Below are 555,972 nucleotides of genomic sequence, written 5' to 3'. Positions count from 1 at the left end.
CCTGAGTCTGTTCCCTCTGCACAGAGCCTGCCTGCTGCCTCCTTTGATGTTGTGCAGGTTAGCTGAGGCCGTGGGGCTGCTGAGCTGTGAGGATTATCAGAAGATGGGAGTTATCCCTCTGGAAGCCCAGCAAAGGCTTTCAGCTCTCTGTTGGAAGTCCTCATCTTTTCATCTCCTGTTCCCTGCCTCTTGTCTGGCCCTGTGCACTGCTTCTCTGCTTTGCCTTTTGCCCTGGGGTGTGCAGCTTGGCAGAGCTGATGAAGATGTTCAGCCCAGGGACAAGTAGAGGTTCATGCTGGGATCATTTCTCTGGTTAAAATTCTTTGCTTGAGTCACTGGGAAGAAGGAAGGTCTGCAGTGCTCTGTGCTCTAGATTGGACAGCAGCCTGTCAGTCCTGGAACAGCTGGAAATGAAAGGTTTGGAAGTGCTGGGGAGGTTTTCTTCACTGCAACTGGCTCATAGATCTGAGGAGCTCAAGACAGTCCCTGAAATGCCTCCAGAGAGCTCAGAGCCTTTCCCCTTACCTGAGAGGAAGCTAAACCTCTAAGACTGATGTGTATGGATGGGAGCTTCTGCTGGGGGCCTCTTTGGGCTGTGCTGGAAGACTTCAGTGCTGCTCAGAGCTGTGAGAGCTGAGCCTGGCAAAGGTGTCTGAGCATGGACTGCTTCGCTGTGTCCTGGTCAGAGAGCCAGAGAGTGGTTTGGGTGGGAAGGGACCTTTAAAGGCCATCTAGTCCAACCCCCTGCAGTCAGCAGGTGTCACTGCTGGGGTCTTGGTTCCCCTTCTCTTACACTTCCTTTCTCTCCATGCCACATGAGCTGCTCTCCTGGCCCCTTTGGAGAGATGTGTGCTGAGTTCTGCTCCCATGAGACTAAGGGGGATTTGGGCACTGGGGAGGGTTAGACCTCACCCTTGCAGGCTGAGAAGCTGTTCAGGTCTTCTTGATATCTTCATTTTTGGTTTGCTCCTCTCTGCATCATCTCCTGAGGCAGTTTGGAGGTATCAGTGCAGGCTGCAGCAGCAGAATGCTCATCTCAGACTGATCCTCTTGACTTACAGAAATGGGAACCCTCTTCTCTTTGGCCTGCCTCACCACGGTACAGACATCTGAAGGGTCACTGCTGCAGGGAACATCCTCAGTGGTATAGATTCCTGATCCTGAGGGACTTCTTATCCTCATGAATCATGAGGGACTTGACAGGAGCCATCAATGGTCCCTGGCAGCCCAGCAGGCAGCTGTGTGCTGAGCTGCATCCAGAGCAGGGAGAGCAGCAGCACAGGGAGGGGATTCTGCCCCTCTGCTCTGCTCTGCTCAGACCCCACCTGCAGCACTGCCTCCAGTTCAAACCATTGCCCCTCGTCCTGTCACCACCTTGCAAAAAGTCCTTCCCCAGCTTTCCAGCTCATCCTTGGAAATGTCCAAGGCCAGGCTGGATGAGGGCTTGAGCAACCTGGGCTGGGGAGGTGTCCCTGCCCATGGCAGGAGGTTGGAACTGGAAGAGCTTTAAGGTCCCTTCCAAGCCAACCCACTCTGGTTCTGGTAACTCTCTGGCTGCTGCCTTGCTCGTTAACATTTCACAAACACTCTGACCCTTTCCACCTGCTGCCCTCTGACCTTCTCAGCTGTGTTTTTGCAGCCCCCCCTCACAGCCTGCCCAAACAGCCCCTGCCCCAAACCGTGCTCCCTGCCGCTGCTGCCTCCCCTCCCAGGGGCCACACTGCCTCTCAGCAAGGGACAGCAACCATGGCATTGCTTCCTCTTCCACCACCTCCTCCTCCCTCCTCTGGCTCAGTCTGTTCCCTCTGCTGCACAGATCCTGCACTGACCCCATGAGGAGCCTCTGGCTGTGAAGTGGTAGAAGTTCAAGCTGTGCCAGGCTGCACTGCTGCAGTTGGTGGTCAGGAGCTGTTGGTTCAGCTTCCCCTCAGCATGCTGCAAGGTGCATTGGGGCTTTTTCATAGCATCATTGAATCATCTTGGTTGGAAGAGACCTTTAAGATCACTGAGGGAAGCCCTTACCCCAGCACTGCCAGGGCACCACTGAACCCTCAGCACCACAGCTCCACAGCTTTGAAACCCCTCCAGGGATGGGGACTCCACCACTGCCCTGGGCAGCCTGGGCCAGGCCTTGACAACTCTCAAGGGGAAGAAAATTTTCCTAATGCCAGATCTTCAGGTGGAACCTGCTGGGTTCCAGTCTGTTCCCATGGCCCCTTGTGCTGTCCCTGGGCACCACTAAGAGTCTGGCCCCAGCCTCTTGCCCCCCACAGCTCCTTTAGCTCTTGCTGAGCATTGCTCAGCTCCCCTCTGGGGCTGCTCTTCTGCAGGCTCTCAGCCCCAGGGCTCTCAGCCTTTGCTCCTCACAGAGCTGCTCCAGGCCCCTCAGCTGCTTTCCTCATATTCCCAGCAGGTTCCCCCTCCCCTGTCCTGCTGCAGGAGGTTGTTCCTCCCCAGGGCCAGGACCCTGCACTTGCCCTTGGTGAACTCCATGAGGTTCCCTCTGCCCAACTCTGCAGCCTGTGCAGGTCAGGCTGAGTGGCAGCACAGCCTGAGGGCTGTCAGCCTCTGCTCCCAGTTTGGGACCATCAGAAACTGTCTGAGGCTCCACTCCAATCCTTCATCCTGGTGTTGAACAGGACTGGACCCAGTGCTGTGTGCTGTCCCCACCACAGGCTTGGTTAAAATGTGGCCAGAGCTGCACCCAGTCAGGTGATGCTGTGCCAGGCTCCTGTCCCACCAGCCTTGTCTGGAGGGAGCTCTCTTGGTGTCTCTCTCCCTTGGGTGGATTTGGCACTCCTCAATGGTTTCTTCTTAGACGAATTTCCTTAAGCAGAAACTTTTTCTTCAGAGTGATGTTGATTATTGCTTATGTGTGCAATTAGTGTAATTGCATCTGATTATGCAAATGGCTTTAATCATGTCATTAGCACACAGAGGATGGAATAGAATGGAGCTGGGGAATCTTCTGTGGGAATTCCTGAGCTCTGTGCACAGAGTCACAGCCTGCGCTGGCTGCAAGGGACCTTCAAAGGTCACCTGGTCCATCCCTCCTGCAGAGAGCTGTGGGCTGGTAACCTGGAGATGAGTTCAGCATCCTGGCTGGATGCAAATCAGATGTCTTAGGTGCTGCTAATTGCTCTTAAAATTGCCTGCAAGGCCTTCACAGGGGAAGAGCTGCAACCTGTGTTTTCCAGGGTGGTATCCGGTACTGCCATGGCCCTGGACTCAGCACTGCTGAGCTGCAACTTGAATCTTGGGGTCAGTTTTGGGCCCTTCACTCCCAGAAGGACACTGAGGAACTGGAGCAGGTCCAGAGAAGGGCAACAAAGCTGGGGAAGGGTCTGGAGAACAGGGCTGGGGAGGAGCAGCTGAGGGAGCTGGGGGTGTTTAGAGTGGAGAAGAGGAGGCTGAGAGAGACCTCATTGATCCTACAGCTCCCTGAGAGCAGGCTGAGGCCAGGTGGGGGTTGGGCTCTTCTCTCTAGTCTCAAGTGACAGAAGAGGAAATGACCTGAAATTGTGCCAGGGGAGGCTTAGGTTGGAGATGAGGCAAAAATTCCCTGCTGCAAGAGTGGTCAGGGATTGGCACAGGCTGCCCAGGGAGGTGGTGGAGTCCCCATCCCTGGAGGTGTTCAAATGTGTGTCCATGGCTTAGTGGCCATGGTGGTGCTGGGTTGCTGGTGGGACTGGATGCTCTCAGAGAGCTTTTCCACCCTCACTGATTCTGTGCAGTCAGATAGAATCAGGAGCTGGCTGCTGAGCTCAGCCCCTGTCTCACCCACAGCTCACAGCCAGCAGCAGCACTCCTGCTGTGGAGCCAGGCCCCAGGTGCTGGCTGGGAGGGGCTGGCATGGGGACACAAGCATGGAGTGACTGTTCCCAGCCTGCTCCTCACAGCCTGGGGGCTGAGCTGGCCCTGCACTGCCTTGCTAGGGACTAAGGAGGAGAAGGTGGAAGTGCTTCCTTTTCCAGTCCATGGTCTGGAGATGTTTGCCATCATTCCAGAAACCTGGCAGGAGCCTGACCCTGCTGGTCCCATCTCTGAGGCAGTGCTTGAGCTGTTCCTTGGCAGCCAGGGGCTGCTGCTGAGGTTGTGCTGGGAGCTCCGCAGCAGTCAGCAGAGCTCCTCACCACATCTCATTTTCAGCTGTGGCACAAGAGCCAGGATCAGTGCCAGGAGCTCTGCAGAGGAGAGGGTAAAGGCCTGGGAGGGTTCCAGCAGGCTTCAGTGACTTCTCATCAGGACAGGGCTGTGCTCTGAAACAAGACTGCAGGAGAAGGCAGGCATGGAGTGCATGGCAGACACAGAGTATTCTCACTTCTCCTTTGGGCTCTTCAAGTCTCCTGGTTCTAGCTGGGAATCTGAACCAGCAGTGGGAGCCACAAAGATGATCAGAGGCTGGAGAACCTCTGCTATGGGGACAGCCTGAGAGAGCTGGGGCTGTTCAGCCTGGAGAAGAAAAGGCTCCAGGGAGACCTCAGAGCAACCTTCCAGTACCTGAAGGGGCTCCAGGAGAGCTGGGGAGGGACTTTGGACAAGGGCTGGGAGTGCCAGGATGAGGGACAATGGCTTTGAGCTGGGAGAGGGGAGATTGAGAGTGGAGATGAAGAACAAATTCTTGAGTGAGGGTGGGGAGACACTGGAACAGGTTGCCCAGGGAGGCTGTGGAGGCTCCATCCCTGCAGACATTCAAGATCAGCCTTGTTGTGGCCCTGGGCAGCCTGCTCCAGTTGGAGGTGTCCCTGCTGCCTGCAGGGGGTTGGACAGGATGCCCTTTGAGGGTTCCCTTCCCACTCAGTGCAGTGTCAAGCTGTGCTTACCCTCCTGCAAGAGCTCAGCCCACAGGGCTGCTCTGCTGCTCCTCTGTTCCTGCAGGGGTTGTGGAGGTTTCTTGCTTTGTGGCTGCAGAGCTGCAGCTCCTCCATGTCCTTTGCTGCTGGGGCAGTGAAGGTGGTTTGCAGGGATGTCCAGAAGCTCTGTGCTTCTCCAGGGTCTGATTGCTCACAGTGGGAGTGCAGCCAAGCAGGAGACAACCTCACCGCTGGGTGCCCTGCCCAGGCTGCAGGAGGTGAGCAGAGCTGGAATGAAGGCCACTGTGCTCTGAGCAGAAATGGAACCCTCTGGCTGCTCTCCCACCCCAGCAATGAGACTCTCAAGTGGCTGTTCCTTGGCTGCTCCTTAGCTCTGACAAGCCAAGTGTGGCAAACCAGCCTGTCCTGGTGGCAGCCCAGATGTTGCTCCAGAGCATGGCTGAGAAACACAAGTTCCTCTGCAGCTTCTCCAGACTGAATGTGCCAGAGGGAGCTGGATGGGGTTTGGGCCTTCCCCTCCATGTCTGAAAAGCTGCTGGCATCAGGGTGGGGATGCAGAAATGTGTCCCACGTGTCAGGGGACTGGACTAATGCTGAGTGCTTGAGGAGGCCTTGGGGTGCATGAAGAAATGTGGCCATCAGGTCAAGAGAGGTTCTCCTCCCCCTCTACTCTGCCCTAGGCGGGCCACATCTGGAGTCCTGGGTCCGGGTCTGGGGTCCCCAGTTGAAGAGAGACAGAGAAGTGCTGGAGAGAGTGCAGGGGAGGCTGCAAAGCTGCTGAGGGGCCTGGAGCAGCTCTGTGAGGAGCAAAGGCTGAGAGCCCTGGGGCTGAGAGCCTGCAGAAGAGCAGCCCCAGAGGGGAGCTGAACAATGCTCAGCAAGAGCTAAAGGAGCTGTGGGGGGCAAGAGGCTGGGGCCAGACTCTGCTCAGTGGTGCCCAGGGACAGCACAAGGGGCACAGACTTGAACCCAGGAGGCTCCATCTGACCAGGAGGAGAAAGTTGTTTGTTGTGAGGGTGCTGGAGGCCTGGAGCAGGCTGCCCAGAGAGGCTGTGGAGTGTCCTTGTGTGGAGAGCTTCCAAAGCCACCTGGACACTGACCCTGGGCAAGCTGCTGTGGGTGCTGTGCTTGAGCAGGGGTTGGACTGGATGAGCTCCAGAGCTCCCTTCCAACCCACACTGTGCTTGACTCTGGGATTCCACAGTCTGCAGCTGTGGAGCAGGGAGTGTAGGAGAGACTCCAGGTCGGAAGCAGTCCTGGGCTGTACTGCTTGGTGTGGGGCAGAGCCTGGGCTCTGGAGGGAACTTGCTGACCTCACATTCCAAAGGTGGTTCTGAAGAGCTCCCTGCTCTTGGCAGCCCTGCCCTTGCTGCTTCTCTCCTGAAGGGAATTTCTGGCCCTAGCTGACAGCACTCAGAGCTGATTCTTCACTCTGACTGTGCTGCTGTGGGGCATCCTCTGCAGGAAGCACAAGAGAAGCACAGAGTGAGACAAGACAGGGCTGGATGTGCAGCCCAGCTCTGCCCCAAGGCAGGGCTGAGCTCCTGGGGGGATTCTGACCCAAGCTGAAGGCTGCTGGTGATGAAGATGACAACCCCTGGCACACAGCTGCTGTACCATGTGACCCTGGCTAAAGCCTTCTGTGGCTGCTGGGAGCTCCCCCTGAGGGAGTGCCTGTGGGGCTGGTGTGCTCAGGAGACACTCAAGGGAGGTGACCTCCAAACAGGGTGTGGGTGATGGTCCTGCCATTCCCCATTCCCATGGGGAGGACACCACCCACAGGCACTTGAACCACAGCATCAGTTTGGTTGGAAGAGATCTTTAAGCTCATCCGGTCCAGCCCTTGCCCCAGCCCTGCCAGGGCACCACTGAACCCTCAGCACCACAGCTCCAGGGCTTTGAAACCCCTCCAGGGATGGGGACTCCACCACTGCCCTGGGCAGCCTGGGCCAGGCCTTGACAACCCTTTTGGGGAAGAAATTGTTCCTCATCTCCAATCTGAACCTCCCCTGGGGCAACTCGAGGCAGTTTCCTCCAGTTCTGTCACTTGTTCCTTGAGAGAAGAGCCCAAACCCCACCTGGCTCCAGCCTCCTCTCAGGGAGCTGTAGAGAACAATGAGGTCTCCTCTCAGCCTCCTCTTCTCCAGGCTGAGCACCCCCAGCTCCCTCAGCTGCTTCTCATAGGACCTTGCAGTGCTTTCTGGAGCAGCACAGTGGATTGCATTGGCTCAGCTCCTGCTGCCTCCTACCACACAGGGAGATCTCCCAGATCTTTTCCTTCCAGATGAGGTTTTGTGCCACACTGCTCAGCTCCTGCCTGAGGAATGTCTGCAGCCATTTGATACAGGTCTGGTGAAAGGCAGTGTTGAAGTGGCAGCAGCAGAACAGCTCTAGGGGGAAATAGTGAAGGAGTTATCTGTAAGTGAATTAATTTTGCTCATCTAAGCTTGTCTGCAGCATTAGCCCAGGGCTGCAGCAGCATCCTGGCACCCAGGGCGGGTGCTTTGTGCTGGGGGGATCGTGCTGGGCAGCACTGTGCCCCAAGCTGTCCAGGAGCTGCTCAGGAGGCAGTGCTGGTGTCCCTGTCCTGCTGGGTTGTCCCTGTCCTGCTGGGGTGTCCCAGCACAGCAAGACTCTGTCCCAGCTCAACAAACAGCAAATCCACCATGGGCTCTGCCTGCAGGAGGGAAGAGCTGCCTGCTCTGGGGACTTTGTGTGCAGGGAGCCTGCTCTGTGTGACTGGTGTGAGGGTGGAGACAGCTGGGACTGGGCTCTTCTCCCAGCTAACAAGGGATAGGAGGAGAGGAAATGGTCTCCAGTTGTCCCAGGGCAGGTTTAGCTTGGACATGATCCCCAAAAGGGTTGTCAAGGCCTGGCCCAGGCTGCCCAGGGCAGTGGTGGAGTCCCCAAAGCTGTGGAGATGTGGTGCAGAGGGCCATGGGTTTGTGGTGCTCTGGCAGTGCTGGGGTAAGGCTTGGACTGGATGATCTTTAGGGTCTCTTAAGCATACCCCACACTGTCTGCTCATGAGGTGTAGGGGGCAAGCCATGGCCTTTCAATCTTTTGCTGAGCTGAAGCCAGAGTAGGAGGGCTTTGAATTCTAAATAGCTGCTTAAAGAATCATAAAATTATAGGATTGGATCAGCTGGAAAAGGCCTCTGAGATCATCCAGTCCAATCTCAACCCAACCACACCATGACCTCCAAACCCTGTCCCCAGGTGCCAGGGCCACAGGTTTCTTGACCCCTCCAGGCATGGGGACTCCACCACCTCCCTGGGCAGCCTGTTCCATCCCTGACCACTTTTGCAGCAGAGAATTTTTTCCTTCTCTCCAACCTAACCCTGCCCTGGCACAATTTCAGGCCATTTCCTCACTTTCTATCACTTGATACAAGGGAGCAGAGCCCAACCCCCACCTGGCTCCAGCCTCCTCTCAGGGAGCTGTAGAGAGCAATGAGGTCTCCTCTCAGCCTTCTCTTCTCCACACTAAACACCCCCAGCTCCTTCAGGTGCTCCTCATAGGATTTGTGCAGAGCAGCCCTGAGCTGTCCCAGAGGCAGGGCTGGAGGCTGCTCTCTGCTTCCCAGGAACTGAGCCTCTCCCAGAGCAGCCCTGAGGAGCCCTCCCCAGTGTGTATCAGGCAGTGTGCTGCTGCTCAGGCTCTGCAGTGCAGGCAAAGACTCTTCAGGAGGAGCAGGGTGGCCTGGCCTGGCCTGGCCTGACCTGACCTGAGCTGATACTCCTGGGTCAGCTCAGCAGTTTCCCAAGTGCAGACCTCACAGGAGCACTGCACAGCCCCTGAGTCTTCCATGGGCTCCCCATGAGTGCACTCTGAAGGACAAGGCCACCCCTGAGCCAACACAGGGCTGCAGCTGCTCCACCAGCCTGGAGCTGCCTCTGGGTGCTGGGGGGAGCAAGGAGGTCTGGCAGAGGGGAGGCTCCAGCTGCTTTGGCTGGGGGCTTGTGGGAACACTTGGAGCAACCTCTGCAACCCTTCCCTCCCTGCTGGGAGCTACCCCCAGGGCCTGCACCCTGTCTGAAAGGGATTTGTGTTGTGGCATTGGAGATTTGCTGTGGGATTGGAGAGTGTGGTTTGGGATTGGAAGGTCTAAATATGGTCCAAGCAGAAGCTTTTCAGGCTGACTTCACCAGGGCATCCCTGCCTCGAGCCAGTGACTGCTGATGAGGTCTCAAACAAGCCTGCAGGAAAAGCAGGAGAAGGGGAGAAGGTCATACCTGGGTGGAGAAGGAGGTGAGCAGCAGGCTGCAGGAGAGCTGGTGTGTTAGTTTGGGTTAAACTAACGAGGTGGGAATTATAAAATATAGTTATTTTTATTTTCCCAAACCCCCACCCCAAAACTCTGTACAAAACTGACAATTATTTACAGGTTCTATTGGGTCATGAATTCTTCCAGGATGCTTGTGGCAATTCGGATACAATTTAGAGAGTTCAGAGACTGGAAAAGCTCTGACACAAATAGCTTCACCCACTGAGAAACCAAAGGCCAACCAATAACCCTTAGGAAGATCTGAGCAGGCCAGGGCTTACTCACGAGGATTAGAGTGGGAATTTGGAGATGGTCCCTGGCTCACTCTCTGCTGACAGGCTCCAGAAACTGTCAGTTTGTAATCCAGTTCCAGGCTCAGGCTTTATCCCAGGGCTCTGGACCAGGCACTGGAAGCAAGGCAGGACAGTGGAGACAACAAGGCTTGAAGTGAGGAGAGGCTTCAGCAGGTGTGAGCAGGGCTTGAGCAAGGCAGATGTGAGCCAGGCAGATCTGAGCAAGCCCCCAGGCTGCCCAGCCACTTGTATATGTACAAATGCCAGAGGTCACTTGGTCCAATGGGCACTGAAGCTAACATGGAGCTGCCCAAAGGGAAGCCTTCTGCCAGGCTATGACCATAAAGGCAGAGGCCAGGACCTCGTCTCTGGGGCAGCTTTCCTGCTCTGACCCCAGCTCAACATCTTGTTTACAGACAGGCAAGGGCCTGGCCCCTTTGGTCCTTTTCCCATTGCCCTGTTGTTGTGGCAGGAAGGAGGGGAGGGAAAGGACCTGTCCTGACATCTTGAGGCCTCTCTGGATTTGCACTGGCCACATGTCATGGCCTTACCACCACAGCTGGGTTGGATGTCTCCTGTCTGTGACACTGAGTGCCCAGCACATGTCCCCTGTGACCAGCATGGGGTGAAGATCCTAACTGTGGAGTGAAGTTCCTATGAGGGAGACACTGGAAGTTCCGAGGGAGGCTGTTGCTGTCCCCTCCCTGGAAGTGTTCAAGGCCAGGCTGGGTGAGGCTCTGAGCAGCCTGAGCTGGGGGGAGGTGTCCCTGCCCATGGCAGGGGCTTGGAGCTGGGTGATCTCAATGTCCTTTCCCCCTCAAGCCACTCTAGGGTTCTGTGATCTCTCTGTAGTTTCCTTGTTGATAGAAAAGGTCTCCTGAGCTCAGCTGCTGCACTTGTGCAGGGCACTCAGAGCTGAGTTCAGCTGGGCTGTCTTTAACTGGGCATAGAATCACAGAATGCTTTGGACTGGAAGAGACCCTCCAAGGGCATCCTGTCCAACCCCCTGCAGGCAGCAGGGACACCTCCAACTGGAGCAGGCTGCCCAGGGAGACATCAGGTCTGACCTTGAATACCTTCAGGGACAGGGCCTCAACCAGCTCCCTGGGCAACCTGTTCCAGTCTCTCCCCGCCCTCACTCTCAACAATTTCTTCCTCATCTCCACTCTCAATCTCCCCTCTCCCAGCTCAAAGCCATTGTCCCTCATCCTGGCACTCCCAGCCCTTGTCCAAAGTCCCTCCCCAGCTCTTCTGGAGCCCCTTCAGATACTGGAAGGCTGTTCCAAGGTCTCCCTGGAGCCTTCTCTTCTCCAGACTGAACAGCCCCAGCTCTCTCATCCTGTCCCCATAGCAGAGGTTCTCCAGCCTCTGATCATCTTCATTGCCTCCTCTGGACCCACTCTAGCTGCTCCAGGTCCTTCTTGTGGTGGGGGACCCAAGAAGGTGATGGCCTGGATAGCTTGGAGCTGGGCTCAGCCTTTGCTCCAAGCTCCTCAATGAGGGTGCTGTGTTCTCAGGCTGCTGCTGCACAGCACCTTTTGAGCTCACTCACCCTCACCCTGCCTCATACAGACTGACTGCAGCCAGTGTGAGAACAAGGGACACAGGTGTCACCTGCCTGCACAACCTGCTCTCCATGCAGACACCCAGAGGCTGCAATGCTTCAGAGTTCAGCCTGCACTGAAGTTCCCTGGATGCAGTCCAGGATGCTGTGTCTGAAAATTCCATTCCCTCCTGCTGTCCCCAGAAGCTAGGCAGAGGGCTGAGCCTCAGGTGGCAGAGGGGACACAGCCAGGGGCTGCAGATGGCAGAGGGGACACAGCCAGGGGCTGCAGATGGCAGAGGGGACACAGCCAGGGGCTGCAGGTGGCTGAGGGGGCAGAGCCAGGGGCTGCAGGTGGCTGAGGGGACACAGCCAGGGGCTGTGGATGTCTTCCTGCTCTGGACTGTGCAAAATGAGCATCCAGGGGAGCAGGATTGTATTGCTCAGTTCTAGCTCTGTGTGGTGTTTTCCTGTGCTCAGGTCTTCTCCAGAGGAAAAGCTGCTTCCCAGCTGCTGGACACTCATAGAAGTTGCTGCTGTGCAGCTCAGGATGGTGTGAGGGCTGCTCTGCAGCCATGCTGCTGTGTGTCTGCTCACAGGCTGCAGCTGCAGGGTGCTGAGGGTGACCCTGGAGCCAGGCTTCCTTTTGCCTTCTGCCTGTGCTGTCTCCTGCACTGTCAATCACTCAGAGCATGGAAGTCAGCAGCCTTGGCTTGGTGTCCAGGCCATGCTGTGACACTCTCTGAGGCCCTACAGGGCAACAGAGAGGCTGCTGAGGAGCCCTGAATCAGAGAAACACAGAATCATTTTGGTTGGAAGAGACCTTTCAGATCATTGAGTCCAGCCCTTACCCCAGCACTGCCAGGGCACCACTGAACCATGGCCCTCAGCACCACATCTCTGCAGCTTTGAAATCCCTCCAGGGATGGCCCTGGGCAGCCTGGGGCAAGCCTTGACAACCCTTTTGGGGAAGAAATTGTTCCTCATGTCCAATCTAAACCTCCCCTGAGGCAACTCGAGACCTTTTCCTCTTGTCCTGTCCCTTGTTCCCTGGCAGAAGAGTCCAACCCCCACCTGGCTCCAGCCTCCTCTCAGGGAGCTGTAGAGAGCAATGAGGTCTCCTCTCAGCCTCCTCTTCTCCAGACTAAACACCCCCAGCTCCCTCAGCTGCTCCTCCCCAGCCCTGTTCTCCAGACCCTTCCCCAGCTTTGTTGCCCTTCTCTGGCTCTGCTCCAGCCCTCAATGTCCTTCCTGGAGTGAGGGCCAAAAACCAAACCCAGCAGTGCTGAGTGCAGGGCAGGTGTGCAGGGTCCATGGCTATGGCTCTGTTGTGATGTTGAGTTTGGATGCATACCAGAAGCTCTGTACCCTATGACCAGGAATTCCAGAGGTGGAAGTTTGACTCCAGCCTTGGCTGTGCCTCCTCCTGCTCTGCCAGCTCTGGCTTGCCTGCTGGGTTGTTGGAAGGGGATGTTCTCTCCGGCTGTGTCACTTGTTGCTGATCAGTAAAGCCTCACCTCTGTCCCTGTCACACACAGCTCTTTGTCTGTTGGAGTGTTTGTGACCTGCTGCCTGCCTGCCAGTGCTGCTCCTTCCCTCTCCTGTGCAGGAGGAAGCCAGGGCTGGGTCTCTAGGTTGTGTTTGTGTTGCCTGAACGCTGACCTTCAGTTCAGCTCCGTTTGTGTCTCCTGTAGGTACCTCATGGAGCAGCTCCCTCCTGCCACGTGCTGTCCATGAGCACCTGCACCACAGCTCTCTGCTGTCCCACCTGAGACCAGAGAGCTGGATGTGGCCATGGGGGACTCTGCAGCAGATGGCACGGCTGCAGCCACAGAGCCCTGCTGCAAGGACACACAGAGCCAGCTGGCAGAGCGGGTGGCAGCCCTCCACGTGGCTGCTGGGCCAGGCAGAGGAGAGCAGCAGGCTGAGGCCAGCGCTGAGAACGATGCAGTCTTCTGTGAGAGCCCCCAGAAGGCGCAGAGCAACGGAGTCGGCAGTGCCCTCCTGTCGCCCCAGCCCGCAGGGGATGCTCCCTGCAGCCTCGGCCCCGGGAGACCTCTCTCTAGACCTGTGCTGTCGAGCAGGAAGTTGTCTCTTCAGGAGAGATCATCAGGAGGTCTTGTGGCTTCCAGCAGCAGCCCAGGCTGCGGCCCCTACGCCACGGGGCCGTCCCCACGCATCGCCAGGAGGCCGACGATCGAGTCCCACCGTGTGGCCATCTCCGATGCCGAGGTAGGCATCTGCCCCACTGGGCTCTGCTCACGCTGATGGCAGGCTCCTGCAGCAGCAGCTCTGAAAGCCCTGGCTTTGCTGAGAGAAAATATCCCTGAAATCCAGGACTGTGCTAGCTTGAGATGGTTGAACATCTCTGCAGCCACCCCTAGACCTCTGCTGGCTGTAGCCCTGCTCCTGACCTTGGCTCCCTCAGCCCTCATGTGCCTCGCACAGACCTGTCTAGGACCCAGGAGCCTTGTTGAGGAGCAGCAGCAGGCAGAGGAAGGGCTGTGACCAAGGGGCTTTGCACTTGTGTCCCTTGGGCGTTTACCAGTCACAGCAGCTTTGCTGATGGTATTTGGTGGATTGAAACTGTTGGAGATGATCTGGCTGCTGTTGTCCTGCCACTGCTGAAGGCATGCTTTTATTTTTTAGAGCTTGAATACCACTGGTGGTTCCTGCTCCTTTGTCCTCAGAGTGTAACAGCAGTGACGACCTTCCTCTGCTCCAGCTCAAGAGGTTCTCCTCCCCCTCTACTCTGCCCTAGGGAGGCCACAGCTGGAGTCCTGGGTCCAGGTCTGGGCTCCCCAGTTCAGGAGAGACAGAGAACTGCTGGAGAGAGTGCAGGGGAGGCTGCAAAGCTGCTGAGGGGCCTGGAGCAGCTCTGTGAGGAGCAAAGGCTGAGAGCCCTGGGGCTGAGAGCCTGCAGAAGAGCAGCCCCAGAGGGGAGCTGAGCAATGCTCAGCAAGAGCTAAAGGAGCTGTGGGGGGCAAGAGGCTGGAGCCAGACTCTGCTCAGTGGTGCCCAAGGACAGGACAAGAGGCAATGGGCACAGACTGGAGGCCATCAGGTTCCACATAAACAAAAGGAGAAAATTCTTTGGTGTGATAATGCTGGAGGCCTGGAGCAGGCTGGCCAGAGAGGTTGTGGAGTTTCCTTCTGTGGAGAGCTTCCAAACCCCCCTGGACATTGTGCTCCTGGGCAAACTGCTGTGGGTGCCCTGCTCTAGCAGGGGGTTGGACTGGATGAGCTCCAGAGGTCCCTTCCAACCCCCACTGTGCTGGGATTCTGGGATTCAGAGTCTCTGGGTGCCGGCAGCTGTCCCTGCTGTCTGTTTTGTGGCTGCTCTCCTGGGCTCAGCCCATCCCAGGCTGTCATACACTGGTAGTGCCCAAGTGTCTTGGTTGAAGTGGCTTCTGGTTGCAACTCCTCGTGCTGTGACTGCTCCTTGCCCTCCCCATGGCAGCACAAGAGAGAGGCTGTTCCCTGTCCCCTGCCATGGTCTCAGCAGTGCTCATGAAAAAGGGACCTGCAGCAGGGTTCTCTCTGGGTGCCAGCCACAGTGCAGGTGGTCTGAAGTTGGTGTTTCTTGAAGCCAAAGGGATTTGCAGAGTTCCTCTGGCTGGGGAAGGGTTTCAGTGTGCAGTGTCAGGAGTGCTGCAGAAGTGGCCACAGTCTGAGCAGTGCTGGCAACTGCTTTGGGTCTTACTCCTGAGTTATCCCCAGGCCTGTTCCTGTTCTTTTTACCTGCAATTTCTGCAGCAAACCCAAGAGTCCAGGCCTTGCCTTTATCCCCAGGCTGAGCTTGTTTCCCATTCCCATCTGTGCCAGCAGTGGGCAGGGCAGAGGGAGGACTGGGGGATGTCTGAGGGGGCCACAGCTCCATGGTCTCAGCACTGCCATAGCAGAGAGGAGGCAGCGTGCTGGGCAGGGGAGCAGTGGTGGCATGGACCTGCTGGCCTTGCCCTGCAGGGAGGGCTGCACCTGTGCCCTGGTGCCACAGGAGGCCAGCCCAGGAGAGGCCTCTGGTTCATCCTGTGTCTGTGAGCCTTGTTCTGGTGAGGGGTGGGTCCTCTGCAGGGGGTGTCAATCTCCTGTTCCTCTAGAGCTGGCAGGACAGCAGTGCTCAGCTGAGAGCTCCCCTCTGCTGCTGTGCCTGGGCACTGGACTGGGGCAGGCACACCAGCCAGAGGCTAAGGGGCAGTCCCAGGCTGACTCTTCCTCACCTGGGTGGTGCAGAACATGTTGCTGAACGTGGCTCTGCCAGGTGCTGCCCTTGGCACCATGGTGCTCCCAGATACGCTGCCTAAAGCCCACCTTGGTCCTGCCCTGTGCCACAAAGGCCCTGAATCACTGCAGCTGACTTTGCCTAGTTTGGATCCAAGGGACCTGGAGCTCAGCATCTGCATGGCTTGGTGTTTGCCTGCTGAGCATGGGAGGGTTCCCCTTGCACATCTGGGGGATGGGTGCTGTGCAGGGGCAGAGCTGCCATCGTCCTTGGGGCAGTTTGCAGGTCACAGCAGCTGTGATGGGCTGTGGCCCCCAGCCTGCAAAGGCACATCTGCAGAGCCTGCAGCTCCTCCTACAGCAGCCATATGCTCTAATGAGGAAGAGGGGAGGGAGAGGAGCCAGCTCCTGGAGGCAGACATGACTTGGGTGCCAGCTCTCCCATCCTGCAGTGCCTTGCCTGTGCCAGGAGTGTGAGGCTTGGATGAAATCCATTCCACAGGGATGCAGTGTGACTGGCACATCCCAGCTGCAGGCACTCAGAGCACCCCAGCCTCTTCCACAGTATCTGCACCCTGGAGAGCAGCAGACACTGCTCAGGGTGGGAAATGCTTCTTTGAGATGCAGAGCCACAGAGTGCATGGGACTGGAACCCCAACCCCTGCAGTCAGCAGGGACACCTCCAGGTGGATCAGGCTGCCCAGGGCCACATCAAGACCTCCAGGGATGGGTCCTCAACCACATCCCTGGGCAGCCTGTTCCAGTGTCTCCCCAGCCTCACTGTGCAGAGCTCCCTCCTGATCTCCAACCTACCTCTGCCCTGCTCCAGTTTCAAACCACTGCCTCTTGTCCTGTCCCCACAGGCCCTTGGGGACAGTCCCTGCCCAGCCCTCCAGATCCTGCAGTGGAGGTGCAGCATCCTTCATGTCCCTGCTCCTGCAGCCATTCTTTAGGCAGTCTTTGGTGGTCACTCTGGGATCACCTTGGAGCCCTACAGTTGGGCAGCACAGATGCTGAACACAGCTGTGCTGGTTGGAAACCATTGGCCATGGCCACAGGGAGTCACTGGGATGGGAGGAGGAAAAGAGCCCAGGTGGGACCTGTGTGAGCTCAGAGGTGTTGCTTCATCATCCCAGCTTAGAGGGGCAGCAAATGGATCCTGTAAGGAATACCAAAAGGGACACAGACTGGAACCCAGGAGGTTCCACTTCAGCATGAGGAGAAGCTTCTTTGGTGTGAGGGTGCTGGAGCCCTGGAGCAGGCTGCCCAGGCAGGTTGTGGAGTCTCCTCTGGAGACTTTCAATACCCACCTGGATGTGTTCCTGTGTGCCCTGCCCTGAGTGACCCTGATCTGGCAGGGGGTTTGGGCTCAATAATCTCTGGAGGTCCCTTCCAACCCCTAGCAGTCTGTGATTCTGTGATTCTGCACTGGCTGAGAGACTGCAGGGAACTCACATGAGAAGTGGAGAGCAGAACTGTGTGCTGGGCTGCATCCAGAGCAGGGAGAGCAGCAGCACAGGGAGGGGATTCTGCCCCTCTGCTCTGCTCTGCTCAGACCCCACCTGCAGCACTGCCTCCAGTGCTGGTGTCCCCAGCACAGCAAGGCTGTCTGTAGACATGTTTGTACAGACTGGTGTGGTCTTGTCACCATGGTTAGCAGGGTCTGTCCCAACTCAAGTGACCAGGCTTTCACCTCTCAAACAGGCAGCCCAGGGCAGTCCCCATCACTGGAGGGGTTTTAAAGCTGTGTAGATGTGGTGCTGGGGGCCATGGTTTGGTGGTGCCCTGGCAGTGCTGGGGTAAGGGTTGGACTTGATGATCTGAAAAGTCTCTTCCAACCCAAATGATTCTGTGATTCTCTGGTTTTATGACACAGCAACCCCCACTCATCTCCTCAATAACCTTCAGACAGTTGGGGCGGCAGCAGCAGCTCCTGTCCCCTTCCTTTGTCCCCAGGAGCAAACCAGTTCTGTGATCCTGTGGTGACAGGGCAGAGGTGCTGGGGACTGGCACTGAGAAAGGCATTGCTGGGTTCATTCGTTCTGCCACCCCAGGCCAGCCTTCTGAGGCAAGCAAGGGAAGCCTTCCATGGAGAATGGCTGGAAGAAGAAGAGAAGTCGTCTCTTTGCAGGCCTCTTCCCCAGGGCTGCCAGCACAGCTCATTGCTTTGTGCTTTCACTTCCCCAGTCCCTTCTGGATGAATCCTTTCTCTCTCACACCTTCCCTTGCTCTCCCTGCATCCACCCACTCCCTGGCATCCTGGCTGTTGTAGCCCTGCTGGCCACCCCTTGGGATCAGCAGGAGCTGCTGCAGCTCCCCACTGCCTGGTGGGCTGGAGCTGGATGTGCTTTGGCAGCAGTGAAGAGGATGAGTCAGGCCAGGGTGTTCCCCCTCCTCAGTACTGCTGCTGGCCCCAGCCTGCAGGGAGGGGGATGAGCTGACAAAGGGAATTTTCCTGCACTTGATGTCCATGGCTTATCCCAGAGGCATGGAAAATAAAGCACTTTGTCCTTTCCTTCCAGACCTTTGCATAGGGTCCTGCTCCTTTGGCCAACTGGCGTGAAGGACCTGGTGCCAAGAGCAGTGAAAGTCAGTGCTTTGGTGTGGGGCTGATCCAGGTCTCCTCCAGCCCCTAGGACCTGCCCAGATTTCTGCCTAAGGTCAGGATTTCCTTGCCATGCACACAGGTAAACCAGGAGCAGAGCAAGGTGGGGACCAAGCTGCTGCACAGCATGGGCTGGAGAGCTTCCCCTTGAGCCCTGTGAGACCCCCAGACTCATCCTGCTAGAGGTCTTCCTGGGGTGCTTCCCCTTGAGCCCTGTGAGACCCCCAGACTCATCCTGCTAGAGGTCTTCCTGAGGTGCTCAGACTCCAGCATTCTTGGAAAGATATTTGGAAAACATTCTTGAGACAGGAGCCCCCCCAGGTATTGCTAATTTCTTAATTAACCTTTGTTCCCCTCTCACTCTGCAGCCAATATCTCCCAGGAGGTGCCCAGGCTCCTGCTCTGGGGGTCTGCAGAGGGTGAGGACAGCAAAGCTGAGCCTGTGCTGCCCAGCTGTGGCCACTGGCTTGGTGAAACATCAAAGCCACTGAAACTCAGAAGGTTTCTCTCAGCAGCTGCATCTCCTGCAGCATGTTCAGGGAGGCACTCAGTGACCAGCCCTGATCCATCCAGTGGGGCTGCAGCCAGCACTGTGCCTGCTGACTACAAGGAAAGTCTCTTGCAGCCAGGTCTGGTGCTGGGCTCCCACGTCTGCCCTGGGCTGTGGATGTTGATTCAAAATCTCTTTCTGCCTTACCTGCAGGAGCTCTGGGCTGCCTGGGTGTCCTGTGCCATGCATCACAGCTTTCTCACTTGTATCCATTGCTGCCCCTGAGGCCTCTTTTCTGGCTTTTACTTTAATTGTGTCTGGTTTTTGAAGTGCTTCTATGTCCCTCCAGACAGGATGAGATGAAGCCAGTGCTGTCTTCACTTCTGACTTTCAGTTCCCAGTTTTCTCTCCCATGCTTCTCTTTAAAGGCTGTCTCTCAGCTGCTGAGAGCTGCAGTTGCTCTCAGGCAGGGGAACCTGGCTGCTTCCAGAGGGCAAAATCTCTATCTTCAGCCTGGGTAAGGCAGCAGCCTGCTTGTCTCCAGGAATGTCTTACTGTGGAAACAGCTCTGGCTCCTCATGTAATTGGTTTGGTTGGCAAAGCCCTTCAAGCTCATCCAGTCCAATCATTTTCTGACTCTGCCAAGGCTGGTGCTAATCCATGGCCCTCAGCACCACCTCTCTGCCTCTTTGAAACACCTCCAGGCATAGGGATTCAGCCACCTCCCTGGGCAGCCTGTGCCAGGCTTTGAGAACCCTTTCAGTGAAGATTTTTCTCATGTCCAACCTGAACCTCTTCTGGTGCAACCTGAGGCCAATTCCTCTTGTCATAGAACCATAGAAATGTTTGGATTGGAAAAGACCTCTAAGGTCACCCAGTCCCACATCAACCCAGCACCACAATGGCCACCAAACCATGGCCCCAAGTGCCATGGCCTCACCTTTCTTGAACACCTCCAGGAGTGGGGATTCCACCACCTCCCAGGGCAGCCTGTGCCACTGCCAGAGCACAAGAGAGGGGAACATCTCTGGTCCTTCTACACAGCCAGGTTTTTGGAGTTTGTTCTCTTCTACTGTAGTTCAACCAGAAACCCCTGGAAATAGAAGCTTCTGTTATTGTGCAAGTGAATATGTGAGCCAGGGTGTGCCCAGGTGCAGAGACTGAGCCCTGCACCCAGCACTGGGGAGGCCTCACCTTGGGCACTGGGGTCAGTTTTGAGCCCTCACTCCCAGAAGGACATTGAGGGCTGGATCAGGTCCAGAGAAGGGCAACAAAGCTGGGGAAGGGTCTGGAGAACAGGGCTGGGGAGGAGCAGCTGAGGGAGCTGGGGGTGTTCAGCCTGGAGAAGAGGAGGCTGAGAAGAGACCTCATTGCTCTCTGCAGCTCCTGAGAGGAGGCTGGAGCCAGGTGGGGGTTGGGCTCTGCTCCCTTGTATCAAGTGATAGAAGGTGAGGAAATGGCCTGAAATTGTGCCAGGGGAGGTTTAGGTTGGAGAGGAGGAAAAATTTCTTTGCTGCAAGAGTGGTCAGGGATTGGCACAGGCTGCCCAGGGCAGTGGTGGAGGTCCCATCCCTGGAAGTGTTTCAAAGCAATAGAAATGTGGTGCTGAGGGCCATGGTTCAGCACCAGCCTTGGCAGAGCTGGAAATTGGTTGGACTGGAAGAGCTTAAAGGGCTGTTGCCAACCCAAACCATTCTGTGGTTCTGTCAGGTGGGGACGTGGCCATGGTGAGAGCAAACCCTCCCTGGCTGTTCCCATCCACCCAGGGGGTCCTGGCATTGTCACTAACTCCATTTGGCAGCAGGGAAAGGCCAGGGAGCTGCTCCTGGTGACTGTGGGGGAGGGGTGGGGGAGGTCACCTGCAGGCAGAGCTAAGAGGGATGGTGGAGGGTGGTGGTCAGAGGGCCAGGGCTTGGTCCCTGCTCACTTGCACTAATGCCAGGGATTACCTGGCTGGGTGGGCTGTGTCCCTCAGAAAGGACTCCGCTTGCTGCCAGGGCTCCCTCAGCAGTGCTGGCAAGAAGCAGCAGCACAGTGCTGGTTTAGATTCTGCCTGGCTCAAAATCAGGTACTGAGTGCAGAGCAAGGAGTCTGTGGTGTGTGTAGGAGCTGCATTCACTCTTCAGGCAGGAGGCCTACCAGCAGGAGCTGCTCCCTGCAGCCATGCTGTGTGAGGAGCAGGCAGTGCTCAGGTGGTTGGAGGCTCTCTCAGAGGGGTGGTTGCTTCTCTGCTTCTCTGAGCTGCTCTGCAGAGCACTTCCCCAGCTCTGTAGTTTTGGCCAGGACAAAGCAAAGGCTGTGGAGCTGAGCAGGGACAAAGCCAGGGCAGGAGGCACCACCAACAACCTGTTCTTGCTTCCTTTGGGAAGTCTCCATGGTGCCAAGCACAGCCTTACCCTGGGAAAGGAATCTGATCACACAATCCCAGCCTGGTGGGGGTTGGAAGGGACCTATGGAGATCATCCACTCCAACCCCCTGCTCAAGCAGGGCACCCACAGCAATTGCTCAGGATCACAATGGCCAGGGGGATTTGGAAGCTCTCCAGACAAGGAAACTCCACAGCCTCTCTGGGCAGCCTGCTGCAGGGCTCCAGCAGTCCAGCAGCCTGCCCAGTAAACATTCCAGCAGTTGGAATGCTCCTGGGCTGAACCTGGAGCTCTGCTGGGAGCTGGGCTGGAGGGGTGTCTGGTGTTCCACCAGTACAGCCCCTGCCAGAATTCATGGCTGCTTTGTCCTGGGCTGTCATAAAACAACCCTGCAGTGTCTGAGGTGTAACACAGGGCACTGGAGCTGAGGTTTGGGCTTTCAGCACTGCCTCTGCTGGGTACTGATCCTTGGGCAGGGCTCTCATTGTGTTCTCTTTTGATCTGCAGGACTGTGTGCAACTCAATCAGTACAAGCTGCAGAGTGAAATAGGCAAGGTAGGTACTGGAGCTGGGCACCAGCAGCCCTCCTGCACAGCCCTGAGGCCAGCTGGAGAGACTCTGCCAGCCCAGGGCACCTTGCTGGCCAGGACTCCTTGCAGCTTGCTTTGGGGGTTTGGGGTTTTTGGGGTTTGGGTTTTGCTCAAGGTCACAGTGGAGTTACTTCCCCTGCAGTCTAAATTTATTCTCCTTCCTGCTGAAGTGGCGGAGCTGGCTCCTTGCCAGGGTCCTTGCTTGCCAAGTGGAACACCAAGAGCCTTGGATGCATTAACGCAACCCAGCAAGGAAAGAAACCCAACAAAGCCCAAGGATGAGGGCAGAGGTTTGCTGCCCCTCAGGCCTAGCTGAAGCTTTTCTGCCTGTAGAGGCAATGTCAGCTGCATTCCAGTGGATGTTTAAAAGCTGCAGAAGGATTCAGAGGAGATTCCTCCACAGCTGTTTGGAGGTGTGGGCTGCTGAGCACTGCAGACACCTGCACAGCTGGACAGCTGCCACCACTGCAGAAGGGTCCCTGGTACTGTCTGGAAGCTGAACCTCCCTTTGCTGTCAGAAGGGAACGTCCCTGAGCTGCAGAGACCTTCACCAAACATTTTGTCAGCCCAACCTCCTCTCCAACGTGAAAGGCCCCAGGCCCTGTGTGCTTGGCTGCTGGCAGGGTGTGAGGCTGGGGCTGCCACAGCAGCTGTCACCTGCAGCAGGGCTCTGGGTAGCCTGGTCTGCTTGAGGATGTCCTTGCTTACTGCAGAGGGGTTGGACTGGATGACCCTTAGAGATCCCATCCATCCCACTCCGTGCTTCTTCAGACCCACTTAAGGTGCTGCTTGGGGCTGTGGTTTAGACAAGGACCTGCCAGTGTTGGGCTGGTGATGACTCTGTGGTCTCAGGGGTCTTTTCCAAGCCTGTGGAGGGTTGGACTCAATGACCTTCAAGGTCTTTTCCAACCACAACAGTTCTGTGACTCTAAGGGCTTCTCTCATTGGCTTCAGCATGGCTGAAGGAGGGTGTGAGGTCCTCTCTCTGCTGGGTGTTCCCCTGCTGCTTTCTTCCCTGCAGGTCACAGTGAGCAGACAGGCACCCTGAGGGTGGTGGAGGGTCTGCTGGTCCTGCTGTGTTTCTGGATCAAGCAGGTGGCTGCTTGGGCTCCTCTGAGACTAGGACCTTCATTCTTGCTCCCAGTGAAGTCAAGAGAAACCTTCTGAAGGTTGTAGTGCTCCTCCCACTGCTGTCTACCATAGTGTCACCTCTCACTGGGATGTGATGTGTAGTCTTGACACAGAGCTGCAGAACCCCAGGGGTGGGGATGGAGCCTGGCTGCAGGCTGGCACAGGAGCTGTGGGTACAGCAGCAGGGCTGGTCTGCAGCTGGGCAACAGGCAGCTGGTGGAGAGCAAGCAGCTGGTCCTCACCAAAGTCCATTTGCTCTTAAGAGGGGGAGAGGTTCCAGCAGCAGAGGGAGAGGTGTTCTTGCAGAATTTCCACCCACAAACACCTGTGTGAAAATTGTCCCACACACAGCTTTGGGGTAGGACAGACAGGGCAGGCCAGGAGGTGCTCCAGGGAGCAGCCTTCCAGTACCTGAAGGGGCTTCAGGAGAGCTGGGGAGGGACTTTTGCCAAGGGCTGGGAGTGCCAGGATGAGGGATAATGGCTTTGAGCTGTATGAAGCTTGACTTAGATGAGACCTTCCTCGTGGGGGTGGTGAGGCACTGGAACAGGTTGCCCAGAGAAGTTGTGGAGGCTCCAAAGCAGGAAGTGTTCGAGGCCAGGCTGGATGAGGCCCTGAGCAGCCTGGGCTGGTGGGAGGTGTCCCTGCCCATGGCAGGAGGTTGGAACTGGGGGAGCTTTAAGGCCCCTTCCAACCCAACCCATTCTGTGATTCCATGATTTGTGGGGGTGTGGATGGAGCTCCTGAGCCAGAGGCAGCATGAATGAGGAGCTGGGTTTGTGCTGCTGCCTGTGGTAGGGGCTGGCTCCACAGCCCAGCCAGCTCTGTGCAGCTTGCTCCTTGGAATTCTTGTGTGTAGAATGCAAAGGAGATGCTGGCTGCTGAGCTCCAGTACAGCACTCACTTTGGAGGCTGCCAAACACTGGGACACTGTGCAGCCTTCAGCCTCATTTCTCCTCTATCTCCCCTCCATTTATGACAACAGCAGTGTCCTGCTCCTTGGGACCTTCATGCCAACACTCAGCTCCTGCAGACACTGCTGCTCCTCAGCTGGCCCATGGCCTCAGCACAGGGCCCCATGCAGGGTCACATCACTCAGCAGTAGGCATGACCTGGGCCCTTGAAGGATGTTTTTTGCATTCTGTAAGACCAAAACCTCCCAAGCCTTGAGCAGTGAGGAGATGTGAAGCTGCTGCCCTGACGATGCCCTTTGTGTTCCTTTCCAGGGCTCCTATGGGGTGGTGAAGTTGGCCTACAACGAGAACGACGACAAATACTACGTGAGTGCAGCTCTGCCCCTCAGCCCTGCTCCCTCTGGGGGCTGGCATGGAGCCATGCAGTGCTTGGCTGGGAAGGGACCTCTGGGGATCATCCACTCCCACCCCCTGCCAAAGCAGGGCACCCACAGCAGCTTGCCCAGGAGCACAATGCCCAGGGGGGGTTGGAAGCTCTCCACACAAGGACACTCCACAACCTCTCTGGCCAGCATGCTCCAGGCCTCCAGCACCCTCACAACAAACAACTTTCTCCTCCTGGTCAGATGGAGCCTCCTGGGTTCAAGTCTGTGCCCACTGCCCCTTGTTCTGTCCCTGGGCACCACTGAGCAGAGTCTGGCCCCAGCCTCTTGCCCCCCACAGCTCCTTTAGCTCTTGCTGAGCATTGCTCAGCTCCCCTCTGGGGCTGCTCTTCTGCAGGCTCTCAGCCCCAGGGCTCTCAGCCTTTGCTCCTCACAGAGCTGCTCCAGGCCCCTCAGCAGCTTTGCAGCCTCCCCTGCACTGTCTCCAGCACTTCTCTGTCTCTCCTGAACTGGGGAGCCCAGACCTGGACTCAGCACTGCAGCTGTGGCCTGACTAGGGCAGAGCAGAGAGGAGGAGACCCTCCCTCTGCCTCACTGCTTGTAGCAGATGGCTTTCTGGTCCCAGGGGCTGGATGTCCCTGCTGGGCACAGAGCTGCTGCCTGCATGAGGAGCAGGTGGGTGCCTTATGTAAGAGGCAAGGAGCTGGAGGCAGCTGCAGCTGCCTGGTGCTGATTTGCTCTGACATTTTGCAGCTCTGAAGAGGATCACCTGAAATGGGAGGTGTGTGGGTGGTGGTGCTCAGTGCCTGCTGTGCATTGCAGGCTGGGCCTGGCAGGAGCAAGCCTCTTGTAAGGACACAGGGGTGTGTGGCAGATGCTGGGCAGTGTGCTCCAGCTGGGCACTGCCTGGCCCTCTGTGCCCTCCCCCCTTGCAGGATGCCTCCTCATACCCCACACTGTCTGCTCATGGGGTGTGGGGTGCAAGCTTTGGTCTTTAAATCCTTTGCTGAGCTGAAGCCAGGGTAGGAGGGGTGTGAATTCAAAACAGCTTCTTAGAGAATCATAAAGTCATAGAATTGTTTGGAAAAGGCCTCTGAGATCATCCACTCCAACCATCAGCCCAGCCCCACCATGGCCACTAAACCATGGCCCCAAGTGCCATGGCCACACCTTTCTGGAACACCTCCAGGCATGGGGACTCCACCACCTCCCTGGGCAGCCTGTTCCAATCCCTGACCACTGCTGCAGCAAAGAAATTTCTCCTGATCTCCAACCTAACCCTCCCCTGGCACAATTTCAGGTCATTTCTCTTCTTCTGTCTCTTGTTCCTAGGGAGCAGAGCCCAGCCCCTCCCTCACTGCAGTCTCCTCTCAGGGAGTTGTAGGAGCAATGAGGTCTCCTCTCAGCCTCCTTTTCTTCAAACTGAACACCCCCAGGTCCCTCAGCTGCTCCTCCCCAGCCCTGTTCTCCAGACCCTTCCCCAGCTTTGCTGCCCTTCTCTAGTTGCTCTTCTGGATGAAGGCTCCTCCTCTGTCCCTCCCCTTTCAGGTGAATTCTGACTACCCTAGCTGGGATTCCTGCCTCAGCTGTGCTGATGTCCCTGCTCTTGCCCTGTGGCATGTTTGGCTCAGGCTGAGAGCAGGAGCTGGGCAGCTGGCAGGAGGAAGGCTGCCTGGCTGTGTGTGGCTGTGCCTGAAGGCTGGTGGGAAGAGCTGGCAGCAGCTGCTGAGGATGCCAGGGCAGGAACCTGCTGGGCAGAGCTGGGTGGTTGCTGACCTGCAGCTGCTGCTCCACACTCCATGTGCTGAGAGGGGTCCTGCTTCACTGCCACCATGCAGTGCTCCTGTGGCTGACACCGTGCCCATCAGAGGCCCTGGGCAGGCTCCTGTGCTGCTCCCTGGCCCCTTGCACAGAGCTATTGGCCTTGGCACAAGGAGCAGATGCAAAATGTGCTCATTCCCCAGATGGATTTTCCTCCCTGACTGATTTGCAAGTGACAGAGCAGGCTGCAGGGCTTAGGAGGGAAGTGGCTGCCTGTTAGTATTTGTGAGCCTTTCCATGCTCCCAGCAGGCCTGCAGCTGGGGGAGAAAAGGTCTTGAAATGAGGGATGGAAGAGATGAGGCAAAAATCTGGACAAGGAGCTGGCCAAGAAGAGGATCCACAATACTTTCCACCTCCTTTCCAAGCTGACTCTCCACCACACCAGGCTGGCTGCTGATTCCAATGCTCCTCCCTGCCTGTCTCAGCTCAGCAGGGAGAGCTGGGCTTAGGTGAGCAGTGCCTGCTGCCTCCTATCTAGTGCCAGAGAATCACAGAATTCCTCCAGCTGACAAAGCCCTTTGAGCTCATCCAGTCCAACCATTCTCTGACTCTGCCAAGGCTGGTGCTACACCATGACCCTCAGCACCACCTCTCTGCCTCTTTGAAACACCTCCAGGCATGGGGACTCAACCACCTCCCTGGGCAGCCTGTGCCAGGCTTTGAGAACCCTTTCAGTGAAAAAATTTCTTCTAATGTCCACCTAAACCTCCCCTGGGGCAACTTGAGGCCAACTTCCTTTTGTCCTCTCTGCTGTTCCTTGGGAGAAGAGCCCAACCCCCACCTGGCTCCAGCCTCCTCTCAGGGAGCTGCAGAGAGCAATGAGGTCTCCTCTCAGCCTCCTCTTCTCCAGGCTGAACACCCCCAGCTCCCTCAGCTGCTCCTCCCCAGCCCTGTTCTCCAGACCCTTGGCTGGCCCTGCTCCAGCTGATCAGTGTCCCTCGTGGTGAGGGCAGTGCTGGATGGGCTCCAGCTGTCCCTGGCAGCTGCAGGCACTGCTGTGGCCATGGTTTGCTATGGTCAGCCAAAGGCACAAGTTCCCTGCTGCGTCTCAGCTGATCCCTTCAGCTCCGCTGCCTTCTCTCCTCGGAGCTCTCTCAAGCTCCTGCAGCCCCGGGCTGGCTCCCAGGGCTCAGCCTCGCTGCCCGCAGCGGCACAGACTGCACAGCCCCCGGGCTGTCGGCCTTGCAGGGTTCCCTCCCACCCTCCTCTTGTGGGGGTTGAGGCAGGGGCGGTGGAGCTGCTCCTGGGAGGAGTTTGGAGAGATGGGGCCGGAGGGCAGTGCCTGGTGGCAGTGCCGTGAATGCCAGCACCTGGGGCAGGGCAGGTGGCAGCACTGCTGCCGGGGTGCTGGGCTCCGTGCTGCAGGTGCTCAGCACCCTTCCTGCTGGGGCACTGGGAGCTCTCCCCGCCCCGGCAGTGCCCCGCAGTGGTCTCAGTGCCCATGCAGCAGGAGGACCAGAGCTCATGGAGTGACCTCCACCCCTCCAAGAGGCTACAGCAGCCCAGGAGCTGGCAGACCTGGGAACGCCTCAGGGAAACAAAAGCTAATGGCACATCTGCCTGAGGCTACTTAGCTCCTCACCCTGCCAGCCTGTCTGGCCCTCTCATGCTCCCCAGCACTGAGCCCCATTCTGCTTCTCCCCCTTCCCATCTCATCCCCTGCAGCACTGCATCCCAGCAGACGCTGAAGGCAGCTGCCTGTTTCCAGCCCAGAGGACACAGCTGTGGTTCTGAGAGCTCAGGGGGGGCCTTTTGCTGTGCACTGATTTCCCCCCAGATTTAGCTCTGTAGGGTTAATTTTGTCTCAGTAGTAAAAAAGAGAGGTGGAGTCCCTGTGGTAGGGACTCTGTGCCCAGCTCTGGAGACCCCAGCACAGGAAGGACATGGAAATGCTGGAGAGGGTCAGAGGTGGCCACAAAGATGATCAGAGTCTGAAGGACCTCCCCTGTGGGGACAGGATGAGAGGGTTGGGGCTGCTCAGCCTGGAGAAGAGAAGGCTCCAGGGAGACCTTAGAGCAGCCTTCCAGTATCTGAAGGGGCTCCAGGAGAGCTGGAGAGGGACTTTGGACAAGGGCTGGGAGTGACAGGATGAGGGACAATGGCTTTGAGCTGGGAGAGGGGAGATTGAGAGCGGAGGTGAGGAAGCAATTGTTGAGAGTGAGGGTGGGGAGAGACTGGCACAGGTTGCCCAGAGAGGTTGTGACTGCCTCCTGCCTGGAGGTGTTCAAGGCCAGGCTGGATGAGGCCCTGAGCAACCTGGGCTGGTGAGAGGTGTCCCTGCCCATGGCAGGGGGTTGGAACTGGATGGTCTCAGAGGTCCCTTCCAGCCCAAACCATTCTGTGTTTCTCTGAAGCAAACTAAGCTCTGTGAAAATGCAGCAGCTAAAAAAGCAAAGGCAAATGGGTACAGGCAGGAAGCCTTGCTGGGAGTCATGGTTGGTGCTGATGGAATTTGCTGCTGTGCAGCCCCAGGTGATAAAGCTGGAAGTGGGGAGATTCAGACTGGATGTGAGGAAGAAGTTCTTCCCCATGAGAGTGGTGAGAGCCTGGAATGGGTTGTGCAGGGAGGTGGTTGAGGCCTCATCCCTGGAGGTGTTTAAGGCCAGGCTGGATGAGGCTCTGGCCAGCCTGATGTAGTGTGAGGTGTCCCTGCCCATGGCAGGGGGATTGGAACTGCATGATCCTTGTGGTCCCTTCCAGCCCTGACTGATTCTGTGATTCTATGTCCCCCTCCCATTTTCAATCCCCAGACCTGAGAAGTGGTTGTGGTGGGTAAGCCCCAGCACTTGAGGGCTGCCAGGGCAGTCCTCTGGGGGGTTATCTTCTTTCCTTTTTTATCTGGTTTCCTAAGAATCAAGCTGGGGGTGATGGTGCTGCTGCCTCCGTGCCCAGTCCCTGCCCACAGACACCCAACCTCCCTAGGCCTGGCATCTCCTTTCCCTCTGGCATCCACCCGAAGCAGTGCCCTGTGGCTCCTAGCTGTGAGGTGGCTCAGAGGAGGGCAGTGAACCTCCCCAGTGGGTGCACATCAGGGCAGGGCACCCAGCTCCCACTGCCTCTCACAGGAGACCTCTCTGCCACTTCCTGACAGGAGGCTGCAGCCAGGTGGGGTCCAGCCTCTTCCCCCAGTGTCCTGGGGGGCTGCAGCCAGAGGGCTGCATTAGGGCACTGCTGGCTCCTGGGGAGCTGCCCAGCAAGGTGGCAAGAACGAGTGACCAGCCTGGCTCCCAGGGGCACTGACTGTGTTCTGAAGCAAATTGTCCATCAGCTGCTCCCTCATGAGATATTTCTCTGCTGGGCAGATCAGGGCTGGCTGAGTGGCCCTCAGGAAGGTTGTGAAGGCAGAGGGCAGGTGGAGGAGCAGGGACTGCTGATGGGATTCAGATTGGCTTTTGCTGTTCTGCCAATGCCAGCTGCATGGCAGAACAAATACCTGAGCCCCCCTCAGCTCAGCTGCCTGGGGTCTGCAGCACTGCAGGAGAGGAGGGGGGCAGAGAACCACAGAATCCTTGTGGTTGGAAGAGAGCTGTAAGATCACCAAGTTCAACCCTTGACCCAGCACTGCCAGGGCACCACTAAACCATGGCCCTCAGCACCACATCTCCATGGGTTTGAAACCCCTCCAGGGATGGGGACTCCACCCCTGCCCTGGGCAGCCTTGGCCAGGTCCTGACAAGCCTTGCTGTAAAGAAATAGTTCTTATGTCCCTGGGGGAACCTGAGTCTGTTTCCTCTTGTCCTACTGCTGCTTCTTCTCCTACTTCCCTCCTTGTCCCTTTGCTGTGCTCCTGCACAGAGCTGGCTCCACAGTTCCTGATGGTGAGGAGATGGATGGATGCCCACAAAGTATGTCCCTGGTGGTCTTGGGCATGGATGGTGCTGGATCAGCCTGCAGGTCCTCTTGCTCTGGCAGCATGGGAGAGGTTTGTTTGTGGGTAAAAACAGCATCAGAAATATGAAAGCCTTCCCCAGCTGGTGGAAGGGCTGTGAGCTCCTCCTGTGCCAGGTCTGTGATGTAGGCTGAAAGGGTGGAAGTGGTCTGGATGCCATACTCCAGCTCTTTTCCTTCCTCAGTCTGCTGGGAAAATAAAGGAGGAGCAGCCTGGAAGTGGCTCTGACCCAGAGCACAGCCACAGCATCATCCAAACCCCAAGTACAGAAGGGGCAGCTACAAGAACCTCCTGGGGTCAGTGCTGGGCCTTCACTCCAGGAAGGACATTGAGGGCTGGAGCAGGGCCAGAGAAGGGCAAGGAAGCTGGGGAAGGGTCTGGAGAACAGGGCTGGGGAGGAGCAGCTGAGGGAGCTGGGGGTGTTCAGCCTGGAGAAGAGGAGGCTGAGAGGAGACCTCATTGCTCTCTGCAGCTCCCTGAGAGGAGGCTGGAGCCAGGTGGGGGTTGGGCTCAGCTCCAAAGGAACAAGTGACAAGATGAGAGGAAATGGTATCAGGTTGCCCTAGAGGAGGTTTAGGTTGAACACGAAGAGCAATCTCTTCCTCAAAAAGGTTGTAAGGCCTGGTCCAGGCTGCCCAGGGCAGTGGTGGAGTCCCCATGCCTGGAGGGGTTTCAAAGCTGTGGTGCTGAGGGCCATGGCTCAGTTGAACTCAATGTTGTTAAACCCAAAGGATTCTGTGACTCTCCCCTCACAAGCTCCTGCTCCCAAACCAGACATCTGTCTCCTTTTTCTTTGTCCAAACCATTTCCTTGTTTCATGAGAAGCTGAATTAAACAAGTGGTTGGCAGTGCCTTCAGGAGAGCCTGGGGCAGTGTCTGTGTGTCTCTGCTGTGGCCACCACTAACCAGAGCCATTCCCTGCTGTCCAGCATGCTCCTGAGCTCCTGTTTAACTCTGCTTTTCCTCCTTCCTGCAGGCTATGAAGGTCCTGTCCAAGAAGAAGCTGTTGAAGCAGTATGGATTTCCACGTGGGTATCTGCTCCTGGCCTCAGACAGGGCCATCTCCTGGCAGAGACTCATCTGCAGGCACTGCACAACTTGGCTTCCTTTGAAAGCTGCCAGCTGCTGGGGCTGGAGAAACTGTGGTGGGGAGTGAAGGGACAGGAACAGCCCCAGGGCAATTCAACACACTTGGGGGTTAGGTTCCTGAGTCTCTTTGAGGTGCTGACTCTCCATGGTCCCCAGCTGTGAAGCCTAATTAGGTGCTGGGGGTTAAGCTGGGCAGACCTCTCCTCCCAGCACCTCTTCTGGTGGCACCTGGCTGCTGTGGGACTGAGCAGCAGCCCCTGCTGGGGGAGCTGGGCTGAATGGGGCTTGGAAATGTCACTCTGGGTGGAGATGGTGGTGCTTTGGGATGATGCCAGGGTGGGGATGTTCCAGAAGAGCTGGAGGTGCTCAGCAGAGGGCCTCAGGCTGGGCGCTGCTCAGGAGCGAGTCTCTCCTCACCATGTGTCACACCTGCAGGTCGGCCTCCTCCCAAGGGCTCAAAAGCATCCTCTGGAGAGCAGCCCAAGCCCATGGCCCCACTGGACAGAGTCTATCAGGAAATAGCCATCCTGAAGAAGCTGGACCACGTCAACATTGTCAAGCTGATAGAGGTGAGCTGCTGCAGCACCCTCAGCTGCGCTGGGCACACAGAGCTGTGTCTGCTCTATACTGTGCTGCTCCTACCTGAGCCAGAGCTGCTTTAAAGAGTGCTTCAGAAACTGAGGCTGCTGAGCCCCAGCAAGATCATCCCAACAGGTCAGGCTGTTTGGGGCTCTGAGCAGCCTGCTCTAGCTGCATGGGGTTGGACTGGGTGGCTTCCAAAGGTCTCTTCCCACCCAAGCTGTGCCATGGTTGTATGGATCACACTGACAAACTGAGATACTTCCCCTGGGCTTTGAGGTGTCAGTCATGGAATCACAGGATGGGTTGTGCTGGAAGGGACCTGAAAGATCATCCAGTCATAGACTCATGGAATGGTTGGAGTTGGAAGGACCTCAGGGATCATCTACCCCAACCTCCCCAGCCTGGGCAGGTACACCTCTCAGCTAGACTCAGCTGCTCAGGGCTTCATCCAGCCTGGCCTTGAACACCCCCAGGGAGGGGGCAGCCACAACCTCCCTGGGCAGCCTGTGCCAGTGTCTCCCCACCCTCACTGTACAGAATTTCCTCCTGGTCCCCAGTCTAAGAAGGCAGGTGGCACAGATGGCAGGGACAGCATCGAGCTTTGGCCAGTGGCAGTGGTGTGCAGACCAGCCTGGGAAGGTGCCAGGTGCAAGCCCTTGGTAGCATTGCAGCACTGGCTGAGGTCAGGAAGGGTAAGCAGGGCTTTCAAGCAGGGCTTTTCCTGGTGGGTTGGGTCTCCAGCAGCCCAGGTTGGTACAATCAGCAGCCCAGGTTGGTACAATCATCAGCAGCCCAGGTTGGTACAATCAGCAGCCCAGGTTGGTACAGTCAGCAGCCCAGGTTGGTACAGTCAGCATCCCGGGCTGGTACAATCATCAGCAGCCCAGGTTGGTACAATCAGCAGCCCAGGTTGGTACAATCAGCAGCAGCCCAGGTTGGTACAATCAGCAGCCCAGGTTGGTACAATCATCAGCAGCCCAGGTTGGTGCAATCAGCAGCCCAGGTTTTTCTGTCTTTCAAAGCTCCTCTCTGCAGGAGCCTCCAAAGGTGACCCTAAGTGGTTCTCATTGCTCTGGAGCTCAGCACAGCCTACAGGCAGCAGTAAATCGTTGCTTATTTAAAAAGTTCTTCTTTTTCCTTACTGCTTTCTCCCTGTCTGTCTGTTGCCAACTATAGGTGCTGGACGACCCTGCAGAGGACAACCTCTACATGGGTATGTGAGTCAGGTGTGCTGGCACAACCAGCTGGGCTTAGCCCTAGGGCTGCAGGTGGCATGGCCCAGGGCGCAAGGTTGGTGCTGGGGGACACTTGTACCACCTTCAGCAGACATCTCTGAAGAGCTGAAGCCCTCCAAGGGCAGTGTAAGGCCCCTTGCAGCAGGGCAGGGCAGGGCAGGGTAGCCTCATGCCCTGGTGCAGCTGTGCACAGCTCCTTGCCATGGGGACACCAACACTGTGCCAGTGGCTCTGCCTGCCCCTGGGTGTGTCAGTGCCAGTCCCAGAGCCAGGAGAGAAGGGAAGGGTGCAGGGCAATTTCTTGTCCTCCTGCTGTGAGGTTGTTGTCTCCAGACTCCCGCTGCAGGCTGTGGGCAGTGGTAGTGGCTCTGGAGAGCAGTCTTGTCTCAGGGCATTCCTTGTGAGCCCTGCAGAGACACTGCCCACCCTGCTGAGCCTTGGCACCACCTGGCAGCAGCACTCTCACAGCTGTCCTGGGAGGCTCAGATGGGAGGTCACAGCTGAGGAATTCCCATCCACTTTGTCTGCCTCTGCCCCAAACCTTGGAGGTGCCACCCACAGCTAACCCCCATCTGTGCCAAACCTGCAGGGACAGGCCTGGGAGGCACTGAAGTGGCCTCAGAGCTGTGCCAGAGGAGGGCAATGTCTGACCCTGTGACATCTCTGCTTCCCCAGGGGGCTCCCTGATGAGGCAGGCTCCAAGGCTGCTTCTCAGTAAGTGATTATGGGATGCTTCTGAAGCTGCCTGTGAAAGTGAAGCAAGGGAAGCTCTCTGCCTTTGAAAGGCCACTGCTGCCTTTGGGCTGCAGCCCCAGCAGCACTCTGGAAGCAGCAGATGCACTGTGGTGGGAGGGCAGCTGAGGTCATTGCTTAAAGCTCTGAACTCCTGGGATGGGGAGGAAGGGAGAGAGGAGATAAGAAGGTCTTGGTGAGTGAAAATAAATGTCTGAGGGGAAAACAGGAGAAGGAGAGGAGATGAGAAAGAGAGCAGAAGGAACAGACAGAGGAGAATGAGAATGAAGAAAATAAAGAGAAGAGCACCAAGCCAAGCTCTCCCCGAGCAGCAAGACAGCAGTCCCAGAAATGGTAGCAGTGGCAGCAGGACAGGTGGCAAATCCTATCACTGGGCACTACTGGCAGGAGTCTGGCCTCAGCCTCTTGGCCCCCACAGCTCCTTTAGCTCTTGCTCAGATGCCCTCTGGGGCTGCTCCTCTCCAGGGTCTCAGCCCCAGGGCTCTCAGCCTTTTGCTCCTCACAGAGCTACTCCAGGCCCCTCAGCAGCTTTGCAGCCTCCCCTAGAGGCTCCCCAAGGCAGTTCCCTTGAGCTGGGGAGCCCAGAACTGGACACAATACTCCACATCTGTTCTCACCAGAGCAAAGCAGGGGGGCAGGAGAACCTCCCTTGTGTGTGCCCTTACAGCATCTCATTCTCCAGCAGCAGTCTGGCAGAGCCAACCCCCCCAGCAGCCTCCCTGGGGGTCCTGGGGCAGATGGTCTCACAGGAGCCAGGGTGACACAGGCAGCAGCACCAACCTGGCTGAGAAATGGCCAACCACTGTCAGCCTGCCTGGAGCTGGCAGGAGGGGGAGATGTCTGTGCTGAAGAGATGAAGCTCTTCAGTTTGCATCCTCTGGTGCCTGTGAGATGGGGGAGGGAAGAGCAATAAAGGATTCAGCAGGTGGGGGAAGGGATGTGGCTGTGTGGGTGCTAATGAACCCAGTGCCCTCCTGACGTTCATTCATGGTCTGATTTCCTTGCCTTGCAGTGTTTGACCTCCTGAGGAAAGGGTAAGTAGCCCTCCTGGGATACATTTGTGGTGTTGAGCTCCCTAGCTGAGGTGGAGCTTTGATCTCCCCCAGGGGCAAGCTGCTGCCTGCAGGCATGCACAGAGGGGCAAAATCCAGCTGCAGTTGGCTTGGCACTGTGGAGCCTGGGACCACCTGGTGACTGTAATGGGCTGGAAGGACATGGCCACATCAGAGACCGGGTTGGTTTGGGAGGGACCTCAGAGATCATCCAGCTCCAACCCCTGCCATGGGCAGGGACACCTCCCACCAACCCAGGCTGCTCAGGGCCTCATCCAGCCTGGCCTTGAACACCTCCAGGCAGGAGGCAGCCACAACCTCTCTGGGCAACCTGTGCCAGTCTCTCCCCACCCTCACTCTCAACAATTGCTTCCTCATCTCCAGTCTCAGTCTCCCCTCTCCCAGCTCAAAGCCATTGTCCCTCAGCCTCGCACTCCCAGCCCTTATCAGAAGTCCCTCCCCACCTGATGGGGGCTTCAGGTACTGGGAGGCCACAGGTGCTGGGGGTCCTGGTGTCAGGCTGTGGCCTGGAATCAGACTGGATGCAGCGCCCCTGGCAGTTGAGGCTTTACCAGGAATACTCTGCTGGGGGAACAGCCACAGCCTGGCTTCTGTCAGGAGGCGGATGGGGTTGAATCAACCTTTACTTGCCACCTGCTGCCTTATTTGCCCTTGGCACCAGCCCTTGGTGGGAGCTGTTTGGTTGGCATGCTTTACATAGCAGGAGAAGTGATGAGGGCATGGGAACCTCCTCGGTGTTTTTTGCAGCCCTGCAGGGTCCCCATGAGGTCAGGAGAGCTGAGTGGGGGTGGGGGAGATTCCCAAAGGGCTTCTTTTTCTCCCTGGCTCCATGAAGAAGCCTCTTGCAGGCTGTCAGCTCCAGCAGGTTGCTGGGGAGAGGCTCCCCAGTCTCCCTGGTGACCAAGCTGCTGAGTGGCCTGTGAGAGGGGGAGGAAAATGAAAGCTCCTGCAGTCAGCTGTGGCCAGGGAGCCTGCAGCCTGGCTGCTTCACCAGAAGGCAATTAGAGCCCATTAGGGGCTCTGCCAGTCCTGCTGCTCAGGTTATTTCTCCCTGGTTTCAGCAGCAGGGAAATGTGTGTGGAGAGGCAAGGAAGGCAGTGGCAGGAAAACGCCAGTGGGAGCTGAAGGGGATCCAGCAAGTGGGCAGCAGAGGAGAGCAGGGAATGCTGCAGGAAGGGTTTGCTGCTGCTGCTGCCTGCTGAGGGCAGGTACAGAGCCTGGCTCTGGGGATGGCCTTGTGTGAAGCACTCAAATCCAGCTGGAGGCACTGGGAGTATGTCCAAGTGCTGAGCACCTGCAGGATTAACCGCCAGTAAGTCCTTAGCCTCTCATCTGCTGGGAGCAGGAGATGCTGAGCAGCTCCTGCAGCAGGCACAGGGATTGCGGAGGCCTTTGTGAGGCCCTCAGCAGTGCTGGCAAAGGAAAGCAGAGGAGAAGCTGACCAGGGAACCTTAGCCATTTGGGGCTGAGTGGTGGAGTTCTAGTGGTGGCTAAAGAGATTTTCAGAGCAGACTGCAGAGGGCACTAGGATGTTCCCAGTAAGCCTGGAGCCAGTGGTTCTGGTCTAGATTCTGCCCTGGGTTAGGCCAGCTGCAGGCTAATGCTGCTTCAGGGCTGGGAGCCCCAGCAGGCACAACATCCAGTGCCCAGCAAGGGCCACTCTGGCCCCACTGCTGCCTGGTGCCTGCTGCTGCTCACAGCATGAGCCAGGCCCAGTTTTGTTCCTCTGCTGCACTCCCATCAGCAGCCCCAGGCTGTGCAGACAGCAGCAGCTACCCCTGCTCTGACCTCTGTGTCTAGGAGGTTCTCCTCCCCCTCTGCTCTGGTGAGACCACACCTGGAATGCCTGGAATCCAGTTTTGGCCTCTCCAGTTCAAGAGAGACAGGGACACACTGGAGAGAGCCCAGTGGGGGCTGTGAGGATGCTGAAGGGACTGGAACAGCTCTGCTGTGAAGAAAGACTGAGAGCTGCTTAGTCTGGAGAGGAGAAGGCTGAGAGGGGACCTTATGAACATCTGTAAGCACTGAGGGGTGGGGGTCAGGAGGAAGGGGCCAGGCTCTTGTCAGTGGTGCCCAGTGACAGTTCAAGGAACAACAGGGACAGGCTGGAACCCAGGAGGTTCCACCTCAGCATGAGGAGAAACTTCTTTGGTGTGAGGGTGCTGGAGGCCTGGAGCAGGCTGCCCAGGGAGGTTGTGGAGTCTCCTTATGTGGAGAGCTTCCAACCCCCTCTGGATGTGTTCCTATGTGCCCTGGCCTGGGTGACCCTGCTCTGGCAGGGGGTTGGACTGGGTGATATCTGGGGGTCCCTTCCAGCCCCTACCACTGGGTGGTTCTGTGCTCAGTAACCAGAAATGCTGGTGGCAGCCCCATCCTGTGGCACAGCAGACAGAATCTCTTGAGAGCTTGGCTTCCAGAGCTGGGCATCTGCTTCTGGGGAAGCTCCTCCAGCAGGGAGCATTCCTGTCCTTGTGCAATGTCCTCAGTCCCTGTCCCTCTCCCCCCAGGCCTGTGATGGAGGTGCCCAGCGAGCAGCCCTTCGGTGAGGAGCAGGCTCGGCTCTACTTCCGAGACATGGTGCTGGGCATCGAGTACTGTGAGTACTGCTGTGGGGAACAGCTGTGCTGGCACCTGCCCAGCCAGGCACCTGCTCAGCCGGGCACCTGCTCAGCCAGGCTCCTCCCAGCAGGGCTGGGGCTGAGTGCCCATCCTGAGGAGCACAAGCAGGCAGTGTCAGGTCTGCGAGGTCCTGCACGAGGGCTGGTGCCAGCCCTGATACCAACACAGGCTGGGGGTGAAGCCTGCAGAGCCCTTCCCAGCCCAACTGTTCTGTGATCACTGAGTCCAACCATTCTCTGACTCTGCCAAGTCTGGTGCTGAAGCATGGCCCTCAGCACCACATCTCTCTGGATTTTACGCCCCTCCAGGGATGGGCATTCAACCACCTCCCTGGGCAGCCTGTGCTAGCCTTTGAGAACCCTTTCAGTGAAGAAATTTCTTCTGCTGTCCAAGCTAAACCTCCCCTGGGGCATCCTGAGGCTGTCTCCTCTTGTCCTTTCACTTGCTAGGAGAGCCCAACCCCCACCTGGTTCCAGCCTCCTTACGGGGGTCTGTAGAGAGCCACGAGGACTCCCCTCAGCCTGTAGCAGCTGCTGTCAGTGTGGCTGAAAGGCCTTGGCCTTCCTGCAGCAAAGTCCTCCTGTCCCCCTCAGCCGTGACTGGGGACACCAAGGGTGGCAGCTGGAGCAGTACCAGAGTGCCTGACGTGCAGACCAGAGCTGGCCTCATGGAGATGAGACTTCATCTGCCTGATCATCAGCATGTGAGGGCCATCTCCATCATCTTAAGAGGAAATTTAAGCAAATGGATCAACAGCTGAGTCAGCACAGGCTTGTCCCTGCTGCAGCTCATCAGCTGCAGCTCAGCCTGGGGCTGCTGCACCCATGGGGCCCTGGGTTTGCCCTGGTTTGGCTCTTGGCTTCTGAGAGCTCATCTTGGTGGGCCAGCAGAGCTGGGACATGGCTCTGTGGTGGTGCTGCTGCATGCTCTGCTGTGATTCCTAGCAAGGTCCTTGATGCTTCTGTGCCTCCATTCATTCTTGTGTGGGAGATGGGGACCTGCTCCTTCTCTGCTCCTCTCCTGCCTGAGCAAGCTGAGAGCTGAGGAGAGGGCTCTCAGCTGCAGCTCCAGCTGCAAGGTGCTGGGAGCTGTGACACCAGCAGGAGAAGAGGAGCTGCCTTCTGTTTTATCATCTGCAGAGCAGCTCTGCTTAGGTAATTAAAAAGAAACCAAACACAAAACCTCTCAGGTAGCTGCAGGTGTTGCTGATTCTGATCCCTGAGGACTTTCTGTGTGACTGAGAGGAATTAGCTGGTGGGGCAGATCAGAGAGAGAGACTCAAGAGTCATTTTGCTTGGAAGAGACCTTTTAAGATTTTAGAGTCCAGCCCTTACCCCAGCACTGCCAGGGCACCACTGAACCATGGCCTTCAGCACCACTTCTCCACAGCTTTGAAACACCTCCAGGGATGGGGACTCCACCACTGCCCTGGGCAGCCTGGGCCAGGCCTTGACAACCCTTCTGGGGAAGAAAATTTTCCTCAGGTCCAACCTAACCCAGGCCTAAAGAGGCTGCTTCCTCTTGGCCTTCACTTGGTCCTGGGTAAAAGAGCCCAACCCCCACCTGGCTCCAGCCTCCTCTCAGGAGCTGTAGAGAGCAATGAGGTCTCTCCTCAGCCTCCTCTTCTCCAGGCTGAACAACCTCAGGCCCCTCAGCTGCTCCTCCCTAGCCCTGTTCTCCAGACCCTTCAGATGTGCTTCAGCCTCTTCAGAGAGCTGAGGCACTGGGGCTGTTGATTGCTGCAGTTACCTGGGCATGGACACTGCAGGATGCTTTGCAGTCCCTGCCCCATGTACTCTGCTCCCTGTGTCCTTGCATGCTGACACAGGTGTAGCTGTGTCTTCTGTCACTGCTGGTTTCTGCTGTGCTCCTGTGGGCTGGAGGACAGCTGTAGAAGGGCATCCTTTGGCAAGGCTGCTTCTCCTTCCTTCCCCACTGCTTCCCACTGGCAGTGCCCTACACCTGTCCCTTCTGCCAGCTGGCTGCTGACAATGCAGCACAAGTGGAAGCTGATCTCCTCCAAAGGGTTGGGCAGTGCTAAGTGTTGGGATCCCCATTTGTGTGACCTGGGTTTAAACATCTTCAGGTGTCAGAGGTTTTAGGGATGCAGCAAGAGGGTAAACAGAGCTGAGAAAGTCAGAGCTGGGAACCTCAGCCCAGCTGCCACAGCAAACCCCAGCAGTGAGCTGGCACAGAAGGGATGTGTTCCCCTGGCACAGTCCTCTGTGTCCACAGCATAGAATTGTTGAGGTTGGAAAAACCTCTAAGATCATTGAACTCTTGGAGAGGGTTCAGAGGAAGCCATGAAGATGATCAGAGGCTGGAGAACCTCCCCTGTGGGGACAGGCTGAGAGAGTTGGGGAGAGTTCAACCTGGAGAAGAGAAGGCTCCAGGGAGACCTTAGAGCAGCCTTCCAGTACCTGAAGGGGCTCCAGGAGAGCTTAGAGGGACTTTGGACAAGGGCTGGGAGTGCCAGGATGAGGGACAATGGCTTTGAGCTGGGAGAGGGGAGAGTGAGACTGGAGGTGAGGAAGCAATTGTTGAGAGTGAGGGTGGGGAGAGACTGGCACAGGTTGCCCAGAGAGGTTGTGGCTGCCTCCTGCCTGGAGGTGTTCAAGGCCAGGCTGGATGAGGCCCTGAGCAACCTGGGCTGGTGGGAGGTGTCCCTGCCCATGGCAGGGGGTTGGAACTGGATGGTCTCTGAGGTCCCTCCCAAGCCAACCCATTCTGTGAATCTAAGACCATCAAGTCCAACCCTCAGCCCAACACCACCATGGCCACCAAAGCCTGTCCCCAGGTGCCAGGTCAGTATGGGTTTTTAACACCTCTAGGGGTGGTGACTCCACCACCTCCCTGTCTGGGTGGAGCATTGCAGACAAGTGCAGAGCTGGCTTCAAAGGCTGCCTCCTGCTTTGAGCTCAGTAGTTCCCCCGGGAGGTGTTCAGTCAGTGCTCTGCTGGAGGGCTGATGTGAGAGTCATGCTAAGCAGACTGCAGCAGCACCATGTGGGCTGCTCTTGTCCTTGGATGGGGATGGGATTCTGGGTTTGGTCAAGTGCACTTCAGCCTTGGCCTCAGCAAGGAGCAGGATGTGCCAGTGCAAGGCAAGGTTTTATTGGGATCATTTTTAAATGAGTTTTTAGCAAGTCAGTGCTAACCTGCTGCAGCTCCCAGGTTTGCAGCAGGGAATGCAGCAAAAGGCACCAAGGGGCCAGGAAACAGCCTCTCAGCAGCACTTCTGCTGGCTCTTAGCCTTCCCTGGCTGTTCCTCTGGAGGAAGATCCCAGGCACTTGTTTCTAAATGAGAAGGAAACTCTGGTCTCCAAACAGCCTGTGGTGTCTAGCAACATGCAGCATTAGCACCTTGCACCTTGTTGGTCCCTCCCAAGGCAGCCAGAGGGCTGAAATGAGATGCTAGCAGGGCCTGGCTAAGGAGCAGTGATGGAGCAGGCAGGGAGAGCAGCAGCAGAGCTGTGGAGAGCCCAACAGGGCTGTGTGCTGCCAGCAGCTCAGACCCTCCCCAGCATCTTGCCCCTTCCTCTACCCCATCCACTGCACCACAGCCACTGAGGATCAGCCCTGCCTGACCCTCACTGCAAGGTGGGAGTGCTTCAGGGTTCCCAGCTCAGGGCACAGTTTACAGCCGTGGTTCCCCAGGACCTTCACCCTGCCCCAATTCACAGCCGCTGCACCCCTGGACTTTCAGACCTGATTGCCCTTGAGGGCTTGAGCACCCTGAGGCTCTAGGGTTTGACCAAACCCAGCTTCAGCTGTGCCTGGTGAGGATTTGTGAGCCCAGTTGTGGTGAACATGTAGCACAGGCACCTCCACCTGGCACCTGCTTCAGCCCCAGGGTGGCTGTGTGACACTTGGCATCAGCTGTGGCCACTGTGCTCTGGGATCTTCCTCTGCAGGATGCTCTACAAACCCAAGGCATTGCTCTTCAGCTGCAACAGACCTGAAAAGCACCAAAGGATGGCTGCAATACCACCCAGTGCAGTGCAGTGCTGCAGCCACGGTTTGCCCTGAGGGCTCTGCAGTAGCTCACAGCATTCCATGTTCATTATGGAGGGGAACTGATCCAGGTTTGAGTCAGGGCTGGCAGCACAGCCAGTGCAGAGCAGCTGGCAGCAGGATTTGCTCTGCTCTGCTGAGACCCCACCTGGAGTCCTGTGTCCAGCTCTGGAGCCTCCAACACAAGGACATGGAACTGTTGGAGAGGCTCCAGAGGAGGCCACAAAAATGCTCAGAGGAGAGAACCTCCCCTCTGGGGACAGGCTGAGAGAGTTGGGGCTGTTCAGCCGGGAGAAGAGAAGGCTCCAGGGAGACCTTAGAGCAGCCTCCCAGTACCAGAAGGGGCTCCAGGAGAGCTGGGGAGGAACTTTGGACAAGGGCTGGGAGTGACAGGATGAGGGTCAATGGCTTAGAGCTGGGAGAATCTGGATTTAGATGAGACATTAGGAAGGATTTCTTCCCCATGAGGCTAGGGAGAGACTGGAACAGGTTGCCCAGGGAGGCTGTGGCTGCCTCCTGCCTGGAGGTGTTCAAGGCCAGGCTGGATGAGGCCCTGAGCAACCTGGGCTGGTGGGAGGTGTCCTGCCCATGGCAGGGGGTTGGAACTGGATGAGCTTTAAGGTCCCTTCCAACCCATTCTGTGGTTCTATGGTCCTGGAGCCCAGGGGAGGTTGCCTCTGGGCTGCTCTCCTCTGCTTTCAGAGCAAAGTCCTCCCCAGGCACAAGCAACACATGGAACCCTTTTGTTATTTCTCCAGAGTGGCTGCAGTGAGGAGCTCTGCTCTGGGCAGCTGAGTGCCAGCTGGACCTCGGGAGGGATACAGACAGCTACACCTGCATGGGAAGCAGTGGCTCAGGACTGCTTATGTCCCCTCGTGGGGCACATGGGGCCTGAGAGGGCAGCACTGATGGATGGTCCTTGCCAAGGCCACGTCCCCATGGCTGTCTGGTGTGGGTCTGAGGGAGGCCTCAGCAGGGCTGGTGTCTGCCTGCCTGGTGACTGTTCCTATCAGCACCAGACTCAGCACCCTGAGTGGGACACAGCAGCTGGGAGCTGCCTCAAAGACTCAGGCAGGAGCCCCAGTTCCCCATGAAGGGAACTCAAGGGAGGTCCTGGGTTGGCTTAAAGGAAGAACCACCCCAAGCCCTGCTGGAGCAAGTTCAGGGGCAGCAGCAGTGAGCCTGGTTTGTGTTTCTTTAAAGAACCTTTCACTCAGGTGCCTGACCCAGCCCTGCTCCTGCTCTCCAGCAGCTGTCACAGCCTGTCCTTAAGCCCAGTGGTTTGTTTCTGGGACCTCTGGTCCTGGCTTCCAGTGGCACTGAATCACAGAATCATAGAATGCTGAGGGGTGGAAGGGACCTCCAGAGGTCATCAAGTCCAACCAGGACCACCCAGGGCAGATCACACAGGCACACTTCCAGGGGGGTTTGGAAGCTCTCCACAGCAGGAGACTCCACAAGCTCTCTGGGCAGCCTGCTCCAGGCTCCAGCACCCTCCCAGTAAAGTTCAGCAGCCCTCAGGAAGGTGCCTTTCCTGCCTGCTGCTCTCACACAGCAGAGGGAAGGAACTTGCTGCCAGCTGCTTCAGGCTGGTGGATTCAGAGGGTTCATTGTGCTGCTGATTGTGTTCAGCTGCCTGCAGCTGTGCCCTGCTGCCCGTGGGTGGCTCAGGGTGGCTCTGGGCACTGCTGCCCCTTGTGCACGGGCATCAGCACCCGGGGTGGTTATCAGGGGTAGGCTTTTACATCTGAGCTGCTCAGCCCCCTCTGGGGTTCTGCAGGGCTGGCACCACCCTGCCCTCTGTGCTGGCACTGCAGGTGGTGCTGGCACTGCAGGTGGTGCTGCTGTAACAGATCCCTTCCCCAGGACAGCTCTGTCCCCAGGCTGCTTGCCCAGTGCCTGGTACTGATGCTCCTGTCATTGCAGGCACATCCCAGCACTTAGCCAGTCAGCCTGTGCCCAGCCTTTGGCCAGCCCTGCTGAATGCACCACTCCCTGCCCTGCTCCCTGCAGTGTGCCTGCAAGAGACCTGGGTTTGGGTTGGAAGGATCTCCTGAGCTTAGTGTTGATGTCCTGCAGAGGAGCTCTCCTGCTTCAGCCTGCAACTGTCTCACAAGCCAGGTTCTGATCTGTTGCCTGTACAGGGCTTGGGGATGATTTTTGGAAAGCTTTTCCTCTTCTCTCTGCAGCTTGTGCTGCACTGACTTGCAGCAGTGGCAGAGCAGAGGAGAGGATAAGGCTGTTTGGGACAGCAGTGCAGGGCAGAAGGCAGCCTGGGGCTGAGGCTCTGCAGAGCAGCAAAGGGGCTTCAGGTTGCCTCCATCAGCTTAGCAGCTCCACACCAAATGCATTCCTGGCAGATGTGAGCTCTTGCCCTTACAAATGTTACAGCTGTGGTGGAGAAGCAGCCCCAGAGGGGAGCTGAGCAATGCTCAGCAAGAGCTAAAGGAGCTGTGGGAGGCAAGAGGCTGGGGCCAGACTCTGCTCAGTGGTGCCCAGGGACAGGACAAGGGGCAGCAAGGGGCACAAAGTAGAAGCCGGAAGATTCCATCTAGAGAGGAGGAGAAAGTTGTTGTGAGAGTGCTGGAGGCCTGGAGCAGGCTGCCCAGAGAGGTTGTGGAGTGTCCTTGTGTGGAGAGCTTCCAAACTCCTCCTGGACAAGCTGCTGTGGGTGCCCTGCTCTAGCAGGGGTTGGACTGGATGAGCTCCAGAGGTCCCTTCCAACCCCAATATGTTGGGATTCTGTCATCTGGAAGAGTCTGCTCTTGTGTTAGGTCTCCTGATCAGCTCTTCCCCATGTCAAGGACAACATTCCCCCAGCACTGCTGCAAGCTAAGGAGAGGTCCTTGCAGAAGGAGCATCTGCAGGTGTGATATGCCCTGCCCAGTTGTAGGCTGCTGCAAAGCTGCCTTGAGAGGAGCAGAAAGGTTCCTGAAGTTTATTCTTGCTTGGTGCTGGAGCAGAAGCTGGGCTGCTCCTGAGGGCAGGCTGCCCTAGGGCAGGGTGTTCAGGTTTGTAAAGCAGGAAAGGGTCTGACCAGCATTTTCCACCAGCCAACTGCCTACTTACATAGAGATATGAGCAGTGCTCCTGGGGAGGCACCAACACAAACAATGCTCCCTGGGCAAGAGGGAAATGTGGAAATGATGCTTGGGGCCAGGGCTGGAGGGAGCTGGAGGGGTCCTCTTGCCCTGGGAAGGGCACTACAGCCTTGGAGGATTTCCTCTCCTGTGCAGTGAAGTCTCCTGGGTTCACTGGAGTTCTGCTTTTGGGTCATTCCATGGCCTGAGAGCTGTTTTTCTGAACTTTAAAGGTTTTCTCGAAGTTCCTGAGAAGTCAGCCACTGTCCTGCAGCTCCCTGCCTCACTCAGTGCCCCAGAAATGGCCTTCCTGCAGCTGCAGTGCTGCTCCCCAGACAGCTTCTCAGCAGAGGCACTTTGCTGTGATGCTTTCAGGCCATCCTCAGCCTCCAAGCTCTCACAGAAAGTTTGGGTTGGAAGGGACCTGAAAGCTCATCCAGCTCCAACCCCTTGCCATGGGCAGGGACACCTCCCACCAGCCCAGGTTGCTCAGGGCCTCATCCAGCCTGGCCTTGGACACGTGCAGGGAGGGAGCAGCTCTCTGTAAGGGGCTTTGTCATTCTGTCTGAGCACTTCAGCAGCTGTGCACAGCTGGGCTCACAGGGCCAGCACAGAGCTGCAGTCTTTGCTACAGCCTCATGCAGTGAAGGACCAGAAGGCAGGAGCAGCCTGACTCTGGAGGGCAGTGTGGCAGAGGTGTGAGCATGGCTCTGAGTGCAGGAGTGGCTGCAGCTGTGTGCAGTGCTGGGCACTGGAGTGATGCAGAACCAGCTGAGGCTTTTTGTGGGCTCCAGCCGGAAGCAGAGCTCGAGAGAGCTCAGCAGTGCCTGTGCTCAGCTGGTTGGGTGGTTTGGGGCTCATGGCTGTCCTTGGCACCATTCCTGGGGACAGAGGTGTAGCAGAGTGTGGGACTATGCCCAGTGGGACACTGGGGAGGAAGGTCTCCAGGAGCTGGAGCTTTGCCACATCCCAGTGCCACCCAGCAGCAGTACGGAGCGAGCCCCCGAGCTGGCACCTTGCCCTCCCTTCCTGCGGAGGTTCCTCCCCCCTGGCTGTGCTGGCTCCGTGGCAGACAGCTACTGTGTGTGCTCTTCCCTAGTGCACTACCAGAAGATCATCCATAGGGACATCAAACCTTCCAACCTGCTGCTGGGGGACGATGGCCACGTCAAGATCGCCGACTTCGGCGTCAGCAACCAGTTCGAGGGCAGCGACGCGCAGCTGCGCGGCACGGCGGGGACGCCAGCCTTCATGGCCCCAGAGGCCCTCTCACACACTGGCCAGAGCTTCAGTGGCAAGGTGGGGGCCTTGCTCCAGCCCCCGGGCCCCCAGGCACGGCATGCAGGGCAGCAGCACCCCTGCACCCTCCGTGTGCTGCCCCCTGGCGGGGATGGGGTGGGGGAAGTGAGGCTGAATCTCTGGGGCTGTGCGGGCAGGACTCAGCCTGGCTGCTGTGTGCTGCTGGGGATCTCTACCCAGGCAGGAGCCAGGGCTGAGCCTTCTCCCTGCCCAGAAGGAAGGGGAAAAACTCTTGATTCCCTTCCAGAACAGTCAAGAGCCACAGGGGGTGCTGGGCACCGAGGTTCATGTCTTGATCCCCTGAAAACAAGGGGCAGTGGGAAGTGCTGAGATGGATCACAGAATCCTTTGGGTTGGAGGAGACCTCCTAAGCTCATCCAGTCCATCCCTTACCCCAGCACTGCCAGGGCACCACTGAGCCATGGCCCTCAGCACCACAGCTCCACAGCTTGGAAACCCCTCCAGGGATGGGGACTCCACCACTGCCCTGGGCAGCCTGGGCCAGGCCTTGACAACCCTTCTGGGGAAGAAAATTTTCCTCAGGTCCAACCTAACCCAGGCCTAAAGAGGCTGCTTCCTCTTGTCCTAGCACTTGTTCCTTGGGAGCAGAGCCCAGCCCCCACCTGGCTCCAGCCTCCTCTCAGGAGCTGTAGAGAGCAATGAGGTCTCCCTCAGCCTCCTCTTCTGAAGGGTAAACACCCCAGCTCCCTCAGCTGCTCCTCCCCAGCCCTGTTCTCCAGACCCTTCCCCAGCTTTGTTGCCCTTCTCTGGCCCTGCTCCAGTCCCTCAGTGTCCTTCTTCCACTGGGCCCAAAACTGAACCCAGCACTTTTGGTGTGACCTCAGCAGTGCCCAGCCCAGGGGCACAATCCCTGCCCTGCTCCTGCTGCCCACACCATTGCTGATCCAGGCCAGGATACTGGAGGCCACCTTGGCCTCCTGGGCACCCCCTGGCTCCTCTTCAGCCCCCAGCAACCAAAAAACCAAAACCCCCCAGGTCCTTTTCCCTTGGGCATCTTTCCAGCTACTCTGCTCCAAGCCAGAAGTGTTCCTTGGGGTTGTTGGGATGCAGGTGTGGGAACAGAGTCCAGTGTGGTTTGTTGGGTTTTTTTCCTGGAAGATGACTTTTGAGGCTCAGCTCCTCTTTGGGGTTCAGCCCTGAACGATGTCAGCTGTAAGAAGGAGCTGGTTGCTGATCACTGCTCCACAGCAAGGACAAGGAGGGCAGGACCTGGAGCAGCACAGTTCTTATTCCCTGTCATGCTGCAGTGCCTTTAGGAGCCAAGCTTCAGACAGGCTGCACAGTAAGGGAGAAAGTGTGAAATGAGCACCAGGGATGTGCTGGGGGGGTGGGAAGATGCAGCTCCTGCAGACCATCCAGGGGCTGGAGTGTGTCCAGAGAAGGGCAACAAAGCTGGGAAGGGTCTGGAGAACAGGGCTGGGGAGGAGCAGCTGAGGGAGCTGGGGGTGTTTAGTCTGGAGAAGAGGAGGCTGAGGGGAGACCTCATTGCTCCTACAGCTCTCTGAGAGGAGGCTGCAGTGAGGTCAGGGTCAGTCCTTTCTCCCTAGTCTCAGGTGATAGGAGAGGAAATGGCCTGGAATTGTGCCAGGGGAGGGGTAGGTTGGAAAGGAGGAAAAATTTCTTTGCTGCAGCAGTGGTCAGAGATTGGCACAGGCTGCCCAGGGAGGTGGTGGAGTCCCCATGCCTGGAGGGGTTCCAGAAAGGTGTGGCCATGGCACCTGGGGCCATGGTTTGGTGGCCATGGTGGTGCTGGGTTGCTGGTTGGACTGGATGGTCTCAGAGGCCTTTCCCAACCAAACCATTCTGTGATTCTGTGGTTCTCTCACCCCTGTGCAGCATCCTCTTCACTCCTGCAATGCTCTCTTTCAGGCTCTGGACGTGTGGGCCATGGGCATCACCCTGTACTGCTTTGTTTATGGCAAGGTAAGGTGGGTTTCAATTTGGCCCTGCCCCATGGCTCCCCCATGGCCTCTGCCCCATTCCTTTCCAAATAAAGGCAAATCTTAGCTGCATCACCTGCCTGCTGCCAGCTGCTCTGTGCCCATGGCACTGGCAGCTGTGGCTTCCAGAGCTGGCCCCTGTCCTCAGAGCGGTTGTTTGTGCTGCACCCCCAGAGCAGCACTGGCAGCACCAGCAACAGCTCACCCAGCCTGGAAATCCAACCCCTCACAGCAGCCCTGGCCCCAAGAGAGCAGAGCTGCCAGGAACTGGACTCTGGAACTGAGACACTGGCACAGGTTGCCCAGGGAGGCTGTGGATGTCCCCTGCCTGGGGGTATGCAGGGCCAGGCTGGATGAGGCCCTGATCAAGCTGGGCTGGTGGGAGGCAGGGGGTTGGAGCTGGGTGAGCTTTAAGGTCCCTCCCAACCCAACCCACCCTTTGAGGCTGTGACCCAGCTGGCCAGCCCATGGTCCCTGCAGGGCTCACTCAGCACACCCTGGCTGTAGGTTCACACCAAGGGCTGCCTCATGCTTGCTAAAGCAGTGTGGGGAAGCTCACAGCTCAGGGCAGCTCCTGCAGAAGTTCTCGGGTGACTCTGGGGTTGGGGTCCATGCCCAAAGCCCCAGTGCTGGCAGCCACACATCCGCATCAGTCCTGTGGGAAGGGGCTGCCTTTGCTCCCAGCAGGATTCCCTGGGCATGGGCACAGATCCCTCCTGTCCACTTGTTTAGAAGCAAGGCAGGGCATGGAGAGAGGCACAGGGCATGGGGAGAGGCACAGGGCTGAGACAGGCTGCTGCAGCTTGCAGAGTTCTGTCTGCCAGAGCTGAGCTGGGCCAGATGGAGACCACTCTGGCAGAGCCAGCTCTGCAGAACTGCCTCCTGGAATCACAGAGAAGTGTTGGTTGGAAATACCTCCAAGAGCACCAATCCAACTGCTGGCTCAACACCACTGTGCCCACTAAACTACACTTGATTGCCCAAGGCCTCATCCAGCCTGGCCTTGGACACCTCCAGGGGGAAGGCAGCCACCACCTCCAATCCCTGACCACCCTTTCACCTTACTGCCTCCTGCAAACTCCATCCCTTGCCGTGGCTCCTCCCTCCCCTGTGGCCACAAGCTCCTGGTTCCAGCCCATGCTCACCAGGGCACAGCACCTGCAGTCTGTGTGACCTGAGCCTGCTCTCCAGGGATGGACCTCAGCACAGCACCACTCAGGCAGGAGGCATCCAGCTGTGGCTGGGGGAGATGGCAGAGGCAGAACTAAGTCCATTGCTGGAGTCAGGCTGGAAACCACTCCCTGCCCTATGTCTGTAGGGATGTCTCCTGCGGGCCAAATCCCCAAGTGAAGGCTGGAACCTTGATTTTTATATTCTGCTGCAGCCTCCTGGTGCTATTTCTCCCCTCTGAGGCAAGCACTGGAGGAAAGGGGGAACCATAAATCCCAGCAGAAGGATGTGTTTGCCTGCTCCATTGATCCTGCAGTCAGTGTTGTACCTGCTCTGGATCTGGTGATTTCCTCTGGCCAGGCAGGCTGAAACAGGCTCCACCAGCAGCCCCCAGCCCATGCCTGCTCTGCAGTGTTGATGCCAAGCTGCTGCTGCTGCTGCTGATCCTCCACTGCATTCACCACAGCTCAGCTGCACACCCCCAGTGCTGCCTGCCCAGCTGGGGAGAGCCAGGATGCAGCTGGACATGAGCCCAGTGTGCAAACAGACTTTGTGTGCAGGAATCTGAATGGAGCAGAACTCTGCAGTGCTGAGTCCAGCTGTGGGGCCCTCAGCACAAGAAGCACATGGACCTGGTGGAGAGGGTCCAGAGGAGGCCAAAAAGATGATCAGAGGCTGGAGAACCTCCCGTATGGGGACAGGATGAGAGAGTTGGGGCTGTTCAGCCTGGAGAAGAGGAGGCTCCAGGGAGACCTTAGAGCAACCTTCCAGTACCTGAAGGGTTCCAGGAGAGCTGGGGAGGGACTTTGCACAAGGGCTGGGAGTGACAGGATGAGGGACAATGGCTTTGAGCTGGGAGAGGGGAGATTGAGAGTGGAGATGAGGAAGCAATTGTTGAGAGTGAGGGTGGGGAGAGACTGGCACAGGTTGCCCAGGGAGGCTGTGGCTGCCTCCTGCCTGGAGGTGTTCAAGATCAGCCTTGCTGTGTTCCTGGGCAGCCTGCTCTAGCTGGAGGTGTCCCTGCTGCCTGCAGGGGGTTGGAACTGGACAGGATGGCCTTGGAGGGTCCCTCCCAGCCCAATGCAGTCTGTGAAGTGCTGCTGCTCACCAGAGCCCCCCAGGCAGTGGTACAAGCTGGTGTCAGGGGCTGCATTGGGCAGGTGGGGGTGCAGCAGAAGAAAGGTCCATGAGCAGCTGGTGGTTACTTGGGAGGCTGGGAGGAGGGAGATATCCCAACCCAGAGCCCTCCACTGTCCTCCTGCATTTATCTTGTACTAAGGAATAAATCAATTTGTTGTGTTTGGGGATTTCTTTGTTTCCAGCTCTGTGGCAGTCCAGAGAGCGCAAGCAGTCAGTGTCTGCTCTGTGAGTGATGGAGCCCCAGCACTGCCAGCACCTCTGACAACTGGAAACTCTTCTGTTTGCTTTGCAGTGCCCTTTTATAGATGAATATATTCTGGGTCTGCATAACAGGATCAAGAACAAGCCTGTGGAGTTCCCAGAAGAGTAAGTAAACTTTGCTCAGATACTGGAGAATAAAGTTCAGCTGTCAGTCTTGTTGCTAAGTGCTGGGAGGGTCACCAGGGAGGGACAGGCAGGGGCAGGTGAGGTGTTCTGGGTTCTCCTGGGTTCTTCACATGGGGTTTGTCCAGGTCACAGAATGCCAGGTTGGAAGGAACCCCAAGGACCATCTGGTCCAACCTCTCTAGGTCCCAGTGCAGCTGGGATGAGCTGGCCCAGCACCCTGGCAAGCTCAGTCTTAAAGCTTCCAATGGAGGGCAGAAATGCTGATGTCAGAGAGCTGCCCTGGTGGAGAGGGTCCAGAGGAGGCCACAAAGATGATCAGACAGCTGGAACAGCTCTGCCAAGGGAACAGGCTGGGAGAGCTGGGGCTGTTCAGTCTGGAGAAGAGAAGGCTCCAGGGACACCTTAAGAGCAGCCTTCCATACCTGAAGGGGCTCCAGGAGAGCTGGGCAGGGACTGTTCCCAAGGGCCTGTGGGGATAGGATGAGAGGCAATGGTTTGGAACTGGAGCAGGGCAGAGGTAGGCTGGAGATGAGGAGGGAGCTCTGCACAGTGAGGCTGGGGAGACACTGGAACAGGCTGCCCAGAGGGGTGGTGGAAGCTCCATCCCTGCAGACATTCAAGATCAGCCTTGATGTGGCCCTGAGCAGCCTGCTCCAGCTGGAGCTGTCCCTGCAGGGGTGACCTCTGAGGGTCCCTTCCAGTCCAATGCAGTCTGTGAAGCTGTGACTGTGACTAACTTGAGAAAGGAGACAAAAGCCAAAGGGAGACTTTGCAGCTCTGCCAAGATGTTAGCTGGAGCTGGACACTGAGCTTGGGGCTAATCAGGAGCTCCTCAGGGACAGGAAATCAAAGGAACTTTCCTTCTGAGCACCTGCTAAAGCCTCTGGCTCCAGGTAGGGACCTGCACTGGGGTCAGCTTGGGGAGCTGGCCTGGGCTTTGAAGCACCTCAAAAGAAGGTGAAGGAAAGAGGAAAGAGACAGAGGAAATGGCCTGAAATTGTGCCAGGGAAGGGTTAGATTGGAGAGGAGGAAAAAATTCTCTGCTGCAAGAGTGGTCAGGGATTGGAACAGGCTGCCCAGGGAGGTGGTGGAGTCCCCATGGCACTTGGGGTTTGGTGGCCATGGTGGTGCTGGGTTGGTGTTGGACTGGATGATCTTGGAGGCCTTTTCCAGCCCAAACAATTCCATGGTTCTATGCTATTGAGAGGCTCCCTGCCCACCCTGCTTTGGTCAGTGAAGCAGGGGACAAGGCAGAGGGATAAGCCAGAGACACTTGGCTTGGGTTGAGCAGTGGGAACTCAGTGTGGAGGCACTGAGTGGTGTTTGTGGTGTGTCAGGGCAGCCTGGCAGGAGCTGAGTGTTTGTGGTGTGTCAGCTGAATGTGACAGGAGGTGATACCACTTGGTCTGTGCCAGCAGGCCACCATTCCTTTCCCTTCATGCATTGGCCACTCCTTGGCATTCTCGCCCTCTGGTGACTCCCTGCTGGTGTTGGATGTGTTTCTCCTGGTTGCTGTCAGATGAAGTGGCTAAAGCTGGGCTCTTTATTTTCCTTCCCAAATAAGCACAGTAGGCAGGCAAAGCAGTTTTGGCCTTCCTGCCCCAGCTGCAGTACGGGGATGCATTGCCTTGGCTGCAGGCAAGCAGGAGCAAATCCAGGCTCTCCTGGAAGGCACAGCTGGTGCTGGGGAGGGAGGGAGGGCTGTGCCCAGGGAGCCCTGCTGCAAGCATCCACCACCACCACCACCCTCCACAGCAATGTTTCCTGAGATGCTCACCCACAGCAAAGGTCTGAGCCTCCCCTTGGCAGTCCCAGGCTGACTCCTGAGTCTGGGGGAAGCCAAGGGTGCTCCACCTGTGCTGCTTCACACATCTGCTGTAGCTGGGTGCCTGCTGGCCCAGCAGCCAGGGCTGCAGGAATTCCCTCTCCATTGGCTGGGAAGCACAGACAGCTCAGGTGGAGCCAGCTCTGCTCAGGCTGGGGCAGCCTACCCCAAGGATGTGTGGAGCACACCTCCAAGGATCTGTCCCCAAAGGTCAGGGCATCGTTAGGTGCCAAACACAGGTCCCACTGATGGGTGTGGAGAGGTTCCAGCAAGCCAGGCCTGGGCCATAGGTGAGGGTTTACACCTACACAGGCTTCACAGAACCCAGCATGAGGGGTTGGAAGGGACCTCTGGAGCTCATCCAGTCCAACCCCTGCCAAAGCAGGGCACCCACAGCAGCTTGCCAGGAGCACAATGCCCAGGGGGGTTTGGAAGCTCTCCACACAAGGACACTCCACAACCTCTCTGGGCAGCCTGCTCCAGGCCTCCAGCACCCTCACAACAAACAACTTTCTCCTCCTCTTCACATGCAACCTCCTGGCTTCCACTTTGTGCCCCTTGTTGCCCCTTGGCCTGTCCCTGGGCACCACTGAGCAGAGTCTGGCCCCAGCCTCTTGCCCCCCACAGCTCCTTTAGCTCTTGCTGAGCATTGCTCAGCTCCCCTCTGGGGCTGCTCTTCTGCAGGCTCTCAGCCCCAGGGCTCTCAGCCTTTGCTCCTCACAGAGCTGCTCCAGGCCCCTCAGCAGCTTTGCAGCCTCCCCTGCACTCTCTCCAGCACTTCTCTGTCTCTCCTGAACTGGGGAGCCCAGACCTGGACCCAGCACTGCAGATGTGGCCTCCCTAGGGCAGAGCAGAGGATGAAGAACTTTCATCATCTTGCTGCCTACACGCTTCTCCATGCACCCCAGGACCCCATTGGCCTTCTTGGCCACCAGGGCACATTGCTGCCTCATGGGGAACTTGTCCCCCCCCAGCACTCCCAGCTCCTTCTCCTTGGAGCTGCTTCCCAGTAGATCCCCCCTCCCCTGTCCTGCTGCAGGAGGTTGTTCCTCCCCAGGGCCAGGACCCTGACCATGCTCTTGGTGAACTCCATGAGGTTCCCTTCAGGCATTAGGAGCACAAAGTCTGCCCATGCCACACTGCTGTGCTCCCAGCAGCTTCCCTATGGTCAGGTCAGGCCTTTCCCTTGCAGCACTCTGGCCAAGCCCCCTGGTTTGTTTCCCTGGCAGCCTTCTTACCACTTGCTGTGGTCCTGGCATGCTGCCCATCCTCTCTCAGCCATCACCTCTGGGTCAGCAGGCAGCCACCAGTGACTGCCCCCAGCTGGGGCTGCAGTCAGCTGTTAACCTTTCCTGGGCTGGGCAGCCTGGGCTGAGAGCCTTTGCCTCAGTCATTCAGACATTGCCCAGGGGCAGTTCTGCTGCCTGATTCCTTTGCTTGCTCAGAGCCCTGCTCTCCTGGCATAAACAAAGTCAGAACCATAGAATCAGAGAATGCTTTGGGCTGGAAAACGCCTCTGAGATCATCCAGACCAACCTTCAACCCAACCCCAGGTGCCATGGCCACTAAACAATGTCCCCAGGTGCCATGGCCACACCTTCTGGAACCCCTCCAGGGATGGGGACTCCACCACCTCCCTGGGCAGCCTGTGCCAATCCTTGTTGTAGCAAAGAATTTCTTCTTCCTCTCCATCCTACCCCTCCCCTGGCTCAACTCCAGGCCATTGCTTCTCCTATCACCTGAACCTAGGGAGAAAGGACTGGCCCTGACCTCACTCCAACCTCCTTTCAGGGAGCTGTAGAGAGCTGAGGTCTCCCCTCAGCCTCCTCCACACTAAACACCCCCAGGTCCCTCACGTGCTCCTCCCCTGTTCTTCAGACCCTTCCCCAGCTGCTGTTAGGTTGCTGGAAGAGCAGAGGGGGGTGGGTGTGGAGGGCTGTCTGAAGGACCTCTCCTTGTCAGATCCAGGCAGTTCCAGAGGGGCACATAAAGCTGCAGGGCACTGGCCTGGGTCCCCCCTGGCCTGCCACAGTTTGCAGCTGGCTGCAGCTGGCAGTGTTTTGGTCTCAGCTGATCTTCCCATGGCTACCACAGCCAGGTCCTGTCTGCAGCCAGCCCTGGCAACTCCCTGCCTGTTTCCTGACAACCTTTGGGACAGAGGTGGGACCCTCTGCTGGGGTCCTGTCCCTTCCCTTAGAGACACTGGGATAAATATTTATCCCTCTGGAGCTCTCATCATGTCAGGGAGTCCTTGGCATGGCAGAAGGTAAATGGGGTTGGCTCACAGCCTGACTCTCCTGGCACCACTCAAAAGCAAGCTGCAGGAGTCACTCTCCAGACGTTTCTGAGGACAGCCAGAAGCTCTTCCAGTCCCTCCTGGTGAAGAGCTGCAGTCCAGGATAATGTTGTGTGACCTGCAGGCACCCTGTGAAAGGATCTCTGGTGCTGGCAGCCCTGCAGCTCCTGAGAGCTGCTGCAGGACTGTGACTGGGACAAGCTCCAGACAGGAGCTTCAAATGACAAACAGAGCACAGCAGGAACCCTGCTGGGGGTGGAAGGAGCAAGAGTCAGGGTGGGGTGAGGGTCACCCTCTTCACAGGGTGCTGGGACACTGGCACAAGGGTGTCCAGAGAGGTGGGAGCTGCCCACCCCTGGCACCACTGCAGGTCAGGTTGGTTGGGCTGTGAGCAGCCTGCTCTGGTTGGGGATGTCCTTGCTGGCTGCAGGGGGTTGGACTGGATGAGTTTGAGAGGTCCCTCCCCACCCAGAGCTGTCTGAGGCTCTGGGCTGCAGCTCCACCAAATCAAGTCGTCCCTTTCTTTACCGCAGAGCCCAGCTCCAGTCCTGCTCTCCAGAACACTTTGGTGTCCCTCTCTAATCCCCCTCTAATGTCCTGTCTGTAAGAAGGTCCTTGGAGGCCTTCACCTGATGCCTTCTCCTGCATCTGTGAGTTCACAGCTGGGGGCAGGAGTGGATAACCAAACCCCAGCAGTGGCCATGGCTTCTGGGAGGGATCCAAGCCAGAGAGGTCTTCTGAGGGGAGCAGATGACACTGAACTGGGTGGCAGTGTTGATCTGCTGGAGGGTAGGAAGACTCTGCAGAGGGATCTGGCCAGGCTGGATCCATTGGCCAAGGTCATTGTGTGAGATTAAACCAGGCCAAGGGCTGGATCCTGCACCTGCATCCCAGCAACCCCAAGAGTGCTCCAGGCTTGGGACAGAGTGCCTGGAGACTGTCTGGTGGAGAAGGACCTGGGGGGTTTTGGTTGCTGGAGGCTGAAGAGGAGCCGGGGGGTGCCCAGGAGGCCAAGAAGGCCTCCAGCATCCTGTCCTGGATCAGCAATGGTGTGGGCAGCAGGAGCAGGGCAGGGATTGTGCCCCATGGACTCAGCACTGGGGAGCCACAACTTGAGTCCTGGGTTCAGTTATGTTCCCTCACTGCAAGAAGGACATTGAGGGCTTGAGCAGGTCCAGAGAGGGGCAACAAAGCTGGGAAGGGTCTGGAGAACAGGGCTGGGGAGGAGCAGCTGAGGGAGCTGGGGGTGTGCAGCCTGGAGGAGGCTGAGGGAGACCTCATTGCTCTCTACAGCTCCTGAGAGGAGGCTGGAGCCAGGTGGGGGTTGGGCTCTGCTGCCAAGGAACAAGTGCTAGGACAAGAGGAAATGTTACCAGGGGAGGTTTAGGTTGGGCATGAGGAGCAACCTCTTCCCCAGAAGGGTTGCCAAGGCCTGGCCCAGGCTGCCCAGGGCAGTGCTGGAGTCCCCATCCCTGGAGGTCATGGTTTAGCGGCCATGGTGGTGCTGGGTTGAGGGCTGGACTGGATGATCTCAGAGGGCATTTCCAACCCAACCAATTCTCTGATTCTCTACCAGGGAAGCACACTGCAGCTCTTCCAGCTCCCTCATGAATCCTCTGGTATTTTCTCTTCCCAGAGCACAGCTCAGTGAGGAGCTCAAGGACCTGATCCTGCGCATGCTGGATAAGAACCCAGAGTCCAGAATCACAGTCCCTGAAATCAAGGTGAGTTGGTGCCTCCTGGGGAGGCAGAGCCCTGCCCAGGGGGTGCTCTGGAAGCTTTCTCTGGCACAGCCCTCAGAATGGAGCTGACTGATGCTTGCTTGGGGTAGGGCTTGAAAGGGACCTCCAGAGATCAGCCAGTCCAGCCCCCTGCCAGAGCAGGGTGCCCCAGGGCAGGGCACACAGGAGCAGTGTCAGGTGGCTTTGGAACCTTTCCACACAAGGAGACTCCACAACCTCTCTGAGCAGCCTGCTCCAGGCCTCCAACACCCTCACACCAAACAACTTTCTCCTCATGTTGAGGTGGAACCTCCTGGGTTCCAGGCTGTGCCCATTGCCCCTTGGCCTGTCCCTGGGCACCACTGACAAGAGCCTGGCCCCAGCCTCTTGCCCCCCACCCTTCAGATGTTTGTAAACATTGAGCAGATTCCTTCTCAGGCTACTCCTCTCCAGCCTAAGCAGCCCCAGGGCTCTCAGCCTCCCCTCATCACACAGATCATGGAATCATAAAGCCACAGAACTGCTGAGGTTGGCAGAGACCTTATAGATCATCAAGTCCAACCCTTGCCCAGAGCTCACAGTGCCACCACTGCTGCTGAGCCACAGCCACCAGCCCATGTCCCTCAGCACCATAGCCATGCAGCTTGCAGAGCAGCTCCCCAGCAGTGCCCTGATGCAGCCCTCAGGCAGCTGTGTGCAGCCAGAGCAGTGTGGGCAGCAGGGCAGGAGAGGGGATTCTGCCCCTTGGCTCTTGCTCTGCTGAGACCTCACCTCCAATCCTGCCTCCAGTTCTAGGGTCCCCAGCAGGAGAAGGACACAGAGCTGTGGAGTGAGGCCAGAGGAGGCCACAAAGATGATCCAAGGGCTGGAGCAGCTCTGCTGTGAGGCCAGGCTGAGGGAGCTGGGGGTGATCAGGCTGGAGAGGAGAAGGCTCCAGGGGGACCTTAGAGCTGCCTGCCAGTGCCTGAAGGGATCCTGCAGGAAGGCTGCAGAGAGACTGTCTGGAGACAGGACAGGGGGAAGGGTTTGAAGCGGGGAAGGGTTTGAAGCTGAGGGAGAGCAGGGTTAGACGGAGCTGGGGGAGAAGTTCCTCAGTAGGGGGATGAGAGTCTGCCCAGGGAGGCTCTGGCTGCCTCCTGCCTGGAGCTGTTCAAGGCCAGGCTGGATGAGGCCCTGGGCAACCTGAGCTAGTTGAGAGGTGTTCTTGTTTATGGAAGGGAGGTTGGAGGAGATGATCTCTGAGGTCCCTTCCAGCCTGAGCCATTCTAGGATTCTATGACCTTTTAAACCCCTCCAGGGATGGGGACTCCACCACCTCCCTGGGCAGCCTGGGCCAGTGCCTGAAAACCCTTTCTGGGAAGGACTTTCTCCTAACCCCCTGACCTCCCAGTCCGTCACTCACCCTCACAGCCTCCATTGGACACTCTCTGGTATTCCCCTGACAGAAGCTTTCTTGCTTCCTGCTTGAAATGAGAGGCACTCAAAAGCTGGCTGATGCTCAGTGAAGCCCCAGGAGGGAGTGCTGGCTGCAGGTGGTCAGCTTGTGCTGTGGTCAGCAGGTTTGTCTCTGTCAGCTCTCCTTGGGAGATGCTTCTCAGGACAGGGAGCAGCTGGAACTGGCATTGCCCAGTGCTGGGCAGGGTTTGGTGTCATCCAGGTCTCTTGGCTTTCTCTGCTCCTCACCTTGGGCCTGCTGGACCCACTCAGGATGTCCACAGAGCTCCATCAGCATCCTCTGTAGGGCACACAACTCTGCTTCACTCTGTCTCTGGCCAACACCAGCACATTCACCACCAGAACTGGCAGCAGGAAGCTGGTCTTCACAAAAACACCTTCTGGCCCTTGCCTCCATGGCCAGGAGCCACAGCAGTGGTGGGAAGCCCTTTGGAGCTGTACTGCAGGGATTCCACTTGGCAGCTCATGCAGGCCCTTCACATCAACCCCTGCAGAGACCCCCTGGGGAGCAGAGCAAAGGTGGGTGCTGCATCTTCTCCCTGGCCAGGCACTGGAGGTGTGCCTGGGGACTTGTGTTGTGTCCTGGCTTCAGCAGCTGGATGGTTCCAGGCCCCGAGCACAGCCTTCCTCATCCTCACAGCCAGGGAAACCTGAGCAGTCTGGGCTGGTGGGAGGTGTCCCTGCCCATGGCAGGGGGACTGCAGCTGGCTGATCTTTGAGGTCCCTTCCAAGTCAACCCAGTCTGTGATTCTGTGAAACCATCCCCTGAGAGTCACAGTCAGATGTTTCTAAGTGTCTGCTCCAAACACCTCCTCCTCCTCTTCCTCCTCCTCCATGGGCTCCTTCCCTTCTGGTTCTCTCCTGCTGTCACATCCCCTCCTCCTCTTTCTCCTCCACATGCCTTACTTGTCAGACAAAATGATGATGTGGCTTCAGAGGATCTTCTGCTGGCCAACCTGAGCTCCCTGTTGCTTCTCTTGTGTGAGCATCTCTAGGTGACAGCTCTCTGATGTCTGCATTGAGGCTAATTCAGAGCTGGGAGGCACTGGAGCTATGTCAGTGAGAAATAGCTGAACTGCTCTGCCCAGTTTGGTGTGGAATTGCTGTGCAGCATCCAAGAAAGTCAAGAATTCATTTGAGTAAGAGCAAGGAGCAGTTCTCAGGAGGTCCTGTCCCCACTGCAAGGTCCTCAAGCCCCAGGTGGCTGCAGGGTTCAGTGCACTGCTGGCACTGGAGGCTGGATGTGCTGTGCCTGCTGAACACAGTTCCTGATCTCTGGAAAGCACAACTGAGCCCAGGGCTGCAGGCAGCTCATCACTGAGCCCCTGCAGAGCACTCAGGACACCTGAACTCCCCTCCCTGGAGCCCCCATCCTACCCAAACCCCTCAGCCTGAGGGGCAGGCAGGCACCCAGCACAGCACTGGAGGATGCTCCCCCTGACAGGAAACATGTCCAGGCCTGGAGGGGAGCCACAGAGCCACTCACCCTCTCCTGACTTCAGCTGCCTCCCACAGCACTGACAGGAGGGATGGTGGCAAACTGGGCAGCAGCCTGAGACCTCTGTACTCAGCCAGGAGCACTGCAGGTCAGTGATGGAATCCCAGACTGGTTTGGGTGGAAAGGGACCTTTCAAGCTCCTCCAGTCCACCCCCCTGCAGTCAGCAGGGACATCCCCAACCAGAGCAGGTTGCTCACAGCCCCAAACAACTTGACCTGCACTGGTGCCAGCCATGGGGCAGCTCCCACCTCTCTGGGCAGCCTGGGCCAGGCTCTCCCTTCCCTCAGTGTCAAACATTTCTCCTTCTCTCCACTCTCAATCTCCCTCTTTGAGCCCAAACCATTCCCCCTTGTCCTGTCACAACAGGCCCTGAGAAAAACTGTCCCCAGCTTTCTGATCTCCCCTTCCAGCACTGCAAGGCCACCAGAAGGTCTCCCTGGAGCCTTCTCCTCTCCAGGCTGCCCAAGCCCAACTCTCTCAGCCTGGCTCCCAGCAGAGAGCTTCCAGCCCTGCCAGCATTGCTGTGGCCTCCTCTGGCCCTGCTCCACCAGGTCCCTGTCTGTGCTGTGCTGAGGGCTCCAGAGCTGCTCCAGCACTGCAGGGGAGGTCTCAGCAGAGCAGAGCAGAGGGGCAGAATCCCCTCCCTGCCCCTGCTGCCCACACTGCTGGGGATCAGCCCAGGACAGGCTGGGGCTGGGCTGGCAGCACTTGGTGCTGGCTACTGTGCAGCTTTGCACCCCCAGCCCCCCCAATTCCTTCTCCTGAGGGCTCCTCTTCCGCCCTTCATCCCCTGCCCAGAGTGCTACTGGGAGTTGCCCTGAGCCATGTGCAGGACCTGGTACTTGGCCTGGTTGAACCTGAAGGGTTGAAGCACCTCAGGCTGTTTGTGCAGCCATGGATGCTGTTGGCTGTCCCAGGTGCTGAGCACACACAGCCCCAACTGAGTGTCTGCAGAGCAGAGAGAGGGCTGAGAGCAGCCTGGGCACCTCATGTTTGCAAAGCTCTTCATATGGGGCTCAGAGGGTGGGGGTGACAGCACTGTTAGCAGATGCCCTCTGCACAGGCTCCAGGCTGCCGCCATTCCCAGGGGAGCTGCCTGAAGTGTGTGATTGGCAGTGGAAGATGCACTGACAGCTTGCCCCCCTCTGGCCTGTTTGTGCTCATAGAACCACAGAACTCTCAGGTTTGGAAGGGACCTCAAGGACCATCCAGTTCCAGCCCCGCTGCCATGGGCAGGGACACCTCACACCAGAGCAGGTTGCTCACAGCCACCTCCAGCCTGGCCTTAAACACCTCCAGGGATGAGGCTTCCACTACCTCCCTGGGCAGCCTGTGCCAGTCTCTCACCACCCTCATGGGGAACAACTTCTTCCTAGCATCCAGTCTGAGTGTCCCTGCTGGCAGTGTTGCTCCATGCCTGTCCCAGCTGGCAGCATGGTGCTGTGCTGGAGAGGGGCTGCAGCTGGCAGCATGGTGCTGTGCTGGAGGGGGCTGCAGCTGGCTCTGTGCCCCACAGGTGCACCCCTGGCTGACCAGGGCTGGCACCGAGCCGTTGCCGCTGGAGGAGGAGCACTGCAGCGTGGTGGAGGTGACGGAGGAGGAGGTGCAGAACTCGGTGAAGACCATCCCCAGCTTGCCAGCTGTGGTAGGTTACAGCACCCCACGTCCTCTGCCTGGCTCCAGAGCCTGGGACTCTGCTGAAGCTGCTGGTGCAGGAGGCAGGGGGCACAGTGCTGCTCCTGCTGCCCTTCAGCCTGATGTCAGCTTCCTGTGCCTCAGGGCACTGCTGCAGCTTGGCCATGCAGCACCTGAGCAGTTGAGAGCTCCTCTGGCTGCTCTCTTATCCTCCACATCCTCCAGGGCTGCCATCACACACCCCAGCACACCAGGAGCATCCCAGGTGTGTTTTGTTGCATTAGTCTGGCGGGTGCCAGACACCTCACCTGGATCCTCAAAATGGAGGTTCCAGCCCTGGCTGCAGTAAAGCAGGGAGGGGACATCTGCCAGAGTATGTAGCTGGAACTTGCCTGCCAGCCTTGGAGGAGCACAAGTGGGTGCTGAGGGCTCCCCTGGCAGTTTCTATGTAGCCAGCTGTAGGTCTGTTGTGGGCAGGGGTTACTGATGGTGAGAGGTGCTGAGCACAGGGATCTGCTGTCACAGCTCCTGGAGGGTGAAGGGCACTTGCCCCAACATCTGACAGGAGGGGTTGAAATGTATCTTCCCCCTCTGACAGCAGGACCTTTGCCTTTGAACCTGCAGCAGCTGGCAGCACTGCCTGCCTGGGAGGATGATCCAGGAGGGCTCTGGTGCCTCCTCTCTTGAGCTTGGACCACCATGAGTGGCAAACAGCAGTCAGCAGCATCTGCTGCACCTCTGACCAGCAGAGATCTGCATCCAGGGCTGCCTCAGTCCCCAGGGAGGGACCTTGGCACTGCCTGGAGGTGGCAGAGCTGCTCTGTGTTGCAGCTGAGTGCTGGTCAGTGTCTGCTGGGTCAGTGTCTGCTGGGTCAGTGTCTGCTGGGTCACTGAAGCAGCTGCCAGGAGGTGCCAGCCCTGCTGTGCTCACTGCTCTGCTCTCCCTCCCCACAGATCCTGGTGAAGGCCATGCTCCGGAAGCGCTCCTTTGGGAACCCCTTTGAGGTGCAGAGCAGGCGAGAGGAGAGGTCCATGTCTGCCCCAGGGAACCTGCTGATGTATGTATGGCTTCAGCTGACTCTGCAGGCAGGGGGAAAGCTGTTTGCAGGCCTTTGCTGTAGCAGTTAAGGACAAAACTCCCTTCTGAATCAAACCCTGAGGCTAAAGTCTACCTCCAGAGCTCAGACACACAGCAGTAAAGCAGCCTAAGCACTCTTCTTGCAGCTACAGCTCTGAGAGGGATTCAGCCTCAGCACATGCAAGGTGCTGAACCTGGGCCTGGCTTTTAACCTGTGAGTTAATCTGTGAGCCAAGATCCATTAGAGATTGGCAGCTAAGCTAAGTTTGAGTGTAGCCTAGACAGAAATTGAAGGGTTGAGTCCTGTGTGACCTGTGCTGCATTCTATGGTCCTGCTATGGCAGGGGGGTTGGACTTGATGATCTTCAAAAGTCCCCTCCAACCCCTAACACCTTGTGAGCTGTGACCTGCTCCCTCCTGTTAGTGGACAACAGCACAGGCAGCAGAGGAGCCACTTGCATGGCTTCTAAGCTGGCCCTGAGATGATGTGGTTGGTTTGGGGGCTGGGCAGAGACAGCCAGGCAGATGGTGGAGAACACTTTGCTCTTGGTCCTTCATGTGAGCAGGCATGAAATATTGCACACACCTCCAGCTGCCAAGGGCTGGAACACCCTGCAAGGGGCAGAAATGGCTGTGCTGGGATTAAAAAGGGAGCAGAAAAAATAATTATTCTGAAATTCATCAGCAAAGTCTAAATGTAGTGCTCTGGATTTCCAGAGGTGGGAGGGAAATTTCTCTCTCCTTTACTTGGCTCTTGCTTTTCCTCCCTCACCTCGGTCACCCATGTCCTTCAGAGCCAGCATTCTGGGCCACCACCCCAGTAAGAGCTGGGCCCTCAGCCTGAGCTGGGGCTGTGATTTTCATGTTCTCACCCTGCAGAGTCTGTAGGGCTGCAGGTCACAACAGGGCTGTGCTGTCCAAGAATGATCCTTTTCCACCCAAAATCCCAGAGCCAGGCCTTGCAGACCCAACAAGGATGTGCTGAGAGTGCCCCTGCAGACAGGGGAGCCTCCCTCAGGGGTTTAAGGGCTCTGCTCAGATCAGGAATGATGCTCTAGGGCCCAAATCTGACCTGGAGAGCAGGGAAGGCTTTGCCTCTGAGTCCAGGAGCAGTTAATATTCAGCCCCAGTTTAACATCCCCACAAGGCTTATCTTGAATATCTGCAGGGATGGAGCCTCAACCACCTCCCTGGGCAGCCTGTTCCAGTGCCTCACCACCTCTGCTCTGTGCAGAGCTCCCTCCTGATCTCCAACCTACCTCTGCCCTGCTCCAGTTCCAAACTATTGCCTCTCACCCTATCCCCACAGGCCCTTGGGAACAGTCCCTGCCCAGCCCTCCTGTAGGTCTCCTTCAGGTACTGGAGGCTGCTCTTAAGGTCTCCCTGGAGCCTTCTCTTCCCCAGGCTGAACAGCCCCAATTCTCACAGCCTGTTCCCACAGCAGAGGTTCTCCATCGCTCTGATCATTTTTGTGGCCTCTTCTGGACCTGCTCCATCAGGTCCATGTCCCTCTCAGGCTGGGGGCCTCAAAGCTGGACACAGCCCTGCAGGTGAGGTCTCCTCAGAGCTTCTCAGCTTATACAAACCCAAACTTTCTTCTGTCTCCACTCCTTTCAGCCCCATGTTTGGATTAGGTCTCCTTGTCTGTGAGCTCTGCCAGTGTCTTTGGTTCACAAGAACACATCAGCTCAGGGACAGAGGTGTGGCAGTGCTGGCTGGCCTCTGCCCAGCACTTCAGAGCTTGGAGATGTCCAAAATAAATGTGAGTGGTCTCTGAAGGTGCCAGATCTCTGCACTACCCCCTGCCCTTGATGGCTCAGCCTCATGCCATCAGTGCCAGTTCCTGGCAGTAGCAGTTGTCCTGATCCTCAGTCCATGCACAGCTGGGGCTTTGAGAAGGAGCCTCCAACCCTTCTGGTGGAAAGAAAAACCTTGGCTCAACCTCTCCAACAAGCAGGGTCCTGTCCTGCACACTGCAGCAGGGCTGCTCTTACTCTGAAGGGTTATGGCTCAATACTTCAGGCTCTGAGTAAAGCTGAACTGTTGGAATCTTCTGGAGATCACTTCCAGTGGAATGGATTTGTTGGATCTGATGATGTGGGGGTTAGGTGACCCTCAGTCTCAGTGGCAAGGTTCCTTCTTCAACCAGCTCTCTCTGGGCTGCAGTGCTGCTGCCACAGGGCAAGCAGAGCTAGGCAGAGGCCCATCCAGAGCTGAACTCACAGTGAGTTGTTCTCTGGTGAAGCCCTGAACAGCACAGGGAGCAGCAGTGGCACTGCTTGGGGAGCCTGCTGGGGTAGGTGAAGTGAGCTTGGCCTGAGTCTGGCTGGCACCCAGCAGGAACAGGCAACACTGCTGGAGCATAAAGCTCTGCACAGCTCTGCACTCAGGCACTGTTCTCACCCCTCCAGCTGGGCAGGGGACTCCAAGAGCAGGACTTGCCAGAGGCCACTCTCTGGCCACACTGTCCTCTGGTTGCCACAAAGAGCTGAGAGGAAACAAGCCACAAGTTCCCAGCTGTCCACCACAGAGCTTCTCCTCCCCAGTAGCACTGACAGGCACAGAACCCCAGACCCCCAAGATGGTGGAGGATGGAAGGGACCTCTGGAGCTCATCCAGTCCAACCCCTGCTCCAGCAGAGCACCCACAGCAGCTTGCCCAGGAGCACAATGCCCAGGGGGGGTTGGAAGCTCTCCACATTTGGAGACTCCACAACCTCTCTGGCAGCCTGCTCCAGGTCTCCAGCACCCTCACACCAAACAACTTTCTCCTCCTCTTCAGCTCCAGGGCTCTCAGCCTTTGCTCCTCACAGAGCTGCTCCAGGCCCCTCAGCAGCTTTGCAGCCTCCCCTGGACTTTCTCCAGCAGTTCCCATCCCAAAACTGCTGACTCAGCTGTTATTCTTTTGCATCCCTTCCAGGCAGGCAGAAATCCCTGGTGTTGTTTATTTGAGCAGAGCAATTAGCACACTCCAGTTTCCCATTCCAGTGACTCAATTGTTCTGCCTGTGGAGCTGCCAGAGCTCCACTCACTGCTGCTTCCAGCAGCTGTGCCCAGGCTGAGGAGACACTGCAGGACATCCTCTGGCAGCTTTCTGCTGCTGGATGCCTACTGGAAGGTTCTAAAAGCAGAGCTGTGCTCTTAGGCTCTCTGCTTGGCTTGAGGAGAGCAGAACCTGAACTGTGCTTGAATCTGGCTTGCATTCTCCCTCTGTCACCTACTCAGAAGCTGCTTTTTCAGGAGTCTTTGGAGAGGTCTTTCAAGGCCCTTTAGAGGACACCATTCAGACAGCAGCAGTGTGCACAGTGGCTGTTAGCACTGGGGGCACAGCAGGTTTGCAGCCCTCCCTGCACCTGCAAGCAGCAAATCCTCTCCTGGGTGTTCTTCATTGATGTGCTTAGCAGCACTGAGCAGAGGGCTGCCTCTACCCTGAGAGCTCCTCCAGGCACCATGGAGCCAGCTCTGAGTGCTGCCAGCTGTCACCTTGCCCTGGCAGCTGTGTGGTAGCAGGGACCAAGTGGCACCAAATTCTGCCTTAGAATCTGCCTTAGAACAGAACCATAGAATTGCTTTGGTAGGAAGAGTCCAACCAGCAGCCCAGCCCCACCATGGCCACTAATCCATGTGCCATGGCCACACCTTCCTGGAACACCTCCAGGGATGGGGACTCCACCACCTCCCTGGGCAGCCTGGGCCAATCCCTGACCACTTGCAGCAGGGAATTTTTTTCCTCCTCTCCAACCTAAGCCTCCCCTGGCACAATTTCAGGAAATTTCATTTCCTCTCCTTCTATCACCTGTGACTAGGGAGCAGAGCCCAACCCCCACCTGGCTCCAGCCTCCTCTCAGGGAGCTGTAGAGAGCAATGAGGTCTCCTCTCAGCCTCCTCTTCTCCAGGCTGAACACCCCCAGCTCCCTCAGCTGCTGCTCCCCAGCCCTGTTCTCCAGACCCTTCCCTAGCTTTGTTGCCCTTCTCTGGCCCTGCTCCAGCCCTCAACGTCCTTCTTGGAGGGAGGACCCCACACTAACCCCAGGATCTGAGGTGCAGCCTCACCAGTCCCAGTGCAGGGCACAATCCCTTCCCTCCAAGCAGGATCTGCCAGAGGATGCCATGGAATCATCAGACTCATCCAGCCTTGTTCCTGCAGGACATGGCCAGGCTCCAGCTGCAGAAGGACCTGGCTGCTACTCATTTCTCCAGCTGCAGAGCATTTTCAAGCCCAGCTCTTCAGTCTCACAGCTCCACCCTGGGTTTCTGTTCACAGTGCTTGCTCCAGACTCCTCCTGAGTCAGCTCTGCCGTCACCACCCTTTATTGCTCTCATTTATTGCCACTGCTCCCTACCAAATTAATTGCTGTGTTTTGACAGACCCAATTTGCTTCCCCATTGTGGCTGCTGTTGCTATGGATGAAATGTGGTTGGCCTCACTCTGGAGCTGGAAAGCCTGCCCTGCTCCCAGCCTTCCCAGAAAGAGTGCAGCAGAGCATCACAGCCAGCAGGGACACACTGTCCATGGAGGCTAGGCACAAGGAAGCCAGGGAGCCCAAGCATGGCTGACTCAGGTCTCCAAGCACAAAGAGCTTCTCCCAGAGCAGCCCAGAGATAGCTGCCTCGTGGGGGCTTTCTGCTGAGCAAGTCCCAGGGCTTGGTGCCCTAGAGTTGAACAGAAGCAGGCTGCAGAGAACCCCCAAGAGCAGCCAGCCCTGCAGGTTGTGGTTACATTTGCCAGGTCTCTGCTGGTGCTCAGTGGCTGCCTCTCCAGTGCCAGGAAGCCACCTAGGAGCTGTCAGAGCAGAGGCAGCCCCAAAGCCAAGGCAGTTTTCACTGCACCCAGAAGTTGTTTCCCCTCCCCAGGGCCCAGCCCTGCCCTGTGCTGCAGGCAGGTACCCCACAGTCCACCCAAGCCCCAGGGCAGCAGCTTGGACACAGGAATGGCCTCTGGCAAAAGCCCTCAGCAGCAGCAGGCCCCTGCAGCCAGTGGCCCCATGCTGCTGGGGCTCTGCCCAGCCACTGCACACTCACTGCACCTGCTGGTGATGCCATGGCCATGGCAGGGCACAGACCTCCCAGGAAGGCACAGCAGGACAGCAGCAGCCTGCTGGAAGCCATCTGGAGCTTGTGGGGTTGGAGCAGAGCCACCAATGCCTGTCCTCATATGCCCGCTGTGCTGCTGGTGCAGGTGCTCATGCTCCATGCTCCATGCTCCATCCCGCTGGCTCCCAGGGGCAGGAGAAGCTCCCTTGCTGCTGCCATCACCTTCATGAACGTTTCTTCCTGTCTCATTGTTCTGCTCACAGGGACAGATCTCTCTGGCACAACTCTGTGCATTTCCATCCATCCCTAAGGTAACTCAGTGTCTGTGTGTCCCCTGGGGGCTGTCGTCACAGCTCTGCCCTGCTCAGCCTCTGCCACCTGTGTACTGTGACAGCAGCCAGCTGCAGCCCCCCTCCTGCAGCAGCCCCAGTGCAGTGCTCCCTGTGCGTCACACTGCAGCTGCAGCTCCAGTGCAGTGCTCCCTGTGTGTCACACTCCTGCAGCAGCCCCAGTGCAGTGCTCCCTGTGCGTCACACTGCAGCTGCAGCTCCAGTGCACTGCTCCCTGTGTGTCAGACTGCAGCAGCAGCTCCAGTGCAGTGCTCCCTGTGTGTCACACTGCTGCAGCAGCCCCAGTGCAGTGCTCCCTGTGTGTCACACTGCAGCTGCAGCTCCAGTGCACTGCTCCCTGTGTGTCAGACTGCAGCAGCAGCTCCAGTGCAGTGCTCCCTGTGTGTCACACTGCAGGAGCAGCTCCAGTGCAGTGCTCCCTGTGTGTCACACTGCAGCAGCAGCTCCAGTGCACTGCTCCCTGTGTGTCACACTGCAGGAGCAGCTCCAGTGCAGTGCTCCCTGTGTGTCAGACTGCAGCAGCAGCTCCAGTGCACTGCTCCCTGTGTGTCACACTGCAGGAGCAGCTCCAGTGCACTGCTCCCTGTGTGTCAGACTGCAGCAGCAGCTCCAGTGCACTGCTCCCTGTGTGTCACACTGCTGCAGCAGCTCCAGTGCACTGCTCCCTGTGTGTCACACTCCTGCAGCAGCTCCAGTGCACTGCTCCCTCTGTGTCACACTGCTGCAGCAGCTCCAGTGCAGTGCTCCCTGTGCGTCACACTGCAGCTGCAGCTCCAGTGCACTGCTCCCTGTGTGTCAGACTGCAGCAGCAGCTCCAGTGCACTGCTCCCTGTGTGTCACACTGCTGCAGCAGCCCCAGTGCAGTGCTCCCTGTGCGTCACACTGCTGCAGCAGCTCCAGTGCAGTGCTCCCTGTGTGTCACACTGCAGCTGCAGCTCCAGTGCACTGCTCCCTGTGTGTCAGACTGCAGCAGCAGCTCCAGTGCACTGCTCCCTCTGTGTCAGACTGCAGCTGCAGCTCCAGTGCAGTGCTCCCTGTGTGTCACACTCCTGCAGCAGCCCCAGTGCAGTGCTCCCTGTGTGTCACACTCCTGCAGCAGCCCCAGTGCAGTGCTCCCTGTGCGTCACACTGCAGCTGCAGCTCCAGTGCACTGCTCCCTGTGTGTCAGACTGCAGCAGCAGCTCCAGTGCACTGTTCCCTGTGTGTCACACTGCTGCAGCAGCCCCAGTGCAGTGCTCCCTGTGCGTCACACTGCTGCAGCAGCCCCAGTGCAGTGCTCCCTGTGTGTCACACTGCAGCTGCAGCTCCAGTGCAGTGCTCCCTGTGTGTCACACTGCAGCAGCAGCTCCAGTGCACTGCTCCCTGTGTCACACTCCTGCAGCAGCTCCAGTGCAGTGCTCCCTGTGCGTCACACTGCTGCAGCAGCCCCAGTGCAGTGCTCCCTGTGTGTCACACTGCAGCTGCAGCTCCAGTGCACTGCTCCCTGTGTGTCACACTGCAGCTGCAGCTCCAGTGCACTGCTCCCTGTGTGTCCGACTGCAGCAGCAGCTCCAGTGCAGTGCTCCCTGTGTGTCACACTGCAGCTGCAGCTCCAGTGCACTGCTCCCTGTGTGTCAGACTGCAGCAGCAGCTCCAGTGCAGTGCTCCCTGTGCGTCACACTCCTGCAGCAGCTTCAGTGCAGTGCTCCCTGTGTGTCACACTACAGCTGCAGCTCCAGTGCACTGCTCCCTGTGTGTCACACTGCTGCAGCAGCTCCAGTGCACTGCTCCCTGTGTGTCACAGTCCTGCAGCAGCAGCTCCAGTGCACTGCTCCCTGTGTGTCACTGCAGCAGCAGCCCCAGTGCACTGCTCCCTGTGTGTCACAGTCCTGCAGCAGCAGCTCCAGTGCACTTCTCCCTGTGTGTCACACTACAGGAGCAGCTCCAGTGCACTGCTCCCTGTGTCACACTCCTGCAGCAGCTCCAGTGCAGTGCTCCCTGTGTGTCACACTCTTGCAGCAGCAGCTCCAGTGCAGTGCTCCCTGTGTGTCACACTGCTGCTGCAGCTCCAGTGCAGTGCTCCCTGTGCGTCACACTGCTGCAGCAGCTCCAGTGCAGTGCTCCCTCTGTGTCACACTGCTGCAACAGCTCCAGTGCACTGCTCCCTGTGTGTCACACTGCAGCAGTGGCTCCAGTGCACTGCTCCCTGTGTGTCACAGTCCTGCAGCAGCAGCTCCAGTGCACTTCTCCCTGTGTGTCACACTGCAGCAGCAGCTCCAGTGCACTGCTCCCTGTGTGTCACACTGCAGGAGCAGCTCCATTGCAGTGCTCCCTGTGTGTCACACTGCTGCAACAGCTCCAGTGCAGTGCTCCCTGTGCGTCACACTGCAGCAGCAGCTCCAGTGCACTGCTCCCTGTGCGTCACACTGCTGCAGCAGCTCCAGTGCAGTGCTCCCTGTGTGTCACACTACAGCTGCAGCAGCTCCAGTGCAGTGCTCCCTGTGCGTCACACTGCTGCAGCAGCTCCAGTGCAGTGCTCCCTGTGCGTCACACTGCTGCAGCAGCTCCAGTGCAGTGCTCCCTGTGTGTCACACTGCTGCAGCAGCTCCAGTGCAGTGCTCCCTGTGTGTCACACTGCAGCAGCAGCTCTAGTGCAGGGTCACCTCTCACCTGCTGCTCGAGGCCTCTGCCAGCCTGGCCTGGACCACCTGCAGGGAGGGGACACCACAGCCTCCCTGTGCAGCCTGTGCCAGCGTCTCCCCGGGCTTTCTCTCCTCCTCACTCCCACCCAGTGATGTGCTGCTGGGTTTGCTGTTCCCCCCCACCGCTGTCCCTGCCCTGCCTGCTGGCTGCTCTCTGAGCTCTCCTTCTCCTTGCTCTTGCTGTAGGAAGGAGGGGAGCAGAGATGGAGTGCGGGACCCGGAGCTGCCTGACCTGTGTGAGGATGAAGCCACGTCCTGAGGCTGGCCCTCGCCTGCTGCTGCCCTGCCCCCGTGGTGTTGCCCTGCACACTTCTGCCCTTCTCACCACCCACAGGGCCTGCAGAGCAAAGGAAAAGAGGAAAAACCACCCAGAGGGACCAGGCCAGGACAGCGGAGCGGAGGAGCCGAGCCGCAGGAAGGAGAGGAGTGAGGCCTCTCCTGCCCCCCACTGCTGCCTCCCTGCCAGCCCTCACTGTGCTCCTCCCTCTGTGCCTTGCTCCCCACTTCTGCTTCACCCCTGGGGCTGCCTGGGTGGGGACCATGCCTACCAGAGTGGGTTGATTTGGAAGGCAGCAAAGCAGATCTGGGCTCCAGGGTCACTGCCCCAGAGAGGGTTTTGTGTTCCTTGCTTTTTGCATTCTGGTTTGGGTGTCAGGAAAGCTCAGGTGACATCAGAGCAGGACTGGGTGACATCAGAGCCAGGACTGGGTGACATCAGAGCAGGACTGGGTGACATTTGGGTCATGGGTAAAGCTCTCCTGCACGTCAGGACAGTGCTGCTCCTGTGGAGCTGGTGGCAGTGTCTGTCAGTGGGCTGAGGAGTGGACACTGGCATTCCTCTTTCCTCCTCTTGGGTTTTGCCTCTGGTCTTTTTTTTTTTTTCCTTCTCCCCTCCTCTTGGTTGCTGCCTTGCAGCTGAGTCTAGCTGGGAGGTGTCCCTGCCATGGCAGGGGGTTGGAGTAGATGATCTCTGAGGTCCCTTCCAACCTGAGCCATTCTAGATTCTCTGATTATCCCTCACCATGGGCCTGACAAGCAGATTTTGCTGCTGGAGTGGAGGCTGGCACCCCTCTTTCCTCCTCTTTTTTTCCCTCCTCCTCTTGTCCTCCAGCTGTGCCCAGGGTCAGTGCTGCCCCTGCTGCTTGCAGCCAGGGCAGTGTGGTGACCACTCCCACAGTGTCTCCTGCCACCTGCACCCAGCCTCTGAACCTCAGGGAGCTCTGGAGCACTGGGGTGTGCTGCTGCATGGCACAACTCAGAGCACCCAGGACAGCTGCAGCCCAGCTGGGGCTGTCCCCAGAGAGCTGGGCCTGGGCTCCATCAGCGGCAGCCAGCCCTGCATACGGGGGAGGGGCTCAAAGCTGGGAAGGGGCAGGTTTGGGGTTATTTTTTTTAGGGCTCCTTTCCTTCCCCTCACTCATCTCCTAGCTCCTTCACAGTTACATCCCTGATGCTTTTAGAGCTTTAATTTCCTGATCATCTAAATAGGAGGAGGAAATAGGCCTGGAGCAGGCTGCCCAGAGAGGTTGTGGAGCGTCCTTGTGTGGAGAGCTTCCAACCCCCCCTGGGCATTGTGCTCCTGGGAAGCTGCTGTGGGTGCCCTGCCCTAGCAGGGAGCTGGGCTGGGTGAGCTCCAGAGATCCCTTCCAACCCCTCCATGCTGGGGTTCTGGCATAAATGACCCAAACTGGGAGGCTCCCTAGGATGGAAACTGTTGGTGAGGATTTTTAGCCTAAGGAAGGCTCCAGGACACAGTGAGACCAACTCTTGATCTTTTGCTGGCTGAAAGGCTTTCATCTTTCCCTTTACTTTCAGACTGTAACATCCATGCACATGCTGCTGCTGCTGCTTCATCCATGGGCTGCTTCTAAACTCAGGGTTGGGAGCTTCATCTCTTGACAACAGGCAAGAGGTTGCACACACAAGGGCCAAGGTGCCTGCAGGGCTGTGGGACTTCACTGCTGCACTTGGAAGCTCTGCACAGTGAGAGTGGGGAGACACTGGCACAGGCTGCCCAGGGACCTGGCTGAGGCCCCATCCCTGCAGCCATTCAGGATCAGACTGGATGCGTCCCTGGGCAGCCTGCTCCAGCAGGAGGTGTCCCTGCTGCCTGCAGGGGGTTGGGCAGGATGGCCTTGGAAGGTCCCTTCCTTCCAGCCCAGTGCAGTCTGTGAAGCTGTCAGTCTGTGAGAGTCAGCCCAGTGACAGCAGCCCAGCAAGCACAGCAAAGCTCCCCCTTGAGCTTGGTGTGCTCTGAGCCTGCCCCTGGGAAGCCTGGGGCTGGATTCTTAGTCTGCAGAACTGAGATCAAGGACACCATCACCTCTGGTTCCTACATCATCATCTTACTGTTGTTTCTGAGGCTGATCCTGAGGGCCTGGGACTCTGTTCCCTCATTTTCTGTGCAAGGGGATAGCTGCCTGGGAGCTGTGCTGGTGTTCCCCCCCTGCTGGCTGCAGGCTGGCTTGGGGGTTCCCAACATTTTTATAGCTGGGCTTTGCTGCTGGTGCCTGAACATCTCTGCCCTGAGACCTCCCCTTGCTGTCTTCAGCACCTTGGTTGGATGCCCAGGACTGGTGCCCAGCCCCACATCTCACCTGTACATGTTGGCAAGTTGGGCAGTGACCTTCAGTTGTCAAAGGCAGAGGCATTAGACCAGGGTGACTGCTCTGGGCTTGTGCTCTGCACTGCTCATATCCAGGAGGTAAATCCTGCCTGTGTCTGTGTCTCACCTGCTGTGTGCTCAGCACCCCCTGAGGGCATGGGGTCCACAGCCTGTCCCTGAGCCTGTGCCTGGACTCTGCTGCCCTGTAGTGAGGACTGAAGCACTCAGTGAAGAGAGTGAAAATGGAGATGGGGACTCCAGGGAGGCTTTGGGCACTGTGTCACATGACACCCATGAGGGTTAGAGGTGTGGGCAGAGGTGGCTGGAACTGGCTGGAGGATAGAGCTCAGGGGTGCTGATCAGCAGTGCAGAGTGCAGCTGGAGGCCTGCAGCTTGTGGTGTGCCCAGGGGTCAGGACTGGGTCCAGTCCTGTTCAACATCTCCATCAATGACCTGGATGAAGTTTCTGAAGGTCCCAAACTGGGAGCAGAGGCTGACACCCCTCAGGCTGTGCTGCCACTCAGCCTGACCTGCACAGGCTGCAGAGTTGGGGAGAGGGAACCTCATGGAGTTCACCAAGGGCAAGTGCAGGGACCTGGCCCTGGGGAGGAACAACCTCCTGCAGCAGGACAGGGAAGGGGGGACCTGCTGGGAAGCAGCTCTGTGGAGGAGGGCAGGAGCAGCTGCAGGTTGGGTGTGGAAAAGCTGGTTTTGTGCAGGGCCACAGCTGAAGAGAGCCTGGAGAGGACAGGAGGTAGCTGCAGGTCAGTGAAGGGACTCCCAGGATGGGATTTGATTCCTTAGTTACTGCCAGGGGGGAGCTGGTGGCAGGAATTTTATGTTCCTTCAGCACAGCTCCACAGCCTGAAGCCATCAGCAGCTCTGTGGCAGGGGCTGAAGGAGGCTTTTCTCCACCTCTGAGGTGTGAGGCCAGAGAAGCTCATTTTCCTCTCTCCAGCTTGGTGCTTACTCTGTCACATCTCCTCTCCCTGGAGCTGTTGAAGGCCAGGCTGGGTGAGGCCTTGAGCAACCTGTACTGGTGGGAGGTGGCAGGGGGGCCTATGGCAGGAGGGTTGGAGCTGGATGGTCTTTAACCAACCCATTCTGTGATTCTCTGACTCAATGATCTTGGCCATGGAGCTTTGTCCTGCCAGCCCAGGGGCTTCATCCCAACCTGCAGAGCTTCAGGCTCTCTCTAAAGGTCCCAGCTGCCCTCACTTGTGCTCAGAGCCTCACATCCCTCACCAGCTGCAGTAGCCAACATCCCATGGCTGATGCCTGGTGCCTTCTCCCACCAGGCAGCACAGGCAGGTATGTGAGAAGCTGTTGCATGATGGAGGTCATCCTTTGGTGGTGCAGCTCATGCAAGAGCTTCTGAAACCAAGACAGCAAGGCTTGTGGTCTTCCCAGTGCTGCTGTGTGAGTTTAAAAGGATCACTGATGGTCTTGGACACCTTCAGCAGTGATGTGAATGGTTGGACTCAATGGTCTTAACAGTCTTTTCCAACCTGAATGCTTCTATGATCTCCAGGCCTAGAGCCCACATTCCCTCTTCCCCTGGCTGCTCAGTGTTGCTGCTCTGCTACAACCATAGATGGTCCTCCCTGGGGCCAGGCAGCCTCCCCTCTGTGCTGGGTGGTGACAGCAGGAGGGGCAGGGTCCTGCCTGCTCCCAGGGGATGGGAAGCTCCACAAAGTCAAACCAATTCCAAAGGCAGGGCTGTGCTGCAGTGCTGCTGAGAGCCTGAGCACACTGTGGGTCCAGCAAGGTGAGGGCTTCACTGTGTGTCTGACTGAGTCTGGACCCCAAACTTCTCCCCTTTGCCAGGGAGGTGCTGGAGTCTCTTTCCCTGGAGGTGTCCAAGAAAGGTGTGGCCATGGTGCCTGGGGACAGGGCCATGTGGGGTTGGGTTGGGTTGGTGGCTGGACTGGGTGATCTCAGAGGGCTTCTCCAAGCCAAACAGTGCTGTGATTCTGTGCCCACATTGGCAGTGTTGTTTGCTGAGGTTTCCTTCCCTGGCCCACAGCCTCCTACAGAAGCCAGGCTCTAATCAGGTCCCACCCAGCCTGAAGGAACCCAGACTGTCCCCTGGTCCTGTTGCTCCCATGGGGCAGGGCAGGAGGGGAGCTCAGGAGCTGCCTTTCCCCTGCCTTGCCCTGCATCCAGGTGTGCTCAGAGTGGCTGCTGGCAGCCCAGGCCCTCAGCCAGTGACCACAAGCCACAGGAGCATTCCAGCCCCCACGTGAACTCCAGAGGACATCGGCTGTGGGCCGTCAGGAGGGAGCTGCTGCTCTGTGCTGTCCTTCCGCTGCTTGCTGCACCTCCCCTGCCTGTCCTGGGGGTCTTTGGGTCTCTTGTTCCCCTCGGGGTGCCCCAGCATGGTGAGCTGCACTCAGCAGTGTGATGGCAGGGCTGTTGCACTGTACATACTGTACCATGGACAGACAGAGGCTATTTTTTGCATGCTTTTGTACTCCAGACCTGAGGATGACAATAAAGCCACAGAGACCACGCCGGCTGCGAACGGTTCCTGACGCGGTGCTGTGCTGCCCCTGGCGTGCACACAGCAACCCAGCATGGCCCAGGCTGGGCACAGGGCCTGCAGAGTGCCCAGCAGGAAAGCACCTGGGGGTGCTGATTGACAGTGGCTGAAGATGAGCCAGGGAGTGCTCAGCAGTGTGCCATGCAGGATGTGTCCTGGCCTGGATCAGCAGTGGTGTGGGCAGCAGGAGCAGGGCAGGATTGTGCCCCTGGCCTGGGCACTGCTGAGGCTGCACCTTGGGTACTGGGTTCAGTTCTGGGCCCTTGCTCCAAGAAGGACACTGAGGAGCTGGAGCAGGTCCAGAGAAGGGCAACAAAGTGGGCTGGGAACGAGCAGCTGAGGGAGCTGGGGGTGTTCAGCCTGGAGAAGAGGAGGCTGAGGGAGACCTCATTGCTCCTACAGCTCCCTGAGAGGAGGCTGGAGCTGGGTGGGGGTTGGGCTCTGCTCCCTAGTCTCAGGTGATAGAAGGAGAGGAAATGGCCTGAAATTGTGCCAGGGGAGGGTTAGGTTGGAGATGAGGAAAAAATTTCTTTGCTGCAAGAGTGGTCAGGGATTGGCACAGGCTGCCCAGGTGGTGGAGTCCGCATCCCTGGAGGGGTTCCAGAAAGGTGTGGCCATGGCACCTGGGGACAGGGTTTGATGGCCATGATGGGGTTGGGTTGAGGATTGGACTGGATGATCTTAGGAGGCCTTTTCCAGCCCTCTTTGTGCTTTTAGCCACAGCAAAGGGGCTTCCACACCTTTCATCCCTCCCTTTCCCTGCTGGGCTTTTCCCTGAGTGAAGAGGCTGAAGGATGTGTCCTGCTTTGGTACCACCCCAGGAGCTGTCCCAGCACCATGCTGCAGTGGGACCTGTGAGGCTGCCTTGCCTTCATTGCATCTGCTTCCATAGAAACCTTTTAGCCACCACCTTTTCCCTGCTGGGTCTTCTGTCTTGTTTCTGGCACACCAAGAGCAAGTTAGTGCCTGAAGACACAAGACCCACCCCAGGGCCAGGCCATTCAGTGCTGCAGGATCCTGAGTGGCCAAGCTGTAGCAGGTAAGGAAGGTGCTGTGCTGCTTGGTGCTGTGGGAGGAGAGATTTGTGTGCTAAGGTCAGAAAAACATGGCCAGATGTGACCCAGTGCCATGGCAACAGGGCTGGAGCTGTGTGAAAGAAAACCACCAGGTAAGAGGGACAGGTTCAGGGTGCAGATGGGGACATGGAGAACTTGTTGAGAGATAAAAACTTCTGCTGGATTAATCCCAGAATCCCAGCATGGTGGAGGACGGAAGGGACCTCTGGAGCTCATCCCGTCCAACCCTCTCCTAGAGCAGGGCACCCACAGCAGCTTGCCCAGGAGCACAATGTCCAGGGCAGGTTGGAAGCTCTCCACACAAGGACACTCCACAACCTCTCTGGACAGCCTGCTCCAGGCCTCCAGCACCCTCACAACAAACAACTTTCTCCTCCTCTTCCTGCAACCTCCTGGCTTCCAGTCTGTGCCCATTGCTGCTCCTTGTGCTGTCCCTGGGCACCACTGAGCAGAGTCTGGCCCCAGCCTCTTGCCCCCCACAGCTCCTTTAGCTCTTGCTGAGCATTGCTCTGCTCCCCTTTGGTGGCTGCTCTTCTGCAGGCTCTCAGCCTTTGCTCCTCACAGAGCTGCTCCAGGCCCTCAGCAGCTTTGCAGCCTCCCCTGGACTCTCTCCAGCAGTTCTCTGTCCCTCCTGAACTGGGGAGCCCAGAACTGGACCCAGCACTGCAGATGTGGCCTCCCTAGGGCAGTAGAGGTGGAGGAATAATTCCCTTGACCTGCTGATCACTCTTCCTAATGTACCCCAGGACACCATTGGTCTTCCTGGCCACAAGGACACATTTCTGGTTCCTGGGCAACTTGTCACCCCCCAGCATTCCCAGGCCCCCTGCCCATGACCACCCCTCTCATGCCACCTGGGTCAATGCCCAAGCTCTGTGCCAGGGAGCAAATAAAATACTGAATATCACACAGCTGCTGTCCCATGGGGATGTGGTGCCTGGTCCCATCTCAGGGGGTCACAGCACTGCCACCATCCTGCATCCAGCCCCAGGACATGGTTGATGCTGTGTCTCAGGACAGAAGATGCCCCCACTCCGTTTGGAAAGGATTTTCTCTGTGCATTTCTGGTTGGTTGAGGATCTTGCTGTGAACTCAACCTGGGGGCTGAGCCAGGTGATGCTGGATCCAGTTCTGGGCTCCCTGGTGCAAGGACAGGGACTTGCTGGAGAGGATCCAGCAAAGGGCTACAGAGGTGCTGAGGGGGCTGAAACAGCTCTGATGGGGAGAGACTGAGAGGGTTGAGGCTTGAGGGGCATCTCATCAATGCTGATCAGTACTTCTAGGGTGGGTGCCAGGAGGATGGGGCCAGGCTTTGTTCAGTGGTGCCCAGGGACAGGACACAAAGAGGTTCCATGTGAAGAGGAAGAGAAAGTTGTTTGTTGTGAGGGTGCTGGAGGCCTGGAGCAGGCTGCTCAGAGAGGTTGTGGAGTGTCCTTGTGTGGAGAGCTTCCAGCCCTGCCCGGACATGTTCCTGTGTGCCCTGCCCTAGGTGACTCTGCCTTGGCAGAGGGGCTGGACTCAGTAATCTGCAGAGGTCCCTTCCAACCCCTCCCATTCTGTGATGCTGTGAATGGCTCAGAAGCTGCTGCCCCTCCTTTTCTCCTCAATGGGCTGTGTTTCAGAATGGATTCCTTGAGCAGTAAATGAGCACTTTGGTGCTTATTACAATATCCATTCAGGGCTGGCTTCTGCTGCTGCCTTCTACCAAACAGTAATTATTAGCAGTTAAGGTGCCAGGAAGAACTAATGCTCTGAGCTGTGTAAGCAGCAGTAATAACAGCCCAGGAGGCACAACTGAGGCAAAGCAGCAGGAGGATTTCCTTTCTCCAGGGAAATGAGAGGAGAGAAAATCCTCAGGAGCTGGTGCACAGGAGCTGTGGCTGCCTGGGCAGGAAGGACGTTGGGCAGGGAAGCTGCTGAGGGGAAGGCAACAAAAATAATCAGGGCTGCTGGTGGGTGCAGAGGCACCAAGCAAAGGGTTTGGGTGAGGGATGGTTGGGTCCAAAGTGGAGCAGCAGCACATGGCAGCATCCAAGCAGGGAAGTGAGCTCCAAGGGCTCAGTCTTGCCTTGGCATTGTTGCTCTTGGTTTGTTTGCTGAATGAGTTCTTTTTTTCAGACTGAAATGAAGTTTTCTGTGATGATTTCAGTCAAAAGAGGGGAAGGTGTTCCTGCTGGGTCTGATGTGTGTCCTTGCAAGCAGCAGGTTTGGGTCCTGGTAAGCTGTTGCTGCCCAGGCTTTGGACACAGAGCAGCTATGAATGGGTGGTGGGTTTAAGGCAGAAGCCTGAGGCCTTACCTGCAGCCAAGGGCACTTAAACCAACCTGAGTCACCTCTTGGCATGTTGAGGTTGGCCTTGAGAGCCACAACTGCCACTTGTGGTTGGTAGGATGGATGTGGGGCCAGGGTGAACAGCCAGGGAAGCACCCAGAGCTGAGCTGTGTGAGGGATGAGGTTCTTCCTGTCCCTGGAGAAGGGGAAGGCATCAAGCCCCACATCTCCTTCTGGGGAGGAACAACCTCCTGCAGCAGGACAGGAGACGGGGGACCTGCTGGGAAACAGCTCCACAGAGAAGGAGCTGGGAGTGCTGGGGGACAACAAGTTCCCCATGAGGCAGCAATGTGCCCTGTGGCCAAGAAGGCCAATGGGGTCCTGGGGTGCATGGGGAAGAGTGTGGCCAGCAGGCTAGAGAGGCAGACTCTTGTCAGTAGTGCAACAGGCACAAAGTGGAACCCAGAAGGCTTCATCTGAACAGGAGAAGAAAGTTGCTTGGTGTGAGGGTGCTGGAGGCCTGGAGCAGGCTGCCCAGAGAGGTTGTGGAGTGTCCTTGTGTGGAGAGCTTCCAACCCCCCCTGGGCATTGTGCTCCTGGGCAAGCTGCTGTGGGTGCCCTGCTGGAGCAGGGCTTAGACTGGATGAGCTCCAGAGGTCCCTTCCAGCCCACACTGTGCTGGGGTTCTGGGATGCTGAGCAGCCCCAGCCCCAGCCCCAGCCAGGTGTAACCCCTTTATAAACTCCATCTCTGATTGATGTCCACATTTCTCCTCACCAAGCTGCACCACAAGCCCCAGGGCCTCCCTCCACAAAGGCTCTCTGGGCACACTCCCTCTCCCCCATGCTCTCATTCTGGAGAAGATCTGCTCTGTGAAAGTGATCCCTCTGGTGCCAAACATCTCCACTTCCTCCTCCTTCAGCAGGAAGAAGCCATCTCCTCTGCTCTGTGGTAAATCAGTTTCCGGGGAGGTTGAGCAAGCACAGCCAGGTGCCATCAGCACCCAGGCCCTGGCTGAGTTTCTTCACTTGGGTAAATCAATGCTGTGCCACTGGTGCCAGTGGAATGCCCCTTTAGTGCCCCTTTTGTTTCCATGTGGGGGCAGGGGTGCAGGGGGAGGCAGCAGCAGGGCAGCTCCATAACCCCCCCCAGAGGCACTCAGCATGTGATGTGCACACAGTAGTGAGGAGCTGCTGGGCACAGCCACCAGGGCAGCTGGCACCACTGTGAGCCTCACTGTGCCCAGCTGCTCCCTGTCCAGAAACCACATACTGGGTTGGGTTGGAAGGGACCTCAAAGCTCATCCAGTTCCAACCCCCTGCCATGGGCAGGGACACCTCCCACCAGCCCAGCTTGCTCAAGGCCTCATCCAGCCTGGTCTTGAACAGCTCCAGGCAGGAGGCATCCACAACCTCCCTGGGCAACCTGTGCCAGTGTCTCCTCACCCTCACTGCACAGAATTTCTTCATAATCTGCAAGCTAAATCTGCCCTGATCTAGTTTCAAACCATTGCCCCTCACCCTGTCACCACAGGTCCTGATACAAAGTCCCTTCCCAGCTCTCCTGGAGGCCCTTCAGATACTGGGAGGCTGCTCTAAGGACTCCCTGGAGCCTTCTCTTCTCCAGGCTGAACAACCCCAACTCTCCCAGCCTGTCCTGGTAGGAGAGGTTCTCCAGCTCTGATCATCCTCTTGGCATCTCTATTTCTTTTGTCAGGGCAGGGTTCCAGGGCTCTGTTGGGAAATGTGATGTTCCTGCTTAGTCTGGAGCAGCCAAAATCCCAGTGGAAGAAATGTTTTGGTCTAACAGAGGCTTTTCATTATCATGGTGTTGCCCGAGCATCTCCTCCCTGCCCTAGTGGTAACTTCAGCTCTGCTGTGGGTGAGGATGGAGATGTCTCTGGAGATGTTCCAGAAACCTGTAGCCATGGCACCTGGGGCCATGGTTTAGAGGCCATGGTGGTGCTGGGTTGGACTGGATGATCTCAGAGGCCTTTTCCAACCCAAACAATTCTGTGACTCCATGGGATAGGTGAGGACTGTGAACAAGTTAAAGGCCTAGATTTTGCTGTTTTTTGCCCCAAAGCCTGTGCTGAGGTGCCCAGGCTTGGGTCAGGTCTCAGTGGGCACAGCCCCTGCCCCCCTCATGCACACCTCTAAAGGCTATCTCATGACTTGGAGCACCAGGGAGGAGAACTTGTCTGGAGTAAGAGCTGCTCAAGGGTCTCAGCCAATAAAATGTCAGTTGGAGCCTTTCTGGTTAATCCTTTGTGTGAGCCTCTGGGCTGCAGGCAGCTGGGGCAAGGCAGAGGTGGGAAAAGCAATCCCTGAGGAGACAGCACTGATGCCAGCTGCTCCCAGCAGTGTGTCTGGAGCTGGTAAGGAACAGGAGTGTGAGCTCAGGATGTGCTCAGGGGCCCAGATGGGAAACTTGTGAAGGGTCTGGAGACCAGGGCTGGGGAGGAGCAGCTGAGGGACCTGGGGGTGTTCAGCCTGGGGAAGAGAGGCTGAGAGGAGACCTCATTGCTCTCTACAGCTCCCTGAGAGAAGGCTGGATCCAGGTGGAGGTTGGGCTCTTCTCCCAAGGAAGAAATAGAAGCCTCAAGTTGCCCCAGGGGAGGTTTAGGTTGGAGATGAGAAGAAACTTCACTGAAAGGGTTCTCAAAGACTGGAGCAGGCTGCCCAGGGTAGTGGTGGAGTCCCCATGCCTGGAGGTGTTTCAAAGAGGCAGAGGTGTTGTGCTGAGGGCCATGGTTTAGCACCAGATTCGTAGATAATGGTTGGACTGGAAGGGCTTCACCAACCCAAACCATTCTGTGGGTCTGCAGAAGCCCCTGGTGCTGTGTAAGCCTCCTGGCTGGGATCTGAGGCGAAATGAGGCAGCCTCCTGCTGCCCTCTGCTGCCCGCAGTGTCTTCTCCTGTGACGGTGTTTCAGGAGCTCAAGGTGAGCTCAGTGCTGGGGCTCAAGATTTCACTTCCCTGGTGCCAATGTTGTGCTGGGGCAGTCCTTACAATCCTGCAGTAAATACAAACAGGCTCTGCACATTTTCTGCAGCCAAGCCAAAGGTATCAAATGCAGACAAACCCCAGGAGGATTGCCCACAGAGGATTTTGTATTAACCATGGCTTTCTTCAGGCCTCAAGGTGGAGAATGCTGGGTAAGTTTCCAGTCACTAACTTGCTTTCTAAACAAGCCAGTTAATTTTTACCCAATTCCCTGCTTTCCCACCCCCTCCTCTGAACTCTGTGCTCCACACAGACCAACATTCCCTATGGAGAGCTAGAGCTCCACAGCTGAAATTTGTTCCACCTGTGAGGAGTTCCAGAGCAGACACTGAGCCTTGCAGGTCTCTAGCCACACATCAAGAAAAATATGTTTGAAGAGGCTGATTTTACCAAGCCAGTTCTGCATGGAGTCTTCAGAAGGCACAAAATTATGGAATGGGTTGGGTTGGAAAGGACCTCAAAGCTCATCCAGTTCCAACCCCCTGCCATGGGCAAGGACACCTCCCACTAGCCCAGGTTGCTCAAGGCCTCATCGAGCCTGGCCCTGAAGACCTCCAGGGCTGGGGCCTGGAAGCTGTGGAAGAAAGAACTGCAAACTCAATTGGATGTTTTTCATATTTTATTAATATTGCAGTAACTTCTAAATTAGTCCCAAACTGAACTTCCTTCAAACTTCTATGCTAGGAAAGCAGACATTAGGATTGCTGTGCATCTGTAGAGGAGATTCCAAATCTGCTGAGGCCAAGGGGAAGATGCACAGAGGCTGTAATGAATCTTGAGTCAAGCACAGAGAGAGTGAGATGAAGCGATTTCAAATAAATCATAGCTATCAGCCAGTCTTCACAACATCTCCACAGGAAAACTGATTGAACATGAGTAAGATGAATTTTCTATTTGGTAGAAGGGCAGTGGACAACAGAAATAAAACCAGGCAAACAACAAAATATATATAACAACATATCTTGAAGCTGGACATGGACTGAGTTGTTCCTTTCCTCCAGAGGCTTCTGTGCCACCAGTTGATGGAGCAACACTCAGGGCAGTGTCTGGGCTTTTAAACCACAGTGAGCACAGCCCAGCACTACTGAGAGCTGGCACCAAAGAGGTACAAAGCCCCCATGCTCCACCCACCCTGGACTGGGACCAGGCTGGAGATGCACTCACACCTCCAGGTCTCACTTATTCCTTAAACAAATCCTGTGTAGTGCTCAGAGTTAACATCCACCAGGGCAGGAAGATACCTCCCCAGCCAGGTTATCCAAGCCCAAATTCCCTCCCAGTCACCAGTTTCACCACTGCCTTTCACAGCCTTTCTTTCTCTCCCTGCTCTCCTGAGGGAGGTGCTACACAGGATGCAGACTGACAGTTCAACAGCTTTTAGTCTTTCTAATCTAGAGTAAGGGTAAGGGATTGGGAGAGATGCTGCTGGAAAGATAAGCCCCTATCACTTTAAGCAAGTTGGCTAAATGATTTTTGTTGCCTTCTCAGGATTTCCATCACAGTAACTGATGGTGCTTCTTTACCCTTTTGCTTTTCTTTTCAACATCTTTCAGCACATCCTGCAGTTTCTTAGAGTTCTGTGTCAAGAAAGTGAAGCTTTCTTTGACGTTGCTGGTCCCATGCTCCCTACAGATGCTCTCCAGCCCAGCAAACCACTGCAAGATCTTCTCCAGCTCAGCCTGGACAATCTTCTGCTCCTCCAGCTCTGCTCGAAGCGCCTGCCCCGCCGACGCCTCAGCCCTGTACTGCCGCTGCAGCTCCTGCACCTCGTCCTGAAGCGCCTGGAACTGTTCCTTGCTGTAGGGGTACTGCTGGTGGACCTTGTCCTCGGGAAGGAGCACGTTCGGAGGGATGTTTAACACCAGCTGCAGCAGCACTTTTTCCAGGTTACTGAAGAGTTTGTTAAAGTGCTCTTTCATGAAGGCAAAGAATTTCTCCGTGCATTTCCGGATCTGTAAGGGGCTGAGTTTAGAGTCGGGAAACGCATCCAGCTTCTTCAGGATCACGCTCTCCACCACCAGCATCATGTCAAAGAGGTAATCCTGGAAGGCGATGTAAACACGCAGCACGCACGTCTGGGGGCTGAAGCCAAAGAACTGCGCTTCGTAGGCCATAGGATTGACCGACATGGTGATCGACGAGCGCCGGTAAGGAAAGGAGAAACGCGGGCACCAGGGCACAGGCCTAGCTGCAGACAGGACAGCCGAGCCCGCAGCTGAGGGGAAGCCAGGTCAGCCAGGTCCTAGCGCAGGGCCAGCGCGGCCGCGGCCTCCCGCGTCGGTACCCGAGATACCGGGGCCGCTGCTCCCGCTCTGGCGCTGCGGAGCGAGGCCGGCAACAGCAAGCAGCTAACCGAGGGCCCCGACGAACCCAAACACTACCACCACTACCGCCGCCGCTTCCCGCCTCGTTTGAACTCCCTCAGCAGGGCATCCTTGCCGGCAGCCAATCAGTGGCCGCGAGGGTAACGTTCCCGCCCAATCACCAAGCCCCTCAGCACTCGTGAGCGGGGACAATGAGGTAAATGAGCCAATGAAAGAGCGCCGTGGTGGGGAGCTGTCGGTGCCGATTGGCTGCGGCGGGGTCGGAGGGCGGTGCACGCAGGCGCAGAGGCTCGGCGGAAGCGGAAGTGGCGGCGAGGCGCTAAGATGGCGTACCAGACCTTCCGGCAGGAGTACCTGCAGGTGCCGCCCGTTACGCGGGCCTACACCACGGCCTGCGTCCTCACTACCGCCGCCGTGGTGAGTGGAACTGGTCTCGGTCCAGCCGTTCGTGCTGGCCGCGCTCCCTCCGGCCCGCCCCGTCTCACACCCACCTGAGGACCCGGCCCGGGGCTGGTGGGCGGTGGGGCTGGTTCCACGGAGCCTGACAGAGCCGGCGGGACGTGGGGAGAAGGAGGAGAAGGAGGGTGGCTGGGACGGGGACTGAGGCTTGTTGGTGGGGCGGGGAGAGGAGAGGAGTGTGCTTGGGAAGGGATTACCTCAGACACTTCCCCCGCCCCAGGGTCGGGACTCTTTTTCTCAGAGCTTTCTGAGCAGAGGGGAGCCCCTGAAAGCAGCGCTTCCAGGGCCACCACTGCCTCCCGCCCTGTAACCGGGATATGAGCAAAGCACAAATAGTACTAAGAACTTAAGGGGGGCAGATGAGGTTACCAGGAGTGGCTTTTGCTAGAAAGCTCAGTGTGCTGACTGCTAACTTGGGCTCTTCCAGGCCCAGAGAAAGGAGCTTGCCTGGGAGTATGTAGCTTTTTCCTGGGTTGTTGATTCTAGCATGTGTTCTTTTCTTTTTCAGCAATTAGAGCTTATCACTCCCTTTCAGCTGTATTTCAACCCCGAATTAATATTTAAGCACTTTCAAGTAAGTGTTGTCTAAAGTGTGGGAGGGTTTTAAGTAACCTGTTGGGTTTGCAAGTGCTTGTTATTGGAAAATTGAGGGTTACAGTTAGTTATTTTCACATTGAAGTTACAGCTCAAAAGCTGAAGTGCTGATCGCTGTGTCCTAGCAGAGGTGTTACTTTCACTGACTGTAAGAGAGATTTCAGTTGCATTGTGGTTTGCTTTTGCATTTGGGCACTAAAGAGGAGTTGTCATGTTTAAATCCCCTGTGGTTGTCTCGTTTGCAGGTATGGCGCCTGATCACCAACTACTTATTCTTTGGACCAGTTGGCTTTAATTTTTTATTTAACATGATCTTTTTGTATCCTTCACCAAGTTTGTGCCCTTCCCTGGGAGAGCAGAGCTCCAGGCTGTGGGTGTGTTACTGGATGTGGAAGCGGGTGAGAGTTCTGCTCTGCTCCACCATGAAGCCCTGGAGAGTTTAGCAGTGCTGAGTGGACATCGAAAGAACTTCTTCCCAAATTCTGCAAGAACTTTGCTGTTTGTTCTTGTGGTGTCAAGACTGTGGGACCAGCCTGACCCTTCAAGTTGGTTCTGACATAGAGGAGAAAATTCCCTGTGAAAATTCTCCTGGGCCCACCCTCTCTGCTGAGCTGGAGAGGAGCCAGCGGGTGAAGGCCATGGATGCAAAGCTCCTATCTGAGCTCATGTGTAATTGGATCCTTTTCTACTTCCATCTTTTATTTAAACTTCCTTGCACTCAGTTTTTCCTGAGCTGTGCCTGCAGATACCGCTACTGCCGGATGCTGGAGGAGGGCTCCTTCCGAGGCCGGACGGCAGATTTTGTGTTCATGTTCCTTTTTGGAGGACTTTTAATGACCGTATCCTTTGTGGGCCTTGAAACCCCAAGCTGCTGTAGCGAAGCTAAAGAGAAGTCACTGAGAACTGCAGTTGTGATGTTGCATTTCACTTCTTGTTCTGTTTGTAGTAGGAGGGCTGTACCTGGAATATCGCATCCGGCTCTGGGCTCCCCAGTTCAAGAGGGACAGGGATCTACTGGAGAGAGTCCAAGGGAGGGCTCCAAGGATGCTGAAGGGACTGGAGACTGCCTGGGGAGGAGAGGCTGAGAGCCCTGGGGCTGTGCGGTCTAGAGAGGAGAAGGCTGAGAGGGATCTGATCAATGTCTATCAATAGCTGAGGGCTGGGGGTCAAGAAGGAAGGGACAGAGAGAGGCTCTGTGCCCTGTGGTAGGCCAAGGGGCAATGGATGGAAACTGCAGCACAGGAGGTTCCACCTCAACATGAGGAAGAACTTCTTTACTATAAGGCTCACAGAGCGCTGGAACAGGCTGCCCAGAGAGGTTGTGGAGTCTCCTTCTCTGGAGACTTTCAAGGCCCATCTAGATGTGTTCCTGTGTGACCTGTACTGGATTCTATAGTCCTACTCTGGCAGGGGGGTTGGACTCAAAAGATCTTCGGAGGCCCTTTCCAGCCTCTAACATCCTGTGAGCCTGTGGCTGGCAGTGTTTGTTCAGTTTTGGATGCTGTGTGACTGTTGCTGTTAAATGCTAGGTGGCCTTTCAGGATTTTCACTGCTTGAGAGGATTATGGAAATGAGATTATAAAGAGAAAAGGGACTGCTCAGGTGTCTAATCCTGCTCAGGCTAAGAGCAATGCTGTCAATTCAGTGGTTTCATGCTAAATTATACTGTAAAGGGATTAGTCTTGCTGCAGGCACCCACGATCCTGCTGTAGCTGTTGAATTCGATTGCCAGCATCATAGAATCACAGAATGGGTTAGGTTGAAAGGTACCTTAAAGCTCATCCAGTTCCAACCCCCTGCCATGGGCAGGGACACCTCCCAGCAGCCCAGGTTGCTCAAGGCATCATCCAGCCTGGCCTTGAACACCTCCAGGGAGGGGACGTCCTCCTTGGGCAATCTGTTCCAGTGTCTCACCACCCTCACTGTGCAGAACTTCCTCCTGATGTCTAACCTAAGTCTCCCTTGCTCCAGTTTCAAACCATTGTCCCTCATCCTGTCACTCCCAGCCCTTGTCCAAAGTCCCTCCCCAGTTCTCCTGGAGCCCCTTCAGGTACTGGAGGCTGCTCTGAGGTCTCCCTGGAGCCTTCTCCTCTCCAGGCTGAACAGCCCCAACTCTCTCAGCCTACGGGGGAGGTTCTCCAGCCCTCATCTTTGTGGCCTACTCTGGACCCTCCCCAGCAGTTCATTGCCCTCCTTATGTTGGGGGCGGGGGGGCCCAAAATGGAGCACTAACAGGTTTGATTTGCTTGACCCTGGGAAAGCAGAGATAGGGAAGGTGCAAAATGGAGCACTAACAGGTTTGGTTTGCTTGACCCTGGGAAAGCAGAGATAGGGAAGGTGCAAAATGGAGCACTAACAGGTTTGGTTTGCTTGACCCTAGGTAAGCAGAGAGAGGATTACAGGTCAGGCTGGAGAATTCTCCTTGTGTTTGAGCTCCCAGCAGTTGTTTGGTGCCCTGTTTCCTTTAAGCAGCCCTGGCAGCTCTTTGGCCTGTTTGTGAACCTGGTGTTCCTGGGTCAGGCATTCACCATCATGCTGGTGTACGTCTGGAGCCGCAGGAATCCCTACGTCCGCATGAACTTCTTTGGCCTTCTCATCTTTCAAGCCCCATTTCTACCCTGGGTACTGATGGGCTTTTCACTGCTGTTGGGGAACTCCATCATTGTGGATCTTCTGGGTAAGCAACTGCAAGAACCATCAGCATTTATTCCTGTAGTGTTTTACATGAAGTCAAAAACAGTGAGCAAAGAAATCCTCTCAGTGACTCTGGTGTAATGATGCTGGATTTGCCCCAGGCTTCTCTTGATCTCTGAACACTGCAGCGTATTTTGTGCTGTAACAAGGATGGAAAGAGATAATGCTTTGTCTTTTTCTTGCTTGGAGTCAGCCCAGGTTTATAATTGGCTTCTGGGCATCAGACAATTGAGGTAAAACAGCCTCTGTTACTATGTTGATCAGCACCAACAAAGCCATGACTTGAGTGTGGTCAGTAACAACCAGCAGTTTTGTTTGTATTCTGCAGCCTGAGTGATGCGCATTTCTTGCCAATGTGCAGCACTGTTAGTTATATTTCTGTATCTCTCCTCATATTTTTTCTGAATGAATCAATATGTGGGGTTGGGGGGGTTTTTTGGGTGGTTTGTTTTTTTTTTTTTGTCCTGAGAACTAGGGAAGTTGTAAACCAGCAGCACTGAGAGTCACCCTTTGGCTTTTCTCTGTCTCCTAGGTATTGCTGTTGGGCACATATATTTTTTCTTAGAGGATGTCTTTCCCAATCAGCCTGGTGGTGGAAGGCTTCTGAGAACACCATCTGTCCTGTAAGTATTGGGGTCTGGTTTGGAGTGGGTGTAGGAAAAGTGCTTGTGTGGAAAGCTGTTCAGAACTCAGTTGTGTCAGCTGCTGCTAAATGAGAATTGAGGCAGAACTGTGGTGTCTGTACCTGCTCTTTGCTTCAACTCCTGTTGCCAGATGAGGTGGGGGAGTCTTACAGGTGTGTAAGGGGGGGCTTGACTTGTGGAGAAGGGCTAAAGGGGGGTTGTAACCCTTGAGTTCTTTGGCAACAGTTTTTCATTCTTTGCTGACTGAGTTTTGCCTGTTGGTGGGACCAGAAATGTCCCTTCCTGAGGTGTGAGGAGTAGGCATCCTGACTGAGCTATTATGTACACCAAATATCACGGAATCACAGACTTTTCTTTGTTCGAAAACTCTCCAAGATCATCCTGTTCAGTGCCTGGCCTAATATCCAACCCAAACCTCCTGTGGTGCAATTTGAGGCCATCCTCTGCTGTCCTATCACTTGATGCTAGGGAAGATGTATTGTCAGGGTGGCACATGAGAGAGCTACCCATATGAAGAGACTAAAATCCACCTTTCTTGGCCCTGAGGGTTTGTCTTGACTGCACATTTTCCTGGGCAGTGAAGACAACATAAGAAGTTCCCATGTTCCCAAAACTACTCCTCCCAAGTTATCTCTGTTACAGGTGTAGCTGCTTGACGAGTTTTAAAAGGTCTGGGGAAATTCTTTCTTGTTTTGAGTGGGTTTTTTTAACCTCTAAAAAAATCGGGTCTGGCTGAGATCCTGGAGACTCAGCCTGCTGTCCCATGACTTAGGATGGCAGCAGTCGAATGGAGAGGTGGAATGAGCAGCCATTGCCAGGGAAGGAGAGAGCTCAGCTGAATGGTTAACATCAGGAGTTTGTGATCCCTTTTATGGCATCCAGTAATTGGCCCTGAAGTTGCCACTGGAGTCTGCAGGCTCCCCCACACAGAGTAGCTGTCTGTCTGCCCTCAAAGTCGGTGGCCAGCATGGCACAACCACCCTGGGAGCAGGACACTGCTAGGGCTGTTCAAGGGAAAAGCCTTGCTTCTGTTTTCATCTGTAAGATACTCTGTTTCACAGCTTTGGCAAAAGACTTCAGTGTTTGTGTGGCAGAGTTGTGCTACTCCCACTCAATTCCTTTGTGTGTGGAGGCTGTGATCACCTGCAGCGCTGCACAGCAGCCTGCCTGAGAGCAGCCTGCTGAAACCACAGGGCAGTTAAGACTGCAGAAGTTAAGCTCTCTGTGACTTCTAGAATCAGAGATTGGTAGAGTTTGGTAGAGGTTAGAAGGGACCTCCAGAAATCATCCAGTCCAACCCCAGTGCCAGAGCAGGATCACCCAGGGCAGGTCACACAGGAACACATCCAGGTGGGTCTTAAAAGTCTCCAGAGAAGGAGACTCCACAACCTCTCTGGGCAGCCTGCTCCAGGCCTCCAGCACCCTCACACCAAAGAATTTCTTCATGTTGAGGTGGAACTTCCTGGGTTCCAGTTTGTATCTGTTGCTCCTCATCCTATCACGGGGCACCACTGAGCAGTGCCTGGCCCCCTTCTCAACACCCACCCTGCAGATACTTGTAAGCATCAATAAGATTCCCTCTCAGGTTTCTCCAGGCTAACCAGCCCCAGGGCTCTCAACCTTTCCTCACCAGTCATAGTCCAGTCCCTTCATCATCCTCATAGGCTCCACTGGACACTCTCCAGCAGTTCCCTGTCCAGTGCTCCAGATATCCCACCAGAATAGAGAGGGAGAAAAACCTCCTTCAACCCCCTGGCCATGCTCTTCTTCATGCACCCCAGGACACCTTTGGCCACCCTGGCCACAAGGGCATGAGGATTATCTAGAGCTGAACTGACTCTGAGTGATTAAAACATCAAATTCAGACCTCAGGTTAGTTTAACTGCTTATAGAATCAGACTGCTTTGGGTTGAAGGGACCTGTTAAAGCTCGTTCAGTCCAAACTCCCTGCAGTCAGCAGGGACATTCCCAACCAGACCAGGTTGCTCCCAGCCCCAGACAACCTGACCTGCAGTGGTTCCAGGGGTGAGCTGCTGGGTCATACTGTTGATCAGACAAGAACACACCCATGGATAGCTCATTTCTTTTCACTGTAGGCTGTAGCAAGTCATCCTGCCAGGTGGTGGCTGCAGGAATGGCTGTCCCAGGACAGCTCTGCTGGTCACTTCTGTAGGCCTTACACTCATTTAACTTGGCTCCGGCAGCTGAAGGCTGCTTCTGATGGGGGCTACCTTCATGGAAGTGCAGCTCTGGACAGTCTGAGTCTCCACTTACCCTGTGTGCTGAGGCCATAGCTGAGATTTGCCATTTTCACAGCAGGTGTGTGCACACAGGAGGAATCCTGGAGCAGTGTGTGCTGAGTAACTCTTCCTGTAGAACTGTCAGCCTGTGCTCAGGCAGCCACTTAAATCCTTTTATCTCTCTGTGTTCAGAAAGCTGCTTATGATTCTTGTCTTCACTGAGGATTTTTTTGATTCCCCAGAAGCTTTAATTCTCTTTGCTGTTTTAGCAATTTTGGAATTTTGTTCTCTGTGCTGAAGACTCTGAGCTGCCTGTCACTCTGGCTGAGGAGAGAGAATGCCTTTGGCTGTTCTGAGCTGTCTGAGCTGTTAAACACACACAGACATTTTAGATCCCACAATTGCTTGTTTGCAGCCTGGGGTTTGTTTGGTTCAAAGAATCTACCGCATTTTGGCTCTGGATGAAAAAATCTACAGAGAGAGAACCTCTGAAATGGGAAAATAACCTATGAGATGAATCATGATTTTTGTCAGAAATAGAAAACTGAAGCCCCTAATGTCTCAAGTTCTGCCTCTTCTGTGGATTTTAAGCCTTCCTGTCAGTGTCTGCATTTTCTGACAATGGCTTCTAGTGCCAGGATGAGGGACAATGGCTTTGAGCTGGGAGAGAGGAGATTGAGGCTGGAGATGAGGAAGAAATTCTTGGGAGTGAGGCTGGGGAGAGACTGGAACAAGTTGCCCAGGGAGGCTGTGGCTGATCCCCCCCCAGAGGTGTTCAAGGCCAGGTTGGATGAGGCCTTGAGCAAGCTGGGCTGGTGGGAGGTGACCCTGCCCATGGCAAGGGGTTGGAGCTGGATGAGCTTTGAGGTCCATCCTGTGAATCTATTAATCTAAGAATCTTGCTGATGAGACTGAGATCATGACTCTTAATTTGTCCCATTCTCAAGATATGGAGAGATCTTTCATGTCCAACTCACAATTTGCTCCTTTGCCTGTTCTGTGTATTAGTTTGGGTTAAATTAACGAGGTGGGAATTATAAAATATAGTTATTTTTATTTTCCCAAACCCCCACCCCAAAACTCTGTACAAAACTGACAATTATTTACAGGTTCTATTGGGTCATGAATTCTTCCAGGATGCTTGTGGCAATTCGGATACAATTTAGAGAGTTCAGAGACTGGAAAAGCTCTGACACAAATAGCTTCACCCACTGAGAAACCAAAGGCCAACCAATAACCCTTAGGAAGATCTGAGCAGGCCAGGGCTTACTCACGAGGATTAGAGTGGGAATTTGGAGATGGTCCCTGGCTCACTCTCTGCTGACAGGCTCCAGAAACTGTCAGTTTGTAATCCAGTTCCAGGCTCAGGCTTTATCCCAGGGCTCTGGACCAGGCACTGGAAGCAAGGCAGGACAGTGGAGACAACAAGGCTTGAAGTGAGGAGAGGCTTCAGCAGGTGTGAGCAGGGCTTGAGCAAGGCAGATGTGAGCCAGGCAGATCTGAGCAAGCCCCCAGGCTGCCCAGCCACTTGTATATGTACAAATGCCAGAGGTCACTTGGTCCAATGGGCACTGAAGCTAACATGGAGCTGCCCAAAGGGAAGCCTTCTGCCAGGCTATGACCATAAAGGCAGAGGCCAGGACCTCGTCTCTGGGGCAGCTTTCCTGCTCTGACCCCAGCTCAACATCTTGTTTACAGACAGGCAAGGGCCTGGCCCCTTTGGTCCTTTTCCCATTGCCCTGTTGTTGTGGCAGGAAGGAGGGGAGGGAAAGGACCTGTCCTGACATCTTGAGGCCTCTCTGGATTTGCACTGGGCTGTGTAACATGCCAATCAGGGGCAATTCTGCCTTACATGGAGGTGGAATTTTAAACACTTGAACTTTAGCATTTTGATGCTGAATCTTGTCAATCTCTGTTGATTTAGGCACATAATTCTGGACCTGCTTCCAGATGGGTCCTCAATGGGAGAGCAGATGTGACTTGAGTGTAAATCATAGAATCACAGAATGGTTTGAGGTGGAAGGGACGTAGAAAATCATCCAGCTCCAACCCCCTGCCATGGGCAGGGACACCTCCTACCAGCCCAGGTTGCTCAAGAGCCTTATCCAGCCTCCTGGGCAACCTGTTCCAGAATCTCCCCACCCTCACTGTCAGGACTTTCTTCATGGAGCAAGCTGCTTGTGAGAGAGGGTGCTGCTCATTGTGCAGCCTTGGTCTTGCTGTGAAATGCATCATCTAAAGGCAAAAAAAACCCTACCCAAACCTTTTGTGTTTTCCAGCAAAGCAATATTTGACACTCCAGATGATGACCCCAACTATAATCCCTTGCCAGAAGAGCGGCCAGGAGGATTTCCATGGGGAGAAGGTCAGCGCCTGGGGGGTTAGTAACTGCCTGTGCCAAACCCCAGCCTCAGCTGGGAGGGACTGACCTGAAGGAAGTTCCACCCTGGGAGCCCTCTGGTTCCCCATCACAGCAAGGACACTTTTGACAGCTCTCTGGTTTTGAATCCAAGCACTTTATGGAACAGCAGTCAATCCAAGATGCTTCCAAGCTGACTACCAGTGGCTTTCCCAGTCAGGGAATTTTTGAGCTGGTAATAAAAATACAAATCCAGTGGAGCCAAAACCCTGAAACTGGAAACCATCTCCTGTCAACTGCAGTTAGCAAGACCACGAGCACTTGTTTAAAGTGATTTCTAAAGCAATGTTTTTCAAGTTAATTGCTACAGGAAAACACCTAGGAAACTTCACAGGGAGAAACCCAACTTTGGGGGTTTCAACTTACTTTTTTTTATTCTTGGATAAAACAACTACAAGATGGTAGGAAGTGTAAGTCCCAATTTCAATGGCAAATGGTTTTTTAATCTTGAGATGCTCTTGTCTCCAGTCTTGTGTGAATGATGAGAAATGCAACCTGCAGCATAATGCAGTTTTTCACTTTGCTACTTTGGTGTCTGGAATGTGCCTCTGTGTGAGTGTGCTGCAGGCTGAGAATAGATTTTGCTGCCTTTTTCCCCCAAAGCCTGTGCTGAGGTGCCCAGGCTTGGGTCAGGTCTCAGTGGGCACAGCCCCTGCCCCCCTCATGCACACCTCTAAAGGCTATCTCATGACTTAGAGCACCAGGGAGGAGAACTTGTCTGGAGTGAGAGCTGCTCAAGGGTCTCAGCCAATAAAATGTCAGTTGGAGCCTTTCTGGTTAATCCTTTGTGTGAGCCTCTGGGCTGCAGGCAGCTGGGGCAAGGCAGAGGTGGGAAAAGCAATCCCTGAGGAGACAGCACTGATGCCAGCTCTCCCAGCAGTGTGTCTGAAGCTGGTAAGGAACAGGAGTGTGAGCTCAGGATGTGCTCAGGGGCCCAGATGGGAAACTTGTGAAGGGTCTGGAGACCAGGGCTGGGGAGGAGCAGCTGAGGGACTTGGGGGTGTTCAGCCTGGGGAAGAAATGAACTTGCTGAACTCTCCTGAGGAAGTGTTTTATCCACAAGCAGCAAATCAGAGCCTGGTAACAAAACTGATGAGTCCAGACCTGAAATCTTGCTGTCTAGAATTTTTTTTTAAGTGTTTGGGGCAAAGTTGCCTCAGGGTAGCCAGAGATGGAAATTGGCTGAAAACCTTTCTCAGAGGCTCTTCGTTTGCTGGTGGGATGGCTAGGGAGTGGGGATGCAGCTAAAAGCACTGTGGCTGGGATCAAAGCTGGAAGGGCAGAGCTCTCTGTGAGGTGGTGATGTGCCCCTTCCTGAGGAGCCTTTCTTCTTTTTACTAAGTCTTGGATGTGTTTGGGTGGGAAGGGTCCTTTAAAGGCCATCAGCTCCTACTCCCCTGCAGTCAGCAGGGACATCCTCCATGGGAGCAGGTTGCTCAGAGCCCAAAGCAACCTGACCTGGAATGGTTCCAGGCATGGGGCATCCATCACTTCTCTGGGCACCTCCACACACTAAGGGTAAAAAAAAAAAAAAATCTCCTGCTTCATCTGCATCTTCCTCCAGCTCCAGCTAGGAGAGAGGACTCTGCTGAGTCTGCTTCATGGTGGCTGGGCGCACAGGGGAGAACATCTCCCACAATGCTCTGCACCAGGTGTCACAGGGTACAGCATCTCCCACGGTGCCCTGTTGGGGGCGCCCCAGGGCACAGCATGTCCCACGGTGCCCTGTAGCCGCGCGGGTCACGTGCTGGTGACGCCGGCGGTGCGCGCGGGGCGGTGCGGCCGGGCTGGGGGCTGCCCGCGGCCAAGCGGCGGAAGACGGGGGTACCCTCGCGCGCCGCCATGCTGCCCGGCTCCCCGCCGCCGCGGCGCCGACACCCGCCCGCCGCCGACTGCCAGCGCCGCGGCCTCCCCATCTTCCAGGCGCGGGGGCGGCTGCTGGGCCAGCTCCGCAGCCTCGACTGCGCCGTCCTCATCGGTGAGTGCGGGAAGCGGGCAGCGGTCTTCCAGCCCTCGGGGCCTGGCGAGCAGCGCTTCCCCTCAGCGGGCGGCACCGCGGCGTCCCGGAGCAGGTTGCTGCTACCGCCTGGTGAAGAAGGTCTCTGGGAGGGCTTGGTCAGCTTGGAGAGGAGAAGGCTCCAGGGAGACCTTCTGATGGCCTTTTAGTGCTTCAAGGGGAGATCAGAAGGCTGGGAACAGAGTTTTTCTCAGGGCCTGCTGGGACAGGACAAGGGGGGATGGTTTGGGCTCAAAGAGGGAGATTGAGAGTGGAGAGAAGGAGGAATGTTTGACACTGAGGGAAGGGAGAGCCTGGCCCGGGGTGCCCAGAGAGACGGGAGCTACCCCAGGGCTGGAATCATTGCAGATTGTGCCTCTTGTTAACCTGCTCTAGTTGCAGACGTGCCTGCTGCCTGCAGGGTGCTCACTAGATGAGCTTTAGGAGGTCCCTTTTCCATCCAGACGATTCTGGTATTCGGTGGCCATCAGCGTCCCCAGCAGCAGCTTCGGGCTGGTCCTGCTGCATGCCAAGGAAATGGTTTGGGTGTAAATCTGAAGGGTGGTAAATTAGTCGTGTTTTTACTCTTGAGTTTTGGCTGCTTAAGGCAGATGGTGATTTAATTTTTATGGAGAGGGTAAAACTATTTCTCCTCTGTTTCAGCATCCACCTAGAGTTCAGACAGCTTAAAGGCAAATAGCAAACTAGGCCAAATTAAAAAGTTTTTGTCTTACTTGCAGGAGCTGAAGGCATGCAGCTTCCTGTGTGGAAGCGTAAAGACTCAGCATTTATTAGAAGTAAATGAAAAATACTTTGTGTTTCAGGCCTATAAGGGAACCCTCAGAAAAACACCTCCCATCCAGTCATGCTATGGAGGCTACTGTATTGATCTCCTTTCCTCTCTGTAATGCTGAGCTTGTCATTACTTGCTAGATATACACTAACACAGCACTTAATGGGTTACTGCTGTGGAGTCAGCTAAAAACCTCACTGCTGCTTTACAGTCTGCAGCTGCTGTGCTGGCATGTGGCTTTCTGAATCCTCTCTTCCTCAGAGAATCACGGATTTGCTTGAGTTGGAAGGGACCTTAAAGCTCATCCAGTTCCAGCCCCCTGCCATGGGCAGGGACACCTCCCATCGGCCCAGGTTGCTCAAGGCCTCATCCAGCCTGGCCTTGAACACCTCCCAGGAGGAGGCATCCACAGCTTCCTTGGGCAACCTGTGCCAGTGTCTCCTTAGCCTCAAACTTTAACTTGTTCCTTGCTGCTGATTTATGGTGTGACTCTGGGCAAGGTGTTGAAACTCTCCCTGTCTTTAGTCTCCTCATGGTGAAAAACATAAAAAATGAGTTTTCATTTGAAGCTGCTACAAAGAGGGAAAACTTCTCTTTTGCTGTTCCTTAGGAGAAACAGGCTCAGGAAAGACCACTCAGGTCCCTCAGTACCTCTACGAAGCAGGAATTGGCCGACAAGGCGTCATTGCTGTGACCCAGCCCCGCAGAGTGGCAGCTATAGCCTTAGCCACCAGAGTCTCCAGTGAGAGGACAACAGAGCTGGGGAGACTGGTAGGTGGCTTTGCACAGTCCCTTTGCAAGGGACTGCAAGAGTTGAGTTAGTGTCATGGTAAGATAACAAACAGCCAGAGGTGGGAGGTAATCTTTAATAATACACCTGGAGGGGGAAAATTGGCTGTTGGCTTGGTGCTGTGGCTGGGAGGGGGACATGTCTGGCTTGGTCTCTGTGATACTCCACTTTTTGATTATCTGTGATCCTCACCTGAAAAAATACAGATTAGTGAACAAAACAAAAAATACTGCACCCTCTTCCATTGCTCCCTGTGCCAGAGGTCACTGTCAGGGTGAATGGGGATCTGTGCAGGAAAAGTGGAGAAAGACTTCCCCTGCATAAAATCTTTGGAGAGCTTGAAACAGTTTCTAGCAGGGGAGGAAGGAAACATGGAGCATTTGTGATGGACTTCTAGGTGGGGAAAAAGCCAACTGGGATGCGGTGTCATGGAATCATAGAAGCATAGAATTGTTTCAGTTGGAAGAGACCTCCGAGATCATCCAGTCCAACCTTTAACCCAGCACCACCATGGACCCAGGTGCCATGGCCACACTTTACTTGAGCATCTCCAGAGATAGGGACTCCACTACCTCCCTGGGCAGCCTCTTCCAATCCCTGACCACTCTTGCAGCAAAGAAATTTTTCTTCATGTCCAACCTAACCCTCCCCTGGCACAATTTCAGACCATTTCCTCTCCTTGTATCACCTGAGACTATGGAGCAGAGCCCAATCCCCACCTGGCTTCAGCCTCCTCTCAGGGAGCTGTAGAGAGCAATGAGGTCTCCCCTCAGCCTTTTTTCCAGACTAAACACCCCCAGCTCCCAAAACTGCTCCTTACCAGCCCTGTTCTCCAGACACTTCCCCAGCTTTGTTGCCCTCCTCTGAACCTGCTCCAGCCCCTCAGTGTCCTTGGAGTGAGGGGCCCAAAACTGAACCCATTATGTTAAGTGTAGCTTCATCAGTGCCAAATACAGGGGACAGTCACTTCCCTCCTGCTGTTGGCCATACCACTGCTGATCCAGGCAAGGATGCTGGTGGCCTTGGCCACCTGGGCACACACTGGCTCATGTCACTGGTTGTCAACCAGCACCCCCAGGTCCTTTCCTGCTGGGCAGCTTCCCAGCCAGGCCAGCACAGGCATGCTCTAGGTGGGCTCTGGAATGTGCAGGATGAACTGCTGTCAGTGACGGGGTTGGCTCTGCCTGCTGTGTGCCTGGGATGCTGGCAAGGGCAGTGCCAGTGGCAGGCTGCAGTGCTGGTGGTGCCTGGTGGCGGGGGGGCAGTGCCGGTTGCAGGGGTAGTGCTGGTGGCAGGGGGCAGTGTCGGTGGCAGGGGTTGTGCTGGTAGCGGGGGGCAGTGCCGGTGGCCGGGGTTGTGCTGGTAGCGGGGGGCAGTGCTGTTGGCAGGGGTAGTGCTGGTAGCGGGGGGCAGTGCCGGTGGCAGGGGTAGTGCTGGTAGCGGGGGGCAGTGCCGGTGGCAGGGGTTGTGCTGGTAGCGGGGGGCAGTGCCGTTGGCAGGGGTAGTGCTGGTAGCGGGGGGCAGTGCCGGTGGCAGGGGTTGTGCTGGTAGCGGGGGGCAGTGCCGGTGGCAGGGGTAGTGCTGGTAGCGGGGGGCAGTGCCGGTGGCAGGGGTTGTGCTGGTAGCGGGGGGCAGTGCTGTTGGCAGGGGTTGTGCTGGTAGCGGGGGGCAGTGCCGGTGGCAGGGGTTGTGCTGGTAGCGGGGGGCAGTGCTGTTGGCAGGGGTAGTGCTGGTAGCGGGGGGCAGTGCCGGTGGCAGGGGTAGTGCTGGTAGCGGGGGGCAGTGCTGTTGGCAGGGGTAGTGCTGGTAGCGGGGGGCAGTGCCGGTGGCAGGGGTAGTGCTGGTAGCGGGGGCCAGTGCCGGTGGCAGGGGTTGTGCTGGTAGCGGGGGGCAGTGCTGTTGGCAGGGGTAGTGCTGGTAGCGGGGGGCAGTGCCGTTGGCAGGGGTAGTGCTGGTAGCGGGGGGCAGTGCCGGTGGCAGGGGTAGTGCTGGTAGCGGGGGGCAGTGCGGTGGCAGGGTTGTGCTGGTAGCGGGGGGCAGTGCTGTTGGCAGGGGTAGTGCTGGTAGCGGGGGGCAGTGCCGGTGGCAGGGGTTGTGCTGGTAGCGGGGGGCAGTGCTGTTGGCAGGGGTAGTGCTGGTAGCGGGGGGCAGTGCGGTTGGCAGGGGTTGTGCTGGTAGCGGGGGGCAGTGCCGTTGGCAGGGGTAGTGCTGGTAGCGGGGGGCAGTGCTGGTGGCAGGGGTTGTGCTGGTAGCGGGGGGCAGTGCTGTTGGCAGGGGTAGTGCTGGTAGCGGGGGGCAGTGCCGGTGGCAGGGGTTGTGCTGGTAGCGGGGGGCAGTGCGGTGGCAGGGGTAGTGCTGGTAGCGGGGGGCAGTGCTGTGGCAGGGGTAGTGCTGGTAGCGGGGGGCAGTGCTGTTGGCAGGGGTTGTGCTGGTAGCGGGGGGCAGTGCTGTTGGCAGGGGTAGTGCTGGTAGCGGGGGGCAGTGCTGTTGGCAGGGGTTGTGCTGGTAGCGGGGGGCAGTGCTGGTGGCAGGGGTAGTGCTGGTAGCGGGGGGCAGTGCCGGTGGCAGGGGTTGTGCTGGTAGCGGGGGGCAGTGCCAGTGGCAGGGGTAGTGCTGGTAGTGGGGGGCAGTGCTGTTGGCAGGGGTTGTGCTGGTAGTGGGGGGCAGTGCTGTTGGCAGGGGTAGTGCTGGTAGCGGGGGGCAGTGCTGTTGGCAGGGGTAGTGCTGGTAGCGGGGGGCAGTGCCGTTGGCAGGGGTAGTGCTGGTAGCGGGGGGCAGTGCCGGTGGCAGGGGTTGTGCTGGTAGCGGCGGGCAGTGCCGGTGGCAGGGGTTGTGCTGGTAGCGGGGGGCAGTGCCGTTGGCAGGGGTAGTGCTGGTAGCGGGGGGCAGTGCCGGTGGCAGGGGTTGTGCTGGTAGCGGCGGGCAGTGCTGTTGGCAGGGGTAGTGCTGGTAGCGGGGGGCAGTGCCGGTGGCAGGGGTAGTGCTGGTAGCGGGGGGCAGTGCCGGTGGCAGTGCCGTGGTCCCCGCAGGTCGGCTACTCCGTGCGCTTCGAGGAGCTGAGCTGCGAGCAGACGCGCATCAAGTTCCTGACGGATGGGATGCTGCTGCGGGAGGCCATCGCCGACCCCACGCTGCGCAGGTACAGCGTCATCATCCTGGATGAAGCCCACGAGAGGACCATCCACACCGATGTGCTCTTTGGAGTGGTGAAAGCTGCGCAGAGGAAGCGAAAGGAGCTGGGCAAAGTGCCACTGAAGGTGTGTGTGGGGAAGGGCAGGGAGGGGCTTGGGCTCTGAGGGCTTTTTGAAGGGTTGGGAACCTCAGCCTGGACTGATTGGCTGTGCCTGAAAAGTTCCTTCAAGTCTGAAGGGTTAAGGGTGGCCAACGTACAGGGCGTGGGCCTGTTCTGGCACGTCTGAGCAAGGTGTGTGGTCAGCTCCATGCTACCTTCTACCACAAGAGCCCCTGTGGCGTGAGCAGTAGGCCAGACATGGCTGGAGGAGGTTGGGTACTGCTGCTGAGAGCACCCTGGCTGCAGGAGCTCTGATGTGACAGCTGTGATGTGCTGTCCCTGGGGAAGAAGTTTGCCTCATGTGCTGGGTGGCTGTGGAAGGAATTGATGTGAGCAGGTGATGAAGGGTGTGAGAGCATGTTGGGTGTGATGGGGAAGGAATAGAGGGGCTGCCAGCTCCTGGCACAGCCTCATTCAACAGACCATTCTGCATCCCAGCTTCATGGGTGCTCTGCTCTATTTAATGTCAGAGAAGGACTTTAACAGATCATTTTATGAGGCCTACAAGAAGGCTGCCGAGGGACCATTCACAAAGGACTGCAGCGATAGGACAAGGGACAGTGGCTTCAAACTAGAGCAGAGCAGATTTAGATTGGATGTGAGGAACAAGTTCTGCACCAGGAGGTGGCTGGAACACTGCAACAGGTTGCCCAGGGAGGTGGTTGAGACCCCATCCCTAGAGATACTCAAGGTGAGGCTGGACAAGGCTCTGAGCAACCTGATGTAGTGGAGGATGTCCCTGCTGACTGCAGGGGGTTGGAGTGGGTGACCTTTGGAGGTCCCTTCCAACCCCAGACCGTTTTATGATTCTCTGCTTGTGCTTATGTTCTGCTGAAGCTGTTGGCTGTGACAAGGAGAGGTGACTCTTCTGTTCCTGGCTGACTACTCTCTGCAGTCTTGGATAGCTGACTTTTGGCTCCTTCTGACTTGGGTGTGTCCTGCTGGATCAAAACTGAAGTGCAAACCCAGCTTCTGCTCCTGTTGCCAGGTGATCATCATGTCTGCCACAATGGATGTTGACCAGTTCTCCCAGTACTTCAGTGGAGCTCCTGTGCTCTACTTGGAAGGCAGGCAGCATCCCATTCAGATCTTCAACACCAAACAGCCTCAGAGCGATTACCTCCAGGCAGCACTGGTGTCAGTCTTCCAGATCCACCAGGTATGGCTGCCTCATCAGGCTGGGGCCTCTCTGAGACCAGCAGTGGTTGATTGAGGTGGGGGGACTCACAGGTGGTTGTGGCAGAAGAGATGGCTGGAGCTTGCTGCTGCCAAACCATGGATGTCCCTGAGGTGCTCTCTGCATCCTCTGGAAAAGTGGGAGCTCAAGGGAGGGGTTGACGAATGCCAGTGTCATTCCAAATGGGAAAAAGAAGTTGGAAGTGGTCAGCCATAAAGAAGAGCCTTGGCTTATGGGAAGGGGGGAAATGCAGGCCTAAGCTAGCAGTAGGGTGAAGGTGATTCTGATTTACTTCCAAAGTGGACTGCAGAGTGACTAGAGATGTGTTAGAATGAGAGCTTAGAGGCATTTTGTGGCTGACTGAATGCAGCTGCCAGATGCTCTGTCATTTAATCAAACTGCACTTGGTGCTTTGAAGATGCTGCCATTGTTAGGACTTTTACATCAAAGCTGGAGTTGAAAGGAGACAGCTAAGCAAAATCTCTGCTGTCAACTCATAGGTAGCACCCAAATGTTCCTCTCACCCCAGTTCTCTGTTGCCTGTGCCTGGGTGCTTGCTGGCTCCCCTCTGCATGCCCTGGAGTTAGTGCATGAGACAGACTTGAAGTGCTTCCTCCATCCTGTTAAGACTATCCTGCAAAATGTGGTTTACTCTTCACCTCTGCTGGCCTCTGGTGAATCCAGGGTGGTGCTAAGCACCCTCAGCACCACATCTCTGTGTCTTTTAGACAACTCCACCTTCTTGGGCAGCCTGTTCCAGTCTCTGAGAACCCTTTCAGTGAAGAAGTTACTTCTAATGTCCAACCTAAACCTCCCCTGGGGTAGCTTGAGGCCAATTCCTCTTGTCCTGTCAGTTGTTACTGGGGGAAGGGGCCAAGCCTCACCTGGCTCCAGCCTCCTTTCAGGGAGCTGTAGAGAGCCAGGAGGTCTCTCCTCAGCCTCCTTTTCTCCAGAATACACAACCCCAGGTCTCTCAGCCACTCCTCAGAAGATCTGTTCTCCAGGTCTTGTGTGTGTCCCATGTGTGTCTTCTTTCCTCCTGACCTGCTTTGCTGACTTACTGTCAGGACATCTCATTCCAGTCTCAGTTCTCCCTGTCCAAACTGCCTTAACTTCTCACCTGTTTTTCCTCTGTCTCCAGGAAGCTCCCCCTTCTCAGGACATCCTGGTGTTCCTGACTGGTCAGGAAGAAATTGAAGCAATGACCAAAACCTGTCGAGACATTGCCAAGCACCTCCCTGAGGGCTGCCCCCGCATGTTGGTGATGCCTCTCTATGCTTCTCTGCCCTACTCGCAGCAGCTCCGTGTCTTCCAGGCTGCCCCCAAGGTGAGGCAGTGTGGGGAGTAAGCAGGATGAGTTTGCTTCTGTGTGACCACATTTGGAGTATTGTCTCCACTTCTGGGCTCCACAGTTCAAGAGGGACAGGGATACACTGGAGAGTGTCCAGTGGAGGCTCTGAGGATGATGAAGGGACTGGCACATGTGTGTGGTGGAGAAAGGCTGAGAGCCCTGGGGCTGGTTAGTCTGCAGAAGAGAAGGCTTAGAGGGGACCTTATCAGTGTCTATAAATATCTGCAGGGTGGGTGTCAAGAAAAAGGTTCTTTTCAGTGGTGTCCAGTGACAGGACAAAGGGCAGTGGATAGAAACTGGAACCTAGGAAGTTCCACCGCAACACTAGGAGAAACTTCCTTACTTTGGTAAATATGCTGGAGCCCTGGAGCAGGCTGCCCAGAGAGGCTGTGGATTCTCCTTCAGTAGATTGCAGGATTGGACTCAATCTCCAGAGGTCCCTTCCAAGCCCTACCATTCTGTGATTCTATAATTCCATGTGTGTTTGGAACAAAATGTGGAATTTAAGGGGTTAAAGGGGTCTGTACTGACAGTAATATTCTCCCCTGTCCACTGACCTGGGGCTGGATGATTCCAGTGTGACAGAAGACAATGCAGCAGTGATGGAATGACCATAGGTCATCTGGGATCATAAGAAGGAAGGACTGGGGGACTGAGAAGGGCAGAGGAACTGCAATTTGCCCCGTTCCACAGGAATTCTGTGCCCATGGCACAAAAAAGCTGCAGCAGTTAATGGGCCAAACACTAAGAAAGCTGAAACCTGGGTATGTTTGGCAGGGCTGGAGGAAAAGGGAATTGTGTTGCCTCAGGCCCTTTTGTTCAGCAGGTAAAGAGAGTTCAGACCTTCTGCCAGAAGTTAAACAGGCTGGGTTAGAGATCACAGCAGGGCTGGGGGCTGTGCATTGCTACAAGTAAGAGCACAGGGCTTAGAAACTGACTAGGAACCAGAGGTGACTTTAATTTACAGAGCTGGCACAGCCAGTGTACTCTGGCACTGGTCTGTAGGCCTGGCCCATGCTGGCCAGAAGCAGCAGTGCTGCTCTGGTGCAGCTAATCCAAGGTGGCTTTCTGTAGAATCACAGGATAGTTTTGGTTGGCCAAGCCCTTTAAGCTCATCCAGTCCAACTGTTCTCTAACTCTGCCAGGGCTGCTGTTAACCCATGGCCCTCAGCACCACATCTCTGTCTTTTTGACAACTCCAGGGATGGGGTTTCAACCTGGACAGCCTGTGCCAGTCTTGGAGAATCCTTTTAGTGGAGAAGTTTCTTCTAATGTCCAACCTAAACCTCCCCTGGTGCAACCTGAGGTCATTTCTTCTCATCTTGTCAGTTGTTACTAGGGAGAGGAGACCAACCCCTGCCTGGCTCCAGCTTCCTCTCAGAGAGCTGTAGAGAGCAATGAGGTCTCCCCTCAGCCACCTCTTCTCCAGGCTCAACGTCCCCAGGCCCCTCAGCTGGTCTTCCCCCAGCCCTGTTCTCCAGACCCTTCCCCACCTTTCCCCTCAATGTCCTTCTTAGAGTGAGGGCCCCAAAACTAAACCCAGTACTCAAGGTGTGGCCTCACCAGTGGGGCACAATCACTTCCCTGGTCCTGCTGGCCACACTATTCCTGATCCAGGCTAGGCTGCTTGTGGCCTTCTTGGCCACCTGGGCACACCCTGACTCATCTTCAGCTGCTGTCAACCAGCACTCCCAGGTCTTTCTCTACTGGGCAGTTCCCAACCACTCTGCCACAAGCCTGAGGCATTCCTAGGGTAGTTGTGACCCAAATGCAGGACCCAGCACTTAGGTTTGAACCTCAGCCTGCTGGCCTCAGGCCATGGATCCAGCCTGTCCAGGTCCCTCTGCAGGGCCTCCCTACTCTCCAGCACATAACACTGCCAGCCAGCTTGGTGTCATCTGCACACCTGCTGATGGTCCCTCGATGCCCTCATCCAGGTCATTGAAGGTGCTAAAGAGAACTGGCCCTGGTGCTGAGCCCTGGGGAGCACCACTGGTGCCTGACTACCAGCTGGAGCCAGCTCCATTGCTTCCTTTAGTCTGCTCTTGACTGGCTTTAGTCTGCTCTTCCTTGCAGGGCTGTCGCAAGGTGATCCTCTCCACCAACATCGCAGAGACCTCCATCACCATTCCAGGAATCAAATACGTGGTGGACACAGGCATGGTCAAAGCCAAGAAGTACAGCCCTGGTGAGGGACCTCCCAGCAACCCTGCAGAGATTGGTTCCACTTTTGTGGGAGTTACTTGAGGCCATCAGCCCCACTGAGAGCTGCTTTAAAACGCTGCACTGTCTGAATGAATATCCCAGATTTCAGATGTAGGTTTGGATGTTTGTGGAGTGTTCTGTTGAGTACCAGCCATGCTGGGGTCAAAATCTGCCAAACCCGAATCTTCTCTTTGTAGACTGATAGAATCACTAAGGTTGGAAAAGACCTGTGGGATCTTCTAGTCCCAACTACACAGCCTCCATGGCCACCAAACCATGGCCCCAAGTGCCATGGCCATGCTTTTCTTGAACACCTCCAGGGGTGGGGACTCCCCCACCTCCCTGAGCAGCCTGTTCCAATCCCTGACCTCTCTTGCAGCAGAGAAATTTTCCCCAATCTCCAACCTAAATCTCCCCTTGCACACATTGAGTCTCATCCTTTCACTCCTGGCACAGCACATGGTAGCTTTGCCTTGGAGTGTTAAGTCAAGTCTGAGCAGCACTTGGGTGGCAGACCATGGGGGGTGGTTGTTGCCTGCATGTATCTCACAGCTCTGCATGGCACAGGCAGTGACCAAGGTGCCACTTTCTGTGCACAGACACAGGCCTGGAGGTGCTGGCGGTGCAGCGCGTGTCCAAGGCCCAGGCATGGCAGCGCACAGGGAGGGCAGGGCGAGAGGCCAGTGGCGTCTGCTACCGGCTCTACACCCAGGAGGAGTTTGACAAGTTTGACAAAATGACAGTGCCTGAGATCCAGAGGTGAGGCCAGCACCCTGCTACCCTCCAACTGCTCACCACACTGCTTTGGGTTACTGTTAGATGGAGCTGTGTGAAGAACTGAAGGGCAGAACTGGGTCTGGGGGATGACTGTTTGCCCTTTAGGGAATCAACCTTTAGAGGAGACTGAAGAGTCACAAAATGGCAGGGGCTGGAAGGGACCTCTGGAGAGCAAGTCCAACCCCTCTGCCAAAGGAGGGTCACCCAAGGCAGGTCACACAGGAACACATCCAGATAGGTCTATAAAGAATCTACTGAAGAAGACTCCACAACCTCTCTGGGCAGCCTGCTCCAGGCCTCTAGCACCCTCACACCAAATACGTTTCTCCCTGTGGAGGTGGAATTTCCTGTGTTCCAGTTTCTGCCCATTGCCCCTTGTGCTATGACAGGGAACCACTGCAAAGAGCCTGGCCGCTTCTTGCCCCCACCCTGCAGATGTTTGTAAACACTGCTCAGATCCCCTCTCAGGCTGCTCTTGTCCAGACTAACCAACTCCAGGTCTCTCAGTGTTTCTTCATCAGAGGCTTTCCTCCTCCAGGCCCTTAATTCTGGTAGCCTCTGCTGGACTCTCTCCAGTATTTCCCTGTCCTCCTTGAACTGGGGAGCCTGGAACTGGACACAGTGTTCCAGATGTGGTCTCACTAGGGCAGAGTAGAGATAAACTAGGAAGCATTTGCTCAGGGTGGGCTCCTGGGCTTTGAGTCTCATAGGCAATAGTTCTCTTGACTTGCCTCCAAATCTTGGTCTCACCTCTTGCCCTTCCTGGTTTAGACAGTAAGGCTTCCCCAGCCAGCACTGCTCTGGTCTCTGTCAAGTTGCAGCACAGATCTGAGGACTTGTATTTCAGCTTATAGACAAAGAAAAGATTCTAAGACTTTAAAGAACAAAAGAAGAGAACCATCTCAGTTGCTTTTTCTGCCCATGCAGGTGTAACCTGGCCAGTGTGGTGCTGCATCTCCTGGCCCTGAGAGTTCCCAACGTGCTCACTTTTGACTTCATGTCCAAACCATCTCCTGGTAAGTGGTTACAAAGGCAGTCTTGGAACGACCATGGCAAATGAATCCCTGAGGAACTGCTTACAAATAATGTCTCCAGGCCAGCCAGAGAAGATGGAGTGTGGAAGGTCAGGGCTGTGAAGGAGGAGCAGTCCCTCTCTGCTGCACCTCTGGTGGTCAAGAAGTCTCAGATTTGTTCACTGCTCATTCCTTCTGCTCAGTTTTATCAGAGCAGCCATAGGTTATAGCAGAGAGATGGAGAGTCCAGCCTCCAAACAGAGCAGGGAGCAGTGGGGAGCATGAAGGTGTGCTGCTGGAGAAAGCCGTGGGGAGTGTCACACAGCCTCTGCTCCAAGCTGGAGGTGACATCTTTAGTTTTGCCCCTGGTTTTGCTGCCTCAGTGGGAAAGGTGATTGTTCTCCTGGAGGGAGGGGTATGAACCATCCTTTGGGGCCCTAATTTCTCTAAACAGAAAGTATTTGTCCCTCCAGCCGGGGCCAAGAGGTAGTGGGGGTATCAGCTGGCCCTTCACAGCCCTGCCAGTTGCCCTCACAGCCTGGCCTTGTTTTGACAGAGGCGATTCAAGCAGCGATCGAGCAGCTGGACCTGCTGGGGGCTGTGGAATGGAAGGAAGATCAGCTTGTCCTGACCCCCCTGGGGAGGAGGATGGCAGCCTTTCCACTGGAACCAAAGTTCTCAAAAGTAAAAAGGACACAACAATCAGCTTCTGTCTCCTGGGCTTTTCCCATCAGCGTTGCTCTTTCACACTCTTAAGCAGGGCCTGTGGCTTGGGGTGGCTGCAGCTGTCCTGGTGTTTGCCAGCTGCTGCTGAAGCCCAGCTCTCCTAACAGCAGCACTGCTGGTTTCCTTCTCATTTGCTGTTTAATTCAGGGAAATTTATTTAAAAGAGATTTTGTTTCCTCTGGCACCTCTGAAGCTGAAACAGGACTAATTTCATTGCAGTTGCCTCATTGCTGCTAGCACTGTTTAGCAGCTTCATCAAGTGTCTGATTTACAGAATCTCAGCATGGTGGTGTTGGAAGAGACCTCTGGAGATAATCCAGTCCAACCCCCTGCTAAAGCAGGACACCCACAGCAGCTTGCCCAGGAGCACAGTGATCAGGAGGGTTTGGAAGTTCTCCACACAAGGACACTCCACAACCGCTCTGGGCAGCCTGCTCCAGGCCTCCAGCACCCTCACACCAAACAACTTTCTCCTCCTCTTCACATGGAACCTCCTGGCTTCCACTTTGTGTCGCTTGTTGTACCTCCTGGGTTCCAGTCTGTGCCCATTGCCCCTTGGCCTGTCCCTGGGCACCACTGACAAGAGTCTGGCCCCAGCCTCTTGCCCTCCACAGCTCCTTTGGCTCTTGCTGAGCATTGCTCAGATGCCCTCTGGGGCTGCTCTTCTGCAGGCTCTCAGCCCCAGGGCTCTCAGCCTTTGTTCCTCACAGAGCTGCTCCAGGCCCCTCAGCAGCTTTGCAGCCTCCCCTGGACTCTCTCCAGCACTTCTCTGTCCCTCCTGAACTGGGGAGCCCAGAACTCCAGATGTGGCCTGACAAGGGCAGAGTAGAGGGGGAGCAGAACCTTCCTCCACCTGGTGGTCACACTTTCCTTAATGTACCCCAGGAGACCAGTCCTGAACTCTGGGGAACACCACAAGCTACAGGCCTCCAGCTAGGCTCTGTGCCACTAATCACAACCCTCTGAGCTCTGTCCTTCAGCCAGGTCTCAGTACACCTTGCTGTGCGCTCATCCAGCACACACTTCTTAAGCTTCCCTGTGAAGTTATGGGAGAGTGTCCAAAGCCTTGCTGCAGTCAAGGCAGACAGCATGCCCTGCTCTCCCCTCCTCCACCCAGCCAGTCACACCAGCACAGGTGATGTCAGGTTGGTCAGGCATGGTTTCCCCTTTGTGAATCCATCCTGACTGCTCCTGATAACTTCCTTCCCCTCCACAGATGCTGTGATTAATTTTAGCTGCCACATTTGTACTGTGTGTGAACGTGCCAGTGCTTGGTGGACCCACAGGAGGGAGGTTTGCAGTTGTGTCTAGGCGCAAATGTTTATGAAATTGTCCTAAATTATGCTTGGTAAAGTTTCTGGGCTCCCAGTGAGCAGAAAACTGTCCATCTGAGGTGGATTTGGTCATTTTTGTTCTGTGATTTGCAGACAATCCTCCTGTCCCCCAAGTTCCACTGCACAGAGGAGATCCTGACCATCGTGTCGCTGCTCTCTGTGGACAGTGTCCTCTACAGCCCCCCTGCCCGGCGGGAGGAGGTGCAGTCCGTCAGGAAGAAGTTCATCTCCAGTGAGGGGGACCACCTGACCCTGCTCAGCATCTACAGGGCCTTCAAAAATGTCAGTGGCAACAAGGTAGGATGCTCTGAGGCTGCCAGTGCTGTCTGGGCTCAGGATGGTGAGTTTGGCATACAGCAGAGGGGCATCTGCATCCTTCATGTTGGATGCAGTATGCATCAAGGAGCCAAGGTGGAAGGGAGCTCAAGGATCATCCAACCTGGCCTTGAACACCTCCAGACAGGGGACATCCCCAGCCTCCCTGGGCACTGTTCCAGTGTCTCCTCACCCTCACTATCAAGAATTTCTTCCTCGTCTCCAGTCTCAATCTCCCCTCCAAGCTTCATTCCATTCCCTCTTGTCCTGTCACTCCCAGCCGTTGTCAAAAGTCCCTCCCCAGCTCTCCTGTATCCCATTCAGGTAGTGGAATAATCTCCAATGTAACCCTCCCCTGGCACAATTTCAGGCCATTTCCTCTTGGTCTAAAATGCAAGAAGATGAAGTCCCTTCTAACTCCTGGTGTCTCTGCTGCAGGACTGGTGCAAAGAGAACTTTGTCAACAGCAAGAATATGATGCTTGCGTCAGACATCAGAGCTCAGCTCAGGGACATCTCTGTGAAGGTAATTTGTTGCCATGCTGTGTTTCCCTCTGGCACCTCTTGATATTTTTACTTGTCCCCAAACTGGCTTTGTTGTGCACCAAGTCCCAGGGAGTGAGAAAATGTGAGTTTGTTTCCAGTAGTCAAGTGAAATTCCTACTCTGTAGCTGCGTGCCACAAGCTCAGAGCTGTCATGGTAGCAGGCACTGTTCTTCCCAGGCTGCATGCAAGCTGTTTCCAGGTGAAAACAAGACAAGAAGACTCTTACTGCGAAAGGCAAAAGCATTTAGTGCCTAAGCAACTAAGCACAAGCAAAAGCATGAGCAAAGCCAAAAGCCAAAGCCCAAGCCCTACTCTGTTACATAGTCACCTTATTTACTTTTGTAGTACAGAGTTGTCACATCCCCATTGGCTATCCTTTCACTGACATGGGTCCAAGCAAAGCATACAATAGGTTAATACTGACAAACAAGCTTCTCAACATATCCATTCCTGCCTAGTCTTTCTCTTCAGTTACAAGGTGTTTACATTCTTTCCAACTCAAAGACAAAACATAGCCTTTTGAAAAAGTGTTCAAAGGTTTCTGTCTTTCTACACAGAGCTGCAGGGCTCTGTGGGCTGAGGAGAGATGAAGAGAGAAGGGAGATCTGAGAAAGCTTCTTGGATGGAGGACAGTTTTTCCTAAGGGATTTCATTGCTCTAGTGTAAATGGAACTGTGCTGAGTTATCACTGAGTGATAGCAGCCCCAGCCAGCCCTGGCTGGCTTCATGGAGTCAGGCATTCCATCTCCCAGCAGCTTTCACAGCAGCCCTGTTCCTACTGTTCACAGTGCTGGCAGTCTGTGTGACATGGAGCCACCCCTGAGCACCCTGTCCTGCTGCCAGTGCTGGGGGCCTCCAACTCACTTATCCATAGAATCACAGAATGGTTTGTGTTGGAAGGGACCTCAGAGACCATCCAGTTCCAACCCCCTGCCATGGGCAGGAGCACCTCCCGCCAGCCCAGGTTGCTCAAAGCCTCATCCAGCCTGGCCTTGAACATCTCCAGCAAGGAGGCAGCCACAGCCTCCCTGGGCAACTTCACTTCCAGAAGAATCTTGATCCATGTTGCAGCTCATCTTTTGTTTGCTGTTAGCCTGGATTAGCCTAACAGCTCCCTGAGCTGAGTTCCTAGAGGTCCTTTTCCCACTGTCCAGGTTTAGCCTGTATCTGGGGCTCAGCTCCAGCAGTTGCTCTGTCACCTGTTGATTCGTCCCCAGCAGAGAAGGAGGGTCAGGAAAAGGAGAAGAGACCTGTGGGCTGAATTGAAACATTTAATGAAACAACCAAAGCAATTCCAATATCAGTATGAAGTATGTACAGTTACACTCAGCAGTGGTGTGGTGGTCACAATAAATGGGAAGGAGAAGGGAGAGGAGAAGGCAGGGGAGGATATGAAGCAGAGCCCCTCCTGTCCTAGCACCCCTTCTCCTTGGTACTGGAGATGTTTCTGGGCTGGGGTGCAGCCGTGGCCAGCTCAGCTCAGCTGTCCTGGCTGCCTCCATACTGCTCACAGCCTGCAGCCCACGGCTTGCCCAGGATTCTGCCCCAGCCAAAGCAGGACATCCAGACTGGCAGGATTTAAGCCCAGCACTGCCTGACCTGAGAAGGGGTCCATGTTTCCGTGGGAGGGCACAGCCAAGCTCCTGCTCATCCCTGTCTCTCCCCCACCACACAGCTGTCGCTGCCCATCGAGTCGTCGCGCTCAGACAGCACCAACATCCGCCACTGCCTGGCACACAGCCTCTTCATGAATGCCGCTGAGCTGCAGCCCGACGGCACCTACAGGACCCTGGACTCTCACCAGCTGGTGGCCATCCACCCCTCCTCTGTGCTCTTCCAGTGCAAACCAGCTTGTGTGGTCTACAACACGCTGCTGCACACCAACAAGTGCTACATGCGGGACCTGTGCGTGGTGGATGCCGACTGGCTCTACGAGGCCGCACCTGACTACTTCCGCAGGAAGCTGCGGACGGCCAGGGACTGAGCTGTGGCTCTGCCACCAGCAGGCCCCAGGGCTTTTTGGGCTCACCCTGAAGGACTAAGCTGTGTTTTGTAGTGAATGTACAGGAGCAGCAGAGCTTTGCCTTGCAGATCAGAAGCACAGAGGGAAATGGCTTCTTCGTGAGAGCTACACCTCGGGAGTCTGCCTGGCTGAGGACAGGGATGGTTCTTAACAGTTACTGTGTTTGACAGGGGTGTGGTACCTACTGTGCACACCTGCGTGTGTGTGTGCCAGATTTGTACTGGGGGAAAGGGACAGCTTTTGGTACCAGAGTCCAGTTTGTCACTCTGCAAACACGTTTAACAGGCTTGATATATATAGGGACATGAAACCCCAAGAGCTTCTCTGAGCCGAGTGGGGATTGTGTTTGCATCCCAAGCAGGTTTCATTGGGAGGAAAACATGTCTGGGGGGAAAAAAGCCTTTTTCTACCATTTCTAGGAGGGAGGTGCTACTGTCTCTTACCTCATCACACATCTCTCTGCCTGTTATGAATTATTAATATTTAATCAGGAAGAAATATAAAAACATATTTATGAATCCCCAAATTTTCAGCTAAACTCTTTACAACTGTTTTACAGATTCAGATATTTGATTGTGGTTAAATGTTTTCACCAAATGTATATGTAAACAAAATAACAGTTTAAGCAAAAATCAGAAATTCAAACTGGGAAAGAGATAGGCAGTAAACGCCAGCTTGCCCCCATGGGGGACTCTGGCCACGAAAAGGGAGCAGCTGGCCCAGAACCTTTGGAGAGACTTTACAGACAGTTGGCTAAATTGCTCACAAGCAGAGCTTTCCAGAGCCTTTCCTGGGCAGCAGTATTATAATCCAAAATACGGCATGGTTGCACAAGTTAAAGCAGAAAAGGTGTCCACCACAGGCAGGCTTTGCTGGAGGAAACTTTCCAGAGAACTTTGCAGCTTACCTTTCTGCAGTGCATTGCAGCCAGAGAGAGCTTTCTGCTCGGGGGGAAGCTTTGCCGCTGAGGGCTTAGCAGAGTGCAATGAAGCAGCTTGTCCTGGCTCGTGGGGTGAATGGCGTGTCCCGGCTCGTGGGGTGAGCAGCATGTCCCAGCTCATGGGCAAAAGCAGTGTGTCCCTGCTCGTGGGGCAAGCAGCATGCCCTGGCTCTTGCGGCGAGTGGTGTGTCCCAGCTCGTGGGGCAAGTGGCGTGTCCCAGTTCATAGGGTGAGTGGCGTGTCCTGGCTCATGGGGCAAGTGGCATGTCCCAGCTCCTGGGGCAAGCAGCATGTCCCAGCTTGTGGGGCGAGTGGCGTGTCCCGGCTCAGGTGGTGAGTGGCATGTCTGATATAGTTTATGATCAAATTTATAAGCCAGAAATCTAATAAAATATGATTATGATTTATTAGATATCAAAATTATTTTTCTGAGTTAATTTGATCCAGGTTCGTTTGCCTGGTCGATGATAGGTTGATTACACGGCATAGGATGATAATGAACAATGGAATAACAGCCTTGAAAAATCAGAAACTTGGAATACAGAGGAACAAACTGGAAACTCTTATAACGTGAAAACAAACAGCTCTACTGCCTCGGGAGACAGGACAGACCCTGCCAGCCTCGCTGCGGAGTTACGCCACAGAGAAACAGTCTGTGAACTTTAGAAATAACCAAGTAAATTAGCTTGAGTTACTCACAAACTGCTGAGCTTCTAGTCATCAAAACCTTTGCCAAATTGAGAGACACATGGAGCTGCAATTTGTAATCCAAAGGGCAGGGATAATCCAAAGTAAATCTCAAAACTGGAAGAAGTGAGGGAGAGAAAGAGAGCATGCTGCTGTGGTGTGGCCTGGCACCCAACACACTGCTACTAGGACAAAGCAGGTAATCGCCCTGACGACAGGCATGAAGTGGGCACTTGTCACTGCCTTGAATCCCACTAACAAACAGGGTGTGGGCTCTCCACTCATCCCCTATAAATTCCCCTTTTGAAAACTGAACGGCCCAATGGCAGATTACCTTTTCAAATATTGCCAATCAGTTCAAAGTGCTGTGTGGCAGGCAAACTGCACACACCTTCTCGGCTAGCCTCTGACATGTGCAGTTGTCTGTGTGAAACGTGAGGCACGGGGTCCAGCTTTCACCCCCCCCAGGCAGCCTCAAAGGCGCCTGCCTTATTGGCTCCTCAACCTCAAACATGGACCCTGCAGCGGGGAGGGAGGAGAAAGGGCAGTGGCCAAACAGGTTTAGCTGGTTCATTAATGCCTCTTCCAGGACATTCCACCCTGATGGTGTTGGGCAGTTCTGTGTTTAATGAGCTGGGAATGATCATCAATTAATTGTCTTTTTATGTGCTCCTTGTGAGTTCTCATTTCGCTATAGCAAATAGCAACTTGCTTAAATACACAGGCATTTCACAAACAACACTACACAACCATACAACTAACAACTCTATGGCAGGGTCTTAATTAGAGCAATGTGGCTCTGAGTCCAATCAGTCTTCGTCCAATGCTGAATGGATCTCTGACAGAAGTCATTTTTCTGGTTGTCCATCATTGCTTAGTCTCTGGGGAAGGCTTGTCCTTTCTGTTGTCCACCCCGATGATGGTCTTTTGTCCCAGGATGGCTGTTCTTCCTTGTTCCTGGTGGTCTCCCTGCTCCCAGTGGTGGCTCCACCCTGTATGGAGGCAAAACTGGCCTTGGTGTGTAGCAGCCGGGCAGGTTAAATCAATGGTCGGGAGCAATCCATTGCACACTGATGCGATGAGTTCTTCTGTTGCCATCCAGTGCTTCCCATGCATGTAACCCTTGCGATTTGGCCAATGTCATGGGCACTGTGCCAATTGATGGCAGCTTTACTATTACAGGTTGGCCCACCTGTAATTGTAGCAATGAGTGCGGTGGCTTGTCCTCTGGCCCACCTTGCGTGCGAATAGCATCTACCATTAGTTCAGCTGGACAGAATGCCTTGATCTTGGGGCTACCATAACTTCCCCATTGGTTATTTACAATATAGACTGCATGGGCTAAGCGCTTGTCCCAGTTTCTTTTAGAGACATTGGCATGTTTCTTAATAGGGCCATTCGTCCTTTCAACTATGCCATTTGCCTGGGGGTAGTATGGGGTACGGAATACCCACTTGACCCCTTCACCTTGTGCTCAGTCTTGCACTATGACCGCGGTGAAACGTGACCCGTTGTCACTCTGTATGTATTCAGGCATAGGCAAAATACTAAACCAATGTTTTAGAACCTCAATGGTCTGGACTCCTGTGGCACTACTGCTGGCTGTGGCCATGGTAAAGCCAGATACCACTTCTACTCCAACCCGTATGTATTCCGTTACATGTGATGGTTTGAGGGGACCAACATAATCAGTGTGCCAGGTACTCCATAGAGTTTTATCCTGCCTGATATATTGGGCTAGTGCTAAGTTTGGGTGATTGGCCTTCAGCCAGATCCTTGTGTCGGTGTGAGCTGAAATTCCCCCCCCCACCAACAATAACCAGGCTAGCTCAGTCTGGAAGCAAATGAAGGCTGTATTTACAAGCAGAGTCTAAAATCTACAATGAAATGCAATGAATATGTACAAATATACAAAATTCACAACATTTACAAATATATACAATCAACAGAAAAGCACAACTGATCTCCCTTTGCTTCCCCCCAAGGGGACCCTCCCAAAGGGGCCTCTCTCTCCCAGGAGCTTCCCCCCCAGACCCCCTTGGATAGAGAAGCACAGTTAGTTAAGCAGAAAGTTGTTAACTTAGCTGCCAAGGTCAGTACGTGTTATCTTCAGCCAGAAGAGAAGAAGAAACAGCAGCCAGACAGCCCAGCAACTGCCCCCACTGCCGAACGCAGAATGTGCCGAATGCCTACTTTGTTTTGGGTAATAGTTCTTAAACATTTCTATCTATCCAATGGAAGTGTTTAGAACAATCGTTATTTTGCTTTCTTACACCCAATAGTGACTTATTTACATTCTTTCACTTTCTCTGTTTTGAACTTTGCAAGGAAAAATTAAAAAGACAGTTTCAAACCACCACAGTCCACCCCTTCTAAACAATTCCATTGGCTGCTACTATCATCTATCTAATCCAAAATAATATCTACAACAATAGGTAAATAAAGACCATAGTCCATTCTGGCTATCTCAGATGTAGGTGATTCAAAAGAGTCAAATCAAAAAAATCAAAAACAGCAAACAGCTTGTTTCCTCGCAGATGGAGCGAAGGAAGGAACAGGGACTCTCAGGTGACTCAGGGCTCTCAGGGTTCGTGCACCGTAGATCTCATGGACTCTCCTCTTGGGCGCGATGCTGTATCTGTGCAACACTCTGAATCTAACCTCTCTCAGCCAAAGTTAGATTTCTTTGTGGAATACACTGAATTTCACCATTTTCTTGCATCACCCAATAGGTGTGACCAGGACCTTCAGCAGAAACCACCCCTCGGACAGGTTTGGCCTCTCCTGAAGGAGAAAATACCCAAACAGTTTTGCCTAACAGATTCTTTTCTCTGATAACAGGAACTCTATCACCTTCTTCCTTTCGCAACAAATCTGATTGGGCAGGTCCAGCTCGATTCACTGAACCTCTACTATTCGCCAACCAGGTTGCTTGTGCTAAATGTTTCTCCCAGTTTTTCAAAGATCCACCCCCCATGGCTTTGAGAGTGGTTTTCAGCAAACCGTTGTAGCGTTCGATCTTCCCTGCAGCTGGTGCATAGTAGGGAATGTGGAATATCCACTCGATGCCGTGCTCTTTGGCCCAGTTTTTTACAAGATTGTTCTTGAAATGAGTTCCATTGTCCGACTCAATCCTCTCTGGAGTTCCGTGTCTCCACAGGATTTGTCTTTCCAGACCAAGAATGGTGTTACGTGCAGTTGCATGAGGAACTGGATAAGTTTCCAGCCATCCAGTGCTCGCCTCTACCATAGTCAGCACATACTGCTTACCAGATGGAGAACGAGGTAGAGTGATGTAGTCAATCTGCCAGGCTTCACCATACTTGTACTTGGACCATCGGTCACCGTACCACAAGGGCTTGATCCGCTTTGCCTGCTTAATAGCAGCACAAATGTCACAGTCACGGATGATTTGTGTGATAGCATCCATGGAAATGTCAATGGATTTGTCACGAGCCCATCGGTAGGTTGCATCTCTGCCTTGATGTCCTGACGAGTCATGGGCCCACCGAGCTAAGAACAGCTCACCTCGGTGTTTCCAGTCAAGATCAGGATCAGGACCAGAGTTTGTGTCCACCTGGGAAACTCTTGCAGCTAGATCTGCCTGATGGTTGTGTTGTTGTTCCTCAGTAGCTTTGCTCTTAGGAATGTGAGCATCGATGTGTCTCACTTTCACTGGGATTCTCTCAATGCGAGCAGCAATGTCTTGCCACAGATCTGCAGCCCAGATAGGCTTTCCTTTCCTCTGCCAGCCATTCTTCTTCCAGTCTTTCAGCCAACCCCACAAGGCATTGGCTACCATCCACGAGTCAGTGTAGAGATAAAGCTTTGGCCATCTCTCACATTCAGCTATGTTAAGAGCTAGCTGGACAGCTTTTACCTCTGCAAATTGACTGGATTCTCCTTCTCCATCTCTTGCCTCTGCAACTCTGCGCGTTGGGCTCCACACTGCAGATTTCCATCTCCGCTTGTTCCCAACCAGACGACAGGAACCGTCTGTGAACAAAGCATATCTCTTTTCATCATCAGACAGATCACTGTAAGGAGGAGCTTCCTCAGCACGAGTTACTCTCTCCTCTGGAGGTTTAGCACAGCTTGTGCCTTCTGGCCAGTTTGTGATCACCTCCACCAAACCAGGCCTTTCGAGATTTCCCATTCGAGCTCTCTGTGTTATCAGAGCCATCCACTTAGACCAGGTAGCATCTGTTGCATGATGTGGTGAAGAACCTTTGCCTTTGAACATCCAATTCAGAACTGGCAATCTAGGAGCTAGAAGAAGTTGTGACTCAGTTCCAATCATTTCAGAAGCAGCTTTCACTCCTTCATAAGCAGCTAAAATCTCTTTCTCTGTTGGAGTGTAGTTTGCCTCTGAGCCTCTGTAGCCACGACCCCAGAAACCAAGAGGACGTCCTCGTGTCTCCCCTGGAGCTCTTTGCCATAAGCACCAGGTTGGACCATTGTCACTCGCGGCCGTGTACAGAATGTTCTTAATGTCTGGACCGGTTCGGACAGGTCCCAGACCCATCGCTTGGACTACCTCTCGCTTGATCTGGTCAAAGGCTGCTTGTTGCTCAGGACCCCATTGGAAACTGTTTCTCTTTCGAGTCACATCATATAGAGGTTTCACAATCTGACTGTATCCAGGAATGTGCAGTCTCCAAAATCCCACTATGCCTAAGAAACGCAGAGTTTCTTTCTTGTTGGTGGGATTTGCCATGGTGGAGACTCTGTTTATCACATCCATTGGGATCTGACGGCGACCATCTTGCCACCGCACTCCCAGAAATTGGATTTCTCTGGCAGGTCCTTTCACCTTGTCTCGCTTGATAGCCAAACCAGCTTGCAAGAGAATGTCAAGGATTTTGTTACCTTTCTCGAAGACTTCTTCAGCAGTCTCACCCCAGACGATGATGTCATCGATGAGCTGAATGTGTTCTGGAGCTCCACCTTTCTCCAAAGCATCATGGATCACTGCATGGCAGATGGTTGAACTGTGAATCCACCCCTGGGGCAAACGATTGAATGTGTACTGAATGCCTCTCCAGGTGAAAGCAAACTGAGGCCTGTATTCCTCTGCTATGGGAATAGAGAAGAAAGCATTAGCAATGTCTATGGTAGCATACCATTTGGCCTGCTTGGATTCCAGCTCATATTGGAGTTCCATCATGTCTGGTACAGCTGCACTCATGGGTGGAGTTACTTCATTCAAGGCACGGAAATCAACTGTCAGACGCCACTCTCCATTCTGCTTTCTCACAGGCCAGATTGGACTGTTGAAAGGTGAATGAGTTTTGCTGATGACCTTCTGACTCTCCAACTGACGAATCAAGTTTTGAATGGGCACCAAAGAGTCACGGTTGGTTCTGTATTGTCTGTGATGCACAGTTTGAGAAGCAACCGGCAGCTTTACATCCTCTATCTCATGTTGTCCCACAACTGCAGATTCATCTGAAAGCTCAGGTCTAATGGACAACTTCAATTTCCCTCCATCAATTTCTACAGTTGCTATACCAAAAGCCCATTTGTAACCCTTAGGGTCTTTAAAACGCCCTTCTCTCAGAAAGTCAATTCCCAAAATACAAGGTGCATTAGGACCTGTTACAATAGTATGTTTCTTCCACTGCTTCCCAGTTAAACTTATATCAACCTCTATCTTAAACAACTCTTGAGATCCACCAGTGACTCCCTGAATAGTTATAGATTCTCCCCCTTGATAATTTGATGGTATTATGGTGCACTGAGCTCCTGTGTCAACCAAGGCCCTGTACTTCTGAAATTTTGAAGTGCCAGGCCACTGGATGTACACATCCCAATAGATTCTGTTATCTCCATTATCCCTTACCTCCCCCTGGTGGAAGGCAGGGCACCCCTAATGGTGGGGATTACATCCACATGTACAGCTGGCACAACGTCCAGCACCAGAATTAGGATCACTGTTGGAGCTATCAGAGTTGTTCTGGGAAACTGAGGAAGCGACAGCTACCCTCCTGGTATCGCTACCTCGGGATCTGCCCCTCTGCATCTCCCGTAACCTCTTGAAAAGATCAGAAGTTGGTTGACCATCCCATCTGTTCATGTTCTCACCAAACTGATCACGCAGAGTTATCCAGATACTGCCACGTGATTGCTTCTGCTGTCTGTTTTGGTTTGACCTATTCTGGAATGGCCTTCTTGGAGCACGTCTGTTCCTAACAGCTGCAACTTGTATCCATCTGGAGGAAGAGGAATTAGAATCATCCCCCTTCATCAAGTTGGATATGGAAGTTTTAAGTTCCTCCTTCAGCTCTTTCATGCAATTCTTCATTTCTCCAGATAAAGTTTCAATGGCTGAAACCAAAGAAGTACGTGCAAGACTATCCTCCAACTGCCTCATTTGGTCAGTGAAATGGCCAACAGTGGGAGGCACTCCACCATAATTTCTTGCCACAATCCTGCTTGCCAGAATAGTAGCATAATTAGGAGGAGCAAGCTTAATGAGCTTTTTGGCAAGGCCTGTTCCAACAGGAATTTCATCAGGATTCAGGGTCTTATGATCTCCATACATTACTTCCCTCACAGCAAACTCTCTCAGACGCTTGATTCCCTCAGCTATTGTGGTCCAAGGCATAGGGTTCCATGGTAAATCATCTCTGCTGGGGTACCTCAGCGAGACTGCCAGTAGGAGGCGTGCCCACAGAGAAACTTTACCAATGCACTTGCCTAGGTGCCTGTCTATGCCTGTATCCTTTGAGAGCATCCCCAACTGAGAGGCTGACTTGTCACCTACCACCAATGCTGGGGCTCCCATATCAAAACACCTGGCTAGCCAAGACAGGACTGGCTCATTATCTCCTCTGATGTAATCCTTCCTCACATGTCTAATTTCCTGTCTGGGTGCATTAGCTGACTGTATGTCATCCTCATCATCATCATCATCATCATCATCCTGAGGTCGCTGTCCCCATAATCCTATTTTAATCCTCCGTTGAATTTCTTTGAGTTCACTACCAGCAGTTGCTAATCTACTAGGGTCTACATCCTGACCTACATCTCCATCATCCATGTGGGGTCTCAAGAGGTCTACCAGAGTTTTAAGGCTAACCCTCTCTTCCTCATCAGAAGGATCTTTCTTAACAGAGGGACCCTGAGTAGAAGGACCCTCATCTCCATCTGCACCATCTCCTGCAGCATCTGCATCTCCTCCTGCAGCTCCTTTACGCTTTCTGCTTACAGTGGCCACCAAATTTACTGGCTTGGTTTTCACATTCACAGCAGAGTTGGAAGAGCAAGTAGCCTTATGTCTTTCTTGACACAGTGCTATCAGTAGCCATATGATTATTCCAAGAAGCAACAAAATTAAGGCAAGCACAAGATATCTAGGGTACCACTGGTTCCAAAGACCCTCTGTAGTTGTAAGAGGAGTAACAAACTCATATGTGTCTGCTAGCAGATCCATAGTTGAGTTACCATAGCTTCTTAGCCCAATAAGACCACAACAGAATTCACCAACATTCAGTAACTTGTTCTTAACCCAAAGAAATGACTTATATGCCACATATCTCACAATCTTGTCTATCATGCAAGAAATGGCCCATCTGTAGACAATTGCACCGATAATAGATGAAATAAAATTACTCAAAATCCAAAACAGCTTCATTTTGCTTCCTAATCTGAGCAGAAATAAATCACAAGCAATCGAGCCCCGAGTTGGAGCGCCAAAAATAAAAAGTGTGTCGGTGTGAGCTGAAATTCCCCCCCCCCCCAACAATAATCAGGCTAGCTCAGTCTGGAAGCAAATGAAGGCTGTATTTACAAGCAGAGTCTAAAATCTACAATTAAATGCAATGAATATGTACAAATATACAAAATGCACAACATTCACAAATATATACAATCAACAGAAAAAGCACAACCGATCTCCCTTTGCTTCCCCCCAAGGGGACCCTCCCAAAGGGGCCTCTCTCTCCCAGGAGCTTCCCCCCCAGACCCCCCTAGACAGAGAAGCAGAGTTAGTTAAGCAGAAAGTTGTTAACTTAGCTGCCAAGGTCAGTGTGTTATCTTCAGCCAGAAGAGAAGAAGAAACAGCAGCCAGACAGCCCAGCAACTGCCCCCACTGCCGAACGCAGAATGTGCCGAATGCCTACTTTGTTTTGGGTAATAGTTCTTAAACATTTCTATCTATCCAATGGAAGTGTTTAGAACAATCGTTATTTTGCTTTCTTACACCCAATAGTGACTTATTTACATTCTTTCACTTTCTCTGTTTTGAACTTTGCAAGGAAAAATTAAAAAGACAGTTTCAAACCATCACAATCCTACACTGAGGACAGGCTGAAATTATAGTTTCACGTGTTGCCGTGGAAACTGGCCATCCACGAGACCTGCACTCGTAGAAGAGATCGGCCTTGCCTGAGTGACCCTTTTTGATGTGAAGCCACTCAGCCAACCTCTCCCAATCTTTCCCCTTGCTACTCACCACATGGATGCGTGCCAGGTTATCCACCTGCTGGTTCCACTTCACAGCAAGGGTGTCTTTCTTGGAGTGTCCTTTGACCCGTTCCGAGTATCTTTTCTTGGTGTCCTTGCCACATGAAGGTGGACTGGGCCTTGTCCTCCTCTCACAGTGGAACCATGAAATACACGTCCTTGATAGCTCTCCTATGAGAACAGACTTGAGAGACTTGGGGCTGTTCAGTCTGGAGAAAAGAAGGCTCCGAGGTGACCTTATTATGGCCTTCCAGTGTCTGAAGGGACCTACAAGAAAGCTGGGGATACCAGGTAGTGATAGGACTAGGGGGAATGGAATAAAGGTGGAAGTGGAAAGATTCAGACTGGACATGAGGAAGAAGTTCTTCCCCATGAGAGTGGTGAGAGCCTGGAATGGGTTGTCCAGGGAGGTGGTTGAGGCCCCATCCCTGGAGGTGTTTAAGGACAGGCTGGATGAGGCTCTGGCCAGCCTGCTGTAGTGTGAGGTGTCCCTGCCCATGGCAGGGGGGTTGGAACAAGATGTTCTTTGTGGTCCCTTCCAACCCTGACTGATTCTATAATTCTTTGATATCCATTGCGGCCATCCAGGTGTGGGATGCAGCTTGAATGGCTGTTACCATGGAGGTTAGGCTCGGGACTGCTGTGGTGAGAGGGGCTGTATTGTTATTCAATCACCGGTAGTCAACCCTGAGTCGCCACCGTCCATCAGGCTTTCGCACTGGCCAAATGGGAGAATTGTAAGGTGAATGTGTCATGCTGATGATCTGCCTCTGCTCCAGGTGTGCAATCGCTTCTGAGATGCCTTGTCTGGCTGCCTCTGGTAAAGGATACTGGTTAATGCAGGTGATGCTAGACTGGGGTAAAGCAGGAGCAATTTGCAAAGTGTTAATATAAACAGTCTTTGCCCCCTTTTCCCCACTGCCACAGAAACCAAAAGACCACAAGGAACCATCAGGTAGACACCATCTTTTGCCAGCCAGAACATCAAATCCTAAGATGTTCCCTGGGTAAGGGCTCAAGGCAATCTCTACCAAGGTTATACACTTGTCACCTGGGAGCCATAACCTAGCCTTGACCAAATGGCAAATAGTGGGTGTGCCCATGACACCACTAATTTTAATTCTCCTGCATGATGGTTGTATTCCCAGTCTCTTTGCCTGCTGCATATTCAAGATGCTGATTTGTGCACCAGTATCAATGAGAAATTTAATGGCAGTTTGGGTTGGTTCTGTTGGAATTAAAACAAAAGGTTCCAAATTATCAGACCATTGCAAGGCATATACCATGACAGAGGCCTGTGGCAATCACCACAGTGCTTAATTTTTTGATACCTCCTTGGAACTCTGGTGATAGGGCATGAATGGGTTATCTACACCAGCAGGGGAATCTGCAGTGGAGGAACTGCTGCTATTACCCTGGTGCCCACTGCTGCCACTACGGCTTTGCTTCCATTTACCACCTCTATTCAGTGTCTTAAGCACCGTTGACTTAATCTGCCACGTGTCCAGGGACTTTATTACATGCTCAGGCACCCCTAAGGAAAGAGCTTGCTGGAACCAGTCTCTAGTTGGTGAAGCTTGCTTCTGCCTGGAGTCCCGTCCTTGTTTTATTCCAGTGTGCTGGCTGTGCTGGTTTGGGCTGCTGTTTGGACTTTTGTGGGAAATTGTCTGTGTTTGGTGCACTTCTCGCTTTTTATTACGAGGTGACACTCTGTGGCTGGCCTTATGGGTGCCAGCACGATATCCATTCCCAGAGGGTACTTGAACTGGATAACCAACAAGATCCCCATAATTTGACAAGTCCTTTAACAGTTCCTTCCATGTGGGGATGTGCTCACAGGAATCATCAGATTGCTTATTTCTTTTAACTGCCTGTTTAATTTGCTCCATTTGGTCAATCAATCAAACGTCCCTTAAAGGCATCGGGCACACCTCGAATAAGAGTTTTAAGCCTTTTGGGGTTAATGGGTGCATTTAAAGGGGACACATGGAGCCCTCTACCCATGAAAGAGCAAATTGTTTTCTCAAGCCCTTAGCACTTTGATGAAAAAAATCATGGGATAATTTAGCTTGAGATAAAATTTGGGGAACTGGAGAAAGCTGAAGGGGCAGCTTGATAGTGTGGTGAAGGCATCCTGTGCCCAGAATTATGCCCCCAAATACCAGCAAACTTGTCCCAACAGGTTTTGGCAAGTCTCCTTCCACCCTCCTTCCTGGAGTGGGGGACAAAGGCCTAGGTGCCAGCGTGTCTCCTTAAGGGGTAACTAACTACATGCACCCATTGCACGGCATGCTCATTTCCATCTAAGGGCATAATTCTAGCTTCTCCCGTTCCATAGGTTAAAGCAGGTTGTTGACAAGTGTGCCCATTGGCCAGATGCAGTCTCGAGAAATCTATAAGTATTACCCCTCTTGTTTACCAGTTTGCTCTCTCCTTTTGCTTTCTCTCACTTTGCTTGAGCTACATAAGCTCGCAGCACCTCTAAGTCTTCTCACTCCCACATGCAGGCATACTAAAGGCCTCTGCAACACGGAAAGAAGCCAGCTCCCCAAGCTGCTCGAGGAACCAGCAAAGGAGATCCCTTCGCTGAAGCTGCGAAAGCCAGCATCATAAGCCCAGTCGCATCTCAAGGAGGACTGGAACCCCGAGGGTAAGCTTTAGCCCAGAGGGGGAGGGACTAGCCCAAGCCTGGCAGCCCAACACCTGCTGCAGCTATAAGGAGCTGACCAAGCAGCAACGCGCCTTGTGTGACCCCCGCTGTTTGTGGGAGATAAGTGGTGCTACGATTACCGCTCCACAGCCCTGTGCCATCAGGGTAATGTAACCCGGGATTTCCTGAGAGAGAGGGAGACACCCTCTCCATTGAGTTCAAACCAAGGACTGCATTGTCACCTTAATGGGAAGCAGTGGCCGTGAGATTCAGCATAGACAGCTCACTTCGAGCCATACAAGGGGAAGCGCTGCTTCATGCAGTTGCACCCCTTCCCTGAAGCCCATCTCCAGGGATCGGAGATGGCCAACCCCGCCCACCAGGAACCATCACCCAGACCGTAAGGGCCAACCCTGAAGGACCCAGCCCGGCTGTGCAGGACCACTCCCAGTGCCAATCCTGCCAGCCCCTGGTCACCGTAGTTGCGCCGTGGGACCACCCTGCTAAGGGAGGCTGCCAATTGGTGGAAAGCCTTGCCCCTCTCACGGAGGCAGGAGGCGAAAGAAAGTTACCGTCTGAAGGGAAGCGCCTCAGTGGCCTGCCAGAGACTTAGCCGCAGCTTCAGCCCCAGGAGCCTTCCCCCGCCCAGCCCCGGGCCAGCCCCAGGCAGACAGACAGCAAGCAGCCAGAGTAACCCAGCAACTTGCTTCGCTACAAAGACAGACACAGTGTATCTTTTCACGTATGCAACACTCGGTAACATCTAGTTCAAAGCGCCCACGCTTAGCCATGTGGTATTCCATCTTGAATTGCCTCTTGATAACATTGTAAATGTCTCTGTACATAGTTACAGCCAACAAGCATCTTGTCGAGTCGCCATCTAGTGGACAAGTGGCAGAACCGCACCCTTCATTCCCTTAATTAGAAATTGATTCTGTAAATATTCTAATTGGGTCAAATTATATATACTAAACTTTTATGGAATATATTTGCACAACCATGCATTAGAATCAATATATATACAAAAGTGATTAATCGGTTATTTATAATTTCAACAATAAAACTATTTTCATAATTCATATTTCATAATTCATAGATTAATAACCCATCCTGCTCACGACAGATAGAACATCTCGTCCCCATAACTTAATAGGTGCTGGGGAGATATATGGACAGGTGGTAGCGACTTGTCCTTCTGGATCCACAATTTCTAGGTGAGCAGTGCTTTGCTATGCCACAGTAGCACCCCCAATCCCAGCAAGTGCATTAGGGGTGTTCGCCGTTGGCCATGAAGCAGGCCAATCCCTTGCTGACAGAACGGTCACATCTGCTCCCGTATCAACCATACTGCAGACCTGTATTGTAGAGGGGTTTGCATTTTTCAACATAAGGCAACAAGTAACAACGGCCTCCCATCAGTTAATTTCTGTGACCAAGGTATCTCAGACAGCCCAGTAGACCCAAAACTACCACCTCCCCTCTTCTTGTCTCCCACATTGCATATCTGATTTCTAAAAGGCACTAATTGAGCTATGGGACTTCCCTGGGGGATAAAAACAGGGGGAGATGGAGTCCATACCATGGCCTGTAATTGGCCTTCAAAATCAGCATCTATCATGCTGGGCAAAATAAAAAGTCCTTGTAAGGTACTGCTGAACCGGCCTAAGAGTAAAGCACTGAGTCCCCTCCCTATAGGGCCAGAGGCAGCTAGTGGCATTTTATGGATCTCTTGGTTTTGTATTGTTGGTGGTGATGCAGTAAAGACATCCAGGCCGGCGCTGCCTTCTGTTGCAGAGGAGAAGGTGTCAGTGATGGTCAGTGAGGAACATTTGGTGTCATCGCGCAGTCTGCGTCAAATTTTGAACAGCACTGGTTTGCAAAGCGGAGGTCTTTTTTACACCTAAAACACAGTCTGGCTGGTTGAGGGTTCACGGGTCTCTGTGTTTTCAAAGGACAAGCATTCTTAAAATGTCCGGATTGTCCGCAATTGAAACATTTTTGTGTATTTTTGAGTGCAGCGGCAACTTCCCCAGCAACCGCGGAGGCCCCAGTAACAACCATGGTTTGCATATTGGCTGTCACAGAGTTCATTCTCTGGCAGGCCTCTATCATGTCCACAATGGTCAGGTCCTTCAGGGAAATCAGCACCTTTTTACAATCCTCATTAGCGTTTTCAAATGCTAGTTCCAAGAGCAGAGTTTCTCTTGCCTCAGGATTCTGAACCTCCTTAAGCCTATCTGTGTATTGTAAGAATGACTCTGAAAGACCCTGCTTAACTGACGTGAAAGACAAAGTCCCTTCGTCAAATCAGGAGCTTGGCTTAAAGCCTGGCTCGCAAGATCTTTATCTAGGGTTAGAACATCTCGATGCCAGCAAGGCTATAAGTGTGGGTGTGAATGGGGTGCCAGTCCTAGTAATTGCACATCAGTTATGGTTTGCAATGGATCGCCTTGCGGGTGCCCCAACTTCCCAACAGCTGTGGCGTGGCAAAGCGTCCGCTGTTCTGCGTCAAAACCCACCAGCTGCATAGGTGTTAAAATGGTTCTGATAATTGAGGTAATGTCGTAAGGTGTCAGGAGCATCATCCTGAAAGCCGTTTTCAAAAGGCTTTTGAGTATAGGGTGATCTGAGGCCATGCTCTGCAACTGTTTTTCTTAAGTCTCTCAATAACGGCCAAGCTATTGGTTCATATATTGGATCACCCTGTCCATTTCTGAAGACAGGAAAAGCCAGCAGGTCCCTTTCTCCCTCCTATGCTGCCTATTGTCTGATTTTCCTCAAAGTTTCCACCGGATCACGATATAGCCCTCCCAATACGTTTGAGGAATTTCCTGGCCAACAAGATGTGGTCATAGGTGTGGACAAATGGCCAGGGGTGTTAGAGGATGACAGAGAAGGATGCGAGGAAGGAATGTTAGAGGCCGAGTTTTTGGGCATGGGTGGAGGGATTATTGGCGGCCAGCCAGAGGGAAGTGCAGATGGTTTCTCATTAGCAGGTCTGTCAGGGCTCAGGGCAGCAGCAGCCGCTACAGTGTTGGCCACTTTACTATCTCCCTTCATTTGCCCTAACAAGTTGTGAGGCACGACAGTGCAGTCTCATCACCCTTTGTTGCTGCTTCTATCAATATTTGCCCCGCTCTTTCCCAGGTTGTTAGTGTGAAAGCATCCTGTATGGCACAGCCCTCTGAATGCTCCCTAAGCCAGGTGAGCAACAAATTAAGTCTCTTTTTGTCATACGTAATACCTCTTTTCTTTAACATCTGGGCAACAATTCCCACAATAGATTTCTCTAGTCATTTGCTGACCCATAGTTGCTGAGGTAAAGGTTAGATCACCTCTAATCTCACAGCTCTCTCACCCACTGTTTCTTCTATAAGCTAGGCTGGGCTTTGGCACTGGCCGTTCTCTCCCTGCAGGTCTCTAACCCCTTAGTAAATCTCTATAAGGATCATGTCAGGGTCACCACTTGTGACAACAGAGGACATGGACTTCACAGCTATCCCAAAGGAAGACGTTTATTAAACCCTACTGCTTGCCTTTTATATGTTTCCAGGTTGTCCACATGAAGCAGTCAAGACGTGGTCAACAATGCAATTGGCTGCTTCCTCACTATATGCACTCAGGCTAACCATACGATTGGCTAACAAATTACACAAGAACTTTCTGGAACATTAAACAACATTCCCCTTTACTCCTTCTAGCTCCTACCCCTCAATTCAAGGACAAAACATATCTCCTTCAAGGTCATCCATAGACAAATCATCCTCCATAGAGTGGAGACTTGGGTTCCCTCTGTGGGGGTCTCGTGGCTCTAGATGCAGTGGGGCTGTGGTAGGAGTGGGGCCAGGAGCATGGTGAGAGCATGGTGAGAGCATGGTGTGGCATGGTGATGTTGGCACTTCCTGATTCCGGTGTATTTACGGGTATGATGTAGTAACAACATCTGGGCATCTGTGGTGACGTCATCTTGGGCCCCTGTGTTGCAGTGGCAGGCAGGTGTGGCCAGTGGAGGCGGGACTGTGGGCATGGTCTGTGGGCTGAGCCAACCAGCTCCAGGCAGGGGTGGTCCGGGCATTTCCATGGTGGCGAGAGGTGTGGGCAGCTCCAGGGGCAGGGAGGTGGTCTCAGGAACTGAATGCAGCTGACTCATGCTCACAAGCCGCTCAGCCAAAATGCCGGCGTGGCCAGGGTCGGGATAGCAGCTCCATGAAGCCCAAGAGTGAGCCAGTCCAACATGGCAGCCCCGTGGCGCGGGCACTGGGCTTTTTGGCACTGTACAACATGTCTGTGGGGCAAGAACAGGGCTTCTTCGTGGCGCAGGGACAGGGCATCTCGGCACCGTACAATACTCCCGTGAGGCAGGCACAGGGTATTCCAGCTCTGCACAGCACCCAGGCACAGGTGCACGTTCGCCTCTTGCCGTGGCTCTGCTCAGCACCGGGGTGCCACTATCTTCCCCCAGTCCCGCCACACGCTGCAGCCCAGCCATGTGGGCCAATTGCCTAATCTGGCTCATTGTCACCCGCCGCGGTTTGCGCGCCTGCAGGAGCCCAGCCACCGCGGGGGTGGGGGGGGGTGGGGGTGAAAAATGGCTCTCTGTGGAAAGATGCTGGCAGGAGGGTGCATTTAGGGCGGCATGGCCTTGCAGAGTGGCCGTTTTGTCTGGCCATCCCCTCTGCGGGCTTGGAAGGGTTCCCAATCCCCCTGCTATCTCCTCCAGCATCCAGTTTTCATCACGCTCCCCAGTTTTTAAAAATCTCATCAAGTCTAAAATAAGTTGCCAGGGCTTAATAATTTTAATTTCTTTTTGGTTGCCTCTAGAGGCTGCTTGAATGATGAATTGCCCAGTTCTCGCCCAAGTATTCGTATGGAGGGCAGCCTCCTTAGTTGTATCAAATCCATGGTCCTTAGCCTACATTAAGTAGAGCTTGCAATGCCTCTGGATTATAATCCACCTCCCATTCTTCTAAAAGAGCGGACCATACCTTTAGAGGTTGATGTTCTGGTATGGAGATCCATCCTCCCATGGCTCTGACGGATGTTTTCCTCTGTGTTCAGGGGTAGGTGAAGAAGAATTTCGAATTTGAGTAGTTTTTCACCGCAAAACAGCTCTGCCATTGTATTTTGTAGCTTTTTGCTTTTTCCAGCTTCCACGCTGAGGTGGCTGCCTCACATGGGGTCACCACATGTAGCGTGATGGTCATGGGTTGGAGACAGATGCATAACACAGTAAACCTCAGAGTCCTCAGCAAACAGCCTGGTTTATTGTTCCAAGCTTCCTTTTATAATGAGTTTGAATTTCCTGTCCTTGGAAAGCCTATTGGTTGGGAATCGCTGCACTGCCCAGGTCTCTGGCCACTGATGTGTCCATGTCCAAGGTTTAGATGGCTTTGGCTGAGGTCTTTGTTCCCCTAGGGACTTCTAGAACAAGCCAGGTTGGCTGAATTGGATCTGTTATGATCAGACTCATTCGGTCCAGTTGTAGACCAGCTGTACATTGCTACAGTTGTCCTTGGAACTGTAATCCATATGGTCCCGGTCAGGCAGATCTCTCTCTGTTTGGCAGCCCTTCGGAGCACTGCTGGCAGGCAAATTCAGTTTGTGGGGTTGTGATGGTTTGAAACTTTTTAATTTTTCTTTACAAAGTTCAAGCAGAGAAAGTGAAAGAATGTAAATAAGTCACTATTGGGTGTAAGAAAGCAAAATAATGATTGTTCTAAACACATTGGATAGAGAGAAATGTTTAAGAACCACTACTCAAAACAAAGTAGGCACAGTCAGGGCAACTTGCTGGGCTGTCTGGCTGCTGCATCTTCTCTTCTGGCTGGAGATAACACACTGACCTTGGTAAGCTAAGTTAACAGTCTCTTTGCTTTTAACTAACTCTGCTTTCTGCCAGGGGGGTCTGGAGGGAGGAGGACCCTGGGAGAGAGGCCCCTTGGGAAAGGTCCCCTTTGGGAGGAAGCAAAGGGAACTTGGTTGTGCTTTTCTGCTGATTGTATCTATTTGTAAATGTTGTGAATTGTGTCTATTTGTACGTATTCATTGCATTGCATCATAGATTGTAGATCTGCTTGTAAATACAGCTCTCATTTGCTTTCCAGACTGAGCTAGCCTGGTTATTGTCAGTGTGGGGGGAATTTCAGCTTACACTGATACAGGGGTGCTGCTGATGTGCTGGGCTGAGCAGGTAAATCCAAATTCACCATTCCCACCATCTGGGAGCTCGGAGACTGCAGGGAGACTGCTGGTCCAAAGTCTTGCACCACAGTAAAGTCCACAACTTTTTAAGTCCTTTTTGCTCAATTGCAGTGAGGGTAGCTTATAAGAAGACGGCACAGGGGATCCGGCTCCAGATGCCACGTCGTCTCTGCGAATCCCATCAGGACTACACGGCCAAGAGGTCTCTGGCCGGTCTGAGACAGAGTCTGTATCTGATTCCACTAGTGCTTTGCTAGCAGCACTATTCTTTTTAATTTGCAATGCCAATAAATCATGCAGTTTTTGCTTTTGTGCTTCTGACTTTTCTAACTCTCTTTCAAAAAAATTGCTTTTTTCATCAAGCTTTTCAATCTTTTTCTCCAATGCTGTAAATTCATCTTGTGCTCGCATTATGCAGGACCCCATTGCAGCAACCCCCTCCTCGGTTATTGCTGTTGGGTCAGTGCATAGCTCGATCATGTACTCAGGACAATCTTTCAATAATTTGGTCCAGATTTGTTAAGTTTTCTCCAGCCCATTTTGTATCAGAACCTTTTATTACATATCCCATTCTGCAAAAATGTTCTCGGATCGCATAACCCTGCTCGCTACGCCACAGTGATAGGAATGTTATGAATGAGCAGCAGAGATACTACTAAAATATTAATAATTTATTAATGTACAAACTATGCCAAAATTATTTACAGTTAACATTTACAGGTACAGGTATTCAGTTGAAAGAACCATCTCTACAGAATGTATATATGTAAGCAATTTGAACAATTTAGGCAAGTTAGAACACTTCAAAACAGTACTTTGAAAGAGAGGGCACCGGCCGGTGACTGGCAAGTCTGCAAGACAGAGCGGTTTGGCACAAATCTTAACAGAAACTTTATCAGAAAGTATTTGGTTTACTCACAAATTAGGATTTTTGCAGAATCTTTCTCAGGTACTGCGTTTCTAAACCAGAAATTGTGCCATGTATATGCTGCAATAAACAAAGCTGAAATGGTACTCACCACGTGGTGCACTGTGCCACGTGGATGCTGTTTTTCCCAGAGCAGAAGTTCCAGGGGAAACTTTTGGAGGTTTTTGCAACTTAATCCATGGGGTGCATTGTCTGAGAAAGGGTGCGACACACTGGGGCTGGGTTGGTGCAGCGAGCTAAGGCTGGGTTGGTGCAGAGAGCTTGGGCTGGGTTGGTGCAGAGAGCTTGGGCTGGGTTGGTGCAGTGTGCTGGGGCTGGGTTGGTGCAGTGTGCTGGGGCTGGGTTGGTGTAGTGAGCTGGGGCTGGGTTGGTGCAGTGAGCTGGGATTGGGTTGGTGCAGTGAGCTGGGGCTGGGTTGGTGCAGTGAGCTGGGGCTGGGTTGGTGCAGAGAGCTGGGGCTGGGTTGGTGCAGTGTGCTGGGACTTGGTTGGTGCAGTGAGCTGGGGCTGGATTGGGGCAGTGTCCTGGAGCTGGGTTGGTGCAGTGTGCTGGGGCTGGGTTGGTGCAGTGTGCTGGGGTTGGTTTGGTGCAGAGAGCTGGGGCTGGGTTGGTGCAGTGTGCTGGGGCTGGGTTGGTGCAGTGTGCTGGGGCTGGGTTGGTGCAGTGAGCTGGGGCTGGGTTGGTGCAGTGTGCTGGGGCTGGGTTGGTGTAGTGAGCTGGGACTGGGTTGATACAGTGTGCTGGGGAGGGGTTGGTGCAGAGAGCTGGGGCTGGATTGGTTCAGTGTGCTGGTTTTGGGTTGGTGCAGTGAGCTGGGGCTGGATTGTTGCAGTGTGCTGGGGCTGGGTTGGTGCAGCGAGCTGGGGCTGGGTTGGTGCAGCAAGCTGGGGCTGGCTTGGTGCAGTGTGCTAGGCCTGGGTTGGTGCAGTGTGCTGGAGCTGGCTTGGTGCAGTGTGCTGGAGCTGGCTTGGGGCAGTGAGCTGGGATTGGGTTGGTGCAGCGAGCTGGGACTGGTTTGGTGCAGTGTGCTGGGACTGGGTTGGTGCAGCGAGCTGGGGCTAGATTGGTGCAGTGTGCTAGGGCTGAGTTGGTGCAGAGAGCTGGGGCTGGGTTGGTGCAGTGTGCTGGGGCTGGGTTGGTGCAGTGTGCTGGGGCTGGGTTGGTGCAGTGAGCTGGGGCTGGGTTGGTGCAGTGTGCTGGGGCTGGGTTGGTGTAGTGAGCTGGGACTGGGTTGATGCAGTGTGCTGGGGCTAGGTTGGTGCAGTGTGCTGGGTTTGGTTTGGTGCAGTGTGCTGGGGCCGGGTAGGTGCAGTGTGCTGGGCTGGGTAGGTGCAGTGTGCTTTGGCTGGGTTGGTGCAGTGTGCTGGGGCTGGGTTGGTGCAGCGAGCTGGGGATAGATTGGTGCAGTGTGCTGGGGCTGGGTTGGTGTGGCATGGTGGGGCTGGGTTGGTGCAGTGTGCTGGGGCTGGGTTGGTGCAGTGTGCTGGGGCTAGGTTGGTGCAGTGTGCTGGGTTTGGTTTGGTGCAGTGTGCTGGGCTGGGTAGGTGCAGTGTGCTTTGGCTGGGTTGGTGCAGTGTGCTGGGGCTGGGTTGGTGCAGCGAGCTGGGGCTGGGTTGGTGCAGTGTGCTGGGGCTGGGTTGGTGCAGCGAGCTGGGGCTGGGTTGGTGCAGCGAGCTGGGGCTGGGTTGGTGCAGTGTGCTGGGGCTGGGTTGGTGCAGTGTGCTGGGGCTGGGTTGGTGCAGCGAGCTGGGGCTGGGTTGGTGTGGCATGGTGGGGTTGGGTTGGTGCAGTGTGCTAGGGCTGGGTTGGTGCAGAGAGCTGGGGCTGGGTTGGTGCAGTGTGCTGGCATTGGGTTGGTGCAGTGTGCTGGGGCTGGGTTGGTGCAGCAAGCTGGGACTGGGTTGGTGCAGTGTGCTGGGGCTGGGTTGGTGCAGCGAGGTGGGGCTGGGTTGGTGCAGCCAGCTAGGGCTGGGTTGGTGCAGTGTGCTGGGACTGGGTTGGTGCAGCGAGCTGGGACTGGGTTGGTGCAGTGTGCTGGGGCTGGGTTGGTGCAGTGTGCTGGGGCTGGGTTGGTGCAGCGAGCTGGGGCTGGGTTGGTGCAGCGAGCTGGGGCTGGGTTGGTGCAGTGAGCTGGGGCTGGGTTGGTGCAGTGTGCTGGGGCTGGGTTGGTGCAGCGAGCTGGGGATAGATTGGTGCAGTGTGCTGGGGCTGGGTTGGTGTGGCATGGTGGGGCTGGGTTGGTGCAGTGTGCTGGGGCTGGGTTGGTGCAGTGTGCTGGGGCTAGGTTGGTGCAGTGTGCTGGGTTTGGTTTGGTGCAGTGTGCTGGGGCCGGGTAGGTGCAGTGTGCTGGGCTGGGTAGGTGCAGTGTGCTTTGGCTGGGTTGGTGCAGTGTGCTGGGGCTGGGTTGGTGCAGCGAGCTGGGGCTGGGTTGGTGCAGCGAGCTGGGGCTGGGTTGGTGCAGTGTGCTGGGGCTGGGTTGGTGCAGTGTGCTGGGGCTGGGTTGGTGCAGCGAGCTGGGGCTGGGTTGGTGTGGCATGGTGGGGTTGGGTTGGTGCAGTGTGCTAGGGCTGGGTTGGTGCAGAGAGCTGGGGCTGGGTTGGTGCAGTGTGCTGGCATTGGGTTGGTGCAGTGTGCTGGGGCTGGGTTGGTGCAGCAAGCTGGGACTGGGTTGGTGCAGTGTGCTGGGGCTGGGTTGGTGCAGCGAGGTGGGGCTGGGTTGGTGCAGCCAGCTAGGGCTGGGTTGGTGCAGTGTGCTGGGGCTGGGTTGGTGCAGCGAGCTGGGACTGGGTTGGTGCAGTGTGCTGGGGCTGGGTTGGTGCAGTGTGCTGGGGCTGGGTTGGTGCAGTGAGCTGGGACTGGGTTGGTGCAGTGTGCTGGGGCTGGGTTGGTGCAGCGAGGTGGGGCTGGATTGGTGCAGCGAGGTGGGGCTGGGTTGGTGCAGTGTGCTGGGGCTGGGTTGGTGCAGCGAGCTGGGACTGGGTTGGTGCAGTGTGCTGGGGCTGGGTTGGTGCGGTGTGCTGGGGCTGGGTTGGTGCAGCAAGCTGGGGCTGGGTTGGTTCGGTGCCATGCGGCTGGGGCGGTGCAACTCCATGTGGCAGGATTGACACAGTACGATGGGACTTGATCGGCACAGCATGAGGGGGCTCAATTCATGTTGGGTAATCAGGTTGCTGAAGGAGCTGCAGTTGGACTCACTTCGCAGGCTGCTGCTGTGCTCGGCAGAGCAGCTGTATCAAACTTGGCTTTCTGCAGTGTGGTAGAGCTCAGCAGGTCCATGCCCAGAGCAGTCCATAGAACTGGCTCAGAGTCTTTCAAGGCATAATCCACTGTTTTCAATTCTGTCCCTCGTGGCTGCTCCATTGGGACAGGTGGTTTGTAAACAGCCGGTGAAGGGGATCAAGCCGCAAATGCCAGGTCGTGGTTGTCACCAGGACTGCATGGTCTGGGACCCTGCTCAGTTATCAATTCCATTTGCACTCTTAAGGCTGCAGCAGTTTCTTTAATTTGTATGGCTACTAAACCCCAAAATCTCTGGTTCTCTGCCTCCAAATGTTTGCATTGTCTTTCTGAGCAATAAATCCTTTCCTCCAAAAGCTGAATCCTTTACTCATAGTTTTTAAATTCTTACAACTGAATGATTCAGGACCACAGCGTATTTCTCGGCTGTGGGTTCACTGACCAGTTCAGTACTGCTCTCCACCAATTTTTCAATAATTCCCAATGGATTTTTGCAATTTTCTTGCACCCGTTCTGAATCAGAGTTCTGATTACATCTCCCATGCTGTGCATAACCTGCTCGCTGTGCCATTTGTTATTCTTTATAACATTTCAGCCTGAGTAAATATTAATGATTCATAACACTGCCTGCACATCAAGTTCAATGATTTGGGACCACACATAGGCCAGGAGTGGAAATGTCTGCTTGGATGAAGCCTTCATTGCTGGTGGCCAAGCCTGAAGGGCTGGCAGTGGTTTCTTAGAGAGGCTGCCCAGCTGCCTGCGTGTTGGTGCCATCTTTGTTTAGCCTTCTGCTCACTGCAGCACATTGTTCCTCAGCAGATACTTGTGGCTTTTCCAATCTTGTCTGTACACTTCTGGCTTTGGAGCTGGCACACCAGCCACAGTCAGCCCAGCTTCGGGAAGACTGATGAGACAAGGCTTGAGAAAAATGAAAATGAAGATATGCTTTAAAGACTGGAATTCCTTTAAAGGTCCTTGAGTCACCAAATGTTTGTGTCTTCTGCTCTGACACCACTGCTTCTTCTCCCTGCCTCCCCCAAGCCTATCCCAATTATAGTTTGGGTTTCCATCAGAATTTTAGAGTTTGACATTGTCATCCAGAGAGATCCATTAGGATCTATTACTTCGGTTTGGTTTTTTTATCCCATATTCCCTTGGCATCCACCTATCTTTTTCCCTTCCTGTAGGAGAAAAGTGCCAATACCAAACTGAATAAGAATGGAATTAAGTAGTGCCATTCCAAAGGGAAAACTGTGCTGTTTAGTGTGAAAGAAAGTGGATTTCTTCCATTGCCAGTGTTGGAGGGAAGGAAAATGTAAGTTGTTTTTAAACTATATCCTGAATCCTTCCCAAATAACCTCTCTGAGAGAGGTAACTTCCAGTTTCAGCAGAGTGGGTACCATGTGGTGATTTGTACAGGTTTGGGGCTGAGCCGAGCTGAGGCATGGAGGGCGTATGAAAGTGAGGGGGAGAAGAAACTGTTCTGCATACATATTGTGTGGTGGAGTGCGGTTGGTTTCCATGGGCTGGGCTGGGGTTCTGGGGGTTGGTTCTCATAGCCTTCAAATAGTAACTTTAAATAAAAGCTTGTAACAAACCAGAAAGGCTTTAAAAGCTCCTAAAAAGCTTTACTTCTAATAGGCTGCTCAGGGATACAGGCAGGGGTTGTTGGCAGGACCTGATGCCTCCATCTGCTTTTGCAAAGCTGCTGGTGTTGCTTTGTCATCTGTGGGGATAGGCTGTGTTTGCCAGGTTATCGTCATAGAATCCTTTAGGTTGGAAAAGACCTTCAGGATCATTGAGTCCAGCCATTATCTCTACTCTATCAAGCCCAGCACCAAGCCATATCCACAAGCACCACATCTCCAAGGCTTTTAAACCCCTCCAGGGATGGGGACTCCACCACTGCCCTGGGCAGCCTGGGCCAGAATCTGACAACCCTTTCAGTGAAAAAATTGTTCCTCCTGTCCAGCCTAGCCCTCCCCTGGTGCAAGCTGAGCCCATTCCCAATTGTTTTGTCACCAGGTACTTGGGAAAAGAGACCAATCTCCTTGAATCTTCAGTCAGTGCTTTCTGGGTACCCAAGGCACCTCTTCTTTGGCTCTAGCATTGGCTTGCCTGGGGGCAAACGCTTTTCTCTTTGTAACTGGAATGTGCTGACCTGCAAAGTGCTGGCTCCCAGGGGGTGTAGGAGGTACCTGGTATATCTGGAAGGGTTTGTGTAGGTAGTTAGGGCCTGGCGGTCGGAAGATGTTGCGCTGTACGGAAAGATAAGACACCTCTCCAGATAGCCAAGAGAATTAACCTTTGATGTAAGCAGACGGAAGCTACGTTGTAAACGCTATATAATGCGGTGTTGCATACCAATAAACGCCATTTGCCATCCACCACATTGGTGTCAGTGGGCTAATGACCCAAGCGACCTGGGATTGGTCGTTGTGCTGTGCCTGAACCAGGTCACCATGCCTTGAGAAGGCAGCAAGTGGTGCCGAAACCCAGGAACTCATCAGCTGGGAATCTGGAAACTCGCCTGGACGGGTGAACAGCAGCCGGAGCGGCAGGACCAGCCCGGCAGGGAGGACGCTCCGGGACCCTCAACGAGGATGGAAGCCCTTGTGAAGGTCGTACCACAATTACATAAGCAGTGGGGTATTGATTGTAAGCCCAAAGACTTTACCCTCGCCATTGCAAGGCTTGTACAACTTGGGGCAATTGCCCAGCCGGTGGATATCCTCCACCCTGAAGTGTGGGATAAATGTACCAAAGCATTAGCTGACGAGGTGATGTCCTCGGGGTGTGGGAAAACCCTTAAGTCATGGGGAAAAGTCATGCAGGCCATACGAACGGCCAGAAATGAGCAGGAGACCTGGAGAGCAGCAAAGGACTGTTTGTTGGCAACCCCAGAACTGGGAGTCGGGGCAGCCACACAGACCTCATGCGCTCCAACTGAGAATGATCTTGCCGGGTCTAAAGATCGGCCCGGGGGCGACACGCCCCCGCGATCCCCAAACCGCGAATCTAAAGATCTGCGGGAGGGCGGCACGCCCCCCCAATCCCCGAACCCCCACTCTCCGCCTCCCCCATTTCTGAACCTCCAATCTCCGCCCCCCCACCTCTGAACCCACAATCCCCGAGCCCCTAATCTCCGCCCCCCATCTCTGAACCTCCAATCTCCGCCCCCCCCACCTCTGAACCCCCAATCCCCGAACCCCGACCCGCCCACGGAAGGACAGAAGTGAGCAAAATCCTTCTGGGAAGGGCTGACGGAGGAAGCTAGGGGCGCGGCGGGGAAACCAGAGGCTGAGGAAAGCTGGGTCAGACCACCGCCCTGTGCGCCACAAAATGGCGCCGAGAAGAAAGGAGAAGGGCGGGGCGAGGATGTCTCTGGCGGGAGCAGGGAAGAAGCGCTAAGACCAACAAACGTGCGTGAATGGGAGGGGGAGGAAAGGGAGGAGAACAACGAAGATCATAGAAAAGAGAAAAAGAACGTAGGTGAGGGATGAAGAACCAACCAGGACGCCCATTCGAGCAGAGGGCGGGGGCAACCGAGAAGGGGGAAAAGGCTCACCCGCAAGGGGAGCGGGCGGGAGCAAAGCCCGAGCAGAAGGCGGGGCGAGCCAAGAAAGGGGGGACGACCCGCGCGTAAGGGGAGTGGGCGGGGCCGGAGCGCGCGTAAGAGGAGTGGGCAGGACCAGAGTCCAACAAAAAGGTACCGGAATCCGGAAGCAACCAGCCAGTCGACTTGCAACTCCGGATGGGACATCAGCTGGGACGACTGGCCCAGCACTTGGACTATAGCTGACTCAAATTCAGAGGAGGAGGAGATGGGGACAGACAGACCCAAAAGCCAAAATGCCCCCAACCGAGTCAAAGGAGAGGTACGAGAAGAACAGATCCCCCTCACGGATTGGAGAAAAATATAGCGTGTGCAGAGTGTATTCCGTCAGTCCCGCTAGCGTACCCGGTCCGGGTAACGGAGGGGGGACAGAGGGTCTATTCACCTATAAACCCTAAGGAGGTACAAGCGATCGCTAAAGCGATTGCGGAAAAAGGGCTCAACTCTGCCATAGTCTCCACCCTTATAGACGGTGTTTTTGGGGGAGACGACATGCTCCCGTTTGATACAAGAGAAGTCTGTAGGTCGTTGTTCAACGGGGCAGAGATGATTGTCTTTAGACAAGAATGGGAGGATGGCTGCGCGAGGCAATTGGCTCAAGTAACTGGGGCGGACCACCCGCTACACGGCTCTAGCCTGCAGCGGCTACTGGGTAAGGACCCAACAATGCCTACCCCCCAGGCGCAAGCCCCATGGCATGCGGGCTCATGAAATTATAGCAACCACTCGCGCGGCTAGGGAAGCCATTCGTACAACCTCCAGAGCTATTGCTCGACCGTCACCGTGGTCCACCGTAAAGCAAAGTGAGAGTGAGAGTTTTACACAATTTGTGGACCGCCTCCAAGCGGCGGTCGATTCCTCGACCCTGCCCTCGGAAGCAAAGGTCCAGTTGTAGCCGACTGCTTACGGCAACAGTGCAACTCGGCAACTAAGGAGATCTTGCGATCGCTGCCGGCGGGATCAAGTATCGCGGACATGATTAAACATGTCACGAAGGAAGAACATCTAGCTCCAATCCAGGCGGCCGTTCGCACTGCTATGGCTAATGTGTTGGCATGCTATAAACGCGGTCAGGCGGGCCACGTTGTAGCAAACTGCCCTCAATGTTTCTTTTGACTATTCATCAGACAGCAATCCAGCCCGGTGCAGGTGGGACACACCATGGAAAGGAATCACTCTGAGTCAGGTTAGAGGCCAAGGCGTAAGCTTTGGTAATATGCTGGTTAACTGGGGTAGTGATGTTTGTGTAAATACTGTTGTAATTAACAAAAACTATAAATGGGCTATCCCTTCCGCACCTGCGATGTGGATCTGCCACCGATTGGGAGTAACACCCTGTGTGTCCCTTGAACGCTTTGATGCTTCCACTGATTTTTGTGTACAGGTTTTGATTGTTCCCAGGGTCCTATACCATCCAGAAGAAGAGATGTACTATTATTGGGGAGAAGATAATGGCAGACAGCTGTGACCATAGCGACGCTGCTCGGTCTGGGAGTAGCCGGCACGGCCACAGGAGTGACTTCCCTGGCAACCCAACAACGAGGCCTATCTCGACTACAAGCCGTCATCGATGAGGACTTGCAAAAAATTGAGAAGTCTATGACCTCTCCGGAAAAATCTCTCTCCTCACTTTCAGAGGTTGTTTTGCAAAATAGATGGGGGTTATATCTTCTATTCATGAAGCAAGGAGGCCTTTGTACCGCCTTAAAAGAGGAATGTTGCTTTTATGCTGATCACACAGGAGTAGCCAGAGATTCGATGACTGAATTGAGAGAGAGATTGGCCCAAAGAAAGAAAGACAGGGAAGCCCAACAAGGGTGGTTTGAATCATGGTTTAACCACTCACCGTGGCTAACCACCCTGGTATCTACCTTGTTAGGGCCGATTATAATGATCATGATGACGCTGATTTTTGGACCCTATATTCTGAATAGGCTCGTGTCGTTTATTAAGAGCTGGCTAGAGAGGGTCAACATCATGTTTGTGGAACATCAACAACTGCTCTAAGAATGTTCTTGCTTTAAGTTTTCCCTAGCTATCCCTAGCTGTACCTTGTTCTTCTTGCCTAATGTGCCTTATGCTTTTCTATTCAAGTTTGTGATATATACATTTTTTAAGATTGTTATAAAACATAGATTAAGAGTAGGATATTTTAGCTGATCTCCTTATGTATTTAGTATTTTTTTACTCAAGACTATGGTACATATATTTTTTAGACTGTTATATTGAATATGACACGTATATTTTTTAGTATTTTTATATTTTTTTAACCCATTTAGTTATGCATGGAGAGGGGGGAAATGTAGGGAGTTAGGGCCTGGTGTAGGTAGTTAGGGCCTGGCAGTCGGAAGATGTCGCGCTGTATGGAAAGATAAGACACCTCTCCAGATAGGCAATAGAATAAACTTTGATGTAAGCAGACAGAAGCTACGTTGTAAACCTAAGCTATATAATGCGGTGTTGCATACCAATAAACGCCATTTGCCATCCACCGCCTTGGTGTCAGTGGGCTAATGACCCAAGCGACCTGGGATTGGTCGTCGTACTGTGCCTGAACCAGGTCACCGTGCCTTGAGAAGGCAACAGGTTTGGTCACTCAGCCTGTGCTGAATGTCTGCAGGGGTGTGGTGGAAATGGAATCACAGAATTGTTTGGGTTGGAAAAGGCCTCTGAGATCATCCAGTCCAGCCAGCAACCCAACACCACCACAGCCACTAAGCCATGGCCACAGCTTTCATGAACTCCTCCAGGGATGGGGACTCCACCACCTCTCTGGGCAGCCTGTTCCAACCCCTGACCACTCTTGCAGCACAGAAATTTTCCCTGATCTCCAACCTAACCCTCTCCTGGTATAATTTCAGGCCATTTGCTCTCATTGGAGCACATATCGCTTGGTTGTGCCTCTTACAAATGTTGTTCTTTGGTGGTTTGAAAAGAAAGAAGAGGGGATCAAAAAAAAAAAAAAAAAGGTGACTGGGACACAGGGAAAACTTCTGTAGGTGTGAACAGCTATGGGTTTGGGTTGGCATTTCCAGGGTGTGCAGCTGTGTCAGTTGTCCTCACTGCCAGGAATTGCATGGAATTAGAATCATAGACTAGAATCATAGAATCAGTCAGGGTTGGAAGGGACCACAAGGCTCAGCCAGTTCCAACTCCCCTGCCATGGGCAGGGACACCTCACACTAGAGCAAGCTGGTCAGAGCCTCATCCAGCCTGGTCTTAAACACCTCCAGGGATGGGGCCCCAACCACCTCCCTGGACAGCCCATTCCAGGCTCTCACCACTCTCATGTGGAAGAACTTCTTCCTCACATCCAGTCTGAATCTCCCCACTTCCACCTTTATTCCATTCCTCCAGTCCTGTCACTCCCTGATATCCCAAAAAGTCCCTCCCCAGCTTACTTGTAGGCCCCCTTCAGATATTGAAAGGCCACAATAAGCATAATTAGCACCGCGCTGTCCCTGGTTTGGGTTTTATAGGCTCTGCGTTTGTAGGGAAAACAGAGTCCAAGCACATTTTGGGCAGCCTGACTGAACAAGGGGAGGGTGGTTCTTTATTTTAGAACTAACTCCTGTATTTTTCTCAAAATAAAGAAGTGATGGCAAAAATTGAAGGCCTGGCTGTTACTTTTTGAGACACAAAAGCTGTGTGGGTGGAAGAAATGATCACAGGATATTTGGATACAAGTCCTGGCCTCAGTTCCTCTGGGATTGCCTCTACCACAAGCAGCCTGGGCTATCGTGGTGCAGGTGTTGAAGAGGTTAAGGTGGGTCTGTGCTTGGGGTCTTTGGGATCTGTGCTTCCCAAGGACCCTGTCCTCAGATGTGCAGGGCTCAGACAGCCCTGTGGAGCTGGAAGGGAAAATCCTGCTCCTTCTGTGTGGTGTGGCGAGAGTCAAGCCATGGGGTGACAGCGATGCTGTCCTGCTGCAGTCTCGTGGGGAGCACCAATAGGCCTCTTGTGCCTCTCTGCTCCATCAGGGGCAACTTTGCCAGCATTTAGACAAAGGGAACAGTTTGTGCCAGGAGTTGGGTTGGCTGGGTCAGTCCTTCCCTCTAATACATTTATTGCTAAAAGTGAAAAAGGAAATATTAACTTTGTTTTCATTTTTTGAGTACACTGTCGAGGTTGTGCCAGAAAATTGCTGTTCTGCTAAAGAGAGGAGTGCTGCATGGAGCAACGGCAGCGGGGAGCAGCCCCAACATTTCCTCCGCATGCCTAAAGCTGCCTCTGCAGCTGCCCCAGAGCCCCAGCCCAGCGGCCAGGCCGGGTGCTGTCTCCCCTGGTACCCTCGGGGGTCCTGCTCCGTTCTCCCGGTCTTGCTTTTTCACTGTAATCCGTTAAAAATGTCCTGAGCGCTCTCGCTGGGATGCTCCCTTCTAGCAGCGCCGGGACTCGAACAGTGGTCCCTGACTCCGCGCCGCGGGGGCCGCCGGGGCCGGAAGCCGTCCAGGCAGTTCCGGGGCCGGCGGTGTCCTCTGCCCGCCCCGCCGCCCTCTCTGCACCATGCTGTTCGCCCGAGCCCTGCGCTCCGCCGCCTCCTCCCTGCGCCCGGCGCTCCGCCACCCTCCCCGCCGCCTCCTCCTCTCCTCCTCCTCCTCTCCCCGCGGCCTCCTGCCGCCACCCGGCGCTGCTCCGCCCCTGGCGCGCTCCCTCTGGCAGCTGGGCGGCGGCGGCTGGCGGACGGCGCTGCTCCGTCCGTGGCGGGGCTCGGCCGGCGGCGTGTCCTGCGGCTGCGGCGGACTCCACACCGAGGGTGAGCCGGGAGGGCCCTGCCCGGCGGGGAGCGCGGCGCCGGGAGGGAGGAAGCGTGCGACCACCTCCCGCCGTGCCGGGCAGCACGTGGTGGGGGGGGAGGAGGGGGGAACGACCGTCCCCAGCGCTGGAAGCGGCACTAACCCCCCCACACCTCTGCCCCGCAGGGGACAAAGCCTTCGCCCAGTTCCTGACGGATGAGATCAAAGAGGAGAAGAAGATCCAGAAACACAAATCTCTGCCCAAGGTGTCGGGCGGGTGGGAGCTGGAGGTGCACGGCACGGAGGCCAAGCTGGTGCGGAAGATCGCCGGAGAGAAGTGAGTGAGGCCCTGGGGAGAGGCTCTGTGCCCCGAGGGGCTGGGAGAGAGTAACTGGGGAGTGACCCTGCTGAGAGGCCTGGAGCATCGCTGTGGGGAGCAAAGGCTGAGAGCCCTGCGGCTGCTGAGCCTGGGGAAGAGCAGCCCCAGAGGGAATCTGAGCTAAAGGAGCTCTGGGGGGACAACTTTTCACATAACTTTGTTACTCTTGAGTGTCACAAAGTTTCCTGCAATGTTCTTGGAAGCTGGAAAAGGGCAGACTGAGACTGGAGATGAGGAAGAAATTCTTTCCAGTGAGGGTGGGGAGACACTAGAATAGGTTGCCCAGGGAGGCTGTGGATGCCTCCTGCCTGGAGGTGTCCAAGGCCAGGCTGGATGAGGCCTTGAGCACCCTGAGATGGTGGGAGGTGTCCCTGCCCATTGCAGGGGATTGGAACTTGGATGAGCTTTAAGGTCCCTTCCAGCCCATTCTGATTCCTGCATTAAAGGTACCAGTTCAGCCCAGTGAAGCTTGTTTGTGAGAGCAGCTGGAGGAAGGAAGCAGCACTCAGATGTCTTTAGCTGGAGTACCTTGGTTGGTTCTGGCTGTGTGAATTCCACACCACGAGGCTGTCCCCACAGCAGAAGCTTCAAAGAGCAGGGATTTGGGTGGCTGTGTTCTGAATGCACTCCAAGCTGAGCTGTTTGTGTTTCTCCTGAAGGATAACAGTCACCTTCAACATCAACAACAGCATTCCACCCTCAGCTGATGATGAACCACAAGAAGGGCAGAAACCTGATGAGCAGGAGGTAACTCTGGATGTGGCTCAGTGATGGGAACAGAGAGGGAAGTTGGAACCTTGCCCTTAAGGGTTTTTTCCTCTCGAACTTTGGGACTTTGAAGTCACAAAGTGCTGCTAGTTTTGGGTTGGCCACCACTTGTCTGTGACCCTCCTGTCTGCAGCAGAAAGGCAGAGCAGGGTGGGAGGGATCCAGAGGGGAAATGACAGCACTGGGGACAATTTCTCCATTGCCTCCCCTTCTGGCATTGCTGTACCCACTGAGAAGGAGCTGTGCACTTGGTCTGTGTGCAGGCTGTGCCCTGCCAGGTGTCCTCCATGAAGGAGGGCAGGCACAGGCAGCTCCTGCTCAGAAGAGGAGCAATGGGTTGTCAGGGAGGGACAGATGCTGCCAGCTGCCATTTTACCTGTGTGAGCAGAGCAGAGAAGGGGCTGAGGGCCATTGGTGAGGCTGAGGAAGGGTTGGGTTGCCCTTGGCCAGGTCAGAGGCTCCAGAGAGAAGGTGAAGGGCCCAGGTGTGCTGCTGGGCTGTGCTGCCAGCACCTTGGCTCCTGTTCAGCCTCCAGTGCTGATGCAACTTTTCTCTTTTTCAGCCTGAGCTTACATCAACTCCAAACTTTGTTGTGGAGGTGATAAAGGACGACACGAAACAGACCCTGGTTCTGGACTGCCATTACCCTGAAGATGAGGTGGGTGTCAGCCTGCACCCAGCCCTGGGCTGGGCCTCACTGTGTGCTCTCTGTGTGGCTGCTGGCAGATCTCTGCCCTCCAGGGTGCTCTGGGATTGTGAGTCTGCAGAAAGCACAGGCTCCTTATCTCTGCTTTTCCAAACATGATAGCAAGTGGTGGTGTTTGCAAGGACACTCTCTGGGGAGATGTTCCCCTCCTTCCTCACCTGCTGCCCAGCTGCTTATTGAACTCTGTTGAAGAAGGGAGGCTCCACTTGGCACAGCAGCTTGAGAGGGGTGAGAATGGCTACAACAGGACAGATTTGATAGAGGGTCTCAGTAACTCACAAATCTTGCTGTGAGGTGTCACAAAGAGAAGCAGGGGAGAAAACAAAAATGAAGGGCATAGGCTCACCCTGGTCTTTGTGATTTATTCTGTTACCAGCTCCTTTATGCAGCCAGCCCTGCCCAACAAGGGTTGTGCCACTGTGGGATCAGCTCTGTGAGGAGCAAAGGCTGAGAGCCTGGAGAAGAGCAGCCCCAGAGGCTATCTGAGCAATGATTAAAAATATCTAAAGGGTGGGGGGCAAGAAGGGACCAGGTTCTTGTCAGTGGTGTCCTGTGATAGGAGAAAGGGCAGTGGATACAAACTGGAACCCAGGAGCTTCCACCTCAATATTAGGAGCAACTTGTTTGGTGTGAGGATGCTGGAACCCTGGAGCAGGCTGCCCAGAGAGGTTGTGGAGTGTCCTTCTCTGGAGAGGACCTACCTGGATGTGTTCCTGTGTGACGTGCCCTAGGTGACCCTGCTCTGGCAGGGGTGTTGATGATCTCCAGAGCTCCCTTCCAACCCCTACTATTCTGTGATCTATGACACAGACAGAGGTGTGCAGGGATTTAGAGCCACAGACAAAAGGTTTTTGACATGGTTGTAAAGCTCAGGCTGCTGCTGGCCATCAGAGCACTGCTGGCAGCATGAGCTGGGCACTGAGTTCAGGGGAGCTGCTGTGTCCTGTGTGTCTGTGCACCCCTGGAGAGGGGACAGGCACAGCTTTAGGACTGCTCTTGAGGTGTTGCCTGTGATGTGAGTCCTGGCTTTGGGATGAGACTGCTGAAGGTGCCCAGCAGCTGAGGCTGGCTGCCTTGCATCTGCCCTCCCCTTTCAGATTGGACACGAGGGAGAGGAGGAAAGTGACATCTTCACCATCCGGGAGGTCAGCTTCCAGCCCACAGGAGAATCGGACTGGAAGGACACCAACTACACCCTCAACACAGACTCCCTGGACTGGGTGAGTGCTGCTCACACACAGGCCCTGGGCTGCAGGGCACCACAGGGGCTCGTCCAGATGTCTGCCTGCTCCTGCCTGAGTCCTGTCCCAGATGCCAGAGAGGAGGCATTGCCCTGCTCCTCCCCAGGGTGCCATGGGATCATGGCTCTGCTGCCAGCTGAGCATTGTTAGGTGGTCCCAGCAGTAGTGCAGTGCTGGTGGCATGACTGGCAGTCACAGAGTCCCAGCATGGTGGGGTTGGAAGGGACCTCATCCAGTGCAACCCCTGCTCAGGCAGGGCACCCACAGCAGCTTGCCCAGGAGCACAATGCCCAGGGGGGGCTGGAAGCTCTCCACACAAGGACACTCCACAACCTCTCTGGCCAGCCTGCTCCAGGCCTCCAGCACCCTCACAACAAACAACTTTCTCCTCCTCTTCACATGGAACCTCTTGGGTGCTAGTTGGTGTCCCTTGTCCTGGGCACCACTGAGCAGAGTCTGGCCCCAGCCTCTTGCCCCCACAGCTCCTTTAGCTCTTGCTGAGCATTGCTCAGCTCCCCTCTGGGGCTGCTCTTCTGCAGGCTCTCAGCCCCAGGGCTCTCAGCCTTTGCTCCTCACAGAGCTGCTCCAGGCCCCTCAGCATCCTTGCAGACTCCACTGCTCTCTCTCCAGTGGTTCTCTCTCTTTCTTAAACTGGCTACAAAGGAATCCCCAGGCTGAGATCCTGTGCCCTGTTCCATGCTCCCCCTCCCACTTCCCTCCAAACATTACAGCCAAGGTCAGGCCTGTTGAGCAGGGGACAAGTTGCTCCCTGGTCTCCTGTGGGAGGTGAATTTGATGACTGGGAGGCAGTGTCCAGCTGCCAGGGGCCTCTGCTAAGGAAGTCTCCTGTGTCTTGCTTGCAGGCTCTGTATGACCACCTGATGGATTTCCTGGCTGACAGAGGTGTGGACAATACCTTTGCTGATGAGTTAGTAGAGCTCAGCACTGCCCTGGAGCACCAGGAGTACATCAAGTTCCTTGAAGACCTTAAAAGCTTTGTCAAATGCCAGTAGGTTAAACTAGGAACCTTCTCTTCAAGTGTGGGCATCCCACAGCACTGCTCCAGCCAGCAATACCCAAATGCATCCTCACAGCAGGGATGAAGAGTAAGCAGCTTTGGATGTGGGGACCCAGGAGTCTCACTTGCATTTGGGGATTGGCATCTATCTTGCAGACCAGATCAAGGTCTCTGCTATCATGGTTCAGAATTGCCTCACCCTTCCTGGTGGCTTTTGTACAAATATGAATGTGAAGAATAAAATCTGCTCAACACATCACTGACAACTGCTGCTGTCTCCTCTGCTTGCTCTGTCACAAGTGGCACAGAACTGAGGCTGGGGTTGGGCTGGGCCCAAGCCGCTGCTGGAGCAGCTGCTCCCAGCTGGTGCTCAGCACTGCTGTGTCCTGCTCGGGAGTGTGCTCCAAGGAAAACTACTCCAGCACCTCCAGCCAGCACTGTGCCCTCAGGGAACAGACCTCAGGGTTACAAACATGGTGGTGGAGGAGCCCTTTGAAGCAGGGGTGTGCTGCCAGAAGAAACACCTGAGAGAGGCTGCAGCCCTTCAGATCCAGCATAGTGACTGAAACTGCTGCTCAGAGGCACTGCTGCAGGGCAGCAGCTGCTGGCTGCTCCTCAGGCCAGCATCTCCATTATGACCTTCAGGCCACAGGTGAGGTTGAAACAGACCCCAGTGTGCAGTGTGAGCTGTGAGATGACGGAAACACAGCAGTAAGGCTGAACTACACTAGAGAGGTTTATTTCCAAACAGACACTGTGCCATTGAAAGTGCAGGGCAAGGCAGAGGGCTGCCTCTTCAAGTAGCTTTTTGACACAGCAGGTAAAAATAAACACAGAAATAGAGCAGCTCTGGGTGGGGTTTAGTCTTGAAGTCCTTCCAGTAAAAAAGAAAAAGCAGCTGGAGCAGTTTAGAGGAGAATTGTCCAGGAGTCACAGACCTTTATAAAAGGAGAAAATGAATTGTTGGTGTACAGAGCTGAAGGCTCTGCTCCTCACACCCATAAGGATGGTAGTAAGCAGCAAAGCTAAGAGCTTGCTGGCTCCAGCTTGAGCCAAAGGCTGGGGGGGTGGGAGTTCCCAGAGGCCACCTGAGGAGGCTGCAGCTCAGGTGAGTGGTAAAACTTTTCTTGAAGCACCTGAGCAGCTGCTTCACACAAAGCTTGGAAGGTAAAGTTAGAGGGCTAAGGTACTAAATGTGACAGAGCACCTCCCCTCTGGGGACAGGATGGGAGAGCTGGGGCTGTTCAGCCTGGAGAGGAGGCTCCAGGGAGACCTTAGAGCAGCCTTCCAGTACCTGAAGGGGCTTTAAGGTCCCTTCCAACCCAAACCCTTCTGTGATTCCATGATTCTGTGAAGGATTCCCTAACCCAGCAGTTAAGGGAAGTTTTGTCATTTGACTCTTCCTTTCACTGTTACTGGTAGTCAAGAGCAAAAGCATTCCCAAGGAGGTTTGTGGGCAAAGCAGTAAGTCCATGCCCTGGCACCATTCTTGTGTTTTCTCCCCAAGTCAGTGAGGTGGCTGCAGGCCTCCCGGACTCACCGCGCAGCTCATCAGCAGGTTTGCCTCTTCTTCCATGCCCCTGGTGACAGTGAACTCTGGGTTGTGGGAGCACCTCTGGCTGTGCTCTGTGACAGTGCTCTCCAGCAGAGACCGGAGCCTCCCTTCTGTCATGTCCTGGGAAAAAGGGGCACAAGACATCTGAAGTTGCTGTCTGCAGCTACAACTTGCCCCTGGGCAGCAGCAGCAGCTGCAAGCTGGCACATTTAACACAGCTTACCTGGGTGCTGATGTACAACCCACACTGGCAGAGCACCAAGTGATTCCTCACGGTCAGGCTGTTCCTGGACACAACATGCAAGGAGCATCATCACCACCACAGCCTGAGCATGGGGAGGTCATAGCAGAGACCCTCATGGCTGGAGATGATCACTCTGGGGGTTATTTGTTGGAACTAACACTAACAGCAGCCTTCCCCCACTGCTTTTGCCCATTCCCAAGTCCAGGCTGCTGTAAGGGGAGCGGAGGAGCTGAGTGCCACCACCAAGGGTTTGCTTACTTCCTGCAGACAGGGCAGATGAGCTGCTCAGGGGCATCCCAGCCCTCCAGCACGGCGTTGAGGCACTCCTGGTCGAACCGCAGGCTGCGTTCGTACTCCTCCAGCACCGCCTGCTCTGCACACAGCAAAGCAACCCTCAGGCAGCTGCTGCCAGCACACCTCTGGTGCTGGGCAAGGCAGCTGAAGCAGCTGCTCCTTGCTGAATTCTTGCTTAGGATCAGATTTGCACCCTTGACAGAATCATTCCTGCTAAATCCATTTCTCCTACAACTCAGTCTTCAGCCACTCTCAAGTGGGTGACTTTTTCCAACCAACACCTCTAAATTGATCAATGCAGGTTCCCACAGCTCCCAAACTCTTCAGTCCTGTTCCTCTCCCCTCATTAGCTTCCCACAAACCTTAAAACATCCCTTAAAACTGTCAAAAAACAGTCTCAGTGCATCAGAGGTTTCTAAGGAAGCTGTCTCCCTACATCACATGGCCCACAGGGACCATGGAGGGAAGCCTCAGCAAGTCTGAATCCCCAGGAAGTCAGAGCTACCACAAACCAAATGTGTCAGCAAGAGTGCAGAGAATTTACCTTGCAAGATCAGTTCTTGCTGGATCTCCTCCAGTACTGCCAGCTCATCAGGGTCCTCCAGCATCTGAAAGGTGCATCAGTCACCGATTGTTTCTCCTGGCTACTGCCTCACTTGGCTTCCAGCACCTGACTGAGCTGCCACTGTAGTGTACATTCCCCCTCCTGCTGCTTCTGTCTGCTCAGAATCTGTATTGGCAAAGCCCTGGACTGTGTAAAGCCATCAAGAACATCACACATTGAGGGCTGGAAGCCCTCTGCTGCGAGGCCAGGCTGAGAGAGTTGGGCTTGGTCAGCCTGGAGAAGAGAAGGCTCCAGGGAGACCTTCTGGTGGCCTTGCAGTGCTGAAAGGGGAGATCAGAAAGCTGAGGACTGACTTTCTTAAGGCCTGTTGCAACAGGCCAAGTGGGGATGGTTTGAACTCAAAGAGGGAGATTGAGAGTGGAGAGAAGGAGAAATGTTTGACACTGAGGGTGGGGAGAGCCTGGCCCAGGCTGCCCAGAGAGATGGGAGCTGCCCCATGGCTGGCACCAGTGCAGGTCAGGTTGTTTGGTGCTCTGAGCAACCTGCTCTGGTTGGGGATGTCCCTGCTGACTGCAGGGGTTGGACTGGATGAGCTTTAAAGGTCTCTTCCCACCCAAACCATGATTCTGTGCAAGGCCACCCACAATAGATCCCAGAGCAGAGCCTGCCCAAGGGTTTGTTTTCCAGAAGGATGCAGTTTCAGTCCTGTTCTGAGGGGTGGTTGGACACAGACCAGCTCTGGAAACCGAAGATGAGGAACCCTCCCTGCCATGACTCACACACAGTGTGTGAAGGAAATGAAGACATTCCCTACTTGTGGGCCTAAAGGCAGCACTTCCACAGCACAGCAGCCTGCACTAGCTGCAGGAGGAAACCCAGACACACAGAGCTTTGCCACTCCAACCAGTGGCAGACTGGAGCTGCAGAGACGTCTCTGGTGCACCTGCATTAGACACACAGACAGCAGCAGCCCAGGCGTTTGTACTGACCAGGGACAGGGCCTCCGTTGCCACGACGGCTGGCAGGCTCTGCTGCCCGGCCTGCAGCGTCTGCCACTCCGTCTCCATCACCTCCTGCACCAGCAGCGCGCCCGCAGCCGGGCTGCAGACCCTCTCCCCGGCCTGGCGGTACCGGTCCAGCAGCTTGGCTCGGCTGCTCCTCAGCCTCTCCATGCAGCGCTTAGGAGGGAACAAACCAACACGGGGCCCCTTAGTGCTGGGGTGAGAAAGCGGTTTCCAGCGAGGAAGGCATCCCGCAGGGACTACCCGGGAGCGGGCTGACAGCTCCCGCCTCGACCGGCCACGCTAGACCCTCACAAGGAGGGCTCGGGAAGGGGCCCTGGATCGGCCTGCTCACGCACCCGGGAGGGACCGAGCCGGGGGCAAAGCAGCAGTCAGGACCCTCCACCCCAGCCCCACTCACTCGGCGGTAGGTCTCTTTCCAGGGCGGCGCGGCCGGGCTCTTGTACCGAGCGCGGTGCTGCCGGAGCGGGGCCTCCATCGCCCGCTGCAGCGGCAGCGCCGGCGCCGCGAGGCACGCCGGGAAATGTAGTCCCGGAGAGGAGGTAGAGCGGCGATGGCGCCGGAAGTGGTACGGCGGAGCGCCGGAAGTGGCGCAGTGGTGAGGCGGCGCCGATGGCGGGCGAGTGGGGCTCGGCCGAGCAGTGGCGAGCGGTCCTCCCGCAGCACGCCGTGCTCAGCCGCCTCCGCGACCGCGTCCCCACCACCACTGCCGCCACCACCCGGCCGCCGCTCATCCGCAACCTCCTCCTCGGCCTCGATGGGGATCTGCTCCTCTGGGATGGGGAGTGCAGTGCTCTCCACACCATTGGCCTCCGCCGCCTCGGCGGGCCCGACCCCACGGGGCTCAGCCGGTACCAGGTGGGGCCTGGCGCCGAGGGAAGCAGTGAGGGGCCGGCGAGAGGGGATGAAGGCAGTGAGGGCTGTGATGGGAGGGGGCTGAGCGGAGTCGTCACCGAAGGCCCCGCGGCGGTGGTCACCCTTCAGGCTGCTCTCGGTGAAACTTTGCTCAGTGAGAACTTAAGCTTTGGCCTTGGCTGTGGCGGAGAGCAAGTTCTTGTGTCATTCTGCATCTTGTAGAGGCTGTATAAATCAGTCAAGATGTACCACTCTTCTGTGAACAATATCAATACAGGCTGGGGGGTGAAGGGCTGGGGAAGGACTTGGGGGTGTAAAGCTGAACAGGAGCCAGCACCGAGCATTGCCAGCTCAGCTCCAGCCTGTCTTGGGCTGGTCCCTAGCAGCAGGGGCAGGGAGGGGATTCTGCTCTGCTCTGGTGAGACCCCTCTGCAGGCTGGGGTAGTTCTGGAGTCCTCAGCACAGCACAGACCTGGGGGAGAGAGGCCAGAGGAGGCCACAGCAATGCTGGCAGGGCTGGAAGCCCTCTGCTGGGAGCCAGGCTGAGAGAGTTGGGCTTGGGCAGCCTGGAGAAGAGAAGGCTCCAGGGAGACCTTCTGGTGGCCTTTCAGGGCTTCAAGGGGAGATCAGAAAGCTGGGGACAGTTTTTCTCAGGGCCTTTTGTGACAGGACAAGAGGAGATGATTTGAATTCAAAGAGGGAGATTGAGAGCGGAGAGAAAGGAGGAATGCCTGACACTGAGCAAGGGGAGAGCCTGGCCCAGGGTGCTCAGAGAGGTGGGAGCTGCCCCATGGCTGGCACCATTGCAGGTCAGGTTGTTTGGGACTGTGAGGAACCTGCTCTGGTTGGGGATGTCACTGCTGTCTGCAGGGGGGTTGGACTGGATGAGCTTTAACGATCCCTTCCCACCCAGCCCAGTCTGTGGTTGTGTGGTGGCTCATCCTTACTGCAGTATTTGTCTTTGCAGACCCTTCTCTGCATAGACCCTCCCCTGTTTGAGGTCTACCAGACACTGCTGAGCCCCACCCAGCATCATGTGGCTCTCATCGGCACGAAGGGGCTCATGGTGCTGCAGCTGCCCAAACGCTGGGGCAAGAACTCAGAGTTTGAAGGTGGGAGATCCACAGTCAACTGTAGGTGGGTGAGACCTCTGGGGGTTACCAACACCCTTGTCCTGCTGTGCTTCCTCCACAGCCTCTCCTCTCTTGGGGCTGCACAGACTCAAAGACTTTGGCTGTATGGTGGTTGTAGGGACAGTCACCAGTGAAGTTGTTTTGGCTCAGGAACTTGGTGATTGCCACTGCTGAGGAGCAAGCTGCTCCCCTCTGCTATTCTCCAGCCTTTCTGGGGTCTTTTAGCTGTGGTGGCTAAAAGCAAACATCCAGGTTGAGGTAACAAAGTGCTTCCAGTTACAGCTGTCCCTCCAGTTTTAAGATTAATACAGCTAATGGCTTTGAAACTTTTTAAGCAGGTTCCTAGCTCCTCTTCCCCAGCTTGCCTTCAGAAGCCAGCTTTGTGTCTCTTGTCACTGTGTATTTCTGCTCTGTATTTCAGCACAATTCCCATTGCAGAAAGGTTCTTCACTAGCTCAACCTCTCTGACCCTGAAGCACGCTGCCTGGTATCCCTGTGAGACACTAGAGCCCCACATCGTGCTCCTGACCTCAGATAACACTATAAGGTAAAACCTCTTTGCAGTCCATGTGCTAGGTGTTATGGTTTTGCTACAGTCAGTTGGATTCTCCCTGGATATTTAGCCTCCTGCCATTCCTAGAAGGGTTACCTGCAAAAAAGAGGATAGGAGGAATTTTAGGCTGATACCAACTGGTGTCCCTTCCCCAGCAGGGACTCCTCCAGCACTGCCAGCTGAATGACTGTCACTGCTCTTCCTTCTCTCTAGGTTTTACAATCTGAAGGTTCCTCAGAGCCCTGTCAAAGTGATTGCCCTTTCAGACACTGAGGAGGAGACCTTTACAATCAACAGAGGGTAGGTGTGCTGCCTTCTATTGCAAAGGCTTTGCACGGCACAGGCTCTGGATTCAGTTCTGCTTTTAATCAGTGACAAATGTACCTGGAAATCCAGTGGGATTTCTTTTCATGGGCTTCTTCCTAGCACAGGAATTGCACTTTTGTGGTGTTGCTTTTTGCCATCCTAAAGGAAAGCAGCAACCAAGCATAGAGCTGGGTGATTGTCAGAGCAGGCAGTGGGGAAATGCACCATTGACAGTGGGCTTCAGAGGGGCTTTCGGAGTGGGGAATGTAGAGATGATCTTTTTATTTCCCTCTTGGCCTAGTTGGAAAGGGAGAACTTGAGGGTCCCTACTAGTCACAGCCTGATGCACTGCAAAGGAATAGAATCATAGTGCTGGTTGGAAAAGCCCTTTGAGCTCATCCAGTCCAGCCTAAACCTCCCCTCAGTACCCCTCCCCCTTGTCTCCTGTGAGCTGTGCTGGAGGCTGCAGTGCAGGAGGGGCAGGAGGAGGATGTCAGCTGTGTGCTCTGGCTGCTGAGCATGCCAGGGCCCACAGAGGGGTGTTCAGCAGTAAGTCAGTCAGAAGACTGCTGGAGAGGTGCTGAGCAGGCATTTGTCAGCTGATGCTCTCCCCTGGTTCCACCTTGTCCCCAGGAGAGCCTACACAGCGTCGCTGGGGGAGACTGCGGTCGCCTTTGACTTCGGGCCCCTGCTGCCGGTCCCAAAGAGTGTCCTGGGGCAGCGAGGGGGTGAAGAGGTGCTGGCATACCCCCTGTACATCCTCTATGAGAATGGAGAGACCTTCCTCACCTATGTTAGCCTGCTTCAGAGGTGGGCCCACATCACCCTTGGCATTGCTGGGCTGCTGCTGTCTCTGTATAACACTAGGGCTGCAGAGCTGTTGCTCTCTCCAGCTGGGGCTCTGGGCAGGCTGGGGGCTGGGCTGAGTTTAGTGCACTGCAGCTTGGTTTCTCTCTGTGCCACTACCAGTGGACTGAAACCCAAGACTTTTGTGGATTTAATCCAGTTTTGTGGAAATACAGCTTTCAACTTGATTGATCTAGATGTTCAGGTTGCCACTGCTGAGAATCCACTGGCCATTATTAACCATCAGAAAGCTGAACTACAGATGCTAGACTCTTAAAAGATCACAGAATCATAGAATCATTGGGGTTGGAAAAGATCTCTGATGTCATCTAGTCCAACCTTCAACCCAACCCCACCATGGCCACTAAACCATGACCCCACCTGCCATGGCCACACCTTCCTGGAACACCTCCAGGGATGTGGGGACTCCACCACCTCCCTGGGCAGCCTGTGTCAATCTCTGACCGCTCTTGTGCCGAAGAAACTTTTTCTCATCTCCAACCTAACCCTCCCCTGATCCATCAGATCAGTGTGTCTGAGGCTGTCCATGTGTGTTCTGGAGCTCTTGGTTCACAGCATGGACATCCTGAGCTGTGGCAGTGGCATTTGAGGAGATGGAATATTTGAAGATCCTAGAGGGTTGTCAGGTGTGTTCCACAAGGAAAAGTCAAAGATTTAAAGATAATACAAGAAAACTGAAAGGTGGAAAACTTGCATGTTCCAAGGGTGAGTGGATGTTAGGATGTGGTATTTAGGCTACAAACTGCTCTGTCTGCCTCAGCATGGAGCAGATCCTGTCTGTAGGCAAGGGAATGGGCTACAGCCCTCCAGAGGCTCTACCTAGAGAATTGCCACCCACAAAATGCTGCTTGTGAAGTGCTTCATTAAGCAAGAAGCCAATTAAGTAGTAAGTATAATTAACCTGAGCTGTCCCTGGGTGCTTTGTGTCCTGTCACAAGATTTCCTCTTGAATTTTCTGCTGTCTGGCTTGGTTGCTTTGAAGGCAGAAAGCATGAAGTGCTGAGCTCCACCCTCTGCTCTGAGATCTCCTCTGGGTGGGTGCAGGTCAGACTCCTGATCTGCTCCACTCAGATGGAATTGGACACAGCTCCAAACCTTGGCCTGGTTTGGGTTTTTCCTTTACATCATTGTGGTTCCTTATAATTTATTGGAATCCCAGTGGACAGCAAGTTCTCCATGGGACAGCATTGTGCCCTTGTTGGCCAAGTGGGTCACTGGCATCCTGAGGGGCATCAAGAAAAGTGTGGCCAGCGGCTCTAGGGAGGTTCTCATGCCCCTCTATTCTGCCCTGTTGAGAACACTCGTGGAATACTGTGTCCAGGTCAGGGCTCCCCGGTTCAAGAGAGACAGGAGAGAGTCCAGCAGAGATCTCTGGGGCTGATGAAGGGACTTGGAACATCTCTGCTATGAAGAAAGGCTGGGAGTCCTGGGGCTGCTTAGTCTGGAGAGGAGAAGGCTGAGAGGGGATCTGATCAATGTCTATCAATGTCTGAGGGGTGGGGGTCAGGAGGAAGGGGCCAGACTCTGTGTGGTGGTGCCCAGGGACAGGACAAGGAATAAGAGGGACAAGCTGGAACCCAGGAATAAACTTGTTTGGTCTGAGGGTGCTGGAGCCCTGGAGCAGGCTGCCCAGAGAGGTTGTGGAGTCTCCTTTAGTAGATTGTTGCAGGCCCCACCTGGATGTGTTCCTGTGTGCCCTGCTCTGGCAGGGGGGTTGGACTGCATGACCTCTGGAGGTCCCTTCCAACCCCTAACATTCTGTGATTTTGTAGCTATTGTGCAGCAGGCAGCAGTGAGGAGCCCTCCTCGGCCCCCTCTGTTGTGAGCACCCCTTCTTCACTGCAGCACCAGGAACCTGGGCAGGCTGCTGGGGCCCCTGCCCATGCACCCCGCAGCAGAGGACAACTACGGCTACGACGCCTGCGCCGTGCTGTGCCTGCCCTGCCTGCCCAACATCCTGGTGATCGCCACGGAGGCCGGCGTGCTGTACCACTGCGTGGTGCTGGATGGGGAGGAGGAGGAGGAGCAGGTACTGGCCCGGGCTGTGCTGTGCTCTGCGCAATTCTGTGTCTGTACTCAAAGCTCCTGGCTGCAAGATGGCAGAGGGCCTGGCAGCGAACGCCAAGTGCCAATACATGAGGTGCAGCCAGGCTGCCTCCTGTGCCAGCCAGGCTCTGGGACCTGGGTGACTTTCAGGGCCAGTTGTGTGTGCCCTGACAGTAGATCAGCTTTTGGTTAATCTTATTGTGGAATACTTCAAAGAGCTTCTCCTCCCGCTTTGCCCTAGGGAGGCCACACCTGGAGTCCTGGGTCCAGGGCTGGGCTCCCCAGTTGAAGAGAGACAGAGAAGTGCTGGAGAGAGCCCAGGGGAGGCTGCAAAGCTGCTGAGGGGCCTGGAGCAGCTCTGGGAGGAGCAAAGGCTGAGAGCCCTGGGGCTGAGAGCCTGCAGAAGAGCAGCCCCAGAGGGGAGCTGAGCAATGCTCAGCAAGAGCTAAAGGAGCTGTGGGGGGCAAGAGGCTGGGGCCAGACTCTGCTCAGTGGTGCCCAGGGACAGCACAAGGGGCACTGGGCACAGACTGGAAGCCAGGAGGTTGCATGTGAAGAGGAGGAGAAAGTTGTTTGTTGTGAGGGTGCTGGAGGCCTGGAGCAGGCTGCCCAGAGAGGTTGTGGAGTGTCCTTGTGTGGAGAGCTTCCAACCCCCCCTGGGCATTGTGCTCCTGGGCAAGCTGCTGTGGGTGCCCTGCTTTAGGGGCAGGGGCTGGATTGGATGATCTCCAGAGATCCTTTCCAGCCCACACCATGCTGGGGTTCTGGCATTCTAAACAGAAACTCTGTTTCTGAGACAGACTTGTTCTGAGTAAAACAGGGGCTTGAAGGACTTTCCCTGCCCACAAGTCCGCTGGCCTAGGTCATGTCCATTTCTTGCTGCAGTTGGTGTTGCCATGTCTGTCTCCAAGATGTCTCACAGAAAAATTCAACTCTTTACAGTCAGAAAAGTCTTGGGACCCAAGATCTGATCTCATCCCTTCCCTGTATGTGTTTGAATGTGTTGAGCTGGAGCTTGCACTGAAGCTGGCATCAGGAGATGAAGAAGAACCTTTGGAGTCTGATTTCTCTTGCCCAATCAAACTGCATCGAGGTAGGGCTGCTGCTGGGGCTTGGGCTTTCTCCTGCTTCATTTCAGGTGTTCAGGGTCCAGGTGTTCACAGGTTACATTGGTGGCAAACTGGTGGCAGAGCAGGGATTTGCCTGATGCCTTTAAGTGCCATGGAAAGAGCAAGCTTGGGAGGTGCCTTGGTGCTTGCCCCAGGGCAGGTTCCAGCTGATCACCCAACACTCAGTTCCTGCAGCTGTGGCTACAGAGTTGTTCATCTGTGGTGACCCCACCCTGGAAGGGGCTTCTGTGGTGGTGTTGATTCTGGGGAAGATCTGGGGTCTGCTCATGGGACTGTGGTGTCAGGGTGGGGCAGGACACAGGGGCTGGGTCTTTGTGGTCAGCACACTGCTCTGCTGGCTTCCTCCCTTTGCCAGTGACTGAGGGAGATTGGGAGGAGCTCACAGCAGGGCAGCAGCTGCTGCTGCAGGCAGAACTCATCCTCCAGGTCAGTGCCTGGGAGCAGGATGTTGATGCTGCCTGCACAGCAGGGCGATGCAGGCTGGCAGGATGAGTTCCTCAGTTTGGTGCCATTTGCTGTTGGGATTTCAGATCCAAAGTGTCCCTCCAGATACCACTGCACACACGAGGCAGGTGTGCACAGCGTGGGGCTGACCTGGATTGAGAAACTGCACAAGTTCCTTGCCTCAGGTGAGTCTGAGGCACTCTCACCTGAGCAGCTCCCTTTGGCTAGGATCAGGTTGGTGGATGTGGGGAATACTGAGATCCCCTCCCCCTGCAGAGGGCTCTGGTGCATTCTGACAAATCTCTTTGCAGATGAGGAAGACAAAGACAGTTTACAAGAGCTGGGAGCAGAGCAGAAGTGCTTTGTTGAACACATTCTTTGTACCAAACCACTGCCCTGCAGGTAAAAGCCAAACCCTTTCTGCTGCTTCCAAGCGAGTGAGCTGCCATGGGAAATAGTTCTTCTTGGCTTTGGGGGTGAAGGGCTGGAAAGCAGCCCTGAGGAGGTGGACTTAGGGGTGCTGGGGGTGCAAAGCTGGACAGGAGCTGCCAGCCCAGCCCCAGCCTGTCCTGGGCTGATCCCCAGCAGTGTGGGCAGCAGGGGCAGGGAGGGGATTTTGCCCCTCTGCTGTGCCTGCTGAGACCTCCCCTGCAGTGCTGAGGCAGCTCTGGAGCCCTCAGCACAGCACAGACAGGGACCTGGTGGAGCAGGGCCAGAGAGGCCACAGCAATGCTGGCAGGGCTGGAGAGGAGAAGGCTCCAGGGAGACCTTCTGGTGGCCTTGCAGTGCTGAAAGGGGAGATCAGAAAGCTGAGGACTGACTTTCTTAAGGCCTGTTGCAACAGGCCAAGTGGGGATGGTTTGAACTCAAAGAGGGAGATTGAGAGTGGAGAGAAGGAGAAATGTTTGACACTGAGGGTGGGGAGAGCCTGGCCCAGGCTGCCCAGAGAGGTGGCAGATGTCCATCCCTGGATCCATTGCAGATTTGGGCTCTGGTTGCAGATGTCCCTGCTGATTGCAGGATGGACTAAATGACCTTTAAAGGTCTTTTCCAACCCAAACCAGTCTGGGATTCTCTGATGCTCTTTTGCTGCATTCTTGCCATTAAATTAACAAAGTCAGGTCAAGAGAACTGAAGTAACAGAGATTTCTGCATTAGGATTCTTCATGCCAGGGGGCAAACTCCTTCTGTGTCCCTGTCTGCAGCCCCCTGTGAAAACAGCAGCAATGTTCACTTCCATGGTCCTTTGAGCCACTTGTTGAGGATCAAACCCTGCCCATGATGTGTTGAGCTTGGTCAGGCCTCAGAGGCATCATTTGCTGGGCTTGATGGGCTCAGAGGTGCTTCCCAACAGTAGTGGTTCTAGGATCTGCATCTTGAGCTGCTGCTCTCCTCACTTTCGTAAGTCCTAACCATGTTTGTAGGCTGCTTTGTACCAAGCACTGCAGGTGCAGGCAGTGGCTGTCAGGAGCTGTTCAGTTTGGCTGAGGTCACCTGCAGGGCTCCCTGAGCCAGCACAGCCTCTCCAGGGGGGAGAGGACATTTGGCCCAAGAGATGGTGCAGGAGCCCTGCACTCTCCTGAGGACTTCTGAGCCTTGCATGAGGAGTGGGTCATGGGGCCTGGGTCACGGCAGGTTTCAGTGCTGGTCACAAGGATGCTGGTCCTGTTCTGCCTCTCCAGCTGGAGGAGCCTGTCCTGGGGCAGGAGGTGTGGTGGCAGAGGGACTCACTCAGGCTTGCTGAAGAGTGTCTGGTGTAGGCTACAGCCAGAGCTTTTCTGGAGAGTCAACCTGCACGACTTCAGCCACAAAGAGCATTTCTGATGAGCTCATTGTTGTGTTTTCTTCCCCTCAGGCAGCCTGCTCCCATCAGAGGGTTCTGGATTGTCTCTGACATCCTGGGGCCCACCATGATCTGCATCACCAACACCTATGAGTGCATCACGAGGCCACTCCTGTACGTGGCTCCTGCTGCATGACAGGGACCACAGGATGCTATTGGATTAGCCTCTTGATCCTTTCAGCCCAGCTCTGCTCCTTGCAGCCCACACAGAGAAGTTTCCAAAGCAGCTGTGCTTTGTCTGGGGGGATGGGAAGGTGCAGAGTGGTGGAGGTGGCTGTGTGACACGCGGAGGGCAGGCAGTTTGTTGCTTTCAGTTTGTTGCCCAGTGGTGAGTGTGTGGCAGGACCCCCCCAGCAGAGCCAGGGTCAGGGTCTCTTATGGGCCTTAAACTCTCTCTGCAGTGTTCTCAAACACTTAGAGGTCCTGTGAGCCCCACTCTGAAGTGACAGAGGTGGGTAGGGACTGGGCAGGCTGCTTGGAGCACCAGGGTCCTTCTGCTGTCCAGGTGCTTGCTTGCCTCCTTAGGGAGCTGTCCTCTCCTCAAGGGAAAGGACGTTTATGGTTCTTGTTAGTTTGGGCTGTGGCCACAGAGGGCTGTGGGGATTTGAGCTCCACCAAGCCTGCCTGGAGCTGGGTTTGTCACCTAACTGAAATACTTCCTCTTAAACACTTGTGACTGACTGCTGCAAGACATCTCCTTGCACAGTGGCAAGTTCCTCCCTTCAGATAGCTCTTAGGCTGCCCTAGCTGATGTTCTGGCCTAAGCTGTGTTCTCCCTGGCAGGAGCACAGTGCATCCTGCATCCCCTCCCCTGCTCTGCAGCAGGGAGGATGATGATGTGGATGCTTCCCCGCTCCGCATCCTGGCTCAGTCCCAGCACTCCTTTGAGAAGCACATCCGAGGGATCCTGCAGCGCAGCTCTGCCAATCCTCTGCTGCTCAAGTAAGTCAAGATGCCTTCCTCAGGGAGCTGGACTCTCTGGAATACTGTGTCCATCACCTCCTGCTTAAAACTACTGGCACAGGCTGCCCAGGGATGTGGTTGAGGCCCCATCCCTGGAGACATTCAAATCAGCCTGGCTGTGGCCCTGGGCAGCCCGATTCGGCTGGAGGTGTCCCTGCTGTCTGCAGTGGGGTTGAAGATGACCTTTGAGGTCCCTTCCAGCCCAATGCAATCTGTGAAGCTGTGAACAGTGCCTTAGACATGGCAGTAATGGGGCACAGGTTGCACCCCTCTGTACAGGGATGGTGTCCCAGCAAGTGACAGAGGAGGCTGGGGATCATCGTGCTCCAGGGGCTCCAAGCAGGGCTGAGCTCAGCTGCTGAGGCTGCTCATCACTTGTCCCACTGGGGTTTGAGTATCTTTAAGATACTCTGGGATTTCCTCATGGAAAAATGCTTTACAGCACAAGGATTTAATGTTAGCCTCACTTCCCTAACTCAGGCCCCAGTAAATGCTGTGAGCTGTTCAGCCTGTCAGGGTGAGACTGCCAGACCCTGCCTCTGCTCTCCTCAAGGTCTGCTGATCCAGATGCTGCTCCTCCCCCTGAAGAATGCCTGCAGCTCCTTAGCAGGGCCACACAGGTGTTCAGAGAAGAATACATCCTGAAACAAGACCTGGCCAAGGAGGAAATCCAGCAAAGGTAACACAGACCCTCCAAAATCTCTGCTCTACCCTGAGTGGAACAGCAGCACCAAGCACTCCCCTCCTGGGCTAACCCTTGGCAATGAGAATGAGCTCATGGGGGACTAACCCTAGAATTGTTTGGGTTGGGAATGACCTCTCAGGTCGAGTCCAACCCTCAGCCCAACACCACCGTGGATGAAGACAGGCTGAGGGAACTGGGGCTGTTCAGCCTGCAGAAGAGAAGTCTCCAGGGACACCTTAGAGTAGCACTTCAGTGTCTGAAGGAGCTGCAGGAGGGCTGGGGCAAGGGACTGCAGTGACAGGACCAGGGGCAGTGGTTTGAAATGAGAGCAGAGCAGATTGAGATTGGATGTGAGGAACAAGTTCTGCCCCAGGAGGCTGCTGAAACCTGCAACAGGTTGCCTGGGGAGGTGGTTGAGGCTCCATCCCTGGAGATATTGAAGGTGAGGCTGGACAGGGCTCTGAGCAACCTGATCTTGCGGAGGGTGTCCCTGCTAAGTGCAGGGACTTGGACTGGATGAGCTTTGGAGGTCCCTTCCCATCCAGACATTCTGTGGCCATTAAACCATGGCCCCAGGTGCTGTGTCCACATTTCTTGCACACCTCCAGGAGAACTTGTGCTGAAAACTGAGCAGGGAAGGCAGCAGGGAGTATGACACAAAATACTGCTGCTGTCAGTCTGCCTGGGGGTGGCAGGACATCTTCTGACCTCAGCAAAGGAAATCTGCATTAAATCTCCCCTCAAACTGCAGTATAAAGCTAGGAGAGAAGGGAAGAGCTGCTTCTCACCACTGCCCTTGGTTCTTCCTGCTCCAGGAGCACAAATCAGTGCTGGTGTTTGTGGTGTGGGCTGCTGTGCTGGCTGGTTTGATTGGTCTTTGTTTCAGAGTGAAGCTGTTGTGGGGACAGAAAAAGAAACAGTTGGAAGACCTCAATTACTGTCGAGAGGAAAGGTGAGTGTGGGCTGCTGCCCCTTCATGCTGCAGGCAGTGTGACCCCAGGGAGGGGTGAGCACATCTGGAGCTGTGATGGAGCTCCAGCTCCTCAGCCTGCTCCTCACCCCCAAGCCAATGAGCGTTTCCCCTCGGCTCAAGGAAAAGCCTGCGGGAAATGGCCGAGCGCTTGGCAGATAAGTACGAGGAGGCCAAGGAGAAGCAAGAGGACATCATGAACAGGTGAGTGCAGCCTGGGGCTCTGGGGGCAGGGCTGGCTGGAGGCTCTTTGATCAATCAAAGTATTTTCTGGGCATGTCTGAACCTGGTTGATGTCCACACCAACTGATTTCAAGCAAACTCCCACAGCATTGACCCCGTGGAAGGCACAGATGTGGAAAACCACCTGGGAGCAGCTGCTGGTGGGGCTTGGCCTCTGCTCCCAAGGAGCTATGGGAGAACAACAGGGTGTGGGCTCCAGCTACACCAGGGAAGGGTTAGGCTGGACAGTAGGAAAAAAATTTGCACTGAAAGGGTTGTGAGGCTCTGGCCCAGGCTGCCAAGGGAGGTGGTGGAGTCCCCATCCCTGGAGGGGTTTAAAAGCTGTGCAGATGCAGTGCTTGTGGGTATGGCTTGGTGCTGGGCTTGGCAGAGTAGGGTTAATGGTTGGACTTGATGATCTTGAAGGTCTTTTCCAACCTAAATGATTTCATGATTGGAAGTTGTGAGTGTGGTAGAACAGAGCAAGCAGGAGGTGGCAGCTGGGTTGGGTAGCAGACTGGGAGCCAGGCATCCTCAGGCACTTTGCAGCTGGCAGTGAGTGGGCAGGGAGGGTTGAGCTGCTGCAGGGGCTCTGCAGAGGAAGAAGTTCTTCACTAGGAGGTGGTGAGACACTGGCACAGGTTGGCCAAAGAGGCTGTGGATGCCCCCTGCCTGGAGGTGTTCAAGGCCAGGTTGGATGAGGCCTTGAGCAGCCTGGGCTGGTGGGAGGTGTCCCTGCCCATGGCAGGGGCTTAGAGTAGATCTCTGAGGTCCCTTCCAACCTGAGCTATTCTGTGATCTTAAAGCTTTGTCTTTTCCAACCAAAACGTTTCCATGATGCTGAACTGCTCTGTGCTGGGGCCAGTGGTGGTTTGTCAGTACCAGTTCAGGTCCAGGTGAGCCCTTGCCAGTCAGAATTGAGACAGCTGGAAGAGCAAAGTCAAGTCTGAAGCCTGGGAGCTGAGGAGGAGCCTGCAGGGCTGGTGTGGGCTCAGCAGGAGGTCAGCTTATGCAGCAATGATTCTTGCTCTGTACATCCAGGATGAAGAAGGTGCTTCGGAGCTTACATTCTCAGCTCCCTGTCCTGTCAGACACTGAGAAGGACATGAAGAAGGAGCTGCAGACCATCCATGACCAGCTGCAGCACCTGAGCAACGCTCTCAGACAGGTGAGAGGAGGAATGGGATGGCTCTGGTCAGTCCCTGCCAGCACCTGCTGAGTGTGCTGACAGGATTCAGTCCTTCAGTAGAGCAACAGGAGCCAAACTGGCACCAACTCACCACAGTAACCTCTGATCCCTGTGAGTGATCCAGACAGGACCTCTGCAGTTTGGTGTAAACTCTAAGAGAAGGTCTCCACACAGACCAAGCAGTAACCTTCTGTTCCTATGTGGCAGGGAGTGCAAAAGCCAGGGGGTTCTGACCCAGAGAGGATCTGTTTGCTGCAAGGTTTGGACCTAGGCAGCTTTCAGCCTGGCAGGCAGGGCCAGCACTGACTGGGCTCTTGTGCATGTCCAGGTTAAAATGAAGAAGGAATACCAGCAGAAGAAGATGGAGAAGGGGACTGGCTCCCGGAAACCCAGCATCACCCTCAGTGCCTACCAGAGCAAGTGCATCCAAACCGTGCTGAAGGAAGAGTAAGTTGAGGCTGGGTTCCTCCTCTGCAATTCCAGCCTGGCTTGGCAGTGCCTCCACAGTGCCAGCAGCTCTGGCCCTCTCCTGCTATTGCTAAGCTCAACCTGCCAGGGGATCTTGTGGCTGGGTTCTGATTGCATTTCTTTGTCTTTAGGGGAGAACACATCAGGGAAATGGTGAAGCAGATCAATGATGTCAGAAGCCACATCAACTTCTAAGCTGTCTCCCATGAGGAACCTCCACCAGAAGGCTGGAGGAGCTTTAATTTTCCCTGGTGCCTCCCCTTGTGTATTTAGCACCACAGCTTTCACTTCCTGTTTTGTAAGGAGGAAGTCTTCAATAAAATACTTTTGTTATGACTGTTCAGGGGCTGCTGGGGTTTTAGCTTTCCAGAAAGGCAGGAGGAGGCAGCAGCAGCTCTTTAACCCTTAGCACAGGTGGGGTATGGGGATTGTGGGGATCACTGTTTCCTTCAGCTCCTTGGGCTTCCTTTGGGAAGGCTTCTCCTCCCCTGGGCCCAGGGCATGGCTGTGTGGGGCCTGTGGCAGGAGGGGAAAGCATTGAAGCGCAGAGACTGCAGCAGGGTTTTGTTTGTTTAATTTGGAACACTCTCCATAAGGACACCTTCAGTACAGTTAACAAATGGTTACACTTGAATCCTGCCCACAGCAGAATTCCACACCCACAGTTGCACAGGACACCAAGGGCGTGGTTCACTGGAATGCAGTATCCACTTCCCAAGGCTCTGCCTGTCCTGGGAGCTGGCCCTGCACTCCCCCTCCCCTCCAGGGCCAGGGCTGCCTGCTGTGGACAATAGGGAGGTGCTGTCCCCCTCCCCTGGGAACAGGCCAGCTGGCCAAGCTCAGCTTTGAAAAGTAGAACTGCACTGCTAGAAAGGTGCAGGGGAGGGAGGGCTGTTAGTACTTGCTGGGTTACCAGGCATGCTGCAGGGGGCTGGGGTTGCACAGTTGGGGCTCTACAGGGATAGGAATGGGTACAGAACTTGATCTTGTCCCTCTGACACTCTACAGAAACAGAAGCCAGCTTCCTGACCCACTCACCCCCTGCAGCCTGGCTGCCTGCCAGCTGAGACCTACTGCCTGCCAAGGCTCCTACCAAGGGAGGAGAGCCTCCCACCCTGCTCCAGTCACAGCCCACACACCAACACCTGGAGGCAACAGCATTGGCTTTCTGATGGCTTAGGAGCAAAACCACCAGCATCCATCCACTGAGCAGCTCCACCAAGAGCTTTGGCTGTCCTTCACTTGCAGTCTCTTCACTTCACTGCACATCTGGCATGCACTGGTCTGGTTTTTAAGAGCCCCTTCGAGTGCTTTCCTTGCCCCTGTGGGACAGCAGGAGAGCTGGCTGCAGTGGGCACATGGCCACCACTTCTCTGAAGCTGGGTTTGCAATCAGGAGTGAATGGTTAGCCAGGTATGAGCAGCAGCAGTTGACAAGGGTCACTCCTGGTCCAGCTCTCAGGCACAGCCAGTGCTCCAGCAGGGGTCAAGGTATTGGGGGGGTGCAAGACGGAGCAAGGTGATGCCGAGGAACACAAGCAGATGGTGGCTGCACCCTTCCTCTCCAGCTCCCTCACTACCCCACAGTGCCTGCTGCAGAGCAAGGAAGCCATCTCTGGTAAGCTCTCAGGGGTGTCTCCAGCCTCAGTGCCAGGCTGAGCACTGAGACACAGCAGCAAGCACAGGAGCACAGACACAGAGCCTGGCCCTGGGATGCCACCAGCTTGTGACACAGGCCAAGGAGAGGCCACCCCAGCCCTGTGCTGCTGCAACCCATCCCCAGTGGTCAGCTATGGCCATGGTTGTGCAGAGCAGACAGGCACTGAGCAGGGAGCAGAGAGGGACACTGAAGGGCCAGTAAAGCTTCCCTCACATCCTGCACTAGGACAGTCCAGAACCTCAACCAACAATTCCTTTCCTGCCTTTTAGGTGCAGTTCCTCAAGTGCTCAGCTTGCTGCAGAGCTGGGTGGGCTCTGGGGTGCTTTTGCCATACTCTAACAGCTGCCTAAGCGCTGCTGCACAGGTGAGCCAGCAGCAAGCAGTGAGCAGTTAGTCTGGGGAAGGGAGAGACCACAGGCAAAAGCTTTTCCTTCCACAGCTCCTACCAACAGCCTCTACTCATCTTCTCCCAAGCCTGCCCCATGGAGCAGGAGCCTAACCATTGGAGAATTGAATGCAATCCAGCTGGTAGTGCACTGATGCCTCAGGGGGAAGCTGCTGACACCTCACAGACCAGCAACAGTGAGAAAGGTTCAAAGCCCCAGACCTGGTCATGGCCAGCTGCTAGAGAGAGAACCGTTTCAGCCAAGTGCCACCTTCAGAGGGCAGTGCTGCCAGCCCCCAGGCTGTTCCTTGCCAAGGCAGGAATGGGTGGCAGGAGGAGCTGATTACTGGAGGAATGAATTGCTGGGGTGAATAAACTGCTTTAATTCTTGCACTGAGCCACAGGACTGAGCCTGCAGGCTGCTTCTGGGCTGGTTTTAAGGCATTCCTCCTCAAAGCCACCAGTTCCAACCCTAGGACTGAAGCACTTGGATTCACTGCACTGCAGCTTGGAGCAGCTGCTGTCACTTCTGGGCTTTCATCACCTTAAGAGCCATGGCTAAGCAGGTAGAGAAAAAACAAGCAGTGGAGGGAAGTCCAAGTGATCCATTCTGGACAGCAGCCATCTGCTCCTTCACCTCCTTCCTTGGAGCTGGGTGGTAAGCAAGGGCCAGCTGAACAACTCAGTCTGCACCCCCAGGGCCATCACCACCTGCACCCACAGGTGGAACCAAGCACCCAGCTGCATGCCTGGAACTCCACCAGAAGATGGGAAAGGACCAGGAATGGTCCCAGTACCACCACAGGCCAAGAAGCCCCAAGCTAGCAGCTGCTGGGTAACCAGAGCCCTGGGCCTCTGCTGTCACCTCACACAGGGCAGAGTTCCAGTGCATGGTCACAGAAAGAGACAGTGCAGGAGCCAGCCCTGAGCAGCATGGTGCCAGCAGGAGGGCAGAGATGCTCTGCACCCTTCACACCTGAGCCAGCAGAAGAGCACAGCCCTGCTCCCTCACACTGCTCTCAGACTGCAACCACCCTCCTGCAGACTGGGAAGCTGCCCCAGGAGTGGTTGGGTTGAGCCAACTGCTTCCTTCACCACCTCCTCAGGACACCTCCCAGTGACAGCTGGCAGCCTTCCACCTGGTGCCAGCCACTGGAGCAGAGCAGCCCTGCACAAAGCCCATGCCAGGGCCCAGCCACCACACAGGGTTTGGACAGCTGCTCCTGGAGCCTCCTTTTGTCACAGCCAGAAGGGACTGGAGGTACTGCTCAGCTGTGAGGCTGAGAAAAACCAGCTGGTGCTCCAGCTCCTAAACCCCAGTGCTGGAGGGATTCCAAACCAGTGCATTTCTTGTGCTTTTTCATTAACTATCGGAAATTCAACAGAAAGATTTCAAGGAATTAAATTCATTTGCTTGGGGCCAGCATTTTTCTGTGCAGGAGCTCACCCAGGTCCACCCCATTTCATCAACCATCCAGATTTCACCAGCACAAATGCAGTGGGGCAGAAGAGGATAGCACTAAGTTAGGAAAGAAGCTCAATCTCCAGTGTCCTGCTAATAAAGTCATATTTTAATATAAAATATCCATACAGCATACTCTACACCTCCTCCTCTCTGCTAGCTGAATACTGGGACTGACTAGGGCAAACAGGGAAACGTCAACCACTTTGCTCTTCAATGCTTTGGAGGGACAAGATGGTTTCCAGCAGCTACTTTGATCACAGTAGTGGGGGTGGGGGAAAGGACAGAGGGGAAAAGACAGGGGGGGGGTCAATGTTCCAGAAGTCTAGAATAGGTTACGGAATCGGCTGAAAGAGGGAAGTGTTTCAGGGTGTAACGACTGATCCCACTCAGTGGCACAGGGGACACCACACATTAGTGTTGCCATCACAACCTTCTCCTCCCCACCCTGCAAGCCAGCCTGGGGCTCTCTTCCTGCCCAGTACGAAACCTTTTTCCCCCTCTAGAAACAAAAGGTAAGTCAGCACTCCCCTCTGCTCCTCTTCTGCTCTTCCTGTTAGAGTTAAATAATAATTAATGTTGCTCTAAAGATGAGTTAAAAGCCCCAGGCAGCCTTGGAGCAGCAGAGCAGGCTGTCATGTCTCAGGCAGCTGGTTAATGTCCGTCAGTTTTGTGTCATTCAGGATGGCTCGGATCCGCTCCAGGGAATCCGCCTGCCGGATCCGCTCCAGCTGCACCTGCAGGGAACCAACACGCCAGCTGGGGACACCTGCCTGCAGCCCCACAGACACAGCTCAGCCACCCTCACCTCTGCAAGGAGAGGGGGAAATCAGCACTGGCTGGGGCCTGCAGGCACAGCAGCTCGGTCAGGGCCACAGCTGGGAGGAAGGGACACACCGAAGAGCCACCACCTGGGGGGCTCCAGCAAGCCTTCATGGGACCACCCAGATGATCACAGGGATGGAGAACATCTCCTGTGGGGACAGGCTGAGACAGCTGGGTAGCACAGCATTGAGGCCAAGTTGATAAAAGATCTAGAGGACAGGGCTGGTGGGGGAAATGGGGCTGTTCAGCCTGGGGAAGAGAAGGCTCCAGGGAGACCTTAAAGCTGCATTTCAGTATCTGAAGGAGACCTCCAGGAAGGCTGGGGAGGGCCTGCTCAGAAGTGCCTGAGCAGGGCAGAGTTAGGTTGGAGATGAGGAGGAAGCTCTGCACAGGGAGGCTGGTGAGACACTGGAACAGGTTGCCCAGAGAGGTGGCTGAGGCCCCGTCCCTGGAGACATTCAAGGTCAGACTGCCTGGGCAGCCTGCTCTGGTTGGAGGTGTCCCTGCTGACCACAGGAGGTTGGACAAGATGACTTCAAGGGTCCCTTCCAACCCAATGCAATCTGTCAATCACTTTGGTTTGCCCCACAACCAGTCCCAGACAGCACACTGGGCAGGCACACTGGAGATGTGCACAGCAGTGTAAGCTTTCACAGCAGCAGTGTAAAGGAAGCACACAGCTACCTTCAAGCCACTCAAGATCAAAGCTGAAATGCTCTTGGAGGACACATTTCTAAGCAGGGCAGCAGGGGCAGGGAGGGGATTCTGCCCCTCTGCTGTGCTCTGCTGAGACCTCCCCTGCAGTGCTGGGGCAGCTCTGGAGTCCTCAGCACAGCACAGACAGGGACCTGGTGGAGCAGGGCCAGAGGAGGCCACAGCAATGCTGGCAGGGCTGGAAGCTCTCTGCTGGGAGCCAGGCTGAGAGAGTTGGGCTTGGGCAGCCTGGAGAGGAGAAGGCTCCAGGGAGACCTTCTGGTGGCTTTGCAGTGCTGGAAGGAGAGAGCAGAAAGCTGGGGACAGAGTTTTTCTCAGGGCCTGTTGTGACAGGACAAGGGGAGATGGTTTGAACTCAAAGAGGGAGATTGAGAGTGGAGAAGAGAAATGTTTGACACTGAGGGTGGGGAGAGCCTGGCCCAGGCTGCCCAGAGAGGTGAGAGCTGCCCCATGGCTGGCACCATTGCAGGGCAGGTTGTGTGTGGCTGTGAGCAACCTGCTCTGGTTGGGTATGTCCCTGCTGCCTGCAGAGGGTGGACTGGATGAGCTTTAAAGGTCCCTTCCCACCCAAACCAGGCTGTGATCTCCAGAGTGGTACCTGTGTGTTTGCTGTGTGAACTGCCTGAACCAGTGCAAGCAGTACTTCAAAAGACAGAGGATGATGACAAGCAAGAAGAACTTCACATGCCTGGGCAGTTCAGTAGTGTCCTTTGTCCTGCCTACAGCAGCAGCCAGAACAGAAGAGGACAGTTCCCTGCTGCCCAGTCGGCTAAGCTCTGTCTGGTGAACAACCTGCTGTAGTTTTCCAAGACTTGTCTCAAAAAATCTCTGTTCTGAATTCTGCTGCTGCCACTGAGTTCCCTGGGCAAAGTGCTGGGATTCAGCCTTCTCTTTGTGAGTGCTATTTGGAGTTGAATTGAAGGTGAGGGACACTGAAGGTGGGACCAGTTTGGCTTCCTGATTAGCAAGCAGCACCTGAAGGCCCTTCTGTGCTCTCCACAGTTAAGAGAGATCAGCCTGATGAACAGGAACTGGCCTCAAGGAACACCCCTGCCCAAGCTCCTTGCTGCAGCCACCTCTTGGTATCTCATCACCCACCACAGGTTCCACTTATGGGAGGAAATACAAAGGCAGTGCCAGTGAGGGCAGCACAGATGAGCCTTCCAGAGTGTGTAAACAGAACAGTAAACAGAACATGGAGAACCATTCAGTGTATTCAGACCAAAGAACCCAAGCCCTCAAGTACCTGCAGCCTAGTGGTTTGCTAGAAGAGAACCCACTGGAAAAACCTCAGGAGATGGACAGTGAAACAGCAGGCACCACAGGGCCATTTGGCTCTCTCCAGTTCCCTTAAGTACAGGATTTGGTGTCTTTGGTGCTGAGAATCAAGCCCCCAGAATAAAATCCCCACCAGGCTTCACCATGAAGGCTACACCAGGGACCCTTGATCAGGTTAGTACACTACTGACTGTTCAAGTAAGTTGTTAAATGCCAACCAAAGAACTGTTATAAAAGCTCCTCCTGATCTGACACAGGCCTGGAGAAGGGAAGAAGCAAAAGCAGCAGCTCCCAGGTGGATGTCACTTCCCTTACCTGAAGTGTCTGAGAAAGCTTTACAAAATCTCTCTGCACTTGCTCACTGACATCTAACTCAGTCTGCAACCGCTGAGCTTTGTTCTTCTCTTCAAACACCAGCTGTTCCAGGTTGGCCTGAGGAGAAAAAGATTCCTTATGCCAGGGTTAAAATGGAGAAAAAAAAAAGGAGAAGATGGCATAAACTGAGTCAAGCACAAGAGCAGAACAGAGAAGCATGGTTATTGGCAGAGTCCTGTCAAGAAATCAAACCAAGCACTCCTCCTGCACCCCAATTCCAGGGTCACAAAGATATGAGAGGGCTGCAGCCTGTGGGCACAGGCTGGGAAGGTTGGGGCTGTTCAGCCTGGAGAAGAGAAGGCTGTAGGGAGACCTTAGAGCAACCTTCCTGTACCTCAAAGAGGCTCCAGGAGAGCTGGGGAGGGACTTTGGACAAGGGCCGGGACAAGTGACAGGACAAGAGGCAAATGGATTGAAGCTTGAGGAGAGGAGATTGATACTGGAGATGAGGAAGAAATTCTTGGCAGTGAGGGTGGGGAGAGTGTGGAACAGGTTGCCCAGGAAGGCTGTGGATGTCCCCTCCCTGGAGGTGTTCAAGGCCAGGCTGGATGAGGCCTTGAGCAACCTGGGCTGGTGGGAGGTGTCCCTGCCCATGGCAGGGGGTTGGAACTGTCTGAGCTTTAAGGTCCCTTCCAACCCAACCCATTTGATGATGATGATTTGAAGTGCATCCAGTGGACACTATGTCACTGCCAGCATCTTATCAGCACTCCAAAGCTTCCTTTGTCAGTCTCTGACCACTGTGCTCATCATAAAGGTCACATAGACACACTTCACACCCAGCCATCAGAGCTACCTTTGCTGCTGTTTCCTTCTTCAGCTGCTCTTCTAGAGTGTTTTTTGTTTCCTTAAGACTCTCCAGCTGCTGCAGGTTTTCCTGGGAAGAACTTTCCAACTATATTATAATAAAAAAATATATTAACCAAAGCTCCTCACATTCCAATGGAGGATGTGCAGCCTGAGAGTCTTTCCCAGCACTCAGAAATACATCTAAATAACCTCTCTTAGGGACACAGAAAGCACCTAACACCTTTCTACCCATTTCTTTCTTTTTGGAGCTGGAGAGAAATGGTCAAACGTGACACTAAGGTTATTATTAGGTAACCTAATATTAATTAGGAATTAGTTAACCCAATATCTAGGTTTAATAAACAGACAAAACACCTTGTAAGGAACAGAACCACAAATGGGTCCCAGACTGCCACGAGTCCTTCAAAGTCCCAGACATGACCTTCTGTGTTTTCTTTGAGCTGGTGACAGAACCCTTGTGATACTCTTAGTGGATACCAAGAGCTGCAATGGACTGAGAGTGCCCAGTGGCTGCAGCAAGAAAATGCAGAGCCTGATGTGGAGCTCCTCCCTGCAGACAGGACAGGTTATCAGCCAGCCCTCCAGCAGCACTCAGGCAGCCTGAGAGGAAGGACCAACAATGCTGAGGGTTTCAGAATTCTCTCCTTCCCTCCCAGTGCAGGGCACAGTGAACATCATACAAAACCGTATCTGAAGTGTGACTGACACCTCAAAGGCAGATGAGGGTCAAAAAAGAAGTTTGTTTTCTCTGATATGAAGAGATTGAGATCAAAGAAATCAACATAGCAGCACTGACAAAACAGAGAAAAAGAATCTTCTGGTTAAAAAAACCCCAAACAAATCCAAAGTCCCCTGGTGAAAGGGCTCCTTACCTGTTCCTTTTCCACTTTTATTCTTTCCAGTTCAGCTTTTAAACTGGAAATGGAAGCTGAAAAGCAAGAATATTAGAGCTTGAATGTAAGAGAACCACAAGAAATTGGGCATCCCCTGTTGTCTTCTGGTAAGATTTCAAGGATCATTAAACAGGTGCTGCACCAAAGGGCAACAAAGAATTGGACTTCTGTTTTCAGCTGCACAGCTTTGGTGTAAATCAGTAACTGGACTATTGCTTTCAGTGGCACGCTTTTGGTGTTTCTGCCACCAAAAATGGGCAGTATTTAAATATATAGAATTCTACACACCACAAAATTAAGTCTTCAGTTCTCTTACTAATCTCTAACAGCCCTATTTTGAGCCTATGCAGCCCCCACTTACCTATTTCTTCTTTGCAATTCTCTATCTCCAGCTGTAGAGTCTCTTCTATATTTTCTTTCAAATACTGTTCAGCTTGAATCTGCTCTTTTAAGAACAAAATCTCAGCCTTCAGTTTCTCCTCCAGGTGATCTGCTGCTGTCCGCACGCTGATGATGTCCTCCCGGTACTTCAGAATCAGCTCCCGGAGCTCCTGGATCAAAGATCAGCAGAGATCTGCACTGGGAGCAGCCCCAGAAGGATCTCCTCAATACTCAGCAGGAGCTAGGCAAGAGGCTGGGGCCAGACTCTTGTCAGTGGTGCCCAGGGACAGCACAAGGGGCAGTGGGCACAGACTGGAAGCCAGGAGGTTGCATGTGAAGAGGAGGAGAAAGTTGTTTGTTGTGAGGGTGCTGGAGGCCTGGAGCAGGCTGCCCAGAGAGGTTGTGGAGTGTCCTTGTGCGGAGAGCTTCCAACCCCCCCTGGGCATTGTGCTCCTGGGCTGTGGGTGCCCTGCTGGAGCAGTGGCTTGGACTGGATGATCTCCAGAGGTCCCTTCCAACCCCACCATGCTGGGATTCTGTGCCATTTCACAAGGATTCCTCCACTGAGATCTCCATGCATGATTTGTGTCAATGATTTAAGAATGTTTTACCTCTACTGCTTCTGGCAGAATGAAATCCTCAGCTTGCTGCAAGGACACGTGCAGGCTGTGCTTTCCTTGGAGACTTTCATTATCTTTTTGCAGTCTCACCAACTCTTCTGAAACCTGCTCCCTTGACTGGGTCAGGACAGCCTCCAATGCAAAGAAAAGCAGAAATCCTCACTCAGGGTCATGCTCAGGTCTCTTTATGCCCAGTTTCTATCACCACTTTCAAAACTGATCCTGAACTGATACTCTTTGTAGGAAAACAGGAGTGTGTGATCTACATAGTCAGTTCTGTCCTGCCTGGCTTGAGCTCCAGAAATGAAGGCAGGATCAGTGGTAACTGTAGAAGCAGACAGGAAGCAAGAGATCAACAGCACTGCTCAGCCTCCCAGTTTTCTTCCATGGCTATCTGTCAGCTGGATGCTCATGGAGGGGGCATAGGAGGGGAATGAGCTGCGATTTTTGCTATAGAGTAAGGACTAAGTGTCCTGTCATAGAGGTACAAAGTCCTGCAGGGGCTAGATAGTCCAGGAGCAGGCACAGGGTATCATAATTTTTGTTATTCCATCCCATAACCCTGCAAACCCCACATAAGGAAGGTGCACAGCCAGTTCTTTCTCTTTCTCCCTCCTCTCTGGTGCTGCTGTGGTCTCTGGTTTGTGGGGGAGTGCAGCTTTCCTGCGCCCTTCACTGCAAGCTCATTTCTTGCTATGCCACTGAGCCTGCTGAGGCCTAGTGGGGGGCATTGAGGCCTGGCAGGCCTGGCCTGGGGCGGGGGCAGTTCGGCCTACTCGGGGCCTACCGAGGCTGAGTGTGGGGGATAAAGGCTTTGGCCTGGTTGAGGCCTAGTGAGGCCTGGTAGGCCCAGGCAGAGAACTGGGCTGAGGCTGATTCTGATTTGTGTCTGTATTTCCTTTGTGCCTTTATATCTTTTGTACTCTTGGTTACTTTTGTAAATAGTATTCTCTATTTCACCTCCAATTCTTTCACTCCTTTGGGATAAAATACTTTCTGTCCTTTGGCCCTGGGCAGCTGGTGGCTCAAACCAGGCCAGTTTTGGGAACTGGCACTGAGAATCACCTAACAACTCAGCTGTAGGAGCAGCTTCCTCCTGAAACTTCCAGTGGTGTCTGCCTCCCTCTGCCTCTGGAGGAAAACCTCAAAACAGTTAATCCCTTGTGAAGAAAAAGGAGTAAGTGAAAACACGTTTGCTTGCAACAGAAAAGGAAAAAATTCCAGTCAACTTTTCTGAGAGGGCTGATTGCTTTGAAACAGGGAAACAGAGACCTCAACTCTGACAGAAGCTGCCCTGAACAGGTGGACAGCATGAAAAGCATCAGATAATTCATTTCTCTAGGCTCCTGCATCTCCATCAGGCTCTGTTGCAGAACACCAAACACAATATTTCTGCAAGCAGTGTCCTGATGCCCCCCCCCAGCCCTGGGATTGTTTATCTGGGGGCCTTAGTGCCTGGATGCTCCCAGTGCCTGCATTGCTGTGCAGGGGAGGAAAGGAGAATGAACTCCATACTGATATAGAAGGGAATGAATAGCTCTAAGGAAGTCAGACTTTGTTTTGCCCTAGAAACCCAGGTCCTCCTCCTATGCTCTCTGAAAATAAGTTCCCATGCACATGGGAAGGGTTTTAGGGCTGATATTTTAAGTCTGACCTGTAAAATCAGTGAGAATTCAGCTTTAAACCTTAAGCAAATACTCACTAATGATGGTACTCATGGTGAAGCCTAAAAACTGATCTTGAAAACATCTATTCTGTCTTCAGATCCCAGGTGAAATCTAAATGGGCAGGGAATGTACATATTGACTAAGGGGGAAGAACACTGGCCAGTGATCTCTCCATTAATCAATGCACACACACAGGAAGCAGGACAAGCTGCAGGACTCCACGAGCTGGGCCAGCTCCATAAGCTCACTCTGTTGCTGTCTTTGTAGATGAAGGTGCACAGCTCTCTGGCTGGGTAGCAAGACACTGAGCTACCAGGGTCAGACAAAGAGGGCTGCTCAGCTGACCTGTGGGCTGAAGCTGTCTTACCATCTGCTCCTGGACGCTCCTCTTGGCCTGTGAGAACGCCTGCTGCAGCTCACCCAGGAGGTTCTCTGACTTCTGACACTTAGCCATCAGCAGAGAGATCTTCAGCAAAGAAAAGCCACACAGAGAAAGACAGAAAGCATGAGATGGATTCTGGGGAACAAATCACCATTGAAGTTCTCTGGCCTGTAACCAAAGCCACACTTTGAACTCCTGGATCCGCTGCAGTTTATTTTGCTAATTCCTCACCCAGTAAAGCAGCAGTGCAGCTGGAGGCAGCATGAACAGACAGATGCTGTGCTTCTGTGCCATGAAGATATTCTGTTTATCAAATCTGTTTGTATTCAGTATCCTATTCTATTTATGAAACTCTAACCAACAAATAAACTCCTAATTCTAAGCAAAGGTCACTGTAAGCCAGGCCAGACCCTGCAGGGAAACTGCAGAGTCATTATCTAAGCTTTCAGCATTTTCTTCAAGGTAAATTTTGGACCTTTCACTGAAAGCAGAGATCTTCAAAACCTTTCCAGTTAAGTTACTCTCCAACAACACAAGCTTGACACTAAGATTAAGCATTACCTGATTAAGAGCACCCTGCTACAGCCCAAAGAATGAATGTATAAACATGCTCCTGTCACCCGAGACTGCATCCTTATTAAGAAAGGTGGAAGGGATAAAGTCCTCCTGCTCAAGAAGGAAATTCACAAATACACTCAGCTAATATTGCAACCTTTACCAGGCCCAAGAGCTCTGTACACACCTCAGACTGAAGAAATCTCAGTGGGCTATGCTTGTCTAGGAGTCTGGAGCAGACCTTGAACCAGCTCCTGCTGTGCCTGCTCAGCTGCTCATTAACTGCATGTCTGCACCCCGAGTCTATTAACTGATGCCAAGAACAGCACTGCCTGCTGACAAGGGCAGTGACCAAGAACAGGGGGCTACTGCTGCCTGCCTGGGGGATGCCACACACAGCTCACCTCCAAACTCAAGTGTGCTCAAATCCAGAGGGGTCCAGTGGCTAATGTGCTACTAGAGACATGCTAAACCTGCCCAGAAGCTGTGAGCAGGCTCAGATGGAGCACAACTAACCCTAAGACATCCCCATTCTGGTTCCCTCTGCAGCAGGCAGCCCAGTCCTGTCTAACAGCAAATGAGTTCTTGCTCCATACTTTTGCACATGTCCTTGCTCACAGAAGGTCTGTACCTGATTGGAGGAGTCTTCAGCACTTTGTTTCATGTAATCCTCCAGTTCCTGTTTATCTTTCATTGTCTTCTCCAGTTGGTCATTAGCCTGCCTCAGCATCACCTGCAGCTTTTTCACCTGGGTTGTTACAACAGAAGAATTTCATTTTCTGTTCTTTGGGGGAACACGTAACACAACCTACCCCAGCACAAGGCCAAACCACAAACCAAAGCCTCCAAAACCCTGCAGATCCCAGAAGTTTCTTTGCTGGTGTTCTGCAATACCTTGCACCACAGACTAAACTCAAAGGAAGCATGGGACATCAAACTGCACTGCAACAGCACCATGAAACAACACATTGCCATCTCTCAATCCCTCATTTCCAATTTCCAATCCCCCATTTCCAATTTCCAATCCCCCATTTCCAATCCCTTATTTCCAGCTTCCAATCCTTATTTCCAACCCTTCATTTCCAATCCCTATTTCCCATTTCCAATCCCTTATTTCCAATTTCCAATCTCTTATTTCCAATTTCCAATCCCTTATTTCCAATTTCCAATCCCTTATTTCCAATTTCCAGTCCATTTCCAATCCCTTGTTTCCAATTTCCAGTTCATTTCCAATCCCTTATTTCCAATCCCTCATTTCCAATCTCCCATTTCCAATTTCCAATCCCTCATTTCCAATGTGCTATTTCCAATTTCTAATCTCTTATTTCCTGTTTCAAATCCCTTATTTCCAATCCCCTATTTCCCAGCAGACTGTGACTCCTGCCACTCATACCCATCCAGAAATGGATCTGCACTATGTGGCAGGAAACCACCTCCCCCATTTCAGTCATTTTAGGCTGCTTGGGTGAGGTGCTGCAGCTGTCCCTTTGCTGCTACCAATCCTGGCAGTACCCCAGGGAACAGCTGTAATGCATGACAAGCATTCTAGATGGAACTGATGGAAGATGCTCTTCTTATAGAGCACTGCCTTTACTGCATGGCCTTAACCACTGCCTAAAGTGGCTGCCCAAAGGGGATCCTCCAGAACCCTGTTCACAGGGTGCTGATGAGCACAGGCCAGCAACAGACCAGGTTATGGCAATAAAATGTCAGGAAATGATCCAGATTTGAAGAATGCTGAAGACTGCTCAGCTCAATCTAGTGAACAAACCAGCAGATGGTTCACTGCTGCATCCTTAGGAGTTCAGATCGCCAAAGCTAGGAGAGAAATCCCACCTGGTCTCTTGTCTCAGCCTCCTGAATCTGGATACCTTGCAACTGCTTCTCGTAATTGGAGCACATATCACAGCGTCTGCCCAGCTTGTTCCCTGCGTTCTGCACCTGCACAACACAGAGTGAGCCACACAAGCCCTCAGGAAGGGCAGGAGTGCTGCTGCATACTCCCAGGTGCACTGTGGGATCACAACATTGCACAGCTAAAGGACAGTGGCAGAACTGTGGAATGGCAAGGAAGGATGAGAGGAAGTGGGGTTGAGGTGGGAAAAGAGAAGAGGAGGCTGAGGGGAGACCTCATTGCTCTCTACAAATCCATGAAAGGAGATTGGAGCCAGGTGGGGCTTGGTCTCTTCTAATATCAAGTGATAGGAGAAGAGGAAATGGCCTGAAACTGTGCCAGAGGAGGGCTAGGTTGGAGATTAAGGAGAATGTCTTTGCTGCAAGAGTGGTCAGGGATTGGAACAGGCTGCCCAGGGAGGTGGTGGAGTCCCCATCCCTGGAGGGGTTCAAGAAGCTGTAGATGTGGTGCTTCAGATACAGTTTAGTGGTCATGGCATTTGGGTTATGGCTGGACTGGATGATCTTAAAGGTCTTTTCCAGCCCTAATGATTCTGTGATTCTAAAAGTAAGGGTAAATGTAAGCCAGCTGCAGGGTATCACCCTGCCTGGCAGGAGTGCTGCTATCAGCACAGAAGCAGTAAGCCATGGCATGCAGGAGTCCCTCAGGGTGGCCCTCGAAGTTGATTAACTGTACAGAAGCAGACATCTCAGAGAAGGGCTTTCAACAGGCCACAGCATTTCAGAGAGTCACAGAATGGGTTGGGTTGGAAGAGAGACCTTAAAGCTCATCCAGCTCCAAGCCCCTGCCATGGGCAGGGATACCTCCCACCAGCCCAGGTTGCTCAAGGCCTCATCCAGCCTGGCCTTGGACACCTCCGGGCAGGAGGTATCCTCAACCTCCATGGGCAACCTGTTCCAGTGCTTCCTCACCCTCACTGGAAAGAATTCCTTCCTCCTCTCCAGTCTCAGTCTGCTCTCTTCCACCTTAGCTCACACAAGGATTTTGTATTGCAAATCAAACTCTGAACTCTCCACTGTGAGCCTGACTGGGTTCTTTGGTTTGGTTTGGGGTCTTCTGTGTGTGTGTGTGTGATTCGGGTTTTGGTTTGGTTTGGGGTTTTGCTTGGTTTTGGTCATTTGTTGTGGGATTTTTTGTCTGGTTTGGTTTTAATCATCACAAAGCAATTCAAACCCAAGTCAGCTCATCAGAGCAGGACTTCCTGTGTCTGCCTGTAAGTGAGCTTTGACTGAGTTCCAATGGCACAGACAAATTCTGCTCTGGAACATTCACCAAGCTCTATTTTCCTTTTCATCCTCCCCTCCAGCACTGCTCAGGATCACAGGCTGGATAACCAGCTAAAAGAGCAGCTGGGAAAGGATGAAGCAGAAGACAGCACATTGAAAAAACAACCAAACAGAACACCAAGCAGGAGAGGAAACACCCAAGTGCTGGGCTGTGCAGCAGGGACAGCCCAGGGGCTCTCTGCACTGCTGTAACTACTTCAGTGAATGAGGGAAGAGCTTCAGTAAAGCCTTTGACACAATCCCCACAGCATCCTTCTAAGCTGCAGTGATGTGGATTTGATGGGTGGACTGTCCAGTGGATAAGGAACTGGTTGGATGATAGCATCCAAAGGGTAGTGGCCAACAGCCCAATGTCCAGATGGAGCTGGGTGACAATGGTATCCCTCAGGGCTCTGTACTGGAACCAGTGCTGCTCAGAATCTGCATCAGTGACAGACAGTGAGCCTGAGGCCACTCAGCCAGTCTGCAGGTGACACCAAGCTGAGTGGTGCTGTTGGTAAGACTGAAGGACAGGATGGGTGGCATCCAATGGGACCTGGACATGCTGGAGAGGTGACTGAGGAGAATCTCATGAGGTTCAATGAGGCAAAGTGCAAGGTCCTGCACCTAGGTCTGGGCAACCCCTGAAATCAAATCCAGACTGGGGGTGATGAGACTGAGAGCAGCCTGCAGAGAAGGACTTGGGGGTGCTGGTGGGGGAGAAGCTGGGCAGGAGCCAGCAATGGGCACTGGCAGCAGAGAAGGCCAAGGGCAGCCTGGGCTGCATCCAAAGCAGTGTGGGCAGAGCTGGAGAGAGAGGATCCTGCCCCTCTGCTCTGACCTCACCTGCAGGGCTGTGTTCAGCTCTGCAGTGTTCCACACAGGAAGGACATGGACCTGCTGGAGAGGATCCAGAGGAGGCCATGAAGATGATCAGAGAGCTGGAAAAACTCTGCTATGGGAACGGACTGGGAGAGTTGGGGCTGTTGAGGTTCCTGTCGTCATGGACAGGAGAAGGTTCCAGGCAGACCTTAGAGCTGCATTTCTTTATCTGAAGTGGCCTTACAGGAAGGCTGGAGAGGGGCTGTTCAGAAGGGCCTGTGGGGATAGAACAAGGGCCAACGGTTTGAAACTGGAGCAGGGCAGAGCTAGGCTGGATGTAAGGAGGAAGTTCTGCACAAAGAGAGTGCTGAGGCACTGAACAGGCTGCCCAGGGATGTGGTGAGGCTCCATCCCTGGAGACATTCAAGATCAGACTGGATGTGGCCCTGGGCAGCCTGATCTAGTTGGAGGTGTCCCTGCTGCCTGCAGGAGGTTGGACAAGATGACCTTTGAAGGTCCCTTCTAGCCCAATGCCATCTGTGACTCTGTGAAACAGTAAGCCAGATGCCCTTTGGAAACTGAAATGGTTTAGGCCAAGGGGAAGTTTGAACAAAGCCTCAGCTGTGAGATCTGAGCTGACACTGGGCTTGGATTTGCTGTTCCATGTCTGCCCCACACTGAGTGGCACTCCCACACCCTGCCCCTGCTCCTGCCTCCAGGAACATGTGGGCAGCAGTGCAGTTCTTTTCTGAACTCTAAAAAAGGGTTGGAGTAACGTGCCACCAAAATGTCCCCAGGGCAAGAAAATACTCCAGGGTGGAAGAGTTAACTCAGCTCTGAGCTCACAGGGCTGGAATTTCTCCAGATACTACAAACTAGCAGCAACACAAAATCCAAGCCACTTGAAAGTGGGTTTGGAGAGACCTCCTAGGTACTGATTTGCAGATCAGCTGAATTCCAACCAGCTGAGGAAATAAAATATCACCAGTTCCTCATTTCATCTGGGCTCTGCCTGGCCTCTTCTCTGGCACTGCATTCTTCTCTCTGGAGTATTGTGCACAGTTCTGGGCTGCCCAGACAGAGAGGGACAGGGAACTACTGCAGAGGCCAATGGAGGCTGTGAGGATGATGAGGGGGTTGGAGGATCTTTGTGAGGAGGAAAGACAGAGACCTGGGGCTGTGGAGCCTGGAGAGAAGACAGAGAGGGGACCTTATGAATGTCTACAAATATCTGCAGGGTGGCTGTCAGGAAGATGTAGCCAGGCTCCTTCCAGGGGTACCCAGTGACAGCATGAGGGGCAGGGATGGAAACTCAATCACAGGAAATTCCACCTCCACATGAGGAGAAACTTGTTTGGTGTGAGGGTGCTGGAGGCCTGGAGCAGGCTGCCCAGAGAGGTTGTGGAGTCTCCTCTGAGATCTTCCCAACCCACCTGAGCATGTTCCTGTGTGACCTGCCCTGGGTGCCCTGCTTTACAGAGGGGTTGGACTGGATGATCCCCAGAGATTTCTTCCAACCTTGACTGTTCTGTGATTCAATTCCATTTTTTACCCCCATTTTGCCTTCCTTTCCACTCATGGATTGTTATCTGCCTCCTCTTGCCTTTTCTTCCCCAGAAAGCGTTGAGCCTTGGCCTCTCTTCCTTTGCCAGAATAACCACAGGAGCCCCACAGCACTTCTCTTTTCTGCAAGAAGCCCACAGCAGGCTTTGAACTGCCATCACATGGAGCTGCTGCAAATCTCAGAGGCAGCACACCCAGAAGCAGCCCTTTCCTTGCTCCCCCAGCACAGTGCTAGGGCTGAGCTGCTGTGTGCTGCCCTCAGAAATTGTTTTCTGATGATACAAGCCCCCAACAACTTTCCAAAGCTTCCTCTGTGCTAGCTGTATGTGTCATGCATGTCATGGCTGCTCAGTTCTAAAGTGCACACCATGCACAATCATGGAATCACAGAATTCTAGGGGTTGGAAGGGACCAACCCCCTGCCAGAGCAGGGTCACCCAGGGCAGGGCACATAGGAACACAGCCAGGTAGATTTGAAAGTCTCTGGAGAAGGAGACTCCACAACCTCTCTGGGCAGCCTGCTCCAGGCCTCCAGCACCCTCACACCAAACAAGTTTCTCCTCATGTGGAGGTGGAATTTCCTGTGATTGAGTTTTCATACCCTGCCCCTTGTGCTGTCACTGGGTACCACTGGAAGGAGCCTGGCTGCATCCTCCTGACAGCCACCCCTCAGATATTTGTTGACATTGATCAGATCCCCTCTCAGCCTTCTCTTCTCCAGACCAAACAGCCCCAGGACTCTGTCTTTCCTCACAACAGAGGTGCTCCAGTTCCTTCATCATCTCAAATAAACAGTCCTCAGTCCAACTCCCTGGCAGGCAAAGCAGCACTGTTAGCTCAGCTCCCTGTGTCCATGGCTGCACTTCCCTAGTCACCCCCAGTCGTACTACAACATCCTTAGCTTCCCATTTTCTCCTGTCCTTCAAGGTCTCCCCTCTTTTTTCCCCTCCTCACATATTTGCAACTTCAACAGCCACCCCTGCCCTAAGTGCCAAATCCCCTTTGAGCTGGAAGAGGGCAGATTGAGACTGGAGAGGAGGAAGAAATTCTTGAGAGTAAATGTGGGGAGAGACTGGAACAGGTTGCCCAGGAAGGCCGTGGATGCCTCCTCTCTGGAGGTGTTCAAGGCCAGCCTGGATGAGGCCCTGAGCAAGCTGGGAGGTGTCCCTGCCCATGGCAGGGGGTTGGAACTGGAGGAGCTTTAAGGTCCCTTCCAATCCAACCCATTCTATGATGACTGTGTGACTTATTTGCTTCCACACTTGACTGTGAAGAGCAGGCTCAGAAGAGCTGTCCCCCAGCAGGCAGCAGTGGTGCTCACCTCCTTCTGCAGCAGGTTCCACTCGGTCTCACTGACCAGGCGGTAGCCGCTGGGCGAGACGTAAGCACTCTCCAGCCCTTGGGTCACGCTGGAGAGCAGGGAAGCTGTCTCCTCTTGCTCTGGGGTCATGGCTTTGATTGCTTTTTCCTGGTCTTTGGTTAGCATGAACCCACTTGGCATCTGCAGAGACCCAAGGGAAGCTGTATCAAAGTTCTCAGAGGCTGAATCTGCTCCCACAAGTGGTCCAAAGTCAGACTCATCCAGGTTCCCAGCAGATTTTGCTTTGTTGTTGTATCCTAAGGCTTTGGACTGTAAGGATCCAGAGGTGCCCAGGCTGTCTGTGGACTGTGCTCTCCGCAGCCCATCTTTGAACATGTCATTGTCTGCTTTACTGAAAGATTCACCAGAAGAAAGCAGCAGGTCTGCATCCAGCGAATGGACTGAGCCGTGGGTGCTGTTGACTTGCACCTGGAATTGAGAAACAAGGAAGAAAACATCAAATACTGTAGGCTAGAAGCATGGCACAGGAGGAATGCACCAAGGGAAAGGCAAGCTGAAAGTGGCTTTGGCAACAACATCTGATTACTAAGCTAAACATGGCAAAGAAAAGGCAAGAGAACTGAAATGTATCAGCTGGAATTAAAACCCAAAGCAAACACCAAGGGGAAAAGGAATCCTCTCAGGGAGCTGTAGAGAGCAATAAGGTCTCTCCTCAGCCTCCTCTTCTCCAGCTCCCTCAGCTGCTCCTCATATGATGCCCTCCAAACCCCTCTCCAGCCTCCCTGCTCTTCTCTGGACACCCTCCAGCCCCTCAATGTCTTTCCTATCCTGTGGCACCCAGCACTCAACCCAGTGCCCAGCCCAGGGGCACACTCCCTGCCCTGCTCCTGCTGACCACATCATTGCTGATCCAGGACAGGATGCTGGAGGCCTTCTTGGCCACCTGAGCACACTGCTGGCTCCTATTCAGCCACTGTCAACCAGGGCCCCCAGGGCCTTTTCCACCAGGCAGTTTCCAGCCACTCTGCCCCCAGGCTGTAGTGTTCTTGGGGTTGTTGTGACCCAAGGTCAGGACCCAGCCCTTGGCCTTGTTGAACCTCATCCCCTTGGCTTCAGCCTGTGGATCCAGCCTGGCCAGATCCCTCTGCAGGGCCTTCCTACCCTCCAGCAGATCCAAGCTGCCACCCAGCTTGTTGTGCTCTACAAACTTGCTGAGGGTGCCCTGATCTCCTCATCACCGATGAGGATGTTAAACACAACTGGCCCCAGCACTGAGCCCTGGGGACACTGCTGTGACTGGCCACCAGCTGGGTTTGACTCAGTTTATCACAACTCCTTGGGCCTGGACAGCCAGCCAGCAATCCACACAGCAAGGCAAATACTTCACTGCCACATGTAACTCCAGAGGCCTTGTGTAAAGACTTCACATTAGCATTAAAAATAACTGGAGAAGCAGGCATATAAAGTCTGCTCTAGACTGCTTTCTTCTGCTTTGAGTGTTTGACAGAACATTGAACAAAAAGAAATCTGGTCTTTAAAAGGTTATTTGTACACAAAACAAAATGAGAAAGGAAGAGGCTGGGCTGAAATAGAGAGAGGAATGCCAGTACCAAAGCCACACTAACTGTCCTGTGATGTAGGTGAGGTACACTGAGGCTCTTGATCTATTTTTGTTTATTGGTAGCACTGCAAAGAGAGCAGGAATTGCTTATTGGAACAGCCTGGCCCTGCTGGCAGCACACCTGCCATTAGATCAGCCACTTCTGCTGTGTCATGGGCCATGTCAAGGGAGAAACACTGCAAACAGACCTCTGGAGAAAGAGGAGCCTTTCTGCACTGCAATCAGAGAATGGGCTGGGTGGGAAGGGACCCCCAAAGCTCATCCAGTCCAACCCCCCTGCAGTCAGCAGGGACATCCTCTACTAGTGCAGCTTGCTCACAGCCTTCCCCAGCCTGACCTTGAATATCTCCAGGGAGATACCTCCCTGGGCAACCTGTTCCAGTGTTCCAGCAGCCTCCTGGTGCAGAACTTGTTCCTCACATCCAATCTCAATCTGCTCTGCTCTCCAAACCTTTGCCCCTAGTCCTGTCCCTGCAGGCCTTTGGGAGCAGTCCCTCTGCAGCCTTCTTGTAGCCCCTTCAGGTACTGGAAGGCTGCTCTAAGGGCTCTCTGAAGCCTTCTCTTCTCCAGGCTGAACAGCTCCAGCTCTTTCAGCCTGTCCCCAGAGCAGAGGTGATCCATTCTCTGATCTGTGGCCTCCTCTGGATCCTCTCCAGCAGGTCCATGTCCTTCCTGTGTGGAACACTGCAGAGCTGAACACAGCCCTGCAGGTGAGGTCTCTCCAGAGCAGAGCAGAGCAGAGCAGAGCAGAGGGGCAGGATCCTCTCTCTCCAGCTCTGCCCACACTGCTTTGGATATAGCCCAGCTGCCCTTGGCATTCTGTGCTGCCAGTGCCCATTGCTGGCTCCTGCCCAGCTTCTCACCTACCATAACCCCCAAATCCTTTTCCACAGGGCTCCTTTTTATCACCTCAACAGGTCCAGCACCTTCCAGGCTTTATTACAATTTAGACACTCAGGTGCCCCTCAGGAGTTACAAGCTACATAGGGTAAAGGGCTTTTGCATTTCCATTTGGAACCATCATCCTGAGGGCATGAATGGGAGGTCAGAGCTGCTCTGAAGCACCCTGCTGTTTTACCTCTTCATTAGAGAGCTGGAGGAGGGTTTCCTCAGTGGCTAGAGAACAGGAAGCTTTTGTTTCATCATCTGAACCCTTCTGATTCTGCTCCTTTCTCTTGCTTAGCCTTTGCTGATCATCTTCTTCCTAGAAATTAGGATCAAGAGCACACATAAGCAGGATGAAATTTCTCTGCAGTAAGCTATAAAGGTGGCACTGGAAAAGAGTCTTTTGGTTAAAGCCCCTGAATTTATGACTTAAGGATTCTTGGGGTTAACAGCCTAGAGTCCATTCTATAAGGCAACCCCCCTGATGTAAAGCAGAACTTACTTTTCAAGTTTGGTGACCAGTTCAAGCTCCAGACTCATTTTTTTCACAGGTCATAGCACCTAGATACAGTTCTTAATACAGAGAGTACCAAACAAACAATCAAAGCAGCTATGACACTGCTCAGTGGGTGCAATCTGATCATGGATCTGCAGCACTAACAGCCCCTGTGCACAGATGGCCAACAAGGCCACCAGCATCCTGGCCTGGATCAGCAATGGTGTGGGCAGCAGGAGCAGGGCAGGGATTGTGCCCCATGGACTCAGCACTGGGGAGGCTGCACCTTGAATCCTGGGGTCAGTTTTGGGGTCCTCACTCCAAGAAGGACTTTGAGGGGCTGGAGGATGTCTAGAGAAGGTCAACAAGGGTGGTGAAAGGTGTGGAGAATAGGGCTGGGGAGGAGCAGCTGAGGGAGCTGCGGTTGTTCATCCTGGAGAAAAGGAGGCTGAGAGGAGACCTCATTGCTCCTACAGCTCCCTGAGAGGAGGCTGGAGCCAGGTGGGGGTTGGGCTCTTCTCTCAAGAAACAAGCAGTAGGACAAGAGAAAAGAGCCTCAAGTTGTACCAGGGAAGGTTTAGGTTGGACATGAGGAACAATTTCTTCCCCTAAGGGTTGTCAAAGCCTGGCCCAGCCTGCCCAGGGCAGCGCTAGCATCCCCATCCCCGGGGGCCTTTCAAAGCTGTGGAGAAGTGGTGCTGAGGGTCATGGTTTAATGGTGACCTGACAGTGCTGCATTAAATGCTGGACTGGATGATCTAAAAGGTCTCTCCTAACTAAACTGGTTCTCTGGTTCTCTGTCATCAGACAAGCATCAACACTGGGAAAAAAACCCAAACAGTGAAAAACAGAAGTGTCTTGATCACTCTAAGCAATGGATCAGAACGTATGGGAAAGGACACCACAGAACAGCAGGTCATGAAGCTTGGTCACCTGCCCATGAATCAGATAACTTCATTCATGCCTGAGGTACGGATTTATTGGAAAACCCTAGAAAGAAGTGAAACTTGCTATCCTGACACCCTTAGGATGGATGGGGCCAGACTCTTCTCAGTGATTCCTGCAACAGGACAAGGGGCAACAGGCACAAACTGGAGCCCAGGAGGTTCCATTTGAAGATGAGGAGAAACTTATTTGGTGTGAGGGTGCTGGAGGCCTAGAACAGGCTGCCCAGAGAGGTTGTGGAGTCTCTTTCTCTGGAGAGATTCCAAACCTGCCTGGATGTGTTCCTGTGTAACCTGCCCTGCTCTGGCAGGTGGCTTGGACCACTGGAGGTCCCTTCCAACCCCTACCATTCTGTGCTTCTGTGATATAGAATCATAGAGTCACAGAATTGTCAGGGTTGGAAGGGACCTCAAGGCTCATCCAGCTCCATGTCCTGCCATGGGACACCTCACACTACATCAGGTTGCTCACAGCCACATCCAGCCTGGCTGCAAAAACCTCCAGGGATGAGGCTTCCACCACCTCCCTGGGCAACCTGTGCCAGTCTCTCACCACCCTCATGGTGTAAAACTTCTTCCTAACATCCAATCTGAATCTCCCCACTTCTAGATTTGCTCCATTCCCCCTAGTCCTATCACTCCCTGACACCCTATAAAGTCCCTCCCCAGCTTTCTTGTAGCCCCTTCAGATACTGCAAGGCCACAAGAAGGTCTCCTGGGAGCCTTCTCCTCTCCAGACTGCACTCCCAACTCTCTCAGAGCCTTCTCCTCTCCAGACAATATTGATCTTCCTCGGAGCTGAGCTTCTGGTTGTCAGGTATCACCTTTTCATTTAACAATACTGACACCAGCCCCATTCAAGTTGCTCTGTACACTAGCAGTGAAACCTTGGCCCAAATGGAGAGTCTCTGCTGGAGCTGTCAGCTGGCACTTGAGTGGACAACGGTGGACACTGTCAGACGTCATCTGCTGAGACATTAACAACCTCCACCAGCACCCCTCCAGCCTGTGACTTCCACTCCTGTTACCCCACATGAAAGTAGCCTCACTCCACAAGAGGAAAGGAAGACAGCAAGCAACCTGGTCCTTTTTTTTCAGCTCCTCGACCTGGCGCAGCTGCTCGGAGGTGAGGACGATCTCCATGCGCTGCATGTCCCTCATCAGCAGGCGCTGGGACTCCAGGAACTGGTCGTTGGCTTTCTGCCAGGTGTGCTTCAGCTGGTTGTGCTGCTGCCTCTCCTGCTCCAAGAGATGGCAGACTGTTCAAAAAGAAAGGGGTGTTCAGCACATGCTGGTTCAGAACCTCACAGAGAAGCACTTTGCTGAGTTCAAGTTGTTGTTGTTCTAACCACGAACAGCCAGGCTCTGGGCAGCCTTTTAGGATCATGGAATTGTTTGGGTTGGAAAAGGCCTCTGAGATCATCCAGTCCAATCAGCAAGCCAACACCACCATGGCCACCAAACCATGGCCCCAAGTGCCATGGCCACAGGTTTCTTGAACACCTCCAGGGATGGGGACTCCACCACCTCCCTGGGCAGCCTGTTCTAGGCCTCCAGCACCCTCACACCAAATAAGTTTCTCCTCATCTTCAGATGGAACCTCCTGGGCTCCAGTTTGTGCCTGTTGCCAATCCCTTACCACTGCTGCAGCAAAGAAATTTTTCCTCATCTCCAACCTCACCTTCCCTGTGCAGTTCCAGGGCCATCTCTTATATAGGGAAAGGCTGCGAGAGCTTGGGATGGTTAGCTTGGAGAAAAGGAGGCTGAGGGGGGATCTCATCAATGCTTACACATATCTAAGGGTGGGGGTCAGGAAGATGGGGCCAGACTCCTCTCAGTGGTCCCCAGCGACAGGACAGGAGGTACTGAGTATAAACTTGAACATAGTAAGTTCTATCTAAACATGAGAGGGAACTGTGAGGTTGCTGGAGCCCTGGAGCAGGCTACCCAGAGAGGTTGTAGAGTCTCCTTCTCTGGAGACTTTCAAGGCCAACCTGGATGTGTTCCTGTGTGACCTGCCCTGGGTGACCCTGCTCTGGCAGGGAAGTTGGACTCCATGGTCTGCAGAGGTCTCTTCTAACCCCTACCATCCTGTGATTTCCTCTCACTGCAAGGAAGACTTCTGGATTCTCAAACTCAGCTTGTCTTTAGGGCTGTGTCCCTGACAGGTGACACAACTAGAGGCCTAAGGCCTTAACTGCATTCATGAGGTCTAAAGAGTTTATTTTTTCAGTGCTGGTTTCAAAAGCTTGTCTTTAGACTCTGGTTCAGCTGAAGGTTCCTTTTTCACTTCTCCACAGAGATTCTGCTCTGTGCTGGCATGCATGTGATAGCATCACAGGAAACAGCCTTAAGCTGCACCAGGGGAGGTTTAGATTGGACAGTAGAAGAAAATTCTTCACTGGCACTGGCACAGGCTGCCCATGGAGGTGGTTGAATCCCCATCCCTGGAGGGGTTTAAAAGCCACAGAGATGTGGTGCTGAGGGCCATGGTTTAGCACCAGCTCTGGCAGAGTTAGAGAATGGTTGGACTCCACGATCTTCAAGATCTTTTCCAACAGAAACAATTCAATGACTCCATGCACACTCACACATCCATCCCAGCACCAGGCACTCAGAACCGAGATACCTCAGGGAGGCGAATCAAAATGTCATGGAAATAATGCCCAGAACTGCACACAACTCCAGGGCACCAGCAAAAGCCCTTCAGTAAGAAGCAAGCATGCACCACTCAAAGCACTCAGCAGGAATTCAAAGGCATCCCTCATAAAGAATGTCTCTGTTGTTCTTCTCCATCATACAGGACTCCACATACACCCCTGCTGTAAACATCTGAGGGGCTTTTACATTTCATTCTGCTGCTTCTCCCCACAATTATTTTTTTAAATCCCATTCAGCTAAGAAACAGGAAAATAAGGAACAGCCATGTTGGGTTTACACCCTCAATGGAAGAGAACCAAAAGGATTAGTATTAGATAGGTACCTTCATGCAGTTCTTTCCTCAGCTTCTCTGCATCTTCTTGCAGGACTGATTTCTGTGTGTTGAGAACAGCCACATACATCTCTAAGTCTGTCCTGCATGATTTCTCAGCTTCCAAGTAATGGTTCAGTTCTTTAACCTGAATGAAAGAGAAGGAAATCTCAGTCCTACCACCTCAGTGGGGAACACTCTCAGGCATTTCCTTTTGGGTAGAAGTCACAGTGTCAGCTGTTGGGGTAAGATGCAGGGGCAGAAGGACAAGTTTATCTCTAGAAATCACAAATACTTGACTTCCAGTACTTGTATTTATGTCTGAAATGGCTCCTCAGTAACCTTCTGCTAAGCCAAAGCCATCAGTGTATGACAGCTACAACAGCTGGGTCCCAACAAGATGGTCAAGAGGCAAACACATAAGAAGAACAGTGAAGGAATCCTTTAACCAACACTGATAAGCCCACAACTAAGTAGGATGTGGGTTCAGTTCAAAAGAGAGCAATGACAGCAGTCAGGAGACAGGACTGTGGGCAAGCTCATCACAGAATGGCTCAGGTTGGAAGTGACCTCAGAGATCATCTCCCCCAATCTCTCTGCCATGGGCAGGGACACCTCTCAACTAGCCCAGGCTGCTCAAGGCCTCATCCAACCTGGTCTTGAACAGCTCCAGGCAGGAGGCATCCACAGCCTCCCTAGGCAACCCATTCCAGTCTCACCACCCTTGTACTGAAGAACTTCTTCCTCAGCTCCAGTCTAACCCTGCTCTGCCTCAGCTTCAAACCATTCCCCTTGTCCTGTCTCAGACACCCTCAGGAAAACTCCCTCTACAGTATTTGTGTAGGATCCCTTCAGGTACTGGAAGGCAGCTCTAAGGTCCCCCTGGAGTCTTCTCCTCTCCAGACTGAACACCCCCAGCTCCCTGAGCCTGGCCTCACAGCAAAGCTGCTCCAGCCCTTGAAGACAGACAAGACAAAACAACATTCACACTCCAGAATGACCTCTGCAAAAAGAAAGGAAGATCTGTCAACAAAAAAAGGACATCAGGAAAGACTAAATAAACATACCAGAAGTTTTCTGTTTGTTAGTTTGTCTAAATGACAAACCTAACAAAGGCTTGGACTGACCATCCTGCACGGACTGCAGATCTCTGCTGAGAACGTTCAGACAGCTTTACACAAACAGCTGTCCTGTAGCCATGGATCCTGTCTTGGAGCAAGGAATGGGTTGAAAGGTTTCTCCAAGGCACCAGCCAGTTTTATGGTTTGCTGAGGCAGCAATCACAAAGTTTTTATTCCAAAGGAAACAAAATCCTTCAGGCAATTCCCAACAGGCTCCAGAACGCTGCTGAATGGCATCCACAGACACCAGAGTGTCCTGAACTCAGAGTGCAGCTCTAACTTGCCCTTGCTGGTGGGGATACCTTATCCTGCTGCAGAACACCAACTCTCCTGTCTGCTAGCCCTTCAGCCTTTGAATTGGGGAAATGTGACTCCCAGAGAACAGCCCTTGGGAAGCAGGGAAGGGGAGGGGTGAGGGGGTGGAGGGAAAGAGAAAAAAGAACTTCCTTGTTTCACTGATCCCGTTAAGCTCACTGCAACCCAGCAGGACAGGGCTCCAGCAGATCTGAAGGACTTCATTTTTACAGCACTGTAGATCGAAGTACTTCACTTCCAAAGTCTGTGCTTGAGACCTCAGAGCAGCCTTCCAGTACCTGAAGGAGCTCCAGGAGAGCTGGGGAGGGACTTCGGACAAGGACTGGGAGTGACAGGATGAGGGACAATGGCTTTGAGCTGGAAGAGGGGAGATTGAGACTGGAAATTCCTTCCAGTGAGGGTGAGAGAGACTGGCACAGGTTGCCCAGGGAGGCTGTGGATGCCTCCTCCCTGCAGATGTTCAAGGCCAGGATGGATGAGGCCTTGAGCAACCTGGGCTGGTGGGAGGTGTCCCTGCCCATGGCAGGGGGTTGGAACTGAATGAGCTTTGAGGTCCCTTCCAACCCAACCCATTCTGTGATTCTTTACAATTCCTTACCTTGCTTTCTTGCAGCAAATGCCCAGCATCCCTTGCCATGAATCTGAGGGTTACTTAAATTTTAAGATACAAAAATCCTGGTGAAGTTCCCCAGATTATAGCCAGGATTAGAAAATGAGATAGAGTCTGGGTGGAAGTACATGAAAAGGATTCTACCACGTGCAAACCTTTTTGTGGCTGCAAGTGTGACAACAACCCAAAGGCCAGGCTGCTGGAGCACAGCAGCACAGCAGCTCGAGCTCCTTGTGTTGCTGCCAGCAGAGCTGGAGCCATGCAGTTAAAGCTAAGCACAGGTGACACAGACACAAGCACAGAGAGATGGAGAAACACACACAGGCCAAATGGATTATTTGAGCTCCAGGAGGTGTAGGGCACGTTTCATACCTCTTTCCTTCTTGCAAAATTTGGCTTTAGTGACCTGCATCAAAGTTGCCTGATGGAAGACAGAAATCAGGAAACAGTTACAGCTCCACCTCACCTTTGATGCCTCTAACTCTGTAATTTTTTCTTCAGCTGCTGTCAGTTTCTCCTTTAGTGCTGCAATCTCTTTTTCCATAGGCATCACAACTGAACGCAGCTTCTCGGCGTCCTCCTGGGCCTGGGGTCAAGACAAGAAACAAATCACCCACCAGCAGGGTGCTCAGCCAGGCAGGGCCCACTGCTGGACACAGGACTACCAAATCTCCCTGCCAACAGAATTCGCTGCTTCAACTCCCACATCCCATACTTGTCAGCATGGAAAAGAGAAGCCTCCAGGGAGAACTTTGAGCAGCCTTCCAGTATCTGAAGGGGCTCCAGGAGAGCTGGGGAGGGACTTTGGACAAGGGCCTATTATGATAGGATGAGGGACAATGGCTTTGAGCTGAGAGAGGGGAGATTGAGACTGGAGATGAGGAAGAAATTCTTGAGAGTGATGGTGGGGACAGGCAGCCACAGCCTCCCTCAGCAACCTGTTCCAGTGTCTCCCCAGCTTCACTGCTAAGACCATTCCTGCACTTGTGATGAATAATTTGGAAGAAGCTCATTCAAGAGTCCTGAAAACATTTGGTTATCTGTAGCCCTTACGAGCCAGCTGTGGGCAGCATTCAGACAACAGAGCTGATAGGAGGAGATGTGAAGCACTCTGTGAAGCTGAACTGCTGCTGCCATCTGTGACTGAGGAGTAGCTGGCTGCAGGTGGCAGGGGATGTATGGCTGTGTGACACCAGCACACGGCCCTGCCGCTGCATTTGCTGTGCCACTCACTGTGCTCACAGCTGGTGTTTGTGCTCTGGACAAGCAAAAGAGCAGAGACAAAATGCAGCAGAACTGAATAAAATGAAGAAATTTAGCTCTTAGACAATGAAGAAATTTAGTTCTGTTTCATCTGCAGAGTTCTCTAAAGCTTTACAGAGCCCAAGGGCCTGGTGGCATTTGTGTAACTGAAGCTTATTGTGAGATTTTATTTTTGCCTTTCAATTTTAAGTTTAAAAAACTTAATCACAGAATGGGTTGGGTTGGAAGGGACCACAAAGCTCTTCCAGTTCCAACCCCCTGCCATGGGCAGGGACACTTCCCATCAGCCAAGGCCTCATCCAGCCTGGCCTTGAACACCTCCAGGCAGGAGGCATCCACAACCTCCCTGGGCAACCTGTTCCAGTGTCTCACCACCCTCACTGTCAAAAATTTCTTCCTCATCTCCAGTCTCAGTCTCCCCTCTCCCAACTCAAAGCCATTGTCCCTCATCCTGGCACTCCCAGCCCTTGTCAGAAGTCCCTCCCCAGCTCTCCAGGAGCCCCTTCAGGTACTGCAAGGCTGCTCTAAGATCTCCCTGGAACCTTCTCTTCTCCAGGCTGAGCAGCCCCAACTCTCACATCTGCTTACAGGATGAGTGCTGGTCACTGGGTCTCTTTTGAAGGTCAAGTATAATCACTGAGACCCCTAAACTGAGGTTAAATTTGCTACTGGATGAAATGAGAGCATCTGTCCCACTGAAAAATGGTACATAAGCAGTCCCCTGGGCAAGAGGTGCCACAGTGTCACATTTCCTGTGTTACAGTGTTACTCCAGACCACTCCCAAGGTGTGACCCTGCAAACCTTTATTTCCCTCTTTCTGCCAGCTTCATTTGCCTGTCCACGAGCAAGGTTTTACACCTTGGCAGCCTCTATTTGCTCATCACCTCATCAATACAGAACACCCAAAGGGCTTCTGCTTGAGCAAACCTTGCTCTCCCCAGCACAGCAGCTGCAGAACCTGCTGCAAGGCAGCTGCAGACCACAGAGAACGTGCTAAAAATGAGTCCAAGCCAACCTACAAACCATGGCCCTGCCTGCTGGCAGCTGGCTACAGCAACCCTCAACATCCTTTGCTGTTCCTCCAACCAACATCTACAGGTGTTTGTGGCTGCCCCCTCCCTGGAGGTGTCCAAGGCCAGGCTGGATGAGGCCTTGAGCCACCTGGGCTGGTGGGAGGTGTCCCTGCCCATGGCAGGGGGTTGGAACTGGATGAGCTTTGAGGTCCCTTCCAACCCAACCCATTCTGTGATTCTCTGAAGAACAAAAACCTGTCTGGAGAAGCCTCAAGCAACACCTGGGTTTGCTCCTCACAAACAAGCAGCAGAATCTGCACAGACAGCATTTGATAACCTCTCCTCACAGCAGGAATAAACCATTTAAAGTTCCTCTGAGTCTCCTCCACTGTTCTTGAGCATCACCACCTACAGCAGCTCTCTGTTATCAGATTCTATGGCCTGCTCTGGCACAGCAATCAGATGACTCTCCCCTTCCAGCTTTCCCCCTTCTGACTAATGAGCATCCTTCCCAGAAGGAGAATTGTCCTTTTTGCTCTCTCCATATGCAAAATACCTGTTCTGCAGGATTCTGCTGCTCAGAGCTTGACACAATTGTGCTAAGCACAGTGGTTTCATATTCATGACAGCTCCCACTGCAAGCCAGATCCTTTCCAGAATGGAAAATGAGGGCTGGGTACAATCACAGAATGGGTTGGAAGGGACCTTAAAGCTCCTCCAGTTCCAACCCCCTGTCATGGGCAGGGACACCTCCTGCTAGAGCCATCCGACTCATTACTACCTTGCTTCCCAATCCTTTGCTCCCCAAGTTCACTCCTTTGCTAGCCAAACACAACTCTTTATGGGCTTGGGATTCACTCCTTTGTTTGTAGGTAAAACTAAAATGTCCTTTTCTCCAATTTTCATCTCATTCTTAGTCTCCTTGAGGAAAAACCTCACAGGCTGAATGAGAGAGAAGATTAGAAAAGCCAAGCACAGCAGCTGAAGCAATTCTTTCAAGCTGTACTCTGGAGACCAGGTTTGTCCCTCTCCTGTTGCACAGAGACCAAGTTCCTCTGCTTTACAGGCCTGGAAAGCTTTCCAAGAGAACAATGCACCAATCACCTTCTCCTTTAGGCTCACCAAGGATCTTTATTTCCCTTTTAAAGGGGTACAGTTCAAAACGTTATTTACCTGCTCTTCTGATTGCTAACTGGCACACAGTGACACCAGTGATGGATGAGGACAACAAGGGCACCCTCAACCAGTTTGCAGACAACACTACACTGAGCAGCAGTGTTGATCTGCTGGAGGGTAGGAAGGCCCTGCAGAGGGATCTGGCCAGGCTGGATCCACAGGCTGAAGCCAAGGGGATGAGGTTCAACAAGGCCAAGGGCTGGGTCCTGACCTTGGGTCACAACAACCCCAAGAACACTACAGCCTGGGGGCAGAGTGGCTGGAAACTGCCTGGTGGAAAAGGCCCTGGGGGCCCTGGTTGACAGTGGCTGAATAGGAGCCAGCAGTGTGCTCAGGTGGCCAAGAAGGCCTCCAGCATCCTGTCCTGGATCAGCAATGATGTGGTCAGCAGGAGCAGGGCAGGGAGTGTGCCCCTGGGCTGGGCACTGGGTTGAGTGCTGGGTGCCACAGGATAGGAAAGACATTGAGGGGCTGGAGGGTGTCCAGAGAAGAGCAGGGAGGCTGGAGAGGGGTTTGGAGGGCATCATATGAGGAGCAGCTGAGGGAGCTGGAGAAGAGGAGGCTGAGGAGAGACCTTATTGCTCTCTACAGCTCCCTGAGAGGAGGCTGCAGTGAGGCTGGTGCCGGTCTCTCTCCCAAGTAAGCAGCAGTAGGATGAAAGGCAATGAGCTTAAGCTGCGCCAGGGGAGGGTTAGGTTGGAGATGAGGGAAAATGTCTTTGCTGCAAGATCAGTCAGGTAATGGAAGAGGCTTCCCAGGGAGGTGGTGGATCCCCTTTCCTGGAGGTGTTCAAGAAGCTGTAGCTGTGGTGCTTCAGGATATAGTTTAGTGGTCATGGCAGTTGGGTTATGGTTGGACTGGATGATCTTAAAGGTTTTATCAACCTTAATGATTCTATGACTCCTGATTTTAGTTATTGGACAAACCTCTTAGTCAAGACAGATTGATTTTTTGAACATCCTAACTGGCAGTTTGTTGGGACTTTTAAACTATGAACTCTGCATCTTCAGGGTTGTTTCTGCAAGACCTCCCAACTGACAGAATTTTGAACCTTCCTTCCAGCTTCAACCAAAGTCTTTTTGCTCTTAATAGGGCCCAAACCAGTTATAAAACAGTTTTTGTCTTAAAATTCCAATGGCAGCAATTCTTTTGTCATAACATTTGCAAATAGGATCACAGAATGGTGGAAAGAGTCCAGCCCTCCATGCCCCAGCAGGGTCACCCAGGGCAGGGCACATAGGAACACCTTCAGATGGCTCTTGAAAGTCCCTGGAGAAGGAGACTCCACAACCTCTCTGGACAGCCTGCTCCAGGCCTCCAGCACTCTCACACCAAAGAAGTTTCTCCTCGTGTTGAAGTGGAACTTCCTGGGTTCCAGTTTGTGTTCCTTGCCTCTTGTCCCATCACAGGACACCACTGAAATTGGCCTGGCCCTTTCTTGACACCACCCTGCAGATATTTATAAACATCAATAAGATCCCCTCTGGGGCTGCTCTTCTCCAGGCTCAACAGCCCCAGTGCTCTCAGCCTTTCCTCCTCCCAGAGGTGCTGCAGTCGCTTCATCATCCTCATCATAGGCTTTACTCTGACTCCTACCTTTGTAAATCAAGAACCTGTGAAGTGGCCTCAGTGAAGGCCAAACTACAACCAGCTATATTCAATATATTCTTTAGAAGCCTTAGAAAAAGAATTCCATTTTGCAGCACTGATTGCTTGTGCCAGCACGAGGAAAAGAGGTAAAGTACTCCTGATGGGAGATGTTTGTGGTCCCAGCACTGCACTGCTGCTGCTGACAGCAAGCAGAGACAAGGAAATCAGAGATCCAGAGAAGCACAGAATCCTTTGGGTTGGAGAAGCCCTTTAGGATCTTCCAGGCCAACCGTTCTCTGACTCTACCCAGTCTGAACCATGGGCCTCAGCACCACATCTCTGCCTCTTTGAAACTCCTCCAAGGATGGGGATTCAGCCTCCTCCCTGGGCAGCTTGTGCCAGGATCCTAAAGATTGTGCCAGGATTCTTCTAAAGTCCAACCTAAACCTCCCTTGGTGCAACCTGAGGCCACTTCCTCTTATCCTGTCACTTGTTACTAAGAAGAAGAGACCAACTCTTGCCTGGTTCCAGCCTCCTTTCAGAGAGCTGTAGAGAGTATTTTGGGACAACCACTTCCCTGGTCCTGCTAGGAATAGGGCAGTATTCCTGACCCACACCAGGATACTGTTGGCCTTCCTGGCCCCCTGAGCACACTGCTGGCTGCTGTCCAGTCTGCTGTCACCAGCTGCAGTGCTGTGGCAGACTGGCAGCTGTTCCTCCACTCCTGGATTGAATATAGAATCATTTACTGCATTCAAATTGGCTCAGAATACCTTGAAGACCACTGGAAGCCAGCTGAGAAGACAAATGCACCTAAATGCAGCTCTGAATAATATGAGAAACAAAGATTTCCAAATACTGATCTATTATGACAGGTTCCATTTCCTTCCTGCCTGCAAGAAAAACAGACCAAACCTTCAAACTCAACAGCAACAAAACAACCCCAATTTAATCCAAGGCACCTCAATCAGCTTCTAGGAGCTCTTCAGAGTCACAAATATTTGAAGAACAAAAAGAAAATCTGGAGCTTTCCAAGCTCCAGGGCAACTATATTTCACCATCTGTATTTTTGTGACAGCAGGGCTGTAGGTATTTCCTAGGTGTTTCCTCCCAGGTGTTCTCCAGGAATCCAGCACCACTGTGCTGCACAAAGATGACTTCTCTTAAAGAAAAATTAAAGACCTTTTAGATCTAATGCCCAGTAAAAACCTCAAAACATACTGAGAAGGTGTGAGAAAAGGAGTAAGGCTGCAGAATTGTAAAGGAAATGTTATAAAGTTGTATTCAATCAAGAAAGCCTAAAGGAGGCTTCACCTGAGTTCATCTGATCTTGTCACCACAGCTCTGAGACAAGCTGAAGGCCAAACCTTACCACATCCTCAGGTGCAAGCCCCTTACTGGATCCACATGAGGAGGTACAATACAGAATCACAGAATGCATCAGGCTGCAAGAGATCCTCAAAGGTCATCTTGTCCACCCCCCCTGAAGTCAGCAGAGACACCTCCAGCTAGATCAGGCCACCCAGGGACACATCACTGAATGTCTCCAGGGATGGGGCCTCACCACATCTCTGGGCAGCCTGCTCCAGTGTCTCCCCAACCTCACTGTGCAGAACTTCCTCCTGAGGTCCAACCTAACTCTTGCCCTGCTCCAGTTTCAAACCATTGGCCCTTGTCCTATCCCCATGGCCCCTTCTGAACAGTCCCTGCCCAGTCCTCCTGTAGGTCCACTTCAGGTACTGGAAGGCTGCTCTAAGGCCTCCCTGGAGTCTTCTCTTCTTCAGGCTGAACAGCCCCAACTCTCCCAGCCTGTCCCCAGAGCAAAGATGCTCCAGCTTTCTGATCATCTTTGTGGCCTCCTCTGGACCCTCTCTGTCTCTTTTGTGTTCAGGGTCCCATATCTGGACACAGCCCTGCAGGTGAGGTCTCCCAGAGCAGAGGGGCAGGATCCTCTCTCTCCATCTCTGGCCACACTGCTTTGGATGCAGCCCAGGCTGCCATTGGCCTTCTGTGCTGCCAGTGCCCATTGCTGGCTCCTCACCCCCAGCATCCCTAAGTCCTTTTCTGCAGGGCTGCTCTCAATCTCACCATCCCCCAGCCTGGACTTGGGAGGCTTGCCCCAACAAATACCTTCATGGATTCAAACACAAGATGAGGTCATGATGACTTCCATCAACAAAGAGCTGAACCTTGGCAGAAGGCTCTGTGTACTTCTGAGGAATTACAGCAAGCCACAGAAATGAACTCATGCATAGCAACAGGTCTTGAAACAGAAGTGATGAGCTAGGTCCCAGCCTACCTTTTTCATTTCATTCTCCAGGTTCTCCTCCTCCTGCCCCTCGGACAGGCGCCGCCGCAGCTCCACGATCTCCCGCTCCACGTTCTCCCGGTACTGGTTCCACTGGGCTCGCTCCTGCTCCAGCCTGTGGTGGTACTGCAGCTCGTAGTCACGGACAGTCTCTGGGAACAGCAGGGGCAAAACTTACCTTCAACTTGAAGTGTGACCCAGAGCTTTAGCAGCTCCATCTCCAACCACTCAAGGATTTATCACACTTCAGCAGCAGCCAACCCTCCCTTCCTCTCTCTTCCCTCTGCCTCTTCAGACCCCAGCTACACAAAGATCCAGAGGAGCTGCATCTCAATTTGTACCCCAGCTACACAAGCAGAGGCTCCAGAGGAGCTGCATCTCAATTTGTACCCCAGCTACACAAGCAGAGGCTCCAGAGGAGCTGCATCTCAATTTGTACCCCAGCTACACAAGCAGAGGCTCCAGAGGAGCTGCATCTCAATTTGTACCCCAGCTACACAAGCAGAGGATCCAGAGGAGCTGCATCTCAATTTGTACCCCAGCTACACAAGCAGAGGCTCCAGAGGAGCTGCATCTCAATTTGTACCCCAGCTACACAAGCAGAGGCTCCAGAGGAGCTGCATCTCAACTTATACCCCAGCTACACAAGCAGAGGCTCCAGAGGAGCTGCATCTCAATTTGTACCATCACTAGAGCACAAATAAATGAGCCCCCCCCAAACTGTGTAACTGCTCATTTCAAAACATCTTCACACATCTAACTCCCTGTTTAGTAGCACTCTCTGTACTTCCAAGCACATCAACCAAAGAAGCTACCCAAACCCTGCCTCCTGAGTCCAAAATGCAGAAGGAACCAGGACTTCCCACACTTCCCTGGTATTAATGGTGCCTCTGCAGGTAAGGAGCTGCCTTTGGCTACACAGGCCAGCAGCTGGCACAACTGAGCCTTGGTCCTGGTTCATGTATCTACGTACATCATAAACAAACTGGACTCTGTGTACTCAGTATACAGAAAGATTTGTTTTCTTAGGGGGAAAAGGATAATCAGGTGATGGAGCAAACTGCCCATGGCCAGTTGGCTCAGGATGCTGTGATCCTCTTTGTGAACCTTGAAGAAAACCAGGCAGTAATGGCAACAGCCTGGCCCCAGCTCACAGCCTACACTCTGCTCCTTGCACAGAGTTGGGCTTGGAAATGTCAACAGCTGTGCAACATGCAAGGGTGGCAAAAAATGGCTCAGAGCAGCCAGGAGAAAACAACAAAAGGCCCGGGCCTGACAGAGCAGCACGTTCAGGCTCCAGCCTGGGGAGAAGGCCATCTGATAGCACTGGGGGACACACTTGACTGTCTGACAGCAGAGCTGTGTTCACACAGGAGAGCAGACTCATGCTGTGCTCTTCCCAAAGCCCTTCCCAGACTCAGCAGATCACATGCAACATCCTTATCTTCATGGAAAGAGATGGAGCACCACATTCAGAGTCCCTCAGAAATGCTTTATAGTATGTGGGAGTTTTCATTGCCATGATTCTTTCTACAATCCGACCCTCCTCTTAACAGAAAAGAGCTACCAAGCTCCTCCCACACACTCAAACCACAGCTCCCCCATCACTTCCACAGTCCAGTTCTGCCAAGCCATGGGAAGCAGCTGTCCATGCTCTGTGCAAGAGCAGGCACAAACCACTGAGTGCCTCCTAAAGAGGTGTCTGGCCCCAGCAGCAGCCTGCCTGCCTCTCACCTTTCATAATAGCTTGTAGGGAAGCTACTTCTTCTTGCCACTGCCTCTTCACCTCGTCAATAGCTTCCTGCTTTGTGGTCTCAGACACTGTAGCTATGGCCTTGATGTTCTCCATCTCCGCGTGAGCTTCCATCAGCTGTGTCCGCAGCTGCCCCAGGTCATCCTGGGCTGCTTGCAGCACTGCATTCTGCCTTTTGAGGTCCTCTGAAAAGCAGCAGTACTTACATTTAGTTGGATTAATAAATTCAGAAATGGCATAGCCAGCAGGAGTGAGGAAGTTACGGTGCACTCAGCACTGGGGAGGCTGCACCTTGACTCCTGTGTCCAGTTTTGGGCACCACAGTATAAGAAAGACATTGAGGGGCTAGAAAGCTGCCTCAGCAAAGCACCTGGGGGTGTTGGTCAACAGCAGCTGAAGATGAGCCAGGGTGTGCCCAGGTGACCAAGAAGGCCACCAGCATCCTGGCCTGGATCAGCAATGGCATGGCCAGCAGGAGTAGGGCAGGGATTGTGCCCCTGGACTCAGCACTGCGAGGCTGCACCTCACATACTGGGTTCAGCTTTGGGGCCCTCACTCCAAGAAGGACATTGAGGGGCTGGAGCAGGTCCAGAAAGGGGCAAGAAAGCTGGGGAAGGGTCTGGAGAACAGGGCTGGGGAGGAGCAGCTGAGGGATCTGGGGTTCTTTAGCTCAAAGAAGAGAGGAAACCTCACTGCTCTCTATGGCTACCTGAAAGGAGGTTGGAGTAAGGTGGATTTTGGTCTCTTCTCCCAAGTAATTAACAACAAGACAAGAGGAAATGGTCTCAAGCTCTGCCAGGGGAGGCTTAGGTTGGAAATATTTCTTAGGTTGGAAGTATTTCTTTCCTGAAAGAGTTGGGGGCTATTGAAACAGGCTGCCCAGGGAAGTGGTGGAGTCACTGTTCCTGGAGGTGGTCAAGAAATGAGTAGATGTGGCACTTCAGGACATTGGCTAGTGGCCATGGAGGTGCTGGGCAGAAGGCCGGACCCTGACGATTTTAGAGGGCTTTTCAAACCTTCCTGATTCTGTGATTCAATGTGAAGAGTAGCCATAGTGACTATGGCAAAGAAGAGTGCTGTAAGAAGGGGGTGGGGGAAGCACTGATACTGCAGTTGTGATACCCACAGCAGCTGAACTAAGGAGCATCCTTAGGGAACAGGACTTCACTCTGCTTGCCTTTGCACACAGGAACACATCTAGGCAGGTTTGGAATGTCTCCAGAGATGGAGACTCCCCCACCTCTCTGGGCAGCCTGCTCCAGGGCTCTGTCACCCTTACATAAAAGAAGTTCCTCTTACTGTTTAAATGGAACTTCTCATGTTCAAGTTTGTGCCCATTGCCCCTTGTCCTGACACTGGGCACCACTGAACAAAGCCTGGCCCCATCCTCCTGACACCCACCCTTGAAGTATTGATCAGCATTGATGAGATGCCCCTCTGGCTGCTCTTTTCCAGACTAAAAGCCCCAAGTCCCTCAGTCTCTCCTCATCAGAGATGTTCCAGTCCCCTAACTGGGAGCAGTATTTGGTGTTCCAAAGGTTATTCTTCATACAGGAATTATTTAAAGATAAAAGCTTAACAAACTTTGGAATAACTCAGAGAATTGAGAACTCACCTTCCTTAGCCAAGTACAGCTCCTTAAATTTTGCTCTCTTTTGATTGAATTCTTGCTCAAGTTGCTGCTTTGTGCGCAGGAATTCTGCATTGACCTTTTCCAACTCTGCTACTCGCTGCAGAAGAGCAACTGAAAAGAAAGCAGCAGATCAGGCAGGTCATCAACAGGCAGGGTGTCCCACTCTGCAGGCTTGAGCTCTGGGGATCAGCCTTTCTGAAACATCTTTACTCAGTAGCTCAGCTCTTACCCCACCATACATCACAACAAGCAGCTGGAGTCCTTTAAGCACCTAAGGAAGTTTCCTTAGCCTGTAGCACCCAACTGCAGCCAGACATCTCCACAGCACAGGGACTGCAAGAACTCTGCAGCAAACAAGCAGCCTCTCAGAGGAAACCACAATCTTCTACATAGAATCAGAGAATGGTAGGGATTGGAAGGGACCTCTGGAGATCACCCAGTACAACCCCAGCCAAAGCAGAGCACCCACAGCAGCTTGCCCAGGATCACAATGCCCGGGGGGGTTTGGAAGCTCCTCCACACAAGGAGACTCCACAACCTCTCTGGGCAGCCTGCTCCAGGCCTCCAGCACCCTCATAACAAACAACTTCCTCCTCCTGTTCAGGTGGAACCTCCTCGGTTCCACCTTATCCCTGTTGCTCCATGTCCTGTCACTGGGCACCACCACAAAGAGCCTGGCACATTTCTCTTGACACCCACCCCTCAGATTTTTACAGACATTGATCAGGTCCCCTCTCAGCCTTCTCCTCTCCACACCAGACACCCCCAGATGTCACACAGCACAGACACACACAAATACTGACCCAGCAGAAGTGTCTGCACACCCAACACATTTCCCACCAAAAACAAGTAGTGAAAATAGAGCCCAAAGGCTACAGGGCTTCAGCATCAACCATTTAGACTGACAGAGAGCCAGATCCAGAGCTTGCAGTGGTAAAACACTGGATAGTCACTGCCATTGAGACTGGGGCAGTTGTAGTTATTTTTAGTACCAGATCACTTAATAGCAGACAGAAACCATAGGGTCTTTTAAGAGTAGAGCTGTGGTTTAGTGCTTGCTGGGCATGAGGGTTAATACAGCACATGATCTGGTCAAGCCTGTATCAGTTCAGAGCACTGAGGAAAGCCTAATTTAGCTTTATGAACTGAAATCCTCATTTTGTTTATTTTTCAATCACCTTAAATATCAACAGATTTTTCTGGCCAGCAACCCCTATAGTGCAAAGCCAACTGCACAAAAGTATTCTGGGGGCAATTACACTATTCCAGCTCTGGTGCCCTTAGCACAAGAAGGACATGGAAGTCCTGGAGTGGGTCCAGAGGAGGCCATGAAGATGATCAGAGGGCTGGAGAACCTCCCCTGTGGGGACAGGCTGAGAGAGTTGGGGCTGTTCAGCCTGGAGAAGGCTCCAGGGAGACCTTCCAGTACCTGAAGGGGCTCCAGGAGAGCTGGGGACAGACTTTTGACAAGGGCTGGGAGTAGCAGGATGAGGGACAATGGCTTTGAGCTGGGAGAGGGGAGATTGAGAGTGGAGAGGAGGAAGAAATTCTTTCCAGTGAGGGTGAGGAGGCACTGGCACAGGTTGCCCAGGGAGGTTGTGGATGCCTCCTGCCTGGAGGTGTTCAAGGCCAGGCTGGATGAGGCCCTGAGCAAGCTGGGCTGGTGGGAGGTGTCCCTGCCCATGGCAGGGTGTTGGAACTGTCTGATCTTTGAGGTCCCTTCCAACCCAAACCCTTCTATGATTCTCTGACTCTCCAGCAACTGAAAGAAGCCTGTAGCAGACACAACACACTGAGAGCAAAGCTTCAAGTTGGAAAAGCAGCTGGATCAAAACCAGGAAAGAAACAGCAGACATGGAGTCAGGCCCAGGTAGCAAAAATGCTTACCAAAGCTAAAAAGTTGCCTTTGATCCCCTGCTAAGTATTCCAAAGGGCTTGCCTGCTTCCCACAGCCAGGGGAGAGTAGCTGCCAGCCTGGCCAGAGCCTCCTTCATACCTCTGAGGAGTGAAAAGCCCTGCTTGGCTCTGAGGAGGTGGCTTTGATCTCACAGTTCAGCTCTTGAAAGGGCACTGTCGGAGGCACTGAAGCTAGGTGAGCTGTGTGTGGTGCTTAGGGGGCAGTGAAAGCCCAGAGGTCCAGCCAAGGCAGCTCAGTGTCTGCAGGCAGGAGGCCCAAAGCCATGTCCAAAGCAAAGCCAAGAGGAATCTGGACACTGCTCACCTCACCAACACTGTTCTGAGGACCATACAGAAGTGTTTAACTCCTGCCTACAGGAGGGCTGGGCAGGGACTGTTCCCAAGGGCCTGTGGGGATAGGACAAGAGGCAATGGTTTGGAACTGGAGCAGGGCAGAGGTAGGTTGGAGATCAGGAGGAAGCTCTGCACAGTGAAGGTCGTGAAACACTGGAACAGGCTTCCCAGAAAGGTGGTGGAGGCCCCATCCCTGCAGACATTCAAGGTCAAATCTGATGTGGCCCTGAGGAACCTGCTCTGCTTGGAGGTGCCCCTGCTGACTGCAGGCATTTGGACAAGATGACCTTTGAGGGTCCCTTCCAACCCAGTGTGTACAGTTAACTAGTTCTGAACACTGACCAACCAGATCAGTCATCCCTCTCTCAGAAGACTCCAGCCCTCCTGTTTACTTGCTCCCCTTCCCATCTTTTTTCTGCAGAGAGACAGCAGCAGCTGTGCCACAGCTCCCAGCTGAAGGCTGGTGTAGAAAGCACCCAAGTTGTATTTCTTCCCCAGGTAAGAGCTGCTTCTGCTGAGGATAAAGGACAGGAGGACACCATGAGAGCAGAGAGCTCAAGTGCTTCCAAGTCAGGGAATAACAGCCTCATCCCTATGGACCCTCCCACCCAAAGAGGAGGAGGAATGGCAATCACCAAACAGGCACTGCAATTGCAGCAGTTACATTTGTACAGCATCCCTCTCTCTGCAGCTTCCCTGGTATGTGTAAAAGGGAATCAATACTCAACTCTCACCAGAACTGAGCTCTGGCAGCTGTCAGAAACAGTTGGAGACATTCAAAAACCCAGCAGTTTAAGGCCTCACTGCAGGCCCTGCATCACTGCAAGTACCAGAAGAAACTTCTTCACTGAAAAGGTTCTCAAATTCTGGCACAGGCTGCCCAGTGAAGTGGCTGAGTCCCCATCCCTGGAGGGGTTTCCAAGAGGCAGAGATGTGGTGCTGAGGAACATGATTGAGACTTGGTATGATGGGACTCCATGATCTTGAAGGTCTTTTCCAACCTATAACTGAGTGACTGTGTGCTGATATCATCCTTTTAGTCAGGTACTCAGTGTGAAGTGTTTTCACCAGCCATGCTAGGGGCAGGGCTCAGGCCAGGCCTCAGCACAGCCACACTGCAGGGACAGAAGGCACACAGACTGGAGGACAATAAACTATGCAATAGATCTGAAGCACAGGCATAGAAGATAAGGGCAGGAGAAGGCTTATTTTCCAAGACAGCAGAACAACTCTCTCCTTTCTAGTAGGTGATCAGGTTTGAAAAAAAAATTCTTCTCTTTGCTGGGGGTGCACATGATGGCCACAGACACCTTCTCTGATCACAGAATGGGTTTGGTTGGAAGGGATCTCAAAGCTCATCCAGTTCCAACCCCCTGCCAGGGGCAGGCCCAGGCTGCTCAGGGCCTCATCCAGCCTGGCCTTGAACACCTCCAGGGAGGGGGCAGCCACAATCTCCCTGGGCAACCTGTTCCAGTGTCTCCCCACCCTCACTGGAAATAATTTCTTCCTCATCTCCAGTCTCAAACTCCCCTCTTCCAGCTCAGAGGAAATGAAGGCATGAACCCAAATCCAAGATGCCAGATGCAGGTATCTGTGGGCTACATGAGACAGATTAAAGTCCTGCTGGAGATGCACTGAAGTCAGCAGCAGGAAATGGGGTGATTCACAGATTTTCAATTATACTTTTGTCATTCATAGGTTGCTAGATGAATTCAGAACAAGATACTCTGAATTTAGGTCTAACTCTGTCCAAGTCTGTAACAGAGCTGAAAAAGAAAACCTGACTTGCCATCAGAGGCTCTCAGCTTACACAAGCTCCCCAAAGAGCAGCACTCTGCAGTGACAGGATGCATGACCCTGGCAGTGCTGCTGTCCCTGAGCTCCCATTTGCAGGCACACAGACCCAGCTATCAATGTTTAACAACACCAGGCCAGCACACAGCAAACACAGCCCCAGAGAGGGGCAGCTGCGGTGGAGCTAACCCGACTGAAACCGGATCTGCTGCTGCACATGAGACCAGAACAGGCACAGGACGTGCTGTGCTTCCTAACAGCAGCAGTGTGGAAGACCCAATTCCCTAATTAGGCCCTGAGTGAACAAGAACCAAATTCTAAAGACCAAATTTCTCTGTTCTGAAATAACACTGACAAGAATTTAAATTAACTTAAACAAAAAATTTAAATGAAAGTTGATATTGCCAACCTGGGAAGCAAACAAGTCACAGGATCCCAGAATCCCAGCATGGTAGGGTTGGAAGGGATCCTAGAGATCACCCAGTCCAACCCCTTGCTAAAAGCAGGGCACCTACAGCAGCTTGCCCAGGGTCACAATGGCCAGGGGGTGTGTGGAAACTGTCCAGTTTCCTTGCCTTGGCAAGCAGAGTAGGTTGCAGTTTTTTTCTTCTGTTCCAACAAAATAAACATGTTGTAGGGACAGTGTTTAGGTCTGTCTGGGAGGGAAAGAATGAAGATTCTATTCTTGGGGTTGTTAGGACTGTTCAGTCTGGAGAAGAAAAGGCTCCAGAGAGACCTTTGAGCAGCCTTGCAGTACCTGAAGGGGCTCCAGGAGAGCTGGGGAGGGACTTTGGACAAGGGCTGGGAATGCCAGGATGAGGGACAATGGCTTTGAGCTGGGAGAGGGGAGATGGAGACTGGAGAGGAGGAAGAAATTCTTGAGAGCTAGGGTGGGGAGAGATTGGCACAGGCTGCCCAGGGAGATGCTGGATGCCTCCTCCCTGGAGGTGTTCAAGGCCAGGCTGGATGAGGCCCTGAGCAACCTGGGCTGGTGGGAGGTGTCCCTGCCCATGGCAGGGGGTTGGAACTGGAGGAGCTTTGAGGTCCCTTTCAACCCAACCCATTCCATGATTCTATGAATTTTTTATGGACTCACTCCTTCAATGCTGTTCCACAGCTCAGCTGCCAGAAGGATTTAGTTTTCTCTTTGACCACATTTCCAGTCACACACACTGGCAGTGGCCACCCCAGAGCTAAGGCACATAAAGCTGATTATCAATAAGGCTATTCTGGAGTGCTGTCTCTATTTATAAAAGTAATGCCACAAAGCTTTCTACTCGGCATGGAAAGTGTCAAGTGTGACATCAAGAGCTGAGTCCTACATACATGGAATGTGGAAAACAGAGCAGATAAATAAATATACAGAAAATAACTTGGGGGAGAAAAAAATAAAATAATTAAGATAAAAATAAAAACTCACTTTATCATTCCTCTCTCATCTTCCATCTCCTTCTTTTCCTGCCATGATTGCTTGAGACAGAAGCATGGAGACATGGTAATATCTGACTGCTCAGCTCTCTTCATACTTACTTCTTAGGAACACTAATTTTCATCTATCATGACCTGGAAGAGGCTGCCCAGGGAGGTGGTGAGGTCCCCATCCCTGGAGGTGCTCAAGAAACCTGCGGCCATGGCACCTGGGGACATGGTTTAGTGGTCATGGTGGTGTTGGGTTGGTTGTTGGAGTGGAAAATCTGAAAAGGCTTTTCCAGTCCAAAGAGTTCTTGATTCTGTGCTCATCTTTCAGCCACAATTATGTTCCTATTTAACTTTTTACAGAATCACAGAATGGGCTGGGTTGGAAGGGACCTCCAAAGCTCATCCAGTCCAACATCCCTGCAGTCAGCAGGGACATCCTCCACTAGATCAGGTTGCTCAGAGCATTGTCAGCCTAGCCTTGAACAACTCCAGGGATGGGACCTCAACCACCTCCCTGGGCAACCTGTTGCAGTGTTCTGCACCATGAAGGTGCTGGAACTTGTTCCTCACATCCAATCCCAATCTGCTCTGCTCTCATTTCAAACCATTGCCTCTCGTTCTGTCCCTGCAGGCCTTTGCAAACAGTCCCTTTGCAGCCTTCTTGTAGCCCCTTCAGGTACTGGAAGGTTGCTCTTAGGTCTCCCTGGAGTGTTCTTCAGGCTTCCCTAAGAGTCTCCCACCAGGAGTTATATTCAGACTGCAAAAAAAACTTTATTTTCTTCAAAGAGGGCCTCCCCCACACTCAGAATGTACCCCAGTGCACATCTCCTGCAACAGGCATCAGAAAAGGAACAGGTGATGGTCATTTGATATGGATGCTGAACATGGAGAAGAGGAGGCTGAGAGGAGACCTCATTGCTCTCTATAGCTCTCTGGAAGGAGGTTGGAGCCAGGGCTGGGGAGGGTAGGGGGGGATTGGTCTCTTCTTGACCAGGTGATAGGAGAGGAAATGTCCTGAAATTGTGCCACTGGAGGCTTAGGTTGGAGATGAGGAAAAATTTCTCTGCTGCAAGAGTGGTCAGGGAGGTGGTGGAGTCCCCATCCCTGGAGGGGTTCAAGAAACCTGTGGCCATGGCAGCTGGGGCCATGGTTTGATGGCCATGGTGGTGTTGGGTTGCTGATTGGACTGGATGATCTCAGAGGCCTTTTCCAACCCAGACAATTCTGTGATTCTGTACCTCCTGACTCAGGAAATGGAGGCTGTTTTCCTTGCAAGAGCAAACTTTGCCCCTGCACCCAGATATCCAGACCAACGTGAAGAAGGAAAAACAAACAGGCAGAAAAGAATGATTTGCTCCTCCCAAGCTTGCATTTGGAAGCATCATGGATTTTATTTACCTGGGCTAATGGGTAAAGCTCACTGGCAGCTGTGCAGTGGCTGACATGCTGCTTGCCAGCTCTGTACCAAGCAGTAGATCTGCAGAAGTCACTCCTGGGCAGTGTGGCTTTCAGAGATGTTCTTGCTTTCAGCCAACAGCTTCCAGTCTCTTGCACAGCTAAGGATTATACTGTCCAGCAGAGAGACCTGGGGGTGTTGGCTAACATCCAGCTGAAGAGAAGCCAGGGTGTGCCCACTTTCAAGGCCCACCTGGATGTGTTCCTGTGTGATCTGCTTTAGGTGATCCTGCTCTGGCAGTGGGGTTGGACTCAGTGACCTCCAGAGGTCCCTTCCAGCCCCCCCACTCTGTGAGCAGCTCTCCCGTGTACGTATCAAGACTCATTCCTACTCTCAGTGTTGCTTTAGTCAGGAAGAATGAAGTGGTTTGACACTTTGGAGGGACTTGCTTTAAAGTGCTGTTGCAGGGGAAGAGGTGGCTCAGCTGGAAGTCTTGTTACAGGCTGAAGGAACTTCCTCTGTGTCTGTTTAAAACATCCTCCAGTGAGTGTTTGGCTTAGCAGCTAATGAGGCAGGACAGCCCGAGGCAATCTCAGGAGTGGTGGAAGTGGTGAATGCTGACAGGCTTAGCAGGTGCATTGTCTGAGCTCAGATGGATGAAATGCTCAGAAGGCTTTGCCCAGGGGAGGAAGGCAGGCTGTGACTGCAGGGGATGTAGATCTACAAGCCTAGCTTTGAGCTGCTGGTGGTGTAACTGCAGCAGCAGTGACCCTGGGCACAAGCTCTGAACCCTTTCAGACACGTCTGACCCATACTTGGATGCTTCACCTGCCTGAGCCTTGTGCTGCCATCACTGTGCTCTTGTTTGCTCAAGCAGTGACTGCCTTGGGTAAATGTAGGCAGCCTGTAGAGTAAATAAACCTTTCATAAACCCAAGAAGTCATGGAGCTTTTTTCCTGCAGGCTTTTAAAGCTGATCCTCTTGGACAGAGCAGCTCTAAATGACAAACTGATAAAGTGAGGAGAATAAAACAAGCACTGAAGGAGCAGGGAGAACACTGTTGCTGGTCATGGGATTGGGAATTCAGCCCTCTCCATTCGGTGTCACAGAATCACACAACAGTAAGGGCTGGAATGGACCTCCAAAGATCATCCAAGTCCAACCCCCGTGCCAGAGGAGGACCACCCAGGGCAGGTCACACAGGAGCACCTTGAGGTAGACCTTGAAAATCTCCAGAGAAGGACACTCCACCACCTCTCTGGGCATCCTGCTCTAGGGCTCCAGCACCCTCACAGTTCTTTCTCTTGTTTAGCTGGAACTTCCTATGGTCAAGTTTATGCCCAGTACATCTTGTCCTGTCACTGGGGACCCAGAAGAGTCTGGCCCCATCTTCCTGACCCCCAGCCCTCAGATATTTGCAAGCATTCATAAGATTCCCCCTCAGCCTCCTCTTCTCCAGGCTAATCAGCCCCAGCTCTCTCACCCTTTCTCCAGATGAGAAATCCTCCAGGTCCCTCAGCATCTCAGTGGCCCTCTGTTGGACTCTCCAGCGGTTCTTTGTCCTTCTGGAGCTGGGTTGCCCAGAACTGGACCCAACAGCCCTGGTGTGGCCACACCAGTGCAGAGTAGAAGGGGAGGAGAACCTCTCATGAACTGCTGGCCACACTGCTCTTAATGCACCCCAGGATGCCATCAGCCTTCTTGGCCACAAGGGCACCGCTGGCTCACAGCTATCCTGTTGTCCACCAGCACTCCCAGGTCCTTTTCCTCAGAGCTGCCCTCCAACAGGTCAGCCCCCAAGCTGTACTGACCCATGGGGTTGTTCTTCCCCAGCTGCAGGACCCCACACTTGCTTCTGTTGAACTTCATTGGATTTCCCCACTTTGCCCAGCTCTCCAGCCTGGCCAGGTCATGCTGGATGGCAGCACAGCCTTCTGGCCTGTCAGCCACTCCTCCCAGTTTGGTATCATCAGCAGTCTTGCCCAGCTTTGCCACATGTCATCATTTTGCATGATAAAACCACAACACCCAGAGCAGGATTAAAGCCCTTCATGTGGCAGCTCCACTTGACAGCAAGTCAAGGTTTGCAAGGAAAGCAAAGCTCCAATGGAGGCTGCTGTGTGTCTGAGGAAACCAGCAGAAATCTGCTGTTCTGACCAAAGCAGAGCACTTCAGATGGACAGACACTTAGAGCCTGAAAGGAACCTTACCACAGGGGACCACTTAGGCAATTCCTCACTCTGAACACACAGGCAGAAATGCTGTCTTTAACTGTAAACATTTGCTGAAGCCAGACAAGGAGCTCAGGCCTGATTTTCTTTCCAGATAGTTTAATTGCTGACTCACTTTCTGTGGGAGGGGAACACACCAACAAACCCCTTTGCCTCTTTACAATGTGTTTATCTCTTCGCCTACAGATTTATGAAAGGCTGTCCTCTTTTGGGGAAAAAAGTGAATAAAGTATGATTCAGCTCCCAGGGGAAAAAATAAACACCAAAACAAGAAGCCTACTGTGTTGTTCTCTTGGATGAAGTAATTTCAGACACTGAACAAAGCCATTCCATTAATTCCCAAATTCCCCCCAGACACCACTAGCCTGAGATACGGTGTTTTGCTATCTATCCTAGGGACAGCTGAGGTGGGGCTTGGAGAGTATTCAGCTCCAGAGCATCCCAAATACTCTGTTTCACAGAATCACAAAATGGTTTGGGTTGGAAGAGACCCTCAAAGGTCAGCAGGGACACCCCCAATTAGACCAGGCTGCCCAGCGACACACCCAGTCTGATCTTTAATGTCTCCAGGGATGGGGTCTCAATCACATCCCCGGGCAACCTGTTCCAGTGTCTCACCTCACCATCCAGAGCTTCTTCCTGATGTCCAACCTAAACCTGCCCTGCTCCAGTTTCACTGCCCCTCATCCTATCACTACAAGCCCTTGGAATCAGCCCCTGCCCAGCCTTCCTGTAGGTCCCCTTCAGACTTCGAACTGCTGCTCTAAGGTATTCCTGGAGGCTTCTCTTCTCCAGGCTGAACAGCCCCAACTCTCTCAGTCCATAGCAGAGGTTCTCCAGTTCTCTGATCATCTTTGTGGCCTCCTCTGGACCTTCTCCAGCAGGTCCATGACCCTGTTGTGATGAGGGCCCCATATCTGGACACAGCCCTGCAAGTGAGGGCTCCTGAGAGCAGAGGGGCAAGAACCTCTCTCTCCATCTCTGGCCATGCTGCTTTGGCTGCAGCCCAGGCTGCCATTGGCCTTCTGTGCTGCCAGTGCCCATTGCTGGCTCCTCTCCAGCTTCTCACCCACCAGCACCCCCAAGCTACTGCCTGAAAACTACCTAAGCAATGGCTTCTCTGGTTTGCTGTTGGTACAGGTGTGAGGAACTTGCCACCTAAAGCAAATCAGCATCTGTCTGGACAGTGCTGGTGTCCCCATCATAAGAAGGGCATGGAACTGTTGGAGTGAGTCCAGAGGAGGTCACAAAGATGATCCAAAGGCTGGAGCACCTCTACTCTAAAGATAGGCTGAGGGAGCTGGGGTTGTTCAGCCTGGAGAAAACGCTCCAGGGGAACCTTTGAGCTGCCTTCCAGTACCTGAAGGGATCCTACAGGAAGGCTGCCGAGGGACTTTTCCTGAGGGTGTCTAGAGACAGGACAAGGGGGGATAGTTTGAAGCTGAGGGTTACACTGGAGCTGAGGAAGAAAGTCTTCAGTATGAGGGTGGTGAGACTCTGGAAGAGGTTGCCCAGGAAGGTTTTGGATGCCTCCTCCCTGGAGGTGTTCAAGGCCAGGCTGGATGAGGCCCTGAGCAAGCTGGGCTGGTGGGAGGTGTCCCTGCCCCTGGCAGGGGGTTGGAGTAGATGATCTTTGAGCTTCCTTCCAACCTGAGCCATGCTGTGATTCTATGAATTGCAGAAGCTGACACAATCAACAACAGCAAGAAAACTGACTGCTGTGTGTGCAGATACCTGGCAGCACTGACTGCACTGCTGTGAGTCCCAGGAGTCCTTCAGAACCAGCAGCAATTCTCAATCACACATCTGAGCCAGCGTGAGCTCACATGGCCATGGCCACTAGCATCCTGAGCAGCAACTGTGGCCAGCAGGACCAGGGCAGGGATTGTGCCCCTGGACTCAGCACTGGGGAGGCCACACCTTGAGGACTGGGTTCAGTTCTGGGCCACTCACATCAAGAAGGACACTGAGGGGCTGGAGCAGGTCGAGAGAAGGGTAACAAAGCTGGGGAAGGGTCTGGAGAACAGGGCTGGGGAGGTGCAGCTGAGGGAGCTGGGGGTGTTTAGTGTGGAGAAGAGGAGGCTGAGGGGAGACCTCATTGCTCTCTGCAGATCCCTGAAAAGAGGTTGGAGTAAGGTGGGGGTTGGGGTCTTCCCCCAAGGAACAAGGGATAGCAAAAGAGTAAAGTGCCTCAGGTTGCACCAAGGGAGGCTTAGGTTGGACATTAGAAGAAACTTCTTCACTGAAAGGGTTCTCAAAGCCTGGCACAGGCTGCCCAGGAAGGTGGCTGAATCCCCATCCCTGAAGGGGTTTCAAAGAGGCAGAGATGTGGTGCTGAGGGACATGGGTTAGTACCAGACTTGCTAGAGTTAGGGAACGGTTGGACTTCAAGATCTCAAAGCTCTTTTCCAACTGCAATGATTCTGTGATTTTTGTGTTTTGAGGGGAATGTGAACATGCACCCCAAAAGAGAGTTAACAGCAGGCTTCTTTCCCCCTGTGGTTCCCTACCCCTTCCTAAATAATTTGCTGACACTGGCAAGAGAGAACAACCTGAGAAAGGGACCAGGGGAACCTTCAAGAACAGTAACGGCAAAGCGTTGTCAGGGAAGCAGGTTGCAGGCAGAAAAACCCTGGTGCCTGAGAGCAACCACTTAAAGGACATAAATCTTACTAAATGGCCTGGAAAATGTTGTTGCCAGATGTATTTATAGGGACACTGTGATAATAACTCCAGTAAGATGAGTAATAAAAGAGGATTAAGATCTTTATTTGATAAGGATACAGTTCCTATCAGCTTGAGGAAGGTTTCTGCAGCAATTCCCCAGTCTCCCTGACACCAGACTAGTCCTCCCACAAGCCTCTCCAATCCACTTCCTGATAGAAAACACTGCCATCCTTCTACAGATTCATATTTTGTGCTACCACTTGTCAACCAAATGAGCTCCTGAACAGTTAACAAGGAAGAAAATCCTCCTCCAGCATGAAATTATCAATAAAATTGTTATATGCCTAGAGTAAAAGCAATATAGAACATTGATGGCCTCACCAAGTCTGCAGTTAGCATCATTTTAAGTCAGCTTAAGTCCTGACACTCATCTGAAAGGGTAACTCAGCACTCCCCTCTCACCCTCACCACACCTCTCCCCTTTGTATCTGAAGGGTGGGTGTCAAGAACAAGGGACCAGGCTCCTTCCAGTGGTGTCCTGTGATAGGATTAAGGGCAATGGACACAAACTGGAACCTAGGAAGTTCCACCTCAACATGAGGAGAAACCTCTTTGGTGTGAGGGTGCTGGAGCCCAGGAGCAGGCTGCCCACAGGGGTTGTGGAGTCTCCTCTGGAGACCTTCAAGACCAATCTGGATGTGTTCTTGTGTGGCCTGCTCTGGCATGGGGGTTGGACTGGATGACTTTTTGAGGTCCCTTCTAACCCCTACCATTCTATGATGCCCACCATGTTACAAGACCCTTCGAGGCTCTACAGGGATGGGATCAGAGAAGCAATACAGCAAGAAGTGAGGGCTGGGGGGCGGAGGAGGGGGGCGAGTCACAGCAGTTTTCAGTCAAATGAGGTCCCCAGTCACACTTAATCACTTGGCTGAACACATAGCAGAACTGGCAGAAAGGTGACAAAGAGGATGTAGGCTGCTTTAAACTGTGAAAAAAAAACCAACAGTCTGAACTATCCCCTTGGACACTCACATTGCTACTGTGTGGCCTCCACCTCCTCCTTCACACCAGCTCTAGTGCTCAGCACCTCTCTCACTAAATCACTCAAACTCCAGCAGTGAGCAGCTCTCAGCTGGGTGATTGAGCTGCACTGGCTCAGGGATGGCTCCCACGTGCACAGCTGGCAGACAGGAAACGATGGGAACACGACCGTGGGAGCAGGAAGGAGACAGCAGGATCCCTGTTTTCAACGGCAGCCTCCCAGCCTGGCTTAGCTGTAACATGAAACCACAGCCCTCGGGCACAGCTTGGTCATCAGCCCAACCCCAAGTGCATGCTGCCTGCCAACAGAAACAACCTGACCTTCCTCTCCTGCACTGGTGGCAGATGACATCCCTGTAGCCATGCAGCAGAACTTACTCTTTAAGACTTGATGACTGTCATTTGTAAGCGCTAAATGACCTTCCTCAAAGTTCCCTTTCCATTCAGCCTTTCCAGGACAAGCCTACAGGCTTCAGCAATTTCCAAAGCTCAGACTGCCCATTGGTGTTTAGCTACACAGAGGCCTGGAACAAACCCAACTGCAAGGGTGTCTCCAGTATAGATGCATTTAGAACCAGTACATACTTAGTGCTGTAGATAAAAACACATCAGAACACATTGGTACTGCAGACTAAAGCTAGGCTCACATTTATTCTCAATTGAAAACAAACCCTCTAGTACAAAACTGCAGTCAGATGAGACCTCACAACCTGCCATTGCAACCCTTGCTGATACACCATCAGCTAAGCCTCAGTGCCTCAGTCCATACAGTCACAGAAGGGGTTAGGCTGGAAGGGACCTTAAATATCATAGAATCATAGAATGGTCCAGGACAGAAGGGACCTCCAAAGGACACCCAGTCCAACACCCCTGCAGTCACCAGGGACATCTCCAACCAGATCAGGTTGCCCAGGGCTTCGGCAGGCCTCACCTTGAATATCTCCAGGGACGGGGCTCCAGCCACCTCCCTGGGCAACCTGTTCCAGTGTTCCACCACCCTCAGAGTGAAGAACTTAAATCTGCCCTTCTCTAGTTTGAAGTCACTTTCCCTTGTCCTGTCACTTGCAAACAGTTTCTTCCCATCCTTCCTGTAGCCCCTTCAGGTACTGGCAGGCTGCTCTTAGGTCTCCCCAGAGCCTTTTCCAGCCCGAACAAGCCCAGCTCCCTCAGCCTGTCCTCGTAGCAGAGGTGCTCCAACCCAAAATCAGTTCCAACCCCCTTCCATGGGCAGGGACACCTCCCACCAGCCCAGGTTGCTCAAGGCCTCATCTGGGGTGAGGGGGTGGGGGGGGAGCCACAGCCTCCCTGGGAAACCTGTCCCAGTGTTTCCCCATCCTCACTGGAAAGAATTTCTTTCTCATCTCCAGTCTCAATCTGCCTTCTTGCAGCTCAAAGCCATTGTCCCTCATCCTGGCACTACAATGACTGTAACAAACAACCTTTGTAACACCAGGAATTCTACTCCATTCACAGATGGAGCATCTTACTGCTCTCTATGGCTACCTGAAATGAGGTTGGAATGAGGCTGATGCTGGTCTCTTCTCCCAGCCAGTAATAAGACAAGAGGAAACAGGCTTAAGTTGTACCAAGGGAGGGTTAGGTTGGAGGTGAGGAACAATTTCTTTGCTGGCAGAGTGGTCAGGGATTGGAACAGGCTGCCCAGTGACATGGTGGAGTATCCATCCCTGGAGGGGTTCCAGAAGCTGTAGGTGTGGTGCTTCAGGATAGTTTAGTGGTCATGGTAAGTGGCTTACAGTTGGACATGATGATCTCACAGGCTTTTTCTAACCTTCATGATTCTATGATCTTCACCTCCAGTTCCACCTACAGCTCCAAGAGAAGCTGTGCAGAGCAGACAGGCAGCTAGAACACATCTGGAGCCAGAAGCATCAGTCAAGCACAGAAACCAGAGTCGGGCTAATTGCTTTCTCATTAATTTCTGCACACATCTCTAGATGCAGCGCAAGGAAGAGGATTTAAACAGACACTGGGAGCTGACAATTCAGAAAACCTCAAAACCAAGCTTTAAAAGATGCAGCACATGACAGAAAGATGCCAGCTTGTCAGATGATTTAAACTAGCAGAGCTGAATTTATGCTCCACGTTTCACCAAAATAAACCAAGTAACACCACAGCTGAAGGATCTCACTCTGGCTCTGGCTGCTGTTCATGGGAGATGAATGTTCCAATTTCTGTGGCTGAAGTCAAGAGGAGGCTAACATGAACTTCAGAAGGCCTTAGGAAAAGCAATTTTCTTACACTCACAAAAATTCATAGTAGATGGTTAACACCATCATTGCTTGAGCAGTAACTTCAGACACTGATCTGTGCTTCTTCCTGGCTGGCTGAAGGCACAGACAGTAAAGATTAAGGTTGTTTTTCTACTCTGTGGTTGTATCCAAGTTACTGTTGTTTAAGCAATCAACCATGGCACCAGTCTGATCATTCTGCATAGCAGAGATGGAAATGGAACATCAAAATCTCTTCTATTGGGGAGTACTTCAATGGTGACCACTCCTCAAATACAAAACATCTCCTACCAGGGCCTGAGTGTGGTGGGTGAGCAGCTAAGACATGGAAACACTTAGCCATGATAGAACTTGACCTTCTTTCATACAATGGGGTGGGTCTGAAAGGACCTTAAAGGTCCTCTAGTCCCAAACGCCTGCCATGGGGACACCTTCCATTATACCAGGTTGATCAAGGTCTCATCCTGAACACCTCCAACCTTGGAGCATCCACAACCTCTCTTGCCAACCTGTTCCAGTGCCTCACTGCAGGAGGTTTATCTTCTCCTGTCCTCACAGGGAAGAATTTCTTCCTCATGTCTCATCTAAATCCAGCTTTTTACAGTTTGAAGCCTTTCCCCCTTGTCCTGTCACTCCATGCCATCATACAAACTCCCAGCTCTCCTGTAGCCCCCTTCAAATCCTGGAAGGCTGCTCTAAGGTGTCCCTGGAGTCTTGTCTTCTCCAGGCTGAACAGCCTCAACTCTCTCTGCCTGTCTTCATAGCAGAGGTACATCTTTTGTTGCTATTTAAATAGCCTTTCAAGTCTTGCTGCAGTTACTGTGAGTTAAAAACAAGTATTGATAAAAGATGCAGTAAAACCCATCCATATCCTGGTCACTTTGCTAGAGGCTCAGAACACTGCTGGAACCAACACTGCTGGTGTGCTCTGAGCCTCAGTGAATTCTTTTCTCTCACCTACAGGCCATTCCCTCTGGAGCACCACTTGGTTAATGTTTCTGTGGCCTTTCCATTATTGATCCCAATTCACTTTGCCACGTCTATCTCCTCTCTGTTACTCCATTTGTGCTCTGTAATTTTACTAAAAAACATTTGCAGAAACCACGAAATATTAACATTTATCTCCTTGTTAGAAAACACCCCCCTGAATTCAGATGCCTCTCTGGGTGTGACTCACCACAGTAAGGCAAGGGTCTTGTGCTTAATAACCAAGTGAACCAGGCTGCTTTTACAGATCTTGGTTCTATCTTTTAGTTCTTAACACTGCTAGGCTCACAAGACAAGACTGCAGCTAGGAGCTCTCACAGAACAAACCCAGCAAATCCCAGCAGTGCAGATTTCCTGTGCTGCTCCCTACTGATGCAGACCTTCAGAACTGCTCTGAAAGCCAAGAGATGGAACTCTGCTACTTTCCCACCACTCCAAGAGCCATAAGTTAACTTCCAGCAATTAATTTTCAAGTTCTGTGAAGCACTTAACTGCTTTAGTTTGCAAGTATCAAAAAGTAACAAAGAATTCAGTGTCAGCCGACCTCATGATAAACAGGTGAGCAACTGAAGTTCGTCAGCAACAAAATACTACAACCTGATCTGAGAAAACAGAGCAATTCTGGCTTGTATCAGAAACAAGGACCTGGGGGTGTTGGTTGATTAAGGATAAAGATGCCCAGGTTGCCAAAAAGGCCACCAGCATATTGGCCTGGGTATAGGCAATACTGTGGCCAGCTGGAGCAGGGCAGGGATTGTGCCCCTGTGCTGGGCACCAGGGAGGCCACACCTTGAGGATTGCAATCAGTTTTGAGCCCCTCACTCCAAGAAGGACACTGAGGAATTGGAGCAGGTCCAGAGAAGGGCACCAAAGCTGGGGAAGAGTCTGGAGAACAGGGTGGGGAGGAGCAGCTGAGGGACCTGGGGGTGTTTAGTGTGGAGAAGAGGAGGCTCAGGAGAGACCTCATTGCTCTCTACAGCTCCCTGAGAGGAGGTTGGAGCCAGGTGGGGGTTAGGCTCAAGCCATAGGATGAGAGGGAATGGCCTCAAGTTGCACCAGGGTGGATTTAGAATGGACATGAAGTAAAATTTCTTCCCCAAAACGGTTGTCAAGGGCTGGCCCATGTACAAGTCAGGGTTCAAAGGCACCTGAGTTCTTGTTCTATACCATGAGACCCCCTTTTCCTGGCAAAAGATGCTGGAGAGCTCTTAAACAAAACTACATTTAAAAACCAGCCAAGCAGCTAAGAGCCATACAGCCAGGGTGGAGTGCTGTTTGGAACAGAGCAGGGATCCTTCACAGAGCAAGTCTGGGTGGTCAGGAGATTCTCTCTAGAAGAAGAGGAATGGAGGCATGGAGGAAACAGTGAGGGGTGCCAGGTGCTGAGCAGAGCAAGTAAAGAGCAGAAGAGCCAAAACAAGGGCAGGGTTCACAGGACACCCACAGACTGGAGATTGCCAAAGGCCTGCAAGAGGGAGAGCAGTGTTTGAAGATGAGGTGATGGCTGAGGAAACTGGCAGATCGGTTGAAGAGCAGCAGTAGCTCCCTGACAAGGTCAAAGGACTGGCTGAGCAGAGAGGAAACGTCTGTGACCAAAGGTCAAGTAAGGCCACATCTCTTCCAGTCTTCCACTGGACTGTGTGGAAGCACAAATTGCCAGGGTAGATGGAAACAGATGTGAAGATCATTCAAAAGCTTTTGGTTTTCTTCTTTGTTTTATCTGGAGGCTTCAGGCCTGGGAAGACAAGCACAGGATGGGGACAGTAAGGAGGGAAGAAGCACCACAAGTCATCTAAATCCCAACAACATTCAGGGCTGAGAGAAGCAGATGTGAATGGAATAAATCATCACCATCACAGAATCATCCCAGAATGGCTTAGATGGCAAAGCACCCTAGAGATCATCTACTCCAACCTGCCTGCCATGGTTACTCAAAGCCTCATCCTGGCCTTCAACACCTCCAGGGCACAGGCATCCACAACCTCTCTGGACAACCTGCTCCAGTGTCTCGCCACATGCATACTGAAGACCTTCTTCCTCACATCCAGTCCAATCCTCCTCTCTCTCAGCTTCAAACCATACCCCCTCATCCTGTCACTAGATTCCTCATGACCTGAGCAGCCATGAGGCAGTTCTGCATTCTTAAGGTACTGCAGGCACCACTACTAAAGCCACAGGGCCAGCCAGAAGCATTCCCCAGCAGCAGGTGTACCACAGCGAACAGGCAACCAGCAATGCTCTTCTGGCTGGAAGACACCCAAATGTTCACTACGCCTGTCCCTCACGTGTTCCTCCAGTATCCATTGCTAAAAAGGGATCCAATGATTGCTGTTTTTCCACACATAATTCATCATCATGCTCAACTGACTCTGCCATGAGTAGAAGTGCACAATGCTGACACTATTGATAGAGCAACTCACAGGCCAGCATCATTAAGCTTGACACCTCTAACCAGAGACTAAAACCAATTCTGTGAGCAAAGACTACGAGCCACACAGAAGCACCAAACCTTTGGAGTGAAAGGTGTCTCATAGTTGGTCATCTTGTCTTACAACTTTGCTGTCAGCCTGCTTAAAAGCCTGCTTAGTAAAAGTGCTGCTTATCAGTATTATCAGCTCTTACCTCAGAAGACTTCAGTCAGAGCAAAGCCATAAACTCAGGCCTCATCTTTTTCTTTCTCCGAATCATTAAGTTGGAAAACACCTCCAAAGATCATCAAATCCAACTGTTAACTCAAGTCCACCACTAAACCATGACCCTCAAAACCACATCTCCACAGCTTTGAAACCCCTCCAGGGATGGAGACTCCACCACTGCCCTGGGCAGCCTGGGCCCGGGGCTTGACAGCTCCTTTGAGGAAGAAATTATTCCTCGTGTCCAACCTAAACCTTCCCTGGTGCAACTTGAAGTAATTTCCTCTTGTCCAATCACTTGTTCCTTGAGAGAGGAGACCAAGCCCCATCTGGCTCCAGCCTCCTTTTAGGGAGCTGTAGAGAGCAATAAGGCCTCCCCTCAGCCTCCTTTCCCCCAGATTGAATAACTCAGGTTCCTCAGCTGCTCCTCACAAGACTTGTGCTCTAGATCCTTCACCAGCTTCATTGCTCTTTCTTTGGACACACTCCAACACCTCAAAGTCCTTCTTGGAGAGAGTGACCAGTACTAAATATATCAAACAGAACAAAATCCCCAAATGTAAGATAGAAAAGTTCCCGTCTCAGCAGCAGTTTTTAATCAAGTGCCCCAAGTGGAAACCCTTCAAGTCTGCCATTCAGCCACCACCCATGATGAAGCCTGTGGGATTCGTCCACTCAAACCCCAAGAGATATTGTTTGGTTTAGCTTCTTAAATGTATTAATCCAAAATTCTTCCCTCAATCATTTCCAAGGGAGCACACACAAACTAGTTCCACTGTAGGAATCTGTTCCACCCACAAAGGCCTAGGGGACAGCAATGGAGCATCTTGAAACATCAGGCCAGAGGGGAAGAAAGTGTTTACTAAGGGCATCTTCTCTGTGAGGATGGAGAATGAAAGAATGGCTCAGGTTGGAAGGGACCTCAGAGATCATTCAATCCAGCCCCCCTGCCACAGGCCGGGACACCTCTCAACTGGACTTGGCTGCCCAAGACCTCATCCATCCTGGCCATCCACCCCCTGGAGAGAAGGCAGCCACAACCACCCTGGCCAACCTATTCCAGAGTTTCACCACCCTTGTACTGAAGAATTTCTTCCTCAGCTCCAGTCTAACCCAGCTCTCCCTCAGCTTCAAACCATTCCACCTTGTCCTGACTCTAAACACCCTTACGAAAAGTCCCTCTGCAGCCTTCCTGTAGATTCCCTTCAGGTACGGGAAGGCAGCTACCAGGTCCTTTCTGAAGTGGCCAAGAAAAACACAAATGAGTAAAGAATTTCTCTCTTCCAGTGTTGAAATGGAGAGTCAGCCCAGGAGGTAAGGTCCAATCGCCTTGGGGAGAGGCAACAGCTAATTACACAGAACAGGGGCATGGTGCTTGTCAAAATTAGAGAGAGAGAGATGTGACTGCCACATGAAACAGACCATCTGAACATGCATATTTCCACTCCAGAGCAAACTGACCTGCTGAGCAGATCCAAACTTCCTTAGAAATCCTAAAGATGGAAACATGCACGTTCAAGGGGTCTGCTTTGGTTTCGAAGCTCAATCTCTGATCTGTCCATTGAACCGACAGGAAAAATCCCCAACCACACAGCTTAAAACAAGTGTGAAGTTCTCAGTAAAAATATATTCTTAATATTAGGAATCATTAAATGATAATAAAGCACAGACTAAGCAAAATGAAAGTGAAGAAACCTTTTTTTTTGGCTCTTGGAAAGCACCAACCAAGAGCTGCCTCAACAACAGAAAAGAGAGCTGCAGGGCTCAAATGTGGTCCCTTACCAACCACACCTAGCTCTGGAGATGAGTAATGCCAGTTTTAGATACTTCAATGTCAGTTAAAAATGACAGGTGTCAGGAAAACAACTAGACATGGAAATGCATCTAAGGTGTAAGTTCATAGTTACAGAATGGGTTGGGTTGGAAGGGACCTTAAAGCTCATCCAGTTCTGACCCCCGGCCATGGGCAGGACACCTCCCACCAGCCCAGGTTGCCCAAGGCCTCATCCACTTTTCTGTGTGACACTTCAGACCCCTCCACTAGCAAAGCTCAGCCTCTGGGATGTGGCAAGTACACCGACACCAAGTCTCAGATCTTGTCAGGCTCCTGTATTATTGCCAGAGAGAGAGAACCCAGCTTGTGGTGCTGCTGGTGGGACTAAGGCTTCTCTATCCAGCTGAGCAAGACCTCACCTTGAATACTGCATCTAGTTTTGATGTCCCCAGCATATAAAGGACACAGGTGTCGGAGAGAGGCCAGGGGAGGCCACAAGGATGATCCAAGGGCTGGAGCACCTTTGCACTGAGGACAGGCTGAGGGAGATGGGGTTCTTCAGCCTGGAGAAAAGAAGACTCTGGGGGGGCCTCAGAGCTGCCTTCCAATACCTTAAGGGATCCTGCAGGAAGGCTGCAGAGAGACTTTTTCTGAGGGTGTCTAGAGATAGGACAAGGGGGAATGGTTTGAAGCTGAGGGAGAGCAGGGTTAGACTGGAGCTAAGGAAGAAGTTCTTCAGTACAAAGGTGGTAGAATAGGTTGGCCAGGGTGGTTGTGGCTGCCTTCTCCCTGGGGGTGTTCAAGGCCAGGCTGGATGAGGCCTTGAGCAACCAAGCATAGTTGAGAGGTGTCCCTGCCCATGGCAGGGAGGCTGGAGTAGATGATCTCAGAGGTTCCCTCCAATCTAAGCCATCCTGTGATTCACTTTTACTGGCCTAAGCACAAGTTACTCCAATGCTGTAGGTTTTCTTCTGCTGGCAAATACTTACAAATATGTGATAAAATTTGGCACCAACAGTTATCACCCAACCACATCAGCAGATGCTATCATTGGTCTGACTTCACTTGGCCTCTTCTCACATGTAACAAGTGACAGGAGAAGAGGAAACTGTTTCAAGTCGTGCTACGGGAGGTTCAGGTTGGGTATTAGGAAAAGTTTCTTCCCAGAAGGGTGTCCCAGGCACTGGCCCAGGCTGCCCAGGGAGGTGGTGGAGTCCCTAGTTTAAAAGCCACATGGATGTGGTGCTGAGGGATGTGGTTCAGTGGCAGTGGTTCAGCAGCAGTGGTGGGACTGTGAGCTCTGGGTGAGTGGCTGCACTTGATCCCAAAGGTCTCCTCCAACCTCAACAGCTCTATGGTTTTCTGATTCAAGTGGCTTCAGTTTACTAGTACAGTAAGAAGAGTTTAATAATTTGCATACCATTTAACTAACTTTAGTGTCCCAGAATGGGTGCTGGATGTGACTGCAGCTTCTGCAGGGAAGCATTTTGCAGCTATGAGAAGAGGAATGGTACCAAAACCTGAGCATCCTGACAGGGAAAAACTCTGCCCAAATATGCTGTTTGGTAACCTTATTTTCAGAGATGGCAACCATCCAGATCTGAATCCAACCCAGGAAGGCTGAAAGCACATCACCTCCCAAAAGAACAGTGTTTTGAAATATGTGGCATTACTGCCCCACTCCTGCAGCCCAGACACACACAGCCCAATTACAAGCTCCACATAAAGCCCCTTGACCAGGATCAATAAGCAGCACACACCTACTTGCAGCAGAATTTGACATCATTAGCTAACAGTTCATAGCACCAAGGACTCTGCACTCAGCCTTCCAGTAACTGTTATCATATGGTAAGTCTTATTACCCCCCACAAAAGAATTAGAGGGTTATTAACACCCACAACAAGCCAAAGTACAACCACAGGGTAGGACCTGACATCCATTCTTCTCTTGCTTTGTTGTGATGTTCATTCCCCTCATCTCAGGCCTGTTTTCATTTCAATGTGGGCATTAGAATGGAATATCCAGTCAAGATTATAGTCCTCTCATCTTCTTCCATACATGTTATCTCCACTCCAGCAGAAATAGTTCTTTTAGAGATGCTTTCAATAAGAAAGTCATAGCTGATGCGTCTTGCCCAAATAAAGCATACCTAAGGTATTTATAATCAATACAAGTCACTATAAAAAGCCATTCTTCTTCCTGAGGGGAACACACTAATCCAGTTCTGTTGTGTCCCATGGAATCCCAAAGCAGAGGTTACATTGCTCCTTTAAGCAAGAAATCCAGTTCAGACAACCAAAAACATAAGTAAGTCCTTTCTGCAACATTTCCTCCCCATTAAAACAAAACAGAGAAGTTTCAAGACACACTTCTGGCAAGCTACTTAAAAAGAAAACCCACACAGGTGAGAACAATAGTGTAGTGGTGGCTAAAAAAAAACCTAACTGGGGAGAGGAGCCATTTTAGAAGCTCAAATTCAAAGATTCATGGAATGGGTTGGGTTGGAAGGGACCTTAAAGACCATCTGTTTCCAACTGCCCTGCCATGGGCAGGGACATCTCCCACCTGCCCAGCTTGCTCAAGGCCTCATCCAGCCTGGCCTTGAACACCTCCAGGCAGGAGGCAGCCACAGCCTCCCTGGGCAACCTGTGCCAGTGTCTCCTCACCCTCACTCTCAAGAATTTCTTCCTCACCTCCAGTCTCAAGCTCCTCTCTCCCAGCTCAAAGCCATTGTCCCTCATCCTGTCACTCCAAGCCCTTGTCAAAAGTCCTTCCCCACCTTTCTTGTAGCCCCCTTCAGGTACTGGAAGGTTGCTCTGAGGTCTCCCTGAACCTTCTCTTCTCCAGGCTGAGCATCCCCAACTCTCCCAGCCTGTCCCCATAGGGGAGGTGCTCCAGCCCTCCCTTCTTGCAATCCCTCACTGCAAGAACTTATCAACCACTTTCACAATCCATCCAACCTGCAACCAGTTCCCCCTTGCCATGTGCCTTAATTACAGCTTCCTTCTCTTCCTGCAGCTAGAAAGCATGAGAAAGACAGAGCAATCTGCACTTAAGATGTGGGATTTAAACTTGGATTAATAAGCATGACATAGAACCATGGAACAGTTTGGGTTGGAAGGGATGATCGAGTTCCAAGCCCCTGCCATGGGCAGGGACACCTCCCACTAGACTGGGTGGCTCAAGGCCTCATCCAACCTGGCTTTGAATATTTCAACCACCTCCATCATCAGCTTTCCTTTTAAACAACAACCAAAACCTGTTCCAAGCTGGGATGTGTAATAGACTCCAAACATACAGCCACCACTCCTGGTCAAGAGACAACGAGCGCTCGTGCAACGCACAGCTCCACTGCACACCTGCAGTCAGGCTGCAAGAGCCAAGACAAAAAGCTGTTGGAAGTTGTTCTGCAGCTCTCAGAAGGAAAAGCTGAAGAACAATAAACAATGGTTATTCACCAGAAAGTACATGAGAGCAACCCAGAGCAACACAACCACACAAGCATGACAGCAAGAACATTCACCTTCCCCTCAGTGCTCTAGAAGGACAAGCATCTAGAGTCACAGTATTGTTGTGGTTGGAAAAGGCCTCTGAGATCATCCAGTCCAACCCTCAACCCAACACCACCATGGTCACCAAACCAGGGCCCCAGGTGCCATGGACACAGGTTTCTTGAACACCTCCAGGGACAGGGACTCCCCCATCTCCCTCTGGCAGCCTGTTCCAATCCCTGACCACTCTTGCAGAAGAGAAATTTCTTCTCATCTCCAACCTAACCCTCCCCTGGCACAATTTCAGGCCAGTTCCTCTCCTTCTGTCACCTGAAAATAGGGAGCAGAGCCCAACCCCCACCTGGCTCCAGCCTCCTCTCAGGGAGCTGCAGAAAGCAATGAGGTCTCCCCTCAGCCTTCTCTTCTCCACACTAAACACCCCCAGGTCCCTCAGCTGCTCCTCACCAGCCCAGTTCTCCAGATCCTTTGTTGCCCCTCTCTCGACCAGTTCCAGCCCCTCAATGTCCTTCTTGGAGTGAGTGGCCCAAAACTGACCCCAGGATTGGAGGGGCAGCCTCAGCAGTCCCTTATATTTCAACTGATCACCTTAATGTAGGGAAAATCCCACAACCTAAGCACCTTCGTCATTTAAACTTTGAAAAGGTTGACTGAAATACTGAAACCCCTGGGGACAAGCACTTCCTCAAGTAACTCCACAGAAGAAAAAAAAAAAAAAGCTCACACAATTCCCTAGATATGCATAATTAGGAATGCATCATTGCCCTTTTCCAGCAGAGTGCTTTCCCAGGGAAATTCATCTGCTCTCCACAAACAGAGAGTTCTGGCTCAGTCCCATAGCTGGGTCTACCCTTGAAGATTCTGTACATCTCTCTAATCCTCCTACATTATGACCAGCCTCAAATTTCTTGCTCTCTCACCCCTTCCCATACATCTCATACACCACCCATTGTCCCTTCAATGCCATCTTCCAAGGAAATGGCCTGAAATTGTGCCAGGCGAAGGTTAGGTTGGAGATGAGGAAAAATTTCTTTGTTGCAGGAGTGGTCAGGGATTGGAACAGGCTGCCCAGGGAGGTGGTGGAGTCCCCATCCCTGGAGGTGTTCAAGAAACCTGTGGCCATGGCACTTGGGGCCACGGTTTGATGGCCATGGTGCTGTTGGTTGAAGGTTGGCCTCAATGACCTTAGAAGCCATTCCCAACTGAAACAATTCTATTCTAGGGGTTTTTTTCTGCTATGCACGAGGTTCCATAACCTATTGCAAGTGGAAAAAAAACTCTTCCTTGTCTGCAATTCCTCCCCAAACCAGAAACAAATAACCCTTCCACAATGAAAACCTTCAGGGAAAGCTTAGCTTCCTCCTGCACAGGTAAATACCGCCTTGAAAGAAGAGCTGTCGTTTTCTTTTGTCTTTTCCAGCACTGGACCAAACTGTCCATGCTAAGTAGCCTGACCCCAATCTCTTGGGCTGCCTTCCTGCCACATGCACAGGGTGAATACGGACCTGCACCGCCTGCCGTGGCCAAATCAATGAGAGAGTCGTGCCCAGTCGATCAGTACCTACCCTTTTCCTCCCTTCCCGGGGCGGGGAGGCCTTGCTCATCCCACCGCCCGCTCAGGATGCGAGCCCCTTTCCCCGGCAGCATTCTGTCCTCTGAAGCGTTCTCCTCCCTCCCTGTGCGCACTGGGGAGCCGCCCTTGCTCCACATTCAACACATCTACAGAATAATACCCACCTGCCGTGTCCCCTTCCTCCACCCAATGCCGTCCCGCCCCACCTCTGCCAGCCAAGCTCCCTCCCGGGCCATGCCCGCCCGCCTTCCCCTTACACGGCAGCTCCCACCGCCGCGGCCCCCCTGCCCGGCTACAGCTCCCGCCGGTCCCATAGGCCTCTCCGCGGCTCTCCTCTTCTTTCATGCCCCCGCCGCTGCTCCCCGCACCGTGTCCCGGCCGATCCCACCTCCCCGCCGCCGTCCCCACCCACCGCCGCGGCCCGGCACGGCCGCCTCGCCCAGGCCGCTGCCCCCCGCCCCCCTGCCGGCACGGCTCCGCAGGCGAGCCCGGGGCTGGGCAGGCCGCGGCCGCCCGGCTCCGCGGAGTGAGGCCGCCTCCCTCTGCCTTACCGTCCGTCGGGGGGCTCGGGCCGGACTGGGCCATGGCTCCGGCGGGCGGGCAGTGTCTTCGCGGCCTCCAGCCGCGGCGTCGGAGCGGGAACCGCTACGCCAGGGGGCCCCGGCGAGAGACAGGAGCTGCCGGCCTGGGCCTCCGCCTCCTCCGCCTCATCCTGACAGCGGCCGCCGCCGGCGGGAGGAGGAGAAGGAGGAGCGCCGCGCAGGCGCCCACGGTGACACCACGGAACCGGCTGCCGCCACCGGGGCTGCGCCGGCGGCGCGGGCAGGGGCTGGGCGGTTTCCCCCGGGCCGGTTGCTGAGATGCTTCGTCACCTAGCGGCCCCGAGGGTAGTGAGAGCCGGCCCCGGCCCCGCTAGGAGCCAAGCTGAAGCCTCCGTTCGTGACGGGCAGGGCCGGGGCTGCTGCGGGGCCGACGGAGGAACCGTGGGGCCGAAGGCGCCCCGCGGGGCTCCCGCCGCCCTGAGTTTGCCCCCGGGACCAGTCCTGGGCTGAGCCACCGGCTGTCCCCTTGCCCTGCCCATCCCCATCGCCTTGCCGCTCCTGTAAGCCTCCCCCACAGGCCCCGCCGATCTTCAGGGCTGCAGCAAAGCCCAGCCCCGGGTCAGGAACACATCCGTGGGGCTCCTCACATGGAGTCATAGACCTCTTCGGGTTGGAAAAGGCCTCCAAGATCATCCAGTCCAACCATCCAGCCACTGTGGCCATCAAACCCTGTTCCCAAGTGCATTGGCCACAGGTTTCTGGGACACCTCCAGGTGTGGGGACTCCACCATCTTCCTGGGCAGCCTGTGCCAATCCCTGACCAGTCTTGCAGCAAAGAAATTTTTTCCTAATCTCCAACCTCAGCCTCCCCTGGTGCAGCTTGAGGCTGTTTCTCTTGTTCTATCACTTGTTATGAGAGACAAGTGACCAACACCTACCTCCCCCCAACCTCCTTCCAGCTAGTTGTAGAGAACAACCAAGCACTTGTAGGCTAGCTCACAATTAGGCCAGCCTAAAAGTATTGTTAGTGTTTATTATCGAGGAAATTGGCACTAATAAAATACTGTTCTCCTGTCTGTCTAATGCAGGGAGGGAATCTGGTGTGACCAGGATGGGAGGTGGAAGCAGCCTTTCCAGCCAGGACACCATTGTGCCTTGGTGTGTATTGATGGAGGATAGCATTAACCCTTCCACCTAACAGGGAGAGCATGTCTAAACTGAGCATTTTACCAAGAAAAAGGTAGATTTGTGTGCTTTGAGCACTTGTAAACTCACAGAGTTGGGGTGAAGAGTAAGATACCACATCCTAGCAAGGGCAGGGTCCCATGGTTAGGGTTTCTAATGGCTTGCAGATCCTAAAAATCAGTCATTTTTAAACTGAATCCAACTTGTTGCTGCAGCTTTTCAGGCCTTGCTCTCAAGGCATGGGATTCTGCATTTCCTAGGAAATCTGTGCTCAGTTAAACCAAATGTAAACTTGAAACAGGAAGTCCTTGAAAATTTTCCTTCACATTTTGCCCATTTTGCTCAGCTGGGTGAATCTTCTCTGTCTATCTGTTGTAAAAAGCTGGCATAAGGTAAAGACTTAACCCTTCAGTGTTCCAAACTTGAGATACGTAGGGCTGGCTTTCCATGGGTGTTTGGAGAAGCCAGAGCTGCTGATGGCTTACAGAATTGCTGGCTTAGTGACAAAATGATCAAAGAATCCCGTTGTGGTGTGGGATGATCTGGAATTCAAGTCCAACGCCCCTGCTAGATCAGATTCACCTAGGGCAGGCTACACAGGATCATGATGTCCAGATGGGTCTTGAAAGCCTCTAGAGAAGGAGACTCCACAACTTCTCTGGGCAGCCTGCTCCAGGCCTCCAGCACCCTCACACCAAAGAACTTTCTCCTCCTCTTGAGCAGAACTTCCTTGTGTTCTAGTTCATGTTCTTTGCTCTTTGTCCTGTCACTGGGCACCACCAAAAGGCATCTGGCCCCTTCTTCTTGACACCCACTCTTAAGGTATTTGTAAACATCATTCAGAGCTCGTCAAAGTCTTCTCCAGGCTTGACAGACCCAGGGCTCTCAGCCTTTCCTCCTCACAGAGATGCTCCAGGTGCCTCAGCAGCTTCGTGGCATCTGCTGGACTCTCTCCAGTAGTTCCCTCTTGAACTGGGGAGCCCAGAACTGCACCCAGTGCTCCAGATGAGGCCTCACCAGGGCAGAGTGGAACTGAGAGCTAAGTATCCATCACTTGCTGTACATTTACAACTCCTTAGCTCCTTCTTGGGTTCTTTTGGAAGGAACTGGACATTACAGCATTCAACATAACCCACTTTTGACAACCTTGTCCTAACTGTGGGCCCTGTGCTCCTGAAGCTCTGTCCCTGAGTGTGTTCACAGGGCTACCCCAACCCAGCTGTACTCTCAGGTGCTTGTTCAGCTTGGTCCTGTCAAGGCAGAACTCCCACAGGTTTTGTTTGACCTGGGGTCAAACTCTTACACATCCCTCCTGCTGTAAGCAGAGGGTAAGCTAATACCAAGCTTGATACCTATTGTACTTGTAAGTGCTTATTAAGGGATGAGTATCATATCCCTTCCCTCAGCACAATGAACTCCTGAGCTTACACAGCAAGTGGGGTTCATGCAATAGTTTGAAGAGTGGGAAAACTCTGAAGGGGCTCAGACTTGGTGCTTATTCTCCAGTCTAAATCTGACATAGCTTTTTAGGTGTGCTTCCTAATCTCTCTTTTGCTGGACAGTGACCGCACCTGACAGAGGCAGAGGTTTCTGTTGTACCTAGTCAGTAAACAAACAGTTGGGTAACTTCCTCTGTGCCTCCCAAAATGTCCCATTTGGTTCTAATCTCTTGCAGCTCTTACAGCCTTGATCTCAGAGGCTTTGCCAACATGACTCAGCTAAACCTTACAAGAAGTAAGCAAGGTTCTACCAGCAGTTTGCATTTGGAGATGGAAATATTGCAGTGGCAGAACCAGCAGAGACCCAAAGTCCTGAATTCCATCCCTCACGCTCTGAATGTTGGACAAGCACAGTGTCAGTGAACCAGTGAGGAATGGGGCAGACTGAGAGCTGCAGCTGGGCAGAGGCTGTTTCTGGAATAAAGTACTCCAGGAATCACAGCTCTGCTACAGTCCTCTCTGTATTGAATGTGTCTGGCCTAAAAGGTTTGCTGGACATTTGAGTGGAGGAAACCTCATGAAGTTCAACAAGGACAACCTGGGGATGAACAACCCCTGCACCAGTACAGGTGAGGGGGGACCTGCTAAGAAGCAGCTCCACAGAGAAGGACTTGGGGGTGCTGGTGGACAAGTTCCCCATGAGCCAGTGATGTGCCCTGGTGGCCAAAAAAGCAAATGGTGCCCTGGGGTGCATGAAGAAGAGTGTGGCCAGCAAGGCAAGGGAGGTTCTCCTGCCTCTCCGCTCTGCCTTATGCCACATCTGGAATGCTGGGTCCAGAGCTGGGCTCCCCAGTTCAAGAGAGGCAGGGAACTGCTGGAGAGAGTGCAGGGGAGGCTGCAAAGCTGCTGAGGGGCCTGGAGCAGCTCTGTGAGGAGCAAAGGCTGAGAGCCCTGGGGCTGAGAGCTTGCAGAAGAGCAGCCCCAGAGGGGAACTGAGCAATGCTCAGCAAGAGCTAAAGGAGCTGTAGGGACAAGAGGCTGGGGACAGACTCTACTCAGTGGTGCCCAGGGACAGGACAAGGGGCAGTGGGCACAGACTGGAAGCCACGAGGTTGCATGTGAAGAGGAGGAGAAAGTTGTTTGGTGTGAGGCCTGGAGCAGGCTGCCCAGAGAGGTTGTGGAGTCTCTTTGTGTGGAGTTTCCTTGTGTGGAGAGCTTCCAACCCACCCAGGGCATTGTGTTCCTGGGCAAGCTGCTGTGGGTGCTCTGCTTGAGCAGGGGTTGGACTGCTCCCCAGCTGATCCCCAGAGATCTCTCCCAACCCCACCATGCTGGGACTTTGGGATTCTGTCAAAGTTCACCATGTATGTTTTCAGCACCAGTGCCACAAGCAGCAGGCACAAGTTAATGGAAGCTGCATCTTCTGGAGAGTGCCTGCTGGGCTGGTCCAGGCTGGGAGCAGCAGCTGGCACTGTGCCCTCTGCCTGAGCTCTAATCTTGCAGGTTGCTGCAGGGCTAAGGTGGCTGATTTTGTTTGCAGTGACATCCAGGGAGACGCAGTGAGTGTGTGCACTGGGTGGGTGGCTGGAGACCAGCTGAGGGGACTGTGGTTGCAAAGAGCATTGTGAAGTAATTGAGGTGACAGTTGTAGGAGGGGAGAATGGTTTTCTTTTTGCCTGAGCAAAAGTAATCAAGTAGCCAATGAGCTAATTAAATCTTGTTCTCCTAATTGATATGTCTTGATGCTGACTGACTTCAGTGCTTATGAATGCTCAAGTGCCAATGAAATGTTTCCTACTTTCTTTCTGATCGTGTAGAAAAATTCTTCTAGGTCTAAGGAGGTTCTCCCCTGCCTCTGCTCTGCTCTGGTGAGACCACACCTGGAATACTGTGTCCAGTTTGAGGCTCTCCAGTTCAAGAGCAACAGGGATCTGCTGGAGAGAGTCCCATGGATGCTTCAAGGGTGATGAAGGGCCTGGAACATCTCTGCTGTGAAGAAAGACTGAGAGCCCCTGGGGCTGCTTAGTCTAGAGAGAAGGCTGAGAGGGGACCTGATCAATGTCTATCAATATCTGAGGGGTGGGGGTCAGGAGGAAGGGGCCAGGATCTGTGTGGTGGTGCCCTGGGACAGAACAAGGGACAGGCTGGAACCCAGGAGGTTCCACCTCAACATGAGGAGAAAGTTGTGTGGTGTGAGGGTGCTGGAAGCCTGGAGCAGGCTGCCCAGAGAGGTTGTGGAGTCTCTCTGGAGACTTTCAAAACCTGCCTGTATGACCTGCCCTGAGTGCCCCTGCTCTGGCAGGGAGTTGGACTCAATGATCCCTGGGGGTCCCTTCCAACCCCTACCATTCTGTGATGCTTTGTGTGGCTCTTTGCTTTACCTTTTTTTCTTTGTCTTTTCCCCTCTGTAATTGGGGCACTTTAAGCTCAGCTGAAGCCATTTTCATGAGGCTCTGAAGAACATAACAGTCACTGTCCTTACCTGTGAAACTAGTCCAGATCCTAGGACTGCTTGAGGTACCCTGGTTGTGTCCCAACCCCATCTCAGGACAAGAGTTACATGCATTGTACTGCCACTTGCTGCAGGGTGCCCAGCTCTGGAGGACACCCCTGACACTCCAGGAAGTTCCTAGGGGTGGGTGATCAGAGGGCCAGGGCTGTGATCACAGTGATGAGCTCTATGAGCACAGGAGCTTTGTATTCCTAGGAAGAGGCTAATGAAACCCAGAGCTGCTTCCTTCAGTTTAGAGCAGAGGTTTAGATGAGAGCCAAGCCAGCTATACAAACCTCAGAGTCTTTAACATGTGAACTAAAGTTCTGGACTTGCAAGGCCAAGTCTAGCTCTGGTGTGAACTCAGTGGGAAGAGGCTGAAGGATGCAGATCAGGCAGCCCCTCTGCAGTGTGCTGTGCCCTCTTGTGCTGCTTTACTGGCTCACTGCCCACAACGTTTGAGTCCCATGTGCCTGGGTGGTAGGAGCAGGCAGTGAGGTGCAGGCCCTGCCCCCTGGTGTAGCTCATCCCATAAAGCACCCACTGTTAGCTCATCAGGGAAGCTGAGGAGCAGGGCAGGGGTGGGGAGCAGCTTTGTGGGCTGCTCCAGTGTACTTGCAGAGGAGGACAGCTGCAGAACTGAGGGTGCTCTGCCTGGGCAGGAGAATGAATTTCAAGAGCCACAGGTGACCTCTGTAGCACATGGCTCTACATGTAGGAGTTACACAGTGAAGATTTTGGGCAAACCACAAAATGACATTGTCTTTAGATGAGTGCAACAGGGACCCCAACACAAGGCATGGACCTGCTGGTGTGGGGCCAGAGGTGGCCACAAAGATGATCAGAGGGCTGCAGCACCTCTGCTATGGGGACAGGCTGGGAGAGTTGGGGCTGTTCAGCCTGGAGAAGAGAAGGCTCTGGGCAGAGCTTATAGCTGCATTGCAATATTTGAACGGGACCTACAGGAAGGCTGAGGAGGGACTGTTTCCAAGGGCTTGTAGTGATAGGATGAGGAGCAGTGGTTTGAAACTGGAGCAGGGCAGAGTTAGGTTGGACATCAGGAGGAAGTTCTGCACAGTGAGGCTGGTGAGACACTGGAACAGGCTGCCCAGGATGTCTCCAGTCCCTGCAGACATTCAAGATCAGACTTGATGTGGCCCTGGACAGCCTGCTCTAGTTGGAGGTGTCCCTGCTGAGTGCAGGGGGGTTGGACAGGATGACCTTTGAGGGTCCCTTCCAGTCCAATGCATTCTGTGCAACTTTGAACATGAATGGTTCAAATGTGGAGAGTCAATATGTGACCTGGAAACATTTTGTGTTCTTCACTGCAGGTGAGGCCCTGCAGGGGGGCAGGAGCTGGACCCCTCTGTAAGGAAGGACTCAGCTGCCTTGGTTCAGTCAGAAGGCAAGGAAGGGTCTTCCTAGGTTTGCAGGGTTTGTCTACTGTTTTCCTCACCTTTTTCTTTGTTTAAAATAAAAAATGCTGAGAGTTTTCATATGTCTCAGGGTTTCTTTTCCTCCTGTTGTGATGGATGAGCTGTTAGCATGAGTTCTGCAGCTCTGAGTGTTTGCAGGCTTTGGTCCTTTCCTTTTGAATGCTTTTGAAGAAAATTTACATTCTTCTAAGCGTGACCATAAAGTGCTTGGTTCAAAATCCCAAACCAGTCATGCTCCTTGCTGGAGTTACTCTGGAATGCCAGGAATCCAGGCTGGAACAATTACACTATTTGCAGTGGTAACTTCTTAGCAAACCCTGCAAGAATTTCTGTGGTTAAAAACCTTTTCAAGAGCAAATGAAAAATTTTGTGAGCCCAGCTATTGTTTGAAGGGTTCCATGTGGTAACAGGGAAGAAAATGAAGCCAGAAATGAAGATCTGGCAGGCAGAAATCGAAGTGCTTGCCTTGGCCCCAGCTCTAGATCCTTGCACATTAATGACCTCATTTGGAAGATGCCAGCATTAAGATCTGAAAGCTCTCTGGGCTCCCCAGGGCAAGCTCATTGAGTGTTGTGGTGTGGCATGAAGCTAAACAATTGCTCTTACTGCAAAATAAGCAAACGAACTCCTTCCTTGTGCACAACAAAGGACACATTAAGAGCAGAGCCTTTGGGGTAAGCTTGCTCAGCAGTGCTTCAGCAGAGCTCTCATTGCAGGCATTGCTCTGTGCTCACACACTTTGTGCTGACATATTTTTACATCTTCTTCATCGGAGGAGCTAAAAATAGGCCACAGCCCATCCAGACTCACTCTACCTGTGTTGATGAGGGTACAAAGGGGTTCAGCAGATACTCTGGCAAACCTTCCCACAGAGGTTCAGGCTGCTGGTGCCCTGCTGCCTGCTCTGCCTTTGTGTGAGGGAATCAGAGAATCATAGGAGGGCAGATTGAGACTGGAGATTAGGAGGAAATTCTTGGCAGTGAGGGTGGTGAAGCTCTGGCACAGGTTGCCCAGGGAGGCTGTGGATGCCTCCTCCCTGCAGGTGTTCAAGGCCAGGCTGGATGAGACCTTGAGCAACCTGGGCTGGTGGGAGGTGTCCCTGCCCATGGCAGGGGGTTGGAACTGGATGAGCTTTAAGGTGCCTTCCAACCCATCCTGTGAATCTATGATAGAATCATCTGGTTGGAAAAGACCTTAGGATCATTGAGTCCACCATAACCTAACATCTGCCTGGGCACAGCTGCAAGGTGTGGGCCTTGGAGGAGGCTGCAGCAGTGTAGGGTTGTGCTCAGCCACACTGAGTTCAGCCTCACACACCTCTGCCTTCAGCAGTGGTTTAAGCAGAGCTGCTGGACTTTGCAGTGCAGTAGGTGCAGTGTGGGCACACACAGACCCTCCTGCTCTGGCACTCTGGATGGAATTCACACCAGAGGAGAGAGGGCAGGCACCAGCACCCACTCACCACATCCCTCAGACCCAGCAAAGCCCCACAGGATGCAGCAGCAACATGGACAAGGAGTAATGAGACCTCAGAGAGAGCTCTCTTCATGAGCTTACACTGATCTTCAAAACACCTGAAATAGCAGCAGAGGGCTCTCCTTTGGGGGCTGTTTTGCATCTAAGTCCCGCCTGAAGGAGTGTTTTTCAGAGCAACAGACCATGTGAGCAGCAGCATCTCATGCTTCATTCAACTTCCCAGTCTTGAGCAGCTCAGGAACATCAGTGGCTCACCTCAGAGCTGCAGGCCTGGGCCATGTATCCCCTTTGCTTCCCCTGAGGCACAGCAGATGAGATGTCCCAGGAGTTCCAACACTTGCAGTGCCCTCTTGCCAAGAGAAAGAGGGAGTGTGGCAAATACCAGAGGGTTCCTTGGCCCATGTGTGCCATGTTAGTGGTGCAGCCAAAAGATTTCCATGTTAGACTTCAACAGCAGTGCACACTTTGGAGCCTTTTATTTACCCCAGCATGTCCCTTTCAGAGCTCTCTTTGCAGGTTTGTGGAAGAACGTGATGCCCAAGAAGACTCATCAGACTGAGGCAGCTGCAGAGGTGCCATAGGACCTCAGCAAATCTTTGCCAATCCTTCAGCTGCACAGCATCACCTTTCCAAGCACCTTAATCCAGGCAGGACTGCTGGAAGCTCCAAAAGTGTAGCTTGAGGTCTTCCTCCATCTGGGAATCTTGAGTGATCCCTGAGCCCTTTCTGAGGCTCTGCCTGCACCAGAGGTGAACCAACCCAAATGGAGAGGAAAATGGAGGAAGCTGGATTTAGATGAGAACTTGGGAAGAAATTCTCCCCCGTGAGGGTGGTGAGGCACTGGAATAGAGAAGTTGTGGAGGCTCCAAGGCTGGAAGCATTCAAGGCCAGGCTGGATGAGGCCTTGAGCACCTTGGGCTGGTGGAAGGTGTCCCTGCCCATGGCAGGGGGTTGGAACTAGAATCACAGAATATCTTTGGTCAGAAGAGACCTCCAAGCTCATCCAGTCCAACCCTCAACCCAGCACTGCAGGCTCAGCACCAAACCATGGCCCTAAGCTGCAGCTCCACAGCTGCTGGCACACACCCACGGATGATGACTCCAGCACTGCCCTGGGCAGCCTGTTCCAATGTCTGAGAGCTCTTCCAGTGCAGAAATATTTCCTGAGATTCAGCCTGAGCCTACCCTGGTGCAGCTTGGAACCATTGCCTCTGCTCCTGTCTCTTGCAGCAGGGAGAAGAGGCTGCCCCCTCCTCACTGCAAGCTCCCTTCAGGAGAGCACTGAGGTCTCCCTCAGCCTCCTCTTCTCCAGCCTGAACACCCCCAGCTCCCTCAGCCCCTCCTCACAGCCCAGGGGCTCCAGGCCCTTCTCCAGCCTCGCTGCCCTGCTCTGGACAGGCTCCAGCCTCTCAGTGCCCTTCCTGCAGTGAGGGCCCAGAGCTGAGCACAGCACTCGAGGTGTGGCCTTAGCGGTGCCAAGATGATCTCCAAGGTCCCTTCCAACTCAGACCATTCCATGATTTTCTGCAGGATCTCCGCTTGATTCTCTCAGAAAGCTTTGCTGCTGGGATGTGCTCTCCTGCCTCACTGGCCCCATCCCCGCAGCAGGAAGGGGCTCCCTTCGCCTCCGGGACCGGGGGAGGTTTCACATTTCGCTGCTGGTATCTGCTGCCCAGCCCGGGGCAGGGTGTCACGCAGCCAAGACGTCCCTCAGCCGCTGCACTTCTCTCTTGTTGCTATGGGGAGCATCGCTACGGAGCCAATTAGCAAATCAGCTCCGTGAGGAGGGAGGTGGAAGCCAGGGCTGGCAGGGTTGGTCTCTGACAGGCAGTAGCATTTTGTTTGGCATTGTCCCTGCCCACCTGAGCTCCTTCCCTGCAGCTGCAGCTCCGCTCGGTGCAGTCACAGCCTGCCCTGCCCTGCCCTGCCCTGCGCCCCGCAGCTGGGGGCTCGCACATGGGACTGGACCTGACCCCCGGGAACCGCCGGAGCGCTCCTGAGAAGAGCCTTGGAGTGCTGCTGCCGGCATGGCAGTGCCAGGAGCACCATCCAGTGTCCAGCTGCAGCAAAATGCACACAGACTGCAGCGAGGCCAACCGGCTGGGGAGTCCTCCCCTCGGGAGGGACATGGAGCTGCTGGGGTGGGGCCAGAGGAGGCCAGGAAGATGATCAGAGGGCTGGAGAAGCTCCCCTACGGGGACAGGCTGGGGGAGCTGGGGCTGTTCGGCCTGGAGAAGAGAAAGCTCCAGGGAGACCTTAGAGCAGCCTTCCAGTACCTGGCTGGTACCTGGCGCTCCAGGAGGGCTGGGCAGGGACTGTTCCCAAGGGCCGGTGGGGATAGGATGAGAGGCGATGATTTGAAACTGGAGCAGGGCAGAGTTAGGTTGGAGATCAGGAAGGAGCTCTGCACAGTGAGGCTGGGGAGACACTGGAACAGGCTGCCCAGAGGGGTGGTGGAAGCCTCAACCCTGCAGACATTCGAGGTCAAACCTGATGTGGCCCTGAGCAACCTGCTCTAGTTGGAGGTGTCCCTGCTGACTGCAGGGGGGTTGGACAAGATGACCTTTGAGGGTTTCTTCCAGTCCAATGCAATCTATGATTCTCTGACCGGCACACCTCAGAGTCAAGCTGCATCTGGGGGGTGCATGATGATCAAATTAAAAGGAGGCTACAGCCAGGTATAGAAGGAACTTCTAAGGGACCCTGGCTGAGTTGTCAACCTTCCAGAAGGACATGAGGCACTCTGGAAGGTCACATCTCTTGGGAAGAGCTGCCTTCTGAGCTGGAGTTGTGGATGACTGGGGAAGGGAGGGACACAAGGGAGGTCTGTTCAAGAGAACTCTGCACACTGAGTCCAAGAAGGGAGGGAGCTGTGGCAGAGTGAGAGCGCTGGGCCCAGCCCCCAGCCTGTAATGCTTCCCCTTTGCAGAGTGGCCTCAGCAAAGAGGGGCCAGGAGCACTGATGGCTCAAACCTGCAGGGAGAGGTGGCTTGAGCTGCCACTGCCCCTCAGTGTTTTGTGGCTTGGCAGGTGTGGGCAGTGCTGGATGTCAAACAGGAGTTCTGTTTGGAAGTGTGCTCTAAGTAATAATTTTTCTTGTCCTGCATGGCTGCAGGCTTCTGGGGGGCTAGAGAGCAGGGACTCCTTTTTGGTGTCCCCAGCTGGCTTAAGTTGAGCAGGCAGAAGCTATATTACCCCTCCCCAAAGGAGTAAAACAAAACCACTCCACACACAGAATTGGGAAGTTAAATGGAAATATTACTCACAACTGTATACAGCAACACAAAAGACACAAATTCATATTCAGCCTCAGCCCAGTTCTCCACCCTGGGCTTACCAAAACCTTCCCCTTCCATACCAGGCCCAGATTGTGCAGCAAAGATTAGCCAGGGCTGCTGAAAGCCTCCCCTGGAGTACCAGAGAGGTAACAGCTCAGCATGTGCTGGGAGCAGAGAGGGAGGAAAGGGGAGAACAAACTGTGACACCCCCCCCTTAAACAGGGAAGATGCAGCATGTTGGGAATGAGATGACAAAGATTACATTTTTCCAGTGTCCACCCCCTGGATTTTCTAGTCCTTATGGATAACCTTAAGAACCCCTGTGCTTCTTAAACCCATAACACTGACACAAGAAAGACATTGAGCTGCTGGAGCAGGTCCAGAGGAGGCCATGAAGAAGATCAGAAGGGCTGGAGAACCTCCCCTGTTGAGAGGCTGGGAGAGCTGGGGTTGTTCAGCCTGGAGAAGAGAAGGCTCCAGGGAGACCTTAGAGCAGCCTGCCAGTACCTGAAGAGGGCTAACAAGAAGGCTGCAGAGGGACTGTTCCCAAAGGCCTGCAGGGACAGGACCAGGGACAATGGTTTGAAATGAGAGCAGAGCAGATTGAGATTGGATGTGAGGAACAAGTTCTGCACCAGGAGGCTGCTGGAACACTGCAATAGGAAGGTAAGCGAGGCTCCATCCCTGGAGACTTCAAGGTCAGGCTGGACAAGGCTCTGAGCAACGTGATCTAGTGGAAGATGTCCCTGCTGACTGCAGGGGGGTTGGACTGGATGAGCTTCGGAGGACTCTAACCCAGACCATTTTGTGACTCATGTTTGGTGTGTTAGGAACAGGATTTGTTAAGCAAAGCTGCAGAGAGCTCAGATCAGCACAGTGTTTGCAGTCCCCTGTCACTGGTCTGTCCTCCCTACAATCAGCCTCTGGGCTGGCATCATTCAGAGCGGCTGTAACCCAAGGCAGCTTCCTCTGTGGTGTTCCCAGGAACAGCTGAGCCTGTGTCTGCTCCCTACACATGGAGCTCCCAGAACAGAACTCCCTTTGATGCACAGGAGGCAGGGTTGAAGTGCCCAGCTGGAGTGGTTGCAGTACTGACAGCCTGAGAAGCATTTCATGTTATGTAGAGCTCTGTTAAAGCTGAACAGAACATCTGGTGTCAAATCTTGGGATAAATCAGTTCCTGCAAGTCTCTGGACCTGCTCTGGGCCTGTGCTTTGTTCCAGCTTTACATTCCCACTCTTCCTCCCTTGTTTTCAGAGCCAGCAGATAGTGGTTTACTGCCTGGTGCAACCCATTAAAGTCCCTCTGCTGGGGCTTGGCACTTAGCTGAGCAGCAAAGAGACTGCAAATCACTTTGGCATCTGTGGGGTTGAAAGGGCAACGCTGATTGAAGATGTCCCTGGAGGGCTTTTGTTGTGGTGGAGAGGGAAGCAGAGCCTCGGGGAGGTGCTGCCTACTGTCTGCAGGGTGTAACCCTGCTGGAGAGCTCCTGTCTGTGCTCCCCAGGGGCACAGGATGTGGGGACAAGAGCCAGGGCAGGTGAGTGGTACCCAGTGCTCAGCACTGCCAGGCCTGCTTGGTGTGCAGGCAAAGCTGCTGCAGAGCTGAGGAGTGACAGGGGGAGGTGGCAGCTGCTGTGTCACTGGAGGGAGTGCTGCAGAGATGCACAGCCCCAGGCAGGAGCCACTGCTGGGCACAGGGAGGGAGGGCAGGCTTGAGTTGGGCACTTCAGTGACTGAGGCAGCAGAGGAGAATTGAAGGCTGATGCCTGTGGACCTCCTGGGCAGAGGTGTTGGAGGTTCACTCCTTCACCCTTAGGAAGTGTTTCAGCTAAGAAAGGCTGAGCACACTCAGCTCCATCACCCTCCCTGGGACTGAGGACACTTCACTCCATTCCTGGGCTGATTTGCAGCTGAGTGCTGCTGTGATCTGCCCAGACTTACCTGAGCAGGGCCTCTGACACCTGGAGCTGTGACCAAAACTAGGGAAGGGTATCAAAGAGGACTTCCTAAGCTGTACTCAGCTCTTGTGAAGCAGCTAATGGAATAACCAAGAAAAAGGCCTCACAGTGGAACATCTGACAGAACCCTGGAACTGTGTGGGTTGGAAGAGACTTTTCAGATATCCAGTCCAACCCTTACCCCAGCACTGCCAGGGCACCACCAAACCATGGCCCTCAGCACCACATCTCCAGGGCTTTGAAACCCCTCCAGGGATGGGGACTCCACCACTGCCCTGGGCAGCCTGGGCCAGGCCTTGACAGCAGTTTCAGGGAAGAAATTGTTCCATGTGTCCAACCCAAACCTCCCCTGGTGCAGCTTGAGGCTGTTTCCTCTTGTCCTATCACTTGTTCCTTGGGAGAAGAGCCCAGGGTGGGGACCTGGCTCCAGCCTCCTTTCAGGGAGCTGCAGAGAGTGAGAAGCACTGCCCTGAGCTGGATTTTTCTGTTGAACTAAGATCCTTTGGGTTCTGTTTCTTTTGATGCTCTGCTGTGTGCTGATTTCCTTCTCTTTTGTCTCATTTTCAGGCTCGATGCATCAAGCAGACTTCAGCTGAGTTCTTGTGGCTTCACACCAATGGCAGGAGGGAAGAGAAGCAAATTCTTCATCTTTAATGTGATTTTGGGCCAGGTGTGTTGCTGGTGGAACTCCATAGCTCCACAGGCATCAGCTCCTTCGGGATCTGCAATGTCTGTCCAGTTGTGAAGGGAACTGCTTCATTTTGCAATATGGAACACTGGTGCTGGGAAGTTAGAAGCAAAAAGAAAGCAACGAGAGATGAAGTCTGTAATAAGCTTCCTGTCACATGAGGCTCTGCTCCTGGTGCTGACTGGTTTGCAGAGTGTTTGCTGAGTGCTGATGAGATAACATCTGTCACACTGCTGCTGTCTCTCTGTCACCTCACCTTGAGCAAGTACTTCTGCAGATAAGGAACTCTTCTTTCCTACAGATTTCTCTCCTGGATGGGTTTTCAGCCATGGATTTTCTGCTCTCCCATGGGGACTGAGTTCATCTCAGCCTGACTCTGCAACAAGAGATGGTTGTAGTTTTAGGCTGTACCTTGAACATTTCCCACAGATCTTCAAGAGAAAGTGATAGAATGGAACTCATTTGCCATTGGAGGCAAAAGAAAAATAATGATATGGTCTAAATAATCCCAGTGGTCTGAAAACCAACACAAAGGTAGATCTGTAAACTAACTTTGGCTCTCTTTTCAGGTTCCTCTGCTCTGGCTGGGGCTTCTGCTGGCTTTGCTGACCTTGGCTGCCTTGCTTTGTTGTGGCTAAGTACTGACAAATGACTCTCTGCTTTTCTTCTTTCTTCTCTTGCCCTCTAAACAGGGAAGAAGGGAGCAGGGGGCAGGGGTAGCTATTAGTACCCCCTGGTTTTGTCCAGGAGGGTTCCTGTGTTGGTTATAAATGGTAACTACAGGTAACCATTGCATATTTTGTACATAGTCATTGCATTCCCTATTTCCAGATTGCAGTCTGCTTGTGAACAGAGCTTCATTTGCTTTCCACTGAGCTGCTCTGGCAATTTGATGTTGGGGGGAATGTCAACCCACCACAGAGATGAAGAATTCTGTTCTTCCCTTGGCCATCTACTTTCACAAGACTTGCAGGAATTAAACATCTCAAGTATGTCAGGTTTGAGTGAAGGGAACCTGAAGGGGACCTACAGGAAGGCTACAGAGCGACTTTTCCTGAGGGTATCTGGAGACAGGACAATGGGGCATGGTTTGAAGCTGAGGGAGAGCAGCGTTAGACTGGAGCTGAGGAAGAAGTTCTGCAGTATGAGGGTGGGGAGAGTCTATAACAGGCTGCCCAGGGAGGCTGTGGCTGTCCCCTCCCTGGAGGTGTTCAAGGCCAGGCTGGATGAGGCCTGGAGCTCTGGGCTGGTGGGAGGTGTCCCTGCCCATGGCAGGGGGTTAGAGTAGATGATCTGTAAGGTTCCTTTCAAGCTGAGCCATTCTAGGTCTCTATGAATGATTCTGAACCTGTTTCAAAGTCGTTTGGGGCCAACTCCTGTAAAGCAACAGGACCCCAGGACCCCAGAACCCCAGGATCCCAGCATGGTGGGGGCTGGAAGGGAGCTCTGGAGATCAGCTGCCCTGCCAGAGCAGGCTGCACAAGTCTCATTTTCTTATTCAAGCCACAGATAAGAATTCTTTTTTGAACATTCCATCCTTGCATACCAAGCTGCTTGACTCTGTTCTCTCTTCTGTGTGTGCTGGATGCACTGTGGGGTTGGTTTTGCCATGCTGAGTGTCTATTCAAACATCATTAATCCATAGCTGTTGTGAGCTCCCACTCTGAGTTCTCATCCTTGCTGGAGCAGGGGAAGGGGTGATGTGTTTTAACTTGACCAGGCAAGTGGAGAGAGAGAACTCATTGGGTTTACTTCACAATTAGACCTCACCAGATCTGGTTTGGAAAGGAAGAGAGGAAACCCAGGAATGGAAATGACCTCCTGGGTTGCTGAATCCAGTCTTCTGCTTCCTCAGTGAGCCATGTTCCCACTCTTCTTCACAAACAGATTGTGCTCTTCCAAACTGTGCTCTTTCCTCCTTGTTGTCCCTCCTGCTCTCATGGTGTCCTAATTTATTTGGGTGTTTGCTCCAGAATCTCCTTCCGTGGACAGGAAGAAAGCTTCTCATTTCCATGGTCAGTCTGTTGTGTCGGTGTGAGCTGAAATTCCCCCCCCACCAACAATAACCAGGCTAGCTCAGTCTGGAAGCAAATGAAAAGCTGTATTTACAAGCAAAGTCTAAAATCTACAATGTAATGCAATGAATATGTACAAATATACAAAAATTCACAACATTCACAAATATATACAATCAACAGAAAAGCACAACTGATCTCCCTTTGCTTCCCCCCAAGGGGACCCTCCCAAAGGGGCCTCTCTCTCCCAGGAGCTTCCCCCCCAGACCCCCCTGGACAGAGAAGCAGAGTTAGTTAAGCAGAAAGTTGTTAACTTAGCTGCCAAGGTCAGTGTGTTATCTTCAGCCAGAAGAGAAGAAGAAACAGCAGCCAGACAGCCCAGCAACTGCCCCCACTGCCGAACGCAGAATGTGCAGAGTGCCTACTTTGTTTTGGGTAATAGTTCTTAAACATTTCTATCTATCCAATGGAAGTGTTTAGAACAATCGTTGTTTTGCTTTCTTACACCCAATAGTGACTTATTTACATTCTTTCACTTTCTCTGTTTTGAACTCTGCAAGGAAAAATTAAAAAGACAGTTTCAAACCATCACAGTCCACCCCTTCTAAACAATTCCATTGGCTGCTACTATTATTTATCTAATCTAAAATAATATCTACAACAATAGGTGAATAAAGACCATAGTCCATTCCGGCTATCTCGGGTGTAGATGATTCAAAAGAGTCAAATCACAGGAAAAACAGCAAACAGCTTGTTTCCTCGCAGATGGAGCGAAGGAAGGAACAGGGACTCTCAGGTGACTCAGGGCTCTCAGGGTTCGTGCACCATAGATCTCATGAACTCTCCTCTTGGGCGCGATGCTGTATCTGTGCAACACTCTGAATTTAACCTCTCTCAGCCAAAGTTAGATTTCTTTGTGGAATACACTGAATTTCACCATTTTCTTGCATCACCCAATAGGTGTGACCAGGACCTTCAGCAGAAACCACCCCTCGGACAGGTTTGGCCTCTCCTGAAGGAGAAAATACCCAAACAGTTTTGCCTAACAGATTCTTTTCTCTGATAACAGGAACTCTATCACCTTCTTCCTTTCGCAACAAATCTGATTGGGCAGGTCCAGCTCGATTCACTGAACCTCTACTATTCACCAACCAGGTTGCTTGTGCTAAATGTTTCTCCCAGTTTTTCAAAGATCCACCCCCCATGGCTTTGAGAGTGGTTTTCAGCAAACCGTTGTAGCGTTCGATCTTCCCTGCAGCTGGTGCATAGTAGGGAATGTGGAATATCCACTCGATGCCGTGCTCTTTGGCCCAGTTTTTTACAAGATTGTTCTTGAAATGAGTTCCATTGTCCGACTCAATCCTCTCTGGAGTTCCGTGTCTCCACAGGATTTGTCTCTCCAGACCAAGAATGGTGTTACGTGCAGTTGCATGAGGAACTGGATAAGTTTCCAGCCATCCAGTGCTTGCCTCTACCATAGTCAGCACATACTGCTTACCAGATGGAGAACGAGGTAGAGTGATGTAGTCAATCTGCCAGGCTTCACCATACTTGTACTTGGACCATCGGTCACCGTACCACAAGGGCTTGATCCGCTTTGCCTGCTTAATAGCAGCACAAATGTCACAGTCATGGATGATTTGTGTGATAGCATCCATGGAAATGTCAATGGATCTGTCACGAGCCCATCGGTAGGTTGCATCTCTGCCTTGATGTCCTGACGAGTCATGGGCCCACCGAGCTAAGAACAGCTCACCTCGGTGTTTCCAGTCAAGATCAGGATCAGGATCAGAGTTTGTGTCCACCTGGGAAACTCTTGCAGCTAGATCTGCCTGATGGTTGTGTTGTTGTTCCTCAGTAGCTTTGCTCTTAGGAATGTGAGCATCGATGTGTCTCACTTTCACTGGGATTCTCTCAATGCGAGCAGCAATGTCTTGCCACAGATCTGCAGCCCAGATTGGCTTTCCTTTCCTCTGACAGCCATTCTTCTTCCAGTCTTTCAGCCAACCCCACAAGGCATTGGCTACCATCCACGAGTCGGTGTAGAGATAAAGCTTTGGCCATCTCTCACGTTCAGCTATGTTAAGAGCTAGCTGGACAGCTTTTACCTCTGCAAATTGACTGGATTCTCCTTCTCCATCTCTCGCTTCTGCAACTCTGCGCGTTGGGCTCCACACTGCAGATTTCCATCTCCGCTTGTTCCCAACAAGACGACAGGAACCGTCTGTGAACAAAGCATATCTCTTTTCATCATCAGACAGATCACTGTAAGGAGGAGCTTCCTCAGCACGAGTTACTCTCTCCTCTGGAGGTTTAGCACAGCTTGTGCCTTCTGGCCAGTTTGTGATCACCTCCACCAAACCAGGCCTTTCGAGATTTCCCATTCGAGCTCTCTGTGTTATCAGAGCCATCCACTTAGACCAGGTAGCATCTGTTGCATGATGTGGTGAAGAACCTTTGCCTTTGAACATCCAATTCAGAACTGGCAATCTAGGAGCTAGGAGAAGTTGTGACTCAGTTCCGATCACTTCAGAAGCAGCTTTCACTCCTTCATAAGCAGCTAAAATCTCTTTCTCTGTTGGAGTGTAGTTTGCCTCTGAGCCTCTGTAGCCACGACCCCAGAAACCAAGAGGACGTCCTCGTGTCTCCCCTGGAGCTCTTTGCCATAAGCACCAGGTTGGACCATTGTCACTCGTGGCTGTGTACAGAATGTTCTTAATGTCTGGACCAGCTCGGACAGGTCCCAGACCCATCGCTTGGACTACCTCTCGCTTGATCTGGTCAAAGGCTGCTTGTTGCTCAGGACCCCATTGGAAACTGTTTCTCTTTCGAGTCACATCATAGAGAGGTTTCACAATCTGACTGTATCCAGGAATGTGCAGTCTCCAAAATCCCACTATGCCTAAGAAACGCAGAGTTTCTTTCTTGTTGATGGGATTTGCCATGGTGGAGACTCTGTTTATCACATCCATTGGGATGTGACGGCGACCATCTTGCCACCGCACTCCCAGAAACTGGATTTCTCTGGCAGGTCCTTTCACCTTGTCTCGCTTGATAGCAAAACCAGCTTGCAAGAGAACGTCAAGGATTTTATTACCTTTCTCGAAGACTTCTTCAGCAGTCTCACCCCAGACGATGATGTCATCGATGAGCTGAATGTGTTCTGGAGCTCCACCTTTCTCCAAAGCATCATGGATCACTGCATGGCAGATGGTTGAACTGTGAATCCACCCCTGGGGCAAACGATTGAATGTGTACTGAATGCCTCTCCAGGTGAAAGCAAACTGAGGCCTGCATTCCTCTGCTATGGGAATAGAGAAGAAAGCATTAGCAATGTCTATGGTAGCATACCATTTGGCCTGCTTGGATTCCAGCTCATATTGGAGTTCCATCATGTCTGGTACAGCTGCACTCATGGGTGGAGTTACTTCATTCAAGGCACGGAAATCAACTGTCAGACGCCACTCTCCATTCTGCTTTCGCACAGGCCAGATTGGACTGTTGAAAGGTGAATGAGTTTTGCTGATGACCTTCTGACTCTCCAGCTGACGAATCAAGTTTTGAATGGGCACCAAAGAGTCACGGTTGGTTCTGTATTGTCTGTGATGCACAGTTTGAGAAGCAACAGGCAGCTTTACATCCTCTATCTCATGTTGTCCCACAACTGCAGATTCATCTGAAAGCTCAGGTCTAATGGACAACTTCAATTTTCCTCCATCAATTTCTACAGTTGCTATTCCAAAAGCCCATTTGTAACCCTTAGGGTCTTTAAAACGCCCTTCTCTCAGAAAGTCAATTCCCAAAATACAAGGTGCATTAGGACCTGTTACAATAGTATGTTTCTTCCACTGCTTCCCAGTTAAACTTATATCAACCTCTATCTTAAACAACTCTTGAGATCCACCAGTGACTCCCTGAATAGTTATAGATTCTCCCCCTTGATAATTTGATGGTATTATGGTGCACTGAGCTCCTGTGTCAACCAAGGCCCTGTACTTCTGAAATTTTGAAGTGCCAGGCCACTGGATGTACACATCCCAATAGATTCTGTTATCTCCATTGTCCCTTACCTCCCCCTGGCGGAAGGCAGGGCACCCCTAATGGTGGGGATTACATCCACATGTACAGCTGGCACAATGTCCAGCACCAGAATTAGGATCACTGTTGGAGCTATCAGAGTTGTTCTGGGAAACTGAGGAAGTGACAGCTACCCTCCTGGTATTGCTACCTCGGGATCTGCCCCTCTGCAGCTCCCGTAACCTCTTGAAAAGATCAGAAGTTGGTTGACCATCCCATCTGTTCATGTTCTCACCAAACTGATCGCGCAGAGTTATCCAGATACTGCCACGTGATTGCCTCTGCTGTCTGTTTTGGTTTGACCTATTCTGGAATGGCCTTCTTGGAGCACATCTGTTTCTGACAGCTGAAACTTGTATCCATCTGGAGGAAGAGGAATCAGAATCATCCCCCTTCATCAAGTTGGATATGGAGGTTTTAAGTTCCTCCTTCAGCTCTTTCATGCAATTCTCCATCTTTCCAGACAGAGTTTCAATGGCTGAAACCAAAGAAGTACGTGCAAGACTATCCTCCAATTGCCTCATTTGGTCAGTGAAATGGCCAACAGTGGGAGGTGCTCCACCATAATTTCTTGCCACAATCCTGCTTGCCAGAATAGTAGCATAATTAGGAGGAGCAAGCTTAATGAGCTTTTTGGCAAGGCCTGTTCCAACAGGAATTTCATCAGGATTCAGAGTCTTATGATCTCCATACATTACTTCCCTCACAGCAAACTCTCTCAGACGCTTGATTCCCTCAGCTATTGTGGTCCAAGGCTTAGGGTTCCATGGTAAATCATCTCTGCTGGGGTACCTCAGCGAGACTGCCAGCAGGAGGCGTGCCCACAGAGAAACTTTACCAATGCACTTGCCTAGGTGCCTGTCTATGCCTGTATCCTTTGAGAGCATCCCCAACTGAGAGGCCGACTTGTCGCCTACCACCAATGCTGGGGCTCCCATGTCAAAACACCTGGCTAGCCAAGACAGGACTGGCTCATTATCTCCTCTGATGTAATCCTTCCTCACATGTCTAATTTCCTGTCTGGGTGCATTAGCTGACTGTATGTCATCCTCATCATCATCATCATCATCATCCTGAGGTCGCTGTCCCCATAATCCTATTTTAATCCTCCGTTGAATTTCTTTGAGTTCAGAGGCACTACCAGCAGTTGCTAATCTACTAGGGTCTACATCCTGACCTACATCTCCATCATCCATGTGGGGTCTCAAGGGATCTACCAGAGTTTTAAGGCTAACCCTCTCTTCCTCATCAGAAGGATCTTTCTTAACAGAGGGACCCTGAGTAGAAGGACCCTCATCTCCATCTGCACCATCTCCTGCAGCATCTGCATCTCCTTTACGCTTTCTGGTTACAGTGGCCACCAAATTTACTGGCTTGGTTTTCACATTCACAGCAGAGTTGGAAGAGCAAGTAGCCTTATGTCTTTCTTGATACAGTGCTATCAGTAGCCATATGATTATTCCAAGAAGCAACAAAATTAAGATTAAGGCTAGTACAAGATATCTAGGGTACCACTGGTTCCAAAGACCCTCTGTAGTTGTAAGAGGAGTAACAAACTCATATGTGTCTGCTAGCAGATCCATAGTTGAGTTACCATAGCTTCTTAGCCCAATAAGACCACAACAGAATTCACCAACATTCAGTAACTTGTTCTTAACCCAAAGAAATGACTTATATGCCACATATCTCACAATCTTGTCTATCATGCAGGAAACAGCCCATCTGTAGACAATCACACTGATAACAGAGGAAATAAAATGACTCAGAATCCAAAACAGCTTCATTTTGCTTCCTAATCTGAGCAGAAATAAATCACAAGCAATCGAGCCCCACGTTGGGCGCCAAAAATAAAAAGTGTGTCGGTGTGAGCTGAAATTCCCCCCCCACCAACAATAACCAGGCTAGCTCAGTCTGGAAGCAAATGAAAAGCTGTATTTACAAGCAAAGTCTAAAATCTACAATGTAATGCAATGAATATGTACAAATATACAAAAATTCACAACATTCACAAATATATACAATCAACAGAAAAAGCACAACCGATCTCCCTTTGCTTCCCCCCAAGGGGACCCTCCCAAAGGGGCCTCCCTCTCCCAGGAGCTTCCCCCCCAGACCCCCCTGGACAGAGAAGCAGAGTTAGTTAAGCAGAAAATTGTTAACTTAGCTGCCAAGGTCAGTGTGTTATCTTCAGCCAGAAGAGAAGAAGAAACAGCAGCCAGACAGCCCAGCAACTGCCCCCACTGCCGAACGCAGAATGTGCAGAGTGCCTACTTTGTTTTGGGTAATAGTTCTTAAACATTTCTATCTATACAATGGAAGTGTTTAGAACAATCGTTATTTTGCTTTCTTACACCCAATAGTGACTTATTTACATTCTTTCACTTTCTCTGTTTTGAACTCTGCAAGGAAAAATTAAAAAGACAGTTTCAAACCATCACAGTCTGTGCACGTTTGTTCTCATGCCAGGAATGTCTCTTAGCTTGCTTGGCTCTTTCCTACACCATGCAGCTGAACTGAGCTCTGCAGGTGCTCTGCTCTGCCAGGCCCAGGCAGGGGTTAGTCTTAGAATCATAGAATCAACCAGGTTGGAAGAGACCTCCAAGATCCTCCAGTCCAACCTATCCCCCAGCCCTATCCAACCAACCAGACCATGGCACTAAGTGCCTCATACAGGCTTCTCTTGAACATCTCCAGTGATGACTCCACCACCTCCCTGGGCATCACATCCCAATGGGCAATCACCCTCTCTGTGAACTTCCTCCTAATATCTGACCCATACCTCCCCTGGCACAACTTCATAGCCATAGAATCACAGAATGGGTTGGGTTGGAAGGGACCCTAAAGACCATCCAGTTCCAACCCTGTGCCATGGGTAGGGACACCTCCCACTAGTCCTTGGATCTTGCTTAAGGCCTCATCCAAATTGGCTTTGAACACTTCCAGGCTTGGAGCCTCCATAGCTTCTCTGGGCAACCTGTTCCAGTGCCTCACCACCCTCATGGGGAAGAACTTCTTCCTAATGTCTTCCCTTCCTATTTCCCTCACATTTTAGCTGTTGAGAGGAAATTCTTTATGCATTCTTCAGGATATGTCACAGTAAGCAAAGAACAAGGTCCTGTGGAGCATAGGGACTTTGAGGATCTGGTCAGGTGGGAAGGGTAGCAGAAGGGTTGGCAGCAGTCTCTGCCTAGGATGATGTAGGACAGATGATCTTTTGGTGGTCCCCAGTGATAGGACAAGGAACACCAGGGATAAGCTGCAACCCAGGAGGTTCCACCTGAACAGGAGGAGAAACTTCTTTGGTATGAGGGTGCTGGAGCCCTGGAGCTGGCTGCCCAGAGAGGTTGTGGAGTCTCCTTCTCTGGGGAGCTTCCAAGCCCAGCTGGGCATTGTGATCTTGGGTGCCCTGCTGGAGCAGGAGGTTGGACTGGGTGAGCTCCCTTCCAACCCCACCATGCTGGGATTCTGTGAAGAAGACAGAAAACCTACACTTGGGTAAATCCTTAGGACAAAGAGCTGTTGGAAGCAGGGCTCCAGCAGCACTCAGCGCACACTGGTTGTTACCTGATCCTGCTGGGCTCTTCTGGGGACCAGCAAATGAATTATTCAGTAATGGAAACTCCACCTGTAGCTGTTTGGCTTCTGTGGGCTCATGTTATGGAAGACTGAATGTCTGTAGGGATTACAACTGCCCTGCTTCTGTGTCCTCAGCAGGCCACAGACATTCCCAGCTGCTGAGCAGAGCAGGGAGCGACAAGTTTTAGCCTTCCTGACCTTTCTGCTCCGCAGGCTCACACCTGGGCAGGTCTCTGTGCCCTCAGATTTGTGACACCACTACTACCATATTTGTGCAGCTTTCTCTATAGCCTGGAGATGAAAGAAATGGAAGGTCTAAAAGTTCAGCTGTATGTGAAGAGGTCCAGACAAAGGCAACATTTCACTTCTTGGACAGAGGAAGTGCAGCAAGGCTTTGCTTGTCCTGCAGGCTGGGGGGGTGTCAGCATCCTGTGCTGCAAGGCTTCATGCAACATTAGGGGGGAAAAAAAGCCAAAAGAAGCCAAGTCTGTGCTCAATGGAAAGCACATGGAGATTTCATTAGATATTCCTTCTAATGATCTGCTTTAAAACTAAGGAGACTCCACTCTGAGCAGCAGAAGGGCCTCCTGCTAGCTGTGTGCTGGTCCCAGGCTCATTATCTCAGCCACAGATAAAGAGAATTGAAGCTCTTGGTGTCATTAGGGGTTCCAGTCCAGCTTCCCCACCATTATTAGAATCCCAGACACAGCAAAACCATTTTGGGTCCTTGACAATATTTTTCCTCCAAGATGTATCTTTATTTAATGATTCAGTTATGGTTATGGGCCTGGCAGTTGCTTGCTCAGTTTCTGGAGTGTTTAACCTAGGTCAGGAGGACAATCCTGGAATACTGACTGCAGGGCAGAGCTTTTGCTTCTTTGAGGGCTTGGTCTTCATAGGCAGCTTTGGTGTGGCTCCTCCAAGTGTGAGAGGTGACCCCAGCAGCCCAGAAAGCCTGAAGATCCTTCCTAGGATGATGATCCCTGCACTCTCTGCCTGTGGGCACTACATCACATTTTGACAAGCAGGGAACAATGCAGTCCCAGGGTTTGGGGAAGAGATGGTTGCTGCCAAACCACAATAAATGCTTTTGTCTGGGACTGCTGGAGCAGGGACAAAGCAGTGCAGGGTGTACCCTGCTCTCTCACTCCCTCTGAGCAAATTCTCAGAGACCTCACCCCCGTTCAGACAGATTGCATGCAGCTAGCAGGGAAACTGCCTTTCATTTCTTTCCAGAGAGAGGAAGGGACAATGGAGCTCAGCACAGCAGATGGCAGTTTGTTTGGTGCCTGTCTGAGAGTTATGCAAGCACCAGGCAGCACCAGCCTCAGACAGGACTCCCCAAAGCAGCCTCACATGAGATTTGCCTTCCCTGCCTGCTGCTGCAAGCTGACAACATTGCTTGGCTTCCTCTGCAGAGGTACAAACACAGCCTCTGCCTTCAGCTGAGCTCCAGCTGCAGAGCATCCACCTGAAGGACACTGAACTGGGTGGGACTGGTCATGTGCTGGAGGCAGGAAAGAGTGCAGAGGGATTTGGCCAGGCTGGACCCATGCACAGTAGAGAGCAATGAGATCTCCCCTCAGCCAGTTCCCTCAGCTGTTCCTCCCCAGCCCTGTTCTCCAGACCCTTCCCAGCTTTGTTGCCCTTCTCTGGACCTGCTCCAGCTCTCAATGTTCTTCTTGGAGGGAGTAGGCCCAAAACTGACCCCAGGACTCAAGGTGTGGCCTCCCCAATGCTGAGTCCAGGGGGACAATCCCTGCTCTGGCACCCCCTATATCATCTTCAGCTGGTTGTTGGCCAACACCCCCAGGTCTTTGTCTCTGGGCAGTTTCCAGCCACTCTGCCCCAAGGCTGGAGCAGTTATGACTTGGCCTGGGTTCTGGAATCCTCAGGAGGGCATCTTGCCCTACAGAGGTATCATGAGGTGGGTCAGTGCAGAAATGTCCACCTGAGCTGACAGGGGCCTGCTTCCTACAGGTGGGTGAAGTCCTTGGGCTGCTTGGAGCAGCAGAAGGAGCTGTGTGTTGTGTGTGACAGTGTCTGTGTGCATGAGGAGCTCACAGCTTCCTGAGAGCCTCTCAGGGTGCTTCAGCCATTCAGCAAAGGCAGCTTCTCAACAGGGTGAAGTGGTCCCTTGGGAATCTTTGCTACATCACCAAAGCATCACACCAGGGAGGACTTCTGGGGAAGTGCTAAGAGGTCACAGTGCCCTCCAGAGCAAGGTACTCCTATTGCAAAGTTGAGTCACTTAAGGTCTGATGCTAAGAGGCCCTGGGTATCTTCTGGAAGTGGCCTCCTGAAGAGCTGCACATCAGCCCCCAGCATGTAGCACAGGATGGGCACTCCTGCAGCTGCTGGCCTGTGTGACTGCCTGGCAGTGCCTGGGCAGGGCAGTACACAAAGCAACAGAGGAGTCCTTGTGTCTGTTGTGGCCTTTAGAACAATGCTGCTGAGAGAGCAGAGACCAAAGGCCTGGCCTTGCAAACACAGGACTTGAAAGGAGCTGCATTTCTTTGGAGGTCCAAATGGATTTCATTCAGCTTTGCTGCTGCTCCCCAAGCCTGCTTGTAAACAAGGCTGAGCCTTGCCCTGGAAGCCACACATCTGGCTCACAGGGCCTGTGACTGCTCCCAGCAACACCACAGTCATTGGCTTCAGCATGTCCTGTGCAGAAAGCAGCCTGGAAGAGTAACCTGAGGGACCTCTGGTTTGTAATGGGAGTGTGAATGTCTTCAGCAACCAGGCTGCAAGGTGGCCTCAGCCAGTAACTGTCTGCAGGTAATCCTGAAGCCTTAACACTGCATTGCCAGCCCTGCAGAGCTCTTGGCCCATGGGAGATGTGAGCTTGAGCAGAGATCAGCCAACCTCTTTGTAACTCCATGTCAGGGTTTGGGTTTCCAGGGCTCAAACCCACAGGACAGGATGTAGGTTACCCTCCTCCTCCCCCTCCCACTCCTCCCACAGGGAAGGAGAAGGGTAACAAAAGGCTTGAACAGAAATTAGAAGAAAGGAGTTTTTAGAAAAAATAGAATCATAGAATGGGCCAGGCCAGAAGGGACCTCCAAAGGGCACCCAGTCCAACCCCCTGCAGTCAGCAGGGACATCCCCAACCAGAGCAGGCTGTCCAGAGCCCTGTCCAGCATCACCTTGAATATCTCCAGGGATGGAGCCTCAACCACCTACCTGGGCAACCTGTTGCAGTGTTCCACTACCCTCATAGCAAATAACTTCTTCCTGATACCCAATCTCAATCTGCTCTGCTCTATTCTGAAGCCATTGTCCCTCGTCCTGTCCCTGCAGGCCTTTGCAAACAATCTCTCCCCATCCTTCTTATAGCCCCTGCAGGTACTGGCAGGCTGCTCTTAGGTCTCCTCAGAGCCTTCTCTTCTCCAGGCTGAACACCCCCAGCTCCCTCAGCCTGTCCATGTAGCGGAGCTGCTCCAACCCCCTGAGCATTTTTGTGGCCCTCCTCTGGACCCTCTCCATCAAATCCATGTCTTTCCTAGGTATTTAGGGGAAAGGGGGTAGAGAGATATAGGGGAAGGGGATAAACACAGATCTGTACAGCACCAGATCATGGTGGCAATGGATTCTGTGGCTGCAGGCCCCACAGGTGGATGTAGGCCAGGACCACATGGCAGCCCTGACCGTGTGGTCAGCAGCTCCCAGGCAGGCAGGGAGGCAAAGGGCAAGAGAGTGAACTGGAAATTCCTCCCCTTTACATAGAGGCAGGAAAGGGGAAGGGAATAACCTGATCTGGTGACACCCCTGGGGTTGAGTTCCCACTCCCTGGGGTGACTCCCCCCCAGAGTAAGATTCCACCTGGGGGTCAGGGTCCTGCCCACCTAGAGGGTTTGGGTTTCCACCCACCCACTTGGTAGCTCTTAAACCACAACACTGCAGCAATAAACCCTTGAAAACAATTTCTTTGCACCATAAATCCAGTGATGGAAGCAGCCAGGACAGTCAATACTCAATGCCAAGTGACAGCACCACACCAGAAATTCACTACCAGCAGTTACCTGAGCAGCTTCTGTTTAGGTCAGAGGTGGTTTGCATAGAATTCTTGGGGTTGGAAGTGACCTTCAAGCTCATCCAGTCCAACCATCAGCCCAACCCCACCATAGCCACTAAACCATGGCCCCAAGTGCCATGGCCACACCTTTCTGGAACACCTCCAGGGATGGGGACTCCACCACCTCCCTGGGCAGCCTGTTGCAATCCCTGACCACTCTTGCAGCAAAGAAATTTTCCTAATCTCCAACCTAAACCTCCCCTGGCAGAATTTCAGATAATTTCCTCTTGTTCTATCCCTTGTTACTTGGTTAAACAGCCCAATCCCCACCTGGCTCAAGCCTCCTCTCAGGGAGCTGCAGAGAGCAATGAGGTCTCCTCTCAGCCTCCTCCTCTCCAGGCTGAACACCCCCAGCTCCCTCAGCTGCTCCTTCCCAGCCCTGTTCTCCAGACCCTTCCCCAGGTTTGTTGCCCTTCTTTGGACCTGCTCCAGCCCTCAATGTCTTTCTTGGAAGGAGAGGCTTGCAGTGAGGACTTATATGTGTGTGCACACAACTTGACATGCCAGGTGCCTGGTACACCCCTGGGCAAACCAGCACCTCCCCAACAGTGACCCTCTGAAGAATGAGCCCAGCTCAGTGCCTTCTGTTATTGGTAGCTTGTAATTTGTAACTGTTCTAAGATCATAGAAGCATGGAAGGGTTTGACTGGGAAGGGACCTTTAAAGGTCATCCAGCCCCATGCAGACAGCAGGGACATCCCCAACCACAGCAGGTTGCTCACAGCCCCAAACAACCTGACCTGCAATGGTTACAGCCTTGGGGCAGCTCTCACCTCTCTGGGCAGCCTGGGCCAGGCTCTGCCCCACCCTCAGGGTCAAGCACTTCTCCCTTCTCTCCAGTCTCAATCTGAGTTCAAACCATCCCCCCTTAGAATCATAGAATCAGTCAGGGTTGGAAGGGACCACAAGGATCAGCCAGTTCCAACCCCCCTGCCATGGGCAGGGACACCTCACTACATCAGGCTGGCCAGAGCCTCATCCAGCCTGGCCTTAAACACCTCCAAGGATGGAGCCTTGTGGCAGTTAAGGCTGGGTGCCCCCTGCCACTGCTGCATGAGATACACAGCTGGTGTCCCAGGTGCCCACCCAATAGGGGTGGACACAGGAAACGGCGTATTTCTACCCATAAATCCTGCACCCTATCAATCCATCTGCAAAGTCATTCTCTTCCTCTTTCTTCCCTCTCTGCCCCCGTGGGAGATGCTCTCTTATCCGGTAACGGTGGGGGAGTATCATCTTGGCCTCTTAGGCTTGTCTAGGCCTAATGCCAGGAGGAGAATGGGGGAGGGGGGGGGGGGGGAGTCTCAGACCTGGCCAGCCTGAGACTCGCCTAGCAGTGGGAGGGGGGAAGAAAGAGCCCTGGGGGTTTTGGGTAGACCCTCAGGTGGGAGAAGGGAAGGATTGGAAGCCTCTGGGAATTATATAAGGGACTGTGTATGCTTTGGGATAGTCTTTGCCACTATGCTTTGTAGTTTTCTGTAGTTTCACCAATTGCTTTTCCATCTAAACTCTCCATCACTCTCCAATCCGTTTGTGTGCGTGTCATTCTTTTGTCCCTCTCGGGGCGAGAGGATCTGTCTGGCCCCAAACCAGTACAGATTTTTGGTAGCAGAGGATGGTTGCTGCGGAACTCTGCGAATTGGATTGGAGAAGTGCAGAGGTGGAAAAGTTAAAATGGATATCTGGGCGTTGCTGGTTTTGGTGGCTGGGCTCAAGGCTTTGTGCTGGGGTGACCGTGTGGGCGTTATTACGAGTTCCGAGGGGACACCCTGGTGCGTAGCGGTGGCGTAGAATCCCGTCTGCCCTTCCAAGCGGCAGTGGTGATTTTGTAGCCATCTGCTTCAGGGGAAAGCTTAAGAATGCGGTGCCTGTCTCTTTCCCTTCTGTTCCCCGCGGCGCCAGCGGCGAGCAGAGCGGCGCGGAGCCGAGGAAGGGGGAGGAACAGTCGGAAGCAGACCAGGGTCGGCTTGTCCCATGGCGGTGGGAGCTAGCCGCAGCGGGGCGGTGAGCGGTGGCTCCCGTAATCAAGAAGGCGAGCGGTGGCTCCAGTTCAAAGGCTGCTTCCGAGGGCCCAGGGAGCGACGGTAGCTTTGGCTGGAAAAGCCGCTGGTGTGGCCCGAGGGGTGGCGGCGGTTTGGATCTGTACCGCGGCTGCAGAGGTGACGGCGGCTCTTGCTGCTATCTCTCCCCTGATTCTCGGATGCATTCCGAAACAATGGCGCCTAAGCACCTGGCTCCGCCTCTCTTCTCAGCTGGTTGCAGTGCAGCCACTCCCTCTCCGGGGGAGGGCTGTGTAGCCGGATGCCTCCATGCCTCGGTACGCTTATCGCTCGGGGGAGCAGCGTGCCTGCGCGTGGTGGCGTGCCGCGACTGGAAGCGGTCAGCACTGGGCTTGGGAAAGGTCCGTGACTGAGAAGTTATGAGGTTGTTTCCAGGTGGCCAGGATGCTCCATCGGACCCATGAAGAGTTCACCGTGCAGAAGAATGAACTCTGCATCGCTGGGAGGTTCCACATGATGAGGGAGAAGAGCTGGAATGAACTGTGACCTGAGCCCAAGGGAGAGACCTTTCGGAGGGACGCCCAGATGAGGACCTGGACTTTGCCAGACATGTCATCTGAGAACTGTCTCTGATCTGATGATATGTTTTGGGTGCAGGAATTATGGGTATGAAATAAGGGGTGGAGTGTGGCAGTTTAGGCTGGGTGCCCCCTGCCACTGCTACATGAGATACACCTCTGATGTCCCAGGTGCCCACCCAATAGGGGTGGACACAGGAAACGGCGTATTTCTACCCATAAATCCTGCGCCCTATAAAGCCATCTGCAAAGTCATTCTCTTCCTCTTTCTTCCCTCTCTGCCCCCGTGGGAGATGCTCTCTTATCGGGTAACGGTGGGGGAGTATCCTCTTGGCCTCTTAGGCTTGTCTAGGCCTAATGCCAGGAGGAGAATGGAGGGGGGGCAGTCTCAGACCTGGCCAGCCTGAGACTAGCCTAGTTGAAGGGGGGGTGGGGGGAAGAAAGAGCCCTGGGGGTTTTGGGTAGACCCTCAGGTGGGAGGAGGGAAGGATTGGAAGCCTCTGGGAATTATGTAAGGGACTGTGTATGCTTTGGGATAGTCTTTGCCACTATGCTTTGTAGTGTTTTGTCACTTCACCAATCGCTTTTCCATTTAAACTTTCCATCACTCTCCAATCCGTTTGTGTGTGCGTGTCATTCTTTTGTCCCTCTCGGGGCAAGAGAGGATCTGTCTGGCCTCAAACCAGTACAGGCCTCAACCACCTCCCTGGACAACCCATTCCAGGCTCTCACCACTCCCATGGGGAAGAACTTCTTCCTCACGTCCAGTCTGAATCTCCCCACTTCCAGCTTTATTCCACCCCCCCCAGTCCTGTCACTCCCTGATAGCCTAAAAAGTCCCTCCCCAGCTTTCTTGGAGCCCCCTTCAGATACTGAAAGACCACAAGAAGGTCTCCTCAGAGCCTTCTCTTCTCCAGACTGAACAGCTCCAACTCTCTGTCTGTCCTCATAGGAAAGGTGCTGCAGCCCTCTGCTCATCCTCATGGCCCTTCTCTGGACACCTTCCAGCACTTACAGATCCTTCTTGTAACAGAGGCTCCAGCACTGGATGCAGTACTCCAGGTGTGGTCTCAGCAGAGTGGAGCAGAGGGGGAGAATCACCTCCCTGGCCCTGCTGGCCACACTTCTCCTGATGCAGCCCAGGCTCTGCTTGGCTCTCTGGGCTGCAAGTGCTCACTGCTGGCTCCTGGTGAGCTTCTCATCCCCCAGCACACCCAAGTCCATCTCCTCAGGGCTGCTCTCCAGCCAGTCCCTGCCCAGCCTGGATTTGTGCTTGGGATTGCCTTGACCCAGATGCAGGACCTTGCACTTGGTCTTGTTGAACCTCATGAGGTTGTCATGGGCCCAGCTCTGCAGCCTGTCCAGGTCCCTCTGGATGGATCCCTTCCCTCCAGCCTGTCTGCTGCACCACACAGCTTGGTGTCATCAGCAAACCTGCTGAGGGAGCACTCAATGCCTCTGTCCATGGCACCGACAAAGATGTTGAACAAGACTGGTCCCAGGCCTGATCCCTGAGGGACTCCACTTGTCCCTGGCCTCCCCTGGGACATGGAGCCATTGACAGCCACTCTTTGGGTGCAGCCATCAAGCCAGTTCTGTATCCATCTGGTGGTCCACCCATCAAACCCATGTGTCACCAGCTTGGAGCCCAGGCTGTGGTGTGGGACAGTGTGGAAGGCTTTGCTCAGCTCCAGGTCAATGCCATCAGTTGCTCTCCCCTCAGCTATTACTGTTGTCACCTGGTCACAGAAGGCCACCAGGTTTGTCAGGCAGGATTTGCCCTTGGTGAAGCCCTGCTGGCTGTATCAAATCACCTCTTCACCATTCTTCTGTCTCAGTAGTGCCTCCAGGAGGATCTGCTCCATGATCTTCCCAGGCACAGAGGTGAGACTGCCTGGCCTGGGGTTCCCTGGTTCTTCCTTCTTGCCTTTTTTGAACGTGGGAGTTGTTTCCCCTTTTCCAGTCAGCAGGGACTTCCCCAGACTGCCAGGACTTTGGGAATATAATAGAGAGGGGTTCAGCAACCTCCTCTGCCAGTTCTCTCAGCACCCATGGGTGTATCTCATCGGGTCCCATGGACTTGAACACTTTCAGGTTCTTCAGGTGATCACAAACCTGATCTTCACTTATGATGGGCAGTTCTTCCTTCTGGTTCTTGCCATTAGCTTCCATGACTCCAGGAGTGTGGCTGGAGGCCCTTGCAGTGAAGACTGAGCTAAAGAAGTCATTGAGAACCTCAGCCTTTTCCAGGTCACTTGTGCCCTTTTCCTTTCTGAGGGGGCCCACACCTTCCCTAGGCTTCTTTTTATCATTAACATACCTGTAGAGATTCTTAGTGTGCCCTTTGACCTCCCTGGCTAGATTCAATTCAAACTGTGCTTAGGCTTTCCTAAGCAGGTCTCTTGCTGTTCAGGCAGATTCCTTACCTGCCCCCATTCCAGCTGTCCTTTCCTCCACTCCTTGTAGAGCTTCCTTTTAAGTGACAGTGTGTCCAGCAGCTCCTTGCTCATCCAGGCAGGCCTCCTAGCATTCTTCCCTGCTTTTCTCTTTGTTGGTATACATTGCTCCTGGACACAGAGGAGGTGATCCTTGAATACTGAGCAGCTGTCCTGGGTCCCTCTTCCCTCTAGGGCTTTGTCTCATGACACTTTGGCCAGCAGATCCCTGAAGGGATCAAAGTCTGCATGCCTAAAGTCTAGGGTTGTAAGCTTCTCTCCACTCTCAATCTCCTTCTTTGAGTTCAAACCATCCCTCCTTGTCCTGTCACAACAGGCCCTGAGAAAAACTCTGTCCCCAGCTTTCTGATCTCTCTTTTCAGTACTGAAATGCCACCAGGTCTCCCTGGAGGCTTCTCCTCTCCAGGCTGCCAAGCCCAACTCTCTCAGCCTGGCCTCCCAGCAGAGGGCTTCCAGCCCTGCCAACATTGCTGTGGCAGTCAGGGATTCTTTTCATGTTTCTCCTCCTGCACCTTTGGTTTACATAATCAGGGCTTAATAATCAGAGGAAACCTAAACTACAGTCAGTAATTTCCTGCTCTGTGGGATTCTTTCAAGACATTTACTAGAAGACAATGTTGTGTGAGGCTGCTTTACCAAGAGTGCCCCAGCTGCAGCTCAAACACAGTGAAATACCTGTACACATAGTGCTGGGGCTCAGCCCCAGACCTCATCTCACCCTTCACATGGAGAGCTGCAGTGCAAGGTGAAATGGGTGCTGCTCAGGGCCCTCTCTGCAGTTCCTCCTCCCAGTTCCTCTCTCCTTTAAATTACTTCTGAAAGCAAAGGGTTGTGCCAGCAGGGACACAGGCTGCTGGTTTGCATTTGTAATTTCTTTGGCTGTTAGGGTCTGTGACAAATTCTTGCACTGGTCTCTTGTTGGAGCTACTGAGATGTGCTACAAACTGAGCACTGTTCTCCTTCTTAGACTGAGGCAAGCAGCACGAACTTGCCCTTTGAGAACAAACCCAGTGCATTTAAAAACACCTTTAATCCCCTTAGTACAGCATGTTAGTTTGTTTTCCACAGCACAACTCAACTAAGGAAAGGGAAGAGTGCAAACAAACAAATCAGAGAGTAAATGATCTGTGAAACCACTTATTCACTGCAGCAGGGAACATAACACAAGTTGTGAAACAGCTGCTCCTCCTTTGGAGAGCACAGAACTTCTTATCCTCTACTGGAGCTCCCAACACAGGGCAAAGTATTGCACTGCAGCAAGATCCCTTAGAATGGGTTGGGTTGGAAGGGACCTTAAAGCTCATCCAGTTCCAGCCCTCTGCCATGGGCAGGGACACCTCCCACCAGCCCAGGTTACTCAAGGTTTCATCCAACCTGGCCTTGAACACCTGCAGGGAGGGGACATCCACAGCCTCCCTGGGCAGCCTGTGCCAGTCTCTCCCCACCCTCACTCTCAACAATTTCTTCCTCATCTCCACTCTCAATCTCCCCTCTCCCAGCTCAAAGCCATTGTCCCTCATCCTGTCACTCCCAGCCCTTGTCCAAAGTCCCTCCCCAGCTCTCCTGGAACCCCTGCAGGTACTGGGAGGCTGCTCTAAGGTCTCCTTGGAGCCTTTTCTTCTCCAGGCTGAACAGCCCCAACAACTCCAACAATAGAATTTCCATTCTTTCCCTCTCAGACAGACCTAAACACTGTCCCTACAACATGCTTATTTTATTGGAACAGAAGAAAAACCCGGTCCTGAGGAAGACTGCAACCTACTCTGCTTGCCAAGGGAATGGCTGTGCAATGCGCTTTCAGAAGCTGGAGAGAGATCAGGAGAACTTGGAACATAAAAATGTGGATTCCACACCATGACTGCTTCTCAGATCTCTATTCCAGTTGGTTTGTTCTGTCTTCCAAAAGCATAACTTCTCCAGAACACAGCTAACCTCAGCACCTCACTCAGCTGCTTCAATACAACTCCACAAATCCCAGGTTCTGTGAGAATTTCTTCACTTAGGACCTCTGCAAAAGGGATGCTGCAGTGAGGAGCTGACCCATGCCTTTACCTTTTGGTCCACACCAACACACTAATCAAAACCTTCCTGTAGCTCTGATGCCAAATGAAAGCAAAGTGCAGCTCAAGCTACCAACAGTGCTGGCTGTGCAGCCACCTCCTTGGCACCACAGTCCACCTGCTGTCAGCACTCGTTTGTAAGCTCAGGAGGTTACAGGCTGGCAAATTCTGCTTGTGAGGAGCTGATCATAGCCTGGAATAGCTCACAAAGTGAAGGCCTCCCTGCTTCTTCCCTCTTCAGGATTTCTTTTAATGTTAGGAGATAATGGACATCTCCTCCCTCTCCCTGCTCTCATTAATTAAGCTGATAATGCTTCTGAAGTATTTCATGAACTCCATCCGAACGTCTTCAGGATCTTCCTCCAGGTTGGAATGTATCAGCCTCAGCTTGTCCAGTGGGTGAGCTTGGGGGGAAGGAGAAAAGAATTAGGTCTATGCCTGTTGTAAAAGAAATGTTCACAGCCAAGGGCATGCTGCAGGCAGCTGGATTCAGCAGTGCCCAGGGTTTGACAGCCTAGAAGAAATGCACCACAAGAGATGGAACTTAGAGCTGGGTTAATGTCCTCAAACATTATTAAAGCTTAAGGTACTGGGTTTGGGCTCACTTTCACTTAAGCAGATTCAAACAAACCAGCACTGAACTGCAGTTTTACTACTGAAGTGATAAGACAAGCTTTAACTTGGAGGCTCCAGGCAGACCTTAGAGTAGCCCTCAAGTATTTCAGGAGGGGCTACAGGAGAGCTGGGAAGGGGCTTCTGACAAAGGCATGAGGTGACAGGACAAGGGGCAATGGCTTCAGACTGGAAGATGCTGGATTTAGATGAGACATTAGGAATAAATTCTTCCCCATGAGGGTGGTGAGGCACTGGAACAGGTTGCCCAGAGAAGTTGTGGAGGCTCCAAGCCTGGAATTGTTCAAGACCAGGCTGGATTGAGGCCTTGAGCAAGGTGGACCAGTGGGAGGTGTCCCTGCCCATGGCCAGGGGTTGGAACTGGAGGAGCTTTAAGGTCTCTTCCAACCTAAACCATCCTAACCTTTAAAGTTATGGAATGATATTGTTACATCAAATACACATTAATACTTATAAATAATATAGATTTAATTACAGGTTGAACAGGTTGCCAAGAGAAAGTGTGTGAGGAGTTCTTGTTTGTATGAACAGCCACAAACAGTTCTGCAGTATACAGTGACACATCCATCCATATGTACATTCACACACTTTCAGCATGCTGGGGTGCAAAGGGACCTCTGGGGATCATCCAGTCCAAGCCCTGCTAAAGCAGAGCACCCACAGCAGCTTGGTCACAATGCCCAGGAGGGTTTGGAAGCTCTCCACACAAGGACACTCCACAACCTCTCTGGGCAGCCTGCTCCAGGCCTCCAGCACCCTCACAACAAACAACTTTCTCCTCCTCTTCACATGCAACCTCCTGGGTTCCAGTCTGTGCCCCTTGCTGCCCCTTGGCCTGGCCCTGGGCACCACTGAGCAGAGTCTGGCCCCAGCCTCTTGCCCCCCACAGCTCCTTTAGCTCTTGCTGAGCATTGCTCAGTTCCCCTCTGGGGCTGCTCTTCTGCAGGCTCTCAGCCCCAGGGCTCTCAGCCTTTGCTCCTCACAGAGCTGCTCCAGGCCCCTCAGCAGCTTTGCAGCCTCCCCTGCACTCTCTCCAGCACTTCTCTGTCTCTCCTGAACTGGGGAGCCCAGAACTGAACCCAGCACTCCAGTTGTACCCTCACCAGGGCAGAGTAGAGGGGGAAGAGAACCTCCTTTGACCTGCTGGTCACAAGACACCCAGTATGTGATGGTTTGAAATTGTCTTTTTAATTTTCCCTTGCAAAGTTCAGAACAGAGAAAGTGAAAGAATGTAAATAAGTCACTATTGGGGGTAAGAAAGCAAAATAACGATTGTTCTAAACACTTCCATTGGATAGATAGAAATGTTTAAGAACTATTACCCAAAACAAAGTAGGCACTCTGCACATTCTGCGTTCTGCAGTGGGGGCAGTTGCTGGGCTGTCTGGCTGCTGTTTCTTCTTCTCTTCTGGCTGAAGATAACACACTGACCTTGGCAGCTAAGTTAACAACTTTCTGCTTAACTAACTCTGCTTCTCTGTCCAGGGGGGTCTGGGGGGGGAAGCTCCTGGGAGAGGGAGGCCCCTTTGGGAGGGTCCCCTTGGGGGGAAGCAAAGGGAGATCGATTGTGCTTTTTCTGTTGATTGTATATATTTGTGAATGTTGTGAATTTTGTATATTTGTACATATTCATTGCATTTCATTGTAGATTTTAGACTCTGCTTGTAAATACAGCTTTTCATTTGCTTCCAGACTGAGCTAGCCTGGTTATTGTTGGTGGGGGGGAATTTCAGCTCACACCGACACCCAGTACTAATTTTAAGAGGAAGACTCTTGGCCTTTTATTTCAAGGGACTCTTATTCCATTGATGGAGAAACTACAGGCTTCAATGACCTCCAAAGGGACAATTAGCAAAAGATAAAATTCAATTTAAGAAACAAACTACTAGTGATGACAAAATGTAAGAGTTTTAATTTGTGGCTTACAGAACCACAGAATGTTAGGGGTTGGAAGGGACCTCTGGAGATCATTGAGTCCAACCCTCATGCCAAGGCTCAGCTGCATATTCATGGTGTGACCATAGAGAAGTCTCTCAAACTTTTCTTTCCTGTGCTTTCCTTTTTGTGCAGCATGAATTTACTCAGCTTCTAGGTGACCTTTGAAATGCAGTATTTGTGGTTTTGCAAAGCATTCTAACATTGTTTGGTAGATTTAAATCCAAAATGCACATTGTAAGGTCTGGACAGTTTTAAGGCTACACAGATCACTAAAAGCCTGTGAGTTTTCCATCTCCTTACCCAAGGACAGGTTTTCTGTGTCCCCTGCAGTGCCTGGCTTGTGATGTGCGACCAGGAGGCACTGACTGTCCAGCAGTGGCTGCTGCTGCACGAAGGAGGAGTACCACATCTCAAGCTCCTTCAGGTGGATGGGCAGCTCAGGGTTGAAGACTATTACTACACCATGAGAGTCCTTCGTTAGAGCTGGCCAGCAAGTTTCAAACCTTGAAAAACAGGGCCACAAAAAATGTTAAGACTGATAGCTAGATGAAAAAAAAGGTCCTCAGGTTTTCTTCTTCCCTCCTCAAGAACACATCTAAATACTTTTTATTATGGACTCTTACCAGTGATCCCTCATATTGCAAATCACCTTTTATCTTAGCAGGTCCCAGGATTTGCTGACAACTTGGTGAAAAGCTTTTAGGCTTCCCCTAAAATCTGGGATTTAGGGCCTCAGTCATATATATATATATATATATATATATATATATATATATATATATATATACACTATCTGAAATCTATACACATGATAACTTCAAGGAGATAAAGGCAATTGCAGAGTTGGCCTCTGTCTCCTGGAGCTGTAACTTCAGTCTAGGAGCTGTGGGCTGTTACACTCAGTCCTTAGCCAAAGCAAATTCAGTGGCAGCTGGGATCATGTCACAGAGGATCTAGTATCAGATGCTTTCTAGCAGGAAGCTAGAAAGTCTAATGAGCTAAAGAGTCAGAAATATTCCTCATCTCAAAAAGATCAATGGGTTTACGCCTTTAGGACGAGTATTTTGTGCATACAGAACTATTCTGAATTAAGTAAAGGAAGAAGAAACGACAAAACTGGCTTACTTCTGATCCCCGCTGCAATCCCACAGCTCAAACCGACACCCAGCTCCCTTGCCGTTACCGTTCAGGTTTGGCTTCTCATACTCCAGGATCCTGCAAAAAGGAGTGGAGACACAGCATGGCATACAATGGATACACAGTGCCACACACCAGCCCAGGCAGCGAGGGCCTGAGGGGCTGGTGCCTGCCAAGGGCTTGTTTCAGCCGGCACGCCGCGAGGTTTCACTCACCTTACACCTTGCGTGGGGCTGTAGCTGCCAATCCCCTCTATGCTTTCCGAAACAAAGTTTGCCAAAACCGACTTCCCAGACTGGCAAAAAAGCAGGAGAGACACTCGTAGGAATGTAATGTGCTAAAGCCACAAGCGAATGAGCGCGGCGTTCAGCCAAGCACTCCGCTCTGCCTCCCGCTAAGGTCCCTGTGCTGTGCGTGCAGCCCTGGCCCCCTCCCCACACACTCGCCGGCCTCACAGATCCCCTCAGCTTCCGCAGCCCCACAGGTGAGGCCCGGGCTAAGGCAACCGCGGTGACTACAGCCCTCAGGCGGGAGGCGCAGGGCTTAGGGAAGGACGGTCAAGAGGCCGGGACAATAGTAAACACGGTCTCGGAGACAAGCGGCGACAACTCTCACCTCCCGAGGCCCCACCAGCAGCACCTTGGCCTTCAACATGGCGGCGAGGGAGCACAGCGGCGCGCGCTCGTTGCCCAGCAACGCGGGGAGGCGGGGACAGGATGAGGCGCGCTGTGATTGGCTGAGCCGCCGTCACGTGGGGGAGGACGCGTGCGGGTGCGTCTGTGCCGCGCGGCGGAAAGCAGTGGGGAGGATCTCCCTCCCCCCCCCGCCCCTCCCCCTCCTCTCTCCCCTCTGCCCCTCCCCTTGCCCCTCCCCCCATCCCTCTCCTTCTCCCCCTACCTCTCTGCCCCTCTCTCCCCCTCCCCCCTCTTTTTCCCCCTTCCCCTCTCCCCCTCTTTCTTCCCCCGTTTCTTCCCCTCCCCCCCCCCTTCCCCCCTCTTCCCCTCTCCCCCTCTTTTCCCCTCTCCCCCTCTTTTCCCCTCTACCTCTCTTTCTTCCCCCTCTCCCCCTCTTTCTTCCCCCTCTCCCCCTCTTTCTTCCCCCTCCCCCTCTTTCTTTCCCTCTCTTCCCCTCTCCCCCTCTTTCTTCCCCTCTCTTCTCCTCTCTCCCTCTTTCTTCCCCCCTTTCTTCCCCTCTCCCCCCTTTCTTGCCCTCTCTTCCCCTCTCCCCCTCTTTCTTCCCCCCTCTCTTCCCCTCTCCCCCTCTTTCGTCCCCCTCTCTTCCCCCTCCCCCTCTTCTTCCCATCTCTTCCCCTCTCCCCCTCTTTCTTCCCCCCTCTCTTCCCCTCTCCCCCTTTCTTCCACCTCTCTTCCCCTCTCTCCCTCTTTCTTCCCCTCTATTCCCCTCTCCCCTTCATTCTTCCCCCCTTTCTTCCCCTTTCCCGCTCTCTTTCTTCACGGCTCTCTTCCCCTCTCCCCCCCTTTCTTCCCCCCTCTCTTCCCCTCTTCACCCCTTTCTTCCCCCCTCTCTTCCCCTCTCCCCCCCTTTCTTCCCCCCTTTCTTCCCCTCTCCCCCCCTTTCTTCCCCCCTCTCTTCCCCTCTCCCCCTCTTTCTTTCCTCTTCTCTTCCCCTCTCCCTCTCTTTCTTACCCCTCTCTTCCCCTCTCCCCCTCTTTCTTCCCCTCTCGCCCCCTGTCCCACTCTTTCTTCCCCCTCTCTTCCCCTCTCCCCCTTTCTTCCCCCTCTCTTCCCCCTCTCTTCCCCCTCTCCCCTTCTTCCTTCCCCCCTCTCTCTCCCCTCTCCCCCCTCTTTCTTCCCCTCTCTTCCCCTCTCCCCCTCTTTCTTTCCCTCTCTTCCCCTCTCCCCCTCTTCTTCCCCCCTCTTCCCCTCTCCCCCCTCTTTCTTCCCCCTCTTCCCCTCTCCCCCTCTTTCTTCCCCTCTCTTCCCCTCTTCCCCTCTTTCTTCCCCTCTCTTCCCCTCTCTCCCCTCTTCTTCCCCTCTCTTCCCCTCTCTCCCTCTTTCTTCCCCCTCTCTTCCCCTCCCCCCCTCTTTCTTCCCCCTCTCTTCCCCTCCCCCCCTCTTTCTTCCCCCTCTCTTCCCCTCCCCCCCTCTTTCTTCCCCCTCTCTTCCCCTCTCCTCCCTCTTTCTTCCCCCTCTCTTCCCCTCCCCCCCCTCTTTCTTCCCCCTCTCTTCCCCTCCCCCCCCTCTTTCTTCCCCCTCTCTTCCCCTCCCCCCCTCTTTCTTCCCCCTCTCTTCCCCTCCCCCCCTTTCTTCCCCCTCTCTTCCCCTCCCCCCCCTCTTTCTTCCCCCTCTCTTCCCCTCCCCCCCCTCTTTCTTCCCCCTCTCTTCCCCTCCCTCCCTCTTTCTTCCCCCTCTCTTCCCCTCCCCCCCTCTTTCTTCCCCCTCTCTTCCCCTCCCCCCCTCTTTCTTCCCCCTCTCTTCCCCTCTCTCCCTCTTTCTTCCCCCTCTCTTCCCCTCCCCCCCTCTTTCTTCCCCCTCTCTTCCCCTCCCCCCTCTTTCTTCCCCCTTTCTTCCCCTCCCCCTCTCTTTCTTCCCCCTCTCTTCCCCTCCCCCCCCTTTCTTCCCCCTCTCTTCCCCTCCCCCCCTCTTTCTTCCCCCTCTCTTCCCCTCCCCCCCTCTTTCTTCCCCCTCTCTTCCCCTCTCTCCCTCTTTCTTCCCCCTCTCTTCCCCTCCCCCCCCTTTCTTCCCCCTCTCTTCCCCTCCCCCCCTCTTTCTTCCCCCTCTCTTCCCCTCCCCCCCTCTTTCTTCCCCCTCTCTTCCCCTCTCCCCCTCTTTCTTCCCCCTCTCTTCCCCCGCTGTCCCTGGCCAGTCGCCCTGCAGCGGCCGTGCCCTGCCTGCTGACCCCCGGCGTTGCCTGTGGCGCGGCTGGGATCGGGTCCCCGGTGTGGGACTTGTTCCGTCCCCTGCTGAGGCAGCTGGCTAGGTGGCAGCGGCAGGCTCCGGGTCTGCCCGCAGCGGGTTTGCAGTGCTCGTACAGCCCCAACCCCCGAACTGGTGTGGCCTGAGGGCCCCCCCAGCTCTTCTGTGCACCGGATGGGGCTCGCAGTGCATCCTGCTGCCGACACTGGCTTTGGGGTGAGATGTGTCCTTGGGCTTTTCTTCTGGAAAGCAAGGGTCTAGAATCCCGGACTGGTTTAGGTGGGAAGAGACTTTTAAAGCTCATCCAGTCCAACCCCCTGCAGGCAGGAGGGACATCCCCAACCAGAGCAGGTTGCTCACAGCCCCACACAACCTGACCTGCACTGCTGCCAGTCATGGGGCAGCTCTCACCTCTCTGGGCAGCCTGGGACAGGTTCTTCCCACCCTCAGTGTCAAACATTTCTCCCTTCTCTCCCCTCTCAATCTCCCTCTTTGAGTTCAAACCATCCCCCCTTGTTCTGTCACAACAGGCCCTGCTTAAAGGTGTGTTCCCAACTTTCTGACCAGCCTCTGGAAGTCTTGAACGGCCACCAGAAGGTCTCCCTGTAGTCAGGCTGACAGATTATGAACACACAAAAGTCTCCCAGTACTCCTGCACCACCCCAATCCCTCAGCAACTTTGGCATTCCATTGCCATTTTAACTGCAGATTCTCCTTGAGTGGGTAATGGAGCAAGCTCTTGAAGTCTCTTCACAAGGCTTTTTAGGAAAAGTGAGAGGCTTTTTGGAATGGCAGCTTCTAAGAACAAAACATCTGGCAGACAGATGTGCTGCTTCCGAGCTGCTTGCTGCCCAGGTACCACAGCAGTTCTAGGCAAGCTTTCAAAGAGGGCCTGGAGCTGTTACCACAAGGTAAATGTTTGTTACCAGCACTGCTCACAAATGCAAAGCAGAGCTGCTCAGCTCTCTCTGAGGGGGTAGAGTCATTGCTGCTCTTTCACTCCTCACACAGGGAGAGTTTGGGATGGTTCCATGTGGCAGTGGCTTCACAGCATCCACACAGGATTGTGAACTGCAGAAACCCTTTTGTTTCAGGGTGGTGGGACTAAGACAATGAAAACAAAAAAGCCCAGTACTTGCACCTACCACTGAACTTGATTCTGTTGTAGCAGACTGGCTGTGTGTTTCCTCTGTGTTAAGAGCCAGCTGCGATTCATAGAATCAGTCAGGGTTGGAAGGGACCACAAGGCTCAGCCAGTTCCAATCCCCCTGCCATGGGCAGGGACACCTCACACCAGATCAGGCTGGCCAGAGCCTCATCCAGCCTGGCCTTAAACACCTCCAGGGATGAGGCCTCAACCACCTCCCTGGACAACCCATTCCAGGGTCTCATCACTCTCATGGGGAAGAACTTCCTCATGTCCAGCCTCAATCTCCCCACTTCCAGCTTTATTCCATTCCCCCCAGTCCTGTCACTCCCTGATAGCCTAAAAAGTCCCTTCCCAGCTTTCTTGTAGCCCCCTTCAGATACTGGAAGGCCACAAGAAGATCTCCTCAGAGCCTTCTCTTCTCCAGACTAACAGCCCCAACTCTCTCAGTCTCTCCTCATAGCAGAGCAGCTCCAGCCCTCTGCTCATCCTGGTGCCCTTCTCTGAACACCTTCCAGCATGTCCATATCCCTCTTGTAACAGAGGCTCCAGAACTGGATGCAGTACTCCAGGTGGGGTCTCAGCAGAGTGGAGCAGAGGGGGAGAATCACCTCCCTTGACCTGCTGGCCACACTTCTCCTGCTGCAGCCCAGGCTCTGCTTGGCTCTCTGGGCTGCAAGTGCTCACTGCTGGCTCCTGGTGAGCTTCTCATCCCCCAGCACCCCCAAGTCCATCTCCTCAGGGCTGCTCTCCAGCCAGTCCCTGCCCAGCCTGGATTTGTGCTTGGGATTGCCTCGACCCAGCTGCAGGACCTTGCACTTGGTCTTGTTGAACCTCATGAGTTTGGCTTGTGCCCACCTCTGCAGCCAGTCAGTCTCTCTCTGGATGGATCCCTTCCCTCCAGCCTGTCTGCTGCACCACACAGTTTGGTGTTATCACCAAACCTGCTGAGGGAGCACTCAATGCCTCTGTCCATGGCACCAACAAAGATGTTGAACAAGACTGGTCCCAGGACTGAACCCTGAGGGACTCCACTTGTCCCTGGCCTCCCCTGGGACATGGAGCCATTGACAGCCACTCTTTGGGTGCAGCCATCAAGCCAGTTCTGTATCCATCTGGTGGTCCACCCATCAAACCCATGTGTCACCAGCTTGGAGCCCAGGCTGTGGTGTGGGACAGTGTGGAAGGCTTTGCTCAGCTCCAGGTCAATGCCATCAGTTGCTCTCCCCTCAGCTATTACTGTTGTCACCTGGTCACAGAAGGCCACCAGGTTTGTCAGGCAGGATTTGCCCTTGGTGAAGCCCTGCTGGCTGTATCAAATCACCTCTTCACCATTCTTCTGTCTCAGTAGTGCTTCCAGTAGTTCTTCCAGGAGGATCTGCTCCATGATCTTCCCAGGCACAGAGGTGAGACTGCCTGGCCTGGAGTTCCCTGGTTCTTCCTTCTTGCCTGTTTTGAAAATGGGAATTATTTCCCCTTTTCCAGTCAGTAGGGACTTCCCCAGAATGCCAGGACTTTGGGAATATAATAGAGAGGGGTTCAGCAACCTCCTCTGCCAGTTCTCTCAGCACCCATGGGTGTATCTCATCGGGTCCCATGGACTTGAACACTTTCAGGTTCTTCAGATGGTCCTGACCCTGCTCTTCACTCACCATGGGCAGTTCCTTCTTCCAGCTCCTGCCATTAGCTTCCGTGACTCCAGGAGTGTGGCTGGAGGCCCTTGCAGTGAAGACTGAGCTAAAGAAGTCATTGAGAACCTCAGCCTTTTCCAGGTCACTTGTGCCCTTTTCCTTTCTGAGGGGCCCACACCTTCCCTAGGCTTCTTTTTATCATTAACATACCTGTAGAGATTCTTAGTGTGCCCTTTGACCTCCCTGGCTAGATTCAATTCAAACTGTGCTTTGGCTTTCCTAAGCAGGTCTCTTGCTGCTCAGGCAGCTTCCTTACCTGCCCCCATTCCAGCTGTCCTTTCCTCCACTCCTTGTAGAGCTTCCTTTTAAGTGACAGTGTGTCCAGCAGCTCCTTGCTCATCCAGGCAGGCCTCCTAGCATTCTTCCCTGCTTTTCTCTTTGTTGGTATACATTGCTCCTGGACACAGAGGAGGTGGTCCTTGAATACTGCGCAGCTGTCCTGGGCCCCTCTTCCCTCTAGGGCTTTGTCCCACGACACTTTGGCCAGCAGATCCCTGAAGGGATCAAAGTCTGCATGCCTAAAGTCCAGGGTTGCAAGCTTAGAATACATCCTCCTGGTTGTCCTGAGGATCTTAAATTCAACTGCTTCATGGTCACTGCAGCCAAGGCTGTCCCTGAGCCTCACATTGGTCACCAGCCCTTCCCTGTTGGTGAGAACAAGGTCCAGCACAGCACTTTTCTTGTTGGTTCCTCTACCATTTGGAGGATGAAGTTGTCATCTATGCAATCCAGGAACATCCTGGATTGCTGGTGCCTTGCTGTGTTGTCCCTCCAGCAGATGTCAGGGTGGTTGAAATCCCCCATGAGGACCAGGGCTTGTGACCTGGAAGTCGCTTCTATTTGCCTGTGGAGGGCCTCATCTGCTTGGCTCTGCTGGTCAGGTGGCCTGTAGCAGACCCCTACAGTACATCTCCTTCCCCTGTCTTGCCTTTAATTTTAACCCATGCACTCTCAACCAGCTCATCATCCTTCCCCAGGTGGAGCTCCACTGATTCCAGCTGGCCACTGACATAGAGGGCAACACCTCCTCCTCTCCTTCCCTGCCTGTCCTTCCTAAAGAGCTTGTACCCATCTATTCCTACATTCCAGTCATGGGAATCATCCCACCAAGTTTCAGTAATAGCCACCATGTCATGACATCCCAGCAGCACAGTGCCCTTAATTCATCCTGTTTGTTGCCCAAGCTGTGTGCATTTGCGTAGAGGCACTTCAGCTGGGCTGGCCCTGCCGTCCTCAGGACCATGATAATAGGATGACCATGAGCCAGCAATGTGCCTTTCTGGGTCAACAAGGCCAATGGCCTCCTGGGTGGGTCAAGGGAAGTTCTCTTGCCCCTGTACTTTGCCTTGGTGAGGCCACATCTGAGTCCAATTCTGGGCTCTCCAGTTCAAGAGCGACAGAGAACTGCTGGAGAGAGTGCAGGGGGAGGCTGCAAAGCTGCTGAGGGGCCTGGAGCAGCTCTGTGAGGAGCAAAAGCTGAGAGAATTGAGATATTTTAGTCTGGAAAAGAGAAGACTGAGAGAGGAGGTCTCCTAAATGCTCATAAATATTCCAAGGGTGGGTGTCAGGAGGATGGGGCCAGGCGTTGTTCAGTGGTGCCCAGTGACAGGCCAAGGGGCAATGGGGACAAAGTTGAACATGAGATGTTCCAGCTGAACATGAGGATGAAATTCTTTAGTTTAAGGGTGACAGCACTGGAACAGGCTGCACAGAGAGGTGGTGGAGTCTCCGCCTCTGAAGACATTCAAAACCTACCTGGACATGTTCCTGTGTGACCTTGTCTAGGTGACCCTGCCTTGGCAGGGGGCTTGGACTCCATGGTCTCCACAGTTCCCTTCCAACCCCTACCACTCTGTGGTAGGACAAGGAGCAATGGATGTAAGCTGCAGCACAGGAGGTTCCACCTCAACACAAGGAGGAACTTCTTTACTGTAAGGGTCACAGAGCACTGGAACAGGCTCCCCAGAGAGGTTGTGGAGTCTCCTTCTCTGGAGGCTTTCAAGGCCTGTCTGGATGTGTTCCTGTGTGACCTGAGCTGGATTGTCTGGTCCTGCTCTGGCAGGGGGGTTGGACTGGATGATCTCCTTGGGTCCCTTCCAACCCCTGACATCCTGTGATCCTGTGATATGTGATTCTGTGACCAAAGTCACAATGAACTGGGACATCTTGTAGCTCTTTCTGCAGCTGTCTTGTTTTCTGCATTTCAGATGTAATAACTTCCAAGGAAAGTGTGGCCCAAAGAGAAGAATTTAGGGCAGCCTCTCTGGTTAGCTGGCTCATGAAGAGAAATGTGCTATAAAGACCCTGCTGTGGACAGCAGCATGGAGGAGGGAGGCAAAACAAAGAATTGGAGGTAACTGGAACTGGGTAGAAGTGGCTGCTTCTGCAGCTGCCCAGCAAACAGTTAGCACTGATTGTTAGATGAAGTGTCAGATAGGGTCCTTGTGTGATTATATTAACTGCTGAAGTGGAAGGAGAGCCCAGCTGACTAAGGCTACAAATCTGGGACATATCCATGTGACTTAGGGTTTGAAGTCACTTTAGAAATGAGAAATAAGCTTCTGAGCCACTTTGGGTGATGTTTCCAAAGCCATCTAAGTCATAGAACCATAGAATAGTTTTGGCTGGAAAAGGCCTCTGAGATCACCCAGTCCAATAATCAACCCAGCACCACCATGGCCATCAAACCATGGCCCCAGGTGCCATGGCCACACATTTCTTCAACACCTCCAGGGATGGGGACTCCACCACCTCCCTGGGCAGCCTGTGCCAATCCCTGACCACTCTTGCAGCAAAGTCATTTGATGTTCTCAGCATCTGCCTCAGGCATGTGAGGTGCGTCATAGAATTGAGGTTGGAAAAGGCTCTGGAGCTCAGCAGTTGTGCTGGTTTCTGATGCATTGGGTGCTGAGGGTACCCACTCAAAGCAGCAAGGCTGTTTCGTTTCACCTCTCTGTTACATTAGAGCAGAGAGAGGACTCCAGCAGGCAGTGAACTCCTTACAGGTAACACCAGTAATGGTCTCTAAGCCTTGCATTTATTAGCTGGTTTTCCACCATAATGTTTTAGTAGCAAGCAAAAATGATCATCTCCAGATGATACTCTCTGGATAGCTGCTCTTGCTTCCTTCAGAAGCCAAAAGAAAATGCAGGCTATCACTTGGATTTCAGTAAAACTGTTCTTCAGCCTAGAAATGTCTGTGAGGGCTCCAGCTGTGAGACACACTGACCTGTGACACATGGACTTGGCTTCCAACTTAGAGACCTACAGGTTGAACTGGAAACAGCAGGAAAATGTAGAGCCAGTTACCTTCCAGGAAATACTTCAGTGCTTGCAAATCCATCAGGCATTTGCGAACAGGATTTGCACTTTGCATTGGGGAGAGTTGGACAGAAGGAACCTCATGAAGTTCATCAAGAGCAAGTGCAGGGTCCTGGCCCTGGGGAGGAACAACCTCCTGCAGCAGGACAGGGGAGGGGGGACCTGCTGGGAAGCAGCTCCAAGGATAAGGAGCTGGGAGTGCTGGGTGGGGGACAACAAGTTCCCCATGAGGCAGCAATGTGCCCTGGTGGCCAAGAAGGCCAATGGGGTCCTGGGGTGCATGGAGAAGAGTGTGGCCAGCAGGGCAAGGGAGGTTCTTCTCATTTTTGATTCTGCCCTAGGGAGGCCACATCTGGAGTGCTGGGTCCAGTTCTGGGCTCCCCAGTTCAAGAGAGACAGAGAAGTGCTGGAGAGAGTCCAGGGGAGGCTGCAAAGCTGCTGAGGGGCCTGGAGCAGCTCTGTGAGGAGCAAAGGCTGAGAGCCCTGGGGCTGAGAGCCTGCAGAAGAGCAGCCCCAGAGGGCATCTGAGCAATGCTCAGCAAGAGCTAAAGGAGCTGTGGGGGGCAAGAGGCTGGGGCCAGACTCTGCTCAATGGTGCCCAGGGACAGGACAAGGGGCAGCAAGGGGCACAGACTGGAACCCAGGAGGCTGCATGTGAAGAGGAGGAGAAAGTTGTTTGTTGTGAGGGTGCTGGAGGCCTGGAGCAGGCTGCCCAGAAAGGTTGTGGAGTGTCCTTGTGTGGAGAGCTTCCAACCCCCCCTGGGCATTGTGCTCCTGGCAAGCTGCTGTGGGTGCTCTGCTTTAGCAGGGCTTGGACTGGATGAGCTCCAGAGGTCCCTTCCAGCCCACACCATGCTGGGTTCTGTGAGATCCTGGGATTCTATCGCATTTATTGTGCCATACAACACTTCCCTGTGAAAACAACTGCAAGGCAGCTCTCAGAAGGTTTTGTGGCTCTGGTCTGCTGCTTTGTTTAGTGCACTGTAAACAGTGTTTCCAAATGTTGGAAAACAGGCCCTGGAGCACTCCCATCCAGTTGTGAGTGAAAATGCTGCCCTGGATAGAGGGCCAGCCACATGGCAGGAAGGGAACAAACACTGCCTGGCTGCTGTGTGTGGCGTGACATGGATCCTGTGTCTGCAGGAATGGCTATTTGGTGGGCACAGGCAGAGTGTTACATCCTTGGTCTGTTTATTCTGGTTTGTCTGGGAGCAAGAACACAAGAACCCAAAGAAGGAAACTCCTATTTTTGTGCACTCAGGCCAGTTATTAAAAACTGAGGAGAAAATAGTGTTGTAAACTCCAAGTGTGTTGCTGAAGAAGCTCATATGGCTCTGAGGTTCCAAGTCTAGTGCATTCAGTAAAGTAATGAACTCATAGAATCATAGAATGGTTTGGGTCGGAAGGGACCTTAAAGAACATCTACTTCCAACACCCCTGCCATGGACAGGGACACTTCCCACTAGCCCAGGTTGCTGCAGGCCCTGAAGGTTTGGCTGAAGTATGTCTGTCCTCTGGATAAAGGTTTGGTTGAGCTGTGAAAGAGGCCCACATGGTACCATGGCACTGACAGGGATGCTGCTCTTCATCAGGAGTCTGCTTCACTCAATAATGGCTCCAGTTCAGTCTTTCTCCCTCAGAAAACTTCTTCTGGAATTGATAGGAGAAACTCATGCAGAACCTGTTGCTTGCTTCACACCAACAGATTGTCAAGGACCACAGCTCTGGTTTACCTGTGGTCTCAGTGCTCTTCCTGGGGAGATGAGGATCATAGAACCATAGAGCTGTTGAAGTTGGAAAAGACCTTTGAGATCACCGAGTCCAACCACTCACCCAGAGCTCACAGTGCCACCACTGCTGCTAAGCCACTGCCACTGAACCAGAGCCCTCAGCACCACAGCCATGTGGCTCTTAAACCCCTCCAGGGATGGGGACTCCACCACCTGCCTGGGCAGCCTGGGCCAGTGCCTGGGAACTCTTGCTGGGAAGAAATCTTTATTTCCATTTTATAGATGGAGGAACAAAAGCAGAGAAAGATTAAATGATTTGCTTGAGGAACTCCCCTGGCTGACAGCAGGTCTAGGATCAACTCACAGACTCACAGAATGTTAGGAGTTGGAAGGGACCTCCAGAGATTGAGTCCAAGCCTGATAGAGCAGATCACCCAGGGCAGGTCACACAGGAACACATCCAGGCAGGTTTTGAAAGCCTCCAGAGAAGGAGACTCCACAACCTCTCTGGGCAGCCTCACACCAAACAACTTTCTCCTCGTGTTGAGGTGGAACCTCCTGGCTTCCAGCCTGTCCCTGTTGTTCCTTGTCCTGTCCCTGTTGTTCCTTGTCCTGTCCCTGGGCACCACCACACAGAGCCTGGCCCCTTCCTCCTGACCCCCACCCCTCAGATATTGATAGACATTGATCAGGTCCCCTCTCAGCCTTCTCCTCTCCAAAATAAACAGCCCCAGGGCTCTCAGCCTTTCTTCATCATCCTCACCACCTCCACTGGACTTTCTCCAGCAGATTCCTGTCACTTTTGAACTGGAGAACCCAGAAGTGGACACAGTATTCCAGGTGTGGTCTCACCAGGGCAGAGGGGGAGGACAACCTCCCTAGACCTGCTGCACACTTTTCTTGATGCACCACCATTGGCTCTCCTGGCCACAAGAGCACGCTGCTTACATGCCTCTAAGTGCTGTGGCCAGTCCCAGAGGAGGCAGGCAGGCAGGCAGACAACTCAGCCCCCAATGGATTTTCCTGGCCAGTGGCTGTGAACTCAAGTGACACCTTGAAAGGCCCAATTCTCCCTGGGTACCTTTATCAAAGCCAGGGGGAGGTCCTGAGAGATGAATGTGACTCACTGCATTTATGCAGTGCTGTGTAATCACTGCGGGAACAGGCTGGGGCTGTTCAGCATGGAGAAGGCTCCAGGGAGACATCAGAACAGCCTCCCAGTACCTGAAAGGGCTCCAGGAGAGCTGGGGAGGGACTTTTGCCAAGGGCTGGGAGTGACAGGATGAGGGACAATGGCTTTGAGCTGGGAGAGGGGAGATTGAGAGTGGAGAGGAGGAAGAAATTGTTGAGAGTGAGGTTGGGGAGAGACTGGCACAGGTTGCCCAGGGAGGCTGTGGCTGTCCCCTCCCTGGAGGTGTTCAAGGCCAGGCTGGATGAGACCTTGAGCCACCTGGGCTGGTGGGAGGTGTCCCTGCCCATGGCAGGGGGTTGGAACTGGAGGAGCTTTGTGGTCCCTTCCAACCCAACCCATTCTGAGACTCCAAACACAACTCAAGGAACCGCAGTCTGTCCCCACGGCCCCTGCAGGCACCCGGAGTGCTCTGCTGTTTGAGTCACAGTGATGAAGGCAGCAGCAGGGTTTGCTTTCTGCAGTTTAAGGCTGAAGGCACAGCTGCAGGTGGTGTCTGTGATGTTGGTTTGTTGGTTCTACTCCTGTTCCGTGGAGCAACAGTAACACCTAGTGGCTAAACCTCCCAGCCCCGGGTCTCCTTTCTTGCCTTCCCTTCCGGAAGCGGGAGCTGGAGGGGACAGTGGTGTGATTGACAGCTGTGACTTGCAGGGCCAACGCTTGGGACCTCCAGGGATTTACCATTTCCCTTTCAATCCCCCTGCACGTTCTGTTTTCTATTACAAGCGGTAGATGAAACACGAACCTCTCCTCCCACCTCCCAGCCCCCTCCCCTGCTCTGCCTCTGGAGGAGGTTGTGCCAGTGCAGCTTGCTCTGTAGGTGGGTGGGCTGTGGGTGGCTGAGCCTCCTTCTTCCAGCTCGGAACACTCAGATCTCTGTAAGGATTCCAAGCTGCTTTCTCTCCCTCTTTATTTTCCTTTGTATTTGTCTGAGAAGGATCCAGCAGATCCTCTGCTGGAGGCTGGGGACCTCAGGGCATTTGGTAAGGTGGTGCTAACTTGCCTGCCTTGAGGCAGCCCAAACCAAGGTGATCTGAGAAGCATCATTTCCTAAGATGTGGTCTGCAGGATTGTTTGCCACCAGCACCTGGGGCTGTTCCTTCAGCAGAGAGGGACCCCGTGGGAAAACAGCATTTGAGAGGACAGAACCCAGAGATGTTTCTTGTGTTAGCACGAGAGCCCTTCAGGGGGTCCTTGTTCCCCCTCACAGGGTAAGGTTTTTACATTTTTCCGTCAGCAAATGGATTTCTGCTCAAGCCCTGAGCATTGCATTGCCAGCAGAGCCGCAGCTCTGAGGGGGTTACAGGACTGAGACATTGTGGTCTCCTCATCCTCATGCTGTCTAACTCTGGCCTTCTGCTTTAGGTACCCTGCATTACCCCTTGGAAGCAGTTATCTAGGAGAGTCTGCAGCTTGGTGACTCTTTCTTTATGCTGGGGATGCAAAGCTCTTTTCCATGGGACACAAACTGTGGTTGAAAGAGACCTTTGAGATCAAGCCCAACCCTTAACCCAGCACTGCCAAGCCCCCTACTAACCCATGTCCCTCAGCACCACATCTTTTGTTTTTTGAACACTTCCAGGGACAGTGACTCCACCACTTCCCTGGACATCCTCTTCCAGGATTTAACTACTCTTCCAGAGAAGACATTTTGCTTCCTGTCCAACCTAAACCTCCCTTAGCTCAACTTGAGGCCATTGCCTCTCATCCTATCTCCTGTTCCTTGGGAGAAGAGCCCAACCCACACCTGGCTCCAGCCTCCTTTCAGGGAGCTGTAGAAAGCCAGAAGGTCTCCCCTCAGCCTCCTTCTCTCCAGAATGAACAACCCCAGGTCCACCTACTCAAAAGAAGCAGTCTTGCCTGCACTCACACATCCAGCACTCCATCCAGCCCCCTGCCAATAACCTGTTTGGATGGAGCTGTTTCCATTGAAAGCTATTCTGATGCCTCTGGAGAAACCAACCCTCTTCCTGGACCCATTCACCACCTGTCTGCACGAGAGAAGGAAGAAGACAACTGGGACCAGTGGGGATGTGGCCAAGCAGGACAAGGATGGGACCTTTTTTTTTTTCGGTGTTCTCAATACCTCTTTGTGAGAGCAGGCAAAGAGAAACACTGCTGGGCTGTGCTGGGCTGTGCTGGGCACCCTTTGCTCTGGGAAGAGAGTGTGGCATCCTTGTTGAACTGGGTGAAAATCTTTTATGGTTGGTAAGAAGAGTTTCAGAGGTGGTAGACTAGAAGGTACTGAAACAAGACAATCAGAGAATGGTAGGGATTGGAAGGGACCTCCAGAGATCAGCCAGTCCAACCCCCTGCCAGAGCAGGGTGACCCAGGGCAGGTCACACAGGAACACATCCAGGTTTGAAAGTCTCCAGAGAAGGAGACTCCACAACCTCTCTGGGCAGCCTGCTCCAGGCCTCCAGCACCCTCACACCAAACAACTTTCTCCTCCTCTTCACATGCAACCTCCTGACTTCCACTTTGTGCCCCTTGTTGCCCCTTGTGCTGTCTCTGGGCACCACTGACAATAGTCTGGCTCCAGCCTCTTGCCCCCACAGCTCCTTTAGCTCTTGCTGAGCATTGCTCAGATGCCCTCTGGGGCTGCTCTTCTGCAGGCTCTCAGCCCCAGGGCTCTCAGCCTTTGCTCCTCACAGAGCTGCTCCAGGCCCCTCAGCAGCTTTGCAGCTCTCCAGCACTTCCCTGTCTCTCCTGAACTGGGGAGTCCAGAACTGAACTCAGTAGTGCAGATGTGTTCTCACCAGGGCACATTAGAGGTGGAACTGCACCCCAGGACCCCATTGGCCTTCTTGGCCACCAGGGCACATTGCTGCCTCATGGGGAACTTGTTGTCCCCCAAGCACTCCCAGCTCCTTCTCCTTGGAGCTGCTCCCCAGCAGGTCCCCCCTCCCCTGTCCTGCTGCAGGAGGTTGTTCCTCCCCAGGGGCAGGACCCTACACTTACTCTTGTTACAGCTCATAAGGTTCCCTTTGCCCAGCTCTCCAGCCAGTCCAAGGACAGTTGTTATTAGAGATCCAGAAGGATTCATGGAACCTTTTCCATTAGCCTCAACAAAGTAAGTTTTGTGCCTTCCTGGCAGCTCTGGCATATGCCACCCTTGCTGGGCTGGACAGGCCCTGCACTTATCAACATCCTCTGATCTCTTTATTCACCCGAGCCAGACCCTCAATGACTCCATGGAAAACAAGCACAAAGGTGTGTGCTGTCCATGGGGGGCCTGCCCTGTGGGTCTGGAGGAGACAGGGAGGTTTTGTTTTTTCTCATTTTTGACTTACATGTTACTTTGGAGTTCATGACCACACACAGGAGTTCCTTAACCTTAATGCTCCTTCCAGGCATTCTGTTTCTGCTGACATCCTGGGCCAAGCCTGCTGCCTTTCAGATGTCTCACATCCACTTTCATTTGAGGCTCAACTAGCTCTTGGCAGTAAGCCATTAGAGACAAGAGACATACCCCAGTAATTAGAGTGTTTTGAGGAGCCTGGAACAAGATCTTGAATCCTTGCTCTTTAGCTTTGGTGTCTGGATGCAGTGATGAATGTAACCTTGATGGTTTTGCATCAGTTCCCTTTGGGACCCTTGTTTCCAAAGCTTGACTCACTTGCAGCATCCTCACATGAAAGGTTCTCCTTAATATCTTAGCACAGAATCACAGAATGGATTGGGTTGGAAGGGGCCTTAAAGTTGATTCAGTTCCAACCCCCTGCCATGGGCAGGGATACCTCCCATCAGCCCAGGTTGCTCAAGGCCTCAGCCAACTTGGCTCTGAATGCTTCCAGGCTTGGAACCACCACAGCTTCTCTGGGCAACCTGTTCCAGTGGCCTCACCACCCTCATGGGGAAGAATTTCTTCCTAATGTCTCTTCTCAGTCCAGCTTCTCCCCACTCAAAGCCATTGCCCCTTGTCCTGTCACTCCAAGCCTTCGTCAAAAGTCCCTCCCCAGCTTTCTCATAGGTCCCTTTCAGGTACTGGGAGGCTGCTCTGAGGTGTCCCCAGACCCTTCTGCAGGCTGAACAGCCCCAGCTCTTTCATCCTGTCCCCGTAGGGGAGGATCTCCAGCCTTCTGATCACCTTCATGGCCTCCTCTGAACCCACTCCATGTCCTTGTGTTGAGGGCATCAGAGTTGGACAGAGCTGAGGTACTGAACAAAACTTCTTTGCCTCAGTCTTCACTGGCAAAGGCTCTAACCACACTGCCCTGGTTACAGAAGGTAAAAGCAGGAACTGCGAAAGTGAAACTCCACCCACTCCAAGTGAAGATCAAGTTTGAGACCACTTGAAGGACCTGAAGCCTTCTGGCTGCAAACAGAGCTATGTGTGAGACTGGCACTTGGATTGAATGTGGGCTGCCACTGTGGGCCTGCTGCCAGGAAGATCCTTCCATTTCTGGAGGCAGGGGCAGAGTTAGAAGCTGTGTGTGGTACTTCAAACACCGTGAGGAGTGTCTTGGAAATAGAAAGAGAGAATTAGACCAAGTACTGAAAAGGACTAGGGACCACCCCCCTGTGCTGGGCACTGGGGAGGACACACCTCGAGTCCTGGGTTCAGTTTTGGGCCCCCAATTCCAAGAAGTGCACTGGGAGGCTGGAGCAGGTTCAGAGAAGGGCAACAAAGCTGGGGAAGAGTCTGGAGAACAGGGCTGGGGAGGAGCAGCTGAGGGAGCTGGGGGTGTTCAGCCTGGAGAAGAGGAGGTTGAGGGGAAACCTCATTGCTCTCTATAGCTCCCTGAGAGGAGGCTGGAGCCAGGTGGGGGTTGGGCTCTGCTCCCAAGAGCAAGTGATAGGACAAGAGGAAATGTCCTCAGGTTGCACCAGAGGAGGTTTAGGTTGGGCATTAGAAGAAAATTCTTCGCTGAAAAAGTTCTGGCCCAGGCTGCCCAGGGAGGTGGTGGGATCCTCATCCCTGGAGGGGTTTCAAAGAGGCAGAGATGTGGTGCTGAGGGCCATGGTTCAGCATCAGCCTTGGCAGTCAGAGAGTGGTTGGCCTGGATGATCTGAAAGAACTTTTCTAATCAAACCATTCTGTGATTCAGTGTAGCATGAAGTGATTCCTTGTTTTATTGTTCTTCAATAATATGAAAACTTAAATCTTCTCCTCTTGGCTGGGCTGGTGACATCCTGAGCTGGGCTATCCAAGCACTGGGCTTCACCTAAGCAGAGATTGTTGGAGTTCTCCTCTTAATTAGCAAGCCCCAAACCTAGCTGCATTAATGCTCCATTTCTGCAGTCACTCATTCTTGCTTTCCCAGGACAGCTCAGCAGTATAATCTGTCACTGGTGAGCATATAAAGAGCTGGACCTGGAAGCTCTCCAAACTCTTTACTGTAAGTGTTCAAAGATTTAATGGAGTCCTCAGTCATAAACTCGTTAATTTGAGCTAGACCTCTAGATTCTCCATTCTTAAACTCTCAATCTTTACATCTAGGGGATTTCCTGTTATCCAGGAACGTAGGGAGGCCCTTTCCTTTCTTTCCCTCTCTGGGTGTTTTATAATTCAAATCAATTGTGAATGTCAATGGCTGATTGCACTTAACCTCCTCAGCTTCATATTTCTTATTTAATTGCATTACATTTCAAGGTTTAAGGCTTTCTTTACTGCTGGTAATAGCCTGCTAGATTTTAGTGAAGCTGTTATCTTCTGCAAGTACAGAGAGAAGTGGAGATTGATTGTGCAGGGTCCTCCTAAGAAACTCTATCTGAGAGCTATTTGAACCCAATAAACAAAGTGAGAGCTTCAGTTCATGCAGTTCCTTACCTAACACAGCTCCAAAGCTAAGGAAATGAATCACAGAACTGTTTGGGTTGGAAAAGGCCTCTAAGGTCATCCAGTCCAACCATCAGCCCAACCCCACCATGGCCACTAAACCCTGGCTCCAAGTGCCATGGCCACACCTTTCTGGAACACCTCCAGGGATGGAGACTCCACCACCTCCCTGGGCAGCCTGTTCCAATCCCTGACCACTCTTGCAGCAAAGAAATTTTCCTAATCTCCAATCTAAGCCTCCCCTGGCAGAATTTCAGGCCATTTCCTCTTGTTCTATCCCTTGTTACTTAGTTAAACAGCCCAACCCCCACCTGGCTCCAGCCTCCTCTCAGGGAGCTGCAGAGAGCAATGAGGTCTCCCTCAGCCTCCTCTTCTCCAGGCTGCACACTCCCAACTCCCTCAGCTGCTGCTCCCCAGCCCTGTTCTCCAGACCCTTCCTCAGCTTTGTTGCCCTTCTCTGGCCCTGCTCCAGCCCTCAGTGTCCTTCTTGGAGCGAGGGACCCAAAGATGAACCCTGGTGAGATGTGGCCTCCCCAGTGCCACTGCAGCACTTTGTGCTAGGTTACACCCATCCTGGATGGGGCTGAAAGAACCCAGCCCCCAGGTGGACAAAAGAAACTTAACCCAGGTGGGACTTGGCTCCTCCCCGGCCAGGAGAAGGGGTCCCTGACTCTAAGGTGTCTATTCCACTCCCCCTTTCTGTCCACAAGCCTATCACAGGGCAGGCAGCTCACTGCTTGCTCTCTTTCCCGCCTCGTCAGCTCGACAGAACATCGCTGCTGCCGCAGCTGCCTGCTGCACTGACCACGGGCCGGAGCCTACTGCTTCCAACTGAATCCACTTGCATCCAGGGGAGCACAGGGCCATCCAGGCTTGGCTTTGTATATTTTCCCATTTACCCTCGGTGAACCCTCCCTGTTACTGCTAGATATATATACACACATATATATTTATCTTTTTTGTAAAAAAAAAATTACCTCTTCTACTTCCAAACCGATTCCAGACTATTCCTTTCACGAATTCACTTCTCCTCTCCCCTACCCCTTTTTTTTCTTTCCTCCCTCTCCAGCTTGCAGGGAGAAAGGTGGGAGACAGGGAGGAATCTCAGCCTGTTATCGTTTGAGCTCCTAAACTCCAGTCAGAGCTCAAACCACAACACACTGCCTTTTCCAAAGCCCACTTCACCTCCTCTGTCAGCTGGCCACACTCCCTCCCTGTCCTCCAGTTCCACACTCTCAATCTGTTGTCAGTCAGGTCAGGGAAGGCTCAGAACATGGAAAATAATTATCTCATCTGCTTGAAGCATCTGAAAAGGGGAAAAACCCTTGAAACCAAGACAAGTATTACCTAGAGATCATGTACAGAAAATCTGGGACAAATCTCCTGTGCTTGCTGCAAGGCAGCCAGCTGGACACCTGCTTTCAATGTAAACCATTGCAGCATCCTGCAGCTGGGACACTGCACCGGGCTCAGCCATCTGAGACTCAAGTGCTCAGGATGTGGATTGAGCCCCAAAAAGCTTTTCTGTGAGCCACTTCTTTCCAGGCACAGAGAGTTGTGTCCTACCCTTCAACCCCAGACCAGCAATCTTCTTACTCTGCTCAAAAGCTTTGATTTCTGTTTTTTTGTTTGTTTGGTTTGGTTTGTTTTGGTTGGTTGGTTTTGTTTTAGGGGGTGGGGGGCAAGAATCAGTTGAAACATTTCATAGCACCTTGCAGACTTTTATAATTCCTTTCTGCCAGAAAAATGAACAATTTCTCTCTATTACATCTCATCTTGCTTCTTTTATTTTTACTCTCAGTGCCACATCATTCTCATTCCATTTCTATTATCCTTACAAGAGCCACCATGTGTAACAAAGCACTAAACCCTGTGCCATAAAGGGAGGCACTGAGAGGTTGCCTGATGGCTCTGGTAGGTCAGGGAGGTCAAAAAGACTCCTGGCTGCAGACTGACAGCCCACGAATCCTTCCTGCCTGAAGGTTGTCAGCCAGTATAACCCCTGAGCATTATTTGGGGACTGGTTTTGCAGCTGTAGAGAGATAGACCTCCCTTAGGCAGAACAGGAAACAGAGAGGTGAAGAAGGTGGTGCAGGGGAGGTTTAGGTTGGACACATGGAATTTCTTCCCTGAAATTGTTGTCAAGGCCTGGCCCAGGCTGCCCAGGGCAGTGGTGGAGTCCCCATCCCTGGAGAGTTTTCAGAGCTGTATAGATGTGGTGCTGAGGGCCATGGTTTAATGATGCCCTGGCAGTGTTGGGCTGATGGTTGGACTGATGATCTTCAAGGTATCTTCCAACCCTAAGTACTCTGTGATTCTGTGGCAGAGATCTGTGTTCTCAGCCAGCAGCTGGATCCTGCACAGCACCATTGAGTAGTCCCAGTTTGGGTCATTTAGAAGTGGAAGTGAGGAGGGAAGGCAAATCTGCATGGAACAAGGTCAAGAAGGTGCTCAGACTATGCTTGTCTGACAAAGCCACCCAGAGGCCCTGGCAGATTCTGGATTCTGGATACCAGCCCACTAGGTGTGGTACCCACTGGTGACTGTAACAGAGTGCGCTGTGAACACCTCAGTGAGCATTAGGGTGGAGGTGCAGAGCCAAGAAATACTTGGAGCCACTTTAGCCTTTAATGCCTACCCTGATTCTTCCAAATTTAGCACCTTAGCTGCCTTTTTATTGCTTCTATGGAGGAATCTGCAAGCTTCAAGAGAGGAGATTAGGCAGAGAGCCAGCTGAAGAGCAAGACAAGGCCACTGAACAGTGCTGGGCTTTGCTGGGTCATTGCTCCCCTTACAATGACCAGAGGAGAACCTCCCTAAAGCTGGAGAAGATTATCTTGAAATAACCCCCAGAGCTCTCAGCCTAGCCCACAGCTGGAGACAAGAGCCCAGCAAAGTCAGCAGGGTGCTGAGCTGCACTGGGGGAAGAGCAGAGCATCTCTCACAGAGGTGTTGCTGTTGTTAGCTCAATCACTGGGGAGTTCCAGCTCTGAGTGCTCCTTGCAGTGCTGCTTGTTCCACCTAAGGAGATGATTAAGGCAGGGAAAAGGAGAAAAACACTGTGCCCTGCCTCCAGCTCTGGGTTACAAAGCAAGAGTGAGGATCTTTAAAAAAGAGCTCTTGCTGGGATTCAGTGGCTGATCGTCAACCAGTGAAGAGGACTCAACACATGGATGTAGGCAGGGGCTGGGAAAACAAGAAGGCAGTTTGAAGAATAGGGGCTTGGGAAGAGAATGAAGGCAGAGAAGGGTGAGGCTCATCTGAATGCTTGAATTAAAACTGTCAGTGGGGTCCTGTGAGTCCAGCTGCAGAGTGCGTTGGAGCAGAAGGACGTGAGGACATTTTAGGATGTCAGGTAGTGATAGGACTGGGGGGAATGGAGCAAATCTAGAAGTAGGGAGATTCAGATTGGATGTTAAGAAGAAGTTCTTCCCCATGAGGGTGGTGAGAGACTGGCACAGGTTGCCCAGGGAGGTGGTGGAAGCCTCATCCCTGGAGGTTTTTGCAGCCAGGCTGGATGTGGCTCTGAGCAACCTGCTGTGGTGTGAGGTGTCCCTGTCCATGGCAGGGGGGTTGGAGCTGGATGAGCCTTGAGGTCCCTTCCAACCCTGACAATTCTGTGATTCTGATGTCCAACGTAAACCTTCTCTGGTGCAACTTGAGGCCATTTCCTGTCCTGTCACTTGCATATAAGAAGAGGCCAACCCCCACCTGGCTCCAGCCTTCTTTCAAATGAGGTCTCCCCTCAGCTGCTCCTCACCAGCCCTGTTCTCCAGACCCTTCACCCGCTTCATTGCCCTTCTGCTGGATCTGCTCCAGCATTTCAATATCCTTCTTGGAGATGACCCAGGAGGGCACTGACTGGCAGCATGAAGACAGATGGTTGGTCAGTAAGGAGTCTGTGGAATGAGGTGGAGCAGAGAAGAGGGAAAAAACATAGCTGCTGTTCATCCTTATCTACAGACAGCTAAGGTGAGAATGCTGGAGGTCATTTCAGATCTGAGCTGGGCAGAACCACACTGAGAAGGGGATGGTCACCTACAGTGCAGCAGTTTCCAGCTTGGAGCCCACAAACTTTTGAAGGACCACAGCAAACTTGCAGGGGGCCTCTGAAAGCCAGCTAAGAAAAGCAGACTGTTGTGGTTAGGCCTCATTGTCACAGCCCATAGGGGAAGTTCCTAGGAGATTTGGGGAAAAAAACCCAAAATCCATAAAATATGGATGGAGCATCCTCATCTGCTGTGTGGACAAGGGGGACTCCAGTCCTCCACTGGCACCTCCCCAGGTCTGCACCTTGGCTTCACAGGGGTGTGCAACAGCTGGGAAGAGGATGCTGGTTTGGTTGCCATGAATCCTTTCTTATTTGCTCTGTGTGACCCCTTCCTTGTGTGTTTTGTCAGGAGGTGGGGTGAGCCCACTCCCTTTCATGTGACAAAACTGGAACCCAGCAGGTTCCATCTGAAGAGGAGGAGAAACTTGTTTGGTGTGAGGGTGCTGGAGGCCTGGGGCAGGCTGCCCACAGAAGTTGTGGAGTCTTCTTTGGAGAGCTTCCAACCCTCCCTGGGCATTGTGATCCTGGGCAAGCTGCTGTGGGTGCCCTGCTCTGAGATCTCCCTGGAGCCTTCTTTTCTCCAGGCTGAACATCTGGCATTCAGATACCACCAAAAGTGGACATCCTGTAGTCAGTGACTCCACTGAACATTGCAGCCTGGTTTCTAGTAGCTCCTTCCACTGGATGTTCCAAAGTGCTTTGTTTTGGGGTGGAAGCCTGAGCCTCCCTGTGGTCTGGGGGGGTTGTAAGCTCAATGTTTTTATCCTGTAGAGCATCAAGTGAGCAGGCAACCCTCAGTGACTGAGCAACCTCTGAAGAGCAGTTAATGAACAAGAACATGGTTCAAGGAGACAGCCAGCCCTGGAGACAGACCTCCCAGGGTTTCCCTTGGTGACCTCAGTGATGGGAGAGCCAACATGCTTAATAATTCTGCAGAGGAGGCAAAGCTGGAAGGGACTGCAGGAATCCTGGAAGGCAGGATTAAAATTTCAAGTGATCCTGACAAATTAGTGATGTGATCTGAATGGAGAAAGATGAAACTCATTAAAGACAACTGCAGGGCACTGTGCTTTGGCAGGAGTGCTCTTCACTAGCACACAGGGGTGGGTGAAGGTCAGACCAGCAGCTCTGCAGTACCTGAAGGGGGCCTACAAGAAAGCTGGGAAGGGACTTTTTACAAGAGCTTGGAGTGATGGAATGAGAGGGAATGGATTGAAGCTTGAGGAGGGCAGATTTGGATTGGAAAATAGGAAGAAATTCTTTAGAGTGAGGGTGGTGAAACACTGGCACAGGTTGCCCAGGGGGGCTGTGGCTGCCCCCTCCCTGGAGGTGTTCAAGGCCAGGCCAGATGAGGCCCTGAGCAACCTGGGCTGGTGGGAGGTGTCCCTGCTTGGAACTGATCTTTAAGGTCCCTTCCAGCCCAAACTATTCTGTGAATCTATGAATTCCAAACTCAACATGGACCAAAAATGCTGTGCAGGTGTCAGAAGGGCACCTCCTCAGCAGGAGTGTAGGTTATGGAGGGTTCCACAAGACAGAGAGGACCAGCTGCAAGTCCAGAGAAGGATACCAAAGAGGGTCAGAACTATGGCACGTGGCCTGCAGGGGAAGTCAGAAGAGGCTGACACTGTTTGCTTCTAGAAGGCAAGGAGAGGTGTTAACATCTTATTTTAAGTACTTTGAGGAACTCAATTTCTGTTCAAAGAGAGCAGAAAGATTTTTGTACATCCACAGTGAAGACAGTGAGCCATGAAGAGCTTAAAGTGCAACCCAAGGGACTGAGCTTGGGTGTGACACCTGCCTGCTGCAGGATGGGGCTCTGCTCTGGCAGGTTGGAGGCCAGGCTGAGGCCTCTTCATGCCTTGGCTTTGTCACTTCTGGGTGAGCTGCTGCTGTCATAGAGCCACAGGATGGGCTGCGTTGGAAGGGACCTCAAAGCTCATCCAGTTCCAACCCCCTGCCATGGGCAGGGACACCTCCCACCAGCCCAGGTTGCTCAGGGCCTCATCCAGCCTGGCCTTGAACACTTCCAGGGAGGGAGTAGCCACACAAATTAGAGAGTTCAGAGACTGGAAAAGCTCTGACACAAATAGCTTCACCCACTGAGAAACCAAAGGCCAACCAATAACCCTTAGGAAGATCTGAGCAGGCCAGGGCTTACTCACGAGGATTAGAGTGGGAATTTGGAGATGGTCCCTGGCTCACTCTCTGCTGACAGGCTCCAGAAACTGTCAGTTTGTAATCCAGTTCCAGGCTCAGGCTTTATCCCAGGGCTCTGGACCAGGCACTGGAAGCAAGGCAGGACAGTGGAGACAACAAGGCTTGAAGTGAGGAGAGGCTTCAGCAGGTGTGAGCAGGGCTTGAGCAAGGCAGATGTGAGCCAGGCAGATCTGAGCAAGCCCCCAGGCTGCCCAGCCACTTGTATATGTACAAATGCCAGAGGTCACTTGGTCCAATGGGCACTGAAGCTAACATGGAGCTGCCCAAAGGGAAGCCTTCTGCCAGGCTATGACCATAAAGGCAGAGGCCAGGACCTCGTCTCTGGGGCAGCTTTCCTGCTCTGACCCCAGCTCAACATCTTGTTTACAGACAGGCAAGGGCCTGGCCCCTTTGGTCCTTTTCCCATTGCCCTGTTGTTGTGGCAGGAAGGAGGGGAGGGAAAGGACCTGTCCTGACATCTTGAGGCCTCTCTGGATTTGCACTGGCCACGTGTCATGGCCTTACCACCACACTGTTCTCCAGCTGACCACAGGCTTCCATGAAGCTGTAAGTGGTGCTGTACAGTTGGGATGGCAGTGCAGTTCTGGAGCTTTGTACCTCTTGAATTTCATTGTTATTCATTTCATTAAAGCTGGGTTAGTTTCTCTCCCCCTCCATCAGTCTTTCTCCCTTATTCCCTTTCTTTTGGGGGTTCATGAAGAACTTCAAGCACTGATCCCTGACCCTTGATCCTGTCTCATTGCAGTTTTTTCCTTTGCAGATAAAAATCAGCCTAGACTTTGGCTGTCCCTGTGGTTCTCTGTGCTCCTTTGCTTGAGCTGCATTTATTGGCTGCCTTGCCTGTGGTGTCTCTGTTTCAACAGACACTTTCTGCTCTCTTCTAGCTCAGGACTGTTCAATGGACCAGGGAGCTGAGAACCACTCCAGTCTGTGTGGAACCCCATGGCTGATGGATTATTCTTCTGACATGACACCGCGAGGCTGTCACTTGCATGGAAGGTGAGCAGTGTGTTGGTGGAAGGCCCTCCAGGGACTGCTTTTTCATGATAACAAAGTCAAGAGGGTTGGGAAATTGCCTCTTTACTCTTTCTCCCTGTGTGCACCCTGCCTCTGCCATCCTGAACTGACCTGGGGACATCCATCCAATTAATTGATTTAGCCCTGATTGCCTGGGCAAGTCTTTCATCACTGTGCTTAGCATGGAATAAGAGAATCAGAATCAGTCACAGAATGAGTTAGGCTGGAAAATGTGTTTAAGCTCATCCAGTCCAACCATTACCCCAGCACTGCCAGGGCACCACTGAACCATGGCCCTCAGCACCACATCTCCATGGCTTTGAAACACCTCCAGGGATGGGGACTCTACCACTGCCCTGAGCAGCCTCCTCCAGTGCTTGACAACTCTTCTGGGGAACAAATTGCTCCTCGTGTTCAACCTAAACCTCCCCTGGTGCAACTTGAGGCCATTTCCTCTCCTCCTAAACATTACTTGGGAGAAGAGATCAACGTCCGCTGGCTTCAGCCTCCTGAAGTTGCAGAGTGAGAAGGTTTCCCCTCATCCTCCTCTTCTCTAGGCTGAACACCCCCAGGTCCCTCAGCTGCCCCTCCCCAGCCCTGTTCTCCAGACCCTTCCCCAGCTTTGTTGCCTTTCTCTGGCCCTGCTCCAGCCCTCAATGTCCTTCTTGGAGTGAGGAGCAACTGAACCCAGTCCTCGAGCTGTGACCTCCCCAGTGCTGAGTCCAAAGGGACAATCTCCTCTCTAGTCCTGCTGGCCACATAAGAAGTGTAGCTTTATATTTTGAAATAAATGATGTCTGGTTTGTAAGAATGGGACTGGTCAGATTTCCAGGGTTCTCTTCTCCAGGCTAATAAATGGGATGGATGATGTTTGTGTTGGCTGTCTGTGTCACCTCCATCACTCTGCTTCCAATCCATCAGCATCTCATGGAGAAAGGGCTGCACTGGTAAGCACTGTGGGGAGGAAAAAGGCTCATTCATTCCTGCTGTTGTGTTTGTGTTCTGCACACGCAGTGCAAAGGACCGAAATGAAATCTCATCCTGAACTCTGCCCTGGCAGCAGCCAGCAGCACCCTTTCTTCTCCCCTTCCAAAAACCAGCCTGGAAGTCAGTTCCTCTGTTTCATTTTACAGCAGCCACAGAGAGCAGAAGCAAGTGTGCACTGGGGACAGGGCAGAAGCAGTGGGAGCCTGGAGTCCTGAGCTCTGTTTCTGGCTCTGCTTTTTCCTCTTTGCAGTCTGGAGCAAAACCATTTGACCTCTGTTCTGCAGTTTCTCAGTTCATGAAATAGGAAGAACTTCAGCTTCCTGCAGGTGTCTCTGATAATTTGCCAGAATTGTGTCTTGTCTACCCGGGTTTAGTGGCTCCTGGGGTCTTGCAAAGTCACTGAAAGCTGAAGCAGAAAATGTTGCATGCAACCAAAAAAAAAAATGCTCTTGGATAGTTAAGATTGAAGACTGCAAAGAGCTTCTGAAGGTGCTATCCCAAGCCAGGAGAAGGGCTCGGAAAGCCACTGGTGCTGTTAAATGGTGATAAATGATCTACTCCAGCCTGTCAGGAGAGGGAATTCGATGCGTTTGGCACAAAAAGCTGAACCAGGCCCTCAGCACACAGCCTGGAGCTGCCACAAACAACCAGGGATAGAGCTCTGCTTGGTGGCACAGAGCCACCAAGATGCTGCAGACAGTGGAACGTCTCCCTGTGAGGAGAGGCTGAGGGAGCTGGGGCTTGGAGCTTGGAGCAGAGGAGCATGAAGGCTGCTCTCATTGCTGGGGATAAAGGTGTGCAGGGCTGGAGCCAGGCTCTGCTCAGGGATGTCCAAGGAGAGGATAAGGGGCACTGGGTGCCAGCTGGAGCAGAGGAGGTGCTTGGAGCTGCTTCCCAGCAGGTCCCCCCTCCCCTGTCCTGCTGCAGGAGGTTGTTCCTCCCCAGGGGCAGGACCCTGCACTTGCCCTTGGTGAGCTCCATGAGGTTCCTCTTCTCCGACTCTCCAGCTTGTCCAAGTGACACCAGACCTTGGGATCCGTGTCGGGGACGCTTTTCTTGGGGTCAAGGCTCGTGTCCCCAGGTGCTCACTGCCTGCTCCCGAGCCGGGGCTCCCCGGACTGGCTCCGTGCGCAGGCAGCACCCGGGCTCGGCTTCCCCCGGGAGGTTCCCCGCCTCGGGGAAGCCGCTGGCAGCGGGGTGTGCGGCGCGGCGCGGCCCGGCAAGGGTTAACGCCGAGACCCCACCCCCTCTTTGACGGCGCCGGACCAACCTCGCCAAATTTGAAAAGGAGGCGAGGGCCGAGTGTGCGCCCTGGGCGCGAAGAGCCTGGACCCTGCGCGGGCAGCAGCCGCCGGGCTCGGCTCGCCCGGGACAGGGCTGCTTGGGGAGCCGCAGCAGCAGGTCGCTGTCCCGGGCGCTCCCGCAACGTGCTCCCCGCCGCTCCCGGGGACGCCTCCGAGCAGTGGGATCGGGCCGGGGGAGGCACGGGGGGTCCCGCTCCTGCCGTGCCGTGAAAAGGAAGAGCCAAGCGGGGACAGGGGGAGCAGCCTGCGGCCGCCACCATGCAGCTCGCCCTGCTCCTGTCCTGGTGCTGCTGCCTGCAGGGCTGCGCGCTGGGCACCGGCTTCCTCTACCAGTTCCCGGCATCCACCCTGCAGCACAACTACCCGGAGCAGAGTTCGGGCTCGCCGGGCAGCAGCTTCGCCACTCGCCGGTGAGTAAGAGCCGGATCCGGCTCCCCGGGCAGCACGCTGGACCCCGCCGGTGCCTGCTGGGGAGAGTGGCGGACACGGCAATGCCCGGGGTGGGGGGGCTGCAATGCCCGGGGTGGCTGCGAGGGGCTTCTCCGAGCTGGTGTGGGGTGGTGGCTGCACTTGGGCTGGAACTGGGAGCGTCCGGAGCTGAGCTCCGGTAGATGAAAGCGTCCGGTTCTGCCCGTCTCGCCTCCCGTGCCCTCGGGGAGGGGAATGGGCCGTGGGCCACCGTGTGCAGTGCCCAGCCGGAGCTGCTGACCCTCCCGAGGCCGACCCTGGTGATGCCGGCAGAGGGAACTGTTCTAGCCCTCGGCTGCCAGGAAGACTTGTTCAGCTCAACAAAGGAAAGCCGCTCGGTACAGAGCTCCGCTCCGGAGCTGCAGCTTTTCCCGAGATCTTTAAACCCAAACTCTGACTGCCGCCAGCCCCAACCCGTTCCCTGCAAACTTGATGGCAATCACTTTTGGTCTTGCTGCAAACAACTTCGGGCGTCTCTCCCTCCCCTCTGCTTTCTCCGGATCTTTCTCCCGAGGTGAAACAGCTGTTCAGATGAATGAGCCACACTGTATGAAGCCAGAGACTGCCTTAACCTGATTCCAGTTGTTCTTCAATTTAACTATTTTTCTGTTTATCCCCCCTCTCCCCCCCCCTGCACTTCCCTTAAATGGGGACTTGGGAATTTAATATTCAGGGCTTGTCCATCCTGTCTCTGCCTCTTTCCCTCTTCCCCTTGCTAATACCTAGTTTGCATGAGTTAAGCTCATGAGGAAATGGCCTCAAGCTGTGCCATGGAAGGTTCAGGTTGGATATTAGGAAGTATTCCTTCCCAGCAAAGGTTCTCAGGCTGCCCATGGAGGTGATGGAGTCCTCACCCCTGGAGGTGTTTAAAAGCTCCATGGATGTGGTGCTGAGGGACGTGGTTCAGCGGCAGTGGCTTAGCAGCAGTGGTAGGGTTGTGAGCTCTAGGCAAAGGTTGGACTTGATCTCAAAGGTCTCTTCCAACCTCAACAGCTCTGCTGTTCTAAGCTGCCGTGGGGGAGGGCTTTTAGCAGTGCTTCTCCGGGCTAGGGGCTGGGCGAAGGCGTCGGCAGATCATCTCTGTCGGCGTGCCCCGGGAGAAGGGCAGCGGGCGCTAGCACATATGGTGCCTATTTCATCTCGGAGTGGGGGTGGCTTTGTTTGCTGGGCTGTCAAACAGCCCTCAGTCTGTAGGGGGTGTGATGTTAAACTGCAGTAACTGTCAAAGGGTTTGAAACGGCAGAAAATTATAGGAGAGTAATGGGATAAACCTATCCCAGCTGGCTGTGTGCCAGGATACCCCTTCCCGAAGCATGAGCTGCAATGAGAACCACATGTCACTTGTCTTACATATCTATTAGCCTGCAGAGCTCTGTGCAGAGCTACCACGCTTGCATGGGCTCCAGCTCTGCTCACCAAAGACCTTCCCCAGCTCACACTCCTGCAGGATTTTCCCATGCCTCAGTTGTTTGGATAGCTGATGCTCTGGCAGGGGAACGTGTCCCTCTCCAAGTCCATAAAGTGTTGTACAAAACCATCTAAAGCTGATTTAAACAATGGTGTTGGGAAAGCTGATGGAGGTTTGTTTTTTTTTCTTTTTTTTTTTCCTCTCTGTCCAATGGAACTTTGCCATGTGAGACTCTCCCATTCTAGCTGAAAACAGAAGGGAGGAAGGGGAAAAAGAATCAGTGATGGATGCTTGGAAATAAAAATGCAAGTGCTTAGTCAAGGATCACACGTTGAAGCAATCTTTGCCTGCTTTAATTTCCCCTGGAGTGGTGGAGCTTGGTTGTTGGCAAGTGTCTGACAGCTTCTTTCTGATGGGAAAATCTGTGTGGGAAAACATTACCCAGGCACAAAGTTGGACCTCTGGAGGGAACCTCCTGCAGGGTGCAGGTTGGGATGACTGCTGGTTAAGAAGGAGAGGCTCTTTGCTCTCAAGCCTGATGCTGATCCATGTGGGTGTGAAGCCTTTTTTCCAGAGGACTGGATCAGACTGCTCTGAACTGCTGTTTACATTGCTCAGTGTCCCTTTTGCTGTCTGAAGAGGAGATCTGAGTGGCACCTGAGTTGTGTGGAGCAATGGTAGCTCCATCACAGCAGAGCTTGCTGGCCTCTGCCCTGGAGAGACTGTGGAGGACACAGTGTGTTGGGCACGTGATCAGTGTTGATAGAACCAGAGTTGTGCTGGCTGGAAAAGACCTTTGAGATCACTGATTCCCAAGCCTGGTAGGTGACACTACACAGGATCACAGAACACATTGGGCTGGAAGGAACCCTGGAAGGTCATCTTGTTCAATGCCCCCTGCAATGAGCAAGGACATCTCCAGCTAAATCAGGTTGCTCAGGGCCACATCAAGCTTGGCCTTGAATGTCTCCAGGAATGTGGCCTCATCATGGCCATTCTCATGTTCTCTTCTGCAACTTCCCAGCAAATGCTTTGTCCAGTGGCTTCTGGAACTTCTCCTGGGTACCATCAGCCAAACACAAGCAGGACAGAGCCCTGGAAGTTACTGCTGCACCTCCAGGCTTTGGTACTTTGCAGCACACTGGTGTGATGCCCTACAGCTGATACAGGACACAGCATGTTTCTGCAGTTCATAGAATCATAGAATTGTTAGGGTTGGAAGGAATCTCAAGGCTCATCCAGTTCCAATCCCCCTGCCATGGGCAGGGACACCTCACACCACAGCAGGTTGCTCACAGCCACATCCAGCCTGGCTGCAAAAACCTCCAGGGATGAGGCTTCCACCACCTCCCTGGGCAACCTCTGCCAGTCTCTTACCACCCTCATGAGGAAGAATTTCTTCCTAACATCCAATCTGAATCTCCCCTCCACTGCTAGTTTTGCTCCATCCCCCCCAGTCCTATCACTCCCTCACATCCTCAAAAGTCCCTCCCCCTTCAGATCCTGGAAGGCCACAAGAAGGTCTCCTCAGAGCCTTCTCTTCTCCAGACTGCACAGCCCCAACTCTCTCAGTCTGTCTCCAGAGCAGAGCAGCTCCAGCCCTCTGCTCCTCCTCGTGGCCCTTCTCTGGACAACCTTCCAGCACCTCCAGATCCTTCCTGCAACAGAGACTCCAGAACTGGACACAGAGCTCCAGGTGTGGTCTCAGCAGAGTGGAGCAGAGGGGGAGAATCACCTCCCTGGCCCTGCTGGCCACACTTCTCTTGCTGCAGCCCAGGCTCTGCTTGGCTTTCTGGGCTGCAGGTGCTCACTGCTGGCTCCTGTTGAGCTTCTCATCCACCAGCACCCCCAAGGCCTTTTCTTCAGGGCTGCTCTCCAGCCAGTCCCTGCCCAGCTTATATCTGTGCTTGAGATTGCCCCAGTCCAGCTGCAGGACCTTGCACTTGGTCTTGTTGAACCTCATGAGTTTGGCTTGGGGCCACCTCTGCAGCCAGTCAGTCTCTCTCTGGATGGATCCCTTCCCTCCAGCCTGTCTGCTGCACCACACAGCTTGGTGTCATCAGCAAACCTGCTGAGGGAGCACTCAATGCCACTGTCCATGTTGCCAACACAGATGTTAGACAGTTGTCTTCCTTTGTCCTTGATCAGCAAGTGAAGCCATGACTGAGCTGGTTGACAATCTGCTATCAACTGATTTTAAAATCAGCTTGTCAGAAGAGTTCTCTTGGGGAAAGAAAAGTTGCTGTAATTTTTTTTGTCTCTTATCTTGAAAACCATTCAGAACGCAATAGCTGCTACAGGCCTTGGTATCTAAGGTGCCTCAGAGATGGACTTCTGAGAACTGCTAAACATTATTTTTTCTGGCAGAAAATTAAAGCCTTGGGAAGCATAAAGAACTTGGCGGGGAGCGGAGGGAAATTTGAAGGGGAAAAAAATCACCTTCAGAATGAAACTGTGGACTATTTGTGGTGGTGCCATGTTGCTTGCTTGGTTTCCTCTTGTCAAATGGAAAATTCTAGCTTCTGCTTGGCTTCAGATCCTGGTTGTTAGACCAAAGACACTTGCAGTCTATCTTTGCCTGTGCTTGAGTTGCTCTGCACTTCTCTGGGGGATGTGGAGTGAAACCCAAGCAGCAGTGTGAGCTGGCATGGTGTGCACTGCAGCAGCCTCACAGTTGTTTTTGAAGGCCACATGCAGCAGGGTGCTGCTGGGCTAGGCACTGGGAATGGGAAGTGGGTCTGACCAAAGAGTAAGGATGGAGGGGTTGCCTGCCAAGAAGCTGCTGTTGTCCTCCAGACTTGGACATGAGGAGCTTTGCTGAGTGAAGGAAATGCTGGAAGCAGCTTGGTTGTTAAAGGACTCCTGCAGCTGGTGCTCTCCCAGCTAAACTCCTCATCCTGTTTTCTTATAGCTCAGAGCAGTGATGCAACAAGTCCTTGTGAGCTCCAGTGTGGGAGTTAGGAGCCTCTGAGGCTGGAAACCTCTTTGGATGTGAGATGGAGGCAGCTGAAAGAAACTCCTTAAACATGATCCAGAGAGCAATGTGGGACGACTCGCTGCTACGTCAGCAGCATCACCGCAGTCAGCTGTGGTGGATGCAAGGCCCAGCTGGGACAGATGCACCCTCAGCACACTTACACCTCAGCCTAAACATGCCTTCCAGTCAGTGCAGATCAGAACCACAAAGGACAGAATGTCCAAGCTGTTGTTATCCAGACTGTGCTGCCAATTCCAAAGCAGTAGTCATTGGCTGCAGTCTGGAAGAAGCTGGATTTTGGTGAGACATTAGGAAGAAATTCTTCCCCATGAGGGTGGTGAGGCACTGCAACAGGTTGCCTAGACAGGTTGTGGAGGCTCCAAGCCTGGCAGTGTTCAAAGCCAGGCCAGACAGAGCCTTGGGCAACCTGGTGTAGTAGGGGTGTTCCTGCCCATGGCAGGCTGGGTGGAACTAAATGATCTTTAAGGTCCCTTCCAACCCAAACCTCTCTGATTTACACTGAGGTGATCCCAACTTGATTTCAGCCCTGAATTCTGAATTCTTGTGGCTCTTAAGCAAGTGTGGGATGCAAAACTATGCAGAGTGGAGAAATGTGGTTCTTTTGCCTCTTACTGAGAGGTTCTTGCTTTGTGAGTCATTCCCTCCATCCCCTAATACTCTGCTCATTGCCTGAGGTCTCTGGTTGGCAATGGGCTGTGTGAGGATGTCAAGCAAACCGACTTGGATCTGTGTCACGCTCAGCCCTCTGCACTAATTCCCCTTTGAGGTGCCCTAACCCAGGAGATCAGGAGGTCTGAAGCTCATCTCCAAACTCCTGAACTCTCTGCTCTTTGTTTCCTGCAGCCATATGATCCCCATCTGACTGGTGGGGAGCAGTGCTGGAGCTTCACAAGGCAATGAGCAGTGAAGTTGATGGCTGTGTAAGGACCTAGCAGAACTGGAAAGGCTTTCAGATGCCAGAGCTGACTTAGCTGCTGCAATAAATTTGTCTCCACTTAGGAGATCTCCTAGGGTCTTGCCTTTCCAGCTGCTTGTGTGAATCATTTCCTCTCATGGAGGTCTCCTTTACCAGCTCTGAGAAGAAAAAGGGAGCAGAGAGGCAAAGCGATGGGTGGCAGTGAACTTGTGCTCCCCTTGGATAAATTAACGAATGTCTCCCTTTCAATAACCCTTATTGGGTCACTTTCTCAGAGCTGAGCTTGGCAGTGCACTAGAACCCTGGTGGGAACAGGGCAGGTGAGAAACTTCACAGCAAAGTGAAGTTTTGTGACATTTGGGCCATGGAATATTTGCTCTCCTCTCTGCTTTATTGGGCTGTGTCTTGATAAAGGGTCTCTGGTGAGACCCCAGCTGGAACACTGTATCCAGTTCTGGAGCCTCTACTACAGGAAAGGTCTGGAGGGGCTGGAAGGTGTCCAGAGAAGGGCCATGAGGATGAGCAGAGGGCTGGAGCTGCTCTGCTCTGGAGACAGCCTGAGAGAGTTGGGGTTGTGCAGTCTGGAGAGGAGAAGGCTCTGAGGAGACCTTCTTGTGGCCTTCCAGGATCTGAACGGGGCTCCAAGGAAGCTGGGGAGGGACTTTTTAGGGTATCAGGGAGTGATAGGACTGGGGGGAATGGAGCAAAACTAGCAGTGGGTAGATTTAAGTTGGATGTTAGGAAGAAATTCTTCTCCATGAGGGTGGTGGGAGACTGGCACAGGTTGCCCAGGGAGGTGGTGGAAGCCTCATCCCTGGAGGTTCTTGCAGCCAGGCTGGATGTGGCTGTGAGCAGCGTGCTCTGGTGTGAGGTGTCCCTGCCCATGGCAGGGGGGCTGGAGCTGGATGGTCCTTGAGGTCCCTTCCAACCCTGCCAGGCTGAGGGAGCACCAACAGACTGCAAGCACAGAGGCCTGCTGGCCTGTGATAATGGAGCAGCTCTGCAAGCTCTTTTCTTTCTTGCATTAGACCCCTAGCATGTCTGGAGGCATTCTTGTTTCATAAAGCATGGCCTGGCTGTGCTGGAGGGTAAGGCTAAGCTGCACCCATCCCCATTTCTGCAATGGGCTCAAAGCTTTCAACTTGATTTTAATTAACATGGTGCAGACAGGGCTCAAATTTCCCCCAGGCAGAATGTTTGTGTGGAGGCTTTGAGCACAAAGCCAGCCTGTGCCAACCAAGCTATCTCAGACACCCTGCCAAGGATCTCCTGCCTGGGCTGTTTATGCGCAGCACAGGTCCCAGGTAGAGTCCTTAATGCTACTGCAGACAGGATGCAGGGTGGGAGTTCTGAGGTTGCTCCTTGGTGCTTTTCAGAGTCACAGATTGCATTGGGTTGGAAGGGACCCTCAAACGTCATCTTCTCTGGCTCCCTGCACTGAGCAGGGACACCTCCAACTGGATCAGATTGCTCAGAGCCCCCCCAAGTCTGACCTTGAATGTCTCCAGGGATGGGGCTTCCATCACCTCTCTGGGCCACCTGTTGCAGTATTTCACCACCCTCAGCGTGCAGAACTTCCTCTGGAGTGGCTCCAGAGGAGGCCATGAAGATGATCAGAGCCTTCCAGTACCTGAAGGGGACCTACATGGAAGCTGGGGAGGGACTTTTGACAAGGGCTTGTAGAGACAGGATGAGGGAGAGTGGATTGAAGCTGGAAGAGGGGAGACTGAGATTGGAGATGAGGAAGAAATTCTTGACAGGGTGGTGAGACACTGGCACAGGTTGCCCAGGGAGGCTGTGGCTGCCTCCTCCCTGGAGGAGCTTTGAGGTCCCTTCCAACCCAACCCATTCTGTGAATGTCCAGCCTACATCTTCCCTGCTCCAGTTTCAAACCATTGCCCTTTGGCTTATCACTACAGGCCCTGGTAAAAAGTTCCTCCCCAGCTCTCCTTCCTTCTAGGAAAAGACAATTATTTGTTCAGCTCCAGTTTGTGACATGGCTTAGGCATTGGGGTTTGCCAGGTTTGCTGTTCTCCTCCTCTTGGCAATGGACAGATGTGTAAGCAAGGAGGGTGCTTGGGTGCAAGGGTGAGCCTGGCTGTCTGAAAACAGCTGATTTCTTTGGAGAGGATCACAAACAGGAGGCTGTTCCAGGCTTGAGACTCCTTTTCAGCTTCCAAAGCAGGGGAACCGTAGCTCAGGGAAAGGAAGAAACCTTTCCTGTGTTCAGAAGTGACTGTCTCCGGGGGGCACACATGATGGGTGCTGCTGAGACAGAACCTGGAGGCAGCTCCAGTTCCAGAACCATAGAATAGTTTGGGTTGGAAGGGACCTTGCAGATCATCCAGTTCCAGAACCATAGAATGGTTTGGGTTGGAAGGGACCTTGCAGATCATCCAGTTCCAGAACCATAGAATGGTTTGGGTTGGAAGGGACCTTGCAGATCATCCAGTTCCAGAACCATAGAATGGTTTGGGTTGGAGGGGACCTTGCAGATCATCCAGTTCCAGAACCATAGAATGGTTGGGGGGACCTTGCAGATCATCCAGTTCCAGAACCATAGAATGGTTTGGGTTGGAAGGGACCTTGCAGATCATCCAGTTCCAACTCCAGTGCCATGGGCAGGGACACCTCCCACTAGCCCAGATGGAGGCCACCCCCAGCCACCTTTGTGCTGAGCAAATACCATCTGCCAAAAGTGGGAAGCTGCTGTGTGGTACTACTCCATAGACATGCATCTGTTCATGGCCAGCCCTGCTATCAGGTTGGGTGGTCAGGTGTCTTTTTAATCAGCCTCAACCTTTTGTGCCCCTAGGAATGAGGTGGAAGTGATATTCTGCAGAAGGTTTGTGCAAGATAATGCTCTGCTGAGAGCATCTCAGAAATGCAGTGCAATAAAATCATGAGGCAGGAAGGCAGACCCTGGCACATGGTTCTGTAACCAAGACCTACCAAGCCTGTGAAGTTAAGAAGAGACCTGCTCCTGTTTCTTCTGGGTGGTGTTCCTCTTCCCCCTTGCCCCCTCTTGGTTTCTGCTTTCCTCTTCTCAGTGGAATGAAAAGACCAAGGGTGTGTGGTAGGAAAAGAATCATGGAATCATAGAATCATAGGTTGGAAAAGGCCTCTGACATCATGCAGTCCATCCAGCAAGCCAACACCACCATGGCCACTAAACCCTGTCCCCAAGTGCCATGGCCACACAGTTCTTGAGCACCTCATGAGAGGAGAGTTTTTGGGGTAGACCCTGCAGATGTGAGGAAGGGATGCAGCAAATGTGATTGCAGGACCTGAGTGCTGCACTTACTGCTGTGTGCAAAACTGGAGCAGGATGCTCCTTCCCCCGTGTGTGTTGGATCTTGGAGCTGCTTAGAGCCAAGAAAAGGCAGCAGCCTCGGTGCTGAGTGAGCTGAACCCTCCTTTGGCCCTGTCCTGATGACCTCATGAGATGGAGTTGATCCCTTCAGGCCTTGCACAAACATTTCCCTTCATGTGCCGTGTCAGTCAGCACCTGGCTCTCACCCCCACCCCCCGAGGCTTGTTTAACCTTCAGGGGTGTGGTGCTTGGAGCTCTCAGGTGTTTGAAGTGCTGCTGCTGCTGCTGGGGACAAGGCTGGGGGCAGAGGGGCTGCAGTTGGGGGCTGCCATCACATCTCGGGGCAGGGTCTGCTGCAGGGCCGGGGCTGTGCTGCACGGCCGTGCTGCAGGGCTGGGGCTGGGGCTGGGGCTGCGCTGCAGGGCCGAGGCTGTGCTGCTGGGCTGGGGTGTGGCAGCCTTGAATGGGGGTGGGGGACAGACAGTGCTGCTCTGTGCTGCTTAGCCATTATTAAACTCAGATGTTCCTCACCCCTTCCTCCAGGCTCTCAGTGCTGCTGCAGACACAGCAGAGCACAGGCAGCTCTCTCAGACCCCTGTGTGAGGCAGCAGTGGGAGACAGCTCTGCCAGCAGCTCTCCTCTGTGCCCTCGTGTGAAGGGCTTGGACATGAATGCAACTCTCCAAGCCAAGGCAGATTCTAATTGTAGTTTACCCAAATAAAGCTTTTTACCCCTATCTGATTGATAGATTCACAGAATGGGTTGGGTTGGAAGGGACCTTCAAGCTCATCCAGTTCCACCCTCCTGCCATGGGCAGGGACACCTCCCACCAGGCCAGCTTGCTCAAGGCCTCATCCAGCCTGGCCTTGAACACCTCCAGGCAGGAGGCAGCCACAGCCTCCCTGGGCAGCCTGTGCCAGTGTCTCCTCACCCTCACTCTCAAGAATTTCTTCCTCACCTCCAGTCTCAATCTCCCCTCTCCCAGCTCTAAGCCATTGTCCCTCATCCTGTCATTCCCAGCCCTTGTCAGAAGTCCCTCCTCAGCTCTCCTGGAGCCCTTTCAGGTACTGGAAGCCTGCTCTAAGGTCTCCCTGGAGCCTTCTCTTCTCCAGGCTGAACAGCCCCAGCTGTCACTGCTTCTCCTCCTCCTGCCTCCTTGCCTGGTTTTCCATCTCTTGCCTCCTCCTGCTGTCCCAGAACTGCTCTGGTTTCTGCCACCCTGCTCACTGCTTGTCTCACCACTGTATCTCAAGCAGACTTTGAGCAGTCTGCATTTGCAGGTGGCAGTGAAAGTGTCACCAGCAGTAGGGTTTGTGTTGCTGTGCTCTCCTGGAAGCAACACCTGGATGTGGCTGTCAGCAGCCCTGGGGCTCAGCTGTGCCTGTTCCAGACTTACTGCCCGCCACTGCCAGTTACTTTTTAGCTTTTGGTGAAGGCAGAAAGAGAAGAGAGAAGTGAGACCCTGCCATGGGAACAGGAGCTTAGATGCTTCTAACATCTAAGCTGCACTTCACAGAGTGCAAACTACCATAGCCCTGCAGGGGAACTTAGGAATCCTTGGGCTCTCTAAACATCAACCATTATTCTGAGGAGTAAGCAAACTGTTTACAACCTTCTTACACACAGTCCTCCAAGGACTCTGTCCTTTGCCAATCTACTTTTGAATCTCAACTCTCTGTCCACTTAATGCTCTTTTTTGAGTGAAGTGTCAGAGCTGCTTTGTGCCTGGTGTCTGACTTGGGTGGAGCTCTTCCTGCCAGGTCCCTGAAGATCTCTGTGGGGGCATCTCTGTGATCTATTCTTGCCACCTTCTTGCATCTGATTGTGGTCTTGTGTGCATGGTGAATTGAACTCAAGGTCCTGGTTCTGAATTCCCAGGAGATCTTAGAGGAATAGATCCTCAGTTCTCAGGAATTCTTGGGGGCCTGGAGCATCTCTGATGAGGGAAGGCTGAGAGAATTGGGGCTTTTAGTCTGGAAGAGAGCAGCCTGAGGGGGAGCTCATCAATGCTGATCAGTACTTCAGGGGGGGCTGGCAGGAGAATGGGGCCAGGCTTTGTTCAGTGGTGCCTAATGACAGGACAAGGGCACAAACATCATCATCAGAAGTTCCATCTGAACATGAGGAGGAGTTTCTTTAAGGGTGACAGAGCCCTGGAGCAGGCTGCCCAGAGAGGTTGTGGAGTCTTCATCTCTGGAGACATTCCAAAGCTGCCTGGACATGTTCCTGTGTGACCTTCTCTAGGTGCCTCTGCCTTGGCAGGGGGTTGGGCTGGATGCTCTCCAGGTCCCTTCCAACCCTCACCACCCTGTGGAGCAGTCTGGTGTTAGGAAGATGGTTGCCATTGTGGTGCTGTATCTAGGCACTGGATGGTAGATTTCCTTCTGGCAGTCTTGGCTGCACTGAGACTCTCAAAGGTGAGCTCTGTGGTGCAAGGCTCTCAAAATGTGTTCCCTTGAGCCTCTGCCTTGCTTTGGATTGCCCTGCAACAGCTCCTGGCCCATGGGAGGCACACAGCTTTTCTCGCTTGGTCCCCTCTGTGCCCAGGCAAACCCTGATTTAATTAGTGTCAGTCCAGCTCTGAGGGGGAGGGTGGTTTTGTTTTTTTAATTTTCTTTTTTGTTCTTTCCTGCTTTTAAGGAACTTAAAGCTGAGATGGCAGAACCCTGAGAACTGAGCTGTCAGCTTGTGTCTGTCACTGGCACTAGCAGCAGAGGACAGAGGGAATCTGATATGCTTAAGCTGCAGGATTTCAGCATGGCAAACCCCTAACCTAAACAGTGAGGGGGGAGCTGCATTCTTTGCTCTGCCTAATCTTGTTAAACCTGCATTCCTGCCAGGACTTCCCTGGGCAGAACAATAGTGACCAGCTGGGCAACTGACCCTGGCCTTGTTGCTCGGCAGGGAGCTCAGCCTCTCAGGAGCTCAGATTCTCATCTGCAGCTTAAAGTCATCTGGATTTAGTTGCTTTTAATTATCAGCTGGCTGAGCCATAAGATATTTTTGATTCCCCTCACCCTCTATCCCAAGAAAAAGCATTCTCTGCAGTGCAATTCTATAGAGCAGCAGCAGGGTTGGGAGATGAGCCTTGCAGCTCTTCTCCTTCCCTCTTTCCTTTCCTCAGAATCAAATGGGAATGCTAATACTTCCCTCCATGGAAGGAAGGCTCTGGGGAGCACTGCATGAAGGTGTGCTTAGATCTTAGAGGGAAGGCTGCAGAGCCCAGACTGTTGTATATGGATGCATGCAGAGGTTGATAATAAATCAATGAACATTTGGCCCTCCTGTGAACTTCCCCTCTCACAGAATGGAGGTTTTTCTGCTCCCTGTTTACTTCAGCTCTCCAATACTGGATGACTGAAATTAGTCTTTGGGAGCTAGGCTTTGCCTGGGGAGGAGTAATCCCTGCACCAGAACAGCTTAGGAACATCCTCCTGCACCAGTACAGGTGAGGGGTTGACCTGCTGGGAATGCTGGTGGACAAGTTTCCCATGAGCCAGCAGTGGCCTCCCAATGGCCAAGAAAGCAAATGTGTCCTGGAGGGTGTGAAGAAGAGTGTGGCCAGCAGGGCAAGGGATATTCTCCTCCCCCTCCACTTTGACCTTAAAGAGACCACATCTGGAGTGCTGGGTCCAGTTCTGGGCTCCCCAGTTCAAGAGAGACAGGGGACTGCTGTCATCACTAGGAGTTTCTTAGATTGAATTTTATCTTCTGCTAACTGACACTTTGGAGGTCATTGAAGCCTGTAGTTTATCCATCAATGGAATAAGAGTCCTCTGAAATAAAAGGCCAAAAGTCTTCCTCTTAAAATTAGTACTGGGTGTCTTGTGACCAGCAGGTCAAAGGAGGTTCTCTTCCCCCTCTACTCTGCCCTGGTGAGGCTACAACTGGAGTGCTGGGTTCAGTTCTGGGCTCCCCAGTTCAGGAGAGACAGAGAAGTGCTGGAGAGAGTGCAGGGGAGGCTGCAAAGCTGCTGAGGGGCCTGGAGCAGCTCTGTGAGGAGCAAAGGCTGAGAGCCCTGGGGCTGAGAGCCTGCAGAAGACCAGCCCCAGAGGGGAACTGAGCAATGCTCAGCAAGAGCTAAAGGAGCTGTGGGAGCAAGAGGCTGGGGCTAGGCTCTTATCGGTGGTGCCCAGGGACAGCACAAAGGGCATCAAGGGGCACAAAGTGGAAGCCAGGAGGTTGCATGTGAAGAGGAGGAGAAAGTTGTTTGTTGTGAGGGTGCTGGAGGTCTGGAGCAGGCTGCCCAGAGAGGTTGTGGAGTGTCCTTGTGTGGAGAGCTTCCAACCCCCCCTGGGCATTGTGCTCCTGGGCAAGCTGCTGTTGGTGCCCTGCTTGAGCAGGGGCTTGGACGGGATGAGCTCCAGAGGTCCCTTCCATCCCCTCCATGCTGGGGTTCTGGTCTCTTTGCAGAGGAGTTAGTTTGGAGTGCCAGCTGGGTGTGGGAGAGGAGGTGCTGAGCAGGGCAGGCTGGGTGGTGGCAGCAGCAGAGGGCTGGCTGATGGCACAGGCTGTGCTGCTTTCCTTTCCCCCGCTGCCAGGCAAGGTTGGAAGGGTGCTGGGTGTGTAACCCACCTGCAGGAGCAGCACTGCCTGCTGGGGTTAGTGCAGAAATGCCTGCAGCAGCTGGCACTGACAGTCTGTGCCAGCCTGGGGGCAGAGTAGCTCTGGGCTGGGCTGCTGGGAGCTCTGTTGCCATGCAGTGTGTGGAGCACAGCAGAGAGCAAGCAGCAGGTTGGCTGGCTGGGGGCTTCCAGCTCTTGGGTTCAGCATCAGCTGCAGCAGGATCCCCAGTGCCCCCAGTGCTGTGCCCAGCGCTTCAGGCTCTTGCTGTCCCCTGGGCCACTGCTGCTGGGAGCCACCAATGCACATCACAAATAAACATTTGGGTGCAAAGGTGCAGGAATTCTTCAGCTGTAGGCTGTGGATCAGCTCTGAAGGAGCCTTTGTTGCAAGCTGGAAGAATAAGATCCCATTTTGCCAAGCACCAGAGGAACGCTCTGAGTCCTGCCAGGGTAATGAAAAGTCTGCTAAAGCCTTTCAAGATCTCTGCAACCCAACCTGGTGGAAATTTATTGCAAGGACCCCAGCAATATATTCATTTCCCTGGGTAATGTCCTTTGAAAGTCCAGCTCTACTGAAGTCTGCCAGGCCCTGCACAGTGGTTATTGGCATCTGAAGCAGGAGGGTTTCAAAGCAGCTTCTGCAGATGACTGCAGAATTTTGCTGAAACTAAGCTTTGAGCTCCCAGGTGCCTGCTGGAGGAGTTGCTGACTTACCTTTGGGGGAGGTAAGGGTGAAGCAGTGTCTGTCTGCACTGTCTGGGAAGAGAGGGGAGAAGTGGGAATGTGAAAGTGATGGGAACTGGCATGATGGGAATCGGCAGAGCTCATCCCTGGAGCTGAATGCAACCAGCAAACAGCTTGGTTTGTGTGGTCTGTTTGAGCCTGGGGAGCCAGTCCTGGTAGCTGCACCTGGGTTAGTGACCTAAGGGGCTGCAAGGATAGGACAAGGGGCAATGGATTGAAACTAGACCAGGGTAGATTTAGTCTGGAGGTTAGGAAGAAGCTCTTTACTATGAGAGTGGTGAGGCACTGGGACAGATTGCCCAGAGAAGTTGTGGATGTTCCCTCCCTGCAGGTGTTCAAGGCCAGGCTGGATGAGGCCCTGAGCAAGCTGGGCTGGTGGGAGGTGACCCTGCCCATGGCAGGGGGTTGGAACTGGAGCAGCTTTAAGGTCCCTCCCAACCCAACCCAGTCTATGGTTCAGTGACTGGGATTGCAGACTCCCCAGGTGGCTGTGGCCAGTGAGAGCTGACTGAGTGCCTGTTTTTCCCCAGGGACCTGCTGACAGTAGGGAGGGACAGTTCAGTGCTGCTTGTTTCTGTTCCATGCTCTGAGGTCCAGCCAAGTGTTTTGGTTTGTGTGTGTGAGGCTGAAGCTCACACTGGAGGTTTTCTGCAGGATGCAGGTGAGCCTGTCCCAGGCACTGCCTCTGACACCCAGCACTGAGGAGTGCAGTGAGCTGCCTGCTGGGGGACATCACAGCATCACAGGGTGTCAGGGGTTGGAAGGGACCCAGAGAGATCACAGGGTGTCAGGGGTGGAAGGGACCCAGAGAGATCACAGGGTGTCAGGGGTGGAAGGGACCCAGAGAGGTCACAGCATCACAGGGTGTCAGGGGTTGGAAGGGACCCAAGGAGATCATCCAGTCCAACCCCCCTGCCAGAGCAGGACCAGACAATCCAGCTCAGGTCACACAGGAACACATCCAGACAGGCCTTGAAAGTCTCCAGAGAAGGAGACTCCACAACCTCTCTGGGCAGCCTGTTCCAGTGCTCTGTGACCCTTACAGTAAAGAAATTCCTCCTTGTATTGAGGTGAATCCTCCTGTGCTGCAGCTTACATCCATTGCTCCTTGTCCTATCCCAGGGAGCAAGTGAGCAGAGCCTGTCCCCTCCCTCCTGACCCCCAGCCCTCAGATATTTATAAACATTTATTAAATCCCCTCTAAGTCTTCTCTTCTCCAGACTAAACAGCCCCAGGGCTCTCAGCCTCTCCTCCCCAGGCAGTGCTCCATTCTCCTAATCATCCTCACAGCCCTCTGCTGGACCCTCTCCAGCAGGTCCCTGTGCCTCCTAAACTGGGGAGCCCAAAACTGAACACAGTACTCAAGATGAGTTCTCAAGAGGGCAGAGTAGAGGAGGAGGAGAACCTCCCTGGCTCTGCTGGCCACACTCCTCTGAATGCCCCCCAGGACCCCATTGGCCTTCTTGGCCCCCCAGGGCACATTGCTGTCCCATGCAGAACTTGTTATCCCTCAGCACTCCCAGGTCCCTCTCTACAGAGCTGCTCTCCAGCAGATCCCCTCCCAACCTCTACTGCTGCAGTTTATTCTTCCTCCCCTGATGTAGGACTCTGCACTTGTCCTTGTTGAACTTCATTTGGTTCCTCTGTGGCCAGCTCTTCAGTGTGTGACCATCCCTGTGTGCTTCCATTGTCAGGTCAGTGCTGCTCTCTCCTTGGGGGTGGCTGTTCGGTGTCACAGCATCACAGAATGCTCTGGGTTGGAAGGGACTCTTGCAGCAGGGATGTCTCCAACCAGAGCAGGTTGCTCAGGGCCACATCAAGTTTGGCCTTGAATGTCTCCAGGGATGGAGCCTCAACCACATCCCTGGGCAGCCTGTTCCAGTGTCTCCCCAGCCTCTCTGCAGAGCTTCCTCCTGATCTCCAACCTACCTCTGCCCTGCTCCAGTTCCAAACCATTGCCTCTCCTCCTATCCCCACAGCCCCTTCTGAACAGTCCCTCTCCAAAGGTCCTGTAGGTCTCCTTCAGATACTGAAATGCTGCTTTGAGATATCTCTGGAGCCTTCTCTTCTCCAGGCTGAACAACCTCAGCTCTCCCAGTCTGTCCCCATGGCAGAGCTTCTCCAGCCCTCTGATCATCTTTGTGCCCTCCTCTGGATCTGCTCCAGCAGCTCCAGGTCCTTCTTGTGTTGAGTACTCCAGAGGTGGACAGAGCCCTGCAGGTGAGGTCTCAGCAGAGCAGAGCAGAGGGGCAGGGTCAGCTCTCTCCAGCTGCTGTCCTGCTTTTGCAGAAATGTGTGCAAGTAGAAGAGGAGGGAAAACAGTCTCCTGGCATTATGGCTTTGCCTGCAGTTTGCCACAGGCACTGCCAGGTGTCTGCAGTGATGTGTGGATGTATCTAGTGCCAGCCACTGCTGCTGTGCAGGCAGACTGGGTCCCCAGTGGCCCCAGCCCCCAGCAGAGCCATGAGGGGAGGGGGTGGTGGTGCCTGTCAAGCCCTTGCTGCGGGAGGTTGGATCCTTGTGTGCTGCTTTAGTTCCAAATCTGTGGTCAGGATGCTGCTGTGGAGCTGGTGCTGGTGCAAACCCCCAGCCATGGAGCCTGCCATACTTCAGACTCTCCACAGAATAGGGTAGGAATTTTTCTGGGCCAGTGTCTGTGTCTGTCTCTGGCCCTCCTGCTGTCACCTCTCTCTTGCCCGGTGCTGTTTTCCCCTCATCAGCTTTCCCACGAGTGCTGGGGAATGTTTCAAGGCAGTGTTATCATTCCACAGGAATATACTCTGCCTCCACAAGCTATGGAGGGGCTTTTTCTTTTCTTTTCTTTTTTCTTTTCTTTTTTCTTTTCTTTTCTCTTTTCTTTCCCTTTCCCTTTCCCTTTCCCTTTCCCTTTCCCTTTCCCTTTCCCTTTCCCTTTCCCTTTCCCTTTCCCTTTCCCTTTCCCTTTCCTTTCCCTTTCCCTTTTCCCTTTCCCTTTCCTTTCCCTTTCCCTTTTCTTTTCTTTTCTTTTCTTTTCTTTTCTTTTCTTTTCTTTTTCTTTTCTTTTCTTTTCTTTTCTTTTCTTTTCTTTTCTTTTCTTTTCTTTTCTTTTCTTTTCTTTTCTTTTCTTTTCTTTTCTTTTCTTTTCTTTTCTTTTCTTTTCTTTTCTCTTCTTTTCTTTTCTCTTCTTTTCTCTTCTTTTCTCTTCTTTTCTCTTCTTTTCTCTTCTTTTCTCTTCTTTTCTCTTTCTTTTCTTTTCTTCTTTTCTTTTTCTTTTCTTTTCTTTTCTTTTCTTTTCTTTTCTTTTCTTTTCTTTTCTTTTCTTTTCTTTTCTTTTCTTTTCTTTCTTTTCTTTTCTTTTCTTTTCTTTTCTTTTCTTTTCTTTTCTTTTCTTTTCTTTTCTTTTCTTTTCTTTTCTTTTCTTTTCTTTTCTTTTCCTTTCTCTTTTCCTTTCTCTTTTCCTTTCTCTTTTCCTTTCTCTTTTCCTTTCTCTTTTCCTTTCTCTTTTCCTTTCTCTTTTCCTCTCCCCTCCCTCTCCCCTCCCTCTCCCCTCCCTCTCCCCTCCCTCTCCCCTCCCTCTCCCCTCCCTCTCCCCTCCCTCTCCCCTCCCTCTCCCCTCCCTCTCCCCTCCCTCTCCCCTCCCTCTCCCCTCCCTCTCCCCTCCCTCTCCCCTCCCTCTCCCCTCCCTCTCCCCTCCCTCTCCCCTCCCTCTCCCCTTCTCTTGGTGTTTCTGCTCACAGCAGAGGAGTCTTTTCTTCACTTTTCTTCACATTGCTTTTTTTTTTTTTACATTTCATTATTTTTATTTTTTTTCCTGAAATGCAGCAAGCTTTAAAAGCAGAATGCAAATCGTTGTTCTTGGCTAGCAGTGGGGTATGGAGACTGCTTCCAAAGCCTGTGACAGCTCAGGGAGGTGTGTTAAAAACAGCACAGCCTTTGCAACTGGAACAGGCAGGTAGAGCACTTCATTTCTAGAGGTCTTTGTACACTCTGTAGGTGGAGGATGAAGTATGGAGGGTTCTGTGTCTCCTTGCCCACTATGCTGCTCTTGGAGTCTTGGAGTCCTGGGTCCAGGTCTGAGCTCCCCAGTTGGAGGGAGACAGAGAAGTGCTGGAGAGAGTTCAGGGGAGGCTGCAAAGCTGCTGAGGGGCCTGGAGCAGCTCTGTGAGGAGCAAAGGCTGAGAGCCCTGGGGCTGAGAGCCTGCAGAAGAGCAGCCCCAGAGGGGAGCTGAGCAATGCTCAGCAAGAGCTAAAGGAGCTGTGGAGGGCAAGAGGCTGGGGCCAGACTCTGCTCAGTGGTGCCCAGGGCCAGCACAAGGGGCAATGAGCACAGACTGGAAGCCAGAAGGTTGCATGTGAAGAGGAGGAGAAAGTTGTTTGGTGTGAGGGTGCTGGAGGCCTGGAGCAGGCTGCCCAGAGAGGTTGTGGAGTCTTCTCCAAGCAAGCTGCTGTGGGTGCTCTGCTTTGGCAGGGGTCAGCCAGGATGATCTGAGGGCTTGCTGAGGCCAGGGACTCAGGGCTCAGGGCAGGGCTCAGGCTCATCTGCAGCAGGCTCTCTCTAGCTCCTTTGGATGGCATTGGATGGGTGCAGCTGGAGTCTGGAGAGAGGTGAGAAGGAGTTTTCCTGCCTGGCAGGTTACTGTGTGCCTGGAACTACCACATCCAAGCTGTGTTACATTCTCCCTGAGCTTTGAAGGTAGCTTCCACTTGGTGCAGAGGAAGCACTTTAAGAGGGCTGGGGACTGGCAGCTGGGAGGTGACTTAGCTCAGTTCATCCCTGTGCTGGGATGGTGCTGGGAATGACTGGCTTGAGTGGAAGGCAAGGAGGGGAAAGCTGTGATCACCTACCCACCCTTGGGTCTACATGTGTGTCTGTCAGGGCATTGCCAGCCTGCCACACTGAGGATGACTTTTGAGAGCTTTAGGCTGTGCAAGTAGGAATTTATTAACCTGAAAGCTATTGAGACATCCTCCTGCCTTAGCTCCCTGCCTCTGATCTCTCTCCCAGCACACACTTGAATCAAAACTGCCTGTTGTAAAGGGCAAGCTCAGCTCTCTGATCACACAACAGATCTCAGTTTTGATGTTCCTGCTTCCCTACCCATGGAACTCCCAGGGGTGTGACTGGAACAATAGGATGGTTTTCCAAGGGGTTCTTTATTGCAGCTACACCCAGGAGCAGCCTTCTGCCAGGCATGGCAGCAGTGGAATAAAAAGTTTTCAATTCAGCCAGGCTCTGGGGCTTTTTTCTCAGACTGGTTAACACTTTGAGTACCCAGGCAGAGAGCTCTTGCAACGATCTGTTTTGATTAACTGTGGCCTTGTGTGGATCCTCCTGGAGATTCAGGGCACAGTCTGTATTTAACTGATTTGATGAACAGCCAAAAGAAGAACAGACACAGAAGTTCCATTTGTTCTGTTAGGGTGTCCAGAGAAGGGCCACAAGGATGGGCAGAGGGCTGGAGACAGACTGAGAGAGTTGGGGTTGTGCAGTCTGGAGAGGAGAAGGCTCTGAGGAGACCTTCTTGTGGCCTTCCAGGATCTGAAGGGGGCTACAAGAAAGCTGGGGAAGGACTTTTGAGGGTGTAAGGGAGTGATAGGACTGGGAGGGATGGAGCAAAACCAGAAGTGGGGAGATTGAGATTGGATGTTAGGAAGAAGTTCTTCCTCATGAGGGTGGTGAGAGACTGGCACAGGTTGCGCAGGGAGGTGGTGGAAGCCTCATCCCTGGAGGTTTAAGGCCAGGCCACAGCTTTGTGTGTTGAAACAGCCCAGGAAAAACAAATCTGGATTCCCTTAGAGAGAAAAAGCCTTGTTTAGTCTGGGGCATCTCCTCCAGGGTATTTTGGTTTTCTTTTCAGCTATCAAAAGGATGTCCAGTGGCAGTCACATCCCTGTCTCCAGTGGCAGTCACATCCCTGTCTCCAGTGGCAGTCACAGCCCTGTCTCCAGGGAAAACCTGAACCACTGCACCTGCTCTGCTTGCTGGCCTGGACCAGCAGTGGTGTGGGCAGCAGGAGCAGGGCAGGGACTGTGTCCCTTTGCTGGGCACCAGAGAGGCCACACCTGAACATTGGGTTCAGTCTGGGGCTCCTCACTCCCAGAAGGACACTGAGGGCTGGAGCAGGTCCAGAGAAGGGCAACAAAGCTGGGGAAGGGTCTGGAGAACAGGGCTGGGAAGGAGCAGCTGAGGGAGCTGGGGGTGTTTAGTGTGGAGAAGAGGAGGCTGAGAGGAGACCTCATTGATCCTACAGCTCCCTGAGAGGAGGCTGGAGCCAGGTGGGGGTTGGGCTCTGCTCCCTAGGATCAGGTGATAGAAGGAGAGGAAATGGCCTGAAATGGTGCCAGGGGAGGGTTAGGTGGGAGATGAGGAGAAATTTCTTTGCTGCAAGAGTGGTCAGGGATTGGCACAGGCTTCCCAGGGAGGTGGTGGAGTCCCCATCCCTGGAGGGGTTCCAGAAAGCTGTGGCCATGGACCTGCTCCAGCCCCTCAATGTCCTTCTTGGAGTCAGGGCCTCAAAACTGAACCCAGGATTTCAGGTACAGCCTGAGCAGTGCCCAGCACACTGCAGCCATCCCTGCCCTGCTCCTGCTGCCCACACCATTGCTGATCCAGGCCAGGCTGCTGGAGGTCTTCTTGGCCACCTGGGCACTCCCTGCCTCATCTTCAGCTGCTTGTCCATTGGTACCCCCAGGTCCCTTTTCCCTGACAGCTTTCCAGCAAGAGGAATTAAAGACAGCTCTGGGGACTCACTTCATGGGTGGCAGAGGAGATTGTGGGGTCACAACAGGAGCTCTAGTAAAGCAGAAGATGCTGTTGGAGGGTTGCTGACCCCTTGTGCTGATTTTCTTCATGCTTTTCTCTCCACAAATGTTTTGAGGGCCAGCAGGTGTCTATCATTCTCCTGGTTTTCCACTGACTCCCCCTCCTCCTTCTGCTCCTAATGCTAAGGTAGAGTTTAATTCTGAATGAGTTGATGTTGATGTCAGCTTAGAAGCAGAGACTGTGCTACAGGTTAGTCTGTGATGAAGAGCAGGGCCACTGTCCTCAGCTTCAGGAGCTCCAGGTCAGACCTTCCTCCAACAGGAAGGACATGGACCTGAGGGAGCAGGTCCAGAAGAGGGCCATGAAAGTGCTCAGGGGGTTGGAGCAGCTCTGCTGCAAGGACAGGCTGAGGGAGCTGGGGGTGTACAGCCTGGAGAAGAGAAGGCTCCAGGGACACCTTAGAGCAGCCTTCCAGGAACTGAAGCAGCTACAAGAAGGCTGCAGAGGGACTGTATGCAAAGGCCTGCAGGGACAGGACCAGGGACAATGGCTTCAAACTAGAGCAGAGCAGATTGAGACTGGATGTGAGGAACAAGTTCTGCACCAGGAGGCTGCTGAAACACTGAAACAGGTTGCCCAGGGAGGTGGTTGAGGCTCCATCCCTGGAGATACTCAAGGTGAGGCTGGACAAGGCTCTGAGCAACCTGATCTAGTGGAGGATGTCCCTGCTGAGTGCAGGGGGGTTGGACTGGGTGAGCTTTGGAGGTCTCTTCCCACCCAACCGATTCTGTGATCTTCAGAGGAGGACCCAGAGCCAAGTGGCAAATGTTGCCTGGGAGCACAGGGCTGTGTGTCAGACAGGAGCTGCTGATCCAGATCCCACCTCTGTGCTTTCAATCCATGTCTTAAGGATCATTTTTCCCTTGACCTCACCCTGCAGGGTCAAGCTTTCCAAGAATGCACACAGCAGCACTGTGGATCTGCTGGCAGTGTGAGGGCCTGAGATAGCCACAAGCAGGCCACCCAGCTGGGCAAAAATGCTCAGCCTCAGGTTCTCCTTCTGAAAGGCTCCAACTCCAGGAGCTTTTGTGCTGCAGAAGCAGCAGCCTGGTTGTCTTGGGGTGTGATTTCCACCCTGCATGGATATCGAGGGCCAAATTCCATCAGGTCAGTCTAATTTAACACAGATTCCATGGATATTTGTGCACACTTCCTCTTCCCCCTTGGGAGCACTTGGAGCTCTGTCTTCTTATTGATAGGCAGCAGAACAGCTCAGTGCCCAGGAGAATGGCTGCACAAGCAATCAAAGAAGTGAACTCTCCCCTCTCATTTCTGAGCGCTCAGTCATGGGCTGACTGCTTTCCTTTTCCTGATGAAGGGAATTATGGTTCAGAGCAACCACATTTGCTGCCTGATTCAGCAAGAACATGCCACCAGTGAGCTGGGAGGAGCAGGGTGGTGGAGAAATCAGAGGGGCTGGAGGCTAGAGAAATCCTCCTTCTGCCTTCTCACCTCTTTTCCCTCCTGCATGCACAAACTGATGCATACATGGCCTGGCCAGCTGGGGCTGCTGAGGGTGGAGGAGAGGAGGCTGAGAGGAGACTTCATTGCTCTCTGCAGCTCCCTGAGAGGAGGCTGGAGCCAGGTGGGGGTTGGGCTCTGCTCCCTAGGATTAGGTGATAGGAGGAGAGGAAATGACCTGAAATGGTGCCAGGGAAGGGTTAGGTTGGAGATGAGGGAAAATGTTTTTGCTGCAAGAGTCATCAGGGATTGGCACAGGCTGCCCAGGGATGTGGTGGAGTCCCCATCCCTGGAGGTGTTCCAGAACCCTGTGGCCGTGGCACTTGGGGAAGTGGTTTAGTGGCCACGGTGGTGCTGATGGTTGGACTGGATGATCTCAGAGGCCTTTTCCTGCCAAAACAATTCTGTGACTCCATGACTGAATATGGTTGAGTTATTCCTGATGCCACCTGTCTGCTCCACCTTGAAGTCCTCACCTGCCCTGCTCTGTTCTGCATTTCTGTCAGTGCTGATGTGCAGGGTGGGTTTGTTGCATGAATGAGCCCTGCAACATCAGTGGGTGCAGAAGGACAAGGCAAGCTACCTGTGAACTGAGGTGAGTTCAGCCCTCCAGGTAGCACTGTCTGGAAGGTCAACCATGCCCCCTGCAAGGCAAGGGAGGCACAGTTCAAAGGGCTTGGCTGCAGACCTTGCTGAAGATTAAAGCTGTGGTGCAGCCTGAGCTGCATTTGCCTCCCAAGGTAAGAGATTGCTATTGGACTAAACTCCCTGCAGCAGCCTCTGATAATCCACTTTGTGTGGGAAAACTTCAGGCTTACTGGCAACTGAGTGCTGGAAGTGCACTGAGCACTCAAGGTGCTGTCCCCTGGGAGGGGTTCTGCTGCTGGGAGGCACCCAGATGGATTGTCCCAACTCCTTCTTCCAGCCACAGCTGACTTGGATGGCCTCTTTGCACCCACCTGGCAGGGGTGATGGTTGTGGTGTGTGCAGGAAGTTTGGAGCTCCTTCCAATCTCAGTCTGAGCAACACAGCAGAGTGGGGGACCTGGAACTTGTCTTATTCCTGCATCTGGCTCTCAGCTGCTTCAGATGGCTGCTGCTGGCTGGCTCCAGAAACCCCAACTGGCTCCCAGCTCTGTTCCTCTCCCACAGGAATGAGCTGCTGCAGAGACTGTGCTCAGCAGTCAGGGTGACCTCTGCTAGTGCCTCTGAAGCCCTGGGTGGGGGGAAGGCATGCATGAACCATCAGCACTGACAGGGAGATTACTGGGCCTGGCCCTCTCCTCTGGCTTGCAGACCTCTTCAGCCTGTGCTGGAAGAGCAGGCTCTGCCTTGAAGTGAACCCTGCCTTCACCCCCTCCTCCCTGCCATGGATTCCTTAGCAATGCTCCACCAGTCTCCAGAGCTGGAGCAGGCCATCAGCTCCCAACATTCAGTACTGGGAAGCTGCTTACAGCTCTTCTCTGAACCCTAAAAACACCTGCCTGGGGAGATCCTCAGAATCCCAGCTTGGTGGGGACTGGGAGACACCTCTGGATATCATCCAGTCTTGCCCCACTTCTGAAGCAGGGCACCCACAGCAGCTTGCCCAGGAGCACAATGCCCAGGGGGGGTTGGAAGCTCTCCACACAAGAAGACTCCACAACCTCTCTGGGCAGCCTGCTCCAGGCCTCCAGCACCCTCAAAGTACTTCATAGAATGGTTTGGGTTGCAAGGGATCTCAAAGCTCATCCAGTTCCAAGCCCCTGCCATGGGCAGGGACACCTCCCCCCAGCCCAGGCTGCTTAGGGCCTCATCAAGCCTGGCTTTGAACACCTCCAGGGAGGAGGCATCCACAGCATCCCTGGGCAACCTGTGCCAGTCTCTTTCCACCCTCACTCTCAAGAATTTCTTCCTACTCTCCAGAGCCTTCCTCAAGATCCAGCTCAATCTGCCTTCCTCAGGATCCAGTCCATTCCCTCTCCTCTTGTCACTCCAAGCCCTTGTCAAAAGTTTCTCCCCAGGTTTCTTGTAGACCTTTCAGGTACTGTGCAGATGGAAGCTCCTGTGTTCTACCCTGCCCCTTGTCCTGTCACTGGCAGACAGCACTGATGTGGTCAAGAAGAGCAGAACCTTCAGGCCAGCCTGGCTTTGAGCTTTTCAGGAAGGTGCTGAGATGATTTGGTCACAGCAGCAAGGAACCATCTGGTCACAGCCAGCTGAATCAGCTGGCAAACCTGGTGCTGGTGAGAGGCAGAGTCAGGGAGATGTGTTTGGGAATAGGAAGGGAATAATGTGGTTGTGTAGAACTGGATGGCTTAGGAAGAGAGAACCCAGAGAGCCTGGCAGCCTTTGGATTTGGATTGCTTGGCATGTAGAGGGCAACTCCTGCTCCTGACCTCAGCCTGGAAGCAGCCAAGCCCTGCTAGGAGTGGGCTGCAGCACCCAAGGTGTGGATGGCTCTGCTGGCACAGGCAGTGTGCTGCTCTGCTCTTTGCACAGAGGAAAGGGCACAGTTTGCTTTGTGCAGCAGGGAAAGGTGACTTTTCCCCAGTGAAAGTCATTAACCTTCTGATTTGATTGAAATTCCTCTCAGTCTGCAGGGAAATTGATAGCTGCAGTGAAAAATGTTATGAGGGGACTTGGGGAAAACTCTCTAGCTCTCAAAACACTCCTACTGCTTGCTGTGCCCTAAATGTTGATCTCTGCTAAGTATAACACACAGAGCCTTATCCCTGTGGAAACAGGAGGATAATTCAGTGCAGTTGTTTAGACAGCACAAAGCTTTGGGGGGAATCACAAGCAGCAGAAATGCCAACCTGCTGGAGAGCCTGCTGGGCATTGTTGGGAGTGGGGAGGCTCAGTGCATGCCCAGACCTGTGCAACAGGTGCTGCTGAAACCATCCTGCATACAAACTCTCTTTTCTTGGTGCTTTTCTCCCTCCTTCCCAGAAAGACTTTGCTGGCTTCTGTCCTGGCCAGCTGAGTCCTGGTGATTGGAGCTGTGTGGCACTTGGTGATGGCTGAGCCAGGGTGTGCCCAGCTGGCCAAGCAGGCTGATGGCATCCTGGCCTGCATCAGCAATAGTGTGGCCAGCAGGTCTAGGGCAGGATTGTGCCCCTCTGCTCAGCACTGCTGAGGCTGCACCTCAAATACCAGCTTTGGTTTTGGGCCCTCACTCCAAGAAGGACATTGAGGAGCTGGAGCAGGTCCTGAGGGCAACCAAGCTGGTGAAGGGTCTGGAGAACAGAGATCTTGAGAGGAATGGCTGAGAGAACTGGGGGTGTGCAGTTACAAGAGGAGGCTGAGAAGAGACCTCATTGCTCTCTACAACTCCCTGAAAGGAGGCTGGAGCCAGGTGGGGGTTGGGCTCCCAAGCAACCAGTGGCAGAACAAGAGGTCACAGACTCAAGCTGTGCCAGGGGAGGTTGAGGTTGGGTATTAGGAAAAACGTCTTCCTGGAAAGGGCTCTCTGGCACTGGCCCAGGCTGCCCAGGGAGGTGGTGGAGTCCTCATCCCTGGAAGGGTTTAAAAGCTGCATGGATGTGGTGCTGAGGGCTGTTGCTCAGCAGCAGTGGTGGCATTGTGAGCTCTGGGTGAGTGGCTGGACTTGAACTCGAAGGTCTCTGCAAACCTCAGCAGTTCTATGATCTGTGCCTTCATCAGAAGCACCAAACCCACACTCAACCTCCAACTGCTGAGCTCTCCAGCAAAGGGCTGTGCTGGGGGTCTGCCCCGCAGGGCTGTCTGCTGCAGCGCTCTGCCTGCCCTGTCAGCCGGGGGCTGCAGGAGCTGCGGCGTGCCCTGCGCCGCAGGGAGCGCACGGCCGGGAGGGGCTGTGTGTGGGAGGTGCTGCCTGCTGTAGGTCTGTCCTCACAGGGGCACGGCAGCAGGTCGGGTCTGTGTGGAGCTGAGCCTGGGCCCCTGCACCGAGTGATGAGGCAGGAATGTGGCTTCCCTCCTGAGGAACCAAACTGCTTGCTGGGTCCCGAGCAATCCAGCCTACTGGCCTCTGCTTCGTTCAGTTTGAGGTCACTTGGCCAGTGAAATCAAGCCTACTAACAACCAGTTGGTTTTTCTCTTGCAAACCCCAACAGGTCCTCCCCTAGAAGTCTGAGAAGATTGGACAAAAGCCAGCAGTTTGGGCTAGGGAAGAGGCAAACCCTGCTTTGGGGGCTGGCTCTGGGGTTGCTGCGGTGTGAGTCTTCCTAAGCATTCCGTGGGTGAAGAGGTGGAGGGATGGCTTGGGGAGCAGTGCTGTGAGGAGGGGGAGGAGGGAGCTTGCTGCCTGTCAGTGGCTTCCTGCCTGTGAAGTGCTTGCTCTGGGCTGATTCAGTCTGCTGGCCAGCAGTGAAGCTCTGCTGTGTCAGTGTGAGGCTCTTGTGGAGCTTACAGCGTTCTGGCTCCAGTCTCTGTTACCTTACACTTCCCTACCCTCAGCAGTGGCTTGTCTCTCCCACTGTAGGTTTACAGGCTGTAGACATCCAGGATCTCCAGGGGAGGAACTGTTCATCCAAACAAAGCTTCTGCTGAGCAGCAGGTTCAGAATGCTGCTGGGGTGCAGAAGAGGGCTCCCTTCCTGCCCAGAAGCAAAATGCAGCTCAAGCTCCCTGTGCTAAGTCCAGCTGCCCTCTGAGCTCCTCCCAGCCTGCTCCCTGCAGGCCCTGGGGTGTCAGACTTGCTGGTCCCCTCTGGTGTCCGGGTGCCTGGAGCCTTCTGTCACTGTTCCTCTTAAGTCAGCAGAGAGCAGGCAGCTCCCTCCCAGCATCTGCTGAGGGACGGTAGTGCTTGAGCTCAGAATAGCAGCTTTCAGTGTCTCCAAATGGAAGCAAACTGTTGAATTTGTTGCTCTAGTTGGCCTGAAAGATCCATCCTGAACCTCCCCAGTACAGTGACTGGATGTCTGCTGGCATCCACACTCACACTCCCCCTGGGAACAGAGTGTTAGCTGTGATCAGGAGCTGAGATCTTGGTCTGCAGCCCTGCATTGAAACTCTCTCAGTCAGTAGCTTGCAGGTCATGGTCTGAAGATCCTCAAGTTGTCCATGAAAGTCTTCCAAGAATTAAACAGGGTGTGAGTGGACGAGTCCCTCTGGAAATGGCTGGGGGGAAATCGACCAAGCAGGAGCTGCCTCTCCCAGCAAAGCAGGAGAAGAGCAATCCTGTGGGGTGCTGTGGGGCATTGTGCTCAATCTGCTGCTGCTGAGCCCTTAAAGAGCTCCTGCCTGGCTCATTTGGTTCGCTTGGTTGGAATGCTGTGAGCAGTGCATTTCTGCCATCTTGGCTGCATGCCAGTGGAAGCCCTGAACCTTTCTTGCTAGCATCTGTGTGCAATAGAAAGGGTCATTTATAATCTCTCCAAGCCATGATGGGGCCTTTCGTCAGCCTGTCTGCAGCCTGCCTGCCTCCTGGAGCCTGCTCCTGCTGCCTTTTGGCTTGCAAAGAGAAATCTTGGGGTGGGTTTGTCTGCTTGGCTCCTTTCTGGCACAGTGGCTGTGCAATTCTAGCTACAGTGAGTTCCAGGCTGTGCATCCTACTGCATCTCCTGGTCAGTGATGTTCCTGGCTCTCTGGCTCACTGTGCCATAGTAAACACCAGACAGATAAAAGCTGCACTGGCAGGAGATGGCAGTGCCTGTGGGAAGCCAGGAGTGTTCTGCAAACAGGAATGGACCTTCCACCCCTGGGCTGGGAGCCTTTGGAACCAAGCTCCTCCTTCTATTGGTAAAAACAGAGGCTGGGGGAGTCCATGTTCATGCTGGGTTATCTGAGTGCCTTTGGGGTCTGACCAGAGGGTTCTGCCCTCATGATCCATGCTGTGGTGGCTCTGTTTCAGAGGACACTCTCAAGGTGCTGAGGTGACACACATTGTGACTGCCATGGTGCTCCTCCATAGGGTGGTAGAAAGCTGTCCCTAGATGTGAGTGAAGGATCTGCTGCTTTCCCATGGGCTGTCACAGACTGCTGCATGCTTGGAAGGGATCTCTGGAGATCATCCACTCCAAGCCCCTGCTCAAGCAGGGCACCCACAGCAGCCTGCCCAGGAGCACAATGCCCAGGAGGGATTTGGAAGCTCTCCACACAAGGACACTCCACAACCTCTCTGGGCAGCCTGCTCCAGGCCTCCAGCACCCTCACAACAAACAACTTTCTCCTCCTCTTCACATGCAACCTCCTGGGTTGTGCCCCTTGCTGCCCCTTGTGCTGTCCCTGGGCACCACTGAGCAGAGTCTGGCCCCAGCCTCTTGCCCCCCACAGCTCCTTTAGCTCTTGCTGAGCATTGCTCAGCTCCCCTCTGGGGCTGCTCTTCTGCAGGCTCTCAGCCCCAGGGCTCTCAGCCTTTGCTCCTCAGGGAGCTGCCCCAGGCCCCTCAGCAGCTTTGCAGCCTCCCCTGCACTCTCTCCAGCACTTCTCTGTCTCTGCTGAACTGGGGAGCCCAGACCTGGACCCAGGACTCCAGCTGTGGCCTCCCTAGGGCAGAGCAGAGGACAGCCCTGTTCAGCCTGGCCAAACCCAGGTGATGGCTTCAGGCAAGGAAAGCAATGGATGGAGAGCCTGAGGAAAGCTTCTCACAACCCATAATGATTGCTTCCCTTTATAACAGGTCCCTGGGCAGGTCATCTGGACAAATGAGCCTGGGGAAGTGGTGAGTTCTGTGCAGGCTTCTGTCCTGTGCCCTGCAGCATGGGAGCAGCTTTACCTGCAAGCACTCCCCAGGGCTCTGTCACTAGGCTGTAACAGGGCCTGGCCACCAGGTCTCTATGTCAGGGAAGGCTTCTCCAAGGCAGAAATGACCAACCTGCCTGCCAAATTCCTTGGGTTTGTGAGGGGATGTGTGTCCCTGAACTGCTTATTCCAAGGACCAGATAGAGCAAAGGTGCCAGATCTAGTGACAAGAGCAGTTTTGGGCTTGTTTGGAGAGAAAATCTGTCCCTGTGCCAGCAGCACCTGGTGAGCTGAAGCCCTGCCCAGCCCAGCCCAGCCCAGCCTTGGAGGCAGCTGAGAATCCTCTTTCTTGCAGTTTTTGACACAGGCAGCCTGCACAGTGCCACCTGCTTAGATCCAGATCCACAAATGGAGTGCTAGACTCCCAAACTGGGTGAAAACAATCCTTGAGGGAGCAAGATGGCTTTGAACCTGGGTCTGTGCAAGGCAGAGCTAGGGAGAGGAAGGGTTGGTTTGCAGTCCCTCTGTAGCAGCTGTGCCTCAGAGCTGCCAGTGTGCTTGAACCAGAGCAGAGAGGCTGCCACATGCCCTCTGGCTGCTGCAGGTCTGCCTTCAGCAGCTGCCCTTCTCCTCAGCCTTGTGCTGGGTGATGTGATGCTGTTCCTCTTGGGTCACTTTGCCACCTCCTTTGCCTTCAGCCTCCTGGAGCTGTCTGGTTTCAGCAGCAGGTGTGGAGTGGTTTGCCCTTTGTGCTCTGAGCTGTGGCCTGTGTGCACACAGCTGCTTGTGGCAGCTTGAGGAGAAGGTTTGGTTCATTGCTGTAGGATACAGGCTTCTGCCATTGTCCTGTGCACCCCCTGTGTACCTGCAGCTTGTTCTGCCTCCCATGAAATCCCTGTGCCTGAGCCTGCTGCAGAGCTGCTCTCCTGATGGCTGAGCCAGAGCCAGGTGTCAATGCAGAGCAGGGCTGAACAACTTAGAGTCATAGACTTGGTTTGGTTGGAAAAGGTCTCCAAAAGATCTCCAAGGTCATCCAGTGCAACCATTCCCTATCTCTGCCAAGGCTGGTGCTAAGCCATGGCCCTCAGCACCACATCTCTGCCTCTTTGAAACCCCTCCAGGGATTCAGACACCTCCCTGGGCAGCCTGGGCCAGTCAACTAAGAACCTTTCAGTAAAGAATTTCCTTGTAATGTCCAACCTAGACCTGACCTGGTGTGACTTGAGGCACTTGTTGTCCTCTCCCCTGTTCCTTGGGAGCAGAGCCCAACCCCCACCTGGCTCCAGCCTCCTCTCAGGGAGTTGTAGATAGCAATGAGGTCTCTTCTCAGCCTCCTCTTCTTCACACTGAACACCCCCAAGTCCCTCAGCTGCTCCTCCCCAGCCCTGTTCTCCAGACCCTTCCCCAGCTCTGTTGCCCTTCTCTGGCCCTGCTCCAGCTCCTCAATGTCCTTCTGGGAGTGAGGGGCCCAAAACTGAAGCCTGGATTTGAAGTGTGTCCTCAGCAGTGCCCAGCATGAGGGCACAATCCCTGCCCTACAGCTGCTGGCCACACTATTGCTGACCCAAGCCAGGATGCCATCAGCCTGCTTGGCCACCTGGGCACACATAAGGTACAACAGGGTCTATAGATCCTGATGCCCAGGGCTGACAGTGCAGTTCCTGCCTTCTCATGGTGAGGAGGTCTCTCCCACTCTTGTTTTCTTCTGAGGCACCATGAGACATCAGTTCCTTCTGCTCCTGGGCAGTTTCTGTTGCCCATTTTTGGGCTGTAACCTCACCAGGACCTGTCCAGCACCCAGCTTGTCTGGGTCCTGCTGACAATGAGCTGCACCACACCAAAAAGCAGCCTTTCCCCAGCCAGATGCTGCTGGGAGTGGAGGGAGGCTGGGGCTGATGCCATAGCCAGCAGAGCCCAGCACAATGGGCTGGGACTGTCAGAGATTTGGAGAGGGCTTTGGTCTGCAGTCCTGTTGTCCCTGCTAGCAGAGCTGAGTGATGCACCAGGGAGCTCTGGCCTCCGACCCAGCAAGAGGCCTGGTTGGATCTCTTGTGGTTCAGGCTGGCAGAGAAGGGAATCTCCCTGCAGCTGTTGGTGGGAAAGGGTGGGGTGAGGAATGAAGGCTGCAGCAGGGCTGGCAAAAGGAACCACCTCACTTTTACTGCAGCCTGATGCACCCTGGTGCACCCTGATGGAGCTGGTTGGGGCTGGCTGTCCCACTGGGGCTATCTGTAGCTGTCTGTCCCACTGGGTCTGGCTGTCTCACTGGGGCTGTCTGTCCCACTGGGGCTGTCTCACTGGGGCTGGCTGTTCACTGGGGCTGTCTGTCCCACTGGGGCTGTCTGTCTCACTGGGGCTGTCTGTCCCACTGGGGCTGTCTGTCTCACTGGGGCTGTCTGTCTCACTGGGGCTGTCTGTCCCACTGGGGCTGGCTGTTCACTGGGGCTGTCTCACTGGGGCTGTCTCACTGGGGCTGTCCCACTGGGGCTGTCTGTCCCACTGGGGCTGTCTGTCTCACTGGGGCTGGCTGTCTCACTGGGGCTCTCTGTCCCACTGGGGCTGGCTGTCTCACTGGGGCTGTCCCACTGGGGCTCTCTGTCCCACTGGGGCTCTCTGTCCCACTGGGGCTGGCTGTCTCACTGGGGCTCTCTGTCCCACTGGGGCTCTCTGTCCCACTGGGGCTGGCTGTCTCACTGGGGCTGGCTGTCTCACTGGGGCTCTCTGTCCCACTGGGGCTCTCTGTCCCACTGGGGCTGGCTGTCTCACTGGGGCTGTCTGTCCCACTGGGGCTGTCTGTCCCACTGGGGCTGGCTGTCTCACTGGGGCTGTCTGTCCCACTGGGGCTGTCTGTCTCACTGGGGCTGTCTGTCTCACTGGGGCTGTCTGTCCCACTGGGGCTGGCTGTTCACTGGGGCTGTCTCACTGGGGCTGTCTCACTGGGGCTGTCTGTTCACTGGGGCTGTCTGTTCACTGGGGCTGTCTGTTCACTGGGGCTGGCTGTTCACTGGGGCTGGCTGTCTCACTGGGGCTGGCTGTTCACTGGGGCTGGCTGTTCACTGGGGCTGGCTGTCCCACTGGGGCTGGCTGTCTCACTGGGGCTGGCTGTTCACTGGGGCTGGCTGTTCACTGGGGCTGGCTGTCCCACTGGGGCTGGCTGTCTCACTGGGGCTGGCTGTCTCACTGGGGCTGGCTGTTCACTGGGGCTGGCTGTCTCACTGGGGCTGTCTCACTGGGGCTGTCTCACCAGGGCTAACAGTATCCTTTCTCTCTGCAGGCATTGGTGTCACTACACAGTCACCAGGACAGTGTCCTGCCAGGTGCAGAATGGGTCGGAGACAGTGATCCAGAGAGTTTATCAGAGCTGCCGCTGGCCAGGGCCCTGTGCCAACCTAGTGAGGTAAGCCTGATGCCAGCCCTTGTGCCTGTCCCTGCTTCCTGTCCCTGCTGCCCAGCCTCTCCTGCACTGCTCACTACATTGGGCAGCTTTTAAACACTGCAAGAAAGGTTGAGCTCAGTGGTCAGCTGGGATGTGGTGCCTGGTGGTGATGTGGAACCAGAGAATCACTGAGGCTGGAAAAGACCTTCAGGACTGTCAAGCCTGGCAGTTAGCACTACCAAGTCCCCTGCTCAGCCATGTTCCCCAGCACCACATCTGCATGGCTGTTGAACACTCCCAGGGATGGGGACTCCGCCACTGCCCTGGGCAGCCTGTTCCAGGCCTTGACAACCCTTTGGGGGAAGAAATTGTTCCTCATGTCCAACCTAAACCTCCCCTGGTGCAACCTGAGGCTGTTTCCTCTCATCCTGTCACTTATTACTAGGGGGAAGAGCCCAACCCCCACCCAGCTCCAGCCTCCTCTCAGGGAGCTGTAGGAGCAATGAGGTCTCCCTCAGCCTCCTCTTCTCCAGGCTGAACACCCCCAGCTCCCTCAGCTGCTCCTTCCCAGCCCTGTTCTCCAGACTCATCCCCAGCTTTGTTGCCTTTCTCTGGTCCTGCTAGGGCCTTCAATGTCCTTCTTGGAGTGAGGAGTCCCAAACTGAACCTGGGTTTTGAGGTACCTCAAGTACCCCAGGACAATCCCTGCCCTGCTCCTGCTGGCCACCCCATTGCTGATCCAGACCAGGCTGCTGGTGACCTTCTTGGCCTCCTGGGCACAGCCTGGCTTGTGTTCAGCTGCTGTCAACCAGCACATCCAGGTTCTTTTCTGCCAGGCAGTTTCCAGCCACTCTGCCCCAGTCTGGAGCCTTCCTGGGGTTGTTGTGGCCCAGTGTAGGACCTGGCATGTGGCCTTGTTGAACCTCATCCCCCTGGCCTTGACCAGTGCAGCCTATCCTTATCCCCCTGCAGAGCCTCCCTGCCCTTGAGCAGATCCCCAGTGCCACTCACCTTTGTCAGCTGCAGGCTTACTGAGGGTGCCCTCAGCAGTGTTAGCTGCAGCTGAGGGTGGCTGCAGTACTTGGGACAAGCAATGTGAAGCAGCTGAGCTTAGGTTCCAATGCCAGTTCCTGGCTCTCCACACAGGAGGCTACTGCTAGTCAGCAAGAAGCTAACCACCTGCCAAGGCCAGGAGAGTGCAGTGTGGCTGGGGGGTAGCAGGGAGGCTGCTCCAGTGGCACTGTGTGGGTTGCTGCTGTGGGTGCAGTCCCTATCCTGGGGTCTGTGTTGGTAATTCTGGTCACAGCCACTGCAGAGCTTGGACCAAACCCCTTGCAGCTGTTGATGGACAAAGGTCATGTGCCCTGGGCCTGGCTGAGGGCAGGTTCCTCACAGCACATTTTGCTTCTGCCTCTCAATATCCTTTAGAGACACAGCAAAGCACAACCTGCCCTCTCCCCAGGGGACAGTGACTTGTCCAAAACTTGCCCAGGCACCAGTATAGGCTGGGCAGGGACTGGCTGGAGAGCAGCCCTGAAGAAAAGGCCTTGGGGGTGCTGGTGGGTGAGAAGCTCAACAGGAGCCAGCAGTGAGCACTTGCAGCCCAGAGAGCCAAGCAGAGCCTGGGCTGCATCAGGAGAAGTGTGGCCAGCAGGGCCAGGGAGGGGATTATGCCCCTCTGCTCAGCTCTGGTGAGACCACACCTGGAGTACTGCATCCAGTGCTGGAGCCTCTGTTCCAGGAAGGGTCTGGAGGTGTTGGAAGGTGTCCAGAGAAGGGCCACGAGGATGAGCAGAGGGCTGGAGCTGCTCTGCTCTGGAGACAGACTGAGAGAGTTGGGGTTGCGCAGTCTGGAGAAGAGAAGGCTCTGAGGAGACCTTCTTGTGGCCTTGCAGGATCTGAAGGGGGCTACAAGGAAGCTGGGGAGGGACTTTTGAGGGTGTCAGGGAGTGATAGGACTGGGGGTGAATGGATCCAAGCTAGAGGAGGGGAGATTCAGATTGGGTATTAGGAAGAAGTTGTCCCCCCATGAGGGTGGTGAGAGACTGGCACAGGTTGCCCAGGGAGGTGGTGGAAGCCTCATCCCTGGAGGTTTTTGCAGCCAGGCTGGAGGTGGCTGTGAGCAACCTGCTGTGGTGTGAGGTGTCCCTGCCCATGGCAGGGGGTTGGAACTGGCTGAGCCTTGTGGTCCCTTCCAACCCTGACAGTTCTGTGATTCTCTGCTTTGCCTTTCAGTTTTTTACAGTCTCAGAACTCACCTACATTTAAGAGCTCCATGAGTGCAGTGGCTATCCCCAGCTAGCCCCTTCCAGTGCACAAAGTGCTTTTTGCCTTCTCTGAAAACCTTTCCCAGAGCAGAAGAGTTCTGCCCAGCCTGCTGGGAACAGGTACAAGGCAGCCACTGTGCTCTGAATTTACACCTAGCTTCTGTAGCAGGTTCCCATGGAGCCAAGCCCATCCTTTAGCTCCCCAGGCTCAGCCACGTTACTGTCATGGGGACCAATTCACCCACAGGGCACTGACTGACTGAGGTCCTCCTCAGGTTTCTGACCTTGCCAGAATGTGGTTGAACTGCCCATGAAAACACCCAGAGGTCACAGAATGCTCTGGGCTGGATTAGACACTAAAGCTCATCCAGTTCCAACCCCTGCCACAGACGGAGACACCTCCCACTAGCCCAGGTTGCTCAAGGCTCCAGGATGTGCTTGCACTGCCCATTAAAGCACCCAGAGGTCACAGAATGATTTGGGCTGGATTGGACATCCAAGCTCATCCAGTTCCAACCCTCTGCTATGGACAGGGACACCCCCTTAGAGCAGGCTGCTCAGGGCCCCATCCAGCCTGGCTTTAAACCCTTCCAGGCTTGGAGCCTTCACCACTCCTCTGGGCAAGCTGTTGCAGTGCCTCAGCACTCTTGTGCTGAAGAATTTCTTCCTAATCTCAAATCTTGCTTCCCAGTCTGTTCTTGTGGCTCTTCACCTGGAATTCGCCTTTCCCCCTGTTGGTTCTCCAATTTCTCCTTGGCCAGTGGTCAGCTGAGGCTTTTTTCACTTGTAATGTATCTGCTTTGTGTCTCTTTGGTCTTGTTTCCTGCAAGGCTGTGGCTGGAACACTTCCTGTTTGACACTGGCGTGGCCAGGACTTCTGGGGAAGCTTTTGAATTTCCCAGACATCTTGCACACATGATTGTCACCAGAAACCTGTGGGCTTTCACCTTGGCTCCTAGACTTGCCCAAGCTCTTGCTGCTCATTTTCCCTTGTTAACATAGCTGCAATACCAAACTGTACCAAGCAACTGCTGCTGTTACTGCTGCAGAGCCTTTCCATGGGCTCCTGCAGCTCCTCCTGCACCTTCTTTCCTGCCTTGCTAGGGCAGAGCCTTTGGGAGCAGTGTCTGCAGCTGGGCCATTGTTGTCCATGGGATGTTTTCAGTTTCAGATGTGGTTTGGTTCATTTGCCTGACGAGTCCAATTGTTTGGAGACAATGCAGGATGGCAGCAGACTTCTCAGCTTCTGGTTCTGTGTGAAAACACTGTGGGAAGAAGCTGGGCTTGGTCATGTTTGGGAGCTCAGCCGGGGAAAACTCAGCTGGCAGGAGCTGTGTTTCTGGAAGGAACCTACCAGAAACCTTGAAGAAACTTTCTTCATCTACCAGAAGAGGTGGAGGACACTGATGTTCTGTTCCCTTTGCAAGAGGGAGGAAGCAGAAGCAAAGCAATTGGCAGCCTTCAAAGGCAGTGACTGTACTGCCTTCCACAGGCTCGCAGAACCTTAGGGCTTGGATGGGACCTCTGGAGACCATCCAGTCCAACCCCTGTCAGAGCAGGACCACCCAGGGCAGGTCACACAGGAATTTGGGTGGGTTTGGAATCTCTCCAGAGGAGACTCCACAACCCCCCTGGGCAGCCTGCTCCAGGGCTCTGCCACCCTCACAGGGACAAAGTTTTCCCTTCTGTCCCTCTTGCACCTCCTCTGCTCCAGCTTGCCCCCAGTGTCTCTTGCCCTGTCTTTGGACATCCCTGAGCAGAGCCTGGCTCTGTCCTCCTCCCAGAGAGCTTTTACTCTGCCAGTGTCCCTTCTCAGGCTGCTCACTAGCCAAAGAGACTGCAGCCAAAAGAAGGGCACCTCTCAGGCTCCTGGGGAGAGCTGAGGGGTTCTGTGCTAGAGGCTCAGACCCCAGCGGGGCCAGACAAGGACTGAATCCATTTCCTGTCTCCCATTCCTTCCTGGTAAGTTTCTTTCCCTCACTGCAGAAAGCACAGCTCAGGGTGAAGCCTTTGACAGAGGAGGATCTGTGAGGTCCCCAGCCCAGCAGCCTCCCTGGGGTGCTGTCCCTGCTGCCTGTTCCCTTGCTCTTGGGGAGCTGGCAGCTGTGCTCTCTGCAGGAGCATCGTCATCTTGGCTGGGCTGGGCTGAGCTCTGCTCTTGCCCTCCACCCCAGGCTCTTTATTTAGCTTGGGTGCTGAGCTGCTGTGGAGCAAGTCTTGGCTGGAGACTGTCCCTGAGCAGATCTATTCTTGAACATTTGTGTAGTGAAGGCTTCAGCTTCAGCCTTTGCTTTGTCGTGCTATGAAGTCAAGAGGCAAGCCCCCAGCAGCCTGGCTGGAGCTCTCTGTGCTCACAGACCTCAGGCCACTGAGCTGGCTGAAGGAAGGGAGCAAGTCCCTTGCTTGGTGTTTCAGCAGCAGCCTAATCTCTGGGGCTCTGCTTCCTGGATGGTTGCTCCAAGCTCTTTGTAAACCCAGGCCCTGGACAGTGCATTTGCTGCAGCAGCACAACCCTGCCATGCTTAGGACCCCTGCTCCTCCAGGCTGCCCCAGAAGGGTGGTCCCAGAGCCCAGCAAGGCTTGGAGACCTGCATTCAGTTGCTGGAGTTTCTGTGCTTTGGGTTTTAGTCAGGTGATGCCTCCCCACCTCTGAGATGAGAACAGCACTTCTCTTGTCCTCTATCACTTTGCGAGCTTCTTGCTAGACCCTCTCTGCTCTGCCCTGCTGAGGCCACATCTGGAATATCGTGTCCCCTCTGGGCCCCTCAGTTCAAGTAGCACAGGGAGCTGCTTGAAAGAGTCCAATGCAGAGTCGTGAAAATGATGAAGGCAGTGGAAGATCTTCCTCACAAGGAGAGCCTGAGGGAGCTGAGGGCTCTGGAGCTTGGAGAGGAGGAGCCTGAGAGGTGACCTCATTGCTGGGGATAAAGATGTGCAGGGGGAGTGCCCAGAGGCTGGAGCCAGGCTCTGCTGGGTGATGCCCAATGCCAGCACAAGGGGCAGGGGTGGAAGCTGAGGCAGAGGAAGTTCCATGGAAAGAGGAGGAAGAATTATTTCCCTGTGAGGGTGACAGAGCCCTGGAGCAGGCTGCCCAGGGGGGTTGTGGAGTCTCCCTCTCTGGAGATTTTCCAAACCCACCTGGATGTGTTCCTGTGTGACCTGCTCCAGGTGACCCTGCTCTGTAGGGGGGTTGGGCTGGATGAGCTTTGGAGGTCCCTTCCAGCCCCTAACATTCTGTGACTCTGGGATTCTGTTACCCTAACTGGCCAAAATCGGCCTGGTTTTGACTGCAGTTTGCGTGTGGCTGTTGTGGTTGGCAAAGCAGGATCTTGGGAAGTGCATGGATGTGGTGAGCAGCCTGGATCTTGGGAAATGCATGGATGTGGTGAGCAGCCTGGATCTTGGGAAGTGCATGGATGTGGTGAGCAGCCAGCAGGGTCCCACCTAGCAGCCACCAGGCACAAACACTGACTGCTTCAAACATTTTCTACTTCTAACTGTTGTTGCTGAAAAACTCCCTCTCTGCTCCCTGCAACCATGCTGCTGCAGATGGGGGCTGGATATTCTGACTCCTCTCCTGCTCCTTTAATCTCAGAAAAAGGAATGTTCCCAGCCAGACTGTGTTTCTCCTGCTATTTTCCGCTGTGCTCAGTTTCACCCCAGCCTTGGAGCATCTTCTCTCTGCAGTACTTTCTGGCTTCAGAGAAGCTGAAGATTTACAAAATCCCAGCATGGTGTGGGCTGGAAGGGAGCTCTGGAGCTCATCCAGTCCAATCCCTGCTCCAGCAGCTTGCCCAGGAGCACAATGCTCAGGGGGGGTTTGGAAGCTCTCCACACAAGGACACTCCACAACCTCTCTGGCCAGCCTGCTCCAGGCCTCCAGCACCCTCACACCAAACAACTTTCTCCTCCTGGCTTCTACTTTGTGCCCCTTGCTGCCCCTTGTCCTGGCCCTGGGCACCACTGAGCAGAGTCTGGCCCCAGCCTCTTGCCCCCCACAGCTCCTTTAGCTCTTGCTGAGCATTGCTCAGTTCCCCTCTGGGGCTGCTCTTCTGCAGGCTCTCAGCCCCAGGGCTCTCAGCCTTTTCTCCTCACAGAACTGCCCCAGGCCCCTCAGCAGCTTTGCAGCCTCCCCTGCACTCTCTCCAGCACTTCTCCTGAACTGGGGAGCTCAGACCTGGACCCAGGACTCCAGGTGTGGCCTGACTCGGGCAGAGTAGAGGGGGAAGAGAAGCTCTCTTGCCCTGCTGGCCACACTCTTCTTCCTGCACCCCAGGAGACCTTTGGCCTCACCAGAGAGCTCTGTGCTTTTGGTGCCACTGAATGTCTCAGGCAGCACATCTTGCATGGCTCATTCTCTTTGGTGTTTTTTCCAGTGCTGGGTGTCTGCTGTTGTTGTTTTCATTTAATCTGAACACACTGCTGCTCCCAAAGGGATTTTCTGAGCTAGTCTGCAGAATAACAAAGCAAGAATTCTGCACACCCATCCATTTTGGTCTTCTCTGCTTTGAAGCCTCTCTTGCTACAGAGTCAGGAGGAGAAGCAGGGGATCTGTCCCCCAGGAGCCTGCCCTGTAGCTGAGGTTTCTCCTCAGTTTCAGAAGCAGTAACACCACAGGGAAATCCTCCTCTCTTTCTTTCTTTCTTTCCAGTCAATTGAGTAATAATTCCCAGAGCTCATTCCAGTGCTATTTGAAGTCATACACAACCTCTTGTATCTTGAATTCCCTTACTCCTCTCCAAGATGTAGGGTCAAGGCTTTGGGCAAGATTCTCTGCCATGCACACAGGCTGAGCAGTGCTTCTGGGAGCAGGACCTATGGGGGCTGTGGGTGTGCAAGAGATGGAGCTGGAGCACAAAGGTGGCTTCTCAGCCCTGGGAGCTGTGTGGGTGTCTGGGTGCTCTGGCTGGGCACAGGGGAAGGGCCATCTGCCTCCCAGGGGGCTGGTGGAGTCCCCATCCCTGGTGGTGTTCCAGAAAGGTGTGGCCCTGGCACCTGGGGCCATAGTTTGTGGCCAGGGTGGTGTTGGGTAGGTGGTTGGACTGGGTGACCTCAGAGGTGTTTTGCAGTCACAACCATTCCATGGTCATTGCTGCACTGTGCACAGGGCTCCTCAGGCTGCTGACTGAAGGCCTTTTGCTCTTGTCCAGACCTGCTGACGAGACACTCTTCCCCTCCCTGGCAGGGAAGTGCAGTGCTGCTCTGCAAGAGCTCTGAGCTCTGCCTGTTCATCAGGACAGGAGCTGCTGGTTGCTCTGGTGGCACAGAAACATCTGTGTCTGGGACCTTTGTTCCTTTTTTGCTGGGGTGGGAGCCTGTCAAGCACAGCTCTGTGCAGCTTGGGCTGGGAGGTGTGCTGGTGTCTGTTCCCTGGCCCCCAGGCTCTGGGTGAGCTGTGCAGACCAGACATGCTCAGAGGTGAGGAGTCCTCCCCTTTGGCAGAGGCAGGAGACATGTACAGTGGGCTTCAGCTCTCCTGCAGCTGCAGGCTTTGTTTTGTCCAGTGTCTGCAGGAGCAGAGCTCAGACTCCTCTGGTTACCTTCTTCCCTGGGGGACTGCTGGGGCTGCAGGAAACGGCAGAGCACAGAGCTGGCTGACAGCCTGATGGCCTCTGCCTGCTCTGAGAGCAGACATGATGGCAAAGGTCCTCCTTGGCCCTCTACCAGCCCTGGCACTGCTCTGAGGTGGTGTTCTCTGCTCTGTATGCCCAGAGAAGCTGCTTGGTGTGACTGCTGTCTGGTAGGCTTTGAGGTATGGTTCACGGAGTCACAGAATGGTTTGGGTTGGAAGGGATCTTAAAGATCATCCAATTCCAGCCCCCTGCCATGGGCTGGGACACCTCCAGGGAGGAGGCATCCACAGCCTCCCTGGGCAACCTGTGCCAGTGTCTCCCTACCCTCACTGTAAAGAATTTCTCGTCCTCTCCAGTCTCAGTCTCCCCTCTCCCAGCTCAAAGCCTCTCCCCTCTCCCAGCTCAAAGCCATTGTCCCTCATCCTGTCACTCCCAGCCCTTGTCAAAAGTCCCTCCCCAGCTCTCCTGGAGCCCCTTCAGGTACTGGAAGGCTGCTCTAAGGTCTCCCTGGAGCCTTCTCTTCTCCAGGCTGAACAGCCCCAACTCTCCCAGCCTGTCCCCACAGGGAAGTTTTCCAGATTAACTTCATGGCATCCTCTGGACCCACTCCAGCAGGTCCCTCTTATGGTGGTCTTATGGTGCTCTGTCTGGACTGGGCATAGTGATGTTGGGATCCAAGTGTGTTCTTGATAGCTTCTCTGAGAAGTAGACTCTGGGTACACCCCCAGCATAGTCTTGTTGCTTTGCCAATACCTGCCCAGCCCTTTCCTACCTCCCTTCTTCCCAAGCAGCCAAGATCAGGCTACTTTAGCTGATGGAACTGAAACCTGATTTCCAAACCCCTTTGTTTGCTGTGGGGACTGGTAGACTTTTGGCACATCTGTGAATCAGGCAGGGTAAGGAAGGCACTGAGGTGCTGGAGCTGGCACAGAGAAGGGCAACGAAGCTGGTGAGGGGCTTGGAGAGCAGGTCTGGTGAGGAGAGGCTGAGGGACCTGGGATTGTTTAGCCTGAAGAAGAGGAAGCTGAGAGCAGCCCTTTATGTGCAGCTACCTGAAAGGAGACTGGGGTGAGGCTGGTGTTGGTCTCTTCTCCCAGGCAAGCAGCAATAGGACAGGAGGTAATGGCCTCAAGCTGCACCAGGGGAGGGTTAGGTTGGAGATTAGGAAACATTTCTTTGCTGCAAGAGTGGTCAGGGATTGGCACAGGCTGCCCAGGGGGGTGGTGGAGTCCCCAGCCCTGGAGGTGACCAAACCCAAGCAGCTGTGGCACTCTGGGACATGGTGTAGTGATCATGGAGGTGCTGGGTGTCAGGCTGGGCTTGATGCTCTCAGAGGGCTTTTTCAGCCTCACTGACTCTGTGGTTCTCTGGCTACCAGACATCAGAGGAACTTCCAGGAGCTTTGTCCTGATCTGCTCCTGCAGAGGTGGCATTTGTTATGATGAGGATGGGCTGTCCCTGGTTGAAAGGCAGCGCAGCAGGGTTGGCTTGAGGTGGGGCTGCAGTGCCAGCAGAGCAGTGGGAAAAGGAAGCCTGCATCCCTTGGTGTCTGGATTCTTTGCCAGGGAAAAGGCAGGGTCAGTCCTCCTGTTATCCTGAAACCCACCTGGGAGGGATGTTGAAAGTTTCAAGCCTGGGAGCTGGCCATAAGTGGAGAGAAGCTGCTGCAGGTCTCCTGGGCTGCCAGCTGTCATGAGCACGTCTCACCAGCAGCCCAGCCCCAGGGCTGTGGGAAGGGGTCTCACACCTCCCCTCCCCTGTGGGCTTGGTGTGCTAACAGCTTTGCCTGGCAGTGCCAAAGGGCAGGGAGAGGCCCTTCCTGTGTGTGACAGGCTGGGCCCCTGGCAGAGATCCCCACTCTGACCTGCTTCTGGAGGCTCTGAGCCAGGAATGTGCCACTCTGCCTTGCTTGTGTCCTGCCTGGCTCTGGTGTTCAGTGAGAGCAAGGGGAGCACATCCTTGTGTGCTGAGGCTTCTTGGCTGCCATCCCTTAATGTGTCCTGACTTCTGCAGTGTGTCCAGCTTCATCCCCCTCACCAGTTAATCACTCATCTGGGGCTCCCTCCTCAACTTCCCACTTCCTGAGCACTCACTTGGAGAGACACAAGCAGGGGACTCTCTGTTTCCCAAATGCTGATGTGTGCTGATGAGCTCCTGTAGGCTGTCTGGTACCAAGCAGGCAGTATCTGTTTGATCTGATCTAGGAGGAGCAGTGGCTTCTAGCTGTGTTCTCTGGTGGTTCTCTCAGTGTTGCCCTCTCCCTGGGATCTTGCTGAGAGCCTTATCTAACATGTTGGGAAATCATAGAATCCTTGAACCACAGAACTGCTGAGCTTGGAAGAGACCTTTGAGATCACCGAGTCCAGCCCCTCACCAGGGCTCACAATCCACCACTGCTGCTGAGCCACTGCCCCAAACCACAGCCCTCAGCACCACATCCATGCAGCTCTTAAACCCCTCCGAGGATGAGGACTCCACCACCTCCCTAGGCAGCCTGGGCCAGTACCAGGGAGCCCTTTCTGGGAAGAAACTTTTCCTAATACCCAACCTGAACCTCCCCTGGCATCATTTTAGATGATTTCCCCTTGTCCTGTCACTTGCTGCATGTGAGAAGAGACCAACCCCCACGTGGCTCGAACTTCCTTTGAGACAGTCCTAGAGGTCAATTTGGTCTCCTCTTAGCCTCCTCTTCTGCAGACTAAACCCTCCAAAGATCCCTCAGCCCTTCCTCACAGGACTCTCAGGACACCACCTCTGGCAGTAGAGAGGCAGGTCCTGGGATTTTGCTTCTCAGCCTAGTGCATGCGGAGCACATCCTCTGGCTGCCTGGGAAGCAGAGGTGCAGGTTGTGGCTCATCCTAACGTCTTACTGTGGTTTTGCAGATTTCTGTGCCAGTGATTGTGGCTTGGGTGGCATCCAAGGGAAAGCTTCCCTATTCTGCTGCTGCTAATCCTTTTTTTCCTGCCTGTTGTGTTTTCCACACATCCTCACTCTCAGGGTTCTGATCTTTAACAGATTTCTTCTTTTCCTCTCCTTTGCCCACATCTTTTTTTCTCTTTTGATTGCCACACTTCAGGGGTCAGATGCTGGTGATGTTTTGCTAAAGGAGTTTGCTTTGCTGCTCTCCTGGAGCAGCACTCAGAAAGCTGTAGGATGTGATGAGGTATCACAGAATGCATCAGGCTGGAAGGGACCCTCAAAGGTCATCTTGTCCAACCCCCCTTCAGTCAGCAGGGACACCACCACCTGCTCAGGGCCACATCAAGATTGAGCTAGAATGTGTCCAGGGATGGGGCCTCCACCACCTCCCTGGGCAGCCTGTTCCAGGGTCTCACCATCCTCATTGTGAAGATCTTTGTCTTCATGTCTAAGCTGAAACTGCCCTGCTCCCATTTCAAACCATTGCTCCTCATTCTTATCCTATCACTACAAGCCTTTGGGAACAGTCCTCTCACAGCCTCCTTGTAGGTCCTTGTAGATATTGAAATGCAGCTCTAAGGTCTCTCCAGAGCCTTCTCTTCTCCAGGATTAAAAACCCCAACTATCTCAGGCTGTGGTTCACCAGCTCTCTGATCATCTTCATGGCCTCCTCTGGATCCTCTCCAGCAGGTCCATGTCCTTCCTGTGTGGAGAGCTCCAGAGCCGAACCCAGCCCTGCAGGTGAGGTCTCTCCAGGGCAGAGCAGAGCAGAGGGGCAGGATCCTCTCTCTCCAGCTCTGCCCACACTGCTTTGGATGCAGCCCAGGCTGCCCTTGGCCTTCTGTGCTGCCAGTGCCCATTGCTGGCTCCTGCCCAGCTTCTCCCCGCCCCCAGCACCCCCAAGTCCTTTTCTCTACAGCAGACCTTGGTGCCCTGTCACACCATTGAGGAAAAATGATGCTGTGAGGAACTTCAGAGCAAATGGGAGCTGGCAAGCTGGGAGCACTTCAGCTGCCTGCCTGCAGGATGCTGAGCAGAGCTGCAGACGTCAGGACACTTCCAGGAAATTCAGGGTGGGTGGTAGGCTGTGACAGCTGAGCCCCAGGTTTGTCATGCCCTGAGAAGTCCTCTCTCGTCAGAGGATTAAGCTCTAGCTGCTTCCCCGACACAGAACTGCTGCCAAGATTCCAGTCTGGCTCAAGCCACTCTCCACACTTCATAATGAAGTTTGAGAGAGCTTTAACATCTTGGTGTTGGCAGAAACATGGGTTTGAAATCACAGAGTGGTTGGAGGCTCGCTGGCTCTGGCCACTGGTAAGAAGGCTGCAGGCTTTCATCTGCAGGTCAGCTCCAGCTGTGGTGTTAGTGACAAAGTTGTGAACTTCTGACTGCGGGTTCAGGGCCTACGTGTGGAGAGATGTCTCGAGGCCAGTGCCAGGACTGGAGTCTGGAGACTTGGGTTCCGGTCCTGATCTCTGCCAGAGCTGTTCTGAGAGACCCTCAACAAGACATTGCAGTCTTTGTGCCTTGGGGGTCCCTGTGTAGGAGCACTGAAGCTCTGCCTTCCGCTCCCTGGGCCAAGTCCTCAGGCTCACTCCTGACTGCAGCCTCCTGGATACCCTCAGAGGCAGAAGCACAGAGGGCTAGGAGGAATGAGCTGGCTCTGTCCTGCCTGTGTGACACAAGTGCCTGCATGACAGCTGCCAGGATCAGCAGGACCTGGAGTGCTTTTTGGCAGCTCAGAGAATGGGGATGGAATGTCCTCAGGAGAGAGCATTGCCCTCCCAGCACTGCCTGCTGCCTTCCCAAGTGCAGGCAGCTGGGGAGGAAGGTTGGTGGCCACGGGAGAGGCTGGGTCCTGTGTTGGGCAGCTGGAATGAAGAATCAGTACCTGAAGGGCCTACAGGAGAGCTGGGGAGGGACTTTGGACAAGGGCTTGGAGTGACAGGATGAGGGACAATGGACTGAAGCATGAGGAGGGCAGATTGAGACTGGAGATGAGGAAGAAATTCTTGAGAGTGAGAGTGGGGAGACACTGGCACAGGTTGCCCAGGGAGGCTGTGGATGCCAGGGTGAATGAGCCATATGGGCTTGTGGGAGGTGTCCCTGCCTAGGGTAGGGGGTTGGGACTGGTTAATCTATAATGTCCCTTCCAACCCAACCCGTTCTGTGTTCCTATGAAATGAGTTTCCCAATGACAGCTTAAACCATGCCCTCCTCTCCAGGACATGTGGGCAGCCTCTCCTGCCAAGCCTTTGGGACTGCTCCTCAGAGTACTGACATCACCAGTGCTGTCCTGCTGTACACCTGTGCCTGCCACCCCTTGCAGGGGTTGTGGGTGCAGCTCCTGGCTCTGTGTGCCCTGGTTCCCAGCACAGGGTGGTGGTGCAGGAGGAGCAGGCTGTGGCCGCGCTCCGTCTCCCGGTGGCTCTGGGCACAGCGGGCTCAGCCTCATCCCTGAGGAGACTCAGGAGCTTGGGGCTGCTGTCTGCCTGGCCTGGAGAGAGAAAGCTGCAGCCTGTGAGGCTGTAATCCCGAAGCTTCAGGCTCTCCCTGTGCCTGTCAGATTTCTTTGGCTGTTAAATCAGGGTAGGAATTTCGAGGGGAGCTTGTGGAGTGCAACTTCTGTGCTTGCTTTGAGCATGGGGAGCAGCAGCAGCAGCAGCAGCAGTGAGCTGTCTGGCTGTGTGCTGGGGAAGCTCTGCTCTGCCAGCTCTGGAGGGCTGCTGGCTTCAAAGCAAAGCTGGCATTGTGCAACTGTCCACTTCATGCTGACTTCAGAGTCACTGGTGCCTTGCAGAGGTGACAGGACCATGAAGGTTGGAAAAGAACTCTAAGATCAAGTCCAACCTACTACCCAACCCCTCCTTGACCACTAGACCCTGTCCTGAAGTGCCACAGTTGTAACCCTTTAGTCTCCAAGGGGTGGTGGTGCTTTGTTTGGGACCTGGGGGTGCTGTGTGTGGCACACAGAGCTGCCAAATGTGAGAGCCTTGGCTTTGGTTCAGAGGGGGGAAACTGAGGCATGGGTCAGCAAGCTGCAAGAAAGGCTCCTCAGAGATCACTGATGTGAGCAGGAGAGCTGCAGAGGGATTTGTACAGAGGCATGGAGTGACAGGACAAGGGCAATGGCTTCAAGCTGGAAGAAGCTGGACTGAGATGAGACATGAGGAGGAAATTCTTCCCCATGAGGGTAGAACAGCTTGCCCAGAGAAGCTGTGAAGGCTCCAAGCCTGGAAGTGTTTACAGCCAGGTTGTCTGGGGCCGTGAGCAACCTGGGCCAGTGGGAGGTGTCCCTGTCCATGGCAGGGGGTTGGAATTAGATGACCTTTCAGGTCTCTTCCAACTAAAACCATTCTGTGGTTCTGTCTTTGCCATGTCAATGTGGCAGTTGAGCTGAGTCGGGGGGTGGGAGAAGAGAAGACACCCAGCAGGCTTCTGTGAGAGGGATGTTTTGGAACCTCTGTTAGCACTGAGTCAGGACAGGCTGATGCCAGCCAGTATTCACCAGCAGAGAAATCCACACCAGGGCTGGCTGAGGGAAAGGAGTCATTATCTCTGATTCTTGCAGAGTATTGCTAGTGAGGAGACTTCCACAAGGCACAGGGGAGTTGGTACCCAGTCACTAGTGGTGTGCTCCAGTTGGTACCCAGTCACTAGTGGTGTGCTCCAGTTGGTGCCCAGTCACTAGTGGTGTGCTTGAGTTGGTGCCCAGTCACTAGTGGTGTCCCCCAGTTGGTGCCCAGTCACTAGTGGTGTGCTCCAGTTGGTGCCCAGTCACTAGTGGTGTCCCCCAGTTGGTGCCCAGTCACTAGTGCTGCCCCCAGGGATCAGTGCTGGGCCCTATCCTGTTCAATATCTTTATTGATGATGTGGACAAGGGGATTGAGTCCATCATCAGTAAGTTTGCAATCTGGGAGCAGGAGTTGATCTGTAGGGTAGGAGGCTCTGCAGAGGCATCTTGCCAGGCTGGACAGATGGGCAGAGTCTTAGGGCATGAGACTGAACAAGTCCAAGTGCCAGGTTATGTGCTTTGGCCACAAGAACCCCAAGCAGAGCTACAGGCTGGGGACAGAGTGGCTGAGAGCAGCCAGGCAGAGAGGGACCTGGGTGTGCTGGTGGACAGCAGCTGAACAGGAGCCAGCAGTGTGCCCAGGTGGCCAAGAAGGCCAATGGCATCCTGGCCTGCATCAGGAACAGTGTGGCCAGCAGGAGCAGGGAAGTCATCCTGTCCTGTGCTCAGCACTGGTTAGAGCACACCTTGAGTGCTGTGTCCAGTTCTGGGCTCCTCAGTTCAAGAAGGACATTGAGATGCTGGAAGGTGTCTAGAGAAGGGCAGCGAGGCTGGGGAGAGGCCTCGAACACAGACCCTATGAGGAGAGGCTGAGGGAGCTGGGGGTGGTCAGCCTGGAGAAGAGGAGGCTCAGGGCAGACCTCATTGCTCTCTACAACTACCTGAGGGGAGGCTGTAGCCAGGTGGGGTTGGTCTCTTCTCCCAGGCAGCCAGCAGCAGGAGGGGACACAGTCTCAAGCTGTGCCAGGGCAGGTTTGGGCTGGGTGTTAGGGGGAACTTCTTCCCAGACAGAGAGATTTGCCATTGGGATGTGCTGCCCAGGGAGGTGGTGGAGTCATCGTCCCTGGAAGGGTTTAAATAGAGACTGGATGAGGCACTTGGTGCCATGGGTTAGTTGGTTGGGTGGTGCTGGGTGAGAGGTTGGTGTGGTAGTTTTAGGCTGTGCCTAGAAAATTTTCCACAGATCTTGAGCAAAACCTGGTAGAATGTAAATAAATTCCCACTGGATGCAAAAGGGAAAATACTGCTAAGGTCCAAATCATCCCAGTGGTCTGATAACCAACATGAGCTTTGTTGTGTAAACTCTCTCTCTCTTCTTGGTTTCTGCTCTGGCAGATACTAACTGATGCTTCTTGCTGGCCTTGGCTGTGTTCCTTCTGGTGGCTAAGTACTAAGAGCTACTCTTTGCTCTTCTTTCTCTTGTCCCATGTACAGGGGGAAAGAGGAGGAAGCTTCCCCCCTGGTTTTGTCCAGGGGGTTCTTGTGCTGTTTGTAAATACTTATAAATAGTGTCTATTTTGGACATATTCATTGCATTCCGTATTTCCAGATTTTTCTGTGCCTGTAAATAACCTTCATTTGCTTTCCACTGAGCTGGTCTGGCAATTTTATTCTGGGGGTAATTTCAACCCCCCACAGGAGGGCTTGATGATCTCTGAGGCCTTTTCCAACCTTGCTAATTCTGTCATACTGGAGGCAGAGGTGTGGGGAAGGGCCTGCAGAGCAGAGGGCTTCAGGAGAGCAATAAGGGTTATTGAATCAGATCCATGCTGTGGGAGAGCCTTGCCATGTCTCCTTTTGCTGGAGCTGGGTGCTGGAGCTGCCCCATGCAGAGCTACAGGCTGGGGACAGGCCTGCATCAGGAACAGTGTGACCAGCAGGAGCAGGGAAGTCATCCTGCCCTGTGCTCAGCACTGGTTAGAGCACACCTTGAGTGCTGTGTCCAGTTCTGGGCTCCTCAGTTCAAGAAGGACATTGAGATGCTGGAAGGTGTCTAGAGAAGGACAACGAAGCTGGGGAGGGGTCTGGGGCACAGCCCTGTGAGGAGAGGCTGAGGGAGCTGGGGGTGTTTAGCCTGGAGTCAGGGCAGACCTCATTGCTGTCTGCAACTACCTGGAGGGAGGTTGTAGCCAGGTGGGGGTTGGGCTCTTCCCCCAGGCAAGCAGTGACAGAACAAGAGGACACAGTCTCAAGCTGTGCCAGGGGAGGTTTAGGCTCAAGGTGAGGAGAAAGTTCCTCACAGAGTCATTGGCCATGGGATGTGCTGCCCAAGGAGTCCCCATCCCTGAAGGTGTTCCAAACAAGCTTGGCTGTGGCACTTGGAGCCAGGGTTTAGCTGTCAGGAGGGCTTAGGTGGTAGGTGGACTTGATGATCTCCGAGGTCTTTTCCAAGCTGGTCATTCTGTGAGTCTCTGGGCCTGTGTGCAGCAGGAGGCTGTTCTGGGAGTGAGCAGGGGGCAGGGTGCATTCTGCTGACTCCTGGCTTGTGTTAGTTACAGGACTCTCATCAGGCCCACCTACAAAATGTCCTACCGCACGGTCACGGTGCTGGAGTGGAGATGCTGTCCTGGCTTCACAGGGAGCAACTGCGAGGAGGGTAAGTGAGCTGCCAGGCACCTGCCCCTGCAGGGCGGCACAGGGGCTGTGGGTGCCTTCAGCTGGGGTTTGTTCCTTCATTCGCCCTGCACCTCTCAAGCACAGGACCAAATCCCCTCCTCTGCCCTGCCCATCACTGCCTGAGTGTGCACACAGAGGCTCTGAGGATGGCCTTGGAAAGCACCACTCTGAGTGCCTGCACAGAAGCCTGCAGGGGCAGGGGCAAGAAATGAAGGAAGGGGTACTCAGTGCTGACCTGCCTATGCTCATGTTTGCTGTCCCAATGCTCAGGCCCTCAGGAAATGTGCTTCCTCCATGTCCCTCTGCTGCTTCTCCACAGCCTTCTGTCATCGCTCTCTGTTGCTGTGGCTAAGGCTGGGTGATGGTGCAAGGTTTCTTCCTGTGATGTCTGGGCACAAATAATGTCTGTGTTCCCAGAGGGTGCTGAGTTAATTGGGCACCAGTGCCCCTCCCTGCCTTCCCCTGGCTGGTGCACCATTGGAGTTGCACAGTGCTGAAACCCCAGCTGTGGGTTTGGGGTTTGGCCTTTCACATGGAGGAAGGCTGAGGGAGGGCTCCTCCAGAGCTGGAGCTTTATCATCCTGATGGACAAAAAGGACAGGGTTTGCGTCGTCTTTCCTGATGGTTTCTGCTTTAACTGTTGCTTCTGGGGCTCTGAAACAAGTCATGCTTCTCCACAGAGGTTCAGGTGTAGGCACTAAGACATCTGCTGAGTCTGTGTCCTGAGTGTCCATGGCTTAGGAACAGGAGAGAAACTGAGCCTTGGGTTTTCTGCTTGCTTGCATCAGGTGAGCAGCCTGCATCTGTTGGCTGCTGAAGGCTCACTGGGGGTGTCCAGCATCTCTAAGACATCTCTAGCTGTTTGTGGGTGCATCTCATTTCCTTGGTACTGTAATATCTTGGTGCTAATCACAAAGTTTAGGCCAATTCCTATCTAGGAAGTTGTCTGCTTACAGCCACAATGAAGGGTGGTTGCAGGGAGCAGTGGCTTCAGGCTGCTGAGGGAGCAATAACTTCCCAGAAGCTCAAGGAAAGGCTTAAAGTAGCAAAGCTCCCTGAAATTGCAGCCTGCAGGAGGGAGCTTTGCATTTTGACATGCTGCTCAGAGAAGCAAGCCTGGGAAAGAGGAGCTGCTATGTGCAGCTTGCCTTTATCCCTGTCACTGCAGGGGAGAGGGATGCTGCTTCCAAAGTAGCTGCAGCTCAGCCTGGCTGAGGATCTGAGTGGGGGGTGGAGGAGCCTGCATGTGCAGCACGTCTGTGTGTGCAGCACGTCTGTGTGTGCAGCACATCTGTGCCTGGAGGCTTGGGCAAGCATGAAGAATTCCAGCTTAGTGGTGCTGCTGGTGTGAAGGAGAGAGCCCAGCTCCCTCCTGCAGTGCCAGACCTGCCTCAGCAGAGTGGAGTGGGAAGAAAACAGCCAACACAAACTTGTTTGGGAGAGTCAGCAGTGATCCCACAGGAGCAGGGCTGTGCAACTGACAATTTTATGCAGTCAGTTTTCAAGGTGGAACTGTCCTTCTGGGATTGGATATGGGCTGCAGGGTGTGAGCAGAAAGCCAGTAGCCAACCCCTGCTTTCATGTGTGAGATCCATTGTACCTTTTTTGCCTTCCCTCTCTAAAACATCTGGCACTGCCTCCAGTCCTGGGCTCTTGAAAGGAGGAGAGAAATCAAGCAAAAAGACCCTGTTTGAGCACAGCAGCTTTGTGCCCCTGACTTACTAGCAGCAGTGGTGTGCACAGCTCTTCAGGCTGCCCAAAGACATCACTTTTCAAACTGAAGAATTTGCTCCCTCCTTTTGTTAATGCTTAGCCTTAGTGTCTCTTGGAGTTGTAAGCAGAAGAGGCCAAGAAGAGTTTGTTAGGGATTTCTGGCAACCTGATACTTTGTACTCTCTCCTTGCTGCAATCTCTCCTGCTGCAAGTTCAGCTCCTCTGAGGGCAGGGTGCTTACATCTGTGAGGGTCCTTCCTGGAAACAGCAAACAAAAGAAAACAGCAAACAACTGAAGGCAAACACAGAGAGTGCAGTTGTGAAGCTGCAGTGAATTAGCAGGGCAGGACCTCCAAACCCTCTCCTCTTGTTGGGGTTTTAGGGTTAGTTAGATTTCTCCTCAGTATTGCATGTCACTGGTATGTGCAGCTGGTGCTCTGGCAGCTGTGAGGTAGGTGGGAGTGAGGGCAGCTAGGGCCTGCACTGTTTGGCTGTGTGGCAAACCCCTGGGTCCTCTGACAGTCGCTACGCATGTCAGCAGAATGGTTCCTGGAGTGACCCTGAGCTTCCACTTCCAGATGCCTCCTCTCTCCAGAGACATCTTTCCCAGTGGGCCCTGGTTGCATTCTCAGCAGTAGCACAGACCAAGCCAGGAGACAGTGGACTGGTCCAGCAGGCAGTGGTTTTGGGAGCTGTGTGTGCGTGGCCATGGCTGCAGGGTCCCCAGCTCACATTGATGCTGCTTTCTGTACACAACAATGGGTTGGGTTGGAAGGGACCTTAAAGATCATTCAGTTCCAACCCCACTGCCATGGCAGGGACATGTCCCACTAGAGCAGGTTGCTCAAAGCCTCATCCAGCTTCCAGGGATGCATCTTGAGGCCTGAGAGATCCTATCAATGGATTCCTTCTTTAATCCCAAGCGAGCAGAGTTGATGCTTGCTCCTTTTTGGTGCTGTTCTGGAGCAGTGGTTTTGGGAGCCACAGCAAACTCGTTGGATGAAGGATTATTTTTGCTAGCTGTCCTTTTATGAAGCCTTCCTTGCCCATTGAAACTTCTTTCTTTTAGCATTTTAAGAGGGAAGGTAGGCTGGAGGGAGGGCAAACCAAGGAAACCAAGTCAAAGAACTTTCAGTCCCTCAAAGGCTGCAGTGCAGCTATTTCCAACACTTCTCTCCCATGTTTGTTGTCTCCCAAATGGCAGGGCAGAAGAAACAGTCCAGTGGTGATGCCTAGCCCCAGAGCCTGGCAGACTCCTGATGAGAAGGGCAGCAGAGCTGGGGAAGGGTCTGGAGAACAGGGCTGGTGAGGAGCAGCTGAGGAAAGCAGAGTTGTTTAGTCTGGAGAAAAGGAGGCTGAGGAGAGACCTTATTGCTCTCTACAGCTCCCTGACAGGTGGTTGTCTTCACATGATCTTCTGCCTGGTATTACATGAGAGAAGGAGAGGGAATGGCCTGAAATTGTGCCGGGGGAGGGTTAGGTTGGAGATTAGGAAAATTTCTTTGCTGCAAGAGTGGTCAGGGATTGGAACAGGCTGCCCAGGGAGGTGGTGGAGTCCCCATCCCTGGAGGTGTGCAGGAAAGGTATGTCCATGGCACTTGGGGTTATAGTTTAGTGGCCATGGTGGTGCTGGGTTGATGGTTGGACTGGATGATCTCAGAGTTCTCTTCCAACCCATTCCATGACCCAGTGTCTGGCTTGCTCTCCAATGAGCAACTCTCCTCCCAGAGCAGCGTCCTGCCCCCTGCTGGAGCAAGCTGCTGACTGCAGTCTGGCTGTTGTAGGATGTCTGACCTTAGCTAATGAGGTTAGCTTGAGGCAGTGACCACTTGGCTGTCACTGGCTGGCAGGCACCCAAGCTAGTGCTGGAGGTTGCACATTGTTTAGATTTCATTTCTGTTGGGAGTTGCACTCTTGTGTTGTAGCTGACAGCAGCATGGTCTGGAGGAAGCCCTGGGAGGATGAGGATTTTGCTGTTCATTTACTGAGGTGGGGGTGGCTGCTTCCAATCTCCTTCCTTTTTCAAGCTGACACTGCCTGGGGCTCTGCCTGCTTCCCTTCCTTGCTCTCCCCTCACAACAAGGTGTGTCAGGGTTCCTGTGGTCCTTTGTGGAATGGTGACCAGCTAGGTGAGTAGGTGGTTAAGGGTCACCAGTTGTACCAGGGCTTCCCAAAGAGGTTCTTGCAGCTTTCTGGGATGCAGAAAGAGCCTTGATACAAACAAGTCTGGTGAATTTAACTGTCACTAGATGCTAACTTTTTATTTTCCAGTTTCAGGGGGTTTTGTTTTGTTTTGTTTAAACTGGAGCCCAAGCCTAGGACAGGAAATGAATCCACTGAGCCACCCAGTCTGCTGACTGCTGATATAAAGAACATATGGAGGAGGGCAGTGCAGAGGTGAAGTGGTTTAGCTATTGCAATCATGCATCAAGCTGATTGATTTGAATCCAAGATGATGCTGACATTTCAGCTTAGCCTTTTTTTTTTTCTATATGGCTGAAAGTTCAAAGTAATCTCTTGGGAGAAAGGAAAGTGTCCCTGTACTGGTTTGAGGCCAGACAGATCCTCTCTTGCCCCGAGAGGGACAAAAGAATGACACGCACACAAACGGATTGGAGAGTGATGGAGAGTTTAGATGGAAAAACGATTGGTGAAACTACAAAACACTGCAAAGCATAGTGGCAAAGAATATCCCAAATCATACACAGTCCCTTACATAGTACCCAGAGGCTTCCAATCCTTCCTTCCTCCCACCTGAGGGTAAACCCAAAACCCCCAGGGCTCTTTCTTCCCCCCTCCCACTGCTAGGTGAGTCTCAGGCTGGCCAGGTCTGAGACTGCCCCCCCTCCATTCTCCTCCTGGCATTAGGCCTCGTCAGGCCTAAGAGGCCAAGAGGATACTCCCCCACCGTTACCCAATAAGAGAGAGAGCATCTCCCATGGGGGCAGAGAGGGAAGAAAGAGGAAGAGAATGACTTTGCAGATGGATTGATAGGGCGCAGGATTTATGGGTAGAAATACGTCGTTTCCTGTGTCCACCCCTATTGGGTGGGCACCTGGGACACCAGAGGTGTATCTCATGCAGCAGTGGCAGGGGGCACCCAGCCTAAACTGCCACAGTCCCTAACAAGTTCAGAGGCTCAGCACTTCCCTGGAGCTCTCCAGCCAGGCAAGGTCTGATTTCACTTCACAACTCTGCTATAGATTTCTTTCTTGTTTGTGTGTATTGCTTGGACTTGGGACAGTAGCCAGTCTCCTATTTACCCCAGAAGCAGATTGATGAGAGACAGCAAGGAGCAGCTCCAAGAGTAACCTCAGCACCTCTAAAGTGATGCCATTGCAATTCCCAGCTCACTTTTTCTTTTTCTTTCCATATGAGTACACATAGGGGAGGAAATCTGAGCAGCCTTGTTCAAGTAATGCTTTAATTTGAGAACTTCTCTTCCCTCCCCCACCCTGTTTCAGTGCTTGGAATATTTTTATCTACTCCTAATGACTGTTGTTTGCCTCTGCTCATCCTGGTATTTTCCAAGCCTCTTAGATTCCCATTAGCTTGCAATTTTCAACGCAGCAGCAGCACAAAATTAGGACTTTCAATAGGATAGACTGCAAAAATCCCTTTTTTTTTTCTCTGCTGGTTCTCAGAGTTTCTTGCTGTCAGGAGGAGAGATGCAAACCAATGCTGCCAGGAAAATCTTTCTTAAGCTGGCAAATGCTATGATCAAAATTTGAGGCCATGGAATGATGGATTAATGGAATGATCAAAATGATGAGGCCATGGAATGAACACCAAAAGTAGAGACCTGAAAGTTTGAAAGTCCATTCAAGCTCTCTAGAAGAAAAGGCATTCATAATGGGACCTCACTTCTCCAGGTCTTGGTTTGCTGCCCTGTGAAGCATTGAGCTGCTGATCTGTATGAAGGCTGTGCAGTGACATTTCCCACAATGTCACAGTGCTGCTCTTCAGCACTGAGCTCCTGTGAGGTCTTTCTTTCTCAAGTACTTTAGTGCCTTCTTGTTTCTTGACAGGCTGCAGAGCTGGGCACAAGCCAACCTCATGAGGTTCAACAAGACCAAGTGCAAGGTCCTGCAGCTGGGTCGAGGCAATCCCAAGCACAAATCCAGGCTGGGCAGGGACTGGCTGGAGAGCAGCCCTGAGCCAGCAGTGAGCACTTGCAGCCCAGAAAGCCAACCAGAGCCTGGGCTGCATCAGGAGAAGTGTGGCCAGCAGGTCAAGGGAGGTGATTCTCCCACACTGCTCCACTCTGCTGAGACCCCACTTGGAGTACTGCATCCAGTTCTGGAGCCTCTGTTACAAGAGGGATATGGACATGCTGGAAGGTGTCCAGAGAAGGGCCACCAGGATGAGCAGAGGGTTGGAGCTGCTCTCCTATGAGGACAGATTGAAAGAGTTGAGGCTGTTCAGTCTGGAGAAGAGAAGGCTCTGAGGAGACCTTCTTGTGGCCTTCCAGTATCTGAAGGGGGCTACAAGAAAGCTGGGGAGGGAATTTTTAGGATATCAGGGAGTGACAGGACTGGAGGGAATGGACTAAAACTGGAAGTGGGGAGATTCAGACTGGCTGTGAGGAAGAAGTTCTTCCCCATGAGAGTGGTGAGAGCCTGGAATGGGTTGTGCAGGGAGGTGGTTGAGGCCCCATCCCTGGAGGTGTTTAAGGCCAGGCTGGATGAGGCTCTGGCCAGCCTGATCTGGTGTGAGGTGTCCCTGCCCATGGCAGGGGGTTGGAACTGGATGAGCCTTGTGGTGCCTTCCAACCCTGACATTCTATGAGTCTATGATTCTCCCTCTTCCTCACAGCCACCACCTGGGAACAAGTCTGTGTGTCACACACAGTGAGTGGCAGAGCTCTGTGCTGCCTCTGAGCAGCTTCCAGCTCACCCTTGGCACCAGACAGCACAAGAGAAGGCAGAGGGAGGCATCGCTCTCTATTCCTGTTGCTGCTAACCCCTAGCACCGCTTTGTTTCCCCACTTCAGCAGAGCCAAACACAAAGCCAAAGCTTCCATTTGAAGAGTGAAATTCTGCCAGAGGTGGTGATCTCAGTGCCCTGATTAGCAGAGCAGGTCTGTGCTGCCACACAGAGAGGCCAGGGCTGGCTCTGACACAGATTCTTGCACTGATGAAGTTCTCTGCTCAGGGATTCTTTTAGTGGAAGCTGACTTTGCTCTCATTTTGAACCTCTGTTTCCAAGTCAAAGAATTAAGCCTGGCCTCTTCTGTGAGAACCTGGAGAAGAGAAGGCTTCAGGGAGACCTTAGAGCAGCCTTCCAGTACCTAAAGGAAGAGCTGGGAGGGACTTTGGACAAGGGCCTGTGGTGATAGGAAGAGGGACAGTGGTTTGAAACTGGAGTAAGGTACATTCAGGTTGGACATTAGGAAGAAGTTCTTTACAATGAGAGTGGTGAACCACTGGAACAGGTTGTCCAGGGATGGATTTCCTGGACGAGTCCGGATGTCTCCTGATGTCTGCAGCTCTGCTCAGCATCCTGCAGGCAGGCAGCTGAAGTGCTCCCAGCTTGCCAGCTCCCATTTGCTCTGAAGTTCCTCACAGCATCATTTTTCCTCAATGGTGTGACAGGGCACCAAGGTCTGCTGTAGAGAAAAGGACTTGGGGGTGCTGGGGGCGGGGAGAAGCTGGGCAGGAGCCAGCAATGGGCACTGGCAGCACAGAAGGCCAAGGGCAGCCTGGGCTGCATCCAAAGCAGTGTGGGCAGAGCTGGAGAGAGAGGATCCTGCCCCTCTGCTCTGCTCTGCTCTGGAGAGACCTCACCTGCAGGGCTGGGTTCGGCTCTGGAGCTCTCCACACAGGAAGGACATGGACCTGCTGGAGAGGATCCAGAGGAGGCCACAAAGATGATCAGAGAGCTGGTGAACTGAGATAGTTGGGGTTTTTAATCCTGGAGAAGAGAAGGCTCTGGAGAGACCTTAGAGCTGCATTGTAGTATCTGAAGGGGACCTACAGGAAGGCTGTGAGGGGACTGTCCCCAGTGGTCTGTGTGCAAACAACTCCTGCTCCTCCTGCTCTGGGAAGACCTTATGATGACGTTGCAGTACCTGAAAGGGCTACAAGAGGGCTGGGGAGGGACTTTTGGTAAGGGCTGGGAGTGATATAATGAGGGACAATGGGTTTGAGCTGAGAGAGGGGAGATTGAGACTGGAGATGAGGAAGAAATTCTTGAGAGTGTGGGTGGAGAGACACTGGAATAGATTGCCCAGTGAGACTGAGGATGCCTCCACCCTGGCAGTGTTCAAGGCCAGGCTGGATGAGGCTTTGAGCAGCCTGGGCTGGTGGGAGGTGTCCCTGCCCATGGCAGGGGGTTGGAAGTGGTTGATCTTTAAGGTCCCTTCCAACCCAACCCCTTCTGTAACTCCATGAAGATCTTCTACTTCCTCGTGATGACAGAATGTCCACCAGAAGTTTCCCACACTACTCTCCAATGTGTCACCCAATTCCTATCCCCTCCCCTCACCCTGCTGACTGTCCAGGCACTACATCTGTCACCCTTGATCACATTTCCTGAGGAGTTCCTGGGCCATGTGGTCACTGTTGGAAGCAGCAGCAGCAGCAGCCTGCTGAGAGCGAGTTCTGGCATCAGCCCTGGCTCACTACTTGAACAATTCCTCCATGCTCATCTTCTCTTCAGGCAAAAAAACCAGCCCCAAACCCTTGTCAGATTTCCAAAGCTCTTGACACTGCATTCCAGCAGTATTTCCTTTTTTTTTTTTTTTTTTTTTTGACAGGGAGGATTGTATTCAGCACCTAAGGTCAGAATATTGGGAGTGCTAAATGTCTGCACATGTTATCTTCACAAGATCAGCAAAGCTGTGCTCTTACTTTGGCCCAAGGCTTTCAGCTCCCATCAAACCACTGTGCTGTGTGTATAAGCTTTGTGGTGTTGATAAGCTCTGTGTTTGCTTTCCCAAATGCTCTGGGTGCTTTCTGTGCCTCTCAGCTCTCTATTTCCTAATTCACAAGTGACAGACTTCAATAGAGAGCTGACTTGAGCTCCTCCTGGTGTAACAGGGAGGTTTTCCTCCTCTTCTGCTCTGCCCTGACGAGACCAAACCTGGAACAGTGTGCAGTTCAGGGCTTCCTAATTCAAGAGAGACAGGGATCTGCTGGAGAGAGTCCAACAGAGAGCTATGAGGATGATGAAGGAACTTGAACATCTTTGCAATGATGAAAGGCTGAGAGCCCTGGGGCTGCTTAGTCTGGAGAGGAGAAGGGTGAGAGGGGATCTGATCAATGTCTATCAATATCTGAGGGGTGGGGGTCAGGATGCAGGTGCCAGGCTCTGTGTGGTGGTGCCCAGAGGCAGGTCAAGGAGCAACGGATCCAAGCTGGAACCCAGGAGGTTCCACCTCCACATGAGGAGAAACATTTTGATTGTGAGAGTGCCGGAGCCCTGGAGCAGGCTGTCCAGAGAGGTTGTGGAGTCTCCTTAGTTTGTGACCTGCTCTGGGTGACTCTGCTCTGGCAGGGGGGTTGGACCCAAAGATCTGCAGAGGTCCCTCCCAGCCCTTACCCTTCTGTGATTCCGCCATCACACAGAATGGATGCAAGGTGTGGCACTTCCAAGTCTCTGCCAGTGCTGCTGCTTCCTAAAGAAGTTCACCCTTCTGTTCCATGTAACTGGATTTAGTGTATGAAACCCAAGACAGTAGCAACCCCCTGCCTAGAACTGCTGGGAAGACCCCAAATGGTGAATCACTATGAAATTGGGCAGGGTCTTCATCTTTGCATGTTAGAGTCAGAATGGGTGAGTTCCACTTTGAAGCTGGGAGTCTCTTGGGGTTCTTTTTATCTGCTGCAGTGACATTTCAGGTAAGTGCTGATGGGCTGGGCTGCATTAGTGGCACCTGTGGTCAGAAATCTTGTGAGTGGGTGAGTGGAGCAGCCACTGGCAATGCTGGTTTCATGGAATCCTGCTTTGAGTACTTATGATCCTGTGGAGAACACCAAGGGAAGTCATCTTGAAGCACTCAGCAGAGCAGATAAACAGCAAAGTTCAGCAAGGCCAAGGGCTGGGTCCTGCACTTGGCTCACAGCAACCCCATGAACACTCCAGGCTGGGGGCAGAGTGGCTGGAAACTGCCCTGTGGAAAGGGATCTGGGGGTGTTGGTTGACAGTGGCTGAAGATGAGCCAGCATCCTGGCCTGGATCAGCAATGGTATGGCCAGCAGGAGCAGGGCAGGGATTGTACCCCTGGGCTGGGCACTGGTGGGGCCACAGCTTGAGTCCTGCGGTCAGATTTGGGTCACTCCAAGAAGGACATTGAGGGTTGGAGCAGGTCCAGAGAAGGGCAACAAAGCTGGGAAGGGTCTGAAGAACAGGGCTGGGGAGGAGCAGGTGAGGGAGCTGGGGGTGTGTAGTGTGGAGAAAAGGGGAGACCTCTGCATCACAGGAAGCCTGAGATTCTGTTCTGATAATGATTTGTCACTTGCATGAGTGATGGAGGAGTATCTCATGCTGCTGAAGTTTGAAGATGAAAGCGTAAAGGAAATTCCTTAGGATGGGAGACTTCTCAGAGAGCAGATGGCCACCTGACATGGTGAAGGGCTTCCTCAGCATGTGAAACAAAGCTGCTGACAGTGCAGGCTGTTTGCACCTGCAGGTGTTAAGAAGGTGTTGGGAGACAAAGGGGAGAGGCTGAGGAAGGCTGTAGAGTATCCAGGGAGCAGTGCAGTTGATAGCAAACTGAGCTGGAGCCAAGCTCAGGGGTGAGGCAGATGGAGGAATTTCTGCTTCTGGCTGAGGGAGCTGGGGTTGTTCAGCCTGAAGACGACTCCAGGGGGACCCTAGAGCTGCCTTCCTGCACCTGAAGGGATCCTGCAGGAAGGCTGCCAAGGGACTTTTCCTGAGGGTGTCTAGAGACAGGACAAGGGGGATTGGTTTGGAGCTGAGAGAAAACAGGATTAGACTGGAGCTGAGGAAGAAGTTCTTCAGTAGGAGGATGGTGAGGCTCTGGAGCAGGCTGCCCAGGGAAGTTGTGGCTGCCTCCTCCCTGGGGGTGTTCAAGGCCAGGCTGGATGAGGCCTTGAGCAGCAAAATGTAGTTGAGAGGTGTCCCTGCCCATGGCAAGGAGATTGGAGTAGATGATCTCTGAGGTCCCTTCCAACCTGAACCATTCTGGGATTTTATTTTTAACTAAGTCCAGCTGTGGGGTGCTCAAAAACATCAATGTGCAGAAGAGATCCTGCAAGTGCAGTACCTAAGCAAGCTAAACCTCACCCACACAAAAGCTTTCTTCACGCAGAAAAAGAGATCTGCAGGGGAGCTAAGTCCTCACTACAACTGTTACAACTATTCTGGGATGCTTTGCCCTGTGGAAATGGGATGGCAAGGATCTGGGATGTGGGAGGAAATGGGATTGCAAGCCCAGAGTAGGAACAGAAGTGGATTTGCCAGAGAAGTTTGTGACTGGTTTCATGTTTTGTAGAAGACTTCAAGATGAAAGCAAGAGGTAGGCACCAAGTTCTCCTCTTGCTGAATCCTAGACTTAATTCTTTCCCAATTTCTTTGTATTAAAAAGGGAGCAAAAAGGAATGGTGAGAGCTCTCTCAGCAGATGAGGCCTGGAGCAACCTGGGCTGATGGGAGGTGTCCCTGCTCATGGCAGGAGGGTTGGAACTAGCTGAGCTTTGAGGTCCTTTCCAGCTCAACCCAGTCTAGGAATCTATGAATCTGTGTCTTAGAGGCTGAGCAGCACTGGGAATACCTAGTAGGCTTGGATCAAATCTTGATGGAATTGTTGGGTTGAGCAGAAGTCCACAATGGAAGAGTTGGTCAAGGACAGTCACAGAGGCAGGAACATTGACATGCACATGCTTTAGCTGGCAGGAGATTCTGAAGGGAGCAGGATCCCAGGGAAGGGAATGGAGTTTGTGAAGGCAGGAGAATGAAGAAGATCTTCTCTAAGCTCAGGGGAAGAAAGGCCACCCTGGATGTGGTGCCACAGACACCCTGAGCAGGTGTAGTGTTTAGCGCTAGAGCAGCCCTGAGCCTGCCTCTCACCCATCTGGAAAGGTTGTGCAGAGAGGTCTGCACTTCTTGACAGTCCCCAGGGGCACCTTTCAGCATTGCAGTAGCTGCAGCCTTGTTATGGCTTCATTCCTGTGCAGCTGACCCTCACTGGTGCTTGCTGAGCCCCAAAGCCTGAACTCACAGAATTGCAGAATCCTGCTCCTTGCACTATTTGGCCTGCTGGGAAGTTGCCCAGGAAAGAAGGGACCTGGGAATGCTGGGGGACAGCAAGGTCCCCATGAACCATCAGTGTGTCCTTGTGGCCAAAAAGGCCAATGGTCTCCTGGGGTGCATGAAGAGGAGTGTGGCCAGCAGGGCGAGGCAGGTTCTCATCTCCCTCTGCTCTGCCCTAGTGTCCAGATCTGGGCTCCCCAGTTCAAGAGAGTCAGGGAACTGCTGGAGAGAGTCCAGAGGAGGCTACAAAGATGTAGAAGGGAGTGGAGCATCTCTCTGAGAGCCCTGGGGCTGTTGAGCCTGGAGAAGAGCAACCTGAGAGGGGAGCTGAGCAATGCTCAGCAAGAGCCAAAGGAGCTGTGGGGGGCAAGAGGCTGGGGCCAGACTCTGCTCAGTGGTGCCCAGGGACAGCGCAAGGGGCACAGACTGGAAGCCAGGAGGTTGCATGTGAAGAGGAGGAGAAAGTTGTTTGTTGTGAGGGTGCTGAAGGCCTGGAGCAGGCTGCCCAGAGAGGTTGTGGAGTGTCCTTGTGTGGAGAGCTTCCAGAATCCCCCTGGGCGTTGTGCTCCTGGACAAGCTGCTGTGGGTGCCCTGCTTGAGCAGGGGTAGGACTGGATGAGCTCCAGAGATCCCTTCCAACACCACCATGCTGGGGCTCTGGGGTCCCATGGTGAGCTCAGTTCTGAACAAGCATTGATAAAAGACCTCATCAAACTGCATGAGAGTGAAGCATCACCATGCAAAGAGGTCATGCTGGGTCCCTCAAGCACCCAGGCAGGAAAGGCATTAAGGAATGGCTCTGTGGCAATCTCCTATCATGGAGTTCATTAGAGGCTGATCCATTTTCCTCTGGACTCAGAACATCTGCTTCTCGCTCCTGATTCGTCTCCCTCTTGGATAGTGCATCCAAATCCATGACTAACATGCGAGTTTGCATTTCATTTTGAGCCCAGCAGGCATACAGCAATGAGGTTACAAGACCTTTCCAAGTGAGCCTGGAGGGACTTGTTGGCCAGAGTTTGGATTTCTGGCAAGCAGCTCATTCCAGCTCTTTTCTGTAATACAGTCAGGGTTGAGGCGCGGGCTCGCCGGGCCCGGCGCTGGGTTGCGTGTTGCTGGGTAATCAGTCCCTGGAAGGCACAGATGTTCAGCATGGGTGCAGCCTGCCCCAGAGGCAGCACCAGGGTCATGCTGCACATGCAACCACATCTTCCACGTGTGCTGCCTCAATAGGAACAGGCCTGTCTGGTTGCTGACACCATCAGCTGAGGAACACAGAGCACAGCCTGGCTTTGGTTTGCTGCTGTCTGAGCCTGGCAGGGGCATGGATGGGTGCTGGTGATGGTGCTGGTGCTGCTGCAGGCAGAAGCTGAGAGACAGAAATCCACAGAATGGTTTGGGTTGGAAGGCATCTTAAAGATCATCCAGTTTTTGGTGTTGATAAGCTCTGTGTTTGCTCTCCCAAATGCTCTCAGTGTTTCTGTGCCTCTCAGCTCTGCATTTCTTAAGTCACAAGTGACAGACTTTGTAGATTCACAGAATGGGTTGGGTTGGAAGGGACCTTAAAGATCAACCAGTTCCAACCCCCTGCCATGGGCAGGGACACCTCCCACCAGCCCAGCTTGCTCAAGGTCTCATCTAGCCCCCTGCAATGAACACCTCCAGGGCAGGGAGATCCACAACCACCCTGGGCAACCTGTGCTAGTCTCTCCCCACCCTCACTCTCAACAATTTCTTCCTCACCTCTGCTCTCAATCTCCCCTCTCCCAGCTCAAAGCCATTGTCCCTCATCCTGGCAACTCCCAGCCCTTGTCAAAAGTCCCTCCCCAGCTCTCCTGGAGCCCCTTCAGGTACTGGAAGGCTGCTCTAAGGTCTCCCTGGAGCCTTCTCTTCTCCAAGCTGAACAGCCCCAACTCTCCCAGCCTGTCCCCATAGCAGAGCTTCTCCAGCCCTCTGATCATCTTTATGGCCTCCTCTGGACCCTCTCCAGCAGTTCAATGTTCCTTTTATCCTGGGGGCACCAAAACTGGACACAGTAATTATCCAACTCAGATCCAACAGAAAGTCACCACAGGAGTGATCAGTGGGGTGCAGGACTGCCCAAAGCTGTGGCTTGAATGAATTTGGTCAATAACTCTATCAAAGCCAGCAGGATTGCAGAACTATGGGATGAGGTCTCCTAGTCCTTACCTGGTTGTGAAGATACTGAGAGGTGGCTGAAGGGATTCCTGCACATGTTCTTTTCATGTAAATGGAACACTCCCTCTTACACAAGCAGAGAGAGGATCATAGGATCTTCATAGAAGTTCTTCCCCATGAGGGTGGTGAGACACTGGCACAGGTTACTCAGGGAGGTGGTGGAAGCCTCATCCCTGGAGGTTTTTGCAGCCAGGCTGGATGTGGCTGTGAGCAACCTGCTGTGGTGTGAGGTGTCCCTGCCCATGGCAGGGGGGTTGGAACTGGATGGTCCTTGAGGTCCCTTCCAACCCTGACAGTTCTGAGTTTCTGTGAATCATAGAATGGTTTGGCTTGGAAGGGACCTCCAAAGCTCATCCAGTCCAACCCCCCTGGCAGTCAGCTGGGACATCCTCCACTAGATCAAGTTGCCCAGAGCCCTGTGAAGCCTCACCTTGAATATCTCCAGGGATGGGGCCCCAACCACTTCCCTGGGCAACCCAGAATGGTCTGTGTTGAAGGGATCCTTTAAAGGTCATCCAGTCCAACCCCCTGTGGTCAGCAAGGACATCTGCAACCAGAGCAGGGTGCTCAGAGCCCCAGCTGATCTGAGCATGAATGCTTCCAGAAGACAACAGGACGCAGGATCTGATGTTCCCTTTGTTTGTTAAGGATGACTGAGGCAGCAAGGATGTCAGAGAAGGCCTGGTGTGTGTCCCTGTGGAAGTGCAGGGGGCTGTGCTGATTGCTGGTGGCCTTTTCATTTCACACCCTTGAGGAGCACAGATGGGCTTTAATTAGACAACTTTCCTGCTGCCAGAGCCTGTCACCTGTGGCTCCCTGGATCAAGTGCTAGAGGTTTGTGTTGGGGGTGTCAGGCTTCTTCTCATGGCAGGAGAGTTTTCTACAGCATGAATTGTAGGACCTGCTGTGTGCCACTGAGACAGCCATGGAGATGGGGAAGGCTCTTGGTTTATGAGCTGTTCTCTGACAGCTGGTAGCTGCACTGCTGTTGCTGTTGTCAGCCAGTGTGGCTCAGCTGTGGTGGCAGAGGCCTGTGCCTGAGCAAGAAAAGTTCCATTTTTGTCTTTGCTGCTGTTACATCCCTGTGGCTCGTAGGGCTTGTAAGGTGCTGGCTCCAAGTGCTGCAGTGAAGCTTTGCACCCTAGAGTGTTACAGCCCAGTTGAAGAGGGGGCAAGCTGCCCCTGAACATGGCTTGTGTGACCTTTGCAGAGCTGCCCTCCAGTGCTTAAGCAAGCAGTGACCTTTCCAGCATGCTCCAGTCATGGGAGCTGCTAAATGCATCTCCCAGGGTGATCTACCAGAGGTGCCTGCACCTCCATTACTGGGTGCAGTTTTGGGCCTGTCACTCCAGGAAGGACATTGAGGTGCTGGAGTGTGTCCAGAGAAGGGTAATGAGGCTGGTGAGAGGTCTTGAACACAAGAGCCATGAAGAGCAGCTGAGGGACAAGAGGAGGCTGATTGGAGACTTCATTGCTCTCTACAGCTCCCTGTGAAAAGAGGTTGGAGCCAGGTGGGGACCAGCCCTGGGAACCCCAGGGACCAAGTGCTAGGATGAGAAGAAATGGCCTCAAGTTGCACCAGGGGAGGTTTAGATTGGATATGAGGCAGAATTTCTTCACTGAAGGGGCTGTCAGGCACTGGATCAGGCTAGCCCAGGAAGGTGGTGGAGTCATCATCCCTGGAGGGGTTTAAAATATGTTTGGATGAGGTGCTGAGGGACCTAAAAGTTGTGTACAGGGAGATGTTAAGTTGTGGTTGGTCTGGGTGATCTTAAGGTCTTTTCCAACCAGGTGATTCTGTGCCCTGAGCTCTGCCCTTCTGCTGTGTACTTGCAGCTGTGGGAGCACAACCAAGCTTCTGCTGCATCTCCTCTGGGTGGGGTGCAGGGATGGGGAGTGCTTTGTGACATACCCTGAGTACGGCTCCTCCTGCTGCATGGCAGCACTCCCAGCAAGGCAGCAGCTCTTCATTAGCTCCACAGCACAAGAAACTCTTCTCCTCACTCTGTGAGTAGCTGAGGCTGGGTTCTGGTGTGGTGGCTCTGTACAGAGGCACCACTCTCACCCTGTGCTTGTCTTGGGGAAGCAGAGTGGCTCCCAGCAGTGGTAGTTAGGATGCTAACCATAAAAAGCCCTTTACAAAATAGTGTAAGCATCAAGAGCCTTCATACACCCACTGGGGAACATGAAGGAGCATTTAGATGGCTCTGTTAATGTCTAGTGCAGTCCTTTCTTCCTAGAGTGAGTTTCCTTTGACACTCAGCACTGCTCTCCTAGACCTGGACAGATGTGAACTCTATAAACTCTGCAGTATAAACCTTGGCCCCAGAATCTGCTCCTTTTTTTTTTTTTTTTGTACAAGTGCAGGTGTTAAGCTTTGGTCCTTGTTGGTTTAAGCAGGAGAGGGAGAGTAGAAGTAATTCCCCCTCTGCTAGCTCATTAGAAGCTGACAGGAGGCAGAGGGCTTTGCTTTCCAGAGGTGTATCAAACGTTGACTCTTTCTTGGTGCTTTGTCCTTCAGGCTGTGGTGGTCCCAGAGTGAGTCAGGACCCTTTTTCCTGGCCACATGCTTTTGTACCTCATTTATATCTTAAATCAGCAGAAAGTCTGATCTTCACCTGGCTTTTTATGGCAGCTTGTAGAACTGTAAAAGTGAATCCCCTCTGACAGCAATGCCTAAAGCAGCCTTTGGTCACTGTGGGCTGGAAGGAGTTGAAAACCTGGGTGACCTTTTGACCAAACCTGGGCTGATGTCCAACAGCTTTAACAGGAACCGAAGCCACAGCAGCCCTGATGACTTCAGATTTTCATTATGAGCCAGCTGTAGACCCTGATGTGCACATAGGCTGGGACAGAGGATGTAATGGGTCAGCTGCTCCACCTGGGCAGGGATGTGCCTGTTCCCCTGGGGTCCATTCAGCAGTGTTCTCAGCCCCGCTCCTTGCTGGTCTGGCACTGCAGAGCAGTTGCTGTTCTCTCCTCCTTTCCACCACCACTCATCAGTAGCCATCTCAGGGCAGTCTTTGCCACTGTCTGTCATGGCTATTAAGACACTGGAGCAGCTCTGTCAGGAGCAAAGAGAGCCCTGGGACTGAGAGCCTGCAGAAGAGCAGCCCTAGAGGGGAGCTGAGAAATGCTCAGCAAGAGCTAAAGGAGCTGTGGGGGGCAAGAGGCTGGAGCCAGACTCTGCTCAGTGGTGCCCAGGGCCAGCACAAGGGGCAGCAAGGGGCACAAAGTGGAAGCCAGGAGGTTGCATGTGAAGAGGAGGAGAAAGTTGTTTGTTGTGAGGGTGCTGGAGGCCTGGAGCAGGCTGGCCAGAGAGGTTGTGGAGTGTCCTTGTGTGGAGAGCTTCCAATCCCCCCTGGGCATTGTGCTCCTGGGCAAGCTGCTGTGGGTGCCCTGCTTGAGCAGGGGGTTGGACTGGATGAGCTCCAGAGGTCCCTTCCAACACCACCATGGATTCTGGGATTGTGTTTACCTTTGCTCTCCAGCTCTTGCCATGGCACTGAATGCTGTGAACCTGTGAAGAATCAGTGCAGCTCTGCACAAACCCTGCACTGCCACAGAGTCCTGGGTTTGCTGGTCCTGGTTTGAGCTCCTGGTGTTCATGTGATGTGAACTGTACATTAAATGCCTTGTTCTGGCACAGATCCCTGTGTGACTTGGTGGCACATCCATGTGGATTGATCCAGGCAGGGATGTGATAGCTCTGGGGCTGCATTAGGAGCTGAATAGAAGGTGGCTTGGGTCTGGGTGCAGCAATTGGGCTCTGCTCTAGCCCTGCTCATGCACTAGAGAGGCTCTGTCCTGCTTGCTGTTAGCTGAAATGGTTCCCCCTTTCTGTGTGGGTGTTGGAAGAGCTCAGGAGCAATCATCAGGTTTTATTCTGTCTGGCAGAGATGACAGAGGAGAATTGAACCACTCATGGGTTTGTAGGAACTGTAGTACAACAAACCCTGCAGAGAAAGCAAAGGTGATTCTCCCAGAATCACAGAACTGCCTGGTTGGAAAAGCCCTTAGAGTCACTGAGTGCATCCATAACCTAACACCTCCCCACACACAACTCTTGGACTGTGGCCCTGAGCTCCTCATCCAGATGTCCTTCAAACAACTCCAGGGATGGTGACTCCAACACTGCCCAGGGCAGCCTGGGCCAGTGCCTGATGACCCTTCTGGTGAAAAAATTTTTCCTAATATCCAACCTAAATCTCCCCTGGTGCACCCTGAGGCCATTTCCTCTCATCCTGTCACTTGGTACCTGGGGGACAAGCCTGGACCCCACCTTGTTCCAACCTCCTTGCAGGGAATTGTGAGAGGTCTCCCCTCAGCCTCCTCTTCTCCAGGCTGAACCCCAGCTCCCTCATCTGCTCCTCACAGGACTGCAGACCTCTCACCAGCCTTGCTGCCCCTAAAGCAGCAGTTGTTAGTTCTGCCTACTCTCAGTGCTGGAACTCAGCACGTGTGTGGCCTGGGCTGGATCACCTCTGTGACCTGGAGGAAAAAGGGCACTGGTAGGCTCCTGTGTCTTTGGAGTCTTTCCTGACTGCTTCTGAAAGCTGGATTTTTTTGGGCAGCCTTTTATGCCTTTTTAGATGCCAGCAATAGTTATGGCGTGTCCTCTGACTCAGAAGTTTGGTTACTTCATCCTCCACAGCTCTTATCCATGGCTGCTGTCTGTTGTGTTTGATCTCATTTTGGATATATTCATGACTATAGTTTGTCTTCCCCCTGAGGTGTCAGGAGGAGGCACAGTGTGTGCTGTGTGCTGGAATCTCCATCTGGATTTCATTCTTACCATTCTGACAAAAAAACCCAACAACTGGCAGTGGGACTAGATGGGCCTTGTAGGTCCCTTCCAACTGGGACTGTTCTATTCTAAAAAGAAAGAGAATCACAGAATCATTTTGGTTGGAAGAGACCTTTAAGCTCATCCAGTCCAGCCCTTACTCTAGCACTGCCAGGGCACACCAAACCATGGCCTCCAGCACCACTTCACAACTTTGAAACCCCTCCAGGGTTGGGGACTCCACCACTGCCCTGGGCAGCCTGGGCCAGGCCTTGACAACCCTTTTGGAGAAGAAATTGTTCTTCATGTCCAACATAAACCTCCCCTGGTGCAACTTGTGGCCATTTCCTTTTGTCCTATTGCTTGTTCCTTGGGAGGATGATTTCCCTGTGTGTGACATGTGTCTCTGGAGGTCCCTTCCAACCCCTCATGTCCTGTGATTCTGTGAAGGCATCTGTAGATCCAGGTTCCTCTTTAGGTTGCCTTGGCTGTGACAGCTCCTGAGTTTCTCCATGCTGGCTGCCATAAAGACAATTTTGATGGTTACCAAGGGATCTTCCTGATCCTCCCTCCCTGGCTGGCTCTGGCATACATCATCTGTTTACAATGCTGGTGAAAAAAGCCCCAAACAACACCACCACCACCCAAACCCCAAACCAACCCCAAAACCTCATTCAGTGTTCAGGTTGCAGAGTTATTCCCTCATAGAATCACAGAATCAACCAGGTTGGAAGAGACCTCCAAGATCCTCCAGTCCAACCTATCCCCAGCCCTATCCAATCAACCAGACCATGGCACCAAGTGCCTCATCCAGGCTTCTCTTGAACATCTCCAGTGATGGTAACTCCACCACCTCCCTGGGCAGCACATCCCAATGGCAAATCCCTCTCTGTGAGGAACTTCCTCCTAACATCCAGCCTAGACCTCCCCAGGCACAGCTTGAGACTGTGTCCCCTCCTTCTGCTGCTGGGTGCCTGGGAGAAGAGCCCAACCCCTCCTGGCTACAACCTCCCCTCAGGTAGTTGTAGACAGCAATGAGGTCTGCCCTGAGCCTCCTCTTCTCCAGGCTAAACACCCCCAGCTCCCTCAGCCTCTCCTCACAGGGCTGTGCTCCAGACCCCTCCCCAGCCTCATTGCCCTTCTCTGGACACCTTCCAGTCCCTCAACATCTCTCTTGAACTGAGGAGCCCAGAACTGGACACAGGACTCAAGGTGTGGCCTGACCAGTGCTGAGTACAGGGAAGAAAAACCTCCCTTGTCCTGCTGGCCACACTATTCCTGATCCAGGCCAGGATGCCATTGGCTCTCCTGGCCACCTGGGCACACTGCTGGCTCCTGTTCAGCTGCTGTCCACCAGCACCCCCAGGTCCCTCTCTGCCTGGCTGCTCTCCAGTCACTCTGACCCCAGCCTGCAGCTGTGTTTGGGGTTGTTGTGGCCAAAGTGTAGAACCCTGCCCTTAGCCTTGTTCAGTCTCATCCCATTGGCCTCTGCCCACCCAGCCAGCCTGTCCAGGTCCCTTTGCAGGGCTCTCCTACCCTCCAACAGATCAACTCCTGCTCCTAACTTGGTGTCATCTGCAAACTTACTGATGATGGACTCCCTCACTCCAGTGTCCAAATTCCACTCCATTGATGTAATAGGATGCTCCAGGCCACGCTCTCCACGGCACTGCTTGCAGCTCCTCCTGTGACGAGAGTGCCTCTGGCAGCAGCCCTCATCCCCACAGGCTCCATGGCTGCAGGCAGATGGCTGGTGCACGTTAGCTGTGCTGCTCTCCCAGCCTCAGGCTCGGTGTCCCAGCAGCCAGAATGCTCTGGGCTGTGCTGGGAGCCCGACGGAGCCCCAGGGCCTGCTTTGACTCTGGCTGCGTGGTGGTTTGTGTGGGCACAGGGTGTGCCTGTGCCATCCAGCCCCTGCAGTGGATGCTTTTTATTGCCCTTGCTTCTCTGGCTGTCCTTCAGAGCTTTAATATGAACCTTTCCAAGGTGAGCTGCCCGGGCTGTGGAGGTTATTTGTGGCATTGGGAAGCTGCTCTGTAACAGTGTGAGAGCTGCAACCCCCCTCCAACACCCATAGTGACCAGGCCAGCTCAGTCTGGAAGCAAATGAAAGCTGTATTTACAGGTAAAACTACCATCTGTGATGAAATGCAATGAATACGTACAAATAGACACTGTTCACAGCATTCACAGACAGGTACAGTCAACAGAAAAGCACAGCCAAGCCCCCTTTGCTTCCCCCCTTGAGCTGTTAGAACATTCCCTAGTCTCAGAATCACAGAATCAGAGAATCAATAAGGTTGGAAAAGACCTCAAGGATCATCAAAGTCCAACCTGTCACCCTAAACCTCATGACCACTAAACCATGGCACCAAGTGCCACGTCCAATCCCCTCTTGAACACCTCCAGGGATGGTGACTCCACCACCTCCCTTGGCAGCACATTCCAACCTCTAACAACTCTCTCCATGAAGAACTTTCTCCTCACCTTGAGCCTAAACCTCCCCTGGCGCAGCTTGAGACTGTGTCCTCTTGTTCTGCTGCTGGTTGCCTGGAGAAGAGACAAAACCCCTCCTGGCTACAACCTCCCTTCAGGTAGTTGTAGACAGCAATGAGGTCTCCCCTGAGCCTCCTCTTCTCCAGGCTGAACACCCCCAGCTCCCTCAGCCTCTCCTCATAGGGTCTGTGTTCGAGGCCTCTCCCCAGCCTCGCTGCCCTTCTCTGGACACCTTCCAGCATCTCAATGTCCTTCTTGAACTGAGGAGCCCAGAACTGGACACAGCACTCAAGGTGTGCTCTAACCAGTGCTGAGCACAGGGCAGGATGACTTCCCTGCTCCTGCTGGTCACACTGTTCCTGATGCAGGCCAGGATGCCATTGGCCTTCTTGGCCACCTGGGCACACTGCTGGCTCATGTTCTCCCTGACAGGAAGCCCCAGGCCGGAGCCATTCCCACCAGCAGCTGCTTGTGAGGCCCTTTGGGTGTTTTTAACTCCTCTGCTGACCTGCAGCAGAGCAGCTCCAAGTGCTGGTGGTTGTAAACTTCCCCCCAGCCAGGCCAGCCCAGCCCAGCAGCATACCTTCCCCTGATGTCATGTCTAGACACAGGGCTCAGGTATGAGTTATGGGCAGCAAGGAGCTTGTTCAGTGGTTGAACTGTAAAAGTTTCACAGGAGATTTCTCTCTCTCCAGCTTTCACTCCTGCCTACGTATTCCTTTACCTCTTACCAGGAGAATTCTGTGACTGCCTCTTAATTTTTTTGTGTTGGGAGATGGAATTTCCTCCCTGTTCTCCATTTCATTTCCTATTGCTGCCTGGCTGGCTCTCTTGGGAAGCGCTGCAGCCATCTACTCAGAGCCCAGGGCTGCAGAGAAAGGCTCTGGGCTCCAGTTGTGATCCAGGCAAGGTCACACCAAGGGTGATATCTGGCAACCCTTGCAAACATGGGCTTGATCTTCTGGGGAGCTTGGTTTTATGGGGTGGGGTGGGGGGAAGAAAACTTCACTGTGGTGCCCAGGTGCTTGATTTTCAGAAGCATTCACTAGTTGCAGTCTTGGCAACATCCCTGTGGGCTGGGGGTGGCGGGGGCTAGTTACAGCAGGCTTGTCTCTTTGGTTACAGGAGCTGAGCTTTAGGTTAGATATGAGGAACAATTTCCTTACTGCAAGAGTGGTCATGGACTGGACCAGGCTGTCCAGGGAGGTGGTGGAGTCCCCATCCCTGCAGGTGTTCAGGCACTGTGTGTCCATGGCACTCAGGGCCATGGTTTGGGTTGGGGTTTGGGTGGTGTTGGGTTGATGGTTGGACTGGATGAGCTTGGAGCTTTTAAGGGTTCTATAATTCAGTGAATTTCTGCCTGGAGGCCCTGCTGCTGCTCTGCACGAGTGGTGGAGTGAAGCTAAGGTGCTAAGGGCCACCTGCTGCTGAGAAGGGCTGGAGGCTCAGGGGACAGCTGTCACATCTCCTGAGCCAGGGAGCCCTTAGGAGTCACTGGTGCCCCATCCACCAGCAGTTACTCAGGTGGAGCTCCATGGCTGCATGGGGAGAGCTCCTCTGCTAACAAGTCTTATATTAAAATGCACAGTTCCCACACTTGGCCTGGGCTGAATTCCACGAGGAGCTGGGAATTGTTGGCTTACCACCTAGTGTAATCTATAGCCTGCAGGTACCTGCTAGGAAACGCAGAGTCAGGAGATGGAAGGGGCCTGCTGGGCTAACAAGCCAGGGCAGGGCTATTCTCTATAGCATATTCTGTTGTGCTTTTCCTGGCCTAATACACAGGCCTCAAGTGAAGGAATTTGGCAAGAATGTTCTTCTCTTTTCACTGCTGTTTGGTCTCAGGTTCTCTCAGTAAGCATTCCTCAGCCAGCTCCATTACAGCATGCTGCCATCTACAATTCTTTCCTTCTCTCTCTGTGGAGATGCTCCCAGGGTTTTGCTCCCAGGTCCTTTTCCTCACCTCAGGAACACATAATTCTTCCCTTCTACTCTGCCCTGGTGAGAACACACCTGGAATACTGTGTCCAGTTTGGGGCTCCCCAGTTCAAGAGAGACAGGAGAGAGTCCAACAGAGGCTATGAGGATGCTGAAGGGACTGAAACATCTCTGCAGTGAAGAGAGACTGAGAGCCCTGGGGCTGCTTAGTCTGGAGAGGAGAAGGCTGAGAGGGGATCTGATCAATGTCTATCAATATCTGAGGGGTGGGGGTCAGGAGGAAGGGGCCAGGCTCTGTGTGGTGGTGCCCAGGGACAAAACAAGGAACAACAGGGACAGGCTGGAACCCAGGAGGTTCCACCTCCACATGAGGAGAAATGTTTTGGTTGTGAGGGTGCTGGAGCCCTGGAGCAGGCTGCCCAGAGAGGTTGTGGAGTCTCCTTCTCTGGAGACTTTCAAGAGTCATCCAAATGTGTTCCTGGTTGGTCCTGCTTTGGCATGGGGCGTTGGACTCAATGATCTTTAGAGTTTCTTTCCAACCCCTAACATTCATGATTCTATACCTGCTCTGCCATCTGTGTGTCCCCTTGAAGGCAAATCTTCTGCTTCAGGCCCATAACTTTGCCTGGATCTACCTCGTCAGACCTGTGCCTCTCATGATCCATTTTTTTTCCACCCACAATCACATTAGTTTGTTTCCTGGGAGCTGTCTGCACTGCAGGTCTCTGGAGACAACTTCAAATGCTTGCCCAAGAGCTGGTAGCTGGTGGCACAGGAGTTGTCCTGTCCTGTGTGAGGCACTGAAGAACCATTTTACTCTGCTCTCAGTGCATGCAGCCAGAGGGGCACTTGTGGCTGTGGGCTTGTGAGCTCCAGGTGTCCACCCTGCAGCTGGTGTGCAGGGAAAGGGAGACTTGGGTAGCCAAGAATTTCAGTGGATAAGCCCTAAGCCTTGGCTCCCTCTCACATCCCTGGCTTTTTGATAAGACAGCAATCAGGTCAGCTCTCCCTCTGTGCCATATTGATGTCAGATCTCTTCTGGAGCCATAGCTTTCCTCTCCTGACCTGACCTTTGTGATCAGAAAGTCCCAATGTGCCCAGGCCCAGCTTTTCAGCATCACAGCAAGCCTTGTGTCCAGCTGGCTGTGTTCACTCTGATTGCTTCTCCTGGCCTCTTTGTATCTGTCAGCAGGGAACAGCCTTTGTGCTGCAGTGCTCCTCTGCATTTCCCCCCGCTATGCTGTCACTTGCAAAGCCTTGGATGGAAGGTGAAAATGCCAGGAAACCTGGAGGTGCCCAGTTAATGCCCTGTGCAGGGCATGCTGAGGTGACCAGCAGCAGGACACTGATGACTGAACTGCTCACCAAGCTGTTAGAACACCTACAGAGATCAGTCAGCAAAATGATTGTCTGCAGCAAGGCCACAAAGAAGATGCTTCCACTGCAATATTTTGTGTATTGAGAGTTCTCCAGGAATTAAAACTGATGGGGGTTGGGCTCTTCTCCCTAGTCTCAGGTGATAGAAAGAGAAGAAACGGCCTGAAATTGTGCCAGGGGAGGGTTAGGTTGGAGATGAGGAAAAAAAATCTCTGCTGCAAGAGTGGTCAGGGATTGGCACAGTCTGCCCAGGGAGGTGGTGGAGTCCCCATGCCTGGAGGTGTGGCCATGGCACCTGGGGTCATGGTTTAGTGGCCATGGTGGTGTTGGGTTGAGGGTTGGACTGGATGAGCTTGGAAGGATTTTCCAACCCAAACAATTCTGGTTCCAGTCTGTAGAAGTCCTCAGGGCCCCTTCCAGCTTGTGTTTGATGGGTTTTGTACCTAGACCTCTTTCTTTTTATTTTTTAAATGGTTATTAAACATAAGAGGAGAGGCTTAGTGCAGCTCTAAATGATGTCAGCCAAAGTTTGTCCTCTCTCCTGCCTCTAGCATATCCACTTGCAGAGTCCCAGGTTTCCCCTGTTCATGGCTTTTCAGAGATGCTTTTACTTTTGTGAGACACTTGACCAGTTCAAGTACAAACAGATGGAAAGCAGCAGAGATCCAGCTCCATAGCAGCACCTAGGCCAGGGTCTTAACTCATCCAAAGTGTTTCCTGCTCAGGGACAGGGGCTGCAGCCAGGAATTGTGTAGCCTGGGGCAGGATGCTGTAGATTCCTCCATGTGTTGTCCCTCACTATCCCTACAGCTTTTCTTCTCATTCCAACTCCCCCTTCATCCCATCTTTCCAAGTCTGCAGCCTGGTTTCATGTTCCTGTTTGACCAGGTGGAGCTTGCTTCCTCTCCTGAAATATGGAGAGCTGGCCAAGGGGCAGGAAGCTACAGTCTCACCTGGCTCTTGTCCCCTTCCTGAGCTGATGGGGACAGGGAGAGGAGGCTGAAGGTGCATGGGAGCTGCAGGAGAGTTGTGGAGAAACAGTTGGTGCTTCAGGCAAGAGTCTCCTCAGCTCTGGGTTCTGGTCCTTAGGAGATGCTCTGCACTGAGGAATGGTTTCTGTGCATAAGGGGCTCTGGTCCTGCTGCTGTGTGTGTTCTGAAAGCCATCTGCTGTTGTTCCTGGAGTCTCTGCTTCAAGTGTCCACCACACACAAGCAAACCTTTTGCATGGGCATGGCCCATCAGTGACAATCCTGCCTAGAGGAGGAGCTTTGGGCCCAAGATCAATCCATGGCCTCAGGGTTAAGGCTGCCAGCAGGGGCCTGCCCTCCTCCTGTGTCCACCCAGGAGAATTCTCCCTGTGTGCTTCTGTAGCATCATCACCACTGAGCTTTGCCAGGCCTAGCTGAACTCCTTCAAACAAGTGCCATATGGAAGCTGGCAGAGCCCAGAGGAAATCAGCTTGCTCCAAAGTGCTGAAGTGCTGCAGGAAGCAAATCTTCAGACTGTCCTGGAGTACTGAACTCTGGAAGCTGGAGAATTTTCCCACTGCTACTCCATGTGGAGTAACTTAGCTTTTTCATCACCTTAAGGGCATTGACATACATCCAGGGAAGGGAAAGTAGAAGAAATGCAAGAAATGCAAATGTGATCCAAAGCTGGTTAAGCAGAGACCACAGCCTGGATGTGAGACTCTTTTGCTTCAGCCTTTATGGGCTTTTTATGGAAAAGGGATATAATCCCTGGGGAGAACACATTCTGCAGCTTTCCACCCAGAGATGGCCTTCAGCAAGTGTGTGTCTAGATAATCTCTTGAAATAAGAGGTTCTGCTTCACATTAAGTTCTAAACCACATCTCTCTAAACATCTCATGGACTGAGAACTGGCTGGAGGACAGAGCTCAGAGAGTTGTGATCAGCAGTGCAGAATGCAGCTGGAGGCCTGGAGCTCGTGGTGTGCCCCAGGGATCATGACTGGGGCAGTCTTGTTCAACATCTCCATCAATAGCTGGATGCAGGGATGGAGTGGAGCCTCAGCCAATTTCTGATGGTCCCAAACTGGGAGGAGAGGCTGACAGCCCTCAGGCTGTGCTGCCATTCAGCCAGACCTGCACAGGCTGCAGAGTTGGGGAGAGGGAACCTCATGGAGTTCACCAAGGGCAAGTGCAGGGTCCTGGCCCTGGGGAGGAACAACCTCCTGCAGCAGGACAGGGGAGGGGGGACCTGCTGGGAAGCAGCTCCAAGGAGAAGGAGCTGGGAGTGCTGGGGGGGGACAAGTTCCCCATGAGGCAGCAATGTGCCCTGGTGGCCAAGAAGGCCAATGGGGTCCTGGGGTGCATGGGGAAGAGTGTGGGCAGCAAGGCAAGGGAGGTTCTCTTCTCCCTCTACTCTGCCCTAGGGTCCAGTTCTGGGCTCCCCAGTTCAAGAGAGGAAGGGAACTGCTGGAGAGAGTCCAGGGGAGGCTGCAAAGATGTAGAGGGGAGGGAAGTATCTCTGTGAGAGCCCTGGGGCTGAGAGCCTGCAGAAGAGCAGCCCCAGAGGGTATCTGAGCAATGCTCAGCAAGAGCTAAAGGAGCTGTGGGGGGCAAGAGGCTGGGGTCAGACTCTGCTCAGTGGTGCCCAGGGCCAGGCCAAGGAGCAGCAAGGGGCACAAAGTGGAAGCCAGAAGGTTGCATGTGAAGAGGAGGAGAAAGTTGTTTGTTGTGAGGGTGCTGGAGGCCTGGAGCAGGCTGCCCAGAGAGGTTGTGGAGTGTCCTTGTGTGGAGAGCTTCCAACCCCCCCTGGGCATTGTGCTCCTGGGCAAGCTGCTGTGGGTGCCCTGCTTTGGCAGGGGGTTGGACTGGATGAGATCCAGAGGTCCCTTCTAACTCCTCCATGGTGGTATTCTGGGACTGTATGATTCTGGGATTTCCCTTGATAAAAGGTTGCTAATCCACCCTATGGCACCTGTGGATCCACTTCTTTGCTGCTGCTCTGCTGCCAGGTTTCCATGTCCATGGTGGTGCCACCACACACTTGGTCATTGTGTGTCCCCAGGGCTCTGCTGCTGTTTGCCCAGCAGTGCTCCAAGCCCCCCCTGGCAGCCAGGCTTTGAGCATAGGGAGGACAAAGCTGTCACCTTTTGTTCTGCTCTCTGCTGGTTTCTGCAGTGGGGCTTGGAGTGCCTGGTGACAGATCTGCACTGAGTTTGGAAGCAAATGCAAATTATTCCAGAGAAAATCTTTTTCCCAGAGCAAAGCTCTGTAGGCTGGGGAGGAAGGATCAGATATATTCACCTAGGTTTTCTCATCTAGCCAGCTCCACATTCCTTTCCTTCCTTCTCTCTTAGGCTTCTGGTTCTTTTCTTTCTTTTTTTTTTCTCCCCCAAGACCCATTGCTCCTCTCCTTTTACAGTGGTTAAGGCACAGCCCAGGCCAGGAACAGCAAAACTCACAGTTTTGGGGTGCTGCTGATTCTCAGCCTTTGCTTCTGCTCTTCTAGGAGGTGTCCCTGCCCATGGCAGGAGGTTTGGAACTAGGTGATCTTTAAGGTCCCTTCCAAGCCAAACAATTGCTCATCTGTGATGCCATGGCCAGTTTTTGGTGGCTCACAGCAGCTCCCACCAGTGCCTGGTGGGGCAGGCTGTGGATGTAGTGTGCCTGGACTTCAGCAAGGTCTTTGACACCTTCCCCATGGCAAACTCCTGGCCAAGCTGGCAGCCCCTGGCCTGCACAGGAGCACTCTGGGCTGGGTTAGGAACTGGCTGGAGGGCTGAGCACAGAGTGGTGGTGAATGGTGCCACATCCAGCTGGCAGCCTGTCACTAGTGGTGTCCCCCAGGGATCAGTGCTGGGCCCCATCCTGTTCAATATCTTTATTGATGATGTGGACAAGGGGATTGAGTCCATCATCAGTAAATTTGCAGATGACACCAAGCTGGGAGCAGGAGTTGATCTGTAGGGTAGGAGGCTCTGCAGAGGCATCTTGCCAGGCTGGACAGATGGGCAGAGTCCTAGGGCATGAGACTGAACAAGTCCAAGTGCCAGGTTATGTGCTTTGGCCACAAGAACCCCAAACACAGCTGCAGGCTGGGGACAGAGTGGCTGAGAGCAGCCAGGCAGAGAGGGACCTGGGAGTGCTGGTGGACAGCAGCTGAACAGGAGCCAGCAGTGTGCCCAGGTGGCCAAGAAGGCCAATGGCATCCTGGCCTGGATCAGGAATAGTGTGGCCAGCAGGAGCAGGGAAGTCATCCTGCCCTGTGCTCAGCTCTGATTAGAGCACACCTTGAGTGCTGTGTCCAGTTCTGGGCTCCTCAGTTCAAGAAGGACATTGAGATGCTGGAAGGTGTCCAGAGAAGGGCAACGAAGCTGGGGAGGGGTCTGGAGCACAGCCCTGTGAGGAGAGGCTGAGGGAGCTGGGGGTGTTTACTCTGGAGAAGATGAGGCTCAGGGCAGACCTCATTGCTCTCTACAACTACCTGAGGGGAGGTCGTAGCCAGGTGGGGGTTGGGCTCTTCTCCCAGGCACCCAGCAGCAGAAGGAGGGGACACAGTCTCAAGCTGTGCCAGGGGAGGTTTAGGCTCAAGGTGAGGAGAAAGTTCCTCACAGAGTCATTGGCCATGGGATGTGCTGCCCAGGGAGTCCCCATCGCTGGAGGTGTTCCAAACAAGCTTGGCTGTGGCACTTGGAGCCAGGGTTTAGCTGTCAGGAGGGCTTAGGTGGTAGGTGATAGGTTGGACTTGATGATCTCTGAGGTCTTTTCCAAGCTGGTCACTCTCTGAGTCTGTGATTACCCACAGCCGCTGCCGGGTGCCACTAAGAAGTCCCTGCCCACAGCCTCAGGTGTTCCAAGCTCTTCTGTTTGTACTCCACACCAGTTTGCCCTCTTCTTCTGCATTGTTAATAGGAAATAATCATGGAATTGTTTGGGTTGGAAAAGGCCTCTAAGAGCATCCAGTCCAACCATGAACCCAACCCCACCATGGCCACTAACCCACAGTGCCATGGCCACAGGTTTCTTGAACACCTCCAGGGATGGGGACTCCACCACCTCCCTGGGCAGCCTGTTCCAGTCCCTGACCACTCCTGCAGCAGAGAAATTGTTCCCAGTCTCCAGCCTAATCCTCCCCTGGTACAACTTCAGGCCATAATCACAGCAGTTCCTGGGGAAGCCTGGGCTGTGGGAGAAGGAACCAGAGGTAGTTGTTTCTCTCATGTCCCCGGGCATGTGACACCCCAGGCTGCAGATGTTGTGGACAGACTCTTGTTCTGTGGGAGAGCAGCAGCACCTGGAGAAGGCTCTCTGCAGCTGGCACTAAGCTGAATTTCAACTGTGCTGTCATGGTAGTGGGTGAAGGATTGTCTCCATCTCCTCTACCCCCTTCCTCCAGGCTTCCAGAGCTGCAAAGGCTGCTCTCCTGTGCTTGCATCTTCAGGTGGAGGGAAGGTGAGTGAAGGGTCACAGCTGTCCACCTGGGAATGTACAGTGGTCTGGAGGCTCTGCCTTTAGCTCTTCTGCAGCTGCTCCTCGTGGAAAGGAACTAGAGGATGAATCCAGCAGCATCTTCTCTCCTTTCTTCAACCACCTGAGGAAGGCATCTCCTGTGCATGCTTTCTGCAGCTGCCTTCCCTGGGGGGCTTTATTTAAATGCAGGAGGGCTGCTGGCTTGTGAGAAGGAAAGTGATACTTTGGAAATTGCTAGGCTCCAGCGTTTAACCCTTTACCTCCTGGAGTTCAAAAACACTGACTGCTTCTCAAGTGTCCTGCAACTGAGCTGCAGGCTTCTGGGCTAGTGCAAGCAGCCCTTCCCCTTCCCTGGGTTGTCCAGGGAGGTGGTTGAGGCCCCATCCCTGGAGGTGTTTAAGGCCAGGCTGGATGAGGCTCTGGCCAGCCTGCTCTGGTGTGAGGTGTCCCTGCCCATGGCAGGGGGTTGGAACTGGATGATCCTTGTGGTCCCTTCCAACCCTGACTGATTCTATGATTCTATTATTATATGATTCTATGTCATCTGTGCCAGTTTGGAGCTGGACACCACAAAATGTATCCTGAAAACCTTCAGGGTGTGTGGTGGTGTCCCCTGCTCACTGCTCAGGCTCAGCAGAGCTGATGGGCAGAGAGAGCAGGAAAAGTTATAGGAGGAAAAGTAATTTCTTCTGGGTCTAAGGTGAGCTAAAGGATCATCAGGAGCTCTGGGGTGCTGAGAGGGCAGGCATCTCTGGATTGCTCAGGGGGTTGGTCAGGGAAGTGGCAGCTCACCTAAGAGCCTGACCTTGCCTGCTTCTGTAAGAAGGTGCTCAGAGTCTCAGAGGAAGTCCACTTCGAAGAGCAATGCAGTGAGGAGTAACTGTGAGCATGGAATTGTTTTGTTTGGAGGAGATCTCTAAGATCACTGAGTCCAATCACTAACCCAGCACTGCCAGGGCACCACTGACCACTGCCCTCAGCACCACTTCTCCACAGCTTGGAAACCCCTCCAGGGATGGGGACTCTACCACTGCCCTGGGCAGCCTGGGCCTGGCCTTGACAACCCTTTTGGAGAAGAGATTATTCCTCATTTCCTACCTAAACTTCATCTAAGACAACTTGAGGCCTTTTCCTCTTGTCCTGTCTCTTGTTACTTTGGCAGAAGAGCTCAACCCCCACCTGGCTCCAGCCTCCTCTCAGGAGCTGTAGAGAGCAATGAGGTCTCTTCTCAGCCTCCTCTTCTTCACACTGAACACCCCCAGCTCCGTCAGCTGCTTCTCCCCAGCCCTGTTCTCCAGACCCTTCCCCAGCTTTGTTGCTCTTCTCTGGACCTGCTCCAGCTCCTCAATGTCCTTCTTGGAGTGAGAGATCCAAAACTGACCCAGGACTCAAGCTGTGACCTTACCAGTGCCCAGTCCAGTGACACAATCCCTGCCCTGCTCCTGCTGCCCACACCGTTGTTGATCACAAGATCATAGGATCACAGGATCACAGACTGATCCAGGCCAGGCTGCTGGTGGCTCATCTCCAGATGCTGTTGACCAACACCCCCAGGTCCTTTTCCACCAGGCAGTTTCCAGCCACTCTGCCCCAAGCCTGGAATGTTCATGGGGTTGTTGTGATCCCAGTGCAGGACCCAGGGATGACCTTGGGAACCTCATGCCAATGGCCTTGGATCATTGGTCTGGCTCCTGCAGATGCCTCTGCCGGGCCTTAATACCTTCCAGCAGGTTCTCACCCCTTGGTGTTGTCTACAAACTTACTGGGGGTGCCCTCAGACATGAGGGATGGTGCCTCAGACATGAGGGATGGTGCCTCAGACATGAGGGATGCACATCTCCTTGCTTGTGGGAGCTGAGGGCTGCTGCTGGAGTCTGTCTGTCTGATTGTACCACAAGTGCCAGCATTGGGTGAAAAAACAACACCCCCAAGAGGCTTTTGTAGTGCTGTTAATGAGCTTTGAGAAGCAGATGACATTCCCAGGTGCTGAGGCAAGCAGAGACAAGGGCTGCTGAAAGTTGAGGAGGTTGGTGGTAGTTTGCTTGTGCTGTGATCCTGTGGGGAGGAATTGGCAGTGGCCACCTGCCTGATAGCTGCCACAGGATTCTGCTCCTTTGGCTTTCCTTTGTCTGAGTTATGAATTCAGATCCCATCCAGCATGATGATGCCCTCACCACATCTGGCCTCTGCCAGGCACTCACTGTGTGGTGGACACTGCATCCAAAGCAGTGTGGCCAGAGCTGGAGAGAGGGGATCCTGCCCTCTGCTCTGCTCTGGGGAGACCTCACCTGCAGGGCTGTGTCCAGCTCTGGTGCCCTGAACACAAGAAGGACCTGGAATTAGTGGAGGGGGTCAAGAGGAGGCCGTGAAGATGATCAGAGGCCTGGAGAAGCTCTGCTATGGGGAGAGGCTGAGAGAGTTGGAACTGTTCAGGCTGGAGAAGAGAAGGCTCCAGGGAGACCTTAGAGCTGCATTTCAGTACCTGAAGGGGACTTTCCTTTCCAGAGAGCCATGGAACTGTTGGGGCTGGAGGAGACCTCTGAGATCATCAAATACAACTGCTTGCCCAGAGCTCACAATGTCACCACTGCCGCTGAGCCACTGCCACTGAGCCACAGCCCTCAGCACCACAGCCATGCAGCTTTTAAACCCCTCCAGGGATGGGGACTCCATCGCGTCCCTGGACAGCCTGGGCCAGTGCCTGAGATCCCTTGCTGGGAAGAAATTTTTCCTAATACCCAACCTGAACCTCCCTGGCACAGCCTGAGGCCATTTCCTCTTCTCCTGTCACTTGGTACTGGTGAGAAGAGACCAACCCCCAGCTGGCATCATCAGATGTTGCAGCATCTGATCCCAACCCTTTGCAAGCATTTGTTCTTCCTGCCACTTCTTTTTGGCAGGTATCTTGTTGGCTGGCAGCTGTGGGCAGGAATCTTTTGGCAGGGAGTTGGTGCTGGGGGCCTGGATGGCCACATGTTTTCCTTCTGCCATAGATCTGCAGAGATCTTTAGGAGGAAGGCTGAAAACAGGAGGTAGGCAGAGCTGCTTTACAGGCTGGGCACAGGGATGCCATGCCTCAGGTGAGGTTCTTGTTGGTAACAAGCAGTGGTCTGTAGCAGCTGCTGGTGTCTCTCAGCTCTTTGTCTCCGTCCAGTTTGTATTTTGACATATCATGGAATCCTACAATGCATTGGGTTGGAAGGGAGCCTCGAGGTCATCTTACCCAACCCCCTGCAGTCAGCACAGATATCTCCAGGTAGAGCAGGCTGCCCAGCGCCACAGCAAGTTTGACCTTCAATGTCTCCAGGGCTGGGGCCTGCAGCACTAATAATAAAATGTGTGGTTTTTATGTCTTTTAGCACTTAATATCTTGGGCAGTGGGATCTTCAGACTCTTATTTCCCAAGTGTATTTACAGGTTCTGTGGTTGGGTTGTGAGTGACACATTCCACACATCCAGACAGTTACAGCATTCAAGCACAGGTCTAAGAATTTCCAACAGAGTGATTCCAACTGGAAATAAAGATGCTGTGATCTGCAGCTTCCCACAGATGGGATTCTGTGGCAGATTATCCAGGGACTCACAGCCTGCTCTTCTGTCTGCTGTCTTCCCAGATGCTGTGACTATAATTTGAGTTGCCCTTAGCTTGGAGAGGGCTAGGAGCCTCTCTGCTCTCCTGCCCAGTTTATGGTCTGGAGCTTTCCCTTGGCTCAGAGAGGGCTAGGGAGCCTCTCCCTATCTTATGGGCTCTATTACTGGGCTGTAGTCTTTCTGTGGCTCTTCTGGGATTCAGTTCTTTTGGAGCTGTCCCCTTTCTGCCTTGGTGCAGGTGCAAGGCCCAGGTGTAGTTGTTGCCTGTTAGGACAGGTTCTTCAGCTGCAACTCTGGCAGCATTTGGCTCTTGTTGCTGTCTGGGTGAGAATAAGACTCAGGTGTAGTTCGTCTGCTGGTTCAGGCCCTTCAGCTGCAGCTCTGGCAGCATTTGGCTCTTGTTGCTGTCTGGGTGAGAATAAGGCTCAGGTGTAGTTCGTCTGCTGGTTCAGGCCCTTCAGCTGCAGCTCTGGCAGCATTTGGCTCTTGTTGCTGTCTGGGTGAGCACAAGCCAAGTTTCCTGTCTTCTCCTCTGGTTTAAATACTGTCCCATGGCCACAGCAAGTTTGACCTTCAATGTCTCCATTAATTGTCCCAAGACGATTAATGCCCCTTGGTAACAGAGAAAGAACCCTGGTAACTGGACCTCTAGGATGGGGCATATCCGAACATGGCCAAGGGCACACACAGTTCACAGCTGGGTCTCAAAGTTAATCACACCTGGTACCTGTTTATCTGGAGGCCAGGAAGTATCCAGGTTGGAACATTCAGAAGTGCTTACAAGTTAATTACACATGCTACACAATTTGCCTCGATCCCAGGAGCTGATCAGGTCACACATGCACAGGTGGCCACAGCTGATCAGGTCATACATGCACAGGTGTCCAGAGCTGATCAGGTCACCACATGCACAGGTGTCCAGAGCTGAGCAGGTCACTACATGCACAGGTGTCCAGAGCTGATCAGGTCACTACATGCACAGGTGTCCACAGCTGATCAGGTCACACGTGCACAGGTGTCCAGAGCTGATCAGGTCAGAACATGCACAGGTGTCCAGAGCTGATCAGGTCACTACATGCACAGGTGTCCAGAGCTGATCAGGTCACACATGCACAGGTGTCCAGGAGCTGATCAGGTCACACATGCACAGGTGTCCAGAGCTGATCAGGTCACCACATGCACAGGTGTCCAGAGCTGATTAGGTCACACATGCACAGGTGTCCAGAGGTGATCAGGTCACCACATGCACAGGTGTCCAGAGCTGATCAGGTCACACATGCACAGGTGTCCAGAGCTGATCAGGTCACACATGCACAGGTGTCCAGAGCTGATCAGGTCACACATGCACAGGTGTCCAGAGCTGATCAGGTCACACATGCACAGGTGTCCAGAGCTGATCAGGTCACACATGCACAGGTGTCCAGAGCTGATCAGGTCACACATGCACAGGTGTCCAGAGCTGATCAGGTCACACAGTGCACAGGTGTCCAGAGCTGATCAGGTCACACATGCACAGGTGTCCAGAGCTGATCAGGTCACACATGCACAGGTGTCCAGAGCTGATCAGGTCACACATGCACAGGTGTCCAGAGCTGATCAGGTCACACATGCACAGGTGTCCAGAGCTGATCAGGTCACACGTGCACAGGTGTCCAGCGCTGATCAGGTCACACATGCACAGGTGTCCAGAGCTGGTCAGGTCACACATGCACAGGTGTCCAGAGCTGATCAGGCCACACGTGCACAGGTGTCCAGAGCTGATCAGGTCACACATGCACAGGTGTCCAGAGCTGATCAGGTCACAACATGCACAGGTGTCCAGAGCTGATCAGGTCACACATGCACAGGTGTCCAGAGCTGATCAGGTCACAACATGCACAGGTGTCCAGAGCTGATGAGGTCACACATGCACAGGTGTCCAGAGCTGATCAGGTCACACATGCACAGGTGTCCAGAGCTGATCAGGTCACACGTGCACAGGTGTCCAGAGCTGATCAGGTCACACATGCACAGGTGTCCAGAGCTGGTCAGGTCACACATGCACAGGTGTCCAGAGCTGATCAGGTCAGAACATGCACAGGTGTCCAGAGCTGATCAGGTCACACATGCACAGGTGTCCAGAGCTGATCAGGTCACTACATGCAGAGGTGTCCAGAGCTGATCAGGCCACACGTGCACAGGTGTCCAGAGCTGATCAGGTCACACATGCACAGGTGTCCAGAGCTGATGAGGTCACACATGCACAGGTGTCCAGAGCTGATCAGGTCACTACATGCACAGGTGTCCAGAGCTGATCAGGTAACACGTGTACAGGTGTCCAGAGCTGATGAGGTCACACATGCACAGGTGTCCAGAGCTGATCAGGTCACACATGCACAGGTGTCCAGAGCTGATCAGGCCACACATGCACAGGTGTCCAGAGCTGATCAGGTCACACATGCACAGGTGTCCAGAGCTGATCAGGTCACCACATGCACAGGTGTCCAGAGCTGATCAGGTCACACATGCACAGGTGTCCAGAGCTGATCAGGTCAGCACATGCACAGGTGTCCAGAGCTGATCAGGTCACACATGCACAGGTGTCCAGAGCTGATCAGGTCACACATGCACAGGTGTCCAGAGCTGATCAGGTCACACATGCACAGGTGTCCAGAGCTGATCAGGTCACACATGCACAGGTGTCCAGAGCTGATCAGGTCACACATGCACAGGTGTCCAGAGCTGATCAGGTCACACATGCACAGGTGTCCAGAGCTGATCAGGTCACCACATGCACAGGTGTCCAGAGCTGATCAGGTCACACATGCACAGGTGTCCAGAGCTGATCAGGTCACCACATGCAGAGGTGTCCAGCGCTGATCAGGTCATACATGCACAGGTGTCCAGAGCTGATCAGGTCACCACATGCACAGGTGTCCAGAGCTGATCAGGTCATACATGCACAGGTGTCCAGGAGCTGATCAGGTCAGAACAGGTACAGGTGTCCAGAGCTCATCAGGTCACAAATGCACAGGTGTCCAGAGCTGATCAGGTCACCACATGCACAGGTGTCCAGAGCTGATCAGGTCACACATGCAGAGGTGTCCAGGAGCTGATCAGGTCACACATGCACAGGTGTCCAGGAGCTGATCAGGTCACTACATGCACAGGTGTCCAGAGCTGATCAGGTCACCACATGCAGAGGTGTCCAGAGCTGATCAGGTCACCACATGCACAGGTGTCCAGAGCTGATCAGGTCACTACATGCACAGGTGTCCAGAGCTGATCAGGTCACACATGCACAGGTGTCCAGAGCTGATCAGGTCACACATGCACAGGTGTCCAGGAGCTGATCAGGTCACACGTGCACAGGTGTCCAGAGCTGATCAGGTCACTACATGCAGAGGTGTCCAGAGCTGATCAGGCCACACGTGGACAGTGTCCAGAGCTGATCAGGTCACCACATGCACAGGTGTCCAGAGCTGATGAGGTCACACGTGCACAGGTGTCCAGAGCTGATCAGGTCACCACATGCACAGGTGTCCAGAGCTGATCAGGTCACACATGCAGAGGTGTCCAGAGGTGATCAGGTCAGAACAGGTACAGGTGTCCACAGCTGATCAGGTCACACATGCAGAGGTGTCCAGAGCTGATCAGGTCATTACATGCACAGGTGTCCAGAGCTGATCGGGTCACACATGCAGAGGTGTCCAGAGCTGATCAGGTCACACATGCAGAGGTGTCCAGAGGTGATCAGGTCAGAACAGGCACAGGTGTCCAGAGCTGATCAGGTCACACGTGCACAGGTGTCCAGAGCTGATCAGGTCACTACATGCACAGGTGTCCAGGAGTTGATCAGGTCACCACATGCACAGGTGTCCAGAGCTGATCAGGTCAGAACAGACACAGGTGTCCAGAGCTGATCAGGTCACACATGCACAGGTGTCCAGAGCTGATCAGGTCAGAACAGGCACAGGTGTCCAGAGCTGATCAGGTCACACGTGCACAGGTGTCCAGAGCTGATCAGGTCACTACATGCACAGGTGTCCAGGAGTTGATCAGGTCACCACATGCACAGGTGTCCAGAGCTGATCGGGTCACACGTGCACAGGTGTCCAGAGCTGATCAGGTCACCACATGCACAGGTGTCCAGAGCTGATCAGGTCAGAACATGCACAGGTGTCCAGAGCTGATCAGGTCACCACATGCACAGGTGTCCAGAGCTGATCAGGTCACCACATGCACAGGTGTCCAGAGCTGATCAGGTCAGAACATGCACAGGTGTCCAGAGCTGATCAGGTCACCACATGCACAGGTGTCCAGAGCTGATCAGGTCACACATGCACAGGTGTCCAGAGCTGATCAGGTCACCACATGCACAGGTGTCCAGAGCTGATCAGGTCACACATGCACAGGTGTCCAGAGCTGATCAGGTCACACATGCACAGGTGTCCAGAGCTGATCAGGTCAGAACAGGTACAGGTGTCCAGAGCTGAGCAGGTCACACATGCACAGGTGTCCAGAGCTGATCAGGTCAGACATGCACAGGTACCCAGAGCTGATCAGGTCACCACATGCACAGGTGTCCAGAGCTAATCAGGTCACACATGCACAGGTGTCCAGAGCTGATCAGGTCACCACATGCACAGGTGTCCAGAGCTGATCAGGTCACCACATGAACAGGTGTCCAGAGCTAATCAGGTCAGAAGATGCACAAGTGTCCAGAGCTGATCAGGTCACACATGCACAGGTGTCCAGAGCTGATCAGGTCACCACATGCACAGGTGTCCAGGAGCTGATCAGGTCACCACATGCACAGGTGTCCAGAGCTGATCAGGTCACACATGCACAGGTGTCCAGAGGTGATCAGGTCACCACATGCACAGGTGTCCAGAGCTGATCAGGTCACACATGCACAGGTGTCCAGAGCTGATCAGGTCACACATGCACAGGTGTCCAGAGCTGATCAGGTCACACATGCACAGGTGTCCAGAGCTGATCAGGTCACCACATGCACAGGTGTCCAGAGCTGATCAGGTCACACATGCACAGGTGTCCAGAGCTGATCAGGTCACACATGCACAGGTGTCCAGGAGCTGATCAGGTCACTACATGCACAGGTGTCCAGAGCTGATCAGGTCACCACATGCAGAGGTGTCCAGAGCTGATCAGGTCACCACATGCACAGGTGTCCAGGAGCTGATCAGGTCACTACATGCACAGGTGTCCAGAGCTGATCGGGTCACACATGCACAGGTACCCAGAGCTGATCAGGTCACCACATGCACAGGTGTCCAGAGCTGATCAGGTCAGAACATGCACAGGTACCCAGAGCTGATCAGGTCACCACATGCACAGGTGTCCAGAGCTGATCAGGTCAGAACATGCACAGGTGTCCAGAGCTGATCAGGTCACCACATGCACAGGTGTCCAGAGCTGATCAGGTCACACATGCACAGGTGTCCAGAGCTGATCAGGTCACCACATGCACAGGTGTCCAGAGCTGATCAGGTCAGAACATGCACAGGTGTCCAGAGCTGATCAGGTCACACATGCACAGGTGTCCAGAGCTGATCAGGTCACACATGCACAGGTGTCCAGAGCTGATCAGGTCACACATGCACAGGTGTCCAGAGCTGATCAGGTCACACATGCACAGGTGTCCAGAGCTGATCAGGTCACACATGCACAGGTGTCCAGAGCTGATCAGGTCACACATGCACAGGTGTCCAGAGCTGATCAGTTCAGAACATGCACAGGTGTCCAGAGATGATCAGGTCACACGTGCACAGGTGTCCAGAGCTGATCAGGTCAGAACATGCACAGGTGTCCAGAGCTGATCAGGTCACACATGCACAGGTGTCCAGAGCTGATCAGGTCACACATGCACAGGTGTCCAGAGCTGATTAGGTCACACATGTACAGGTGTCCAGAGCTGATCAGGTCAGAACATGCACAGGTGTCCAGAGCTGATCAGGTCACACATGCACAGGTGTCCAGGAGCTGATCAGGTCAGAACAGGTACAGGTGTCCAGAGCTGATCAGGTCACACATGCAGAGGTGTCCAGGAGCTGATCAGGTCACACATGCACAGGTGTCCAGAGCTGATCAGGTCAGAACATGCACAGGTGTCCAGAGCTGATCAGGTCACACATGCACAGGTGTCCAGAGCTGATCAGGTCAGAACATGCACAGGTGTCCAGAGCTGATCAGGTCACACATGCACAGGTGTCCAGAGCTGATCAGGTCATACATGCACAGGTGTCCAGAGCTGATCAGGTCATACATGCACAGTTGTCCAGAACTGATCAGGTCAGAACATACACAGGTGTCCAGAGCTGATCAGGTCATACATGCACAGGTGTCCAGGAGCTGATCAGGTCATACATGCACAGGTTTCCAGAGCTGGTCGGATCAGAACATGCACAGGTGTCCAGAGCTGATCAGGTCACACGTGTACGGGTGTCTAGAGCTGATCAGGTCACACGTGCACAGGTGTCCAGAGCTGATCAGGTCACACATGCACAGGTGTCCAGAGCTGATCAGGTCACTACATGCAGAGGTGTCCAGAGCTGATCAGGTCACACATGCACAGGTGTCCAGAGCTGATCAGGTCACACGTGTACGGGTGTCTAGAGCTGATCAGGTCACACGTGCACAGGGTGTGACATGACTCTCTGGCACGAGTTGCAGGGCTGGTGTGGAGCAGGGAGAATGGCTTAACAAGAGTAGAGTGAAGCACAGGAAGCACCAGGTGAGCACAGATGTGGAGAGGGAGAGGCAGCATGCAGTGAGGGGCAGGATGTGGGCAGGTGTCAGCAAACCAGCCCGGCCTGGAGAGTGACACCTTGAGGGCTGATTGTCCCTCTTGTCCTGTCTCTGATGGAGCTGGTGCACTTCCAGCTACTCTGTTCCCTGCAGAACCCATGATCCAAGCATGTTAAATTGGATTCCTTTCCACCCCTGTTGCCCCTGGAACTGCTCTAGATTTGCACCAGCAGAGCTGGGATCAGGATTAGAGTGGATATGAAACTTGGCACAGGCAGCATTGGCTTTGTGGGGCTGACCCTGCCCTTCTGCCTAGCTAGTCAGAGAGGAGGTTTCACGTGGGGTTAGGCCAAGAGGAGGAGTCCTGGTGTGATGCAGTGTTTTGGCACCACAGAGTTATTTTGCTTAATAGTTTGGAGCTGATTTAATCTGTGAGATAATGAACTGGAAGGTGTCATCTCAGGAGATAACAGTGTCTGGAAGAGTTCTGTTGGATTTGGCTTAAGCTTCAGTTTGCTTTGTGGAGACTGAGGGATTTTCTGCTGTGGAGCATGGGCGAGGAAAGGCAGGGCTGGGTGGATGGTATTTATTTCCACCCTTTCTTGCTATAAAATAAACTGACATAATGCAGAATGAGAGAGCAGCCCCTGTGACCTCAGGAGGGTGAGAGCAAAATACTCCCCTGGACTTCAGTGGAGTTTCTGACAATGAAACCCTTTAGATCAAGTCCAATCTTCATGTGTCTGACCTGCCAAGGGAGAGCAGCTGCTCTGTGGAACAGCCCAGGGGGTCAGGAGGAGGCACATAGCACTGCCAGCTCTGCAGGGACTGTTCTTACAGGTGTGTGGCCCAAGTGTCCTGCATGGCTCTGCAGGAGCTGCTGGGCTCCCAGAAGGGTGCTGGGCACTGCCCTGTGCTTCAACTGGGAAGTCTTTGTACCTACAGCCAACCTGGGCCAGCTGCAGAAGTGGCCAGGGGGAACCTCCAGAGGCTCAAAAAGACCAAGCTCTAGGTCCTGCACCTGGCTCAGGGCAACACTCAGCATCTTCCAGACTGGGGGTGAAGGGCTGGAGAGCAAGCATGAGGAGAAGCACTTGGGGTGCTGGGGGTGAAAAGCTGGAGAAGAGCCAGGCCTGAGTGCTGCCAGCCCAGCCCCAGCCTGTCCTGGGCTGATCCCAAGCAGTGTGGGCAGCAGGGGCAGGGAGGGGATTCTGTCCCTCTGCTGTGCTCTGCTGAGACCTCCCCTGCAGTGCTGGGGCAGCTCTGGAGCCCTCAGCACAGCACAGAGAGGGACCTGGTGGAGCAGGGCCAGAGGAGGCCACAGCAATGCTGGCAGGGCTGGAAGCTCTCTGCTGGAGCCAGGCTGAGAGAGTTGGGCTTGGGCAGCCTGGAGAGGAGAAGGCTCCAGGGAGACCTTCTGGTGGCCTTGTAGTGCTGAAAGGAGAGATCAGAAAGCTGGAGAGAAACTTTATACCTGGGTTGCTGTGACAGGACAGGGGGAGATGGTTTGAACTCAAAGAGGGAGATTCAGGGAGAGAAGGGAGAAATGTCACCCACAGTGAGGGTGGTGAGACCCTGGCCCATGTTGTCCAGAAGGTGGTAGCTGCCCCATCCCTGGAACCACTGCAGATCAGCTTGCTCCAGCTGCAGGTCTCTATGCTCACTGCAGTGCAGTTGATGCCCTGTAAAGATCTCTTCCACCCCAACGCAGTCTGTGACCTGCTCTGTGCCCTTTCTCTGAGGGCAGCTGTGTCTGACTGGCACCTCCCTGCTCACCCCAAGAAAGCAAACTGCCTGGCCAGCCTTGGGCAAAGCTGAGTCTGCCTCCCCTGCAGGCAGTGCTAGTCCTTGTGCTGGGGGGAGATGCCTTCTCCAGAGCTACTTGAGATGTGCTGAACTTGAGCATTTAACCTTCTGCTCTTGACCTGCTGGTGACTGGGGGACGTGTCCCAGCAGAGAGGTACCAGCAGTGAGGTACCAACAGAGAGGTACCAGCAGTGAGATACCAACAGAGAGGTACCAGCAGAGAGGTACCAGCAGTGAGATACCAACAGAGAGGTACCAGCAGAGAGGTACCAGCAGTGAGGTACCAACAGAGAGGTACCAGCAGAGAGGTACCAGCCTCCTCCTCCTGACCTTCTTATAATCATAGAATCATAGAATCAACCAGGTTGAAAGAGACCTCCAAGATCCTCCAGTCCCACCTATCCCCAGCCCTATCCAATCAACCAGACCATGGCACCAAGTGCCTCATCCAGGCTTCTCTTGAACATCTCCAGTGATGGTAACTCCACCACCTCCCTGGGCAGCACATCCCAATGGGCAATCACCCTCTCTGTGAAGAACTTCCTCCTAACATCCAGCCTAGACCTCCCCAGGCACAGCTTGAGACTGTGTCCCCTCCTTCTGCTTCTGGGTGCCTGGGAGAAGAGCCCAACCCCCACCTGGCTACGACCTCCCCTCAGGTAGTTGTAGACAGCAATGAGGTCTGCCCTGAGCCTCCTCTTCTCCAGGCTAAACACCCCCAGCTCCCTCAGCCTCTCCTCACAGGGCTGTGCTCCAGACCCCTCCCCAGCCTCATTGCCCTTCTCTGGACACCTTCCAGTCCCTCAACATCTCTCTTGAACTGAGGAGCCCAGAACTGGACACAGGACTCAAGGTGTGGCCTGAGCAGGGCTGAGTACAGGGGAAGAAGAATCTCCCTTGACCTGCTGGCCACACTATTCCTGATCCAGGCCAGGATGCCATTGGCTCTCCTGGCCACCTGGGCACACTGCTGGCTCCTGTTCAGCTGCTGTCCACCAGCACCCCCAGGTCCCTCTCTGCCTGGCTGCTCTCAGCCACTCTGTCCCCAGCCTGTAGCTCTGCTTGGGGTTGTTGTGGCCAAAGTGTAGAACCCTGCCCTTAGCCTTGTTCAATCTCATCCCATTGGCCTCTGCCCACCCAGCCAGCCTGTCCAGGTCCCTCTGCAGGTCTCTCCTACCCTCCAACAGATCAACTCCTGCTCCTCACTTGGTGTCATCTGCAAATTTACTGATGGTGGACTCAATTCCTTCATCCAGATCATCAACAAAGACATTGAACAGGATGGGGCCCAGCACTGATCCCTGGGGGACAGCACTAGTGTCTGGCTGCCAGCTGGTAGTGGCACCATTCACCACCACTCTGTGCTCAGCCCTCCAGCCAGTTCTTGACCCATTTCAGAGTGAATCTGTCCAAAACACAAGCTGCCAGCTTTGCCAGGAGCTTCTTGTGGCAGACAGTGTCAACGGCGTTGCTGAAGTCCAGGCACACTACATCCACATTCACCCCTGCCCCACATTCACCAGGTGGTAACCTGATCATAAAAGCAGATCAGGTTGGTCAGGTAGGACCTGCCCCTCCTGAATCCATGCTGGCTGGGCCTGATCCCTTGACCATCTTGCAGGTTCTGTGTGATTTCACTCCAGATGACCTGTTCCATAACCTTGCCTGGCACCGAGGTCAGGCTGACAGGTCTGGAATTTCCTGGTTCCTCTTTCAGACCCTTTTTGTGGATGGGCATCACCTTGGCCAGCCTCCAGTCCTCAGGGATTCTTGCACGTTTGGATGCAGCCATCTGCAGCTTTCTCAGCCACAACCTCTGTGTGTTGGCAGAGATCCTTCAAACCCATCAGTGCTCTGCTCCATCCAGCCATGCCCCAAACAGGGAGCAGCTGGAGGAGCTGGGGTGAGAGGGAGAGGAGCTGGGGTGAGATGGATAGGAGCCTGCAGGCAGAGTGCCTACCCTAACCTGGATCTCCCTGACTGACCCTGAAGATGCTTCCTCAGCCCATGGCCTGCTCAGCACTGGCCTGGCTTGGTAATAGCTTGGCAGCAGATTCCCTTCTCTCTGCATGTTGCCTTTCTGGTAGATCTGATGTATGGATGCTACATTTCATGGAATCACAGACTTGTTTGGCTTGGAAGGTCCCTCCAAGCTCATCCAGTCCAACCACCAACCCAGCACCACCATGGCCACTAAACCCTGGCCCTGAGTGCCATGGCCACAGGGTTCTTGAGCCCCTCCAGGGATGGGGACTCCACCACCTCCCTGGGCAGCCTGTGCCAATCCCTGACCACTCTTGCAGCAAGGAAATTTTCCCTGATCTCCAACCTAAGCCTCCCCTGGCACAATTCCAGGCCATTTCCTCTTCTTCTATCACCTGTGACTAGGGAGCAGAGCCCAACCCCCACCTGGCTCCAGCCTCCTCTCAGGAGCTGTAGAGAGCAATGAGGCCTCTCTTCAGCCTTCTCTCCTCCAGGCTGAACACCCCCAGCCCCCTCAGCTGCTCCTCCCCAGCCCTGTTCTCCAGGTCTTTCATCAACTCTGTTGCCATTCTCTGGACCTGCTCCAGCCCTCAATGTCCTTCTCTTGGCCTTGATGCTTTGTCTGTAGAGAAAGAGAAGGAAGTCTCTATGCAAGAGGCTCTTGAGCTCTGATGTGAAAAGCAAAGCCACAAGTGGACATCTGGATGGTGCAGCTTCTGACAGACCACAGTTTGTGTAGCAGCTGGCAGGGATTTTTCCTTCTTTACTGGCAGGAGAAGGAAGGGGACTTGGGACCCCCTTCTGGTGGATTACTTAGCAAAACAGGCAGCATTTGACATGACAGGTCTGGAATGAACTGCAAATTCCAGGGAAGGAAAGGATCCATGAGTAGTAGGTCTGTAGGCTGCTCTGTAATTTGTTTGTGTGTTTTAAGCAGCAGAAGGGAAGCAGGAGAGAATCCCTAGTAGCAATGGAGATATTTTCCCCAAGCCAGGGTCCAGCTGTCTGATGCAAAGTTTGTGTTTGCACAAAACAAAGAGTTTTAACTGTCTGGGTGTTTGGGGTTCTCTGTCCAGGGGTACACAGAGCTTTGGCTTTTCTTGGTGCAGCTGCTTTGGGGTGGTGCCTCGTGTCCTCTGCAGCCTGGCTCATCAACTTGGGGTTGCTGTGGTTGGGAAAGAACTTTGAGATCATGGACTCCAACCAGTAACCCACCACTGCCAGGTCACCACCAGACCATAGTGTCATAGAGTGGTTTGGGTTGGAAGGGTCCTCCAAAGCACTCAGCAGGGACATCCTCCACTAGATCAGGTTGCCCAGAGCCCTGTCCAGCCTGACCTGGAATATCTCCAGGGATGGGGCCTCAATGACTTCCCTGGACAACCTGTTGCACTGTTCCACTTCCCTCCTGGTGCAGAACTTGTTCCTCATTTCCAATCTCAATATCTGCTCTGCTCTCGTTTCAAACCATTGCCCCTGGTCCTGTCCCTGCAGGCCTTTGGGAACAGTCCCTCTGCAGCCCTCTTGTAGCCCCTTCATGTCCCTCAACAACACATCTTCAAGGCTTTGAAACTCCTCCAGGGATGGGAACTCCACCACTGCCCTGATCCAGCCTGGGCCAGGCCTTGACAACACTTTAGGGGAAGAAACTCTTCCTCATCTCCAACCTAAACTTCCCCTGGTACCAGCAATGTGCCCCTATGGCCAAGAAGGCCAATTGTCTGCTGAGTGCACGAAGAAAAGTGTGGCCAGCAGGTTGAGGGAGGTTCTGCTCCCCCTCTACTCTGCCCTAGTCAGGCCACAGCTGGAGTCCTGGGTCCAGGTCTGAGCTCTCCAGTTCAGGAGAGACAGAGAAGTGCTGGAGAGAGTGCAGGGGAGGCTGCAAAGCTGCTGAGGGGCCTGGAGCAGCTCTGTGAGGAGCAAAGGCTGAGAGCCCTGGGGCTGAGAGCCTGCAGAAGAGCAGCCCCAGAGGGCAGCTGAGCAATGCTCAGCAAGAGACAAAGTTCTAAGTTGTTCAGATGTGCTCCCTATTGGCACCTGGCACTGCACATAGTGTCAGGGTGTCTGTCCAGCACACACCTGGACAGTCAGGACAGAGCTGCAGGAGGTCCTGGTGTGGTCTCACCATTCTGAATCAGCAGCAGCTCAGCTGAAGGCAGTGGAAAGCCTCAGTGCAGAGCTGGCTGCAGTAGCAATGTGGTGGAGACCTGTAGCAGCCCTGTGAATGCTGGGCTGAGACAGAAAGAGTTAAAGAGCTCCTGTCCAGCAGAGTAAGCTCAGGACCTGCCATTTGGTGCTGACAGACAGGGAGTCACTTGCTGCCTGCAGCTTCTATCAATTTCCACTCCCTTGTCAGCAGGTTGTAAATAAAGGAGCTGCTGCTGCGCTCCTCCGCTGGCTCTGGGAGCGTGTGCAGGGCTGACTGAGGGTGAGGAGACCTGGCTGTGCCTCCAGCTCCACTGGGCAGGGCAAGGACACGTCCAGCTCTCACCCAGCCTTGATCTGAGGGCAGGAGAGACAGGAGGAGGCAGAGGGCAGGAGTGCTTGGGTGCTGGTGCAGCCCAGGGACAGAAATTGCTGCTGATGTGACCTGGCTTTGATTTCTTGGCAGCTCCAAGAGAGAAATGGGATTGCAAATACAGGGAGGAAGTCATCTTTTCAGAGAGAAAGGTGGAAGAAGGTGAACAAGGTCCAGTTAGACATCAAATCTGGAAATCAGGCTTAGCTTTGGTGCCTGCCCTCAGAGCTCCTCAGAAGGCATCCAGAGAGCTGCTTCTGTGCTTCTGCATTCACCATGGCCCAGCACTGCCAGCAAGCTGTGAGGTGCAGGCCCCTGGGCTCTGCAGCCAGCTCCTGCATGAGAGCTGGAGAAAACTGCTCAGCCCAGGAGCAGTCAAGAGTTTCTGGAATGTTTGATTGATGAGTTTACAGAACCACAGAATGGTAGGACTTGGAGGGACCAGTGAAGATCATCGTGAAGGTCATCATGAGCTGCCCAATCCAAGCAGCTTGCACTGGCTTCCATTAGTAGTTCAGGTTAAGGAGAGCCTTTAACAACCAACCAAGCAACCAACCACCACCCTGCTGCCACCAGTACCCCTCGGACATCCCAAGTGAAGACACCCAGAGCCTGCAATCCCGAGTTTATTTTCCATGCTGGTTGGTGCTGACAAACTCATGTGCAAGTTTCATTTTCCTTGAGACCAGTCTGGGAGAGAAGGCCTTTGGGGTGTCAGTTGGTGACAAAGTCCCCAGGAGTCAGCAATGGTCCCTGGCAGCCCAGCAGGCAGCTGTGTGCTGAGCTGCATCCAGAGCAGGGAGAGCAGCAGCACAGGGAGGGGATTCTGCCCCTCTGCTCTGCTCTGCTCAGACCCCACCTGCAGCACTGCAGCCAGTTCTGGTGCCCCCAGCACAAGAAGGACCTGGAGCTGCTGGAGAGGGTCCAGAGGAGGCCATGGAGATGATCAGAGGGCTGGAGAACCTCCCCTGTGGGGACAGGATGAGAGAGTTTGGGCTGGAGAAGGCTCCAGGGAGACCTTAGAGCAGATTTCCAGTACCTGAAGGAGCTCCAGGAGATCTGGGGAGGGACTTTGGACAAGAGCTGGGAGTTGCCAGGATGAGGGACAATGGCTTTGAGCTGGGAGAGGGGAGATTGAGACTGGAGATGAGAAAGAAATTGTTGAGAGTGAGAGTGGGGAGAGACTGGCACAGGCTGCCCAGGGAAGCTGTGGATGCCTCCTGCCTGGAGGTGTTCAGGGCCAGGCTGGATGAGGCCTTGAGCAAGCTGGGCTGGTGGGAGGTGTCCCTGCCCATGGCAGGGGATTGGAAGTGTTTGATCTTTAAGGTCCTTTCCAACCCAATCCATTCTGTGATTCTGTTGGATTTCATCCTTGTCTGGTTCTTCATCTGTAACACAGCAGCAATGCAGCCAGCTGCTTATCCCTGCTGGTCTCCATAAGGACAGAAGGAGTTTGCTTCCTCACCAGCAGACTTTACACATCTGGTGCCAAGACTTTTCTGATGGCCCTTTCTCTGTGGGAGGCACAGATGCTGGGCAGCTCTGTGGTTTAAACCTACTGAGAGCATTTCTTTCAGGCTCCTGTGAGCCTTGTCCCCTCTGACCAGGGCTGTTCCCAGGCTCCAGTTTGGTTTTCCCATCCATGCAGCCATCTGGCACAGCCCTGCTCCCCAGGGGAGGCTGTGTGGGGGGATTGGATTTGAGTGGTTCACCCCCTGGAACTGGCACTGAAGGTTACTCCAAAGCAACAACCCCAGAAGGACACTGGCAAAGCTGCAGCAGGGAGCCTGGGTCTGAATGGCAATGGTGGAGGCCAGGGCTGTGCAGCAAGGCAGGGAGCTGTGTGCTGAATGAGCACTGGCAGGGCTGCCCTGCCTGCTCCTGCCTGCACACACACTGCCTGGCTGTGTAACTCCAGCTGCTGGGCAGCTGCTTTAGGCACACTTGGGCTGGAGAAGGCAACTCAGCAGTGAACTTCCCAGGTCAGCCTGGGGCTGAGCTGCTTCAGCCCTGCTGGCATTGTCTGATGGGAATTTTATGACTCCTTACTCCTCACTTTGGTGCTCAGCTTGTTTGCCTTGGAGGCACTCTTGGCTCCTTTTGCCTTCCTTTGGGAAGCTCCAGTGATCAATGCCTCTGGTTGTGGGAACTCTTGCAGGGAAGAGCTCTGTCATCATTTATGGGGGTACAGCAAAACCAGATGGAGCAGTGCAGCAGATGCCAAATCTTGTCCTCAGAACTGCTCTTATCTGCTATCTCCAGCTGGACTTGCTTCATGCTCAGATTAGTTTTGCTTAGTTTGACCTTTTTTTTAGAAACAATTTAAAAACTAAGCAGTGGAGTCCTTTGAAATGAGACATCTTTCTTCAGCAGCTGAACCATCTCTGCTGATACCTGTGGGCATGACTCACTTTTTCTTCCATCAGGGTTGGATGTTCAGTCCTTATCCTCTGTGTTTCCCAAAGTCACCTTCTGGTGAAAGCCACCAGATGACAAAGAGCTGTTAGGGTTTCAGAAGTTACTTGGATGCTCTTCAGGTTGGTTTCTCCTGGCACTGCTCTGTCATTGAGACTGGCTCTTGAAAAAAAATCATAAATCCTGGAGAGTATGAGCCAGAGGGACAGAGAGGTACAGCAGTGGTGTGGCAGCAGGGCCAGGGCAGGGATCATCATCCTGTACTCAGCACTGGTGAGGCCAAAGCTGGAGTCCTGGGTCAGTTTTGGAACTCTCACTCCAAGAAGGACACTGAGGATCTGGAGCAGGTCCAGGGAAGGGCAACAAAGCTGGGGAAGGTTCTGGAGAACAGGGCTGGGGAGGAGCAGCTGAGGGAGCTGGGGGTGTTCAGCCTGGAGAAGAGGAGGCTGAGGGAGACCTCATTGCTCTCTACAGCTCCTGAGAGGAGGCTGGAGCCAGGTGGGGGTTGGGCTCTGCTCCCTAGTAACCAGTGACAGGACAAGAGGAAACAGCCTCAAGCTGTGTGAGGGGAGGTTTAGGGTGGACATAAGGAACAGTTTCTTCCCCAAAAGAGTTGTCAAGGGCTGGAGCAGGCTGCTGAGTCCCCACCCCTGGGGGATTTCAAAGCTGAGTAGATGTGGTGCTGAGGGCCATAGTTTAGAGGTGCCCTGGCAGTGCTGGGTTCAGGGTTGGACTGGATGATCTTAAAATTCTCTTCCAACCAAACTGATGCTGTGATTTGATGGTTCTGCATTTGTCTGTCACACCTTTCATGATGCTTTTGCTGACCAGGTGACCACCTGCTCCTGAGCCTCTTGAGTCATCTGAGTAATGAGTCCAAGACTCATTCATCAGCCATGCTTAGTTCTGGATCTCTTTTAGAGCAGAGCCTGGACCTTGCCAAGGTGGTTCAATGTAAATGCCAGGGCAGGTGAATGAAACAAGCAACAGCAGAAGTTCCTGTATCCCCCCACCAAACCAGGAACCACCAAACCAGCTTGTTCTGGAGATGATGTAGGGGCACTGAGCCTCTTACTGGCCTCTGTCTGGTAATGCAGATTAACCTTTGGAGAAGGGAAGGCTTCATGGAGACCTTAGAGCAGGCTTCCAGTACCTGAAAGGGCTCCAGGAGAGCTGGGGAAGGACTTTTGATAAGGGCTGGGAGTGCCAGGGTGAGAGGCAATGGCTTTGAGCTGGGAGAGGGGAGATGGAGACTGGAGATGAGGAAGAAATTCTTGAGAGTGAGGGTGGGGAGGCACTGGAACAGGTTGCCCAGGGAGGCTGTGGATGCCTCCTCCCTAGAGGTGTTCAAGGCCAGGCTGGATGAGGCCTTGAGCAACCTGGGCTGGTGGGAGGTGTCCCAGCCCATGGCAGGGGGTTGGAACTGGATGAGCTTTGAGGTCCCTTCCAATCCAAACCATTCTGTGATTCTGTGACTTCATCTTTGACTTCTGGAGCACTGCTATGACCCCAGGCAGGACATCATCCCTCTTGCAGACTGGATTCCAGGCTCTGACTGTTGGTGGCAGCCATGCAGACCCCAGAGCTGTTCAGGAGCAGGAAGCCCCCAGCTGCAGCACTGTTTAACAGGTGTCAGAGTGCCTTCTGTGACCTCCCCTGCCTGCACAGAGAGATGAAATGGCAGGAAGGAGCAGAGCCGCTCACACACCCCAGCCTAAGGCTCAAACAACCTTTCTGTTTCCAAAGCTTAACTAATTTCCCCAGCAAGCCAGGTTGTAACTGAAGCCTTCCCAGGAGCAGTCCAGCTCTGGGGCTGATCACTTTAGGGCTTTATTTAATCTGCTGCTCAACAAACAGAAACACCTCCACTGCCATAGCAACTACTGCACAGCTTGGGGCCCCTGGGTCACACAGCAGCTTCCTCACCCAGAGCAAACCTGCCTGCTCACTGCTTCAGGATGCATTTGAGGGCAGCCTGCTGGAATCTGACTCCAAATTCAGACTTTTTGGGTTGTTTTGTTTTGTTTTTTGAATTATATTTCTGCTGTGGATGTTTCATTCACTGGTCCAGGTATGCACAAATGTGCTCCTTGCTTTGGGATAAAGGGGCATTTGTAGTTCACAGATTGCATTGGGTTGGAAGGGACCCTCAAAGGTCATCTTGTCCATCCTCCTATGCAGGCTGACCAGCCCCAACTCTCTTAGCCTGTACCTGCTGGGGAGGTTCTCCAGCCCTCTGATCATCTTTGTGGCCACCTCTGGACCCACTCCAGCAGCTCCATGTCCTTCTTGTGCTGGTAGGCCCAGAGATGGACACAGCACTGCAGCTGAGGTCTTACCAGAGCAGAGCAGAGGGGCAGAATCCTCTCTATCCACCTGCTGGCTTCTGTGAAGCTTCAAGGACGCAGAGGGTTTGTGTACTTTCCTGGCAGGTGCATTAGAGATAGCAATCTCTTCATGTCAGTGCATAAAACCTGTGTGTATTGAGTTCCAGAGGCATGCCCAGCTGGTGATTCTGTATTTAAGGTGTTAAAATGAATTGTCAGCAGGGAAATCTCTTGTAGGCTTCCCTTCCCATGCTACAGAAAGATGTCCTGGCAGAGAAAAGTCTCTGTCAGTGTTAAAACAGAAAGGGACTTTTGCTCTGATTATGGCTCAAAAGCTTTCATTAACTCTTGTGCTAAAAGGCTCTGTCCTGGCTCTGCCTCCCAGTGCTCCTGATTCCCCTCCTCTCTTCTGCATGTAGATTCCACATCTTGACCTTGCCATTGAGTTTCCTGCCCCAGCCTTTCATGTGCTTTGCTCTCATGCTGTTAGATCTGCAGCACATGGAGGAAACTCTCCTCACCCACAGCACAGCCCAAAATGCATCTCCATGTTGGCCACGTTTCAGTCAGCTGCATTTGTGCCCCCTGATGAATGTGCCTTGGGCTAATGGGTGCCATGCTGGCTTCTTCCCTGGAGAGTATGGATTTATCCTTGGGCTAGAAATGCTGCTGAGCCCTCCAAGATTTGCCTTACCTCTAGAGCTCGTGAGGATTTGCTAACAGAACTGTTATCTGTGAGGAAATCATAGAACCCAGCATGGTGTGGTTGGAAGGGACCTCTGGGGATCATCCAGTCCAACCCCTGCTCCAGCAGGGCACCCACAGCAGCTTGCCCAGGAGCAGCGTGGCCAGGAGAATTTGGAATTTCTCCAGAGAAGGAGACCCCACAACCTCTCTGGGCAGCCTGCTCCAGGCCTCCAGCACCCTCACAACAAACAACTTTCTCCTCCTCTTCACATGCAACCTCCTGGCCTCCACTTTGTGCCCCTTGCTGCTCCTTGTGCTGTCCCTGGGCACCACTGAGCAGAGTCTGGCCCCAGCCTCTTGCCCCCCACAGCTCCTTTAGCTCTTGCTGAGCATTGCTCAGCTCCCCTCTGGGGCTGCTCTTCTGCAGGCTCTCAGCCCCAGGGCTCTCAGCCTTTGCTCCTCACAGAGCTGCTCCAGGCCCCTCAGCAGCTTTGCAGCCTCCCCTGCACTCTCTGGATTTGAGGATCCCAGAGCTGGACTGTGAGTGCTATATTGTGGTGTTCCAGTGGAGCAGCCTGGTCCATCTCCAGCAGGTCCCCCTGCAATGATCAGACACCAGCTCTTCCCTGCTTACACTGCTCTGAGGGCTGTGGCTGCTACTGCCACTTACAGAGACTGCAGAGGAAATCCTCTTAGCAATCTAATCATTGGGAGATATAAGTCTGCCAGTTTTGTTGTTCAAGGCAATCAGCTCCTGCTCATTACAAGCCATGTGCTAGCAGGTGGAAGGAGCTGCTTGTCCTCACCTATGTCTAGAAAGCCAACTGTATCCTGGGCTGCAGCAAGAGAAGTGTGGCCAGCAGGGCCAGGGAGGGGATTCTCCTCCTCTGCTCCATTCTGCTGAGACCACAGCTGGAGCTCTGTGTCCAGTTCTGGAGCCTCTATTACAGGAAGGATCTGGAGGTGCTGGAAGGTGTCCAGAGAAGGGCCACGAGGAGGAGCAGAGGGCTGGAGCTGCTCTGCTCTGGAGACAGCCTGGGAGAGTTGGGGTTGTGCAGTCTGGAGAAGAGAAGGCTGTGACCTTCTTGTGGCCTTGCAGGATCTGAAGGGGGCTACAAGAAAGCTGGGGAGGGACTTTTGAGGGTGTCAGGGAGTGATAGGACTGGGGGGATGGATCCAAGATAGAGGAGGGGAGATTAAGATCAGACCTTAGGAAGAAATTCTTCCCCATGAGCGTGGTGAGAGACTGGCACAGGTTGCCCAGGGAGGTGGTGGAAGCCTCATCCCTGGAGGTTTTTGCAGCCAGGCTGGATGTGGCTGTGAGCAACCTGCTGAGGTGTGAGGTGTCCCTGCCCATGGCAGGGGGTTGGAACTGGATGATCCTTGAGGTCCCTTCCAACCCTGACAATTCTGTAGAGATCTTTAACTTGAAATGATCCCTCAGCCAGTGCTAGTGCCAGTGCCAGTGCCATGCAGTCCTGCTTCATTTGGGTCACATGAAGAGCCTGGAAGGGTATCTGTGACTCCCACTGCAGCTCAGTGAGTCACAGCTCATCAGCTCAGCAGGCTGGATGACATTTTGTATCCTCTCTACAATCTGTTGGATACCAGAGGCTTGAGGGAGTGCTGGCAAGTGGCTGCCCTGCCTGCAGGTGCTGAGGCAGCAGTTTGTTAAATGGAGTAAATCAGTCAATGCCTCATGGAATCCTTTAGGTTGGAAGAGGCCTTTAAAGGTCATCCAGTGCAGCCTCCCTACAGCCAGCAGGGATGTCCCCAACTAAAGCAGCTTGCTCAGAGTCTCAGACAACCTGACCTGGAGTGGTTCCATGGATGTGGCATCTCCCACCTCTCTGGGCACCCTGCGACAGTCTACATTTCTCTTTCCATTTAAAGCCACCACCCCTTGGATCACTGCTGTGGCCTCCTCTGGCCCTGCTCCAACAGGTCCCTGTCTGTGCTGTGCTGAGGACTCCAGAGCTGCCCCAGCACTGCAGGGGGGGTCTCAGCAGAGCACAGCAGAGGGGCAGAATCCCCTCCCTGCCCCTGCTGCCCACACTGCTGGGGATCAGCCCAGGACAGGCTGGGGCTGGGCTGGCAGAGCTCAGGGCTGGCAGAGCTCAGTGCTGGCTCCTGTCCAGCTTTGCACCCTCTGACAGAACAGACCTCATCCATGTTTTGCTCTTTCTCATCCAGACCTCCAGTCCATGAGTGGCCTGAATTGCAATCATGCACTCAGTCTGCACAGCTGCTGCAAAGAACCTGGGAGAGGGGAGACTGAGACTGGAGATGAGGAAGAAATTCTTTCCAGTGAGGGTGGGGAGGTCAGGTTGCCCAGGGAGGTCATGCATGCCCCCTCCCTGCAGGTGGTCAAGGCCTGGTCTAGTGAGAGGTGTCCCTGCCCATGGCAGGGGGATGGAGATGGCTGAGCTTTGACGTCTCTTCCAGCCCAAACCGCTCTGTGATTCTATGCAGCTTCGCAATCCACTAGATTTCCCAGAGCTCATGCCAGCACTGACACAGCCCAATGGAGTGCTGCTGCAAAGCTGGGATCCTGAAGGAATGGAGGGAGCCTGCTGCCTAAGGGGTTGATGCTGGCTGGGTGATTGAGTCTGGCTGGGTGGTTGAGTCTGGCTGGGTGGTTGATGCTGGCTGGGTGGTTGATGCTGGCTGGGTGGTTGATGGTGGCTGGGTGGTTGATGCTGGCTGGGAGGTTGATGCTGGCTGGGTGGTTGATGCTGGCTGGGAGGTTGATGCTGGCTGGGTGATTGAGTCTGGCTGGGTGGTTGAGTCTGGCTGGGTGGTTGATGCTGGCTGGGTGGTTGATGCTGGCTGGGTGGTTGATGCTGGCTGGGTGGTTGATGGTGGCTGGGTGGTTGATGCTGGCTGGGAGGTTGATGCTGGCTGGGTGATTGATGCTGGCTGGGTGGTTGATGCTGGCTGGGTGGTTGATGCTGGCTGGGAGGTTGATGCTGGCTGGGTGGTTGATGGTGGCTGGGTGGTTGATGCTGGCTGGGTGGTTGATGCTGGCTGGGAGGTTGATGCTGGCTGGGTGATTGATGCTGGCTGGGTGGTTGATGCTGGCTGGGAGGTTGATGCTGGCTGGGTGGTTGGGTCTGGCTGGGTGGTTGGGTCTGCCTAGGTGGTTGAGGCTGGCTGGATGGTTGAATCTGTCTGGGTGGTTGATGCTGTACAGGAGGGGTCATGCTGGATAGGAGGGGTCCTGCCCATGAGATCTGTCATCAGGCTCTGGACAGAAGGTGCCTGTTGTGTCCCTGCTACAGCATGCAGGGGATGCTCTGCAGGGCTGGGTGAAGCCAGGGCAGGTAGTGCTCTGCAGGGCAGTTAGCTGCAGGCACAGTGAAGTCCCTCTGGGTTGGAAATGGTTTGCTGTCAGGGTGCTCTCTCTCCAGGCCCTTGCCATTAGGATTTATCCTGAAGCCTGATATGGAGGAGCTGTATCTTAATTGTTCTTGGTGTGGTCCAAGACAGATGCAGCGTTCAGGCTGTGGGCTGGGGAGTGGGAGCCGCAGGGGACCCCAGGGGTGTTTTTCTCTTGTCTGGCTGCTTGATTTAATTGTCTGGAGCTGAGCTGCCTTAGCAGCTGGGTTTTATTGCATGATTTGTGTTTCAAGGTTTCTAAGAGGCCTAGAGCCCCAACCCAGCAGCCTGGAGCCCTGACCCAGCAGCCTGGAGCCCTGGCCCAGCAGCCTGGAGCCCTGACCCAGCAGCCTGGAGCCCTGACCCAGCAGCCTGGAGCCCTGGCCCAGCAGCCTGGAGCCACAGCCCAGCAGCCTGGAGCCCTGACCCAGCAGCGTGGAGCTCTGGCCCAGCAGCCTGGAGCCCTGCTTTTGTTACTTTTTAATTTTGAATAAATCAACCTAAATGATATTGAAAATTTCAGGTGTTTTACCCTTCTCCTGGCTTCTGCAGACACAAAGCCTGCTAAGAACCCAGACAGGGAGGGGGAGAACTTGAATCAGAGAATCACAAATCACAAGATTGTTTGGGTTGGAGAAGCCCTCTGAGATCACTGAGTCCAACCATCAGACCAACACCACCCTGTCCCCAGATGCCATGGCCACAGGGTTCTTGAACCCGTCCAGGGATGGGGACTCTACCACCTGCCTGGGCAGCCTGTGCTAATCCCTGACCACTCTTGCAGCAGAGAAGTTTTTCCTCATCTCCAACCATCTCCCCTGGCACAATTTCAGGCCATTTCCTCTGGGTCTATCTCCTGAGACTAGGGAGCAGAGCCCAACTCCCACCTGGCTCCAGCTTCCTCTCAGGGAGCTGTAGACAGCAATGAGGTCTCCCTCAGCCTCCTCTTCTCCAGGCTGAACACCCCCAGCTCCCTCAGCTGCTCCTCATACGATCCCCTCCAAACCCCTCTCCAGCCTCCTTGCTCTTCTCTGGACACTCAGCTACCTCCAACCTCCTCTCAGGGAGCTGTAGAGAGCAATGAGGTCTCCCCTCAGCTTCCTCTTCCCCAGCTGCTCCTCCCTAGCCCTGTTCCCCAGCCCCTTCCCCAGCTTCCTTTCAGGCTGGGTCTTTTCATGGCAGATAAATTAAGAGGCTTTCTTTGTGGTCTGCCAAGAACCTTGGTCGCAGAGCTGGGAACAGGAACTGAGGCCCTTCCTGCAGTCCTCAGACCACCCTTCCAGCACATGGTGGTGCTTCAGGCCCCAGCTGTGCCCAGATGTGCAGGGGGTGGCTGTGCCCTGCCTGCCCTCCAACACATCTCCCCTGGCTGTACGATCCTGTGCAGGGTCCAAGCTCTCGTGGAGCTCCAGCCTGGCTCTCTTCCTCTGGGGATGATTTACAGTAGTAGTTTTGGTATCTAGTCATCCAGTTTTGGCTAAAAGTGCTCTTCCTCTAGTTTCCTGCCAGTTCTCCTGCAGCCTCTGAGCCAAACCTCTCGACTGTCTGATTCCCTCCTGGGCCGCTGCCGTTAACCTCTGCCCGGGAAGGAGCAGCTCCGTCCCGCAGGCAGGAGTCAAGCTGCAGCTCTGCACAGGGGGAGCAGAGGAGGAGGTTTTGCCTTTCTGCAGGGGTGGTGTCAGAAGCTGTGTGTTAACCCCCAGATACTCTGCTGTTGGTAAGCCAAGCTGCTTTTGTCCTGCACTCTCTGCAGGAGAGTGGCTTTCCAGCAGCCCCATTTTTGCTGTTGGCTTGAGGGGGTTTTCCTCTCCCTCTGCTCTGCCCTGCTGAGGTCACATCTGGAATATTGTGTCCAGTTCTGGGATCCTCAGCTCAGGAAGGACCTCAGGGAACTGCTTGAGAGAGTCCAGCACAGAGCCACAAAGATGATGAAGGCAGTGGAAGATCTTCCTCATGAGGAGAGCCTGAGGGAGCTGAGGGCTCTGTAGCTTGGAGAGGAGGAGCCTGAGGGGTGACCTCATTGCTGGGGATAAAGATGTGCAGGGGTAGTGCCCAGAGGCTGGAGCCAGGCTCTGCTGGGTGATGCCCAATGCCAGCACAAGGGACAGGAGTGGAAGCTGAGCCATAGGAAGTTCCATGGAAAGAGGAGGAAGAATTATTTCCCTGTGAGGGTGAGAGAGCCCTGGAGCAGGCTGCCCAGGGGGGTTGTGGAGTCTTCCTCTCTGGAGATATTCCAAACCCACCTGGATGTGTTCCTGTGTGACCTGCTCCAGGTGACCCTGCTCTGGCAGGGGGGGTTGGGCTGGATGAGCTTTGGACGTCCCTTCCAGCCCCTCACATTCTGTGACTCTGTGACTTTGCTGCCCCTTGAGTTTCTCAGCTGGACAGTGAAACCTCTTCCTGCTTCAGCCACATCTTACCCTGGGTGCTGCTGATCTTAGTTCCATACTTTATCTGCTTTATCTGTTTGCTCTGTAGCTGCAGTGGAGGTACAGGATTTCTTGTCTTGTGTCATCCCTCTGTGACCTTTTAAACAGTGTGATAGAGCTCCAGGGGGGCAGGACCCCAAGCAGGGAAGATCTTTCTAGTCAGGAGAATCTTCTCTTGCAAACCCCCTGCAAAAGAGTGCAATGTGAGGATGGTCCTGTGGCATCAGTCCTGTGGGCTGGGCTCCCAAGCTTTTCCTCAGCTGTGCCTATAATAATAGTGAGAGACATGTTCTGAGACAACATTTGACAACCTCTACCTGCCAGCAGCTGTCTAGAATTTGTCTTTGTAGTGTGGCTTCACCATGAACTATCCTTCTGGCACCTCCTTCTTCTGCCCCTCCCCATGCCCAGAAAACCAATTGTGTCCTGGGCTGCAGCAAGAGAAGTGTGGCCAGCAGGGCAGGGAGGGGATTCTCCTCCTCTGCTCCACTCTGCTGAGACCACACCTGGAGCTCTGTGTCTAGTTCTGGAGCCTCTATTACAGGAAGGGTCTGGAGGTGCTGGAAGGTGTCCAGAGAAGGGCCACGAGGATGAGCAGAGGGCTGGAGCTGCCCTGCTATGAGGACAGACTGAGAGAGTTGGGGTTGTGCAGTCTGGAGAGGAGAAGGCTCTGAGGAGACCTTCTTGTGGCCTTGCAGGATCTGAAGGGGGCTCCAAGAAAGCAGGGGAGGGACTTTTGAGGGTGTCAGGGAGTGATAGGACTGGGGGGAACGGAGCAAAACTAGAAGTGGGGAGATTCAGATTGGATGTGAGGAAGAAATTCTTCCCCATGAGCGTGGTGAGAGACTGGCACAGGTTGCCCAGGGAGGTGGTGGAAGCCTCATCCCTGGAGGTTTTTGCAGCCAGGCTGGATGTGGCTGTGAGCAACCTGCTGTGGTGTGAGGTGTCCCTGCCCATGGCAGGAGGTTGGAGCTGGATGATCCTTGAGGTCCCTTCCAACCCTGACAATTCTGTGATTCTCTCTGTCCTTTCATGCCAAACTGCAGGGCTTGGTCATGTTAACAGTGGAGCCTGAACAGGAAAGGTCTCTTCTGCAAAGTGGCTACAGCCCCTTGATTGCTTCCATTCTATTTTGTCTTTGGGCTCTCCATTTTTGCTGTCTTGGGTCAGATGTTTTATGGCTATTGGCATCAATTTTCATCTCAGAGACTTGCTCCATTGGGTACCAGACAGTGTTCAGCTTCCACTGGCAGCAGAGGGAATTGTGCTCAGCTAATGCCCAAGGAATCCTGGCTCCCAAGCCTTCCCTGCTATCTGCAGCATGCTTTGCAGTTTGCTTTCCCTTGCTTGGTGTTTCTTGCCCTGGGTGTCATCTGCAAACTGCTTCATGGTTGAGTTTATACCAAAGTACACCCAAAAAGGGAAGGGGCTTGGTAAAAACTCCCTCTGTAGTAATCCAACTAAGCAGATGTGTGGAGAGAAGTTGGAACCTTTCAAGGTCAGAAGAATAAAAGCCATTGTTAAATGTGTGCAGGCTTCAGTGCTTCAGCAGAAACAGCTCTGTGGACCTCTAGTGGCCTAAGGATCAGACTTGGAGCTGCTGCTTTCAGGTAGGACAGAGCCTTAAACTCCTGCAGTGGTTATAAGTCCATCCACCTGCTCTCTAGGTGCAGAACCACTTTGCCAAAGGATTTCTGCACTCTGCTTTGCCTTTTATACATCAAGGGCTGAGCAACATTGGAAAAGGCAACTCCAAAAGTGTTGCCCAGCAAAATGGGGAGCAGAGTCACAGAAAACATCCTGTGGGAAGAGCTCTCCAAGCTCATCCAGCCCAACCCTCCACCCAGCACTGCAGGCTCAGCACTAAACCATGGCCCTAAGCACCAGGTCCATGCTGATCCTGCCTGAGCCTCCCCTGGTGCGCCTTGGAAACATTTCATCTGGTCCTGTCCCTTGCCAATAAGGAGAAGAGGCTGCAAAATCCTCACTGCAGTCTCCCTTCAGGGAGTTGTAGAGAGCAATGAGGCCTCAGCCTCCTCTTCTCCAGCCTGAACACCCCCAGTCCACCCAGGCTAAACAAAATGCAGGCATAGAGGAACAACCTCTGGTTCCATCCCTAATCTGGGGCTTAGGCTTCTGAAAACCCAACATGCAGTGTTCCTCCCACACTTGGATTTCACAGAACTCTTCTGTTCCTCTGAAAAATGTTCTCCCAAGAGCACGGTTTTCCCTTACCCTAGAGCTGTTTGCAGTCCATGGTGTCCAAAGTGCTCCCATGTTTTGCTCCTACATTAAACACCAGGCTGGGAGCTGTCAGCTAGAACAAGACACCTTTGGAGGGAAGCAGAATCTGCAACCAGGGAAAACTGACCCTAGTCCATGGAAGTCTGTCCCAAACAGCTCATAAAGCAGCATGAATTGATTTACAATTGCAAGGCAGTGCCCTTGGGGAGCATGGTGTGACCACTTCACTGCACATGTTCCACATCTTCATCAATGGCCTGGAGGAAGGGGTTTGGAAAAGATCAGACTGGGAGCAGTGGCTGACAGCCCCAGGCTGGGAGTGCTGGGGGACAAGTTCCCCATGAGGCAGCAATGTGCCCTGGTGGCCAAAAAGGCCAAAGGGGTCCTGGGGTGCATGGAGAAGAGTGTGGCCAGCAGGGCAAGGGAGGTTCTGCTCCCCCTCTGCTCTGCCCTAGTCAGGCCACATCTCGAGTGCTGGTTCCAGTTCTGGGCTCCCCAGTTTGAGAGGGACAAGGATAGACTGGAGAGTGTTCAATGGATGCTATGAGTACCATGAAGGGCCTGGAACATCTCTGTGAGGGCCCTGGGGCTGCTGAGCCTGCAGAAGAGCAGCCCCAGAGGGGATCTTGTGCATGATCATAAATGTCTGAGGAGTGGGTGTCAGGATGAAGGGCTCAGGATCTTTTTGGCAGCCAGGGCAAGGAGTCTGAGCACAGGCCAGCACCTGGCAGTGTTGTGTAGTCTACTCTGAAGCTATTGACAGAAAGAGGACTGCAGAACCTCCACTATGGGGACAGGCTGGGAGAGTTGGGGCTGTTCAGACTGGAGAGAAGAAGGCTCCAGGGAGACCTTAGAGCAGCCTTCCAGTACCTGAAGGGGCTCCAGGAGAGCTGGAGAGGGACTTTGAACAAAGGCTTGTGGTGATAGAACAAGAGGGGATGGACTGAAACTTGAGGAGGGCAAATTCAGAATGGAGATGAGGAAGAAATTCTTGAGAGTGAGGGTGGGGAGACACTGGCACAGGTTGCCCAGGGAGGCTGTGGATGCCTCCTCTCTGGAGGTGTTCAAGGCCAGGCTGGATGAGGCCCTGAGCAGCCTGGGCTGGTGGGAGGTGTCCCTGCCCATGGCAGGGGGTGGAACTGGATGAGCTTTGAGGTCCCCTCCAACCCCACCCATTCTGTGATTCTCTGGGGCTCTGGCCTCCCTGATGCCCATGGGCATGGCTGCTCTGCAGTTCTCACCTTTCAGTGGTTTTTAGGCTCAAATTTTGGGATCAGGGGAACAAAGCAAAGTGATGCTGCTCTGGGTCACTGCTTGCATCAAGAGCCCCACACTGCAGGTTTCTCTGAGCATTGTGTCTGTGTGGTCAGCAGGAGCAGGGCAGGGAGTGTGCCCCTGGGCTGGGCACTGGGTTGAGTGCTGGGTGCCACAGGATAGGAAAGACATTGAGGGGCTGGAGGGTGTCCAGAGAAGAGCAGGGAGGATGGAGAGGGGTTTGGAGGGCATCATATGAGGAGCAGCTGAGGGAGCTGGGGGTGTTCAGCCTGGAGAAGAGGAGGCTGAGGGAGACCTCATTGCTCTCTACAGCTCCCGAGAGGAGGCTGGAGCTGGGTGGGGGTTGGGCTCTGCTCCCTAGTCTCAGGTGATAGAATAGAGGAAATGGCCTGGAATTGTGCCAGGGGAGGCTTAGGTTGGAGATGAGGAGAAATTTCTTTCCTGCAAGAGTGGTCAGGGATGGAACAGGCTGTCCAGGGAGGTGGTGGAGTCCCCATCCCTGGAGGGATTCAAGAAGTGTGTGGCTGTGGTGCTCCAGAACCTAGTTTAGTGGCCATGGTAGCTGGGTTATGGTTGGACTGGATGATCCTAAAGGTCTGGTTCTATGATTTTATTGTTCAAAGCCAGCTGTGGTCATTGCCTTGCTGCTGGACTTTGCCTCACAGTTTGCAGAGCCCAGCCTCACCTTCAGGGGCAGTGGCTCAGTTCTTTCCACCCTGAAGTGCCTGAGTTTCCTGAGGAGCCAAGACCACTGCTCCTGGATGTGGAGCTGAGATCTTGGCCCATTTCTAGCTGACTCCTTCAGAGCTTGTGATGTGAGGAGGTCACAACTGGTAGACAAGAGATTGGTGGTGGCATGAAGAAGATGAGTGAGAAGGCAGCTGAAGGGCAGGAGGTCCTTCTGCAGTGTCTGAAATGGAAGCAGAGCTCTGGTGTGCAAGCTGTGGTCTTCTGTTTGCAAAGGCCTGCAGGGACAGGACAAGAGGCAGTCACTGGCTACAGGATGTCCACTTTTGGTGGTATCTGAATGCCAGATGTTCAGCCTGGAGAAGAGAAGGCTCCAGGGAGATCTTAGAGCAGTGCCTGAAGGGGGCCACAAGAAGGATGGAGAGAGACTGTTTACAGAGGCCTGCAGGGACAGGACCAGGGGCAATGGTTTGAAATGAGAGCAGAGCAGATTGAGATTGGAAGTTCTGCACCAGGAGGCTGCTGGAACACCACAACAGCTTGCCCAGGGAGGTGACTGAGGCTTCATCCTCAACCAGATATTCCAGATGAGATATTCCAGGTGAGGTATTCCAGAAGAGACTGGACAAAGCTCTGAGCAACCTGACCTAGTGGAGGATGTCCCTGCTGAGTGCAGGGGGTTGGACTGAATGAGTTTTGGGGGTCCCTTCCAACCCAAACCATTCTATGATCTCAAGAAACCTGTGGCCATGGCACCTTGGGTCAGGGTGTAATGGCCATGGTGGTCCTGGGGTGAGGGCTGGATTCAATGACCTTGGAGGCCTTTTCTAACCAAACCAGCCCAAAAGCAAAGTGGCCTTTTGCCTTAGGGGCCAGTGGGAGGGCACAAAGCCATCTGCAGCTGGGAGTGAGGAGCTGAAGGAATGAGCTCATGGCTGCAGCCCCCTGAGTGTGTTGCTGCCATGGATTAGAGCAGTTTGCTTTTGCCCCTGCCTGATTCATTGGGAGTTCTCCTGCAGGAGCACCTCCTCAGTCACTGCCACCGTGCAGCTCAATTCCTCTTTCCTCTCCTGAGGCTGGCCTGGGAGCCAGGCTCTCTGGGGGAGGTGTGAAGGAAGGGAGTGTGGCTGCACAAAACGCCCTGTCAGCAGTTTCTCCTCTGTCTGCTTGCTTCAGACCAGGGCCTGGGGGACAGGAGGCTGTCAGGAACCCACTCAAGTTGCACAGAGGTTGATTCTCACTCCCCAGCCTTGCCTGGGCCAGAGTGGATGCAGTGCTGCAGCCGTGAGCCAGCAATGTGCCCTGCTGGCCAGGAAGGCCAATGGTCTGCTGGGTGCATTGAGTGTCACCAGCAGGGCAGGGGAGGTCCTCTTCCCCATCTACTCTGCCCTAGGGAGACCACATCTGGAACAGTGTGTCCAGTTGTGGGCTCCCCAGGTCAGAGGGTCGGGGAACTGCTGGAGACAGTCCAGCAAAGGCTGCAAGGATGAGGGACTGCAACATCTGTCTGATGAGGAAAGGCTGAGCCCTGGGGCTCCTTAGTCTGGGGAACAGCAGCCTGAGGGCAGTCCTAGGGATGGTTATAAATATCTGCAGGGTGGGTGTCCAGATGGAGGTGCCAGGTGATTTCCACTGGTGTCCCACAGTCAGGCAAGGGATACAAACTGGAACCCAGGAGGTTCCATCTGGAGATGAGGAAAAACCTGTTTGATGTGAGGGTGCTGGAGGCCTGGAGCAGGCTGCCCAGAGAAGCTGTGGAGTCTCCTTCTCCAGAGACTTTCAGGACCCATCTGGATGTGCTCCTGTGTGACCTGCCCCAGGTGACCGTGCTCTGGCAGGGGGGTTGGACTCAGTCAGCTCCATTGGTCCCTTCCAAGCCCTACCACTCTGCGATCCATTTCCCATGTCCAGCTCTGCTTTGTGTGTCTGCTCCACTGCTCCTCCTTGCCTTGCAGGTCTCCCCACCCAAACTGACTGAAGACAGCTTGTGGCCAAATTTCCCAAGCATGCAGCAGGGCTGGGTGTCAGGCTTTAGCAGATAGCCCTGAGCACAGCCCCCTCCTTTTGGGGATGGTGCAAACAGGCTGTGGGCACCTCAGCCTGCCCAGCCCACCCAGCCTGTGGGCATGCAGCTGCTGGCTGCTCCTCCTGTGTGGCTGTCTTCAAACATCCCTCTTGGTTCCCACCAGTGTTGTGTTAAGATCAGGTAACTGCTCCTTCATGAACCCTTCTCCTTCCACCTCTGGAGCCAGGATTTCAGGAGTTGTTTGCTTTCATTCCTCCTTCCTTCCCCTCCATCCTTTCATTCCTCCTTCCTTCCCCCCACATCCCTTTGTGGTCCAGTGGCCAGTTCTGCCTGTGCCTCAAAGTGCTTCAGGGTGGGTTTTGCTTTTTTTCCCCTTTGTTACCCCAAAATGTGGGGACTGGCTGAGGTGCTGTGCTGAGTGTCCCCAGATAAACACCTGGGGTCATCTCAACCCTGAAAAGTACTTCTGCTGTCCTTCTTTGGAAAGACCTAATGGGCTGGTATTGGACTGAGGCTTGCAGTGAGAAGATGAAGGGCAATGGCTTTGAGCTGGAAGAGGAGAGATTGAGACTGGAGAGTAGAAAGACTGAGAGGGTGGTGAGACACTGCAAACAGGGAGGCTGTGGCTGCCTCCTGCCTGAAGGTGTTCAAGGCCAGGCTGGATGAGGCCCTGAGCAACCTGGCCTGGTGGGAGGTGTCCCTGCTCATGGCAGGAGGTTGGGACTGGATGAGCTTTGAGGTCCCTTCTGACCCAACCCATTCTGTGGTTCCACTCCTAGCAGGTGGCCCAGTGAGCACTGCTGACTCCTCAGAGAGCCAGAACACTTCTCCAAGGTGATGGCTGGCAGAGGTGGATTCCCCAGCTAGGAACAGTCCCTCTGCTTCACCTTCAGTGTCCCTTCTGCCAAAGGGCTCAGGAGGGTGACAACCTAACTGGAGCATTCCTCCATGGTCAGGGCTTTCTCCTCTTGAAAAGGCTTCTGCTGTAGCTTTAAGACCCCAGAAGGTTACCAACATATTGCAAGCACATGCTCTGCACACAGAAAGCCACACAACAATAACCCTAATGTTGAAAACCACATTAAACCAAGGAGAAATCACTTTGCTGATGGTTTCTTTCATACCAGTTTTTTCCCAGCCTTGGAATGGCTTCCAGTCTGTTCTCTTGGCTGCTATTCAAAGAGCTGCCAGGCTCCACCTAGCCAAAAATGTGAACCTTGGAGGGCCAAGGGTTTGCCTCTCCATGCCCCTCTCAGACAGTTTAGGGGTTAACAGACATTAGCCAAGACTGCTCTGACAGGGAGAAGCAGGACTTGGGGATCTGAGAGCAGCTGACTTCCCCCGGGGGGACCTGGAATCACTTAGCCCTGGTTAGCCCAGTGATTAGGGTTGGGCAGTTTCAGTGTGTCACCGTTTTTGTAACCTGTTAAGGAAATAAACAACATTTACAAAGGAAAATAAATGGCTGTGGATTCCTCCCTTAATTGCATTCATGCCTCCCTACTCGAGATGCTTTGTTTGGATTTGCTGGAGGGCTATAGTGCTGGTCAGAGGCTGATGGATTTGGACTTCTCTCTGCCTTCATCTGGATCTGATTCCCTCTTGGAAGGTTGACTGGCAGCAGAAATGTCTGAGGAAAGGGCTTTTCACTTGGAACCCTTCACAGCTCTAATTGCAAATTATCAGCCTGGATTAAGACAGGGGGGAAATGATTAGGAAGAAGGTCCCTGGCTCCATAAGCTCAGCACATCACAAGGCTCTCCAGGAATCTGCTGCCTGCCTTCACTTGATGTGCTCTGCTGATCCAGGAGCAGGCCTCTTGCTCTCAGACTCAGCTGTGTGCTCTCCCTGGTCCCTGTGCTCATCCCTGGTGTCTGTAAAGCTGGGGGTGGCTGAGGTGTGATGCTGCCCACACTGCTCTGCAGGGGTCTGCTCCTCACCAGCTGCGTTGGCTGCACTGGGCAGAGCAGCTTCAGTGCTCAGGGGCTAGGGAAGGCTGCAGGGCAGTTAGCTGCACAGTATCAAGGTGTCAAGGGTATCGGAAATGCCATGTGGGCACAAATCAGTATCCAGGGGACAGCAATGTGCTCTTGTGGCCCAGAGGGTCAATGGTGTCCTGGGCTGCATGGAGGAAAGTGTGGCCAGCAGGGCTAGGGAGGTTCTGCTGCCCTCTGCTCTGCCCTGCTGAGACCACAGCTGCAATCTTGTGTCCAGTTCTGGGCTCGCCAGGTCAAGAGAGACAGAGACCTGCTGGAGAGAGCCCAGGGGAGGCTATGAGGATGATGAAGGGACTGGAACACCTCTGTTATTGAAGAAAGGCTGAGAGCCCTGGGGCTGTTTAGTCTGGAGAGGAGAAGGCTGAGAGGGGATCTGATCAATGTCTATCAATACCTGAGGGGTGGGGGTCAGGAGGAAGGGGCCAGGCTCTGTGTGGTGGTGCCCAGTGACAGTTCAAGGAACAACAGGGACAGGCTGGAAGCCAGGAGGTTCCACCTCAACATGAGGAGAAAATTCTTTGGTGTGAGGCTGCTGGTGGCCTGGAGGAGGCTGCCCAGAGAGGTTGTGGAGTGTCCTTCTCTGGAGGGATTCCAAACCCACCTGGATGTGTACTTGTGTGGCCTGTCTTAGGGGATCCTGTTCTGGCAGGGGGGTTGGACTGGATGATTTCTAGAGGTCCCTCTCTGACTCTATAGAACCAGTGGTCCCACTGACATTCCTCAGTGTCTGGTGGAGAATCATAGAATCACTGAGTAGTTTTGGTTGGAAAAGACCTCTGGAGAGCCAGAAAAGTGAGAGTGTTGAGCTGGGGACTCGTGTTGTGCAGGCAGGGATCAGGAAGCCACTGGCTTCTTGCCTGGGAATACAAAAAGAAAATGAAAGGAAGTCAGGAAGAGTCCTGCTGCTGAAGGGGATGCTGGAGGGTGCTCTGGTGCCATTGGGGTGTGTGGGGTGCCAGGGTACAGCCTGCTTAGGCTCTTCAGGTTAGAATCATCACAGAATGCATCAGGCTGGAAGGGACACTCAAAGGTCATCTTGTGCAACTCCCCTGCAGTCAACAGGGACTCCTCCAACCAGAGCAGGTTGTTCAGGGCTCCATCAGGTGTGACCATCAGTGTCTCCAGGGATGAGGCCTCAGCCACATCTCTGGGCAGCCTATTCCAGTGTCTCCCCAGCCTCACTGTGCAGAGCTCCCTCCCGATGTTCAGCCTACCTCTGCCCTGCTCCAGTTCCAAACCATTGCCTCTCATCCTACCCCCACAGCCCCTTCTGAACAGATCAGCCCAGCCCTCCTGGAGATGCCCTTCAGATTGAAATGCAGCTCTCAGATCTCCCTGCAGCCTTCTCTTCTCTAGGCAAAGCAGCCCCAACTCTCCCAGCCTGTCCTTGTAGGAGAGGTTCTCCAGCCCTCTGATCACCTTGGTGAGTTCCTTTGGACCCTCTCCATCAGGTCCATGTCCTTCCTGTGTTGAGGGCAGGTGAGGTCTCAGCAGGGCAGAGCAGAGGGGCAGGATCCCCTCTCTCCATGTGTTTGCCACTCTGCTTTGTTTGCAGCCCAGGCTGTGGTAGCCTTGGGGGCTGCAGGTGCCCAGTACCAGGTTCCTGTATAGGAGGGCAGGCAGCTGGTGCTAGCTGCACCACTGGATGTCTGTGGGATCCTTTCTAGAAGGTGTCATCTGCTTCCTGTGGGATGTGATCCAGAGACTGTGAGAACCTTGAGCGGAGCAGATAGTAGATGTCAGCAAAAACTGAGCCATTCCTCACCCAGTGGGCCTGGGCTCTTCCAGTTATTCCCTGGAGCTGGCAGTGTGTTTGCCAGCATCCAGTGTGGATCTGCTTAACTGCTGGGGGATCCTTCTGCTGGTCAGTGTTCTTTCCTGGGTGAAGCAGACCATACAAGAGAAGATCTTTCAGCTTCCCTGGCTCTCTTTCCTGGGCACCACCTTCTCTCTGGCTCTGCAGCTGGCCTCTGTCCCTCTTGCTGTCTGGCTTTCCTCCCTGGGGTCTGCTGCAGCAGCCCCTGGAGCTGCCCAGTGCTCAGGGCTATCACTGCTGTTCCTGGGTGTTGCTCTCCTTCCTCAGAACTCCAATTTGCTCCCAGGATGAGCCTGAATCTATGTTTTAGTAATCACAGGATGGTAGGGGTTGGTAGGACCTCTGGAGATCATCCAGTCCAAGCCCCCAGCCAGGGCAGGGTCACTTAGAGAAGGTCACACAGGGACATGTCCAGGTGGGATGTGAAAGTCTCCAGAGAAGGAGACTCCACCACCTCTCTGGGCAGCCTGCTCCTTTGCTGCCACCCTTAAATCAAAGCAGTTCCTGCTCATGTTTGGATGGAGCTTCTCATGTTCACCTCTGTGCCCATCTGTCCCTGGGCACCACAGAACACAGCCTGGCCCCATTCCCCTGACACCCACCCCTGAGGTATTGATCAGCATCGATGAGATCCCCCTCAGGCTGCTCTTTTGCAGACCAAAGAGCCCCAATTCTCTCAGCCTTCCTCATGACAGAGGTGTCCCAGACCCCTCAGCATCTTTGTAGCCCTTCTCTGGACCCTCTCCAGCAAGTCCCTGTCCTCGAACTGGAGAGCCCAGAACTGGACAGAGTATTGCAGCCCCCAGAGCAGGGCAGAAGGGGAGGATGAAGGTGTGTGTGATCCTGACACAGACTACTGCCCTGCAGCCACTCAGGCTGGTGGAGCAGACCCTCCTGCTTTGACTGCTGGACCTGCCTGGCTTCCAGCTGCAGTGGCTGTGGCTGTTCCTTTGGTGCTTCCCCCTCTCCTCTGTGCTTAGTTTCCAGGAGGTGCTGTGGAGTTCTCATCCATATTCTCCAGGGCACCTTGTCTCTAGCTGCTCTGAAGACCCAGGATCTGTACTCTCCTTTCTCAAGAGCTTCCCAGGTCTGCTGATAAGATCAGAAGGCTCCTGAGCCTCTGATGTGTGTGATTATGCCTAGGATGCTTGTGAGGGTTGGGAACACACAGCATTTGCTCATCTTGGCTGATCAGCAAGTCACACAGGGGAGTTCCTCCTCTCCTGACGTGCTCACCCCTGCCTTGCTGTGCTGTTGGTGTCATCTGCACCAGCCTCTGACTCACTGGAATGTTGGAACCATCAGACTCCTGGCTTCCACCTCTGGGTTTCTGTTGTTGTGATGTTGAAGATGTGTAGCAACCTCCCTAATCCATAGCCCAAATTTAGTACCCTGGATCTCTGCCCAAAACCATGTCAGATGAAAAGGCTTTAAGTCATTTCCTCTCCTCTCTGGGTTCTGTTCTCTCCCATCTGAAGGAGGCTCAGGGGGGATCTCATCCATGCTCACAAATATCTCAGGGCTGGGGTCAGGAGGATGGGGCCAGGCTCTTCTCAGAGGCCCCCAGTGACAGGACAAGATGGACTGGGAATCAAGTTGAACATAGGAAGTTCCACCTGAATGTGAGAAGAACTTCTTTAAGGGTGAGAGAGGCCTGGAGCAGGCTGCCCGGAGAGGTGGTGGAGTCTCCGTCTCTGGAGAATTTCAAGACCCACCTGGATGTGTTCCTGTGTGACCTGCTTTGGGTGATCCTGCTCTGGCAGGAGGTTGCACTGGATGGCCTTCAGAGGTCCTTCCCAGCCCCTGCCATGCTGTGACTCTGATCTGTCTCTCCAGCCTTAGCCATTTGCTTTCCCTCCTCCAGGCACTCCACAGCTGGCACACTGCTGCTTCTCCTCTGCTGTCTCACAGGGCACATGTTCAGTTTTCATTAACCATTCCAGAAGACATTTAGCTGCTTTGATGGCAAATGCCCTCAGGCAGTGAAGGAGCTGTCACCAGAGGGATCTTGCATCTTTGGGGAGCTGTGAGCAGCTGCTTGGGTCACTGAGGGACCATGCTGAGTGTCACTGAGCACAGGCAGGGCAGCTGCTGAAACACAAACCACTGGAGACTGGGAGGGCTTCCAGGGCAAGGATTGCTGTGTGCATGTGTAGGCTAGGCAGGGACTGGCTTGAGAGCAGCCCTGAAGAAAAGGTCTTGGGGGTGCTGGTGGATGAGAAGCTCACCAGGAGCCAGCAGTGAGCACTTGCAGCCCAGAGAGCCAACCAGAGCCTGGGCTGCAGCAAGAGAAGTGTGGCCAGCAGGGCCAGGGAGGGGATTCTCCCCCTCTGCTCCACTCTGCTGAGACCACACCTGGAGCTCTGGGTCCAGTTCTGGAGTCTCTGTTGCAGGAAGGATCTGGAGGTGCTGCAAGGTGTCCAGAGGAGGGCCATGAGGATGAACAGAGGGCTGGAGCTGCTCTGCTCTGGAGACAGCCTGGGAGAGTTGGGGTTGTGCAGCCTGGAGAGGAGAAGGCTGTGAGGAGACCTTCTGGTGGCCTTGCAGGATCTGAAGAGGGCTCCAAGAAAGCTGGGGAGGGACTTTTGAGGATGTCAGGGAGTGATAGGACTGGGGAGGATGGAGCAAATCTAGCAGTGGGGAGATTCAGATTGGATGTTAGGAAGAAATTCTTCCCCATGAGGGTGGTGAGAGACTGGCACAGGTTGCCCAGGGAGGTGGTGGAAGCCTCATCCCTGGAGGTTTTTGCAGCCAGGCTGGAGGTGGCTGTGAGCAACCTGCTGTGGTGTGAGGTGTCCCTGCCCATGGCAGGGGGTTGGAACTGGATGGTCCCTGAGGTCCCTTCCAACCCTGACAGTTCTGTGATTCTGTGTCCTCTTCTCCTGCACTTCCACAGGCAGGAGCCATTGGCTGCTGCTGTATTTGGAGAGCTGAGACAAAGAATCACAGAATGGTTTGGGTTGAAAGGGACCTCCAAAGGTGATCTAGTGCTTGTGCCTTGTGTTGTTTCCTGTGAGTGGTGCCTTGTTTAGCAGGTGACAATCTGAGCTGTTGTTCATCCTCCCATCCACTCCCACTCAACCTAAGCAGCCTCAGCATGTCTCCTGAGGTATAGTTGGACCTCTCCTTCTTTCTTCAGCAGATAAACCAAATAGAGCTGAGGGGCTCCTGGCCCTCAGTTATCCCTCCCTGAATACATTATTTAAACAACTTTTCCAGGGTGGGGGTGGGGGGGCTGCAGCATCCCTTGTGTGGTGCTGTGACAGTGTTTGCCTCCTTTGCTGCATTTCAATTCCACCTCCTCACTAGGAACCTTTCTTTACTTAACCCATTAGAAGCAGCTCATCCTGTCCTTACTGCAGAGCAATAACCTCCTCCACATGTATAAGTGGAACTTCCCATCTTCCAGTCTGTGCCCATTGCCCCTTGGCCTGGCCCTGGGCACCACTGAGCAGAGTCTGGCCCCAGCCTCTTGCCCCCCACAGCTCCTTTAGCTCTTGCTGAGCATTGCTCAGCTCCCCTCTGGGGCTGCTCTTCTGCAGGCTCTCAGCCCCAGGGCTCTCAGCCTTTGCTCCTCACAGAGCTGCTCCAGGCCCCTCAGCAGCTTTGCAGCCTTCCTGGACTCTCTCCAGCAGTTCCCTGTCCCTCTTGAACTGGGAAGCCCCGAACCAGCACTCCAGATGTGGCCTGACTAGGGCAGAGTAGAGAAGGAGAATCTCCCTTGCCCTGCTGGCCACATTCTTCTCCAGGACCCCATTGGCCTTCTTGGCCACCAGGGCACATCATTGCTGCCTCATGGGGAACTTGTTGTCCCCCAGGTACTCCCAGCTCCTTCTCCTTGGAGCTGCTTCCCAGCAGGTTCCCCCTCCCCTGTCCTGCTGCAGGAGGTTTTTCCTCCCAGTGCCAGGACCCTGCTCTTGCCCTTGGTGAACTTCCTGAGGTTGTGTAGCCTTAGATAATCCAAGGTCCTATATTTTGGACCCTACCAGCGCTGCTCCTATACTTTTATTCAGCATAGTGCTGGCTTGGGTGCTGTGTGCTGACAGAGGAGCTGTGTGTTGGAGGAGCCATTGAGTGGCATCTGCCTGATGCAAATGTCACAGTTTCAGCTTGTCCTGGTTCTGATTTGAGGTAGATCCAGATCAAGCTTTCCAGACCAGCTCAAGTGCCTTGAATTATGATGTTCTTGAAAGCTTACTCCAGTGGATGTAGTTCAGTCCTGCCTGCAAGCCTGCTGCCCCAGATGTAGGGAGTGTGGAGGTTTTCCCATGCAGCAAATTTCCTCTGCTGTCACAGAGCTGGGCTGGCTCTGTGGCCTTGGTTTTGGAGCACCTCTCTTTCCAAACTGTCCTTGACCTGGCTCCAAACATAGATCCCACAGCTCAGATGTCTGAAACAAGCAGAGCCTATGTGCAGGGCAGGCAGGAGTGCTGTGTGCTGCCAGTCCCCCTCCTGCCAGCCCAGGGACAAGGCAGTGCCTTGTGTGTGCCTGGGCCCCGCTGCCTCTTCTCCTTCCACCTTGACTCAGCAGCTTTCAGAGGCTTTCCATCTGGCAGGGAAGCAAACACAGCTACCTTCCCATCCCAGCTCTTTGTAGAAAGCCTCTAAACGACCATCCCAGCTGTGTCTGATGTTCACAGGAGAACTGGATACATCCTGCTGCCCTGCCAGCTCCCCTGCTGCCTGCCTGTGAGGATGAATGGGAGGGAGGAAGCCAGGGACAGCCTCTCGCACGCCACCAGTGCTGCTGGCAGCAGTGCAGTGCAGCAGGTAACTGCTGTGTGCAGGAGCAGCCTTCACCTCAGCCCTTTAGTGTAGTCTGCTTGGGTGACTGTTTGATGTGCAGGACCTCTTTCATCTGAGACTTGGCAGGCTGTGCTTTCCTGGGACTCTCAGCTCTCTTTCAGAGGTAGAGACAGGGATGGTTTGCTCATTAAGGGGGGGGATGTGGAGCAAAAGTCGTTTGCAATCCATAATTTGGTTCTCAATTGGAAGCAGCAAAACTTTCCAGGAAGGGATGAGCCCCCTTTGGCTTGAGAAGGATTGGATTTCACTGTGGCTGCTTTGTTGCAGAGTATGTGAAGCTCTTAGCAAATTCACTGGGACAGAGACTGAGCTGAAGTCACCCCTGCCTGAGGAGAGCCAGCCCAAGAGCAAGAGACCTCTCAGACCATCCAGTCCAGCCCTTACCTCAGCACTGCCAGGGCACCACTAAGCCAATGTCTCTCAGCACCACATCTCCATGGCTTTGAAACCCCTCCAGGGATGGGGACTCCACCACTGCCCTGGGCCAGGCCTTGACAACCCTTTTGGGGAAGAAATTGTTCCTTATGTCCAACTTAAACCTCCCATGGTGCAGCTTGAGGCCTTTTCCTCTTTTACTATCACTTGTTCCTTGGGAGAAGAAACCTAACTCCAGCCTCCTCAGGGAGCTGTAGGATCAATGAGATCTCCTCTCAGCCTCCTCCTCTCCAGGCTGCACACCCCCAGCTCCCTCAGCTGCTCCTCCCCAGCCCTGTTCTCCAGACCCTTCCCCAGCTTTGTTGCCCTTCTCTGGCCCTGCTCCGGCTCCTCAGTGTCCTTCTTGGGGTGAAGGCCCAGAACTGAACCCAGGATTCAAGGTGTGGTCTCCCCAGTGCCCAGCGGAGAGGCACAATCCCTGCCCTGCTCCTGCTGGCCAGGCCAGGATGCTGGTGATCTTCTTGGCCAGCTGGGCACCCCCTGGCTGGGCACCCCCTGGCTGAGCTGCACTGCCAGCTGGCTGGTGGTGGTGACCTTGGGCATTCCTGTGTGTTCCTTGTCTCAGCTAAGCTGATCTGGCTGGCTGGAGGAGCTGAGCTTTGCTAGGCAGCAGATCTGTGTCAGCCTTGCAGTGACTCAGCCCTCACCCTGCACTTCCTCTTGATTAAAATCAGGCAATGATTTAATCAACACTTCCCCTAAGGAGTCCTGGCTGGAGGTTGTAAATCAGGATGTAAATAGAAACCTCCAGAATGCCTTTGTCAGCCAAGAGGTTCCAGTTTGTCACAACTCTTCCCCTACCACCAGGATGTGTTTTTGCAATTAGAAAGCAGTGCTCAGTCCAAAGGCTGAGTTCTGTTCAACAGAAAAATGAAAAGCTGCTCTCAGACTGGAGCTCGACCTGGGCTGGGGGTGGGAAGGACTTAAATAAACCAACCCAGGAGCAACTGGAAAAGGGGAAAAAAAAAAAAAAGAAAAAGGGAAAAAAAAAAAAAAGAAAAAAAAAGAGAAAGGGGAAAAAAAAAGAAAAAAAAAAGGATTTTCCTGTGTAAAGCAATTCAGTGAAAGACTTACCCCAAACATACTGCATGGTTGAGTGGATGTAAAACAAACAGGAGGTAAACCAAAGAAAGCAAAACAAAAGCCATCAGCAAGGTGGTGAGAAATCACAGTCAGCTGGCAAATGGGTTGAGAATTTGGGAAGGAACCCAAAGAGCTGATGCAGAGCATTCCCTGAGGGGTGCTTACAACTCCTGCCATGGTGACCCTGGCACCAGTTCCCTTTGCTGCAGGCTTTTGGGGTGCTTCTCATCATCTGCTCTTCATGGTTTGACCCAATGCATGAAAGCAAGAACGTGATAAGCTTGAGAGGAAATGGATTAGAGAAGAGTTTGAGAGAAAGAAAGGGCTTTGAGTTAGAGAGAAACAACAACTAATCAATGATGTGGAGAACAAATGGCCCAAAGCAGATACTGCTATGAATCTCTTTAAAAAGAAAAAGAAAAAAAGAGAGCTTAAAACCTCTCAGACCTGAGGTGGAAGGGTCAGAATCCAGAGAAGACTCCCCAGGACTTGCTGGAGATGGGATTGATGAGGCTGCTGGTGGGCAAACTGGCACCAAACCCTGCTGGGACAAATGGACTAAGCCAAAGTGATCAAAAGAGAGAACTGTAGGAAGCAGAGTGCAGCCAGGCCAAGTGCCAGCTCCTGCCCTTGGCTCACACCAACCCCAGGAATGCTCCAGGCTTGGGGTAGAGGGGATGGAAACTGCCCAGAATCACAGCATCACAGAAACATTCAGACCTTGGAACAGACCCTCAGGATCACCAAGTCCGTCTCAGAACCCTACTCTGCAATGCTCACCCCTAAACCATAGCCCCAAGCACCACATCCAAACCTCCTTTACACACATCCAGGCTTGGGGACTCGACCACCTCCCTGGGCAGCACGTTCCCAGTGTCTGACCACTCTTGCCATGAAAAAATGTTTCCTAATGTCCAGCCTAACCCTGCCCTGCTGCAGCTTGAGGCCATTCCGTCTTCTTCTATCACTAATTACCTGTGAGCAGACCAGCACCAACCTCCCCACAGCCTCCTTGCAGGTAGTTGTAGAGAGCCAGGAGGTCTCCCCTCAGCCTCCTCTGTTTCACACTAACCATCCCCAGCTCCTTCAGTCATTCCTCATCAGATTTATTCTCCAGGCCCTTCACAGCTTCCTTGCCCTCCTCTGCCCTGGCTCCAGCACCTCCACATCTCTCTTGTGTTGAGGTGCCCCAAACTGGACACAGCACTCCAGGTGTGGCCTCCCCACAGCTGAGTGCAAGGGCTGAGCACAGGCCCAGTGGAAAAGGACCTGGGGATGCTGGTTGACAGCAGATGAAGTTGAGCCAGGGGGTGCCCAGGTGGCCAAGGATGCCACCAGCAGCCAGACCTGGATCAGCAGGGCAGGGATTGTGCCCCTGTGCTGGGCACTGCTGAGGCCACACCTGGAATCCTGGGTTCAGGTTTGGGCTCCTCTCTCCAAGAAGGACATTGAGGAGCTGGAGCAGATCCAGAGAAGGGCAACAAAGCTGGGGGAGGGTCTGGAGAACAGGGCTGGGGAGGAGCAGCTGAGGGAGCTGGGGGTGTGCAGCCTGGAGAAGAGGAGGCTGAGAGGAGACCTCATTGCTCTCTGCAGCTCCCTGAAAGAGGGTTGAGTGAGGTGGGCTTGGCCTCTGCTCCCAAAGTATGAAGTGATGCGAGGAAATGGCCTCAGGTTGCCCCTGGAGAGATTTAGGGTATCAGAGGAAACATCTTCACTGGAAGGGTTCTCAAAGCCTGGCCCAGGCAGCCCAGGGAGCTGTTTGATTCCCTGGGTGTGTTTCAAAGAGGCAGAGATGTGGTGCTGAGGGACATGGTTCAGCACCAGCCTTGGGAGAGTTGAGGAGCGGTTGGACTGGATGATCTTAAAGGGCTTTTCCAACCCAAATGATTCTACTTCAGGGATGGTGCTGCCTTCTCAGTGATCTGATTCAGTTCAGAGCTTTTTGGCTGGGAATGGTGGAAAGCTGAGCCATGAACTGTGCAGAGAACTGAAGTGGCTTTAAAGGAAGGGGTTAAAGAGAGGTCTGAATCCCAGTGCAGAGCAAGCAGATGAAATCTTTGCAAGATCCCAGCTGAAAGTGCAGAGTATAATTTACATTCCCAGTGTGGTAAGAATGTGAGCATTAATGTGGAATGAGCTAAAACCTTGGGGAGAGATTGGGCTCCCCCAAAGCTCTGTGGTGTGTGGTGCAGTAGGCTCCTGGGTGAGAGGAAATTGCTCTGCAATTGCAGTTCTCAGTGATTAAACCTCGGAGTGGTTTGTAACCAGCAACCTAAAACGTGCTCCCCATAGCTGCCTGCTCTGCAGACTCCAACCCCCTCTGGCTGGCTTTGGTGCCTGCCAAAGTGGGTGCCAGGGTGCTGAGCATTCCTGGGGTGTGCTGGGCAGCAGAGCTGGGAGCAGTATGTGGGCAGTGGTCACATCTGGACCTGTGCTCTCCAGCCTCTCACCATCAGGATGCACACTTGAAATGTTTGTGTTGGACCTGAGTGAGCAAAATGCAGAGCAGCACTCAAGTGGAGATGAGCTGCTGGTTTCTGTGAGACACACACAAAGCTTGCCTGAAGTGCTTCTGGAGCCTCCAAGCCTTGGAAAGCTTTGAGCCACTTAGGCAAACATGTCAGGAATGGTAAGAGCAGAGCTGATGCTGCTGTGGGAAAAGAGAGGCTGGGCAGATGGCCTGCCAAGCTCCTGGCCCCACAACTGGAGGTCAGGGAGGCATTTCAGAATGAAATAATAATAAAAAAAAACAGAACCCAACAGCAACCAAAAGTGAGAGGTGTGCAGAGTAGCCCTGGCCAGCACTCACTCCTGTTGGGAGCAAGCACAAAGGAAGAATTTGAGCCACTTGCACTTCATGAGCCTTAAACCAGTTCCCCCTCCCCCCAAAAAAGAAAAAAAAAAGAACCAAGAGGCCTGAAATAGCATCCAGTTGTTGCAGTGACTCAGAGTTTTGCCTTGACAGGCTGCTGGGTCAGCTACATTGTTCTGAGTGATTTGCTGCTCAGCTCAGTGACATTTATTGCCTCCTGGATGAAAAGGAGAGCAGTCCCCAGGGCCTGGTTAGGATTTGTTCATCTGTAATTTCCAGGGATGTTTCCTTATTTAGTGGTGGGAGTTGGAAGTGTGTGTTGGCATCCCCTCCCTCCAAATTTATTGAGTTACACTCAGCAGAGCCTCTGTTCCCCTCTGTTGGGCAATGTGTACAAAAAGGCTTAGTCAGCAGCTGCTAAAGAGGTGAGAGGTATGTGTGGTTTCTGCCCCTTCACTTCCCTGCCTTGCTCCCCTGTGGTGTTTTGGAGTCTCCTCACTGTGCCTTGGGGATGGAGAACTTGCTTTGAGGAGGTCTGTGCCCTGTGCCAAGGGGCAGCCCACTCGTGGCATTCAGTCCAGCCCTGGCACAAGCACTGGGAGGTTGACTGGTGGAGCTGTGGGACTGGCAGCTGTGCCAGGGTTGGGGCTGTTCAGTCTGGAGGGAAGAAGGCTCCATGGAGACCTCAGAGCTGCATTTTAATATCTGAAGGGCACCTACAGGAAGGCTGGGGAGGGACTGTTTAGAAGAGGGCAGATTTAGGTTGGAGATCAGGAGGAAGAGAGTGGGGAGACACTGGCACAGGCTGCCCAGGGATGTGGTTGAGGCTCCATCCCTGGAGACGTTCAAGATCAGCCTGGATGTGGCCCTGGGCAGCCTGATCCAGCTGGAGGTGTCCCTGCTGCCTGCAGGGGTGTTGCACAAGATGACCTTTCACTGACACAGGTTGCCCAGGGAGGTGGTGGAAGCCTCATCCCTGGAAGTTTTTAAAGCCAGGCTGGCTGTGGCTGTGAGCAACCTGCTGTGGTGTGAGGTGTCCCTGCCCATGGCAGGGGGGTTGGAACTGGGTGATCCTTGATGTCCCTTCCAACCCTAACAATTCTATGATTCTATGACATGTGAGGGTCCCTTTCAACCCAATGCAATCTGTGAATCTGCAAATACATGCTGGGGAGGGAGCTGCTGGAGAGCCCAGGCTCCCAGCTGCAGGGAATGGAGCCAGCAGGGGCTGGGGGAGAAATTGATGTCATTGGGTTGACCTAGGACCCACCCACACATGTGCCCAGCCCCACCATGGACATCTGGGAGATGACTGTCAGCTCCCACTGGTGCAGTGCTCCTGGAGCACCTCCTCCCTTCTGCTCTCAGAGGTGCTGTGGCTGGTGACTGTCTGCTTTCAGCTGGGGGAAGGGCCTGGGATGAGGCTTGTAGGTTCAGGAAGGTCAATACCTTCTGGTGTAGGGGGTCACAGAATCACAGAATTGTCAGGGTTGGAAGGGACCTGAAGGCTCATCCAGTTCCAACCCCCCTGCCATGGGCAGGGACACCTCACACCACAGCAGGTTGCTCACAGCCACCTCCAGCCTGGCTGCAAAAACCTCCAGGGATGAGGCTTCCACCACCTCCCTGGGCAACCTCTGCCAGTCTCTCACCACCCTCATGGGGAAGAACTTCTTCATAAGGTCTGATCTCAAACTCCCCACTGCTAGTTTTGCTCCATTCACCCCCAGTCCTATCACTCCCTGACACCCTCAAAAGTCCCTCTCCAGCTTTCTTGTAACCCCCTTCAGACACTGGAAGGCCACAAGAAGGTCTCCTCAGAGCCTTCTCCTCTCCAGCCTGCACAACCCCAACTCTCTCAGTCTGTCCTCATAGCAGAGCAGCTCCAGCCCTCCAGATCATCTCCAGTCCAGGGGAGGCTGCAAAGCTGCTGAGAGGCCTGGAGCAGCTCTGTGAGGAGCAAAGGCTGAGAGCCCTGGGGCTGAGAGCCTGCAGAAGAGCAGCCCCAGAGGGGAGCTGAGCAATGCTCAGCAAGAGCTAAAGGAGCTGTGGGGGCAAGAGACTGGGGCCAGACTCTGCTCAGTGGTGCCCAGGACAAGTGGCAGCAGGCACAGACTGGAAGCCAGGAGGTTCCATCTGAAGATGAGCAGAACTTTGGTGTGAAGGTAACAAATCCCTGGAGCAGGCTGGCCAGAGAGGTTGTGGAGTGTCCTTGTGTGGAGAGCTTCCAAACCCCTCCTGGGCAAGCTGCTGTGGGTGCCCCTGGTGAGATGATCTCCAGAGGTCCCTTCCAAGCTCTACCATTCTGTGATCTAGTTGCAGATGTCCCTGCTTCCTGCAGGGAGATTGGACTAGATGACCTTTAAAGGTCCCTTCCAACCCCAAATGATCTATGATTGTGGAGTCTCCTTGTGTGGAGAGCTTCCAACCCCCCCTGGGCATTGTGCTCCTGGGCAAGCTGCTGTGGGTGTCCTGCTTGAGCAGGGGGTTGGACTGGATGAGCTCCAGAGGTCCCTTCCAACCCCTCCATGCTGGGGTTCTGTGAGTGGCAGATGCTTATTATAAATTATAAATTAGCAGGGGAAAAAAATATCTAAGTAAGAAAATAGCCTACGGGTGTGGGAGTACAGCTTCTCTGCACTGTAATTCAGCTGTCCTCAGGATCCTGCCAGCAAACCTTTGAAATGGGGGTCTGAGGAGCTGAGTTGGTAGGTCCCAGGCTGTGCATGTTTGGGGACAATCTCCATACATACACAGGGGCTGAGGGTTTTCTCTTCTCTTGTAGTGCTGCTGATAAAGCAAGGACAGTGCTGGGTTTGCCTTACAGGACTTCAAACCCTGAAACTGGAGTACAAAGAAGAAAATACCTTGTGGGGTTGACTGCCTGAAGTGCACAGAGTGATGTAGGAGTGGAGATCCAGGAAAAATCCCTGGCTGCAGGTTCACAGTAGAGATGCTTATTTTGAGGGGAGAGAATCTCAGACTTCCAGCATGGTGAGCTTGGAAGGGACCTCTGGGAATCACCCACTCCCACCTCCTGCTCCAGCAGGGCACCCACAGCAGCTTGCCCAGGGTCACAATGCCCAGGAGGGGTTGGAAGCTGTCCAGAGAAGGAGACTCCACAACCTCTTTGGCCAGCCTGCTCCAGGCCTCCAGCACCCTCACATCAGAGACGTTTCTCCTCATGTTTAGGTGGAACCTGCTGGGTTCTGGGCACTGCCCCATCCACTGCCACCTATGTAATGGTCAAAAGTCCATTGATAACCCCCACTGCTGGAAAGTAGCATAGCTGTTGGGAAGAATTGTTGTGAAGAATTGGAAAGTAGCCTTCAGAGGTTCCTCTCCACACATTTCCTTCACCCTTGGACCCTGCAGTATTTATCACAAGCCTACCCTGGCTCCACACTCTTCCAGGCCCTTACAGCAGCTACCAGTGCTCTGAGCTGCTTCAAGCTCAGTAGCTGCATTGAGGTTGCTGATCTTAGCCATTGCCATTCCCTGAGCTCACCAGGGTCATGCTGGGATGCAATTCAAAAGCAGCAAAGCTCTTTGACTTCATTTGTCTCCAGAAGGAGCAGAACTTCTTCACCCTGAGGCTGCCTGGGTTGCCCAGGATCTCCCTGTCCTGGCTTTGGAATCTGCAGGGAAGGAGGCTCAACAACCTCTCTGGAGAGCCATGACAGTCTGAGGTCCTCTAGTTATGACTGAAGAAAGCCACCAGCACGTGAAAGACTTGTGGCCAAATGCTGCCCTAGTGGAGGTGCTGAGGTGCCTGCCCCAGGCTGTGTGCTGCAGGGGCTCACAGCCCCTGTGCTGAGGAGTGCTGGCAGGACCCTGAGAGCCAGCCCTGTCTAGCAAGGTTCCTTTCTAACCAGAGCAGCAGTAAAGGCTTCCCCAGGGGTCTGTTCAGAACAGGAGCTGATAAAGATCCAGAAGGTGATTTCACTCTGCCTATTGATCCCAGGCAACCTAGGGAGACCAGACCAAACACAGACAGGCAGGCTGTGGCCCAGGGTTATGTGATACCAACACTCTGGCTCAGGAGCAGGGGAGGGTTTTTAAACTCCTCTTGATTATGTGGTCAGTGTGTTTAATTCCTTGTTCTGCTGCATTATGAAGTGGGATAAGATCTCAGCCTCCCTTGCTTTCCAAGGGCATTTCCTATGTCTTCCTTCCTCCCCAGTGCCTCATTCCTTCTTGCCTTACACTCTACGTGTGCTGGAGCAGGGCTGGGGTGGTGAACCCATGAGCACACAGCAGCCTTTAGCAGGAACAGGGATCCCTGGTCCAGGATGCAAATACAGCCTTCAGAAATGTTCCTCTGAGGAGCAGAGGAGAGGGGATTAAAGCCCCACTTCCTCTTTCTCTTTCTGAGCCTGAGTTATTTGTCAGTTGGAAATGTGATGGAGTAGACCAACCTTATCCTCCCCCTCCTCCAGGGTGGGTGCTCTGCTTTGTGTTCTGCAGCGCGGTGAGGAGCTGAGCTCCGTTATCACCGAGCTGTCAGCACTGAAAAGATATGGCAGAGCTCTTGCCTGGCTAATTGTTGTGTGCTCTGGGCCTAATCCATCCTCCTCTGCATTTGTCACTCACCCCACACATGGCAGCCCAAGGGTGCCTTTGGTTGGAGGGTGGCTGTGGCCTGGTGCTCCCAGGTAGATCTCTCCTCAAAGCTGCTCCAGCCTGGGGCACGGGCGCTGGAGAGTCTCCATAATGGTGTCTTGAAATCAGCACCCCAGGGACCAATTCATCATCTCAATTACAGGACTGAAAGCTGTGGGGAGATGCAAAGCCACTGAGGTTAAGAATACCATGGTGCACACATAGCCTTGGACCAGGGTAACCCCAAATTGAAGGCAGGTGGGCTGGTGGGCTTCAGCAGCCTGCTCAGGAATGTCTGCAGCATGCCCCCAGCCATGCATCCATCATGGTAAAGCTCCAGTCTGTGTCAGCAGCTCTCACTTGTAATAGCAAGGCCCAACTCCTCCAGAGGTTTAGCTGGAATCACTGAAGTGCCTCACTGCAAGGGGTGGCACTGTTAGTCCTGTCTGCCACTGAGGAGAACTTGTGGCACAGCAAGCTCTGGTCTGAAAGCAGCTCAGATGGGAGGGGTGGGAGCTGCTGCAGAAGCAGCTCTGTTCCCCTGCCTTGGCAAGGATGAGGGTTTGCCAAGGAATGTTGTGGCATGGAGCTTTCCTTATCATGGGATCATGGAATGGTTTGGCTTGGAAAGGGACCTTTCAAGCTCACCCAGTCCACCCCCTGCCATCAGCAGGGACATCCCCAACCAGAGCAGGTTGCTCACAGCCTCACACAACCTGACCTGCACTGGTGCCAGGGATGGGTCAGCTCCCACCTCTCTGGGCAATCTTGGCCAGGGTCTCCACACCCTGTGTCAAACATTTCTCCCTTATCTCCACTCTCCATCTGCCTCTTTTAGGTTCAAGCCACCAGCCTTTGTCCTGTCCCAACAGGCTCTGCTCCAAAGTCTGTCCCCAGCTTTCTGACAGGCCTCTGTTAATACTGAAAGGACACAGTAAAGTCTGCCAGGAAGCTGCTTGTGGAGCTTGTCCCCACGTTAGGAGAAAGTAAGCCTTCAGGCAAAGGCAGTGAGATCACCTCAGGGACTTTCCTCCTCTTGGGAATTTGTGCAGGATCCTTCCCTGCTGCCTCCCTCTCAGAGTGGCTGTGGAAGCCCTCCCTGGCATTCCTGCATGCTTGAAGACTACCTGGAGCTGCTGCTTCATTCTCTCTGCATTGACCATTACAGGGTCTGCAAGGGGGATCTAAAGGCATGGCAATGCCTGGTCTCCACCTGGCACAAGCAGCATTCCCAGCCTTGGGACAAGGAGAAAGGAGCTGGGGTGGAGACAACTGCTTGATGCCAGTCTGGATCACGACTTGTGCTGTGCTGAGCTTTCATTTCTCACCTCAGGATTAAGTCTGAGATTTTATCTCTATTTTTGCAGTGACTTAGTCTTCCAGTGCTCCTGGTAAATGGTTAGCTTTGATGCTGGTCTCAGCCAGACCCTCTCAGGAGATGCTGCCCACCCCAAACTTCTCCTGCAGTTCCATTTAGCAAAGGAGTTTTTGAGTGAGGTCTTTGAGTTGCTGCTTTCAAGTGGTGAGAGAAACCCTGAATCTGTAAAGCCCCTAAGTCACCAGCAGTCATGAGGTCTTTGAATCAGAGACTCAGAATAGCTCAGGTTGGAAGGGACCTCAGAGATCATCTGCTCCAATCTCCCCACCATGGGCAGGGACAACTCTAAGCAGCCCAGTTTGCTCAGGGCTTCATCCAGCCTGGCTTTGAACCCCTCCAGGGAGGAGGCAGCCACAGCCTCCCTGGACAACCTGGTCCAGAGTCTCACCACCCTTGTACTGAAAAACAGCTCCACTCTAACCCTGCTCTCCCTCAGCTTCAAACCTTTCCCCCTGTCCTGTCTCCAGACACCCTCAGGAAAAGTCTCTCTGCAGCCTTCCTGCAGACACTTCAGGCACTGGCAGGCAGCTCTAAGGTCCCCCTGGAGCCTTCTCCTCTCCAGCCTGATCACCCCCAGCTCCCTCAGCCTGGCCTCACAGCAGAGCTGCTCCAGCCCTTGGATCATCTTTGTGGCCTCCTCTGGCCTCACTCCACAGCTCTGTGTCCTTCTCCTGCTGGGGACCCTAGAACTGGAGGCAGGATTGGAGGTGAGGTCTCAGCAGAGCAAGAGCCAAGGGGCAGAATCCCCTCTCCTGCCCTGCTGCCCACACTGCTCTGGCTGCAGCTCAGCACACAGCTGCAGGAGGGCACCGCTGGCTCCTGGCTCAGCACCCAGCACTCCCAAGTCTCTTTCTTCAGGGCTGCTCTTACCCCACTCTGCACCCGGCCTGGATTTGTACTTGGGGTTGGCCTGACCCAGGTACAGGACCTTGCCCTGTGACTTGTTGAACCTCCTGCAGTTGGCACTGACCACTTCTCATGCCTGTCAAGATCCCTCACATGAGTCCAGCACCACACAGCTTGGTGCTGTCAGCCAACTTGCTGAGGGTGCACTGGATGCCTGAGCACCTTCTTCCTGATTGGAGAAACAAAACGGGAGAGGATGGAGTCAGCCTTTGGAATCTCCAACTCAGATCTGGGCTGAGTGCCACTGCTGCAGAGGAACAGGTTTAGGTTAGATGTGGATTGGACTTCACTGAGATGCTGCTTGGAGACTAAAGCCTGCCAGGATCTTTGCCTTCTGCAGTGTTGTTTTCAATGTCACTGGGATGACACAGCAAGAGGAAGAGCTTTTCACAAGGCTCCAATCCATCTGATCAGCAGCAAAATTGCTCTGGCCAAGGATTTAATTTGGCTTGTGAAGAAAGAGATGTGCTCCAGCAGCTGGAAAAGCATCTGAAATTCAGAGCTGCAGCTCTGGTGAGGAGCAGCTGAGGGACCTGGGGTTGTTTAGTCTGGAGAAGAGGAGGCTGAGAGGAGACCTCTTTGCTCTCTACAGCTCCCTGAGAGGAGGTTTGGAGCCAGGTGGATGTTGCACTCTCCCAAGGAACAAGTGACAGGACAAGAGGAAATGGCCTCAAGTTGGCCCAGGGGCGGTTCAGGTTGGATATGAGGAGCAATTTTTTTCTCCAAAAGGTTGTCAAGGCCTGGCCCAGGCTGCCCAGGGCAGTGGTGGAGTCTCCATCCCTGGGCGGGGGGGGGGGGTTCAAAGCTGTGGAGCTGTGGTGCTGAGGGTTCAGTGGTGCCCTGGCAGTGCTGGGGTGAGGGCTGGACTGGATGACCTCAAAGGTCTCTTCCAACCAAAGCCTCTCTGTGTTCCTGAAGGTCCTGGGTGATACCTTTGCTGCTTCTCTAAAATGTGGGATTTGTAAACATGGATCTGAGCAAAAGGAGCAGCACAGGCTGCATGGACAGGAACCATTATGTGGAAGGAGAGGGAGGGGAAACAGCACAAGATGAAGAAGGAAATGCTGGGAAGCCAGCAGCAGCTGGTGAGTGGTGCTGCAGCAATGGTAGGGAGGTTATGCCTGCTCCAACTCAGCACTGAAAGAAGAATCCTGGGGGAACTTCTGAGCTGTAACATTCCCCTGGGGTCAGCAGCAAAGTTTATTCCAGCAAGCTGAGGGAGATTTTTCTAAGGCTACCTTTGGTCTCCTGAAGTGCAGCTGGTGGCTGGTGCCAGGCTTTGTGGCAGGCTGAGGGAGCAGCTTTCCTTTTCACTCTGTTTCCATGCTCTGCAGTTTTTATGGCTCTGCAGGATTCCTACTGCTGCCACCTGAGTGACAGCTCCTGGTGGCTCCTGCCCAGAACCCTCACACAGACTCCCTGGGAGGTCCCTGGACCTCTGCATGGTTGACTCATGTGCATAGGGCAGCAAAGCTGCTCTGGAGAACAGGGCTGGGGAGGAGCAGCTGAGGGAGCTGGGGATGTGCAGCCTGGAGGAGAGAAGGCTGAGAGGAGACATCATTGCTCTTACAGCTCCCTGAGAGGAGGCTGAAGCCAGGTGGGGGTTGGACACTGCTCCCTGGTATCAGGTGATAAAAGGAGAGGAAATGGCCTCAGGTTGTGCCAGGGGGAGGTTAGGCTGGAGATGAGGAACAATTTCTTTGGTGCAAGAGTGGTCAAGGATTGGCACAGGCTGCCCAGGGAGGTGGTGGAGTCTCCATCCCTGGAGGTGTTCAAGCAAGGTGTGGCCATGGCACTTGGGGCCAGGGTTTGATGGCCATGGTGGTGCTGGGCTGATGTTGGACTGGATGCTCTCAGAGGCCTTTTCCAACCCAAACAATTCCATGACTCTCAGGACTGTCTTGGACAGTATTTAGCCACAGCTCAGCAGTGCTGTGTGGAAGAGGTGATGCTGACTCCGTAGCGGGAATGGTCAGAGACCAACAAACTGCAGGGGTCTGCAGCACCAGCTGGGAGCAGAGGCCCTGTGCTGAGGGAATAAGATCAATTATGGAAGTTGTAATTTCTCAGCCTACAGACAGGAAACCTGAAGTCAGTGAATCTCAGGAAAGATCAACACCTATGTAATGCTCTTTGTAGTTTTCCTTGTGGATTGCTTTCACTGTTCTGTTTTCTTATTTAACCTGGCTTTGGATTATTTGCTTTGTGTCCTTGCTCCATCTTATAGCTCCAGGCCACCACGTCTGGTGACAGACAGTGGGAGGAGGCAAAAGCTTGGGATGCTTCTTGTCTTTCAGCTTACCTGACAGTCCTTGGTTGTGGTGCAGAAGAGTTCCCTCAAAGCTCAGGGAGCAACCACCTATGATGAGAGGAGAATGAAGAGTTCAGCTTGGCCAGGGACAACCTCAGAGTGGGAGACTTGATGAAAAGGTTTTGCTTTTTAAGCTGAGCTTGCAGGTGTGGTAGTGAGTGTGCAGGTGTGGAAATAACTGTGCAGATGTGGATGTGAGTGTGCAGATGTGGAAGTGAGTGTGCAGATGTGGGAGTGAGTGAGTGTGCAGATGTGGAAATAACTGCAGATGTGGATGTGAGTGTGCAGATGTGGGAGTGAGTGTGCAGGTGTGGGAGTGAGTGTGCAGGTGTGGATGTGAGTGTGCAGATGTGGTAGTGAGTGTGCAGGAGTGGAAGTGAGTGTGCAGGAGTGGAAGTGAGTGTGCAGGTGTGGATGTGAGTGTGCAGATGTGGAAGTGAGTGTGCAGATGTGGGAGTGAGTGTGCAGGTGTGGATGTGAGTGTGCAGATGTGGAAATAACTGTGCAGATGTGGATGTGAGTGTGCAGATGTGGAAGTGAGTGTGCAGATGTGGATGTGAGTGTGCAGGTGTGGTAGTGAGTGTGCAGATGTGGGAGTGAGTGTGCAGATGTGGAAGTGAGTGTGCAGGTGTGGATGTGAGTGTGCAGGTGTGGATGTGAGTGTGCAGGTGTGGAAATAACTGTGCAGATGTGGATGTGAGTGTGCAGATGTGGAAGTGAGTGTGCAGATGTGGGAGTGAGTGTGCAGGTGTGGATGTGAGTGTGCAGGAGTGGAAGTGAGTGTGCAGGTGTGGATGTGAGTGTGCAGATGTGGAAGTGAGTGTGCAGATGTGGATGTGAGTGTGCAGGTGTGGATGTGAGTGTGCAGGTGTGGAAATAACTGTGCAGATGTGGATGTGAGTGTGCAGATGTGGAAGTGAGTGTGCAGATGTGGGAGTGAGTGTGCAGGTGTGGATGTGAGTGTGCAGATGTGGATGTGAGTGTGCAGGTGTGGGAGTGAGTGTGCAGATGTGGTAGTGAGTGTGCAGATGTGGGAGTGAGTGTGCAGGTGTGGATGTGAGTGTGCAGATGTGGAAGTGAGTGTGCAGATGTGGATGTGAGTGTGCAGGTGTGGAAATAACTGTGCAGATGTGGATGTGAGTGTGCAGGTGTGGAAGTGAGTGTGCAGATGTGGGAGTGAGTGTGCAGATGTGGGAGTGAGTGTGCAGGTGTGGATGTGAGTGTGCAGGTGTGGAAATAACTGTGCAGATGTGGATGTGAGTGTGCAGATGTGGGAGTGAGTGTGCAGATGTGGGAGTGAGTGTGCAGGTGTGGATGTGAGTGTGCAGGTGTGGAAATAACTGTGCAGATGTGGATGTGAGTGTGCAGATGTGGGAGTGAGTGTGCAGGTGTGGATGTGAGTGTGCAGGTGTGGATGTGAGTGTGCAGGTGTGGGAGTGAGTGTGCAGGTGTGGATGTGAGTGTGCAGATGTGGAAATAACTGTGCAGATGTGGATGTGAGTGTGCAGATGTGGGAGTGAGTGTGCAGGTGTGGAAGTGAGTGTGCAGATGTGGAAGTGGATGTCCAGATGTGGCAGTGGAGGTGCAGGTGTGGAAGTGGATGTCCAGATGTGGAAGTGGATGTCCAGATGTGGAAGTGGATGTCCAGATGTGGCAGTGGAGGTGCAGGTGTGGAAGTGGATGTGCAGATGTGGAAGTGGATGTCCAGATGTGGCAGTGGAGGTGCAGGTGTGGAAGTGGATGTCCAGATGCGGAAGTGGAGGTGCAGATGTGAAGCTGAGTGTCCATCCCCACTCTGCCATCCAGTTCCATTCAGGAAAGGGCTGTAGGGACAGGACAGGGTCAACAGGTCAAAAGGAAATGGCCACTGAGGGAGGTTTAGGTTGGCCATGAGGAACAATTCCTTCCCCTTGAGGGTTGTCCAGGCCTGGCCCAGGCTGCCCAGGGCAGTGGTGCAGGGCCCATCCCTGGAGGGCTTTCAAAGCCCTGGAGCTGTGGTGCTGGGGGCTGTGGTTCAGTGGTGCCCTGGCAGTGCTGGGGTCAGGCTGGGACTGGCTGCTCTTAAAGGTCTCTGCCAACTGCAAACATTCTGTACTTCTGCTGAGAAAGGCTTCCTGATGCTGACTGAGCTCCAGGCCTGTTCTAGGCAAGCTCAGGAACACTTCAGAGACACTTGAAGAGGATATTTAAAGCAGCCCTAAGAATTTTGACTCCTGGGCAGTAAGGGAAAAAAACCCCAACCCAGACAGAAGTGCTTCATGGCCTGAGCCCAGCCCCAGGGCTGCTTCCCCAGGCTGCTTCCTTTATTCAGTCACTGGAGTCTTGGATCCAAGTTCCCCTCCCCAGCCCTGTCTGCTGAAGCTGCTTGCCAGCAGTGTCATTTGTCAAGGGTGCTGCATGCTGTCCTCCTTTGGCTTGCTGCTCCTCTCTAACCCAGGGTGAGAAGAAGCATCAAGAATCACAAACCCCCAACCCCAAAGCACACAAGCAAAGGGGAAAGGCAAACATGCAGCACTGCTTCTGCCTGGCTGTGTGCTGAGCCCTCCAGTCGCCAGAGGCCAACTCCTAACCCAGAGCCCTGTCAAAGCTGAGTTCTTCCCTCAGGAAATCCTGAAGGAGTCAGCTCACAGCTTGCTCAGGGAGAACAAGAAGCTCTTGCTGGCAGTCCATGCTGCACCCTCTCTCTTTCTCTGTTTCTTTTTTGTCTTGGATGCCTCTCCAAACAATCATAGAATCATAGAATCATAGAATCAGTCAGGGCTGGAAGGGACCACAAGGATCATCCAGTTCCAATCCCCTGCCATGGGCAGGGACACCTCACACCAGATCAGGCTGGCCAGAGCCTCATCCAGCCTGGCCTTAAACACTTCCAGGGATGGGACCTCAACCCTGGGCAACCCATTCCAGGCTCTCACCACTCTCATGGGGAAGAACTTCTTCCTCATGTCCAGTCTGAATCTCCCCACTTCTAGTTTTGCTCCATCCACCCCCTAGTCCTGTCACTCCCTGACACCCTAAAAATTCCCTCCCCAGCTTTCTTGTAGCCCCCTTCAGATCCTGGAAGGCCACAAGAAGGTCACCTCAGAGCCTTCTCTTCTCCAGACTGAACAGCCCCAACTCTCTCAGTCTGTCTCCAGAGCAGAGCAGCTCCAGCCCTCTGCTCATCCTGGTGGCCCTTCTCTGGACACCTTCCCCCATGTCCATATCCCTCTTGTAACAGAGGCTCCAGAACTGGATGCAGTACTCCAGGTGAGGTCTCAGCAGAGTGGAGCAGAGGGGGAGAATCCCCTCCCTTGACCTGCTGGCCACACTTCTCCTGCTGCAGCCCAGGCTCTGGTTGGTTCTCTGGGCTGCAAGTGCTCACTGCTGGCTCCTGGTGAGCTTCTCATCCACCAGCACCCCCAAGACCTTTTCTTCAGGGCTGCTCTCCAGCCAGTCCCTGCCCAGCCTGGATTTGTGCTTGGGATTGCCTCGACCCAGATGCAGGACCTTGCACTTGGTCTTGTTGAACCTCATGAGGTTGTCATGGGCCCAGCTCTGCAGCCTGTCCAGGTCCCTCTGGATGGATCCCTTCCCTCCAGCCTGTCTGCTGCACCACACAGCTTGGTGTCATCAGCAAACCTGCTGAGGGAGCACTCAATGCCTCTGTCCATGGCACCAACAAAGATGTTGAACAAGACTGGTCCCAGGCCTGATCCCTGAGGGACTCCACTTGTCCCTGGCCTCCCCTGGGACATGGAGCCATTGACAGCCACTCTTTGGGTGCAGCCATCAAGCCAGTTCTGTATCCATCTGGTGGTCCACCCATCAAACCCATGTGTCACCAGCTTGGAGCCCAGGCTGTGGCGTGGGACAGTGTGGAAGGCTTTGCTCAGCTCCAGGTCAATGCCATCAGTTGCTCTCCCCTCAGCTATTACTGTTGTCACCTGATCCTTTAAGGATCCTGCTGTGATTCTTTAAGATCAACCCCACAAGCAGGCGTGCCTGGCCAAGGGGCTGCAATCCCTGAGCCTCTGAAGACTAAACACAGGTAGGATTCATCTCCCATTTCCTGCTGGAGCATTTCTCACTGCTCCAGGATGATGATCTGGGAATCCCACAGGGGATCCCTGAGAGGCTGATAATCCCTTACCTGCAGCAAGCCCTGATAGCTTCTCCCTCCAACATCCTCTCCAGCCTTCCTCACTGGGCTACCCTTCTGTCCCTCCCCACTCCAGGGAAGGATATGGATTAGCCTAACAACTCCTAGGGTCATCCAGAAGCTGTCACAGCCACTGGTGTGTTTGAAAGTTTTGGTGGCTGAAGCAGCAATGCTTTGTGCAGGGCTCAGCTGGCAATAGCTGAGGGCTGGGGGTCAAGAGGGAGGGGACAGGCTCTGCTCACTGTACCCTGGGATAGGACAAGGGGCAATGGATGGAAACTGCAGCACAGGAGGTTCCACCCCAACATAAGGAGGAACTTCTGTACTGTGAGGGTCCCAGAGCCCTGGAGCAGGCTGCCCAGAGAGGTTGTGGAGTCTCCTGCTCTGGGGACTTTCAAGACCCCTCTGGATGTGTTCCTGTGTGACCTGTGCTGGATTCTATAGTCCTGCTCTGGCAGGGGTTTGGACTCAATGATCTCCTGAGGTCCCTTCCAAGCCCTAACATCCTGTGAGCTGTGTAATTGGCTCCCCTGGGACTTCAGAATTTGGAGAAGGAATCCTCCTGTCGTGACCTTCATCTGCCCTTGCCCAGTTAATTTTCATCTTCATAGATTCTTAGATTCACAGAATGGGTTGGGTTGGAAGGGACCTTCAAGCTCATCCAGTTCCAACACCTGCCATGGGCAGGGACACCTCCCACCAGCCCAGGTTGCTCAGGGCCTCATCCAGCCTGGCCTTGAACATCTCCAGGCAGGAGGCATCCAGCATCTCCCTGGGCAGCCTGTGCCAATCTCTCCCCACCCTCACTCTCAACAATTTCTTCCTCCTCTCCAGTCTCCATCTCCCCTCTCCCAGCTCAAAGCCATTGTCCCTCATCCTGGCACTCCCAGTCCTTGTCCAAAGTCCCTCCCCAGCTCTCCTGGAGCCCCTTCAGGTACTGGAAGGCTGCTCTGAGGTCTCCTTCATAAAGAGACTCCTTGTAGCCAGGTCACACCTGAATGCTGACAGGCTCTGTGCCCCTGGTTTGGGCAGTATGGCTGCTGTGGGCTGTGTGTGGGTACAGCAATGGCCTGGCAAGAGCTGAGAGGTTATTTCCAGCGTTAGCTTGGCAGAGAGGATTCTCCACCACCCTCTGCAGTGACTCCTTACATAGCAGGCAGTGATGACTGAAGTGAAGCTGAACTGGGTGCTGCTAGCAGCTGGTGAGACAGGAGGTGGGGGGGACACAGCAGCACAGACTGCTCTGCCCACACCTCAGACACTGGGGTCACTTTTGGGCCAGGAATTGGGGTTGTGTAGTCTTCAGAAGGGAGACCTCCTCACCCTCCACAGCTAGCACAGAACTGTCAGAGTGGGAAGAGACCTCAAGGCTCATCCAGCTCCAACCCCTCTGCCATGGGCAGGGACACCTCACACCACAGCATGTTGCTCACAGCCACATCCAGCCTGGCTGCAAAAACCTCCAGGGATGAGGCTTCCACCACCTCCCTGAGCAACCTCTGCCAGTGTCTCACCACCCTCATGGGGAAGAATTTCTTCCTGACATCCAATCTGAATCTACCCACTGCTAGTTTTGCTCCATTCCCCCCAGTCCTATCACTCCCTGACACCCTCGAAAGTCCCTCCCCAGCTTTCTTGTAACCCCCTTCAGATCCTGGAAGACCTCTCATCAGCCTTCCAACACCTCCAGACCCTTCCTGTAGCAGAGGCTCCAGAACTGGACACAGAGCTCCAGGTGTGGTCTCAGCAGAGGGGAGCAGAGGGGGAGAATCCCCTCCCTGACCCTGCTGGCCAGCAGCTCAAAGGAGGTTGGAGCCAGGTGGGGGTTGGTCTCTTCTCACATGCAGCAAGTGACAGGAGAGGAAATGGCCTCAGGCTGTGCCAAGGGAGGTTTCAGGTTGGGTATTAGGTAACATTGCTCCCCAGCAAGGGTTCTCAGGCACTGGCCCAGGCTGCCCAGGGAGGTGGTGGAGTCCCCATCCCTGGAGGGGTTTAAGAGCTGCATGGATGTGGTGCTGAGGGCTCTGGTTTGCTGGCAGTGCTGTCAGCTCTGTGAGTGGTTGGACTTGGTGGTCTCAAAGGTCTCCTCCAGCCTCCACAGCTCTGTTTCTCTCAGTGCCTGTATGTGCTCTTGGCCATCCCCACACCCTCTTCTATCAGGGTTCTCCTGCTCCCGGCACTGGTCAGCACTTCTGTGCCTGAGGCTGATCTCTCAGCAGCAGCTAAAAGGTTTCAGTCCCCTGGGTCTCACCCCTGCTGGCCAGCCTGGGGCTGGTCTGAACCTTCTGCCTGTGGCTGCTGTCCCTTTGCCCAGCACACACTGTCCCCACTCACTGCCCCTGTCTCCTGAGGCAGTAACTTGTCCCTGGGGTGTTCTCTTGTTTCCTTCCTGAGCAGGTTCACCTCCTGTGCTGGATGCTCTATCCTGGGTTTCTGCTCCTCAGTCTGAAGCTCTGCAGAAGGTCTCTGGTGACTTTGTGCAGCAGCAGAGTGAGGTCTGCTCCAAGCATCATCTGCTGTCTAGAGAGTGCTGTCTGAGCAGATCAAAGGAAGCACTGCAGTGCTAGGGCTTGGCCCCAGGCCCAATCCCTTCTGGCCTTCCAGCTCATCCTCCTGGAGCAGCTGCTTGTGGAGCTTCCACCAGGTGCCTACAAGGAGGATTTGACACACAGCCACTTGGCACTCAGCCCCTGGCATTATGGGTTGGAGAAAGCAGCAGAGGCTTATTCCTGTTAGAGCAGACACTTTCCAGGTACTCTTCCATGATCCTGCTGTCTGCCTTCTTTACCCCAAATAGCAGGAAAATCAGGGGAGAATTAAAATAAGATTTGCCTGTTGAAAATGCTCAGCAGCTGCCTCCTCAAAAGCTGCAGTTGTAGCAACCCTGCTGTGAGGGTCCAAGAGTTCACTGGTGAGGTGCAGCTGTGGTTTTAGATGAGATAAGGACTCATCATATCCCTCTCTCCTCTCTCTTCATGCTGGCAACTTCCATAACAGAATCCAAGGAGGGTTAAACAAGAACCAGTCTGTGATACGGAACAGGAATTCCTTATCAATTATCCTTGTCTTGGAAGCTAAGGATAGCAGATGGAGAATGAGTCATAGAATTATAAAATCCTTTTGGTTGGAAGAGACCTTTGAGGTCATCCAGTCCAGCCCTTACCCAGCACTGCCAGGGCACCAAAAGCCATGGCCCTCAGCACCACATCCACACAGCTCTGAAACCCCTTCAGGGATGGGGACTCCACCACTGCTCTGGGCAGTCTGGGCCAGACCTTGACAACCCTTTTGGGGAAGAAATTGTTCCTCATGTCCAACCTAAACCTCCCCTGGTGTAACTTGAGGCCATTTCCTCTTGTTCTGTCTCTTCACACCCTCTCCTGGCACAATTCCAGGTCATTTCATCTCCCTCTATCACCTGATCCTAGGGAGCAGAGCCCAACCCCCACCTAGCTCTCCGGGAGCTGTAGAGAGCAATGAGGTCTCCTCTCAGCCTCCTCTTCTCCAGGCTGAACACCCCCAGCTCCCTCAGCTGCTCCTCCCCAGCCCTGTTCTCCAGACCCTTCCCCACCTTTGTTGCCCTTCTCTGGACCTGCTCCAGCTCCTCAGTGTCCTTCTTGGAGTGAGAGGCTCAAAACTGAACCCAGGATTCAAGCTGTGGTCCACAGGTTGTGAGGTGTGAGGCCACAAGGATCACATTTGTCATGGTGGAGCAGATTCTTGTCTCTGAGAGCAGCCAGGAGCTGATGTCTCAGGAAAAGTGAGTAAAAAGGAGAATGTGTAGTAAAGCTCCTGACTGCTCTGCCAGCATGCACACAGCATGGCTGGGAGCTGATTTCTTTCCATTCAGTAGCCCTCAATGGATTTTTCCATTTCACAGAGTCACAGAATGTGAGGGGCTGGAAGGGACCTCCAAAGCTCATCCAGCCCAACCCCCCTGCCAGAGCAGGGTCACCTGGAGCAGGTCACACAGGAACACATCCAGGTGGGTTTGGAAAATCTCCAGAGAGGAAGACTCCACAACCCCCCTGGGCAGCCTGCCCCAGGGCTCTGTCACCCTCACAGGGAAATAATTCTTCCTCCTGTTTCCATGGAACTTTCTATGCCTCAGTTTCCACTCCTGTCCCTTGTGCTGGCATTGGGCATCACCCAGCAGAGCCTGGCTCCAGCCTCTGGGCACTCCCCCTGCACATCTTTATCCCCAGCAATGAGGTCACCTCTCAGGCTCCTCCTCTCCAAGCTACAGAGCCCTCAGCTCCCTTCCAACCAGTTGTGAATCTGCACAAGAGCAACATGCCTGGGGTGGCATCACAAGGCAGCACCCATGGCCAGCTGGGACATGGCTCAGCTACACCCTGGAGGAAAGGGCAGCTCTCTGCCATAGGCTCTGCAAGCTGGGGCAAGGCATTTTGCTTCCCTGTCTGTAGAATGGGCATTACATGTGCCTGTTCCACAGGGAGTTGGGAGGACAGTGTTTATGGGATGCACAAATGCTAGAACAGTGAGATTGAGAGAAACATGCAAAGCACAGGGAGCACTTTGTGCTTACTCTGAGTCCTTTCTGGCTCCCAGCAGACCAAGCCTTGAAGCCTTGCTGCCTTTCTTTTAACTCTTTGTAACTGAGGTTTTGTTTATCATGGAATAGAGAAGGGTGAAGGGTCTGGAGAACAGGGCTGGGGAGGAGCAGCTGAGGGAGCTGGGGGTGTTCAGCCTGGAGAAGAGGAGGCTGAGAGGAGACCTCATTGCTCTCTACAGCTCCCTGAGAGGAGGCTGGAGCCAGGTGGGGGTTGGGCTCTGCTCCCTAGTCTTGGGTGATAGAGGGAGGGGAAATGACCTGAAATTGTGCCAGGGGAGGGTTAAGTTGGAGATGAGGAAAAGTTTCTTTGCTGCAAGAGTGGTCAGGGATTGGAAGAGGCTGCCCAGGGAGGTGGTGGAGTCCCCATCCCTGGAGGTGATCAAGAAAGGTGTGGCCATGGCACCTGGGGACAGGGTTTGGTGGCCATGGTGGGGCTGGGTTGCTGTTTGGACTGGATGCTCTCAGAGACCTTTTCCAACCCAAACAGTTCTGTGGTTCTAGAAAGAAAAGCAGAAAGCAGAGACAGATGCCTGTGGTCTTTGTTGTACCTGAGGTTTGTGTTGGACTCTTTCTTACCATGGGTTTGGCTCTGAGGTGCAGGAAGCTGTTGTAGCTTCCATGGTGGAACAGTGAATGTTAGCATGGTGAGCAGGGTGTCTGACAGCTGCCAACTCACCCAGCAGATGGTGCTTCACTTGAGGTCATCTTCAAGGACTGAGTCAAGGAGCACTGAGACTCTCTAACAAAAGGCTCAGGCCACCAGGGAGCTCCTGGTTCAGCAAGAATGTGCAGTGCTCATCACTCAAACACCCCTCCAGAGTGGGGCTCCAAACCCCAGGCTGGTGTTTCACTGATTGAAGAGTCTCAGAGTGAGAGGGACTCCAGCACCTTCTCACTTGTAGCTTTATGGCACTCAGTGCTTGTGGCAGAACTCAGATCACCTCCCTGATTTGTAGCCCATCAGTGACTGTAAATCTCTCCCATTCCTCATCAGCAGATTACAGAGGTTTGAGAGTTCACCCCCTGAGCTGTGGTGTAGATTTCAGCCTGGCCCAGACACTCAGTGGCCACAGTGTAGGATCTAAACTGGTTACAGCCACTGGGCTTGCTGGCCTCTGGTGTTTCAGACTGCAGGAAGGTGTCTGGAGTGGGGATGGGTGGCTGAGGAGAGCAGCTCCCAGACAGAAGTGAAGAGCTGCAAGCTGTGAAAGGGAGAGCTCTGATGCTGCAGGGGATGGACCAGTTCTGGTCAGGGCTGGGGCTGCCCTGATGGGAGATGGCAGTCTGCAACTGGCAGCAGCACTGCACTGGGGCTTCATTTGGCCTCATCTGCTGCAGTAAGAGCCACAAGGATGCTAAGGGGACTTGAGCACATCCCCCATGAAGAGAAATGGAGATCCCTGTGGCTATTAGTCTGGAGAAGAGAAGACTGAGAGGGATCTGATCAATGTCTATCAATAGCTGAGGGGTGGGTGTCAGGAGGAGGGGGCCAGGCCTTTTGGGTGGTTCACAGTGATAAGCCAAGGAACAATGGATTCAGACTTGAACAGAGGAGATTTCAGCTCAACATGAGGAGAAACTTCTTTACATTGAAGGTGACAGAGCCCTGGAGCAGGCTGCCCAGGGGGGTTGTGGAGTCTCCTTCTCTGGAGACTTTCCAAACCCACCTGGATGCATTCCTGTGCAGACTACCCTGGGTGACCCTGCTCTGGCAGGGGGGTTGGACCTGATGATCTCTGGAGGTCCCTTCCAGCCTCTGATATGCTGTGAGACTGTGTGTGAATAACTGTAGGTGGAAGGTTCACCCTGGCTCAGATTCAGCCTGGAGAAGAGAAGGCTCCAGGGAGACCTCAGAGCAGCCTTCCAGTACCTGAAGGAGCTCCAGGAGAGCTGGGGAGGGACTTTGGACAAGGGCTGGGAGTGACAGGATGAGGAACAATGGCTTTGAGCTGGGAGAGGGGAGATGGAGACTGGAGATGAGGAAGAAATTCTTGAGAGTGAGGGTGGGGAGAGACTGGCACAGGTTGCCCAGGGAGGCTGTGGCTGCCTCCTGCCTGGAGGTGTTCAAGGCCAGGCTGGATGAGACCTTGAGCAAGCTGTGCTGGGGGGAGGTGTCCCTGCCCATGGCAGGGGATTGGAAGTGGATGAGCTTTGAGGTCCCTTCCAACCCAACCCATTCTGTGATTCTGTGATTCAACCTTAGCAGCTAAAAATTCATTTAGGTCAGGGGTAGTCTCTGCTTCTTCCTAGATCTGCATCTGGAAAATATTGTCAGCAGCAAATTCCAGCCTCAACCTCCAAACAACCTCAGCCTCATCTCTCTCTGGAGAGGGAGCCAGAGGAGGGCAATACAAGAGCACTGATGCAGCAGTAAGCATCACTTTGGATCCAACCACACACCTGGGTTTGGTTGCTTCCTGCTCATCACCTCTCAGCAGTTCTGCCTCTTGGATTTCCAAGTGAAGGCCACTTCCCATCATCCACACATGGAACCCCATAACCCTGAGTTATGAATTCCCTCTTCCCACTGATCTGCCTCTCCATAAATCTTGGGCCTGGAATCTTTCTTCCTTTCTTCTCTCCCTGCTCCCAGCTCTTTCCCTCTTTTTCTCTCCTAAATTAAACACATTCCAGAGAGGGGCCAGGATCTATCAGGAAACTCTGCCTTGATGTGGCTTCCTTTGGGAGAAGGAGATGCCTGCCTCTGTTTCTACAGCCTGCAGCAATGAGAAAGGGAAGACATCAGCCTGCAGTGTTTGCCACTCCTGTTCTGCTCCAGAACCACTTTGGCATTCCCAGTTCACTAGCAGAAAGGCAATAGATAGTTGAGGGTCCATGGGACACCTCCCACCAGCTCAGGGCCTCATCCAGCCTGGCCTTGAACACTTCCAGGGAGGGGACATCCACAGCCTCCCTGGGCAACCTGTTCCACTCTCTCCCCACCCTCACTCTCAAGAATTTCTTCCTCATCTCCAGTCTCAATCAAGCCTCTTCCAGCTTGAAGCAGCAGATATCCTACCTGTTCAGTTTGCACTTTGGGTTTGGATTTACTGCTTTCTTTTTGCTGTACCACTTCAATACCACCAGTGGTGTAAAACTTCTTAACTTGCTCAGAGAAGTCCCAACACCTTCAGCAGGTGACTTGATCTTCTGTGCCAGTGAGCCTATGCTTTACTCTCTGTGCAGCTGCCCTTTGAAAGGGTGCCCAGTCCTGCAGGGCAGCAGCTGAAGGCACAAAGTCATTGGATCAACAATTTCAGACCTCTTGAAGGACCTCAGGTTGGTCCCACCAAGAAGAACCACTTTGCACCTTTTCCTCTCTTCTACCTCTTCAAGATCTATAAGGAAGAGTTCAAACAAACAGCAAACCACCCAAGGATGAATTTGTATTCAGAAGGAGACTTTTCTCTTTGAATCCCTTTCTGGCTCAGCCAGTGACAGAGCCCAGGCTGAGAGCTGTGAGTCTTCACCATGGATTTCCATGGCAATGTTCCCCAGACCATTACCTGAGGGACCAGGGACCAGGTTTCCAACCACAACCTGTGGGCCACAGCCAAGGCAACAGAGCTCTGGCACTGTGTGGGAAGAAGGCTCAGTGCAAGCCAAACACCAGCCCCATTCCCACATGGAAAGGGGGACCTCTCACATGGGGAGGGGTCTGGAGCACAGCCCTGTGAGGAGAGGCTGAGGGAGCTGGGGGTGTTTAGCCTGGAGAAGAGGAGGCTCAGGGCAGACCTCATTGCTGTCTACAACTACCTGAGGGGAGGTCGTAGCCAGGTGGGGGTTGGGCTCTTCCCCCAGGCACCCAGCAGCAGAAGGAGGGGACACAGTCTCAAGCTGTGCCAGGGGAGGTTTAGGCTCAAGGTGAGGAGAAAGTTCCTCACAGAAAGAGTCATTGGCCATGGGATGTGCTGCCCAGGGAGTCCCCATCCCTGGAGGTGTTCCAAACAAGCTTGGCTGTGGCACTTGGAGCCAGGGTTTAGTTGTCAGGAGGGGTTGGGTGGTAGGTGATAGGTTGGACTTGATGATCTCTGAGGTCTTTTCCAAGCTGGTCACTCTCTGAGTCTGTGTAAAACCTCCATGTGGAGAAGCTTCTTGTTAGGCTCTTAACACAACCAAGCAGGAAAATTAATGCTGGCAAGAAACTCCAGCTCTGTTTATTGGCCAGTTGGTGCCCAGCAGGTCTCAAACTCTTCCTTAAGTGCTTTTTTGTTTCATTCGTGCTGCCTGTTGGTTTTAAGAGCTGAAAATCTTTTGTGTGCTGGAGGTGTGAGTAAAGAGTTGGTAGCAAAGAGCGTAGGGAACAGAGGTTAATGTCTGTCACAGATGGCTGTGAGCTCCTTGGGTGGAGATCTAAAAGCTGGACTCAAGCTACACTCCTCAGACAGTCGCTGCAGGAAAATAGCTTCCTCCAGACTGCATGGAGAAGCTTGGGGGTCTGTCATAGAATCATAGAATCAGTCAGGATTGGAAGGGACCACAGCCAGTTCCAATCCCCCTGCCATGGGCAGGGACACCTCACACCAGATCAGGCTGGCCAGAGCCTCATCCAGCCTGGCCTTAAACACCTCCAGGGATGGGACCTCAACCACCTCCCTGCACAACCCATTCCAGGCTCTCACCACTCTCATGGGGAAGAACTTCTTCCTCACATCCAGTCTGAATCTCCCCACTTCCAGCTTTATTCCATTCCCCCCAGTCCTGTCACTCCCTGATAGCCTCAAAAGTCCCTCCCCAGCTTTCTTGTAGCCCCCTTCAGATCCTGGAAGGCCACAAGAAGGTCACCTCAGAGCCTTCTCTTCTCCAGACTGAACAACCCCAACTCTCTCAGTCTGTCCCCATAGCAGAGCAGCTCCAGCCCTCTGCTCATCCTGGTGGCCCTTCTCTGGACACCTTCCACATGTCCATATCCCTCTTGTAACAGAGGCTCCAGAAATGGATGCAGTACTCCAGGTGGGGTCTCACCAGAGCTGAGTAGAGGGGGAGTCCCAGAGTGACAGGAGCCACCCACTCTTTGCCTTTAGAGTCACAGAATCACAGAACTCTTTTGGTTGGAAGAGATCTTTAAGATCATTGAGTCCACTGCCAGAGCACCACTAAACCCTGGGCAGCACCACAGCTCCAGGGCTTTGAAACCCCTCCAGGGATGGGGACTCCACCACTGCCCTGGGCAGCCTGGGCCAGGCCTTGACAACCCTTTTGGAGAAGAAATTGAGCTCTGAGCTGGACTCAAGAACAGCATCAACTGAGCCAGCTCTGAGCTGCACTCAAGAACAGCATCAACTGAGCCAGCTCTGAGCTGGACTCACCACAAAGCATCTCCTGATCTGGCTCTCAGCTGGACTCACCATACAGCATCTCCTGATCTGGCTCTCAGCTGGACTCACCATACAGACTCACCATACAGCATCATCTGAGCCAGCTCTGAGCTGGACTCACCACACAACATCCCTTCTTCCTGCAGGAAATTCCTGGATCCCAAAGATCCCCTGAGCCAGCTGTGGTCAGTTGGACAGGGTCCAGAGGAGGGCCACAAATATGGTCAGAGGGCTGGAACACCTTTCCTATGAGGCCAGGCTGAAGGAGAAGGAAAGGCTCCAGGGAGACTTGATAGCAGCTTTCCAGTACCAGGAAAGATAGAGAGGAACTTTTCCAAGGAGCTGTGGTGGTAGGACAGGGGAAATGGAGCAGGGTAGACTCAGATTGGATGTTAGGAAGTTCTTAGCAGTGAGGGTGGGGAGACATTGGAATGGGTTGCCCAAATGAGTTGTGGATGCATCCTCCCTGGAGGTGTTCAGGGCCAGGCTGGATGAGGCCTTCAGCAGCCTGGGCTGGTGGGAGGTGTCCCTGCCCATGGCAGGGGCTTGGAACTGGATGAGCTTTAAGGCCCCCAGCCAAAGCCATTCTGTGATGATTCTATGACTGCCCCAGGGAGTGGAGGGCAGGGATTCTGCCATGCAGGCAGTCCCAGCTAAAGGGCTGTGTTTGGGCATTTAAACCACCACCAGCTGAGTGCAAAGGAGCCAAAGGAGTTGTGAGGAAGTAGCAAAGTCTTTGTCCCACATGCAGACTAAATATCCACTCTCAGCAATCTCCCTGGCCAGCTTCCTCTGTTGTTTCTTTCCCTCTGGAGATCTGGCAGTGGGATTGATTTGCTGCCTGACTCCCTGCCTTGGGCTGAGCCTGTGGATCAGTGACAGGATTACCAAAGTCAGCATTAGGGAGATGTCTGGATGTTTGCCTTGGCTGTTTTTAAGGGGCAGAGCTGACATTTAGGCTAAGTTTAAAAGTTACTGAGTTGTCCTGATAATATTTTCCCTCCCCAACCAAAGTTTAAGTAGTTTTCATCTGAAAACTTAGTCACAGAATGATAGAATTGTCAGGGTTGGATTGCAAGTTCTGATCATTGGTTAGTTAGGGAAGCACTGGAGAGAGTTGTGGTCAGCAGCTCAATGTCCAGATGGAGAGCAGTGATGAGTGGTGTCCCTCAGGTGTCAGTGCTGGGACCAGGGAGGTTTAGCATCTTTGCTGGTGATGTGAACAGTGGGACTGAGGAACCCTCAGCAAGTCTGCAGGGGACAGCAAGCTGTGTGGTGCTGTTGCCAGGCTGGAGGGAAGGGATCCATCCAGAGGCACCTGGACAGGCTGCAGAGGTAGCTCCAGGTCAACCTCATGAAGTTCAGGAAGGCCAAGTGCAAGGTCCTGGACCTGGTTTGGTACAGCCTCAAGTACAAATCCAGGCTGGGGGAGGAGTGGCTGAGAGCAGCCTGGAGGAGAAGGCCTTTGGGGTGTCAGATGGTGACAGACTCCCCAGGAGCCAGCAATGGTCCCTGGCAGCACAGCAGGCAGCTGAGTGCTGAGCTGCATCCAGAGCAGGGAGAGAGCAGCACAGGGAGGGGATTCTGCCCTCTGCTCTGCTGAGACCCCACCTGCAGCACTGCAGCCAGTTCTGGTGCCCCCAGCACAAGAAGGACCTGGAGCTGCTGGAGAGGTCCAGAGGAGGCCACGGAGATGATCAGAGGGCTGCAGAACCTCCCCTGTGGGGACAGGCTGAGAGAGTTGGGGCTGTTCAGCCTGGAGAAGAGAAGGCTCCAGGGAGACCTTAGAGCAACCTTCCAGTACCTGACAGGGCTCCAGGAGAGCTGGGGAGGAACTTTGGACAAGGGCTGGAAGTGACAGGATGAGGGACAATGGCTTTGAGCTGGGAGAGGGGAGACTGAGAGTGGAGATGAGGAAGAAATTCTTTGCAGAGAGGGTGAGAAGAGACTGGAACAGGTTGCTCAGGGAGGCTGTGGATGCCTCCTGCCTGGAGCTGTTCAAGGCCAGGCTGGATGAGGCCTTGAGCAGCCTGGGCTGGTGGGAGGTGTCCCTGCCCATGGCAGGGGGTTGGAACTGGATGATCTTTAAGGTCCCTTCCAACCCAACCCATTCTGTGACAGAGATTTTGCAGAGTTCTTGGGAGAAACACTTCCACAGAGCTGTAAGAGCAATGTCCCAGCAGAGGCTCCAGCAGTGCTGGTTTATGGCAGTGAGAAGTATTTTTTTCTCCCTTAGGTGCCACAGAGGTCAGACTGCAGTAATGGTCTGAATGTCAAAATGTGAGGCCAGGCCAAGCTGTAGTTTTCCCACTTCATGGTTTGCATCATGGCTTTCAAATGCAGCTGCCTGGGCCTTGGGTTGTGTGATTAACTTTCAGTCCCTGTGGGAAATGACTGAATTCAGGAGGATTTGTTTCCTGCCAGAGCTGCTCCGTGCCTAAACCTCCTGCACTCTGATTTCATGTGCTTGGCTTTACCCCCAGGTAAAAGCAGAACAGGGGCCTTCACCTGGGATGTGCTCTGCTCTGCAGGAAGTTGGCTTTCCATCAGGCATGGTCTGTGCACTTTGCAGTAGCTCTTGAAGTTCTTGTTCAGGGGTCTGTTGCTTTGAGATCTTTGCCCTGTGAGTGTAGCTGCCTGGTGGCACTGCAAGACATCCTTAGCACTCACTTTCCAGCTGGGAATGCAAAATGTACACAGAAAATGTAAAACCATTTGAAAGATGTCCAAGGGCTGACCATTGTCTAAAGCTGCATCCCTCCAAAGTGCAGGACAAACACTGCGGGGCAGGGACTGTGGCAGTGGAGAAGAGAAGAGCTCTGGATGGCAGCTCTCTGACTTCTGGGAAGCCTTTGCCACAGCTCCCACCACAGCCCTCTCCCTAGGCTGGGGGGAGATGGATTTGATGGATGCATGGAGGGTAACAGATTGCTTGGAAGGCTGCATCCAGAGGGCAGTGGTCAATGGCTGTATGTGCAGATGGAGGTCAGAGTCAAGGGGTGTCCCTCAGCAGTCTGAGCTGGGACCAGGGCTGTTCAATATCTTCAATGCCATAACACAGCTGAGTGCACCCTCAGCAAGTTCACAGGTGGCACCAAGCTGAGCAGTGCAGCTGATGATCCCAAGGGACAGGACCCATCCAGAGGCACCTGGACAAGCTGGAAGAGTAGATCCATGTGAGAATCAGGAGGTTCAACAAGGCCAAGGGCAAGGTCCTGCACCAGGGTTGGGACAATCCCCAGTAACAATCCAGGCTAGGGAATGCAGGGGTGGAGAGCAGCCCTGAGGAGAAGAACTGGAGGGGTAAAGCTGGACTGGCACTGCCTGAGCCCCAGCAGTGTGGGCAGCAGGGGCAGGGAGGGGATTCTGTCCCTCTGCTGTGCCTTGCTGAGACCTCCGCTGCAGTGCTGGGACAGCTCAGCACAGACAGGAACCTGGTGGAGCAGGGCCAGAGGAGGCCACAGCAATGCTGGCAGGGCTGGAAGCTCTCTGCTGTGAGGCCAGGCTGAGAGAGTTGGGCTTGGGCAGCCTGGAGAGGAGAAGGCTCCAGGGAGACCTTCTGGTGGCGTTGCAGTGCTGAAAGGGGAGAGCAGAAAGCTGGGGACTGACTTTTGGGCAGGGCCTGTTGTGGTCCCTTCCACATCCAACCATTTCATGACTCTGAAACAACTTAAGCAAGTCCTGGTGCCCTGCTGCAGTCCCCTCCCTGTCCCTCCTTTCTCCCTGCCAGCCTCTGCCCAGGTGGCAATGCAAGCTGCTGGGGTTGGAACTGGCATTACTTAGGGGCTGTATGGTTCTGGGACCTTGTTTGCAGGCTCTTTGCTATTGTTAGCAGAACTCTTCAGTGGATTTTTAGGTAGTGACATCCCTGGTTGTGCTCCATCAGCTCCACAGCTGTGTGGCAACCAAATTCCTTCCATCTTGGAGGAAGGGCAAGTGCCAGAATCCAAAGAGCTTTTCCTGCTCCCCTGCAGACAGGACTGCTTCTCCTGTCTGGCCAAAGGTTGCTTTTCTATTACACCTCTTATTTCTTTTCTCTTTCTCTGACTGCAAAAAGTCAGAATCCTGGGAAGGTCTTCTCCCCCTCCCCCATTTCCTGAAAAGCCTGAGCAGGGAGTGAGGCACTCAGAGGCTTTTCCAAGATAAGACTTTAATTTATTTACACTTCATTGTTCCAGGCATGGCTACAGACTGGTTTGGAAATGAGCTGTTCCAGCTTTAACAGGTCACTGCACGGGAAGCAGCAGCTGGATTTGCCTCCTGAGCAGCCATCAGCTGTTAGAAATCTCCTGATGCTTCCCTGGCTTCCCCAGATTCAGCATTAGCTTCTCCTTCCTGTGGCAGGAGTTGTGCTACATGCTGCAGACTCTTTAGCTAGCAGGAGGAGTAAAGCATGGGATGAGACCATCATGGGAACAGGGATGATGGAATCATGGGAACAAGGATCATAGAGCTGTGGGAACAGGGATGATGGAATCATGGGAACAAGGATCACAGAATCATGGAAATATTTGGGTTGGAAGAGACCTTTAAGACCATCCAGTCCAACTATAAACCAAACAAGCCCAGGTCACCACCAAGCCATGCCCCTCAGCACCACATCTCCATGGTTTCTATACCCCTCCAGATGTGGGGACTCCACCACTGCCCTGGGCAGTCTGGTCCAGGCCTTGACCACACTCTGGGGAAGAAATTGTTTCTCATGTCCAACTTAAACCTCCCCTGGTGCAGCATGAGGCCATTTCCTCTTGTCCTCTTGCTTTCCTTGGGAGCAGAGCCCAACTCCCACCTGGCCCCAGCCTCCTCTCAGGGAGCAATGAGGTCTTCTCTCAGCCTCCTCTTCTCCAGACTGAACACCCCAGCTCCCTCAGCTGCTCCTCACCAGCCCTGTTCCCCAGCTCCTGCTGCATCAAGCAGTGCTTAGTTAATGTGAGCCCTGAGAGAGAGAAATTCAAGGAACTTTCTCAATTCATCTGAATATTTGACTGAGGACTTCATCAGAGATGCCTGACCTGGGACTTCTGTGGTTGCCTCTCTTCCAGCCTTGATGGTGCTTATCAAGATTTGTCTTTCAACATCAGCTAAAAAAATTGGCAGCAGGTTTTCTGCTTGATTTTTTTTAAGCTTGATCCTCATCAGAGTGCTTCATGCTCTGAACTTAACACTGCAATGCTTTTCTCCAGAAGCTGTGGGTGAAGCTGTGAGAGAGAAACTGCAAAGTGCAGGAGATTCTTCAGGCAAGCAGTGCTGGAGGCTGTGCTCAGCACACACAGCTCCAGCTGTGCAGGAATGGGGCTGAGGCTGGGGCCAGACTCTGCTCAGTGGTGCCCAGGGGCAGCAAGGGGCACAAAGTGCAAGCCAGGAGGTTGCATGTGAAGAGGAGGAGAAAGTTGTTTGTTGTGAGGGTGCTGGAGGCCTGGAGCAGAGAGGTTGTGGAGTGTCCTTGTGTGGAGAGCTTCCAATCCCCCCTGGGCATTGTGCTCCTGGGCAAGCTGCTGTGGGTGCCCTGCTGGAGCAGGGGATTGGACTGGATGAGCTCCAGAGGTCCCTTCCAGCCCTGCACCATGCTGGGATTGGGATTGTGTAACACAAACCCTTACATTTCTGTGCTGAGCTGGTGGTGAAAGGCAGTGGCTCTTGCCTTGCTGTTGTTCCACCTGGGGCACAATATTTGCTGACCTTTGGAATGGTTCTGTCCAGGCCTAGGAGATCTTTGTATCTGCAAGACAACAGAAGGCAGAGGTTAGCTTTGTTGCTAGCCATATAGGTTTCAAGTAGTTTCAAGGATCTCCAGATGAAGTTTCCATGGGGTTTTGATTTATCCTTGCCTGCTTTCAGGTGCTTTTCCCTGCTTCCTATGTTCTGAACTCTGAGATATTCATTAAGAGGAAAGAAAGAAGCAGCAGCTTCCTCCAGTTAAGGCACTTCATCATGCATCTAAAGTCCACAGATGCAACCCCCTGCATGTCCTGTTGGATTGGAGACTGAGCCCTTCCCAGGGCCTTCTAGGAGACCAGCATTCACACACTGAGCTTCTGTAGTGCTGGATGAGATGAGGAGAGGACAGCCCCTTGTGCACTGCTGCACCTAACTATCCCCTGCTGCACCTAACTATCCCCTGCTGCACCTATCCCCTGCTGCACCTAACTATCCCCTGCTGCACCTAACTATCCCCTGCTGCACCTATCCCCTGCTGCACCTAACTATCCCCTGCTGCACCTAACTATCCCCTGCTGCACCTAACTATCCCCTGCTGCACCTATCCCCTGCTGCACCTAACTATCCCCTGCTGCACCTATCCCCTGCTGCACCTAACTATCCCCTGCTGCACCTAACTATCCCCTGCTGCTTTTGCCTTGGCTTGGAGACTGCAGTTCAGGAAATCCCCCAGCTGGGCTGGAGCAGGCAAGGTCAAGGTACCCTGGGGAGGAGCATCAGAGTTTGCCAGCAAAGTGGTTGCAGCTTGGGCAGCACTCTGGGGCTAGTCCAGTTCTGAGGTTGTCTTGGTTTCATAGAATCAGAGCTGCAGCAGGGCAGGTTTAGATTGGTGGTGTATCATCAGCAAGCTTGCTAAGGATCCACACTGTCCCTTGCTGGAGTTCTGCAGTTCCAACTGTGTTTCCAGACTTGAGTCCTGGCTGGTGAGCTGAAGGTTGTGACCCAAACAGGAGCAGGAACTTTCTTTGTGCTTTGTCACATGCAGCTTTCTGGAATCCCACTGCCACTCTCAGGAGCACCATCATGAGAGCAGCTCTTGGTGTGGCTGCTCTTGCAGTTGGCTGCCCTCTTCTTGGGGTGTCCTGTACCACAGTGAGGGGGCAGTGGAGAAAAAGAGGGCTTGTGTGAAAGCTTGAACTCAGAGAATGGCCTTTGGGAAGGTCACCTCTTCTAGAAGTCATCTGGTGCTGCTCTGCTCTCCAAATGAGCACTGGAGTGCTGTGTCTCTGAGCAGGTGAAACAACCCCTGAAGGATGGAGAGAGGCTGCTTCCAGAGGCCTGCAGAGACAGTACAAAGAGCAAAGGCTTCAAACTAGAGCAGAGCAGATTTGGATTGGATGTGAGGAACAAGTTCTGCACCAGGAGGATGGTGGAACACTGCAGCAGGTTGCCCAGGGAGGTGGTTGAGACCCCATCCCTAGAGATACTCAAGGTGAGGCTGGACAGGGCTCTGGGTATCCTGATCCAGTGGAGGATGTCCCTCCTGAGTGGGAGGGGTTGGACTGGAGGAGCTTTGGAGGTCTCTTCCAGCCCAGGCCATTCTGTGATTCTGTAACCCCAGGCCACACTCAGATGTCTAAGAGTTTTCAACATCTCCTCCCCTGTCCCTTCCATTCTCTCTCCCAGCTCTCAGGGCTCATGTGGAAGCCCTTTCCTCATGGAGCTGAGCAGGAGCCTGTGAGCAGGTTTCTGCTTTGACTTTGCAGTTTGTACCTCTGAAGACAAATGTTGTTAGTCAAACCCTGGGCAACTCAGCAGTGGATTTTGGGCTCTGACTGGGTGCCTGGAGCTGCAGCTCTTTGAAGTGTCTGTTAGAGGAACTGCAGCTGTATAAATGGATGAAGACTGTGGAAAGAGGCTATAAATATGCCTTTATTAAGGGAGGTTTTTAAATAAAAATGACTTTGTGAAATGTTTTTAGGAACCTTGAAAACTCTTTTGCAGTTCTTTCCAGCAGCTATGTTACTCCTCAGCAGTGGGGGGGAGGGGAAGGTTGTGAAGGGACCTCTGGACATTGGCAGAGGATGGGGCAGTGCCCAGAACCCAGCAGGTTCCACCTAAACATGAGGAGAAACTTTGGTATGAGGGTGCTGGAGGCCTGGAGCAGGCTGCCCAGAGAGGTTGTGGAGTGTCCTTGTGTGGAGAGCTTCCAAACCCCCCTGGGCATTGTGATCCTGGGCAATGCTGTGGGTGCCCTGCTGGAGCAGAGGTCTGGATGATCTCCAGAGCTCCATTCCATCCTCACCATGCTGGGGCTCTGGGATTTTCCATCAGACAACTCAGAATGGCAGGGGTCTAGCAGGACTCTCACCACTAACTTTCACAGTGCAGAATGTTGTGCAGGGCCAGGCAGCTACCACTGGAGTGGGTCTGTGGCTTGAGGGGAGAGGAATTTGTGGCCACTTGGAGACATTTCCTGTTGCTCTGCAGTTTTGTTGTTTTTTTCCTTTCCAGTGGGCAGCAGTGGATTGTGCCTTACCAGGAATGTGCCAAACTCACTTACTCTGTATTTTCTTGCTAGCAGTTAATTGAAAACAATGATTTAGCAGCTGAAAAATGTGCAAGCGTGGCTTGGGGCTGCTTTAGTGCCTTCTATTCCTCTCATGCTCTTGTCACAGATGGTTTAGGCTCTCACTGCTTAAGTACACCAGGCAGGTATCTGGGGCCCACAAGCCAAGTGGTGCTTTGAGTTGGCTGCCCTGAGAGGGGAGTGTGGAGGGGTCAGTAAGCAGCACTCAGCTCTTGCTTCCTTAGCAGCTGGGGGAGCTGTGGAAGTTGGAGCTGTGCATCAGAAAGGGAACCTCCATTCCAGCTGAAACACAGCTCCAGCTCTCCATGGCTGCATGGCCTCAAGCTTGGCTTCAATGGAAACCAAAGAGACTTAGGGTGGAAGAGGGCAGCCCCCAGGGGAGCAAGGGAGAGGAGGAGGGGTAGGGGAGGCTATCAGAAAGTCAAGGCTACACTGCTGGCACTTCTCTCTTTCTTAGTCATTGAATGGCTTAGGATGGAAGGGACCTCAGAGATCATCTCCTCCAACCTCCCTGCCATGGGCAGGGACACCTCTCAACTAGACCTGGCTGCCCAGGGCCTCATCCAGCCTGGTCTTAAACAACTTCAGGGAGGGGGCAGCCACAGCCTCCCTGGGCAGCTTGTGCCAGAGTCTCACCACCGTCCTACTGAAGAACTTCTTCCTCAGCTCCACTCTAACCCTGCTCTGCCTCAGCTTCAAACCATTCCCCCTTGGCCTGTCTGTAGACACCCTCAGGAAAAGTCCTTCCCCAATTCTTCTGCAGCACCCTTCAGGCACTGGCAGGCAGCTCCAAGTTGGACCTTAGAGCTGGAGCCTTTTCCATGCTGAACACCCCCAGCCTGCCCTCACAGCAGAGCTGCTCCAGCCCTTGGATCATCTTTGTGGCCTCCTCTGGCCTCACTCCACAGCTCTGTGTCCTTCTCCTGCTGGGGACCCTAGAACTGGAGGCAGGATTGGAGGTGAGGTGTGAGCAGAGTAGAGCTAAGGGGCAGAATCCCCTTTCCTGCCCTGCTGCCCACACTGCTCTGGCTGCAACCCAGCACACAGCTGGCTGAGGGTTGCTGGCTCCTGGGGAGCTGCTCATCATGTTGAGCAACTCCTCCATTAAAGGAAAGACTTTGAGGGGAACACTGGACAAGATTCTTCACTGAATCCCAAGGCCATAGCATGAAGGCAATAATTCAGAAAACCTCTTGGTTGTGGTCCCAAGAGAGCAAAAGCAGCTGTGATGGGAGCATTGGCTCTCTGGGCACAGGCACAGGTGAAGGCATGAGTGACTGTGTCACAGGTCAGGCACTGGAGAACATCACCCAGTGCTGGTCCCAGGAAGGATTTCCATTCAGCAGAGCCTGCCATGCAGAGGCTTTGCAGCAAGCAGAGTGTTGAGCTTCAGAAGACAGAGGTGTTCCAGATGTGCCATCAGGGTGTGAATGCCTTTGCCATGGCACTGAGGTGGCTGCCCTCTCCTTAGCCAAGTGTCACCTTTTACACACTTGCAGTTTCCTGCTTGTAAGCTTTGGCTTTTGGCCAGGCCCTTGGGCTGTGTGTGCTCCTCTGGGCTGGGCAAAACATTCCCCTGGACAATACATCTGCAGGGACATTGCTTCCTGCTAGACCAGAGTGGGATGCACTTGAGCAGTATTGGAAGCCCTCTGCTGTGAGGCAAGGCTGAGAGAGTTGGGGTTGTCAAGCCTGGAGAGGAGAAGGCTCCAGGGAGACCTTCTGGTGGCCCTGCAGTGCTGAAAGGGGAGATCAGAAAGCTGGGGACAGAATTTATCTCAGGGCCTGTTGTGACAGGACAAGGGGGGATGGTTTGGGCTCAAAGAGGGAGACTGAGAGTGGAGAGAAGGAGGATGGGGAGAGCCTGGCCCAGGCTGCCCAGAGAGCTGGGGGCTGCCCAATGGCTGGCAGCAGTGCAGGTCAGGTTGTGTGGGGCTGTGAGCAACCTGCTCTGGTTGGGGATGTCCCTGCTGACCGCAGGGGATGGACTGGAGGAGCTTGAAAGGTCCCTTCCACGACACACTGTGCTGTGAGTCAGTGATTCCAGGATATGCAAGGAGAGGATCTACCACATCCATGTTCAGTGGGCAGGGATCTGACCCCTCTGCAAGCTCTTCCTGATAGATCCAATTAAATTGCCTCTTGCTTTTAGCACGGGTGAAGGTTGAGCCACCAAACCTGTTCAGATGGAGGGTTACAATCCTGGTTCTGGGATTATGGAGATGTAGAAGTGGGATTGAACCCTGGGAAAGGCTGATGGATCCTCCCATGCCATTTGCTCTTCAACAGATTTTTACTCAGCATGGAACTGAGTCTTGCAATCTTGAGTACTGTAGTAAAGAAATGAGGCTGAATCCTGTTTAATTTGTGTGAGCTGCACCCTCTAAGTCCTTGAGGCCATTTGAACCCTGGACAAGCCCCAAGGCAGATATTTTTCCCTAATTTTCCAGCTGGCAGAATCCTTAGACACTAAAAGCTCTAAGTCTTGCTATACATTTTCTTGTGCAGCTTCACCAGTTCCTCACCAGAGTTGCAAAGCTTTGGTTCTCAGAGGGTTGTAACTGGAAAGTCTTTCTTCATCAGATCTTAATCCCCAAAGGCCCCATCCCTGCAGACATTCAGGGTCAAATTTGGGGCTCTGAGCAACCTGATCCAGCAGAAGGCCCTGCTGGCTGCAGGGGACCTGGCCAAGATGGACTTTGAGGGTCCCTTCCAACCTGTTCTGTGATAGCTCCAAAGTCAGAGCTGAGCTGGTGACACTGGGGCAGGTGGTGCTTCCCCATTAGACCTGTCCCCAGGTGCTGATGTGAGAAGGCAGCTGACAATGTTCAGGGTGAGGAACAACCCTGCTCATGCTGCCTGCACTGAGGGTTTCACAAGGAGAATTCTCCATCCTTACTCAACATCTCCATCAACAAACTGGAGGGGGAGTGGGGGAGACAAGGAATTGAGTGGACCCTCAGCAGGGTTGCTGATGATACCAAACTGGGAGGGTTGGCTGATGCAGTGTGAGAACTGGACTGACTGGTAAGCTGGGCAGAAGGCAACCTCATGAGGTTCAACAAGAACAAGTGCAGAGGCTTGCACCTGGGGAGCAAGAACAGCTAGCACCAGGCCAGGGGAGGGGGGACCTGCTGGGAAGCAGCTCCAAGGAGAAGGAGCTGGGAGTGCTGGGGGACAAATTCCCCATGAGGCAGCAATGTGCCCTGGTGGCCAAGAAGGCCAATGGAGTCCTGGGGTGCATGGAGAAGAGTGTGGCCAGCAGGGCAAGGGAGGGTCTCCTCTTCCTCTGCCCTTGTGAGACCACATCTGTAGTGCTGGTACCACTTCTGGGCTGCCCAGTTTGAGAGGGACAAGGATAGACTGGAGAGTGTCCAATGGATGCAGTGAAGGGCCTGGAACATCTCTATGAGGAGCAAGGCTGAGGGCCCTGGGGCTGAGAGCCTGCAGAAGAGCAGCCCCAGAGGGGATCTTGTGCATGATCATAAATGTCTGAGGGGTGGGTGTCAGGATGAATGGCTCAGGATCTTTTTGGTGGTGTCAAGGGGCACAAACTGAAACCCAGGAGATTCCATACGAATGGGAAGAGAAAGTTGTTTGTTGTGAGGGTGCTGGAGGCCTGGAGCAGGCTGCCCAGAGAGGTTGTGGAGTGTCCTTGTGTGGAGAGCTTCCAAACCCCCCCTGGGCATTTTGATCCTGGGCAAGCTGCTGTGGGTGCCCTGCTTGAGCAGGGGGTTGGACTGGATGAGCTCCAGAGGTCCCTTCCAACCTCACCATGCTGGGATTCGGGGATTCAAGGATGAACTTTCTCATGTCACAATTTCCCATGTCCCATTCTGCACCAGGGCAGAGCTCATCAGTTACTTCTCTCTGCAGATCTTGCAGAGGTCCTTCCCAACTCCTACCATGCTGGGGTTCTCTGAATGACCTTTGCTGGTGCCATCTGTCTGTGGAACATGAAGAAGGAGGCAGGAGAGGTCCATCACTCACCTAAGCCATCTTTGCTTTAACAAATGAAGTTCCTTTTACAGCAACCATGCAGCCCTCTGTCGAGGCTCCTGTGAAATACTGCCAGGGCTGAAGAATAACCTCGAGCCCCAAACTCTTGGCATGCCACACTGCAGGAAAGGGCTTTAAAATTCACCTTCAGGGTTTTTTTTTTGGGCAACAGGCAAAACATATGGCTCTGTTTAGGAGCTATTTTGGTTAAGGCTTGACAATAGAGGATGATAAAATACAGCTGCATTGTTTAAACTTGCAATTGGATTCCTGGTCCCTCTCCAAGCTGCTTCATCGATATGGCGCCACTCAGTTCAAAACAAACCTCTTGGAAGGCTTCTCCATTCCCCCACCACTGATCAAGAGGGTGTGAAAATGGAGAGCCTAATTATGGTCCTGGCCTGCCTGGAATTCCACCATTGGATTGTGGTTTTGGTTTTTTTTTAATTATTTTATTTTTATAACCTGTCAAATTTGCAATCAGGGGAGCTTTTCCATGACAATTAGTCAGGATGATTTGAGCTGCTGCTGCTGCCAGGCAGTTAGAACCAATGCTGGAGGTTTGCTTCTCAAGGCTCTGTCAGTGTCAAAGGCAACCCAGAGCTTGAAGGATGGCCACTGGAGCACAGCACTGTCTGTGCTTAACTGCACCCAAGTGTCTCCTACTGTTACAGCCATCGTCATCCATCCTCCAGAGTCATAGCCACAGCCTCTGCTGCAAGATCTGCAGAGAGAATTAACTGATGAGCTCTGCCCTGGTGCAGAATGGGACTTGGAAAATTGTCACATGAGAAAGTTCATCCTTGAATCCCAGAATCCCAGCATGGTGAGGGTTGGAAGGGACCTCCTGAGATCATCCAGTCCAACCCCTGCTCCAGCAGGGCACCCACAGCAGCTTGCCCAGGATCACAATGCCCAGGGGGGGTTGGAAGCTCTCCACACAAGGACACTCCACAACCTCTCTGGCCAGCCTGCTCCAGGCCTCCAGCACCCTCACACCAAACAACTTTCTCCTCCTCTTCACATGCAACCTCCTGGCTTCCACTTTGTGCCCCTTGCTGCTCCTTGTGCTGGCCCTGGGCACCACTGAGCAGAGTCTGGCCCCAGCCTCTTGCCCCCCACAGCTCCTTTAGCTCTTGCTGAGCATTGCTCAGCTGCCCTCTGGGGCTGCTCTTCTGCAGGCTCTCAGCCCCAGGGCTCTCAGCCTTTGCTCCTCACAGAGCTGCTCCAGGCCCCTCAGCAGCTTTGCAGCCTCCCCTGCACTCTCTCCAGCACTTCTCTGCCTCTCTTCAACTGGGGAGCCCAGAACTGAACCCAGCAGAGCGGGAGGAGAAGCTCTCTCCACCTGCTGGTCTGAGTCCTTACCTGAAGCTGAAAGTTGATGTCAATAATCTGCTGGCATCAACAGGCCACAGAAGATCTCTTGGTGTTTAAGAGGAGATCTTCTCAGTGCTTAGCAATTTTTCAGGGACAGATTTTTAATCTGCCTCTTTGCTATCTGGTTTATTACCCATCTGTGAGGTGCAGGCATTTACTCTTAAAACAGAGGTGGCAGCTTCTTAAACTGTTTAACCTTAACTGGTGCTGTCTGGTGTCCAGCTGTCACCATCACCTCTCTCTTCAACCAGGAAGCCAGAGCTGTCTTTCTGCCAGGTCCTGCACTCCAGTTACAACAATGCCATGCAGTGTCACAGGCATGGGGCTTGGGACAGGGGGGCTGGGAAGTTGCCTGTCAGAAAAAGACCTGGGGGAGCTGGTTGACAGCTGGCTGGGCCTGAGCTGGGGTGTGCCCAGGTGGGCAAGAAGGCCACCAGCATCCTGGTGTGGACCAGCAATGGTGTGGGCAGCAGGAGCAGGGCAGGGATTGTACCCCTGCACTCAGCACTGGTGAAGCCACATCTCGAATCCTGGGTGCAGTTTTGGGTCCCTCACTCCAAGAAGGATATTGAAGAGCTGGAATAGGACCAGAGAAGGGCAACAAAGGTGGGGAAGGGTCTGGAGAACAGGGCTGGGGAGGAGTAGCTGAGGGAGCTGGGGGTGTTCAGTGTGGAGAAGAGGAGGCTGAGGGAGACCTCATTGCTCTCTGCAGCTCCCTGAGAGGAGGCTGGAGCCAGGTGGGGGTTGGGCTCTTCTCCCTAGGATCAGGAGATAGAAGGAGAGGAAATGGTCTGAAATTGTGCCAGGGGAGGGTTCGGTGAGAGAGGAGGAAAAATTTGTTTGCTGCAAGAGTGGTCAGGGATTGACAGGGGCTGCCCAGGGAGGTGGTGGAGTCCCCACCCCTGGAGGTGTTCAAGAACCCTGCAGCCATGGCACTTGGGGACAGGGTTTGGCAGCCATGGTGGTGTGTTGCTGCTTGGACTGGATGAGCTTGGAGGGCTTTCCCAAACCAAACAATTCCATGACTCTCTGATGATCTGTGATTCTCCTGAACCCCTTTCTAGAACATCTCTGTCTCCACTGGTGTGTATTTACCTGCTGTGTCTCTGGACATAAAGATCTGGAATATCACTTCCCTGAGTCTAGCTCCAAGCTGTTCAAACCTTTAGTCCTGTACAAGGTTTGCCCTGGGGAAAAAAAAAAAAATAAGAAGAGGCAATGTCATCAATTTAGTTTAATTAAATCAACCTAAACTAATTGTCAGCTAATAAAATGCGTTGGGCAGCTCATAAAACAGAGATGGAGACTCAAAGAGCGGCTGCCACGAGCAGGTGGTGACTCTGTTTCCAAGTCAGCCCACACTGCTCTCTGGCAGGGGACCTGGGAGAATACCTCATCCTGCAGTGTTTGGAAAGCAATGTTTATGAAACTTATAAAATCCAGGGCTGGGTTTGTAACCCTTTTGCTATCTCACCTGCCAAGAGCAGCGAGGCTTGAGCCAGTGCCAGGCGGATGCAGAGATTTAGGCAGCTGGCCAGGACTGGATTCCCTGTGCAGGGCTGGGGAAGAGATTTTTGCCCTTGATTGCCTTTGCTTTCATAATTCTTGTGATTTAATTTTTTCTTTCTTGTTGCTGTCACACAAAGGACCTTGTGAACCTGTTTGTGGATGGCAGTGATCTCGACCTGGAGCTGTTGTGAAATGGGAGATACTTCCAGTGCTGCACTGGGGATGCTGCCTGACTCTGACTTCCTTACAGGATTCCTCTGGATTTGGCCCTTGGTGTTTCTGTTGACTCTGCAGTTCTTGCAGAAGGCAGAAAACATTTATCTCATTTTAAGACAAAAGGAGTGAACCAGGAATCTTTATCTACTCCTCAAAGTAGAATCACAGAATGTTAGGGGCTGGAAGGGACCTTGAAAGTTCTTCCAGCCCAACCCCCCCTGCCAGAGCTCCCTCTCACCTAGAGCAGGGCACACAGGAACAGGTTTTGAACGTCTCACTGGATCAGAGGATGATAGGGGTTGGAAGGGACCTCTGGAGATCATTGAGTCCAACCCCCCTGCCAGAGCAGGACCATAGAATCCAGCACAGGTCACACAGGAACACATCCAGACAGGGCTTGAAAAGTCTCCGGAGGAGACTCCACAACCTCTCTGGGCAGCTTGCTCCAGGGCTCTGTGACCCTTACAGTAAAGAAATTCTTCCTCACGTTGAGGTGGAACCTCCTGTGCTGTAGTTTATATCCACTGCCCAGAGAAGGAGACTCCCCAACCTCTCAGGGCAGTCTTCTCCAGGGCTCCAGCACCCTCACAGTGAAGGTTTTTCCTCATGTTTACAGAAGCAGAACTTGGGGTTTGCAGTTGCTGTTAGTGGTGGAATAATGAAAGAAATTCTCCTGCATGGTAGTTCTGATACCATGCAGTTGAAGGTGCAAACCCTCATGGTTGTGAGGCTGTTGCTGTGGCCTGCAGTCAGCTTGGATGCTCTGTAGGGATGCAAAGTGTTCAGAAGTGAAGTGGAACAGGTTGCCCAGAGAGGTGGTGGAGGCACTGGAGACATTCAAGGTCAAACTTGATCTGGCCCTGAGCAACCTGCTCTAGTTGGAGGTGTCCCTGCTGCCTGCAGGGGTTTGGACAAGATGACCTCTGAAGGTCCCCTCCAGCCCAATGCCATCTGTGACTGTGTGACTCGTGGCACTCTCTGTAACTTCTGTCTGCCACCCATCTCCTGGGACCACTCAGGCCCAGAAATCTCATGCAGGACACATTGGGTTGCTCTTCAAACAGGGGAAGGCAGTGAAAGACTCAACTGCTTGTCCCCTGCACAGCAGTTCTCTTTCAGAGAGCACAATCACAGAACAGGTGCCTGGTCCAGCACCTCTGGTACAGCTCTTTGGGCTTGGCCAGACTTATTCCAGTGGTGCCCTGCTTTGGGCCAGCAAGTCAAGGAAAGTTCTCCTCCCCCTCTACTCTGCCCTAGAGAGGGTACATCTGGAGCACTGTGTCCAGTTCAGGAGAGGCAGAGAAGTGCTGGAGAGAGTCCAGAGGAGGCTGCAAAGCTGCTGAGGGGCCTGGAGCAGTTCTGTGAGGAGCAAAGGCTGAGAGCCCTGGGGCTGAGAGCCTGCAGAAGAGCAGCCCCAGAAGGAAGCTGAGCAATGCTCAGCAAGAGCTAAAGGAGCTGTGGGGGGCAAGAGGCTGGGGCCAGACTCTGCTCAGTGGTGCCCAGGGATAGGACAAGGGGCAGCAAGGGGCACAAAGTGGAAGCCAGGAAGTTACATGTGAAGAGGAGGAGAAAGTTGTTTGTTATGAGGGTGCTCCTGTAGGACCTGGCCCCTTAGCACTGCTTGTGGCCTGTCAAGCCTGGGGTGACACAGAAGAGCTGGAGCCCTATGACACCATCAGCCCTCCAAAGGAATCTGTATGGGGTTTAGTGCATGTTTGAGGGTCCTACAGCACTCCAGGCTGTGTCTGCGTTTGCTCCATTGTCACTGCACCAACATCTCCTGTTTCTCCCAGGGAAGATGAGTGGGAGGGCAGCAGACAAGCCTGTGCTCAGCCTCCCAGGCACACAGAGCCACGGAGGAACCCAGGCTAACCCAAACCACATCTGATCATGTTTGCTTGTTTTCAGTGGGGTGTTTCTAGATGCTGGGACAGCAAACAGGCTCTTGTAAAACCTTTTTGACAGTTGTGTGCAGTTAGCATCTCCAGGAGGGTTTGCTGTGTGCTGCTGCTGCCTCACAGCCAGCCCCGCAGCAGCACCGGCACCCTCCAGCGTGGTGTGAAAGTCGGGGTCCCAGGACAGTTATTTCCTAGAGTCATGGAACCAGTCAGGGTTGGAAGGGGCCTCAAGGATCAGCCAGTTCCAACCCCCTGCCATGGGCAGGGACACCTCACACCACAGCAGGTTGCTCACAGCCACATCCAGCCTGGCCTTAAAGACCTCCAGGGATGAGGCTTCCACCACCTCCCTGGGCAACCTCTGCCAGCCTCTCACCACCCTCATGGGGAAGAATTTCTTCCTAACAACCAATCTGAATCTCCCCATTTCTAGTTTTGCTCCATTGCCCCCCAGACCTATCACTCCCTGACACCCTCAAAAGTCCCTCCCCAGCTTTCTTGGAGCCCCCTTCAGATCCTGGAAGGCCACAAGAAGGTCTCCTCACAGCCTTCTCCTCTCCAGACTGAACAGCCCCAACTCTCTCAGGCTGTCTCCAGAGCAGAGCAGCTCCAGCCCTCTGCTCATCCTGGTGGCCCTTCTCTGGACACCTTCCAGCATGTCCATATCCCTCTTGTAATAGTATTTCCTCTGCTGCTTTAGCATTTTTCTATCTCCCTTTTTACTCTCCAGTAGAAGAAAAGACAGATGGTTTGCTTCCCAGATGAAAGTGCTTGGTGGTTCGCAGACTTACATCGTGAGGTCTTCACAGACCTCAGACTGGTTTAGGAAGGCAGACAGAGTCCTCATCTTAAGTTGCCCAGGGAGGTGATTGAGGCTCCATCCCTGGAGATATTCAAGGTGAGGCTGGACAAGGCTCTGAGCAACCTGATCTAGTGGAGGATGTCCCAGCTGAGTGCCAGGGGAGTTGGACTGGATGAGCTTTGGAGGTCCCTTCCAACCCAGCCCATTCTGTGATTTGTTCTTCTCGAGTAGGAAACATGCCAGGAAAGTGCAGAACAGGAAGACTAAGGACATGAGTCTGCTGAAATCAGCTTCTTCCAACTGCAGCCTCCATTATCTTTGATATAGGTAGGACCAGGAAGGAATAACAGAGAGCTGAGAATGAGGCTTGATTTAAGTTGCAGTAGAGATCTGGCTGAAGATGGTTTTGAAGCTAAAGGAGTTGAAAATTTTCTCCCCCAGGATTGCTTGAATTTGCTCATGAACTGTTTCTGCCCCTTGGTGATCAGCATCCCAAGAGCTTGGGAATGTTGCTCCAGGCAAGATGAGGACATGGCTTAATGGCCATGGTGGTTGAAGGTTGGACTCAGTGATCTTCAAGGTGTCTTCCAACCCAAACAGTTCTATGATTCTGTGAGCTGGTCTGGAGCAAGGTGGGAAGGTTGTGGGGTGCTGTGCTTAGGTACTGAAGTGCTTCAGAAGGGTGAGCAGCTGCTGAGCTTCCAGAAGGGCTGCAGCAAGAGAAGTGTGGCCAGCAGGGCCAGGGAGGGGATTCTCCTCCTCTGCTCCGCTCTGTGAGACCACACCTGGAGCTCTGTCTCCAGTTCTGGAGCCTCTATTACAGGAAGGATCTGGAGGTGCTGGAAGGTGTCCAGAGAAGGGCCATGAGGATGAGCAGAGGGCTGGAGCTGCTCTGCTCTGGAAACAGCCTGAGAGAGTTGGGGTTGTGCAGTCTGGAGAGGAGAAGGCTGTGAGGAGACCTTCTTGTGGCCTTCCAGGATCTGAAGGGGGCTCCAAGAAAGCTGGGGAGGGACTTTTGAGGGTGTCAGGGAGTGATAGGGCTTTGGGGAATGGAGCAAAAACAGAAGTGGGGAGGTTCAGATTGGATGTTAGGAAGAAATTCTTCCCCATGAGGGTGGTGAGAGACTGGCAGAGGTTGCCCAGGGAGGTGGTGGAAGCCTCATCCCTGGAGGTTTTTGCAGCCAGGCTGGAGGTGGCTGTGAGCAACCTGCTGTGGTGTGAGGTGTCCCTGCCCATGGCAGGGGGGTTGGAGCTGGATGATCCTTGAGGTCCCTTCCAACCCTGACAGTTCTGTGATTCTCTGAAGGTCTGGAGGAAGCTGTGCTGCACCTCTAGGCTCATAAGCACTGCAGTACAGAAAGATCTGCAGATGCTCCTAGTCACACTCAGCCACTTCCAGCACTGCCCAAGGTGGGTGTCTCTGGCTGGTGGTTCCCATTGGATGCTTCTAAGTATTCAGCCCATCCAAAGCTTCAGTTTCAGGGACTCAGGTGGAATTTGAGCTATCTGAACACAGTCCTTTGTGTCAAACCAAATGATTTGTTACAGTGGGGCCAGCTCTGCAGGGAGAATCAATCTTTTTTATTAGATCAACTGATGTGGAAAAAGCAGAAGAACTTGCAGGCAAGTTAACCCTTCTTCTGGCCTGCATTTGTATTGGGAGAGCAGAGGGAACTGTCTGCCAGGGGAGGCTGTGCTTTGCAATGTAGAATCATAGAACTTGAGGGGTTGGAAAAGGCCTCTAAGGTCATCCAGTCCAATCTTCAACCCCACCATGGCCATCATGGTCCCCAAGTGCCATGGCCACACAGTTCTTGAACACCTCCAGGGATGGGGACTCCACCACCTCCCTGGGCAGCCTGTGCCAATCCCTGACCACTCTTGCAGCAAAGAAATTTTTCCTCCTCTCCCACCGAACCCTCCCCTGGCACAATTTCAGACCATTTCCTCTCCTTCTATCTCCTGATCCTAGGGAGCAGAGCCCAACCCCCACCTGGCTCCAGCCTCCTCTCAGGGAGCTGTAGGAGCAATGAGGTCTCCCTCAGCCTCCTCTTCTCCAGGCTGCACACCCCCAGCTCCCTCAGCTGCTCTTCCCCAGACCTGTTCTCCAGACCCTTCCCAGCTTTGTTGCCCTTCTCTGGACCTGCTCCAGCCCTCAATGTCCTTCTGGGAGTGAGGAGCCCAAAACTGACCGTGCACTCATGGTGACTCTTCCTCCCCAGGCTTTGTCTGAGTGCAGACATGGATGACATTTTGGGGCATGCCTTCACACTTCTGTGGGGGGCAGGAGTCAGCTCCCTCCCTGCTGGCACTTCAGGTGTTCCTGCACAGACAATGGGCTCTGCTCTGCAGCTGGCTCCTTGTGCAAGCCTGGGGCTGATTACTGAATCCCTCCCTGCCTCAGTTTCCATCTGTGAAGTGTCACAGATCCCCCCCCCACTCATAAATCAGGTTCAGATTGCCAGATGAGGTGCTGGGTAAGTGTGGGACAGCCTTAGTTTAGCCACATTATGCTAGGAGATAATACAAACCAGGTGCAGCCCAAGAGCCTCACAGATGTGTCTCTCTCAGCTGGGAAAGCCAAAGCCTGGGCTGATGATTTAGCACAGCACTAAATGGGCTAAACCAGTAGGCTACATTGCCGCAGGTGGAATTGGCACCATTAAAGTCCTCCTTTACCAGCAGCTCCTGGAGGTAGCACAGGGATTTCCTGTTGGGGACAACTCTAAAGTCCTGGGTATGGAAGCACAGAAATTCCCAGCAAATCAAAGAGTTGTTTGGGTTGGGAAAGGCCTCTGAGAGCATCCAGTGCAGCCACCAGCCCAGCCCCACCATGGCCACCAAACCCTGTCCCCAAGTGCCATGGCCACAGCTTTCCGGGACACCTCCAGGGATGGGGACTCCACCACCTCCCTTGGCAGCCTGTGCCAATCCCTGATCACTCTTGCAGCAGAGAAATTTTTCCTCCTCTCCAACCTAACCCTCCCTTGGCACAATTTCAGGTCATTTCCTCTCTTTCTATCACCTGATGCTAGGGAGCAGAGCTCAACCCCCCCTGGCTCCAGCCTCCTCTCAGGGAGCTGTAGAGAGCAATGAGGTCTCCCTCAGCCTCCTCTTCTCCAGGCTGAACACCCCCAGCTCCCTCAGCTGCTCCTCCCCAGCCCTGTTCTCCAGACCCTTCCCCAGCTCTGCTGCCCCTCTCTGGACCCACATTTCTCTAGCATCCTCCCCAGGGCTGTTCCTCACACTTCTGGAGGGGTTTATTTTGAAGTGCATCTTGCTGGGCCTGTAGCTACACTTTGCACTTTTTCTGCTGCCTGAACCCCTTTGGCCATGTCCTGATCTCAAAGCAGAGGCATTTGCCCTCCCATTGCCATTCTGGGTCCTGTGTCCACAGGAATCCTCAATTTTTGATAAGAAAACTGTTGCTGGGGCTGGCAGTGAATGGGAGCCTGGCAGTGAATGGGAGCCTGGCAGCCATTCAGCATGAAGTAATTCCCAGCACTGAAAGGTTTGGTGAGCTGTGGTGGTTTGGGTGCAGGCAGTTACCTTTGGTGTAAGCACTTACAAGTGTCTTCCAGCCACACTGCATGTGAGAGATGAACTTCACAGGTTCTACAGGGAGCCTGCAGAGGGATTTGGCCAGGCTTGATCCATGGGTCAAGTCCATTGGGATGAAGTTCAGCAAGGCCAAGGGCTGGGTCCTGACCTTGGGGCACGACAACCCCAGGAAAGCTCCAGGCTGGGGGCAGAGTGCCTGGAAACTGCCTGCTGGAAAAGGATTTGGGGGTGCTGGGTGCCAGCAACTGAAGATGAGCCAGGGGGTGGCCAGGTGGCCATGAAGGCCACCAGAGCCTGGCCTGGGTCAGCAGTGGTGTGGGCAGCAGGAGCAGGGCAGGGATTGTTCCCTTGTACTCAGTGCTGATGAGGCCACAGCTCAAATCTTAGAATCACAGAACTGTCAGGGTGGGAAGGGACCTCAAGGCTCATCCAGTTCCAACCCCCTGCCATGGGCAGGGACACCTCACACCACAGCAGGTTGCTCACAGCCACATCCAGCCTGGCTGCAAAAACCTCCAGGGATGAGGCTTCCACCACCTCCCTGGGCAACCTGTGCCAGTCTCTCACCACCCTCATGGGGGAGAATTTCTTCCTAACATCCAATCTGAATGTCCCCACTGCTAGTTTTACTCCATTCCCCCCAGTCCTATCACTCCCTGGCACCCTAAAAAGTCTCTCATCCTGGGTTCAGTTTTGGGGTACCACAGTATAGGAGAGACTTTGAGGTGCAGGAGCAGGTCCAGAGCAGGGCAACAAATCTGGTGAAGGATCCAGAGCTGAGTCCTGTGAGGAGCAGCTGAGGGATCTGGGCTTGTTCAGCCTGGAGAAGAGGAGGCTGAGGGGAGACCTTCTGGCAGACTCCTGAAGGGAGGTTGGAGTCAGGTGGGGGTTGGTCTCTTCTCACAAGGAACAAGAGATTGGACAAGGGGCAGTGGCTTTAAGTTGGCCCAGAGGAGGTTTATGTTGGACATGAGGAACAATTTCTTCCCCAAAAGGGTTGTCAAGGCCTGGCCCAGGCTGCCCAGAGCAGTGGTGGAGTCCCCAACCCTGGAGGGGTTTCAAAGCCCTGGAGCTGTGGTGCTGAGGGCCATGGTTCAGTGGTGCCCTGGCAGTGCTGGGGTAAGGCTTGGACTCAGTGATCTTCCAACCCAAATGATTCTGTGATCCCATGATTGTGCTGCCAATTCTAAACTCTCCGTGGGTGTGAAACCTAAGAGCTCCTTTGCCTGCAGGAGGATGATGGTCCATCTGCACTCTAAGTGCCAATAGCACCATGGTGCCAGCAGCCACCAGCAGCCACCAGCAGCTGTGCATCCAGCCTCTGAAGCTATCTGTGTGAGTTTACAGCCCTGCTGTGAGGTTCTTTACCAGGCTGTTGCTGCCTGGTGCTCAGCAGTGGCAGCTGGTGCTGCACTGTTAGCAGACCAAGGTGCTGGGCTGAGGGGGAGGGACACACACACCAAGCTGTCTTTGGAGATATCCAGTTCCTTCTTGGTGCTTTGTGCAGACAAATTGCCCCACTCTGCAGGTGTCCAGTTTGTACTCTCTGGCTGCTCTCCCTGTTCCTCAGCAGTGCTCAGAGGGAGGGTCAGAATTCGTGGTCAAATCCTCCACAGCTGTCAGAGTAACCTAATAGTGAGGCTGAGTGTGTGGGGTGAGGGGCGTGGGAGAGGAGGTTGGCTGAGGCCCAGCCTTACCCAATGCTGGCCAAGCTCCAGGGGAAGTCTCCCTGGGTGCTGGCCCTTCACTCCTGGTTCTGAACCTGCCAGTTCAGGCTTTTGTAAAGGAGAGTTTCCAGGTGGAGGCAGCTGGAGCCCCTCCAACCACCACCAGTGTGGTGCCTCTTAAAGGACACTTGTGCTGCAGTGAGCTTTGGGGTGTGGATGGAAACACAAACACACAAAGTGTGGAGCAGGACCTGGGCCCCTCGTGAAGCTCATGGAGCCCCCAGGTTTGGGAATCATTTGGTGAGTTCTGGGTAACAGAAAAGGATTTTGAATGCTGGAAAACATTTTGCTGAGGGACATCCTCTGATTCTTCATTCTGCAATGGGTCAGAGGAGTAACCTGGTGGATATGTTTTGAAGAGTTAAGATCTGAGATGAACTGTTCCTGCCTAACCCCAAGAATATTTCCTTGAGTAGGGTTTTTTTTTTCACCCACCCAGAGAAAGAAGTCCCTCACACAGCCTTGTGCTGGTCACCAACCCCATGCAAGTGTCACCTGGGTTTCCAGTGTATGGAGGTCAGCAGATAGGAGGCATGTGCTGGGTCTCCTTCCAGTGGCCCTGAGTGTCTCAGAGAACAAAACTGCAGCTGCAGAGAAATGTGGAAGAAAATCTTTCTGCTGCTCAGATCTCTGAGGACCATTGCAGGGCTGAGGGGTGATAAGATAAAGGCCAGCAAAGGGTAGTTAGCAGAGTTAGGCAGAGTAATGGTCAGAGAATCCCAGCAGGGCTCAGGTTGGAAGGGACCTCGGGAGATCACAGTCTCACAGTATATCAGAGGTTGGAAGGGACCTCAAGAGATCATCAGGTCCAAGGCCCTGCCAGAGCAGAATCCCCCCAGGGTAGTCTGCACAGGAATGCATCGAGGTGGGTTTGAAAGTCTCCAGAAAGGGAGACTCCACAACCCCTCTGGGCAGCCTGCTCCAGGGCTCTGTCACCCTCCCTGTAAAGAAGTTTCTCCTCATGTTGAGCTGAAATCTTCTATGTTCAAGTCTGAATCCATTGTTCCATGGCTTATCACTGTGAACCACTGAAAAGAGCCTGGCCACCTCCACTTGACACCCATGAAAATCCAAATCACCAAATCCAACCCTGCTCAAGCAGGGCATCCACAGCAGCTGTCCAGGAGCACAATGCCCAGGGGGGGTTGGAAGCTCTCCACACAAGGACACTCCACAACCTCTCTGGGCAGCCTGCTCCAGGCCTCCAGCACCCTCACAACAAACAACTTTCTCCTCCTCTTCACATGCAACCTCCTGGCTTTCCACGGCTGCCCTTGTGCTGTCCCTGGGCACCACTGAGCAGAGTCTGGCCCCAGCCTCTTGCCCCCCACAGCTCCTTTAGCTCTTGCTGAGCATTGCTCAGCTCCCCTCTGGGGCTGCTCTTCTGCAGGCTCTCAGCCCCAGGGCTCTCAGCCTTTGCTCCTCACAGAGCTGCTCCAGGCCCCTCAGCAGCTTTGCAGCCTCCCCTGGAATGTCTCCAGCACTTCTCTGTCTCTCTTCAACTGGGGAGCCCAGAACTGGACCCAGGATTCCAGCTATGGCCTGACTAGGGCAGAGTAGAGGGTGGAGAGCTTCCATCATCTTGCTGCCCACACTCTTCTCCATGCACCCCAGGACCCCATTGGCCTTCTTGGCCACCAGGGCACATTGCTGCCTCATGGGGAACTTGTCCCCCCCCAGCACTCCCAGCTCCTTCTCCTTGCAGCTGCTTCCCAGCAGGTCCCCCCTCCCCTGTCCTGCTGCAGGAGGTTGTTCCTCCCCAGGGCCAGGACCCTGCACTTGCCCTTGGTGAACTCCATGAGGTTCCCTCTGCCCAGCTCTCAACAGCCCCAGGGCTCAGCTGTGAGAGGTTGTAAAAGGAATGAGAGTTGCAGAAAGCCTGACAAGCATGGTGCTTGCTATTCAGAGAGCCAAATCCTGTGCATTCAGCCCATCCTTCTCAGCTCTTTAAGCAATTGTTTTCTGTCTTGGTCTTTCAGCTGATTTTTAGTCTTGGCTAAAGCAAGGCAGTGCTAAAAGCTCTGGAGGTGAAACCACTGGTGCTTGACTGAGCACCCCCAATGTAACATCTTTAATGTGTGACAGGGACTTTGAAGCATGGAATTGTTTTGTTGGAAGAGACCTTTAAGGTCATGGACTCCAACCCTGAACCCAGCACCGCCAGGTCACCACTAAACCATGGCCCTCAGCACCACTTCCCCACAGCTTTGAAGCCCCTCCAGGGTGATTTGTGCAGGGAGGAGGCTTCTAACCCCAAGGTGTCTGGCAGTGTGATAAACTCAAAGCAGAGGTAGAGCTTAATGTCTGCAATCCCAGCTGGCAACAAGAGGCACATTTGTTGCACAGTGATGCACTCTGCATGCAGGTCACTGAGGGCTATCTGCCCTCAGTGTCTTTCTGAAACACATTCTCCAGTCAAGCACAAGTTGTTTGGCTCCAGTCTGTGAGAGCTTCCCTGACCTGTGCTACACAGGTGCAGAACCTCTGCTGTGAGTCCCTCCAGTGAGCTTCAATTCCTCTTGTCCTGGCTGCTTCCTTGTTTCCTGGTACATTACACCACATTTTGCCTGCACTGCTGACTGCTTCCCCTGACTGCTTCTCCTAGCAGTCTCCTCTGGAAGGGATGTGAGAACATCTCAGTTTAGGGTGAACCTCCAAGCACAGTGGGGTTCATGCTTAAACTGGGGTCAAAACAGTTAGCCAGGTCCAGTAGAACCATAGAATCCCAGAATGGGTTGGGCTGGAAGGGATCTCAAAGCTCATCCAGTTCCAACCCCTGCCATGGGCAGGGACACCTCCCACCAGCACAGCTTGCTCAAGGTGTCATCCAGCCTGGCCTTGAACACCTCCAGGGAGGGGACATCCACAACCTCCCTGGGCAACCTGTTCCAGTGTCTCCCCACCCTCACTGGAAAGAATTTCTTCCTCATCTCCAGTCTCAATCTTCCCTCTCCCAGCTCAAAGCCATTGTCCCTCATCCTGGCACTCCCAGCCCTTGTCCAAAGTCCCTCCCCAGCTCTCCTGGAGCCCCTTCAGGTACCTAAGGTCTCCATTAATGTCTCCCTGGAGCCTTCTGTTCTCCAGGCTGAACAGCCCCAACTCTCCCAGCCTGTCTGCATAGGTAGGTTCTCCAGCCTCTGATCATCTTTGTGGTGTCCTCTGGACCCTCTCCAGCAGCTCTGGGACCAAGGGGCCCCAGAGCTGGAGGCAGTGCTGCAGGTGGGGTCTGAGCAGAGCAGAGCAGAGGGGCAGAATACCCTCCCTGTGCTGCTGCTCACACTTCTGTTGGTGCAGCCCAGGACACAGCTGCCTGCTGGGCTGCAAGTGCACACTGCTGGCTCATTAGGCTTCATTCTGTGTCATGGATGAAGGAGTGACAGAGAAGTGAGTGTGGATCAGTGAGTATCAGGCAGTGGATTTTGGTTTAGTTAGGGCTGGATGAGCTCTAGGAGGAAAATATTTTCCCCCAGTAAGGAGCCTCAGCCCCTGTGGGCTCTGTGCCTCTGCTTCCGTGGCAGGGAGGCAGGAGGGTTCCCTCCCTTGGGCCTGGGGACTCTTAATCTAGCTTGCAGGTAGCCCTGCCTTACTTTGGGGTGTTTGTATGTGCACTCTGCTCACATCACAATCCTCTCTTGATTTTCTGACTTCTTATTTCCCTCCATAGGCATTCTCCAATGCAGTGGGGAAGCAGAGGAGCAAAGGGCTCCAGGTAGGGAGCAGCAGGACCGGAAGCTCACAGACAGCAGAGTTCCACCAAGTTCATGCTGGATACAGGACACTGCTTTTAGCAGGATCATTGCAGTCTTCAGGCAACTGTGCTGGGCTATGTTAGGAAAATCCAGAACCCCAGCATGGGGGATGGGGGTGGAAGGGATCTCCTGAGGTCATCCAATCCAGCCCTTGCTCCAGCAGGGCACCCACAGCAGCTTGCCCAGGAGCACAATGCCCAGGGGGGGTTGGAAGCTCTCCACACAAGGACACTCCACAACCTCTCTGGGCAGCCTGCTCCAGGCCTCCAGCACCCTCACAACAAACAACTTTCTCCTCCTCTTCACATGCAACCTCCTGGCTTCCACTTTGTGCCCCTTGCTGCCCCTTGGCCTGGCCCTGGGCACCACTGAGCAGAGTCTGGCCCCAGCCTCTTGCCCCCCACAGCTCCTTTAGCTCTTGCTGAGCATTGCTCAGCTCCCCTCTGGGGCTGCTCTTCTGCAGGCTCTCAGCCCCAGGGCTCTCAGCCTTTGCTCCTCACAGAGCTGCTCCAGGCCCCTCAGCAGCTTTGCAGCCTCCCCTGCACTCTCTCCAGCACTTCTCTGTCTCTCTTCAACTGGGGAGCCCAGAACTGGACCTAGGACTCCAGATGTGGCCTCTCTAGGGCAGTGTAGAGGATGAAGAACTTTCATCATCTTGATGCCCACACTCTTCTCCATGCACCCCAGGACCCCATTTGCCTTCTTGGCCACCAGGGCACATTGCTGCCTCATGGGGAACTTGTCCCCCCCCAGCACTCCCAGCTCCTTCTCCTTGCAGCTGCTTCCCAGCAGGTCCCCCCTCCCCTGTCCTGCTGCAGGAGGTTGTTCCTCCCCAGGGCCAGGACCCTGCACTTGCCCTTGGTGAACTCCATGAGGTTCCCTCTGCCCAATTCTGCAGCCTGTGCAGGTCTGACTGAATGGCAGCACAGCCTGAGGGCTGTCAGCCACTGCTCCCAGTTTGGGACCATCAGCCAACTGGCTGAGGCTCCACTCCATGCCTTCATCCAGATCATTGATGAAGATGCTGAACAAGACTGGGCCCAGTCCTGACCCCTGGGGCACACCAAATGTCCTTAAGGTTTCTAAAAATCACACCTCCTACACTTCCTGCAAAATTTGTGGCATCAACCCCCAACCATTCCCTGCTCAGCCTGCCTGCCTGAGCCGGATTGGGCACGGATCTCACATCTCCTGGTTGTCTGTGAATAGATCATGACCTAATTCCAGATGGGAAAAGGAGATCCATGGGGCTGTGCAGGGGCCCAAATCCCAGGCTGAGAGCAATTATGGAGCAAATTAGTGAGTGGTGTAGGAGTGTGCATGTGTGAAATGTTAACTAAACCAATGTGAGTGATGGGAGCTGGGGAAGAACAGACCTGGGTGAGTAACAGAGCAGGGAGGCAGGGAGGCAGGGGGGCGGGGGGGTTGGGTTCATTTGCCAAACCCAAAGGAGAAAATTGGGTTGAAAAATGATTTAGGAGAAAAAATGAAATGGAAAACTGGAAGGTTTTGAACAGTAAAAGATGGGTTTGGGTCAACCCAAATGATTTAATTGGAGCCAAAGTGAAGCATTCCTTTTCATTGAAGACTTTAATTAGCTCATTGGAGTTTTAATTGGAGCTTTGAAATAAATGCTGTTGCACAAGTCAGGACTGAAGGGGCTCAGTAAGGAGGCCACAAAAGCAATTTGTAGGAAATATTGCAAAACCCTGAAAAATTGCAGCATTTTTTTTTCCCCACTGGAAACCCTCTCCCAAATTGGAGCTGCCTTCTCCAAGAGCACTTTGGGTGTAAATTTGCTTTGCACTCAGGTTTTTCTCACAGGCACTCCAAAAATCACTCACTAGCATGAAAAACAAAACATTCATTGCTGATTCAGGGACACACACACACACACACACACAAAGCCTTTTCCTGGTTAAGAAAGTAGCCATGAAAATGAAGTCTGAATCTTCTACGAGCAGAAAAAAAACATCTGATGGCAGCTCACAGAAGGAAGGAAACTTGAGCTGGCTCTGGAAAGACAGCCAGGAAAGCTGAGGGGCAGGGCTGTTAGAGCAGAGATAGGAGAGGGAGAGGTTACAAATAGAGGCATTTTGGCAGTGATCTCCTGGCAGAGATGGTGAAGGGTCTGTGTGAGATGGTGAAATGTTCTTGAGCTGTTCTGCTCCACACTGATAGGCAGAGGAATAACCAGGAGAGAACCACAGAGTCATAGAATGCTTCAAGGGAAGGGAGCCTCAGAGGTCACCTTGTGCCACCCCTGCACAGTGAGCAGGGACATAGAGTTGTAGAATGACCATAGAATGGCTTAGGCTGGAAGGGACCTCAGAGGTCATCTCTTCCAACCTCCTGCCATGGGCAGGGACACCTCCCACCAGCCCAGGTTGCTCAAGGCCTCATCCAGCCTGGCTTTGAACACCTCCAGGGAGGAGGCAGACCCTGGGCAACCTGTTCCAGAGTCTCTCCACCCTTGTACTGAAGAACTTCTTCCTCAGCTCCAGTCTAACCCTGCTCTGCCTCAGCTTCAAACCCTTCCCCCTTGTCCTCAGGAAAAGTCTCTCTTCAGCCTTCCTGCAGGATCCCTTCAGGCACTGGCAGGCAGCTCTAAGGTCCCCCTGGAGCCTTCTCCTCTCCAGGCTGAACACCCCCAGCTCCCTCAGCCTGGCCTCACAGCAGAGCTGCTCCAGCCCTTGCATCATCTTTGTGTCCTCCTCAGGACTCACTCCACAGCTCTGTGTCTTTCTTGTGCTGGGGATACCAGAACAGGAGGCAGGATTGGAGGTGAGGTCTCAGCAGAGCAGAGTCAAGAGGCAGAATTTCCTGTCCTACTTCCACACTCCCTTTGCTGCCAGCATCTTTCAGCAGGTCAGGTTGCTCAGCACCACACCGAGTTTGACTTTGGATGCCTCCAGTGGTGGAGCCTCCACCACCTCTCTGGGCAGCCTGTTCCAGTGTCTCACCACCTTCAATGTGCAGAGCTTCCTCCTGATGTCCAACCTAACTCTGCCCTGCTCCAGTTCACCATTCACAGGTGGATGAAAACTCTCCAGCCTGTAGAATCCTGATGGGAGAAGTGTGGGAGAGAACAAAGTCCTTGGTTGGCTCTCTGAGCCTCCAGTCATAGGTGTGAGGTAGCTGACCTGTGCTGGTGGCCATGCTGAGTGGAAATCTCGTGGGGCTTTGTCAGGGCTGCTTCTGAACTTGGGGCTGAGGAACTGTGTGGTGCAAGTGAGCAGCTTGTGCTTTCAGGAGTTATTTGACCCAGAAAGGGAGGAAGGAGGAGGATGCTGTCTTCCTCCATCCTTCCGTGACTGCTCATGGGTGAGTCCCAGACTCTTTCAGCCATCTCTGTACTGTAAAAGCAGCTGTACAGTGGTGGTGTGACCCTCACATGTCTGTGTGTGCTTAGGTGAGAGCAGGGACAGGCTGCAGAGCTGGGTAGAGAGGAACCTCTTGAAGTTCAACGACAGCATGTGCAGGGTCCTAGCCCTGGGGAGGAACAACCTCCTGCAGCAGGACAGGGCAGAGGGGACCTGCTGGGAAGCAGCTCCAAGGAGAAGGAGCTGGGAGTGCTGGGGGGGGACAAGTTCCCCATGAGGCAGCAATGTGCCCTGGTGGCCAAGAAGGCCAATGGGGTCCTGGGGTGCATGGAGAAGAGTGTGGCCAGCAGGGCAAGGGAGGGTCTCCTCCCCCTCAATGCTGCCCTAGGGAGGCCACATCTGGAGTGCTGGGTCCAGTTCTGGGCTTCCCAGTTGAAGAGAGACAGAGAAGTACTGGAGAGAGTGCAGGGGAGGCTGCAAAGCTGCTGAGGGGCCTGGAGCAGCTCTGTGAGGAGCAAAGGCTGAGAGCCCTGGGGCTGAGAGCCTGCAGAAGAGCAGCCCCAGAGGGGAGCTGAGCAATGCTCAGCAAGAGCTAAAGGAGCTGTGGGGGGCAAGAGGCTGGGGCCAGACTCTGCTCAGTGGTGCCCAGGGCCAGGCCAAGGGGCAGCAAGGGGCACAAAGTGGAAGCCAGGAGGTTGCATGTGAAGAGGAGGAGAAAGTTGTTTGTTGTGAGGGTGCTGGAGGCCTGGAGCAGGCTGCCCAGAGAGGTTGTGGAGTGTCCTTGTGTGGAGAGCTTCCAACCCCCCCTGGGCATTGTGACCCTGGGCAAGCTGCTGTGGGTGCCCTGCTTGAGCAAGGGGTTGGACTGGATGATCTCAGGACATCCCTTCCATCCTGTGTTTCTGTCATTTGGTGATCCCACACCAAAGAAAACCCAGGGAGCTTCTCCTGACAGAGGAGTTCCTGCTCCAGCTCACTGGGACCTGAGCTGAGGCCAGGGTGTACAAGATCCTATCAGGAGCCCTTCCTCCTGCAGCTCTCCAGGCCTGTGATGCTCTTTGGTCTTCACAGCAGAGGCTTCTGTGTGACTCCAGCACTGCTGCTTTGCATGGCTGCTGTCAGCCCTGTGCCCTTCACACGCTCCCAGCCTACTGCAGAGCTCCAGCCAGCCCCATCCTAAACAAGCACAATTAGCAGAGGCCATCAGCCAACATCTGACTCTCATTAGAGGCAAGGTGTTGAAAAAGCAGATCCCAGGTTGGCTGTGATTTATGGCTTGGGCCTGCTCTCCTTCACCAGCCCTGCTGAAAGCTCTTGCAAAGGACCAGAACATAAACTACTTAAGGGAACTCAGAATCCAGGTTGAAAGGCTGGCAGGGTCGAGGCAGACAAATCAAAGAGGGGTGGGGATGCAAGTCCAGGCTGGCTGACCCCTATGGAGGGCCACCTAGGTAGGCACAGGGGATCTGTGCTGCTGTTTCTGTGGTGGGCTTGGACTTGAAATGCCTTTGGGGATGGAGTGTGACAGCATGGCTGTGTGGGGGTGTCCTGGCTAAGCTGTGTGTGTGTGGCAGCAAAGGGGCAGTGCCTTGCTGGGTTATCTCTTGAGCATCCACACAGAACCCCTCAGGTGCACAGCATCTCAGCTGCTCACCCAGCTGACAGCAGGAGTCAGCTGTGCCTCTCTCAGGAGCTTTGAGCTTCCTTATTTTTTCCCTGTGAGGAAGCAGAGTTCCTGGACTAATTCAGCTGCCTTCACTCATGCTCTTCCAGATTCTTTCAGACTAATCTGAGCTTGTCTTAGGGAAGGTGTCTACTAGCAGCAAAGAGGGTCTCCTGCTTTCTTTGAAAGATGAAACTCTTTTTGAACTGGACCTGCTGAAGAGAGAGCTCTGGGGAGACCTTATAGTGACCTTCCAGTAGCTGAAGGGAGACTGCAGGAAAGTTGGGGAGGGACTTTTGGCAAGGGCTGGGAGTGCCAGGCTGAGGGACAATGGCTTTGAGCTGGGAGAGGGGAGATTGAGACTGGAGAGGAGGAAGAAATTCTTGAGAGTGAGGGTAGGGAGAGACTGGAACAGGTTGCCCAAGGAGGTTGTTGGATGTTCCCTCCCTGGAGGTGTTCAAGGCCAGGCTGGATGAGGCCCTGAGCCACCTGGGCTGGTGGGAGGTGTCCCTGCCCATGGCAGGGGGTTGGAGCTGGAGGAACTTTAAGGTCCTTCCCAACTCAACCCATTCTCTGATTCTGGACTAAGTTGTGTGTCACTGGTTTGCACCCAAGCCATGTTGCATGGTGCATGGAGACCTGCTCTGGGCAGTCCTGATCACAGAGCTGCTGGTGTGGAGGTGAAGCTGTTGCACTGTGTGCTGTGGAGCTGCTCTCAGCGTGGGCTGATGACACAGAACCATGGAATCATACAGTGGTAGGGGTTGGAAGGGACCTCTGAAGATCATCCAGTCCAAACCCCCCTACCAAAGCAGGGGCACCTAGGCCAGGTCACACAGGAACATATCAAAGGTCTTGAAAGTCTCCAGAGAAGGAGACTCCACAACTTCTCTGGGCAGCCTGCTCCAGGGCTCCAGCACCCTCACAGTCAAGAATTTTTTATTCATGTTGAGATGGAACCTCCTGGGTTCCACTTTGCATCCATTGCCTCTTGTTCTATCACAGGAGACCACTGCAAAGAGCCTGGCCCCTTCTTGCCCCCCACCCCTCAGATATTTATGGACATTGATCAGATCCCCTCTCAGTCTTCTTTTTTTCAGACTAAACAGCCCCAGGGCTCTCAGCCTTTCCTCATTCACAGGACCACACAGGATCACAGGATGTCAGGGGTTGGAAGGGACCCAAAGAGATCATTGAGTCCAACCCCCTGCCAGAGCAGGACCAGACAATCCAGCTCAGGTCACACAGGAACACATCCAGACAGGCCTTGAAAGTCACCAGAGAAGGAGACTCCACAACCTCTCTGGGCAGCCTGTTCCAGTGCTCTGTGACCCTCACAGTAAAGAAATTCCTCCTTGTATTGAGGTGAATCCTCCTGTGCTGCAGCTTACATCCATTGCTCCTTGTCCTATCCCAGGGAGCAAGTGAGCAGAGCCTGTCCCCTCCCTCCTGACCCCCAGCCCTCAGATATTTATAAACATTTATTAAATCCCCTCTAAGTCTTCTCTTCTCCAGACTAAACAGCCCCAGGGCTCTCAGCCTCTCCTCCCCAGGCAGTGCTCCATTCTCCTAATCATCCTCACAGCCCTCTGCTGGACCCTCTCCAGCAGGTCCCTGTGCCTCCTAAACTGGGGAGCCCAAAACTGAACACAGTACTCAAGATGAGTTCTCAAGAGGGCAGAGTAGAGGAGGAGGAGAACCTCCATGGCTCTGCTGGCCACACTCCTCTGAATGCCCCCCAGGACCCCATTGGCCTTCTTGGCCCCCCAGGGCACATTGCTGTCCCATGCAGAACTTGTTATCCCTCAGCACTCCCAGGTCCCTGTCCACAGGGCTGCTCTCCAGCAGATCACTTCCCAACCTCTACTGCTGCAGTTTATTCTTCCTCCCCTGATGTAGGAAGGACTCTGCACTTGTCCTTGTTGAACTTCATTTGGTTCATCTGTGCCCAGCTCTCAGTCTGTCCAAGTCTTGCTGGATGGCTGCACAGCCTTCAGCTGTCTCAGCCAAGCCTCCCAGCTTGGTGTCATCAGCAAACTTGCTGAGCAGACTCTGTCTGTCTGTCTGTCTGTTCCCTCATCAATGTCATTGATGAAGATGTTGAACAGCACTGCACCCAGCACTGACCCCTGGGCGACTCCACTGGTTACAGCTCTCCAGCTGGACCTGGCACCATTAACCACCACTCTTTGAACTCTCTCTTGTAACCAGTTCCTAATCCTCCTCATTGTCTGCTCTTCCATCCCACACTTCCTGAGCTTTCTCACTAGGATGTCATGGGAGATGGTGTCAAAGGCCTTGCTAAGGTCCTCATAAGACACAATCTTGATGCAGCTCTGGTTTGCCCACCCCACCATGAGGATAACCAATTTTGTCCATCTCTGACAAGTGTGATGGAAGTGGTGGGCTTTACTGGAGGGGAGGAGAGGAGCTGCCAGGCAGGTTTGATCACAGTAATCAAACACCCTCATTGATTTCTCCATGTGCATCTCACATCCTCTGACCTTGAGTCCTTTACCTAAGAAACATCCCACTGCAGATGGATGAAAGGAAAGCTAAGACTTGGAGGAGGGCAGAGGATTGTTTGGAGCCCCGAGCAGGGTGAAGCGTGAGCTGCAAATGGGATTCTTATGTCCCAAAGCTATGCCAGTGTGCTACGCCCCATTGCACTGAAAGGTTGGAGTTCCTTCTAATGGCAAAATATGGCCTGGGAAAAGCTGGCTGCAAAGAGCTGATTTGTTTAAACAAAAGCTTGGTGATTCCAGACTTCTCTCCTCTTTCATATGCTGCAAACCACCTCCTCTGTCTCCCCTCTGAAATATGAATTTTGGAGTAATCCATCAAGACAAACGGAGACAAAGCCTTGATCCCTTGACTTCAGTTGAGCTCTGCAATTTATATCTCCTGAGCATCTGGCTGCAGGGAAACCAAAAGCCCTTTGAATATTCTGCAGAGGCTCTGCACATACAGAGTGTGGGCTGACAGCACTGAGGAATGGGGCAGAGGTGCCAGGAGGGCTCTGTGTGGTTCTGCACCAAACTCTGACCTGCAACCCTGTCCTGAATGTTGGCCTGGGTGATTTTTATACTTCTCTTAGTGCCACTGAGATAATTGTCCTGAAATCATTAGAGAGCCCCACGGGTAAAAAGTTTTTAGCACTGCTGGGGTATATTAAAAAGACTGTGGCCACCAAGTTGATGGAGGTTCTCCTGCCCCTCTACTCTGCCCTAGGGAGGCCACATCTGGAATCCTGGGTCTAGTTCTGGACTCCCCAGTTGAAGAGAGACAGAGAAGTGCTGGAGAGAGTGCAGGGGAGGCTGCAAAGCTGCTGAGGGGCCTGGAGCAGCTCTGTGAGGAGCAAAGGCTGAGAGCCCTGGGGCTGAGAGCCTGCAGAAGAGCAGCCCCAGAGGGGAGCTGAGCAATGCTCAGCAAGAGCTAAAGGAGCTGTGGGGGGCAAGAGGCTGGGGCCAGACTCTGCTCAGTGGTGCCCAGGGCCAGGCCAAGGGGCAACAAGGGGCACAAAGTGGAATCCAGGAGGTTGCATGTGAAGAGGAGGAGAAAGTTGTTTGTTGTGAGGGTGCTGGAGGCCTGGAGCAGGCTGGCCAGAGAGGTTGTGGAGTGTCCTTGTGTGGAGAGCTTCCAACCCCCCCTGGGCATTGTGCTCCTGGGCAAGCTGCTGTGGGTGCCCTGCTTGAGCAGGGCTTGGACTGGATGAGCTCCAGAGGTGCCTTCCAACCTTAGCAATGCTGGGATTCTGGATTTTCTAGTGTAAGGTGTCCCTGCCCATGGCAGTGGGGTTGGAACTGGATGATCCTTGTGATCCCTTCCAACCTTGACTGATTCTATGATTCTCCTAGATTAGCCCAGCACAGTTGCCTGAGGACTGCTATGGCACAGTGAGGTCTGTGTTGTCATCTTCATGTCAGCAATGTCTGGATGAGTCTGGATATGTTCTTGTGTCACCTGTTCTGGGTGACCCTGCTTTGGTGGGGGGGTTGGACTGGATGACCTCCAGAGGTCCCTTCCTACCCCCCCAGCATTCTCTGATCCTGTGATCACAGATTTCTAGGATGAGGAGTTTTTGGAGCTGTGAGGCTTTCAGTTGAGCAGTTGAGTTGTGCAGCTCTCACCCTGCAGCGCTGGGGGCACCGCTTCAGCTTTCCCTCCAAGGCTGGTCACATGCAGCAGCTGTTGGTCCAGGTTGAGTCACTGCTGGCACAGGGGATGTGAGTCGTTTTCCAGCATGCTGAGGTTACCCCATCTCTGACACATTAGTGCTTTTCTTCCCCTCCAGTTGCAATGCTTTGCTGGGTGGGGATGCAGAGGTGTGCTGGGAGAGCAGCACGAGCCAGCAGGAGACAGAGAGGGTGTCACAGGATCTGCTGGGACAGCCTCCTGCTCATTATCTCAATTATTTATCCTCCCTGCTGGAACACTTCTTAAACAAATCCTACCATGTGTTTTGAGGTTGGGCTTCATGGAGTGAAATCACAACTCCATCCTCAGAGTTCAGTTGGGAAAATGCAAGTCAGCCAACTAGGAACAGGAGGGAAATGGACTGTGGTTGTGTGCAGCAACAAGTGATGGATTTCGGCAGATATGGAAAGCATCTGCTCTAGAGTTCCAGGTCAGCGAGTTGGGGTGTTTGCCCCAGCCTTACATTCCCTGCATGTGGAATGATGATGTGAGATCCTCCAGCTCATTCTAATACAGCAGATTGCTTTTGTTTCAACCTCACAGTCCCAGGCCTCGGGACTGCCAGTTGTCAGGGTTAGACACTAAATCCTGCAGTGCATGGTAGTCAGGGAAGTTCTCTGTTAGCTTCATTTGTCACCACCATTCCCAGGCTTTCTGCAAGGACAGGCAATGACCCCAGACCTTGAAGCAGCCTGGTCCCTGGGGGTTTGTGAGGGAGCTTTGAACAAAGTTTCTGTCTCTGCAGTGCTGAGCATTCATCTGTGTGTCTGAGAGCACGATGCCTCTGAGGGTTAGTGTGGTGATTAAGGATGGAGGATGATAATTATTAATCTATGATTTATGCAATATGAATTATGAAAGTTATTGCTTATTAATTATTAAAATTATTAATAATCGATTAATCGCCTTATATATTGATTCTGATGCACGGTTGCAAAAATATATTCCATAACTGGTTTAGTATACACAATTTGATCCAAGTATAATATTTACAGAATCAATTTCGATTAAGGGAACGAAGGGTGCAGTTCTACGGCTTGTCCACTAGATGGAGACTCGACAAGGCGCTTGGCTGCAGCTATGTACAGAGACATTTACAATGTTATCAACGGCGAATCAATCTGCAAATCTCACACGGCTGGGCGCGGGCACTTTGAATTGAACGTCACTGAATGTTGCACACATGGAAAGATACATTCTGGCTTGCTTTGTAGCCAGGCAAGTTGCTGGGTTAGGCTGGCTGCTCGCTGTCTGGCTAGCTGCCTGCCCGAGGCTGGTCCCTCTGGGCGGTGCCTTTCTTTCTCCTGACATCTCCCCGGGTGGGGTGAGGCTTTCTTTCTCCTCCCATGGGTGTGGGTAGGGCGAGGCGTCCTTTCTCCTCCCGCGGGTATGGGTGGGGCGAGGCTTTCCTTCTCCTCCTGTGGGTGCGGGTGGGGTGAGGCTTTCTTTCTCCTCCCATAGGTGTGGGTGGGGCGAGGCTTTCTCCTGCCACCTCCCCGGGTGGGTTGAGGCTTTCTTTCTCCTCCCGTGGGTGCAGGTGGGGCGAGGCTTTCTTTCTCCTCCCGTGGGTGTGGGTGGGGTGAGGCTTTCTTTCTCCTCCCGTGGGTGCGGGTGGGGTGAGGCTTTCTTTCTCCTCCCATGGGTGCAGGTGGGGTGAGGCTTTCTTTCTCCTCCCGTGGGTGTGGGTGGGGTGAGGCTTTCTTTCTCCTCCCGTGGGTGTGGGTGGGGTGAGGCTTTCTTTCTCCTCCCGTGGGTGCGGGTGGGGTGAGGCTTTCTTTCTCCTCCCGTGGGTGCGGGTGGGGTGAGGCTTTCTTTCTCCTCCCATAGGTGTGGGTGGGGCGAGGCTTTCTTTCTCCTCCCGTGGGTGGTTGTGGGTTGAGGCTTTCTTTCTCCTCCCGTGGGTGGTTGTGGGTTGAGGCTTTCTTTCTCCTCCCGTGGGTGTGGGTGGGGTGAGGCTTTCCACCATTCGGTGGTTTCCCTGAACAGGGTCAGTCCAGCACGGCTCGTCTGGGGGTGGTCCTGCGCGGCAGGGCCGGGTCCTTCGGGGTCAGCCCTCACGGTCGAGGTGATGGTTCCTGGTGGGTGGGGTCAGCCACCTCCCATCATGGAGATGGGCCTCGGGGAAGGGGTGCGGTGAAGTGGCGCTTCCCCCTCAGCTGGAAGTGAGCTGGCAATGCTGAATCTCTCGGCCACTGCTACCCATGTAAGGTGACAATGCTGTCCCTGGCTTGATCTCAAAGGAGAGGATGTCTCTCTCTCTCTCTCTCTCAGGAAATCCTGGCTTACATTACCCTGACGACACAGGGTGCAGAGTGGCGACAGTGGGCAGCGGGGATCACGCAAGATGTGTTGCTGCTTGTTTAGCTGCTTATGGCTTGCAGCAGTTCTGGACTGCCAGGCTTGGGCTAGTCCCTCCCCTTCTGGGCTAAAGCTTATCCTCAGGGTCCTCAGTCCTCTCGGCTGGGCTTATGATGATGGCTTTCGGCATCCGCTAAGGGATCTCCTTTGCTGCTTCCTCAAGCAGCTCGGTGTGGCAGTTCAGGCTGGGTGCTTCCTGTCACTGCCACATAAGCTACACCTCCAGTGTTCTGAGTGTCCAACCCAATAAGGTGGATACAGGAAACTGTGTATTTCTACCCACAAATCCTGCGCCCTATCAATCCATCTGCAAAGTCATTCTCTTCCTCTTTCTTCACTCTCTGCCCCCGTGGGAGATGCTCTCTTATCCGGTAACGGTGGGGGAGTATCTCAAGGCCTCTTAGGCCTGTCTAGGCCTAATGCCAGGAGGAGAAAGGAGAGGGGGCAGTCTCAGACCTGGCCAGCCTGAGACTAGCCTAGCAGTGCGAGGGAAGAAAGAGCCCTGAGGGTCTTGGGTAGACCCTCAGGTGGGAAGAACGGAAGAATTGGGAAGTCTTTGGGTGTTATGTAAGGGACTCCGTTTGTGTGAGTCTCATTCTTTTGTCCCTCTTGGGGCAAGAGAGGATCTCTCTGGCCCCAAACCAGCACACTTGGGGAGCTGGCTTCTTTCCGTGTTGCAGAGGCCTCTAGTATGCTTGCATGTGGGAGTGAGAAGACTTAGAGGTGCTGCGAGCTTATGTAGCTCAAGCAAAGTGAGAGAAAGCAAAAGGAGAGAGAGCAAGTTGGTAAACAAGAGGGGAATACTTATAGATTTCTCGAGGCTGGGTCTGGGCAATGGGCACACTTGTCAACAACCTGCTTCATCCTATAGGAAGGGTAAAGCTAGAATTATGCCCTTAGATGGAAAGAGCATGAGCATGCCATGCAATGGGTGTATGGAGTTATTTACCTCTTAGGAGACAGGTTGGTGCCTGGGCCTTTGTCCCCACTCCAAGAAGGAGGGTGGAAATGGGGGACTTACCAAAACATGTTGGGATAAGTTTGCTGGTATTTGGGGGCATAATTCTGGGCATGTGGTGCCTTCACCACAGTGAGTAGATGTCACAAGGATTTGCTGGCAGGATGGCTTGCCTTAGCAAGAAGATCTATTGCAGTAGGGTGTCCACTTTCTGGGTTAGTTAAATATCTTCTGGGTCCAGGCTAAGTTCCCTGGGTGTGGGTCTGGGTTTCTGGGTGTTTCATAAAGGAAAGGATCAGAGTTGAAATCCATCTTGAGCTGAGTTCTGTCTGACCTGAGCTGTGCTTTCCATGTTTCAATTGAGAGAATCATAGAATGGTGAGGACTTCTGGAGACCATCCAGTCCAAACCCCTGCCAAAGCAGGGTCACCTAGAGGAGGTCACACAGGAACACATCCAGACACATCCAGACATTGCTGACACGAAGATGATATTAGCCCAAAGCTCGCTATGCTGTGGCACTGCTGCTTCCTCCACACCTCTTTAATTTTATTCTTTTAAATAAAGAATGTGTGCTGCAAGCACACCTGAGAGAGCTCTGAGACAGCCCTCAGGAGCAGAGAGAACTGGTGGGTGGATTGGTGATTGGAGGTGAGCAGTGTCCTCACTGGAACTGGCTGATTCAGCCCTGTGCAGAGGGGTAGTACAAACCCTTCTTTATGAGCTGAGCTCTCCAAGGAGAGCTTAAATGATCAATCCATCTCAGGTTGTGCTCAGAGATGGTTTTCAGACAGTTCCAATCAGTCTCTCTGAGCCTGTGTGAGTTACTAATATGTGCAAGCCAGCAGAAGGGAGATGAGGAGTCCATGGTTTCTGTTCTCTGCAACACATCTGGTGCAGCTCTCGGGAGCACGGGATTGGTTCAGCATTATCTCTCTGTGGGGATGAGCAAGATCAAAAGCATGAAGCTGGTTACAAGCAGAACATAATTCCCTTTTGTACACACCATGAGCAGAGCCAGACCAAACAGTCTCACTCATTCCCTTCCCCAGGGGACAAAGCACTTATGGCTCTTGTGTTTTCATGGGGCAGTGCAGGCCAAAAAAGATTGCCCAAGATCTCGTGCAGAGACTAAAACTGAACAAATGTTGTTTGCTGTTGGCTAGGAGAAAGTCCAGGTCAGGGCTGACCTGTGAGGAAATCCATCCTCCAAGTGTTTCTCAAGCATCAGAGGCTTTGTCTGCAAAATGCTGACTGTCAGAGGTGGAAGCTCTTTGTCTGGTTCCTTTGGGAAGCTACACAGCTCCTCGTGGAGGGGCAATGAGAGAATGTCTTTGGAAGGTTTAGGCAGTGGGTGGTTGTTTGCCATTAGCACTCGAGCAAGCTCGTTAGGCTGTAAATGACTGACCTGGACCAGTCAAGACTCCTGACCCTGCCAGCCATGGGCTAACAGCTTTGTGTGCCTGAGACCCACCAGCACACATCTTGTGCTTCAGAAAACTGCAGTGCATGTGGGGGAAGATTTCCTGTGGCTGCCTGTGCAGAACTGGACAAAACTTATGAAGGGAGGGCAACTGAGTCCTGGGTTTAGCCAGGCCAGAAGGCATTCCCCCACTCCTCACCATAGGCAGGCGCTGAGGTTACTCAACATCCCCTGCATCAGTCCAACCTTTATGCTGCCAGCCCAGCCCCAGCCTGTCCTGGGCTGAGCCCCAGCAGTGTGGGCAGCAAGGGCAGGGAGGGGATTCTGTCCCTCTGCTGTGCCCTGCTGAGACCTCCCCTGCAGTGCTGGGGCAGCTCTGGAGCCCTCAGCACAGCACAGACAGGGACCTGGTGGAGCAGGGCCAGAGGAGGCCACAGCAATGCTGGCAGGGCTGGAAGCTCTCTGCTGGAGCCAGGCTGAGAGAGTTGGGCTTGGGCAGCATGGAGAGAAGGCTCCAGGGAGACCTTCTGGTGGCCTTGCAGTGCTGCAAGGGGAGATCAGAAAGCTGGGGACAGAGTTTTTCTCAGGGCCTGTTGTGACAGGACAAGGAGAGATGGTTTGAACTCAAAGAGGGAGATTTATTCTGGCCTGGGTTGCCCAGAGAGGTGAGAGCTGCCCCATCCCTGGCACCAGTGCAGGTCAGGTTGTTTGGGGCTGTGAGCAACCTGCTCTTGTTGGGGATGCCCCTGCTGAGTGCAGAGGTTTGACTGGATGGCCTTGAAAGGTCCCTTCCCACCCAAACCATTTATGAACCCCAGCCTGAGCTTCACCTGAATGTTTTATTAAGAGGCTGAAGAATTCCACAGGTCAACCTCCCCAGCCCTGTGGCAATAGCAGAATCAGATCCTGCTTCCATGACCAGTCAATGAAAACTGCTCTGGCCCTCGAGGAGCCCAGAAATGCCCAGAGAGATTCATTTCTGCTCCCTGGCACAACAGATGGCAGAGATCCCTCCCCTGAACTGGGATGTTTTATTCTCTGAAACACTCCATGCTGCAGGTCAGTTCCCTCTGTTTATAGACTGCTGTGCTTCAGAACTCATGATGGGTGAGTGGTCCAGTCTGGAAAGCTGCTCTGAGAGCTGGGAATGGGAAGTTCTGGGATTTAATCTCTGTGCAGCTTTTTATCCTCCTTCACTCGTTTAAAAATGCTGAAGTGCAAACAGAGGCAGAGCAGCAGGACTGTGTTTGGATAAGTGATCTCCTCTGCATCACAGGACCTGTGTTTGGATAAGTGATCTCCTCTGCAGCAAGTGATCACTTTTTACTGCACTGAGAGCCTATCAACCATGGCCTTAGAACCCAAGTTCAGCATGAGCCTGCTGTGGACTCTTGTGGCCAAGAAGGACCAGTAGATCAAAGGAGATTCTCCTCCCCCTCTACTCTGCCCTAGGGAGGCCACATCTGGAGTCCTGGGTCCAGTTCTGGGCTCCCCAGTTCAAGAGGGACAGGGAACTGCTGGAGAGAGTGCAGGGGAGGCTGCAAAGCTGCTGAGGGGCCTGGAGCAGCTCTGTGAGGAGCAAAGGCTGAGAGCCCTGGGGCTGAGAGCCTGCAGAAGAGCAGCCCCAGAGGGGAGCTGAGCAATGCTCAGCAAGAGCTAAAGGAGCTGTGGGGGGCAAGAGGCTGGGGCACAAAGGAGGTTGCATGTGAAGAGGAGGAGAAAGTTGTTTGTTGTGAGGGTGCTGGAGGCCTGGAGCAGGCTGGCCAGAGAGGTTGTGGAGTGTCCTTGTGTGGAGAGCTTCCTAAACCCCCTGGGCAAGCTGCTGTGGGTGCCCTTCTCTAGCAGTGGGGCTGGACTGGGTGAGCTCCAGAGGTCCCTTCCAACCACTCATGCTGGAATTCTGAGATTATATTAACTTCTGTTCTTGTGAAGACATCCTACCCAGACAGAACAGGATGCATGGCAAATGCTGATAGAGGTATTTGTTGCTTCTATGCAACAGAATGCACTGGAAAACAATTGGAGCTGCAACTCCACTCTGCATTTGCCCTGGGATCTCTCTTGGACTTTTTTTTGCTGTCATTTGTTGCAGGAGTGGTAGCAGAGCCTGGGAGCCCAGGGGTGGAGCAAAACCCCACAGAGGTGGCATTTTGTATATTTGTTGCTTTCCAGGACACCGTATAGGAGAGGTGTATAGGCTCAGAGCTAGGTGGGGGATGTCCTGTGAGGTGACAGCCTGTGCCACACCAGCCTGTGCCACACCAGCCTGTGCCACACCAGCCTGTACCACACCAGCCTGTGCCACACCAGCCTGTGCCACACCAGCCTGTACCACACCAGCCTGTGCCACACCAGCCTGTGCCACACCAGCCTGTGCCACATGAGCCTGATTCAATGCAGGCTGCCCAGGGAGGTGGTGGAGTCCCTATCGCTGGAGGTGTTCGAGCACTGCTTGGCCATGGCACTTGGGGACAGGGTTTAGTGGCCATGGTGGTGCTGGGTTGCTGGTTGGACTCAATGATCTTAGAGGCCTTTTTCAATGCAATCCTTTTGCATGATTCTGTGATTGTAAGATGTGTCTTCAGTGAGTGACACCATGAAGAGCCTTAAAACTATTCTTCATCTGCCCTCTGCCTGGTGGCAGCTTGCTCTGAACATCTCCTGACAAGGTTGGTGTAATGTGGCTGTTGACCTGCACAATGGACGCAAATGTTTATTTCCCCCCCATAACTGATCTTGAATCACTTCTCTGTGTGTCTTGGATCAGAAAGGGATCAGGATTTGCAGACAGAAAGGATCAAAATGGAAAGTCCACAGAAATTTGACAGCCTCTGTTTTGCTCTTTCTAGAGTGCATGAACTGCACCAGGCTGGCGGATATGAGCGAGAGGCTGAACACGCTGGAGGCCAAGGTAAGCAGCTGCCTCATTTCTGCCCTTTGGCTGAAATTTCCAAGAGTTTTTGGTGGAAAAGTTGTCAAATTGGCACCCCAAGAGAGAGCAGATGTCTGTCCTTCTGTCCCTAGAAAGGGACAGGATGCAGTGGTGGCTCTGCCCCAGGGGAGGTGGGCAGAACTGCCGGGGCCATGGCTCACCTCTCGCCCAGCTCAGCCCAACTCCTGACACGTCCTCTGCATCTCTGCCTCATTGTCTCTTTGACCACTCAGCTCAGCTCCTCCCAAGTAACATCCAGACCTCAGAAGGCTGAGCAGCCTGAGGCCTGGCTGCCCAGGGCAGTGTTGGAGTCCTCATCCCTGGAGGGGTTGCAAAGCCTTGGAGCTGTGGTGCTGAGGGCCATGGTTTGGTGGTACCCTGCCAGTGCTGAGTTAATGCTTGGGCTTGGTGGTCTTAAAGGTCTCTTCCAACGTAAACAGTTCTGTGATTCCATGATTGTGCTGCTAATTCTGAACTCTCAGTGGGTGTGAAAGCTAAGATCTGAAAGATCTCTTCCAACCAAACCCATTCCATGATTCTCTGCAGCCCCTTGTCCTGTGTTGCCATCGTGCTTATCACTGTCTTTGCCTGTTAGGAGCTTTCCCTCTCTCTGTGTCCTCCCTCCCTGTCTGCCCTGGCCAGCTCTGGTGATGTGTTTGCTGGCTGCCATGTGGTGATGTCTTCAGACCATGCTCACTGCTTGCACAAGAGTGCAGCTGCTACTGAACCATAAATAGCTCATTGCTGTCTGCTGGAGCACTGAGGGTAGTGGAACACTGGAACAGGTTGCCCAGGGAGGTGGTTAAGGCTCCGTGCCTGGAGATATTGAAGGTGAGGCTGGACAGGGCTCTGGGCAACCTGATCTAGTGGAGGATGTCCCTGCTGACTGAGAGGGGTTGGACTGGATGACTTCTGGAGGTCCCTTCCAACCCAGCCCATTCTGTGATTCTATGATGGCTCAGGTTTTGCTTGAGAAACAGAGGGCAGGTGGAGCTGTGTGGCAAATCTCTTGCCTTCAGCTGGTTGAGAGCATGGAGATGTAAAGCAGTGAGAGCTGGCTCGGGAGTGGAGCAGACTCTGGCTCTGGTCTCTCACTCAGCAGGCCGTGTGGAAACCTTCCCAATGCAGAGTGTGGAGCAGAGGAGCTGATGGTGTGTAGCTGCTCCTCAGAGCAGCTGCTCATAGCCTGCTCTTCCAGTGCTATCCAGTGCTGCTTTGTCATCCCTTTCCTGGAGACTGGGAGGTTTTGATGCACAGGCTGGTGGAGACAGAGGTTATGGAGAGACCTTCACATTGCGGTGGGGTTTTATTTCTGCAAATTGGTTTGGAAATACAATACAGCAGGGAGGAAACAGTCCTGGAGCTTCCTGGAGTGTGTGGAGGATAACCTCCTGACACAACTGGTGAGGGACCCAAGCAGGGAAGGAGCCCTCCTGGCTTCCCTGTGAATAGGGAAGAACTTGTGAGGCAGTAAAGGTTGGAGAGCATCTCAGGCTCAGTGATCCTGAACTGGTTGAGTTCTCCATCCCCAGGGAAACAAGCAGAGGGGTTGGCAAGACTGACACCTTGGGCTTCTGTAGGGCAAACTTGGCTTGTGCAGAAGACTGACTGACAAAGTCCCCTGGGAGGCCACCCTGAAGGATATAGGAGTCCAGGAAGGCTGCACACGCTTCAGGAGGGAAGCCTTGAAGGCCCAGGAGCAGCTGTCCCTGTGTGCTGACAAAGGAGCCTGGCCTGGAGGAGTAGGGACCTCTGGCTAGAGCTCAAGGACAAAAGCAGAGTCTGTGGCCTTTGGAAGAGGGGACAGGACTCTCATCAGGGCTATAAAGATGTAGCAAAGCTATGCAGGGAGAAAATGAGGAGAGCCCAAGCACAGCCAGAGCTCAACCTAGCCACAGCTGTTAAGGATAATCAAAAATGTTTCTATAAACTCCTGAACAACAAAAGGAGGCCTGGGGGAAAATCTCCATCCTTTGTTGGATGCAGAGGGAAAGAGAGTGACCAAGGATGGGGAGAAGGCTGAGGTGCTCAATGCCTACTTTGCCTGAGTCTGTAGCACTGCATCCAGCAGGACACAGCCTCCTGAGCTAGGAGTCAGGGAGGGGAATCAGGATGAGGTCATCAGAGTCAGTGAGGCAGTGGTCAGTGACTGCTGCACCACTTAGCTGCACACAAGTCTGTGGGGCTGGATGGGCTACACCCAAGGGTGCTGAGGGAGTTGGCAGACTGCTCTCCAAGCCTCTTTCCATTCTTCACCTGAAGTCCTCCTGCCTGGGGAGGTGCCACTGGACTGGAGGGTAGCAAATGTAGCTCCCATCTACAGGCAAGGAAGAAAGGAGGATCTGGGAAACTACAGAGCTGGCAGTGTGACCTCGGTGCCAGGGCAGGGCATGGAGCAGGGCATCTCAAGCACCATCACACAACACAGAGAGGACAACCTGGGGATCAGGCCCAGTCAGCATGGGGATAATTATGAAGGGCAGGTCCTGCCTGACCAACCTGATCTCCCTCTGTGACAGGATGACTGACTATGGGATGAGGGAAAGGCTGTGGGTATTGTCTGCCTGGACTTTGGAAAAGCCTTTGACACTGTTTCCACAGAATTCTCATGGACAAACTGGCTGCTGGTGGCTTGGCTGAGCAGTGCTCTGCTGGATAAAGCCCTGGCTGGATGGGCCCAAAGAGTGGTGCTCAGTGGAGTTAAATCCAGCTGGCAGCTGGTCACAAGTGGTGTTCCTCAGGGCTCAGTGCTGGGACCACTTCTGTTTCACATCTTTATCGATGACCTTGATGAAGACACAGAGAGTGTCAGCAGCAAGTCTGCAGTCACACCACGGTAGGTGGCAGTGGTGATCTTCATGAGGGTAGGAAGGCTCTGCAGAGGGACTTGCAACTGAATAGGAGCCAGCAGCGCCCAGGTGGCACAGAAAGCCAAAGGCATCCTGGCTGGGATCAGCAATGCTGTGTCCAGCAGGAGCAGGGAGGGGATTGTAGCCTGGGACTCAGCTGTGGGGAGGCCACACCTGGAGTGCTGTGTCCAGTTTTGGGCACCTCAATCCAGAAGAGATGTGGAGGTGCTGGAGCCAGGGCAGAGGAGGGCAGGGAAGCTGTGAAGGGCCTGGAGAATAAATCTGATGAGGAATGACTGAAGGATCTGGGGATGGTTAGTTTGGAGAAGAGGAGGCTGAGGGGAGACCTCATTGCTCTCTACAGCTACCTGAAAGGACATTGTAGAGAGGCTGCTGCTGGTCTCTTCTCACAGGTAATTAGTGATAGAAGAAGACGGAATGGCCTCAAGCTGCCACTGGGTAGGTTTAGACTGGAGATTAAGAAGAAGTTTTTCCCAGCAAGAGTGATCAGGCATTGGAATGTGCTGCCCAGGCAGGTGATGCAGTCACCAATCCTGGATGTGTTTAAAGGAGGTTTGGATGTGGTGCTTGGGGCTATGGTTTAGGGGTGACCCTTGTAGAGTAGGGTTCTGGGTTGGACTTGGTGATCCTGAGGGTCTGTTCCAAGGTCTGAATGTTTCTGTGATTCTGTGATTCTAATTTCTGCCTTCTTGGACTCAGATAAATGGTTCCAGTCTAGCAACAAAACAGCTGAGTCAGTCCTTCCCCTTTGATCTGGGGTCCCTCCTGTGACAGCCCAGTCCTGGCTGTTGGATGCAGTACCTTGGTGCACTTAAGGCTGCTGTTGTTATTCATTAACTGATGGTTATCAATGCCGTGAAAGAATTTGAGGAGAAACCTTTGTGGCAGGGGGTGGTGGATGTGTGGTGGTTTTGAGGCCAGTGCATGAGGTGATGGCAGTTTGGGAATTGTCCGTGATGACATGGAGTGAGCAATGTTGTCTGCAACATCCTCAAAGCCTTCCCAACTGTATTTCACTCCAGAGGAGGGGGGACTGAAGTTCTGGGGAGCAGACGTGTTCAAGTGAAAACAACTGCTGTGGTGCAGAGGACGAAGAGGAGCTGGACTGCAGGGCCTGGCAGGTGCCTGCTCTTTGGTAGCAAGGAGCTGGAGGAGAGGAGAGTGTGAGTGACTTGAACAGAGAAGATTTCAGCTCAACGTGAGGAGAAACTTCTTTATAGTGAGGGTGACAGAGCCCTGGACCAGGCTACCTAGGGGGGTTGTGGAGTCTCCTTCTCTGGAGGCTTTCCAACCTCACCTGGATGCATTCCTGTGCAGACTACCCTAAGTGCTCCTGCTCTGGCAGGGGGGGTGAACCTGATGATCTCTTGAGGTCCCTTCCAACCTCTGATATGCTGTGAGACTGTGAGACTGTGACCTCCTTCTTCAGTGTGTGCAGTCCTGAACCCAAGTAAGGCATGGGACCAGCCTCAGATAGATATAAATCAGACCTCCCAAGCTCAGCCTGTAGCCAACTGCACCTCCCTGCACCCTGCAGAACTTTCTATATTAGGCTCACAGGAAAATGGTAATCAAAGACTGTTGGGACATCAGAGCCCTGCTGGCTCCAGCTGCTCAGCATTTGTGTTGGGTAGCACTGGCAACCTCAGCTAGGGCCCTGGCAGGACATCATGGAGGAGGAAAACGAGGTCCTACCTGCACAAATCTGCTTGAGGAGTCTTAGTTTGCAAGCAAAAATGTGCCCAGGTCAGTGAGCTGGCCTTACAGAATGAAACTGGATTAAGCTGGGTGACAGCACTCATCAATAGCTCAAGGGTGGGGGGCAGGAGGATGGGACCAGGCTCTTTGCAGTGGTGCCCAGGGACAGGACAAGGAGCAGCAGTCAGAAAGTGAAACACAGGAGATTCCATCTGAAGAGAAGGAGAAAGTTGTTTGGTATGAGGGTGCTGAAGGCCTGGAGCAGGCTGCTCAGAGAGGTTGTTGAGCCTCCTTCCCTGCAGATTCCAAAGCCAGGACAGGGAGATCCTGGGCAACCCAGGCAGCCTCAGGGTGAAGAAGTTCTGCTCCTTCTGGAGACAAATGAAGTCAAAGAGCTTTGCTGCTTTTGCTCTTTTGAATTGCATCCCAGCATGACCCTGGTGAGCTCAGGGAATGGCAATGGCTAAGATCAGCAACCTCAATGCAGCTACTGAGCTTGAAGCAGCTCAGAGCACTGGTAGCTGCTGTAAGGGCCTGGAGGAGAGTGGAGCCAGGGTAGGCTTGTGATAAATACTGCAGGGCCCAAGGGTGAAGGAAATGTGTGGAGAGGAACCTCTGAAGGCACTGAGGACCTGGGCAGGTCAGTGCTGGGTGAGAAGTTTTGCTTTAATAGAGGAGCTTAGGGACAGATGAGAAGCAATCTTGTCCTCACACCTCTGCAATGGGGACAAGGAGCCAGGAGCCTTCCTTGGTATGTGAGAGGAGAAGCAAAACCTGGGTTTGTCCTCCAGTGAAGGGCAGGATGAAGAAACATGAACACAGCCATGGAAGAAGAGGCTACAAGGCTGTGGTTTCCCCATCCCTCTTCTGCAAGTTTTTGTAGCTGTCCCCCTCAAAAATGGGGCTGTACCCTGCCCTGGTCTCATATTTCTTATTACAGGGATGAGTTGGTTCATCCAACTTGTAAGATCAGCATCCAAGTGAGGTAATAGAAGTTGCCCTCAGACTTTTGTAATATGAGAGTTGGATCAGGAGGCAAGAAGCAAGAATGACCACAGAGCCAATGAAATGAAAAATGACTCATGAGGGACCAGAGCTCACATAGCCCCTGGGGAGGAGAGGCTGAGCCATGGCTCAGCACTGCAGCACAGCAAAATCTTCTGCTTTCCCTGATGCTGCTCTAGCTTGTCCCTGTGGCTGGAGGAGATGTTTCCCCAAGAAAGAATGGGACTGGAGGTGGAATCAGGTTCCATCTTCCTCTCCTCTCTCTTGAGTCAGCTCCCCAGGATGGAGCTGGCCTCTTCCATTTGCTTGATACCAGACCCCTTTGGGTGCCAGAGGCCTGAAATCTTGATTGATGGTGTGAAGCTTAAACTCTGCAGGCCCTAGGAATCCATGTCAAGGAGGATGGTGGTGACCCTGAGATCATGGACAAGAAAGTGTGCAAAGTGGAAGAAAACTCCCTCTGCCCCAGCAGCAGTGTGCCAGACCTCACTTCTCTGCCATGACACCTGACCTGAGGTCCCTTCAGGGAGCCTGTTGCAGTCGAGGGGAGGCTTATCTATTGATTACCCTCACAGCAATAATTAATAAAACCATATGGCAATGGGTGTTGATACAAACAGTAACCCTCTATCAGGAAATATGCCAAAACTCGTTACAGGATCGTTTGTACAGTTGGCAGATGTATTTACAGAAGGAATGATGCAGTCTCAGTCAGGGCAGATACAAAACCATTCTATGCTAATTAGGAGGCAACAACTTGGAGAGAGAAGTTCCTGAGAGCAGTTAGTGCTCAGTCACAGCAGGGAGGAGACTCGATGAGAACTTAAACCCAAAGGGCAGGGAATGAGTTACGCACAGCTAGTTTCACCCACACGAGGGATGCTGCTGCATGGGCTGTGGGGCACTCTCCCGGGCACAGCACGGCTGGTTGCCGGCAGGAAGGGTTCACCGCATGGCCCCAGGCTGCTCTGGCTGCAGCGGGCAGTGGGCAGTTAATGATGCTCCTGGTGATGGGCACTTGGTGGTTCCTGTGTGGGGAAACTGAGGCACAGCACGAGTCTGGCGGCAAGGGAAGCAGGCTCGGCCCCTCTGCTGTCTAGGTGCTGGCTTCTCCAGCTTGCATGTGTGTGGCTCCTGGCTTCATCCCAGGTTCTGGACCAGACACTTGAGGCAGGGCAGGGTTTGAAGCGAGGCTTGGGCAGATTTGATCAAGGCTTCAACAAGGATGAGCAAGCCCCCAGGCTGCCCAGCCACTTGCGTATGTACAAATGCCAGAGGTCACTTGGTCCAATGGGCACTGAAGCTAACATGGAGCTGCCCAAAGGGAAGCCTTCTGCCAGGCTATGACCATAAAGGCAGAGGCCAGGACCTCGTCTCTGGGGCAGCTTTCCTGCTCTGACCCCAGCTCAGACAGGCAAGGGCCTGGCCCCTTTGGTCCTTTTCCCATTGCCCTGTTGTTGTGGCAGGAAGGAGGGGAGGGAAAGGACCTGTCCTGACATCTTGAGGCCTGTCTGGACTGGTACTGGGCGATGTATCATGGCCTTACCACCACAGAGCCTCACTGGTGGCCCAGCAGCAGGAGCCTTGCTTTTCTTTCCTCTGAGAGCTTTCTCCTCAGGCCAGCCCAGCTCCTCAGCAGCCCTTCGGTTCTGCATTTCCTGAGGCTGCTGCTGCCCTCCTGTGTCTCAGGACTGAGCCAAGTTCAGGAGAGCTGCAGGGGCAGGGGTGAGCCTGGATGCAATGCCAGCAGGAAAGCAGCAGGCACTTAACAACTTCTGCTCCTCTTGTCCACCCAGTGTCTTCTGATCAACCCCACCAGTGAGCCAAGGGCAGGCTGATATTAATCCCAGCTTTTGCTTTGAGCTTGAGTGCAGAATTTGATCTGAGTTGTTCTATCAGGTCTGGAGAAGAGGGCTGCTGAGGAGCAGCTGAGGAGAACTGGGATTGTTTAGTCTGGTGAAGAGGAGGCTCAGGGGAGACCTTATTGCTGACTACAACTGCCTGAAGGGAGGTTGCAGCCAGGTGAGGATTGGTGTCTTCTCCCAGGCAAGCAGTGGCAGAACAAGAGGACACAGCCTCAAGATATGCAGGGAAAAGTTTAAGCTTGATCTTAGAAGTTCTTCACAGACAGAGAGATTTGGAATGGGCTGCCCAGGGACGGGGTGGTGTTGATGTCCCTGGAGGTGTTTAAGAGCCTGGATGAGGCACTTAGTGCCATGGTCTGGTTGATTAGTTAGGGTTGGGTGATCAGTTGGACTTGGTAATCTTAGAGATCTCTTCCAATCTGGCTGATTCTGTGATTCTGTGATTCTGTGATGCTGAGGGGAGATCCTCTACAAGTCCCTGAAAGGAGGTTGGAGTGAGGTGGGGGTTGGGCTCTCCTCCCTGAGGTTAGGTGATAGAAGGAGAGGAAATGGCCTGAAATTGTGCCAGGGGAGGGTTAGGTTGGAGATGAGGGAAAATTTCTTTGCTGCAAGAGTAGCCAGGGATTGGCACAGGCTGCCCAGGGAGGTGGTGGAGTCCCCATCCCTGGAGGTGTTCAAGCACTGTGTGGCCATGGCACTTGGGGCCATGGTTTGGTGGCCATGGTGGGGTTGGGTTGGTGGTTGGACTCAGTGGTCTTAGAGGTCCCTTCCAACCCAAACAGGTCTATGATTCTATCATCCTATGAGTTGATACAACCCAGCCTCCTCTCCTGACACTGGGAAGGCCAAGGCCATGGTATCTCACTTCCAGATGTAGTGCAGGGAGATAACCTTCCATCCACCTTCCATCTACCTTCCATCCACCTTCCATCCCTGGTGTCTGATCATTCCTGGTGTGACTGAGGCACAGCTTTGGCATGAAAGCAGTCCCTTGTAACACCATCTCCCCAGGCAGGAGAACTTTTGAAGAACACCTTGGAGCTGTGCATGGAGTGTGATCAGTGTGTTGCTGTTTGGCTGAAATCACCACATCTGTCAGATTGGATAGTTGGGAGAAGTTCTTCCCCATGAGGGTGGTGAGAGACTGGCACAGGTTGCCCAGGGAGGTGGTGGAAGCCTCATCCCTGGAGGTTTTTGCAGCCAGGCTGGATGTGGCTGTGAGCAACCTGCTGTGGTGTGAGGTGTCCCTGCCCGTTGCAGGGGTTTGGAACTGGCTGAGCCTTGAGGTCCCTTCCAACCCTGACAGTTCTGTAATTTCTATGATTCTGGAATTTAGAGCTCTTCAGCCCCCAGCACCTTCACTCCCCTGCATCTGTGCCTCATGAAACACCAGTTCTTGGAGGTTTCATGTAACCATTGCAGAAAATCTCTCTCTGTCTCCATGAAATCCTGGCAGCTCTCTGGGATTTTTTTTTTTAATGCCTTTTCTTTCCCTGATAATAAAACAATTTCCTGCTGAGAAATGTTTGGAGAACAGAAACTATTTGATGGGATGTGGCTGAGAGATGGGGAGGGGAAGCCCAGTGCTTGGAAGTGGGGGTGCTGCTGGTCCTATGGAGTGGACATCAGTGGTGGCTTCGTGTTTCAAGGACTGTGGTGGGGTTTCCATGTTGTGATTGGCACTAGCAGGGATTGGTTTTCTTTCTGTTTGGTATTTCTAAGACATTGAGGTGCTAGAGGGTGTACAGAGGAGAGCAACGAAGCTGGTGAGGGGTTTGGAGAGGAGCTTGGCTTATGAGGAGAGGCTGAGGGAGCTGGGGTGCTTTAGCTTAGGAGAGTTTGGCCAATTGAACTTTATCTTTGAAATAACAAATCCAATTATCCATAAAATGGGAGGTTCAACATGAGCCAGCAATGTGCTCTGGTGGCCAAGGCCAATGGCATCCTGGGCTGGATTAGAAGGGCTGTGGTTAGTAGGTCAAGAGAGGTTCTCCTTCCCCTCTGCTCTGCCCTGGTGAGGCCACGTCTGGAATATTGTGTCTGGGATTCTCAGTTCAAGAAGGACCTCAGGGAACTGCTTGACTGAGTCCAAAGAAGAGCCACAAAAATGATTAGGGGAGTGGAACATCTTCCTTACAAGGAGAGCCTGAGGGAACTGAAGCTCTTCAGCTTGGAGAGGAGGAGCCTGAGAGGTGACCTCATTGCTGGGGATAAAGATGTGCAGGGGGAGTGCCCAGAGGCTGGAGCCAGGCTCTGCTGGGTGATGCCCAATGCCAGCACAAGGGGCAGGGGTGGAAGTTGAGGCAGAGGAAGTTCCATGGAAACAGGAGGAAGAATTATTTCCCTGTGAGGGTGACAGAGCCCTGGAGCAGGCTGCCCAGGGGGGTTGTGGAGTCTTCCTCTCTGGAGATATTCAAACCCACCTGGATGTGTTCCTGTGTGACCTGCTCCAGGTGACCCTGCTCTGGCAGGGGGGTTGGGCTGGATGAGCTTTGGAGGTCCCTTCCAGCCCCTCACATTCTGTGACTCTGTGAAGAGGATTGATTGGAGACCTCACTACTCTCTACAGCTACCTGAAAGGAAGTGGGAGGGAGGCTGGTGATGGCCTCTTCTCCCAAGTAAGCAACAACAGCACAAGGGGAATGGCCTCAGGTTGCAGCAGACGAGGTTTAGATTGGAGATTTGGAAAAATGTCTTTCCTGAAAGAGTGCTGGGGCATTGGCACAGGCTGCCCAGGGAGGTGGTGCAGTCCCCACCCCTGGAGGTGTTCAAGAAATGAGTAGATGTGGCCCTTCAGGACATAGTCTAGTGGTCATGGAGGTGTTGAGTAGAAGGCTGGACTTGATGATCTCAGAGGTCTTTTCCAACCTTCCCAATTTTATGATTCTGAACAGGAAGGTGACTTACCTAGTCCCTAAGGTTTCCTAAGGGCCCTGTGCAGAATCTCCTCCTCCAGCTCCACTAAAGCATTGCCCTGAAGGAGTATTTGGGCTGTCAGTAGCTGTGTGCTAGTAGTAGCAATAACAAACTGAACTCAGTCCCCAGAGGGGTTTGAATCTCATGCTGAGTTTCTGGAGGTCACTTCATGTAAGAAATGTCGCTAAGAATAAAATGCAACTTCCTGACTGATTTTTACAGGGGGGAATCATAGAATCACAGAATGGGCCAGGCCAGAAGGGACCTCCAAAGCTCATCCAGTCCAACACCCCCAGTCAGCAGGGACATCCCCAACCAGAGCAGGCTGCCCAGGGCCTCATCCAGCCTCACCTTGAATGTGACCAGGGATGGAGCCTCAGGCACCTCCCTGGGCAACCTGTTCCAGTGCTCAGGCACTCTCATAGGGAAGAACTTCTTCCTGACATCCAATCTCAATCTGCTCTGCTCTAGTCTGAAGCCATTGTCCCTCATCCTGTCCCTGCAGGCCTTTGCAAACAGTCTCCATCCTTCCTGTAGTCCCTTCAGGTAGTGTTAGGCTGCTCTTAGGTCTCCCTGGAGCCCTCTCTTCTCCAGGCTGAACACCCCCAGCTCCCTCAGCCTGTCCCCATAGCAGAGCTGCTCCAACTCCCTGAGCATTTTCATGGCCTCCTCTGGACCCTCTCCATCAGGTCCAAGTCCTTCCTGTACTGAGGGCTCCAGACCTGTACACAGCACTGCAGGTGAGGTCTCCCCAGAGCAGAGCAAAGTGGCAGAATCACCTCTCTGGATCTGCTGGCACTGCTGCTTTGGATGCAGCCCAGGCTGTGATTTGCCTTCTGTGCTGCAAGCTCACACTGCCTGCTCATGTCCAGCTTCTTGTCCATCATTACCCTCAAGTCCTTTTCCACAGGGCTGCTCTCTAATACCTCCTCCCCCTGACTGTATTGATAGTGAGGATTGTTCTGGTCCAGGTGTAGAACCTTGCGGCCTGTCCAGGTCCCTCTGGATGCCATCCTGACCCGCTGGATGCCATCCTGACTCTCTGGATGCTATCCTGACCCTCTGGTGCATTGACAACACCACACAGCTTGGTGTCATAATCATGAAGCAAACCAGAACCAAACAGAGTGTTTGTGTTCCTCTCTGAACTTAGCATCCCTGAGCTTTGCACCTGTCTCCTTGGCCTTTTTCTGACCTACGGCCACCATGACCAGGGTACCTGGGGCACTCTGGCATGCAGCTGTCCTTCAGAATGCCAGGTAAAACCCTTTTGTTCTCAGGGCTAGCAACTGTTGGACCTTATTTCTTATAACTGTTAGATTCAAGGTGTTTGGCCAATGCTGTGAATTGGTTGCCAGAACCACAAAAAGGCTTTAAAGACCTCCTTCTCCTGTTCCTCCTCCTGCTCCTCCTTTTCCTCCTCCTGCTCCTCCTTTTCCTCCTCCTTTTCCTCCTCCTCCTCCTTCTCCTCCTTGTCCTCCTCCTCCAGGGTAGGTTTAAGCTGGCCATGAGTGTTTTGCTTTGACCTTTCAAACCATCACAATGAGGAACAATTTCTTCCTCAAAAGGGCTGTCAAGGCCTGGCCCAGGCTGCCCAGGACAGTGGTGGAGTCCCCATCCCTGGAGGGGTTTCAAAGCCCTGGAGCTGTGGTGCTGAGGGCCATGGGTTGGTGGTGCCCTGGCAGTGATGAGTTAACCATTGGACTCAATGATCAGAAAGGTCTCTTCCAATAAAAGTTCTGTGGTTCTCTAACAGACAATTTACTTTGGGTCCTTTTTTTCCAGCTCAAAACAGGGGAGCCAGGAAGGGACCCAGCTCTTGATCTTTTCCAGTTGTGCCACTCTCTTCTTGCAGCTTTTCATGGAGAGTCCCAGAGAGGAGCATGTGAGGCATCTCAGCCCCTTTGAGCTAGCTGAGGTGGGTGTCTCAGCCAGAGCTGAAGGCTCCTCACCTAGTGGGAAGCAGAGAGCTGATCTCAGAGCCCTTGCTGAGAGCAGATATGGCGTTGTCAAAACTGAGTTCATCTCAGGCTGAACTGGCTCCATGTCTGCAGCACTGCAGGTCCCCAGCAGGTGAGAAGCAGAGAGGAAAGCTGTGCTGGGAGGTTGTAGCTCTGATGTGGTTTTACCAGGTGTGTTAGAGTATGGGTGGGAAAACTGATGTCACTCTGAGCTCCCTTGTGTGCTTCACTGCAAGGAGCACTTAGGATGGTGCTGAAGGGCTGCTGGAGCTTTTCCACATCTGGCTTCTTCCCCTGGCTCTAACACCTTGGGGTGCCAGTGATGGCAGGCTGCATGGGCTCACAGCAGCAGAGCTAAATCCCCAAAGTTCAGCAAAATCAGAGAAGCTTTCCAGGTGGCTCAGGCTGCAGTGGTCCAGCAGAATCATAGACCTGTTTGGGTTGGGAAAGCCCTCTAAGATCATTGAATCCAACCAGCAACCCAGCACCACCATGGCCACCAAACCCTGGCCCCAGCTGCCATGGCCACACCTTTCTGGAAAACCTCCAGGGATGGGGACTCCACCACCTCCCTGGGCAGCCTGTGCCAATCCCTGACCACTCTTGCAGCAAAGGAATTTTTCCTGATCTCCAACCTAACCCTCCCCTGGCACAGCTTGAAGCCTTTTACTCTGGGTCTATCACCTGAGACTTTGGAGAAGACACCAACCCCACCTGGCACCTGCAGCCTCGGGATGGGAGAGGGTGTGAGTGGTGGGCGCACAGCTCGAAGAAGAGCTGCATGTCATTGGTATGGGACAAGAAAAGAAAGGACAGAACAGGAAGAAACAAAGAAAGAAAGAAAGACGAAAGAAAGAAAGAAAGACGAAGAAGAGGAAGGAAGACAAGGAAGAAGGAAGAAAGGAAGGGAAGGAGAAAGGAAGGAAGGAAGAAAGGAAGAAGGAAGGAAGGAAGAAAGGAAGGAAGGAAGAAAGGAAGAAAGGAAGAAAGGAAGGAAGGAAGGCAGAAAGGAAGGAAGGAAGGAAGAAAGGACGGAAGGAAGAAAGGAAGGAAGGAAGAAAGGAAGAAAGAAAGGAAGGAAGGAAGGAAGAGAAGGAAGGAAGGGAAGCAAGGAAGGAAGGAAGAAAGGAAGGAAAGAAAGCAAAGGAAGGAAGGAAGAAAGGAAGGAAGGAAGAGAAGGAAGGAAGAAAGGCAGGAAGGACAAGAGAAGGACAGGAAGGAGAGGAAGGAGGAAGAACGGAAGGAAGGAAGCACGGAAGGACGGAGAACGGAAGGAAGGAGAGCACGAAAGGAAGGGATGGCCAGGAAGGACGGACGCGGAAGGAAGCGACAGCACGGGAAGACGAACGGCAGACAGAAAGGCCGCACAGCAAGGAAGCAGGAAAGGACGGAAAGAAAGGAGGAAGCAAGGAGAACGACAAGGTACAGAAAGAAAGGAAGAAGAAAGGAAGAAGAAAGGAAGCAAGGCAAGGAGGAACGGAAGGAAGAAAGGAAGGGCAGAAGGAAGGAAGATAGGAAGGAAGGAAGGAAGGGAAGGGAGGAAGGACAGGAAGGAAAGGAAGGGCAAGGAAAAGGCGGACGGAAGGAAGGAAGGACGGAAGGAAGGAAGGAAGGAAGGAAGGAAGGAAGGCGAAGGCAGGAGGAGGCAGGCAGGAACGGCACAGGACGGCAAGGCAGGGAAGGCAGGAGGAAGGAAGGACGGCAGGCACGGAAGGAAGGCGAAGGACGGAAGGCCAGGAATGCCACGGAACGCGTCAGGAAGGGGAAGACAGGCCGTCCTGCCTGCATTCCGGCCGCCGGCCTGCCTTCCGTCAGGCCTTCCATTCCTTTCCTTCCTTCCCTTCCTTCCTTCCTTCCTTCCTTCCTCCCTTCCCTTCCTCCCCTTCCATTCCTCCTCCATTCCTCCTCCCTCCCCTATCCTCCCTCCCTTCCTCCTCCCTCACTCCCTCCTTCTTCCTCCCTCCTCTTCCTCTCCTTCCTCTTCCTCTCCTCCCTCCTCTCCTCCTTCCTTCCTCCCTATCCTTCCTCCCTTCCTTCCTCCCTTCCTTCCTTCCTTCCTTTCCTTCCTTCCTTCCCTTCCTTCTCCTTCCTTCCTCCCTTCCTTCCTCCCTTCCTTCCTCCTTCCTTCTTCCTTCCTTCCTTCCTTCTCCTTCCTTCCTTTCCTTCCTTCCTTCCTCCCTCCCCTCCCTCCCTTCTTCCCTCCCTTCCCTCCCTCCCTATCCTTCCTTCCTTCCCTCCCTCCCTCCCTCCCTTCCTCCCTCCCTTCTTTCCTTCCTTCCTCCCTTCCATTCTCCATCAGGTCTTGTAAGGCCTGTGCCTTAGAATCACAGAACTGTCAGGGTTGGAAGGGACCTCAAGGCTCAGCCAGTTCCAACCCCCCTGCCATGGGCAGGGACACCTCACACCACAGCAGGTTGCTCACAGCCACATCCAGCCTGGCTGCAAAAACCTCCAGGGATGAGGCTTCCACCACCTCCCTGGGCAACCTCTGCCAGTCTCTCACCACCCTCATGGGGAAGAATTTCTTCTTAACATCCAATCTGAATCTACCCACTTCTAGTTTTGCTCCAGTCTATCACTCCCTTACACCCTCAAAAGTCCCTCCCCAGCTTTCTTGGAGCCCCCTTCAGATCCTGCAAGGCCACAAGAAGGTCTCCTGGGAGCCTTCTCTTCTCCAGACTGCACAACCCCAACTCTCTCGGCCTGCCCCCACAGCAGAGCAGCTCCAGCCCTCTGCTTATCCTCATGGCCCTTCTCTGGACACATCTTCATGAATGGTTAAAAACCTCTTCTGCAGTGCCAAATACTTTGCTCTCAAGAAAGATATGTCCAACAAGTTATGCAATTACCATTATTAATCACCTTCTATCTTTACAAGTTGAAGGGAATCTTACTTTCCACTGGAATTTTTAGCTGATGAGCTGGATCCAGGCAGCTTCTTTCCCTCCTGTTTCAAGAGGGTTGGAGGGGAGTTAATTGCATCAATGCTTCAGGAGACAGAATATCTCCTGTTTATTAATCAATAATATCCATCTGGATTGTCTCAAACGATTCCCTCTGCATCTCCATGGATTTCTATCCAAAGTCAAAGCATTCTGAGCCCTGCTCTATCAATTTGGACATCTCTGGAAGCCTGGCTCCAGTGTTTCTAGCACCTATGAGTTTTCAGGAGATCAGGAATGTGAGTGGAGGACAGATGATGGGAGGAGGCTGTGTTTGATGTGTGGGAACAACCAAAGCAGGGTTCTTGAGAGCCCCTGCAAGCCAAAACCAAAGTCCTCTGACACCAACCATCTCAAGAAGATGAAAACCTTCCTCCTGTTCCCATTGTCCCTGGCCTCAGCGTTTGATCTGACGCAGGAGATGTGGTATGTGGCTGAAGTTGGGAAAGTTTATGCTGGCAAAGAGAAGAGGGGGAGGTAGGCTGAGTAAGCTGGGACTGAGCTTCAGGCACATAACACTCATGTCCCTGCTGAGAGCCCTGCATGAAGAGCAGGCCCCACAGTAAAGAGCCAGGCTTTGAGCCATGGGAGAGGAGCAAACACCAGACCCTGTACAGAGGTGAGCCCAGCAGCTCTGTGGGGCTGGGAGAGCCCAGGGCTGAGGTTTGGAGGCCATAAGCCCTGCTGCTGGCACTGGCCTGTGAGCTCCTTGGCCAGAGCACTGCATTGTCCCTCCTGCACGCCTCCATGCTCACACCCGGGCTCCAGCGTGGAGGTGCAGCCCCAGCTCAGCTCTTGCCAGCTCAGCTCTTGCCAGCTCAGCTGCAGCTGGGAGCTGGATTCTGGAAACCAGAGACAAGCCCTCCTGCCACTGGGGCCTCAGTGGCCAGAGGTCTCAGTTCAGTGTCTCCATGTAGGCTCAGATTTGACATTTTGCTTCCACGCCTGCAGAATGACAGAGGCAGGAGCACTTTGCTGGCTTGAGGCCATACTGCACCTTCTGCAAGGCCTGATGCTGGTATCTGCCCTCCTGACATCCCAGACACAAGCACTGCCCTTCAGGGGCTTCTCTCTACATGCTCTGGTTGCTTGGTTGCTTGGTTGGTTGGTTGGTTGGTTGGTTGATTGGTTGATGGTTGATTAATTGGTTGGCTGGTTGGTTTGTTAATTGGTTGACTGATTGTTTAATTAGTTGGTTAGTTGTTTGGTTGATGATTGGTTAGTTGCTTGATTGGTTTGTTGGTTGGTGGATTGGTTGGTTGGTTGGTTGGTGGGTGGGTTGGTTGGTTGTTGGGTTGGTTGTTGGGTTGGTTGTTGGGTTGCTTGTTGGATTGGTTTGTAGGTAGGTGGGTTGGTTGATTGGTGGGTTGGTTGTTGGGTTGGTTGGTGGATTGATTTGTGGGTTTGTGGGTTGGTTGATTGGTGGGTTGGTTGTTGTGTTGGTTGTTGTGATGGTTGTTGGATGGGTTTGTGGGTGGGTGGGTTGGTTGGTTGGTTGTTGTGTTGGTTATTGGGTTGTTTTGTGGGTGGGTTGTTGGGTTGGTTGGTTGTTGGGTTGGTTTGTGGGTGGTGGGTTGGTTGGTTGGTAGGTTGTGTTGGTTTGTGGGTGGGTTGGTTGGTTGGTTGTGTTGGTTGTTGTGTTGGTTTGTTGGTTTGTGGGTGGGTGGGTTGGTTGGTTGGTTGTTGGGTTGGTTTGTGGGTGGGTGGGTTGGTTGGTAGGTTGTTGTGTTGGTTTGTGGGTGGGTTGGTTGGTTGGTTGTTGTGTTGGTTTTTGGGTGGGTGGGTTGGTTGGTTGGTTGTTGTGTTGGTTTGTGCGTGGGTGGGTTGGTTGGTTGGTTGTTGTGTTGGTTTGTGGGTGGGTGGGTGGGTGGGTTGGTTGGTTGGTTGGTTGTTGTGTTGGTTTGTGCGTGGGTGGGTTGGTTGGTTGGTTGGTTGGTTGTTGTGTTGGTTTGTGCGTGGGTGGGTTGGTTGGTTGGTTGGTTGTTACGTTGGTTTTTGGGTGGGTGGGTTGGTTGGTTGGTTGTTGTGTTGGTTTGTGCGTGGGTGGGTGGGTTGGTTGGTTGTTACGTTGGTTTTTGGGTGGGTGGGTTGGTTGGTTGGTTGTTGTGTTGGTTTGTGCGTGGGTGGGTTGGTTGGTTGGTTGTTGGGTTGGTTTTTGGGTGGGTGGGTTGGTTGGTTGGTTGTTGTGTTGGTTTGTGCGTGGGTGGGTTGGTTGGTTGGTTGTTGTGTTGGTTTGTGCGTGGGTGGGTTGGTTGGTTGGTTGTTGTGTTGGTTGTTGTGTTGGTTTGTTGGTTTGTGGGTGGGTTGGTTGTTGGGTTGGTTGTTGTGTTGGTTGCTTGGTGGGTGGGTTGGTTGTTGTGTTGGTTGTTGTGTTGGTTGTTGTGTTGGTTTGTGGTTGGTTGGTTGTTGTGTTGGTTGTTGGTTGTTGTGTTGGTTTGTGGGTGGTTGGTTGTTGTGTTGGTTGTTGTGTTGGTTTGTTGGTGGGTTGGTTGTTGGGTTGGTTGTTGTGTTGGTTGCTTGGTGGGTGGGTTGGTTGTTGTGTTGGTTGTTGTGTTGGTTTGTGGGTGGTTGGTTGGTTGGTTGTTGTGTTGGTTGTTGTGTTGGTTTGTGGTTGGTTGGTTGTTGTGTTGGTTGTTGGTTGTTGTGTTGGTTTGTGGGTGGTTGGTTGTTGTGTTGGTTGTTGTGTTGGTTGTTGTGTTGGTTGTTTGGTTGGTGGGTGGGTTGCTTGGTTGGTGGGTTGGTTGGTGGGTGGGTTGCTTGTTGGGTGGGTTGGTTGGTGGGTTAGTTGGTGGATTGGTTGGTGGGTTGGGGGGTTGGTTGGTTGTGTGAGTAACATTACCCATGGCATCAAGACATATTTCATCCCTGTGGTGGCTTTCATGTGCTTTCTGCCTCCATTCTTCATGGAGGTGTAACTTTGGCATTGGCAGTGGTCACAGCAGTAGAGTTGGGCACTGCTTCTGATGAGGATCTCCAGTCAAAGCCAGAGGTTCTTCTTCCCTTGGTGGCATCCCTCTCTCTATCCCTCACTCTCCCTCAACCTTCTTGACTAGGAGATGCCAGGACTTTAGTGCTGAGGCTTTAATCCATTGCACATTTGGCTGTGATCCTTGCTGGGGTCATTTCCCAGCAGTTTACTCAGAGGGCTAGAAACTTGCTGCTTTATTTTTTGCTGTTTGTTTACTGAAAGTGGGAATTCTCCTTGAGCCACTTGACTACAGCAATGGCAGCCTTCAGCAAAACATAAGGTGACAGAAAATAGATGTATGGCTACAGTGCTCTAGCAAGGAGGGGTGAGGCCCCCTGTGTGCTGGTTTAGGAGAGGACACTCCTTGTGTAGCCTGAGGTTCTGAATCATAGAATCATAGAATCATAGAATCAATCAGGGTTGGAAGGCACCACAAGGATCAGCCAGTTCCAACCCCCTGCCATGGGCAGGGACACCTCACACCAGATCAGGCTGGCCACAGCCTCATCCAGCCTGGCCTTAAACACCTCCAGGGATGGGGCCTCAACCACCTCCCTGCACAACCCATTCCAGGCTCTCACCACTCTCATGGGGAAGAACTTCTTCCTCATGTCCAGTCTGAATCTCCCCACTTCCAGCTTTATTCCATTCCCCCCAGTCCTGTCACTGACTGATAGCCTAAAAAGTCCCTCCCCAGCTTTCTTGTAGCCCCCTTCAGATACTGGAAGGTCACCTAGGAACCTTCTCTTCTACAGACTGAACAGCCCCAACTCTCTCAATCTGTCCTCATAGGAGAGCAGCTCCAGCCTGCTCAGCTCCTCCAGCATGCTCATCCTGGTGGCCCTTCTCTGTCCCCAAGTCCCCTGTGCTTTCCTTCTCTTTAGCTTGGCTCTGTGGATCTCACAGATGTGAGAACTCTTCTCTTTCTACTTCATTTCTTTTGGGCACTCCTTCAACCCTACCATAAAAAGTCAAATTTCTCAGCAGTTTCATGACTGGAGACTTCCTGACCTCCATCATTTTATGCTCAGGGAAAAGAAACTCATTGCTATGGCTTGAGCCTTAACGACCACTGCCTATCTCTAGCCCTTGCTGGGTTATTCTCTGCATGCCTTGCAGTCTTTTCCAGCCTTTACCAGCAGAGCAGTGGCTCAGATCATGTTGTTTCACTGAGCAGCACACCCCTGCCACTGTGCTGTGGTGATGATGTGGTAACACACTTTTATTATGGCCCATAAAAATGCTTTGGAGCTCTTCCCCTCCAGATGCAACCTTTGGCAGAGCTGTGCTCCTGCTGCCCAGCCCCAGACCCCTGCAGTTTGCTGCTCTCTGACCATTCCTGCTATTAGCTTAGCATCACCTCCTCTCCCAGCACTGCTGGGCTGTGGCAAAATGCAGAATCACAGCATCACAGAAACATTCAGGTTGGAACAGAACCTCAGGATCCCCAAGTCCATCCCAGAACCCTACTCTGCAAGGCTCACCCCTAAACCATAGCCCTAAGCACCACATCCAAACTACCTTCAATCACATCCAGACTTGGGGACTCCACCACCTCCCTGGGCAGCACATTCCAACCCCTGACCACTCTTGCCATGAAAAAATGTTTCCTAATGCCCAGTCTAACCCTGCCCTGCTGCAGCTTGAGGCTGTTCCCTCTTGTTCTATCATTAATTACCTGTGAGAAGAGACCAGCAGCAGCCTGTCCAAGACAGCCCTTACAATCATAGAACCACAGAGCTGCTGAGGTTGGAAGAGAAATTTGGGACCATCAGGTCCAGCCCCTCACCAGAGCTCACAAGGCCACCACGGCTGCTGAGCCACTGCCACTGAACCACAGCCCTCAGCACCACATCCATGCAGCTTTTAAGCCCCACCAGGGATGAGGACTCCACCACCTCCCTGGGCAGCCTGGGCCAGTGCCTGAGAACCCTTCCTTGGGAGAAATTTCTCCTAAAATCCAACCTGAACCTCCCCTGGCACAATTCAAGGCCATTTCTTCTCCTGTCTCATGTTGCATGTGAGAAGAGACTGACCCTCACCTTGCTCCAACCTTCTTTCAGGGAGTGGTAGAGGTGATGAGGTTTCTCCTCAAGCCTCCTCTTCTGAAGAATAAACAACCCCAGTTCCCTCAGCCATTCCTCACCAGACTTGTTTTCAAGGCCCTTCACCAGCTTGGTTTCTCTCCTTTGACCTGCTCCAGCCCTCAATATCCTTCTTGGAGTGAGGGACCCAAAAGTGAGCACAGTGCTTGGGGTGCAGCCTCACCAGTGCCCAGCACAGGGGCACAATCCCTGCCCTGGCCCTGCTGCCCACACCATTGCTGATCCAGCCCACACATTGTGTCATCTTCTGCTGTACATCCTGGGAAGGAAGAGGAAGATCTCACAGTCTAAAATGCTTCAGAAAAGGTCTTCAAGGCACACTTGAGTCCCATGTCAATGAGAACTAAGGACAGTTCTAGTGAGACACCTGCTCAGTGTCTGGTGAACTGATGGAAGCTCTCCACACAAGGACACTCCACAACCTCTCTGGCCAGCCTGCTCCAGGCCTCCAGCACCCTCACAACAAAAAACTTTCTCCTCCTCTTCACATGCAACCTCCTGGCTTTCCACTGGCTGCCCCTTGTGCTGTCCCTGGGCACCACTGAGCAGAGTCTGGCCCCAGCCTCTTGCTCCCCACAGCTCCTTTAGCTCTTGCTGAGCATTGCTCAGCTCCCCTCTGGGGCTGCTCTTCTGCAGGCTCTCAGCCCCAGGGCTCTCAGCCTTTGCTCCTCACAGAGCTGCTCCAGGCCCCTCAGCAGCTTTGCAGCCTCCCCTGCACTCTCTCCAGCACTTCTCTGTCTCTCTTGAACCTGGACCTAGCACTCCAGCTGTGGCCTCCCTAGGACTGAATAGAGGGGGAGGAGAACCTCCCTTGCCCTACTGCCCACACTCTTCCCCATACACCCCAGGACCCCATTGGCCTTCTTGGCCACCAGGGCACATTGCTGCCTCATGGGGAACTTGTTGTCCCCCAGCACTCCCAGCTCCTTCTCCTTGGAGCTGCTTCCCAGCAGGTCCCCCTTCAGCTGTCCTGCTGCAGGAGGTTGTTCCTTCCAGGGCCAGGACTCTACACTGTTCTTGTTGAACCTCATGAGGTTCCCTCTGCCCAACTCTGCAGCCTGCCCAGGTCAGGCTCAATGGCAGCACAGCCTGAGGGGAGTTAGCCCTGATGACAGCAGACTGGGAGGCTGGCACACCAGAAGGCTTCCCAGGCAATCAGCAAGGGTAGCAGAGTTCCAGATTCCCCCAGAAGAAGCCTACCACATCAGGAGCACTGCCCTGTGCCACGGCCACTTCCTCTGCTCCAAATGGATCTTACCCCAATTGCCAGCCCAGTATCAGCACTACCTTCTTGGTGGGGCAGCCAAAGTGTTGTTAGCCCCTGGGATGGAGCAGCAACCTGGCAGCTGGATCGATCTCTGGCACTCTGCCTGCCCTGGATGGCTGCAGGATGCCCTTCAGGGCAGCTTCCCAGAAGACTTCTGAGCAAGCAGAATCTGCTTTCTAAGCACAGAGCTCCCCAGGGCCATGGTGGTTTGTTCCTGGATTGTCTCCTCCTGTTTGGAAAGCAGCTTAGCAAAGAGTGATTGAGGGAAAAGGGAAGTGGAAGGGAATATGGCTCAAAGTTTCCACTCAATCCCCGGAAGTTTCAGTTTCCACACTCTGGGTCGTCTTTAGCTAATGAAGTCACAGAGCAATTAGAAGTGAGAGTGCCTTGGCTCTGCCTCTTTGGTTTTGACTTGCAGTTGTTAGAAGGTTTATCACTCATTTATTATGAGGCATGGTGAGAGCCAACACTGCAGCAGAGCCAGAAATGAGCAACCTCCTGCAGAATGTACTGGGGTGAATCAGGAACTAATTAAACTGGGAGCTAGGCTAAGTGCAAGACAACTGAACCTCAGCTGTTGCAAAATTCTTCCTCTACTGCAAGATCTTTCTCATGGCTCCAGAGTCTTGGATCCAGAGACTTGCCTTCTGAATAACAGTAAAGCACAAAGGAGGTGAGGTGGGTTGAGAACTGCCTGAAAGATAGAGCTCAGAAAGTTCTGGTCAGCAATGCAGCCTGGTTGGAGGCCTGAGGCTCTTGGTGAGCCCCAGGGTTCAGGACTGGCTCCAGTCTTGTTCAGCATCTTCATCAATGACCTGGGTGATGGGATGGAGTCGGGCCTCAGCCAGTTTGCTGTGAGGGTGCTGGAGGCCTGGAGCAGGCTGCCCAGAGAGGTTGTGGAGTCTCCTTGTGTGGAGAGCTTCCAACCCTCCCTGGGCATTGTGATCCTGGGCAAGTGAAGCCCTCTCCAAGGAGGACAGAGAATCACAGAATGGGTTGGGTTGGAAGGGACCTTAAAGCTCATCCAGCTCCAACCCCTGCCATGGGCAGGGACACCTCCCACCAGCCCAGCTTGCTCAAGGTCTCATCCAGCCTGGTCTTGAACACCTCTAGGGAGGGGACAGCCACAACCACCCTGGGCAACCTGTGCCAGTCTCTCCCCACCCTCGCTCTCAACAATTTCTTCCTCATCTCCACTCTCAGTCTCCCCTCTCCCAGCTCAAAGCCATTGTCCCTCTTCCTGTCACTCCCAGTCCTTGTCAAAAGTCCCTCCCCAGCTCTCCTGGAGCCCCTTCAGGTACTGGAAGTTTGCTCTAAGGTCTCCCTGGAGCCTTCTCTTCTCCAGGCTGAACAGCCCCAACTTTCCCAGCCTGTCCCCACAGGGGAGCTTCTCCAACCTCTGATCATCTTTGTTGCCTCCTCTGAGGGTCTGTGTGGGAGCCTTCTGCAGCTTAGCACAGCAGCTTCCTGCACCGCTTACTGCCCCTGCCCAGAAAACCAACACAGCTTCAACACCAAAGCTCTGTGCTGTGTGGTGCAGAGTTAGTCACAGCTCCTGTGGGCAAGGAGTGACGTTTCAGGACCTCTTTGGGTTTGAGACATTGTGTGAAACCCTCCCACTGACCTTCTTTGCCTTCCTCATGCCCCCTCTCTAGATCCTCCTGCTGGAGACTGCGGAGCGAAGCCCGGCGCTGGAAAACAACCTGCCCATCACTGGGACTGCTGCCACCTGGTATGGAGACCTGCTGCCAGATGCCTTCCCCCTGCTGAACCCTGGCACTGTGCTCAGGAAGAGAGTGGGGTCTGCTGGTAAGCACAGCCTGCTCTCCCCACATCCCCCAGCCCGACAGGGAGTGGGCACAGGGCAGGCAGCCTGTGGGTGGCTCCAGGCCTGCCCTTGGCACCCTCAGCATGGACACCTTGCCTTTGGTTCTTGCAGAGACTCAGTGCAGGGTGGGACAGTGGTCAGCAGGCAAACCTCCCTCTGGAGAGGTGTTTGGAGAGTTCTCAGCCTCTCTTTTAGGGTCAGAATTGACATTATTTTGTCCCCCAGGTTTAAGGACTGGGAGATAAAAGGGTAGAGCCCTGGGGCTGAGAGCCTGCAGAATAGCAGCCCCAGAGGGCAGCTGAGCAATGCTCAGCAAGAGCTAAAGGAGCTGTGGGGGGCAAGAGGCTGGGGCCAGACTCTGCTCAGTGGTGCCCAGGGCCAGCACAAGGGGCAGCAAGGGGCACAAAGTGGAAGCCAGGAGGCTGCATGTGAAGAGGAGGAGAAAGTTGTTTGTTGTGAGGGTGCTGGAGGCCTGGAGCAGGCTGGCCAGAGAGGTTGTGGAGTGTCCTTGTGTGGAGAGCTTCCAACCCCCCCTGGGCATTGTGCTCCTGGGAAGCTGCTGTGGATGCTCTGCTTCAGCAGTGTTTTGTGCTAGCTGACCTCCAGATCTCCTTTCCACCCCCCCCATGCTGGGTTCTGTGATTATTGAGCTTCAGAGAGAAGATTCCTCCAAACCAGTTCAGTCAGGGCTGTTCAGTCTGGAGGTTTACTGTTGCCTCTTGTCCCTCCCTCTCTGCCAAGCTGTGAGCACAGAGATGCTCACACACTGATTGTGCAGCCTCATGGATAATGAGGGAATCCAACCTTCTCTAACCCCACCTCACACCATCCTTCTGGCTGCATCAGGCTGGGTATGATTTCTTCTGGGCCCCTTCCCACTGCCCACACAGGGGTGGGGGTCACCTATCTCAAGGAGAGGAACTTTCAGCTTTTTCCCCATGTCTGTGCCCCTCCTTGAGTTCAGGCAGTGCTGAGCAGGCTTTTTCCTGGAGGAAAGCAGCTAAGCTCAAAAGCTAAGCCATTGATCTCCATTGTGCCAGCCCCAGTGGCCTGGTGCTGTCTTGTTTTCTGTTGGCACTGGCAGCTTGGGGAGGGTGGATCCTGTTCACCTCAGCTGGGTCACCCTGCCTGCCTGCCTGCCTGCTCCAGTGCCCATGGTTCAAGCTCAGAGGCTGTGGGTTTGGAGGCCTGAATGAAACATTCCTGAGGGATCTGCAGAGAGCCATTGGGATCAGAGTGGGACAGCTCAGCCTCACCTCCTGAGAGCTGATTGCAGCATTTCCCTGCCTGGGGCAGGGAGGGAGGCAGAGCGCTGGGGGGGGGTGATCCTGGCTTTTATTAGGAGGAAAAACTTTCCCAGGGAATCACAACAGCAGCTGCAGGCTGTGCTGTGTGTGTTCAGTGTCCCATAAACATGCTGGGCTGTTTTATGATCCCTCTTGTGGCACCACCACAAAATACACTGAGAAGGAAGAGCTCCCTGGGAGCTCACTTGGCCAGACACATCCCCACGCAGCGAAATTCCTTGACCTTGGCATTCTCCCTGCAAGATCCCAGCCCTCTGCTTCCAAAGCCCTATCTGTCAGTGGCTTTGCTTGCTCCCACAGAACTTCTTTACCCTCTGTAGGGCCTAGTTTGCCTTTTTTTTTTTTCTCCCCTTAATCTTTTCTGTTTGTGTGTTGGACTGAGCCAGTTTGTTATGGCAGCCCTTCGTGGCTGCAGCAGCCTTGGAGCAACCACCACAGAGCAGATGTGGTCCATGTTTAGAACTTGACAGGATGCCACAACGTGGAGGGAGGTGGTTCACTAACAATGTGTTCTGCAAAGTGTTTTCAGAGCCACAGTGACAGCAGCCAGCTGGATGGAATGAGAGCCCTTTCCCCCCGGTGTCCAGTGTGTGCTCACTCTGCCTTCTCCATGTCATTTAGTTTTGCTGTCACAGGATCTCTGCACCTGCCCTTCTCTCCCCTAAAGCCAAGCCAGCAGAAACAGGGATGGCTCTGTCCCTTCTGCTCAAAGTCCTCTCCTCTCAGAGGCTCCTTGCCCAGCCAGGAGCAGCAGACTCCACTCACCCAGGCAGGGATGCAAACCAGAATGGATCTCCTGGAGCATTTCCATCAGGAGATGCTCTCCATTCTCCAGTGCCACAGAATCAGATACTGCTTTGGGTTGGAAGGGACATCTAAAGGCCACCCAGTCCCTGCCTGCAGGTGCTGAGGCAGCAGTTTGTTAAATGGAGTAAATCAGTCAATGACTCATGGAATGCTTTAGGTTGGAAGAGGCCTTTAAAGGTCATCCAGTGCAGCCTCCCTGCAGCCAGCAGGGATGTCCCCAACTAAAGCAGCTTGCTCAGAGTCTCAGACAACCTGACCTGGAGTGGTTCCAGGATGGAACTTCAACTACCTCTCTGGACAACTTAGGCCAGTGCTCTCACCACCATCGGTTTCATCACCCTCCACCCCTGCAGTACCTCCAGGAGGTGATCACCTCCAGAAAACAGGTCCTTGAACAGGTCCTTGCTTGCTCTTACACTTCCCTCTGCACCAGGGGAGGTCCAGGTTGGTTATGAGGAAAAAATTCTGCCCAGAAAGGGTTCTCAGGCACTGTCCCAGGCTGCCCAGGGAGGTGGTGGAGCAACCACCACAGAGCAGATGGAGAGGTTTAAGAGCAGATCCATGGAGGGGTTTAAGAGCTGTTTGGATGAGGAGTTTAGGGCCATGGTCTAAGAGCTCTGTGCATGGAGATGTTGGGTTATGGTTGGACTTGAAGATCTTGAGGTCTTTTCCAACCAGCATTTCCAACCAACCAGGAATAACAATCCTGGAGTAATAAGTGGGACTCAGGCAGGCACTGGAGCCCTTCAGGTCAGGACAGTGTCTTGCAGCAATTAGGAGTAATTAGCTGAGCTGCTTATTGACACATGATTGCCTGCTCCAGCCTGCCTGAGCTCTGTGGCCCTTACTTTGCTAAGGACCTGTGGGGTTGCTTCATGGATCTGGGTCCACATCTGGCTTCCTTCCTTGCCCACACCAGTTCCTGTCCACGATTCAGAGCCAGCCCACTGGATTTGGGGGGAATTTCAGGCAGCTGTGCTCAGGGGGGTGGGGGCTGTTGCCCATTCTACATGATTTCAACCCTGTGTTGTGACCTGTGGCTCAAAGCTGGCCCCAGTTCACTCACAGAGACTGCAGACCTCAGGAGATCTTTCATCAAGTCTGGTATTAGAGGAGGTGGAAGTCAAACCTGAGTGTCCTCTGGGCCTGTGGAAAGCTAAAACTCTGCTCCCCCTCCACCCCCTTCCCCAGAGGTTGCTGTGAAACGTTGCCTGCTTTGCCCTGCTTCCAGTTTTCCAGCCAAAGCAAATCCAAATCTTAGCTTGGGTGACACCAAGGCTCCCCAGAAAGGGCAGAACCTCGGTGCCTGGCACAGAGAGACCTGATGGGGACTGGATGCTGTGAGTGGTGGGAGTGCTTTTGGATGGCCTCACAGCTGGGGGCTGGCTGACACCTCTGCAGGCTGCAGTCCAGCAGAGCCTGCTACTGTTTCTTGGGGAGGTTGTGTGCTCTGGGAGCGCAGGGCTGAGCACAGACATCAGCTAAGAGCACTCAGGGCTGCTGAGGCAGCTGCTCTGCTGGCCTTCCCCATCAGCTTGTTAATCAACAGGACACATTTTACGGAGTGCAGAGAAAATAAACACTCAGCCTGAGCCACTTGGCAGCAAGAGGCCTCATTTGTCATAACTTTTTCCTTTGTGTTTTGTTTGTTTGTTGTTTTTTTCTCTCTTTCTTTCCCCTGACCATCTTAACTAGAGCCTAAAGGACACAGAGGTGCAGAGGAGCAGCTCATACCACAGGGTAAGTCAAAGGCTTCTGCTGATGCCATGCCCAGTCCTGTGCATGATACATCCCACAAAGCAGAAGGGGCTTCAGTGTTTGCAGCATCACAGATAGAGAGGCTGAGTTTCTTCTCTGGGTCTGACCTGATCATGGACTGCTCTGCTTTGAGAGGGGGAAATGCCAGCTTCATCCTGGAGACCTTCAGTTCTCCCAACACAACAAGGATGGAAAGCTCTGCCTCACAGAGGATGCGTGGCTGGAGCAAGCAGGATGTGTGGGATGGAATTACAAAGTCTGAGCATGATGGGGTTGGAAGGGAGCTCTGGGGATCATCCAGTCCAACATCTGCTCAAGCAGGGCACCCACAGTAGCTTGCCCAGGAGCACAATGCCCAGGGGGGTTGGAAGCTCTCCACACACACTCCACAACCTCTCTGGGCAGCCTGCTCCAGGCCTCCAGCACCCTCACAACAAACAACTTTCTCCTCCTCTTCACATGGAACTTCCTGGGTTCCAGTCTGTGCCCACTGCCTCTTGTCCTATCCCTGGGCACCACTGAGCAGAGTCTGGCCCCAGCCTCTTGCCCCCCACAGCTCCTTTAGCTCTTGCTGAGCATTGCTCAGATGCCCTCTGGGGCTGCTCTTCTGCAGGCTCTCAGCCCCAGGGCTCTCAGCCTTTGCTCCTCACAGAGCTGCTCCAGGCCCCTCAGCAGCTTTGCAGCCTCCCCTGCACTCTCTCCAGCACTTCTCTGTCTCTCTTCAACTGGGGAGCCCAGACCTGGACCCAGCACTCCAGCTGTGGCCTCCCTAGGACAGGTTAGAGGGGGAGGAGAACCTCCCTTGCCCTGCTGCCCACACTCTTCTTCCTGCAACCCAGGAGACCTTTGGCATCCCTGGTCACAGGAGCTCTCTGTTCCTGTGGACCTAACCCTGTTATCATCTTCGTGGTGTTGCCTGCAGGGCACTGGGAGCTGCTGGGCATGGTTTTGCTAAGCTCCACACAAGCAGAGTGTTCTCTGCTCCTGCTCAGAGGAAAGGGAGCAGATGATGGCTTGATGACAGGTCAGTGACAGGGCCAGGTCTCAGCACATCTGATTTGGTCTCCAGCAGCAGAGTGCTCACCATCTGCCTTCCTGTTGCAGGTTTTCTTTTGCCCCATGGCTTTCTTTCATATTTGTAGAGGATAAATACTCACCATGGGCTTCAGCTCTCTGAAAGCCACTGCACTGCTTTATGCCAGCAGAAGATTGGGGCTGTTCCTTTCCCTACCCCTCTCCCCCTGAGTGCTTTCCCCTTTCCTCTCCCCTTTGCACTTGTCTCTTTTGTGCTGGTAACTGCATTTGGCAGCAGGGTGAGCATTTGCCTGACACATTGCTCACTGCTGCTTCTCCCAGCCTTTCCTGCAGCATTTTGCACCTCCAGGGAAGGAAGTGCCAGTTCCTGTCCAGCTCTGCTGCAGCAGGGTGATTGAGGGTGCTGGCAGCAAGTCATTGCTCATGGTCTGTAGGAGTTCACAGCAGTGACTTAGAGAGGTTGAACTGAAGGATTGAGGCTGATATGGAAGGGAGGAGAGTTCTGACCCAGCTCTGTAGCACAGTGTGACAGCCTTGCAGATCAGGGGTTCTGCTCTTCCTTCTCTGCTGGAAGGAATTCACTGCAATGAAGTTTCAGGTGTGTTGGAGGGGTTTGGTAGGGTGGAGAAGCTGTTTGTGATGCTGTCACCAAATACTCTTCCTCTCTTACATTGGCTCCTAATCCCCTGTCTGAGCTTACCAACTACAGCATTATCTGACAGGTGAGCCCCTTGATTCACAGGAAGGTCTGCAGGTTGTGTCCTAAGGGTGACCAACCTGATAGGAGCTAAACCTTGAGATCAATTCACAGAATTCCAGCATGCTGGGGTTGGAAGGGACCTCTGGAGCTCATCCAGTCCAAGCCCTGCTCCAGCAGGGCACCCACAGCAGCTTGCCCAGGAGCACAATGCCCAGGGGGGGTTGGAAGCTCTCCACACAAGGACACTCCACAACCTCTCTGGCCAGCCTGCTCCAGGCCTCCAGCACCCTCACAACAAACAACTTTCTCCTCCTCTTCACATGCAACCTCCTGGCTTCCACTTTGTGCCCCTTGCTGCTCCTTGTGCTGTCCCTGGGCACCACTGAGCAGAATCTGGCCCCAGCCTCTTGCCCCCCACAGCTCCTTTAGCTCTTGCTGAGCATTGCTCAGCTCCCCTCTGGGGCTGCTCTTCTGCAGGCTCTCAGCCCCAGGGCTCTCAGCCTTTCCTGAGGGATAATTGCTTTGTTCTGATAAATGCAGAGCTGTTGGATGAATGTTTGGGTGGGACAAAGTTTGTTGCCCCAAACGGTTTGTCCAACACCTTGAGTGGGAACCAGATCTGAATGTGGGAGCTGCAAATCCTGGTTAAATATGGAGCCTGTGCCCTCTGGCCTCAGCTGTGGAGAGCTGTTTGCCAGCTTGTTTCCTTTAGGTGGATGGTTGCACTTGATGACCTTAAAAGTCTCTTCCAATCAAAACTCTGATTATTTTTTCCTCCTCTCCTCCTTCTCCCATCCATTCTTCTCCAATCCCTACATGCAGCATCTTCTCCAGGCACTGTTCTTGGAGGGTCCAATACCTCTTCTATACCAGGGCTGGGGAAGGACAGTGCTAAGGTTTTTCAGTAAATCACTTGTCCTCTGATGGGTCATGGCCAGACACAACACACAGCCTAAAACCTGAGCTGTGATTGCACTGAACTTGGAACTCAGGAAGATCTTCCTCTGACGTAGTAGCTTGGATTGAATTGAACCTCATGAGGTTCAATAAGGCAAAGTGCAAAGTCCTGCACCTAGGTCAGGGCAATCCTTGATATCAATCCAGGCTGAGGGTGATGAGACTGAGAGCAGCCCTGCAGAGGACTTGGGGGTGCTGGTGGGGAAGAAGCTGGACAGGAGCCAGCAATGGGCACTGGTGACACAGCCTGGGCTGCATCCAAAGCAGTGAGGCCAGAGATGGAGAGAGAGGATCCTGCCCCTCTGTTCTGCTCTGGGGAGACCTCGCCTGACCTCAGCAGTGTCCTAACCTCCAATTAATTTCCTTTCTTGATGTTTTCAGGGCTTCCAGGACAGGTTGGTCCTCCAGGCCCAGTTGGACCAACTGGTCTTCCAGGACCACCAGGGCCAAAAGGAGAGAAGGGACAACCGGGTGAGAGGGGCCCAGCAGGGCCACCAGGTAAGTGCTGGAGGAGAGCACTGCTCCCAGGATGGGAGAGATTTCACTTTAGCCAAATTCCCTGTGCCAACAGATCATAAAAGGCTGCAGACACAGGAGATGTTGAACATCTGGAGCTGGCATTGAATCCATTCCAGCAAGTCCCTTGGGCCCTGCAATCAGCCAGCAGCTCTCAGAGCAGGCAACCACCTCCAGGAGCAGTGACAGCCTGTCCTGCAGAGCTTGTCCCAGAGAGGTGCAGAGCAAGGTCCTGTCTCCCCATCCTGCTCCGTATCTGATCTCTCAGCTCTGGAGAAGACCTTTCCCTGCCTCCCCCTCTGGCCCTTTGCCTGTTTGATCTCCCTTCCCCTCCACCAGCTGTGCAGGCTGCCAGATGGCAAACTGGAGATGCTTCTGAGTGGAAGGGTGTAGCAGTGTGAGGGCTGAAATCCCCCTACCAACAAGAACCAGGCTGGCTCAGTCTGGAAGCAAATGCAATCTGTGTTCACAAGCAGATCTACAATCTCTGATGCAATGCAATGGATCTGTACAAATAGACACAATTCACAACATTTACAAATAGATACAATCAACAGAAAAGCACAACCCAGCTCCCTTTGCTTCCCCCAAGGGGCCTCCTCCCCACCCAGAAGGACCCCCCTGGCAGAAGGCAGAGAGTCAAGAAGCAGAGAGGCTGTTAGACTTAACTTGGCAAGGTCAGTGTGTTCTCTTCAGCCAGAAAAGAAGCAGCAGCAGCCAGACAGCCTAGCAAGCTGAGGCAGCCTCAGACTGCTCCAACTTTGTTTTGAGTAGAGATTCTTAAACATTTCTACCCCCCCAGTGGAAGTGTTTAGAACAATCATTCTTTTGCTTTCTTACACCCAATAGTGACTTATTTACATTCCTTCACCTCACTCTGCTTGAACTTTGAGAAGAAAAATGAAAAAAAAAACCAAAACAATTCTAAACCATCACAAAGAGGAACAAAAGGCTGGCAGGGCTCTTGCAGAGGGCAGCCCATGCCTCAGCTTGCTGCATCCCCAACATGTTCCCAAACCCTTTGATGAAGGCAATGCCACACATCAGGAACCAGAGCTCAGGCTGAAAGGCTGTGCCTTGTGAATCTGATCTCAGGAGAGCTTTGGAACTTGAGGGTGGCCCTGAATTCTCTAGGGTCCAGCACAGAAGCATTGTCTTCTTACTGCCCTCTTACATGGTGGCATCACTGGCACATCTTCACATGCACTGACACATCCTCTCCTGCCTCTGCACAGGGATGTTGGGACCTCAAGGACCAAGAGGACTTCCAGGAGAAACTGGGATCCCAGGTCCCCCAGGTCCTCCAGGGCCACCTGCCACCCCAAGCCTTCCTCTGACCTTCCAGCAAGGGGTTCTCTACTCACTGCAGCCCACAGCTGAAAAAGAAAGTAAGTTTGCTTCTTGGTTCCTCAGTGGTACATCAGCAGAATGGGCAGGCAGGGAGCAGCTCAGACCTTCCTCCCACCTCCCTGCCAGAGCTGTCCCTGGGGGCAGCTGGACAACCAAGGCTCCACTGTGTGGGTCTCCTAGAAGGACCTGCTCAGAATGAAACCTGTAAGGCTTGGAAGCCAAAGGGGTTCATCTCTGCTGCATTTCTCTCCCCATTGTCTCCTGTGATCCTGCTGAGCTCTGAGCTTCACCAGAGACCCTCTTAGCAGCTACTCATGGTGGAAGCTGCAAGGACACCAATTTCCCTCCTCAGAGCTATCATGAACCCAGAAAAGCAGGTGTGGGGAGCAACCACGAGTCCCCCAAACCCTCTTCTCACTGATGGTTTCAGTAGAGCTGTGACTTACTTCCTCATTTTCGCCTCTATCAGGAATATCCTCATCCTGGTCTGCATCAGCAGTGGCCAACAGGAGCAGGGCAGGGATTGTCCTCCTGTGCTGGGCACTGGTGAGGCCACAGCTTGAGTCCAGGGTCAGTTTTGTGTCCCTTACTCCAAGCAGGACACTGAGGAGCTGAAGCAGGTCTAGAGAAGGACAACAAAGCTGGGAAGGGTCTGGAGAACAGGGCTGGGGAGGAGCAGCTAAGAGAGCTGGGGGTGTTTAGTGTGGAGAAGAGGAGGCTGAGGGGAGACCTCATTGCTCCTACAGCTCCTGAGAGGAGGCTGGAGCCAGGTGGGGGTTGGGTTCTGCTCCCTAGTCACAGGTGATAGAAGGAGAAGAAATGGCCTGAAATTGTGCCAGGGGGAGGGTTAGGTGGGAGATGAGGAGAAATTTCTTTGCTGCAAGAGTGGTCAGGGATTGGCGCAGGCTGCCCAGGGCAGTGGTGGAGTCCCCATCCCTGGAGGGGTTCCAGAAAGGTGTGGCCATGGCAGCTGGGGACAGGGTTTGGTGGCCATGGTGGTTGGACTGGATGATATTGGAGGTCTCTTCCAACCCAAACAATTCTGTGATTCTATGATTTTGCCTGGCCTGGGTTGGTGGAAAGCTGGTCCTGTACAACCAACAAAACCTGGCCTTGGAAACTCTGGGTAGGTTTTATTTGAATTTATTTCTGTGCTCTGCATGGAGCCTATCTGAAAGCTATCAACACAGGATCCCAGCTGCTGACAGCAGAGGGAAGCAGATTCCTGCTCATGGGCATGTGGACCTGTGGAGATGTGAGAGAGCTCTATCAGCTCATTAGGAGTGGAGCAGGGTTTGATTCTGCCTGAAGATGATGGTTAATGCATCTGCCTGTGGTAATCACAACAAGTTCCTCTGGGCAATGTTTATCAGCAGGCAGAGGCCAAGAAATGGGGAGAGAAATCATTTCCCACAGCTTCCCTGTGCTGTGGTAAAGAAATTGGTCCCAGTTGTCTCCCTCCAGATCAGGTAGCAGAAAGAAATTACGACAGGATTGCTTCATTTCCATCCTGTCACAACAAATCAAAGCCTCTTGGCCCTTACAGTCCTTAGGTGTAGGGCAGAAGTTAAGCTGCTGCACCCCACTGCTGAGGCTTTGGCTGCCACTTGGAAATGAGTGGGTCAGGGGTGGTCTGGACTCAGCCCAGTGCCCTTCATCCTGCTCAGGCTGGAGAAATTTTTAGGTGAAAGAGCAAAAGATAGAAATGGTACTCTGTGAAGGGTTGTGTTTTGTTGCTGAGAGCCACACAGTCACAGAACCCCAGCATGGAGGGCTTGGAAGGAACCTCTGGAGCTCATCCAGTCCAACCCCCTGCTCAAGCAGGGCACCCACAGCAGCTTGCCCAGGATCAGTGTCCAGGTGGCTTTGGAAGCTCTCCACACAAGGACACTCCACAACCTCTCTGGGCAGCCTGCCCCAAGGCTCCAGCAACCTCAAAGCCAAGAGGTTTCTCCTGGGTTCCAGTCTGTGCCCACTGCCTCTTGTCCTATCCCTGGGCACCACTGAGCAGAGTCTGGCCCCAGCCTCTTGCCCCCCACAGCTCCTTTAGCTCTTGCTGAGCATTGCTCAGCTCCCCTCTGGGGCTGCTCTTCTGCAGGCTCTCAGCCCCAGGGCTCTCAGCCTTTGCTCCTCACAGAGCTGCTCCAGGCCCCTCAGCAGCTTTGCAGCCTCCCCTGCACTCCCTCCAGCACTTCTCTGTCTCTGCTGAACTGGGGAGCCCAGACCTGGACCCAGGACTCCAGATGTGACCTGACTAGGGCAGAACAGGGGGTGTGGAGAGCTTCCCTCAATGTGGTGCCCACACTCTTCCCCATGCACCCCAGGACCCCATTGGCCTTCTTGGCCACCAGGGCACATTGCTGCCTCCTGGGGATCTTGTTGTCCCCCAGCACTCCCAGCTCCTTCTCCTTGGAGCTTCCTTTTTCAACTCAGAGGCTTCAGTTTGCACAGGACTCATGAGAGCCCTTGCTTGGCAGCTGGAAGAGAGAGAACCCAATGCACAGCAGGCTCAGCAGTGTGGCCAGCATGTCCCTGGGGAAAGGGGAGGTAGAACAAAGATGGTCAAGGTGGCATCCCAGTGCGTGCTGCCATGCAGAGCCCTTCCTGAGGAAGAGAGGAAGAGAGCAGAGAAGTGAACAGAAAGCAGAAGAGGAAGGGAACAGCATTTGAGTTAGAAGACCTCAGTGATGGCTTTCAGTGCTGCTGAGACCTGTGTCTGAGCAGCTACCCTGAGCAGATGGCACTGCCTCACCCAGGGCCTCTCTGTACTGTCAGCTTTCCCCTCTGCAGGGTGTTTGTCCACCCTCCAGGTGCTCATACCTGCCCAGGTCAGGCTGCCTGTGCTCTTCCTCTTGGCTTGGTCAGGGTTTGGAAAGCTCCTGGAGCAAACTCTGCTCCCAGACCTTCTCCCATGATGCAGGCTTTGTCTGCCTTTGCTTTTGGTGCATCCAGAAGCACTGAAACAAGACACAGCTCTGTGCCCAGCAGAGCCTGGGGCAGCACAGGAGGTGGCTAGAAAGGGAAGAGTCCTGCTCCCATTTATTGCTCTAACTACTTTGTAGCTGCTCTGACAGCCTCCAGCCCCAGAGAGCCCCAGAGTGTCCCCTGTGTATGAGGAGAAGGGTTTGTAAGGAGGCAGGAGTCCTTCCTGCTGATATGGGAACATGGAGAGAGGCCCTTAGGAAATGTGAGGGTTGTGGTTTAATAATGCAGCCCCATTTCACAGAGTCACAGCATTGTTTGGGTTGGAAGAGGCCTCTGGGATCACTGAATCCAACCCTCAACCCAACCCCACCATGGCCACCAAACCCTGTCCCCAGCTGCCATGGCCACACCTTTCTGGAACACCTCCAGGGATGGGGACTCCACCACCTCCCTGGGCAGCCTGTGTCAATCCCTGACCACTCTTGCAGCAAAGAAACTTTTTCTCATCTCCAACCTAACCCTCCCCTGGCACAATTTCAGGCCATTTCCTTTCTTTCTATCACCTGATCCTAGGGAGCAGAGCCCAACCCCCACCTGGCTCCAGCCTCCTCTCAGGAGCTGTAGGAGCAATGAGGTCTCCTCTCAGCCTCCTCTTCTCCACACTAAACACCCCCAGCTCCCTCAGCTGCTGCTCCCCAGCCCTGTTCTCCAGACCCTTCCCCAGCTCTGTTGCCCTTCTCTGGCCCTGCTCCAGCTCCTCAGTGTCCTTCTTGGAGCAAGTGTCCCCAAACTGAACACACTTCATTCAGAGCTGAGCCTGGAGGGGCAGCTTGGGCTGAGTTGTGCCTGGGCAGGCAGCTGAGCACGGAGCCACTGCAGGTTTCCTGCATGCCCACACTTGTGTGCTGAAGGAGCCAGCCCGGGAGCTGCTGAGCTGAAGGACTGTTGAGCAGAGCTCTCTTCTGTCCCACACCTATGGAATCACCTTTCCTGAAGAACTCTAAGTCAGATGGCAGGATGGGTGGGTTTGTGGGAGCAGCTCTGGCATGGCACTGCTGTACCATTTAGCTGGAAATTTTCCTAACCCAAGTCCTTCTCCCTGGCTTGGCTCCAGCAGTAATTAAGTCCTGGTTGTTTGCAGCCCATCCTCTCCCCTCTGCCTTTGGTTTTGTTGACCACTTGTTCTTTAACCACAAAAGGCTCTGCAGTTGTTACTGCCTTCACTGCTGTTTGATGCTCATTTCCCAACCCCATCTTCCCCCCAAGCTATGATGGATTTTGACATGGTCAAATACAACTCAAATTAATTGGATTACACACTTCACTGGGGTACCTTTCCTTCTGAACATGAAAACAGCCTCAGCTGGTTTGTCTCAGGGCTGGGAAGAAGGGAAGATGGATGGGGTTGGAAACAAGAGTCCCAGAGATGCCTATTTGCTTTGGGGCTCTAGGCATGCAGTGCTGGTTCTCAGAGGGATGGTTCCTGTGCTGTGCTGCTGCCAGGAGGACACTGCAGAGAGAGGCTCTCATCCTTGGTACCCACAAAGACTTCACAGCTCTCCCTAGGAACTGCTTTTAAACAAGGAGCCTGAGGTCCTCTCTCTCTCACTGACATCACTCCAGAAGCTGAAAAGGCTTCCAAATGTGTCTGCCAACACTGCTGGGGATTGCACCTTCTGTCCTTCAGGCTGGACTCTGCAGAGCAAGCAAACCCCCTCCTGATCTTCCTGGTATCACCTGGGACTGGCATCAGTACAGCAGTGAGAGGTTTGCAGTCTCCTGCTGCAGAGGGTTCCCTTCAATATTGCTGTGATGGCTTAAAGAGATGAGTGACAGGAGACATGAGAGAGGCTGGGGTCATGGGCAGGAGGAGAGGGACAGCACTGCTGCATGGTGGCCTCCAGCCATGGAGAATGGACACTTCTCAGAGGGTTCCACCTCTCAGTGGCCGGGAGCCAGCATCTTCAACCAGGTGCAGTACAGCAGGAAACCTCTTGTGGGTCAGGACAGTAGCTGCAAGTCTTGGCAGCAGCAGGACATGGTGGCTCCCTTCCTTGGTTTGTCATCTTGTTCTGTCTTGGCTGGCCAGGGAAGTTATGCCCCTAGGCTTCCACAAGTATCAGCTGGTGTGGTGGATGCCCAGGGGGAAGATGCTGCCACACAGGTACCTGCAGGGGTGACTGCCAGGCTACAGTCCAGGGCCTCAGGGTTGTTGGCTATGGGTGTGGAGTTGCCACGAATCAGGGCTGGGGTTGTACATACAGTTGTGGGTTCCTTCTTCACTTGGCAGCTGATAAGATATTGGCTGAAGGATGAGGGCAGATGAAGAGAGCTGCTGGGTTGTGTTCAGAACAGGGGAGGGAGAGAGCTGTGTAAAAGCACAAACATCCCCACACTTCCTGCTGATGCCTTTCCCTTCCCTGCTCCACTCCTGTTTCCATCCATTTCCCAGAACTCAGTGGATCATATAATTCATAGAATGGCTTTAGTTGGAAGGGGTCTTAAAGATCTTCTAGTTCCATGGGCAGGGACACCTCTCACCAACCCAGGTTGCTCAAAGCCTCAGCCAGCCTGGGCTTACACACTTCCAGGGATGAGGTGTCCACAGCTTCTGTGGGCAACTTGTTCCAGGGCCTCACCACCCTCATAGTAAAAAACTTCATCCTAATATCCAATCTAGATCTGCTCTGCTCTAGTAGGGATCTAGTAAGGATCTGCTCAAGCCTGCCAGTCAAGCACCTGGAACAATCCTAAATGGCAAGAGTGTTCCCTGAGTATGTGGAGGGAGCAGAGCACAGCCTCTCTTGGGACTTTCCAGCCTCTCTCAGGATTTTCCAGCCTCTCTCAGGACTTTCCAGTCTCTCTTGGGACTTTCCAGCCTCTCTCAGGATTTTCCAGCCTCTCTCAGGACTTTCCAGCCTCTCTTTGGACTTTCCAGCCTCTCTCAGGATTTTCCAGCCTCTCTCAGGACTTTCCAGCCTCTCTTTGGACTTTCCAGCCTCTCTCAGGAGCTCCAATTCCTTGGCAGGAAGGAATTCCTGAGGGCATCAGGTGAGAGGAGCAGCTCTGCAGGTCTGGGGGATGCAGTCCCTGCCCTCAGAGAGCAAGGGGCAATTGCCCCAGGAGCCCAAACTTTACATCCTGAAGCTCTGCCTGCCCCTGGCCAGCACCAGGCACCAAAGGAGTCTGGAGAGGAGTCCTGCAGCTCAGCACTAACTGCTCTGCTCTCTAACACAGATGGAGAACCCCAGCTGGCCTCCACTGTCATTGACACCATCATGGCTGGCCTGCCAGGACCACGGGGAGCCCCAGGCCCTGTTGGGCCACCAGGTAAGAAACCTAACTGAGCTGCAAAGCTGTAGTGATGGGGAAGAGGGGCAGGAGGAGTTGCTGCTGGAGAGAGTGGGGTGGTGGATGTGATGCCTGCCTGGAAAGTGAGTGGTCCTCACTGGGAAGGGGATCCAGGAGGGGGAAGGCTGACAAGAAGTCACCAGGTCCTTATCTGTTGGTAGTGGTGGATTGTTCTACCTCTGGCAGGACACATCTTGTGGAGGGACTCATTACAGGCTGAGCTGTCCAGTGGACTCCTCCATGAGGGCAGAGATGTTCTGCTGCAATCCTCTCCTGTCACTGTAGAGCTCACTGAGCAGGCCCTTGCCAGCTGCTCTGTGGTGTGCACACAGATTGGGGTGGGTTGACATTCCCCCCAACATCAAATTGCCAGAGCAGCTCAGTGGAAAGCAAATGAAGTTCTGTTCACAAGCAGACTGCAATCTGGAAATAGGGAATGCAATGACTATGTACAAAATATGCAATGGTTACCTGTAGTTACCATTTATAACCAACACAGGAACCCTCCTGGACAAAACCAGGGGGTACTGAGAGCTTCCCCCTCCCTGCTCCCTTCCCCCACCCTGTACAAGGTAAAAGAGAGGGAGAAGAGCAGAGAGCAGCTTGTGTGTCCTTGGCCACAGGAAGACTGCAGCCAAGGCCAGCAACAGCTAAGAAAAGGCAGCAGCTGGTGTCTGCTAGAGGGAGGAAGCTGGAAAGAGCAAGAGTTGGTTTACACAACTGCCTTTATGTGGGTCATCAGACCAATAGGATTATTTGCACCTTATCATGGTTTTCCCTTTTACATCCCATGGTAATTTATTTATGTTCTACCACTTTCCTACTCAATCTGTGGAAAATTTTCCTAGGCACAGCCTAAAACTGCCAGACAGACTTTGGAGATGCTCTTCAGCAGCATAACTGAAATCAGGCTCTGGGATGAGCATTCAGGGGCAAGGCTTCTTTTACTTAGTGCTGCTGGGTGGCTTAAATGGTAGGAATCAGAGAATTGTCAGGGTGGGAAGGGACCTCAGGGATCATCCAGCTCCAACCCCCCTGCCATGGGCAGGGACACCTCACACCACAGCAGGTTGCTCACAGCCACCTCCAGCCTGGCTGCAAAAGCCTCCAGGGATGAGGCTTCCACCACCTCCCTGGGCAACCTGTGCCAGCCTCTCACCACCCTCCTGGGGAAGAATTTTTTCCTGACATCCAATCTGAATCTCCCCTGCTCTAGCTTGGATCCATTCCCCCCCAGTCCTATTACTCCCTGACAGCCTAAAAAGTCCCTCCCCAGCTTTCTTGGAGCCCCTTCAGATCCTGGAAGGCCACAAGAAGGTATCCTTGGAGCCTTCTCCTCTCCAGACTGCACAACCCCAACTCTCTCAGTCTGTCCCCAGAGCAGAGCAGCTCCAGCCCTCTGCTCATCCTCGTGGCCCTTCTCTGGACACCTTCCAGCCCCTCCAGATCCTTCCTGGAACAGAAGCTCCAGAACTACCCATTTCTAGTTCTGTATATCATATCTATATCCTGAGATACCTAGAGACCAGGTCTACAGAAGAAACTTTTTACACTCAAGATGGTGAGGCACTGACCCAAATTGCCCAGAGGGGTGGTAGATGCCTCAGCCCTGGAACCATTCCAGGACAGCACAACCTGCTCTGGTTGCTGATATCCCTGCTGACTGCAGCTGGGGGGAACGAGATGGTAGAAAAGTGTGGTCATGGCACCTGGGAACATGGTTTGATGGCCATGGTGGTGCTGGGTTCATGGTTGGACTGGATGACCTCAGAGGCCTTTTCCAACCCAAACAATTCTGTGATTCTGTGAATCTCTGATCTCTAAAGATCCCTTTCCAGCCAAATTATTCCATGATTCCATGAACATCAGCACTTCCCTGTGTGATCCCTGGGGAGGGACTTTTTAGGCTATCAGGCAGTGACAGGACTGGGGGGAATGGAATAAAGCTGGAAGTGGGGAGATTCAGACTGGACATGAGGAAGAAGTTCTTCCCCATGAGAGTGGTGAGAGCCTGGAATGGGTTGTGCAGGGAGGTGGTTGAGGCTCCATCCCTGGAGGTGTTTAAGGCCAGGCTGGATGAGGCTCTGGCCAGCCTGCTGTAGTGTGAGGTGTCCCTGCCCATGGCAGGGGGTTGGAACTGGCTGATCCTTGTGGTGCCTTCCAACCCTGACTGATTCTATGATTCTATGATTCTATGATGCATGTTGAGGAGGGAACTCCCATTTCCTGCAGGGAAGGCTTTTCCTTTCATCATGAGGCCTTTTCATTTCTCCTTCAGTTCCTTTATCCTATGACTGAAGCATTTGTGTGGTGCATTGACAGAGGCTGATCCAGCTCCACTTTGTGTGCAATGTCCACATTGCTACCTCTCAAGGGCTATGACAACCAGAGCAGAGAGGAGCATTGATGAGTTCAGACCAAGCAGATATTCTGCCTCCCACCTGTAGGAGGAATTTAACAGCTACTGGTGAGGTAGAATTATTTTTCCCAAAGGAATTAATCTGTTAAGTGACTGTGGAAAGCCAGTGGTGAACTCAAAACCACAGAACAGCCTGGAGTGGAAAAGACCTTTAAGACCCCTAGGTGGGGGTTGGTCTCTTCTCCCTTGGATCAGGTGATAGGATGAGAGGCAATGGCCTGAAATTGTGCCAGGGGAGGGTTAGGTTGGAGGTGAGCAAAATTTCTTTGCTGCAGGAGTGGTCAGGGATTGGCACAGGCTGCCCAGGGAGGTGGTGGAGTCCCCATCCCTGGAGTGTTCAGAACCCTGTGGCCATGGCACTTGGGGACAGGGTTTGGTGGCCATGGTGGGGTTGGGTTGAAGGTTGGGCTGGATGACCTCAGAGGCCTTTTCCAACCCAGATAATTCTATAGCTCTGTGATCATGGGGTCCAATCATCAGCATAACACTGATAAGCCCTTGACTAAACCTAAGCACCACATCTACACAACTTTCAAATACCTCCAGGGTTGGGGACTCCACCACCTCCCTGCTCAACCTCTTCCAGTCCCTGACCACCCTTTCAGTGAAGAAATTCTTCCTAATATCCAACCTAAATTCTCTTTAGTGCAACTTGAGGCCATTTCCTCTTCTTCTATCATTTGTTACTCGGTTGAACTCGTCCTGGATGAAGACTCTGCTCTGGTACTGACCTTCAAGGAATTCATTGCCACTGAAGTGAGCAAAGAACAAGAGAGAGCTTTGCTTTGCCACAGTCAGCCTCTCTTGCTGGCTGAGTCTGAACTCCATCTGCTTTGTTTTCATCCCCCACTTTCTGACCACGCTAGAGAGGTCTGCAGCAGGCTTGTGGACATCCCTTGCCACCTCTAAGGCTGTGCTTCAGAAAGAGCAGCAGTAGTGCTGTGCTCTGAGTGACCAAAGTTGTCATGTTAAACAAATGCAGCACGTCCCTGGTGTCCTTCCTGCCTGATTCCAGCCTTTGTTCCTCCCTGAGCTCCAACACCTCCCCTGGGGCACAGGGCCATGGTGGATCAGGGTGTGGGTGGCCAGCACTGCAGCCAGGGATGGAGCCCTTCTGGTGTAGCTCTGTGGCAAACAGCCAGCTCTTAACCAGTGAGCACTGAAGCAGAGAATCCCAGAATGGGTTGGGTTGGAAGGGACCTCCAAAGCTCATCCAGTCCAACCCCCTCTGCGGTCAGCAGGGACATCCTCCACTAGAGCAGCTTGCTCAGAGCCTCACCTTGAATATCTCCAGGGTTGGGGCCTCAGCCACCTCCTTGGGCAACCTGTTGCAGTGTTCCACTACCCTCCTGGTACAGAGCTTGTCCCTGAAGAAGGAGGAAGGGAAGTGCATGCATGTGGGGTTCAGGCTTCTGCCTTCTGTATCTCCTTACAACTGTCTCTAATGTTGATTCCCAACAGGGCCACCAGGTGCATCAGGACCCAAAGGGCCACCAGGACCTGTTGGAGCCCCAGGATCACAGGTGAATGCTTGAATGCTTTGAGGAGTTGGGGGTTGGGTGTGAGACACCTTCTTGCTGCAGAGAGAGTGCTTCATAAAGCTTGGATCTGATGCTTTGTTCCCTGTGAAAATTTGGTGATTTGAATCACCTTTTTTTTCCCCTTTCATTGTTAACTGTGCTGAGAGATTGAAGTGGTTGCACCCTGCAGCTTTTACCCTTAATCAGAACACATCTTGCTGTTGCTGTGTCAAAACATTCCCCTGTGGCCTGAGTTGTTGCCAAGGATTTGACACAGGCTTTGCTGAGACAGGGACAGAAACCCCACTGCCTTTCCTCTGCAACACACAGAAAGATCCAACAGGCATCACTGGGAATTCACCAAACCACCCAAGGGAATGTCTTCAGCCTGGCTTTTGAGGAGCAGCTCTTCCCAGGCATGGCAAACAGCACAGATCCCCACCAGCTTGGGTACCTGGTGATAGAAAAGGTGTGAGGGAGAGGTGATCATGGAGGGCGATCAGCTCCCTCACTTCGCTGGCAAGGACTCACATGGGTGGAAGAAGCTGTGGAGTGGAAAGAAGGGAGCTGCCAAAGTGCTCCAAATTGTGGCTGACTGACCAAGAGCTAAGAGACTCCAGTTTGGGGAAAAATACTACTTCATGTGGAGGTTAAGCAAATATTTCAAATGAGTCTACTGTGACTAGAAAGATAAAAGTGACTGAAGAGGACAGAGAGGAAGCTTCATACATTCATGGAATGGGTTTGGGTGGAAGAGAGACCTTAAAGCTCATCCAGTTCCAATCCCCTGCCATGGGCAGGGACACCTCCCACCAGCACAGCTTGCTCAAGGCCTCATCCAGCCTGGCCCTGAACACCTCCAGGCAGGAGGCATCCACAGCCTCCCTGGGCAACCTGTGCCAGTCTCTCCCCACCCTCACTCTCAAGAATTTCTTCCTCCTCTCCAGTCTCAGTCTCCCCTCTACCAGCTCAAAGCCATTGTCCCTTATCCTGGCACTCCCAGCCCTTATCAAAAGTCCCCCTCCAGCTCACCTGTAGCCCTTCAGGTACTGGAAGGCTGCTCTGAAGTGTCCCTGGTTAAGTAGCTCAGCAGAGGGATTTATCTTACATCCTGAGAAGAAGAGGTTTGGCATTGCTCAAAATTAGAGAAAGGAGATGAGGTTGAAGAAGCAGTGGGCAGCAGTTTGCCAGTGTGGCAGAATCGTTTCAGTTGGTGAATGCTCTGGAGGAGGAGAAACTCCAGAGAGAGCTGAACGTGGCAGAAGGTCTGGCAGCTGCAGCTGGAGGTGATTAGGTGGCACGGGACTCCCAAGGCACAGCCAGGCTCTGTGCTGCTGCAGCCTGGCTCTGCCCATGCAGCACACAGCAGAAGTCTGTTTGGTTTGATGCTGAGAGGTTTGTGAAATTTGGTGTTCCTGAGCATCCCCATCCCAGCACACAGCCAAAGGCACTGCTGGGAGCTGTCCAGATCAAAGGATGCTTCTGGACACTTCAGCTTTGTTCATGCAGCATGACTGCCATGGACCCAGTACTGCTTGGTGCTCCACCTTGTTTGGCAGCCCCAATTAACCTCCTAAATCACACCTGAGTCTCTGAACCTCCTGTGGGCTCAGGGGAGACATAGCTAAGCTGCAGCCAGCAATTTGCTCCTGTGGCCAAGAAGGCAAATGGTGTCCTGGGGTGCATGAAAAAGAGTGCAGCCAGCAGGGAAGTTCTCCCCCCCTACTCTGCCCCAGGGAGGCCACAGCTGGAGTCCTGGGCCCAGTTCTGGGCTTCCCAGTTCAGGAGAGAAAGGCAACTTCTGGAGGCAGTCCAAGGGAGGCTGCTGAGGGGCCTGGATCATCTCTGTGAGGAGCAAAGGCTGAGAGCCCTGGGGCTGAGAGCCTGCAGAAGAGCAGCCCCAGAGGGGAGCTGAGCAATGCTCAGCAAGAGCTAAAGGAGCTGTGGGGGGCAAGAGGCTGGGGCCAGACTCTGCTCAGTGGTGCCCAGGAACAGCACAAGGGGCAGCAAGGGGCACAAAGTGGAAGCCAGGAGGTTGCATGTGAAGAGGAGGAGAAAGTTGTTTGTTGTGAGGGTGCTGGAGGCCTGGAGCAGGCTGCCCAGAGAGGTTGTGGAGTGTCCTTGTGTGGAGAGCTTCCAACCCCCCCTGGGCATTGTGCTCCTGGGCAAGCTGCTGTGGGTGCCCTGCTTGAGCAGGGGTTGGGCTGGATGATCTCCAGGGGCTCTTTCCAACCCACACTATGGGATTCTGGGATTCTGTAGAGGTGAGGTCACTGTGTGGCCTGGTGGTGAGCTGATACAGTTGAGTGCTGGCAAGGACCAACATGTTAAGGGTGAGCATTTCTGCCTCCCAACTGGAACTGGGAGAGTGCTACTTTAATCACTCATGCCCAGTTCCTTGGGGCACTTAAGACAATGCTGAGGCTCCTCACAGTGGTGCCTCAGAGTCCATTTCCCTGGGCACTGAGATGAAGGCTTCTGGGGGCTGTTGGCTTACATCATAGAGTCACAGGCTCATAGAATCAGGGAATGGTCTGGGTTGGAAGGCACCTCCAAAGGTCATCCAGCCCAACCCCCTCTGCAGCCAGCAGGGACATCCTCAGCCAGATCAGGTTTCCCAGAGCAGTCAGCAGTGGGGTGGAGCAGAGTAGAAGTCTCGTTTGCTGCAGTCTCCAAGGCAATGACCCAAGTTGTTTGAGGTGGAAAACACTCTCCTGGGGAGCTGCCTCAGTGGACATAAACAAACCAGACTGTTCTCTCCCTGTCTGGTTTCTAGCTGGGGCTGTGCTGGGTGGGTGAGTGAGGAATTTGGATTGATTTCTGCAGAGCAGTTCAATTAGTGGCAATCTGGAGCCCATGGCCTTCTTCTCCCTTGGTGACCACTGCATGGATTTACTCAACCCAGGGAGCAGAATGATTAGCAGAGATTGGGCTTCATGTGAACATTGTTTATGAGGGTGAGTGAATAGCTTCCAAATCCTTTCCACTGCACAATCCAATTAGTTTTCAGGTATGTGCTTGGCCGTGCCACCCACTGAGGCAGCTGTGAAGAGGGGGAAGGCATTGAGAGGTCTTGAAGCTAACCATAGGAGCTGGGTGTTCATTTCTGCTTGAGAGCAAGAACCACCCTGCCACACTCACCCCTCCAAGTGCTGCTTCAGCAGCCTGCAGTGCATTACAAGACCCAAGCAGGGGGACATTGAGAGGTGTCCCTGCACATGGAAGGGAGGTTGGAGCAGATGGTCTCCAAGGTCCCTTCCAACCTAGGCCATTCTCTGATTCTATGAAACATAAGCAAATTGAGAATGCAGGCTCTGTCCTGGGCTCCTGCAGCCCAGCAGGCAGCTGTGTGCTGCAAGAGCAGTGTGGGAGCAGGACAGGAGAGGGGGTTCTGCCCCTTGGCTCTGCTCTGCTGAGACCTCACCTCCAGTAGTGTCTCCAGTTCTGGGGTCCCCAGCAGGAGAAGGACACAGAGCTGTGGAGTGAGGCCAGAGAAGGCCATGAGGATTCTCTGGACTCACTCCAGCAGCTGAGAGGCCAGGCTGAGGGAGCTGGGGATGTTCAGCCTGGAGAAGAGAAGACTCCAGGGGGAGCTTAAAGATGCCTGCCAATAGCTGAAGGGATCCTGCAGGAAGGCTGCAGAGAGACTTTTCCTGAGGGTGTCTAGGGACAAGACAAGGGAGAGTGGTTTGAAGCTGAGGGAGAGCAGGGTTAGAGTGGAGCTGAGGAAGAAGTTCTTCAATAGGAGGGTGGTGAGACTCTGGCACAGGCTGCCCAGGGAGGCTGTGGCTGCCTCCTGCCTGGAGGTGTTCAAGGCCAGGCTGGATGAGGCCCTGAGCAGCTGAGTCTAGTTGAGAGGTGTCCCTGCCCATGGCAGGAGGTTGGAGTAGATGATCTCTGTGGTCCCTTCCAACCTGAGCCATTCTCACATCCTATGATATGCACAACTGTAGGTCTCAGGATATCTGCAGAGCTACCATGGTTGTGGCTTGAGGGTAAAAGAGAATGCAGCTCAGCAGCTCAAGGGGTGCATGAGGTTTGCAGGATCAGTGTGAGCAGTATTTTCCACACCTGCAGCTATTCACTGCAGCAACACAAAGGGTGCACAGTAGAAATTAATTCCTTCTTGTTTTTCATCTCTTCCAGGGCTTGCCAGGCCCTCCAGGACAACCTGGACCAAAAGGCTCCAAAGGAGACCGAGGAGAGAGAGTAAGGTTCAAATACACAGAGACACTCCCAGCAAAGCCTGGGCTGATGCCTCAGGAGTTGTGTGCAGCTGTTAAACTCTGTGGAACTACAGCTGGGAACAATTTTAGATGCTGACTTTGTAGGTCTTCTGCAAGAGCCAAGTTGATGGATGGCTGTAGAGCTCAAGGGTTGAGTTGCTTGCAGAGTCTGATGTTCCCTCAAGAGATGCAGGTAGCAATTGCAGGCTTGTGGAGACCAACATTCTTCTGCCAGCTGAAGCTCTTTGGTGTGGAACATTTTGGGTGGGCTCACTGAAGTCTTGTTTCTGTGGCACTGAGGCAGTAAAAGCTCATCAGGCTTTTCCTGAACCAAAGTCACTCCCCAGGTCAAATGATGTTGTTGCTATGCTCATGTGCTGCACCTCTGCTCCTGAGGGGTTGTCAGGTGGGAGGAACTAACCTCAGATGGGAGAGCTGCTGGGATGCTACTTCCAAACTGGTGAAGTTTAGAAGACAGCAGAGGACAATGCAGCAAGGATGTCAGTGTGTGATTGCCAGCCCAGCAGTCAAGCAGCAGGAAGGGTTTCAGAGCTCCATTTGGGCCTTCAGCTCCCTCTGGCCAGCTGACCCTCCCACAGGCCATGGTCCTTGAAATCTCCCCTGAGACACTTTAGGAGGACAAAATGTTTTGGGAATGCAGGATGTGGTGGAAGATCACTCAGCAATTAGATCTGCAAACTGAAGAGGTGGGCACAGGTGGAGTGTGGACCATTGCTAAAAGACCCTAGTGTGGAGCAGGATCAAAAGGAAGATCACAGGATCACAAGATAAAGAGAAAAATGTTGCCTGGCACCTTTAAGTAATGGCCATCTGCAGTGGGGGCTGCACTGGCACAGCCTTATCCACAGGAAGCAATTCCCTTCTCTTCCAGGGGCCACTGTTGTTGTCAGACAGAAGGAGGTGAACGTGGAGGTCACCACCTGTCAATGGGTGACTATGTCTATGACATGCCTCCCCCATGGGGCAGCACCTCCTCCCCTGCACTTCTGCTCACTCTTCCAACCCAACAGGCAGAGGGGTGTCTGACAGAGACAAGAGAGACAAAGGAAAGCTGATAAACTCCAACCTGCTGCCTGCTCAGATTCATGAAATTAACCCCTCTGCTGTGAGGCCAGGCTAAGAGAGTTGGAGTTCAGCCTGGAGAAGAGGAGGCTCCAGGGAGACCTTCTGGTGGCCTCTCAGTGCTGAAAGGGGAGATCAGAAAGCTGGGGACAGACTTTTTCTCAGGGCCTGTTGTGACAGGCCAAGGGGTGAGGTTGTGGAGTCTCCTTGTGTGGAGAGCTTCCAACCCCCCCTGGGCATTGTGCTCCTGGGTGAGCTGCTGTGGGTGCCCTGCTGGAGCAGGGGGCTGGGCTGGGTGAGCTCCAGAGGTCCTTTCCAACCTCACTGTGCTTGGATCCTGTAAATATATAGCTCTTCCACCAATGGATTTCTAAAGCTGCTTTCAAGTGTTGCCTCCACTTCCCAAGCTCCTGCTCTCCCATGAAGCAATCTGTAGCTGTTCTGCTGCTCAGGGAGTCTGCCCTGCCCCAGTGGGATTCAGGGTGGGAAACCTACACTGCAGAAAGAGAGAGAAGATGCTCAGCTTGATGGCTTCTCATTCTGCCCCCAACCAGCACCTACCATTTAGAAGTACCAAAAAAATCCCCACTGAGAACAACATGAACATGAGGAAAGCAGGAAAAAAAACCCCAAAGCATCCAAAGTATTGGGGGTGTGCTTTGCTCAGCAGCTGTTGGAGTTAACTCAGGTGTGTGTGGAGCAGGACCAGAACAAATCAGAGCCTTGGGAGTGCTGGGCTCTGCTTGCTCTCTGGGGAAGCATCAGCTCATCAGGTTTGACTGGAGAGAAGGATGCAACCTGCAGCCCAAGTCCTTCCTGGTGCAATGCAGCTGCCTGCTGCCAAGCTCAGAGCCTTGCTGGTTGTCAGAGGGTGCTGAGCTGAGTGAGTCACTCTGAATGGAACCAAACTGCTCCAAGTGTGATGTGGTTTGGAGGTGACACTTGACAGAAAGCCATGGTCCCTTTTGCTGTCTCCAAGTGACACTGTCAGGGGAGAGGAAGGGCTTTTTCCACATTATCCCAGGGGTGAGGCTTTTCATTAACCATCCTATAACCAGCAGTGAAATCTCTGCTGTGTTCTTGTCAAATGCAAAATGATCTCCTACTGACTCTGCCTTTATTTCCCACAGGGGCAAGCAGGGCTGCCTGGAGAGAGGGGCATTAAGGGATCTCCTGTAAGTGATGGACTTGTGGGTGTCTGCAAGGCTCACATGGGTTTGGTGCCTCCCTGGCACCTCAAATATGCCCTGGCTGGGCTGCAGCTGGTTCAGGCAGCTCAGCAGGGGCACCACTGCTCCAGCCTAGACTTCTGTCCTCTGGGCAACCTCACCCTAACTTATTCCTCTACAAATGGCCTTCCTGCATGTGGAGCATGGTGCTGGAGTGCCATGATCAAGAAGGTGCCATGGCAAGAGTGGAGATGAACTTTGCTTGCAGATCCCCTCCAGCCACACCTTGGCAGCCAGAAGCTCCCTCCCTGCCCCATGAGGTTCTTGGCCCTACCAGGGCCCAAAGCTGCTTTCAACCTCCTCTTGCACCTTGAGGTCTGCCAAGTTGAGCTGGGAACCATTTTATGAGATGCAAAGATGTCTCCAAATGGTTTCTTGGCAGTGCACACAGAGATGCCAGCACTGGCACACGTGGCTGGGGTGCAGACAAAGCAGTGGAGATGAGGGCTGGGTGAAAGTGAGCTGCTGGAGCAAGTTAGGGGCTTTTGGCTTGCAGCATCCAGAGAGGTCCAAGGTCCTCTGGGAGGTTTCTCTTCTCTTCCTTAATTCCACATTAAGTGTTCCACATTAGTTCAACATTCTGTAGGCTTCACACACTCTCTTCTTCAGTCCTTCCTCCCATACCCACCCTTGCTTTGAAGATATCTCAGGGATGTCCAACAAGTTTTAAGGCATTTCCATTCCATCCTCTTCACCACTTTGGTTTGTGTTTAGCTTGTGGTTTGATCTCTCCATGTCATCTGCTCATGCGTGAACGTCCTGGCCAGGGGGGAACACCAGGCCAGTGTGCACAGCACAGAAGGTGCTTTGTTCAAGAAAAGCTTAATGAGTATCCTCAGGGGCAGAAGGTGGTGTGACTAATTAATGAGAGCAGAATGGAGGATTTCATGTTCTGAATCAAAGCTGAGCATGTGCAGGTTTGGAGGAGGGGAGCAGTGTTTTAACCACAGTGTGAAATCAAAGCATTGCTTGTTGAGATCTCCATGAGATCTCTACAGCCATGGTGTGAGTCCAGGGCATGGCAGCCAGCCCCTCCTGCAGCTTGGCCACTCCTGGATGAGCTCCTCAGGGTTAGAAATGGTGATGACCTCCTGGGAGGGTGGTAGGAGCAAGGACAATGCTCACAAGAGCACTTTGGCTCTTGGTGTGAAGTGCCAGAGAAGCAGTTTGCTTTCTGCTGCTGAAATGCTTCTGCCTTTGATTTGTTCCTTTGGAAGGAAGGGATGCAAGAGATCTGGGACAAGGTCCTGAGTCACATGGAAACAAATGTCTCTTTCTTGTCTGTTTCAGGGTGAACCAGGCAAGAAGGGTGAGGAAGGTGACAAAGGTGCTGATGTAAGCATGTTGGTTTACTTTCCTTTTTGTCTCCTTACTCTGCTTCAACCACACTCCCTGTGGCAGGCTGCTTGGAGCAGGACCTGGGTCCTGTCCCCAGTCACAGCTGCAGAGCAAGGGCTGATCTGAGCCTTGGGTTTGGTCTCAACACATGCTGGCAGTCCTGGTCTTTGAGGTTGAGCTTGGCCACATTGCCAGCTGCCCTTCTCACCATGCTCTGAACACTCCCTCAGGCTCCAGGGCTTGTTCTTCCCACATGGAGCTGCTGCACGGTGGAGAATTGCTCCCCCACTGTCCCTCCCACATGGTCAGAGACAGACTCTCAGAAGAGATCAAACTGTATGTGTGGAGAGTTGGAGTTAGAATCAGAGAATGGGCTGGCTTGGAAGGAACCTTGAAGATCATCACATTCCAACCCCCCTGCCACAGACAGTTCCACCTGCTCTAAGTCCTAACCTTGAACCCTTCCAGGCATGGGACACCTGCAGCCTCTCTAGCAACCTGGCCCACAGCCTCACCACCCTCACAGTGAAGAATTTCTTCCTCAGATATCTGCACTCCCATTCTAAAGCACTTCCCAGTATAGGAAGGCACAGGAAGTTCCATGGAAACAGGAGGAGGAATTATTTCCCTGTGTGGGTGACAGAGTCCTGGAGCAGGCTGCCCAGGGGGGCTGTGGAGTCTCCCTCTCTGGAGATATTCAAGAGCTGCCTGGATGTGTTCCTGTGTGACCTGCTCTGGGTGACCCTGCTCTGGCAGGGGGGTTGGGCTGGGTGATGTCTTGAGGTCCCTTCCAGCCCCTGACATTCTGTCATCCTGTGATCTGTCTGTCCCTTCAAGCCTCTACCTAAGGCAATGGGGACACCAAACTACAGGCTGAGTATGCATGAAAGTGTGTGGACAGGCTTTGGGCAGCATGTGGCCCAGCTAGGAGCTCAGCAGAGGCAGCATGAAGCCCATCAAGATGGGCTTGCATCCCTCTGCTCCAGTTTACTAGGGAGCAACAAGCTGATGCTGGCCACACAGCCCAGCTCCCTGCTACACCAACAAAGGGAAAGTCCAGGGAGCTCACTGCTGCTCAGGGCAGAGGGCAGAAGAGAACAAAACCTCTTCTCCAGGTGGCTCAGCATAGTTGTTAACATAAGCCTCAGGTGCTAAAGGCTTCACAGGAACATCCAGCCTGGGTTGGGCCCTCTCCAGAAGCAGGGCCCAAGCTGAGGCTTGGCTTTGGGTCAGAGGCTCTGCAAACATGGAGTACAAGTGAGGAGTTTGCCTTCCTGCATCCCCCCTCAGCCCCTGCAGCCTGTCACAGAACCACAGCATCACAGAAGGGTTGGGTTGGAAGGGCCCTTAAAGCTCCACCTAGTTCCAACCTACTTTTTTGTTGCATCTTTAAACAGCCACACTGCAGAGTCTGGCAGCATTGTGAGCAAGAAGCCCACTCTGCAGCATCTGCCAATGCTGGTTGTCTTTGCCTTCTTGCAGGGGGAAGGTGTCCAGCAGCTGAGAGAAGCCCTGAAGATCCTGGCTGAGAGGGTGTTAATTCTTGAGCACATGATAGGGATCCATGGTAAGTGGCACTGGGGTTTGCTCTTCCAGGCAGCTGGGGGCTCTCCTCCAGCACCTGCTTGGTGCTTAAAGATCCTCCCAGGCTCCTGAACTCTCTGCCTAGTGTCTGTTTAAGCTGAACCCAACATGACCTAGAATCATGGAATAATTAAGGTTGGAAAGGACCTCTAAGATCAGGTCCAACTCAACCCAGCACCATCATAACCACCAAACCATGGCCCCAGGTGCCATGGCCACACCTTTCTGGAACACCTCCAGGGATGGGGACTCCACCACCTCCCTGGGCAGCCTGTTCTAGTCCCTGACCACTCTTGCAGCAAAGAAATTTTTCCTAATATCCAACTTAACCCTCCCCTGGCACAATTTCAGGCCATTTCCTCTTGCCCTATCTCTAGTTGCTTGAGAGGATGCTTAGAAGTGTTGAGCACCTAGAGCCTCCACCAACTGCCCTCCTGACTCTGGCAGTAGCAGCTGCAGTGACCCCACAGCAAGTTTTGTGGCAGTTCAGAAAGCCAAGTCAGGAGCAGCAGCTCAAGCCACAAGGCAAAGAGCATTCCCCAGCTTCCCAGGAAGCTGCTTGGTGAAGGCTCTGTTAATCATAGAGTGGTTTGAATTGGGAGGGACCTCCAAAGCTCATCCAGAATCACAGAATTAACCAGGTTGGAAAAGACCTCAGAGATCATCAAGTCCAACCTATCACCCAACACCATCTAATCAACTATCCCATGGTACCAAGTTTCTTTAACCAGGTCCCATAGCACTTTTCTTTCTCCAGTCCTCCCTGCCACATGGAACCTCATTGCTGGCCTCACCTGTAAAGCAAACTGCTCACACCTGCCCTCAGGCTGACACCCACTCTTATTGGGAAGAGGCCTTTGGCTACTGATTGAGCCTATAAAGATGCTAAGTAGCTGAAACCTCCAGCAGTTCCTGGGCAAGTGACTGAAAAGTGAATCTGTTCCCATGCAGCTAGGCCGCACCTGCCAGAGCCCTCAAGTTCCTGCTGCTGCCAGCAGAGTGCTAAAGGCAAACACCACTGGGCACTGCAGAGCCAAAGCAGTGCCAGTGTGTGTGGCTCAGCTCTCTGGCTGGGCTGGCTTGAGCCTCAGCACTGCTCCTCACTCCTCTGTGCCCCTGTGTCCTTCAGAGGTCTCCAGTGCTGTTTCCAGAAGCAGCAGGCAGCAGCAGCTCCAGCTTTTTGGGACACCATGAATCACAGCCCCATGGTTTAACCACACTCACCCTGACCTCACCTCTGCATTCAGCTGAGCTGGCTGCCTGTTTTCATTGGATTTTTTACACCAAGGGCAGGTTTCATGGTGCTTTGCTTGGAGATGTTGGAGGTGGCAGGAAGATGCCCACCAGATGATCCAGGCAGCCCTCCATACCCAGCCAGCATGTTCTCAGGGCAAGAGGGGAAGGGGAGCCCAGTCCAAAAGCACAGTGCAGTGTGTTCAGGATCATAGACCCATGAAATTATTTCAGTTGGAAAAGGCCTCTAAGATCATCCAGTCCAACCATCAGCCCAGCACCACCATAACCACCAAACCATGGCCCCAAGAGCCATGGCCACACCTTTCTGGGACACCTCCAGGGATGGGGACTCCACCACCTCCCTGGGCAGCCTCTTCCAATCCCTGACCACTCTTGCAGCAAAGAAATTTTTCCTCCTCTCCATCCTCTGGACCTGCCCCAGCAGTTTCATAATTTTCCTTAGCTGGCCCCAGCCCTGCAGGTGAGGTCTCCCCAGAGCAGGGCAGATGGGCAGGATCATGGAATCATAGAATCATAGAATCAAGAAGGCTGGAAGAGACCTCAAGGATCATCGAGTCCAACCTGTCACCCTACACCTCATGACTATCTAAACCATGGCACCAAGTGCCACGTCCAATCCCCTCTTGAACACCTCCAGGGATGGTGACTCCACCACCTCCCTGGGCAGCCCATTCCAATGGCCAACCACTCTCTCTGTGAAGAACTTTCTCCTCACCTCCAGCCTAAACCTCCCCTGGTGCAGCTTGAGACTGTGTCCTCTTGTTCTGCTGCTGGTTGCCTGGGAGAAGAGACCAAACCCCTCCTGGCTACAACCTCCCTTCAGGCAGTTGTAGACAGCAATGAGGTCTCCCCTGAGCCTCCTCTTCTCCAGGCTAAACAGTCCCAGCTCCCTCAGCCTCTCCTCATAGGGCTTGTGCTCAAGGCCTCTCCCCAGCCTCGTTGCCCTTCTCTGGACATGCTCCAGCAATTCAACATCTTTCCTAAACTGAGGGGCCCAGAACTGGACACAGGACTCAAGGTACATCCTCTCTCTCCATCTCTGGCCACACTGCTTTAGATGCAGCCCAGGCTGCCCTTGGCCTTTTGTGCTTCCCATTGCTGGCTCCTGTCCAGCTTCTCCCCCACCAGCACCCCCAAGTCCTCTGCAGGGCTGCTCTCAGTCTCATCACCCTCAGCCTGGATTGATATCAAGGATTGCCCTGACCTAGGTGCAGGACTTTGCACTTTGCTTATGGAAGCTCATGAGGTTCAATTCAATCCAAGCTACTAAGTCAGAGGAAGATCTTCCTGAGTTCCAAGTTCAGTGCAATCACTGCTGAAGTTTTAGGCTCTGGGTTGTGTCTGGCCATGACCCATCAGAGGACAAGTGATTTACTGAGAAACTTTAGCCCTGCCCTGGTGCAGGATGGGTTTTAAAAATGGTTGGGGTTTAATTGCACAGCACAGTTAAGGCTGTATTCAAACACCTCTGCTGTATGACTTCGTATAACTAGCTCCTATTTCATCCAATAATGCTCTAGATTATAATATTCTGACCCTGTGCTTTTGAGATAGTTCCATTCTTCAACTCAAGGCACAGCTGAAGCCCTACCAAACTGCAGGTTAGAAAGAGGACTTGGAAAGAGATCTGTAACTTGTACCCTGTAGGCTTAAAAAACCACCAACAGGAAGATATAAAATAAGAGAACATCCTTGAGCACAGCCCTCCCTGCACTGATGGCACCACACAGGTCTAAACCACCCAGCCCCAAGGATCTGGTTGTGTTCCCACCACAGACAATGGACATGAAGTCCAGCCCAAGAGGTTCCACCTCAACAGGAGGAGGAACTTCTTCACTGTGAGGGTCACAGAGTCCTGGAGCAGGCTGGACTGGATGATCTTGGAGGTCTCTTCCAACTTGGTTGATTCTATGATTCTGTCATTCTATGATTCTAAACTGAGCAGAGGCTCCAAGGATGCTGAAGGGAGTGGAGCAGTGCCCTGTGAGGAGAGGCTGAGAGCCCTGGGACTGTGCAGTCTGGAGAGGAGAAGGCTGAGAGGGATCTGATCAATGTCTATCAATAGCTGAGGGCTGGGGGTCAAGAGGGAGGGGGCAGCCTCAGCTCACTTGTGCCCTGGGATAGGACAAGGGGCAATGGATAGAAACTCCAGCACAGGAGGTTCCACCTCAACATGAGGAGGAACTTCCTCATCATTGTGAGGGTCACAGAGCCCTGGAGCAGGCTGTCCAGAGAGGTTGTGGAGTCTCCTTCTCTGGAGCCTTTCAAGCCCCATCTGGATGCATTCCTATGTGCCCTGTGCTGGATTCTGTGGTGCTGCTCTGGCAGGGGGATTGGACTGGAAGATCTCCAGAGGTCCCTTCCAACCCCTAACACCCTGTGAGCTGTGATCCTGTGCTGGGGTTTGACCACCGGCTCCTGGGCAGCCTGCTCCAGCCCCGTGCTGAGGACCCACGCAGGGATGCTGATCCTATGCTCTCATCTTCCCCACAAGCTCCACAGTCACTGTGGTTGCCAAAGCCACATCCAGCCAAGCAACAAGGCAAAACAGAGCAGCAAACAACCTCTGCAGCAGGAGGCTCTCCCAGCTGCTTTGGCAGTGTTTGCCTCCAGCGAAGGCAGCGCAAATCCTGCCTCAGCCACTCGAAATGCTGCTGGGTAGGAGCAAACCAGGGCTGCAGGGCTGGCTTCTGAGGGTGAGCTCTTGGCAGGGAAATGAGCAAATGTCCATCTCTGAAGGCAGAAGGGAGAAGAAAATTTTTCACCATGTGAACAGTTAGACATTGGAATAATCACAGACTCACCGAACGTTAGGGGTTGGAAGGGACCTCCAGAGATCATCCAGTCCAACCCCCCTGCCAGAGCAGCAGCACCCAGGGCAGGTCACACAGGAACACATCCAGATGAGTCTTGAAAGTCTCTGGAGAAAGAGACTCCACAACCTCTTTGGGCAGCCTGCTCAGGGGCTCCAGCACCCTGACAGCAGAGAAGTTTCTCCTCACGTTTTCCCTCTCCCAGGGGAAGCAGTGGATTCCTCTACACTGGGCACTTTTTAGACTGAGCTTGACAGGGTTCTGGGCCAGCTCATTGTAACTCTACTGTTACCTAGGAAAGCTGGGCCAGCTGATGCTTGAGATCCCTTCCAGCCTGGCATTCTGTGATGGTGTGAAGAAACTGGTGCATTAAAACTGATGAGGCAGCACTGAGCAGCATCTGCTGCTGGCTGCTAGGGAAATCAAGAGTGGATGTAGTCAAATCTATGTAGCTTTGTAGAGCAGGAGGCTGTGGAAGGAGGAGGAGGTGTGTGTGTTGCCACCAGCGTGCTGGGAGAGTGGGCAGCTGAGATTTCTTCCCAGCTTCAGTGCCAGTTTGGCTGTAGCCTAGGGTGGATCAATCCTCACTCAATCTCCTTTACACTCCTCTACAAGGAGTGAAGTGCTGCTTAAACCCTCAGCCTCCACTTGGCCTCATCCCTCAATAGCAGGAGTCAGTGGGCAGTGCTGACCAGCAGATTTCTAATCAGTAAAAGAACAGGAATTTGGCACTGGAATTAAGAGATGGGAGCAGGGCAGTAAGAGCATCTAACAGAGTTCTGACAGAGCAGGGGGAAGCTGTGAGGGTGATGAAGGCATTTGGAACATCTCTGCTGTCAAGAGAGACTGAGCTCTGGCTGTTTAGTCTTGAAAAGAGAAGGCTGAGAGGAGCTCTTATGAATTTCTATCAATATCTGAGGGGTGGGTGTCAAGATGAAGGGGCCAGGCTCTTTTCAGTGGTGCCCAGTGGTAGGACAAGCAACAATGGGTACAAGCTGGATGAGGCTCTGGCCCTGAGGAGAGGGACTTGGGGGTGCTGGAGGATGAGAAGCTCACCAGGAGCCAGCAGTGAGCACTTGCAGCCCAGAGAGCCAAGCAGAGCCTGGGCTGCAGCAGGAGAAGTGTGGCCAGCAGGGCCAGGGAGGTGATTCTCCCCCTCTGCTCCACTCTGCTGAGACCCCACCTGGAGTACTGCATCCAGTTCTGGAGCCTCTGTTACAAGAGGGCTATGGACATGCTGGAAGGTGTCCAGAGAAGGGCCACCAGGATGAGCAGAGGGCTGGAGCTGCTCTGCTATGGGGACAGACTGAGAGAGTTGGAGTTGTTCAGTCTGGAGAAGAGAAGGCTCTGAGGAGACCTTCTTGTGGCCTTCCAGGATCTGAAGAGGGCTCCAAGAAAGCTGGGGAGGGACTTTTTAGGCTATCAGGGAGTGACAGGACTGGGGGGAATGGAATAAAGCTGGAAGTGGGGAGATTCAGACTGGATGTGAGGAAGAAGTTCTTCCCCATGAGAGTGGTGAGAGCCTGGAATGGGTTGTGCAGGGAGGTGGTTGAGGTCCCATCCCTGGAGGTGTTTGCAGCCAGGCTGGATGAGGCTCTGGGTGGTGTGAGGTGTCCCTGCCCATGGCAGGGGTGTTGGAACTGGCTGAGCCTTGTGGTGCCTTCCAACCCTGACTGATTCTATGAGTCTATGATTCTAAGCTGGAGCCCAGGAGGTTCCACCCCAATGTGAGGAGAAACTTTTGTACTGTGTGGGTGCTGGAGCCCTGGAGCAGGCTGACCAGAGAGGTTGTGGAGTCTCTTTCTCTGGAGAGCTTCCAAACCCACCTGGATGTGTCCCTGTGTGAGCTGCCCTGGGTGACCCTGCTCTGGCAGGGGAGTTGGACTGGGTGATCTCTGGAGGTCCCTTCCAAGCCCTAGCACTCTGTGATTCTGTGAGCTGTGAGTGGTCTGTCTACAACTACCTGAAGGGAGGTTGTAGCCAGGAGGGGTTTGGTCTCTTCTACCAGGTAACCAGCACCAGAACAAGAGGACACAGTCTCAAGCTGCACCAGGGGAGGTTTAGGCTGGAGGTGAGGAGAAAGTTCTTCACAGAGAGAGTGGTTGGCCGTTGGAATGGGCTGCCCAGGGAGGTGGTGGAGTCACCATCCCTGGAGGTGTTCAAGAGGGGATTGGACGTGGCACTTGGTGCGATGGTTTAGATAGTCATGAGGTTTAGGGTGACAGGTTGGACTCGATGATCTTTGAGGTCTCTTCCAGCCTTCTTGATTCTATGATTCTATGTTTCTATGATTCTATGGTGTGCTGGCAGCAGACATTGAGGCCCAGGGTGGGTGCCTGGATGGGCAGGCAGCAGGAGGGGCACCCCTCCTGCAGGGCAGGCAGCTCTCAGAAGGGCACTTCTGCTCCTTCCGCAGCCTGCCCTCGTCAACGGTGCTCTCCCCTGACTTTCTCTCCTTTCAGACTCTTTGTCTTCCATTGAGCCAGGCTCTGGTCAGGATGGCATCCCGGGCTCCCCCCTGAGGACCAGCATCAAGATCAAGCGTGGAGGACCTCAGCAGCCACAGGCCCACCAGATCCTCTCTTCCCTGCTGGAGGACAGCGAAGCCAAGAGGAGAAGCAGCCGGATGAAGTAGGAGCCTCTGCGTGCCTGCTGCCCACCTGCAGATACACCACCCCCCTGCTTAGGGCAGCCTGCAAGGCAAGTGGGTAGGAGGCTGCAGTGCTGGCAGCTGGGTTTTCTCCCCTGGCCAACACTATGCCCTGGTTGCAGGGAATGTCTCATCCATAGCTCAGAGAGGGTCCTATGAATATTTTTCTTGCTGTTGTTGTTTTGCCTTTGGAATGCCAGGTGGCAGAAAGGACACCTCCTGCCTGTGTCTCAAGAGTGTAATCCTCCCCTTGTTTCCTCACTGGCCTTGAAGGTCACTCAGTTAAAGCACTGCTTAACTGGAGGAGGCAGCCAGTCCCATCTAGACTCAAAGCCAAGCCTTCCCCTTGTCCCTTGGCATCTGCTTTCATTTCCTGTGGTGGTGCCATGCTGACTGTTAGGTGGAGACACCACTTCCACAGGCTTGCTTGAATGCAAGCTTCCTCGCCTGCAAGGATTTCTTTTGTAAGCAAAGAACACATTGGGACATTCAAGGAACACTTCAGCTGTTGCTCAGAAAGTTCAGGTTACTCTGGAATTTAGCATCCAAACCTTGGCTTTCCCTGTGGCATCATTTCTGTTTGTGGCTGGCTGAGCAAGGACTTTGGATGCAAATGTTGATGGCAAGGCTGACTTTATCTTCAGTGAGATTAGGCTGTTCCTGTGAAAATGCAGAGCAGTTTGGATGTGAGATGATGGAATTGTGCAAGAATTTTCCTACATTGTGCTCAGCTTGTGCATACCTCCAGAGAGAATTCATTTGAGGAGCAGCAGAAGTTTCTGAACCCTACCACCAACAAGAGAAAATGTTTTCACCCTTGGTTCTTTATCTTGTGAGCAAAGCCTTGCCAGTGAAATCTGGGGGCAGCATAGTAGCAAACCACAGCCTAAGGAGTTAGAGCCTTGTCAAGAGCTTATCTGGCACTGGGAGTTCAAAACAAAGTCATTTTACTTCTTGCAATAACTTGTTCTTGTGGGGGAAGTCCCAGCTTCAGGGTGAAGAAGCTGAACCTGCCTTTCTGGGACAAAGGCAGCACTGCACCTGCTGTGCAAACCAAGCTGGAGGAGTTGATGTCACTCCTGTAGACAGGGAGTTGTGTTGGAGGGGGTGAGGATAAGCAACAGAAACAAAGCTCATGGTTTATTTTATTTTTTTCATCTACCCCCTTCTGGCAGTTTTCTAATCCAGCCCAGGATGAGAGTGAGCAAATTGAGTTTGTTTGTGTCATTTTATGGCATCAGTCAGGAAAACTGGTCCTGTTCTGTCTGGTTCCTAGTGCAAGATACAGCAATCTGACAGAGCCAAACTGTGCTGCTGCAATGCTGCTGCCCAAAACATGAAGGAGCTCTGCCAGCTGAGTGTTAGCCACACATTGAAGCAACTTTCTGTGTCCATAATTGGTCACTGTACACCTATAGAGGTGCCAGAACACCCAAATCTGCCCCCTCAAGAGCATTGCATCTTCAGAAACCAACAGGCAACTTCAGGATGACTGAGCTGACTCTCAGGTCTTTACTTGGCCCTGTGCTTTAGAAATGCAACCATCAAAACAGGTGAAACAGTGCAGGGTGGTGCTGAGCAGGCATCAGAACCTTGTCCTCTTCAGTGCTGTACAACAAAACAGCCTTGGTATTAGCAGGCTTGGAGGCTGCAGTGAGTGCATTGTGCCCTGCTTGGCTGACACCAGTGCTGGAGCTCACTCAGGAGTCAGCTCACGTCCTTCAGGTTGTGCTTCACCATGCTCCAGTCTCCCTTTGGCCATTCCAAAGCCTTACAAAAGTTTGGGGAGTTAAGGCAAGCTACACCCAGGAGCTCCTCTTTCCTTAAGCCTCCAATATCTGAAGTGAGTGTGGAGTCTTGCCAAGGGCTGATGCTTCAGGCTGCAGCACTGCTTTGCCTGCCTGTGCTCTGAACTGCAGTGTGAGGCAGTCAGAGCCAAGCAAACAACTCCAGCTGCCCAAGGCCAGCAGGCTGCTGACCTCAGGCAGTCGTCCTGTAGTCATAATCCTTTGGGGAGAATGAAATCAACTCTCCTTGAATGCATCTTAGTGCCAAAGCCAGCACCAACTCCAGATCCAGTGCTAACTCTGGTGCCTGTGTATGCTGCTGAATTAAAGCAGAGGGCTGGCAGCCAGCTCTCAACCCAAAGCCACTCACAAACACCAAGAGGCCCACTTGCCAGTGCTTGGTGAGTGACTCAAGTGCTGTTCAGCAGCCTGTGGCCCTCCACTGCCTACCATGAGGGTAAAAGCTCTGTTGGTGGACAGCTGAATGTGGTGCAGCCACTGATGCATTCTTCTTGGAATGATCTTTCAATCTGAGAATTAAATGCATCAAAAATTAAAGATGCTTTCCCCTCTCCAGGCTGGTGACCATGCAGGAATTGAGAGATACTTGATAACCTGAATGGGGACCATCTTGGTCCTGAGCAGAAGGACATTACAATGTCTTCTTCTAGCAGAGAAACTCTCCTGCTGCCCAGCAGCTGTTGGAAAATCAGGCCTGGAAGGCTGAGGAGAAATCCCAGTTCAGTCTAAATGTGTATGCTGGGCAGACTGGTGCTAGCTGTAGCCACATTAAGGAAGTTCCCTCTTGGCATTTGCAGGAACCAACCCAAACCAAAGCATCTCTGTAAAGGGAAATGACAGAATTTGGCTTCACTGGTCCTGTAGCTACAGGGCTGAATTTGGGGAAGGAGAGGGCAAGGAGGCCACTTGCACTTCCCCAGCCTTTTGCAGCCTTCACAGTGGATTGAAGGAGCAATTTATGCCTCCAAGCTGGTCCTTCTGAACTCCAAAACTCTTGCACTGGCTTGATGAATGCTCCCTGGGAGTCAGTCACATTGCCTGGGATTTGGGATTGGAAACGATTGCAAACAAACTTCTGGCAAAGGAGGTTTGATGGAAGCTGTTTGCAGGGAACACTGCCAGGACAGTTGTCAAGAGGCTGGGGAGCTGTGGGTTGCAACCACTTTAATTCCTGCCTTCTGCAGCTTTCTGCATGGGCTGTGTAATTTTTTTCTCCCCACACTTCTGGCTTTGTCCTCTCTACCTCTCTCCTTGGCAGTGCCGTGTCTGTAATTTGGGTGAGAGCTGGGCTGGACCTAATGGACTTTCTCCCTCAGCTGGGCCTTCATTCCTCTCTACTTACACAAGGCTGGGAGCACACTCTTGTGCAGTCCCACTGTGGTTCTGTTTTGAAGGTGGAGACAGCCTGGCCATTAATGGGATCCATAACTCAGCAAACCACTGCAGCCACATTGTCCAGACCAGGGGCACAGGATGCATCTTGCTGTGTCTCTGTACCCTAGAGAGGGGAATCATCACAGAGGCACAGAATGTGAGGGGCTGGAAGGGACCTCCAAAGCTCATCCAGCCCAACCCCCCTGCCAGAGCAGGGTCACCTGGAGCAGGTCACACAGGAACACATCCAGGTGGGTTTGGAATATCTCCAGAGAGGAAGACTCCACAACCCCCCTGGGCAGCCTGCTCCAGGGCTCTGTCACCCTCACAGGGAAAAAAAATTTTCTCATGTTTCATGGAACTTCCTCTGCCTCATCTTCCACCACTGCCCCATCTTCCACCCCTGCCCCTTGTGCTAGCATTGGGCATCACCCAGCAGAGCCTGGCTCCAGCCTCTGGGCACTCCCCCTGCACATCTTTATCAGCATTAATGAGGTCACCTCTCAGGCTCCTTCTCTCCAGGGTAAAGAGCCCTCAGCTCCCTCAGGCTCTCCTGCCTGCCTGCTCATCCAGAGACACATCTCAACTGCAATGCTCAGTGCCTTACCCTACCTGCATCCTGTGCAATACCACACTTGTGTTCTTGTCCTTCTTTTCTTCTTCTTTCCTAAGACTTTTTGTGAACCTCTCATTGTTACTTTGAGTTCTGCTGCGTGTCTGACCTGGATTGGTGCTGGCAGTTTCCTGGTACTTGTAACACATTTTTCCTTGCCTTGAGCTGCCCAGGAGCAGCAGCAGCAGCACACTGCACAACCAAAACCTTCTTTGCCCGCTGATGTTCAGCAGCAATCTGGCACTCCTGGGAGGTGGGGAAAGCTTCTCTCCAGAGTATCACATTTGCACTTACTGTAAACAACGGATGGCAGCCCAGGGAACCAGGAGCAAAGAGAAGAGCCCTCAGCTGCTGCCAGCAAACTCCACCATAGTTGTGCCACCAACCCACAGAAACCAGCCCCAGCTCCTCAGCCAGCATGGACTGGTGCTGCTTCCAGTGGAGCAGAGCAGGATGCTCACAGGTGGCTGGCTGGCAAGTTTGGCTCTGGGGATTGGGATTCTCTGCCCATGAACTGTTGGATGCAGGAACCTCAGCACTGTGACAAAGGCTCCTAAAAGACAATCAGCTTCTGGAGTTCCTTCTGGACACAGTTTGTCAGGAATCCATTCTGCTCCACGTTTACAGCTCCTGGATCCCATTCCACGGTGGTGCTTCGTGGTGGTTCAGGGCTTTAAGTTACTCAACCCTTTCTGTGATTGCAACCAAGCAATCCCCAGGTGCTATAATGGTCCCCAAAGCACATCCCCCCCCGTGGAAGGCCAGGGTCACCTTTCCACTCTTTGCCTCAGTCATTTTGTATTTATCTTAGTGTGTTTTGTGTGTGTGCAGACAGTCCCAGCTCCTCTCACTGGAGTGAGCTTTACACCCACTTGGTCTCTCAGAGTGTGCAGTATCTTGCACTCAGGTGTAACTTCCTCACTTGGAGCAGGAGGAAAGCTCCTCTGTCACGATGGAGTCACCCAGGGCAGGCTCTCCTGTTTGCTGCAAACACAACCTGCCTGTTCCACCTCTTGCATGGTTCCTTCTCTGTTTTCATAGTGCTATGTTATTGTTCCAAGTATCTATTGCTCTTTATTTGCTATGGGGTTTGTTACTGTGTATGGAATGTTTTGTATTCAGCCTTTTCTTGCAGAGCAGAGTGGGGACAGTATTCAAGAGCCCACAAATACCAAAGACCTTTCATGTAATGCACTGAGAAATAAACATACTGTAAATGGAGATGATGTTGGTGTCCTGCTCAAAGCTCAGAGCTCCTTCACCTTGGGGTGGTTTTTTCTTTCTGTTTTTTCTTTCGTGCCACCTCAGCTGTCTCTGACCATGCATTTGCAGGTCTCTTAGCATGGGGATAAAGGCTCTGCTCCTACTCCTTTTCTGTGGGGTGGAGGGGCAGAAAGGACCTTCATTAACTAGAGTCAATCTGACAGTTTCCTTGGCCAAAATCCCAGAACCCCAGCATGGTGTAGTTGGAAGGGATCTCTGGAGCTCATCCAGTCCAACCCCTGCTCAAGCAGAGCACTCACAGCAGCTTGCCTGGGAACACAGTGGCCAGGAGAATTTGGAATTTCTCCACACAAGGACACTCCACAACCTCTCTGGGCAGCCTGCTCCAGGGCTCCAGTACCCTCACACCAAACCACTTTCTCCTCCTGTTTCCTTGTGATGGGACTGAATCTTGCACAGATATTGCTGGAGTGCTTCAGCAAGCTTGAACCCTGCCTCAGAGGTTTGAGATGCACCTCTGGGACAGAGCTCAGCAGTGCTCTGCACTCCCAGCCATGCTCACCACATGCAGGCACCTTCATGGAGAGCCCTCTCACCCCTACAGCAGCCTAGGGAAGCCTCCAGGCAGTGTCACCTTGGAGCATCTTGCATTGCATTGCAGAGCAAGGCACTACCTGGATGTGGCAGATGCTTCCTCCAGGGCTCACAGCTCTTCCCCAGCTCAGCTTGGGCACTCTGGGGTCAGGATGGCTGCAGCAGCCTGTGCCAGGGGGAGGACAAGCCAGAGAGAGTTCTGCAGTGCTGAGGAGCATCGATTCAATCTGTTCTTATTTGCTCCTTGTCTCACTTCCCCATAATTTCCCTTGCAGCTGAGGGAAGTTGGAGCTGGCTCATCTAAGAGCCACAGCAGCCCAGGCCCCCTCCCTGTACCCCCTGGGATCCCTGTACCTCTGCCTCTTCCAGAAGCATTTGCCCAGTTGCTGCTTTCTCTGAATTTGCCTCTGGGCTCCCAGAGTCACTTGTGACAATCCAAACTATTCCAAGAGGTTGTGGTGAGGAACCCTTAGGGCTTTTTTAACCTGCCTGAGATTGGAACAAGTATCCTGTTTGGGAACAACTTCCCAGTTTGGGAATACCTACCCACTCAAAATCACAGAACTGCTTCAGCTGGAAAAGGCCTCCAAGCTCACCCAGTCCAACCTTCAACCCAGCACCACCATGGCCACCCAACCCTGTCCCCAGGTGCCACGGCCACAGGTTTCTTGAACACCTCCAGGCATGGGGACTTCACCATCTTCCTGGGCAGCCTATGCCAATCCCTGACCACTCTTGCAGCAAAGAAATCTTTCCTGATCTCAAACCTAACCCTCCCCTGGCACAGCTTGATGTCATTTCCTCTGGATCTATCACCTGATCCTAGGGAGCAGAGCCCAACTCCCACCTGGCTCCAGCCTCCTTTCAGGGAGCTGTGGAGAGCAAACCTCAGTCCCTGCAGAGGGAATCATAGACTCATAGAATGTCAGGGTTGGCACCACAAGGCTCAGCCAGTTCCAATCCCCTGCCATGGGCAGGGACACCTCACACCAGATCAGGCTGGCCAGAGCCTCATCCAGCCTGGCTGCAAACACCTCCAGGGATGGGGCCTCAACCACCTCCCTGCACAACCCATTCCAGGCTCTCACCACTCTCATGGGGAAGAACTTCCTCACATCCAGTCTGAATCTCCCCACTTCCAGCTTTATTCCATCCCCCCAGTCCTGTCCCCCCAGCCTAAAAAGTCCCTCCCCAGCTTTCTTGGAGCCCCCTTCAGATCCTGGAAGGCCACAAGAAGGTCTCCTCAGAGCCTTCTCTTCTCCAGACTGAACAGCCCCAACTCTCTCAGGCTGTCCTCATAGCAGAGCAGCTCCAGCCCTCTGCTCATCCTGGTGGCCCTTCTCTGGACACCTCCCAGCATGTCCATATCCCTCTTGTAACAGAGGCTCCAGAACTGGATGCAGTACTCCAGGTGTGGTCTCAGCAGAGTGGAGCAGAGGGGGAGAATCACCTCCCTGGCCCTGCTGGCCACACTTCTCCTGATGCAGCCCAGGCTCTGCTTGGCTCTCTGTGCTGCAAGTGCTCACTGCTGGCTCCTGGTGAGCTTCTCATCCCCCAGCACCCCCAAGTCTCTCTCCTCAGGGCTGCTCTCCAGCCAGTCCCTGCCCATCCTGGATTTGTGCTTGGGATTGCCTTGACCCAGCTGCAGGACCTTGCCCTTGGTCTTGTTGAACCTCCTGAGGTTGTCCTGGGCCCAGCTCTGCAGCCTGTCCAGGTCCCTCTGGATGGATCCCTTCCCTCCAGCCTGTCTGCTGCACCACACAGCTTGGTGTCATCAGCAAACCTGCTGAGGGAGCACTCAATGCCTCTGTCCATGGCACCAACAAAGATGTTGAACAAGACTGGTCCCAGGCCTGATCCCTGAGGGACTCCACTTGTCCCTGGCCTCCCCTGGGACATGGAGCCATTGACAGCCACTCTTTGGGTGCAGCCATCAAGCCAGTTCTGTATCCATCTGGTGGTCCACCCATCAAACCCATGTGTCACCAGCTTGGAGCCCAGGCTGTGGTGTGGGACAGTGTGGAAGGCTTTGCTCAGCTCCAGGTCAATGACATCAGTCATGTCTCTGCATGAGCCTTGGCTGTAGGAGAGGCCCTGGGCTGTGTCTGTGGCAGTTCTGGTTTCTGGACTTGTTTTTTCACAGCCTGAAGCAAGCAGGAGCTATGCAAATCACAGCCAATCTTTCCCCCTGCTGATCAGATTATCCTGCAGATATGCAAACACCAAGAGCGTGGCAGAGGCTAAGTTTTGTCAGCACTGAGAAACATCCACAGCATCAGGTCCTCTGCTTCAGGCAGCTTTTTGCATCACTGATGAGGACATTCTCAAGGTTACTCCATGCCAAACATTCCCAGGCAGCACTTCTCTGGCTCTCCCAGGGTGGACTGATCCTGGTTTTCCTGTCCCAACACCTCCAACACTGATCCCTTTATCCTTGCCAAGGGCCCTCTGAGGCAGGCAGTGCTGTCAATCACTGCTCTACAGATTGGGAGTTGCTGGATAAAAGGCTGAAGGAATTTCTCAGGATGTTTGTGGCTGTCCTGCTCTGCCAAGCACCAGATTAGCATCAGGTCCAAAGTTGGTCTCAGAGCCACTGTGGCCACTGGCTGTGACTGCAGTGAGGGGGAATGCTGCTTCTGAGGCTCCTCCCAGCTCAGGACACATCAATGGCAGAGTGGAGCAGCCTCAACCCCCAGCAGGAGCTGCTTCATAGAAAAATACAGAAACCCACAAACAAAACTCCATGAGTGCACTGCCTGAACTCCTCAGCCTCCACATGCTCAGCACCAAGTTGCTCTACAGCTGAATTTTAAAGCCAGGCAAACAGGAATGAGAGGGCAAAAATGTCTCTGACAGTCATGTTCCACAGAACCCCAGCATGGTGCTGTTGGAAGGGACCTCTGGAGCTCATCCAGTCCAAGCCCCCTGCTCCAGCAGGGCACCCACAGCAGCTTGCCCAGGAGCACAATGCCCAGGGGGGTTGGAAGCTCTCCACACAAGGACACTCCACAACCTCTCTGGCCAGCCTGCTCCAGGCCTCCAGCACCCTCACAACAAACAACTTTCTCCTCCTCTTCACATGCAACCTCCTGGCTTCCACTTTGTGCCCCTTGCTGCCCCTTGTGCTGGCCCTGGGCACCACTGAGCAGAGTCTGGCCCCAGCCTCTTGCCCCCCACAGCTCCTTTAGCTCTTGCTGAGCATTGCTCAGCTGCCCTCTGGGGCTGCTCTTCTGCAGGCTCTCAGCCCCAGGGCTCTCAGCCTTTGCTCCTCACAGAGCTGCTCCAGGCCCCTCAGCAGCTTTGCAGCCTCCCCTGGACTCTCTCCAGCACTTCTCTGTCTCTCTTCAACTGGGGAGCCCAGACCTGGACCCAGCAGTCCAGATGCAACCTCCCTAGGGTGAAGTAGAAGGTGAGAAGAACCTCCCTTGCCCTGCTGGCCACACTCTTCTCCATGCACCCCAGGACCCCATTGGCCTTCTTGGCCACCAGGGCACATTGCTGCCTCATGGGGAACTTGTCCCCCCCCAGCACTCCCAGCTCCTTCTCCTTGGAGCTGCTTCCCAGCAGGTCCCCCTCCCCTGTCCTGCTGCAGGAGGTTGTTCCTCCCCAGGGCCAGGACCCTGCACTTGCCCTTGGTGAACTCCATGAGGTTCCCTCTGCCCAACTCTGCAGCCTGTGCAGGTCTGACTGAATGGCAGCACAGCCTGAGGGCTGTCAGCCACTGCTCCCAGTTTGGGACCATCAGCCAACTGGCTGAGGCTGCACTCCATGCCTTCATCCAGGCCATTGATGGAGATGTTGAACAAGACTGGGCTCAGTCCTGCCCCCTGGGGCACTCATTCACACAGAGGAATTGCTCTCCACACTTCACCTGTTGTAGGTGAGCAAAGAAAGGGTCCCAGGAGAGCCCCCCCCCCCCCCCCCTCTCTGCAGCCTGAGTCAGCATCTGTAAGCCCTGCTCACAGGCCAGGGACTGGGGATGGAGAAAGCAGTATCCTGCTGTGGGAGCAAACTAACCTGAGCTTCCCAGGCAGCACTGCAGGCAACTGCTGCTCTGTACCTGGTGCAAAGACAAAGCAAGCAGAGAGAGCTAAGCAGAAGTCCCTGCTGACTGCAGAAGGGGTTGGGCTGGGTGACCTTTGGAGGTC

General features: G+C 53.5%; 11 protein-coding genes across 14 annotated transcripts; 6 read left to right on the top strand and 5 right to left on the bottom strand.

Annotated features, from left to right (window-relative positions):
• Positions 1-12,712: 12,712 nt before the first annotated feature.
• Positions 12,713-69,563, top strand: CAMKK1 (calcium/calmodulin dependent protein kinase kinase 1). Its single transcript, XM_054394245.1, has 16 exons — positions 12,713-13,150; positions 21,109-21,156; positions 23,549-23,602; positions 30,307-30,358; positions 30,855-30,988; positions 32,178-32,214; positions 34,002-34,023; positions 36,570-36,658; positions 44,874-45,073; positions 46,964-47,017; positions 49,637-49,710; positions 55,489-55,576; positions 60,044-60,172; positions 61,117-61,220; positions 66,537-66,584; positions 69,491-69,563. The coding sequence occupies exons 1-16, from the start codon at positions 12,713-12,715 to the stop codon at positions 69,561-69,563; spliced, it is 1,644 nt and encodes a 547-aa protein (XP_054250220.1).
• A 12,737-nt stretch (positions 69,564-82,300) lies between these two features.
• On the bottom strand, positions 82,301-82,933 carry MIS12 (MIS12 kinetochore complex component). The gene has a single exon (XM_054394442.1). The coding sequence runs from the start codon at positions 82,931-82,933 to the stop codon at positions 82,301-82,303; it is 633 nt and encodes a 210-aa protein (XP_054250417.1).
• A 519-nt stretch (positions 82,934-83,452) lies between these two features.
• DERL2 (derlin 2) lies at positions 83,453-92,431 on the top strand. Of its 3 annotated transcripts, none has more exons than XM_054394210.1 (7): positions 83,453-83,542; positions 84,096-84,161; positions 84,427-84,500; positions 84,927-85,020; positions 86,663-86,858; positions 87,408-87,498; positions 92,039-92,431. In XM_054394210.1, exons 1-7 carry the CDS (start codon positions 83,453-83,455, stop codon positions 92,142-92,144), a joined length of 717 nt encoding a protein of 238 aa, XP_054250185.1. In that variant the 3' UTR covers positions 92,145-92,431. The 3 variants fall into 3 exon arrangements, with proteins under 3 accessions (XP_054250185.1, XP_054250184.1, XP_054250187.1); XM_054394209.1 differs by having other exon boundaries at positions 83,453-83,545; XM_054394212.1 differs by lacking the exons at positions 84,427-84,500; positions 84,927-85,020; positions 86,663-86,858; positions 92,039-92,431 and having other exon boundaries at positions 83,453-83,545; positions 87,408-87,491.
• A 1,673-nt stretch (positions 92,432-94,104) lies between these two features.
• Positions 94,105-111,703, top strand: DHX33 (DEAH-box helicase 33). The gene is made up of 12 exons (XM_054394513.1): positions 94,105-94,156; positions 95,578-95,738; positions 98,787-99,014; positions 100,038-100,208; positions 101,368-101,553; positions 103,654-103,765; positions 104,382-104,541; positions 105,487-105,575; positions 106,129-106,256; positions 107,726-107,929; positions 108,386-108,472; positions 110,168-111,703. The coding sequence occupies exons 3-12, from the start codon at positions 98,856-98,858 to the stop codon at positions 110,474-110,476; spliced, it is 1,605 nt and encodes a 534-aa protein (XP_054250488.1). The 5' UTR covers positions 94,105-94,156; positions 95,578-95,738; positions 98,787-98,855; the 3' UTR covers positions 110,477-111,703.
• LOC128976857 (uncharacterized) lies at positions 94,905-98,836 on the bottom strand. Its single transcript, XM_054394244.1, has 3 exons — positions 98,796-98,836; positions 96,977-98,740; positions 94,905-94,935 (listed from the first exon to the last, which is right to left on the bottom strand). The coding sequence occupies exons 1-3, from the start codon at positions 98,834-98,836 to the stop codon at positions 94,905-94,907; spliced, it is 1,836 nt and encodes a 611-aa protein (XP_054250219.1).
• A 30,046-nt stretch (positions 111,704-141,749) lies between the features above and the next one.
• On the top strand, positions 141,750-146,340 carry C1QBP (complement C1q binding protein). The gene is made up of 6 exons (XM_054394273.1): positions 141,750-141,999; positions 142,166-142,316; positions 143,018-143,105; positions 143,689-143,784; positions 144,930-145,052; positions 145,937-146,340. The coding sequence occupies exons 1-6, from the start codon at positions 141,750-141,752 to the stop codon at positions 146,084-146,086; spliced, it is 858 nt and encodes a 285-aa protein (XP_054250248.1). The 3' UTR covers positions 146,087-146,340.
• Positions 146,341-146,832: 492 nt separating this feature from the next.
• Positions 146,833-150,249, bottom strand: RPAIN (RPA interacting protein). The gene is made up of 7 exons (XM_054394281.1): positions 150,172-150,249; positions 149,739-149,927; positions 148,729-148,792; positions 148,149-148,263; positions 147,870-147,933; positions 147,632-147,766; positions 146,833-147,029 (listed from the first exon to the last, which is right to left on the bottom strand). The coding sequence occupies exons 1-7, from the start codon at positions 150,247-150,249 to the stop codon at positions 147,000-147,002; spliced, it is 675 nt and encodes a 224-aa protein (XP_054250256.1). The 3' UTR covers positions 146,833-146,999.
• A 134-nt stretch (positions 150,250-150,383) lies between these two features.
• On the top strand, positions 150,384-163,769 carry NUP88 (nucleoporin 88). The gene is made up of 17 exons (XM_054394471.1): positions 150,384-150,629; positions 151,594-151,763; positions 152,181-152,306; positions 152,526-152,612; positions 153,252-153,428; positions 155,331-155,514; positions 156,474-156,624; positions 157,192-157,290; positions 157,417-157,507; positions 158,961-159,062; positions 159,732-159,890; positions 160,465-160,590; positions 161,483-161,548; positions 161,690-161,770; positions 162,830-162,956; positions 163,306-163,424; positions 163,577-163,769. The coding sequence occupies exons 1-17, from the start codon at positions 150,384-150,386 to the stop codon at positions 163,638-163,640; spliced, it is 2,175 nt and encodes a 724-aa protein (XP_054250446.1). The 3' UTR covers positions 163,641-163,769.
• Positions 163,770-167,078: 3,309 nt separating this feature from the next.
• RABEP1 (rabaptin, RAB GTPase binding effector protein 1) lies at positions 167,079-228,145 on the bottom strand. The gene is made up of 18 exons (XM_054394165.1): positions 228,115-228,145; positions 202,020-202,148; positions 200,386-200,589; positions 198,643-198,803; positions 191,767-191,886; positions 189,267-189,402; positions 187,364-187,542; positions 185,037-185,162; positions 182,338-182,805; positions 177,288-177,392; positions 176,083-176,199; positions 174,882-174,980; positions 172,839-172,979; positions 172,208-172,397; positions 171,826-171,881; positions 170,940-171,038; positions 170,084-170,200; positions 167,079-167,688 (listed from the first exon to the last, which is right to left on the bottom strand). Exons 3-18 carry the CDS (start codon positions 200,516-200,518, stop codon positions 167,587-167,589), a joined length of 2,349 nt encoding a protein of 782 aa, XP_054250140.1. The 5' UTR covers positions 200,519-200,589; positions 202,020-202,148; positions 228,115-228,145; the 3' UTR covers positions 167,079-167,586.
• A 34,976-nt stretch (positions 228,146-263,121) lies between these two features.
• Positions 263,122-267,260, bottom strand: IFT22 (intraflagellar transport 22). 2 transcript variants are annotated; one of them, XM_054394348.1, is made up of 5 exons: positions 267,222-267,260; positions 266,822-266,901; positions 266,595-266,684; positions 265,770-265,972; positions 263,122-263,302 (listed from the first exon to the last, which is right to left on the bottom strand). In XM_054394348.1, exons 1-5 carry the CDS (start codon positions 267,258-267,260, stop codon positions 263,154-263,156), a joined length of 561 nt encoding a protein of 186 aa, XP_054250323.1. In that variant the 3' UTR covers positions 263,122-263,153. The 2 variants fall into 2 exon arrangements, with proteins under 2 accessions (XP_054250323.1, XP_054250324.1); XM_054394349.1 differs by lacking the exon at positions 266,595-266,684.
• A 26,920-nt stretch (positions 267,261-294,180) lies between these two features.
• COL26A1 (collagen type XXVI alpha 1 chain) lies at positions 294,181-546,196 on the top strand. The gene is made up of 16 exons (XM_054394356.1): positions 294,181-294,332; positions 326,515-326,637; positions 343,443-343,546; positions 480,419-480,460; positions 487,879-487,940; positions 511,214-511,367; positions 515,196-515,240; positions 518,332-518,448; positions 519,702-519,854; positions 525,979-526,071; positions 529,973-530,034; positions 534,178-534,240; positions 536,471-536,515; positions 537,860-537,904; positions 539,390-539,474; positions 546,024-546,196. The coding sequence occupies exons 1-16, from the start codon at positions 294,181-294,183 to the stop codon at positions 546,194-546,196; spliced, it is 1,518 nt and encodes a 505-aa protein (XP_054250331.1).
• Positions 546,197-555,972: the final 9,776 nt, after the last annotated feature.

Source organism: Indicator indicator, chromosome 30 (genome assembly GCF_027791375.1).
Source record: "Indicator indicator isolate 239-I01 chromosome 30, UM_Iind_1.1, whole genome shotgun sequence".
Lineage (NCBI taxonomy): Eukaryota > Metazoa > Chordata > Aves > Piciformes > Indicatoridae > Indicator > Indicator indicator.
The sequence above is the reverse complement of the archived record's forward strand: the minus strand, read 5'-3'. Positions and strand labels throughout refer to the sequence as shown.

What these genes read in the sequence shown, in the direction of transcription:
- RABEP1 (XM_054394165.1), bottom strand. Translation starts at nt 200,518, where the DNA reads ATGGAAGCTCACGCGGAGATGGAGAACATCAAGGCCATAGCTACAGTG. An exon ending in CTGAAGACTCCTCCAATCAG is followed by an intron (nt 174,981 to 176,082) that starts GTACAGACCTTC and finishes TCTTTGCTGAAG; the next exon opens with ATCTCTCTGCTGATGGCTAA. An exon ending in AGAAGGAAACAGCAGCAAAG is followed by an intron (nt 170,201 to 170,939) that starts GTAGCTCTGATG and finishes TTTTCTCCTCAG; the next exon opens with GCCAACCTGGAACAGCTGGT.
- RPAIN (XM_054394281.1), bottom strand. Translation starts at nt 150,249, where the DNA reads ATGGAGGCCCCGCTCCGGCAGCACCGCGCTCGGTACAAGAGCCCGGCC. An exon ending in GGAAAGAGACCTACCGCCGA is followed by an intron (nt 149,928 to 150,171) that starts GTGAGTGGGGCT and finishes TTCCCTCCTAAG; the next exon opens with CGCTGCATGGAGAGGCTGAG. An exon ending in ATCTGCCCTGTCTGCAGGAA is followed by an intron (nt 147,934 to 148,148) that starts GTAAGCAAACCC and finishes TGTTGTGTCCAG; the next exon opens with GAACAGCCTGACCGTGAGGA.
- NUP88 (XM_054394471.1), top strand. Translation starts at nt 150,384, where the DNA reads ATGGCGGGCGAGTGGGGCTCGGCCGAGCAGTGGCGAGCGGTCCTCCCG. An exon ending in AGATCCACAGTCAACTGTAG is followed by an intron (nt 151,764 to 152,180) that starts GTGGGTGAGACC and finishes TCTGTATTTCAG; the next exon opens with CACAATTCCCATTGCAGAAA. An exon ending in CAAGAGGACATCATGAACAG is followed by an intron (nt 161,771 to 162,829) that starts GTGAGTGCAGCC and finishes CTGTACATCCAG; the next exon opens with GATGAAGAAGGTGCTTCGGA.
- DERL2 (XM_054394209.1), top strand. Translation starts at nt 83,453, where the DNA reads ATGGCGTACCAGACCTTCCGGCAGGAGTACCTGCAGGTGCCGCCCGTT. An exon ending in TCCTCACTACCGCCGCCGTG is followed by an intron (nt 83,546 to 84,095) that starts GTGAGTGGAACT and finishes TTTCTTTTTCAG; the next exon opens with CAATTAGAGCTTATCACTCC. An exon ending in TAATATTTAAGCACTTTCAA is followed by an intron (nt 84,162 to 84,426) that starts GTAAGTGTTGTC and finishes TCTCGTTTGCAG; the next exon opens with GTATGGCGCCTGATCACCAA.
- C1QBP (XM_054394273.1), top strand. Translation starts at nt 141,750, where the DNA reads ATGCTGTTCGCCCGAGCCCTGCGCTCCGCCGCCTCCTCCCTGCGCCCG. An exon ending in CGGCGGACTCCACACCGAGG is followed by an intron (nt 142,000 to 142,165) that starts GTGAGCCGGGAG and finishes TCTGCCCCGCAG; the next exon opens with GGGACAAAGCCTTCGCCCAG. An exon ending in ACACAGACTCCCTGGACTGG is followed by an intron (nt 145,053 to 145,936) that starts GTGAGTGCTGCT and finishes TCTTGCTTGCAG; the next exon opens with GCTCTGTATGACCACCTGAT.
- MIS12 (XM_054394442.1), bottom strand. Translation starts at nt 82,933, where the DNA reads ATGTCGGTCAATCCTATGGCCTACGAAGCGCAGTTCTTTGGCTTCAGC.
- IFT22 (XM_054394348.1), bottom strand. Translation starts at nt 267,260, where the DNA reads ATGTTGAAGGCCAAGGTGCTGCTGGTGGGGCCTCGGGAG. An exon ending in AGCCCCACGCAAGGTGTAAG is followed by an intron (nt 266,685 to 266,821) that starts GTGAGTGAAACC and finishes TCCTTTTTGCAG; the next exon opens with GATCCTGGAGTATGAGAAGC. An exon ending in CACAGAAAACCTGTCCTTGG is followed by an intron (nt 263,303 to 265,769) that starts GTAAGGAGATGG and finishes CTTCCCCCCAAG; the next exon opens with CTCACCCACTGGACAAGCTG.
- CAMKK1 (XM_054394245.1), top strand. Translation starts at nt 12,713, where the DNA reads ATGGGGGACTCTGCAGCAGATGGCACGGCTGCAGCCACAGAGCCCTGC. An exon ending in TGCAGAGTGAAATAGGCAAG is followed by an intron (nt 21,157 to 23,548) that starts GTAGGTACTGGA and finishes GTTCCTTTCCAG; the next exon opens with GGCTCCTATGGGGTGGTGAA. An exon ending in ACTGCTTTGTTTATGGCAAG is followed by an intron (nt 47,018 to 49,636) that starts GTAAGGTGGGTT and finishes TTTGCTTTGCAG; the next exon opens with TGCCCTTTTATAGATGAATA.
- LOC128976857 (XM_054394244.1), bottom strand. Translation starts at nt 98,836, where the DNA reads ATGCGCGTCTGCTCGCAGCTCAGCTCCTCGAAGCGCACGGA. An exon ending in AGCTCCTCGAAGCGCACGGA is followed by an intron (nt 98,741 to 98,795) that starts GTAGCCGACCTG and finishes CCCCGCTACCAG; the next exon opens with CACTACCCCTGCCACCGGCA. An exon ending in AGCACTGCAGCCTGCCACTG is followed by an intron (nt 94,936 to 96,976) that starts GCACTGCCCTTG and finishes GCTTCCACACAG; the next exon opens with GAAGCTGCATGCCTTCAGCT.
- DHX33 (XM_054394513.1), top strand. Translation starts at nt 98,856, where the DNA reads ATGCTGCTGCGGGAGGCCATCGCCGACCCCACGCTGCGCAGGTACAGC. An exon ending in CATGTCCAAACCATCTCCTG is followed by an intron (nt 105,576 to 106,128) that starts GTAAGTGGTTAC and finishes TTGTTTTGACAG; the next exon opens with AGGCGATTCAAGCAGCGATC. An exon ending in TCAGGGACATCTCTGTGAAG is followed by an intron (nt 108,473 to 110,167) that starts GTAATTTGTTGC and finishes CCCACCACACAG; the next exon opens with CTGTCGCTGCCCATCGAGTC.
- COL26A1 (XM_054394356.1), top strand. Translation starts at nt 294,181, where the DNA reads ATGCAGCTCGCCCTGCTCCTGTCCTGGTGCTGCTGCCTGCAGGGCTGC. An exon ending in CCCTGTGCCAACCTAGTGAG is followed by an intron (nt 326,638 to 343,442) that starts GTAAGCCTGATG and finishes GGCTTGTGTTAG; the next exon opens with TTACAGGACTCTCATCAGGC. An exon ending in GCCAGCAGGAGACAGAGAGG is followed by an intron (nt 480,461 to 487,878) that starts GTGTCACAGGAT and finishes TGCTCTTTCTAG; the next exon opens with AGTGCATGAACTGCACCAGG.